Raw genomic sequence first — 559,322 nt, 5'->3', positions numbered from 1 at the left:
GAAATGGGGATTGGCTGACAGCTAAGGTGTGGTGGGGAACACCAGGGTGGAGCAAACAAGACGAATACAGAACAGGTGTGAAGGGAAGACTCTGGGAACAGGGAAGGACTAATGAGATGGGTGCGACAGAAAACAGGCGGGAAAACACCCGTAGACAGGAAGTACCACTAGACATGACACATGAGGAGAGAATCTGCAAGATAAAACAGGAAACAGATTTAACATGACTGAATAACAGAACAAGGAAGAACCATGACATGTGGTTATTCAAACAATTAAGACAACAACTCCCATGATCCTACACCACTTGTTTTAATGTTTTATGAGTCATCAAGAAAGTATTTTGAGTCGAAAGCTGACTTTTAATATTAAAAGGCTGCTGAAAATCCAGTATTGGTTGACCTCTACTCTGTTTTTAATATATATCTGCAAGGAGGCTGCACTGCAGAGATTCCAGTTGTGTGCACACTTGCCAGACAAACATGAGTTTGTTACGGTAGGCCATGTTTTCTGTTTACATTGTGCACCTGGAACGCTTGGAGGTCGGAAGTTGGACATTTCAATTGGGAAATTCCGACTCTGACTGGAATGCAACATAATACTCAGGGTGCAGGACAGATTAAGGTACTTTGTGTGGTTGTCTGGTGAGGTCATTAGTCACTCCAGGAGCATTCAGTGTGGGGTTGTTATAGTTTAGGAGTGAAGTATGATGATTCAGTTTTTGCTTCTTGCTTCTTTGTAATCATTTGACAGTAACTGGGTTTCCATCCAAATGTCTTGCAAATTTTAATCGAATTTTGTGAAAATGCGCAAAAGAAAATGCAAATTTATGCACTTTTCCATTCATTATTGTTGTGCAAGTATTGGGAGTCAACAGGTCGAGGACACAGTAGGTGGCGCTTCTCGTAAAAAATAAAAATAAAAATGCAAAAGAACACCCATTGAAGAAGAGGCCGCTGTGAGATGACGTCATTGAGAACGTCTCATGTCCACAACTGATGTAAACAACTACCAGCACATCCATGACTATGACGAGATGGAGAGATTCCTTGGGAACGTCTTGGCTATTGCGAGAGCTCTCATCTCTCATATCAGCGTTGTCAGCGTACATAAGTGTCCTGAAAAAGAAATGAGAAAGACTACACTCACTGACCAGAGTACTACTGTTAGAAATTGGGAGAAGGGGACCAGCGCGGTGTTGTCCGCGTGTATGGGAATGTAGGTGCATAAAGGACTTTTGGGAATCGTTTATTCGCTAAATCTGTTTCCATTGCCAAAAGTTGCATTTTCCTGATATCGATATTCTGACGTTTCCACCCCTTCAAGCGTTAAAACTTTTTTGTGATATTTTGGCCTTTTTTTTCGAATTTCTGGCGTTTCCATTCAAGTTTTTTTTCGCAGTTGTTGAAAATGTGAATAAAAATAGGTGGATGGAAACCCAACTAGTGTGAACTCATTTTTGTAGTTCTTTTTATGTTATAATTTACGCAGCACGTACAGTGTGTAAACATATGGATCTGTTGCTGTTTCAGATACCTACCATAAACATAATCCCAGCCGCTGTTGCGTTTCCTCTAAAATGTCTTTGGTGAAGCAGATTAGAAGATACAGTTGGTGTGTTTTAGTGCTTTGAAATATTTAAGATCTGTACTGTACTATACTTAGACACTGCACGCACTGAACCTGTTGAGCTGTGTATCCATAATTAATCTTTCAGATTAAAATGTGCCTGTTTATATCAGTTAAACTTTATCAGGTTACATCGGTTAACTGGGTCTTGAGTCTGCTCTTTATTAGTATGTAAACATTCCCCACCCACAGTCTGACAGCCCACTGTATATCACAGAGCGACTTCAGGACCTCACATACCTGTGTAAACGGATGCCGGGCGAGGCAAACTAAAAATACACCCGCCTTTGATCTTAGACAGATCTCTGAGTATACCATATATTATTAATTGTGAGGAGAACAGCAGCAAAGACATGACCCTGTATACCTCCTCATTACTGCCTTGATGAGAGCTGAAACATCCCTTTAGGGCTCGGGCAATGCACTAATAGCTGCTGTCTGGTGACTGAGAGGTCTGGTGGAGAGCGCAGTCACTCGTGGCATACCAAGCTCCAACCACTCATTCATTCAGCTAGAACAAATTGACCCCACTAGCAGCAGCACCACCTGGCAGCACAGTGGTCATAATGCAGGAAACACAAAATGTATAAATAATCATATATACTTTAGCATAAGAAGACATAAATGGTATAGCAGAGAGATTAGCTCGCTTGTTTGCCGCCTAGATTCCCCTGAGGAATACCAGGCATGTTCAGAATGTTTCATAAACCAGTGTAGTGTGTGTGTGTGTCTGTGTGTGTTCTCTATTAGTACAGCATGTACTGTTTAGGCTCTGCAGATTCACAGTGGTGTGTTTAGTCATTCTGGCTGTTTGGCACTCTCTATCCTGAGTATGCTGAGAATTTGGTGACTTCATTTAACTATACTCTATCAACACCAACAGGGCAGTTAGGGAGATGTCACACAAGCATGGTCTGTACCAGTGGTGAAATGTTTTCAGATGTTTCACAGCAGTGTAAAAATACTCTATTACAAGTGGAAGTCTGAGGGGGCGTCAGATGTTTAACAAGACAGCAAATGAGAAAACAAATATGTTTCTGCGAAACAAACATCTGTCTGATTCATTTGTTTATTAGGACAACACACATCAACATTTCTGTAATGATGCTGCTGTTAGCCAATTATTTAGCTTTTCCTGTGCTATTATGTAACAAATAAAAGTTTTATGTTTACAAGCTGCTGGAAATTATAAAAATTAAATAAGGATTTCTCGGGTGAACAGTTTGTAACTCACAGATAAGTCTGACTTGTGACACGGGGTTGCAAGTTTGACGTTACTTAAAGGGGCAAAAAGCGAAATTGTTTCACCGCTAGGTTTGCTGTTGTGCACTGCCTGTAGACCAAAACAAAGTGTGTCATGAGCCACTCCTCCCTCTATCTCTGCTCTCCACCCCCCACCCCAAAACATCGCTCTCACTCACGGAGAAGAGGAGGAACGTTAGCGTTAGCTCCCGGTGTTAGCACTAGCCGAGTCGGCTACTGGAGTAACTTACGGCTATGGAGCGCTTCTATCAGCTCTTCTAGTCACTGAGCTGCGCCTCCATCTCAGCAAATATATTACAAAAATGTAGCCTCGCGGGGAGGCTACATTTTACAATGCTAATTGAAAATGTCAGCTGGGCTGCCGGGCTAACTTTCTCACTTAACACAACCGTAATGCCTGACCCATTGCTGGGACCGAGCCGCTAACTCAAGCTCCAGACATTAACCCATCCCGGTGTTTCCTCCGCAGCCTCCACTTCACCCAGCTTCACTCAGCTGCCCGATAAAACCGCTGCTTGTTCCCACATTAACCTGAATAACAAACCAGGGCTCGGTGCTCCGGTTGGATCCAAACAGAGAGCTGGGGCTAGTTGGGAAGCTAGTGGAGGCTAACTGGCTGTGCTTCCCTCCGGTCATGCTGCGGCTAACGCCTCGCCAGCCGCTCCCAGCTAGCTCCGGATTGTTATTGAGGTTAAAGTGGGAGAGGCAGCGGGTCTGTGGGGTAGCTGAGTGAAGTGGAGCCTGAGGAGGAAACACTGGTTAGCCCCGGTTTCGTTCAGCTCTCCACCATTTCATTTTGAAAATATGCGCTGCCATTGCTCACTGGCTGCGGCCTTTTATAGGGAGGGAGGGCCAAGGGCTCGGGGGGGGGTTCACATGAACGTACATGAACACGCGGCCGGACCGGCTTTCAAACAATGGGCTGGAGATCAACACAGAGAGAGGGTGTGTGAGGTCATGCTGTACTCCAGATGAAATGAAATCTAGAAATGATGAATTTCGCTTATTGCTCCTTTAAAAGGATTTCAAGTAGGGATGCACCGATTCGTTAGCCAAATATCAGCGTTGGCTGATATTTGACCTGTTGACTGCCATCGCCGCACCGGAAAATAAGATGACATTTACCAATGGCAGTGGGCGATGTTTTTCTGTTCTGTTGTGTCAGTTTTGCGCAGGCTAAAAAGAGCTCAAGACTGACAGCGTCCTGTCGTCCCAGGGACAGCAGAAAATGTTTTGGGGGATGAACAGAGATCTTCTCAGGATGCAGTAAACTTACCATTGACGCATCAGGGAACACACACTCTTGTTCCCCTGATAATGCTACATTATGAACAACAAATCCATGTTGTTTCGATAGGAGGAGCGCCAGTTATCGTTAGCCGTCAGGTGTTACAGCACGTGGCCAAAACTAGGTAGTGTACAGTGGGTTTATCAGAACTTTTGAAATGGTGATAACAGCAAACTATAAAACTAAATTGATGAGCTGAAAGAGGCTAAAATGCTTTGCTGAGGGCGACTGCAGAGTCAAAAAAAAGAATAGGATTTGGCTTTAGAATCTCACCGCTGTCTCGGGTGAAAGTCTGTGTTTTTTGGCCCCATCCACCATCCCTCCTGCCCACCCTACTTGGACTTTAGCTGCCTTAACATTCATCCTTGTCCCACCAGGTTTCCCCCTGACGCCATCAGCTGCCTTTAAACTATAATGATGACCGGCCATTTATCATGCCGATGTCAAAGGACGCCTTTTTTCATTAGTTTCTGATGCCGCAAGTCACTGCCCAAGTCCCAGATTTTAACGACTTCAGAGTGAGACCTGGCTCTCCTTGACATACAGGCTACTAGGTTCCTCGTACATGTTGAAGTATCCTTGAGCAAGATACTGATCCTCAAATTGTGTGTGAGTGTGTTAAAAAAACAACAACTGCGTAGTCGTAGCATCTTGTATGGTAGCCTCGGCAACCAGTCTGTAAATGTGTGTGAATTGGTGAATGTGACTTGAAAGGTGCTTTACAATTTACCATTTACTTTGTGGTGAGGGACCAATTTGTTGGTACAAGCTTACCTATACACATCACATTTTGTTTTGCAGGGAGAAAACGATTAGATTTTGATATATTATTGGCATATAGTGTTAAATAGTAGGGGTGCAATGGTACAGGTAGCCCAAGGTACGATCTGTTCCTCAGTTTTTGAGCCATGATTTCGGTTCAGTTTCGGTATGTGTTTTATGCGTAAAGAGAACAGTTTTTCCCCCCAAAATTATCTCGTTTTTTTGCTCGACTTTGCACTTGACATGCTGCTGTGTTGTGCCACAGCCTATTCAAGTGCTGGAATTTGTTGTTTACATGACAACGCCTGAACGCAGCACAGGCTCCGTTCTATAGAGTGGCTTGGTTATAACTGTCGGTAAGCTGATTTGGCCGTTCTCTTTACACATCCATGGACTCGGCCTGTGGATAGGCACACACACACACACACACACACACACACACACACACACAGAGTGGCCTGTAAAGCATCAATGCAAAATTAATTGCAAAACCGAAAACCCGCAGTCCATAAGGGCGTATTGATCCGTGCAGACCGAATGGTTCAATATTTTACAGAGGACCGTTGCATCCCTATTACATAGGTGCACAATACGTCCAGGGATGTGATCTAAAAGTGTAAATGTAGTAGCGTAAAAGTACAAATTAAGAAGGGCAAAGTTACTTGATTATACTCCACCACTGGTAGCGTAGCCATTAGAGGAGGTGTAAATCAGTGTTTTACACAGGCTTGATTAATAGCAGGGTTTGTGTTGGATTGTGTTAGGTCGTACAGGTGTAGCCTACCTAATGAGCTGGTGCCTCAGTGTATCTTTATCTTCATATCTGCTGAGTTGACAGCCTTGGAGCGGTAGATTGGGATTCAACAGCTACTGTGTAAATATGTATGGAGCTACATACAGGCAGAGTGATAGTGGGTCATAATTTAAAATCAGGGTCTGGGCGAGAGCACAGATTAATGAATACAGATAATATGAACATGTGGGTTAGACATGACATCTTATGTGTCCTGTTGGTGCCGCTGTCGCAAATACAGCTGGAGCCCTTTCCCTGAGAGCAGCAACTACCAACGACACAGGACAGTTTATTCATTAAGTTAGTCTATAATGGAGACATGAAAGCAGATAGAAGTGGTGCCAGGCTGCCAGCTCTCATTTTCCCAGGGGACTGTAACCGCTGGCGGACAGAACTGCACAGTAAAGCGAGGTTTATAGGGAACCAATCTAAACACTGATGGTGTTATTATTCTATAGCCATTACACTGTGCAGTCAACATTTACATCACAATGATACTTTTAAACAAAAAATGTCGACTGCCAGTTTAAAATATCAGCCTGTTGTAAAAGAAGGGTTATAAAATGAACCTATTTTCTTTGGTTGTCTCATACCTACCATTTGTTATCATGTTTACTCAGCCATACAACACGCTGATAGCAAAAAAGACCAGTTGCCAAGTTCCCACAATGCACCGTGCCTGCCTGGGCTATATGTTTCCCTGCATTTGTTGACACGGCAAATAAATGGTGCTTATTCCCAAGTAATCATTTCCTGATATTTACTCTGCCTCTGTGAAAGGAGCAGAAAGCGTTAGATTCACAGTGGCTCTTTGCTGCAATGGGGACGCTGAGAAAAAGAGTTACATGTTGTTATTGTTGGACGTAAATAGGAGGTCGTGCATCCAGTTTTACAGCTTTCAGGAGGTGCAGCTCGTTTTTCTTAATTGTCTTTTTGTCTTCAGGAGAACATTAACACAGTTGCTTATGGTGGCATGCAAGGATCATGCGAGGACAGAGGAAGTAGGAGACGAATAAGATACACTGATTAGGTTTCATGACACGACTATTATTAGGTGTAAATAATATATGTCATGTATAATATGTCAGCAGTGTGGCTTAATTGGAATCTATATTCATGCAACACTGAACAACATGTCCAGGCTGCTAACGAGACCACTTTAGTTTATGCCTGCTTTCCTTTGTTTTCATCATGCAGTGGATATTTTCCTGCTCTAGAATCAGATCGTGTTGTGTATTTATTTACCAGTGACAAATGACGCACATGAAAGCTTACACCTAGGACATATGACATGGCCACATGATATTTCCATTTAAATATTCACCGTGATGCTGAGGGCTGCAAAGGACACACCAGTTTTGTCCTTCTCAAAGTTGCATTCAGAGTTGCTTTTGAAATGAGAGCGGCCTCGTAGCCTCGCCATAATATATTCAGTCTTGAAATTCAGACCTTGAGCCCCGAACTTGAGTGCAGCGGTTCTGTCTTGAGGTGAGAGAATATTTTATGACTCTTACAGGAAGATCGAAACAAAGCTGATAAGACCAAAAAAGAACCGAGAGCCACTGAAAAAAAAATCATCTGCTCAGTAAGCTGCTGTGAAGTTAATTTGAATGCACAGAGCATGTACACTGTGTTCAATGTCTCTTAACAGATACTCCCACACACAGGTGTAAGCATAGACGCAGGCGAACACACATGGCTGAACACAAATCTCTTGATGCACAGTCCAATTTACAGAAAACACTGCACAACACTGCAGAGCTCATTGAGTTAGCTGCTGGGAAGAGCACAATTACTCCAGTGTAGTTTCAACATCCAGGACCAGGTACATTTTCATGACTCATATGTGCACATACAAGAGCCAAGAAAATCTCCTGGTATTATGCTGTAGGAAAAACTGTGCAGTGCCTGTTGAAAGCATGCCTGTTCAGCTTTGTCAGAGACCGCTCACACAAACAACCTCACACTCGATCCTGCACATTCTTGAGTCCAATACACCTTGGCCCCAAACAACTTGATGTTTAGATGTAAACATATTAAAAAAATGTTGCTATTCTAACTCATTGTACCCTGAAATAATTTGCAAAATATTGTTATTAATATTGTTGTAATTACGCAAAAATATGCAACTCAACAGATACTCCTCACTTACTGTGTACTTTTACTGCTACTTAAGAGGAAAACATTGTAAAGCTACACCTGACAGAGACGTGTTACCGTGACATGCTCGACTTTCTGCAGAGCCCTGAAGCATCGCCATCGCTGCACACAGCCAGAGAGGCTGTTCTCTTCTTGTTTATTTAAAGTTTATCAATATTGAATGTGTCGCGTGTCCAAACTGCACCAAATTCGACACTGCAGTACACTAGCTAAGTGTGAAGTAGATCGGATGAATGGCACACACACACACACACACACACACACACACACACACACACACACACACATACAGAGAAAGCCACGTTAATTGCTGGGATCTGGAAGATGAACGATAACACTATGTTTTTGAAAATGTAATTTATATGGCATTTTTGCTTTATTTCACACTGACAGTTAATACATGAACAGGTAATTGGTTGTGGTTGTATAAAATGCATGTTAACCACCAGGCCATCTGGAACCTTCAGATTAGGCATGTTGCAAACAAAGATTATGATGATTATAATTATTATTATTAATATTCAAGTTGTCCATTGAGCTCAAACTAGAGGAGTTTAGGGTCCATTTATCCCTGATTCAACCCTCCATTTATCCGAGGAGCATTCTCGGAACCCATCGGCTGTATTCGGCGTCTGACTTCCGGCAGACGGCGATACAGCCTCTGGGGGCAGACCCCGGATTTTTTGGCATTCTGGTTTGATTTGGGCGGAGGAGGCGAATTTCCGACTTCCGTTTATATATAAGTAAATATGCTGAACCATTGCGATGGATTCAGAGTTTGCAGTGACGCCAATTATGTTCCGCCTCGTTAGTTCACCGCACGGACCGTTTAACCTGGCAACAACTGCAGCCGGCTCAAACGTGGTTGGTCAATATCACGCGGACCACAAACAGCCTAGCACCGGAAACCAGGGCTCTTCCGCTCTTCTTCCGGAGGCAAGATCTCCGTGGTTTGCCTACAGACTCTACATTCACTGAATGTAGAGTCTGTATATAGAGACTATCCGAGGAGAAATCTGGTCTGGAACATTGGTTGGTATTGATGGTTATCTCAGAGTTTCTTAAATGTGAGAGGTTTACAGATAAAGTTTAGATCCTCCTGAGCTGCTTGCAGGCTCACTGGGGCCAACCAGATCATTTAAATCATGTTTTGTATTTATGATTTAAAACCTGGATGATTGCTGTTATGATTAAGTCAGTAAGAAGTGGCTGGCAGTGTTGCCATGAAAAGGTAAACATTAGGGCTGTGGTTTCCATGGTGGGTCGCGGTCCAAAAGTAGGTCGCGGGTCCATTCTGAATGGATCGCAAGTGACTTGTGAATATGTCAAGTTTGTAAAAACACACTTTATTTTGTGGTACAGTGAATTTGTAGCACAGATTTTTTATTTTGAAGTGCCGTTTCCTGCTGTAGAGTGAGTGACTAACTAAACTAGCTGGAGGGCATGGCCAAACGTAAGTGTGATGCTGAATTTATTCTCTGTCTGTCCACTCTGTGGACCTTGAACTAATGACTAAGGAGAAATCTGGACCCTGTGGCTAGACCGGTTGGGAACCACTGCCTTAGGGCTGTACCTGCCTGAGAATTATGTCAGTCGAATCAGAGTTGGCAGGTTAGTACAAGTATTCTATGATTCTTTTTTTTCTTTCCCATAAAACGTTTTAAAGTTTGGACAGACTCAGCAGGGCGTTCAGTGTGACAGCGACACTCATGTAATATAGTAAACAAGCTAATTGCGCTAACAATGCATCAGTTGCAGACACTAGATATCAAACAAAAGCCAGAAACCGTGTCGTATTAAATACCTTTGTGCTGTAAATTCACCACTTCTAAGCAAAGGAGAGACGATAATATTATCTCAGAGCCTTATGGTGGAAAGTTCCTCCTTTTCTGTGCTGCTGCATCATGTCCTCAGCTTTCTGTACCAAAGAGTAGCAGGAAAGTCAGGAGTGCTCACTCCACAGCAAAATCAGGAGACACTGCACAGCACACTTGCTTGCAAAAACCAATCAAAACCAGCTGCTCAACGTGAAGCACTATCCGTTGACTGAGGTGTCTCTGACTGACGATTCGACTCTCCGACTTTCAAGGGGCAGCCCTAGTAAACATTCTAGCCCTTAAGGCTAACGTTAGCTAGCATATTACTGTTGACGGATATTAAAACTGACAATAAAAGCCTCACCTCCTGAAAAATAGACATCTTGTGTTGACCATTTACTCATCCGCACTTGTCCAGCCTTCTTTTGTTTTGTTTTTTACTACAAGGCATTGTTAACATTACAGTGAGGTGTCGCACCACGCCAGTTTCTGTTTTGTCTATATCTGCTTCCCCGTGAGATCACATGAGGTGGTGCATTCATGCTCCCTCTGGCACAGGAGTCTTATAAATATCCTGTAGTGTTTGATGCGTCATTCATTATTTTCAAATCTTGCTGTGTGCATGTTTTGAGATTAGAGAGATGAACTCATGCGTGATGTACATTCCTGTAGTCTGAGCTTCAGACGTACTGTACTTAGAAACAAATGGTGAATTTGAATAGAAATATATCTGTCAACATTATGGCCAAAGGTGCAAAAATAAGACCCCAAGGTGTAATACACCAGAACTGTCCTTTAAAGTCAGACACACTATTTTATTTATATTAACTTTTTACCTCACAAATGGTAATATTTGGCTTCCACATCTGTTACTGGTCACCTTAAACTCCACTACTTAATCAAGGAGGATAAAGCCATCAGCCTTCCCTGCATGTGCCCACATACTGTACTTTTAGTTAAAACATTCTGAACATATCATATATGGATTTTAATAATTGTGTTAAGGTCTCATTTTTAAGAGCAGCCTTTTTCTTCCAGCCAGCTCTGCCTTTTTGTGGTGGGCCTGGCATTATCCAGCACAGGTTGAGTGAAATGTTTTAAAAAGTGGCTGCCAAATTGCAGTCAATACACAGTGGCCAGATAATGATCTGAATTACTGTAATTATACACCACCGGGCCAATTATCTCCAAGTTTTGCAGCGGCTTTAGAGAAGATTTTCTTCTTCAATTTAGCAACCTAGTACAGAAATAAATTGGCTTTAATAATATCTGACACAGTAAATGCACCTTTTTTATTTGATTACAGTCTGATTGATTACAGTTAATTATAATATTACTGGGTCTGTAAGTGTCAGTTTAGGTTTGTTCTGCTTTAACACACCAACAAATCTGGGCACAGTTGTTTGGGCCATTAGTCGACTAGTTGCCTGCATGTTTACGATATCAGTTATTAAATGATATATGTTGGTGGTTTGAGTTGAAGGTGTGAGAAAGAATAGTATCAGTAACATTGTTAACACTGTGCTACATTACAGAGAAACACAAACCGCACTAATGAACCTTCATTAATATAGGCCTATATTTTATCTCCAAGTGCACGTCACACACTGAGCGAGCCGCCTGTTAATGACGCTGTGGGCTAATGGGCATGTAGCTACTTCCATGTTTCACATGATACGTCATGTTTGTAGTCGACCAATGAAGATGAGTTTACATATCACCTTGGATTCGTCCTTCACCTTCTCAAAATGATCCCACACTTTGGATTTCCTGCCCGACATGTTATTAACTAGCCTGTGGAATAACCGCAGGTACCAGCCCTGGAAATTAGAGGCTGTGCTATTAAAATTATTCATGTCAAGAATGCATGCTATACAGAGAAAAGTTTGACCACATATCTTCCAAGAAGTTTATTTACTTTCCCTTCCTACTTTAGTTTTGTTTTTCTGCTGCTTAGTATTGAATCCATGTCTTGTTCAGGAATCTAAGCCATTATCTGTGTGACCTTTAAATGCTGAATTTCAGACTGAGTAGGCGGACATAAATGATGCACTACATAAGTATACATCAGCCGTCTAATCGATGCTCACTCAGAATGCTACACACAGTGTTTGGTCAGAGTCTCTGGTTGTAAAACTGTTGAGGGATTTCCCTCACTTTAATGTGATATTAGATATTCATGAGAAACAGATGCATCTAATACCACATTAAAACCGGAAACTATAGGGAACAGGAATTATAGCTTTTCCGGGGATTCCCAGATGGATATGATTGCTGCATGACAGGAAATTCAACATATCTGATGCGCAGTCCTCGAGTTCCTGTATGTTAAAAGATGTCATGTATAGTCCACATGTGCCTAGGTAAATTGTTTTTCCAAACGAGCATTGATACCTTTCACAATACACACCCTCTGCTGCCTAACACAGGAATAGATAGATAGATTATATTGGCGGCCTGATCCATCGTCCATTCCTGTAATTTGTCCACATTTTTCTCCTCTGTTGACAATAATGTAGATGGATGTTTAATATTTAATATGCAGGAGGGGGGGTAATGTAGCTGCTGGCCCCCAGAGCCAAACCTCTTTCCTCTTTCCTGCGCTGCTGCTGACTTGGCAGGATGTCTTCACCCACTTAGCCACTCAATTACCACTAAACAGCTATCGAGGCCCATTCCTTTCAAGGGATACACACAAACACGGTGGTCAAGATCACATATGTACATGCTGCACATTTAAAAATTGAGCAGATGGGAGGATGGAAACACATTGGTGCACTTTAACCAGTTTATCTAATGCAGCCTTGCTCAGCTCGACACTGAGTGTTGGCTTTAACGCAGCAAATGTCCAAATTCCTCTGCAATTTATCTTTCTTTATGGAGACACCTTTGCTGATCAGCAGTTACCGCTCTAATGTTTTTCGAACTCACAACCTTTCCTTGGCGAAAGAGTTGCTAGAGAGTCGTTTTGGTTCCTTGAGTAAAAGTCCCATTTTATTTTCTGCACAGACAATGTCAGGTGCAACACACACCAGCTGTGTTGTGTCATGATACTTGATCCCTGTACCACACACCAGACATGTCATACAGACTGCTGCTTCTCTGATCAGTTGATGTGCAGTGATGCTGGGAAGTAGGACGATGGCGTATCCTGACAAGTTGTCAACCCGCAGTTGCATGCCCTAAGACACTATCAGTGGTGGAGGACGTATCCAGATCCTTTCCTTAAAGGAGTATTTTAATGCTGGAAAGAGGATCTTTGCACAAACCTGGGGTGTCTATTATGTCTGGGCGATATAACGACTACATATCGTTACATAACATGACACAAACCAGTGTGAATTTCTCCTCTCTAACACTCTCCCCACAGCTCCGCCCCACCCACTCACTAACTCACAGTTTCTCCATCAACACTCATCAACACACAGAGCTGCTCCTCTGTTTAATCTGTCTGTTCATTAGTCTACAGTGTGACATCAGTCTAGATGTTACACGTGCTACATTAAATCAGTCTGTGAGATGAATGCAATTACCACAGCATTTGTGCAGTCCAGTGCTACACTGCTAGTTTGTGTGAGGTGGATCATAGCGCGTCACTGTTCTTCTCTCCTCGCTTTAGCAGCCAAGCCAGCAGCACACAGCTACGTCACACACACACACCGAATCAGTGAACAAGCGCTGTTGCGTTGCTATAGCATCTCGTTGAGCAGCTAACAGCAGCTAACTCAAAGCACACAGTGGGCAAAACAACAGACAGTGACACTATGTGCTTTGATGTGAGTAGAAACGTAGGAAGGGGTTATGTTAAGGATGGCTCCATTGCGTCGTCGAGCTGGCTTTTAGTCCCACCCCAAAAATCCTTGACACAGAAATGATAAAAAAAAAATAAAATGCTGGTCTAACTCTAAGAAATCAATACTACACAGTTCCCAGTCTTCTCAAGTGTTTTCTCACTCGTGCAATGTGTTTATAAAGAAATAACTGACTTTGCTTCACCCAGACTTTAACGAGACAGTTGTAGCCAAACCATAATTCCTGCTTTGATCAAAAATAAAAGCAAAACCCCAAGTAGTATTAGTTGTCGTACTTTTAAAATGTTTAAAATCAAAGAAATTTCTTTCTCTTTTTTTTTTTTTTTACTTTATTTTCATAGAAAGAACATACACAACATACAGCATACAAAAAAGCAGAACAATCAGGTGGTCACCTACACATTCATACGGACGTTATACTGATGGAGATACAAGTCAGTTCATACAGTAATGGCTCAGTGAACATCTCTTGTGGTCACAAATATAATCCATTTTTCCCAGTATTGCAAGTACTATGCTAATAGTATTTTTAAAGATATTTGTCTCGCACCAGTAAATGGGGTGCAATATTGCCCAAATAGATTGTAGAAAAAGAGCAGTAAATTTCATCACCAAAAATATTTTGTATTACCCGTATAAACTCTTGCCTGTATGGCTGAATAGCTGGGCAGCTCCAAAATATCTGAAAATGGTCTGCTAGCTGAAATATCTAACCAGATTTCGCCAGCAAAAATCTCTCTAGTGGAACTAGTGGAAGTTGACTGCACAGAGCACATATTAAAAAATCAAAGAAATTTCTCTGGCATTTCTACTTTTTTGTTGTATTAAAAATGTACCAAACCGTGACACCAGTGTATCATATTGAACTGAGCTGTGAATTTTGTGACACCCCTAACTGTTACGATACAAATCAAAGTATCCCTTTAAATGAAAGTACAAATACTCTATTACAAGTAAAAGTCTTAAATTGAACATGGTAGTATATAAATATTATCAGGAAAATGTACTTTAAGTATTAAAAGCAGACTGTCGGGGCGCTGGTGGCTTAGTGGTAGAGCAGGCGCCCCATGTACAAGGCTGTTGCCGCAGCGGCCCAGGTTCGACTCCAGCCTGTGGCCCTTTGCTGCATGTCACTCCCTCTCTCTCTCTCCCCTTTTCACGCTTGTCTGTCCTATCCATTAAAGGCTAAAAAGCCCCAAAAAAAATCTAAAAAAAAAAGCAGACTGTATATTATATTATGTATATTATTAGATTATTATTATTCATGCATTATTGTAAAAACAGGATTTTACTTGTACTTGGTTGATACAGAGCTCATTTTGATCTGTTTTATTATCTAATCTAATCTGAATTTGTTCAGTAACTAAAACTGTTAAATAAATGTAGTGAAGTAAAAAGTACAGTATTTCCCTCTGAGATGTAGGAGACTAGAAGAAGAACGTGGCATTAGGAAGATACCTTAAATGTGTACTTAAGTACAGTATTTGAGTAAATGTACTTAGTTACATCCCGTCACTGATTCTTCTCCATAGTAATGGTGACTGAGGCTTGAGAGTTTTATTTTTTTAAAACACTCCTCTGGTCTCCCTGCTCTGCTTCTCTGTGATCCATCCTCTCAGCCTTTGCACACACACACACGCACAGAATACCTGTAGACATAAGCTGACCTCGACATCTGACAAGGGTCACTGTGTGATATTAGGTAATAAAAAAAACCCAAGGCTTCTGTGTGGAACTGCAGATCAGCGAGGCTTTGATTTTCTCACGTTGCCCTTTCTGGAATCATCCGCAGAGCCTGTAGTGCCAACAAAACCAATAAAAGGCAGCTGGAAATATCAGTGTGGGCTTTGGAAAGAAGAGATATTGAAGACAGAGGATGAAAAGAATAACACCGGTTTTAATGAATTGTCAGATTCTCCCTGCTGCAGCAGCAGTGTTAAAGCTTAGGAGTAAAATGTCTTTGATTTTGGACCAGCTGGCATTTTCTATCGCTGTGTCTGTTTTGGGGTTTGCTGGTATTTGGCTTGTGAGGGGCTTTATTTTAGGGGACTAGCTGTGCACATGCATACAAATGTCCATTTTCTTAACAGCACGCAGAAAAATACGTGCACAGGCTTGCCTTTCATTTGTGAGAACAGACTGTCACACACACACATACAGACACACCAAAAACTATCTAGGAAGCAGCTGCAAAAATTAGGGGAATACTAACTGAGGTTCCAAACAGTCTAGTGTAAGCCAACGCTGATTTATCAATACATATCAAATCTGAATATTTGAAATGGTTTCAATGCTGATTTTTGTGCAGTAACGATAGCCCGGTACCAGTTGCTCTTTTTGCACTCTGTTAGTGTTTATACTACAACCATTTTGCTGTTCTCTTTTACTAACCATGAAAACGAAAGTTGTCCTTCTCATGTTAAAGCCTTGTTGTATTTATATTTTAATAAAGACTTTACACAGTATGCCTTCAATGTTAATTTCCCCTGTGGTATTGAAGATGGTGTTGAATATTATTGTTTTTTAAAGTACTGAATCAAAGTTAGAAATTCCAGTATTGTGACAACACTAAAACGGTTTCAAAATAAGATGAAGATTAGTAAAAACAACCCAACTTAAAATGTATATTTATGCACACCAATGAAAACAAATTATGTGGCGGATATGTTGAACTTCAAGCAACGCTGTGTGTTGGGCACAAAACCTTGGTAATGGTGAGAAAAACATCATGTTTTGGCTCAAAATACCAGTTTTTTTGGGGCACAGTCCTGGCAAGTAATGCGGCGATGTCTCTGTAAATAAAACAACCACTTTTTATCGCACCATTCCTCGTAAAAAAAAACGGTTATAGGTCTCTAGAAAACAACCATGTATTGTGGCTAAAGAGCAGCTAGAAACACAGCAATGATTCACTAAAATACAACTTCATGACTAAGCCAGCTCATATCTTACATTACTTTAGAAACATGAATATGATATGCATGATAAAGAAAATTTTACGAGCAACTTAATACTAGCCACAACTGTACTGGTTTTTACACTTCTCATTGATGCAGTGACGTACAAGAAGGGCTTGGCGATATAACAACTATGTACAATATATTGATATATTTTAAAGAGCCAGTGTGTAATATTTGTCATGGTTTATTGTCGAATCTGAATCTGAATATTCTACCCATTAATATGTTTATATAAGTGTATAATCGCTGTAAAATAAAATTCGTTTGGTTTTCGTAGCCTTATAATTATGCTTTTTTTATATATATATATATATATATATATATATGTGTGTGTGTGTGTGTGTGTGTGTATTATATATGCGCTATATGTGCTACATATATATATGTATATATGTAGCAAGGGCCTTGCTTTAGAGAGGTCGCCATCTTGCGCCGCCATGTATGTAAGACAGCCCGAGCGGACAATCCAGCCAGCCAGAGAACGTGTTTCACGTGTATAAATAAACCAACGAAGACAGTGGAAGGAAGGAAGAAGGAGGAGGAAACAGCAGAGAGTGTTAGTAGTTCGTCGATAGAGAGTAGTGAAAAGTTTTTTTAGTTATAAAGTTTGCGAATGGACCACACTTACCACGCAACAGGAGAGAATGAACCCGAACGTCATCTGCGAGGAAAAGAAGACGCAACTTCACTCCTCGTGATGCACTCTCTGCGGCGCTTTTCCTCCTGGTGATATATCTCCCCAACGATGGCAGCACCGAATCCCATTCTGTGCAGCAAAATGGGAGCGGAGGATTCAGCCTCTCTTCTCGCCCACTCAGTATCCAAGTTCCTCATCTGTATGCTCCGGCTCAAACAGGTATGGCTCTGGGTCTGTGTCCGCTACAAGAAACTCTTCAAAATCGCGTTCAAAGTCGTCCATTGCAGCTACTATAGTCCGGAGATATCACTAGGCTAAATAAACAGCTGAGCTCTGTTTACAGGCTACGCTGTCAGTCAGTGTGCGGGCTGGAGATTGGTGGAGCAGAGGGGTGAGGGGGTCCCCGCTAGGTACTGTAAGCAGGTATGTGTGTATGGAGTGTGTGTGTGTTACGCCAGAAGAGTCAGAGTTTGGGACGGAGTCTTTTACCCCCTGGACTGTTACTGGGGTTTCTGGAGTGCTCAAATAAACTGGCCTTTTTCTCAAACGCTCCTCTGGTCTCCTGCTCGTGAGGGATTCATTATAATATCATAACATGGTTTAGATTTCTAAATAAATATTCACCTCATTGCTAGATAGACCTACTCCTGAAAAACTCGTGTCTGCACAAGGCTTTTTGTCCCTACGAGGCCACTGTCATTTACCCGATGGGAGGGGTGAGCGAGTGAGCCCTGCAATCTAGAATTTGACCACTGATGTCACTGTTTTCAGCGGTTTTCAACCCATTTTACACACTGGTCCTTTAAAGCAAGATATGAATTTATACAACACCAATGATAGTTGCTTTACATGAGGTATACCAGTGTGCATCTCTGCTCTCACACTCCACACAGCTCCTCCCCACTCACTCACTCACAAGATCTCCATCAACAGTCAGAGAGACACAGAGCTGCTCCTCTGTTTAATCTGTCTGTTAATTAGTCTACAGTGAGACATCGGTCTATATGTTGCATGTGCTACATTTTGATCGCAGTCTGTTTTTATAGAAGTGCTTGTGACATCTCAAATGTGGCTTTGACTTGAGGCTGCAAACAAAAAGTATAGAGAAACATATTGTGTATCACCGTTTAGCCTGAAATGTCCATATCACCCAGCCCTTTGTACAAGTGCACTCCAGAGTGTGGCATCTCTACTGGATGTGGTGACAGGTGCAACAAAGAACCCTACTGACCACACTAACTGCCTAACTACACCCATCATTGAGGCTGGGTGTGGTCAGAGGTGCGACTTGAAACCTTTAACCAGAGAGGGCAGTGAAGTTCTGTTTTCCAGTCTGGTATTAAGTTCTTCCTTCAACCTCTGTTTTATCGAGGGAGAGAAAGAGACAGGGACAGAAGACAACCTTGGTCTGCCTTCTCATGGCTAATAGTCTCGATAATAAAAAAAACCCCCTTCAGTTTCAATAGCAAACAATGTTGTGACAAATTAAAGGATGTGTATACTGTAAGATCCTTTTGCAGGAACTCAGTGTTCAGCACCACAACACAAGACCTGTAAGTGCAGCGATATAACAGCCTGTCATTTTTCATTTACTGTTTCCCTCAGCAGCCTCCTGCCTCACTATGTATTTCCCTGACTTTTGACAGTTCACAGCAGGTCCAGTCTAATGTGATACGGTTGAAACAGTCACTTAAATAATTTAGTAGGCGCACGCTGTTGTTTCATAACTCCAGGTGGGCACTGATCTTTTTGTTCAGCTGACAGTACAAGCTAACAAAATTAATATTTCCCAACTTTTACAGTAAGGCCTTCCTCCTGCAGGAATAATGTGCAGCTGTAGAACAAAAAGTGTCTTCATCCTGAACCAATATTCCGATATTTCACATTCATCATTCATCTTATTTTGTGCTCCATTGTTTTCCAAACATGCACAACACAAATCTTTAAAGCTGTAGTGCGCTCTTTTTCTCTCCCCCCTCTGGCAGTGAGAGTAATTACACAAACACTGTCGACACATGCTTACTGTATGACGTATGCCTGCAGCTGAGCTCGCTGCATCCTCCCCTGCCCTCAGGAGCGCTCTCTTTAAGTCCTTTTTTGATTTCCTCTGGATGCTGAGTATTTTTATTATGGGGAGCATTCAGTTTAGAAACTTTCTTGGACACTTCTGGGATTTTCCGCTATACTCATTTCTGCTGCTGCTTCCCATGGGTCTCTCCCGCCTTCCTGCCTCCTTTAGCTCTGGCCGGTAGACGTAGAGCACAAAACTTCAGTGCACCAGCTCAGGAATGTCACCACAGACACCACAACACCGGAATAGATAATGTGAAGATACATCATGTTGGACGGGGGCACCATCTTGTGAGATACCTCCTCCAGTATCTCTGTTACTGAAGTTTAAGCACCCTGTCAGAGAACGAAATGTTATTGTCTGTGTTTGTGAGTGCAGATAGTGCATCGGGGCTGCCAAGTCATGTGGACCTACAGTATGTTTTTATTATGATTGATTTTTTTGGCTCGGCCCCATAATGAGTTTCCTTTTGTCAGTATGGTGGCTTGCAGGGAAGCGATCCAATTCAACATGTAAACTGCACCATAATAGGTCAACTTTAATAACTATTCTCTTCTCTCTCTTGTCCGTCCTGGGATTCATGCGTTTGCAGACATTCATAATGACAACAGGCTTCCTTTTTTAATGATTTAACATCGTCTTACAATTTACCAGGCTCTTCCTTTTTTCTGTATCTCATGAAAGCCTGTGGAGTACCATGGGACACTCCGCTAACCACCCATCCCATGCACTCCAAAAAAGGTGTGGTCTCTCAACTATGTTGGGAAGAGGAGGAGCTAAATATGATCATTGGCAATAATTCATAATTATTAATATTAATTATGGATTATTAAAATATTTGATTAATTAATTAATAATTAATTAATTGTTACATAAGCATAATAATCAAATTAGCTTACAGCGGGGCACCACCGGGAAAACCGGACCAATGATCAGACGTAAATTCAGTCTCAAGAGTGTTCACTTAGGAAGCTAATTCTAGGGAGATATCAGCAACTATAAGATGAACAGGAAGGAGTGGAGCTCAGGCACTGACTTTGTCAACCAGCTTCATCACAGTATACAATGAAAAACCAAAGCAACCTCTCTTTGCAGTATAACAGGGTTTATTCACACTGATGACATTAATTTACAACCAACATCAACATTGCTCTATAAACCCTATCAACTATAAAACATTACCGAATCAACCAGCAAGCATCAAGAAGGGTGTGTGTGTGTGTGTGTGTGTGTGTGTGTGTGTGTGTGTGTGAGAAAGTGGGTGAGTGAGCGAGGATGTGTGTGTGTGTGTGTGTGTATGTGTGTGTGTGTGTGTGTGTGTGTGTATGTATGTCTGAGCGAGTGGGTGTGTGAGGGGGAGAGAGGCGTGTGAGCGTAGCAAGATGGCGGCTGTGACGCAGCAAGCTACGTCACGCAATGGCGGCTCGCCAAGAAAGCACGCGACTCAAAAAGGAGGGGAGCCGGTAGAGAGGGAAGTTCAAATTGCTCGGCTCCAAGTGTAGGTTAGTGGAAGAGAGGAAGAGAAAAAGGGAAGCACTCAGAGGTGTGGTCACGCAGGCGGTATTGAGATACAGTAACCCGTCTGTGTTACGCAGAGACGCGCTCGGCTCAGCTGGTGAGCGGCGTGAATCTGGACATTGAACCAACACAGCCAAAGTACTGATCAATCCCGCGTGCGGGGCGACACAATAGCGGTCCGACGAGGTCGGATCACTGCGTATTACAAGCAGACACAAACGGGCAGGAGAATAACAGACAGCAGCAAAGCCTGCACTCTTGGCATTCTCTCGATGAGCTTCAAGAGGTAGTCACCTGAAATGGTTTCCACTTCACAGGTGTGCCTTATCGGGGTTAATTAGTGGAATTTCTTGCTTTATCAATGGGGTTGGGACCATCAGTTGTGTTGTGCAGAAGTCAGGTTAATACACAGCCGACAGCCCTATTGGACAACTGTTAAAATTCATATTATGGCAAGAACCAATCAGCTAACTAAAGAAAAACGAGTGGCCATCATTACTTTAAGAAATGAAGGTCAGTCAGTCCGGAAAATTGCAAAAACTTTAAATGTGTCCCCAAGTGGAGTCGCAAAAACCATCAAGCGCTACAACGAAACTGGCACACATGAGGACCGACCCAGGAAAGGAAGACCAAGAGTCACCTCTGCTTCTGAGGATAAGTTCATCCGAGTCACCAGCCTCAGAAATCGCAAGTTAACAGCAGCTCAGATCAGAGACCAGATGAATGCCACACAGAGTTCTAGCAGCAGACCCATCTCTAGAACAACTGTTAAGAGGAGACTGCGCGAATCAGGCCTTCATGGTCAAATAGCTGCTAGGAAACCACTGCTAAGGAGAGGCAACAAGCAGAAGAGATTTGTTTGGGCCAAGAAACACAAGGAATGGACATTAGACCAGTGGAAATCTGTGCTTTGGTCTGATGAGTCCAAATTTGAGATCTTTGGTTCCAACCGCCGTGTCTTTGTGAGACGCAGAAAAGGTGAACGGATGGATTCCACATGCCTGGTTCCCACTGTGAAGCATGGAGGAGGAGGTGTGATGGTGTGGGGGTGTTTTGCTGGTGACACTGTTGGGGATTTATTCAAAATTGAAGGCACACTGAACCAGCATGGCTACCACAGCATCCTGCAGCGACATGCCATCCCATCCGGTTTGCGTTTAGTTGGACCATCATTTATTTTTCAACAGGACAATGACCCCAAACACACCTCCAGGCTGTGTAAGGGCTATTTGACCAAGAAGGAGAGTGATGGAGTGCTGCGGCAGATGACCTGGCCTCCACAGTCACCGGACCTGAACCCAGTCGAGATGGTTTGGGGTGAGCTGGACCGCAGAGTGAAGGCAAAGGGGCCAACAAGTGCTAAACACCTCTGGGAACTCCTTCAAGACTGTTGGAAAACCATTTCAGGTGACTACCTCTTGAAGCTCATGGAGAGAATGCTAAGAGTGTGCAAAGCAGTAATCAGAGCAAAGGATGGCTATTTTGAAGAAACTAGAATATAAAACATGTTTTCAGTTATTTCACCTTTTTTTGTTAAGTACATAACTCCACATGTGTTCATTCATAGTTTTGATGCCTTTAGTGAGAATCTACAATGTAAATAGTCATGAAAATAAAGAAAACGCATTGAATGAGAAGGTGTGTCCAAACTTTTGGCCTGTACTGTACCTAAATGTTGTGTCATTCTTTCGTTTTCATCAGCTTCTCTGAGACTGGGTCAAGGGGGCAGCAGGCCGAGCAAAGCACCCCAGATGCCCCTCTCCCCAGCAACGCTTTCCAGCTCCTCCTGGGGGACCCCAAGGCGTTCAAAGGCCAGATGAGATATATAATCCCTCCAGCGTGTTCTGGGTCTGCCCCAGGGCCTCCTACCAGTTGGACATACCCGGACCATCTCTAACAGGAGGCGCCCAGGAGGATCCTGATCAGATGCCTGAACCACCTCAACTGACCCCTTTCGACACGAAGGAGCAGCGGCTCTACTCCGAGCTTCCCTCCAGATGTCCAAGCTCCTCACCCTATCTCTAAGGCTGGCCCCAGCCACCCCACGCAGGAAACTCATTTCGGCCGCTTGTATCTCATTCTTTTGGTCACTACCCAGAGCTCATGACAATCGGTGAGAGTTGGGACGTAGAAGGACCAGTAAATCGAAACCTTTGCCTTCTGGCTCAGCTCTCTCTTCACTATGATGGTGCGGCACAGCACCCGCCTCACTGCAGATGCCACACCAAACCGCCGATCCATCTCACGCTCCATTCTACCCTCACTCATGAAGAAGACCCGAGATGCTTGAACTCTCTCCCAACCAGGAGGGGGCAATCCACTGGTTTCCAGCAAAGAACCATGGCCTCAGATTTGGAGGTGCTGACTCTCATCCCAACCACTTCTCACTCCGCTGCAAACCGCCCAAGTGCATGCTGTGTTATCATTTGTTATTCCTAGAGCAAAATATCAATAAAATACTGTTGCGGGACCACCGTAGCAGGCACGGGTAACACAGTACGATCCTCACAAGATGGCGACCCTGTCCAAAAAAATTTAACATGGTGTGATGTCAACTTCACATTCTCTTTACTACTTTACTTTACTATTCTCTTCTTTCTCTTTGTGAAATGCAGAGAACTTTCCCTGGCGGCGATCGATTTAATCAGGATTGTGTGAACTTGTTCAGCAAAAGCTTGAATGCGATGGATGCTCATTTATATGTATAAATCCTGCACTTCAGCTTTAACACACCAGCATCAGGTGTTATTTCACTGCACTTCATGCAAATCAGATGGACTGCTGCAGGGCACATTCACATGTGTAGTGATAGTAAGAACCCAGCTGAACTGAAAAAAGCAGTGATGCAAAGTTCTGTGTCTCTGATGGTGATCTAAGCTGTAGTAAACATCTACCTCAGTGTTTTCTTATTCCTTAACTCCGCAGCCTCGTCTGCTCCTTTTTGTTTGACCTTCTCGCTCCCTCTGTTTCTTCCTCTCTTTCTCTTCAAGATGATTTACACTTGGACATTAGTCAGCCACAGGGATGCTCTCAGTCCCTCCTCTAATCACTTACTGGACCTGCTCCAGAGCAATGGGCCTGCATGCTGCCAGCCTTTTTAAAATGTCTGCATTGCAGGGGAGAGGGAGAGCTGGAGAAACAGAGAAATGGAGATATGTGGGGGAGGTAAATTTACAGTATGTGTGATTGGAAAATGGCTCCTTTTTTTCCTTTTGGCAGACTGACATTTCATTGGTGTGATTGGAGAGGGATGCAGGAGCCAGGGTTAGGGAAGATGCCAACAATGGAAGCTACAGACAGTGTGATGGAGGCTCAGGCTGTGCCAACAATCTGCAGCAGGGCCGGTAGAGAGACACATCAGCAGCATATGCAGTTTATAGTGTATATAGTATATTCTCTGTAAAGGAAACAGAGTGGAAAGAATCTTACCAGAGGGTCACGGTTGGGCCATATGATGATGTATACAGGAGAAATTTGACAGACGCAAGAGAGTTTTCCAGGGTTAGCAATCCCTTTAATATCTCTGGTTCTGTGAGACCACTGTGGTCAATCTTACAAATTAATGAGCAGGACTACGATGGTGTATTGGGCCATTGTAGGTGGAAAAAAAAGACATGAGATAAAAAACTTGAGATTATCATAAATTTACAAGACAAAACTGAAATTAACTGCCAGAAAATTAGGCGACGTCATATAAATAGCGACTAAGTCAGCAAAGAGAGGAAGTTGTGACGGACGAATGGGTCAGGCAAAGAACTTTCACACAGGAGACTGGGGTTTGGATACCATGTGAGTCAACAATGGTTTATTGTTTTCAGTCTCAGTTGACTGATTATTTTAAGCTGCTGAATGCTCACAGAGTACATGAACTTAGCACAATAGGCCTGTTCGTCTTAACTTTGTTTCGACAGTGCTAGGGCGGCCAGGGAGGACATCCAGCTGATTGCCCAATTCTGGATGTTCGTACAGCTTTCATTTTAGAACTATTTTCGAAAGATAACAGGACATCTTGATTGGACCGTAAAACAATGCTCATTCAATGTTTCAGTGTCTGCTGGGATTCCCTGTTTCCCAGCGACATCTGTGGTGTAATGAAGATGATCCAACGTGAAGTAATGTGATTTCTTGGGGGGGAAAAAACATTTTTCATTTCAGATTTTGTTTCTTGCAAATTTAAAACTTTTTTTCTCATGAATTCATGGCTTTAATCTTGGAAATTCCAATTTTGTTTTTTAGATATTACCCCCCTCGCAGAGCCCCACATTTTGTTTTCACTTTTAATTGCCCTAATACGCCGTCATAGCAGGCCTGCTTTATTGGTAGGGCTGTTTGTTTCAGTTAATTTGCTTTTATAGCCTGGCACTCATTAACTGATAACCAACCTGTTTATTTTTAAGAAGAAACAAAATGCAAAATGGCATACTGAATATGAGACCTTTCCATTTAGTCCATCACCCCATTGATTGAGCTTTTAGCACTGCATTTCCATTCAAAGGTGGTAAATTTAAATGTTTTATGTTGTAAATGTCTGGTCTTTTTACTGTTGGCTTTGCTGACAGACATCCGGCCACCTGCATTAATATGCTGAAACACAGTGCCCACTGTCTCCACTGGTTACCTTATGTTAGCCTTGGTCTCTTTGCACTGTACGCCATCCAGATCGGTTGGGAGCTATTTAGCTGCATCACTCATTTGGCAATCACTGCTGGTGATGCCGTCCCTTCCACCAGGACTACATTACTGGTGAAACATAATAGCCACCCTCTGGTGTCGCCCCAGTGAGTAAGTGGCTTCATTTTGAGCTTCAAACCTATGTCAGCACGCCTAGTGGTGCTAACATACCGTGCAACCCTGGGGGAGGCTTTAGGGTGGCTACCATGTTGCCACAGCAACAGTATGGAGTTGGGACAATGTTATTAGTGATGATCACAAATGAGCAGTGCCACTAGCTCCCGAAAGACCAGGCTGGTGCACAGTGGAGTAAACTAAATTAACCTATGGACCGGCATTCATAACTAGTCAAAAATAATCTCTGCAGCTAACTGAATAATAACTGTTGACTAATGCTAGTTAAATCTGAAATGCTACCAATATTACAAAAGATTTTAAATGGGATTTATTTTGCTTTGGGGGGAAAAAAGTTTTCAGAATAAGGAAAGGTTAGAGGTAGCAGGGCATGAAGAGAGGGAAGTAAGTGAACTGCAGGTTTTGGCTTGGAAGAAGAAAGTGAAATGCTTGAGTGAGCAAGGGGGTTAGATGAGCACAACAGGGTCCGACTGTGTCACACTGTGCACCGGCATGACCTGTTAACACACTGGGCTCTTTATCTGCTCTGAGTCGCTGACCCTTTATTTCTCAGAGTAGCGCACACTAAGGGCAGTCCTCAGAGGACAACTCAATGTCACCAAATCTGAAAATGTCAGTGAGGGCTGTATACAGTACCGACTGGAGTTCCTTTAGATTCTCAGCATGCATCACAGACAGGCAACTGGGATTTATTCAGTGCAACATCTAGTTTACTCCCTGTGGTTTCTTTAATAACCAATGTGCCCAGTAAAAATCGTGTCAGCTGAATGAGAAGCCGATACGCTGTCCTCTTCTGTGTACAGCCATAAAAATAAGTCAGCGTATCATCCCAGTGAGTATTGGATGCCTTTGTGGTGTAGAGTTCTTGCGTTTGGCATTCTCCCTACTGTATGTTTATTTATACTCATAGTGTTCATTACATGGTATATTTGATGATAATAAATGAAATCTCAGTTGGAATCGCTGAGAGCTAAACAAGGGAACACTTCCCAACTACAAAGACATTTGCTTTGGCAACAGCACACATGAGAAATTAGAGCTCGCATTCTTCCTGCTCGCATACCTCTACAGCTTTTCCTCCTCTGCTTTCAGTGTCTTGTTTTCTCAGGCTTGTGTGGAATAAGAGACATCTGGGGAGAAATGGGCACGCGGCGCACACCTAGAGATGGAGCGGCAAAAGCTTTGCTGGTTTTGGCTTCGGGTCGTAGATGAGGTTTATGACAGCTGTGCTTCCAGGCATGCGACATGATAAGAAATCTTATGATTCCGCGCTACGTGAACAGCAGACGAATTCAGGATAAGGAAGAGGGGATGAGTGGGTTAAGTATACTTGGATGGTGCTGGATGTGTTGTGAGTTTGAAGAGGGATCACATCTCCTGACTTTCCTTTTTCCTCAGTAAGGATCTTGTAAGGTATTTTACCTTGCGTTAACATGGACAGGAAACATGTTGGAAGAAAGGGCAATGACGTGATTAAAGTCTGTGCTAGATTCCAGCCAGGGACAATGGGCCTTATTCACTGATGTCTTTCTGAGCATTTCTTAAATTTGGCCTTGAGAGGGGTCCTAAGAAAAGTCTACGTCAGGTTCACACTCTGTCCTTAAACTGCAGAATTGTTTGCACCTGTGTTCTTATAACGATGAATCCCTTTGTCCTCGTAAATTGAAAGCACGTGTCAGTTGATCTGCATTAGCATAGGTAAATGCCTCACCAATCCACGTGAGACTGCAGGACTGTGCACACAGAGACTGAAAAGAAATTTGAAAGGACTGAGGTCAGCAACAGCTAAACAAAAGTCTCGAGAGGTAAGAGCACTGGACTTCTAATATAAAGACACTTCAGTAGCTCTGAAGTGGAGGTACTTCTGCAGGAAGTCAACACCAAATGAGCTGTAATATTTAGTAGTGTCGGTTGATGACTTAGAAAAAAAATTATGCATGAACTGCTGCTGTATAAGTTGTGTAGGGAATGCTGTATCTGGAAAGAGGTGCACAGATGATATAAATAGATCAATGGGTGATTTCCTTCTTTTAATAAAATCCTAAATGATTGAGTTGTTTTTATTTTTCCACCTGGACCTTTATGCTCTGCCATTTCTGCTCTAATCATCACGCTGTAACCTGTGACAGGCTGTTATGATACCACAACTATTGCACATCCACATATGGAGTTTTTTGTGGAGTCGCAAGCATCACTTAGGTTTACATTACCAAAGGTTTATGACAAAATCACTCTATGACACCGACTCCTGTGTGTGCACGGCGAGAGAGGAGAGGGAGAGACGCTGTGCTGCTGCCAAAGGAGCCGCTGAATGAGTTCCCTCTGAGCGGTAAGTCGCTAAAAGAGTCTGAGAAGTCCGGGGCTGTTCATAAAACATTCAGGACGCCACACTACTGAAGCTGCTCCTCTTTTTGGAACCACAGCGGAGTTGCTAATAATTTCGCTTTCAGCCATGCTTGCATTGCCGTGGGTAACAGTATGACGTCAACATGTCAACAAGTCCAAATATTTCAAGTATCAGGATATGAATTTTTTCATATAATGTCAAAAATTATACTGGTATTATCATGAACAAGATGATTTTGCACAACCCTAACCTAGGCTACAGAAATAGGCCTTCTTTGGGCCTATAGAAAGTGTGATCAACCACTACTTACTGGATGGCATGGTTCCAAATCAACATAATTTATGTGAATTTAAGTGTTACAGCAGTCCTAATTTATTTTACAGGACCATAATGCTTGGAAAAATAATGAAAGTAATCATTAAAAAGTGTTATACATGATAAAAGATATTATCGTAACTTAAAGAGGCAACAGATAGGATTCAGGTTTTTTTAGCAGGGGGTCAGAGATAATCAATAACATGACTCTGTTAGACTCTCTAAATTAAATAAAATGTAGGCTGTAAAGCCACTGTAATACCTCTATGTATATGTAGAATGAGAAGGTGTGTGGACACTCTACTAAATAAATGAGTAAAGAGACTGAGCAACAATTATCAAAGAATAAATGGTACCGTGTGGAAACAATGCGGCTGGTTGGAGCTCAAATTGAATGGGAAACCAGTATTTATTTTTGTTATGATATGAATTTTTCATATACCGCAATACCGGTGAATAGCCCAAACAATGTCTGGAACATGCGCAGCGGGAAAGTGTTTCAGCGGGGACCCATTTCACCGCTGCACACCACAGGCGCGCTTGAGCAGGTGAGAGTGAGAGCATATAGAAATGTTTAGAGGCGAGAATGGCTGCCGGAGAGAGTCCTGAAAGCGAAGCAACTGTACACGATGACCCAGAAGAACTCATACCAAAAAGAGCAGTGTTTCCCCTATATGCAACTAGCAGCACCGCACCGCCATTTACAGTTCTCCTCTGCTCTCTGTATCGCGCACAGCACTAATGGAGCGGAGCGTGTGTTGCGTTCAGGAGTTGTCAGGTAAATAACAAATTCCGGCACTTGAATAGGCCATAGCACAACACACAGCAGCATGTCAAGTTGGCTGAACCTGAGCAAAATACCGTGAAATACCGTGACACCGGTATGATTTTTTCATAAAACCGTGATATGAAAATTTTGTCATACCGCCGAGCCCTACTGGCCAGCTAGGAGTTAACTAGCAACCGTACAGTACAGTCCTCTCTGGTCTAGCTAACATTTAGTCGTGTTACTTACTGATCCATTAGAAAGAAAGCTAGCTGGACATGGTGTTGAAGCCTCTTTGGTCACAGAGCTCCCTCCATCTCTTGAACACCTGACTGAGGTTTACTCTTGTTTTTCCTCTTTTATCACTCTCCTTTTTGCTCTTCTTTGCCTCCTCACACAGAGGAGCTGCTTTTCTTTTGCTAGGCCGTTTTTCACTTGTCTCCAAACTTTGTTCGTCTGCCATTGTGCTCGTGACTCAACTATCTCATGCCCAACTCCTCATAAGGACCAGCTCCAGTCCCTGATTGGCTGACCGACTAATTTCACAATACATGACGCATTTCCTGCCGTAAAGCAGATTTTTTCCCCAAAATTTCTGCACTGGTGGCAGAAGCTTATTGCACAACCACTAAGTAACCTGTGTAAACACTGATAGTCTGATTTTACTGTGGCTGCTACCCTGTGCAACCCACATTATTTTCATAATGATATATTTAGGAAAAGATGCTTTCTGTTGCCTCTTTAAAACCTGTAATATTATACAACTGTAGAATTAATGAAAACAGAATAGCCAATTGTTTTCCACACACACACACAGCACTTAAATGCACGCAAGTGTACTCTTGAGCGTGCTAGGAAAACAAAGGAAAATGTGAGAATCTTCGCGACAACGGCACAAGTCGGTTTTAAGAAGAAATTTTGGTTGGTGAATGAGGACCTTTGTTGTTACAGTATATGGCACAGTACACATCTCTGGGGTGTTTTTGGTGATATTATGGCTAAATCACGAGCCCTAAACTTCCTGCAAAAAAGCATTTCAAGGAGTCAAAAAATCACTTTATTTCAGCCCAGTTTAAGCACAATATGTGCCTCCACTCAGGTGAAATACGTCAGTTTTTAGGAGGCGAAAATTCATCTGTGAATAATCTTTGCGTATTACTTGGTGCTGAGAGCTTGGAGTATTAGTGGCTACTTGTACTCAGATTGACTTTGTGAGCACATTCATTAATTACATGATTCATATCCTCATCTTAACCTGAGGATAATCTGCGGTGGAAACAATGCCAGTTAAGATATGATAAAAGAATTAGGAAAGCAGCATGTGCAGATGTTTTCTGTCTTTTGTGTATGTGCAGGCGCATGTAACCATTAGCGTAATTGCTTTACTGCCTTGTTGACTGTCAACACTGATAGATGCATTACGCTTCGGGCTGAAGGAGGAATAATGCTTCCAGCTGCAGAAAACACTTTTCAATCACAGCCACTCTGGTAACCCATCTCTCCCAGGGCTCTTTTCTGTCCAACTAACGGGTCCTCAGCAATCACCGCACCAGCAGATCTTCCATTAACCTCAACACAAAGACTTGTTGAGGTCAGTAAGTGAGTGAGTGACAGCCATCATGTAACACAACAGCTTCATCATTTTGCTGAGAGCTCAGACTCTCTCTGAGAGATCCGGTGATTGTGTTGGAGCATTCTTGTTGTGTGCTTTTCGGGAGCGAGATGTTATTGCGAGATTCCTGTGCTTCCTTTTCGTCAGATCAATTAAGGTGGAAAGACGGCGGAAAGAGTTATAGCTAGGGCAGCTGTAGGTCAGTTTGTAGAGCAGGTCGGCCATTTATTGCAAGTTTGGGTGATTGGTCCTCATGTTGAAGAGTCCTTGAGAAATAAAAAACTGAACCCCAAATAGCTTCAAGTGCGTGTTGTAAAAAATATATGTCATTTTGGATAAAAGCCTCTGCCAAATGAATGTAATGGAGCAGCCATTGTGCCTTGGCTGAGCTCCAGCACTGTGACTATGATGAGACTCTATAATGAGCAGGAATCAATACAGAGTGATCCTTGTTTTTACCTGGTACTGACACACTCCCTCAAAGTACGGAAAATGGTTTTCTAAATCATTGAAAATTTGTTGGTAACCTCTAATGTTGGTTTTTACTCCTGTGCCTCAGTGTGGCTTTGGAGACTGTCCAGTATTTTCTACTATCACCAGTACTCTTGTCATACAGTCGTACTCTCCAGTTGAAGGATTGAGATTCATGTCTGCTCGTAATGTCCTTTCTACACTGCTCCACGCCTTTATTATATATAATTTTTCTAGCTTTGTAAACATTTTTGTCCTTGCCAGGGAACCAGACGAATCAGTGAGCTCATGTTTTTATTCGCTGTGACAGATGCAGCTGGTCTCTTTCACTTTAGACAGATTTACAGCGGCCTGAGACGTGCAGGGCCAATCACAACTGTTTATCTAACTTGGAGGCTGTTTAAGATGAAGACAGTAAAGAGGAGCGCTGCTGAGGCATTTTTGAAAATAACCAAGATGGCTATCATTGATGTGGAACTTTGTTGTAGCAGCTATCGCATCTGTGTTGTACCAGGTGGAAGATATATTTTCGCTAAAAGCACTGAAAGGGACAGTTCACCCCCAAATGAAAAATACATATTTTTCCTCTTACCTGTAGTGCTGTTTATCAGTGTGGATTGTTTTGGTGTGAGTTGCAGAGTGTTGGAGATATCAACCATAGAGTTGTCTGCCTCTCTCTAGTATGATGGCACTACACGGCACTCGCCTTTTGGTGCTCAAAGCGCCCAAAAAGAATACAGTTGAAAAACTCAACAGTAATGTCTCTTTCCAGAAATCATGACCTGGTTACTCGAGATAATCCACAGACCTCGTTCAATCAGGAGACACTTGTTTTTTTATAGTAAACAAACTTTTCTCCCGAACTACACCCGTCAGCCGTATCACAGTGCAGAAGGAAACATGCATCTACTGCTAGCTCAGGTAGCATTACTGAGCTAGCTAATGTTACAGCTCAGCCAAGAAGGACACCATTAATTTTTACATCTTGCGTTGTAACGAGCACAAACCTTTCATCTGTGAGTAGCTGCACGCTTCCTTGTGCACTGTGATAAGCTGCCATTTATTTGATGAGGGTAAAATGTGTCTCAAGATTCAAGATTCAATACTTTATTGCCATACAACTTCCGCAAGTCGTTAGGGATTTGCTACAGTGCGCTCTATAGGGTTGGGTCGGTTCTCGGTAATACCAATTCGGTCCAGTACTCTGTCTTGGACCGGGTTTTATTTTTTGAGACTGACCGGACCGCATACTCGGGCAGAATGTACGCGGAGCGGACGCCGCGGAGGTCCACCTGGTAAAAGTGGACGTCGACGAAATCAAGGAATGCGCCACTATGGCAACACTTTGGCTTTGAGCCAGATGAAGGAGGCAACCCTTGTTTGCACTGATTGAGTAAGCTGCAAAATTTATTTGTAAGGAATGAAAGAAACAACTTGTTACTGTCACTCTGTTGTCCTAAGGTCGTTTTTTATTTTAAATGAGTCAATTGCGTCCCCAAGTGGCGAATATCCGGCATTACCGACTTGATGCGGTTTTTTTACAAAAACCGGACCGTTTTTTTTTTTTTTTCTCATACCGACCCAACCCTAGCGCTTTATATGGAAGGACAAACCACAAGCCAGTCACAGCAAACAAACAACATACAAAGACAGCAGAAACAGACAAGGTCACATGTCCTGAGAACAGGTCATACCACTCATATGAAGAGCCTGGATGTTAGCCCAGGGGGCTAAAGTCAAAACATACCACTAGAAATGAAGCATGGTTGTGCTATTGAGATGCTTTGGCCTACAAATCATATTCCAGATATAAGGGAACATGCTTGTTTGAAACAGACTTGAGCAAAAATCACATTATTATCATTTCATATTTTTGTCTGTGAAAATTAAATGCAGAATTTACTGTGTCCACTGATTGCAAATCATATTGCATTCACAATGTCTGTGATGTAATTATTTTTTTTGCATATTGTGCCGCCCTGTCTGAGAGAAGGCAGACATCTCTACGGCCGATATCTTCAACACTTGGCAGCTCACACCAAAAACTATCTATAATGATCAATGATTTTAAGGCTTTTCCAAGTATGAAACGTGTTTGCCCTCCTTACTGTTCCATCATTTAGCTTAAAAGGTTTTGTTTAGGTTTAATATACCAACTCATAAGCTCATCTCTGCACACTGTTGTCTGTTTAAATTTTTCTGTCGCTCAGACGTTGATTTTTTTCATGCCCATTTTGCAACAAGTCCCGCCCTAACGTGCTGTAATTGGCTGGTACAAATGTGCTGTGATTCGCAATCTACCCAGGCTGGATTTGGTCACTGGATGCACAGTGCTATGATGTGTTTATAACTGTTGTTAGCACCCCATGGAAATCAAAACTTAACTGAAAGTTTCCAGACTAATTCACATTTGCAGTTTGTTCTTGCAGTGTCAGGCTTTTTCTGTGCATTTTTATATTTCATTTTGTGAGATTACATGCGGACTACTTGATTAATGACTTATGTACTACAGTACAGAATTCAGATACTTAATTTACCACCACTGTGTACTGGCATGGCATGTACAAAAGCTGCTCTGCGGGGTTATAAATCTGATCTGAGTTTTAAGACTGAAGTCGCATTGTTATGGTAAGAAAGGTTTAATTTTGGTAAGAAGAAAATAATAATGCTTTAAGAATAAGTTATGTCTTCATGAGAAAAACTAACATGATATTTTCATGAATATGTTCTAGCATCATCAGACTGCTGATATACAAGAAACCTTGCATGAAACATGTCTCTTTACCGACTTGGCATTTTTCTATAAATGAAATGTAAATATTTTCTCCAAATATGTTTTATAATCTCCAAACTTTAGTAAAATGTTTTTTAAAACACTTTATAGTTGTAATACTATGACTTTTTCTTTCAAATAAAACTTTATTCTCATAACATTTGGACTTTATGTTCAACATATCACCTCCTTGAATTTTTTCCTCCCCCTAACAATTACCCTCAACCTCCATTGTACCACTAGGTTCAGCTAACATATTAATGACAAGTGCAAGCTGAGCCATCACTGTAACCAGAACTTGTACCACGTCATCCTCAGAAATCTTCAACAACTTTGCATAATGAGATTTTTTAAAAACCTGTCATGAAGACAAACTTCTTAAGGATTCCCCGCCGGAGTGAGCCCGTTGGCCTGCAGTGCATAAACATGAGCACCAGGGCGGCTTAGGTTCAAAATGGGAGGATTTTTCTGACTCATTTCGCAGCCGCTGTGAACACAGAGGCAGGAAGTCTTTTTTGGAGGACATGTACTCATTTTGTTCTCCTTTGCCATGAATATTGAGCAGGACTTATCAGCCTCCTCGCTGTGGTAAATCCTCTGCACCTGCAGCGCCAGTCTCCGAGAGACTCGCATGGAGCAGCGCTTTGATCCTCTGCGCCGCCGAATCAGCGCAGCCGGCGACCTTGTTTTTAGTAGTGTTGGTGGGAATATGATGAGCGACTTACATTTACTGCATAGACTGTGTTTGTGAGGAGGCATTCTTGTCTCTGCGTACTGCTTGTGCCATGAATATGTAAACAGTAAACACTCACCACAGAGCTGTAGGCTTAAACATGTATGATAGTGCCCCAGCTGTTTCTGTAAACTCAGTGTATGGTGTTTGGATGCGTGTGCGGTTATGGAGAAATCATAAGCAGGTGTGTTGTGATGTTTGAGGTCAAGGCAGTCTTTCTCTGAGTCTGCTCCAGGGCTGCGACTAACAATTATTCTCATGGCAGTTTCCAACATCACATTCTCCCCTACAATGGAGAGGCACTGCTGGGTCTTTGTGGTGATCACGCACAGGTGCTCTTTAGGTACTTCAGGTGTACTGTGCTTATTCCATCCTGTGAAAGGCTCACTGCATGGGTGGAATATGGTCTCAGTAAAAGATAGAAAAAACAAATAATCCAAGGCTCGCTGTAGGGTTAGTGTGTTAATTTGTTGTGTTGATGTTAATTTTTCCTTCTTTTTTTTGAGTATAGTACATCAAGAAACTTCACAAACATACTTTGGCTTGTATCGAGTATTGTCCCTAAAATTTCAAATTAAATGCTTTGGCATAATATGTCGAATCAGACATGCTAACATATTATATACAAGTAAATGACCTAAGTGCATCCCTCAATATAAAACTAAAAGCTTTATGTTTCCAATACATTGATTTATTTGCGAAGTCCTGTCACAGTATCAACACTGACCTGCCACATTTTGATTATCCATTTTTTTTAAACTACTGTATTTAGAATGGATAAAATCAGATTTTATCGTAGAGCTGCAGCCCCTCCTTGATCCACTCTCACTCCATCTCAGTCTATCATGAGACAGTAGCGCACTGCTGCAGGGCACACACAGTGACAGGGCTAACTGTAAGCATCACATGGCTAACTTTCCTGAATGGTTACAACAGGTTGAACGACATCAAACGGTGAACATTATCTAATGGTTATTAAGAGGTTAAACGACAGAGCTGAGCCATTTCAGTGTAGTTTGTTGGGACTGTTTAACAGCTCGTTGTTAGATGGTAGCCACTGCTGCTGTGTTAGCTCGAGCTAACCGTCCCCCTACTTCAGGGTGTCCCTCAGGGCTCGGTGCTTGGTCCTCTCCTCTTCATCATCTACTTACTCCCCCTTGGTTCTATCATTCATCGCCATTGTCTCCATTTCCACTGCTACGCTGATGACATCCACATCTACATCTCCACAAAATCCATCACCCCGGCCACCCGCTCTAATCTCACCAACTGTCTGACTGAACTCCAATCATGGCTACAAGCCAACTTCCTCAAACTGAACTGTGACAAATCTGAAATAATACTCATCGGCCCAAAATCCCTCTCTACATCAACACAAAACTTCACCTTCAGCATCGACAACACCACCCTCTCTCCCTCCCCATTCATCCACAACTTTGGTATCATCTTCGACAATAACCTCTCATTTGAACATCACATCAGCCGCCTCGCCCAAACTGCCTTCTTTCACCTTAGAAATATTGCCCGTCTCCGTCCGTTACTCTCCTTCTCTGCCGCTGAAATTCTCATCCATGCTTTCATCACCTCAAGACTGGACTACTGCAACAGCATCCTCTACAGCCCATCATCCAAAGTCCTCAACAAACTTCAGTACATCCAAAACTCTGCTGCCCACCTCCTCACCCACACCAGCTCCCGTGAACATATAACCCCTGTCCTGCAAAACCTACACTGGCTCCCTGTCCCGTACAGAATCAGTTTCAAGATCCTCCTCCTCACCCACAAAGCCCTCCACAGCCAGGCCCCCTCCTACCTCACGGACATGCTCCACCACCACACTCCCTCCCGCAACCTTCGATCATCCGACAAAAAACTCCTCTCACCTCCACACAGGACCAAGCACCGAACCTGGGGCGACAGAGCCTTCTTCCCCTCCCTCTGGAACACGCTCCCTATACACATCCGTGACTGTCCAAATCCATCCATCTTAAAATCACTTCTCAAAACCCACCTTTTCAAATCCGCTTTTAACCTTTAACATTAGCTTTTCATTCTCTGTTCCTCATGTGCCCTCCTTTTCTTTGTTGTGCACTATGCTTTTGCACCTTGTTGTTGTGTGTTGTCCTTGTCTTCTGTTTATCTCTTTGCACTTAAATGTATATACTTCTTTTCTTTGGTTTTAAATGTAAAGCGTATTTGAGAGCTGTAAAAGCACTGTATAAATAAAATGTATTATTATTATTATTATTATTATTATTAATCAGAGAGATGTTGAACTGAAGGCCGGGATGACAGCAGCTCTGATAATGGTTCCTTAGGACTTACATAAAGTGTATTTGAGTGCCATGAAAAGCACTTTATACATTTCTTGCGTGTCACTCCCCCTTTCTGTCCCCCCTTCACACTTGTCTGTCTTGTCAATTAAAGGCTAAAATGCCCCAAAAAATATATATATATAAAAAAAAAAGAAGCACTCTATAAATAAAACGTATTATTATTATCTAACCAGTGTAATGGGGGCTACAGGGGGAATTAGACCCTTGGCGCTAATCGTGTTGTCTTCCTGGCGACAACATGTTTGGCTGTGCTTGCTCTTCTTCTTCTGTGTTTATTGGCGGTGTAGATGCTACACCAGTTAAGTCAATGAAAGCAATTTAGCTTTGTATTATTGGCTGTATTTATCAGCTATAATTTTATTATGAAATAATGAATAATATTAAAAAAAAACCTCTGATCTCTCAGCCCAACATATGTATCTTGCATTCCTAATATTTTACTGAGACCATATTCCATTCATGCACTGAGCCCTTCACAATAAGGAGTAAGTATAGAGTTTCTGGTATGATGACAACATAACCATCAACACATATTTTTGCTGAGAACCACGTGTCATGTGGAAAAAGGGGTTGACAAGCCATTTCTCTAGAAGATGCTCATGCAGGCTTTGTTGTAGGCAGTGTGGCCCATTTGCCAGCATTTTTTTTCCGAGTACTGGTAACAACAGAGCAAAGATGCTTTGTCTCAAACAGGCTAAGAGTGCATCCCATAATGTGTTCCCCATCTCCACATGTATTTCAGCAGATCATGATGCATTTCATTGGTCATGTGTGTTGAAAACAATGACATGTTGCAGACTCTGTTTTTCTGTACCTGGCCAATCAACTTGACTGCCATTAAGTTAGAGTAGCCTTGGGCCGTTGAGCCAGTGGTTATGTGGTTTTGGTTAACTGATGATTATATCTATATCATGTCAGGAAATTGTAAAACAGTGTCCATCTCAATCTTCCAGAGCCCAGTGCACCATCTTAAAATGATATATTTCATCTGACCAACGGTCCAAAATCCAAAAATGTTCAATTTACAATGATGTACAACAGAGAAAAGCAGCAAATTCTAACATGTAAAGAGCTGGAAACAGAGAATGTTCCACATTTTGAATCAATAAATGATTAATTCAGTTGTTCGGCATGTGGGCTGGGCTCTTTGGGAGAGTGCAGAGCCGGAGCAGAGGTGAACTTAGGTTGAATAATAAGATTCATGTGGGAACAACAAAGAAACAAGTGCTTTTAAACACGTAAGGCTTCAGACAGCAAAGTGTTTTCTGTAAGATGGATACATTTTGACAGTTGATGCTCCTTGAACAAATGCATCAGTCAAAACTGAAGTCATTGTAGGCTTGAGGGTTCACTTTTAGTGTGATGGAAGAGTCTTACGTCTTTTGTGTCTAAAAACTCAGCTTGGGCAAAGTTTAACCTTTAGTATTTTCAACTGTGCTTTGCAACATCGCTCGAAGGCGGGTTCTGTCAATCTGTTGGTCAGTCAGTCTACCACTTTGGTCCAGACTGGAATACCTCAGCATCTACAAGTTGGCTTGCAGTGAAGGCCAGAAGAGACCTCATTTGGACGAGAACGTGGAGCATGCGAGGGGTTGATCTGACTGAGAACTCGTAGAAACTGCTGTGGTTGCGACTTATCATTTGCAAGGTAAATACATCCTAAAGCATACCCTGCTTTGCCGTCTATGACATCCAAAATGAACATCATACTGTGATGCACAGGACTTGAAAGTAAGGACTAAAAATGTTTACTTAGATAATAAATCAAGTGAGAAGTAGGGTCATTTTCTTGAAGACTTCTTTTTGCAACCAGTGGAGTTGCCCCCTGCTGGCCATTAGAGAGAAAGCGAGTTTAAGGCACTTAAGATTGGCTTCACTTTTCAGACCTGGAGGTAACCTTTTATTTACAGCCAAATACCTACAAAATTGTTCCCTTCATCCTCAGCTGTACTTTACTTAAAGGGATACTCTGCTGATTTTCAACCAGCTTTGTATCATAACAGCGTGGGTTGTATGTGTAAATGATCTGTGATAAACTCCATCTTAGCAGGGCCCAGATCTCCCTGCACATCTCTAAGCTCAAATCCATTGGCTTTAAAGGCGCTGTATGTAAGACTGTGGCCAAAACGGTTACTGCACTCAAATTCAAAATACTGCAGCGAGTCGTGTCCGCCCCCCGTTCGAGCAAGTCCGGCTTCTCTGCTGCTAATGCTGCTGCCGGGACACAGCTGAGGAGGAGCCGGCTGCTAATGCTATGTACCGGGACACTGCTAATACTGCTTGCCGGTCGATGACCCACCTGCACATGGGCTACAATGTATAATCAAAAATGAATAACAGTTGAAAGTATTCGAAATGTCCATCCCCGTCTAGCTATGATGGTAGTTAGCCAACTTTGGCTAAAGCTTACCTGTCGAGGAGAAGAGTAGCCACTTCGACGTCCGATTTCAAATTCTTCTCCACTTTCAACTGTCTCCACCGTTCAAAAGCATCTCCTATATAGACCCTCGCTTTGCCTTGAGTTGTGTCTTGGCGTTTTAGGGAATCATAACGAGGTCGTTTGGGTTTAGTCACACCGTCAGCCATTGTAGCTCAGTCGTAACTGTAACTGATGCTGAGACTCTACTGACTGTGTGACTGGTAGACGGCGGTGGGTGGCGCAACAGGCCAAAACACAAATTCAAAACATAAACGTGATTTGCGGACCGTAAAATTTTGTTTTAAATGCGAATATTCTGGCTGTACTATTGTTGTCGGTGAGATCAGTATGTTATATGAACATTATTCCTTAGTCTCTGTGACATATTAGGAGGATTTTACGACTACTTGCTTTAGAATTCTTACATATAGCTCCATAGCTATAGTTGTTCAGTCTACAGATTGTGCTTCCGCATTTTTATATGCCCACCACTGCAAGCACAGAGTATAGAAGCAGATCAAGAGAGCGACAAGCCCATCTCTCTTTCTCTCTCAAACTTAGACTAAACGGTAAAACTAGGCAGTGCTGATCATGTATAAACCAAAATTCAGTCACTGTTTTGCCTATTTTTCACCTAAAATGCCCTAGAAGCATATTTTTGTGCACTGTTTGGCTGTAATAGAATTTCTTAACAGGAAGTGGGTGCCATACTGTTTCCTGTGTTGTAAAAAGGAAGTTGAAACACCTGACATCAGACCATGAAACTAAGCAGTGCCAATGAAATATAAATCAAGATTCTGTTACTGCGTCACCTATTTTTTTAACACCTGAAATGTTTTCAGAAACATGTTTTAGTGTACTGTTTAACTGTAATTGGAGATTGTTTGCAACCAGCCAGCCGCCATATTGTTTCTTGTGGAAAAATGGCCAAACTCGCATTACATCACCCACTAGCGGGAGCATTTATTGGTCCGGTGTGGCGCAGTGCATTCTGGTAGTTGCAGGTTTTCTACCTCTCGAGCACAAGAACATGTCTCAACCCTAAATACTTCTTTCAGTGCTAATTAGGAAATGTTAGCATGCTAATGCTTTGACAGTGAACACAGTGAATGTTACATCTGCTAAACATTAACATAAGCAATGTCACTGTGAGGAGATAGCATGCTAAGCATTTAGCTCAAAGCCACACAGAGCCGCTAACATGGCTGCAAACTCTTAGTCTTGTTTGTGTGCACAAACAAAAACACATTAATATGAAATGAATTATGTAAATAATGCTTTGTTATTAATTATCCCAATATTAATTGTCACAAAAAATAAATAAATTGCACAGTGCGGTGTCATTTTTCTGCTTCCAAAGTGGGGCATGTCAGGAAAATATGAGAACCACTACATTAATTATCAGAATAATAAATTCTGTCTCGACTAATTGTTTAATCACTTGAGTTCCACCGCATACAGCCTGTGCTCACACACCTTCTAATCAGCTCGGCTTCTAGTGGAGAACAATGCTGTGTGTGTTCCAGGGTGCATGTCTCCATGCGAGTGTGTGCATTCCCTTGTGGGCACAGCACAGCCACAGAGTGAAGTGATCTCCCTATAGCACACCACTATACCAGCCAACGCTCTTTGTCTCACTCACACACACACACACACACACACACACACACACACACACACACACACAGACCAAAAATATTCCGAATTGTCTTCACATCCATGCCGGCTCCCAGGCAGAATGGCTGGCATGTGTTTGAGGCACGTTTCTGCAGAACATACAGGCCTTGTATGTGCTGCCAGGAGCTGGGTTTGCATGTGGGATCCTGACGCATTGCAGAGGGAAACCAGTCTTGGACATGCCTCTTTGCTCACACACACACACGTATTGTATAGATACATACAAATTACACAGACACACATACTCATGATTGTCTGTTACCATGTTCTCTCCCACTTGTCAGTCACACACTCAGCCCATGTATTAGATGGCTCCCTGGTTGGCAGAAGAAGAAAGGTGATAGCAGAGGGAATCTGGAGGCTGTATGTTCTATCAAACAGCAACATTAGTATGCAGAGGAGCCCAGGAGCCAAAACACAGGCGATCAAGAAGCTTCTATGGCTGCCTGAAAAGAGATGAGGGGCACTTAAAGGTATGATGGGATACAACCCCACGCGTCCTTTGGGCTTGAAAGGCTATTTAGTACATTTACAAGTAATATTTTAAACTTTTGAAGCATGGCAGTGCCTCCCACACACAGCTGGAGCTACGGCAGATTCATATTAAGACATATTTACTCAATAGCCTTTTGGCGTGCGGTTCTGACATATCAAGTCAAGGCTGAGCAGCACTGCCATCACAGAACAGCAGTAAGTAAGCAGTGAAGAAGCAAAGCAGACAAACAATGGCTCCATTTTAATTCAGTGCAGTTTTCACTGTTCTCCTCTGTCCTCCGACCCTCAGCACTAAAACACGGTCTTTAGTGTTTGTCATCGGTTCTCGCTCTGTTTGTCATGATCTCTGTCACCATGGACACATAAGCACATTGTGCACATACAAACACTATGGATGCCCCGCTCACAGTACAGAGCTCATGGTTGCCCACAGAGTGTGTGATTGCAGCAGGCAGAAATGTGCAGCACAGGGCATCACACAGAGCCCCACGCATCGGGTCATTTGTTCTTATGATTCAAAGCTCCAAAGAGGCTTTTGAATGGAAGCGTTGCAGAGCAACACGAATTTAAATGACTCACTGGAAACATTTTCTACAATTGAAATACAGAGATTTCCTCCTAATATGGATCAAAATGTTGGGACAGAATCATTCCTAAACAAATGATGTTCAAATAATTAGTTTATAATGATTAATTAGTCCACTTATTTGGGTCTTTTTATACATGTCAACATATAGAAAAAAATAAACTAAGGTAATTCTATCGCTTTGTAATTTTCCCCCACCATGATACTTTGCCAGACAGTAACCCGTCTGCTTCCAGCTGGCTACCTGAGACTGCTGCTGTGTGCACGTTGAAATCTTGATAGGAAGAAAGTAATGTTGTCTCAGTGAAAGACGTAGTCTCCCCAAAGCTAATGACAAACTGCTAAAAACAAGCCAACTAGATGTAGCAGTGCAACTTAGGGCTCCTCAGGCTGCCTTGTTTTATACTCAAACAACAAGAAACAATCATGGTTGCTGATGGAGACCGAAAACGAATACGCACGAGAAAAGCATCCTCGGTTGAGGCCGCCCTTGTTAAGTGGGATAATACCTTTGAAAATATACAGCTGCACAAAATGTAAATGAAAAATGATATGAAATAAATATCAAGGCTGTACGTTAACTTTTTTGCACGCAGCACTGGAGCTACAGAGGTTTAAAGGTTTGCAGCACAGGACACTAAACTATAACATGAGTATAAAAGTATCAAGTAGGTCTAAATCCATTGTAGTTTGAACAAATTGAAAATCTTTGTAGGGGGAGTAAAAAAGTCATTTTCCATCTGTCGGCCTTTCAAATGAATCTAATGCTGGAAAATGATTGAAATATTTTTATTTAGTTAGACTTTTAATCTTATTTATGCACAGAGCATCAGCAGAGAGGCTGATGGGGGGGGAAGGAGACAGAGACACTTTGTCCTCGTTATATACGTCTTGTATATGAAACGTCTGTTTTGTTGCTGCATTTTTTAAAACACATCTGGTGCTGTCTCCGTGTCACACATTAGACTAGATACCAAGAAGAATGGTGATGTGCTGTGATCCACCTCACATACAAACTAGCAGTACTGCACATTTGCTGCGGTAACTTCATCTCACAGACGGAGTTAGTGTAGCACGTAGTGTAGTGTATAGACCGATGTCTCACTGTACACTAATTAACAGACAGATTAAACAGAGGAGCAGCTCTGTGTCTCTCTGAGTGTTGATGGAGAGCTTGTGAGTTAGTGAGGTGGAGCTGTGTGGAGAGTCTGAGAGAGGAGAGATGCACACTGGTATGCATTATGTAACACAACTTGACCCTATAATCGATATAAACGATTGCTTGAAAATACATGGGTATATTGTCCATAGTCGTTATATCACTGAGTCCTATCCCTCCCACTATAAACAAAAAAGTAGAAGAGAACTTTTATTTTGACAAAAATGACAATGTTTTGTTGTTTATTAAATAGCGATGATGTGAAGGTGATGAAAGAGACTCTGATGACACCGTCTTGCTTGCATAAAGAAAAGGTTTATTACAAGAAGTACAGCATCTATCAAACATCTAAGATGCTTGGAGAGGTTCGAAGCCAATGTGAACTGCTGTGAAACACAGTCCCAAATTACCCCCGTTATATAGACTCGCTGTTTTGAGAAATGTGAGACAAAGTCAAACACATGACAGAAAGACATTCTTGTTGGACTTCACCAAACCTAAACCTTGGGCCATAAATATCTTCTTGACCCTGACCATATATGCTTTTGACCCTGGGCCCCTTACTGGTCATCTGTTCAAAAACTTCAGAGTAGATCATAATACACTACAGTTTCTTCGCCAAAATGTAGAAAAGGCAAAATTTGAAGCATCAAATTTCACCAGAATGCAGGAAATTAAGTGTTTGATGCTCAAAGTTTAATGGGGGAGGACCCCAACCCCCAGTTTCAGGTGTCCCCGGTGTTGAAAGGTATCAATAGCCCTTTTTAGATAGGAGTTGTGCAAATTTGTAGGAAAGCCCAATCAGTCTTCATTCAGCATTGGCAGTATAGAAACAAAATGCCGCCTACCTACTTTTGTTCATAGAGAATGCGTCTTTTTCGGGGCAATGGGGGGCGTGAGCAAGTAACAAAACGTGTAGCTCAGCGTGTGATGTAAACAGTGACGTGGGAGGGAAGCCACGGCTGGTCAGTCCTTCGGTGATACTCTCGTAAGTCGGCCCGTTCTTCACCGTCCCCGTCATCTGACGGTTAATGGCCTCTTCGTTTGCGAGGACAAGGAGGGCGCGCAATTCCTTGTCTCCCCAGTTGCTCATCTTTACAGTGTCTGTCAGGTTTGTGTTTGCCTCTTGCTACTAGCTGCTCGCTAATTCCTGCTATCAGCTGCTTCCTGTTTATCCACCGGCAGTGGCTCGCACGTGCGGCGTCATCAACCGCTCTTCCCACAAGTCTTCAACAGCCCCTCCCGTTACAGAAGGGCACCTTGGTCTTTTTAAACTAAAAGGGTTCCACCAACCTACCCTACGAGGCGGAAAATTTGGCACCCTGGATCAACTCGCCAATCCAGCTCTGTGTGTCTAAACGCTCGCAGCTTGCCGGCAAAACGGCCCAACATTCACGGAAAATCTGGCAGTGTAAAAGGGGCTTATGCCTTGTAAAATATGTTTCTGAAAACATTTGAGGGGGAGAAATGGGGAGTGCAGTAACAGAATCTTGATTCAAATTCGATCAGTGCTGCTTAGTTTGACAGTTTGACCGCAGTTCGCCATCAGTGATTGACACGCTGCATTAGAGACACCTCGCCTCTGGTTGTTGTTCACATGCAGTAAGGCCGTTAGAAATGCTACAAGGCAATATAGTGTCATTTTCTTTTACAAATGATCCGTTCCATTTAGTGCTGTGTGGATATCGTGACAGTTTCATCAAATATGACAGGAAGCTGTTTTTTATAAAAGTTACCAACTGTAGCTTTAAATGTTTTTGGTATTTACTCAGAAAACAGGAAGTCTCTACAGTCCCAAAACACTCCTTGTAGGGGAATAAATCAAAAAGCACCTCCTGACTTTATTCCTCTTCAAATATATTTTCACATGAGCTGTCAGCTCAGCAGAGGAGAAGTCATGTAGATTTCAGCAGAGTGACAGTATATCAACATAACTCATCTGTCAGTCAGCGCACTGTCATTTATCAACTTTCAAAAAAGACTTGACAATAACTGCTCTGTCTGCTCTACAAATCTGAACATGTTTATCTTTTTGGCCCAAATTATTATTTTTTTCACCGTTGTTCAGACGACCTTCTGCAGATCTTGTCAGCGTTTGTGTTATGTGCCTGGAAGTTCTTTTAACAAACTTCTCACCAGCATCAAAGCCTGAAAAAAATATCAGGCTATTATTCTGAAGCGTTTACTGTAGCTCCGTCACCCAACAATGGCTTTAGACCTTCTCCCGAAAGAATGGCAACATGTTTACATGTGGTGTGGAGGAATTATCAGGTGATTGGTTCTCTAAAGAATGATCCACTCTGAAATGGTGTTTGTGTATTCTGACTTGCTCCTCAGCAGGGCGAGGATAAATGATGGACTCACTATTCCAATTGTTATTTGTATGCATACCTTCACATGACTGCATGGCTAAATGTTGGGAGCAAACAATGCAGCTGGATTCTCTAATATCAGGCTTTGAAATATTTGTTCCTGCTGCTACTTCAAGGTGTCAATTTTTTCCCTCTCAGGCAGAGATCTTGATTATAGGCAGATGCCAACTGAAATATTATCTTCACAGCTGCAATTCTCCTCTGCTTTTCAATTATGGTTACATTACCAGCTCTGTGTCAACACATGAATTACTGCAGTTGCGCCCTAAGAGGTTTTAGAGCCGTGTTCAAAGAAGTCTGAAGCAGAGTCTCCTCTCCTCTGTCGATGCGTGCCCCATCTGGCAGTCTGACAGTGGAGGTGTTGTGCAGTTAAGGCCTCGGCAAGCAGAGTCATCACACTTGTGTTTGAAATCTGCAGCGGCAGTAACAGCTTTGTGGTGAAACGTACCTTATGTTCCTTTGTGTAAGAGCTGCTAATTAGAATATGCAGGAATGTAAACTTTTTCAAGCAGGTGAGAGACGATGAGTCATCTTGGTTTTTATTTGGGTCATGTCAGTGTAAACTCTGACGCAAAATGTCAAACAAAACATACGCTGCAAGCTAACAAGATTATTATAGGAAGAGAACAACCTATTTCAAATAACTGACCAACCAACACTGCCATCCCGAGATCCATGTTGCTAGCACGGCTAAAAGTTAGCATTAGGGCTGACCTTCGACTTCATTTTGGAAAATCGAAGCTTCGGAGCTCAGAACGATTTTAAATCGAAGCCTTCGACGACCGGGTGGGGGGGACTCAGAGTGCAGCGGACCATCAGCATATTATTTTACATCAATAAAATATATTTTATCATTATTTTGAGTCACATTGTTGAAAGAACTTAGTCGTCTGTGTTCAAGCATGATAATAGGTCTCCATTCATTGCACATCGGGCTTTCTATTTCCTTGTCGGAGATGTTTTCTTTTATTACATGATAGCTGTTCTCCCTTAACTCGCCAGTAAAGAATACCTTTGTCCATTTCAAATAACCCGTGGCAATAATAATATCCCTGTTCTCTGATTTACTGTGAAACTTTTATAGGCAATTCATGCAACAATCAGACCAGATGACTTCTTTACTCGGCCTAATGGGGCCGGCCTTTATTTGTCAACCAACCAAAAACAATCAATCAATTAAAAACACAAACTGGAACTGGAACATGAAATCTTATATGCCTAACAGACATTGCTTCTCATTCTTTGAGTTTACATATAGCTAAAGAGGAAAAATACAACGGACGTAAATGGACGGCATGATTAAAATTGCACACACAAAAAGTAGCCGAGTGGCAGGGTTAGTGTTGTGTTCAAGGTCCCCCCAAAAAAACGGAGGAAAAAAGGCAGAATATTTGAATTTTGTTTTTCCACAATCGAATCCTGTGCCATCGAACGAAGCTTCGAAGCTTTGAATTTTTTGGGTCAGCCCTAGTTAGCATACAGCAAAAACACAGTCCACGTTTGAAGGAATAGTTTAAACCAGTGGTTCCAAATGGGTGGGTCACAGTCCAAACGTGGGTCACGGTTCCATTCGTAATGGACCGCAAGTGACTCATGAATGTGTCAAGTTTATAAAAAACACACTTTATTTTAGAATACAGTAAATTTCCAGCACAGAGCTTTTTATTTTGAAGTGCTGTTTCCTGCTGTAGTGTGAGTGACTAACTGACAGCTACTTGACAGAGACAGCAAACTAGCTCAACGACATGGCCAAACACAAGTATGATGCTGAGTATATTAAACTTTGTGGACCTTGGAATAATGACTAAGGAGAAATCTGAACCATGTGGCTGGACCAGTTGGGAACCACTAGTTGAAAGTACTTGAATACACTTATTTGCCTTGACAGAAGTTGCATGAGGAACTCGATACCACTTGATGTCTGTGTGTTACTTAAAGGGACATCTAACCCCCAAAATACATATTTTTTCCTCTTACCTGTGGTGCTGTTAGATGTCTGGCAAAGAGATGTTTGCAGACATTTCCAGAGGCCTCTGTCAGCGCCGCAAGATTTGTGCTCTTTTTATGTGTACATGGTTGGCTTTGGACGGTGGTGGCGTGTGGCTGCGAGTCACTCATCGGGATGAGGAAATCAACTCACCAGTCTGTAAACTCTCCTTCTGCCGACTTCTATGAGCTGGCCAAGTCGAGGTTTTGAAGTGTAGACATCAGCAAACATTGAGGAAAAGATGGAGAGGAATAGAATGTGCACCAGCTGAACTAGCATCCCTCTTACAGGGGGTTCTTTTGGGGAGTTTTTCCTTATCCGCTGTGAGGGTCCAAGGACAGAGGGATGTCGTATGCTGTAAAGCCTTCTGAGGCAAATTGTGACTTGTGGTATCTGGCTTTACAAACAAAATTGAACTGAGTTGAATCCTGCTAGGCATTGTGCAGGCTTTGGAAAATAAACTGTTTGACCTCCATGCTGCATCGGTTTTCAGCAGGATATCAGGAACTGTAATATCCTTTGATTCACCAACACTAAATCTTGGACAGCGCAATTTAACTAGGAGGCCCTTTTTCTGTATGCTGATATGAAGGCAGAGGACTCTGGTGGAAGAGGGAAATGAGGCGTGTGCTTTACGGTGCATAAGGACAGGTGTGTCGATGGGAATGTGAGCTACTGTCCTGATCCTGCTTTGGATCACTGCTACACACCATTCTGAGGCAGCTGCAGTGCAGTGCCGCCTGTGTTTGGGAGAAGTGACCACACGGCCGTCTTGTTAAGGTTGGGATGTGTTGGCAGTTAAATCATTCAACAGCCAGAAACCTTGATTACCACAACTATCTGGAGACATGGACAATAATAAAGCAGCAGCCAACAATGTAAGACGATGCAACAAAGGACTGAGCTAGTTAAAGGAGCTCATGTGATCACATTTCACTATTTTCACTATTTTCTCTCTACCGAACTACATTCATCAGCCGTATCACTGCCCTGAAAGAAATATGCATCTGCTCATGTACGAGAGGCTCCTGCTCATGACAGCAGGACATGGAAACATTAAGAGGCTCTTTCGAGATGAACTGAGCCTCGCCTGGATAGTGGACGAGAGGGAGCTGTGGTGAAGTCGGACAGTTTCCCAACAGTTTCCAGCAGACTTCAGTCTGTACAGGAAGTCACTAAATTACTTACATCCTGTCCGATATGATGGGGATTTATTAAAATATTATCAGACTCATATATCAGTTGGTTCTCAGTCTCCAATCATTTTAATTATGATAGATTATTTTATTAAAATGCTCAACAGGTGATCTGTAATTTCTGTTTCTGGTTCTACCTCCCTTTGGCATGAATTCTGTAAAACAGCATCATATCAGTGTGACCTGTCCCTTCCAACTACACAAGCTAAATAAACTGTGTCTGACTGTAAGCTTAATATTTTCAGAGGAGACAACAGCTTTCATTAAAGATCAGTCAGATATAGTCAGGGCTTCACATCTGTACAGGTGTTATTTTAAGAATCCTCACATCCCACTGACCACCAGTTTCTGTGATGCCAAATATTTCAATAGTTAAAACAGTCCAGTGATGAACGTATTCAGTCTCTGACGACTAAACATCACCATCAGCCACACAACATGTTTTCTGTTAAAGGAATAAACCTTCAAATCAGACAAATAACATCTAAATCTCTGAAATTCAACAAAAATTAAAAGTTTATATGACACATCATCTTGTTGAGTCAACATCTAAACCAGTCAGCTGAGAGCCAGGTGTTTCCCATCATGCTCCGGGTCTTGCAGTCGTTGGAGAGCAACTGCAGCACCTGGCTCTAAAAAATGCAGCCGCCTCACTCTTATGAGATTATCGCTGTCCACTTTTGTGTGACGTCAGAGCGAGTCGGGATGAAGTCGGACACAAAACTAACCTGCGATTGCGGTAGAGTAGATGCACACTTCCTTCTCCACAGTGGTCAGGTTGGCAGATGTAATTTAGTAGAGAGACAATAGTTCCGATTTGAAACTGCTCAGAACAAGGTCTGTGGATTATCTTGAGTAACCGGGTCATGATTTCTGAAAAGAGACATTGCTGTTGTTGTTGTTGTTGTTTTTTTTTTTAGCTGTAATTTTTTTGGCAATTTGAGCACCACAAGCTGAGTGCCATTAAGTTCCATTATACTGGAGAGAAGGCAGACACAACACAAAGCATAGTAAAACAATACCTCAGTCATCACTGTTCACAGAGACTGTTTGTAGACACAGGAACTCTAAAGCTAAACCTGAAGGAAGGATGCATGCTCATGCATTATTGTATGGATTATTTCCAGATGGAGACTAAAGAAAAAGGGTCAAAAGCCCTTCATAAAGCAATCTTCTCACTGCAACGTCAGGTCACGACCAGTTTGTCACACGTTTAATTCACGCTTGAGAACCACTGTGCTCATCTTTCTCACATTTTGTCTTCTCTCCCGTGTGCCAATAATGCAGAAATCACAAATTCACAAATCCAAACTGGACTTAATAACCGAGTGGCTCTTTTCCAGATTTTTTTCCCCTCAATTTATTAGAGCATAGACTGAAAGAAAAACAATGCCCTGACATATTTATCCTCCACCCACAGGCTCTCTTTATTGTACAAAAAGAAAAGCAATACAGTTTAGGAATATCAACTACATGCACAGACGCAGACTTCTGTTCAGTATCAGTGCCAGCAGCACTTTGAATAAAGCATTCCTTTTGAAACATTACACTGTGGAAGACCTTCTCTGTGTGCTTTTACTTGATCCCCAGCCGCTACTCTTTTCATTCCTTTGTTGCTGATTGTTTTCCCATAAGTCTCCACTCTGTTTAGTCTTTTCTACACATCATCCTTTCCTTTTGTTTCAGTTTGCCTCCCTTCCTCTCGCTTCTCATCTTCTTCTTCTTCTGAGTTTCTTGCGTGTGTGCGTGCTGTCTCAATGTAAGTGCATGGCCATGTGACCTCTGGCACACATGTTGGCGTTGCTTACTGAAAAGCCCACCACAGAGTCTCGGCGCAAATCATCCTGTCAGTCAGAGCGCAGAGGGTCGATCAACGCCGGGATTGTGTCCAGACCAGAATCTATCAAATGTAAACTGTGTCTGTGTGTGTGTCTTAGATTGGGTGCTGCACAATGGACGGAAAAGGGACATGTGACGCACACACACACACGCTTAGTCTCAGTGTTTGTGTGAAATGGAGGAAGAAAGAGAGCACACATAATTGGACATTCTGGCAGCAGAGGATTCGCAGAGGAGTGGGGAAAAGTGTGTAAGAGGCCCATTATTTTGCAGCCATTAGAGCTCAGCTTCACATTTTTGAGACATGTTGATGAACAGGCCTCTCACATCAACCCTGACTTGTATTGTGTTCTCACCATTAAAATGACAGCATTGAATAAATGTTTGCTCTCCCTGCTGTTAGTCTCTGGACGAGCCCGGCCCCAGAAGGACTCAGAAAACAGCTTGACCGCATCTCCAAATCTTGTGGTCAGACCGCATGTATACGCATCCATGTGTTGATGTTCACGCTTGGTGGATGTTCCTGACATGTGATAAGTTAAACTTCATGGTTGACCAGCGACTTTGGCAGCCGGGTGGACATAAACACACCATACAGATGCAAACATGTGGACGCAAATAGATTCTCATGCCAAAGTGGGATCGCACAGTCAGAGGAGAGTTTATTTCTGCAATCACTTCTCCATTTGACACACGCTGTGTAATTACTGCTGCTGACAGATGCAAGTTGATTGTTGTGAATAATGGCCTGATGAATGGAAATTGAATGTAATGATACTTGCTGTATATATGTATAATTTTAGATTTTACCGCACAGCTTCATTATGAGCAGTTTTAAGTGGAAGAAATATGCTGCTTAATTATTGATGGGCACCGTTTACATTCCTTCATTGATGTTCCAGCTGGTGTGGACCTCCTGCTGGCCGTCTGTCACTACACTAACGATTTCCCTCTGTCTGAGGTTCACACCTCAGGCCTCTGGGACCGTACTCACTAAGTGTCTTAACTTCCCACAGGGAGTCCTCCTAAATACCACTTAAAGTTTCTAGCTAAGTGTTTCCTCTAAAGATCCTCAGCTCAGTCGCCAGAAAAAATGTTGGCATCGTACATCTCAGCAAACCACTATTACGTTACAGTTGCGTATTTCCTACACATCATATCATATCAATATCTTTAAGTGACGCAGTGTATGAGCTGGCTTTGTTTTCGGGAGGTGGAGGGGATGGTAGATGCCGTGACACCTGAGGGAAATGCCTGACAAGCTGCAGACCACTGTTCGAGGCAAACAGCAAAACAAGTTGCGATTTAGTGAGTCATTGCTGCCAGCTGCTTTTTAGGCACCAAATGTGGGAGCTGTGTAGCAACCTGTGGATGTTTTTCCAGCGGTTTTGTTTATCGATCAGTTTGTTTTTCCTGCAGCTTTCAAAGGCACAAAGGGGTTGTTTTTTTAATGAGACATTACTGCTTTTTCTGCTGGGATTGTGCCACCAAAGTGAGTATGTTATTGGAGTGGGAGTCACCAGAGGATCCAGAATATGATATAATTGTGATTTTAAGTGTGTTACAATATGCCGAGTATTGTGATAAAATATATTTTGATCTATTACTTTTTTACAACTGTCTTAAGTTTGATTTTTATTGTAATATGAATAATTTATACAATTAAAAAAAATTGGTACTGTGTGGACGATTTGATATTGCCACACAAAAATATTGCAATACTATGCTGTACCAATCACCCCTAGTATTTTAAATCCAAACATGATCTTTTCCTAACCATGACCAAGTGGTTTTTGTGCCTAAATCTAACCACAACATTGTTGAAATGTAAAGTTTTAATGTACCTGCTTCATAATAATTTGCAAAGGTAACGTATCTTGTTGTGCAGAAACATACGTCAGCATTTCTAATGACAGTTGGGTTGTCGACAAAGCTACTAAGAACAACTTTTACTGAGGAATAGGCTAAAAAGGGACGTTCTGCATCAGGCAAATGGCCAACATGACATTTACACTGGCAATTGGGGACCTCAAGGTGGCTAGGTAAGTTCATATGCATTGTACAACTGTTTTTCAGTAGCTCAGAAAGTTATTTAAGCAATCATCTCCAGTGTTATTAGATTGTTTTGATTTGTTCTTAGGCTTATTGGTTCCTTATTAAGTCCCCTGCCATCAAAATACACTCTCAAATGAGCCGATAGCTTTTTTGGAAGTTCATTATCATGATGAGGCTCGGTGCCTGCAGCAGCTGTGTGAGTGTGAGTAGGTTAGTCCCCAGAGTTACTGAGGTAAATTTAGGGTTAACCCTGGGTTTTACCAGAGATGTAGTAGTTGTCAGCAATGTGAGGAGATTTGTGGAGAAATTTCACAAATCTCAATACCCAATCAGTACCACAGTAAAAACCAAAAACAAAACAGTAAATCCTGTTTACTTAAAGATACACTCTTTTATTGAAAAATTTTAAATTAAATTTAAATGTTATTAATTCCCGATGATTTGTCTCAAACGCAAAGTTCTAGTCTGTGTGGGTTCATGAGATTGTGTGGGCGAGGACACATATATTAATACATAGCCTACAATATATATAAACATACTTCTTCTTCATTGTTGTTGTTCAGTACTTGTACACGCAAGAGGTGAGGGTTTGTCTTGTCCCTCCTCCACTGTGATTTGACGGCTGGGTAAAAAGTGACAGTGACGAGCGCAGCATTTTACCCAAAGCTGAACATTTTTAAACTCTTGGTGACCAGGAAAAAAATGCCAAATAAGCAGGGCTCTGGCAGAATAGACACTCGGCGCCTTGTCGCACTGTTGGCGTTTGTATCCCCCCCAAAAAACAAGAACGGTTTCTTTTTAACGAGTTAAGGTGGTGCTGTCACTGCAGCTACACTTGTTGCCATCTTTCAGGTGTAGTTGTTCGTCCGTGCTGGTAGGCGTTCTTTTTCTTCCTTTGGCATTTAATGGCAGACAAGAGCTCTCAGTGGTGAAGGTGTATATGCTGGTCCAAAAAATTGCAGCAGCGCCAGCTACAAGCTGGTTCACGTTTTACCAGTATAAATCATGGCGGTATCTTACGCTGAACAGTTAATCTGCTCTGGAGCGAGTTAACTTCAGATGATGGGGTTACAGGTTGGTCAGACAGACCTCAGCAGTCATTAACTACTTTTCCACTCTTTGCTTTTGTACCAGAAACAGTCTGATGTTACTTTAAGTGTGTTGATTAAAGTACTTTTTTCATCATCCAACTACATACCAGAAAATACTCACGCTGTTTTGAGTCATATATAACAATACCTCAGTGTATTTTCAGTCTAGGCCTTCTTTCAGTGTTTGGAAATTATTTTTAGTGTTTCCACATCTTCTTATTGTCTTGTAAGATTATAGGCTATTGTTTACATGTCACTCCGATGAATATGGTTTTTTTTTTGCTGTCCCTAAAAAGAACATTCCTGGGGTGCACTGCAGAGAAGAGTGATAAGTCTCAGTGGGTTTGTTACTACAAGTGACCCCTTTCACATTATGCTCATCGGCCCATGGTTGATATAAAACTATAGGTTAGAGCAGCTTTAAAGTCACTGTGTGGAAATTGTGCTTCAATCTGAGTCTGCACGTGTCATGTAACTGATTTTTAGGCAACTACACTACATCTTACTATCACACACTGGGTCTTGCTAATCACCGCTAAATAAGTTACGCCTCCATGATGGAATGAGGCTCTTGGCGCTGTGCGTTTCAAAGAGTTCCCCCTCGCGACTGGCCATATCCATTTGTATTTTGCTCCACAGGGATTTTGCCTCCCTCATTTCTTCCCCGCCACTGCAAAACCAGAGGAAATCAGTCTTTGCCGGTGCTGAGCCCCAGCTATAATGAGATTTGAGGGACATCAAAGTGCCTCTCCTTTGAGGAGGAAAAATAGATCGGATGAAAAATAGGCCTGAAATGCAAATGTCCCACTGCGATGATGAACATGAGTCAGCTTCCTCAGGAGCGTGGCACAAAGGGCTGAGGCGAGTGTGGACAGCTGAGAAGTTTGGAAAATGACTTAGTGGATGTGTTTCAATGATAAGCTGTCTGTGTCTAAATCCAGATATAAATCATGCTGTGATGAAACGCTGCGGGGGGTGGGGCTACGGTCGGAAAGAGTGACACGTACACAAGAGTGACAGTACTACGATCAAACTGTTGGAGAACAAGACATAGTATCAAACACGCATTAAACCGAATATGTTAAACAATGGTAGTGTCATGAATGACGTTTGATTTGCTAACTGGCCACTGACTTTGAGGTTAACCCCAGCTTGTCAGTGTCATATCAAAGACTCTTGTTCAACCTGAGCTTTGTTGCCATGGCAGCAGGGATGTATCATTGGGGCATACTGTTGAATTACTAGATAATAGCTTAACACAAGGAATACTTTGTATTTGGTGATAATCAGTTATATTGGAGACACAATAGAATTTGGGACTTTGTCTGATTTGTCAGAATTTCAACTTGCTACACTCTGTTTCCATCTGCAGTCCGAGACCATCCACGTGTCGCCTGAATCTTACGTCATTTTAAGTCCACACTGATGCATAGCCATGCCAACATGCCTGTTTTGTCACTGTTTTAAGTGTGGGACAGAGTCAAGTAAAAAAACTATGATAAAAGAATGATACTAGAAGAGCTTCAACTGACCCTTTGCTAAGCCCCGCCCCTTTGTGATGGTCCGTCAAGCTGTCGGAGTACGCACAGAGCCTAAACAGTAACTTACTGCACTCCCTGAAGAAATATTATCATATTTGTGGAGAAATGAAAGAGTGATTCCAGAGAGAAGCGGACAGAGGGGTCTACAGTCTGTGTTTGAAGGATATATCCAGGATGTCAAACTGACTCAGCAGCAACAACAGGTTAAAAAGACAAAGATAGTTAGAAGCTAAAGCCCAACTATAGGCTACAGATCACAGTGTAAAAGTGAACCACCACATCACTACTGATCGCCACACAAGACAATGAATATAAAGGGAAACTTTGCTGATATTCAAGCATCACAGTGGCAGCACCTGGACCTTTTGAAAGCCCCAACCTTTTTAGCAGTGTTAAGCACTATTCGGACGGGATTAGTTTTACATGGGCATGTGGGGTAATCTCACTTTACCACAGGACATCGGTAATGTTAATGGCCAATTCGCACGGGATAAGAAATATCAGTAAAACTACCACAAGTGGGAGGGGTAAATCCATTCACATACCGCCGTCCCCTCCTGTCGTCATTTGCATATGACGTTGCTTCCTGTGCGTGCCACACTCGAACACTACTGAATCGTGTTCGTTGTAGGCCCACAGTACCTGAGGTTTCACACGGCCTTGTCCGACTGTGAAATGCAAAACTGAGTGCTTCTTCAAGAGCCTCCACGCTTGAAAATCCGCGAAAAAACACTTGTAAACAGGATATGACGAAATATATACACACATATTTACTGCTGGTCTATTCGCACAGGATTAGTATTACCTGAGGTAATTGTCCGGGACCCTTTTACAGAAGGTAGAAGTCGTGGTAATCTTTACTGACATTGTGCGGTAATGATTACTGACATGGCACATTTGGACGGGACTAAAATCTCTGGTAATTATTACTTTACCCCACGTACCTATGTAAAACTAATCTCGTCTGAATAGGGCTTTAGCCTTCTCCTGGAGCTCCCTGATTTCAAGTGACGTGGAGCTCCGCAAGAACGCTCATCTGCACACACTGCAGTGACACACACGTGGTTAAATATCGAACATAGTAAGGTTTCCCTGCTTCCTTTCACTGGTTCCTGTAGAGCACAGTAGGCCTTAACACAATAATATGCTAGTTAAAAAGCAAAAGCAGCATGTGTATACATTCAGTAGGCTATATCTTCAGTAGCTAGCTAGCTAACCCTACACTGATTTTGGTTTTGGAACAGGGAAGAAACGTATATCTTTTTCCAACCTCTCCAGGTAACGAGTATCAATAATACATGATGAGCTCCAGGCACAATGTTTAACTATTATTGGCCAGTCTGTGTTTGAGGGGCAGGACTTAGCGAAGGGTCGATAGTAGCACTTATCTTGTCTTTAGCGCTCGCCAGTGTTGTTATTAGTGCTGTGACTAACACTAATTATTATCAGCAATTTATCTGACATTTATTTTCTGATTATTTGATAACCCATTTTGTCAATTAAAAATCATGAAGTAGTGAATCCTAGATGCCCAGAGCCCGCGGAGACGTCTTCAAATGTTACGTTTAATCCAACCAACAGTCCAAAAATCCCAAATAATTCAGTTTATTATCACGTATGACAAAGAATGGCATCAAATTCTCATGTTAAAGAGGCATAAAACCAGCTTAAAAATTACTGAAATGAAAATTCAGTTGTCACAATATTGGCCAATTAATTTCCCGTCAATTTACTAATCAATTAATCAACTAATTGTAGCAGATTTAGTTAGTAATACTCCTCACTGGTTCCAGTGAACTGCTTGACAATGCTTGACAACGGCGTGAGGCTTTAGGCCCACCAGTGACTGGCTAATCCAGTTTCCCTGGGGTGCTCATTGGACATTTTACAGTATGTGTTAACCGAGAAACTGCTGTGTCATGACACGATGCTGGATGAATCAGTCGACTCAAACTCAGTGGATTGGGTGGATTCAAAGGTCTGGACCCAGAACAGTTCGGACTCACCAAGGCAGCTTCTTTCTGTGGAGCTTTTAACCTCCAGTAGCACCTCAGAGCTGGTTCTCTATGAGCAGGTCACAATTTTGTCTCACGATGCAGGTGATGCACACACCCTTGTGCCAATGATTTTACACAGTTCCACTGAAGGTAGCAGTCAGATATTTAGCATGGGTCAACAAGAGGAAAAGATGCATCTAAAAAAAGCAACTGATGTACTACTGATGTTACTCTATCTCAGTCTGCAGTGTCTTTAACTCATATTTTTAATCTTTTTCTTTGCTATGTGGCTTTAAGAGATGAGTCTTTTCTCCCACATAATGCATTTGCCTAGACACATTTACATTTAACTAACTTGAGTAGCTTGTATAAAAGATTGCACCTCTTTGTGTGAGTAATGGGACATTTCCTCGTAGCAGGTTGAATGAAGCTTGACTGCTCTTACTGTTATTACAAGCAAATCTTTTATGGGAACATTATGAGAGCATTTGTGCTGTAAAGGTTGCTGGAAAATGGACAGTGAGAATGATGTGTATCATAAACTCTGTTCAAGTCTCTTTATGAGGCTTGGATGAAAGGCTCTCCCATCCAGAAGTTGGATTTGGGCAAAAAAGCTGCCAAGCCAAAGGGCATGTTGCTTGTGATCAATATTACAGTAGGTGCTGCCGCCTGGTCTGTGACATATTTTTAAATTTTCATCTGCCTGTCAGTATTCATTTTAATACCAGCTGAATATTGACATTTTGGAAATCATTATAGAATTAGAGGGATAGTTTGAATAATACAAAAGCCTCTGCCCAGAGCAACATGGTAGAGACAAGAGAAAAATGGTGCACTGTAAAATAATACTTTTCTAAGTGAGTGAGATCATTTTATATTTAGATTTTAACTCTAGTCTGACTAGTGCTCATTATGTAAAGCAGGATTTATACTTCCACACACAGCCTATGCCTTAGCCTGACATGCCCCTCCCCAGAAACGTAACTGCATGTCCCGGCGATGCAGACCTCCTGGTTATTTTTATTAGCTGAAACCATTTCCCTCAGTGGAAACACAGGTTTTTATTTACATTAATTTCACAGATAAGAAACAATAAATTGTGAAGACAATAAAGCCTCCACAAAATAACATTTTAAGTCTTGTTTGTGATTTATCCTGGCTTCATATGAGCAGAGGAAATATCTGCTAGTCGCTAGGCTAATTTGTACAATGTAAAATGCCATAGGCTTGTGCTAATAACGATAGCATGTTGTATTTGTTTGGAAAACGTGTTTAGTATAAGTCAGTTGTTTTGTCAGTGAACCTTGTGAGTTGTAACGGAGCCTAGTTTTGTAACATTACCTTTGTTAAATGTTGCTGTTGTCCCTGGCTTCATATGAGTAGAGGAAATGTCTGCTAGCTGCTAGGCTAATTCATACAATGTAAAATGCCATAGGCTTGTGCTAATAACGTTAGCATGTTGTATTTGTGGGGAAAATGTGTCCAGATAAAGACAAGTGTTTGTCTGTGAATGCTGCGAGTTATAGTGAAGCTGATTTGTGTACTTGTGTTTGAAACTGTCTCTATTAAGCCATGTTTAATGTGTGTTTAATGTGTGTTTTGAATCAACTAAACTTTACAGCACTTCATATAAACTCCACTGCCAACTCGTGATTTGGGGGTGTAACTGCAGAGTGACAAACACACCACTGCACAAGTATAAATGCTCACAACGGCGGGGGCCATGTGTATAGGCCACATGCATAGGCTCTGCACAGAGCTGACGCACATGTATAAATCCGCTTTAAGATGGGGGCAGATGTTTGTAACTACGACTTTGAGTGAACTTTGAGTCACTTTAATGTACGTTATCACCATGTTTGTTTTCCTTGTCCTAACCTTTAGAACTTTGCTAAGTAGGTAATGCCATTTGTGGGGGTTGTTGAGTGTGGGTTTTCATAGGATATCATACAAAGTGTTGCATATGAGGCTACGTTGCTCAACCTGTAGATTGCAGATTTAAAAACTTGGGCATGGCTCTACAGGTAAAACCTGTGTGAAATTTTGTTTTCTAGAAAGAAGAACAGCACTGACCTTATTATAAGCAATTTGATCTTGTGGTAAGATTTCTATTAGCTGAGCATCCCAACTTATTTTAAGAGATCTTGTCAAGTGGAAATCACTCATTGCCCAATTAGCTTGTTTCAGGCTAGAGAAGGCATTTCTAAAATGCTTTCCCTGAAACTTTGATAGGGCATTTTTACAGTGTGAGAAATAAATTTATAGAGCGAGTGTTCTACAGTGCGAGGCAATGCTGCCCGGAGGTGAGTCTGGAGACTTGGCCGGGGTTAAGTCATTTGGCCTCGTTTACACTACTGGTCTCAGCAAACTCTTATTCTTTTCCCTGGAAGCTATCAGTCTGTTGTTCAGGGCAGCAAAGTGAGGAGGAAGAAGGCTCAGTTTCTCTCCTCTTAAACCACCAAATACAACAATGATAAAGGAAGGGCACGGAAACAATAACAGATTTTATCAGTGAGATGAAAATGCCCAGGGGCTGGTGAAAACAAACATGTCTCTGGAAAACAGTGGATACAACAAACAGCAATACTGTACAAATCTGTTTTATATACATAAATTTCATAGCTACATAGTACTCACTGGACGGCAACAATAACAGGATGTAAGAGAATATGTAGAAGACAGTAAATGAGAACCAGCCATTGGAAACAGGATGGAGGAATTTATAATGGGTCCTGATTTTATATGAACAACTCTTCAGTGCATTTTAGCCTGTTATGGGAATGCATGGGAATAAACATAATGTCATGTTGCTTTGAGTATTGTTACACAGCAAGAAAGATCCTTGAATCCAAAATAACATGTTGAAACGGTGGTGATACACTTGGGCTGACGTCCTCCAGGCTACCTGAAGAATAAGAGCGAATCAGTTACATGATTTGTGTTTGTCTGTTGACTGTTTACGTTCATCTGTAGTCAGTAGGGGTTATGTTGTTTCCTCCTTTTGTGATAGCTTTTTGTTTTTTAAGAACAGGAAAGAAGCAGGTCTGAGCAGTATGTGTGCTTAATCAACTGAAACCACTGCTGTGCTATTAAGTGAAACCTTTTACAATAAGAAACTATTTTAATAAAGGAAACTGTGCTGCATAACACCTCCTGACTGAAATCAATGGACATATTTACCTGTTTGCACATCCTAGTGTGGCGTCTAATCAGAGTCACATGTAATATTGAGTGCTCCTCATGAGATCTAATGAATAACATATGTGGGCAAAGTGTTAAAGGGGCAGTTTACACCAGAATTAAAATAAGTATTTTTCTTCTTAGCTGTAGTGGCGTATATCAATCCAGATAGTTTTGGTGTGAGTTGCAGTCAGAGTGACCGTCCTCTACTGACCAATCAGACTGCAGTGTTCACAGCTCCACCTTTTAGTACCAGATCTGTGTGCTAGGTACCCCAACAGAGGGGGGACCAAACATGGGGACGGTATGGAACTGTTCCTTTGGTACCATCCACAACTTTTCACAGTTGAAACGGAAAAAAGTGCACTGAACCGTACAGTACTGCTCTGTGGAAACGCGGCCATCTAATTCTATTATATTGGTGAGAAGGCAGGCGTCTTTGTGGCTGATATCTCCAACACTCTGCAACTCACACCAAAACAATCTAGATGGATAAACAGCACTACAGGTAAGAGGAAACATATGTATGTTGGATTTTGGTGTGAACTGTCCCCTTAACTTTACAGTGAAGTTGGGAAATGTACAAGCAGATTTCCTTTATTCTATTAAGAAATGCAAAACTTTAATCCTTACAGTTTCTGTCCTGGATGCTTTGGTGACACCCGTGATAACTGCTGATAACAATGAGTGCGGTTAAATGTAACTATGTCAGAAATACAACAAAAGAGAATTATATTCGACAACAGCTGGGTGGAGTGAAGTTTATAACCTTGTTGAGGAGTTGGAGATTCCACATCTTCATCTTGTTATTGTCCCATTATTCCCTGCAGTATTTAAAGCTGTCTTGCTGTCAAAAAAAGCTCATTGTCTTGTTTTGTTGACGCATTTTTGATGAACGATGGCGGTTAGCGGTAACGTCCATGACATATACATTGTGTTTTGTGTGACTGCTTCACATTAAAGTCACTCTTGTTGTCCCGTGGAAAAAAAACAGAATAATTTAGCTCATTTTCCAACACCACTAATAACCATATATAATAACCTAATGGGTCACAAACCATGGCGTGTCCCAGCTGTGCGCTTCACTTTTTGGTGTCCCTTGGAAACAGTTTCCACTGTAGCCTGTGCTTCTTGCAGCATGTCTGTATTTGGTCACGTTTTTCTCTTTTTTCAGCTGTGTTGTCAGATTAGTGAATTTTTTTTCTATTTCTATTTTCATCTATGTTCATTAAAAATACATAGTTAGATTTTTTTTTGTGCATTAAAAATGCTTGAAATGGCTTAGATGTAACTCTACACCTCTGCGTAATTGAGGATACCAGGATCTATCAATATGCAATTTAGTCCTTGCCTCTATCCTGACTGGCACCATAGGGTGCTTTCAAACCTGCCCTGTTTGGTTCAGTTAAATTGAACTCAAGTTCGTTTGCCCCCTCATTGCAGTTTGTTTGGGCAGGTGTGAACACAGCAATCACACTCAGGTGTGCACCAAAACAACCGGACTGAAACCTTCTTGAAGAGATGGTCTCAGTCCGGTTACAAATGTACTCTGCTGTCTTTCATCCGACCTGGATGTGAAGCAACTGCAGTCACATGACACATTGTTTGGGTTAAACATGAGCATGTTACAGTCCTGGAGGATTATTAATGTGCACCTCCTCCTGTACTGCCTTAATATGCACATTCAGCACATACAATGCATCAAAACAATGTTTTCTAGTTGGAGCCGCGCCTCGTTTTCAAACTGTATGCTTTGACTAAAATGAACAATGACAGCAATATAGTCCACGATGAGCAGCGCTAAAATCAACCTGCGTAGTTGTCCCTCCATTGTGACATTAGAAAGTGTCACATTTATCTTGCAAGTGTACTCTTCTTCAACGTTTGCTTTACTTCCTGGATTTTTCCCACATGGAAATTCTGACCAATCAAGAGCAGCTTTCTCACACAAGGCATTTGATCTGGTCCGCTTGTAAATGCTGCCATGAGAACACGAACCAGCTCTAGGCAATTATACAACTTTGTGACAACATGAGTCCCTGATTCAGACCAAAGGAGACGACTCTAGGTCTGAAAGCACCCTTAGCCACTCATTTGCAGCTCAAGCATACCTGCTCAACTTTATCTCTGCGCATCGTCAAATAATGAATAATGTGTTGCTAATTTTAGATAAAAATTGTTCCTGATTGCCACCTCTGACAAGCTGAAATGAAAGTGAAAACTTTTTGCAATATTTTATTGCAAGATACTGGTGCATAGCTACACCTGCTTCTTTTCTGATGCTCCTTTTGCTGTAGTGTTATGCTAATAATACGGAAAGCCCCACCCTGCATGTTGACTGGGTTGGTTCTTTAGATATGTGACGTGTGAAACACTGCACACACGTTGTATGAATCTGTTCTTTTGAGACTGATAAACTGCAGTCACATGGTGGAAATGCTCAGAAATGCTCTTAAATCTGATTACATTTTCTTCCAGATTCTGTTTTTTTTTGTCTCAAATTCTGTGTTTTCGGTTTATATTTTTCTTATTTCTGTCTCCTGTGATTTAAGCACATTTTGTCATCAAAACAAGTTTGCCTGTTAGTAAGACCAAACATAGCAACACGTTTTTTTTCCTTTTTCCACGTTCCACATTTGATCAATGATTCTATTATTATTCTTTATTTTCCACACTGCAGAAATCATAGGGCCCTGGCTCCACCATGTCATTGACTGCTTCTTTTAGCTCATTGAATTTTTTTTCAAGCATATAAAAACACCATATTGACACAGTAACAAGGTTAAGACTTCATTTTCATTGCAGTTGGTATTTAATTAGCTTTTGTTGTATCTATTTGCATGTGTTTTCTTAAGATGTAGTGCGTTGAGCTGTCAGGGTCACGGTAATATTGCCTGCATCTTCATAAGAATTACTTAATTAATGCTTGAACCAAAACAAGATTACTGAAAGTCTTTACAACTTGAGAGAGAAAAAAACAATTTCAACAAAGTCACAGCTAGTTTTGCAGTCGATTAATAATGAATAGCCACATAACCTTTAACTCAGTGGTGTCTGTATAAACCAGAGAACAACATGTTAACTTCAATCAACAGAGAACTTCATCATGGGCTGGATTAGGTACTGGTGCCATTAAAGCAGAGGACAAGCTGCAGATGGAGTGATCCATTATTCAGAGCAGAGCCTCTCCAGTATCAGGCTTTGACAGCCATTTGTTAGATTAACTCTCACTTGTTTGCATTTGGACAAAGGGGGTATCATGCTGAAAGACGTATGGGCTAATTGGAAAATGTTACATGTCGAACCACACACATAAAGCTCTTTTAGAGATTTAGTTAAAAGGGTGGATGTTCTATGTTCATATTCAAAGAGGCTTAGACTTCTCATTTGTAGTCGTAGTTTTTCGTTGGGAGGATCTGCTGGTAAATGTCACAGGTGCAGCCTGCCATTAAACTCCTGTTTCCCTTTTGTTGTTAAACTGAAAAAGTGGCAGAGAGTCAGTCAAAGAGACAAGAACACAAGCGCAAAGGTCCAGGAAATGAAAGTAGATTGAGGGCAGGAGACCAGTGTCTCTGAAGACCACTCTGAATCACTCGTTTCAGCCCTCTGTCTCTCAAGTGTGACAATTTTGGGCCTGAACGAGGGATTTGATTTCATCTAACTTAAATTTATTGGTTTCCAGAGCTCTATCTGTTCGCACGTGTCTATTTTTGGAGCTTCTCGTTGGAAGTCGTAATCAAAATGATAATGAATCAACACACTCAGCCTCACTAGCACACTTAGCTCACACTCCTCAGAATCAAAAAACATTAAGAGGGGAGCACTCCAACTGGATGATTTATTAATACACATACTATGTTTTGGGAAAATGCCCTTACTGAGAGTGTGCCAATCAGCAAATATTAACCATGCCTGGAAATCAAGAATTCATTTGAATTTTTGTAAAGTAGGAAAGTAGAATACAAATGTGCAGCAGGGGAGATATTTACATTATTATTCTGATTTTGAGAAGAGAGCCATGAGCAGATGAGCTACAAAAATCACATTTAGTTCTGACTGAACAAATAACTTTTTTCTTTGACTCTTTATTGTAAATTGTGACGGACAGACAGACATTTAGCTGGTTATGGACACATGGACATTCTTATACAATTTAAAGATTCAAATGTGTGTAAAAATTTAGTTACAAATCAAATGAAATGAAAAAGTAAATAATAAAATACTTAAAGTCCGTGTAAAGCAGCAAAAAATGTCTGTTATAAGTTTGTCACATCACAGAAATATGTGTCATTAATCACGGAGCCAAATTTGAAAGATTAAAAAAATAGCTAAGTATATAAAAGTAGCTCTCAAAGTCATGGAAAAACAAGCACTTCTCTCTGCTGTGAAACACTGGGGGCATGTCTGGAGGGGTATGTCTGCAGCCTCTTGTCTCATGACTCCAGGCTGCAGCCATTCAGTCCACGCCCACTCGCGGGAGGGAAGCACCCTCCGTGTACTGTACATGAACGTAACCCCGCACCAGCGGGCGGAATGGGAGGATGTAATCCAGGGAGGGAGAGTGTCGGTTCAGCTACACTGACTGAAAATATTTTTTCCAGTGGATGTCTTAGTTACAACATGATTGAGCTAACTGGAGTAGTTTCATGTCGTATCCGACAACGGGAGGCTTTTAACAGATGACGTCCTGATGTTAGCTTTGCTGCTAGTGTTAGCTGTCACTGTCTCTAGACATTGTGATTTCCCAAAACTGAATAAATACCACACATAGCAACACAAAACTGCTTTGCTAGCTCAATCATGTTGTAACTAAGACATCCGCTGGAAAAAATATTTTTTTCACGGACCGTTTATTGAGTTATTACAGTCGCCGCTAACGGCTAATGGCTACAGGCCCAGCTAATCTACGATAACCATGCTATTATTACAAAACTCTCACAGAAATAGTAATGTTCGTTCAATCATTGTGTTTATAGACTTTACAAACATCAGATTAGTCTAAACAGTGATATAGTGACGTGAAAAATGCGAGATACACACACACACACACACACACATATATATAGTTAAACTCTGCTAGTTTTCTACCCGAAAGTATATGTGAACAACGAGGCGATTCCCTCTTTATATCCCTATTTATACTGCTGCTTCTTCTTCTTCTTCTTCTTCTTCTTCTTCTTCTTCTCTCAATTTATTGGCAGATTGCAAACAACTTACAGGTGCATACCGCCACCTACTGTACAAGAGTGTGTATTTATACTGCTACAGCCTCAGGGGGCGTGTTGGTAGCAGGGATAGCTCCGTTATGTAACGCGGCTATGATTTAAGGCCCACCCACTAAATCCAGAACACAGAAACCTAGAAACACAGTTTGTGAAGCCTAGCTCCACAATTCAATTGTAAATAGCTGAAAGGCTATTTTACACGTTTTGAGGAATACTTTTATGACCTATTTAATATGTTTAGAAGAAAATAGCAGAATTTGCTTTACACGGACTTTAAAAATAGTCAGCATACCTTAATTGAGGGGCACAAAAATAAGTCCCGAGTTCACGCCCTTGGGGTTAATGTATCTTTGTACCAATTGAATTCAACCATAAAAATGTTACGGTTGGCTAAACAAACTACAGTAAATGTCCCCAAAACGATATACGTTTAATTTCAACTGACAGTGCCCTCTAGTGGCTGGACTAATTATGACAGGCATAAAGGGGGAGGTCAGGCATGTTATCATAGGGTGATAACGTCCACACAGTGTGGAAGTCAGGTGGAGGGATGGGTCAACAAAACATTGGACTGTAACACAAGAGACCGCTGTTTGTTTCCTGCTTCCAATCGCGAGTCAATAGCTCAGTTTACAGAAATCGCAATTAAGGGCCACTAAGAAGTCCCTTCTTTGTGCTGCTTTTGCTTTTTAACGTAAAACCAAAAAACAGGAGCATCATGCTACTTCAGTGTGTGATTTGAGACAGCATGACAGCATCATGGAAGCAACAGAGGCGTAATGGGTGTGATATGTAACACAATAGCGTTGGTCTCTAGTGTGACATCAATAAAAATGGCATCAACATGTCAGTAATGGTCTGTTATATGGTAGTTGATCTCTCCCCTTCCTCAGAGGAAAAGAAGCTCCCAAACCTCATTGTCTCCCCAGTTTGTGGCTGCTGTTCTTCTTGTTTGAGTTAGCTGCTAACTGCTAGTAGCTGCTCTTTTAGATGTCCCGCAGTGGGTAGCACACAAAATAAGTTGTCAAAACATCACACCGGCCCCGTCCATAGTCCCATTCTGCTGGCTGTCCCTTATGCGCATACGTTGTTTCGGCACTCTTACTACCTCCAATGCTGGCTTAAAGGTGAGACAACTCAGTCCCCCCACTCCTCCACTGTACCTTTTATAAAGAATGAGGTGCCAGCATCGCAGCATTAAATTCCTGCCTCCAAAAAGGCAGCTTTAAAGGGGCTAATGTTGTTGTTTTTGTTTGTTTGTTTGTTTTTTCCTAGACTGTTCTCTTTGGTGGTTATTAATATAACTGACGACAGTGGAGGTCTCTTAACCTTAACAAACCCATCACCTTTCCATAACCTTAACAAGGTATGCAAATGTTCTGTATGTCTCCTTTTCCATTTATTAATCGTTATTTATTGCCAGTGGGTGATTTGATTGTAATATAACTTTAAACGGAGGCCTTCGCTAACGTTCTCTCCTGCCTATGGACAACAGCCTGTGGACTGATTTCTATGTAGAGAACTCAGGAAAATCCAAAGAATGTGACGTTTTGTGCGTTCCCAAGTTCCTTGCTCCTCTTCAGCTCTGCTGCTGTGCAACTTCTGTCTGTGTTTCTGTTATAGACATTTTGCAGTGGTGGCTTGGAACGCCTCACTCCCTGTCGCTAGGACACTTCTTTGCTGGGAGGAGATCATTTTGGAAACAGATCTTCGCCCCCCTGTAGCAACCTGTATCTCATCTAATGGGCACCACTGTCACTAATAACACGCATTCTCTGAAAGTTACAAAAACCACCTTTAAACCAAACCACAACCTGACCAAACCTTTGCACATTCTAGAAGGCGCAGACAAACAATGTACGGTATTTTGATTAAATAAATGGTATCAACTAAACACTTCAACTTTAGTGGGCAAAACATTCAGAGTAAATTCAGCATGGCTTATTTACACCTTGGATAATGGCGGAGTAAACTGCACTTAAGCAGACTGTTTTGAATCGTGGCAATTTTCACATCTACACTTCAAGGATGCGTGAGGACAAAGCAGCGAATATCATCCTTGCTTTTACTCATAAGACTGATCGGAGTGCTTTAATGACGTTATCTAAATGATGAATAACAACAACAGCAACGTCGTCGTCCTCCACTTTGCTTTGGTCCACGAATGTGATTTAGATGCTTAATTGTGTGCATCAAACAATGCTCATGATCTAATAAAACATTTATAATCCAAAGAATTATAATCTAAACTAATGATGCACACCGCTGTGGATAAATGTGGAATTAAGTGCTTGACAGTGAGCCAGCAGACAAAATACAGGGCACTGCAGTGGTGATCAGAGCTGAAGGAAATATAAGGGTTAATCCAGTTCATCACACACAGATTGTGTTTTCACTATGTTTTAATCCAATGTTTTAATCCTGATGCCAAATGGAAGCAAATCTCTTACATCATATATAGTATCAAGTGCAACCATTGAAATACAATGGAAAAAAGGAGGGGTAGGATTAAAGCTGGAAATGCCAAGTTTGCCCTCGTATATACTTAAACAAATGCCAAGGGGGTTTTTTGGGACATTTTGCAAACTAACACTGGACTTGGATGTAAATGGTGGTTGGATATTAGAGATTTAAAGTATGTGTTCAGTGTTCAGTGGCCTGATTCTAGTGTGTTTATGAATGTTTTTGCAGCCTGACAGTGATTTACAACCCTACCAATACGGCAAAAGTTTATTTATATAACACATTTCATTCCAAGGATAATACACTGCGCTTTACAGAAAAGCAAACCCATTAACAGTATACACACTTGCACACATGGTGCACTACCAAACAATTAAACGATGAAGAAGAATTAAAAGCATAACCACAGTGACACAAGGTTAATCAAAAGCACAAGAGAGAATAAATTGTTGTAGTCTGTTTCCCACAAAGTTGTTGTAGCACTTTTGCACCTAATATATTATGTCAGTCTAAGCATGCAGGCAGTCAGTAGAAAATAACGACCAATGCCAAACCAAGAAATCACAAACACTTTCCAGAAAACACTGCAGTCAGATTAGACCGCTGAATGGTAAACCCAAATCAAAGCCTTAAAGGTCCTTGATGCTATGTGGACATTGTTTAATACCGTCTGTAGAGGGAATAGATTCATATAGAAGGGCTATTATCCATCTGTCCATCCTTGAACTCATTAACATATCCATTTATTCTACAGCCCCATCTCTGTGGGAATAACGTCCACTTGGACAATTCCAAAGTTTAGGACTCGCGGCCAAGTGCCATCGCTCATCAGGGCCAATGTGGGAAGTAGAGTGACATTTGTAAAACACAGCCAAAAGTGAGGTGGGGGTGGTGGGTGGGCGTTAAATTAATACGCGTGTTTGGACACATGAGGCCAGGGTTTGCAGCACCGGTCCCTCTCCTCTCAAAAATGTGTGTTTCGCATATTTATGTCCCCTAAAACAATGGTTCCCAACTGGTGGGTTGCGGGCCCTTTTAAAATGGACCACAAGTGACTCACAAACATGTCAAGTTTGTAAAAAAGTACAATGAATATACAGCACAGAGCTTGTACTTTCAAGTGCTGAGAGCTACTTAACAGAGACAGCAAACTAGCTTGACGACATGTTCAGATGCAAGTATGGCACTGATATATCAGACTGTGTGGACCTTGAACTAATGACCAAGGAGAAACCTGGACCCATGGCTGGACCAGTTGAGAACCACTGCCCTAAAATGTCTGACCTTGACCATACTGATCTGTATATCTGTGCAGTTTGTCACTAGAGAGGTGTTTCCACATTCCCCTGCTGAAGGAGGTGATATCTATGCACTTCCCTAAAATCTGAGATTTTAAACAAATGTCTGGCAAGATAAAACAGTTACTTTCTGGATGTTAACTCGACCTCCTTTTGCTATCTATCAAAAACCCAGTAGTACCAGATACTGTTTTATGTTTAACAACCACTAATGCTGGGTCAGCCCCTGCCAGTTAGCCTGCAAGCTAACAAGCAACATAAACAAATGTAAGATGCTAACAACACGTACCATTTTGATTCACAACAGACCCCTCATCTGAGTTTGGGTCTGACTGAAACTCAAACATGCATGGCTGAATCTCATCGATGTTTCCTCTAAGGCTAACGCTAGCTATCTGGATGTACGCTGCTTTTTCACCAGTCATCCTTGAGCAAGCAGCACTGGAGAAAGTGGAAAGCAAAACTGAGAGAGAGAGCAGCTACAGGCGGGGTGTAAGGGCCCGATCTAGAATTTCTCAATAAGAGGGAAAGAGTAGATCAGCTTCCAGTCGTTTTTTTAAGTATTATATTGGAAAACCATGTTGAACAAAATATGAGCATTAGTGAAAATGGTCTGGAGGGGGACGTTAATCTGTCACCACGACAATGATCTTTTCCTGACCACGGTGTATTTTCCTTGCTCTAAAGGAAAGGTCTGGATTTTGTAGTTACATTGTGGTTTTAGAGATGGTCATGTCAGTCAGATGGTTCACCACTTTGGTCCAGACTCAATTACCTCAAAGAATTTGGGTGAATTGCCAGGAAATTCCTTGTTCCAGATGACTATGGTGATCCCCTGACTTTTACTCTCTGACATTTGAGACACGTAGTGTAGCATCTTGACAACTAATGGATGGGTTGTCAAGAAATTTGATACTAACATTCATGTTCCTCAAAGGATGAATTCTAGTAACTTCAGAGATCCCCTAACCTTTTATGTTGCGTATTCAACAGGTTAATTTCTCCAGTTTAGCGTGATACAAGGCTAATTTCTTGTCCAATAACTCTCCTGTGGAGTGATTCCCGCAGCACTGTTAATGATGAGTCTTTGTCTTCTCAATAACTGATGACTGTATGAGGACGTATTCTTCCACCATGGCTCAGCAAGAGTTCACACGGGAGCAGTACTGCCTGGGGACCTCTCTTAATTTGTAACAGAGGTTGTTTGTGTGCTTAATCTCGTGTGAAACTGCCGTGTCTGTAATTTGTCAAGTAACCTACCATATTTTGCCAAACACAAAAGTCGTATAAAAATATTAGCCCCGGGCAAATCTGCATCTCAGTGATTTGTGGTCGTATCTAGGTTTTCTGTTTTTTCCGCACTTTGTTTCTGCCTCTTTTCCAGTCGTGCATTACAGAGGCTGCCTTGTCAACTATAAATAAAAGTTTTGACAGCATTTTGGGTGCAGGGAGCTCATCTCAGTACACGGCATGGAGGCCTGTTCCTGGACATTAATGAAAGAAAATTAGGTGAAGTCCCCTATCACACAGAAAATGTTTTGCAAGTTGGAAAACCACACTGCCTTTTTTTAAAAAACTGAATATCACCTTTTTATTGTTGCCAGGCAACCACCCCATCAACTCCTTACCGTAACATTCCCGTGTAATTAATCTACCGTTTATTTATTAATTTATTTTTTATTTTATTTATTTCACAATAATTAGAATCTAGTCCCTGAAATGTTGAGGCAGAGGGCACTTACTGTACCTCTGACTGAGGGTGGCTCATGGGGAGTACCACCAGTTGGTCCAGGAGCTTCACCTCCATGATGACCGTTTCAAGTACTGCACTTGTATGCTTCATGATACCTCTGGTAAAGTCGTATAACTGTGGGTATCCAGCAACCACTACCACCAGTTTCTCCCCCATTGTTTACCAACTGTAAACTTGTTGTCGTGACCACCAGGGAAGGCCTGGTGGTCACGACAAAAAAGCAGAGATGACAAATGTTGACATTTTCTCACCTTAAGGAGTTCAGACAGCCAGGTGCCTAGAGCGCAGAAACGCAAGGTGTGTAGCAAGACAAAAACAGCGAGCAAAAAGCTTCACTCTCATTAAAACAATTAGAAAATTCCGCCTCCAGCTCCATACCCCCACTTGTGGCACTGTGTAGTGTTTCTATGTTGTGGAGATGGGGTTACAAATGACTGTGAAAGTTATATTAAGGGTATCCATCCATCCATCCATCCATCCATCCATTCATTTTCATCCGCTTGTCTGGGGCCAGGTCATGGGGGCAGCAGGCCAAGCAAAGCACCCCAGACATCCCTCTCCCCAGCAACACTTTCCAGCTCCTCCTGGGGGACCCCAAGGCGTTCAAAGGCCAGACGAGATATGTAATCCCTCCAGCGTGTTTCGGGTCTGCCCCGGGGCCTCCTACCAGTGGGACGTGCCCGGAACACCTCCAGTGGGTGGCGCCCAGGAGGATCCTGATCAGATGCCCGAGCCACCTCAACTGACCCCTTTCGACGCGAAGGAGCAGCGGCTCTACTCCGAGCTCCCTCCGGATGTCCAAGCTCCTCACCCTATCTCTAAGGCTGAGCACAGCCACCCCACAGATGAAACTCATTTCCACCGCTTGTATCCGCGATCTCATTCTTTCGGTCACTACCCAGGGTTCATGACCATAGGTGAGGGTTGGGATGTAGAAGGACCAATAAGTTGAAAGCTTTGCTTTCTGGCTCAGCTCCCTCTTCACCACGACGGACTGGCGCAGCACCCACATCACTGCAGAAGCCGCACCGACCCGCCGATCCATCTCACGCTTCATTCTACCCTCACTCGTGAAGACCCCAAGATACTTGAACTCCCCCGCTTGAGGCAGTAACTCTCTCCCAACCCGGAGAGGGCAAACCACCGGTTTCCGACAGGGGACCATGGCCTCAAGTTCAAGTTCAAGATATTAGGGGCATAATATCAGTAAATTTGAGTAAATCAAAGAGATATCCTGTGTGAATGTGCCACATGAGAGGCACAAAAATGGGGATTTAGACTAATATGTCCACTTGATTGAGTCATTCTCATTCTGCTGAAGCCCCAGAGTAGCTTCAGCTGACATTGAGAGCACATTTTCTCACAGAACAAAGACTGGGTTTTGTAGCTGCACAAGAATGGGAACACTTCATGGCCAGCATGGACAGAAGGTGCGAAAAGGACTCATTCAATGTACATATGACATGTGAGTATTGTGTTAAAATTAATTTGAAGAAAAACAAACATGATTGTCACCATACTTTTTAGTTTTCGTTTGCTAAATTTAACCTAAACCATACTGTAGTTTCCACATGTGTATGTTTGGGAATAATTAATAGACACATTTTAACAGTAAACATTTAAATTAACTTTACCATCAGCTGAGTCACATCTACATGCTGATAAATGTAGTCCCTCCTGCTCATCCTTATTATGACATGCAAACTCCTCTGAAGATCTGTAATGTATTCTCGCAATCTGACAGCCGGTGGGGAATCTGGTAACTGGTGTCTCTCAGTAATTGGTATCCTTCAGAGTTGTCACGGCAACTGAAACAGATGACATTTAGACTCTGAACTAGTGGCAACGCTGTATGAACACATGCAATGGGCTCTTTTTAAGGGAATGCAGAAAGCAACACGATCAGAGTTCAGTCATTTGCACATGACAGTTCTCAACATGTCCTTTCTTTTGATTAGTCTGTCAGCGTTTTTTTTTTTTTAATATAGAAGAGACCAGCGTGTAATCAAATAGCAACTTCCTGTACCAGGACTGAGATATTTTATTCGCTCCCACATAGTGAAATATCCAAGCCTAGTAAAGGCGTGGACACACACACACACACACACTGAGAGACATCAATAATGGTTTCAGAGGGAGAACAGGAGTCTTTAATGTGTGTGCTGCAGGAGACTTTCATTCTCTTCCGTCAGCTCCCTCCTCCCCTCCCATTCTGCAATTGAAAACCATCAAACGTAAATGTCACACTTCTGGACAATCAGTGCCAGAAGATTGTGCCACTTTCACAGCTGGTGATTTCCTGAATATTTGTCTGCCAGATTAGTCAGACAGAAATATCAGTGCGACTGTTTGGAAGCTACAGTCAGAATACATTCACTCAGCACAGAATGTCTTCCAAGACTGAAGACAGGCAGGAGAAAGCTTTAGAAAAATAACTGAAGAAATCCCATTGAACCTCATTTCATAAGCCCTGCCTGCACCGTGTTTTTCAAAGTTGGACTTCAGTTGAAGAAAGATGTGATGGTGTGAATGAAAAGAGCAGTCACTTCACTGTACGTTAAAAGCTCTCTTGTCTGCATTGACGTCAGTATTCTAGATGCTCTCAGGATGTCAGCGTGCGGCCTATTGGAAGCAGTTATGGTAATTTTGTGTAATCTGTTTGTCCAACTGTTACTTTGATCAAAATAAGTGGATTGTATTATCCTGTGTTTTCATTTCTCTCCGTCCATCTGTCTGTCTGTATACATAGAGTAGATTTGTCAGTAGCCATTATATAAGCAGAGTGATGTAGAGCGAGCCAGGGATTATTGCAACAAAAAAAAAAAAAGCTAATTCAGAGTGATCAGAGTGAGCACTGACACACTCTGCTTGTGTTTGACCTGTGTGTTTAACAATCACGATATCGCAAAGTATTGCTTACAAAATCAGTACTATATACTAACTGCCATAAACGCTCTTCTGTCATTAAAATATAGAGTGAAATGTGTCAGTGTTGTGGCTGAAATTGATTGTTGAAAGGTTGGGTAATTGTAACTGTTTCAGGCATTTATCAAGCAACAGTGAAACATTCCCTGGTTCCCTTTTGGGATTTTTCACTACAACAAATAACTGATTAAAAAATACCCGACATATTAAAGTTACGGTAGACAACTTTTCAGCTAGGTAGCAAGCTATCTAGCTAGTTGTCTGCTTGTTAACTCCTTGATCGTTAGCCAACTTTCACCGTTACTCATTTTAGAGAGGCCACCGACAAACCAATAAAGTCTTTTTTATTTAGGTTTTATTAAGTGCATTTAGTTTCCACCTAAGGCTCACTTTCACTATGCAATACAGTGCCCCACATTTTTAGCACTCTTGGTTTCCTCACCTGGAAGTCAGTGGGTTTTTGGTTAGATGCCTGATATAAGGTCTGTGGCTAACACAAGCTTGAGAGATTTTCAGGTTTTGTTCTGCAGCATAAAAATCATCAGTAAATACTCCACTTGTGATTTATGGTGCTTTTATGTGTCTTTAAGAAGTCGGTTGCTAACAAGTGGCTAAATGAGACTACAGAAAGTCCAGGCTGTACAGTCTCACTGTGGTAGGGATGTTGAATCGTGCGACCGTGGTGTAAAAATAGTAGTTAAACTACTACTACTACTGCTACTTCTTCTTTATTTATATCCTCCTGAGACCCGAACTTTTGTTTGGTATGCATTTTTAATGTCCCCCAGCTATTTCAATCAATCAATTTTATTTATAAAGCCTGTGGCGGCCGCATCACTTGCTGCCCACCAGTGTTAGTATTCTTTTACACTTTTACACCTTCTACACTCAGACATTTTATCAAATAATGACATTACACATAGTCTTTTATGTTCATACCACACACTTTATTCATTTTGACAGTTTGTTTTCTAATTTGGGTGCACACAATTTGGTTAACATTCTGTGTTTGTTTGACTGAGCTCCACGGGCAAAAGGATGGAGGCCTGAGCAGGAGGGCCTTTTAAGGACAGCCCACAGGAAGTGGAAGGAGCCAGGATGGAGATTGAAGAAGGGGGGACTCAATTTGAAATTCTCCTAAAATCTCTTTGTTTGTCTTTTTGTTTTCATTTGTTGTAAGTTAATTATTTCTTTGTATATTTTTGCTTTTGATAGGTTGTTTATATTTAGGTATCTTTAAGTTTGTTGAATGTTTAATGTTACCGTCAGTCAAATTCCCCGCCTCTGTCTAGGTATAGTCTGAGTCTATATAACCCCCTTGTGTGTCATTTAAAGTCAGGTCTGTTTGGTGTTTAGTTATGTTGTGTGTGTTGAAGCTTTAGTTCTTTATTGCTTAGTTGACCTCCTTTTGATTTTGGGCCCTAGTTTTTGTAGCTTATTTTTTTTCTAGTTACTTGAGTTATTTGGGATCCCTGTATTTTTGGCATTTTTTTCGAAACAAATTAAAAACAATTTTCCTTTTTACACCTTTGTCCTTTTGCCTTTTTGCTTGGTCCCTGACAAAGCCCAATATCACAATTTGCCTTTACAGTAAACCGTATGACACAATGAGACAGAGAGAGAGAGAGAGAGAGACAGAGAGAGAGAGAGAGCGAGAGAGAGAGAGAGAGAGAGAGAGATGGAGGACAGACGGTAATGACAGTAGCTTACAACAATATTAATGAAAGTAATAATATAATTAATAATAATATATTAATATCTGATAGTATACATGTGTGACAATAATCATATGTGTATAATAACAGTAGAAGTATGACTAATGACTAATGATGGCAGCAGCAGCAGGAGGCATCTGGCAGGAACACGGCAGCAGCACAACCACACACGTCACGCTGTCCAGGCACCGCTGCGATACGAGACAGTGGAGCACAAAGGCTCCGGAGAAGAAGCCGAGTTAGTGACATCCAGAATGGCCGAGTTAGCAAGATGCAGTAATTGGACATGAGAGAGAGAGAGAGAGAGAGAGAGAAGGTGCCCGGTGTATTATAGGGGGGTCCTCCGGCAGACTAGGCCTAAGTCAGCCTAACTAGGGGCTGGTACAGGGCAAGCCTGAGCCAGCCCTAACTATAAGCTTTATCAAAGAGGAAAGTCTTAAGTCTAGTCTTAAATGTGGAGGTGTCTGCCTCCCGGACCGTAACAGGAAGATGATTCCACAGGAGAGGAGCCTGATAGCTGAAGGCTCTGGCTCCTGATCTACTTTGGAGACTTTAGGGACCACGAGTAACCCTGCGTTCTCAGAGCGCAGTGTTCTGGTGGGATAATATGGCACTATGAGCTCTCTAAGATATGACGGAGCTTGACCATTTAGAGCTTTATAAGTTAACAGTAGGATTTTAAATTCAATTCTGGATTTTACAGGGAGCCAGTGCAGAGAAGCTAAAACAGGAGAAATATGATCATGTTTCTTAGTTCCTGTTAGTACACGTGCTGCTGCATTCTGAATTAGCTGGAGAGTTTTTAAGGACTTACTAGAGCTACCTGATAATAGAGAGTTACAGTAATCCAGCCTTGAGGTAACAAAAGCGTGGACCAATTTTTCTGCATCTTTTCGGGTCAGGATAGGCCTAATTTTCGCAATATTACGCAGATGAAAAAATGCAGTCCGTGAGGTTTGTTTTAAATGAGAATTAAAAGACAAATCTTGATCAAATGTTACTCCGAGGTTTCTTACGGTAGTGCTATTTGGGATCAGTAGGACCCGACAAGTATAAAAACCTAAACATTGTCAACGATAATTTAGTCCAGATTTCCTCAAACAAGACAATAAGAAAGTCCAATGTCTTCAGACGAGTACTTCCTTTTCAACAGTGTCTTAGCTTGTTACTCTTGCTAAAATTTGTCAAATTTGTTGCCGTATCAAACTACAAACATTATTATTATTATTTTATTTTTTGGGCATTTTTGCCTTTAATGGACAGGACAGGTAAGCGTGGGGGGGTTGAGCCTGGGCCGCTGCAACAGCCTTGTACATGGGGTGCCTGCTCTACCCACCAAGCCACCGACGCCCCTCAAACTACAAACATTATTAATCATAAATAAACAACTTTCAACCTTAAAATGTGATCAGGTTTTGGAGCTTGTCCACTTTTGTGTCGGGATCGGCTGCAGACTGACTTGGCAGAGATGGCGGCCATCTTGTTTTTACATGGATTAGTGTATTGTGCTCCTACTACCACTAGATGGCACAAAACAAGTGTCCACGAACGAGGACAACAGGTTTAAGTTAAAGGCGAATTAATGTTTTTTTTCAACCTGGGCCCTATTTTCCAATCTACGTTTGTCTAAATGAGTGATAGGATGTTCAATATTTACTGTTGCTCAGGTAAAAATTGTTTGTCGTGGCAAGTCAAAACACTCACTCAAAGAGTGAAAGTCGGGCTCTGAAATCTCACGTCTCGCGAGATTTCAGTTGTTGCAGGAAGTTACCGCTGGACTGACCTTACAAACGCGAGGAGTTATTCTTTTTGGAGTAGTCATGGCTTAATTTTTACCCAATTTTGACCAACTGGATCTGGATGAGCCATTTGAATTTGATGAGCGCCCGTATTTATTTGAACACGGAGTACACGGACGTACACGGACGCAGAGCTCATTGAAACTGAAGAGCGGACGAAGAGAGAGAGGGAGCAGCAACAGGCAGAGGAACATGTCCAACTCGAGCTAAAGGTAAAGAGAGACTTTCATTTCTCCTTTCCGTTATGTTGTCGGATAATTATACTAACAATCCGAGCCTATCTGTGTGAAAAAAATGCACTTTTAGTGGACGTATTTTGACGCTGTCTGAGTGCCCTATTATTTAATATAACATGCGCTCACGGGCTGCAGGCAGGTCAGCCCTAGCTTCGTACTGGAGAAATGTCACATACTGAACATCCTATCACTCATTTAGACAAAAGTAGATCGGTAAATAGGGCCCAGGTTGAAAAACGTTAGTTCCCCTTTAAGTAGAGTGAAGTATAAGGTCAAGTAAACCCAAAATGTAATGTCCACATATGAGGACACAGGGTCTCAGGAGGGTATAGCACCTTTCACACAAGAAATGCAGCATAAAGCTTCACATGAAAATAGACATCATGAACATAAAACAGACAAAGTAATTCAATACAAAAGGACATATAAAAACAGTTTAAAAAAGGGATTAACTGAGCCTAACATTAGCTTTTTACCTGGCGATTGCATTTAGACTTCAGTAATCATAAAAGTGCAGTTCATTTGTGTAGATTATCTGCCTGAACATAAGGTGTATGCATCATAAATGTTTGTTTGCCATCGTCCAAAGTCCAATGGAAGAATCCCATAGGCTTTTTGATGACGCAACCAGGGCGACGTTAACTTCCACTTTGGCCTACAGAAAAACATCATGCCTGGAGGCCAAATGGGGACAAGCTAGCATAAACATTGATGATCCATTTTCAGTTTGATCATCTAAACAAAGAACGTGTTTTCTTGCATTTGGACTTTGAAAAATGTCATTATTCTGTTGTGACGACTGAGTTGAAAAACAGACGGCATTAGCTGGTGTAGCTTGATAGGATGTCTACTTGTACTTTAATTGATACTGACAGTAATTGTTTTATTTTCTTTTACTTCAGATTGCCAGTTTTATCCTACTACAAATTTAAATAATATTCAATTAACAATAATATAAAATAGAGCAAAGCAGTAGGCTAAACACTAACATTTGAGACGCTAGACTTCCATTTTTGTTTGGTAAATTACTAATATGATCAATTGACTCATTAGGCCATTTTAGGTCTTATCAATGTTGATATATTAATTGAGTTAAAACAATTAGTCTCTTGATTGATATCGAAATATTTGGGTTTTGACCCCATGGTGGGATAAAACAAACAATCTGAAGACATTTAGGAAGTTAATATAGGCATTATTGCACTATTTTCTGACATTTTACAAACCAAACGACTAATGGATTTATGAAAATAATTGAATTTACACTGAGAAAAGTAGAAATCGTCACATTTCAGAAGCTGGAACCAGGACATGTTTAACATTTTTGCATGATTAATGACTTAGATAAATTATCGATAATCAAAATTGTTGTTAAATTCATGTCAGAGGACAATTAGTTGATTAATTGGCTTATTGACCACAGTGAAACCAATCATGAAAAATCTAAAAAGTGATTATATTATTATTGATTTTATCTAGGTATTTGTGAGTGTATCTTATTACAGCATTTAACAGTCCAGTCTCATCCCTTCACTAAATCTGGACTGTCTCACCCACCTAGTACAAGGTGGACTAATCTCACCTTCCCACAGGGAGGAGGAGGAAGAGGAGAAAGGAGGAAGGAGGGGGCTTCGGCGCAGTGATGATGGTGAAGTCAATAAATAAGGAAAGCAGAGGCGATCCAAGGCAGGGGATGTTCCGCATTTCAGGTCCCAACATGTGTTTGTGTGTACAGTCTGTGCTTTACAGTGGTGGTCCTGTAGAGAGCGGTAGATAGTTTTAATAAGTGGTTACCCAGCCAGGCCGAGCTCCTAACTGTACAGTACATCAGCGGAGGGAGGAGCGACCGTGTAGTATTTCTTTTTTGCTTCTTTCCCTCCTGTCGTTGCAGTCCATCCAAACGCTACTGGAAGGCAACAAAAAAAGGGGGAAACAAACTACTCGTTTCCACGCGAAAAGCTTTGCAGGAAGGAGGACGAGGCAGCCGTGTGTGTGTGGGGAGGGAGATCATTTTGGCAGTACGAGGCGCAGCAGCAGCTTAGTGGAGGACTGGGCTTCGGAGCGAGGGGGGACGTGTAGCCACTCAGCGCTGCCGCTACACTTGTGCACAAACCGGAGGAGCCCTGCTGACTTTCTCCCGCTTCATTTCCGCCCAGTGCCCTAATATCCAACCCGAACTGGTGTCCAGACCGCGTGGGGGTAACCGACGGTAAGTGTCGTTATCAGGCTTTAACCCGCCCGACGTTCACAGCGTGGTGTGTGTGTGTGTTTGTGTGTATATGTGTGTGTGTGTGTGTGCAGTTGTTTGGCGGTGCTAGCTCCTGTAGCCTGGGCTGGTTTGACAGATCAGAGCAGCAGCCAAGGAACACACGGTGTACTGTACAGTAGGCAGGGTCTAACCTCGCTGGTCTGCAGACATCCCGCCACCATTGTTGACGTTTCCCTTTGCTTAGTTGTCAATTAGACGCTAACAATGCCGGATGTGACTGTGCAGCGGTCATGCTGCCTCTTTCTGTGTGTGTATCATGCCTGCACTATATGTGCTGCTGCACACAGGCCCGAACTTGGATTTATGCCTGCTGCGCTCTGGCGCGCGCATGGTCCAATAACGCATGCACACGTGCACACACACACACATAGAGACAGACGGATCGATAGAGATCACCAGCAATGATACACCCATATTGTATGGGGAATATGCTACAGTGAGCCGTGCAGTTCACTCACTTGACCCTAATTCTGTTGTCCCCATTTTCTCCTTGAGGTGCAGGAGTGAGGCTGTAATGCATGTGTGCATGCTTGTTTTAATACTATCACCAATACTCCTGTGCTTATAGCAGTGTTACTGATCCAAATGATTACTGATACTCAGGTCAGGCTCTAATGAAGGGGGACCGACCTTAGGTGAACTTGCATTAGCTCACCTTTGCGCACATGAATCTGTCTAAACTGAGCTCAGTGTGTGGAGATTAACAATCATCATGCATGTCTGGAAATGTAGTTTATCATTGTGTGTAATCGTCCCTGTGATGCTGACGTGCTGGTATTCAGGGTTAAATAGTCTTTTATTGTGCTTTATGGTTATATTACTGACCACATTGCAACATATGTCCCGTGCATCCCAGATAATCACTGTCAGAGCCCATGGGTTCATGTGTATCACAAATTGCCAATATCAGAACAAAGTGTTCTAGTGAGGCACAGTGTGCACTGCATTAAAACTGTCTGGGTTGGGTATTAAATTACCACAGACGCTCTGACTCAGTTGTACAACTGTGTGTGTTTTGGTGTGTTTTAGATATAAACATGTCCTCAGAATACTGTCCAACTCATTAAAATGGGGGTGTACTTTCTGCAACAAAGACAACATTGCCCAGGAAGTTGCCTTGACATGTCTGCACTGATTGTGAGGGAACCGAAATGCTTAATGTTGTCAAGAAACACTCGATTAATACAGCCCGATGTCCCGCAGCCCAGACTGACTGCTGACAGGCAGCACTGACAATCATTCACTGGGACCATGTGAAAACCCCCCAGTGCAAATAATCTCTGTGCAGCAGATCATGGATATAATGGTGACAGTTTGTTCAGTGCGTTTGCAGCTGTTTGTGTGTGAAGTCCCTCATCACCACATTACAGCGCTGTAATAATTAAATCACTCAATGTAACCACTCTGCCCAGAGCCTTTTCAGGGTCTCCATTCTCAGTCGCATTCATTTTCACAGTAGTATCTTGCACTGTGCTGATAGAAAGTGACAGTCTAAAAGCTGTATGCTCCTGCAGTTGAATCCATCAAGCTGGCAACAGAAGCATTTCCTCTGGCACACCAAGGCTTATTTTAAAAGGAGAGTGTATGGATTTTCCCGTCAACATTGTAAACAGTGAAAGAAATTAAATAGTTTTGACTCCTGGATGTCTAAATTATCAGACCTGGGATGTCTTTGTAAACTTGGATACTGTAAATCTGGCACAAAATGTCTCTCTTGATGAAGTCATACTGTCGTTTCTAATAGCATATAGGCTTATTTATTCCTCCGAAAGTTCTCAAGTGCAACGGTGTGTGGAAGACTGCACACATCTTTATGAATAAATAATGTTTCTGTTATTGTTATGTAAATATATGTGGTGCTAAACCCCTATAGAGTCTCAGGATTTTATACGAAACCTCACTGGCACAGCTAATTTATGTCAGATCAGCTGGTATGGCCCCAGATGCCCACTGTTCATTAATCATTAGCCATTCGTTTAAATCGCAGTGTTCTCTCCCCGGGTTGATTATTAGCCCGGGACAAACCCACCAGTCAAGTCTAAACATTTTCTCTACAGATTTTAAATAGACAAAGTGTAGGCGACGAAGGGGGCAGAAGCTTTTGTGAAAAGAAACAAATAGATGAACTCAGAGAAACATTTAGGGGATGTTTTCTCACACGCTGGCGCGTTATTCTTCACCTTTTTCCTTTATTGTAAATAGTTTTTTTCTCCATGCATAAAGGGAAAGCATATGGGGAATACTGAGTGATGTAAGAGTGCTGTACATGAAAGAACACACAGAAGGTGGATGGGTGTAGCCCCATGTGACCTCGTCGTCTCTTTCTCCTCTCCTCTCTTCCTGTTGGCTGGGGCTCCTTTAGGGGGCCAGAGGTGACCTTCTTCAGTCTCTCCCAGCAGTGAGCACCCCAGTGGGCCTCTCTTTTTGTGACCCGGTTTCTGTCTGTCTTTCTTCCTGGCCTCCTCACTCCTTTTCCTTCTCCTTATCCCTCACCCCCTCCTCTCCTTTCCCTCTCCCTCTCTGCTCGTCTACTCTCATCCCCTCCTATTCCCCATGGCGGGGCAGCAGCGCTTAATGCTTAGAAACATGGAGCGTTCACTTATATAACCTTGGCTGTGCAGCTGATGTCCTGGTCTGTATCTGCTGTATAATGATGTCAGAGCTGTCTAGAGAAGCAGAGGGCATGCTGGGTAGGCCAATATGTCGAGAGCTATTCCTGAACTGAGTCTGGTGAATCGGGTGGTCCGAGGATTTGCCTCCCGTTTGCTCCCTTGTTGTCTCTTGGGATTATTTTTTGGGTTAAATGGAGATGCAGTTGATTAGATGTTTGTTTTATTTGTCAGATTTAATAGAACATGTGCAAATGATGCATTTGAGTATAAGGAATGTCCTCGGCATGGAAGTAATTGTCCTGAGGGAGCAGCTACATTGTTTGCCCATATGTCGATGTGAATAACTCAGACATTGTTTTTTAGGCCTCGGACCAAGGTATTTTTATTCAGCCTTTTTTTAATCCAGTCCAATTGCAGAGTTTCCACACAACCTGGAAATCCTAAACATTTAGAGACTAGTTTCCCTGTCATGGTAACACCTGGAAATGGATTGAAATGATCAGATGACCTGGAAATAATCTTTGTTATACTAGAAACTACACTAATCTACACAAATCTAGGAGTGTATTTTGTTTAAAGCTTGACCCCTTTGATACTTCAAATCAGGTTTACCAGATGCAAAGTGGAACGGAAAAGCACTCCCTTTTTTATTTTTGCTCTAATGTCAGTTAGTCTAGCTGTTTACACCAAGCCCCGAGGACAGCGGCAGGCAAAAAGACAATTTGACAACACGGCCAAACTGTGGAATTACAACTTCGGGGTCTGTCAAGTGACTCGGGGTCTGTTTGGCCCAAAAAGATAATAAATAATTTTTTGGAGCCGCTGCAAGATGATTCATTTTACTATTAGGACATGGACAAGAGCCACATGATTCAATAATTTTATCCGCATTCAAATTAGCGGAGCGCTAAACCGGAAATTAGCCGCTCAGGAGAAATTTGTTAAACTTTTTACAGCAATACAAAAAAGAAATTAGAAAGGACATTAAGATATATATTTTATGTAGTAAAAAGGCTTTTGAAGCAGTTTGAAGTTATAGTTGTGCTCATTCAAAGAGTATAATGAAGGGCTGAATGACTGTTTCTGTATTTTCCTGGCACAAAGGATGAATAAATAAAAACAAAATGCACAACAACAACAACAAAATATATCAGTATCCGCCAAATTGTTATTGTAAACGTCATTCAGAGCCACATGATTAAATAATTGTATCTGCATTCATGTTAGCGGAGGGCTAAACTGGAAATTAGCCGCTCAGCCGGCAAAAGTCTGAAGTGCGCTTGTTCTATAGGCCCAACAATGTGGAACATTAAGGTTATCTGATAAGTTGAAATATTTTGGCTTCATGCGCCACTTGGCGACTTTCATAGGAATTACATCCAGTTCTCTTTATACATCCATGGTTAGCAAGAGATTGCAGGGAACTTTCCAGCGTCAGATTTATTTTGTCCGGAGCCATGAGTGGAATTCTCAGACTAGCAGACTAGACTAGGACAGTGTAGCGTGAAGGGGGGAGAGAAGAGGGAATGACATGGGTGACAATCGAACCCATGGCCGCTGCAGCAAGGATGATGCCTTTGTACATGAGGCGCCTGCTCTCTCCCCGCCCTGTACGCCCCGATAATGGTTTTCATTTGCTTTTGTTCAGCCATGTCAACTCTTGTCAGCTCCTAGAGCCGTCAAAGGCGATAGAAAAGTGTGTCACGTGAACATCACAGTCTTTTCCCCCCCCAATGTATTGCTGTGTTCTTCCCATGAAGATCGGGCACGGGTGAAATGTGAATAGATGTAGGCTTTTTAAAAGGGTAGTCGGCCTTATTGTACAGTTGACAGTGATTTGTGTAGCTGTCATCTCTAATGAACCTGAGCCACTTCATTGTGAAGTCTGCATCAGTAAAAAAGGAGCAATAAAACTGAATGCATCAGTATTAGGTCTACATGTAAATTATATGACTTGTATTTGTGAGCATGTGCTGTCCTGTGTTGTCATGAAAAACTCGTGGAAAGGTCCTGGAAAGTTACTTCTTCAAAAGAGTGGGGACCCTGCATTGAGATCAAGGATCTCTTTTACAAGGGAGACCTGGCCAGTTAAGGACAGCTGACATATCTGCAGCTGAGTAGCCGAGGTTGGCATCACACGTGACTTGCTCTAATGTTGTCTTTTCCTACATAAAATGCACATCCTAGAATAGCAGGCCTGTTATTGTCTTGCCTTTACGTTCTGCTTGACCTCAGCTGACTGTTGCTCATCCCATAGAGGCTGGGCCCCAGGGCACTTCACCACGTTGTCTGTGTTTTCGCCTATGACTAATTAGATTACAGCACCCATATGATATAGACTTGTAGGTTTTTTCATAGGATCTATTCAGCCAGGGTGAATGCAGCCAACCACAAAAAGTCATCTGATCATCACGGGTTTCTGCACTGGAACCGGGCTAATAGAGATTTTGTGGCGGCGTAGAGTATAGCTTCTGTTTACCAACATACTGTATTTAGCTGCACAAAGCCATCTTTATTCAGAGCACTTGCGTAGAAATGTTTGATTCAGTTTATTTTTATTTGAGCAAATAAATCAGCTTGTTTATGCATCAAGAGGTCGCTCAGATGACCAACAAACAAACAGCAGGCGTCTTTGTCTGTATGTATGCCTATATATTACAATGCATGCTAATTAAGAGTCCAAACAGTAATGAGATCATGATGGCCTGCTTATTTGGGTGGGTTAGTCACTGCCTCAAGGCCATCTACTTCTCACAAACCTCCTCTTGTTCCACAACATCCAAATCTTACGGGAAAATATACAGTACGTGCAGCTTGTTGCTTCAACTGCTTTGAACTTGTACACATTTCTTTTCAGGACTTCCACTGCTTAATCGATCACCTACGCTTCAACTAACGTGTCAATTAGGCCGAGACCAGTATATCAACCCATAGAAGCTTTTTGCAGATATGTTGTACCAGTGTACGTTGTCCCATAAGTGACCTTTGGGACAGACAATAAAGCTTATCTTATCTGTCTATCTATCTGTCTATCTATCTATCTATCTATCTATCTATCTATCTATCTGTAATTATAAGCAGTAATGTGTGTCCTCTGTCCTTTGTGCCATAAAGGAAATTCCATGCTGTTTTCTGCAGTAATTTCTGGCACGCAGAGTAATGAGTGTGTTCTCACTGGCAATTCGAACCTCATTATCAGAGAAGAATGAGGCTAACCTTTCAGTGTGATGTCGTAGCGGGTTTGTGTTGCATTCGGAGGCCCACGAAGCTCCACTGCTGATAAGCATGCTGTCATGGTGAACACGACAAGAGATTATCAGCGCTCTCTGCACCGGTCTTCACACAGACCACTGGGGGTCCTGCTGTCTTCGAGATACAGTAACGCCCCATCCCCCTGCAGCACACAGGCACATGACATCAGATGTCAGCCTGGGTGCTCCAAGTTTGTGGTTGTGTCTCAGTGTTGTGGTTTGTGGCCCCTCCCTTTTGTTTTTTCTTAGTAGGTTCGGTTTCACTTTATTCTTCATACGTTTCTTTTTTGTTTCAGTTGTTTCTGTTGAGCAGTGGTTTCCATGCAGATGGTTTCCAGAGGCTCCTCCTTGGCTTTGTTGTTTCTCTTTGCTATTGAACCGTTGTCTGTGTCTGCTGCTCTCTGTGGCCTCTCTCAGCCAGCCTGTGCTTCAGAAGCCTCCAGATTACAAGGAAAAATAATTTGTAAAATACTGTATCCTTTATTGGCCAGAGAAAGTAGCCAGGCTGTTTAACACAGCCGCACGTCTTTCTTATTAACACCAGTCAGCTTGGCTCTGCCCGGGTACAACTGGGGCCACTCACAACTGGCTTTTCATCAACGGGAATACTTGGCACCGTGGCCCGTGAGGTTTATTTTTGCCAGGTTGAAGCGGAGCACTTTACGAGCAGGAGGCCATCCGACATTTGCTGGCATTGAACCGCTCTCGCTCCCTCTCTGTGCAAGCGCTGCCTCAATTTATGCAGTGGAATAGAAATTAAGTCATTACGCATTTGCAGACATATTAAACAACCAGTTCCCAAGACAATAAAGTGGCTACTTTTTTCTACTGTGTCATAAACACTGAGGCGTTGTGTCGTACAGAGGGATTCCCTTCATGTGGATTTGAGATTAAACTGGCAATAACAATTTCAGTATCGGTGCCCCTGGGGCGGAAGATAATCAGTTTATAATCAGAGTTCCCAAGAGGAATTAATGTGTGTGATTATGAGTGAGTTTGTATGTGGGCTTCAGAGACGAGAGAAGTTAAGATTAAAGTAATAAAAAATAATTGAAGATTTACTCTAAATTGTTTGTTTTGGCAGATGCAGTGTTAAATGGTTTGTTGTATGCTGTCTATTCCTGTACATACAGTACATACAAGGCATATGTACATGTGAATACTTAGCTATGTACTGGGTCTGTAACTGATGTTTTCATTATTGATTTATCTATTGACTCATTTCTCAGTAAATTAGTTGTTTGTAAAATGTAAAGTCTGAGGGCTCTCAATGTATTTGGGACATCCATGCACAAAAAGAAGGGTGCTTAAAGTGCAAAAAATAATAAAAAGTAGGGCATTAACGACTTTGATTTTTTTCAGGTCGACTTATCTGTCAATAAAGTCGAGTCGACAAGTCATTTGATGACGTCATCACATTGGCACGGCGGAGGAAAGTGAAGTATCTCCACACATGTGATGTTTGTCTGTCACTCTCAGGCCCGAACATACTCGGGCGTACTATAAGCGGAGCGGACTCCGTGAGGAATGTCCGCAGTCATTCGGGCTTTCATAGTCGAGCGCACTTCCGCGTTGTAGTTTCCTGTAAAAATGTCAGTGAAAAATCCCGGCGATATGAAAAATACATGCCGAGCAGTCACTGGTGCGCAGAGCGAAGTCCGCGCGGTTGTAAAATCTGAGCTTTGCGCGCACAGGGCTTGCGGATGTCCGCTTTGAGTCTGCCGCGCGGAAGTCCGTTCCGCGTACATTCCGCCCGAGTATGTTCGGGCCTTTAGCCAATCAGAGGCAGTGATTGCATTCCGTACACAAGCACACAGAGAGAGAGAGAGAGAGAGAGGGAAAAAACACACGACTTGTCGACTCCTCCCGGGGGGTGTCGACTTGTGCCACTGACGTCGACACGTCGACAAATCGACTTTTCTGTTAATGCTCTAATTAAAAGTGAATTAAAACTGCAGTAAATGTTGCAGTCCTTGACTATCATCAGTGCTACCTATTGCACCCTTCTTTTTCTTCACGCATGTCCTAAATAAATTGACTTTTTTTTTTTTTTGCATTGATCTCAGCCTGCGAACCTTTTTGTGGCCTTCCAGCCTAGTTGCATTGATGTGCAGGTATCTCCTCCACCTGCACATCTTTCTTGGTTGTCCATTGTTCCGACACACCCAAGATACATTATTTTTGTTGTTTGAAAAATGGCCATCAGAAGCTCCCAGAGTCTAAAGCAACATTTTCAAATAGCTTCTTTGCATATGACGTCATATATCGGTGAACTGTCGAGATGGAGGGCAGGTGACTGGCGACAAAGACTACCAACACTGCACAAAAGCTAATGATTTTCACTGTTTACGGCTGTTCCATTCGATCAAATTAGGGAAAAACAGAGGCCACTTTAAGTCCCAAAGTAGGAGGACGTAAAGGGGAGAAATACAAAAAAAATCTCTCAGAAACAATGGTAAATGTGAATAAGAAACCTTTGTCTTAAGTCTGGCATAGTGGAGTCAACTAATGTCACATGTAAATGTTAAAGCGTTAGGTTAATAATGCCTCGAGTTGGAAGAAGTTACGATGTGCTTTGACGACTTCTCTGTGTTTTTAGTCACAATCCAATTTTTCAACAGCGTTTTACCACATCTGTGGGAACGGTTGACCTACCAGGTAGAAAATAGTAGCTAAAGTTAGCGAAGGCTAGCTAGTAACATTAGCCTGACAGCAGTGCATCATACAGAGAGTTGAAATATAAAAGACAGTTATACTCAAGCGCATTTACTCACCCCAGTTGTGGACTGAACGTCACACAAAATAGTTATGGTCCAGTGGACTCTTGTACGTGATCATCAGCTTGCCATGTAACATTAGGAAGTCTAGAGCAGTGGTTCCAGGTGTGCTGTGGGATTTTGTGATAATCACACATTACCATTGCAAAACTTAACTGGGCCTGTACGAAATGTCATGGATGAACTTTTAATTGACATTATCGGTATGTTATGCACACCCATTTCCTAATAAAGAGGCAAACTCTACCTAAAAATCTTAATTTAATTTAATTAAAAGAAACTTCACGGGGAATCTATTTGTCACCGTTTGTGTGTAGGGATTAAAAGTGTGTGACAAATCACATTATCTTACATTATTTCCTGTTTAAATGGATGTGTTATTGCTGCTTTGATGTAATTTTAAAAGTTTAAAATCAATTCTTGAATCATTTTGTGAAATATTTCATGAGTAATAGTTGATTGTCAATTGTTATTTGATATTAATAATTAAAAACAAACCTTTATGTCATGATAAGAGTAATAACACACATTACAGAAGCTGTAAGAGGTCTTGGGCATGAAAAGTTTGAAAACCACTGGTCTAGATAACATCCAAAATGAGTTTCAATTCTCTGACGAAACCTTCCGCCTGCAGGTTCATCTAAACTTTTTTATATAGTCACATCTCCAGTTCATGCGGCAGTATATGGCTTTAAACTTACTACCTGCCATCTGAATTTTGTGTATCATTGTTGTCACGTAATTGCCAACAAGCTTTTGGTTGTTTCGTCCAATCAGACATTGAAAAAAACCCTGAATGTTCTACTTACTATGAAATAAAACTGAGTAAAGCAGCAGATAACCATCATTATTAAGCTGGAACCAGAGACTTTTGGGGCCTATTGCTAAAAAAAACAAGACTCACTAATATATTTTATAATCATGATGTACAAAGTACATTATATTTGCTGTACTGTGTGTATATAGTGTACACAAATCGTTGTACCACAGTCAACCACCTCCCAAACACAGAGAAAAGTACGGTTGATGGCTTTAATGATTAAGTCAATAGTGTTAAAATGCATGTGCTAAGAAGCAAAAGAACAAATATGCTATACAGCTTCCACTTGGGAAATTTTCCACCCTTCAGCATACTATCTGCTGAGGTAATGAGTAACTGAGAGCAAAGAGGTGCTTCTAAAACCCCACAATTAAAAATTTGGCCAAGACCCAAGTCCCACTATGGCTACCCTGCTCTTCCAACATGCACTGTATATAGGTCAGCATTTCATAACTGTAAGGGAAAAAAATCCATGAGTACAGAACAGTTTGACCTTTTTTTGATATCCAATCAGTGAGCTTAATGCTCCGTCCTCACTGCTGCTGCAAATAAAACTTTACCAGGATTTTTTTTTTCCGGTAAACAAGGGTCTGAGATGATGTTATCATCTCCCACACAGCCTCCACTGCTCGAATTCCTCTCAAACACCCATGAATTAGGAGCTGGATAAATAGTTGGCTATGCAGGAGAAAGGCTGGGGTTTTATTGCTCCCTGTTTTGTAATCTGTCATGCTTGAGGAAATTTAGATGGACTTATTCCAACGCCTGATGGTTTGGCAAGCCTCTGCAAAACTCCACCTCTTGATCATTGTATTTTTGTTTTATTGCCACTGGGGTTAAGGCCACCGCACATGTCACCGGCAACTACAGTACTAGTGCTGTTAAATAACTGTGTAATCACAAGACCAGAATGAAGACCTCTGGTTATTCAGTTGGCCTTCAGAATGCAAACTTATGTTTTTGGGTCTTTGTACTCAATTGTGCTTCTATCAAAGCAAGTTTTGCAGCATACTTTTTACTGTTATTCGAGTACATTTGTGATACCACATATGTACTGCTCTGTTACACTGGGCTACACACTTCTCACAACTTTTACTGATGCATTTAGCTAAATAAATAATTTGTATGCAGACTGTCCAAGCCTCTCTGTAACTGTGGATTCCACCAGACGTGGCTTTACCATATTCCAGCTGCGACGCAGTAGCTGCAGCTGCAGCTGATCCTGGCCACTCTAGACCAGTGGTTCCCAACAGGTCCAGCCTCGGGGTTCAGATTTCTTCTTAGTCATTAGTTTAATGTCCACACTGTTTAATATATTCAACATCATACTTGCGTTTGGCCATGTCATTGAGCTAGTTTGCGCTCTCTGTCTAGTAGCTGTCCATTAGTCACTCACTCTACAGCAGGAAACTGTACTTCAAATAAAAACTCTGTTCCTGAAATTTACTGTACTCTAAAGTCAAGTGTGTTTTTTTTACAAACTTGACAAGGTCGTGAGTCATTTGAGGTCCATTCAAAATGGACCCATTACTCACTTTTGGACCACGACCCTCCAGTTGGGACCCACTGCTCTTGACAATGGTTGTGATTCCGCAATGCGCCATAGAGTGTGTCAGTAATGTCCCAGAAGCAGCTCTCTGCTGCGCTTGGCTGGTGAGACAAAAATTGTCTTTTTGTGGTTTGTTTTAAAAGACTGAAAAGTGCAGCTTCATGAAGATGAATGTGCACTTCATATTTGTCAATTTATCACCACCCATTAATGCTTGGCAACAAACGGATTTTCGTTTCAAAATATCCACTAAATCCTGCTAACTATTTCAAGTGATTATCCATTAGTTTTGGCCAGATCAGCTTCAGCTTACAGTTTAAACTGTTCAGTAGGGAGGCACGATATTGGATTTTTTGCCGATATCCGATATGCTGATAAACAACGCCTCATTTGACCTTTAACCGATAGCTATATTAATATATCCACTTTTTAACCCACCTAATTTTAGTGATCATCAAGTCTCTTCTGTAGTGGAATAAACCGGCCGATATTATCGTGCATCTATACTGATATCTATCAATTATAGCTAACTATTTTAACTGATTATCTGTTTTGTTTTAGCTAATCTAAGAGATCAGCTGTATATTGGGTATAGCTGACTGTTTCAGCTGCTCTGTCTGCTAACTTGTTCGTACCATAGTCTATGGTTTTCACACACGTAGTTCACTGTAGGTGACTCATGTCAACATTTTTCTTTATATAGGTATCAAATTAGCTGAGCTACACACTCCCTTCATGTCGCCCCTGACACCCTCAAAAATATTCTGTACGGAGTCCAAAATTAACACCTGCCTAGCGCCAAATGTGGATAGATTTTCCATCTGGTGAGTAAATCTCAGAGGGCGACCCGCTACACTGGCGGATAAGTGTTTTTACCAAAACAGTAATGTAATAAAAAGCTACGCTGAGAGTCTCGACGGTGTTTTGGTGTTATTAAGAGGCGTGCTGCTCCTCTCTTGTCTCTGTCAGAGTTTCACAGACACACACACATTACATAGGTTTTTTTATGTGTGTCTAAATACTGCCTCGAGCTGATCGTCCCAAGCACTTCTAGCTCTGTGGCACTGTTTACAGTACAGGACGTCAGCTGACCCACTAAAATATCACATGACGCTTGTCTTTTGCTAGCCTCTGTTGTTGCTAATGTGTAGCTGAGGGTCATGAGTTGCCCCCATATTTATGACGGTGATAAAATAATAACACAGTGGCTCTGTAGTCTAAACCAAGACAGCTAACTTTATATTGCCTCCTACACTGACAATAGCAGGGCATCACAGCTTCACTCCCTCTGTTCTTACCTTTCCCTGGATGTCCACATTGCATCACCTCTGCCAGAGGAGCCACTGAATGAGTTCCCTCTGAGCGGTAAGTTGCTAAAAGAGAATGAGAAGTCCGGGGCTGTTCCTCTTTTTGGGACCACCGCAGAGTCTGTAATAATTTTGCTTTCAGCCATGCTTTTTGTTTCTGTGCATAACATTATGACGTCACTATGTCAACATGTCGAAAAATTGCAAGTATCACAATATGAATTTTGTGAACGGTATGATATGGCACACCCCTACTGCACAAAATTGCAGATGAACACTATCCCTTTGGCCACACTGACCGTGCATGGTCCAGCCATAAACTAGGTTTCAACATAGTTTTGTTTTCACAGTGGTCGAGACACAGCCCTGTCTGAGTGGAGCAACTCAAGTGTTGGTGTGTGTGAGATATCCCCCTGGTTGAAGTATTAGACTGTAGTTCATGTTATGGCTGTCTGTGAGGTTAAAGGTCACTTCAGAGTTTAGTTGGGCTTCTTTGAGGTGTGACTGACAGTGACCCACTCTCTGCAGGGCTGCTCTGTTACTGCCCACCAAGCACTTTTCTGTTTGAGGAAACTTTTCTTTTTCTGACATCATACCCAAACCTCTCTGAAGCTGGAATCTATTTTCCTTCCTGCGATTATTTTAAGTGCATTGCTTTTGAGTGAAAGTGAAGTCGGCCACTTGTTGAGTCAGGTCAGTGCATTCTGTTCAAGGAATCACACACTGTGCCTTCCTGTGTGGATGTTTGAAAGTCAGAGTGGAGAACAGTTTGGCATTCACTGTGTGATCGAACAATAATGGAGGTGGAAATTGTGTGCCATTATATTACAGCTGCAGGTGGGTACGCTGCGGTTTGTGGAGGGCCATGTTGGTAACAGGAAACACAAGTGAGTCACCTTCAGATAGTCGACGCTGTGATGCCAACGCTGCATGTGATAAATCTCTCTTTATTTGTCATCTACTCTTGATTATCATCTCAAGTTCCTGCACACTCACAAACTGACATTATTCATTTAAGACTGATGGTTCACTGGTATATTTTTTATTTTATTGTACAATAAAAGTGATTAAAAGATGGTCTTGAAAAAAGAGATGATTAATTATGGATGATCGTTGGGATTAACATAAATTTGAGCTTTTAGGATGTGATTTAGATTACTTAATTTCACATTTTACCATAAATTTATATCAAGAAGATGTTGCTAAAAAGTGGCAAAGTGCCCTTTTCTTAATCCAGAGCAACTCTGCAGGCTTCACTTGCTGGTGCATGCTGTCCGTATGGATTTAACCTTTTAAACCTGTTAATACAAAATGCTGCGCAGCCATAGTAAATGAAAATCTTCTTCTTTTTAATGCCAGTTTTGGATGTTTAAAATTAGATTTATGGACAAATCGATTAATCCAGAAAATACATTTTCATTAGTCGCAGCCCTGATTATATGATACAATCAGTCAATGTGGAATAAAATTATTTGTCCAAACTTGAAACTGCTTAAAGAGCAGATAACATGCAAGAACTGTTCGGGGGTAAGTATCAGTTATAAATAAAGTATTCGTAGTTAAAGGTCTTGTGTGTAAGATTAGTGGCATCTAGCTGTGAGGTTGCAGATTGCAACCAATTGAAACTTTTCCCGTTTGCCAACAGTGTCACAGAACTACAGTGGCAGATGCAAAATGCGTAAGGCCCTACGAAGAGCCAGTGTCTGGTTTGTACGTTCTGAGCTACTGTAGAAACAATATGGCGGACGCTGTGGGAGAGAACTCAGTCTGTATGTAGAGCGGCTCCTTGTTTGGTAACTGAAACACAATGATTCTCATTTTTTAGGTGAACATATAGTCAAGCCCCTTGTCGACCAAAGTGTGATTTTTCCCGGCAGAAAACACCATGTGCTTCTCAAAGGAACTTAACTGGGATGGCTTGAGAGTGCTTCGGGTGCGCAGCATTTTTTTTGAGTGAGGCATTTTGGTTGCGTCTGGTTGCTGTGAATCAGAATATTCACAGAGGTAAAAATGTTGGTGCAAGGAGGGTCCTTGATCTCATGAAGTGGCAACCTCTGGTGCTTAAAAATGAAGCTAACACAAAAGTGCCAAAAACTGCACTTCCTTGAACGGCCACTTGAGGCTGGCTCCAGAAGCAAGTCGGTCCCCAATGACCCCCAATTAAAATGCCCAACTTCACAGCAGAAATTAACATACTTACAGCCTGGTCACTTGGAGTGACAGGCTGTCTGCTGATAGCGTCCTCGGCTTCTCAGTCAGATCCACCCCTCGCTCCTCCACAGCCCCAGCCTCTTGCCCAAATATGGTCACTTCTGGCTCCAAACACCCAAAATGGTGATGGCCGAAATGCTAAACTCAAGGCTTCAAAATGGGAGTCCACAAACTTATGGATGACACCACGATAGCTACGTCGATATTTTACAGTCTATGGCTCTGGCTCCCGATGAAGGAAAGGCTGAAGCACCTAGGTAGAGAGGTCGGACCTGCCAGTTTATGTGGGTTTATTAGAGGAAACATATTAAAATATATACAGTATATTAATAATTCTCATCCATTGTTGTTGTAGTTAAGTACTTGTTAATATAAGATGTGACGCTTGGGTAAAAAGTGACAGTGACGAGTGCAGTGTTTTACCCAAAACTGAACATTTTTTAAACTCTCGGTGCTGAAAGAAAATGCCAAACAGGCACCACTTACTCACACACACTCACACTGATGGGAGCAATTTGGGGCTCAGTATCTTGCCTAAGGTTACTTCGACTTGCGGACTGGAGGAGCCGCCGATCTTCCGATTAGTGGACAACCTGCTTTACCTCCTGAGACATGCAGGCTGTCTCTATGTGTCAGCCTTGTGATAGTCTGGTGACTTGTCCAGGATGTACCCTTGAGTGCTCAGCACCTCATCACGTGGCTACCAGTTGTAGCATAGTGTAAATTCCCATTCAAACAATTTTAGAACAATATGCTGGCCTCAGGAAAAATGCTGAGGCCAAACACAGTTTTGAATGTTCCATTTCTATCAATATATCCTGTAATCCTTCACAATGGACCTTTAACTGTTTTATAAAGTATTGAAGAAAAGGCTGCTACTTAAATGTCAGTGGTTATTCTTTTCATACCAGGCGCCACATTTGTTATAATCATTTGAATTCTTGCTTTGGAGTGATGTTTTAATGGGCTCAGAGTGTGATTCATGTGAAAGGTGTGTACTAGATTGTTGAAAGGGAAACTCGTTCTGCTCTATCAAATACTCAAACAAAGGAAAGGGTAACCGTTGATGTACTGGCAGTCTACCCTTAATAAAAAAGTCAAACATAATGATATCCTCATCAGAAAGGCTAATGCACAAATATATTCTGCTGCTTATGAGCACCTTTAAAGAAGTAAGAAAAAACTTGAAGTAGTTTGCGAGCCATGTGGGGCATGTAAACAATCGTAAACATAGCAGTATAAGAAGTTCCCTGTCCTACACACAACCTAGATATTGTCGTCCAATTGAAATGCATCATTAATCCAGGGATTTGCTGTGCAGTTTACCTGAGCCAGGTAGTGTGTTTCATCTCTACCTGTTAGTGTTGCTTGCCAAGTAGAGGGATGGAGAGCTGCACACTGGGAGGTCCAGAATGCCAACTTAATGCCAAACACCCTGAGGCTGTGTGTGTGTGTGTGTGTGTGTGTGTGTGTGTGTACTGTATGCATGAGTGTGTGTGTGCATTTGTCTTTGTAAAAGTATCGAGAGACTTGCTGATCTGGCAGGCGTACACATTCCTCATCTGAGTTGTCTCAACTCCAGCCAATCAACAAACTCCAGTGTACAGGAGACACCAGTGTAGTCAAACTTGATTCAGTTTCTTGGTGTTATTAAAAGTAACATCGCTTTTTTTACACACTTGCATGTGTTGGCATGTGGCACGAGCTGTGTTGTGGGTGTGGGTGTGGGTATATACAGGGCTGTTTGTATGTGAGCACTGTATTTCTGCAGTGTCTCCATGTGTTTGCTGTAGAGGACGGGCTCATGTTTCCTTCACCATAGCTGGCCCGGATAGCAGGAAACTCAATAGGCAAAGTGTGAGGCAATCACTCTGTGATTAGTGTACACTGCCGCCCTGCAGTACTGTAGCTTTGGCATGGCAACACTTGACACAGAAAAATTCAGGGAAGTTGCACGCAGGCTTTGCACACTTGCCACCAACACAGCTGATATGCATGCATTTATGAACATGCATTCGCACCAGCAGAGGCACATGCACACACGTCCATGCTCCCGAGCACATGCAGGCAGCTATTTTTAGTTAAGATGTTATCACTCAAGCCTGTACAGATCACTACCCTGTGAAGAACACATGTTGCATTAGGTGCTCTGTGTTTGCACAATGCTATACATGGGGATATACACAAAGGCACTTACAGTTCATTTTTAACCCAGCCGGCTCCCTGTTTGTACAGCTCTGTCTAAACTGTCTCAAGTGAGTGTTTAATGCCGTACCCGACCACTGTTTGGCTTTGTTTAAGGCAGGACGACACTGAAGGGAGCAGTAAGCTGCCAACACTCATGTGTGACTGAAACAGCCCCCTATATCTCAACAGTTGTTTGTCAGTTTGTCATTAATAACAACGAAACATTTTCCAATTATTTCGACTGTAACGTGTAATTTGATGATGTAAAATTATGATTTCATTCCAAAGTTGACAAAATAAAAAGATGATTTTTCAGGCCAAGGAACCCTCAGCTTTGGGAGAGACCCTAATATGTATATTGTAGCCTGTAAAATTAAGTCAGCCTTGAGGTAAGTCTCTATTTTTGGGGTGTTCTTGCGTTTGCGAATGCCTGTAGCTGCAGTTGTAGCATTGCTAGGTGCACCCTCTGCAGCTTCACCCATAGTCTCTGAGGTGGAGGGTGTTTTAAGTTGGTTTGCTTCAGTCAAACTCAAGTTCATTTGCCCCCTAAGTGCACATCGTTTGGGCGGACCTTCTTTGAGAGGTGGTCTCGGTCCGGTGACAAACAAACTCTGGTGCGGTTCGTTTGTGGTGAGAACGTGTTCCGAACTCGATCCGAACCAACTGCAGTCGCATCCGGTTTGTCTAAAATGAACAATGACAGCAATGTAGTCCACAAGTGTACTCGCCTTCAACGTTTGGTTTACTTCCTGGATTTTTCCCACGTGGAAATTCTGACCAATCAAGAGCAGCTTTGATCTGATCTGCTTGTAAATGCTGCTGTGAGAACATGAACCAACTCTAGGCAATTAATGCAACTTTGGAACAAAATGAGTCCCTGATTCAGACCAAAGCAAGACAACTCTAGATCTGAAAGCACCCTTAGTGTCTGCTGAAGACCCAGGGACTAGATTAAATGTTGCCCACCCTTGCTAGCTGGTACCAGAATTACTAGTCGATTAAACGTATTACTAAGATACTCAGAGGGAAACAAATGTTGGATCAGCATACAACACATGTGCGCTCTCAGACTCAATGGATGAAACCGCGTGCATGCGACCGGTGCAAGTCCGCAGCTGTTGGCTGATGTACAACGTGGAATTTATGTCCGGGTCTCACACACACACACACACTCGCACCGGCTGGATGTCTTCTTGCTTGGCTGAACAAGAGAGGTGCTTTTGGGTGCATGGGAAATTCTGACAAGGCTGGACGTGAGTGTCAGTTTGCATGAGAGAGTTACAGCATGAGAGTGTGTTTTTGAATGGAGAGGAGTTGTAGGATAATGTGCAATGTTCACAATGCACGGTGCAAAGTGCCACACGTTTTAGCAGCATTTAAAATGCAGTTCAGTCCTTGAAAAATGTGATTAACAATTGCAAATGGCTCTTCCAATGTAGGCAGTAGTTTTTCATACAGTGTTTAACATTATAGATTCATTTTGCGCAATGTTGACTGTGAGTGAGAGAGTGTTTTCTTACTTTAACACCCATTTAGACGTCAGGGAAAAGAGTCAGTAGGAGCATCCCTAGTTATAGCAGACTACTGTACTGTTTTGTTGAACTCATAATAGAAGTGGGCGTGCATTTAAACTTTCAAAATAGCAAGTGTTTATTGTTATCTGATCACATTTATTAATCCCAACCTTCCCACAGACATACGACAGCTGCACAAGATGCATAAGCTGTATTTTTTTTGTAATTTTATGAATCCAATATGACAATAGATGAAAGCCGTATGTCAGGCCTCTAAGAATGTGAATCACAAAGGTGTGAAAATCCACAGTCAAAATAATCAAATTGTCCTGCGGTGCGTTCATAGAATATTTGGCTGGACGCAGGCCCGGGGTGACTGACGAGGGTTACAAGCTGGCCGGCCCCTGAGAAGAGGCTCCAAGGCTGCTTGTGTTTTCTCAGTCGTGTCCCTGACCCTTGTCCAGGTTGGACGGGCTCCAGCTGGTCCCCAGAGCGAGCTCTCCCTACTTTCACATCTGCAGTCCTCCTCTGTGCCAAGGCAGACAGCGCTGACCCTTCTGACCTTCTATTCGTGTTTATGTGCGAGAGAGAGTGAGAGAGGTATAAACAGATAACATCAGAGCGCGGGGCGAGCATAAAGAGAGAGATGGTACATGGATCATGTGAGTTAATGTATTCTGTGTGTGCCTGTTTGTGTGGGGTATCATGTGAAAGTACATCGTTTACACTCCATTGCCTCCCCTTGTTATTGCTGTATGTGTGCATATATATGTGTGTGTGTGTTAGTGTGCTAAGCACGAATATGTTGGCAGACCCTTATCTGACATGGGGGGATTAGCTGACCGAAGGCGACCCTTGGCCTCCCCTGCTCCCTGCTCGCTGTAGTCCTTCCCCTTGTTTTTCCACAGATTGTCACTTATGCATATCTGCTCTGCTACTGTAGAACCAGACACTGCAGTGGCACGCTGTACATTAACCTGCACGGCTCCTGAAGCATACATGAAGATTTAAGAATGATTTTCAAGCCTCAAGGCAGCCATTTGCTTCCTTTATTTGTATTTCAGTCTGCAGTTAAAGGGTCAGTTCACCCATATTACAAAGCAAACATTTTCGCATGATCAAGCAGTTTGGATTTATTTGTCCATTCTTAAACATTAAAATCATAATCCTTATAATTTTTATGGAATCTCTCTCACTATGCATTCATTGTTTATGGCGGAGTCCGCCGTCCGTGCAGGCTGCATATTGCCTTCACACGCACAAGGGATTCACAGGAAACGATGCAGCACGTAATCCAGCGTTACTGTAATTTGATCTCATGATTCAACCTCACTGAGCTGTATTAAGTTACTGCTGATGCAAACTGATCATTTCCTACTGATGCTGCTTCACATTAAAAGTGTTCAACTGGCAAAGCAGGTGGCTTTTATTGTGAAGCAGTCACAGTCTCAGAACTTGAACCTTTTAGCAGCCTGGGCCAGTTTTTTGTTAATATGCTTGTGATTGCATATAATTACATTTATGCAGGTCGCTCTCTATATGGCAGTTTCACACAGTATGAGGAAATGAGGGACTCTTATTGTGAAGGGAACAGGAAATGTGCTTGTTATTGTGGCCCCTTAAGTGTGTTGTTAATATAGAGGAGCAGTTGAGCCACCTTAGAAGTTGTTTTCTTCGCGGATAACATTTTTCAATGAGTGAGGCTGCTTTTACGTTGCTGAGTGTTTTGCGTTTTCTCTGCTCTATATGCCTCACGTTTTTACAGGAGTGCCCTGAACGCCTCGAGTTGAAAATACTTACTCTGAGCAGAAAAGCGCCCGTCTTTTTCCCATTGTCCAATTGTATGAAATAGGGCTGCCACTAACGATTATTTTCATTGTCGACTAATCTGTCGATTATTTCTTCGATTAGTCAACTAATCATTTCATCAAAAAATGTGTTAAAATGTTGAAAAATGTCGGTCTGTCTCGCCCAAATCCCCAAATTACGTCATCTAATGTCTTGTTTCATACTCACGCCAAAGGGTTTTAGTTCACTGTCATGGAAGAGTGTGTAAAGATGCCAATATCTGAACGTAAGAAGCTGCAATAAGAGTATTTTGGGGTACTTTTATAGTACTTTTCTATAAACTGATTAGTCGACTACTAAAATAGTCACCGATTATTTTAATAGTCAATTAGTCATCGATTAGTCAACTAATCGTGGCAGCCCTAGTATGAAATGAGAGGTGGACCTTCTGTGGTGACAACAACAAGTGAAGATAACATTGATGGAGGACTGGCTGTTGCTGGATACCTAGAAGCTACCCGACTTTACCAAGAAACTAGCTCCTAACTGTCTGAACACATAAAATGTACAGATGTGTGAGTTTACTTAACAGCAACAGTTAAGACAGCCAGCCTGTGCAGCAAGCCTAAAAGGCGGAGCCTGTGGGTGAGTGGAGCTTGCCGTAGCTGCAGAGCTAGCTGTAGCATCAGTCTGTCAACACCGCAAATGAATGAAACGAGAATATTTGCACAGCATTTTCATTTAGGATTTCTTAGTCAAAGAAAAAATCTGCTAAGCCTGCTTGCATGGCGCTAATGTTATTATAACAGAATATTTACTCTCGGTCACGGATGTGCTGCCTGGTTGGGAAGCACTGACTCGTGTGCGGAGTGTCAAGAACATGGCATTTCTGGAATTTAAGCTCATGTTGCTTAAAGATGTTTCAGCAGACTGCACGTGTTTCCAGCCTTACCTAAAATTGTCATTTCACAGACATTTCAAGCAGCACTGTTGTCATCTTTCTTTGTGGAATAAAGCCACAGTTTGCCATCATTGTCAGTTTGTCGTCATTGTTTTGCAGTGTGCAACTGTCAGACAAACATGCCTGCATCGATAAAAGGCATTGATAAGCTCGGAGATTATACGATTTCAGTAGATTGGGACAGTTTGGAACTGGTTCTTGACTCCTATCCCTAGTCACCAAATCATCCAGGACTACTATAATCTCAAGGATTATACATACATACATATATATATATATATATATATATGTAATTATAATGTAAGTTTTTAGGTTTTAAATACTTGGAATATAGTTTGTGATGCTCAAGGTGGAGCTATAGTGACACGAACAAGTTCAAAAGCAACATCTTTTGGCCTGGAAAATATATAATTGTAATTTAGGTGAACTGCCCCTTAAAAAAAATTTTGAGACCTAAGAGGTAACCCATTACAGTAAAGACGTAGTTAAACATGCAGTCAAGCTGTAACCACGGCGCACGCCCCATATGCTCCACCATAGAAAACCAAAGATTAATATATAATGTGAAATATGCACCAATGCTACCAGGGGAAATTTGCCCTCATTACTGCATGTAATTGCACTTTAGTTTATCCATCATTGTGAGCTAATGGGACTCAATTTGATTCTTCAGAAATGCCATAAATGTATATTTTTGTCTTTGCATTTAACAACTGTGAACTGATTTTATTATTAGAAATAAGCACCAGTGTGTTTCCAGCGAGTGAATAATTGATTATTGAACCGTCTATGTTGGAGTGCAGGCGTCTCATTATGCTGTTGAACACATGCAGTGCATGGGCCCGTCACATAGGGTACACACACACGCACGCACACACACACACACACATTTCTATAAAAGCCCACACACAGAATATAAGATAGATCGTTATCAAGCCTTGCGTGGTTTCTTTTCCCGTTCCAGTTATTGCAGTTTGAAACTGTAGATCAGATGCATGTGGGTATTCGTGTTTTGTGTTGCTGTGTGTAGGTTTGGGTCCTGTGGCGCTGCGTTTCATAGAAATGCTGCAGCTCCGATGAATCTGAGTCAGAGAGCTTCTTTACTGTAGATTAGAGGAAGGAAGGAAATTAGAGAGAAAGAAGGAGAGGGAAGAGAGCATGAACAGAAAATGGGTCAGACATCTGAGAGCCAGGCAGCTCTTTTTTCTGCGATGGGTGTCAAGACATTATTCAATTGCACCTCCTTTTCTTTTTCTTGCTTTTCTCTTTCTCTCGTGCATTTGTTTTTTTTCCCTCTCTCCCCACTTTTACCGGCCAAGGAAAAGTGCAAAGAGAGGAGAGAGTTATTATGCTTGGCATGTCTGCAGAGGACAGGCTTTAATTTGGACACAGCCCAGCCGATCAATCTCCACGTTGGCTCAGTTACAGCACCGTGTGTGTGAGAGGGAGTGTGTGTCTGAGGCCTTCTTGTAACAGCTAAGCTTTTAAACTATGCAAACCAGCAGATTGTGCTAAAAGTGAAGCACACTGGATTAATCCTGTGTGGAAATGACTTATTCTATACACAGAGCCGTGGAGGAACAATGAATTGGATTAGACCTGGAATGAGCATTAATGGAATACATCTGTAACAAAGTCAAAATCAAGGAAATAAAGTTCATTCTGTAAAAGGCAGCCTGCGAGGGAGCATCAGCCCGAAATGGAAATGTGGCGTCCAAGTGTGGAGGTCGCACATCTGACATGAGTGATGTTAATGTGTCACGCTGGATACTGTCGTAAGCTGATTTGAAAAGGAGCTCTCCGTCACACAGATGAACACACGTACTCTGATTTACACTTAAGTAACTCGGGCTGATTTGCATAATATGCAAATGCATGGATGTGATTCAGCGGGTGGTTTGGCACAGTGTCAGTGAGCCTGCAACATTTCCTGTTCGAGGCCTTTCTCTGGCATGGAAAGCACTTACCCCACTTCTGTTAGAACGTCCTAGTTGTGGGCATGACAGCAGCTCTCAGAAAACAGGCTGCGGCCAGGGTCGCCCTCAAATTCATTGAGCAGTGAACGCGACTGCAGCAAGAACATTATGTAGTGAGGGGGAAAAACAATGTAAAACATACCGTTATTACATTCTTTTGGTGTAAAGACACGAGAGCCTGTAATTTTCTGGATTAATGGATGAATTGTTTTGTCTGTAAAACATCAGAAAATAGTGAAAAATGTTCTAATTTTTCAAAGCTCGTGGTGACATCTGTAAATGTACGACCAGATGTCCGAAATCCATAGATGTTCAGTTTACATCGACTGCGTATACATTCCAAATGACACTGGATTTTTGGGGCCAATGCAAATTCAGATATCGGGGAGTAAATAATCGAAAAACTGATGCGTTGGCTGACTTTACATAGATGTTACATATATTCGCTACTGTAGTCCGTCTGTGTCTTGCTCCAGTGGCCCGTTTCTCATCCTGGTTCCTCAACACCTGATGCGAACCTTGTTGACCTGGGCGACATCGGAGTTGTTATGACTCCCATGTTTGTTGTTTAACTCCTCCTGAGGAAGGCTAGCAGCATTAAGAACTAGGGCTGTACCCAGATATTCGGATATTCGAATATTCGTTTCTATGGGTAGGTATTCGTTATGAAAATTTGGTGTTCGATATTCGTTTTTTTATTTACTTTTTTTTTTATTATTATTATTTTTTTTTTTACTTTTTTTTTTGGTGCTAAATGTAGTCTTTTTGTTGTTGGTAAATGTAGGTTATCAATAAAAATCAAAACTTTTAATTGCATTGTTAAAAATGTGAAAATATAGTATAGCCAACGGATCTTGTGCGCACGGCACACTTGAGCGCATCCGTCTGTGGATCAATACCAAGTTTTACCATTTCATCACTATTCCCTCTAACTTGTAGCTGTTTTTTCGTTATCTTTTGAATTTAATATGAATTATGGATTGTTTCTGTCAACGTTTGTTTCCCCCGTTTTGTACAATAAATTATTGTTTAAAGTTTAAACAAGTTTCTTTTGGAGTGCGTGACACAAGTGTGTTTTGAAAACGGCCGCGGACTGTCACCTGCTCAACGCATCAGTACCTTTGGATGTCATGACAGTAATAGCCAATAATGTCAAAATATCATTTACAGACCGATTTAACAGATGATCACTGCTGCCCGACCCGCAGGTCCATTTGCGGGTCCCGCGGGTTACGGGTCGACCCGCGCATCACGACTCAGCTCAGTCTATAAATGCTGTACACACAACAGTAGACATTATATTCTATTCAGGCCGGCAGAACCAGCAGCGAATGTTAAAAAATGGCATTCGGGACAGCCCTATTAAGAACCTTGCCTACAGGTTCAGACTGGATATGTGTTGCCCTGACTAGGAATCGAACCCCTGATCTCCTGCGCCTATACATGTATAATTTCTTTTTTTTTTTTTAATGAAATCAGTCAAGTAAAGCAGTAAATTTCATTGGTGATTTAATGATTATGAATTATCCAAAGCATCTTTTTCTGCATTGAGTTCTGTAAAAAAAAAAAAAAAGAACAGTTTTCATTTTGGTGCATATCAGACAACATATTCGCTGATACAAATGTATTGATCTGGCTTTGGTTTACATGCACAAAATATTAAGGTTTTTGCCCTTACGCTGAAACAGATAATGTTCCTCCTCAGCTGTCTACATGGTTGATTAAAAAGAAAATTCCTCTAATATTGATCTAATACGCCGATAAATAAGCCCTAACATGTTGTTTATCACATCAAAATATGGAAAATAGAAATGGCCGTCGCTTGTGCAAGGAATTTTCCGAAGTTTTCCACAGGATTTGTTCGACTATGTGAACACATTCTCGTCTCTTTTATTCCTTCAACTACTGTCTTGTAGGAGTGAGATTCACCAGAGGCCCAACAATATGATATTTATCAATACACTTAAGTCACGATGCAATATAATTTTTTTTATATTTTTTTATTATATTTTTATATCTGTTTTTATCTGTTTTCAGTCCATTTATTTCACCTCAGTTTGTTTTACTGCAGCAAAATGTATCGAGTGGACTGAAAAAGCCCTGGATTTTATCGTTCTAGTTGGGTACCAGGTATTTTTTTTCATAGTTTGTATTTGCAATATTAATAAATTATATTATACAAAAACAGACACTTGGTATCCAGGTAATGATACAACATTGGCATGCAAAATATTGTGGTACTATGCTGTACCCTCCACCCCTACCTTCTTGAAAAGGTCGGCGTCACGGTATTTATCCAAAAATGATATTTACGTATCCAAAAACATGTCAATATCCAAGTCTTTCATGATGTTCAAAAGTAGCCGTGTTTCATCCTCTGACTAAAGATGTGGGATTTTCTCTGGGGCAAGAATCTCTACCCACAGCCTTGCAAACTTCTGGAGAGTTGGTGTATGCACAATGTATCCATGACAACGCACAGAGCCGCTGACTGTAAACAGGCAAAATGCTTTGTAGGCGCATATTCCGACTGCGCTGTGTAGTACACGTCCAAAGAATGCTACTAAAACTCAAATACCTCTAGCATATCCCACATGTCTTAACTGGAAAATGCTGCGTTTGGAATAAGGCCTCATTCTGAGTATGCCGTTGACATGACCCATACCAAGTTAGGAATTTTGTCATATTCTGAATAATAGTGGAGGATAAGTGTGCATGTGAACATACCTAGTGATACCAAACAGAAAATTCTTACATTAAAAATGACAAAAATAGTAAATAATAGTGGCTGATTAATTCTCTGTTGATCGACTGATGGATGTGTCGTCTAACTGTTGTGACCCTAAACATGGAAAAAGATGCTAAAAGTGTACGTAAACTAAAGTTTTTTTCCTCTGTATATGATCCTGTTTCGTTTTAAACTGGAAGAGCTTGATGTTGTTTATAATATGAAGCTTTTGACAAACAGCTCTGTCCCAAACGTCAGATTTGTCTAACAAGATTAACAATGGCTGCAGTCTAGTTTCGGGAGATGCTGTCATCTTACAAGAGAGATTCTTTTTTTATTGTGGAGATTAAGCATCACAGTCTGCCTACAGAATTTTGGGGAGCGGGACCGGCATGCCGATTTGTTAGACATACTCTGTCAAACTCACAGGGGGGAGAGGCTTCATGAAGTATGACGAAGAAATGCATCGAAATACTGAAGGTGAAGTTTCCTCATTCTCGGCTTGATGAAATAAGAGACAGGTATTTACAGGAAATGCGGAGTCTCACTTTTTAAGAGGACGATTGCAGAGCTGAGGAGCAGGCTTATGTGACTATCGTATTTGCCTGAATATGAGACAACCTTTACTTTTTAGACTTATTAAAAGTAAGAGAAGGTGACAATGCATTGTGACCTTTAATAAAAGGCAGCGTTAAAAAGAAAGTGTAGTCAAGTGGTCTTATGAACTCAGTTCAGCATTTCAGAGAGAATCAGCATTCACTGTGGATTCAGCTGTTCGTCCTTGAACACTTTGCTCCTGTAAAAAAATGAAACATATGGTTCGTCCAATAGACCGTAAATCTCACCTTTTGTGTTGCCTGTCCAAGAATGTTTTGAGTGCAGCAAGTAATAGGCACTCCTTCACTTTTCTTTCACTTGCAGACTTCACTGCTGCGTCCTTTAAAGTGGATGGAAAGATTTACTGTGACTGTTGGGCTTTTAAGGCTGTCCTTTAGGGCTCGCCATCTTGTAACGTGACATTTGGTGACATTGTTAAATGTTGGCTGCCGGACAGATGATCCTGTCACTTGTCAGTATCGGCAGTAAAGGTCTGTAGATGCTTCACATTCGTTTACTCTCTTTTGGGACATCCACTGTGGCAGAAAAAGACATTCAATGATGTATCTGCTGACAGGTCAAAGAAACGTTGCAGTCTAGCTACATTTTTTCAAACTGTGCTCTTTTTCTGAGATTTAATTTGGGAAAAAAAAAGATTAATATTGATCTCTTCTTTCTGTTAGATATGGGTGGTACGGCACAGATGTTTTTGGTAAAATAAAATTATTTAACCAAGGAGTTTGGATACGTGATGCAATCAAATTGTGAGGCAAGCTATAAAGAAAAAAGCACTTGTGGATACTAACCTGACCTAAATCAGCGGTTTCCAACTGGTGGGTCACAGGTCCATTCTGGATGGACCGCAGGTGACTTACAAATGTGTCAAGTTTGTAAAAACGATATAGAGCTTTTATTTTGAAGTGCCCTTTCCTGCTGTAGAGTGAGTGACTAATGGACAGCTACTTAACCGACTTAGCATGTGGAGCCATTCAGGTGCAGGGGACCACACATCATAATTTCCATACATATAACTAAGGCCTGGGGAGTGAATAGAAACCGACATTATCTTGCCCATGTCGGTAACTTCGTTTTTTGTTTTCTTTTGAAATTCTGTGAATACTTTCCCCACTGTGTGTGTTCATGTACTGTCCCGTTAAAAACGTACTACTGGGTACATAGTTATGTGACTCCACCCCGTCCAGTCCGCGACCTGGAAGCAAAATGGAGGACAACTCAACTCCGAGCCGACAAAGCATCTCGAGCAGCTTGTACCAAAGAGAAATGCCATGTCCGTCGTTTGGACACTTTTTGTCTTTCGTGAAGATGACATTGAACAGAAAGAAATCAAATGTAAACACTGAAGAAAAACTTCTTTAATGACCAAAGTTAATACCACCAGTGTGTTTTTTTGTGTGAGTTCCTTAAATTATTTTAAAGTCACAAAGATAAGATATGCACTCTTTAATCAGAAAAAATATCCTAGCTTTAATAGTTGAGCATATTTACTGTACAAACCTTGTTAGTGATGCAGAAAACAAAATAATTGTTCATTAATTGTAATTGAGGTAAAATGCTCAGTTAATCATGATATTGATTATTGATTGTCTTGATATAACTGGAAGAAGGGTCAACACATGGAGTGGGAGTCAGTTCTGGCCATATAAAGGGGGCTGGGGTCAGGGTAAGGTTAGCCTAGCTTAGCATAAAGACCATAGACAGGAAAAGAGTTAGTTGCATACCAATACAAATCTTACTACTTTAAACAATGTATGCATCTCATCTGTTGAATCTATACACAAAGAGAAAAGGGGGTTTTCCCTTTGTACTGGTACATTCAGACTGTGGTCAGGTCCATGGTTATAAACAGGCTTCAAGGAGCAGCAAATATTCTTTCTTCTTTGTGGCTGTCTGTTGTTGTGCACTAAAGCACGTCACAAAACCAGAGCGGCATGTTATGCTGTGGACGACCAGAGTCTATCTGAGTATCCATCTGTCCTTTTCCTGTGCGTTCTGTCAGCATTTCCTGGTCTCAGTGACTGTCAGTGATTACACACCAATATCGCTCCAGGGCAGGAATATTAATGAAAATAGCTCATACTCTGTCCCTAATCTTTTATTTGCGCAAACAAATTACTGAAATAATGATGTTTACTCATGGTATTACGTTTACAGCCTTATCAGCGTTGCCACGACAAATGTGTAGCAAAATATGTACAGTCAATTATTAAAGATAAAGTGCAGGATGTCATTTGAAACCCCTCCAAAGAAACACTGTTATTAGACCTCACATTGGGTTATTTTGTTAAATGAAAAAGTTATTAGTTATTTTGTCCAAATATGAGCAGCATGACAAGAAATTCACATGAATGAAAAAGTCAAAAATGCATCAAAGAATAATTAAAATATATTACATATAAAATCTGAAAGTAGTGAAAAATGCATGTCAGTATTTAGCATAATTTTAGGTGACGCCCTTTAAAGGTCTTGTTTTGTCCAACCAATAGTCCAAAACCAAAAAGACTTTGATTTTGAAATTATATGAAGCAGAGAAAACAGAATATTCTCACATTTGAGAAGCTTAAAAAAACTTAAGAATTTACGAACGATTCAACGATCAGAATCGCTGCCAATTAATATTCTCGTGATTAACTAATTGCTGCTTGAACCCTTTGAAACATGGAGCGACTTCACTCAGACGCCTTTCACAAGTGTTTAAAGCTTTGAACCTTTGGCTAATTAGTGTGATTTCTTTAAAAAAGAGCAACTCAATAAAATGTCACGCAAATTGCAAATAAATTAAAAATAAAAAAACTAGGGAAAAAGAAAAAAGCTAGATAATTATATTTGTAATTATTATTATTATAACACATTTGAATCTATGTAAAAGAATTATATTTTTAAGCATATTTTCCAGGCACTTTCCTTGCCTGTTTCTTTGCTTTTAATTTAATTTTATTTTTATATTTGTAATCAACTAACTTCCTTGTTTTTAATCGTCTCTTTTTCTCTAATTTCTTGCATTTTTTGGGTCATTTCTTTCGTTACGTGTTGATTTCTTGCCATGTTTTTCAAATCAAGCCAATTTGCTCAGGTTTCAAAGGGTTAAAATAAAAATAGTTTTAAAACCAAAACCCTCAATTTTTAAAGTAAAGGAGATCATGAAGCTGGCGTAAAATCGGATGGCAGCACATGGACACATTTTCATCTGTACCCACAAATGTATTGAGTTTCCAGTGTTACTGCGCTGTTGGCTTCTGAGCAGGCCTGAGTCATTACCTCCCTGCAGCACTAACCTGTCTCTCCCCCACCGTCTGATTAAAAGAAGACAGAGTATATACTGTAGTTCAGCTTGAGTGCTGTCAGGTTTAACCCCGACTCCAAGCAGCTGGCCCTCTTATCTGTCCCGCCTGCACGATGCATATTTATCCCTCCCCGGGTGGTTGAGAGTTGGCTTAGCATATGGATTAGCCTCAGAATCAGATGCATGGCCACACTGAGTCTCCACAGCCAGTAATGAAAACAAACAAGCGGTGCTGCTTAAAGAGACCCGAGTACTTCACCTCAGATCTGAGTCATGGAAGAGGTCGTGCCTCGGTCTCTTGGAAGTAATGCTCAAATATTTAACGATATATAACCAGACCTCTGCAGTGCATTCTGTTAAAAATTAAAGGCTCTTCAATAGGCTTCACTGCCTTTGAAAATGTCAGGCAGCATATACTTTGGAAATGATCACAGGTCAGCGATGAGTGCAGCTGGGATGAGGTGTACAATTGTATTTGCAGAATTTTAATATTTAACTGCATTATTTGAAAGAAGGCTCCACCTGAGGACAGCTCCTGTCTGCTGACTTTGATTTGTGAGACTAAATCTGATATCAAAAGGCCACCCATTCTGCTCTGTCTCTTTTGATAAGGCCGCCAACAAGCAGTCATGTTCACGTGCTACAAGGAAGAATTATTTTATTGTCGTCTCAGTGTCCGTATGTGTGCTGCCTGCCAAGTCAGGTGGAAAGGTGAGAATGTCGTGGTGCTACTTGGCTGAATGTCATGAGATAATGATTCAACACGTGTGCCAAAGACAGACCATTATTATGTAATGACTGTGTGTGTATCAATGAATTTATTTTGGTCTCAATCAGAGCTTGAAAGACGAGAAGTTAATGAAATGCATTTTGAAAACATTTGGCTTGTTCTTACCTGCCGCAAGCATTTGTCACTTCATTAACCACACGCAGGGGTGTGTATCTCTCTCGTTATCCTACATATGTAGATAAACATTTTATGATCAGATACTAAAACGATAAAGACAAATTTGTAATATGATATTCTGTGACTCAAAAGCCAGTTGTGGGAGTGGCAGTAGCTCAGTTTGTCAGTTCAAGTTCAAGTCCCAGACGGACGAGGCGCTGCAGAGGTGCCCCTGAGCAAGTCACCAAACCCCGTAATGGCACAGGACGCTGTGCTGCAGCTACCCATCATTCTGACATCCCTCCACATATCATGATGTGTGTGTCAGTGTGTGTAAATCAGGAAAAATAGCAGAATGAAAAAATTAATTCACCCCGAGGGGACGAATAAAGTGCATTTTTTAATTCAACATAATTCAAATACTGAATTAAAAATGCCACAGGAAATTATGTCTTCTGCCTCAGAAACTCTCAAAATCAGAGAAGTTTAATTGCCAAGTAGGTTTGCACACACAATGAATTTATTCCCTAATGATCATAACGGGGCAAAACATAAAAGATATGTAAAAAATATATCTGTTTTTTCAAGTGAAAGAGCCGTGCAGTGTTGTGCACGAATCAGCGATGTGCAAAGTTTGCAGTATGAGGATTAAAGTACAGAGAACATATGTGTGTGTGTGTGTTTTTTCTAACTCTGTTCCTTGGTCAGTGTCATCTTTCTTTATTTGTTACTGTTACAGACTCATCAGGTGATGCTAGTCCTAAGCTGGAGGGTATAGAAAACATGGGGGACAAGAAAAGAAACAAGCCCTTTTTAGATAGGAATTGTGCAAATTTGCAGGAAAGCCCAATCAGTCTTTTTTCAGCATTGGCAGAATAAAGACAAAATCGGGGAGTGCAGCAAAATGCCGCCTACCTACTTTTGTTCATACAGAATGCGCCTTTTTCGGGGCAATGGGGGGCGTGAGCAAGTAACAAAACGTGTGGCTCAGCGTGTGGCGTAAGTCGGCCCGTTCTTCACCGTCCCCGTCATCTGACGGTTAATGGCCTCTTCGTTTGTGAGGGCAAGGAGGCAATTCCTTGTCTCCCCAGTTGCTCATCTTTACAGTGTCTGTCAGGTTTGTGTTTCCATCTTGCTACCAGCTGCTCGCTAATTCCTGCTATCAGCTGTTTCCTGTTTATCCACTCCAGTGGGTCGCACGTGCGGCGTCATCAACAGCTCCTCCCACAAGTCTTCAACAACCGACTCGGTCTTTTTAAACTAAAAGGGTTCCGCCAATATGACTACTCTATGAGGCGGAAAATTGGGCACCTCGGATCAACTTGCCGATCCGGCTCTGTGTGTCTAAACGCTCGCAGCTTGCTGGTAAAACAGCTCAACATTCGCGGAAAATCCGGCAGTGTAAAAGGGGCTATAGACACAGATGGACTGATTTTCAAGACAAGAAAACTGCTGGAGAATGAGCTAGCTTACAGGGTTAGCCGGCCTGTTAGCGGGCTAGCAGTTAGCATGTCTCTCAGAGAAGGCAGTTGAGTTTATGTTGTTGATGAATCGATCTAGGAATGAACGATATTGGATTTTTTGCAGATATCTAACAACTTATTTTGCCGATAACCAATATCAATATATACACTTTTTTCCCACCTAATCTTACCAAGCATCAGGTCTCGTCTGTTGTCGAAGTGACATCATATTATGCGTGTATTCTCTTATCGTGACGGCCCACCAGCTGACGGAGACATGACAATGGTCTTCAGTGTATGTCATATTCACTCATTACATGTTGGCCAATTGTCATAGCTCATTTTAAAGCCAGTACACTGATACCGATGTCATCGCTCATCCCTAGATGGATCCCAGACACAACACTTAGATGGTCTTCCACAAGATTCCCACAGCTGGGAAAGTGTGAAGCTGTAGAGGGGCTGGAGTCATACTTGAAAAACTGGAGCTTTTCTGTGCTGACTCATCTCACAGCATTAAATCAGCTGTCGCGCTCTCACACCCCTGAGCCTTGTCACATCATTAGATAACTCACAGTGACGTTTCATCAACACACCTCCTTATGATTTCTCAAGGAAACCCAGTCCTCAATGTCAGGAAAAGGAACAGTTTTTAGTAGCACCGTAACGGCACATAGCTTCTATAATCAGGAGGAGTTAGGGCCCAGCTGGATGTAGCATTAGCTGCTAATGTTAGCATTACTGGCCTTGTGTTGCCTCATCCTCTCAGTCACTCTACTGTCAGCTACAGTAATACCTTGCCTTCTGTCATGCCTAGTGAGGTTTGATGTGCAACTGACTTATTACATTACACGATATTTGAAGACTTCATGCCGCATTGTACGCAGTAGTCTGATATGTCTTCAGCGTGGGAATGTTGTGGGTGTCTTGAAGCAGGTTTTTGATCGGGGATCATAGTGAGACAGCGGGAGAGGAGCAAGTCTCACACACACACGGGCACACAGGGAATAACTTGAAAAGATTTTTTTTTGGAAGTTGTATCGATTTATTTCCTAATTTTGTGCAGGATTTGTGTCGGATCTGTTGCTGTGTGTCAACGTAGACAAATCTCTCACCCCCCCATCATCGGTTCATCTTTGCACCCCTAACTTGATGTTATATTAAATATTTAAAAAATGAAGAGAATGAAATCTATTTTAGTTGCAGCCCTAATCTCATTGTCTTTGTGTCTATTCCTGAATTATGTTTGTTTAAATGTGTGTCATGTTCATTTGTGTACACAGCACGTCTGTGTGTTGATGTGTTTATGTGACTGAGTGCAAATGTTTATGTGCGTGAAAACAGACGTGAAGCATTATTCAATTTGCCTCTGCCAGTCACTTTATGTGATCCAATGCAGAGAGTCCAGATTTGGTGCTGTTCAGTGTACGATGACTGAATGTGACGCACAAAAGTTGAATGCAATTCAGCTGAGCACTACGTGCATCAAGGCCACGGCTATTATGTGGATTTCTGAGGTAAAGTTTCTGCACAGGTATGCAGAGCTTGCACGCTTTCTCTCTTAACAACAATGCACTTGACAGTGACAACTGCACATTCGCACGTTCACGGGTGCAGCTCTCAACTTCACCTTGATGATGTGTGTTGAGGTGTGACCACTAATTATTCCCGTTTGCTGCCAGGATTGTGACATCTTGAGTTGAAGTATAAGTGCTAATGAAACCTGTCTGGTTAATGTTGCCTGAAGCCTTTCTTTTATTGAAGTAGTATCACGGGTGTAAATAATGGGCCTTGTTGCATGAGGAGTAAGGCAGCCAAAGAGATGATTAATACCTGCCCCATCAGTGCATTCCTGTGTACTCCTGGCTCTTTGAAAGTCTAGCAAGGTTCATACTATAAACTTGCTTTGATTCCTCTGGCCAGCCTAAGCCTTAAGTTAGACACTTCATTTGGCTAAAGGATTAGACTACTAAGCCTTTTAGTGGTAAGCTGGTCACATGAAAATCTAACATCGGTTTGCATAGACTAGGAAACCTTGCACCTCCTTCGGGGATTTTCCTCTGTTGAACTCTGAGACTCCTCCCATGTCATCCCTGACTTGGCAGTACATGCATGCATCAGTGGCCATGTGGATTTCCTTGTGCAGAGCTGTGGCTATGTGTAGGATTTGGCTAACTCCTGTCTTGCAGGATCTTTCCGTAAGCCTTTTCACTCCCTGGAGTGTTTGGCCTGGTGGATTTTTTTCTCCTGTTGGCACAGATATGAAGGAGTCACAGATTGTGTGTTCTGATTACAGAGTTCCCTGAGAGCTACGTGGGGATGAAAGCTGGGATGAAATGTAAAGAAACAGTGCTGAAGTGAAGACAACTGACCACAAAGGTAAGAAATGTTTTCATAGTTTTTTTTTTTTGCACACCTCTGGAGGCCGACATATGTTCTGCCAAGTCACTTAATATTCTTGTCTCAGCACATAATTAACTGTGAACCTACATCAGTGGGATCCGCAAGTGTATAGTTACGCTGATAGTGTCACTGAGTCAAAAGGCTGGTGGGGAGGTGGGGTTGGTTTTATTTTTCCATGCTGGAACACAGTGTCTCATTTCCACAGGTGCAGATATCAGATCCTGTATGTATAGTACATCTGAGCTGCACAGCACATATGTGTGACGCCCCTCCCACTGTCTTGGAGGCCGTCCCGGCTGACCTCATCAGACAGTTGGCTGACATGGGAGGGTCATCACCTGACTAGGCTCACCTGGGTCCTGTAGGATTATAAAAGCTAGGCCATGTGTTCATTTTGTCTCTCCCTTCCTACAGCTAACATCCATCATTGTCTGCTGGGTTTGCACCTGCAGCACCTCCACAGCACACATGCCACACATCCATGCATTGATATCGCTCATCTACACACTCAACTGCTCAGGACGGTTCACCCCAAAATCAAAAATGTGTGTTTCTTCTCTCATCTGCAGTGCTGTTTATCAGTCTAGATTGTTTTGGTGTGAGTTGCTGAGTGTTGGAGCCATTGGCTGCAGAGGTGTCTGCCTTTTCACCAGTATAATGGAACTAAATGGCACTCAGCTTGTGGTGCTCAGAGTACCAATAAAACCCAACAGCAGTGTCTTTGTGCAGAAATCATGACCTGTTACTCAAGATAATCCACAGACCTTGTTGTAAGGAACTATTTTCTTTCCATACCCGCTAACTCTATCACTGTGCAGAAGGAAGTGTGCATCTACTCATGGACGAGAGGCTCAAGTCGGAAACATTAAAGGAATACTTTGCTGATTTTCAACCAGCTTTGTATTAAAACAAATTTGGTAGTATGTATAAATGAGTTGCGGTAAACTTCCCTCCATCTAACCAGTGCCTAAATACCCCACCCCAAAAATAAACTCCACCGAACTGATGCAAAACATGTCAGTCGGCAGTTTCCCGGGTTCTGTGGGACCAATTTCAAAAGTATTTGCATTTTTCTACTGTGTAGACATCCTAGTTTTATTGAAAGACCATCTTCACAGCAGTGAAATACTTCTTGAATGATGTCCTCCTGGCCTTAGCTAGCTCAGTCGTGCTAGGTGAGTTATCAGTATGCACACTTCCTTCTGCACAGTGATCGTTTAGTAGAGAGAAAAAAGTTCCTACAAGAATGAAGCTGCCTTCAAAGTGTTCTGTGGATTATCTTGAGTAACCGGGTCATGCTTTCTGGAAAGGGACATTACTGCTGACATCGCTACGGTCGATACCTCCAACAATTGATAAAAGACACTACGGGGAAGAGGAAAAATCTGTATTTTTGATTTTGGGGTAAACTGTCCTTCAAGAAAGTGTTTAAAGTAAATCTCTTACGTGGACTCCCTCCGTGTCACATTCCCGGAGCCAGTTTGTCCACATATGTTCAGCTCACTGACACGTTCATCAGCTTCCTGTGCTTTTTGCCTGTCAGGACTTAACTGGAGAATGATTTAATCCAAATTCCAAAAGGCTGCAGCTTTCTATTCTGAGAGCTTCTCCTCATCTGTCATCAGATGAGAGGTTTGAGCGCAGCGTTCTCTCTCGGCCACCTGCGCAGCACGAGGGTGTCACATATAGACAGCAGGTTTATGTGTTGTGCCAGCATTCATTTACAAATCAAATTGCATGTCAGAAAACTTTGCATTTTGTCATACACTCAGTCATGCTCACACACCCTTTTGAATATGGATTATTAGACGCATTACACTTTAGATATTCTCTAAAATAACAATCTATGTTGTTATAATCTCTGAACGCTCTGTCTCCGTTGTGCAGCAGTGATAAACATGTCCACATCCTGCATTTTTTTGTCGAGCTCTGAGGAATGACTTGGAGCTGACAAGGCAGTAAATGGACACTGTGGAATCAGCCTGGTGCTGCAACAGACTTTTTTTTTTTTTTTTTGGGACAGTTTTTCTCTACATCTGCTGGCGGCAGGCCACTGTAGCATTGCACACTTCACAGACCCCGAGCTGCAGCAGTCAGCGCTCTTCCTGAAGAGCGTTGTCTTGCACAGTGTTGAACTTGCACTTTTCCCTTTCGCCACTGCCGCTATCCAAAGGCTACCACGCTGTGTGCCAGTGACAAATCACACCTCTGCTTCACAGCAGCGCTCATGTTGACTTATGATCCCTTTCATTTTGCATTTTCATGATTGATATGTGTACTCAAGGCCAAGCGCTGTACTGTGCATCGATAGGTGTGCAGCGGGTTAAAGCACTTGTTAGTGGGGTTTGATAGCAGTTTCTTGAATCTGCAGTTTTGAATTAGTTTTAAAAACTCAAACAATAGAATTGAGATCACTAATTGTCTTTTGTTGGCTGAGAAAGCAGAAGTAGTTAGCTTAACACAAATGAAATGCATTGATATGTAGACACATTGAAGTAGAAGGTGACGCCTACTGAGTTTTGCATGCCTTATTTTTATGAGCTACTTGCTCCAAATGCAGGAAGTCCCAAGTCAGAGCCAATAAGTTGATAAGCTTAAATTATTGATGTATGACACAAATGAAAGTTTAACTGGGAGGTTGCTGAGCAGGGAGTGCAGAGCGGGGTTTTTTAAAAGTTGGAGCTTCGCCTTATCTCCCGCTCCATCCCCATCCAATTCTGCGCTGGTACAGCTCACACCATGCTTTGAAGCATGCCCGATTCAGAATGCATCTGTGTATGGCAGGCACACAGTTGCCTTTCAAAAATTTGGCTGCTGCGTGCTCGACAAAGGACTTCACGCAGTAATTTCAGGAGGAAACTGAGCGAGCTGGTGAGCGATATTGCATGGAGCAGCTTTGAGCAATTCTCACCTTTCCGCCCTGCTCACATGCTCTGGTTCCTACAACAGAAAATTGACGTGCCACAATAAGCCAGATTGTTTTACCAGAGAAGACTTGTTGAACCGCAAAGACACACAGTTCACTCCCGATTTTAGACATTGGAAAGTGGTGCTTTGTTCTCTTTTGGCAGGGTGCTGACTCCGGCTCGCAGAGAGAGCCAAGTTTTATTTTGGCCTTTGGCAAGTGACTTTGGGCTTGAACATGTTTCTCCCTGCTGCACATATGTGAATGTGAACGGGTGTTCCTCGGCATTCATGTGCCTGTGTCTTGTGTCACGTAAACATGAGGGTTTTTTTTTCTGCTTCGAATCTACCTCCCCGCAGGAAGTTGGATCAACAACAGTTGGTCTGAGGCTCAGGTCCTCACCACATGCTGAGGAGATGTTGAGTAAGATTTGTGTATCTGTGTGCACACTGGTTGCACTTCAGCCTTCGACTACCTATAACATCCTTCTCTGTGCAGAGATGGTGTGTCTTTGCAGAGCACAGCATTAAAGGAATACTTCACCCCCAGTCAGTCACTCACACAGTGTTACGTTGAATTTGCAAAGAAAGTATTTTTCTGTCATGCCTCCATACCCATACCATACGACAAGTAAAACTTATCTATGCGCTCTTCAAAGCCAGACTCCATGGACAAAAGCAGCAATGTTACTTCGCTGAACACAGGAGCTGCTGGTCTACCGCTGCCTTGATCACTTATGTCCAAAATACACGGGACACAGGCACAGTGCCACATGTCAGCTGCAGCGTGCCCGCAGCAGACAGTGACCATACAATCAACTGAAGCTACGTTGAACACTGACGCCATGCTGCTCAACTCTATATTCGGCGGTTCACAGCCCTCACACAAGTGAAAACTACATATAACTGCTTAAAAAACGAGTATAGTCCATTTAAAAATGATAAAAATGAGCACCTCATTGTATCAGAGGCAGTGCAGCACAGCAACCCTGTGTCTGTTCTTACATTTCACATTAAATTAAATCAATCAAATCAATGCATCCTGTTGTTAAAGCAATCCACTTAATTAATTCAGTGCCATTTAATAATAAAGCCTGTGTGCTCCCAAACCCTGTGTAAACAACTGCATTATCACTTGGCAAAACTCGATACACACACAGTGAAGCTTGCAGCAACCACAAGCTGCAGAGACGGAGTCAGTGTAGCAGGTATGAAACCCTGCGAGACAGGCCGCATCTGTGCTCCATGTACTTCAGCTGTCAGTTAGTGTGTGTTACTGCGTGACTCTGGTGTTTTAAAGGGTCAGTTCAGATTCACCAAAGTCACCCAGTGACACTAATGACCGATCGAGGCAGTGGTTGATCAGCAACTCCTGTTTTCAGGAAGTTAAATGAAGTTTCGACTTCAATTCATCAAGAATTTTCTCAGGTTTTGGATTGTTTGTTCACTGAGGCATGTAAGGAAAGTAATTGTGAGGGTGTGGGCGAGTAATTGATACACAAATGGTCCTTTTTGAGGGGTGAAGTATTCCTTTAACTTTGATTAGCTGAGCTGAAATCGCTAGAATCTGCTGCCATTTGTAAGCGACGGTCAGCACTGACTAAACATGAATGTTTTGTACATTGGTCTTTGCTGATAAAGATACAGAACACAACCTCACTCCACTTACAGTAGATTCTATTTTCTGTGATGATGTGCAGCACAACTTCACATCAGCAATTAGTCCACCTTTTTAAGGGCCTAGTACATGAATCAAAACAAAGCAGCTGCTGTCAGAAGGATGAGAGGTGAGCACGGACGCTGCTCCGGCACACACATCCCGCCCTCGTGTTTCTCAGGTGGCGGAGAGAACGAGCTGAACCACTCCCTGCCCATCTGTCATGCCCATCAGGAGAATCGCTTTCCCACTCTGGCACACACACACACACACACACACACACACACACACACAAACGAGTACACACACCCCCCACCTGGGCACACATTCACAGACACAAATACAAACATGCACACACATAATCAAATGGACAAATATGTACAAACATCCACACGCACACAGACAAATACAAACACACACAGAGTCTAAATACATCTGAATTCATACACAGATAATCTCTGAGCTCTGCTGACATTTATCTCCAACCAGGGAGTGCTGGGGATCCGTAAAGCAGGATGGGCAAACTGTGTGTGGGCTCAGAGCCAGCGGTTGAATTACTTTTATTCTCCGACAGTGTGACTCACCACCTGGTTGGGTAATCCCAGCGCACGCTTTTGGACAGCTCCCGTACTAAACCTCAATTTCAATTTGAGTGAATTGAATTTCTCAGATGGCCATTCAAGCCCTGCCTGGCACTAACCGGAAGAAGTAAGCTTTATGACCGTTAATGCTGTGCAGAAGAGAGACACAATGACATTTAGAATGAAACCATTACAGTCAGACGGATGTGCGTGCAAGCTGTCGCTACATAAATACTGTTTCCTTTTAGGTTAGTGACATTTGAATAAGCATTTTTTCTCAGTAATCAATAAACTAACTTAATAACCTGCCTTGAGGCTCTGAGATGTCTAGACAGAATATCGTTTTTATTCTGCAAAGAAGCCGGGAATTAATTTAAAAAGACAATTACAAGCCGTGCTGCTAAATGACATTTCCAGGAACTGAGGAAACAATAACAGAATGATGACTCTGTTTAATACCAGCTTGAATGCGTTCATCTTTGTGCGGTTTAATTTGTCTTTGTGTTAATACTGTGATAGGTGGCTTTACCTGCGCTGTAGCCAGGAGGCTTGGCTGGGTCGCAGAGTGGCGGTGGAGGCGTGACGATGCAACGTGTCGGGGCTTTTTGTTGCGAGGGCTCTCTGCTTTCTGCCATATGGTTTTATTGTTGTGCAGGATAAACAAGGTGCAGCTGCAATATTAGGTTGCAGCATCGTAGAGATAGAGTGGGTGGTATTTTATGAAACCGTGCGGTTTCTTGGACAGCTCTCTCATTCACTGAAAGGAAGTGGTTTTTGCCTCCTCTCAGCAAAGCTGAAAATGTTCCTCTTTTGCAGCTCTGTGTTGATACTCTGTAATTTCATTCATTCTTATGCGTTCCTCTGTGTTAAAGACAGACTCTGTGTTTGGGGTCAGGCGGTTTATTGTAAACCACAGTCGGCGGAGAGTAGAGAGTGCTGGTGGTGATGATTGCTTACCTCTCAGGGATGTGTCTGTGTTTTTAACTGGAGTTGATCGGTGCTACAGTGCAGAGTGCTAAGGTGAAGCAAAAGTCTATATGATGTCTCCAAAAGCCAGATGTGTTTAGATTGTCTGTCTTTCATATTACATTTGTATAATACCTTGATACCTTGTTTGTACCGCAACTTGTTTGTACTGAGAGTAATCCACATCTAAAGCAGTGTTCCTACGCAACCTGGACCACCTGGAAGTTAGAGACTAGTTTTCTAATCATGGAAACACCTGGACGTTGCGCCGCTCCTTTCTAGTCTTCCGACCACCACTTGCGCTACAAATCACATTCCCCCATCTACCCGAGGCTACCGTACAAGGTGCTGACAAACTGATGGAGCAGCCTTTGTGAGCAATATGGGGTTCAGTATTTTGCTCAAGGATACTCTGACATGCAGACTGGAGGAGCCGGGGATTGAACTGTTGATCTTTAAATCAGCATATTCTGGAATAACCTATGTTGTTCTGGATAACTTTACCTACCTGCGTAAACCTAGGTGCATATTTTGTTTGAAAATGATTGTATGTAGCATAAGCTGTGTATGATCAGCAACATTTGACACTTCAAAGCGCCCCCTTTTGTATGTCAGTTTACACCAGACATGAAGTTGAGCAGAATTGCAGCAATCTTTTCGGCAACGAGTCTGTTTTTCAGGAAGCCCACTGGAAATTAGCTAACATTACTCAGCTAGCTAGCAGGCTAACGTTATGCTTACGGGTTTTCATTTGGTTTTGTCCCTCCATCTCAACTCCTGGAGTCATCAAACTGTAAATCTCAATGTGCTTCCACACTACATGTTACTTTCATCCATTCACACATGCAGTCATAGCTACCATACAAGGTGCCACCTGCCTCTTAGTTTAGACACTTAGACACGCTGACATTTGGCGTTCAGTATCTTACATCTTATCTTGCATGTGTCCGGAGGAGCCGGGGATCAAACTGCCAATCTTCTGATTAGTGAAGAACTTGCTCTACCTTCTGAGCCACAGCCACCACAGTTACGCAATCGAGTCTTGTAGGCTATATAACATGGCTACCTTTAGACACTTTCTGACCTACTGAGGGATGATTGAAAAGTATGCCACTTGGATATTACACTTTTTTAAGAATAAATTACTATGTTGTTTCATTTAAGACTTGACAGGTATAACATGGATCAATGTCGGCTTTTTAAAAGGCCACATGACCTTGTTGTACAGTTAGCAGTGATTGGTGCAGCCGTCACCTATAATTAACCTCAGACATTTCATCATGAAAAGTTTTTATCCTAAAATAAAGGGGAATAAAACCGCGGATAAATGTGTCAATACTAGGCCTACTGGTAAATGAAACTACTTATATTTGTGAGCAAGTGCTGTCCTGTATTATCAGGAAAAACTCCTGGAAAATGTCCCGGAAAGGTCCCGGTAAATGACTAGGAATGCTACAAAGTCGTTGTAGGTCGCTGCAACATTTGAGAAGCTGGAACCAGCATATATTTGACATATAACATAACGCAAGTGCCCGAGCAAGATGCAAACAAACAGAAACCTGCTTATCTAAACACTGCTCCATGCTACCACCACCTGTGGTCAAAAACAGATCTGGGCGAGCACTGGAGTTCTGAGGCTGACACCATGTCCATATTAAAATGATATACATGCTGTTATTTTGACCATGCAGCAGCTAGAGAATAAACTTGTCATTGCTCTCATAAGGACAGACTATGTAAAGGGACACTATTTCAAAACTACCTCAAACATATCATTGGCATGCCTGTCATGCCTGACATGTCTGACATGTCTACAGAAATTTCTTGTTACTTTTTTGACAGCATGACACACCAGCGCTGATATATCTCGGTTGATAATATCAGCTGCGCCGATACATCAGTCTGGCCCAAAAACTCCACACAGGAACCTTTAAGTCAGTTTAAAAGATTGATGTGTTCAACCTTCAGACGAGCCATCAGAAATTCATGCCCGAGTCTCGGCGCACAACAAAAAATAAGAAGTCGTGTTCCCTTTCAACCCTGACATTCATTTAAAATCTGCAGCACCTCAAAGGACACAGGCTGCGCAGCTGTACTCGCCTACAGAACTGACTTTCATTTTTTATAGTGTATCTCACATGCTGTGAAATTCATGTGGATTTCAGGCCGTGACAGAAAGGAAGATTGACATATCGATTACAGTGTGCGGCGTGATGACGGCTGAAATGTTTGCAAGAAAAATTGTCAGCGAAAAAAAAAGAAAGCAATTTGCTGTCTGAGTGTCTGAACCCTTTGACTCCGGCTCGGGAACCTGTGATCACAGCTCAGCGATAATGCAACATGAATGTAACTTGTATATCTTCCACATCAGGCCTCTCTGAATCGCCGGCCGCTGCTGCAGCTCCTGTCAGACTTCCAACTGGATATCGTGGTGTGAAACAGATATGATTGTATCAAGTGTTATCCAGTTTCAGACTAACAATGAATGACTTCTTTTAGCAAACCAGACTGGACACATTGTTCTAAGTTCACAAGTTTCTCTGGGAGCTCCCGTTTCCTGACACTGCAGTGAGGCCAGTTTGACAGAAAATACAAGCCTCTAAAGCTTTGACATGTTGATACGTTTATATACTGAAGCATTGTGAACATTTTGTACAGCCCTCCAGCTTTGCAGTTCCGTCGAAAGACAAAATTTTCCAAGCTATGCAGGTCGATCTAAGATAGCAGGGTGTTTACATAGATCCTTATCATAGGTCATTATTGTAAATGAAAGCCTCAGAGACGTTAAACTGCTACCTGCTCCTGGCGTTAGTAGTCACCTGCATGCTGCAGTGCTTTGATTCCCTTAGTGGCGGTTAGATTCCCCTGAGGTATAAGAGTGTGTAACGTACCACTTTATAATTACAGGGCATGATGGGACATCAAATATATATGGTAATGAAACATAGTTGAGGGGCGTATAAATTAAACCGCCGTGTGCAGGACCGTTATCACATCCTGGTAAACTGTCTCGTTCAGCGTCAGCGTCACTCAGGGCGTCTGTCGAGGTAGTCCATTTACATTTGTCCCATCTATGACTTATGTGACGACTGGCTATGATAATACATCAAACCTTGAGTACTTGTATCACAATTCATTTGAACAACAGCTTTTGTTATTGCTGCCTTGTGTCTGTTGTGTTCTGACAGCAATAAAAGTGCCCATGTGAATGATTTGTGAGGGCGGCAGATAGTGCTGATATGTTAAGTAGATAAATTCATCATTTGAGCATTTAATAGTTTTGATATTTAAGCATTAATATGAAACTGCCATCATTGGTCGGTTAATCTATTAATTAATGACATCACTTCATCTGCAACTAGTTTGGTAATTGATTCAAATTATGTTTCATTAAATGAGGCCAAACTTTTGACGGTTCCAGCTTCTCAAATACGAGATTTTGTTTTGTTCCTTTACTTACGTTATAGTAAATTAGGTTTTGGGCTGTTGGTTGGACAAAACAAGAGATAACATCATGCCACGTTGAGCTTGGTGAAATTGTACTGGGCATTTTTCACTGTTTTCTGGTGTTTTATTGATCCAACAATTAAAGCTACAGTTGGTAACTTTTATAATGAAGTAACGTTCTGTGATATTTGCTGAAACTGTCACTACATCCGCACAGTAGTACATGAGACAGTGAAAAAAATCAAGTTCGCACTCCCTCGGTTCCCGCACTTGATTTGCTTCTGCTGGCATTTGCAAGAATCTGCTGACCCTGAACGAAAACAACTAATCAGAGCCGAGGAGACTCTAATACACTGCTCAATCACTGTTTGTGAACAGCTGTTGAACTTTTAAAGTAGGTAGTGCTGATTATACATAAATCAAGATTCTTGGATGACTTCTAGCTCACCTGGTAGACTGTGCGCCCAATATAGGCTGAGCCCTTTGCAGCGACCTGGGTTCAATTCCAACCTGCGGCCCTTTGCTGCTGTCAATCCCTGTCTCTTTCCCACCTTTCCTGTCTTCAGCTGTGCTATCACTATCTGCAAAAACACACACTGTGCAAATGCATTGCTTATTTCTTGCCTCAAATATTTCCAGAAACATAATTTAGTGCACTGTTTAGCTGTAAAATAAGAACGGTTGGGACCCCCACCCCATAATAGCGAGCCGAAACCTCTGCTCCACCCACAGGCCAGAGCAAACGTTTTCATTTTACAGCTGAGCAGTACACTAATGCAGTGGTTTCCAACTGGTGGGTTGCATTTTGAATGGACCGCAAGCGACTTGGAAACAAGACAAGTTGGTAAAAAACACACTTTATTTTGAAGTACAGTGAATTTCCAGTACAAGCTTTTATTTTGAAGTGCTGTTTCCTGCTGTAGCGTGAGTACATAATGATCAGAGACTGCGAACTAGCTTGACGACATGGCCAAATGCAAGAATAACGCTTAATATGTTAAACTTTGTTTGTTTCTGGAAAAATCTGAAGTGAGAAATAGCCGATGCAGTAACAGAATCTTGTTTTATTCAAGTTACTACCTACAGCTCAGACAAAATAAGGTGTAGCTGTAACGTTAGGTTAGGCTGGAATAATAAGAATTGTTAGTTACGGCCCTACATTAATATTTGAGTGATTTCTGTGTTTTTTTCTGATATTATATAATATACGTAAGTTGTGTATATTTGGGCTTTAGTCTGTTTGAAGAAGTCTTGGGATTGCAAAAGTTCTTTGCCATTTTATAAACGAAACAATTATTCATCAGAAAAAGTGATTAATTGATTTTAAAAAATTGTCTGCAGTTTTGAACACAATCCGATCAAAGATGGATTTATTACTTTTATTTTTTATTTTTTATTTATTCATTTATCTGATTTTTTTTAACAAAAAAGTGTGATAAAATAAAATAATACATTTGAGCATTTTCTAGAGCATAGTAAAGAAATGTGCGAAAGACGGGGGTTATGTTTGCATCACTTTAAACAAATTAGTTTATTATTATTATTGTAAGCATTATTATTATCAAAATGTGTTTAACAGATAGTACAAACAAAACACAAGTTGCAAACAAAATCAGTCATACCAACGCACAACTTTATAACAGTTTTTGTCAGTAAATACACAACCTGTCAAAATAAAAAGAAAAGATGAACCAACAGGTTGAAAAAAAAAGTCCTACATATGTTTTGATGCCGTCAAATATAATCCAAAATCTCTGGCTCTCTAAAAACTCAATGATTATGATCAAGGGTAAAAGAAACTCGCACTGACTGTTGGAAACAGACAGGATGTGAGGTGCGGGCTGTGCTGTCCCAGTCCGACGCTTTGTTGTTGCATTTGAGCAAACTTCTTGGTGAGGACAGCCTCCCTTTGTTGTGAGTGTAATTATCATATACTAAAGGACTGAAGTGGGTTAGTGCTTTCATCCAGCAGTCACCAAATTATTTTGAAACATTATTTCTGACACGTCCTCATACTCTGGTTTATTAAACATTCATCCGCAGATGAAAAGAATCAATAATATTTGCACATGAATGACAAACAAAGGCGCCCGAACTTTGCGCACAACTGTAGCTGCTAAAACCGAAACAGTTTACAGCCCCGCGTACAGTGTGTGTGCTGTGAGTCATTTTATGTGGCTGGTCATGTGGAGATTTAAGGCTAAATGCATAAATCCAGTCACACTTCAGTAAGTCACGCTGATGTCACTGATCTGTTAATAACAGCAGAGGATGTGGAGCACTTCTCTGTATGTTTACCACAGCTGTGTTTATATTCAACTTGTTCTTATAGGGCCACATCCTTGCATTACATTTTGTCCCTCTTTCACTCCCCCCTGCGTCTCCTCCTCCCCCTGCTTAATCTTTCCCCAAGGCAGTGTCAGTTGAGACACAGAACAGGTGCAGCAGGGAGTGATATGAACACAAGTTCCTGCACAAACAGTTGGCCCCAGCCACATTATATATGCTACATACAGTCCAGTCTGTTGCTGCGCCACCGCTCACGTGGAGGGAGAAAACAGGTTCAAAGTGCTTGCCCACGGCTAACGCCTTCTCTTGTATACTGCCCTGGTTGTGTATGAGCTCAGTGTCGCCCTATCAGGGCTCAGCTGTATGGGATTATAGATAAGATAGCATGTATGGCTCAGACTAAGACCTCAAAGGGTCTTTTACCTCTAGCTAAGGACAGAAAGGCTGAGCTGGTTTACAAGTTTAATGAGTAACACATCAGTGTGGATAAGTAGGGCTGTACAGTACAGTACAGTACGTACATCTTAGTTGGAGAGAAAGTGGGACATTTTGTTGCACACGCTCTGAGGGAGTGCATGTAAGAACACGCTGGTACATACAGTTCTATACTGGGTTTTTATGACGGCGTATACTAGCATGTATGTATCTGTGCTGATCTGATAGTGAGCTCTCTGCCAAGCGATAGTCTCAACCTAGAGGTGTGGGTGCAGAGAGGTGGTGTTAATTTCAAAGCTCTCTTCTGCTCAAGAAAGGCGCTCTTTGTGGCCACGGGCACCTCTCTAAGACTCAAAACAAAAGCCAGTATATCTGCAGTCAGCATGTTTATTATGTCCAAATTGCTGTAAACAAGGTTACAAAGCTCTGGATACAGCGAGCATTTCCATAATCGGGACCAGACTGCTGTTCCTAGAGGGGGCAAAGACACAGAGAGTGAAATAGAAAAGAAACACAAAGAACAGAACATTTGAGAGAGACTAGAGGGAGAAGAGGGCAGAGAGTGGTGGGCAGCATTAACCAGTTTAGAGAAGGGCATTCCAGCTCTTTTGTTGTCGTGCCACAAATATTCCAGTCCTCCTACTCCTTTGCCACACAAATGAAGTGAACTTTGGAGGACTCCAATAAAGGCGGAGAAGAGGGAAGAGTATTAAAACGCCCGGGGTTAGGAACGTTGGCTCGCTACATACGGTGGACACTTTTAACTCTACGTGGTCTGAACTGTTAGTTCCACTACGACACTTAGTGCAGTCTGGTTTGAGTTTTACAAAGGCATGCGGAAGAGTCTTTCCATCCACATTATTAAAAACACACACGGGGCAAAGCAAGTGTGGATTCATTAAACCTTCTTCCACAGACAAACCACTTCCACATGCATACAGATGAGTGCGTGCACAAACATGTTATGTATATTTGGATGAATCATTCCAGCAGGTATGGAGGGGATGGGCACAGGAATGCATCAGCCCACCTTTTGTACTGTTTTTTGGATGACTTCCAGATCAGTGAACCGTGCTCTGCACCTTCTCATTAAAGATGCATTTCTATAAGCTATCGGGCTCGTTCCAACGTGCCATACCTGACTGTCTGAAGCCATTTTGGGATATTCTCCCTGCACCACTGTGGGCAGAGGTCTGCTGGACTTTTATAGACCGTGTAATAAAGTTAGATCAAAATTCACACCTCTCTTTTATTTAACTAGATGGTTGGTTGAACATTAGCTCTGACAGCATGAGTGATATCATTAATAATATCAGAGTGATACAGCGGTGCTGAGGCCAGACGTATGACTCATATTATCATACATATTAATCCCAAATGACTGGAGAGTTCTCACTCTCTACTTTGTTAAACTTCAACGATCCTCTTTGCTTCTCCTCACTGATTGTCGCCTTGTGACTTAATGATCTTTACTTTTTGTTGTTGTTTGACGTGGTGCTTCGCTGCCAGCTGAGGTGTTGTCCCTATTACACAAATTGCCCACGTGCCTTTTGGTAAAGCACCCTGTGTGTAAAACGCCAGCCAAGTCTGTCAAGGTTAGTTTAGCTGAAGTTGTGCCAGTGTGGTCAGACACACCTGTGTGTGTGTGCGTGTTGTGTGTTTATGTGGGTGAAGGTGCTGTTAGAAACTTTGGCTGTTTGTCAGATACACATAACACACATTCCCTTATCTTTGAATACTTCAAAGTTTATTGCACTGTTGACCGTTAAATTCAATTACTGGATTTAGATAAATGAAGATTAGTTGTGTGGTTTTGTTTGAGAAAATGCTTTAAAATGGCTTGTTTTGTTTTACTTCATGAAGAGTCACAATTAGATGTAAAACAGTTTAATTAATCATTATCATCATTAAAAGTATAGGGCTGAGAATCATCACAGTGTTTAGTATTATAGCAGTACTGATAAAAATGTGCTGAAAATGTTTTATATTGAAAACCACAAATAAAATAAGCAGCACTTTTTGTTGCATAAACATTAAAATAATAACATAGCCGATACACGGGCTGCCCAGGATACCTTTTTAGGGCTTCAAAGCTGCACTAATCACTAACAAATATTCGTTGTTCGAGGGTATGCAACAGGACCACCTGGCTCTACTTTAGTACACTCTAAAAACTGATTAATATATAGTAACGTATATGATGGAGAACACATTTAAAGACCGTTTTCTTCAGCTTATGGCCTTAAACACATTGTCTCACGGCATGCTCGGAAACTCAAACCATTTAGCCTCAACACACCACAGTGTTTGAAGTGCACATTGGTGGTGTTGTTAGGCAAAATTGGCTTCAAAAATTTTAGTCAAATTAACTCAAAGCTCAGAAATTGTTGTCTTCACATATAAAGATTATGTCAAGCTCATGAGGGATGAGTTTTTGTGTCAAGTGAACGTAAAGTTTTAATATCATTTTGACAATCTGGGGCATTTGTGTAGACTTGTCTCACCTGTTCCTTTTCCTTGTTGAACAGCCAGTTAAATAGCTTGAGGCGAGGATCAGTGACCGCGCTGATGACATTGGCCTCTTTAGTACTGATTTGGACGCCGATTACCACTGCAACGATTAAAGCTCTGAAGCAGTTGGGTCAGTAACATATGTGATCTTATGGAAAACACATAAAATGTGCATTAACATTAAAGAATGCCTGTCTTTGAAATACTTGGCGTGTGTCTGTGTCACTGTGGATGAGGACAAGGGACCAGTAGCATCACTGGGTTTGCCTGCTGTGCACCCACTCTGTCAACAAGAGAATAGCTAAACAAACCCATGCTGCGTGCTGCACCTGCATCTGGGAGACTGTTGGTGACTTAGGTTGATGCAGGATGTTATTTACCATGAGTTATTCAAAGCACGGTATGGTTTTATGATAAAACAAATTTAAAATGGTAATACTAACCGTTGGGAATTTTACTGTGGTTTTTAGTGAAGCCAGTAATGCTGCATTCACATGGGATAGGGCAGATGGGAGACAAACAACATCTAGATGGCAAAGAAATGACAGGATGCAAAACCAAACAAGCATGATGATGTCATTTTGAAGAATGTAATAAAATTATTTAATGTCATGTTAAAGAAGTTAAAATATTGTAACTTTGGATTCCAGTGCTGTCTACTGTTATCATCGCTGGCTCCACCTAACATTACCTTCCTGCTCTCGTCGACTAACATGATATCCCGTTTGCCTGATTCTGTGTGAATGCAGCAGTCACAATATGCTGCAGTGTGCCAACACGCAGTCTCAGCCTTGACCTTTGACCTGTCGACACACTGCCTCAGTCTGAGCGAGGCTGCTGAGGTCATATCAGTCAAGTGCCATGTTTGTAATGTTCCTGTGACCTTGTCTCGGTGTTTATGCTACTAGCAGGTAAAGCACACACTTGGCTGTTCCTATAACATTGTACATCTTTGCGAGTGTGAACAAGTTTGTCTTTTTTAGCTGAAGAACAGAGAGGAAGGATGAGTTTTTGATGTCATGTGGAGACAAATCATGAGAAGTGAAGTGAGCTCCTGACTTTGACAGCACCCACGGTGATTTCTGAGAGCAGTGAAAGTCATCTGTAAAATACTGAATATAATGCATGAGCCTACAGAGTCAGTGCGGCTGCATGGTTGATGGTTTAATTCCCTGGTTTGTGTGTATGGGGCAAAAAAGTGAGGTGCTTTGGATGAAAGTGTGCGTGCTGTCATTATTAGAAAATCTGCTGATTATCCTCTCGATTGAGGGTGTAATTGATAGTCTATAAAAGTCTACAAAGCCTGAGAGGACATCTTCAAGTAGATTTTTGTCCAGCTAACCCTCCGATACTTAAAGAAATTGAGTTACATAAGTGGCTCCGAAAACCATCAAAAATTCCCCTTTTAGAGGCTTGAATCAGTGACCTGACTGTCCAAATGTAATTAATGCATTACAGACAGTCTTATTTAAATAGTGTCATTTGGATGTCCCTTTTAGTCGCAGTCTGTGTGTCCATGTGTATATCACTCTATATTTGACTCTGTATGTGTGTCCTTGTCTGCTTGTATCCCTAAATGTGTTTGTGTCCTTGTGTGGTGTCTCTGAATGTGTCCCTGTGTGTTTATCACTGTCTGTGTATCCCTGTATCTCTGTCTATGTGTGTGTGTGTGTGTGTGTGTGTGTGTGTGCACCCAAGGCTATGTGAGTGCATTTGTGAGTGTGTATGTGTGTCATTGCGAGTGCGACTCCTCCTGTCTCCATAATAAACAGTCTCCGTACACTCATGCATGCAGCAGTGGGAGACGACTGCAGAGGCATGCCTGGGGATGTGGTCAGGAGAGGACTGTGTTTTACGGAACATACTGTACTAAGCTGCGCCGCTGCAGCAAAGGTGCTATAAATAGAAGGTGCTGATAAAGAGGAAGAAAAAAAAAGAGGGGCTCAGTGTGAAACAGACTCACCGAGCCGGTTCCCGTTTGAACACTCAGCCAGGGGCCAAAGGATCACTGCAAGTCTGAGCTTAAACCAACACCGAGGTACATAAGAGCGCAGGACCAAGAATTAAAAGAACCAGTATTCTCAGATTTACTTTAGATTTATGTGTTTATATTAAGGGTTTGGGTTTGGGTGTTAAGACTTGATGTATTTATGATTTTCATCAGGGAAGTAACATGAGTTAAGTGCAACCACATCTGACACCCTCACGGAGGTCTGCTAGAGAATCATCTGTCTCCAAATAGAGCTCATGTTTATGCATGTGCCTAGAAAAGCAGATCGGGTTAAAGATTGTTGGTGTAAAATTAATTAGTGTTAAAACTTGTAAAGTTTAAGACGGATGAGGTTGGTCGCCTTCCAAGTGCGGAGGACTGTAGCGCAGTGTGAAACCCTCGCCTTCACTCTTCAACTGAAACAGACCCGTGGAAAACCTGCCCAAAACGCAACACACATGAATACATTTTTATAACCGAGGACTGATCCCGGGACAGTTAGACCGGCGCATAATAAGATCAGAGCCAAAAACAGATTCAGATAGAGAGAACACCAATACCATCAGCAGCAGGATACTCCGTCAATTAACAAGCAGCAGCGGTTGAAAAGAACAGCGCTTACTGTTCACATCTCTCTCCTTATGATTATGACTCAGCTTGTGATCAGAGCTGATGCTGAGAGAGTGCACTTGGATCCACTCTGGTATTAGACATATCCAAGACATATCCAAGACCTGCAGTTTGACTAGAGAAAGGTTTAAGTTTTGATCCCTAGGATTGAGGGATGGGCAAAAGTACTCGAGTGCTAAATTTGGACATCTGTATTCGTTCAACGTAGACAGTAATTGCTGCCCAACGTCCAACATGTGAACATGACTTTTCTATTTTTTACAATTTAAAATAGATAATCTGTTCATCATGTGACATCAGACGACTGCTGCAGGAGCTCCAGTTGGAGAGTTGGCTAACTTACACAGCAGGTTTAGTGTTAGAATTAGGCCGTTTCAATGTGGGTGTAAATATGTTGAAACCATTTAAGGCTTAGTGTTTGATGTTAGCCTTTGCTGCTGTGTTAGCTCATGCTAGCTGGGCAGATTTGGAAGTGACTGGGAGGAGAGCATCTGTGAAGATGGTCCTTTAGCGCAGTGTCTAATCTATGTAACAGCAGCAACAGAAAGTTCACTCATTTTTCTTATGTTAACTTTGAATTGCAGTGGGTGCCATTGTCGCCTCACGGCAAGAGGGTTCCTAGTTCGAAGCCTGGGGTGTGGGAGCCCTTCTGTGTGGAGTTTGTATGTTCTCCCCGTGTCAGCGTGCGTTTCCTCTGGGTACTCCAGCTTCCTCCCACAGTCCAAAGACATGCAGGTTAATTGGTGACTCTAAATTGTCCGTAGGTGTGAATGTGAGTGTGAATGGTTGTCTGTCTCTATGTGTCAGCCCTGTGATAGTCTGGCGACTTATCCAGGGTGAACCCTGCCTCTCGCCCAGTGTCAGCTAGGGTAGCAACCGCAACCCCCAACAGGATAAGTAGTTACGGAATAAATAAATAACTTCAAATTTATGTTTTAATAGGCTAATTGAAACCTTGTTGTTCCAGTAATGAATTTCAAGCTGCACTTGTTTCCTGTTGTTGCCCATTTTACGTTACTATTCTTGTTTTAGGTGTTTTTCTTTTTTGCAAGTACTAGAGTACTCTATGATGAATTAAAGCGAGTACTCGAATATGGAAATTACTGAAAATGCCCATCCCTGCTAAGAACTAAGTGGACCCTGAGGACATCTACTCAAAAAAATGCCATGAGCTATAGCCTACCAAACACCTTGAGAACTAGCTCATTAGCCCCACTTGATCAGCGGGGTTGGGAACTGCGTTTTTTTAAGGGTGCTGATTGAATTACGTCGGAGATATCAAGCACCAATTCATGTGAAATTAATTGGTGCCAACTTTCGGTGCCCGAGAGCACGTTTTGTGAAACAGTGAAGCAGAGTATAGAAAGAAAAAGAGAGAACCAGGATGAACACTTTATGTGCAGTATTCACAGTCGTACTAGGTGTCGTTGTTTTTAACTCATTATTGACTATTATTCATTAGTGTGAGGTTTAATGTACGGAGGATGTTGCTTTAACTGTCTGCATCCTACAGGAGTAGCAACCCTAATTTCGTGGTGTTTCTCGATGATACAAAGACAAGAAGCGGCATTCTGATATGCTGCCATTCTGACCTGACTTCGTCACCTCTGCAGCTTGTTTAAGTCACAGTGAGCCAGGGCAGTAGTGAGCAGGAAGCGATCGCACTCCTCAAAACTTGACGCAAACAACCCTCGCTCCGAGACACACATGACGGCATTCTTCCACTATGCCCTGGTGCCAGACTTACAGGCTTGGAGGTTGCTGGGATGGGTTTAGGGAGGGGAAAGAGAGGAAGGGAGGGGTTTTATTTTGTGTGGTGTGTAAAATGTTCTAAATAAATGTAAATGAAGGTTATGAGTTTGGCCCGTGCTTATGAAGGTAATAAAATAACACCAAGGAGGCTCTGTAGTTTGATCCAGGACGGGCAAACTCTTTATTGCTTTCAACATTTTTAGTGGCAGCGTCACTCCTTCCGTTCTTAGCTTTCACAATTAAAGCCCTAGACATGTTTACTGCATCTCGGCTTATTAGAGGGAACCTAAATTTACTCAAAGCGTTTCTGTTAATATATAGTATCTTCTGGCCTCCAGCAATGCTTCTACGGGATATCCTATCCATTGCGTATCCACTATTGTCACCACGTATCAAGGCTGGACCTGGCTTCTGGTTTCTGAACACAGGTGACTGTGATCACTGCTACGCCTGTACCTGTAGAAGGCTGCAAGTTGGGGCATCTGTGGCTCAGGAGGTAGAACAGGTCGTCCACTTGTCGGAAGATTGGTGGTTCGATCCCCAGTTCCTCCAGTCTGCACGTCAAAGTATCCTAGGGCGTTGGCCTTGGCCGCCAGTGTGTGAATGTGACATGTAGCGTTAAAGCACTCTGAGTGGTCGAAAGACCAGAAAGGTTCTATTCAAGTGCAGTCCATTCACCATTAATTTTGCATTACTGTCTATGTGAAATAAATCACATCCTGTATCCTTTGACCCTTTAAAGATCATGATTTTAAATAATATAACCAAAACAAATTGTGCATCATGATTGATTTTGTTGAAGACAGTCACAAACAAAATCAGTGCAGTAAATCTTGAATGTGTAACAACACTTTGCTGCCGAGAGCTTGAAGGAGTCTTTCTGCTGAATTGTTTGCAAAAGCAAGTTTTCTGGTGGCTGAGCAAGAGAAATGAGAAGTCTTAACCCCGTGGTGGGTGACTCATTCTGGGGAAGAGGAGTTTTGTAGGTTCTTAAACAAACTGTTTGCCCTCTGATCCAACAGGTTAGTTTGGGGCTTACGTGGATGGATGACGGGACGGGAGCGCTGTTTGTTTAGCCTCAGCTAAAGGTGAAATGCATATGGATGGGAGAGGAGAGTGTAGTGCTCTCTGTGTTGTTTTTACACCATGATGGTAAAGCGCTGTGAGTTTCAAGCCTGCAGTACAGTGCGTCACAGAGAAAATCTGGACTCTTTAACATTTCCTTTTGACTATTATTTGCCTATTAAACAGCGTGAACTCAAGCAGGTATTAGAGCGACTTTGCCCCAAGGTTGCACTGCATCAATTTGTAAAACATGAATGGAAAGGCTAGTGTTATTGCCGGTTACGACCTCCCACAAGAAATCTGACTTTTTTAAAGAAGTATGAAAATAAAGACCTAGGTGCTCCGTGATTTCTTTAATGTCATCTCGAGCATCTAGCCCTCGGCATTGTGAGGTACCCGCTTGTCTGCTTTCCCAATGGCGTGCATTTCTTTTCCAAATGCCTGCACTTTCAGGGCTTGAAGAGGCTAAATCATGAGCTGACACCCAGCCCTCTTAAACGACACTGTAACCCGTTTTATGACCTTGTTTTTCTTCTATTTTTTTGTCTTTTCAGTTTGTTTTCCTCACATGCTTCGCTCTCAAACTCATCCTTGACCCCAGTCTACCCTCTTCCACTTTACTCAATTTGTGCTGCACCTCTATTGCATTCCTTTGAATATCCTTTATGCCTCTTTATACACACACACACTCGCACACACACATATGCACATGTAAACTGTTGGATATCTTTTTGGATCCTTGCACACACTGCACCCCCAATGTTTCCATTTGGAATTCTCCCATTCCCCCATTCCCAGAATCCTGTTTCACCATAGCAACACCAGCATGTCTGCGCTCTCACACACACACACACACACACACACACACACACACACACACACACACATCATATTCACCACATCCCCTTTTTTTCCCTCTCTTTTTTTTTTTATACCCCAGTACTGGGCTGGTTTTTATGGCTGCACCCCCACTCTTGCTGTGTTCCTTCAGGAATTTTGGCCCACGTTCAAAAATCCTAAATCAACTACAGGCCGCTACAGCACCCTGGGCCCCTTCGCTCTGCGTCTGTCACCCCACATGTTGACCCCGGGGAGTGTTTGTGTATGTGGGAGAAGTGGGGCCCAGCACTCAGGACAGTGACAACCTGTCCCGAGGAGGTTTAGCCGACTGTCAGATAGCTTTTGTCCTCCTGTCTGTCTGTCACTTTCACACTTCCATTTTGTCTTGTTTTTGTCATCATCCTGATAAACTGTCCAACAGCGTTTAACTAACCTTTGCGACCGGCATTACTCTCAATCTCCTTGTGATGGCTGATTGCATTTAAATCTCTTTATCTCTCTCTGCTAGGAGTTTGATATATTACATGCGTCCGTATATCAGAGATTGACTATATTTGCAAGGTATATGTAATAATACAAATATGATAGGTACTTCCTAGTCCTCTGGATAAATTAAAGGAATACTTCATCTCCCAAAATGACGAAGTGTAGTCAATTACTCACCTCGTGTGATGTTTAATTTGAGAAGAAAACTTTGTCTTTCTCGCATGCTTCCATGGTGGACGAAGGATCCAATCACTGAGAAAATTCTTGATGAATTGAGGTCATAGGGGTCCATGTTTTAAAACAACACAACTCTCATACACATCATGCAGTTCATTCCAAGTCTCATTTATCCAAGTGTATTCTCAGTACTTCCCGAACTGACAGCCATTTCCAACGGAGAACTGAAAGAGAGGTGAAACTTACCTATGCTCTCTTTGAAACCAGACTCCATTGACAAAAACAGCAATTTTACCTCGCTGAACACGGGAGCTGCTGGTCTACCACTGCTTCGATCAGTACTTTGTTTGTGTCATTGTGTGACTTTGGTGTTTCAAAGGGTCAATTTGGCTTCACTAAAGTCACACAAAAACACAAACAAACTAAAAGGTCGGGGCAGCATTCAAAGAGAGCATAGATAAGTTTCACTTTTCTTTCAGTTCCCCGTCAGAAAGGGCTGCCTGATAGGGAAGTAGTGAGCATTCGACTAGATAAATGTGCCTTGGATTATACTGCATGACATGTACAAAAGTTTGTAAACAGATGTGTTAATGGCTGTTGTTAAATGCGGACTCCTGTGACTTCAGTTCATCAAGAACTTCCTCTGTATTTGGAGCCTCAGTTCACCGTGAAGGCACACGAGAAAAAGTTACCATAATATAGAACAAGAGGAGGAAAAAAAGGCAGCGGAACATAAATTAGAGTTACTCCTTAATGAAGTATAATCAAAGCATCCTCCAATTCCCTCTGCAGTGTTAGATACCCCAGATATTGTAAGCTCAGTGCTGCACCATTATCACAGAAGAATAAAATAACAGAAAGTGTGCCAAATGTTCCAAAACTTATCAAGTTTATTTGGCGTGACATACTTTATGTATTCAAGGCCGGTGGAAGAATTCCCTAGCTGTTCTGTTTTTCAGGGCTATACGTCACTTTCCAAACATTAAGTACAGATCTTAAATATTTTGAGGTCATAAAGCCCGCAAAGCTTGCACTAGTTTTGTTTTGTATTCATGCATAGATACACATCACTTTGCAATCGACAGCCTCACTGTAGTTTTGTCTCTTTCTGTTCTCGCGCTCATCCCTGCTATGACTTTCCTTTTGTGAGGGAAAAAAAAAGCTGCGTGGAAAGAAATTTGTTCTACAGATGTTGTCTATCCTGGAGCTCAAAGCGCAGTCGACTCGAGGATTGCTTTCTCTTCCTCTCTTCATCTGAGCCCCCCCACCATGACTCAGCAGCCTTCCCTCTACCTCTGCATGACCCTCTACTCTCATTTGCTCATCCACCCCGTCCCCGTGTTGCTCTCCAATACGTCACGTCTGTCTGGGCTGCACATGCTGATTAACAAACTGCCTTTAATTGATTCACTGCACTGGCATAGTGTAAGATGTGCTAAGCTCTCTCAACACAAGGGTCCCCCTGCTCTGCTTTAATGTGGGTTCATGTGCATACAGTTCAGCATGCACAGAGCTGCTAGAGACACTGTTTTTGTGCATGTGTGAGATGCTCAGATGACAAGCCTGCTGCACATCAGTCCAGTGATTTAGTGAGTTTAGCTGCGGCGCCAACCTCGCCCCCCTCCCCGCGCGTTCATCCCTCCATAGTGAGCGTCTTTGGTTGTCCATTGTGTTTGGTCTGGTTCACATTCCCAGTTTGGTGGCTCCTCTGAAGGAGGGGAACACACGTGCAGAGCGGATGTGTTGTCTTGCAGTGTTCCCAGCTCCTTCGCAGCTCGCCAGCTCTCACTGTCCTCTTGAAAGACTAATATTTTTTATTGCCTTGTTTTTGTGTTATATCACTGCAGAATGTGCCGCTACCTGTAAACACTCAAAGTACAGTCTTGTGACTCTCATCTGCATTTAAAAATAACATCAGAATTAATCCCCAGGCACCAAAATGAAGTCAAAAAAGACAAAAAAATCACAGAGCTTATAATTACCATATTTTCAATAGGCACTCAGTCCTCATAATACACACGTCTTTTTATGGCTGTGCATTAATTTAGCATTTCACAAAGGCATCAAACATATTTAGGCTGCGAGGGATTGAAAAAGAGCTTGAAGAGCTTTGGACATCACAAGTTTTTCTGTCAAAGCACATCCATTGTTACAGTGAAGTGATCCTGGTTTCTGTTTTCAACGGCTAAAGCTGTCCTAATCCATCCATCAACGCCCTCTGTTCCCAGTCAATTTACAGTGAATATAAACTCTAGTGTGTTTATCCAGTCTAAGCCCACTGGGGTCTATCGTGGAAGCCAAACACGTGTAACAGACCTTTCCCAACTTGTTTAGGAATCACATTTTTCCCCATCATTATTGCATTAGAAGTTGTCTTGTTTGATCTGCTGTCTAGAGTTCAGCTGCCCTACAGAGCTGCTTACAGCAGAGTGTTTGTTCCTGGACATTACACACAAAGCCAGTCTGTCTCCAGACCTCTGAACCACCGCCCGCATCTCCAATTTATTCAGCTATTCAAATAGGTCTGGTGTTGTGCTCATTGACGGCTGTTAGAGACACAATTGACAAGTCAGGATTAAGAATGGGGACGTCGAAATGGAGACAAGTGTGGATGAGGTCAACACAGCTGCACAGGTTGTTTAAAAGGAACACTTCAGCCACCAAATGACCATTTGAACAACAATTACTCGCCATGTGTTGACTTGAATTCATGAAGAACCTTTTTTCTCTCATGCCTCCACAGTAGCTGTGGGTGATATGGCCCTAAAATAATGTCACGATATTTCAGGGTATTTTTGCAATAACGATATTCTTGACAATATTAGAAATTTGTAAAAAAAAAAAAAATATATATATATATATATATTTTATGATTAATTTAAGATCATAGAATTGCAACAAAATAAGTGATATAGTTTTACAGTTTGCTTCAAATATTCAGTAAAAACTAAACTAAAATGATCTCTCATTTCTTTAGTTTGTGAACAACAACAGTAACTCAGAGTGAGATTCAGATTCTGTTACAATATTAATAGTTCAACTAAATAAAATCTACCACAAATTACACATTTAAACAGCTCCCAAATACAAAAAATGTCCCCTGGGATCTATATATATATATATATATATATATATATATATAAATCAACAGGTGATTTCCTTTTAGTAAAATCCTAAATGATTGATTTGTTTGTTTTCCACCTGGACATTTATGCTCTGCCATTTCTCCTCTAATCATCACGCTGTAACCTGTGACAGGCTGTTATGATACCACAACTGTTGCATATTCAAATTTATGTCGTTTTTGTCAAGCCGCGAGCGTCACGTAGGTTTACATTAGCAAAGGTTTATGACAAAATCACTTGACGACACCGACTCCCGTGTGCACAGTGAGAGAGGAGCGGGAGAGACGCTGTGCTGCTGCCAGAGGAGCCGCTGAATGAGTTCCCTCTGAACGATAAGTCGCTAAAAGAGTCTAAGAAGTCCAGGGCTGTTCATAAAACATTCAGGACGCCACAGTTTATTCCACACTACTGAAGCTGCTCCTCTTTTTGGAACCACCGTGGAGTCGGTAATAATTTTGCTTTCAGCCATGCTTGTTGTTGCCGTGGGTAACAGTATGACGTCAATATGTCAACAAGTCAAAATATCGCAAGTATCACGATATGAATTTTTCATATCATATAAAAAATTATACTGGTGTTAGCATGAACAAGATGACATGGCACACCCTTACTCCGAAGTGAACAAAGAATCCAAAAATGGAGAAAATTCTTGATGAATTGAAGTCAAAGGTGACAGCAAAACTATATCAAAACATCTGTTTACAAACACCCCACAACAGTATAATCCACGTCTCATTCATCCAGTTGTATCCTCTGTACTTCCCAAACACATTAATTTTCCCTACAACATTACAATATATAACACTGTCGCCTACGAGTAGAACACCGTGAGACTGCACTGAGGTGTTTTAAATGCTAACGTTTAAGCTAAATTTATGCATTTTGAAAGTACTGATCATACGACTAGATGAACGAGAGACTTGGATTAAACTGCACAAGTTGTGTGAGAGTTTGGAAAGAGATGTTTTAAAATAGTTTTGTTGTTAAATGCTGTTTACTTCAGAATGTTCGCCTTTTTGGATTCTCCGTTCACCGCAGAGGCACATGAGAAAAACATGTTTTTTTCATGAAGTCACGGTAACACGCAGTGAGTAATTGTTGTACACATGGTCATTTTGCAGGTGAAGTATTCCTTTAATGATTTACAGAAATAATACGCCAATAATCTGTATTTCTTCTTTCGTCAGGAAAAATGTTTGATACTTCTAGCAACTGCTATCGCAACTTTAAACCATGCCACACTACTGATTTCTAAGGGCAAAAAAACCCCCAAAAAACTTTCTCTCAAACAGAAATGGTCTGTCATGAATAAAATGAAGCAAACTGGCAGTTCCTCCCAGTCATCAGGCAACACAAAGGCCTTTTACACTGCAGTGGAAGCTGTTGCATCAGGCAGTTAGAAGTCTTGTAGCAGTTCTGCAGCCTTACATTTGAGCTGTAATGTATTCATGCCAATTACCACAGAATGTCTTCCAGGGCTGTTGTGGTTGTTGTCTCATGTCTTTGAATAACTGGCTGTGTTTTCACATCTCAAATCCTCTGAAAGACGTTACAGGCCTGACGTGCTTCAGCGTTGCACAGCCTTCAACTGTATGATTATTTGATATTCTCAAATGAATGTACATTAGATCAGCCGTGTATTAAACCTGTAGGAAACTTCAGTGTACAGTAACATGCCAACAGAGCGGGGTTGGCAGAAAGTCTTCCCACTTTATCACAGATTTGATCACATCAGATCATATAGCTGTCACATCTCTAGTTCTCTGAGGCTACGCACAAAAGGTGAGCGTACAGTTACTCACACAAGTCGCCCAGTAGGAGATACCTTATCCAGCCAAAACATAGTAGCTCATATGTTGAGCCATTAATTATGTACAGTGTCAATGGCATCACGTTTTCTGTGAAGGGGAAGATGCACAGTGGGAGTAGGACTGTCCCGAAGAGTTCAAAGCTTCAGTCATAACATTGAGAAAGTAGACTTGTAGTGTTGAACACAGGAGGTCCTACTGGAAACCGGCACAGGCCCAAAGACTGGGCCTGCTGCATTATATTCACCTCCAGTTAACAGGTTAGGTGACAGTGGTTTCTTCCTGGTTGGTTGTAATAACCCAAAACAGCAGCGATATTATCTGTTGCCCCCGTTGGCTAGTTATGCTAACAACATGGTTTTTGGCATGGGAGCTAGCAGATCCGATGAATCATACTATTCAAATTGAGGATTTTGTGCTACAGCCGTGGCCAAGAACGCCTTGAGGGAATGTCTTTTAACGTGGCACAAACTTGGACTCAAGAATGAACTGATAAGAATTTGGTGGTTAAAGGCCAAATGTCACTGTGACCTCATCTTTCTCATTCTCATGAACGCTATAACTCAAGATGGCCTTGAGGAAATTTCCCCAACTTTGGCACAAACGTCCACTTGATTCAAGGATGAACTGATCAGAATTTGGTGGTTAAAGGTCAAAGGTTGCCATGACCTCATCTTCCTCATGCTTATGAATGCTATATCTCAAGAAGGCCTTGAGGGAATTTCCTCAACTTTGGCACAAACGTCCACTTAACTGAAGGATGAACTGATTAGAATTTGGTGGTTAAAGGTCAAAGGTTGCCATGACCTTATCTTCCTCATGCTCATGAATGCTATATCTCAAGAAGGCCTTGAGGGAATTTCCTCAACTTTGGCACAAACGTCCACTTGACTCAAAGATGAACTTATTAGAATGTGGTGGTTAAAGGTCAAATGTCACTGTGACCTCATTTTTCTCATTCTAGTCAATGCTACAACTCAAGAAGGCCTTGAGGGAATTTCCTCAACTGTGGCACAAACGTCCACTTGACTCAAGGATGAACTGATAAGAATTTGGTGGTTAAAGGTCAAAGGTTGCCATGACCTCATCTTCCTCATGTTCATGAATACTGTATCTCAAGAAGGCCTTGAGGGAATTTCCTCAACTTTGGCACAAACGTCCACTTGACTCAAGGATGAGCTGATAAGAATTTGATGGTCAAAGGTCACTGTGATGTCATGCATGTTTTTGTATCTAATTCAAAAAATCATACACTACTCATGACAGAATTTCACACAAATGTCTAACAGGATATAATGATTTAGTGATAATATTGTTTATCAAAAAGGTCAAAGGTCATCTTCACTGTGACATCATAATGTTCTACATAAAACACTTTTTTCTGGCCATTACTCAACGTCATAATTCAGGAACAGAAGGGGAGACTTTTGTCAGATACTGAATTGGTGACCCTAGTCTTGAGTGTCCATCTTGAAATTGTGCTGATTGTATAGAGCAGGGGTGTCAAACACATTTTAGTTCACGGGCCACATATAGGCCGATTTGATCTCAGGTGGGCCAGACCAGTAAAACCATTGCATAATATCTTATAAATAACAAAAAAACACCAAATTCCCCCCTTTCTTTCCTTCAAAGAGGTAAATTTTAGAAACACTAAACCATTTACAAAACAGACGACGAACAGCTTGTGATGTCTTCTGAAGAATAAATTCAATTTCAACAATATTTCTCACTTTATCCACAGTCGACAACTCACTGTCATTACATGTGCATTTTTCTACACATTTCCCCTCCTGTGTAGTCTTCTTGACATCAGCACATTAAACTAAAGTCAAAGAAAAGAACTTTAAAAGCATCTAAAGCAGCATTTCACATGAAGAAAGATACTCACTGTTTGACATGCTCCTAAGACCTGGCACCTCACAGCCTTTACAAGAGCATCAGTATTAGGTGTGCAAGGTCATCCGGTGGTCCGGATTGGACCCTTTGGCGAGCCGGTTCTGGCCCCTGGCCTGTATGTTTGACACCCCTGATAAAGATCCATGTTTTGGAATCCGTAGTGCTTGCAGAAACCTCCATATCTGAAGCGTTGTCTACTGTCATGGCTACATATGTCTTTGGATAGACACATGATGGATGTAAACTGTAACTGCATCTTGACTGGTTTGTGGAGGCATACATCTGCGAGGCGATAAGTCTTGATATTTTAGGGTGATGACAACTTAAAATATGGTGACAGACACTCAAAGCTTTATTTGAAAACCTCAAACAAAGCGTCAAATGTATGTTAAGAAAAAAAAAAGACACTTGATGCAGCCCCGTGAGTAGAGCTCTTTCATTTCAGTTTTGAAAAAGGAAGCAGCAAAAGTGAAATCTCATGTGTCATTTGATCTACTGTCTCTACAGAGCACAACTATACTGTACTAGTACTGAGGAAACCAAATCAAAAGGGACCTGGTAGATTTCCCATTTTAGCTGTATGATAATAAAATCCTCTTTTCTTAAGATAACTGTATGACAACACTAATCCAAAGGCTCGTGGGAAAATAAAATCTCTTCTGCGACCGGCAGGTTAAAGACTTAAACAATGCTGTACAGTGTTGAGTGCTGCATCTCAACAGGATGTTGTTGGTTAGCCACTGTTCTACCTTTTACAGTGACACAGTACTGTATCTGTGCTGCGGCCGACAGCGCTTCTGTTTCTCTGGTTTTAAAAGAATGCATCAGCATCACATGTACACAATCAGAGAATTTGGCAGAGCGATCGGTCATAGTGCGAGGCCTGCCAGTACCGCCGCTTTTCTCCTGCTGCCTGTCAGGCGCCCGTCTGTTCCACCGCCAGCTCTCCACTCCACTGTTGTTGCACTCATCTGGCGAGGAGGAAGAAGAGGAGAGAGGTGGGAATTGGCCTGAACTTATGACAAAGTCAAAGTTAGTCTAGATCAGCTGGGAAAGTGGCTGCTGTGCATTTATCAAGCTGCAACGAAGCTCTGAAATGTCTTTCAGCAGCTGTTTATCCACTGGGAAACTAATACTGCTGTGTATTTACTGTACAGAGTTTATTTACTGTACTTGTGTTTATTTTGCAGGGTATTTAATACAAACTGAAATACTGCTGTTAAAAATATGACAGGAAATGCTCCGGTGACCTCGGTGGTGTTATTTTCCATTGTGAACCACCTGCGAATGATTTACATGCTTCTTCCTGCTTTTAACATCAATACTTTAACATAAATTTTCACAGTCCTGGCTAGAAATTTAGTACAAAAACATACAAGATACATAATAAATAATAAGGACAGTGTTTTGTGTGGAGGGCTGGGTGTAGTTTGTGTGCTGCTTTGGTACCTGAGTTTGAGTACAGCTGCTGTTTTGTAGGATGCACCACAATATCAGCAAGTCATCTGTAACGGCAGATAAAGGCTTTGAAATGAACTTTAAATTAACATTTATACTGATATGACAGGCCAAAAAGATGACACTCTAATTATGTTATTTAATTAGTCGAAATAGTTTGAACTTTCCCTGGTTGTGGCTACTGTCAGGATTGTCTCAAGGAGAGCATCGTCCAGGTCTGTTAAGCTGGGATTCTACAGTTTTGTTTGATACAAATATTGACATGTTTACACATAAGCTAAATCTAGTAGTTTTCTTATTTTGCCTGGTAAATGTGTACATTTTAAAAAGTATTGCCAGTGCGCCATCATGCCAAATGAAGCCAAAATGAGTTGGAAAATAATTGCTATTGACAAAAACCTGTATTGTGTAATGCTCCTTTTTTTACATTTACCTTTATTTGAGAGAGAGTACAATGTTTTCCTGTAAATGCCTTTTTTGTAATTTAACAAAAGAAGCCTCGGGAGTTAAATGTTGTCTAAACATGATCAGCTACACAAGAACTGGGCCTAAATAAGATATTGTCAGTGGGCATGTATGGGAAATATATTATCAAAGAATAAATTAACAAGATTATAAATCTGAATTGATGCCAGTGGATTGTGTCCCCCATCACTGATATTGAAAGTGCTTGAAATTTGCAGGCGGTAACTTTCATGAAACTGTTTCCAATGCAGCTGTCAATCGTTTCAATCAGTGCTCTGAGCTGTAGTCAAGCTGTCAAACTAGGCAGCACTGAGTAAACATAAACAGAGATTCTGTTACTGCATTGCCTGTTTCTCGCCTGAGATGTTTTAAGAAACATAGTTTAGTGCGGTGGTTCCTAGAGTTCTCAATCTTAACCCTAGACAGACAGGTCCTGAAAAGCCAAAAGGGTTCGGGCCGTGTGCGCTGATTGGCCGAGTCAGGTAGGGCTCAAGCTGTGAGGGGATGTATTTTTTTGTTTGTTTAAATATATATAAGTAATATTAAAAAGTGAGCACTCTGGAGCATCAGGCTCCATGCCGGGCTCTCTTTCCTTCTCCCAGCCTGTGCAAGTCCATTTTCTGCTGGAGATGCACGTGGCCTGTGCCGCCCCACAGCCACAGTTTGTCCCAGGCTGATTGAAGCCGGGCTTTTTGAGGGGGTCAGGCTCAGTTGGACTCGGGCTTAGAATTTTTTGTGATGATCTCGGACAGGCCGGGTTCAGACTTCAACTCACATTTGTTGGTTGGGTTTGAGTTAGACTCACAAGTCAGTCTTTAGACGCTTTGCTTAACTAAAGACTGATGACTTTCTCCCTGATTTTGTGTTTAGATGGGCGGATACAATTTCAGAGTTTAAAAAAACTCCCTACGTTGCAGAACCAATAGTAAATCCGCAGGGCGGTCCTTCGGTGGCTCGCTGAACTCTTGTGCTCGTAAACATAGTCCGACTAGAAACACGTGTAGCGGTACAAAATGGCTCAAGTCGCTGTAAGTCCTTCATTTCCACAATCTTGTGGACTGAGCACACGTTTGATAAAACAGAGTTAAATCTGTCGGCATCCATTTTCAAGCTCTCTGTGTGTTTGTTTACTTGCGGACGAGAAAAGGGGGAGTGCACATTTCCGGGAGGGCGTGTCCTTTTCAAAAATGCAAGAGGCGTTGCTTTGTTGCCGGCCGTTTTCGCCGGTGTGTTAAACACACTTTAGAAAGGAGTGTCCCCAGACTATCAGAAGCTGGAGATCTCTGATTGTCTGGTGGCGAGACTAGGTTTGAGTTGTAAAATGTTCGGCCCTTTGAGAACTCAGGTGGTTCCCAACTGGTTCAGCCACGGGGTCCAGATTTCTCCTTAGTCATTAGTTCAAGGTCCACACAGTTAAATATATTCAGCATCATATTTGCATAGTTTGCGGTCCATTCAGAATGGAGTCTCGACCACAGGTTGGGAGCCACTGGTTTAGTGTACTGTTTAGCTGTAAAATGAGAATGTTTATGACCTAGCTGCCATGTTGGGAACAGTCGAACTAAAACGAAGCACCGCCAACCAATTGGAGCACACTTCCTTATTTTCAGCTAACCGTACACCGAAAGCATAAACTATAGATAGTTTCAAATATGATAAATATATCATGAGTTATTCATGACAGTTCCGAACTGTCAACAATTAAGGGGACAATTAAAGGGACCCATTTAGGTGTTTTCAGTGTACTTAACATGTAAACATTTACGTATGGTATTGAACAGCAAGTCTGGTTTTGTCCAAAGTGAAAAAGTATGCTTGTAGTGTTCTCTTAAAGGACTGATTAACATGTTGCATGTTGTTTGTTAAAGCCCAGCATGAACAGAAATGTAAACACAACAGATTGTGATTTTAAGGGGAGCTAGTCCAGCTGCTTCCAGTCCTTTTGTAAAGATAGAATATAACACCTTAATCCTAAAGGACTGTGACCAAAATATATACTGCGCAGCATATTTAACAGCTGAAAACCTTTCAGTGCTCTCTGTTTGACAACGTATGTAATGGAGACGCTGTTTCTCTCTTACCTCAAACACATTTTTGGCATCTTGTGCTACAGTTTCTTGTTACTTATCGTCTCCTGATATATCTGTGATAAGCTAATATCAGCTAATATATCTGACATATTTTGGATCCAGTCAAAAAACTCCATGCTAAACACGTCCTTACTCCGGCTCTATACTTAACACACAGTCATAAGATTGATATTGATCTTCTTATCTCACTCTTAGAAAAGATACCAGATAAGTGTATTATATTTAGAACTATTCCTTTAAGTGTCTTGAAACGGCGTCGAATGACGTTTTCCTCCTGTGGTGTGCCTCTGGTAATCTGTTTTACTCTTCCAGTCATGAGAGCAAAGATCTTGTTCCCTTTTAAATATCCACAGCGCTGTCAAAGAGAGCCTTTTACTGATTTTACCTGAGCGAACGGGTCACTTTCATCATCCTTCAAGTGACTTTCCGCCGCCGCCTTTTTATACAAATGTAAGACACTAAAAGGCCACAGCAGGCTGTAACACCATCTGATGTGCAGTCGGCTCTGACACAGACCTGCGCTTGTGACTTCACTTGATGAAGATCTCTCCGTGTCCACGGTATAGATCCGCTGGTGTTGCCTCTCCAGCAGGGACAATGAACTCTCACATCACAGTTCACAGACGAATGGGCAGAGAGGTAGATACCTTTCTTATCTGTGTCCTGAGTCTGAGAGGGAGAGGGAGAGGAGAAGATTACGGAGTCTGTGGCTGAAGCAAAGTGCAATGCCATGTTTAAGTACATAATGTACTGAACATGTACTGTGCACAGCAGGGTGGTATTAAAAGCTGGAGCAAGGCTAAGACAAATAAGGGTGTGTCGGCTGCAGAATTCAGCTTTTATAACACAGCTGTGAAGTGAAAGGGTTTATCATCAAGCAAAGCAGTTAGTGTTATTCTAACATACAGCAGGGTGTACTGCTTAAGATGTTATCTGTGGATTAAGGCAGCATGTATGGAGGTCGTTAGGTAAGGTTCTTAAGGTGGACTCAGTCAGCCTCGCACTCCTAGTGCAGGATCACAGGATGTTAGGACCGCATCTATTGATTACTCTTTTTTTTTTGTGATTAACTGTCAGTGACTGTCACGGTTTCTCAGAGTCCAAGGTGATGCCTTCATGTTCTTTGTCTCGTCTACATAAAACAATGACAAACTAGACATTTCAAATCTTGACTTCAACTTAACTGATGACTTTAGCAATATACTGCAAAAAGTAGTTTCTTAAAGGGACAGTTCAGCGAGACAGGTCCTGGTTCGAACCCGGGGTGGGGGAGCCCTTCTATGTGGAGTTTGCATGTTCTCCCCGTGTCAGTGTGGGTTTCCTCCAGGTGCTCCAGCTTCCTCCCACAGTCCAGAGACATGCAGGTTAATTTGTGACTCTAAATTGTCCGTAGGTGTGAATGTGAGTGTGAATGGTTGTCTGTCTCTGTGTGTCAGCCCTGTGACAGTCTGGTGACCTGTCCAGGGTGAAGCCATTGAGCACTTTAGCCGAAACATTTCAAGATGGTTCCTGTTGTTGTTCACTGGCACACAGTAAATGTACTTCACTCTTTCCACACTGGATTGTGTTGTTAATGTGCTAACTGGCTCAACAGCATCACGAAAGTCTTACGGTTTCCCTTTTTGAGGATGATTACAGCTGCTGTTAGAGTTACTTCCTCTGAGACAGGAGCAGGACGTACAGTACGTCCTGGTTGGCCGTCAGCTGTAGACTTTGCAGTGCGTTAAGATGCAACTTTTTGAGGCGACACAACAGTCAAATTTTGACGCTACATGTTCTTTGATGAAGGTTTTTGTGTATTGGGGACTCTGAACACAAACTACAGTGGATTTACTTGATACTTTTATACTTGTGCTACAATTTTGAGGCCTGTGCTACAAAACTTTCAATGTCTGTAGCACTACTGATATGTGCAAAAAAGTTAACGTACATCCCTGCGGGTAGTTCGATATTTTGAAACTCAAAAACACAACGTTACAATGTTATTTTTGTTTGAAATACGACATCACATCAGTGGATTCATTTTCATAATCATAATGCTGCACAGGTACGTCACAAAGCAGCAAGCTAATTAGGAAGATGGAAACGCTTACCTTAGCAGCCCATTACTTTGATTTTGTCGGGGGGAAAGATGACAAGAACACTGTTCTGGACTGAAACACCTAGACTGCTACAACCGACAGCACAACAACATTGAGCTCCAGGAAATACACCCTACCAAAGCTGATCTCTCCTCAGCTGTGGACGGCTAAACAACCACAACTGAATTTTAGTCATGGACAGCTGCAGCTACAAAGAAGTAGTAAAGCTTGTGGCTGGGTGTGCTGTGGATGAAATGTTGCTCCATGAGTGACTTTACGTCTTTCAGGCAGAGCCTTGGGAAAGTACTGGTCACAGGCAACTGAAGACCCCCCAGGTAATAAAGAAGCTATCTAGCCTTAGTTACACTTACCAGCGATTACCCTGACATTAACACAGAGGTACACATCTGAATTTTGGGGAGATACACTATTTCCACCTTTATGGGTTGTAACGGAAAAATAATATAAATAGTGTAACGAATTTTTGTTTTCAGGGAGTAATGAGGAAAGTAATAATATTACTTTTGCAAAAATTAAAGAGTAACATATTACATTTTTAGAGTAACCGGCCCAACACTGACTAGCACCACTGAGCTAGCTAACATTACACCTTAGCATTAATGTTACATGTCAGGCTGTCACTAGCCTCTTGTCTATGAGTAGATGCACAATTCCTTCTGCACGATGATTCGGTGGGTGGGTGTAGTTCGGCAGAGAAAGAAAATAGTTTCTAAATGAAACTGCTCACAACAAGGTCTGTGGATTATCTTGAGTAACTGGGTCATGATTTAGGGAAAGACATGTTGCTGTTGAGTTTTTTTAAATGTGTTTTATTGGAGCTTTGAGCACCACAAGCTGAGTGCCATCTAGTTCCATTACCTTGAAAAGAAGGCAGACAACTCTATGGCCGATATCTCTCAGCAACACCCAGCAACTCACACCAAAACAATCTAGACTGATCAATAGCACTACAGGTAAGAGGAAAAATATGTGTTTTCGATTTTAGTTTGAACTGCCCCTTTAAAACAAGAAAAACATGCAGCACTAGACTACTTTCACTCCATTGGCTGTTGACTTTCAGGAATTTTCTAAGAATAAACATCACTGTATTGAAACAAGACTAGTTGCGGCAGATTGCCACAGATGTCTGAAGCAGAATTTATTTGTCTTGGCAGCAGGTTAAAATAATCTCACTCCATTGGCAGAATTTATTCACTAAAGGCTGCACACAAAAGCCAATGAGGCTGTGCAGACACCACAATGGTTGTGATTGGTTTATTGGGTGGCTTTGTATTTCCTGGCACAGTGCAGACCTTCTCTGTACCACTATTTGCCACTGCTCTGTATCGGTATGACTAATGTGAGAGAAGGCTGCGGGCGCAGCGATGGTGGGACCTCGATAAGTGTAACACAGCTTCTCTGTGTGACTTTAGAGAAACTGGAACTTCTAGGTTCTGTGGCAGGATTTACAAAACCTCATTCAAAATGACATTTGTAATAATGCAGATTAAATAAATCAGCCCTGCAGCGTAACCGCGCTCAGCAATGTATCCTGCAGATAACTTCATTTGTCTGGACATGCCTGGTAATTTTCTTTTATTATAAAACAGCAATAACTGTTAATTTAATGTTTCAGTTATTAGCAGCCTTCAGAGGAGTTTGTTTGACATTTTTGGAGATACATTTATCAGCTTAAGCAATAGGATCAATACTACTCTCAAATGTGTCTGTTTATATGGAACTACAGCCTGGTAACTGTTAGCTTAGCATGAAGTCTGTAAACAGGAAACAGTGTAGCCTGGCTCTGCCCAGAGGTAACAAAAGCACCAGCACCTCCAAAGCTTTGCTAATTAACACAAGCTTTAGCACAGCTATTAGGCAGATTTCTTAACCTTTGGGTAGAGCCAATCAGGCACGGGTTAAACGTCATTAACACGACAGACGGAGATCAGTCCAGTGGCTGAGGCTAGACCAGACATGTTTGTAATGATAGCACGACAGGGAGGGCTTACACAGCAGAGAATACAGATAAAAAACCATTAGAAGAAAGTGTGAGGGGATGTCATGGATGAGTAATAAACCTCAATAGTCACTCTACGATGTTGTGTAACAAGGAATTCTGGTAAATCTTCATGGGAGGTGTAGTTTTTTGATTGCTACAGGAATGAGTCCTGAAACCTGGAGATGAGTTTGTGGTTTTGCACTTCTTATTCCCTTGTCTTAAAGTCAATTAGGTTTTGGTGAGATGCCTGAAATAAGGTCTGTGGTGACTTTCATGTTTTGTTCTGCGACACAAAATACATCAGTAAATACCCCACTGCTGATCTTTTAAAAGGGGGTTACTAACAAGTGACTAAATGAGACCACAGAACGTCATTGTGCTGAACACAGCTGGACAGCCTTGTTGTGGTGGAGCTATTAAGTCATATGACTGTGGTGTTGTTTGTTTATAGCCTAACTTGAGCGTTTTTACCTCTGGCAATTGACCCTTTCGCCAAGCCCCGCCCCTTTTTGATGGTCCGACAAGCTGAACAAATATTGTCATATTTTTGGAGAAATGAAAGAGTGATTCCAGAGAGAAGCAGACAGAGGGGTCTACAGTCTGTGTTTGAAGGATATATCCAGGATGTCAAACTGACTCAGCAGCAACAACAGGTTAAAAAGACAAAGATAGTTAGAAGCTAAAGCCGAACTATAGGCTACAGATCACAGTGTAAAAGTGAACCACCACATCACTGCTGATCGCCACACAAGACAATGAATATAAAGGGAAACTTTGCTGATATTGAACCAGCTGTGTGGCATCGCAGTGTGTGCAGATGATCTTCAGTAGCTAGCTAGCTAACCCTACACTTTCCAGGGTTTGATTTTGGTTTTGGAACAGGGAAGAAACGTATATGTTTTTCCAACCTCTCCAGGTAACGAGTATCATTAATACATGACGTGCCCCAGGCACAACATTTAGCTCCAAATCCACAAAACCAGCCTGAAAATGAAGGAAATCTGAAACGACTGCGGTAGAGTCAATGGAGCACAGCTGTGGTGTTGTGGGATCCTGGTCTGAGCTGGCCCTGTGCTACGTTATGATTGGCCAGCCTGCGTCCCGGAGTGGGACTTAGCAAAGGGTCAATTGCATCTACGCTTCGAGCATTATAAAGGGGGTGTTCATTTGTGAAGATTATCTTGCAGGACAAAATGTATAAGTATCATAAACGTTTGTTTGCTACAGAGCTTATTTTCTGCAGTAATCCAGAATCCCATGGAAAAATCTTGCAGGCTTTTTGTCGAGGGAGCCAGAGCAATGCTAACTTCCGGGTTGACCTATAAATAAATGTCATCCCTGCAGCACTCTGTTGGTATTTGTTACATTTGGTTGTAGTTGTAGTTCATTGTAAACTTCAGGAATCCTCCTCGGTTTTTCAGAAAGGCAGATAAAAGATATTTTCAAAAAGGTTCTGCTCAACTGCTGCCAGCCAGGAAGTGACATCAGGTCTCTATTGTTCCTTTCTGTCTCTCACTTAACTCCGTCACCTTTTTTTCACTCTGTTGCAGTTCCTCACTTCGTTGCCCCGCTCTGCTCTCTTCATCATCTTTACTAACTCAGACTTCACTTGATCTGTCACACTGTTGCTCTCTGACAGTCTTGGAACTACTTTTTTTTTTTTTGCTTGTTAACACTCTAAATTCAGTCTCCCATGTGCCCAGCTCTGCCTCTGTGTAGTTGTATCTGTGGAGAGCATATAACGAAGCTTGCATATGCAAAACCTGACAGGAGGGAGAGAAACCTCACAGGACTTACATGATATGCCACTGCTGTGCACTTTCATGCAGAGATGGAAAGTGAGAAAATCTACAGACAAAAGTGTAACAAGATCCCAGAAAACGAAAAGAAAGATACACAGACGCACAAAAATTTGGAGGCTTGAAACTGCCTTTGTGTGTGTGTGTGTCTTTTTCTATATCTGCAGATGTACCAATCTTTTATGAAATTAATATTTTGTGTGTTGAAGGTTTTCTGTGAATTGAATGGCTTCTTCTTGCAACAAACTTTTTGTGCTCACTTGTTGGCCTTCCTGTAAGAGAATAACATGTCCGTCTACAGCATCTTGTATTTTCATTTATATGTCTTGATGGACTGAAGAGAGGTTTATTTTTTTTTATTTTCATTTGATAAAAGACGCTAAAGGTCTCAACTGTTAAATGTGGTCTGAACACAAACAGCCGCACAAGGACTTTGAGTAAATAAAGTGGGATTAAATTGGCAGAAATACAATTTACATCAGGAACTCTCAGATCGTAAACAAGTAAACAAGATTACAAATCTTGAGCAACATTCAGTGCCATGTTGCAGTATATTAAACTTTGATACTCTGACACATTTCAGTCAGGAGAAAATAAAGTATTACGGTTTGACACCCAGCTGTATCAATAAATAAAAGCTAGCATACCTTCAAATATAGGCTGGATAGGCTCCAGCACACCCGCAGGACAGCATAAGCGGTTAAGGAAAATGAATGAAAGAATGAATGAAGGATGCCAGAATCAACAGCAGGGTTTTCCCGACTATTATAAGACTCATGCAAAGTGATCCTACTTATTTTTTTCTCCCTACCCCGCCTACTTACACGAGTCTGAAGAAAAATAAAACAGCGCTTCAAAGACGACACAGTGTAGCTTACCAGTAGCCTACAGCTGCACTTTGAATGGAAGAGGCACAGTCCTGATAGTTGTTAGCTTGCCAACCCTTGACACTAAACCAAAAATTTCACTGTTTGTAGTTTTACCCTCCAAAAACTTCATCCTCCACTCCATAAATCTACCATCAAGCTGCACAGCTTCCAGGCCATCCATCCCCGGGAGCCGACTGCAGCACTCCAGCCCGATTATGGAGGTAACTGCCATGTACCTGGAGTTTTGCAAAGGTTGTCTGTTAGTCGCAAAAGCATCACATGGTTTTGTCTTTGTCGGACAGATTTTGCATTAAGTCTCAAACTGAATAATTTTGGGCTACTCCTCTAAGGGGTCACGGGGGGCTGGAGCCTATCCCAGCTGATATTGGGTGAGAGGCAGGGTACATCCTGGACAGGTCACCAGACTATCACAGGGCTGACACATAGAGACAGACAACCATAAGATGTGCAATTTAGAGTCACCAATTAACCTAGCCTGCATCTCTTTGGATGGTTGGGGGAAGCTGGAGTACCTTGAGAAAACCCACGCTGACATGAAGAGAACATGCAAACTCCACACAGAAAGTTTGCACGGAAGTTTGCGTCTGCAGATGTTAAACTTTCTGTCAGGTGACCAAGATGTGTCACATAATGTGACCATAGATATTCTGTGTCTCTGCAAGTTCAGTCTCAGTGTAAAGTTAATGTTAGATTGTTTCATTCATTTATTTTCCGTAACCGCTTATCCTGTTAGGGGTCACGGGGGGATGGAGCCTATCCCAGCTGATATTGGGCGAGAGGCGGGGTACAGGTCACCAGACTATCATAGAGCTGACACATAGAGACAGACAACCATTCACACTCACATTCACACCTATGGACAATTTTAATGTTAGGTGTACAGTGAAATTCAGGGTGTACAGTTTGTGAAGATGAACCAGACAGGGAAGTGGGTGTATGAGATTAACTGTTACCAATAGTCCCAACAGTTTCTGTACAAAGTACAAGTGTTTCTGTGTTGTGGCCTGCCTGGTTTTGCAAGCGAAACTAACACATGAATCTGTTGAAGCTCCTCTGCTCGCTGTGTCTGTTTCTGTGCAGGGGGCACAGGCGAATATGCCCTCCCTCAGAATATCTGACCGCATAGCTGAGATATAGAAACGGACATGATGCAACTCCTAGTGTGTTTGTCTTCGTGTCGGAGTGTACGCTGGGGGCGGAACAAATAATCAATACTGCTGAATGCAGTGATACATTCTCTTGCAATACTCCACACAAAAGCACAGTGTTGCCATACTGAAGCTGTTTCTCTTCCTTTGTTTCCCGACCTGTGAACTCTTAACTGTTCTTTTTCTGTCAGGTAAACATTCAGCTATTTAATGGCTGCTTGACATTTAAATGTTGGCACAGGTATCGCGGTGTGTGCTTTTAAGGCTCAGTTGGTGTGCCTTTTGGATTGTGGTTTCATCTCAGCTGTTTCATCTTTGCTATCTATGATCCTCTGTTAAACTCACAGCTCTTTATTGTGCAGTAAATTAAAGGAAACAGTGTAATTGCTTCTTTCTTTTACAAATACAGATGCCATTTTGAGATGTCTATATTCAGCTGCACACATGTGGGGATGCAACACACATTGCTGTGTTGCAGGATATCATAATTGTGGAGAATTAACTGTGCTTTGATATCATCGTGTATGTAATTGTATTGGAGGTAACAGTTTGATTCCTGGCTTCAGCATTTGTGTGCGTGCCCACTCTTTGAAACCAGGTGGAGACACTTTAGGTTCAGTTTTGCTCGAATGAGTTATGTCTATGATTTCAGTCTCTGTTCCTTGTGCGTGTGTATATTGTTAATTTGTGCAGCAGAAAAGAGGAACATGACATTCAAAACAAGAGTAACGCTTGGGCATCAAAAGCGGTAGCATATAGGCCAGAGACAGATACAGAGACACAGACAACAGTCCCGTAGCCACGTGTGACATCATGTGCAAGTCACATGGTGTTTCGGTGTTTAGTGTGACAGCCTGCGTGGATGATCTCAACCACTTACTCCTAAATGTCCCTTATTGTGTCATGAAACGCAACCGTTTTAATAGGGGCCTGATAAACAGACTGAGCAGTGGCAGTGTGTGTTTGTATGTGTGTATGCATGCACGACTGCACACTAAATTCCCCTGGATTATATAAGGACATGCATGTGATTGCTGTGATGAGTTTGGGATGATGCATCTATTTAAATCAAAGGTTAAACTGACTCACGAAGTTACGGTCGTTAAAGTTGTGAATGTTAAAGTCATCATGCATTGGAATCTGCCGCATCAGACGGCTCCTCATGTCTCGCGGCCTCTCATCACGTATGTTCTGAAGGCACTAACTAAAGAACTCACTGCACCCATAGGCCCCTGCAGTGTGCTGGGTTATGTTAATGACATGGCTGCACAAAGGAACTGTCTGCTTTAATTATGGAAGAGTGTTGGGCTCATGGCTCCTGCTCCCCTTTCTGGCTCTTTGATATTCCTTCCTCTTCTTCCACGAAGTTCCTTCCTTTTTTCAGCGCTCCCCCAACGTGGGCCCTTTGATTTCCCCTCCCCTTGCGCTGTGAGGAGAGGTGGACTAATCCTCTGAATCAAATGTGTCACCTACTCTAAGCAGGAATGAATAGGCCCTAGATTACCACTGGACACTAATCGCATTTAGCCTCCACGATGATAGCTTCTGTTCTGGGCTGGGCTGTGCATGGTCTGAGGCCGGGGTGATTTAATGCATGTCTTGAGCTTTGGTGGGGCCCAGCTGTTGTCATGCACCTGTTGAGCTTCTTCCTTCCTCTTCCTTCATGGACTGTGGTGGAGGGAAGCTCATAAGCGTATTTATGGTTTGAAAAGATGTGAGGGGAGTCAAGTTTGTTTTTAAAACACAAATAGAGTCAGCCAGTGTAACCTACTGAACTTACTAAATATAAACAAGTTGTGGAGCAGGAATGTGGGTCAGAAATTCCAAAACCACTCATTTATTACAACTTGGATCTTCATGGCTTTGATCACCGTTTCTATCAATTATTAACCCAATCTCCACAACAAATGTTAGCATTGTATGTCTCTGCAAACTATGGTTACATTACTGTACCTTTTAAGTATGGGTGTGTAATGGGTATGTTGAAACTTTATGTCTATTTACATTTCAACAGTGCTGTAGTTAAAATGTAGTTATGTTTAGGCACAAAAGACCAACCCAACTCGTCATATACTGACGCTTGGTCAGTGGCCCTTGGTGTCACATATCAATGCACTGAGGCACCCTTTAGTGGAGGTATCCGACGCACTGGATGGCGGCATTTTTTGATGGTCCGGCAACTGTCATAGTATAAAGAGCGAGAGAGTCCAGTCCACATAGGGCAGGCGAAAGTAGAGGTGTATGACTTTAACACAAGAGCCCGCTGTTCATGTTCTGTGAAAAGCTAAAAGTCAGTCAAATTATTTTGATGTTCCTCGCAGTCCAGAGCATCCTCATCTTGTCTCACCAGGCGGAGTCGATCACTCTTTGGCCCAAAGGTCTGATGGGCCTGGTTGAGCTTGATGCACCCCTTTGTGGTAGACAAACCGAGTGTCTTCGGCAGCCAAGACTCAATAGGAATATGGTGGTCACCCCCTGTGACCTCCTTTAAATTCAGAACTCTTGTGTTGTCCCATCTGCTTCGGTTCTCCGTGTCGACTAGCTGCTCAGCCATGGCAGCCTGCTTACTCTCCATCTGGCTAAGGCCGAGTTCAAGGGTGGCAATCTGGTCCTCCACGATGGAAACCTGCTGTTCGGCTTTGGTGATGCGTTCGGACTGACCCTCAAGGCTGCTGGCGCTTTTATCCAAGGCATCCATGAGTTTAGGCAATTTCTACTCCATAATTTTGCTGATGTTTTGGGTTACTTTTCACACCAGCTCCATTGCATTTACATACATTGAATTTGTGTCCGCCGGAGGTGGCGACGCCATTTTGGGTCGCAGAGTGTGGTCCGTAATATTCGGTTGAATTTGTCTCGTGGACTTTTCTCTCTGAGACTGTCCTCCAGGTTTTGTTGACATGTTATAAAGTCACCGGTACAACAAAAACACAGACTTTAGCCAGCCATGGTCACATGACTCCCAATCAAATTATTTTAATAACAAAGTAGTGTGCTCGTGCGTAAGTTCTTTAGTCACAAACATACGTTAAACTTTTTTCTTTCTAAACCTAGAACATACTTTTCTTGCCTAAACCCATGGAATTAAACCTAAAAACAAAGTTTATTTTGAAAAAGACTGTATACATTAACCTAGCGAAAACTGTACATTACTGTAGAAATGGATGTTTATTTTGAAAAGACGCAATGCATGCAGTGCAAACATAAATGGACAGACTGTTCCTGAACGCCCAAAACCGATGTAGGAGGGGTAATCAGTAGGGCTGCAGCTAACGATTATTTTCATTGTCGACTAATCTGTCGATTATTTCTTCGATTAGTCGACTAATCATTTTATCAAAAAAATGTGTTAAAATGTTGAAAAGTGTCGGTCTATCTCTCCCAAACCCCCAAATGATGTCATCTAATGTCTTGTTTCGTACTCACGCCAAAGGGTTTTAGTTCACCGTCATGGGAGAGTGTGTAAAGCTGCCAATATTTGAGCATAAGAAGCTGCAATAGGAGTATTTTAGGGTTCTTTTATAGTACTTTTTTATGAAAAATGACTCAAACCGATTAGTCGACTACTAAAATAGTCACCGATTATTTTGATAGTCGATTAGTCGACTAATCGTGGCAGCCCTAGTAATCAGAGCGTCATAGTTTGACGTGTAGAGCCTGACCAAGCGTCGGTATTCAGTATGTTAGAAGTGGGAATGTTCTGGCTTAAAACAAGTGCTTTAAGTGGCACGATCACAGCTGGAAATGCCGCAGATGTCTCACTTACACACATGTGGTTTTGTTGTTTGTTGGTTTACAACAGTGGTTTGCAGCTTGGCAGTCGTCTTGCCTCGGTGTCAACCGGTCCACCATCATCTCCACCTCCCCGTTACAAAGTCAGCTCATAAACATGTCATCAGAACTACATCACTTTAGAATCATTGATATGAAACATATAAAAAATGAATGCCAGCATTGGACTCCAATTATAAAAACATCGCTCTCACCTAGAATGGATTTTTAGCAATGTCACCATGTTAACAGCAATCGCAGTAACAAGCTTCATATTGAGTTTTTGATTTTTCTTCTTTGTATCAGTTACTGTCCTGAAGCATTTTGCTGGTGGAACATAGAAACAATGCTAATACAGAGCATACACGGATTACATATTTGAACATTTTGAAGACGGCTCTAATTTGAAACACAACTGAAGGGACTCGGGAGGGGAAGACCCATCTGGGAAAAACTGCCACAAAGACCGTTCTGTTCTTACACAAACCACTGCTCTGCTGCTAATATTAACAGCATGTCTAAAACGGCAAATTAAGATCACTCAGGCCAGTATGCGAGGAGGATAAACAGAGCCTCAAGAATCTATAGGCATGGCAAGTGTATTTGCACAGCACATTTCATATATGATGACAATTCAAAGTGCTTTACATGATGGTTGTGAAGAACAGGCTCCTCGCAGTCTCTGTGCTGTTGAGTGAGCTGAAACATGAGCCACATATTTCAAATATATTGGATTTTTGGGACGTGTATACTAATGTCCTAATTATCTGAGGGGCCAAACAGTGTAGTGACTCCCTATTTTAATTGTCCCTCGCCTGTTATTGATATTCTCATTTTGAAATTCTTGTCACCCCGCTCTTGTCCAGGTCTCACCTGAAAAAGACATTTTAATCTCAAAGGACTTCCTGGTTTAAGAAAAGGTTAAAGGGGCAAAAAGAAAGTCATGAGACCATCTTTCATCTCATTAGTGGTGCAGATACCCAGATGATTTTAAAAAAGGCTTCAGGTTATGGCCCTAGGAGATAAATGGAAATGACTTCACATTCCTCTGAAACCTTTTTTAGGTTTAAGGTAGCCTATTTAAAAAAGAACAGTTTAAAATAATAAGTAGTAATCTGCAGAAATTAAGGCACTTAACAAAACCAGTGTCATGACAAATTAATTTTGCTTGTATGTTTTTCATTGCACAGGACGTTTCACACATTTCATTCAGTTTATCTGCTCCAGCTGACCCAGAAAGAAACACCGACCATTCTCCATCTCCTGCTCATATACAAATAAGGTTTTTTACTGCTCTAGTTTCCTTGATCTTTCCTTACCCTCCGTGTCCCTTCCTGTCTTTCTCAACACATATTTCATGCAAATGCAGTGTCGAGGGCACTGGAGCAAAGCTATTTGCAGCTTGACCAACAGTAAATTCTCATTCTGACAAGCCCCGTTCCACTGTCTTCTCCCTGTTTGCCTCCTCACTCCCCTCCGCCGCTGTCTCCTTGAACCATCCAGCTGTGGAGCCTCTCATCAACGAGGCCTTGTGTCCCTCAGTCTTTCAGTCTCTGATTCTTTCTATCTCCGTCATCTCTCTCCTTATCCTCCTCTTCATCTCTCTTCGATCATCTTCTTCCTGAGTGCTGTGCGTTTTATGACCGCCGGTATAGTGAGTCCAGTCTTTCACCGGGACAGAACAACTGCCCTTGGAGTGACTATATGAACATGCTGTCACCCCCTATCGCCCCCCTTCCTCTCTTCTCCAACCTGAATAGATTGACACACAGATGGCCTGAAGGACATTTACTGTATTGTGTGTGTGTGTGTGTGTGAGGGTTTTGGGCATGCACGTCCATGCATGTGTGAGTTAATGGTTGCACTCAGCGCACATGGCTTGAGAATTGATTCCTGATGTTTAAGGCTACATCTCGAGCTTTACGGGAAGACTATGAGAATGCATTCAAAGCCACAACATGTTTTGTTTTGAACGACATGAAACAGTTAAAATAGCATGAAGGAACAATTTTTGTCCCTAACTTACATCGATTCCAGATGAGCAATACATATTTCCCCAAAGAAATGTTTACGTGTGTGTACTGCTGTCATGCAATGCTCATCATGTTGCGGTTGGAGTATGATGATGCCTTTACAGGCGACGAGGTCAACTCTGACCAACGCTCAAAGTGCATCCTGATATACAGACTTTTTAATCTAGCACAAAAAGCCTGTTTGTTAATAACGACCCCCTGGAGGCCATTTTTAGAAACATTTTTTTTAATTAACGGTACTGTTGTGGGCTTGGAGGATTTTTGGCAGCACTGGCATCCCATTAAAAAATAATTGTAGTTTAAAAGAATTAATTTGATACATACAAAGACAGTTCAGGTCAGAGTTACACACGTTAAAGGAATACTTCATCCCCCAGGGGACCATTTGTATATCAATTACCAGAGGTGGAACCAATCTTTTAAATAAGGCTCAAGTCCAGAGTCGAGTCCCAGGTCAAGACTGAGAAGTCCTGGGTCAAGTCCCAAGCTCTTAACTTTGAGTTTCAAGTCATAAACAAGTCATTATGCGCTCTTCATTAAATGTAATGTCATTTTAACAACAGAGTAATGATACAGTACATTTACAAAAATCATGTATGCTTTTAAAACTTGTATTGATTGTTGAAACAAGTTTGTTGGAAGTTACGTCTCCATCTGTGATTTCCAGTATGCATGTTTTACATACGACAATTCTGTTTTAGTTAACAAAAGTGTAGTCTAGTCTTTGTACACGAACAAAATTATGTTTGAATAACTTAACATTAGTTCTTTATGGATCTCTCCCGCAGCTTGATTGGATGTTGTCGCATTGGTTCAAACAAAGTAGATCTGGACTTGCTGGGAATGAACAGTGTTAATGTTCGTTGACTCAAGAAATGACTGGACATGATTCGATTTAAAGCGCTTTTTAAATTACATACTATTTAATCTGTTGGCTTGGGGGAAGGTATCAAGTGTTTTCATGTTGAAAGTCTCAAGTCAGAAGTCATTGGTGATAAAATCCAAGTCGAGTTCAAATTTTTGATTTCATCAAGTCGAGTTTGAAGCTGTCAAATTTGCAACTCAGGTCTCACCGGGGTCCAAGTCATGTGACTCGGTCCACACCTTTGTCTGTTACCCACGCTGTGTTGAATTCATAGAGAAAACATTACTACGTTTAACAGCAGCAACACTACTGTACATTGAAACATCCTTTAAGAAACTGTCACACAACTCGTGCAGCATAAACTGAGCGTTATTTATCCAGTCGTATGCTCAGTACTTCCCAAACAGACAGCCCTTTCCAACGGGGAACTAAACGGACAGTAAAACTTATAAATGCTTTCTTTAAAGCCAATTAACAAAAACTGTAATTTTACCGCACTAAACGTGAGCTGCTGGTCTCCTGTTGCCTTTATTGGTAGTCTGTTTTTGTTACTGTGTGACTTAAGTGTTTTTGGAAGGTTGATTTGGATTCAACAAAGTCACATAACACAAACAAACTGATCAACGCAGCAGTAGACCAGCAGCTTCCGTGTTCAGTGAGGTAAAATTACTGTTATTGTCAAGAGTCTGACTTTGAAGAAAGCATGAATAAGTTTCACTTTCCATTCAGTTCCCTGTCGGAGAGGGCTGTCTGTTTGTGAAGTACTGAGCATATGACTGGATAAAAAGAGTTGGATTGTACTGCATGAGTTTCTTCAGAGTGTGTAAACAGATGTTTTTATACTGTTGTGCGACTGTGAAACTTAGCCCCCTGTGACTTTAATTCTTCAAGAATTTTCTCTGTTTGGATTCTTTGTCCACCATGAGGGCATGTGAGAAAACCAAATTTTGTTTCATAAATTCAAGATAACACACACAGTAAGTAACTGATACACAAATGGTGACACAACCGTGACTACAGTGCTTTGAAGTCAAAATTGGAACTGAAAACAACGAGGAACCTCACTGAATGTATTTGTCAGTGTTATGCTTACACCTGAGAGGGTACCGTACCTCGGTAGGTTCCAGTTGTAAGATTAGATCAGCACTTTAGTGACCAGTGAATGCCCCTTTTCTTTCTCAACATGGCACGGATGCGACTTATGTCTCCACTAAGGTTGCATATTTTAAGCTGTTTATCTTATCGGATCATCCTCCGCTGTGATAATCGTATAAAGCTTGTATGATACTCTCATACACATGACGCAGATTGCACAAGACTCTCTTAAAGCCAACAGTTGACTACTTTTCCCTCTTGTTGTCTTGCTTATACTTTCTTGCCAGACACGTTTGTGATCCCTCAGGCTGCTGGCACTGACACTCATTATTACTTCAGTAGTTTGACAGTGTTTTCTCTTTGTGCCACTGGTTTGTCAGCATTTTGTCTCCTAACAAAGAATTTCCAAAGGGGCATTTGGTGTCAAATCGAATTTACTTCTTATTTTGACTAAGTGAGATGGGTCGAGGTTAAGTGCAGTGGAAGGAGGAGATGGTGAAAAGGTGGTGATGAGTAGCATTAGGAAATGTAAGTGCCACAATGAAGCCCTGTTTTCTTGTGAGCTCAGCAAAGCCATTGACAGGGGGATCTGCTTTATGCCAGGCCACTACAGATTGGTTTTGAGCCCTTTCCCAGAGAGAGTATCCATGATGCAATGTGCTGATGCAAAATAGACGAGTGGAATATTGGCTGACATTTTTCCTGAAATTACAGATAGCCAGTTGATCAAAACCATTGCAGTGTGCACTTCACTTGCAGTCTCTCCTGCTTTGACTTCTCAGCACTAACCCACTTAAAAAAGTTTGTATCGTTAAGAGCGCCCCTTAGAGTATTTCTGGAGGCAACCCGCCTAAAATTGTCTGCCTGTCCTACAGTTGATGATGATGTGTTTTGCTGAAATTGCAGGTGTAATTGGGGCCTTTGTATGTTAAGATGACACGTTGCACCCCCAGAGCTGGAGCTCTCATGACTTGCCATGTTTAGCCTTGCATGGCTTGGTCTGCATCGTCAGAAGATCTTTTCCCTGGAGGCAGAACAGCGAGGCAGGATCTGATCTTTACCATCCACCATCATTCATAGTCCTGACAGGCCAGCGAATTCCACACACCCCTCCCTGCCTGCAGTTCAAAGCCTTACATTTGCCACCAGAGAGGGGGGTGTAGTGGTGAACTTGGGGCCCACAGACAGAATTTACCCTCAAGATGTTTTCAGTTGAATGTCCTCTGAAGTGGGAAGAGTTTTTCTGCTTCTGTTTTAGACTCCCTCCACTCCACTGTGGGTACTTTATCTGGTGAGATCATATTGGTGCCGTTTTTTGAGACACTTAGAGGAAACAGGGGAAACACATATCACACAAAACAAGCCTCTCCTGCTGCACGCATCACTACTTTGAGAATGTGGAACTCTTAAGTCGCCGCAAGGCTTATAACTGTGATGCCTTTATTGCAGAGTCACGAAACACCGCCGCCTTTTAATTTGTACTAATGATTGTCTTCATTGTTGGGTTGAAAGATAGCAGGGCAAACACTCACATAACAGCCTCTAAAATACTTAAATGACACAATCTCATGAACTACCCCAACAAGAGCTGTAAATGAAATTGTTAAAACATCATGGATTTCATTGAAAAGGTAGGTTTCACAGTCTGTCTTTGAAAATATAACGATTTAGTGGTGATGTCGAGACTTGGAAGGCGTAGTCAGATAGACATCACTCAATCAGTCACGGTGAGCACAAGACTCAGCCTTTGATGGATCTTATCAAAGCCTCCCCCTTTTTGCACTCTGGAAAACTTCCAGGCTTATTTAGGGCTATCGGATTATTAGATATTCCTGTTTAAGGCTTTTATGACTCCGTTACTTCAGGTCAAATGACAGCTTAAATTGCATTTCGACACCAGACCCCTAAACGCCTCCTGCACCTTAAATCGACCTCTTAGCTGAACTTGATCTCCTTGTGATGTCGTTTGGTGTCTCTAACTGCCATACGACCTTTTTTGGTTTGGCATTTTCATCTGTTTAATGGCTTCAAAACCAACATGAACAAAAACTAACAGTACTTTGCCTTGCACACTTTCCTAATTTGAGGTTTCCTTGTCGAAAATGGTTCCTTTTATTCCTTCCCACAGTTGTCATCTGCAGTACCTCAATTTCACCCTTGCACTTTGCTATGCAATATTGATTATGACCCAATTTCCTTGTGCATTAGACTGTGCAACCTCACAACCTCGTGTTGTTTACTCTTAGCACCTGTGGTCGCTTTGCTAACAGGAAATAGGAAGTTGCTCATTTACAACTTGCTCTGCCATGACTTTGTTGTTGATGCATCAGCAATACCTCAGATGTCAATATCAGCTGATGTCTGGGCCACATACCTTTAAGTGATGGTGTGTTTGTTGCTCAGATATTTCACAGGTTTGAGTCGAGCTCAGAAAATCCTGTTCAGTGTAAAGAAAAAAGCTAAAGCTGTTGATCATATGCATGACCTTTGCCACAGATCAGTGAGGGCTGTGCTAACAGTGTAGACACGCCTCATGCTCCATTGAATATTGTTTGACTTTTCACCAAGATCAGCTCAGATACACTATATAAGATAGCTATCCAGTCTGTGCAAATATAGCGCAGGCATGTGATCACATGCCACACTAATGCTACTGAAATCAAACTTGACACAAGACACCCATCAGCATGTATACACAGTGCCAGCAGTGTCTAACTCTTAGTGTACAGAAAACACATACGAGATGACTGTTTATCCTCCTAGACCTAGCCCACAAAAATACTGATAAAAAAAAATCTCTGCTCAAAAAACGCAATGCAAAAACGCTCTTGAATGCTGTCAAAAGTAGGCTTGGGCCATATCCAGGTATTATACCAGGGTACTTGGAGATCCTGATGGTATGATTCTCAATACTGTCAAAAATACAGAACCTCATCTTTCTATTAACCTCATACGAGAGAAGCTGTGTTGAGGATGTTTTGCATGTAGTGCAGATCAGGCACCACAAGGGGTCAGTGTGGTGCAACGGGCAGCTGAACTGACTGAGAGTAGTGGGGATAACGTTACAGGACTGATTTTAAACAGCCGGCCTGCCACAGCAGAGTGAGAGTGGAGAGATTTTTTTCACATCTAGCTCAATGAATCGAGAGTTTATTTCAACCAAACCAGGGGCGGTGATTGTTGGAACAGTGGACTAACTAACTAAACGTAGAGCTGACTCACAGTCTCTCCACACAGCCACGTGGAAACAGAGCTCTTGTAGAAGGCTGAGTGGTTTACCAGGGAGCAGGTGAAGCAGGACAGTCAGAAGCAGGCAATAAGGAAGCAGCCAGTTTACTTTCTTAATTGTTGCTGTTGGCCCAGGCTTCATTACCCTTGAAATCCAGAGTTCTCGCGAGAGCACAATTTGAATTTGCTCAGTGAGTCACTCTGGCAGTCAGTAATAATGCTCATTACCCATGCCCCTGATACCAAGCTGCACCAATCACATCAGTGTATCTGATATAGGCGGGCCAGAGGCGAGCTAAACAGATGACGACAGCGCTGCAACGACGAAGTCCGGAATCAGTCAGTAAACACTGCAAGATGGCTACGTATGAACACCAGTTGTTTGAAACAGCTTTGGCCGCTACAATGAACGAGTTAGACTTGGCTTTTTCTCTAAAAGAGGAACAGAAGACGGCGCTCGAGTTTTTCCTTTGCAAGAAGGACGTTTTTGCTGTTTTGCCGACCGGATACGGCAAGAGTCTAATCTACCAGTTAGCTCCGCTGGTAGCTAAGCTCTGGATACGTCACCCCGTGTATTGTTCTGATTGGTCGTAGTGTTATCCAATTGCGTGCAGTGATATTTACAAATACATGCTTGGTGCCGCCCCTTGAGTTGGGCCATTTGCATTACTCGTAGCCAGACCCTAAATCTTTCTAGATTTGGGTCTGGATTTCCAGGCTAAGGCTTCATATGAGCAGAGGAAAAGTCCACGAGCAGCTAGGCTAATTTAGACAATGTAAAATGCCATAGGCTTGTGCTAAAAACATTAGCATGTTGTACTTGTGGAGAAAATGTGTTCAGATAAAGACAAGTGTTTTGTCTGTGAATCCTGCGAGTTATAGTGAAGCTGATTTGTGTACTTGTGTTTGAAATTGTTGCTTTTAAGCCATGTTTAATGTGTGTTTTGAATCAACTTAACAGCACTTCAGAAACCCCATCGCTGACTAGTGTGTTGGAAGTTTAACTGCACGAGACACAGACACACCACTGCACAAGTATAAGTGCTAACAACGGTGTAGGCTACATGCACCTGTGTACTTGTGGGCTAGGTCTTATATTCTACAAGGCTAATGCGTCACAGAAGTGGGATATATCTCAAGGTGTTTCCAAATAAAGGTAACAGCAAATTATTCATTCAGATTGTACAGAGGGGGGAATCATGACATTTAGTCCTTAGCATGAGTCAGCTTTAAAAACACTGGATCCTACATTTCCCACAATGCAGCTTAGTAGTATTTTTTCTCTGCCTGTCATGCCCCCAGTTTATAACAGTTTTTCTGCCAGTTGTCTCAAGCCTTTTCTCCCTCAGCAGCCACAGGCTGAATAAAACTCTCCATCAGGAGTAAACTGACCTTCGTGTGTATAATCTTTGGAGTTCCCCTTTAAATTCTGTGTGAAGAATTGAGACAGGTCACATTACTAATTAGCATTACTCAGACATTCAGGCAGAATAGTTGTTACATTTTTGCAGGTCAGCCACTCCCCAACAATTCACTGTAAATACCAACTGGAGGATTCACACTGGTGTTGACAACCCGATGCTGGTTAACCACCTGTCAGATTCCTGCCTCGCAGACCGGCACAGCATGGAGACAGAGAAATTCATTCTCACTCACGCACTCTTTTTCCTCCCCTCTTTTCAGAGCACTCAAATTAGTTAGTTTTAGCACCAGCAGGAGGGCATCATATGACTGTGTCTCCATTCAGACTCCTTATTGTTTGCCCAGTTCCCTCTCGCAGCGAGCTACCTCTCCTTGTGTCTTTTTTTTTTTTTTTTTTTTTTTGCCCACGCCGGTCTGCAGGGGAAGAGCCCTCCAGCTAATTAGAGACTTGCCAGTGGAATTTCACTGCGACAAAGGGAGCTATTCATGTCGGCAGGATGGTGAAAAGGGCGCACTGGCAGCGGCGATAGCATTGCTCAGAGGAGTTAGCAAAATGACGAGACTTCACTTAAGCTCGTCTCCTTCCAAAGGCTCAGTGCTCGGTGCAGTGCTGCCCGGCCTTCAGCCCTCTATCATCTTGTGTCGCTGTGCAGCGGAGAAGCACAGATTTCAGTTGGCCCCTGTCACAGACTGTCAGCACAGGGGCTAAATAGTTGACCTCCCATCTTAAAATGTTGTCTTCACTGAGTTGATTTGGTGCCTGTGTGGCATATCTGACCCATATTCCCTCGGTGCACTTTTCATTCAAGCAGCCATACGCCGCACCGACACAATCCATTTCACCGCCTCACTGTTAATCCACTGTCTGACAGAGCCCAGTGATCCCCTGTGTAAACTCAGAGTGTGACCCTCCGGCCTCATCTATTAGCAAAATTAGTCAGAAGCTCTTGCACTTTCATCCATAAAACTTATCCATCCGTCTCCCCGTCCTCTCCTCTCCCCAGCAGCTCCACAGGAAAATGTATTCTTTATGTTCAGACGGAGGGGGAATTCCCTTCGTGTGGAATGTGAAACCCACCCATGTCTTTTTCGCCACATTTTCCACACATGCCGTCAAGCGAAGTGGGATAATCTCACGCCATACATCTTCATATTACCCGACCCTGGCGTCCCTGCAGACATGCAAATGAAAATGCAGTAAGCAAACAATAACCTTTATTGAATAACAGAAATCATTTCAACACGAGTCCCTTCGTAGTTTCACAACACGCCCACATATAGACTGCCAGACACACATGCACATGCATTCCTCCCAGCACTTCCCCTCCGATGGGACCGTATAGACATGAACAGCTTCCTCTTTTCCTTCCTGTCTCAAAACGCTTTGCAGTTGGGACGGGTTTCTTCCCTTCCTCTTTCTCACTTTCACAGGTTTTCTCACAATTTTAGATTTTTTTCTCTCTTTTTTTTCCTCCTGTCATCTGTTTCTTATTCAGTCTCTCTCTCTGTCATCTTTGTTGTTTTGTTGCAAGTAGCTGTCTGTTGTGGCCGGCGTGCCAGCTGACGCTTCTGGGCATTACTGTTCATGTGGAGCTTATATTGAGACACAGACCGTAATGAATTGTAGCAGGGAGAGATTGCCTATGAGCGCTAAGATCCATTTTGTCATTGCTGTGCCATTTTTTTAATATGAAGTTGTCATTTTTGTAATAAACCTCAGCAGGTAATAGACATGTTGTGAGGTACAGAGTGTTGCTGCACTCAGATTTTCACTTTGAGATTAATAGAAAGTGACAGGAACTAAAGCTTTTTCAAGCCCTGAACTTTTAGAAATTAATGACTGCTGCTTGTTTTGTTTCTACATCAACAGGTATTCTGTTGTGATAATATTAGCAGTTATACTAGTGTTTTTTATTATAATAAAAGAAGGTAAAATCAGCTGTATTGTTGTGAAAGATGTGGGCAAAAACAGCAATGATGTTTCAAGGAATTACGCTAATTCATCTTCCTGCTGAGAATTAGATGAGAAGATTGATACCACTCTCAGCGATTCTGGAGAAAGAATGTCCATATTTGAACTCAGCACCCAAACAAACACACCCCTTCCTTCAGTGCTTCGTCAGAAGCTCAGTATTGTTGTTATTTACGTTCATTATTATTTCGGTGTAGCTCTGCTCCTGGTGGGCGAGGATGTGGAAGAGGGAGAGTGGCCGGAATAGTATTGTGCGGAGTTTCCGAGCCACTTTGTTTGTTTCCCGTTGACAGAGTCAGGGCTGTGTGTGGACACTTTTTTCAGTGCACACACAGAGTGGACAGCCAGTGGACTGTGAGGAGATGTTTGCTGACTGATCCTTTAACACCTGGATCTTCAACAGGAGGTCCTCGGAGTTACTACAGGAGGACCACCAAATTATTGCATACATGTAGGTCCAGCTTATTATGCAACTCCATTTTATACAGTATAGTAGGGGTCCTTGCTTCGTTTCTCTTTCATCTACGGGTTCCTTGGCCTGAAAAACATGGAAGACTCCTCCTTCGACATATTATACACTCAGCCCCTTTAATTATTCTGTCACCTATTTGTGTGAAAAATGGAAACAAGTGGGAAATTATGTATAAAAAGCAGTAACTTAGAGCAGTGGTTCCCAACCTGGGGGCGTTTCGGGTCTCTCAACATCACATACACCCTCCTCCAGGCGACCCAGCCGGGGTTGATCAAGCCCCGGCTTGTGTCTAGGCTTTAGTTGTCCACAGATCTCCCTGCTTGATCCACAGCAATCTTGACGCCTTTTCTGCGGTGTCAGTGAGGTTCTCGATGGCTCTCCTTGTGTGCAGTCCCTTCACTTCCAGCATCTTGAGTGCCCTAATGAGAGACTAAACTTCAGTAGTGTAAGACATTTTTTAATATAAAGAAGGCCTGTATCTCAGCATTTCTTCATTTTATGAAGAAAACAAAATAAGAATGTATATCTTAATATTTAAGTATAAACTAAAAAGATCTCACAGTTTGAGGGCACAGTGAAGTCATGGACACAAGCTACATTTGTCCTGCATTAGAAAAACACCATTTAAACAACTGCTAATACAAAAATGGCCGAGCAGGGAGTAAACAAACACTACATTTGTCGAAAATGAAGCCTTCTAAGTATATATGATTGTTAAGAATTTCAAATAATCATAATGCACACAGGGAATTATATAAAAAGTTCCTATAATATCGGGAAAAGTTATTTCTGATGTAATATTCGCAGGAAATAATCTGCTGTTTTACACAAACATCCTCCAGTTATTGGGCTCACTATTTGTGTTATTTGTCCAGTTTTTCAGTTGTTCTGTATTGTTAGCGTTATGCATTGAATATAATACATAAAATATGCCACTAAATCAGAGGTCGTCGGTTTACTTCATGATAGAAACAGGGTCCCTCAAGGAAAAAGGTTGGGAAACACAAATGTAAATTTACAGTATGTGCGTAACTGTCCATCAAGAAATAGCTCGAACCCTTGAACCACAAATCATTTTTACACACCTGGTCAGTGTGGCTAACACAAACAAGATTACGTGCAGATTATTAAGACATTTATAGAGTCATTAGTAGGTGTATTATTTCATTTTGAGGAAAGATATTAGCTGTCGTCCCTGTGCCTACAGTGTTAATGCTAAGCTAAACATGTCATGACTCCAGTTCCATACTTTGCACACAGAGACACAGACATGATATATATTGTTATATATTTCTTCTCACTTCACTCTCAAAGACAGCAAATAGCATTTCCCCAACTATTACCATGCTGAAATTTAGCACTTGTAGCTGATGTTAGCTCAGCTAGCTTAGCACATAAGTGCTGCACTAGTATCTTACCTGAGCTGACAGGCTAGTAAACATCAAAGAGCGACCCTACAGGTAGCAGACTGTCTGTAGCGTGCATGCTAACGTGCGCCTGATGTCAGTCTGTCAAAGTCTCCAGCTCCAGTGCTGACATTAAAACCAGTAATGCTCGCTGTAGGAGGATGTTTCTGCTCCCATTATAGCATGACTGTGACGCAGGCCCATAGATAAATGTTTGGCTTTCATGTCTGGCTGTGAGGTAAACAGGCCGAGGCTTCTGAGGCGAGAGTTAAATTTTCACAGAAGGAGGGGGGGAGGGAAGGAATAGATGGAGCGGAAGAGGAATAAAGGAGTGAAAGAGGGAACAAATACATGGTCTTCAGACTGAGAAGAAAGAGAGGAAAGATGAAGGCAGAGAAGTCGGCAGAGGAAGGACAGATGGAGAAACAGAAAACCAGAAGTTAGCATGAGGAATGAGGACAGAAGGAAAAGGGGGGGGGTTGCAGCGGGAGGCCGGTGGCTGTCCTTGCTGGCCTTTGTACTGTATGGCCTTGTTTGTTTTCTATATGCTGTATCCCTCCCTTCCTCCTCCCTTCGTCCTCTGTCTCTGCTGCTCACCCACCCTAACAATCCTCTTTTTATTTCTTCCAGGGCGGAGACAAGGCGGACCACACAACGCAGGAGGCCTGAGGAAATCATTAACTGCACACAAACACATACAATATGACTGGTACGTTATGTTCTGCCCGTCTTCCCCACTCATTTAGCCCATGTATGTTTATTATGAGTGTGTGTGTGTACATGTCACGGACTCCATAAGCTGCTGGTTTGTATAATGAGTCATTATCTTTATCCCTTGCATTGTCCTCATCCTTTAATTGTGCACAGTGATTTGTCACGTATGCTGTATGTGCAGCTCATAAGCTCGCTCTCTGTGCAGCCCTGCCCCGCTCAGCTTATAGCTCACATTCACTGACTCCCACTGGTGAGTTATTACAGGTATTATAAGGCTGTTGCAGTGGATACAGCAGGAGCATACAGGAGCAGCATGTTTCCTTCACTTTCCCCCAAAAGTTTCAGTTTGATTTACAAAGTAAAATCCCTTAAAATGTTTTCCTACCTGCTAACAGTAAGCCAAAAAGAAAGACATTCATCCATGTCTTGTAGTAGTTCCTAATTCAGTTAGTTCAGTTGATTTATATTTGACACTGTTGCCTCACACGTTCATTCATCTTTCCGTGTGAGGTGGTTTTAAATAAGAGGTTTTGCTCAGTGGAAATCCACATGACAGGAAATTGAAACAACCCCATGATGGCAGGTTTGATGGAGCACCATGTGTCGATGTTGAATTCAAAGAATTAGACTTTTATGTAAATTCTCTTTCTATGACTGCACAAAGCATCTTCGGCAATCAACTTTTTTTTTTTTTTTCCTGAATGGTGCCTCCCGTGGTCCTCTCCTCTCCGCGCACAGCTGGAGCGAATGGGGAAGCGCGTAATTGTGGTTTAATCCCGCTCTAAGTCCCTGCAGCATTAGGGAAGCAGCGGAGGCAGATAATGCATAGCAGCTCGGGCAGAGCGAGGCGGAATAACCCCCAGAGTTGTTTGGACAGATGTTTGGTGAGAACAGCTTTAATGGTAGAGAGCCCACACTGGACCAAAGGGGGACTGGTGTCAGCCACAGGTTGAAGTGGGGGAACTGGATGCAGAGTGAGCATGTGAAATGAGCCGTCACTGTTGTTGCAGCCCGTCTCTGTGTGTTGCTGTGGCGATCACTGCAACACGGGTCACTGTTAGCACTGTAAATATTTGCCTGTGTCATAATTGGTTATGATTTTTGGTAAATAATTGACATCCAGATTGTTGACCTCTGACCTCTTTACAGTAGAAACGGTCAGTAACCTTGTTTCAGTCGGAGTTAATGTTGCTTTGAGTAAATATTTGTTGCTGCCAATCAGTTTTCACATGCGACATCTGATGCTGTTGTTCAGTACATAAAACGTCTCAGATTTCATTGATTTGACACCTGCATGCATTTTGTTTAGAGTTTTCTAGGCAAACCTAAATTTCAACAGTGTTGTGGTGATACTGGGGCTCATAATTTTGACACAATACCTTGAAAAATATCAATAACATGTAAAGATCAATCTCACAAGGCTGACGATGATGACTTTTCCTTTCTTGGTTTTTAGCAGAGAACAGCAGAATGACTGTAGTGAGCATTAACTGTAATTAAAACATTTTTACATGAAGCAAAAACAGTACTCTTCTTGCAGAAGTGCAGTCGAAAGGCATAAAGTGCAAGTTGCCTGCATGCAACCTGAGCGAATGACAATGACAAGAATACAGAGCTGTGATTGAGTGAGAGGAGGCGGGGCTCCAGGGACACTGCAGCGGTGTGTGTGTGTCAACTCATTGTCTGAGAGAAGAGAGTGTGAGAAAGTCGTACTGATACTGAGGAAAATGAGCATAGAAACAGTTTCATATATTCACAATCACACAGTGTTGATAAGTAATTTTGGACAACACTTACATTTAGCTTTTTTGTGCTGCTGTCTTGGCCAGGTCTCTCTTATAAACTTATCTTTTTAATTATGGGTAAAATAAAAAATAAATTAATAGAAGGAGAAGATATACTTAATTAATCCCAGAGGGGAAATTCAGTTTACTCACTCTGTCATGCTACAGCTGGACAATATAAAGATATTATATCGTTACCGAGATATGACACTATATATCGTCTTAGATTTTGGATATCGTTGTATCATGATGTGGCATAAATGGTGATTTCCCCTCATTTTAAAGGCTGCATCACAGCAGAGTGATGTAAATATATCAACTTACCACACTTCTCTATTTGTTTTAACACTTTCATGAACCCACTCAGTTGCTACATCCACATTATTGATGATTGTTGATCAAAAATCTCATTGTGTTAGTAGTCATTGCCACAACTTTGTCATATCAGAGAGGGTATTTGTTCAGAAATATTGTTGTGTTCGATTTTGTCTCCCAATCCTAACACTGATGAAGTGCTTTTGAGTGGACTTAAAAATATCTAGATGTATATTGTGTCGAGATACAGCCTAAAAATATCGTGACATAATTTTCAGAGCATATCGCGCGGTCGTATGTCATACACACACAGGCCTGAAATACACACACATGCACAAACAGACAAACACAACCTATGCATGCATTGAATGGAGAGAAGTCAGAGCGAGGGGGCTGCCCATGGACAGGTGCACCAAGCAGTTGGGGGTTCAATGCCTTCCTCAAGGGCACGTCAGCAGTACCCAGGAGGTGAACTGGCATCTCACCAGCTACCAGTTCACACTCCATATGAGGGCTTGAACTGCAGCGCCTTTGGTTCCCAATACAAGTCCCTGTGGACTGAGCTACTGCCGCCCCATAACATAACTGAAAATAAGCCTTTTAGGTGCAAATGAATGGATGAAATACAAAAATGTAATTTTTTTTATTTTAATGTAACTGCTCAAATACACTGATAAAAAATCAGATCCTGTCTTTACTGTACTCTCGTGGTTAAACTTTTTTTTTTAACACTTTATTTATAGAGATTTTTCCATGTATCAGACATTAACATAAGATAAAATCTCATATGTCCAGAAATATAGAGAGAAATGGAAGGAATAGAAAGAGGAACAGACAGGTCACACACAAAAAAAAAAGAAAAAAAGTGCATCATAGTGTATCACAGTGCAAGTAGAGCAGACCACCTGGTGTGGTATGAGTTCATGGTTCCAGGCCAGGTAAACTATGCACATAGTTTTTTAATGGGTCCCAGGTTTTGTAAAATTTCTTAATGGAGACGTTGAAGATACATCTGATTTTTTTCCAGCTTGATGTTCTGCATCACGTGTTGGATCCATCGACATGCTTCTATTTACATAAAACGTCTGGCTAACAGAGCGGAAAAGGCAATGACCTTCTGTCAGTGAGCTGAGATATTGGAATCCCAGTTAAACTTTCATATCAATAATTTAAGCTCCAGGTGAAGTGCGAGACTTTTTCATATAAATAAACATCTGCTACATTCAAGTCCTCGCCAAACAAGTTCACACAATGCTGATTAAGCCTGTCGCCGCCAGGGAAAGCTCTCTGTATTCAGCAGTACACTGGAGTTTTCTCTGTTGCTACTTTCCCACACTCTTCCACTGGAAGTGATGCGTTTTACGTCAACCAGCCAGAGCGACAGGAGGCAGGAAGGGAGGGAGACGTAGCGACGGAGCAGCCGCTTCGACTAGTCAAAAATATCAATTCAGACACATATGGATTCTGAATATTTGCAACGGTTTCAACAGTAATTTTCCAACGTGTCAATTCTATCAGCACTACTTTCTTGCTCTCTCTTCTCCTCGACAGCAAGTTGACACACACACTGCTGCAGCGCTCCCATAGCCCCGCCTCCACTCACAGGGCTGTCTTCTCGTCACTTTCATTCGCTCCTTTTGCATGCAGGCTTTGGCAGAATGGTTTTGATTTTTGCTCAAGCTTTATTGCATTTTGAATATGTGACAATCTCAGAGGCTTTTCAACATGTGCACCACTGTTTTTGTTAATGTTAACTTCAGTCATTCTGCTGTTCTCTGCTACTAACCAAGAAAAGACGTCATTGTAGTCATGTTATATTTATCTTTAAATAACAAAATTTAATTGTATTCCCACAATTCCTTTGATATCAAACTGGTATCAAATATTTCTATTTTTCAAGGTATTGGATCGAAGTTAGAAATTCCGATTTTGTGGCAACACTAGCCAGGAGTATGGCGGAAACTATGGTGGAAAATCCCAAGAAGCATCCAAGAAAAGTTTCTGAAAAAGAAACTCAGTGTTCAGAGGAAGGATTACAGTCAAAAAACGACTTGAAGAGAGCGCTCATGGGGGCGGGGGAGATGCGGCAAGCTCACCTGCAGGCGTGCGTCATGCAGTAAACACGTGTTGACATTGTTAGTAAGTGTAATTACTCTCACAGCCAGACGGGGGAGACAAAAGTTCCGCACTCCAGCTTTAAAAACACTTAGATAAATTAAAGTATCACATCATGCTCAGTATCAGCAGATACCCAACATAAGGACTTGGATCAGGACCAAACAACATGATCCCTACATCCCGAGGTACAAATACGGCGTCCAAAATATGTACGTATGTGTTTACTTGCTTGCTTAAGCTATAGAATACGTAGCAACTGCGGGAGAAGTTGCAACTCAATACGTTCTGTCAGGCCGAGAGCATCTACAATGTCACCCAGTAAAGTGAGACGCCTCGATGATTCATGGCGCTTGTAAAAGCTGTGAAACGTGCTCACTTCTCACTGGCTCCTGCGGTGACCTTTTGGAGCCGCTTTCAAGTCGAGCTTTTCTGTCAGCGTGGCCCCCGCCGGACAGTGTGCTCTTTGGTTAGATGAGGGCCAGAATATGTGCGATTTCTTCCACAGAGGGAGAGATGTCGTCAGTGGGGAGAGAAAATCGTTGCAGGCAGTGGAACCGGGGTAAGGGGGATATTTTAGAAGGTGTGTTTAGCCCCAGGAAGGGAGCCTTTCAGAGCAGGGATGGGGGCGGTGCAGACATTAGACTCACACATTGGGTTCAGGGGTCGCTGTGCACATCTGTGTGTGTGTGCGCAGGGTGGGTACTGTGTATACATGTGCAGCTGTGTGTCTGTAAATGCATGTGTGCGTCTTTAGTAGGAGCCAGGCGAGGTGTTAGTTAGGGGCACAGGCAGGCGAGAAGGTGGGATCAGTCTCCCATCACTGGAGGCAAGCATTCTTAACACCTCATAAATCTCACCTGGTGCTACAGGACCGCTGCTGACATAGCTGCTGCAGCACACACACACACATGCACGCAGAAACTGTGTGGCATGCACATTTTTAGTGGGCGCACGTTGTATGCAGCCATGTGTATATATAGTGTGTTTAATTGCACACAGGCGGTAAAGTAGGAGTCTGAGAGTCAGTCATGTCAACAGCAGCAGTGAAATTGGAAAACTGCAGTGATGTATGATCTATCGCATTTCACCCGTCTACTCTTTTGACATAAGAACAAAGGAAAGTTAATCTTGGCAGCATTGTAGATGCACTGAATCCAACCCACTGGCTTAATCTGCAGCACTGTCGTAATCCCTCCTCTGAATTGTCTTATGTCGCATGACAATCCTGCGACTTGCTCACTGATTCAGCCTCTTGGTGTCAATCAGTACCCAGACCCAGTTTTAGTGTTACCTGTTTTGGCTGTGTAACTTTCTGTAAATAAAGCCCCGGGGCTCTCACACAGTAGTAAAACAACATATTTTCCACTTGAGTAAAAAAAAAAAAAAAAAATCAGCCTCTTTGCTAGTGGAAAATTACACTTAATCTCTCTTATTTTCTTTCCCCTTAAAAAGCCGGATGTACTATCGCTGGCAATGAAGCAAATCACCCAAATAACGCCTCCAAATGTACAGCGATTCACTGGTGCAACTGCAGTTAGAAGACAGCAATTACTGGTGTGTGACATGAGTGCACTTGGTTTTTTATTATCTCTGCTGTTGCTGAGAGTGTGTGCACTTAGTGAACTGCTGCATAGGAAGGAATGCAGTATATCCAGAGCCCATTATATGTTCCTCCAACTCGTGTTGGTGCTTTTCTTTCTTACCGTCAGCAGCTGCGCAGGTGGCTTAACACACGTGTACACATATATGCTGCAGCCTCCTCTGACCTCATGTGTTCTTTGTGTCAGATGATTACAGTGCGAAAGGCCCCGGTGTCCTTAAAAGACAGCGGGGAGGGGGATTGAAGACTTAAGCAAGACTTGATCACCTAGTTTGACTGCAGAGGGAGTGAACTTCTCCTCACGTGTGGTGCCTGGATAGGAGTGTCAGAGAAGAAGAAAACTGTCATTTTAATCCAAGAAAATTAATGATGAGTGATGTGCCCGCTCAGCACACACACACTTGATTTGACTTTAATGACCACGGGGCCAAGTTCAGTGGAAAATTGTGACACATAAGCTCCATTCAAGGTAAAATCTGTTCACCTGAGGCACCCTGGGAACAGTCTAGCATTCTTCCAATTTAGCTCAGCCTGCCCGCCCCTGACAGAGAAGCTGTTCATTAAAAAAGACATCCTCTCTAGATGTTGCCAACGTTTCGGCAGGTAGATGTTTCCTACTTTTCCAGGAGCGGACCATTAATTTTCTTTTTATTCGAGCTAATGCCACAGCAGGGTTAGGCATCGGCGCTCACTTTCTTTCCTCGTCACGCTCGCTCATCACAGGAGTGTTGAGAGGAGAGCACATGGTGTGACTGCCACTCTCCTCTCTCTCACATGACTGTGCAGAACACACACGTGGATGTGAAGGCTTGTGCAGTAACGGCAGGAAAAAGCCACTGAGATATCGTCCATCACACACACTCATGCATAGACATGTAACGATAAAAATTCACACAATAAGTAACTTAACCCTTTGAAACCTGGAGCTACATCACTTTTCTTGTGCTGTTTTCAGATGCCTTTCACAAGTATTTAAATGTTTGAACCTTGCAAATTGGTGTGATTTCTTTCGAAGACATGGGAAAAAGGCAAATGTCCGATAAATTGCAAAAAAAAAAATAAAAATAACTAGATTTAGAAAATTATTTTTTAAAAAATAGAGGAAAAAGTAAAAAGCTAGGGAAAACCAATTTATTGTTATTATTAAATTGTAAAATTATTTTACAGAATTATTCAAATTTTTAAGCACTATTTCCAGGTCATTTTCCCTTTTTTGTTTTGAACTTTTTTTTTCTCTTTTCTTTTTTTTTTTTTAACTAATTTTTTGTTTATAATTCTCTCTTTTTACTAATTTCTTGCAAATGTTTTGGGTAATTTTTTCTTTCATTGCTCATTGCCTTCTTCCCATGTTTTTAAAAGAAATCAAGCCGATTTGCTCAGGTTTCACAGGGTTAAAAGTACGGAAATCCTGAGAGGCAAGTGAGAAAAAAAAAATCGGAAAAGTCGGGTCTCAATTTTTCTCTCTCCTGTGTTTATGACTTAAGAACAAGTTATAAAAAAAGCAAAAAGGTTTCGCTGGGATCATTTTTTTATTAAATAACTTGTATTTATTTATTTGTGAAACAGATGTAAACGGCATATTTGTGCTGATTAAAATACATTTCTAGCCACGAGAAAAACATGACAGCAGTGTTGCAGAGCAGTATATGTACCTTGTGTTCAGAGTGCATGGAGAAATTAAAACTCTTCCAGAAGAAAATATAAATGCTTTTAATCCGACTGAGAACATGGGGAAGTGGTGCACTTCAGCCTCTTGTGACTGAAATGAGTATTACAACAACAGACATACAAAAAATGAAACAAACGAAAATTTTGAAACTTGATCTGAGAAATGATTGCCATGTGCCTTTTCTTAAGTCATAAACACAGGAGAAAAAACCCATTAGATCAGACATAGAAAATGAATTACCAGATTTTTTTTTCTTATTGCCTCTCAGGGCTTCCATATAAAGGCTTCTGTGGGGCGCCCCGGTCCTTAATGCTGGACACTGGTCTGAGTCCGGCCCCGGGCCCTTTGCTGCTTGTCCTTCCCTTTATCTGTCCCCTTTCATATCTCAGTGTCACTTTCAATAGACCAAAGGTGGAGGTTGCATTTCAACATTGGTGGGGGCACCTCCTCACATTAATGATGAATAAAGTCTTTCTGATTAATTCATAAACCTCCGGACTTTAATAGCTCAGATGTGCTTCAGCAGGATTTCTGCTCACTTTCAAAACTTGTCCCATATACCCGTGTCCTCTGAGAAGTCCAGAATAAAGTTATGATATTAATATAAAATATAAAAAGTAGTGATATTACAAAAATAAACTCGGAATTGAGCAAGAATAAAGTCAGAAAACACTTTAACAAATGAAAATGCACCCAAATTAGCTGGAAGGCTAGTTTTCATTGGCAGTCACCGGCTGTAAAAAGACATCCTAGAAAAATTAAAAACAACAATAAAATGCAGCATGTACATCAGGTCAAAACATATTGCATTATAGCAAAAAACACATCAGTTATAAGGTCGTTACAGACAAAAAATGTGACAGTTAAATATCAGGAATAATATGTGACACGTGTCCCTTACTCCGTCCTTTTAAAATGCAAGTTGTCCCATAGTTTCATGCACAGAACCGTTAGCATCTGGATAATGTTAATAAGTTTGCTCATATATTGGTAGCGGCAACTGTGTCCTTCCAAAATATTGGTGGGGACATACGCAAACCCACACTCTTGCAATAAAGTTTAAACCAATGCCAAAGAATACTTATCTTTAAAAAAGGCATGTGCGATTAAAGTCAGTTGTTAAATCAGTAATAATGTGATATTTTCAAATATAGATGTAATAATATGTTACAACCAGTGATCTCAAATGCGCTTTAAAGATAATAGGGCTTTAGCTAATGTTTTTTTATTACATATTCAACGTACAACAATATAAAATTAAGAAAAAGAGAACAGCAAGAGCTGGAACCTGCAAATGACTTCAATTTTTGTCAGTTGATTAATTGTGTAATTCAGTAATTCCCAACCTGGGAGGGTATTTATGATGAGTAATGTGATCATTAGGAAAAACACATTTCTGATGCACTGTATATAACCTCTCTCTCTCTCTCTCTCTCTCTAGTGAAATATTAAATAATTTCAACCTTATGGCCCTTTTAAAAAATCCTTTAAATGAAAAAATGTGAGACAAAGAAAAGTAGAGTAGCCAAATATGTCACTGAAAATAAATAAGAATTTAAGGTAAAACGTTTAAGACTTAAACTAATGCCTTATATGATTTTAATTGTGACTTAAAGGGACAGTTCACCCCAAATCAAAAGTGCGTATGTCTCCTCTTATCTGTGGTGCCATTTTTCAGTCCAGATAGATTTCTTTGTACCAAACTACACGCACTGCAAAGCGTGCATCTACTCATGGACGAGAGGCTCGTGCTCGTGACAGCATGAGATGTAAACAATAATGGTGTCCTCCTCTGCTGAGCTGTAACGTGAGCTAGCTCAGTGGTGCTAGGTGAGCTAGCAGTAGATGCACACTTCCTTCTGCACGGTAATACAGTTGGTGGGTGTAGTTCAGTTGAAAGAAAATAGTTCCTACATGAAACTGCTCACAACAAGGTCTGTGGATTATCTTGACTAACCTGTGGAGTCTTTGAAATGTATTTTTTTGGCACTTTGAGCAACTAGTTTCATTATATTGGAGACACTCTACAACTCACACCAAAACCACCCAGACTGATAAACAGCACTACAGGTAAGAGGGAACATATGTATTCATGATTTTTGAGTGAACTGTCCCTTTAGGATAAAAAACACACACACACATGGCTAAACATAAAGTGTTAAGCCTCGCCAGAATTAGCTATGAATCACAGACACACTCACACAGGTTGGCGAACGCACACCTCTGAGACACCCACGTAAACACAGGCAGGCAGGCAGGGGGCCTTGTCACTCCTCCAGCCTGTAACAACCACAGAGCTACAGACGCACACAGGAGATCTTTGCTTCGTCAGCCTGAAAGTGTCTTTGCTGCTCTCTGTCAGAGCATTATCAGCTGAACTAACTAGCCGTCTGCTGCCACCCTGTCCACAGCTCATTGATCACCGGCTCCCCCACCGCTCAGGGGCTATTTGCTTGCAGCTCAGAGGGAATGGTTTCCTGGCAAACAGAGTGGGTCCGGGCAGGGAAAGAGTGTGTTCTGTGTGGCCGGCCTGCGCGCTCACAGTGACTGAAATGAGCCATTTTTTTTCCTTCTTACCCTGACAGACATTAGTTTAACGAGACATCGAATACATTAGCGCAGAAAGTACACAGTGCCGGCCCCGCAGCTGACCACCGCACTTCACTCTTGCTGCTGATGTTTCTGAGTGATTGTGGTCGTTCGCAGCTGTCATACACAAGTGAGGTCCCACTTTGTGGTGGGTGAAGACCAGACTCATTCATTTCTCCTGTGGCATTTTGATTTGTATCTGTGGATGCCTGCTCTCCCGGCCACGCCCCATTTTCAGATGCTTTTTTGGGGTCTTTTCACCTTGTATTCACAGAGCTGGTTAGCATTAATGAGCTGTCATGCCTCAGCCGCATCTCTCATGTCAACATATTTAAATATTGCCAGGCTCAACGCCCCACACTTAACACCATAGCTAGCTTTTAGCTGCACTCCTGCGTCGTATGGTGCATGGTCCCTGACAAATAAATGTAAACTATTCTGTTGCAGAGTGGAATTTCGCACAGAAACTTACAAAAGGCAACTATTTCATCCATTATTAAGCAAGAAGGCTGGTGTTACTCTTTATTATGACAACAAATCCCTTAAAAAGTCCAAAACCTACAATCCCAGTCCACCTCTTAACACTTTCTGACCTCTCCTCTGTCTGTGGCACTCAGCTCTCAGCCTATGGTTAGCTCCTACTTAGGAAGTGGGTCAAAATATATATAAATTACTCATATGTTTAGTTTAGTTTGTTCCTAAAACAACTGGGCAATGCAGTTTGCGGGAAGTGTTACTCAATAGAGATAAATAGTGCTGTTTTGGGGGGCTATTTTAAGCTGCAGATTAATACACTTTTGGTGCTCGTGAGTATTTAAAGCAGCAGGATGGTGTGTGTGTGGAATTATCTCAAAATAAACTGCAGTATGTGTGTGTGTTGATGTGTTTTTAATAGATTTAGCACAGGTAAATAAGATACATCAGACTTTGGATACACAGATAGTTAGGGCTGGGTATCGTTTAAGAGATTACAATACCAGTACCCTTAAAATGACATCGATACCAATAGAGTACTTCATTCGATACCCATAATGAGCCAGAAGGCGAAGCTTTTGATTTACTGGTCCATCTACGTCCCAACCCCTCACCTATGGTCACGTGGGTAGTGACTGAAAGAATGAGGTTATGGACACAAGCGGCTGAAATGTGTTCCCTCCGTGGGGTGGCTGGGCTCAGCCTTAGAGACAGGGCGAGGAGCTCGGACATCTGGAGGGAGCTCGGAGTAGAGCTTCAGAGAGTCAGAGCTAGTTAAAGGCTAAAGTCGACTGATACGATTTTAGCTTTGTTTTAAAAAATATTTAGCAAGCTAGCTTCCCTGATATCTATAGGTAGTGTGTTCCATAGCTTTGGGGCGTCATTGACAAAGGCTGCATCCTGATCTTCTTCCGGCTTTTTCTGGGAACCTCCAATAAACCAGCAGTGGATGATCGGAGTGTTCTTGGAGGGAAATAGTTACCAAGGGATTTAGCGATGTAGCTCGGTCCCAGCTCATTTAAAGCTTTGTATACAAAGAGGAGGAGCTTAAGATCAATTCTTAATGTAACAGGAAGTCAGTGCAGAGCAGCTCAGACTGGCCTGACGTGCTCTGTCCTTTTGGTTCATCTTTGAACTGACTGTATGCTGGGTAGAGTAGAGCAACTCAGGAGATGGCAGCAACAGAAAGTTTACTCACAGTGGGGAGTCCGAAACGTCTGGGATCGGAGTCTCCAGTACAAGAAGGATCAAATGCAGGCATCATTGAGTGGAGACGTTTCAATGCTACTTGGTACTGGGTAATTTGAGATGATACCCTAAAGGTATTGAGCACCAATACCTTCCCCTACAGACAATAATGGGGCTGTGTGTTGGCACAAATCTGGCACTATGCTATGTATCATGATTTGTGACATTTTTAAAGTTTAGGTTTAGGACTGTTATGACTCTACGTGTTGTTACATTTGAATGAAAGAGTCAAATGGCTGAAGACAGATTACAGCACTGCTATGTAGGGGTCGAGAGTTAAAACACAACACAAGTGTGTGTCTGGTGTTTACCCCAATTAAATTATTCATGCTACTTTAGATGTTGTTATGATTACGACATCCTTGAAGGACTGTTTATGTAAAGTTGTAAAACTGCTTGGCAGCCTTTTTCTTTTCTTTTCTTTGAACAATTGAAAACAAAACCTAAAAAACACACAGCACAAAATGAACCACTGCCATGAATCTCTGCATGTAAACTATCAAGTATCAAGTCATTGCTATACCCCGGTGTATCGATATTTTCTCACAGCCCTGGTTGGCTTTGTGCTTTCCCTGGGTTTTGTTGACATTCAGACAATGTAGAACACAAAGTGTGCATACCAATCTCTGCCACTAATTGGGCACAAATATGTCTGCAGTAATTGCAGACAGGTTGCAGTTTCCTGCACCAATGTGTCAGTGAAGCCGAGGACGCTTTGCATCAGAGTGTGTGCTTCACTGTGTGAGGCTTCACTGTGTGCCAGAATCCTCGCTGATAATTTATAGTGCCGTAATTATTGTTTGTTTTGTTTTTCCTTTTCCATACAAAATCCCTTTGAGGTCAGAGGCTCGGGCTGTCATCAGAAATTTCTCTCTTTGAGCTCAATCACATCAGATAATGAACTGGAACAAATAGGCCTCCCTTCATCTCCCCCTCTGTCTCCCTCCGTCTCTCTCCTGCTGCGGCGGTGTCGAGTGTAATGACTCGTCCACATCCTCTCTCTGCTTATTGGCTGGTTCGTCTCGCTCTTCCTCACATGCCCAGCATCATGTCACTTCACAAACAGAGGCACACTGATGCTGTTGAGAAAGAGCGGCTGCATATTAGGAGCACCACACTCGGAGAGGACCCAAAAAAGTGACTGTTTGCAGTGTCTGTGTGTGTGTGTGTGTGTGTGTGTGTGTGTGTGTGTGTGTGTGTATACTTTTGCAGCCTGCTAAATGTGCTTATGTGCAAGTGTTTTAAGCATGTGTGTGTGTGTTGGGGGGGGGGGGGTGTTCTTCTACAATTTACAATCCCCCAGGACTTCAAGAATGACAGAATGTAAATATTCACACGCTGTATTTTATCCCAAAATGGCATCTGCATCGTCAGAAACAAATATTATGTGTTTAAAAACATACATTCAGGGTAACAGCATAAAGAAACCCTTGTACTGCTGCCAAATCATGTTGCAGCTCTTTCTCCTTCTATTAGACCAGGGGGGCGAGGATTTTTTTCAGACACGTCAACATGTACAGTATTTCATCTGGCCGCGGCCACCTCTGATGACATCAGAGCACCGACAGGGTGGGTCTTTCCCCATCAAACGACCATGCACGAACACGGCAACCTGGCCATTGTCCCATCAATCAGCTTGTAAATGTCATTAGAAGGACGTGGCAGCGATGGGACAGATGACACATGTTGAGAGGACTTTTATCCCGCTCAGTGGGATATAGTGGGAGGTAGAGCTTTGCTCCTGGTGTGGGCCGGTTGTATAAGTTAGAGCCTGGTTTCTTTAACTAGCAGTTGGGGCCTAATTTGGTTTGCAGGCCTGCGTCTGGTCAGTCCCAGCATGATGAGTGTAGTGTGAACTCAGGTCCCACGCCGTTACTGTCTCCACTTCCTGCAGGAAAATTTGAAATCAGTGGTTGCTGATTCTGAACTTGGGTTGATGAAATTTAAAACCAAAAACTGTGCGTTCACCTCTAAATCTGTGTCAGAAGTTTTGTTTCATTACAGTGTTGTGGGGGTTCAAATTTTAGAAGCTTCAGCAACAAAGCTAAACTGAAAAGACACAGATATAGTGAAGGAAACATAATTAATCAAGCACCAATAACTTGACACATCATGGCGTTACATTGTTGTTTCCCCACTGCATTTGTGTTATGATTATTGGCTCGGTCATTAAAATAATAATAACAATAAGCTTTATTACACAGTACAGAACAAAACACAGTTACAAAGTGCTTTACAATAAAACTAAACACATTTAAAACACAAGAAGAATGAAATGAACTAAAATGAAAAATCAAGATAATAAACAAGAATGTACATCAGTAAGACAGCAATAAAATAGACACACAGCTCAGATCAAATAAAAGACAGTGACTCAGACAGCCTTCTCAGGCAGGTCGTTCCAGAGCCGCGGGGCTCTGATCTCAAAAGCTCTGAGCCGTTAAGTCTTCAGCCTGGACTCTGGAAAAGACAAAAGACCCCTGCCTGAGGATCTCAAACTATGCAATGGTTTATAATGGATTAGAAACTCTGAATGTAATCTGGAGCCAGGCTATCAAGAGCATTACAAGTAATCAGTAAGATCTTTAATTCAAGATCGTACTTATTGGTTCCGGTTAAAAGCCGAGTTCTGAACGTAAAACAATCAATGGGCCTCATGCAGCAACATTCTCCTAAAGTTCTCTTATATTTTCTCTCAATTTTCTGTCAAGAGAACTCCAGTTGCAAAAGAAGTTCTTAACCATCCAAATCTGCTGTTACACAGGTGTGCCGAATCTCACTTGGTCATAATTTGGACGACATTCCTTGTGTCTTAGAGCAGTGTGTACGACATTCAGAAGCTGACCGCACGCAGTATCATGTAACAGATTTTTAATGCTCTTATTTAGTTATTTTAGGGTCCAGTCAGAGAGCGTCATCATACTCAAAGGGGTTTCCAGGCCTTCTGTAGGACACAGTTACAACAGAATGTAACATACAAGTGTGTTTCAGTGTGTAATACAGGAGCCAAGATGGACCAATAAAGTAAATGTAAATATAGGTAGAAAAAGAAACTGAACTCTGTCTATGAACCAGAATGTCAGGGTGTGTCATCGTGATACTCTAATCACTTTAGAAACAGGGATAAAAAATCAATTAAAATGGTCCTGTTGCAGTCTGATAGAAAAAGTTATCCTTTCCAGTTTTTATAGTTTCAATTGGGATCAGTTGACCAATGGTATTTCTTTATCTCAAATATTTGATAATACAGTCATCTCAAACATGCAATAATCTTAATTTCATATGTAATATTAATGTATTTTTATGTTCCTCAAGACAGGTAAGACTGCTCTCGATCACAAGCGTATTTTACTCTTAGTTAAGAGAAAAGCAAAAATAAGAAAACATTGGTAAATCCCAGAAATCAATGGGCACTATCAAAATAAGAACAAGTGATTTTTCATATATGGCTTCCTGCATGAGCCCCAATATTTATACCTACAGAACTTTATTTTCACCTCTATTGGAGATCCTCACGTTTTTAAAAAGAAGTCAACTACGTCAGGCTAAATATTGTGTGTAAAATAATGTTACAAACATTTCCATTTTATGGAATGTTTGCAACATTAAAAAACGTGGAGTTTTATATGTGGAACAAGGAGAAGTACCCCTTAGCTGTACTCTGTATTCTGTATTTTTTGTGCTTTCTGGTGAAGTGGATGCCTCTAACAGTGAGAGGCAGAATGACATAAATACTTAGTCTGCACGAGAAAGAAAAATCTTTAACCTCCCACAGATTTCCACTCTGAATTTCAAGATTTTGTTCGGAAAGCTTTTTTTTTTCTTTTCTTCCCAGTAATGTAGACCATTAAACGAACCAAAATCATAGTCATAGACACTGATTAGTGCGCTATGGTGGCTGTAGTATCCAGCAGTGTTAAGGCTTAACGGCAGATTTCACAGACTTAACCCTGCACATGCACAGTCGCATTCATACAAGCCACATATAAACCACATACACTCATACCTAATGATCTGGATTATTAGAGCCCACCCACAGCATGAGACTGGTCCACTGTCTATCTGTTTGATCAGCTAATTACCACCATTATGAGTGTGCACACACACACACACACTACCCAAGAGACTGGGTAAGAGGTTTTATGCAGTGAGCTGCTGGGCTTTGACGCCCCCCTCTCTCCCTCTTTTCTTCTCCTCACCGTCCCTCTTCCTCTATTTCTCCTCTTCGCTTTATCCCCGGCCTCAGAGCAGCCTTGCCAGCTTGTGAGTTATTGAATTAAAACAAGGACTGGAAACTTTAAAAAAAAAAAAAAAAAAAAAAAAAGATGAACAAGTGGCCTCGAGACTTGTTAAATTTATATCAGTCTGCAACACTCCTGAAGATGGTTGGGCACAGGCACAAAGCTGCAGCGTACGTTTCATGATGAAATATTAAAAAAATCTGAGGGTTTGAAAGGGAAGGAGTGGTGCATTTAAAAAGTGCATGCTGTACTGTACACCATGTTCCTTAAATATGCTGTATTTAGCTAAGTCCTGCAGCATTTAGACTTGGACCTTGATCCCGTTTCACCGCTGCTGCCCTCTGAAATTTAAACAAATGAGCTTTGATTCAGTAATTACCAGCTGTGTGATATAATGTTTTTAGCATGCTTGTGCCCTGGCTTTAGTCCTGGCGGTCGTCTGTCGGTTAGTCGGTCCACCACTCCGGTCCAAACTGAAATTTCTCCGCAATTAGTGGATTTGCGATGAAATAGTGTACATACATTAGGGCTGGAACGATATGCTGACCTCCAGATCCAATAGAAGACTCGACCATCGGAAAGTTAAACACAAGCATATTTCCAAAAACAGTGCACATCACGTCAGTCGTCGTTCTGACCTTCATTTCAGCAGCATCATTCACTGCATAGAAAAGTAGTTAACAGACTAATTTTCCACTGAATTCGCTCAGGTTCTTGAACCCATTCTGTTCAGGATTCTTACAACCTTGGTGCTGTTGAGCAAACCAGCCCATGTTTGCACCAGTTTTAAGCTGATTCTTTGTAATCAAGGATGTGTCATCAATGTTGCACGATACGCCAACATAGTAGTGGCAAGATGGCGAATCACAAGTTCTGGTCCTGTTATTACAGATATTTGTTTTCGTCCAAAAAACAAGTATGGACCAACTAATCCTGATAAGATGATGGAGACGAGTTCATGCAAGACTCCATCCTCCCTTTCCAACCTGTGGAATATGACACGCCCGCTGACTTTGTCATTGTTCCCACTTGAGGTCAAGGAAAACCAACTTTTTGGGTGTCTTAAGTGCTATATCATAGGCAACTGGACTTTCTTGAGTTTCTTGAAGATGTTTCACATTTAATGCAAGAGGCTTCTTCAGTCCTAACGGGCTGGTGGGGTGTCGCAGGCTTTAAACCCTGTGTGGGTCTCACACTTAACATGACCTGGATGACTGAGAATCTTCACCAACAACATTTTGGGTGCGAACCAACTTATTAATCAGTGGAAATGCTCCAGACGGTTCAAGCAGTATTTGCTTAACAGACCACAATTAAGCGAATTAGCTAGCTCATGCACCCTGCAGTCCCTCCGCCTCATTCTCAGCTGCTAGGAGACTATTTGCCAGCAGGAGAAGCTCCCCAAAACAAAGCTTCTGTAGCTGCTGTAGCAACTCAAATTCAGCCAGCGCAAACCTGAACACTGGGGTTCACAGCATGCTGATACTAATCTGTGTAACAGCAGCAACAGAAAGTTTGCTAATCCAGTGGGGAGGCTATGCTGAACTGGTTTGATTCGAGTTGCTATTTGAGCCACTGAAGGTCTGCTGTCTTTGGACTACCTGCAATTTTTTGCTGTCTAGCTACAGCTTTGTTTTTCTTGAGCGGGATATCACGCCACATTACTTGTAGACTACTAAAATAAAAGCTCATTTCCACCTCTGTATTTGCATTATATAGATTCAGGCACTAAAATTGATTAAATAATCTTTATAACATTGTGATATTTTTACTGAATTGATTTTTTCCCACCCTTTCTTCCCATTGTAGTTCATCAGGGGATAAACTCTTAAGATTTTGATGATCTTACGATTTTACCTGTACCGTTACCTCCAAGTCAGATTTTTTCATTTTTACTTCCTTTTACTTTTTACTTTTACTTCCCTGAAATATCTCAACATCTACGAAATGTATTGACACAAAATTTTGTACAGACATTCATCGTCCCCAAATTATGTATGCTAATGACTTTGGTGAACTGTCTCTGTAGCTAATATGCTGATGTTTGCATGCCAACAAACTATAGATTAACAATTTATCTGAACTCGCGCAAGTCCAGTTGCGTAAAATGTCACGCTTAAGATTACAATGACTTCGATGACTGAGAATCAGCCACTGACATTCTTCCCCCTGCCTCTTCTGTACTTCCTTCAGCTCACCTGCCCGTCTCCTCATCATATTTTAACGACCACCTCTCCTTCTCACCTTCTTCCATCCTCTCTTTTCATTTCCTTTTTTATGTTTTCCCATTACATCTGCCATCTCTTGTTTTTCCTGGCCGCCTCTCTCCTTCATTTCTCCTCTGCACCGCTGCAGAAACAACGAGGCACGTTTCCTCTCTGTTAATTACCATAATCAATGATGGCCCTGCCACTGTGTTACCCCACACTGCTGCTCTCTGCACCACCACCTACATGCTCTCTCTGACTCAGGGGAAACGCATTACCACCTCTGGAGCTGCTCCTGCTCGGAAAGATTAGGGTCATTTCCTGGCAGCAGGGCTTGGAGTTCCGCTCTGTGCATTATAGCCTTAAACTTTAACCTGTATCAAGTGACTCTAAAATGCAAAGAAAACAAACAAGCTGAGCCATTAACAGCTTCTCTGGCTATTGTGTTCCTTACCATAGGGAGTCAGGATACTACAGCAAATGCTCTCAGTGCCAAGACACACGTTTAATACCTCTTTTATAACAGATTTTCTTCAGGCAGGTTTATTTTTGATTCGGTTCACTCATTTTTCTTGGATTTAACTCAGAGGTTTACATTGTTTGGTGCTTTAGGGTGGACGAACAGAAAGGCAGAGCTGGAATTCCCCCTATGTGTGCCATCTGCTGCTTCAGCCTTGTGTTTACTCATCATATAAAACTGCAGTTTTACATTTCCTTGATTTAATTTCAGCCTATATAAAAGACAGCTAAGCAGAACGAGCTGGATCGCCTCCCCAAACCTCACTGTAAGGGTCCTAATTTTAGCATATCCTCTCTCTTACTATCTAACCCTCTTTGTGTGTCCACAGGCTTTTGACTGCCATTCAGCCTTACATCAGTCATACATCAGTGGCTTAGCGGTGTGAAGATGGAAAGCTCTTATAGGTGGTCTATGATGAAGTTCCCACTATGGGCTAAGTGTGTGGTTTAAAGGGCGGGCTCTTGGAAAAGCCACATGAAGTATGAAAAAACTGCGAGTTCAGGATCAGAAAAACTTCTTTCACCCATAGGAGTGAACTCAGGATTTTAATTTCCTGCTCTGCACCGTACTTCATTGCTCCCTTTTTGAAGCGGCCCCATCTCTGACACTCTCCTGCATTTAGCACCTCATATTACTGAGAGCCTATCAATGAATAGCAGTGGAATAAAAACACTCAGTGTGTAGGTGTGAGCGATGTGTTTTGACTCAGCCAGTCACTCTTGGCAGCTGTCCTCTGCAGGACAGCCCAGGTCTGACGTGTGCTAATGTGCTGACTGTGTGTCCATGTGTGTGTATTTTTCTTAATGTCTGTAGCGACATGTTTGTATGTGTGTGCGCGCGTGCGTGTGTGTGTATGTGTGTGTGTGTGTGTGCACAGTCACATAACAGAGATGCAAACCCCTAATTGCTCGTGTAGAAAGGCCAGGAACTAGTGCCAGGAACCTCAGTAAGCATTTCAGAGTGGGTGTGTCGGGGGTATGTACCACATTCAGCCAATCAGCACCAGCAGGAAGTTGTGGTTAAGAACACGTGTTGTTGCAGCAACAAGAGAGCTGGAGGGATAACGGAACGAGGAAGAGAAGGAACTGTTTGGTGTGAGAGTGCAACCTCTGCAGTTCATCCGATGCTATTCTTGTACTTGCAGAAACAATGACATCATGCGAGACACTTTTACATGACTTGTAATAATGAAAGGAGTGTGGGGTAATGTTTAGAGGGCTTGAGCTGTGGTAATGATTGCACACAGAAATGCACATGGATGCACACACAGATGGATAGTAAGAAAAAGGGAAAAAGAAACTTATCTGCGTGGGCGGGTGATGAGAAATTTCATCTCACCTTTCACAGTGGAGCATTGTCACACAGTGAACAAATGTCTCTCTGGTAATGTTCTCCCCACATTCGTCCATTGTCAGCTAATGGACCGGCACAGGATAAAGGCATATTCCCTACACACACACACACACACACACACACACACAAAAGGCGAGAGAGGATTGAATGACAGAAGCCATTATCATCCTGCCTAAAGTGTCACACTATTACTGCAGGTGATTATGCATTTGCATGGTGAAGTAACAGCATAACAAAAGAGTCTCAAAACAACAGTGCGAGCGAGGGAGACATTGTCAGCAGAGCACGTTATGTTCAGGTCATGGGAATGAGTTTCGGAGAACGTTCAGCAGAAATGAGTGAAACGCAGCCTCCTGCCTGAGGCAGAAACAGACACCACTGTGCACCACCTCTGACATTAACACCAGCTTTGTGAGAAAAACTTGCCTTTTCAAATTATTCCAAGATGGATTCATTAAAGGGAGACTTCGCTGTTCTTTAACCAGCTTTGTATCGTAACAACGTGGGCAGTATGTGTAAATGAACTGTAGTAAACTGCCTCTCTCTTGCCAGCACCCAGAGCTCCTTGATTATCTTTCAGCTCAAATCTTCGCGTGCTCTAGGGCTGTTGCTCTAACTACAGACTACTTCCACATGTCGTATGCCCCGACCACGGACACAAAGAGTATAGAGGCAGACCGCTCAAACTACTGAACTATGATTAAATGGTAAAACTAAGTAGCGCTGTTCAAATATGAACCAAGGTTCTGTTACTGTGTCGCCTAAAATGTTTTCACTGTCCTTCCTCACCATCTTCATCTTCGCCTCCGTCATTAATAGAGCCAACATGTTTGGACCACTGCAGGTCTCCATCTGGGCTTTCACAGCATACAACACAGGTATGGCCCCATAGAGTTGCAGCAACCAATCATAGGCCATCACATGACCCATGTAATGGCATGACAGGTGAAACAAATAGACAATAATAAAAAGATAACAAGTTATTAAAAGACACAGAGTGACATGAAATACAGTACCCAGAAAATATAAATTTAAATACTTAAACATGTATCTTAACCCAAGGCTGTGAGAAAAATGGGGAAGCTCAAAGAGAATAATGAAAAATGACCCTACATGTATGAAAATATTTGATGTGAGACATATGCAATGCAGTAACAGCATCATGATTCATATTTGAAGAGAAGTGGGCAGTGACAGCTGTATTACAGACCTCAGCCGCCGTAAAAGTTACCAGCTATAGCTTAAACCCCCCTCCAGAATAAAGTCTGCTTTGATCGGTCCGCATCCCATATCGGCGCTCTCGGGCTATCTGCAGCATCATTGCAGCCAGGAAATTACTGTAACGGAGCACAACAGCACTTTGTGCCTTGAAAAATCACCAATGAAAGCCTCTAAACCAAGATCTTGACAACTAGACATGTTCCAGCAGGAATATGATCAGTTAACACTATCGTATCAAGAAATCTGTCTCCAGCCTTAAGGTTTTACTCCCAGCGATTACTTATAGATACATTTACCAACATTATATATGACAGAAAATAAGGAAAAGCATGAAAGCTCCCTTTGAATTAGGTCCCACATTGTGACAATCTGTTGCGATACCTAAATTAAAGAGGATATTTCCCCCCCTTGTCTTTTTATACCACTCAAATCAGATTAAAACAACGGCTCAGTAATGAAACAGGCTCCTGATCTGCTGCCAGTTTCGCTGACTCTACACGAAGCAGTGATCTCTAAACTGGTGTGAAACTCTCATGTTGTTTCTCCGCTCCCCAGCATCTCCGGGCGGTGTTTCATCAAACATAAAATCGCTCCCACGTGTCAAGTGAGCACGTTTTAAATTAAAGCTCTACATCTGCTTTGCCTGTCTTTGTTGAATGCTTAATAACAGTATAGCATTTCCATAAATGGCTGTGCATTGTGTATATCTGCTCATAAAGATATTTTCTTGGCCGGTCTGAAGACAAATCTGGAGCTGAATATGGTTGGCATGATAATATCAGAACATTTTTTTTCTTCCAATTCAGAGACAAAGTCTATTGTACATATATTAGCATATGTTGCAATCACGCTGCCAGTTCTCTTCCCGTCAGGCTCGTACATATTCTATCAATTTACTATAATAATCAGGGACACCTTGTTCTCATTGATGAGGTGTGTGATTCGCTGCAGAGTCATGTAAGTGTGGGTACGAGAGAGATAGATAGAATTAGCGAACAGAAGAATGAAAGAAGAGATCAGGCACTTTCCTCCAGCGCAGAAAAAAAGGGAATTTTATTAAATCAGATCTTCAGTTTATGCTCTGTGTGCAGGCACAATAGCTGCTTTTCCCTCGAGAAGCTTACTGGCTGGCATTTCCTGCTCTGGGATGGCCCTGTACAGATTAGAGGAAATTGATTTAATGGCTTTGGTTTAATGGCTCAAAAGGCTACATCCAGTGTGGATACTTTTTTGGTCTCTCTTTTCTCTGTTCAATCTGGGCTTTTTTCCCCTGTATCTTATCCTGTTTATGTTCGCGCCTGCTTTCTTTTATGTTCTTTGCAGCACACATTGCAGAGGAACTGTGCTGTTACGCTTGTGTGTCGGTATGTGTGGATACTCCAGCATGCTGCTGTCAGAGAGGACAGTGTAGCAGGCAGGTTTAATAGAGAGACAGACCTGGCTGGGATCAATAGCAGCGGTGCACCAGCACATACAGCCTCAGGCCCAGCAGGGCACTCAATTAACTTGAGCTGGTGACACAAACAGGACCGAAGTGTCTCTGCTCACCAGCAGTGCTTATGCAGATATCCAAACGTACAGGTGTAACACTGCACAGTGGAGGAATCAGTAATGTTAAAGTAGTTAAATGAATGTCACACCTCTCTCTAAGTGGATGCGAACAAGTGAGCGAACCTCAGTTTTTCTTAATGAAGATGTCCTAACCTGTGAACAGGCTCATTCTGGCTCTATTTTTTGCGACGCTTCGCACACCTCCAACCTATTCTCGGAGCAAAAGTGAAACCCAGTTTGCGAGGGAACACGAACAGCTATTTCAGACAACAAGACACAGGTTTCTGATAAGTACGTTCAACAGTTATACGACTGAGACAAAAGAGCACGGTTTCGACTTTTTATCCGCACACGCCCAAATTTGTACTGTGTATGTGTACATGCTGGGTTATGGAGAGGGTGTGTATCTGCAGCATGTGAGGAATGTGTGTGTGAGCTTGAGTTTTATGAGACTCTCCTTCAGCACACTTAAAGCTCTACATAGAAACATGACAGGTGGGAGTCAAACTGTCGGCCCGCCGCAAGGTCATAGGACGTACAAGGACAAAGCACACCTCAGAATATTAAACAGAGAGTGGTCATGAGAGAGAAACCCCTCTGCATTCTTAACAGTAACTGAAATGCATATGGCTGCAGTTAGATCTGTCATGATCAGCGTTGAGCTCGTTACTCTAAAAATGTTTAATAATCATTATTCTTTTTAAAAGTTATGATATTACTTTACTTATTACTCCCTGTCGACAGTAATTTGTCACACTACTCGTTATGTTACTACTCTGTTACACCGGTAATTGCGTATCTCGGTAATTGCTGGTATGTGTAGCTAAGGCTAGATTGCTTCTTTTTAACCTAGAGGTCCTCAATTGCCTGTGACCAGTATTTTAGCAAGGCTCTGCCCGAAAGCCTCACTTGTGGAGCAACAATTCACCCGCCACATATCCGGCAACAAGTCTCATTACTTCTCTGTTGCTGCAGCTGTCCAAGATTAAAATCCATTTTTGGTTGTTTAGCCAGTGTAGGACTACAGCCGACCTCCACGGCTGCAGAGGGCTCACCTTTGGTGGGGTATATTTCCTGGAGCTTCACGTTGTTGTGTTGTCGGTCATAGTAGCCGAGGGGTTTCAGACCGGAGGTTTGAGGACATGTTTTTCGCAGTGGAAAGAGTTTCAGTACGACTACCTGCTGCAACAGTGTTCTTGTCGTGTTTCCTCCTGACAAAATCAAAGTAATGGGAATATTTCCAGTCGCTAAGGCAAGCGTTTCTAACTTGCTTGCTGCTTCGTGACGTGCCTGTGCAGCATGACGATTGCTAAAATGAGTCTGCTAATGTGTTTGTTGTATTTCAAGTCAGTAGTGATGTGATAACAAACGTAGTGTTGTAACGAGTTGTTTGATTTTGGAGTGGCTGTGATATTACTACTGAAATTGTATTAGTAATTAGTTACACTACTACACTATTAGTCACATTATTACTGTGTGACACTGGTCACGATAATGATGCTATCAACTTACGAGATCAGGAAAAATGATTTAGATAGGGAAGTCCTGATCCAATCTCAAAGATCAATATCGCTATCGATCAAGGCATTTTGTAAAAGATCAGGATCAGCTATACTGAGCTGCAGAGCATGATCCAGTCCTTTGTTTTACACCAGCTGCCACACAGGTGTTTGTCTCGCAAGGCTTTAATGCACAGCCAACCAGTGGAGCCATCGTCAACCCTCCATCTGTCTCTCTACTCTGTGTAAGAGCAGGTCTGAGCCCCTCCTGCGGTGAAATGCCACACGCCGTAAACAACAGCAAAAGGCAGTATGATGCTGTTTGTTAATGCTATTTACCAAAGTTATGAGCACTTGTTTCATTTCAACTAAGTGTAAGAGACTCTCGCATTTTACTGTCATCCATGGCGCATAGTGTTTGCTCCAAAAAATTGACATTAAAAGCATAAAATTAGCATTTTTATGATAAGATGAACATAAAGAGGCTTTAACATGACGACCACTTTTCTTTTATTGGTTAATAGCAGGGAACAGCAGTGTGACTGTAGAATACATTAACAATAAAAAGTACTAGTGTATTGATATTGTGGAAAACGAGTATCGGAACTGTTTCAAATAATCAGAGTCAGTGCATATTAATACATTAATATTTTTGGCACAATATCAGCGGCAAAAATGATCTTAAAATGCCAATGAAATTGTAACTCGCACTTATTTTACCGACAATATATCGTCCAAAAATAGTAGATACTGTGACAGGTGTAGCTGCAACTGGTGATTATTTTCATTATTGATTAATCTAGTGATTTTCTTGTTTAATTCAATTATTGTTTAGTTCATAATATGTCAAAAAAGTGAGAAATCGTCATCGTAATTTCCCAAAGCTCAGTCTGACAAATAGAAATTGTTTAGTCCAATCAGCAGTCCTGTACCTGCATGTTTTCAGGTTCCTGTCACTCTGTAGAAGACAAACAAATGAGTAAATAATTTTTACAAATGTGGCATTTGTTACTGTGTAGGACGCTGTACATGTGGCATCTATTTTTCTGGACAGTTAGTTTACATGTTGTGCTCGTGGTAATTCACGACATGACCATAAAAATGTATTGCAAGTTTGCGTTTGCACGAAATGGTGTGCACACAGAAACGTGCAACAAAAACGAAGAATGACATGCGACCTAATGTTCCATGTTTGTGTTTTCTGCTTGGTTCTTAAACATCCTGCTGGCGGTCACATAAACATGCAAACAGAGAGCGTGGGGAGCGCACATAACTCATCACTTCATTTTGTTGTGACTTTTATGCAATGTAAAAATCAACATTAGGTACCGTAAACGACCGCGTATTAATTATCCTACGCGGCTATGAGGTGATGGACTACTGTGTTCACAAGCCATGAGCAGCTGTGAATGGCACCCATTCATGTGCAATTAATTAAACATAGACACAACAACGACATGTGCCCGTTCTCCAAAGCAGCCTGCGTGACAGTTAATAAAGATAACCCTGGGGTTTTGACTAATGAGCGAGGTAATTATATAGCCACATACAATGTGATTAGCTGCAGCGCACAGAGGTCAGTGAGGGGACACGCATACACATGTGCTCCTTTCACCAGTGCTGAGGGACCGTGAGTGGATGCAGGATGGCTCCAATCCTCTTTCGCGGTCCCCTAAGGTCCCATGTTATTTTAATGTTTCCCATCTGACGTCGGCCATGCATGTCTGGCTCTGTTAGTTAACAGAGCAGAGAAGCCGGTGTAGCCATCGTGTCTCCTGTGTTACCTCGCGTGATGGGGTGTAGGGTGTGTTTTAGTGTGACAGACGAGGGGATGCAGTGTGCTATCTAGGTTATCTGTTTAGACTGCTTGTTTAGTTGCAGAGGAGCCTCGGGGCCCGTGATTATGAGTCACCACGCTCGGGTCTGAATCTTCTTTATATCTGGGCTTTATGGTGCCGAAATAAATAATTATATCTGTTGTGTTATAATTTATAGCAACAGTGATGTGCCTCTGCGTTGATCTGCAGGATTGTACTCAACTTATTTTTCTACTTTTAACATTTTTCTACAGTTAGATAGATGGTTGGTTTTTTTTTTGGTCAGCTTTTGTTGCCTGAGGGTTTTTATGCATGCACATTATGAAAAACGCGGAGAATGAGCCTGATGTGGAATCTTCGAATATCCTCTCGTGTCCTAAATATTCTTTGTTAAAGAGATTAGTGTGCATATGGGATTTTGGCAAAGCTTGTCTTCATAAATATTTCGCAGTCGAACAGTTTTATCTGTGGTGCAGCCTGTCAGTCGTATGAAGTCACAGTGTACTGATTTTCCCCCTTAAATCCCTCAATTAATGCCGGTAATGGGTTATGGTTCGTTGCTTAGCCAACACAGGCACCAAGAGTGTCCTGCTGCAGTCGTTATATCAGCTTCACAAATAATGCATAGATGTTCAAACGCTCGGTAAATAACATCCCCATAGGGGTGCTGCATTCAAAGAGCGGGCTCAGACTTCAGTGAGATCAAAGAACACACGTTTGCTTTACAGCCCAATTACACAGCAAAGATAAAAACTCTCCCACAAAAACTTTCCACATGTCCGAAAAACATCTATACCACAAACAATAAAACTATTGCCAACTGTGTTGAGGTATAATTGGTGGTTTTGATGACATCCACTCCATCAGTCGGCTTTCTTGAAAAGGGTTGTGCACCGGCTGCCATGCAGGTACTGGATTTTAATCTGAAAGTGAAGTAAGCTTAATATGTCATGTTGCTCCTGGCAGTTTATTAATAATTATTTCTCAACGCACTCTTTCCCTATCATTTATTCACTCTTTATCGCTGCATATCAATGGAGACTTTAATATTTTACTCTCTCACAAGAAGTCTTGGGATGCAAATTTGGAGTTGTGCAAACATAAAAGAGAATGTTTAAAAAAAAAAGTTCAGTTAGACAAAGGGCCGCCTCATTTACTTGTTCAAACAATTCTCAGTTATACATATTTGCTTTAGGCAATGTAAAGGCAAACTCCACCTAGAACTTTTCTTTAGTTTCTCTCTAATCTGCAGCTCACGTCGCACTGATGTTTCTTTAAGCCTCTGCCAGTCCTATAGCCCCCCCCCCAATAGTGTTCTTATTGTTCTGCATACTATCAGCACAGTTGGAGATATCCGGACGTGTTGTCTGACCTTCACAGGAAAGACCTTCACTCATTTTTTTACAGTGCAAAAATCAACATCCGCAGGTTTGAAAAATCAATAGTTTGGGCATGAAACCCTAACGTGGTCAGAGTGCATTAATTATCATTGGTTAATTCAGGAAAAAGCATGAACAGTTAACTCATGTGTCCAGTCAGCCTAATCATTTACTGATGGTGTTCACGTTAACTAAGTTGTTAATTTATAGATTATTTAAAAGTTAATAAAGACACTATTAACATTACTTAATACAGTAATAAGCATTAAATTATGATTAACTAATGTGTCTTATTAATGGTGTCCATTTAACTAATGTATATGTTACTTAATAGTTTGTGAAGATGCTATTAACAGTAGCTATTACGGTTATACGCATAAACACTTAAAATATTTGTCTAGTAGGCCTAATCATTTATAGTGTTCATTTACACTAAGGTATTAGTTTGTAGATTCTTTAATAGTTTGTGAAGATGCTATTAATATTAATTTAATTATTATTAATAATACAGTAATAACCATTACCTAACAGTTAATTAAAAGTTAACTAATGTGGCTAGAAATTATTTTTAATTTTAATTATTAGTTTTTATACATCACTTAATAGTTTATAAAGATGCTTTTTAAAATAATTAACACAGTAATAAGCATTTCTTGATAATAATTAATACAAAAAAGAATAAGCTTTAAGTAGCTGTTAAAAGATGTTTCTCATTCCAATATTTTTTAAGGGTTTACATGTAAATTAAGGTGCTAACTAATAGTTTTAAATGGTTATAAAGATGGATTTCATGAAGGTCACAGCTAATCCATTATTTAAGGGTTACAGTTGTCCCTTTACTTGCCCATCCTCCAACTTACGACTTACTCTTGATAAAGGTTGAGATAAGTGGACACTCTCCATAGTCTTCACATAGACATTCATTTACTTATGCCTAATCTAAAAAATGTTTTGCACAGTTACAATTATACTGTATAAGCATTAGCCTAATTAAACATAATTGAAATGCTCTTTGGAACCCTTATTTTAAAGTACCGTATTAACTGATGTTAGAAGCATTTTTTAAGCTATTAAATCAGGTATAAATTCATACCTTAGTCGACATTAATATAAATATAAAACTATATCAATGTATAACTAAATAAAAACTAAACCTTGGTGTGAAAAAAACATTTTGGTTAACTGAAATATAAAAATAAAAACCCCTGAAATGATAGTATACCTACAAAATTAAATATAATGATTAAAAAAAAAAAAAAATTACGAAATGTCTTTAGCTTTAGTCTTGATCAGTTTGGCCAAGATATTGGTGCATATGTTGCACAAGTGCATAACTAAAACTAAACATTTAAAACAATTTAAAAAAACAACAACACTGAAACAAGCAAACCTGCTCTGGAAACTTAACAAAAATAAAAAATGAAATAAAAATAAAAAGAATTTAAAAATACAAAACTACAGTAACTCTACTAGACACATGAGTTAACTGTTAATTAACCATTATTTAATGCCTGTTACAGAATTAACTAAGGTTAATTAATGTAAAGTGTTACAGATTCATTTTCATTTCTTAGAACCCACCCTGGTTATTTTCATATCCATAAATGCACCCACCTGAAACCCTCAGGAATAAATGGTCTCCACTTTAGTCTCCACTAAAGGAGAAAAGAAGTCACCTCAACTTGATTCTCGTGACTGTTCATAAAGATGTATTAACATATAAATAAAAATGACAGGGGTAATTCGACAAAGACAGAAAATGACAAACGATATTCCACAAATGAAAAGGTTGTTTGAGGTGTAGGAACACTGCGCTGACGTGGGTCGGTTCAGGTCTCACTTGGTAAAGCTGGACACCCACTGATTAATATCCCTTCTGTCATGAATAAATCAGGGAGTGGGTTATTTGTAATAGACAGGAAGGAAATGGCAGTAATGTCAAACACTGCACGCTGACATTAAAGTTTACTCTACGTTCTGTGAGAGTTTGAGTTGGCACAGTCAGCGTAACCCGAATTTACCAACTAAAAAACAAGCTTTGTTTCAAGTGACGTGAAAAAAGTGGTGTAAATGTTGACTGAAAATAACTGCTATACTGTTTTCACACACTGTTCCTCAGCCGTGAGAATGTATTTGATGTTGTGCGCGCGCTTCACTGAAAGTCAAAACCGCTTCAGCACAAACTTGTGTCATACCACACACTGACGATCAGATGTCTCTCAGCATCAGTAGGAATCACACCTCATACTTTGCCCAAATGTCTTCAGATTGCTAAAGATAAAACAAGCACTCTGTGTGTCTTTCCCCCCTCGCTGTGGCGCGCCAGATTTTGTCTGAGGTGTTGCTGTTGTCGAAGATTATATCTCAATGCTGATGTCAGCCCCTGTGAAGAAACATACTTGGTGTTGTTGTCATCCGTCAGCTGTTACTGTCACATTTTTTACTTTACACCGTAGCTCACTGACATCAAAAGGTGAACGTAATGCCTCTTAGCTGTGTCTCACACACACACACACACACAGGCCTCCACCACTGCCACACCTCTGTGCAGAGCTAAGCATTTAACCAGCCTAGGACCCCTCTGGCTGTGATATTTTATTCAGCAGAAAAGGCCTGGTTTGAATTCCCAATCCTCTTAAGCTGGGATATTTCCACAGTGAGTAGCACCCATGCAAAAGTATCTCTCTAACATGGAGTTGGTGCAGCACGTTTGCTGTGTTTTGATCTACAGTTGGCATCCAAATCACAGTTTGGGAAGCCTTTATCATGGTAAATACGATAGCAGTCAGTCCTCGCCAGTAACCACACATTACTGGCACTTTGCTCAGCCAATTACTACGGCTGACATCGCTCCAGAGCTTTGAAACTGGTGTTGTTTAGACTGTCCAGCCTGATTATAAAAGCACACACTGTATAATAATAATGGACGCAGCCACCATGACATCACTCATTGGTTTGTGGAGTCCTGTTTGAAAGCCTTGAGTTTGACTTTGTGGGGTCACTATCTTGGATTTCTGGAACCAGAAGTGACCTATCCGTAACACTAGCTGCTCGTTCGGTTATCACATAGCATTCACAGTCTGTGGTTAGCTCCAATTCAGTTTTCAGTTTTATTTATAAAGCCTAGTATCACAAATCACAATTTGGCTCAGAGGGCTTTACAGCATACAACATCCCTCTGTCCTTGGACCCTCACAGCGGATAAGGAAAAACTCCCCAAAAAAACCATTTAATGGAGGAAAAACTGTGGTAATGCTGATTTGTATTTGCAAAATAATAGCCTCAAAACCATAAAAACAAAATGTACTAAAACAGAATATGACTCCTCAGAGAGCCTTTGAGAACATCCAGCCTCTGAACACGACTTTTTAGGCGACTGAAATATTTAAGGCAGCTTTTAGAAACTGAAAACACAATGAAATACTGACATCTACGGCTAAGACTATCCTTTATGAATCCGGTTACACACTGGTTGCGTTACCAAACCAACATTCTAGTCGTAGTAGCAACTTGTCAAAGGAGCGCACCCACCTTTCACTCAAAGCGGCCATGTTGTAACTGTAACTGCTTTGAAGTTGGGCAAGTTGCACGTTTTCTAAAAGGTTACAGGCATTGACGAAATGGAGTAGTACCACCAGAGACTGTGGAGGCAGTTTAGCGTAGTTAAAGCGAGATACGATCACAGGAGACGAAGACGGAATTTAAATAATGTTGGGGTGGAATGAATCGGTGGTATAGTGTAAAGAATTCTCCTTCCGCATGTCAGGATGTATATAGTCTCTATATACAGACTCTACATTCAGTGAATGTAGAGTCTGTAGGCAAACCCCGGAGATCTTGCCTCCGGAAGAAGAGCGGAAGAGCCCTGAGCCGGCTGCAGTTGTTGCCAGGTTAAACCGTCCGTGCGGTGAACTAACGAGGCGGAACATAATTGGCGTCACTGCAAACTCTGAATCCATCGCAATGGTTCAGCATATTTACATAAACGGAAGTCGGAAATGGAAATTCCTCCTCCGCCCAAATCAAACCAGAATGCCAAAAAAACAGGGGTCTGCCCCCAGAGGCTGTATCGCCGTCTGCCAGAAGTCGGACGGCGGTACAGCCGATGGGTTCCGAGAATGGGATGTATATAACGTGCGCACAGACCACCACGGTCTACAACACTGCCTTTGTTCAAGGGTACAATATCACGACCTCCTCCACTGTCGCCTTGTTTGTTGTTGTGTGAATCTTTGGGCCCTCTCGTGCCATCTATTGGCTGTATCTATGCCATCATAAAGGACGCGTGGAAGTAAGAGGACAGTGACGTTTACAGCTTCTGAAACAGACATCTATTTTCGTACACAAGGGAGTATAAATGAGCCTAATGAGGACTGACTTGCTCTTGAAGCCAGCCTCAATTGGCCATTCAAGGAACTTCGGTTTTTTGGCACTTCTACGTTAGCTTCTTTGTTCAGCCTTGGAGGTTGTCACTTGGATAAAAGTTGCAGTGTGATGCAGTTGTTTACCCAACTGTCATGGCGAAGGCGAAGCTCCAGTCCTCACCTCTGTCCCCGAGGTTTGGGTAGTCACCGAAAGAGCTGAACAGAGACACTGAAAGGAGCCAGTTGAGGTGGAGCCAGTTGAGGTTGACTCGAGCATCTGATGAGGATGCCCCCTGGACACCTCCCACTGTTCTCCAGTCACGCCCAACTGGGACAGACCAAGAACATGTTGGAGGGATTAAATATCCCATCTGGCCTGGGAACGCCTCGGGATCCCCCAGGAAGAGATGGAAAAGGCAGCCAAGGAGAAGGACGTCTGGGTTACCTTGCTATCGTCTGCTGCCACTACGCTCGGAAAAGCTGCAGGAAATGGATGATTGGATTTTAATGATGATGATAGAGATGACATTCTCTAAAAGAGTGGAGGAATACGGCTGAAATCATTACCCCAATAATGTAAAAACAAAAAAAAAAAAAAGTTTTAAAGACAGCAAATGTATGCAAAATCACGTGTAAAATAATTAAAACATCACAAAGTAGCAGCTTCGTCGGCTAAAAGATGAACATTCTCAAAGATTCAGTGGAGCAAACGAATCATCCATTATGCATAATTTACCAAATCCTCTCGTGGTGCCAGTTTTCTGTACAAGCAGAGACAGCAGTGGTGCCACTGTAACCCGATGTAGACGTAACAAGATCAGATGATACGGCCTAAATAGAGGGTGTGTTTGTAGAGTATGTTATAGATCAGATTTGTCCTCCAGCGACATATTTTGTGTATCTCTCTTTTCTGTTTCTCTGCATCAGGGAGGAGTAACGTAGTAACATGAAACAAAACAGAAATCCAAGATGCTCTGTAAAAGAAAGTGCTCGTTCCCACCCTGATTGTCTGATCTAATCCATGACGTGTAATCGTGGCAGAGTCATGACAAAGGAAAAGACTGATTATTGTGTAATTGAGAGAAGATGTGAAAGGTAGAAGGCCACCAGCAGGAAAAAACAAGCACGCCAGTCAATTATATTATTAATGGCTCTGCAGCGACCTGTAGATCCCACCGATATGAGCTCTGTTGGCATGTTAACATTAATCGACGGCCCATTAGTCTAATGATAGGTCACATGAGCTCCAGGCAGCTGGCAGAGGCCTGCTGTTTGTGATAAGGCTGCTGAAGCGGCCTGTTTGTCTTTGGGTGCAGCTATTTGAGTGGGGCTGTGGCCGCAACATAATGGGCTCTTTTAACGTTTACATCTGAACAGACGCAGGGGCAGCACAGTCCCAAACAGCAGACCCACAACCACTTATGGTTAATCTAATGTCTATTTTGTTATCTCTTAAGATGTTTTATTTTTGATGCATCTTTTTATGGGGGCTTGAAACGCACTTTAATGGTTGTAGATTCGGATAAAATAGATAATTAAAATGTTTGGCTGTTACTGGGAAAAAGGCTACAATGCAGTGGAGGATGCTGCCCGGTGACAGTTTTTATAGCACCATTTAAACATACAGGCATTTCACAATGCTTTACATAAGGCGAATGAATGTATTGGAACAGCAGAAGGAAAACAAACAAGGTAACTAGGTCAACGAATAAAACAGCACATTCTGTTGCCTTTGAGTTTCAAAATATCGAACTACCTGCAGGGCTGTATGTTAACTTTTTTTGCACGTATCACTAGTGCTGTAGACATGGAAAGTTCGACAACCAGAACGTACTGTACGTCCTGCTCCTGTCTGAGAGGAAGTAACTCTCCACAGCAGCAGGCAGCAATAGTCTGTAATCATCTTCAAAAAGGGAAACCGTAAGACTTTCGTGACGCTGTTGAGCCAGTTGCACATCAACAACACAATCCAGTGTGGAAAGAGTGAAGTACATTTACTGTGTGCCAGTGAACAACAACAGGAACCATCTTGAAATGTTTCGGCTAAAGTGCTCAATGGCTTCACCCTGGACAGGTCACCAGACTATCACAGGGCTGACACACAGAGACAGACAACCATTCACACTCACATTCACACCTACGGACAATTTAGAGTCACCAATTAACCTGCGTGTCTTTGGACTGTGGGAGGAAGCTGGAGCACCTGGAGGAAACCCACACTGACACGGGGAGAACACAATGTGAGGCGACAATGCTGCCGAAATAAACACAGTCCTTCCTTATGTAGCAAGTTTGTTATCAGCTCACTCACTCTTGACTTTACCGCATGTTTGCTTTCCTCACTTCCATTGCTCGTCTTGTGCACTGAGCTGAACTGCCAGTCACTGTAATTTCATTCATTCACAGACGAAATATAGTACTGAAAAAATGCAGACGTTTATTTAAATGTCTTAATTTATTGATTATTATTTATGCCAATAGCATGGATGTGGGAAGTAGGAGTGCTGAGGAGACTGTCACACCACCAAAAACCATCAATTGATTAAACTTAGTGTTTAAACTACAGTGTCTTACTGGGATACAGGCTATATGTGAAGTACACAAGTACTTGTAGACAGATACTTTGTCAGTGAAGCTCAGTGTTTCTCTACAGTTCTCTGGTTTATCAGTGAAGTGTATCAACCACGCTGCAGACTGGATTCTCTTAGTAGTGACAGACGTAGTGACGACGAACTGATGAACAGGCCCAACATGGGTCTAACACGCATGTTCTATACATCTGGTGTATACAGTGTCTTTACTGTCACTGGCTGCATTTTTCTCAACGCATGTGTTGACTCCATATAGGCGCCATGTCACTATTGCATGATCTATTACCACCAAGTTAAATAGCGATGCAAAAAGGAACATAAACCCTCGCCTCAGACAAACAAGCGGCTCTGTCTCACGCATGCAGCACACAACTGTGTCCCATGGGTGCCACTATGGTAATTTCTTCCATCTCACAGACTAATTTTTGCGTGTACGTGCACGTGTGACATATATGTCCAGGCCTGACCTGGTTGACTGAAAATCTTAATTGGTCATTTTACAAATTTAATTAAATGTGAAAATCGGGGTTTGAAAATCAGGGTTACGACTGGGATTTCCTGTCATCTGTCATCTGTCATCAGCCTAATAAAAGTAGAAAAAAATCTTTCTTTTATTTAATTAAAGATTTTTAATATATTTTAATATTATATAATATTTTTTTAATTTTTTTAAATATATTTTTTAATATTTTTAATTCTGCCTGTACTTGATAGTAGCTGTAGAAATTGTAGAAACGAGGAAATGGAACTGAAACAAAAACAGGAAGTCGGAATAAAACCAGGGACGTCGCTTTACGTGGTATCTGCCTCAGTGGGCTTCAAGGGGCCCCTGCACAACATACAGGCAGTGTTCAAGTGATTTAATAGAGACACTGTTTGCCTTTCCCTCCTTGCACATACTGTACATACTCGAGACACACACCAGGTGTCTCTTCTACAGACTGGATGACCTAGAAAGTCTTGCTGATCCAGGTCTGTCAAACAAATCTCCATGTACACTAATGCAGTGTGAATGTGAAGACTCGTGCTTGTATACATACATTCACTGCTGTATGCATGGCAGCACGAGATGTTTATTATTGAGTCTTGACATGGCACAGAATGTTGGCGTAGACTTCACCTTATATGTCCTCCTCTTCCTCCTCCTACCCCACCTCCTCTTCACAGTCTCACTGCTCATCTTCTTCTCCCTCCTTTGCCAGCATCCCCTCTCTGTCTTTTATCTCTGTCACCTGACTGGATGCTGAAGCAGCTGTTTGGGCTGCAGCAACATTGCTTTCTGGAGTGATAATGCCTGTCAAATTAGTCAGTTATTTTTAGCATGGATTATTTATTTATTAGGGGAAAGGTTGAACACAATTTGAGGTTTTTTAAGAGCATCAGTATTTTTTGAATTTTCTGTGGTAAAGTTCAACATCCTGTTCAGTTTCCTAAATGTTTAATTAGGCTTTGGGCACAATTAGCTACACTAATCTTCTGTAAATATTATCTTGCACGGCTCCTTCTTTGTTACAGTAGATCAAATCAGGACGGAGCTCTTCAGGCTTGTGAATTGCTAAAAAACTAGAATTACTGCCTCGCGTTTGTACGTCTCCACGAACCAGGGAAGTTGCAGTTACAATTTTCATTCATGTCTGTGGACACATGCATGCTTCACACACATTTTCCATCAATAATCAGCACAGTTTGAAAATAAGCACCCAAGATTAGTGTCACCAGTTCACTGTCTGACCAAATGTCTCCCCTTCTGTTCCTGAGATATGACGCTGAGTCGTACTTTATGCAGATCATTATAATGTCACAGTGAACTTGACCTCTGACCTTTTAAAGATATAAAATATCATGATTTTATCCTACGAGACATATTTGTGAAATTTTGTGAGGAAGAGTGTTTGAATTCTTGAGTTATAGACAAAAACATGTTTTTGTGAGGCCACAGTGACCTTTGACCTTTGACCTTCCACCACTAAATAGAAATCAGTTCACTCTTGAACACAAGTGGATGTTTCTTCCAAATTTTTAAGAAATTTCTTCAAGGCCTTCTTAAGATATTGCATTTACAAAAATGAGACAGATGCAAGGTCACAGTGACCTTGACCTTTGACCACCAAATTCTGATAAGTTCATTGTTAAGTTCAAGTGGATGTTTGTGCCACTATTAATAAAAATCCATCAATGTTTATGAGATACCGTGTTCAGAAGAATGAGACAGACACGTTACAGTGAACGTGACCTTTGACCTTCAACTACCAAATATAAATCAGTTCATTCTTGAACACGAGCAGATGTTTGTTCCAAATTTTTGGAATTTTTTTTCAAGGCCTTCTTAAGATATTGCATTTACAAGAATGAGACAGATGCAAGGTCACACTAACCTTGACCTTTGACCACCAATTTGTAATCAGTTAATGGTGAGTCCAAGTGGATGTTTGTGCCAAAATTGAAAAAAGGCAATCCCTCAAGGTGTTCTTCAGATATCATGTTCACAAAAATGTGACAGACAAGGTCATCAGGACCTTGACCTATGACCACCAAAATGAAGTTAGTTCATTGTTGATTCAAAGTAGCGGTTGGTGCCAAATTTAAATTCCCCAAAGTTCTTGTTTAGATTATGCATTCACAAAAATAAGACAGATTTAAGGTCACAGTGACCTTGACCTATGATCATCATCAGTTCATTCTTGACTCCAAAAAGACATTTGTGCCAAATTTTTTTTTTTAAAAATCCCTCAAGACATTCTTAGATATCACATTCACAAGAATGAGACGGACAAGGTCACCATGAGCTTGAACTTTGACCTATTAGCACCAAAATCCAGTTAGTTTAATGTTGAGTCCAAATGGATGTTCGTGCCAAATAAAAAAAAAAAAAAAAACTCCTCAAGGTGTTCTTGAAATAACACGTTCCGAGAATGGGACAGACGGACAACTGGAAAACATAATGCCTCTGGCCACGGCTGTTGCTGGAGCTGAGGCATTTAAAAAAAAAAAACAAAAAAAAAAACCTGAATGCCACAAACATGCAGAAATGCTGAAATAGAAGGGTTAGCAAGTAATACAGGAAGTAATACAGACATATATAATTCCCAGCCACTGTGCTGTGATCCCTACCTGCCACGTATACTCCCACCGCTGCTCTTCCTTCAGCAGCAATAAGCTTCCTCTCAGAGATCATTGCAGGAAACTTTGCTCAGCCTAAGTAGAACAAATCCTACACGCACGGCCGTAGCATAGCATCCCATGGCAACATATCATCATATCTCCGTCTATGATGCTGTTCCAACTCCTCAGTCAAATCTAGACACCCAGTAGCCCCGCGCTCCACCGCTGGGCTTAATGGAGCAAGGCAGAGCTTATTCACTATTTATGTCACTTGTGTTCTCCTGTAACACAGCGAAGAATAATGGCCCACTTCTTGAACTTTATTCCCAGGGATGCGAGTTAACCATTTCAGTGAAACAAAGGCCGCTTTTGATCTCAGGTTTTCGAGTTTTTATGTCGGCCCTGGTGCTGGCTGAGTCCCACTTGACTAATGAGAGCTGTGGGAGCGGCTGCTGGCTGTGCTCTGGATACTGGATCTGCCATTACACAGTGTGTGGCCCAGAAGAGCCAGTTACAGTAGTTAATTGATTGTCTCTGAGTAGCAACAGCTTTGATGTGCCGGTTGGGTCAAATTGATGAATTAAGGAATGATTTCAACAATAACAGCGTGAATGCGGCGGCTGAATTCCACTCTCACCGCTGTGCTCTACATTCTGCATTGCTATCTTTGGGTAAAACTTGACTGGGAATCTGCTGTTGGTATGAGCGTAATGTGCGGCATGCTTCAAATGTTCTTCCTCCTTTGCTTACTCGTCCTCCATCTGTGAATGTTGTCTCCATGTTGGTTTGTGTAACATGATGCTGCCGCTATTTTGACCAGGGAGATTTGCACTGAAACTGTCAGATATACAGCAGGTGAATTAAGGGAGGGTTCACAACTTTTTCCAAACCACACTTTTATTCTTGATCATACTATGAGATACCTTCCCTATGAGCTTCCCATGTAAGTGATCGGGGCCAAAACCCATTGCCCTCATTTTAGGCAGAAACAGTTTATCAGAAGTTAATACAAGGCTGTCCTCCAGTCCCTGATTCTGTTGTCCCCTCCACTGCAGCTCAGCATCAACTGAAGCTTCATATTAGTTTAGTTTATTTAGTTTATCAAGGGACAGTGTGCAATAGCATTAATCATTTACAAGAGATGAGGAGATGGTTGCACCAGATTTAGCAATAACTACTAATTTCCATCTGTAGTCCCAACATATAATTTAAAATACACACAGACCACAATCTAAAAAACAAAGAAACCTAAAATACAGATGAACAGAGGACAGCACAGACGTACAATTTCCACATTTAAAATAACCAAGTTGTTACAGTGCAGGGAGGAACGACTTACAAAACACTGAAAGGCAGTCCAAGTAGCAGCTCCTGATATAAAGTGCAAGGCAGGAATGTGCATAGATGAAGTGCTGGTGTTGTTGTTGGTAGTCAACAAAGTGCTCGTAGCAGCAAAAAAAGTTACAGAGTTGATAATAGTTTAGAGTACAGCGATAAGAAACCTAGATACTAATGATGGTAATTTGGGATTACAGGGATGATTAAATACCAGCAATGGTAATATGACAGGAATATCTTTAACAGAGCTCAGATAAACAGCAGAAGAGAGAAACGCAAAACGAGACATAATGACAGAGAATCAGACAGGAAATCTGACAGCAACACCTGTTAACTCAAATTGACTCAAATTAAGTTACGGCAATGTGGTGTTAAGGCGCAGTTTGTCTGAGCTCATTTCAGCATAACCCTTTCGTAAAATACCATTTCTCATCAAATACTGTGGTCTCATATCGACGCAGTTACTGCGCTTGAGAGGCAAAATGAGCAGAGCAGCAAAGACGGGCGTAAAGGCAACAAATCAAGCCCAAAACCACGTCGCAAATGGTTGTAGCAACATGGCGGACAATGCTGCACAGTTTGGCGACTCAAGCTTCCACTGTCAGAGATAGAGACCAGCCTAACTGACCACAGCAACAGGGTGAAGGCCCGAACATATTCGGGCGGAACGTACGCGGAGCGGACTCCGCGAGGAATGTCCGCAGTCATTCGGCTTTCATAGTCGAGCACACTTCCGCGTTGTAGTTTCCTGTAAAAATGTCTGTTAAAAATCCCTGCGATGTGAAAAATACATGCCGAGCAGTCACTGGTGCTCGGAGCGGAGTCCGCACAGTTGTAAAATCTGAGCGTCAGCTTTGAGTGCGTGCGGACCTCCACGGAGTCCGTTCCGCGTACGTTCCGCCCGAGTAAATTCAGGCCTTAACGCAGCTTGAACTGAGTGAGTGGGCATCAGACCAACCTCGGATTAGCGATAGAGGAGCGCTCGGAGCTCAAGTGAAAGATTTGGAATCCCATACAAAACGCCAAAATCGGTGGGCTGTATTTCTGCATGCAACTAGGCGGCAAAAAAATAAAATAAAAGCAACATTTACAGCACAAAACATTAAAATTTCACGAACTTTAAATTAGATTTTAGCTTGAACAAGAGTCTCAGCACTAGTTGGGAATTTTCCCATTTTTGGGGGCAAGGTTCTCACTTGAGCTACATTTTTTTAATGCTTTTTTTTTCTATTATCGATTAATCTGCCCACTAATTTTGTGATTAATCAAATTATGGTTTTGTCAATAAAATGTCAGAAAATGAAAATTGTACTGTGTAATTTCCCAGAATTCAAGCTTGATGTCTTTTATGTGACCAACAGTCAAAAATCCAAAGCTTTTCAGACCAAATAAAACACATTTAAGAAGCACGCAACCAGCAAATGTTTCACCATTTTCCTTAAAAAAGTACTAAAATGATTGATCAATTATTAAAATAGTTGCCAATCAATTTTCTGTCGATCAACTAGTCGTTAGAGCTCTGGATATCTGGTTCTCTTTTACAGTGACAGTCCAGCACAAACGTGTAAAGGGGCAGTGTGCTACAGGGCTAAATGAACACATGAACTTGTGATGCTGACGTGTTTTCTTTCTCCTTTCTTCTGCTTTTTTTACACTCTAACATTAAGACCCCACCCCTTATAAATGAGCCTGGAACCCACATTCAAAGCCTTTAAGGACTTTGAGGTACACAGCTGTTGATCCCAGTGAAAAATGAACGCCTAATTCATTTAACAAAAGTTGTAGGAAAACACATTTACAAGACAAATGTTTCGCCAAGAAGGTGGCCAAGTAATAAAGACAGAATGAATGTGTAGGTGTGTAGGGGTGAGTTATTATTCGCACCTGTTCAGTTGTGTTTCTGGAAAGTTGAGACAGACAACATTCTTTCCCCTATTGTGCATATATGTGTGTGTGTGTGTGTTTGTGTGCACCCATACATGCTGTAAATCAAACATATACACAGCTAATATTGTGAAGTCAGCCATGCAGCATTTCTATCTTTGTCTTCTTTGTGTCCCGTCTCTGTGTCTTACTTTGCGTCCTCTTTTGACTTGAGAAGAGCCTGTGGGTGAGAGCATGTAGGGGTCAGCGGGCCAGACTGACGCAGTGCTCAATAATTATTTTCTATAAAGCAGAAAGAGAGTGTGTGTGTGTGTGTGTGTGTGTGTGTGTGTGTGTGTGTGTGTGTGTGTGTGTCATGTGCACTTGTTTCTTCAGCGGCCTTAAACAGCCCGCAGCAGAGCAGTGAACTTAAGCGCACTGAACCCCTCCGACCTTTTCGTGTGCATACAATATGCGTGGGCGTGTTTCTGTACGCATGTTTGTCTGCGCTTGATGCATGTTGGCGCCTGCATGATTTAATGTATGTAGGATGGGAACGTTTGAAGGTGTGTTTGTGTATGTTGTCCTGTTTTGAACACAGACTTTGTCAAGTGTGAAGGAGCCGCGCTGCCATCTGTGTTCCATAACGGCTGTTCTGTATCTGGTTGAACAGGACCGTCCCGCTGCCGTTCATCCTCATTCTTGTCCCCGTTGAGCAGCACATATGCAGCGCTGGCTTCCCCCTCGAGGGCATCAACTGCTCAGACAAGATCTATCTGAGCGCACATAATGTTCCATTTGTCCGAGAGGCTTTTCATCCACCATACAGGTTAATTAAAATGCAAACCTGATTTGCCTTATTTGCAGTTTTCTCTCGCCAATTTTTCTTTTATCTCTGCACGGCGTTAATTTTTTACATTACTGCTCATTTCCTTTTTACATTAATCCACATCTACTTACTTTTTCTTCATAAATTTCAGTTTTGACCTACAGCTGAACTTGCTGAATTAACACATGACAGAATGATGGTAAGACACAGAGTAAAACATAAGCACAAATAGCCAGTTTACACCAGGGGCCAGGTGCATAAAACTCTGTAGATTCATGACTAAAACTGTGTGTGTGCACAACAACAGTAATGTGCAAATGCATTTTCTTAGATTTATAAAGCCCCACGTACACATTTCTGTTGCTGGGCGCACATGCATGAGCCTCATTTCCACTCCCACAGTGAGTCATCAGTGGATGAAAAAATGCCCTGAAACATATATTTGCATATCACTGCCTTTTCTCCTCCTCTTCTTCTTCTTCTTGTGTTTCAAATAAATGGGCCAGACGTGGCTGTTAAAGAGGCCAGAGGGTTCTGGCACTGTGTAGTTCCTAGAGCACCTCCTCTTTTTGCATTCTTGAAACAGAATGGAAATAAACTTGGTTGAAGAAGTCGATCAAAGGTCTGTAGGTGTAAAGCAGAAAGCCCTCCACAGTAAGTACGTGAGTCTCCTCCTCCTTATGGTCAGACTTTGGGACGCTCAGTATCCAGGGTGTTATCGACGCCGTGAGACTTGTCGAACTTCACCAGGTTGCCCACCATGCATAGATCGTGCTCATCATGGCGTCCGTGTCTAAAACAGCACTGCTTAAAGCCATCTTCACCGACTTCAGTCTGATCTTAGGGCTTGAAGAAGTCGTCCTGATGTACGACACAACAGTTGGGCAGGTTCTTGATCAGTCGGTCGTTGAGGGTGCTTTTCCCTCGTCCTTCCACCATCGTCCGACCTGTCAATTACTGTAGAATACCACAAACAAGAAGTGCAGTTTATCCGACTGTGTTGCATCGCAAGGTTCTCCAACAGCACCAGAGCAGCTGTCATTACACACGGCTGTTGACATTTGTATCATCAGTACTTCTGGTTCATCACTTTACTCCAGTAAAATCACAATCATCATTGTTAATAAGGATGATAACAGATTTAATCGTAGCGCTCATATTGAAACTGACTTTACAAAGTTCTTTACAATCCAGGGTAGAATTAAATCATCATTAACAGGGAGATGACGCCTATGTGTTGCCATTGTTGCCATTCACATTTGCATCTACTATGCGTCTCCAGCTGACTGTATTCAGATTTCGTTACTGCCTTCATGAATTACACGAGAAGGTAAAAGGGCACCACACATAGTTATTAGTCCACACTCTCGCTAGCAGCTCGCTAGCATGCAGTTGTCTTGGCATAGCTGTCAGCAGAATTCAACATGTCAACTTCCACGGGACAAAAAGACAGATGGTCATGCATCACTTCGTCCAACTCATTGTAAAATGGTCACGTTATAGACCTTTGCACCCATGACCGAATAACCACCATGTCCTGTATTGATGACGTAGTACTTGTTGGGGACGCGTTAGCATTTACACCAGATACCTGGTCAAATGCATCCCAGAACACCTCAGAATACCTTGTATGAGTGGGCAGCTCACACTTGTATTTAGCACTGCCCACTTGTGATTGGATTACCCAAACTACCCAAAGTTTGCAAACATTAGCTGCCAAAACCTGCAGGTCAAACCAGACCAGGAATGGCTATAGCAGTAAAACTCTTGAGAATATTAAATCCGTTAGAGGTGTATTTCATTGCTTAAGAATTGAACTTTCATTTGCAGGAGGAAGTTGTGGCATCTCTCATTTTAAAAGTCACATAGTCTCACGTATCAGTGATGGACGCAAGTTGTTTTTAACACGCTGTACAGTGATGTAGACAGAAAGGGGAGAAAGAGAAGGCAAAGCATTGCTGTAAAGAGGTAATGTGGGCTTCTGTTTTCCTTCTGTAATGTAGCGTGTAACCATAAACAATCATCACTTTCTTTCTATCGACTACTTGCTGTTTCCACGGTCTAGCCACTGTGTAGCCTTGCATTCTGCTCATACTGTAAATTAGCCAGATACCAGATTGTAATTGTCTCGTTTAGCCTTCCAAGTCCATTAAATGCTTTTGGTATTTTAAAACTTCATGAGAAATAAAATGAAAAGGGGAAAAGGCCTGAGTGGACTGTTGACTGTGATGTTAAAAGCTGGACAGACGCCTACACAGAGTCAAGTGTTTGTCTGCCTCCGCCTTGTTATGAACACCCATAGACCTCTGTGTCAGCGTCCCCCTTCACTCAAAAATGTGTTTTCACTTATTGCTGCTTCACGTGGATGTTTGAGCTTCACCGTGCAGAATGATGTATGTGCAGAGTTTGACACACGAAGGCGGTTTTAACTTTCATCTGCTGACCTTAAATCAGAGTTTAAAGGGTTAGTGCGGATCTTTTGAAGTGAGGTTGTTTGAGGTACTTACCCATAGTCAGTGTATTACCTACAGTAGATGGCGGATGGCACACCACAGGTTTGGAGAAGCAGATAGGAGTACTGCCATGGTAGCTACGATGGGGGAACTGAAATTATAAACACAAATTTGACCTTACTGAACATAGTTCATGCTGCTGGTGTCCCGCTGCCTCCATCGGTTAGTTTGTTTGTCGTTATTGCGGGACTTTGGTGTATCACAACCAGATGTTGCGCTAGACTTTTTCATCACCCGTCATTTTGACTGACAGGGTCATAAATATCCGGTCATAATCTATTTTTACCGGTCATGTTAATTTTCATTTTTAAATGATAATAAAGATATTCAAAGACATTTAGTTTTCATTCATTCGTTTTTAATAAATCCAACAAGCAAGTTATAAAGTGTGCATTAATAAGGACATGAACGAAAAGATGAACAGACATCCACACACCCGTGCCATTAGGCTTCGCCCTGGACACACCGGATGGCACTAACACGTCCAGTGTGTCCAGGGCGTTACGTAGTTATGTCTGTAGGCTCAGTGACACAAAATTAAAATTGTAATGAAGTAATTATGGTATTGAAAAATGTGTTTGGTTATGCACTGTTGTGGGTTTTTTTTATTATAAACACGGTATTTTCTCCTCACGTTCCTCAGTGCATGCTATTTTATTTTGAAAATTGGCTGGATTCTCTCGTCTTTTCTGTGTCCGACTTCCTGTTTGGTACAATCCGCTCTATCCAACTTGACAGAAGCGCTTGTGGCTCACATGAAAAATAGAATCCGCTCTGCTCAGCGGCCTGTGTGGACAGTCAGATAGGTTAACATGGGCGCCGATTGAAAACTGCCTCTGCTGCTGGGCGCTGCACTTCCGCGTCCGGTGTGTCCAGGGTGTTATGTCAACAAGGCTACATGAAGCAGATGAATGACTTTTTCTCTGCAGTGTGAAAACGGCAGCCACTTAAACCACTGACTGTGCACTCTGCTGCCAAGTGGGCAGGGGTGGTAATTGCATCCGGTCAAAATGACCGATGGCCTTCAGATTTTCCGGGCATTGTTGTAAAAAAAAAAAACGGTCAATGACCGAGAACATCCAGTTAACGCGACCCCTGATCACAACTGACCCGAAAAAACACAGACGTCACGCAGTAACACCAAGAAACTAAGCGTATGTGAACGCTATATTTAGAATATTTTTATTGCATCACTTTACAGCCCTTTTTGATGGAGAATGAAAGTTGTTAAATGTTTCAGTTCCCCATTCAGGGTTTCGTCAAAGCCCCCAGACTCCTGCCTCGATCAGTTAGTTAGTTTGTATTACTGTATTGACAGGAGTACCACCAGAGAAGCTAAGTTGTGGACAGGGGCTGCAGCAAAACCTATTTTAGCCACCTAAAAACATAAATATTAGTTTAAGAGTACAGTATATTTGAGTTACATTGCTCTCTTCAAAGCCAGACTCCATTGAGAAAAAGTAATTTTACCTCACAGAATATGTGGGCTGCTGGTCTACCGCTGCCTCAGTTAGTAAGCTTATTTTTTTGTTGTTTTGTGACTATGGTGAATCTGAACTAACCCTTTTAACGACCAAAGTCACACCATAACACAAGCTAACTGAGGCAGAGGTAGACCAGCATCCCCTGTGTTCAGCATTACTGTTTTTCTCAATGGAGTCTTGCTTTGAAGAGAGCAATAACGTTTCCAGTTCCCCGTTGGAAATCGAGGTCTGACGGCAAGGTACAGTGGTGAAGATATTCTAATTGCAGCATACACTAACACTCATACTGATATTTTTTAGGGCGGCTAAGGCCATATCCACACGAAGACGGAACCGATTTCATTTTTTTAAAGTTTTCCATAAACAGGGAATCATCTCAAGATCTGCGTACGTAAACATGAAGCCACTGAAAACGCTGTAGTACATCTGAAAGGCCTGTAAGTGGCGCTGCAACGCTGCCACAAAGTACACCAAAAACAGAGAATAAGAAATGGAGCATGCGCATAAAATTTGTGCAATGTAAACAAACACAAAGAAGATGGCGGAAAATACAAATGCCAGAGGAGCCCACTCCTAAAACGCTGGTTCCATGTTTACGAAAGGTCTATACGATAAAAAACCTTTGTGGATACACCTAATCTCGTCTCTGTGTGGACATGGCCTAAGATATGTTTTGCTTCTGCCCCCGTCCGCAGCAGTACATTGCTTAGCTTCCGTGTCAGCAGCTTCTCCAAACCCCACTTCAAAAAAATCTAAACCAGTGGTTCCCAACTGGTGGTTCCTGGTCCAAAAGTGGATCCCGGGGCCTTTCTGAATGGACCACAAGTGACTTGCGAATGTGTATGTTTGTTAAAAACATGATTTATTTTGAAGTACAGTGGATTTCTGGCACAGAGCTTTTATTTTGAAGTGCAGTTTGTTGCTTTCTTATGCTCTTGTACGCAACTTCCACAAGCACGATGTGGAAACTTGAAACCTTCAGAGCACATAAACTGAAGGTGAAGTAAGCAACATCTTGTGTGTTGTAGTAAAACTTCTGAAATTAAGAATATTTGCATATTTAGATTTTGCACTTTTTAATGAGGGAAGGAGAAGTTGCAATTTAATAATTAAAAAATAGAACTTTTTTGTGGAAAAACAAACCAAGACAAAACTTAAACTTCGTGTCTTAAAACACATCCGGAGGGGGACGTTTAAGAAAAGCGGTCAGTTTTACTTTGTCCCCTAAAAGCTCCAGCACTACACAATCTGAATCCATAGTATGCACACTCACATGAATTCTACATATCCTCATGTGGACACACAAACACACGTGCTGAACCATACACAGATACCCTGCCATATAGCTCTCACACTTATTTTATTGAGCCTACTTCATCATTGCACAGATTCCAACCCAGCAAGGCAGAAACACAAAGCAGAGGTGACGGTGACGGGCTGCTGACAGCCCACCCTGCCCTCCGCCCCTCCTCCTAACGTCTGAGGATGCAGCGCAGCTCAGCTCCTTCAATCTTTGCCACATGTACTTAATTTCATTTTGGCATCGGAGGCCTGTGGTTTTATGCTCAATTAGGAAAATAATACGTGCACAAATCAAAAGTGCCGTTGAGGAGGGAAGCCAAAGTGAGTGCTGGATTCTCACCTCTAATCTGAACGGGTTAAATTTATGAAATGGCGCATCAGGGCGTCATATAGTTAGTTCAGTGGAAATGCGCGCTGTCATGACAAATGATATATCATCAGTACACACAGAGTCACATGTTGACTCGCTCCTGAGGCGTTTGTAAGACAGGTGGAGCCTGTCTGAACACACATCCCGAAGGAGAACTCCCTGCTCCCTTCACTCGTCCAACTCTAAACTGTGACACTGACAAAGACTCACTAAGACTCAAAGACATGTTTAGGCAGTAGAAAACTCATCCTGACGTCCAACACATTTCTATCTTCCCTAATCACTAACACACGTTCACAATCTGGACATGTTATGTATAGACTGCCACATGGACACGATTTGCCTCAAGTTCTTTAGGCAAATACACACTGGCGGCAAACTCTGGGCGAACTTACACACACTGCAGAAAAACATCTCTCTCGTCATGCACATACAGTACTGTGTCTGTTGCCTTAGGACTGAATCTGTATGTACTCTACTCATTTTATTCCTCAGGGGTGTTTGCAATGAAAACTCCAAACTCTGACAGCCTTGCCTCTCCCAGTCCTCTGCCTCTCCCAGTCCTCTCTTCTTTCCACGCCCGATCATTTTCTCCTGTTTCCTATCACCGTCTTGTGTTTACGAGTCGAGAAACTGTCAACTGCCCGTCTTCTTGATCCACTCTGACACTCTTCAGACAATAAATACGTTTCTGAACAGTGTGTTTGCACTTTTGGGCATGCCGCATGTGTACAGCACGTGTACAGTGCCTGAGCACGCGCGCATGTGTGTGTGTGTAAAATATAACTATGTGTAAATGCTAGCCTGTGTTAGCGCTCACATGCGGGCAGTTGTACCTTGTGTGTGTCCGTTGTGTATGATGAGGGCTTGGCGCTAATCAGATCCAGGACCACACAGGCGCTCGGGTGGGAGCCGGTGGGAACTGGGGGCCCATGGCCCTTGGTACCCCAACCAGACTCTGTGCCAAGAAAATCACCTTCCAGCCTGTTGGCTCCACCTTTAGGGCCCCGCTCCTTCTTTACCACCTTCTCCTCTTTCATGGATTCTGCTGCATCCCGTCAGGAAAAGATTGAGATTATAGTGTGAGGGGGGTGTAGTTGTGGCTCTGGGACGCCCGGGGGGCCTCACCAGGCATTGTAGGCTTCATTACACCGCTGGGTGGGAGGGATCGGGTGGGGGGGGGGGCATGTAAGAAATGACCATGTTGGTCCTTTGTAAGCAACTGAGTGTGTGTGTGTGTGTGTGTGTGTGTGTGTGTGTGTGTGTGTGTGTGTGTCGTCTCTTTACAGTGTGCGTTTTATTGCTCATTACAGAGATGGCTGAGACGTGGAGATGAATGGCTGGAGGGGGTGGAGAAAGGTGACATGGGGTATGGAGTGTGTGTGTGTGTGTGTGTGTGTGTGTGTGTGTGCAGCTTTGTGCACATACGTGTCTTTAAAAGGTCTGTGTCTACACTTAAGTACAGTATGGTGCAAGTACCCTTAAAGGAACAGTTCATCTCAGTCCTCCACGGCAGGCACGTGATGAGTCTGTAAAGAAGGGGCTGATTCACACAGGGCTGTCGTTTCTTTGTCTGTGATCATATTTTATGACATTATCACCCTAAAAAAAACTATTTAAAAACCCTCAAACTAAAGCCTTCATTTCTTTAAACACACTCATGGCATTAAATAAGTTAGTCTAAATTTATTAAGTGAATAAATGTGATTTATGGTGCTGTTAGATTGGTGCTAGATCGCCCCATCAATACACATGTGTGCCTTTGTTTGTGTGCAGCAAACAAAGCAAACAGTTAGCTGACTGCAGTGAAAATGTTTTTGAAAAGCTGAACACCAACAAATATGGATCGAGGCAGAACATTTCACCAGATGAAAACATGATGACAGTGATACATCTATGTTTTTCCAATACATCTTGACTTTTGGACTTTACAGTTGCAGTTATTGGAAATGTTTGATCACAGGAAAGCTACGCAGCACCAATGCATGGATCGGGATTTTTTTTTTATATAGTCACACCCACTCAACTCGTTATAAGAGCCAATCTACGCCGCCCAGCCTGCAAAATATGCATTAATCAACCACCTGAACCCGACCTGACCCTGTAAGCTGCCAGCTATATGTACTATAGTAGCACAGTTGTTAGGACTGAGGGTGGAGACAAGTGCTGAGGGCCGCAGTGTGTATGTGTCTGAGAGGCAGAGAGTGGTAAGATTACCCGAACCAGCCCGACTCCCAGGTCAACCCTAATTCCAGTGTGGATAAGACAAAGGTTAACAAAGTTTTCAAAGTTTGGTAACTTAATTTACAGTTAAAAAAAGTGAAAAATTGTAATATATTTTATCACAATAATATTGTATCGTGGTAATATCATGTTGTGGATCCCACCCCTTTTCTTAGCTGCTTAAAATGATGCTGTGGAGTCACATTAAAAAAAAAAGCAAAGAAATTGATTTTCCTTTTCAGATTTTGTGGATTTATTTTAATAATCAGGAGCACAGGCGTAAGGAGCTTGACATACAAAATTCAAGCTGTTAGGTCTGTTTTGTTTTCAGGCTCCTTTGCAATAATACAGGAGGGTTTAATCATGTTTCAGTGCAATATGAAAATATGAAACTTAACTGGCTGCTTCGTTCAGTAGAGACTAATAAAGCAAAGAAAATTGTACGTATTTAAAAGGTTACTGCAATCATTCAAAACACTGGGGTCTTTTTCTTTACAATTCATCATTATACTGTCACGTTGCTCTTTATGTGCTTTTACTTTGTGTTTTACACCTCTGTATATTTATATTTATACTTATTATTGTTTTGCATATACATATACCACATCCTTGTTTAAATTTATCGTTTGCAGTAACTGCCTAAATTTTAACTTGCACTATTTGATGTTTAGAGTCTCGTTTAGTTTTTACTTGCGTGATCTTCTTCTTCTCTCCTCATACATATTTAATGAGCATTGTTGGCACGAGCCTGAGACTTAAAATTTTCATTACCGCCGACTGCTTCTCTGTAATTGTTGTGCGTGTGATAGATAAAGAAGTGTTTATGTGAAAAATGTGTAAATATGGTCCAGTAGACGCCCACAATGCCTCTGCTGGAGCTCAGGGTCCAACCTGGCAGTCTGGTTGAGATGAACAGAGACAGCCTGATGTGTACTCCCTTGCCTATACATCTGTACATCTGTCCTCTTAAACTGGGACACACATGACCTGATTAACTGACACACAGTTTACTCCTCCTCGGAGCGAGCGACTTGCTGGTGCTCTCAATATGGTCAGGATGTCCTCGGCGTTGTCACCGGGTGTCATCTTATACGTGGCGACGGGAGGCCAGTTAGCGTTCTGCGTGCGTGTGGCAGGCACTCGCCCAAGTTCTGCTGCTTGGACACATATGGTATCTTGCAGAGCTGGACCGGCTGTATGTAGGCCAGACAGCTGATGATGTTGCCCCATACTGAGCACAAGTCAAACAACATGAAGTAGAAAGGTCAAGTTAAAGTGCAAAGGTTTTTCTCCTGCCAGTGGTTATATCTGTGCCCTTACACAAGAATCAGTACATGCTTAGTGGCCTCATGATCAGGCTGCTGAACCTCCAGGACCCACCTGTATGTGGGCTGCTATGAGCCACCTCAGACTTCATGCAGCCAGAGCTGAGGCCACGTCCCTCTGCCATGTCCAGAGTGTGTCTTGTCTGTACAATCAGCAGCAAACACACAGACCTGCTCCAGTAAAGAAACCAGACGAGCTGCAGGCTGCATCTTAATGTTCCTCTCCCCACTGAGCTCAGACCGGCTCCCCCTCAGACATAAACCGGTCCCAATTTGTCGAGGCTTTTGCTATTTTGCTTTATAAATTTGCACATATTTATTTATATCATTTTATTTGTGCCGTTGTTTACACACCTGACGCAAGTCTGGTTTGTTTTATTTGAGCAGAGGCTGGTGCCTGGATCCCAGCCCTGTTTGTAAACTCTGAGAAAGTGAGCGCGCGACACACACTCTCACACACGCTCACACATGCTCACACACAGACAATACTCACTGCCAGGCCTGTGCAGTGCAGCACATCATGTGCACGTGCACACGCATTTGAACAATTGCTGGTGTTTTACAACCAATTTGGGAGATGAACATCTGTGAATCCATCTCTAAGTCAGCTTTTATATAATACAAACTCATTTTAAATCAATGCTTATGTGTGTTTATATGTTGTAATGGATTGTAAATTTTGTAAAGCTGTATTTAATCAGTTTATGCATCCAGAGTTTAAGACCTGGTCCACATAAACACAGATTTTTACCCTCTCCGTCCACACGCTATTACAAAAAAGTCTCATCCAAACAAAAACCCAAGAACACACTTGAAGCACAGCCAAGAGCATGCCAAACCAGCAGGCGGCGAAAAAACCGTAACCCTAAAGCCACAAGAAGAAGAAGATTGTGACCAATCAGAAGCCTGAAAAGCTTTTACTGGAAGGCTAGTTAGCAGTTAGGCCCTGAGGAAGTGCACCAGAGTTTGGAGCCAATTCTCTTAATGGCCGAACATTGTAATTACACCGTCATGTGATGCCTTGTGGTCCAAAAAGACTTTTTCTCCATTGACTCACATGGTGAAAGACACATCTGTAAATCAATCACAAAATGACCCATTTCAGTGTCGGAATTCAGTCTGATAGTCTAGAAGAGATGCGAGACTTAATTATTTTATTCCCATTTAGGTTCACTGAGGGTGGATGTGGGTCCTTAAAAAGTCTTAAAATGTCTTAAATACAGATTGAATGGGTCTAAAATGTTTTTTAGTCACATCACCGATGTAATTTGTGGTGGTGTTGTCATAGGAAATTTTTACAGGAGAGAAACACTATTCAACGAGGTACCAGACACAACACCTGTACAGTATGTGCGCAATGCCCCTATTTTTGCCCCCTTAATGCACTTTGATCGCACAATGAGTCTGTATCAGTAAACTTAGACCTTGCAAGCTGTGAAAAATGGGAAAATGCAAGTGTAAGGACAAATAGTTTTAACAAATAAAGTCTATCAAGCAAACTGCGCCATGTGTCGAAGGTGTTTCAAACGTGGCGAAATGGGTATCAGCCTGGGTCGTGGAATCACACATGCAGAGCCGTAAGCACAGAAAATATCGTCAGAGTCATTTTTAGTGTTCATTTTGAACTGACATCAATGTGTGCACTTGGAAAGAGTATATTTTCACTTGATGTGTATTGCAATTGCAAGTTTGGTCTCAAATTTAATTGAAAGTGGTTTTAAAAAGGTCTTAAAAAGACTTAAATTTAACTTTTGTATACCTGTAGACATGTAGACTGGCAGGGTCTCCAGTGTGCTTACTCTGTGGGCCACGATCATCATAGTAATTTTATACGCAGCAGTTGTACTTTTTTGGCTTAATGCACCACTAAGCAACTTTCATAGGAATGAACGGGGCAACGCCTGAAACGCTGTATCCAGTTCTTTATTTACATCCATGGGAGCAGTGACCTCTGTAGTGCATTCTGATGCCTTTTACATCACTAGCCAAAAGTTCAGATTTCCTTGTGCACATGTCAACACTGAAAATTGAGTTTCTAAACATCTTAATTCTAAAAGGAGTCTTCCAAAAGGTCTGTTTTTATTGACCTAAAAATTAGTTTGCATGTGGACAAAAGGCCAAAACGGAAAAATAAAAAGCTACATTTTCAAATATACCCTAATAACGTGGACAAGGACCTCAAACATACCATAATCAAGATAAACGTTGATATATCTGGAGAATATGAAATGTGGAAAAAGTCAAATGAAAGCAACAAAATAAGCAAAGAAGACAGAATAAATACATCACTGCTACTGGACACGTATTACTGAAGTCAGGACTTTCTGCTTTGAAGCTACAGTTATTTTGCAGGAAGTTCATTAATGAATCCTAATCTCCTTAGAGTCTTAAGGTTTCCTTTTTATTCCACATATTATGTTTGTCATTGAGATGCATCTTTAAAGCCATTTCAACCTCTATAGTTGATTTTTGAGGGGTTTCTGGAACGTAGCAGGTGTATTTATTTAGGGAGGAAACAAACATGCAGCATCTTTCTGTCACTCATCCAGTAGGAACCATATGTTCATGTTTTTTGGTATTTTTGATAAACCTGTCCTCGCTGTGGCCTTTTGCGGGGGTTTCCCTGTTGCTTCATCTCTAATTTGGGAAAAGGAGACCCCTCCCCGGGCTGTTGGCATGGCAACAGCACCTGTGTGTACATGTGTGCGGCAGAGAGATGAAGGGAGGGAAACGGGAGGGAGGGCACAGCACAGTGATTGCCCAGATTGCTGGCACAGTTGGACAAAGTTACCCATGCAGTCACAGCCCGTGTGTGTGTGTGTGTGTGTGTGTGTGTGTGAGAGTGAGTGTGTGTTTGTGTGCTGCTGCAGGTTAGGCTCAGGGCCAGACGCACGCGCACACACACACACACACACACACACAAACACAACCTCTCCTCTGGCCTGGTACGTTGGCATTGCCAGCTCAATCTGCCTAATGTTGAATACACACGCGACTAAACACTAACTAACATATTAATAAAGTAATACAAAAACACACACACACAGAAAATGGAATTCCCTCCTCTGCAAGCCCATCTAATTATACCACCTCCACATGCTGACACACACACACACACAGTGACACCTTTCTCAGAATTAAATTTGGCATGACTGCTGCCTCCAAACATTTGTACCCACAATGCAACATAGCTTGCATGAGTGTTGTGCTCCTGCAGACTTTGGGGGTTAAGAAACTGACCTTTACATTACGTAAATCTTTATTTTAAATCATCACTTTCCAACTTGGATCCATGTTTTACCATGAGGAATAACAGCTAGTGTTGAGGCTGACGTAATGTAATGACAGATTAGGAGACAGCAGCTGTATACATGTGGAAGCCCCTCCTTATTGGAGACCCCTGAACGCCTCATAACTTTTTATCCTCCGAAGCGATCAGCAACAATCTTCAAATCTCTCTTCATCCCTGTTGTCCTGATACAATGAGACACTTCCATAAGCTGTGAGGAAATGAACAAGTGTGGGGAAGTGGACATCTCCGGGAAAACAATCGGGAAAAGCACACAGCCGTACGGCGTCCAACGGTTTCACACAGAGTGCAGTTTTTTTTAAGGTGGGCTGAGGAGGAAATGCGAAGCAGGAGAAACGGCCGAGTGTGAGTTTGGGGGAGTTAAGTGGAAAGAGGACAGGAGTCAGCTGAGGTTGAGGAGTACACACAGGGGGGGATGATCTACAGGTAGTGTAAACTGTCTCATAAAAAGAGCTTCAGCTGCCGGAGGTGTCCGGCTCTGCAGCGTTCACAGATCCACCTTAAGAGGATGAAAAAAAGGGCAAAACTGCAAGTGGAGGAAAAGAGAAGAAGTGAAAAAAACAGAAGTGAGCTGGATTTGTTTTCCAAACGCAGTCACATTCTTGGCAGCACCTTAGCTTGTCCTTGCCAGAGGAGGGTGGGAAGAGGAGGGATGAGAGAGGAGAAAGTGGACGTGGGAGAGAGAAAGAGCAGATTGTTTTTCTCTTTTTTTTTCTCTTTATGCTCAGTGCATTAAAAGTTAATATGTTAACATTATCTATAGATGTACTTTAATCTTTGGCCTTGGCTCACATTGTCCATAAGCAGACACGTGGGTTTTTATCTTTTTCCACGTACGTTGCCTCATTTAGCCCCTGCTGACAAAATGTACCATTTTATGTTTAGTCACAGAATGTCCGGGGGTATTTTTACCCACTGCCTTCAGCCCAGTTTGTCTGTCTGTATGTAAGCCTTTAAAAACAAATCCAGCATACTTGACAGAAAGTTTTGCAGTTTTTTGATATCTGATTGACGGTTTCAGTCAGTTGTTAAGTACAACCCTGATTCCAAAAGAGATGGGATGTTATGTTAACAGAAAGTAATGACCTGCAAATCCTTTTTGACATATGTTCAGTTGAATGCAGTTCAAAGATTTTTAATGTTCAAACTAATAAACTTTGTTTTTTTTATGCTCTCATGCTGAATTTGATCCTGCAACATGTTCCAAAAACGTTGGACATGGGCTCATTTACTACTGTGTTACATCACCTTTTCTTTTAACAACACTCAGTGGGCATTTGGAAACTGAGGATGTAAATTGTTGAAGTTTTGAAAGTGAAATTTATTCTCAGGATTCATAATGTGGTTTATAGTCTGTGAAAGACTTGGCCAAAGTCCCACAGAACAATGAGAGACGTTAGTTTCTTCCTACAGGAAGTGTACTTTGTATACAAAGGCCTCTCCGTGTATTAAATACATTTCAGTTTGCCTGATAAATACTTAGTTCCTGTGTCATTCTGCCTTATTGCAAATATTTTTTTATGGATTGAAATGTTACGATTTCCTTATCATTAAACCTAAAACCTAATATTTCAATATAGCTGTAACTTCTAAAGTTACCTAACATAATATTAAGCAGCAAATACCTTGTATTAACCTTATGAGTTTGCTAATGTTAGCTAGCTATGGTGATGTTGTCAGCAAACTAATGTTAGCATTAGATGAAATGACGTTTGTCAGCCACCTTTGCTAATGTGGTTAGCAGACTAATGAAATGACATTAGTTAAATAGCTATGCTAATGTTAGTAAGCTAATGTCAACATTAGCTGAAAGGACATTGGTTAGCCAGCTATGCTAATGTTGTTAGCAAATTAATGTTAGCATTAGATGATGACATTAGTTAGCTAGTTATGCTAATGTTGTTAGCAAATCAATGTTAGCATTAGATGATGACATTAGTTTGCCAGCTTTGCTAATGTTGTTAGCAAACTAATGTTAGCATTACATGAAATGGTATTCACTAGCAAGCTATGCTAATATTGTCAGCAAACTAATGTTAGCATTAGATGAAATGACATAAGTAAGCCAGCTATGCTAATGTTGTTAGCAAACTAGCATTAGTATTTGATAAAATAACATTTATTAGTGAGTTATGCTAATATTGTTAGCGATCTAACATAAACATTAACTAAAATGGCATTAGTTAGCCAGATATGGTGATATTGTTAGCAAACTTATGTTAGCATTACATGAAATGACATTCGCTAGCAAGCTATGCTAATATTGTTAGCAAACTAATGTTAGCATTGGATGAAATGACATAAGTAAGCCAGCTATGCTAATGTTGTTAGCAAACTAATGTTAACATTTACTGAAATGACATTAGTTAGCCAGATATGGCAATGTTGTCAGCAAACTAACAATAGTATTTGATAAAATAACATTTATTAGTGAGTTATGCTAATGTTGTTAGCAAACTAACATTAACATTAACTGAAATGGCATTAGTTAGGCAGATATGCTGATTTTGTTAGCGAAATGATGTTAACATTAACTGAAATGACAATAGTTAGCTAGCTATCCTAATTTTGTTAGTTAACTAAAGGTAGCTGAAATGATTTTTGTTTGCTTATGACATTAGCATAGCTTGCTTACATTAGCAAACACATTAGGTTCTTACAAGTCATTTACTGCTTAATGTTATGTTACCTAACTGTATATATTATGATTATAATAAAGTATTAGGTTTTATTTATTTATTTAGTTTCTGTTGATTGAATTGTAACTTCTTTTTTTTTTTTTAAATTAATAGTGTATTTTTTATTAAGCTAATTCTAATGTATGGTCTAAATGTCATGTGAATAGCTGCATTGGAAATATGTGTGATGAGAACAATGTTGATGTGTTGAAGACTTATTTTCTCCAGTGCATGTTGAAAAGGATTTGCAATTCATTGCATTTTTCTTTACATCTCACACAGCATCTCAACTTTTTTTTGGAGTCGGGTTGTAAAAAATACCAAACATTTGGTGGTTCCAGCTTCTCAAATGTGAAATGTTCTGCTTCCCTCTCCTTTATATCATCGTTAACTGAATATATTTGTGTTTCAAACGGTCGGTTGAACAAAACAAGTGATTTAACGATGTCACCTTGGGCTCTGGGAACTTGTGATTGGCATTTTTCACCAGTTTCTGACATTTTAAAGGCTTAACGAGTAATCTAATTACTGGAGGGAAAAAAAACAGTGCTTGACTGAATCTAATTACTAGTTTCAACCTAAATGCAACCTTAAAGGATGCACAAAGGAGGTGAAATGGTACAAAACAGAAAAAAAGACACAAGTGGCGTACACAAAACATCTGTTGTATGTATATCAGCCTGCCGTGATGTTACTCGTTAACATTTACATGTTGTCTGATGTAATGGGACAATAAAACAGTAAGAATGAGCGACTTTGTAATGCGGGCAGGGAAGAAGGAGAGGCTGGCAGCATCGTAAGTGAGTTAGCCCTGCAAGCATGCAGATGTCTCGGGTAAATTTATGTCCCCGACTGCTCATCAGCTCCAGTGCCAGGCGCCAGCCAGCTCTGCCTCCCTATGCCACCGGCCTTCCTCTTAAACAACCACGGGTGTTGACAGATAAGGTGCCACTGAGCAAGGCAGCCGACCTCTAACTCTGCCAGCGCCTCTGCTCTGTGGCCAGTATCGGAAAACTGTGGTGTCACAGGGCAACTACTGGGTGTGAATGTCACTTCTGGGTAAACACATGTTTCAGAAGAGCTCCAGTCCGCCTGTTTGTACATCTTATCTTTGCATATGCAACTGACTTTCTGCAGACTCTTCTATACTGGCTTTCCTGTTTAAACATCATGTCTGGGGCTTTGTTACAATCATGGGTAGATTATGAGACAATGAGCCCTGGAGCACAGAAATATAAAAGCCCCCCCACCCATAGAGACAGAGCACAAATAAGTCCCACCCACACCAGAGGGGGAAACAATTCGTTGCTCTCCACTGACTTTGTACTGCATGAAGGTGCCTTCTTGTCACTGATGTCTGCTGGCCTCGTTTTCAAACTGTATGCTTTGACTAAAATGAACAATGACAGCAATATAGTCCACGATGAGCAGCGCTAAAATCAACCTGCGTAGTTGTCCCTCCATTGTGACATTAGAAAGTGTCACATTTATCTTGCAAGTGTACTCTTCTTCAACGTTTGCTTTACTTCCTGGATTTTTCCCACATGGGAATTCTGGCCAATCAAGAGCAGCTTTCTCACACAAGACATTTGATCTGGTCCGCTTGTAAATGCTGCCGTGAGAACACGAACCAACTCTAGGCAACTATACAAATTTGTGACTTTATTGCTATTTAATAAATTATAGTTGCTAATTTGGCCGATCAGACTGCAGAGGTTGAAGCTAGCTAAGCTAAGTAAGACCTGATTTAATCTTCGTGAGGTAAAATGATGATCTTACCAGGTGATTTGATCAAATAGTTGTAAATATCAAAGTATTTCTGGCTGCTCAGTGGGGTCATTTCTCTAAGATAAGTGGGGTAAGGAGAAGAACACACTGAGACAGATCGCCAATATTGAGTTTGTCAGTGTAACTTTTCCTCTCTGGTGGACACGGTGCTAAAGTAATCATTTAACATGCTCACATATAACGTTTTTAGTCAGATACAGGCATTTTGTAAGTGTTTCAGCCCTTGGTTGCATATCATGGCACTGTTTGTGTTCCTCTCCTGCAGCCATGGACAAGTTGTGCTCTGTAATACCAGAAATTTGGAAGTTGATACCAGCACCAGTTGAATTCCATGATTCCTAATACCCAATTCCACAGGAAAAAACAAAGACAAAACAATAAATCCAATGTACTTAAACATGCAAGCCTTTGTTAAAAGCCTTCAAGTTAAACTCAAACACAAAGTACTAGTCCCTGTTGGTTCATGAGATTCTGTGGGTGATGAAACATATATTAATATAATATATAGCCAACAGTTTATTAACATACTTCTCCATTGTTGTTCTTGTTGTTCAGCATTTGTTCATGTAAGGAGTGATGGTTGGTCTTTGTGGTAGGCTATTTGTCCTGCCCCTCATCCACTGTGACAGGACGGCTGGGTAAAAGTGACAGTGATGAGCACGGCATGTAACCCAAAGTTCAACATTTTTAACTCTCAGTGACCTGAAAAAAATGTAGTAGCGCACAGTGCCTCGTCACGCTGCTAGCATTTTTAGCAGTGTAAATAAACAGCCCCCCCATTTGCATGAAATGTCCAAAATACGCTGGCCCCAGGGGAAAATGCTTTTCTTTTCAATGAGTTAAAGCAGAGATGTCACTGCACATGTTGTTCCTCTTCTTCTGTGCTTGTAGTCTTTCTTCTGTTGCCTTTGGCATTTGTCGTCAGCCTAGTACACTTGTAGGCATCTGCCCTGTCATGTCCACAAGCATCCACAGTACATACAGTACCGGAGACAAACGAGCGCCGTCACATTTTCAGAATTTTGGCATTTGACTTGGTACCTGAGTAACAGTCCCTGTGGCATCTCCCAGTTGTTTTTAGTGTCTTTTTGTAGTTGTGTCTTTGTGGTCACTTTGGTGTTTTACATGCCTTGTGGTTCTTTTCTGTCTCTCTTTGTCGTCATTTTTCATCTTTCTGTAGTCGTTTATTTGATTTTCTAACAAGCACAGTCACTGGAGGGGCCCGTTCAGTAATCCATCCATAGCTGCAATGTTGATGTAGCAAAAGAAATTTTGGCACGATGTTAATCGGGCAGCAAAAGTAACAGAAATGTCTCCGCGGCTCTGCTTTCCCAGGGGTTTTTGTTTCACAAGCCTTATCTTCGTCATTATATCATTAGTTTTGAAAGTGACACACAGACAACGTGAGGGTTTATAAGAGCCAAGGAGCGGGGTGAAGACAGCCGCAGAAGTGGTGATGTAAAACTTGTGGAAAAAAGAGCAAAAAACAGGGTTGAAAGAAGGTTAACGGAGATGAGGAAAGAAAATTGGTAAAAACGGACAGATAAGGTAGAGTAGGAGAAACAGCAGTGGCGGCAAAACATTTCGGCACATGGCCCCGTCTACCCCAGTATGTCCCATATGTCCTTGGCTGGTGCAGGCGTATCTATATGCACACCCAAACCCACATGCTGTACATGCAAACAGAATAAGAAACATAGTGTTACCAGCAGAGTCAGGGTAGGACACTGTGTTCCCATTTTCAGCAGGGCACCACTGAGGGATTAGAGTATGTACTATATAAAGGCTTATAGATGCACAGGGCTTACATACCAAGCAGAAGAACGTGTCAAAATTTAAAAGAACTATTGTTCACTTGTTCGACATCTAAATTTGGGACACATGAGACAAAGTGAGCGCTGCCTGAAAGCTCAGTGTCAAAGTAGGTCAAAGTTCAAACGGCTTGAAACCAGAGACTCATGTTTTGGCGTTTTTCTCGAGCAGTTTCCTGCGCCGGGCGGAGCACGCTGCTGAGTCAAGTCTTACTGCTCCCACCACAATAAACAAATGAATGGATGCAGTTTCTGAGTTTGTATTCCTGTCCTTTACCTGACAAGCATGAAACCCTAAATCACCACTTGTGTATACACATTTAAGTTGAACATTAACATTTTTGTGTATGCAGACGTCTGTTTGAGCGCAGTGGAAGGCACAAGGTCACATTTAAAAAGTGGCTGTAAAGATAGCATTTAGTCACTTTGCTTTGACCTATTAGCACCTATTAATAATCCCCTGACAGTAATTAGCCCGGCGAGGGAGCGAGCAGAGACGTAGAATGAAACATGATCCCTTTGCCTTTGACTACTCGCGACCCCGGGGTACTAACACCCACCTCCCCCTCCTCTCCACCTTCCTTTCTTCCACCATCAGACTGCATGCACCACATCAACAAGTCAGTCCGGCCCTGTTCCATTACTTAACCACTAATTGCTCAGGCCACCCTTGGGAGTTGGGAGCACTGACCCTGCGTCTGCAGTCATGGTGTGAATTTTAACAAGAGTCCTCCTTTAGGAGCGTAAGGTCTGGAACCATCTTCTTCTTCTCCTGAGGCCACATTTTACCTGCTTCTCTCTTATCTTTCTGCGTTCACGGGAGAAGACATGTAAAGGTACTGTTTAATACGTGAACATGTTTAACATGAAAGTCTGTTTCACTGTGAATCTGCACATCTGAGCTGACATGTGATCTGCTGCGCGCCGGAACACGCTAGCAGCTGCAAAAACCATGTAGTAGCCTTAACAGGTGTCATGTGGACTTGGCTGCCCCCTTTACAGTTGCTTATTTAAATAATTGGTCAGAAAGCCCAAATCAAAATGCTGTTTTATCTGCCAAATTGTAAGACTCCTTATTTTCCCTGAATTGGTGCACAACTGTGACATTTAAATGGACTAAAATTTGAGAGGAGACATGCAGAGACCAATATTTTAACAGAAAAGCAGAGAGAGAAAAGAAAGATAATGGAAAAAAAAAAGGCCAGGTGCCTGTCTGCTGAGTGTTTTTCCCACTTCTGACACTTCTCTGAAGCAGTTAGCAAATAAATAAACGTCTCACGGGTGAATTCACAAAAGAACTGTGTGGCTTTTGCGATCACTAAACCTGCACAAATAAGACAAACTAATTCAATACTCAAAGCACCCATAAAGGGTGAAATGCACCCTGAACTGCACTGCCAAGCAAATAGCCTCTCTGTGCTATTTGCACATATTTAAATGAGGTAATATGCATACATTTGGTGGAAAATTGGCCCCTTTCTATGCAAATAAGCCTGAATGCAAAAACAGTCCAATTCACAAGCATCAGTGCTAATTAGAGCTGCGACAATTAATCGATTAGATGTCAACTGTTAAGTTAATCCCCAACTAATTTGATAATCAGTTAAACAATTTGATTCATTCTTATTGGACATTATCTTCGCGTAGCATCGGGCCGGCTCAAACCAGGGTCCGACAACGACACAGCTATGCAGATTTCCTTCATTTTCAGGCTGGTTTTGTGGATGTGGAGCTAAATGTTGTGCCTGGGGCATGTCGTGTATTAATGATACTCGTTACCTGGAGAGGTTGGAAAAAGATATACGTTTCTTCCCTGTTCCAAAACCAAAATCAGACCCTGAAAAGTGTAGGGTTAGCTAGCTAGCTACTGAAGATATAGCCTGCTGAATGTATACACATGCTGCTTTTGCTTTTTAATGATTATAACAGTGAAGCAAAGACCGACCCTGCTGTACAGGAACCAGTGAAGGGAAGCAGGGAAACTGATGCCACACAGCTGGTTCAATATCAGCAAAGTTTCCCTTTATATTCACTGTCTTGTGTGGTTCACTTTTACACTGTGATCTGTAGCCTATAGTTCGGCTTTAGCTTCTAACTATCTTTGTCTTTTTAACCTGTTGTTGCTGCTGAGTCAGTTTGACATCCTGGATATATCCTTCAGACACAGACTGTAGACCCCTCTGTCTGCTTCTCTCTGGAATCACCGTTTCCTTCTTCCAAAAATGTGATAATATTTCTTCAGGGAGTGCAGTTAGGCACAGTGTGGACTCCATGCTTACTGCGAAAATAATTGCAGCCCTAGCGGTAACAGTCAAAAGCAGTTAAAACGATTGGTGTTTTTAGGAAGTTAGTGCATTTGTAAGGGGTGTCGTGCCCACACTTTTGAGTGATCAAATTGAACCTTGAAACACGGCAGATAGCAGTTACAAGTGATGCACAATGCAATCCATTCTTCGTGACTTCACCTGTCTTTTTTTAGGCTTTTGGGGAACTACCTAACGGTCGTCCGGTTTTGCTGATGCGTCACACTTTGTCTTATTAACCGTGATGTTTGCATCTGTCTGGATAAACTAGTTCTAAAGCTGAGAAACTGCACGTGACATGAAAGCAGCAACACTCGCGCATCAAAGCCACCCATTATAGGAGTCAGATCTTTTGGCCACTGGAGCAGTCAGGGTCTAAGAGCCTTGCTCAAGGGACCTCAGTTGTGGGAATGAGGGAGGGGCCAGTGCTGCTTCCACAGCCAGATTTATGTTGCTGCTCTGGGGATTGAACGGAAACCTTGCGGTCACAAGTCCACTTCACTCTTTACTTATAGTGTAAAAACAGAAGTTATAACTCTAATACACTGACGAGCTGTGTTCAGGCCATGTTGGTGCTTTTATGGGTGTGTATTTGTTTTTATGTGTGTATGCGATATTAGCATATGGGAGTGTTTGGCTCAGATACTCAAGTCCAGAACTAGGTTTGATTTTTATCTGTGTGAGAGGGGGGGTGCAGGCAGGTTTTCAAACAGTCCCTCTAAACCTTGGATCAATTATGCAGCACGCATCCAAGGCTGCAAATATGCCAACTGTGTCACATCCTTGAAACAAACTATTTTTATTAACAAAATAAGTTGTTTTAATGCAGATACTTTGGTCCCTGTGCCAAACAAAAAGCAACGAAAACATGCCCTTCATAGATTCTTTATTCCCCATAATGATGTCAGAACTGCAGCTCACGAAATATCAAAGTGTCTCCACTCCCATGAACTTAATTGGCTGAAACCATAATTCCTAAACATTGTTTCAGGGTCCCGTTTCTTTAATAACACTTTCAATTGATTTTCCTCCATCAAAACACATCCCAAACATCCTTTAACGTAACGATTCCTTCCCTGTGTGGAACCACATTTCACACTGGCCTGTTTCTTTGTACTGGAGAATTCACCCACCTCTTTTTTCTCCTCACTTTCTGAAGAACAGAGGGGCATCGATCTCTTTGGCCTGGAACAGAGGAGAAAGGGAGCGGGTCATGTTTAATTAATTCTTATCTTCTCCAGGCATCAACGTGCATTCACTAGTTATTCTTTTGATGCATTTTAAAGTCTGTATTTCAGAGTGTGCAATTAAAGGTGAACTCTGCTTGAGGGGAAAATGCCATTTTTTTTTTGCAGGCCCAATTAAAATTTGGAAGCTGTACTGGAAGGGAAAAGACTCAAGGTGCATGTGCCTGAGACATGTGAGGTGTGCTCTGTGTGTGTGTGTGTGTGTGTGTGTGTGTGTGTGTGTGTGTGTGTGTGTGTGTGTGTGTGATCTACAAAGGAGAAGTTACTGTAAAAAAAAAAAAAAAAAAATCTGAGAATTTTCATCTTGGGATTCATTTTCACAGAAGAATTTTACACTTTTCCAGTCAACATTTCATTGCAAAGCACCAATTAGATTTTTACTCAGTGATTGCAGCCTTTCAGATGTTGTCATGTGCAGCAGGGATTCTCAATCTTTTCACCACTAGAAGTGTTGTAGACAATTTTAGAAACAGGATCAGGTTTATAACCAAGATGATTTTTACATAAAAGGAATTTGCTTTGGTGTTTGGCATGTAACAATGCAGTGAAAGTGCTGCAAAAGTCAAGGAAAAAATATAGAAGGTTATGTATGTATGTGTGTATGTATGTATGTATAACTAACGATTATTTTCATTGTCAACTAATCTGTCGATTATTTCTTTGATTAGTCGACTAATCATTTTATCGAAAAATGTGTTAAAATGTTGAAAAATGTCAGTCTGTCTCTCCCAAACCCCAAAATGATGTCATCTAATGTCTTGTTTCGTACTCACACCAAAGGGGTTTAGTTCACTGTCATGGGAGAGTGTGTAAAGCTGCCAATATTTGGACGTAACTAGCTGCAATAAGAGTATTTTGGGGTACTTTTATAGTACTTTTCTATGAAAAATGACTCAAACCGATTAGTCGACTACTAAAATAGTCACCGATTATTTTAATAGTCGATTAGTCATCGATTAGTCGACTAATCGTTGCAGCCCTAGTATATATAAACAACGATATGCAAAAAAAAATGGGTTCAAAGCGGGGGGCAGGACATATGAATATCATTTGTAGGCTGGGGCATCTCTGATGCACCACAATGCTTCCTTTATAATGGTACGCTGTGACATATTTTATTTGGATGTTGCACTTGGCCATATTGTGGCTGCAGCCCTATGTGCAATGTAAAGATTATAGTTAAAAAGAAGTGTGTTTGCAGCAAAGTTTATCTTCCTCTGTGTCTATAACCATACACTGTATGTGTTTGTTCAAGGTGCTGTAAGTAAATCCGTCATGTCCTCCGGTGCTTTACTTAAAGGGATGGGTCTGAGCCTTTGAAGTGGGGTTGTGTGAGGTACTTATCCATAGTCAGTGTTTTACTAACAGTAGATGTCAGTCGGCACGCCCCCAGTTTGGAGAGGCGGCAGGAGTTTGACGCGGAAGAGTACCGCTGTGGACGGGGACAGCAGCAAATCATTTCAGCCATCTAAAAAAAAAAAGTATAACAGTACGCTATGTGTACCTTGCAATCAGACAGCGATTTCTGACAAGGAACGGAAGCTGTTATTGATGCTCTCGTCAAAACCAAAAGGCTCCATTGACAAAAACAGTAATTTTACCTCAGAACACAGATTGCTGGTCTACTTCTGCCTCGATCGGGTAGTTTGTGTGATTCGTGAATTTGGTGAATCTAAACTAACCCTTTAAAACTAACTAACTGGGTCATAAGTACACCAGCAGCTCCCATGTTCAGCAATGTAAAATTACTGTTTTGTCAATGGAGTCTGGCTTTAAAGAGAGCATAGATTTGAGTTCAGTTCCCTATTGGAAAGGGCTGTCCGATGTGTCACTTTGGGAGACCAACACCTCCTTTGTTCAGCAAGCTAAGGTTAGTTTTTGTCAATGGAATATAATAGATATAAAATAAAGTACGTTATGCCACTGCCCTCATCCTGAGCAGTACATTGCTTAGCTTCTGTGTCTGTACTCCTGCCTGCTTCTCCAAACAGGAGGTGCAGCAACTTCTATCTGTAGATAATACACAGACTATGGAAAGTGCCTCATATGACCCCACTTCAAAAAAGCCGGACCGTCCCTTTAAGTATGACCTTTCATACTCTCGATCTATGCACACTCACTGCATGTTTATGTGAATGATATACTGTAGCATAACTCCAGCAAGAATCTTCTCGTTGCATCAAAATACGTTCAGTTTGGCGCTGTTGCGTCCCCCCGTAGCTTCAGAGTATCCTGGAAGGTCACAGAGGAACACACTCTGCTAAAGCCATTCATCACCTATTTAAAATAAAGGAATCACATGTTGTTTCTCATGATTTGTACCCTGATAAAATCACAGGATGACATGCTGCATATTCCCATTTTATTGCTCACTGACGTGCAAGGGCCATAAATGGTTGTATAATGTATCTGTAACTGATAGGGAACTCGTACAATCCAAGACATTTATATCTATTTATGTACATTTGTGCTTAAAACCAGCTGAACGTCCTAAATCTGCCTTTGTACACGCCCTGTTCTCTTCCTGTTATTGGTCTTCCAGCTCTGATAAGAGCGTTTATTTTGTCTCCATTCCAACAGTGACCTAAATCAAGTCTTTTCTTCACCTTTCATCAACTTTACCTCTGTGCCCTCTTCCATAAAATACTGCATCTCAATCCCACTTTATCCCTTTCTTTCTTTCTCACGTTCCCTCCTTATCTCCTGTCTTTCCCGCTGTCTTCTCTCTTCAGCTCAAGTATGCTATGAACTCTTTTCCGCCCCAGACCACTTGACAAACTATTTTCATGTCTTGACCTTATATGGGATAATAATATAAGCATAACTTCCTGGGTGGGAGGGAGGGCGAAAGAGTACATACAAGGACACAGTAGTTAGGGTAACTGTATGGCCTGCAGAGAGGGGGAGAAATTTCTTAAGCAGGTTTTCACACTGCTGTTTTTAATTATACATATACCTTGATGCAGTCTCATAGTTCTTCAGTGGAAGCTAGTTAGCCTGGCTCGCGGGCGTCCACTTTACGAGTGGAATCCAAATTTTACAACAGGTCTGGTCCTCCTAAATTTGAATGCTGTAAAGAAACGGTACACCTCTATGTGAGCTCGTTGCAAAACGTCTTATATCAACATTCTTAGGCTAAATGAGGATTATGACGTGCTGCAGTCAGGAGTGCACCACATAAGTTGACAGCTCAGCCCTTAGAGGTCACTAAACCCGTAGGAAACATCCGACCAGAGGCTTGAAGCTTAAACGATATTTCCACAAATATGTCCAAAAACAGTTTTACTCCCTTTTAAAATGGAAAAAATGTGCACAATTGCTGCAGTATCGCTGCAGGTTAAGCTTCCTTAAAGGGATGGTTCATCCCAAAATCCTTTAACATGCAGTGCTATTAATTAATCTAGACTGTTTAGATGTGAGTTGGCGAATGTTAAAGATATTAGCCTTATCTCCATTGTAATAGAACTAGATGGCACTCAGCTTGTGGTGCTCAAAGTGCCAAAAAATACATTTGAAAAACTCAACAGCAATGTCTCTTTCCAGAAATCATGACCAGGCTGCTCAAGATAATCCACAGATCTTGTTGTGAGCAATTTCACGTAGGAACTAGTTTCTTTCTGCCAAACTACACCTGCCAACTCTATCACCACACGGAAGGACGTGTGCATCTACTGCTAGCTCACCTAGCACCACTGAGCTAGCTCACATGACAGCTCAGCCAAAAAGAGCGCCAGTGAAGTTTACATCTCGCGCTGTCACAAGCACGATCCTCCATGAGTAGATGCAGACTTCCTTCTGTGCAGTGATATGGGTGTAGTTCGGTGTGAAGAAAATAGTTCCTACATGAAATTGCTCACAACAAGGTCTGTGGATTAGCTTGAGTCATGATTTCTGGAAAGAGACATTGCTGTCGAGTTTTCCAAATGTATTTTTTGGCACTTTGAGCACCACAAGCTGAGTGCCATCTAGTTCCATCATATTTGAGAGAAGGCAGACATCTCTACGGCCGATATCTCCAACACTCTGCAACTCACACCAAAACAATCTAGATAGATTAATAGCACTACAGGTGAGAGGAAAAATATGTATTTCTTGATTTGGGGGTGAACTGTCCCTTTAAACAGAAAGTTAAGTTCAACTTTAATTTAGAAATTCAGGCCCCCCTGAGCCTTATGGTGACCACACAGCTATACCTGCTTTTAGATAAGAGCTCAACCTCCGGTCATTAATGATCTTTCTCTCACTAATAGCGTCACGTTTCTTCAAATGAGCTCCACTTCTTTGCTGGTACTTAGAATTAATTTCACTTGCTTATCAAACAATGGGCCCCCTTTCTCATCTGCCCTCTCCGTCCCAGTGTGATAAACAACTAATTGTTTGTGCTACAAACCACAAACAACTGCACCGAGGCCAGTGCCTCTTATAGCAGCAGTCGATGTAATAGAGAGAAGGCCTCTGATAAGGCACACTCCATTAGAGGAAGGCCTCTGGGGTTTATGTCATCACTGTCCTATTTACTATCACACTGCAGTCGGTTCTGCTGGGGTCAGAGTGGCAGTCTGCTCTGCCTGACCTTTTTACCATGACGATGAACAGAGTTGTTTGTGTGTGTGCTGTATGTTGTATGATGAAGAGGCTACTTGATAAAGGCTCCTCTCAACATAGACATGGCTGATTACGTTTCAAACAGTAATTAGCTGATATTGATGTCACAACATATAGAATTTATTTGTAATGTAATATTGCGCCTTATCTCATGAATGAAAAAAGAAGTTTAACAATAGAGTTCTTCCTCCACAACATCATAAAACTTCCTTGGTGTCCCCTCTGCTGGCAGAGGTAGTTATGTTTCTTATCTTGACCTCTTGATGAGTCATAAATAAATACGTTCTGCCATTTATAGGCCCATTAAAAGCTTTTTAACGCCGCAAAGGTCACAGCACTTCATAAATCTTACACCGGCGTTTACTTTAATAAAGTGCATTTTCACACAGATTCGGTAACTCTACAGTGACACATAATTTGACACCATTTATTCATCAAATCAAAGACAATGAAAAAGGGGTGTTTAGTCTGGGCATTAGAGTCAAAGCTGCTATGAGCTAATGGATCATTTTTGCTTTTCATCTACCTTTTTAATGTCTCAGTTATAAATCAAAAGGATCTCTGCGCAAAAAACACTGTCAATAAATAAAGTATATTTTAGACAAGTCTTATAACTATTATTTTTATTTGGAAAAGGCAACATTATAGTTTGTACAAAATGCTTCAGATGTTTTTACATGAAAAGCTTTACAGTTTTTATGAACATGTACATCTACATATGCACAGAACAAGGGAAGAGCCACATTGGCTGTGGGCCACAACTCAGTCAGTCCTCCGTCTTCATTTCCAAATACACACCCATGTATACACCTCCCGTGTGCACAGGAGCAACACATCTGTACACAAACACATCTGTATTCACCAATATATCCACCTGGATACAACCCACAAATCTATCTGTACTTCCACTTCGATCTAAAAACAATTTTTGTGTTTCTTAAGCCTCCTACAGACTGCGATTTTAGCAGTCTTATAGGTTTAGTGCAGCTACACTGTGCGCCATAGATCCAATAAATTTTGGTACGACATCAAGTTTGATGCATGCAGACTGCACTGACAACGCCTACTGAATTGCAGGCTACAACGTATGTTTGTCAACGTCAGTATGCAAGAACAAAATGTCATCAGTGTACGCCATCCATCTTCGCCGCTGCTGTATACAGGCAAGGCTTCTTTTGCCACAAGGTTTCGTCTTTGCCGGAAACCCGCACAGTTTTTCTGGCTCGTTTTGCCTCCATGACGAGTTGCTGTGTGTCTGTTTGTTGGGGTTTAGCACCAGCGTCGTCCTCATCAGTGCGTCATTTCACGCTGCATTTTTATTGGTTAGTTAGTAGACGTAAGTGGTAACAGCAGTCATGCAGTGAGATGGTCATCCCAAATTTCTGACACTGTCAGAATTTTATTCCAGGCTGTCTTTGATCACAAGGCCATGACAACGGCCATCATTGGACCTCTCTCACCGTGCCATGTAGGACCACCCTTTCAGAGCCACGACCAAAGATATCGCCACGTTTCTTTCACGTTGGTCATCTTTCGTCTGGGACAGCCCAAAATGGCACAGTGTATGCTAGGCTTTACATGTACCCACCACACACTCTGCAAAACAACTATACATTCAAACTAAGGGAGCTTATATGTCCCATCAAGAGGGGAAAGGAAAATAAAACATAAGTGGAGGTATACAAAATCTGCTGGAATTGGGTTTTTAAAATCGATCCAACATTATTTATTGAACCAAAATTTAAACTTCAACTTAACCTCTTAAATTTCCTTGTTTTGTTCGACCAGCAGTTCAGAACCCAAATCTATTCAATTTATAAATATATAAAACAGAGAAAAACTGAAAATCCTGACATTTAACCTGGCAATGTTTCCCTGCATTTTGTAGCTGAGACCAGCAGCTCCATAGGTCGCTCCGTCGGTCAGTCAGTCGGCCCACAAAAATTTCCCCACCCTGTGGAGGCCACATTTTTTCCCCATAACAAAAAAGCGCATAACTTCCAAACCGATTTAAATGACATGACCAAAGTTTATGGAAAGATAGACACAAATAGACGGACAAACACACATACACAATGTTGCCACATCTTCTTTCATAACTCATGAACCTGTTGGCGAAGGGAAGCAAGATTGTACTTGTAACGAGTGTTTTTGATGTTGTGTGTGTGTTGCAAGTGTTGCTTGACAAATTACTTTAACAATAAATTATTAAATTAATCAATCAAAATAATCTGTTAATTGATTAAGTAAGGCACCAGACAGTCTCGTTTATAATGTGTTTTTGAAATATTTACTACTTTACTGCTTTCCCGAGATGCCAGCAGCATCACACAGAAAGTTTCGGGGCATGAATCGGTCATCTTCTGCTATAATACAACTCCAAAACAACTCCTCCGCCTGCAGAGATGGGTTGTTTTGAATATGGGCTGTAATCTCTCTATTAGCAGCAAAAGCAATAATAATATCAGTCATGTCTAAGGACATTCTCATGCCCTGTATCCCACTGTTCCGGATTAGAAAGGCATTGAACCAGGGATTAGCGGAGGAAAGAATAAAGCCTTCCTTTGACAACAGAGGAGGGAGGGCTAATGGATCAAGACCCACTGAGTATTTACACACACACACAAACACACACGCACACACACTCTTCACACAGATTCAGCGACTCATCTTAAAGCTACTTAACCCTGCGTGAGAGGTGACATTCCATAAGAAGTTTTCCAGGAACTATCCAATTGTAGCAGTTGAAGGTGACAGAGTTTTCTTTCTGACCTCCAGGCCACCGTATCCAGTTTTAACTCGGTGTGTGCCTCCCAGGAATCCCTGTGCTGCTGCCGGTTGCACGAGGACACGTTTTCCTTTTCTGAGCCAGTTGTCCGTATCCATGCATGACGTGTTTTAGGGCTCAAATTTGGAGGTACCGGTCGGGTTTATTCGGGCGGGTTTTGGAATTGCTGGTGCTGCCCAGGTTTAGGGTGTTAGCTTTAGAGAGAGGTTGGCAACTTCATCCCCAAGACTCTTTGAGAGTATTCATCACTGCTTGTATCCCAAGGATACGAGTATATCCTCACTTAACTTAATCTTTAAAATCAAGTTATGAGTGTTTTAATATCGCAGCGTACAACAGGAATGTCTTAGCGCAATCAAACACACTGCTGCAACTTAATACTGAGAGGATGTATGTGCACAGGTGTATTGGTATAAATACAGTGCTAGGTTGTACAATGTGCAAAGGATTTAAGGATTCTGGGCATTTCTGAGGCATTATTAGGATATATTTTGCTTTCATCTCAAATCATTAGAGACATTTTATTGATGAGACCTTGATAAATGCACGACAAAGGCAAAACAGCTTTATTTTAATAGCACATTTCATACACCAAGGCAATTCAAAGTGCTTCGCAGATCAATGAAATATAAAACATAATAAAGGATACAGATTGACAACAAAAAACGTAAAGAGAAAAAAGAGATGTAAAAGGTAAAATAAATTAACAAATGATTTGCAATTATAAAGAAAAATCACCATTAAAAATAGTAAAAGTGCAAACAAGAGGTGCAAAGATTAAAAGATTATTTTAAATGATCTAAAACTGAGTTTAGAAATAAGTTTGCAGTCAAGAAGATGGAGAAAGTCAAAGCATAAGCCTGTCTGTCTGCAGCTATTCTCACAAACTACTGGACCAATCAGCCTAATGTTTTGTGTGCTCATTAATGACTGTTTGAGGCATCTTTTCTGGTTGCAGTGAGTCACAGTTTTTGAAAAACATGTTTTATTGACTGTCTTTGTTACCGTAATTGACTGCCAACTCCTCACTCCTCTAAATTGGATGGTAGGGGCTACAGGTGGTCAACAAAATCACCTAGTGAAGGGCATTTCTGGCAGTTGGCTCCGGCCACATTTTGGCCTTCGTCGTTGCTGAAAAAATGACATCCAAAGAGGAGTTTAGTCTCATTTTGAACTGCAGCATTTGCACATTAATTCCATACCTGATATGTCATGATTCAGTAAAGTTAGGCACAGTACAAGATGAATGAATCACAGTTTTGTTATTTTTGTGGGCTGCCAGGGAGCCAGGAGGGACGATTGAGTGAGATTTAGCTCTTCTTTGTTCGGGAGGGGAGAGGGTTTTTATTGGACATTGTGTCCGAGGTTTGTTCCCCTATCGCCTGACAACTTTGGTTACACCTTAATAATTTAAGCTGCATATTGTCTCCCCCTTCATTCCACTACTGTCCTGCATACATGCTGGACACAGAGCCTGACCTCCAGTCCCTGTTCACCACACAAACCCCCTGACACACTCGGCAGATCTGAAGTGAACTTTGCTAGTTTTAATTAGCGATTAATCTGCAGATAACGTTCACAGTCACACAGTTAATCATGAAAAATGCTCATCATAGTCTCTTGTTTTGTCCAAAACCTGAAGATATTCAGTCACTATCATAGAGAATAATTAAACCAGCAAATATTCACATTTGAAAAGTGTACTTTTGGTGCTTTTGCATAAAAAAGCCAACCTGAAAGTATTGATTTTCTGCCAAGAACTAAAAGTTTGAGCTCTAGAGGCATAGTTATCCAACTGTATCCTTTGTTCTCTTCCAGATTGGATCCCACTCCACCCTCCTCATCCCTGAGATTGACGTCCACCTCCAGCCCCGGCCCCAGGGCCTGCCCTCCAACATTTTCCATATTTCACATTTTCACACCGAGCCACGCCGCACCGACCTCACCTCAACTCCCTCTGGAGACCCTCCCCGACCATCCTCCCACATACCCCCAGGGACGGGACCCCGTCATGTTTCACTGACCGACCCCTCCTAACCGGCGAATGACAAGTGTGCATCCGAGGGTGGGGCTTGCCTCAGTCTCTCATGATTGGCTGCTGGATGGAATTAAGGTGAATGGAACACGCGCCCAAGGAGCAGGACCCTAACCCATCAGAGGGAGAAGAGAAACGGTGAGTCTGTGTTTTCAGCTTTTGTTGTTGTCTCTCTGTTTCTATAGATGAGCAATCTGATGCTTCCAAAACAAAGTCTCCACTGCTTCTCATTCAAAGGGCTGTTTCCAGATTGCATGGCTATCGCTGTTCCATGTCGGTCTGAGTAATGTTAAAAGTAGTGTAAGTTACACCAAACCCCCCGACTCCTCCTTCACTGTGTCTTTTCTGATGTAAACAAATCCCTGAAATGAAGCAGACTTGGCTTTCAGTTATTGTGTAATGATGCTATGTGTGTGAGAGGTCTTCTGAGGACATCCAAAAGGGAATCTTTATTTTTCAGTCTCTCTTTTATCGTCTAAATCTTTCTCATGGTGCTCTCCGTTTTCACCTCACTAGATCATTTTTTCCAGACAAGCTAAACAGTGTAGGGGCCTTTTTTTCCTCGCCACCACTCTCTTCCTCTCGTCTGAATTGTTTTTCAGAGAACTAAGCTTAAAGCTACATCTGACCCCAGCGCTCCTCCCCTCCGCTGCTCCTTCATTTCTTGAGAAGCAGAACCAGTCAGGCCGGCCCGAACACAAACAAACACAGCACTGTTTAAGCCCCTTCTCATAAATGAAAACATAATATTAGCGGAATGGAGCCTGTCTCATAGAGGAAGGGGCCCTCTGAGTGGAAGAGGCTTCTGGCTAAAGGAAAGTGTTATCAGTCAATATCAGTCTGCTTTGGCTTTGAGAGCTGAGGTCAGTTAGTTCACTGAAATCTATGATAGATTTAAGGGAAACTGCTTCCCTTAAATAAAAAGTTAATCTCTCTGTCTGGCAATGACTAAAGTTGTAATGCAGATGTCTCTTCCACAAGTGTTTCTAGAAGTATGAGTTGGATGTGGAGGAAGATCATGTTCGCTTCTGTTTCATCGTTGTTTTCACTTTGTTTAATCCGAATTTATTATGCTAATAAATTGTTGAGGATGTAAACACTGCACGCAGCATTTAGCCAAAAGCTTATTTATATAGCTGCAACAATTATCCCTTTTGCTACTGAAATAATAAGAGCATTAAATGTATGCATTGTGGCCATTCATGCAGTCAGAAATGAGCTTTTTAGGAGGTTTATTGTCTTGTTTATTTTGTTAAAAACAAAGCACTCTTGTTTACGACACGCAGTATTTACCACTTTAATTAAGACTAATTGGATAAGAGGGGCATCTGAAGGCAACACTAGCTACAAGCTAAACTTTGTCACTCTAAAATCTTTTTTATGTCTTGAAATGACATCTCCGCTTCCAGTACAAAAATAAATTCATCTACGATACGGGCGCTGTTATCTTGCGCTTTTGGAGTCAGAGCGATCAGGAAGTGGAGCCATGGTATCGAGTTACTTCCTTTACATCTGTCCTACCCAAACGCAAGCAGCACCATTGATCACGAGCACACCAATTGACACACACAGCTGTCAATAATGATATCACAACTAATCAAATAACTCAAATAAAACCAAACTTATTAACTACCTCAAACAATGGATGTATAGCGAGAGCTGGATACAGAGTTGGAGGCGGGCTCCGTTCACGCCGATGAAAGTTGCTTAGTGGCTCATGAAACCAAAAATATTCAACTTCCTGGTTGTAAAATTACTCAGATCTTTCAATTTCTTGGAAGAAGTACACATGCCGCATTTTTGGCGCGATCAAAGTCACTGTGAGCAACACAGTCTCGGCATGCATGTGTTCCTGAGCGCCTGTTTTTCAGGGTGCAATAGCTACTGAACCAAGGTCAACTTTTGGAACGCAGCAGAGCTCACCGTATGTCATGTGACAAGGAACATCCAATCACGGCCGACAGATATCTTTCCCTTCTTCCGTAAATATCAGTTGGTGGTAAATATGGAAAAGTTGGACATTTAGGTGCAGAGCTGTTAGAGCTTTACATCTGTCCCATGGAAGATACTGTAGGTCTACACACAAACAGCGCCTGGAAGCAGATCAGCTCTGCACTCAAGATTTCAGGTTAATAGGCTACAATACGGTGCTTGTTAAGGTCGATTAGCAACCTCAAACGCAACCTGCCGCCGCGCTCTTGAAAGCTTGAAAGGCGGTTCCAGACGCGGCATGTGTTCAGCCCCTTAATCATGCAGCTCCTCTGGACTTTTGAAACATTATCGGTCCAAATGGATTTAATCCCAATAGTGAAACAAATCATGTGATGGGAAAAAAAGTATTTTTGGGCCACAGCGCGTCACAAGACAAACCAGGAAGTTGTAGTTACACGGTTTGGCCACTATGTCAAAGTGGCTTCAATTTCCAGCAATTTTGGGCCTACCGAAAATGAAAGAAGCCATTTTTGTGGAACACTTTTGATATGTACTTTGTAGAGATGCACTGATCCAGCTTTTTCCAGTTTCGATACCGATCCTGATGCTGTGGCTTTGAGTATCAGCCGATACCCGATACCGATCCGATACCATGGTTGACCTAAAAAGCTATATACCTTTATATGTAGAACAGAAAAGACTAGAGGCATCAGGCATTGATGACTACACAGTTCTTTCCTACGATAAAACAACATGAAACAGATGAATGCAATGATGAACTATATACTTTTAACAAAAATAAACAATTGTGCAACAGCAGTTAAATAGTGTGAAATATCTCCACACAGCAGATTCTCTCCTTCGCTCCATGACGTATGACGTAGCTCGTGTCGCAATAGATTTAAAGGGAAAGGATCGCCTCAGGTATAGGTTACATTTTCCGATACATGATCCATCTATTTTGATGATATCGGGGCCGATATTCGATCCAGATATCGGATCGGTGCATCCCGTGTACTTTGATTTTGTCGTTTGTCCCATCTGCTAACATGGAGGGGGCGGGGTTTATGTTATTTTGGGGGAAGCTGTCCATCTCCATCAACAGTCTATGGTCTCTACAGTAAAAATTTATGTCTTAGATCAGTATGAGTTTATGTTAATAGTACCATGTGGAGAGACGAGCTGGCTGCCTTAAAAGCAGCACAGCTCCACAGTGTCTCCATGCGCTGTATCACAAGCTTGTGTTAAGAAAGTCAATCCGGCGGAGCCTGGATAGATTCCTCAGCTAACATGAACACCTGTCAGGAGATTAGCAGCTCCGCCACTGGGGGACAGGGACAGTTGGTGCGGTCATGGATGTAGGAGCGCACACACCGGCCTTTCTTTTCTATATCTGACATGTTTGGGTGCAGGCATTCGGTGTATCTCTGCTTGTGATCCAACACCTGTATCGAGTGGTGGCTGCAGCGCTTTGCACCTCAGGGGTAATTAAAAGCACAAAGAATTGAGCTCTGGGTGCTTCAGACCGGCGCTACATAGAGTAGATATCAGTGTGTTCGGCATGACAGTGGATTTTATTAAATCTCCGCCCCTCCCCTCTGCATGTTGTCAGCCTGTTGTTTTGAACTGCACCGGCTCTTTGAAGTGATGCTATGGTTACCGGCATGCAGACAGAGAACAGAACACCTGTACCTATGGACTGGAGATTGTTTGATATGCACTCAACCATTTTCAGCTCTTTTTTTATATAAATATGAGAGACTCTCTGTCTGACAAACATTACGGTGATTTTATTTTACAGACTTTCAGTGAGCTGCTGAAACCTGAAATTTTGACGCTGTTTTGAGTCATTTTGCTTTATAAAGCCGTTAATATTTTTGCCTTAATGGCTTATTAAGATGCATATTTTGCTGTAGAGTGTGTGTCACGGCTGATTTAGTTCAAACGTAGATATGTAGTTGCAGCTTGCATCACTTCTTTTAACGTGTCACCACAGCTGATGCAAGGCAGCTTGCAGTGTGTTGCATTAACAGTAGCAAAGGCTTGCTTCATAGTAGTGTGTGTGTGTGTGTGTAGTTTGTTGTATCCAGGAATCTTTGTTGTTGATATGCTTCAAGAGGCCGCCTCCTTTTATCCACTGCACTTATCTGAGAGCCTGCAGTCAAACATACGAGACCAGATCGCAGCGCAGAGTTAATTGTCGGTGCAATCTTTCTCGGACGACGTTGATTCTAATGACTTAATTACTTAGCAAATCAGATGGAGTTGTTGCCGAGGATGTAGCATTAGTACATAATGTTCCCGCTTCCCTCTTTTCACGTGTCAGACGAGGTATCAGTGCTCATCAGAATTTCGTATTCACCACTGGTACGACCTGTTTCCCTCAGCTGTAAATAGCATGAGATGGGTGATAATAACTCTGCGGTATCTGTGTCAGGGAACACACTCGAACCCATCCAGTCTACCAAACATACACACACACACACGTAGAGAGAAATAAGGACAGAACTATCTACTATAAGAAGATTTGCATCTCGTCACACTGGGAGAAAGTGTGAGCCCTTTTTCAAGCCACATGTGAATCTGTTTTCTTTACCGCCTGTGACATAAAAGACAGACGACCCTGTGCTGTCATGTCGACCCCTGCCCTCTGAGTCTGTGTTGATCTTCCTCCTGTCATGCAACATGTACAGTATGTCTGAAAAGGTAAACAAGATTCAGCTTTTCCTTCCCTTTGACATGAGGATGTCCTGTTGTGCGCGTGTTAAAGGCATTGTTATTTGCGCTATGGATTTTATAACGTCACCGGTCCTTTGTTCTTTGGAGATTTGGATACTAAGCAAGGCTTTGAAACTAAGTGAGGTTGAATACACTGGGAGTTTCTTTACATACTGGTATTTATGTCAATAGATTAAAGTCTTTTGTTTGCTTCATACAGTATGTTCTGTATGCAGTATAAGGGTGTGTCCATAAAGTATGTGTTGCGTGTATACATAAACCTGCCGGGGATCGGAACATTTCTGAACCTGTGGTGTATTAGATTGCATTACACGTGTTGCAAGGTGTTCAAATTATGTTTTTGTAGATCGAACTGTTCCTGAGAGATTAACCTCATCCTCACCTGCTTCAGATCACAGCAGCCTAGAGTTACCATGATGATTTGCCGTGCTTAAAAGTGTTAAAAAAACAAAATCAACTGGCAATTTCCTCCTATTTTGAGAGTGGAGCAGCAGGATTGTGTGTGTGTGTGAGTCAGAGAGTCAGTGAGTGTAGATCTCTGCTAATCAAAGTAATTGACAGAACGCTGTAAGTTTCCTCCACAGAAAGAGATTGTATTTCTATGGCTGCCTCAGCCAATTATTAGTATTGTTCCTGGATTCGTACAAAAGAAGTTTTCGCTACGGGAATCTCAACAGCACTCTTTAACTGCTGCGACCACATTTACAGAAAATCACCGGCTTTGAAAGTTTATAAAAATGAAAAGAACTGATTTCTGACTGCTAAAAAGGCACGCAGAACCTGAACTAATGCTGCATTTGTGCCAAAGAGTTTGAGTCATAAATTTGGATAATAGCTGTGACTGAATGGTATGAATGATCTCACATGGCTGCTTGAAGCGCTCGTTTTGTTTTTTATTTCAAATAACTTACAGAAACAGGAAAAAAGCAACTATGTTGAGATGCTGTCGTGCAGAGGACAAGCTGGAGAAGTACATCGGTGCAACGTGAACAGTGTTTTGCTTGTGATTTGACTGCAGGCGTTTACTGGTAAACAAGTGCAAATGGAACACCTGTACATCGCATTATACAAATAAGCTGCGATAGATTCAGACGCACCTGCTGCACAGGACTGATGGTACGTCTACACAGCTTCGCTCTGCCTCATCACATCAAGCAGTGCCGTCTATACTCAGTGGATTTAAATAGAAGAATAGAAATAGAAAGAAAGAAGTGTATTCATTCCTGAAGGCCAGGTATTTAATTCTTATCAAAAAAATAAATAAAGCTAACATGTTCAAACAATATGAACAATATGTACAATTGTTAAAAAAACATGAATCATTGTGGTACGACGACATGTACAATACAGTTTAACAACAGGAGCAGATACAATCCAGATAGCAGGTGATACAGGTAGGGCTGCCCCCTGATAGTCGACCAAACGTTAGTCGACCAGAAAGGTCATCAGTCCACAAGATTTTATTGGTCGCTTAGTCGCAGAAAAAAAAAAAAGCTGCGCCTTGTCAAAATAAATTAAAACCTATATGACTGGACCATGTGTGACTTTAATTTGAAAGGACAGACACAGGAAGTGTCCACGCTCAGCAGTCAGACAGGAGTCAGGTTAATTTCCAGGGCTGGTACCTGCGGTTATTCCACAGGCTAGTTAATAACATGTCGGGCAGGAAATCCAAAGTGTGGGATCATTTTGAGAAGGTGAAGGACGAACCCAAGGTGATATGTAAACTCATCTTCATTGGTTGACTACAAACATGACGTATCATCTGAAACATGGAAGTAGCTACATGCCCATTAGCCCACAGCGTCATTAACAGGCGGCTCGCTCAGTGTGTGACGTGCACTTGGAGATAAAATATAGGCCTATATTAATGAAGGTTCATTAGTACGGTTTGTATTTCTCTGTAATGTAGCACAGTGTTAACAGTGTTACTGATACTACTCTTTCTCACACCTTTTTTGTTCAGCTCCAGAAATTTGATATAATGAAATGTTCACTCGGCAGCATGCACATGGTTTGGACATATTTTATAGAATAGAATTTATGGATGCAAAGTACACACAGAGTTTACATTGATGTGAACCGAATGCAGCTAAATACAGGCTTAATGTAGACATTTAGGCTGTATAGTCTTTTTTAAGTTTCATTGTACTGGATATAGCGAGCTGTGTACATTTGAAGTGTCAGCTCCATGTTTATTATCGGTTATGTGTGGGTTGCTGTAAACTCGTGTATTTGGACAGAGGGAGTTGTCTGGCTGTCACTCAGTGGCATGCCATATCCCCCTCTAGCTCAGCCTGTAATTTAGACAGTGGCGGGACACATGAGGGAACAAAGTGTCCATTAGCTCTGGATGTATAGGACGGGACAGACCCAGCTGTAGGCCTGTAGCATGCATGCTGAACAATAGGCTACTGTGGCACTCACAACATAGGACAGGGGGACTCATTCAGACGCTGTTATGGATATAATTCTCTGGACTATTCTGAGTGTCTCTGTATTGTTCTGTCTGTTTAAAGAGCTTCAGAGCAGGTGCTTCTCAGTCTTCTTGACTTAAAGGGTCAGTTCACCCAAATAGAAATAACACGTTTCCTCACTCGCCTTTAATTGTATTTTGCCAGGGTTTTTAAGATATCTGCCTGTGTGACTTCTGGCTCCGCCCCAAATACAATGAAGAGGATTGTAATTTTATTTGTGGTGCCCACAGCAATGAACATTTATTTATTGATTGATTCATTCCCTTGGTGTTATTTTATCTCTAGTATTTCTTGTTTGGAAATTTTTATTTTATTTTATTTATAATGTATTTATTCATTCCCTTGGTCTTTTTTATTTCTAGTATTTCTTGTTTAAAAATTGTATTTTATTTTATTGATTGATTGATTTTTTCCCTTGGTCTTTTTTTATCTCTAGTATTTCTTGTTTAAAAAATGTATTTTATTTTTTGTTTATTTATTTATTCCCTTGGTCATTTTTTATTTCTAGTATTTCTTGTTTAGAAATTTTATTTCATTTAGTCATTTATTTTTTTTCCCTTGGTCTTTTTTTATCTCTAGTATTTCTTGTTTAAAAATTTTATTTTTATTATTTATTTATTCATTCCCTTGGTCTTTTTATCTCGAGTATTTCTTTAGAAATTTTATTTTATTTATTTATTTATTTATTTATTTATTTATTTATTTATTAGTTATTCCTGGGCTTTTTTACATCTCAATTATTTCATGTTTGGAAATTGTTCTATAGTTTTTTTTTATTTTATTTTATTCCTTGGCCTTTTTTATGTATTTCTTGTTTTTTTTGGTTTTTTTTTATTATTTTTTTTAATTCTTATTTCCATAGTATTTCTTGCTTGGAGATTATATTTCATTTTTTATTTTATTTATTTATTTATTTATTTATTTATTTATTTATTTATTATTCCTTGGACTTTTTTATACCTAGTATTTCATGTTTGGAAATTGTATTTTATTTTTTATTTTTTGTTATTTTTTCCTCTAGGATTACTTGATTGGGACTATCACTTTTTTTTTTTTTTTAAATTCCTTAGTCTTTTTTAGATATCTTGTTGGAAAATGTATTTTATTTATTTTATTTTTTCCTACTTGGTCTCTTTTCCTCAATCTCTAGTAATGCTTATATGCAAATTGAATCATTTGTCTTTTTTTCATAAATATATTTATGTCTGTCTGTAAATTAATGTTTAACATATACAGCTGTCGTAAATATATTTTATGTTAGGTGGGGTTTTACAAGCCCTCAGGGTTTTATCATCCCACATGTGCATTTTTTCTCTTTAGTTTGTTTGATTTATCAAATGTACATATTAATAAATTATATATATTATATATTATATTATAAAAATCAACAGCTACATATCTGTATCAGAGGGTCTACTTTTTTCTTAGTAATCAGAACAAGCGTGGTTTTTTTTGTTTTTTGTTTTTTCATTTGTGTGAGCCTACATTTTAAAATATAAGGTTGGCCATATTTTTCTTACTGTCATTAAATCCCATGAAAAGACCAAAAAAAGCAGCGATGAAGCATTGTCTGTGCATCTATAGCTTATTCCTCTGTGCCATAGAGCTCCATTGTTGTCCACAGACTATTAAAATCACATTAGCGGGCCACACTGTTGCACAGGCTGACATGTTCCTTCATTAGCATGAACACACGCACTGTAGTTTATTTTGACTCAATACAACATGCACTGTCCTGCTGCCAGAAATACTCACTGGGGCACCAAATGTGTGTTAATCCACAGCTGAAAATAGTCCCCCAACAAAGGACCTAGTTGCTGTAGTCTAAGTGAGGTTTGCTAAAAACCTACGGTGCTGAGCTGTTGAAGGAAATTACAGGCTATTTTTAAAAATGAAAGTATATTTATGACCTGTTTTTATTCAAATCTTAAGCGGGAATGAATAAGTTTGGAGCCACAGACAGGTTAGGAAAGTATTTAGAGACAGACTGACGCATTATTGGTTTGATCTTCTCGTTGGATTCGTTGACAACAAGAAACATATATCCTGTAAATGTGCTGACGTAAGTGGAATCCTCTGTAAGGACATAAAGTTCTCTGTGAGCGGTGTTGATGGCTGTTTTCTTATGTTTCTTGATATCTTTTGCAGTCCTGCGTGCAGCTTTAGCCTTAATGAAACCTGCACTTGCTTAAAATAGTCAAGTCTCATGAGAGCGCTCAGTTACCTGACAGCCTGGCAATTACATGTTAGACGCACTCCACAGTCACTGTCAAAGTCACAGGTGGAGACGCTGGCTGTCCTCCAATCAGGGTAGACTGGGTGGTACTACCAGCAGAGCAAGAAAGTCCCACACATTAGAGGAAGAGGGAGGGAGAGGCAGAGTGTATTTGAGTGGGTCGGCAGGCTAAACATAGCACAACTGGTAGAGACATCAGGGTGTAGGAGTGAGAAAGACAGATAGACAGAGACTAGGTCTATGCATGAGCGCCGTGTCGCTGCAAGTCGTCTACATCTGCAACTTCAACTAGACCTCCTCTGCCATGCATATTTTACAGTCCCACTGCGTCATCAGGTCGGCACTGTAAGTCTTTTTCGTGACATCTTTTTGGCTTGTGTTGTTGACTCTTCTCTTCTGTATGTGTATTTGTTTAGGGCTGCGTTAGCACTCAGTTGTGCAACATGTGCGCTTATTTTGCACAGCTATCAGGCCATAGAATCATATTGTTGCGCTTACACACCAACTTAAGTTTCATACTGTGTGTGTGTGTGTGTGTGTGTGTATGTGTGTGTGCGCGCTGGAGAGGCCAGAGAGTACAGTATGTGCATGTTTCTGTGGGGTTGGCTCAGGTTGCGGAGAGGCACAGTGTGTGCGGGGACCTTGTATACTCAGCGGTGTGTTGCAATCCCGTCAGAGTTTGAGAGCTGGAAATTGAAAAGCGCTCTGTGGTATGCCTGCACTGCACAAGGCGACAAGCCCCAACCTGCAAAAAACTCACATTCCATCAAAAAAATATTCAATTATGCATGATGTTTTCATCCGTGAGACAGGCGTGCTTGTATTTGCACTAAGTGGCCACACGTTCACCGGCTGTGTGATACAGTGTCAAGTCTGTCAAAGCTGCCTGCTTTTTAGCATAAGCACCCAAATCACTTTTTCCTTTTTGTTTGTTTGGATGTTTGTTTACGGTTTTGCTTCACACAGTCATGTCAGACAAGATGTTTCTCTTTTATCTTTTCACACTGAAGCAAATTTGTGCATGTTGTGTGTTTTTCTGGTCATATTTTTGTTTTCTTTTTGCTTCTTAGGGCCACTTGACACCGTTTCTCTCCAACCCTTTCCACTGAGAGCTCTCAGAGCAGCGCAAAGCACTTCTGAGGCTCCGCCAAGAGTGCTAAGCTCTTTTTTTAGCTGCGAGGGTGCTAATATTTTCATCAGAGCTATTTTGGGATTGATCAGACTTTAATAGAGGGTTAGAGCCGGAGCTTATTCAGAGAGCCATGATTTGAATTATCATTTCATTACTGTGTCATTGCTCTGCCAGTTCTCCGGCTGTTGTGCAGTGTTGTCGTCAGTACCACCTAAATCGAGACCAAGTCATAACCAAGACCAGGGTTTATCAAGACCAAGACTTTGAGGTTAAGACAAGACCCGGACTGAGGCAGGGCATGACCGAGTCAATTTCAAGGGGTTGGGACTAGACCAGTACCGAGGCAGAGTGTAACTGTGACAAGACCAGGACTTTGAGGGGTTGAGACCATGTCAGGGCCAGGACCGAGGCAGGGCATGACAGAGTCAAGACAGAGCAGAGACTTTGAACCGAGACAAGACCGAGACTTTGAAGGGTTGAGACAAGGTCAAGACCATGACCAAGACAAGACCAAGACTTTAAGGGGTTGAGAACAAGTCAAGACCGTGACCGAGACAAGACCGAGACTTTAAGGGGTTGAGAACAAGTCAAGACCGTCACCGAGACAAGCCCGAGACTTTAAGGGTTGAGACCAAATCAAGACCAGGACTGAGGCAGAGTGTTACTGAGACAAGCCCGAGACTTTAAAGGGTTGAGACAAAGTCAAGACCATGACCAAAACAAGACCAAAACTTTAAGGGGTTGAGAACAAGTCAAGACCGTGACCAAGACAAGACCAAGACTTTGAGGGGTTGAGATCAAGTCAAGACCATGACCAAGACAAGACCAAAACTTTAAGGGGTTGAGAACAAGTCAAGACCATGACCAAGACAAGACCAAAACTTTAAGGGGTTGAGAACAAGTCAAGACTGTGACCGAGACAAGACCAAAACTTAAAGGAGTTGAGAACAAGTCAGGACCATGACCAAGACAAGACCAATACTTTAAGGGGTTGGGAACAAGTCAAGACCAGGACTAAGGCAGGGGGTGGCGGAGACAAGACCAAGACTTTGAGGGGTTGAGACCAAGTCAGGACCAGGACTAAGGCAGGGTGTGGCCGAGACAAGACCAAGACTTTGAAAGGTTGAGAACAAGTCAAGACCGTGACAGAGACAAGACTGAGATTTTGAGGGGTTGAGAACAAGTCAAGACCAGGACTAAGGCAGGGTGTAACCGAGTCAAGACCGAGACTTTGAGCGGTTGAGACCAAGTCGAGACCAGGACTGAGGCAGGGTGTGACTGAGACAGGACCAAGACCAGACCAGTGCGAGACCCACAATGCATGACACACTCATGATAAATGTTGACCATGCACATCGGGCTGGGTAGTAAATCCATATGATATCAATATAGTGATAACAGACTAGATAGTTTTAAAGGCTGTATTACAGTAATGTGATGTCATTTCCTGAACTCACGGGACTGTTCAAGCTGTTCTAGTATTTGCTTTTACCCACGTAGTCATTGTGTCCACATTACTGATGATTATTAACCAAAAATCTCATCGTGTAAATATTTTGTGAGAGCACCGATGGTCAACCCTACAATATAAATAATCAGAAGGTGTAATGGGGCGAATTTTATGTGGTGGAATTTTCCGCTGTTTTCTATGAGCAAACAAATACAAACAAACAGGAAGGAGCTTAAACCAGTTTGAAATTTACAATACAGAGCTCCTTTTTTGCACAGACAATTTAGTGATATCGCTGCAGTCGCGGTGTTGACCGGTCTTGAAATAAAATCCTCTTTGTCCAAGACAAGGACCGAGTAAAAATGTGGTTCGGTCCAGGACGAGGCTGAAACATTGACAAAGTGGTCCTGTTTCAGCTCTCGACTACTGCAACCATGCTGTTGTGTTATTTTATGTCAAATTTGTTCTTGTCTAAATATTTTGTGAGAGAACCAATGGTCAGTCAATATAAATAATCTAAAGGCATAACGGGGTGAATTTTATGTGCTGGAATTTTCCGTTGTTTCCGATAAGCAAACAAATACAAACATGAAGGAGCTGAAGTCAACTTAAACATCTCTATGTGCACCTTTGTTTTGTGCCGGCAGTTTAGTGATATCGCTGCAGTTGTGATCGTGAGCGGTCTTGAAATAAAACGTCTTTGTCCGAGACGGGACAAGACAGAGTAAAAATGTGGTTGAGTCCGGGATGAGGCTGAAACCTTCACACAGTGGTCTTGATACCCGTCCTGAGTACTACAACCATTCTGTTTCGTTATTTTTTATTTTTGTTTAGTCATATTTTTTAGCACAGCTCAGCTGAAGGTAAACAAAGTTTAACACGTGGCAGGTTTCGGCCTCTTTTTGTGAGCACCCTGTTGTCGTGATTTAAGGTCTCAGTGCGGAGATGCAGAGAAGGCGTAGTTATCGTGGAAGTGACAGAGATGTGACTAAAGTGTATCTGTTTGCCTTTTTGCCGCATGGGAGGACTGAACTGTCACAAAGCTGTCAATCTGATGTTTGTCGCCTCCAGCAGCTGTACGGAGTGATGTGGAAGCCAACTGGCACAGGGAGAGGTATTTACCTTTGAGTGTCAGTCAGAGAAAACTCCACCTTGTCTTTCTGCTGCTGTGACAGCTCCAATTCTTTTTTTTCTCAGCCTGCTGACGTTTAATTTTTGCCCACAAAGTGAACGAAATGCATCGGGCATGTTCAGAGAGCTCTCAGATGTCTTAACATTGTGAAATATACACCCTGCTACCTTTGCTGCTGTCGTATGCCAAGAGGTGTTGCTTCACTGATGAGCATCTTTTGGAGACATTTGTCACGTCAGATGTCCTCTATCCTCCCCCCATGACAAGAACATTATATCCTTTAGTTTACATGAGTTTCTAATCAGATACTACAGGCGCAACAATCCCAATAAATCAAGCTTTAACTCAGTGGGCTATTTAGGAGTGTAATTTAATGCCCTGTTAAGCTATGTGATGTATTGTGAAAAGGGCAAAGGGAACCATAACCGAGAACAAGACAGTGCTGTAATTGAAGCGAAGGTAAAGTGTGAAGGGCAGTTTGAGTTGGCATTTAAGCTCGATTACAGCAACAACTGAACTTAACAGGCAATTATATTGTTATGTGTCCGAGGGGCGAACATTGTTTGCTGGTGTGAAATACAAAAACAAGATGGATTAGAGGAGAGGTGAGAAACGTTTTGGTCATTCAGAAGCAGCGCTGTGTTTTCTGTAAGACCTTTTGATCACTGTGGGGAATAAACGTGTCGCTTTGCATAAAATCCCCTCATTACAGAGCATGGAAACAAAAATGTGTTTTTATGCACTGAGTGACTTCAGCCTGTGTTTTTCCATCACTGCAGCCCAGTTCCATAGTACATATTCTGAAGTGGCCAATTAGAATATAATCAGAGATGTCAGTATGCATACTAAACTTGTTGGAAGTGAGTCATCCCAACATGCAAAGTACAACGGAAAGCAAAGAGCCACTCGGAGCTAGAGCTGTGTTATCAGACAGCATAAGGAACATTAACACAACTATTTAACCCTTTTAACCCTCATTGTTCCCGAGTTGATTCAGATGTTGCTTTTCAGTTTGCATTTGTTACACTGATCTGCAGACGCACACGTGTGTCATTACCTCTTTGTACAAAATGCAAAGGAATGAAGAAGAAGAATAACTTCATTAAACCCGCAGGCGAAGTTCAGTTTTCACTCCATGTTCTTTACACACACACGCACACACACACACACCCACAGTACCTACAGACATACAGTTGACAGAGATGTTGGGACGTCAGGCGCCACAGGTGCGGTTAGAGGTTTGGTGCCTTGCTCAACAGCGCCGATGCGGTGCCCTGGAGGTGAACTGGCACCTCTCCAGCTATAAGTCAACACTTGCACTCATTGGTACGGGATCTAAACCGCATGACAGCAGACAACAGCCAAGTACCTGACGTTGACTGTGAACTTTAGAGACACTGGGCCTCGTTCCCAAACGGGACAAAATGTTTCACACACAAATCTAGGTGTTCATCAGTATTTTTTTCACCTGAATTTTGTACTCTGCAAACCAATTCAGAACCACCTCGGACCAGGTGTATGCACAAATGATAAAGGCCCAGCTGTTGGAGAGTTTGTGAACACACACCTTTTAGCTGAATGTTTAGTTTTATTAAAACCAAATTCATTTAAAAATGGCTGAAGAAGCTCACGACCTATTGGGACAGCATATATGTAACGCACTGACTTGCCCAGGGACACAATGGTAGCACCACTCGGAGTAATACCAGATGATATTCAAGGACGGGTTCATACTTCCCTTCTCCACATTGTATTAACTGCGTTAGCTTACTGCTGGCTGGATCCAGACCCCAAAAACTACGGGAATTGTACTGTATGGGAAAAGATGACTCATTATTTACACTTGAAGAAAGTAACATTCGCTAAACGACCTGTTGAAAGTATAATTTTACCTGATCCTATGTGATCATTGACCCATATACCCTGTTTTATCTCTAATTTCTAATTTTCCTCTTGAGTTATTATCATTATTTTATTGTTATTTGCCTCTGTTATTTATTTTATTTTTACTTTTTTTCTCAACCATGAAGTGCAAGTAGATTTAGTGAGCTGAATGTGGATGTGGGAGGCAGAGTGGGGGCTTGACAGGGACAGTGTACGTTCATATGTTTTAATATGCGGACCTGAGTTTTGAAAATAAAAAATTAGTTTAAAAATGGCTTAAGGAGACAACAATATTTAAAACCCTTCATTTACTAATGCAGGCACTTTTTTGACGCCCTTTCATCCTCATCAGTTATTGTCATAATTAAAGTATTCAGCTATAAAACCTGAGTGTCTCAGTCTAAGCTCACAGTGAAGTATATGAGAAAGTCTATATTAAAATGTAAGTGTTTTGGTTTTGAATTTACTTCCACTGATTTCTAGTGCCATGAAATTGCGTATACACAAAGAGCAGCCTATATAAAAGGTTCCCTTACACCTCCGAGCAGGTGATGTGATGTCGCCTTGCTTTGAGAACGTTCATCTTCAGTGACTGACAAAACATGTTTGAAGAGAATGACCAGCAGCTTATCAGCCATTTCCAACTGCAAAGACATTCACTATTATGTGTGTGTAGAAACAACCTCAGCACTTTTCTCCCTGATACACTTTGAGGCACATATCTTCTTGTGTGGAGGAATGGGGGTGTGGCATTTTTCTGATTGCAAGTTGCAGACAAGCGCCTGTCAGTGTGGACTGATTATGATTCACCGACATATGCGCGGTGGTGAGAAGAAAATTGTCTGGTGTGCACATGTCATAAATTCAACTGTATTTTTAATGCGCACTTACTTGTGCTTCATATAACTGTTTTTTTTTTTGTGTGTGTGTGTTTACGTAAATTAACATTTTTAATTCTTAATTGTTTGAAAGGTGGAACAATAGAGTTTGGATTTACTGAATACTTCGTGTCATAACACTGTTAATTTGCAATTTCTTTTTTTTCCCCGCTTTGTCTGTTGGATTTTCTAGTCGAACAACATTCACAGGATCGTTGCGTTTGTAAATTGTTTGGCAAAAAATGTAAAAATACAACATTAACAGCAACAATACAACATGTATATGTATATAAATTATATATGTACATACAAGATAAATGAAAACTGACAAAACAATTGTGACAGAACAAAAAACTAACAAACAAGCAAACAGACAAACAAAAAAAAACAAACAGCCAAATTCACGCAAGTCAGGCATCTTGCATCGATATTATAAGATATATTAATTTGTAGCTGCAGGGAAATGGAGTCACTTTAGTTCATTTGTATTCTCCTTTTTTGTAATTCTGTTTTTATTAGTTTATATATGCAATATCAACAGATGTAAGCAAACCCCCAGCCAGTTGAGCATGAAGACCTTGAGCAAGAACAAACCAAGCAAAAATATATTCAGCAGTTAAAAGCTGAGTGCCTCAGTCTTAGCTTACAGTATGAGTACATCTGATGTTGGCTCGAGACATACATGTAGAGACAGTGGGGGAACTAATCGCAAAACAGTGTGTTTCTGGTTCTTATTCAGACAAAATCAGGTCTAATGGTTGAGACATATGTTAACTATTTTGACAAGTTCCCAAATAAAATTTCCTTCTGGGCTCTCAAACTAAAAGTCTCTCCATCACATTACTGTTATACACTGAGTCAATCTGTTCATCAATTTTTCAGCCATTTCTTAGTTAGGGGTTTCTTACATGCCACCAATAATATTCGTAGCAGATCAGGTACATCAGTTCAAAATGAAAGGTTATTTTGGTTAAAAAAAATGAAACAGTTTCAAGCATGCCATGAATTTTAGTCCAAAAAGGAGTGACGGAGGGGCACCCCTAAAAGATATGAGGGTGGTTTGCTCCTTTGTTCCCATGTGATCAAAAAGATTTTTTTTCTGGACAGTATGGAGAGGACGGAGAGCTTGTTTTCCATTGTTGTCTCAATATCTTCTTCCCGTTCTTCTTCTGTAATAGTCAGATTATCTTCAGCTTCCCACCTTGTTTTAACTCTCAATGTGTTTCCTTGTTTAGTTGTTGAACGCTCAGGTACATTTTAAAAAGGACCTTTTTATTTATAGGGTTCATCCTCATGTGCTTTAATAAATAATTTGCATTTTCAATAAAGATTTTTATGGCTGTAGCTAACAATTATTTTGACTGTGGATTAATCAGTCAGTTATATTCAAGAAGAAAAATAGTGGAAAATATTGATCAGTGTTTCCCAAAGCCTGAGATGATGTCCTCAAATGTCTTGTCCACAACCCAAAAAATTCAGTTTGCCATCATGAAGAAGTAAAGAAAACAAAATATTCACGTTCAAGAAGCTGAAATCAGAAAATTTGACTTTTTTACCTTAAAAAAAAAAAAGACTCAAACTGATTAACCGATTATCAAATTAGTTGGCATTTATTCGAAGCTCACAACTAATCAATAAATTGTTGCAGCTCTAAAGATTTTTCAGAATTTTCATGTGCTCTATAATTCTTTAGTGTATAGTATCTTCAGTGCCTTATGGTATTTTATTTATCGTGCAGTTGGGACAGTTTCCTCAGTCAGGTGCCGTATTAATATATCTGCAGTAAGTGCTTTATAATCTGTACATGTGACCCTCTCCGTCATCAAACCTTTGATTCAGATAAGGAAAAACTCAAACGTGAGGAAGAGCAGCAGAGGAGAGCTCATTCCCCCCGATAATAAATAACATACTGTACTATAGCTCCCTCACAGACAGCGCAGACGTAACCTAGAGGCCTGTGTATTGCATCTTAACAGAGTGGAACTTCATTTTATTTATGGTGCTAATGGAGTCCTGCTCCCTCTCCTGGAGCTGGTATTAAAGGGCCCTGGTGTTGGAGGAGAGCTGGCGGCTATCAGGAGCGTCTGAGAGCAGAGAGCTGGACTCCTGGGACTCTGGACACACCGAGCACTCACACACTCGCTCTGTTTCTCCCCTTCAGATATGCTTTTTATTTTTTTTCGCTCCTATCCTCTCCTCTACTTAACTCCCTCCCTCCTCCACCTCTGCGCTTTCATGATTCCCTGCAGAGCAGCCAGTTCCCATCTGTGCTTTACATGCCTTTCACATGTGTCAGTGTGGTTGGAGGTGTGTTTCTGAGTGCACATGCTCGCTGGCCGTGGTGCTGTGTGCATGCTCGATGCATAATAGAGCGGCGGTCTTTGTGTTTCCTCTGTTATTGCGGGGCCTTCCCATGTGTGCCCTAATAATTTATTGTATTCCAAAAAAAAAAAAAAAATTTTCCTGCTCTTCAGTTTAAGGTCGGGATCACCCCCAAAAACTTTTCCCGCCACATACCAACTTTGACATACGGAAGGGCCTTTACTTGTTTGTCTAGACAGCTTCATTACTCCTCTGTTAGAAATTTAAGTGGTGGCAAACCATGCTCCTGTTTTTTCAATTTAATTTGAGTACCAGATGTTACAGGGACATGGGGTGATTTAATGTTAGAGGAGACAAATGCAGAAAAGTCTGTTCCTTCTTCTTGATTCCTCGTGTTTTCTTGTCACTATTTGGTTCATTAACGTCTGTCTGGACTTTGTTATAAACCCTATTTATATACGACATAAACATCTGATCTTTACTTTGATACGTTACCAAAAAATGGCATCTATTGTATGTACACCTGTTGTTGAAAGCATCAGTGTCGTGCTAGAAATGTTCTCCAAAACATGAAATGACTTTGAAACAGTTGATGATAGAGACGAGCTTTAAATTGTACATGAACTGTGAGATTCTCAGCTTCCCGAGGTGTTTAGGTTTTTGCCTTTTTGACGATCAGAGTGGAAATTCAACTCAACGCTGCGTGTTGGGTGGAACACGCAGCTGTCAAAAGAAATAAAACATGGCCAAGGGTATGGAAAAGAATAAATATACGGTGAAAGAGGTTTTAGATATTAGATTTGCAGCGAGGAATGAAAATATTATTCTTGACTGCAGTCTTCCATATGTTGACAGGTTACATTGTCTATTTTCCAGTGATATAAAACACTTCTGATTTACTCCCAGAAGTGATGTCGACCAAAATATAGAGAGACCACCAGAATTTATTATCGTCACATTGTCTACTTAAAACATAAAAGGCTGTAACTCAAATACAAAAAGTGTATTTGCACCAAAGTTCACAGGGAGCTCCTGACCACCTAAACAACTTTTCACATCCCCCAGTTTACTATAGAGATTTTTAACAAAACACATATGTTTTTTTGGTTTTGTTTTTTTTATGTCAAATACAGTATGTTCACTAGGGATGCACCAATTTACCAGCCGAACATCAGTATCAGCAGAAACTTGCCTCACTGACTGCCCGCAACCTATCAGTAAATAAGATGACATGAACAGATGGCGGCGGCCGGTGTTATTCTGTCATGTCACATCAATTTTGCACAGACTAAAAAGCGGGGCTCGAGACTAACGCCGTCCCATTGTCCCAGGGACAATAGAAAACATTTGGGACAATCAGAGATCTTCCTCAGGATGAAAGGGTGCAGTAAAATCACCATTAACGTGTCTGGGGACGCACCGTATCTTTTCCCAGATCATGCTGCACTGTGAACAACAAATCCGTGTTGACATCAGCAGGAGGAGAGCTAGTTAACGTTAGCTATTAGCTGTTAGCGGCTGTTGAATTGATTTACATTATGATGCGTTCAAGCTCCTTTCAGTGAAAATGAGTATTGGTTGAGGGTTATTTATAATATTATCATGTTGTGTCCAAATGTAATCTTGTGAAATGTACGTTTGGTGAGAAATTTGAATAAATACAGTCGTTTAAAGGAGAAATTCAATGTTTTCACGGCAATATAAAATAGATATATTAGAGAGAAGACTATATATTATGGAAATAATATAGTAGAAGGGCTTTTAAAGCAGTTTTTCAATGTGTTTTTCATGTGAAAGAAAGTTTTATTACAGGTAACAGGTAATTTTTTTAGTAAGGAAGATTTCTTTGTGTCCCTGGGACAAAAGGAGGAATAAATAACAACAACAACAAAAAACATGAATGTCACCAGCCAAAATCATCCAAATTGTAAATTATAACTTCATTATCAGTATCGGTGCATCCCTAATGCTCACACAGATATGATGCATCTGGTAACCCAACACTGCTCCAGAAACAAAGGGTAGGCTCCCCTGAATCATGTGATGTGTAAGCTCAGAATTGGCGAAAATATAAAACTGTTTCCAGGCTGGACACTTTGTGATCGCAGGACGAGGTGGAATAAGCCGGCCTTTACGCTTGTTGAGCAATCTTTTTTATTTTATACGTGGCCAAACTGTGAGAATACTTTTCTGTCTGATCCAGTTTGAATTGAAATGTGATTTTAATACCTTAAAATGTGTTTATTTACATGCACTCATTCGTTTTTCTCTCTTCTCTTTGTTTCCTCCTCTCAGGTGGCTCAATGGCCCGAAAAGGAAGAGGAAGAACAGCCAATGTTCGTTGAAGAGTATGACTGGTGAGTAACTGGTGGGTGGTGTTTTGATGGCGGGAGGGACTTTCTAAAGTGGCAGCTGGGAGACAAACCTCCACGCTTTCACCTGAAGTGTGAATGAAGTCTGAATTTTTGAATCTTTTTAGAAACACACCTCCTCTTCAGAGAATAAAAGCTCCCTAAATGCAGGGACACGCTCATTTTGAAAATCGCTTTCCCAGCACCAGCTGTATTTGAAACATTTTTGTATTCTGAGAATCTTTTTAGAACAGGGAAAATTGTAGTTGTCAGTCTCAGCACAGTGAATGCATGCAATTGAGTGACTGCACAGAAGCTATTGGTACATGATTCATCGCTGCCTCGTGTACGTTACGCTTTCGATTTGTCACCTCCAAAGAGAAAAAGTAAAACATCTTGGCATCTGTCATCAATAAACGAAAGCCTTCTGCTCTGTCTGCTTTCTTGTTGGACACAGCTCGTTGTCTGAGTGACAGCTCCAAATCCCCCGAGCTGAAAGAGGCGAATAAAGAAGGTAAGAGGGGAGAGATAGTGACGGAGGCAGGGTGGGAGGAACATCACTGTAAAACTGTAAAATAAAATACATCTCCCAAGGCCAGTCCTCTCCACGTGTTTCCCCTCCCAGTGAGCGTGTTGTCTGCCTCTCTGCATCACTGCTGGAATCTTGTACCATACTCTACCTGCCATGGTCCATCTGAACCGGGAAACTATGACAATATGTCTGCCTGGTTGTATGAGATCAAATAATGTAATGATGGCAGGGTTTTCCTGTGGGAGCGTGGACCCTCAACCAGAGTTTAGATGCTTCAAAAGGCTTCGGGGACACTGAGGAGAGCTGCTCAAGATCCTGATGTAGTAAAGAGGCGTACATTGGTATAGACTTTCCGAAAGCAAAAAGATATGTAATTAATTCCTTTATGATTTGAACCAGGCTTTAACAACGTGAGATAAAGCGACAACTATTTTAAATCACTTAAGATACATGTATATTAATAAATAGATAAATATAATTAATATAATAAATATGAAAACTACTAGATATGAATTAAAAATGCAGTTTGTCTGTGATGAATGAATGAAATCTAGTGCTGAAATGATTAGGGAATTAATGCGGCACCAATCCATCATTAGCAGTGACAAACTCGCAGTTCCCCTCAGCTCTACTGAGCACTGTCTTTGAGCTCATTGTTCTGGTGTAACGGCCCGCAGCTCCACTGTTTTGGTTTGCTCTATCTACTCTCAACCACCTAATTTCCATCAGGCAGCTGTTTTCAGGAAACAAAACACTGATAAATTCACTGCACAGTAGAGGGTGACACAAGAGGTGATTTTCACTCCTGTCTCACCCTCTATTGTCACCCAGTCCCAGATAAATTACTGCCATCCCATCCTGTTCAAGTCAATATTTATTTATATGGCACTAAATCATAACACAAACTATCACAGGACACTTTTCATATGGAACAGGTCGTAAAACATTTTAAAATTATAATGAAAATAGTGTTAATTAATATTACAACAACATATTTATATATAAAAACTAAGCAAATTCATGCTGAAATAACGTCTAACATAGATAGCATAACTGCTAGAACAATGTGGCAAACGACTCCAGTAGCTTGATGCTAACACAAATGAGAATTACCATTAATGCGCTAATGGAAATTAGCATTAGCATTTTGCTCCACACACATCACGTAAAACAGGTCAGCTCATACTTACAAACACGTATTTCCTGTGCTCAGTGGAAACAAGCTAACAGCTGCTGACTTCACATTGCTAGATCAATATTGTTATTATGATTCCTGTCACACCCACTCCCGTTGACTTTCTTTTCTGTCCCGCCTGTGTCTAGGGATGGGTCACGGTTTTCGAATTTCGAATAGTCGTTTTATTTTTGAAAAATTGATTTTTTTTAATGCGACTATTACTATTCGCCGTCTTATTTCTCCCCCTATATTTGACATGCAATTCAGCTCCTAACCACACGAGGGCAGTCTAGGATTGCTACAGCGGTGTGAGATGGGCTACCAGCTAGGTTGATGCTCTTCTACAAACAGGAGAAACATGCAGAGACTACTACTCCGTGAGGAATGTCCGCAGTCATTTGGGCATTCATAGTCGAGTGCACTTCCGCGTTGTAGTTTCCTGTAAAAATGTCCGTGAAAAATCCCCGCGATGTGAAAAATACATGCCGAGCAATCACCAGTGTGCGTGCACAGGGCTTGCGGACGTCCGCTTTGAGTCTGTGCGGACCTCCGCGGAGTCCGTTCCGCCGGAGTATGTTTGGGCCTTTAAAGATGAATGGATCTCTGTGTGCGTGGCTCCGGGGGGCGATTATTCGAAAAATTGTCGAATAGTTGCCACGATTTTCGAATAGTGTTTTTGCTTGTGTTGCCCATCCCTACCTGTGTCATGTGATGAATAGTGAATCCCATCCCACTGGAATCCCACAGGATTCCTGAAGAAAATGTCAGCCTCTACTGTACACCACTTGCCCAGCATCAAATGGCAGACAAATAAAGTTTGGCAACATTTTAGTGAACATAATGACGCATTTAGTGGCTAAAAAGGCAGGTGTTTTCCGTAGGAGTTGGTGGAGACCAAAACAGAAGTAAAAGCAGAGTAGATATTGGACGTGTATTTGTGAGGTGGGCAAAAACATGATGTCAAATCAAAATTAATGTCTGCTAGGTGTGTAAAAAGTTGCCAGTACGTTAGCTAAAACAAGTTTACAAGGTGCTGATATGTCAATGCTGTGTTTTCAGCTTATTCTGCTGCCCCCTAGTGGCAGAAAATGTAATAATGCAGCTTTAACAATCAAAAATAAGTTGTTTATTGTTAATTAATTAGTTAATTTATCATATCGGCATGCCAAATATTGGTATATTCTACTTTTGTACATTTTTACTGTGTTAGATTTATTATGAATTGAATTAACTTGTGTCTGCTGTTAACCCAAAATTATCAATTTGATCACGACAGTTTAAGTTTATTAACATATGCATTAAAAAGTACAGTTGTACATTTAAATGCAATGACACGCATTTGCCCTAGCTCTCTCCACTCATTAAAATTTATATAAATACTAAAAAAAAACACCCATAAATAAATTAAAAATTAAAAAAATAATAATAATAAAATTCAAAAAGCAATAATAAAAATAATTAATTGATAATTGAAAAACACTTGAAAAATAGTTAATTAATAGTTAACTAAAATTACAATTGAAACAGTTTATTTATTAATCAAAAAATCTATAGATTAATTAAAGTAGAAAAGTCACAGCCCTTGTCCATTTGTTACACATATGTTAACACCATAATTTAACCCCTTTTTTTATAGAATAAATGGGCAGTTTTTTAATTTTGAGTGCCATTCAGGAAAGAGACACTGACCACAGCAGTAGTTGGGGCACTACATTCTGTACAACAGCTGTTGTTTCAAATCCAGCTCCTGTGTATAGTTTCCTGTGCCCTGATGTCGTCAGTGTTTACAGTCTCAAATGTCCCCCGACCGTGTGTTGACGTGTCAGGATCTCTGAGAAACAGCCTCCTTCGGGGACCTCATTCATACCAACCCTGATTTACACGCTTAGATGAAACGAAACAGCAGCTGTTGTGTTGGGAATCTGGTGAAGACAAAATATTTATCTTGACTGAGCCGCACTAGAAATACCTCCTTCCGTTTTTCCTCGGTTTTGTTGGTGGAGGTGTTGCAGGGCCCGTCATGTGAGGGGCGGGCAGCCAGATCCACAGAGCTGCCTGCAGTGGTATTGATTTTGGGCTTGGCTTCCAAACACAGTCTCAGCAGACTGGCTCGGGGATCCAGCTGCTGCTCGCCCTGCCAACCCACCGGAGCTGACATTTTTCCTATATGATCATCCTCTGATGTCCTCGTTATCTTTCCTTTGGCCTGTTTCTCCTCTCCCTCCTCCTCTCCTCCTGCGCCCTCTCCCGTGTTATTTTCTTGATGTCTTCTAGCCTGAGAGATTTTTTTATTAGCAAATGCACTTGTGCACTTTCCCCAGCATATTTTACATCCATTTTCACTTGGGTAGTTTGTTTTTTTAATTCCCTTCTTGCTTATATTCGTATTTTGATTTCTAAGGGATAATCAGAAAGAGCTCATGAGCTTTTTAAAGATACGTATAAATCAATTTGGCCAAAATGTCACTTGTGCCCCTTTGGCGCTCGTCTCTTCTTCTTCTCCTCCTCTTTTTTCTCGGTTTCCCACCATCCTCTTCCCCGCCCCCTCTTCCTTCTCAAACCTGTAACAAAGCCAAAAGGCAGAGCCCAACTGACACTGCCAGTCACAGCTCTCACCACGCCTTGGTATACACACACATTAGCATATATGTCATGAGAATGACACACACATGTACACTATGCTCAGAGTACAAAGCTCTGCCAGTGGCTCTGTTTCTGAGTGTGTTCCTGTGTGTGTGTGTGTGTGTTTCTGTATTAAGTTGTGACTTGCAGTGTACCCCCCCCCCCCACCCCCTCAGCTTCTGTGCTGTATATCATATGAAATGACTGGAAATCTGCTGTTTCCTGTGTCTCTGTGCTCACTCCCGCAGTCTCACTGGTCTTGTAGGCAGCAAATGGAAAAAGAACAAACTGTCCTATTCCCGCGTTGAAAGCAGATGACCGACTGCAGAGGGAGGAAGAGGAGTACACAGAGAGAGGGAGAGCAATCAAAATACTGTAAATTTAGATTGGCCACTGGAGTTTATGGAACCTATGCATTAAGATAATTGTCACACATTCCATTTGGTTAAAACCCCATTATTATAACATCCAGGACCCAGCATGTGATGATGGGACCACAAAGATTTGTATGTTTATGTAAGTAAGTGAAGAGCACACACAGAATGAGAAATATTCATTCATATTCATCAGACCTGACTTTAGCTAAAGTTCAAATCACTGCTGATATCATAAACCTTTTAAATCACCAGAAAACAGAGACTGAAACTTAGTTGATGTCTCGTGTTAGTCGCTCTATTAAAAGACATGTCAGCCAGTTAGAGACTAATTAGAAAGGATGAACGTCCCTTTGTCAGAACTCCTGACATGCTTTGTTTGTACTTATCTTGAAGTACCGGTCAAAAACAAATTTCCAGCATCATGTGATGCACATTTGCACCACTGATTCTGCTTTTAAAAGATGGTACAGTGAAGGGAGTGAGGCAGTTTCAGTGGTAATCCTGGGTGGGTGTGGTAGATCTTATAAAATGTGCCTGGAGTATTCCTGAGTTTAAAAGATATTGACATTTAACGGTGCCCTGTAGAGTTTTTTTTGTCAATAGACAAAAAACCAAATACAAATTGACTGTATCCTTGGGGCCTGACAAATATGTCAAAAGCATTTTGCCTCCTCAAAAAAACGTCTCTAGAATCATGTTTGTAGAGACAAAAAAAACCACTTGACTATGCTCCCATAAATATTTAATGAAATAATAATGTTATCTAACTATAACTGAAACTTAAAACCAATTTGTTAATGAAAGTACGTGTAAAAAGTCTCCCCTTAGAAAATTACAATGGGGAAATTTAACATCCAGTTCCTTTTCCCCCCAATATCATAAATGAGCAAATGTACATGGTATGACAACCATCAACTTTTATATCACGATATACCTTTAAATCAGTATATCGCTGCAACCCTGGACTGTTTGTCGTCTCTTGTATGATCCCTTCTACAGCACTTAGTTTTTATCACCGCCACCAACTGTTGATCAGTGGAATAGCTTGAAAACCAATTAGTGAGAATGTGTCATCATGTCATCCACATCCCTCTGCACCTCTTAGACTGTATATGAGAACTGGGCGGATCGTAAAACCTGCATTCTTGCTAATGGCCAGCAGGGGGCGACTCCATTGTTTGCAAAAATAAGTCTGTAAGAAAATGATCCTACTTCTCACTTGATGTATTACCCCAGGTAACATATTCCTAATGAGTTTATGTTCTCGTTTGCTAGTGTCAAGTCCTCATCAATACAGCATGATGTTTATTTCGGAATTTATCATCCCATTTAGAAGAAAATAGACAATGAATTAGGGTATGCTTTAGGACGTGGCTGCCTTGTGATTGACAAGTCACCACTGCGGCGACCTGACCATCAAGATAGAGGTGTAGTAAGGCATATCCTCCACAGCTGCTTGCTGTCCAAATATGGTCAATTCTGGCTCCAAAAACAAGATAGCAACAGCCATAATACATAACTCAAGGACGGAAACGCTAGTCCACAAACCAATGGATGATGTCACGATGGCTACATCTACTTTTTGCAAGCAGCCTTCTTCCTTACTGCTTTTGCTAGTGCATTTCTTTGCGTATTACAACCACCCACTGTCGATCAATGGAAAAGCATGTAAACCAATTAGCAAGATTATGTATCATGCCATCCATGTCCTCACGCACCTGCAAGATACAAACAAACTGTGGGGTTTCTGCAGGTTAAAAACGCCACAGGACCCTCTTTAACCTTGGTAGGAACGAGCAGATTGTGTTGCCCTGCAGATCGGACAGAGAACTGGCTCCAACTGTTGTAGGTTAATGTCCAGGTTATGCTCAGACATTGCCAAAATTAGACAGGACCATGGACTGTGTAAAGGAAGTGGACGTAGCCTCCAGGTCTGAAAAGCAATGCAGAGTGTCTAAAACCTGCGTTCTTTCTAAGCGACTTGTCAATCGCAAGGTAGCCACGCCCTAAAGCATACCCAGCTTTATTGTCTATTTAAATCTAAATTGAACCGTAATTTATAAAATAAACATTGTGCTGTATTGGAGAAGACTTAAAAGTAGTGATTAAAACCATAAACTCATTAAGAACATGTTCAAGAAGCCAACAATTTGGCTTCTTTTTCCAACCAGTGGAGTCGCCCCCTGCTGGCCATTAGAAAGAATGCACGTTTAAGGCTCTTCAGCCTTGGCTTCACTCTTCAGACCCCGAGGCTACGTCCACCTCAGTTACACACTCTATGCCTTGGAAGCTCATGATTCCAGCTCGCAGTGTGTTTATGTTACAGTATAAGAACTGTGGATGGATAGTGTCAAGTTTTTCCACAGTCTCCAGCCTGCCGCAGCAGTGATGAGTGGAAATAACGTGTCGGGGTGTATAGGGAGGGGTACGTTGGCTAGGTAGAGTGGAGCTAAGCAGTAATGTGACTCAAAGGTGAGGTTGGTGTGCTTCAGTAGTGCAAGAGTGATGTGATACCAGTGTTGTGTGTTGGTGTGTAGAAGATCTGTAGTTATAAAAAATATACTTATTATTCTTCTGTCTGATTTCATCTTTGCCCTTTCTTCTCTTTCTCTCTCATTCTCTCTCAGGGTACATCCCCAGCTACCTCGAAAAGGATGAGCCATGTGTGGTGTGTGGCGACAAGGCCACAGGTTACCACTACCGCTGCATTACCTGCGAGGGCTGCAAGGTACACACACACACACGCACACACACACACACAGAACCCCAGAGTTTCAGACACAACAGGTTCACAACCCACATTATATCTGCCAGAAAACCTTATGTGAGGCCTCTGAGGTCAACTGCTTCCACACACACACACACACACACACACACACACACAGCTACATATCTGACACACACTCATGCACACTCACACTCAGAAGCAGTCACTTGTAAACACACACATCAAGGTCATAGACACATTGTTTATAGCTGCAGGAAGATGATATATTTATATAAAACCTGTCAGTCTGTCATGTCAGCTCTCAGCTGTCAGTGTGCTTCTGTTCATGTCTGCTCATCAGTTACGTGTAATATCTAAGACACCACTGAAAGGACTGTGATTAAGCTCAGTGGGAAGTGATGTACTTGATGTAGGACTGATTGAATTTACTGCATAGGCGTGGGCGATATGGCCCTAAAATAACAACACAATATTTCAGGGTGTTTTTGTGACAATAATATTCTTCAAAATACTAAAAAATATGTTATGATTAATTTAAAGAACATACAATTGCAAAAAAAGACAGTTTGCCTTCAAATATTTAGTCCAAATTAAGCACAAATTATCTTAAATAACTCTATAAAAGATTCTCTATAAAATATTAAAGGGATAGTTCAGATTTATTAAGTGGGATTGTATGGGGGTTTTATCCATTATAAGTGTATTACATACAGTGGATGTCAGTCGGCACAACCCCAGTTTGGAGAAGCAGGCTGGAGTTGGACACAGAAGCTAAGCAATGCACTGCTGTGGGTGGAGGTCAGCAACAAAAGGTGTTATACCCACTTAAAAAAAATCAACATCAGTTTAAGTGTACACTATATTGAGAGTATTTCCACAACTTTACCTTTCTGCCAGACAGCCCATGCCTACAGGGAAGCCATAACAGCTCCAGTTCTCCACCAATGCTCTCATCAAAGCCACCAGACTCCATTGACAAAAATACTAATTTTAGTACACTTATTGTAGGAGCTGTTGATCTACTGCTGCTTCCATCAGTTGCTTAGTTTGTGTTATTGTGTGACTTTGATGAATCCAAACGAACCTCTTTTAACACAAAAGTCACACAATTACACAAACAACGTAACTATTCGAGGCGGCGATACATCAGCAGTTCCCCTATTCAGCAATGTTAAATCACTGTTTTTCTCAATGGAGTCTGGCTTTTGATAAAGCATTATAACAGCTTTGTTTTCGGGTTGGAAGCAATTAGAATGCTCTCAGTATAGCGTAAACTTAAAGTGATACTGATTTTACGTAAGACTCTTTTAGGTGGCTAAAATACATTTTGTTGCTGATCCCTCCACAGCAGTACATTGCTCAGTTTCCATGTAGGACTCCAGTCTGCTCCTCCTAACTGGGGCCGACTGACATCTACTGTATGTTACATACTGTCCATGTACTCAGGGTGTCTACAGGTCCTTAAAAAGTCTTAAAATGGCTTAAATTCAACAGCAATAAGGCCCTAAAACTCATTAAATAGTCTTAAATTTGAATATGTGAGGTCCCTACTACCACAAACATTTAATCTAATTTCATTTATCCATTTTTTAATTTCTTTTTGTGAAAATGAGTGAAGCTTTCTTATGTAAAAGTCCACATTTCTAGTATTACAAATCTTTAAAAAACTATGATACTGTCATTTTACTTCAGCCTTGCACTTACCTGTTGGCAAAATGTAGATTGCCTTAACTCTAACAACCATATTCCTACATAACACTTACCTCTGCACGGGACCACATCTATACTACTTGTCTACAATGCTTACCTGACGATGCTCTTGAACGGGTCTTAAAAAGCATTAATTTTAACTGACTCATACCTGTAGACACCCTGGTACTGTCCCCACACAACCCCATTTCAAAAGACTGAACTCTAATAGTACCAAAAATAAAATCAACCACAAGTTATACATCGAAATAGTTTCCAAATAAAACATGCACCCTTGGCTACCCTTCCCTCTCTTTTGGAAATCTCCTAAAAGATTGAGTTGATTTTTCCCACCTGGACCTGTACGCTCTTCCTGCTGTAACCTGACCAGAGACCTGCATTTACTTAGACAGGCTGTTGAGTTACAAAGGCCATCGCACATTTCCTTATAATAAGTTTTCTGTCGAGCATACATTACGAGAGGCTCTTGACAAAATGACCTGGCAACACTGATTCCTGCGTGCACACAACGAGTGAAGGAGAGGGAGGAGAGACGCTGTGCTGCTGCTACAGGAGCTGCTAACTGAGTTTATTCTGAGTAGCAAGTTGCTAGAGTGGTCTGAGAAGTCCAGAGCTGTTCATGAAACATTCAGGCCTAATGACACCACTGAGTCAGCACTGAAGTTGCTCCCCTTTGTGGAACTTCTCCACCATGGAGCCGGTAGCAATTTTGATTTCAGCCATGCTTGTTGTTGCTGTGCATAGCAGAATAATGCCATTATCATGATGTGAATATTTCTTATCATTTTAAAAATTACACAAGTGTTACAGCAAAATATGGGATGGCACATCCCCATTAATGTACATTTCAAACATCAGATTCATGCTTATTTAACTGAACGATCAATGTGCAGTCAGTAATGCAGGCATGTCTTCACTCTGCAAAAGAATATTTTAAATGTAATGTTTTATTAGGCTTGATTCATGGATATAAATTCCAGCTACGATTTGTTCAGCTCACTCCTCCACTGCTGCCCTCCAGCAATTAAAATACTTGGATGTTAACATTTACACAAATTGCCTCAGATCTTGGTAGCAAGTCAGGTACACAGTGAATTAAATCAGAGATCTTATTTCTGAATTTATCACACAGACGAAGCCGCAGCGGTAATTAAAATGTGTACCTGCCAGTTTGTTATTCACACCGTATCAAACAGCAATACGAGGTGGAGAAGTTTTCATTCCTTTCTGACAGTCTCCTGACTTCATCCTCACACTTTCTCCTTGTACTCACGTGCCTCTTTCTATATATATTCCTCTCCTTTGTCTGCACTCGTGACTGACTGTCTATCTCCCTCTCTCTCTCTCTCTCTCTCTCTCTCCCTCTCTTTGTGTGTGTCGACAGGGTTTCTTCCGTAGGACCATTCAAAAGAACCTCCACCCCAGCTACTCCTGTAAGTACGATGGCTGCTGCATCATCGACAAGATCACCCGCAACCAGTGTCAGCTCTGCCGCTTCAAGAAGTGCATCGCGGTGGGCATGGCCATGGACTGTGAGTGTTACACCTGCATGTTTATGCACACATTTGAAGAATGTAGATGAATGAATTCTGCAGAGAGGATGCTGATTAATTTAGATTGACACATGTGCTCTAAAGCCCAGTTCAGACCAAACATTCGTGACGAGACAAAATCGTTTAAGGACTTTGCAGCGATGTGAACTTGCCCGTTTAACTCGACTCAGACCGGCTGATGGTGTCACCTGCAACTCAGCTTGTCAAGTGGTTGGTTTTAAAACATAAGGCACGTCACCTGTTGCAACAGCCAGTCAGCTTCTAGAGATTTCCACTGGACTAGTCAGTTACAAACTGTCAGCAGACGGCGTGTTGGCTTCCTGTGTCACGAACGCAAGTCTGTCTCATTTACATTCCAGCAGCTGTTGACCCGTATGTCGGTCTCTGTCCTGACAGTGTGTGGGTCTCAGTCGGTGGGTCGCTGCTGCTGCTGGTTGTATGATTAATTGGCGCTTTTTTAAAGTTAAATTTCCATGTCTTTGTTAATATGAAGCAGGTATAGGTGCTGTGTGAACGCTCAGTCCACAGAGCAGTGCACACAGTCTGTATTCAGACTGTGCCCTTAAACGGCCGTAAGTACTTTTGTTATTTCCTGGTGTCACACCTATACTATATAGACCTTTTAAAAGTTGAAACAAACATCCTAAATGGGTCCCTTTGGATTTCCTGTTGGAATGTTTTGCCGCGTATGTGAATGACATCACCTGACAGGAGGTAAACATGGGCCCAAGCTGTTGCCTAGCAATGCAGTTACAGTGACACGGTCTATAAAGGTAGAGGGTGTCGGTACAGCGCTGTAACAGTCATTCCTAGGCTGCGATGACAGTGCAGGGATGCAGATAGTGCAAATGTGGAAATACAGAGCATGAAAGCTGTGTGAATACAGAGCGCTTCAGACAGAAGGTGAATACAGGTAGAATGAGAAGTGTTTTTGAACCTAAAAGCATGAAAACATCTTCTCTGAAAAACCCAAATTACTTTTAAATGATTGTGGTGTATTTACTATGAATGTGAATATCTTAAGCTCAGGTTGTTTGTTGATGTTTTTGCCGTATCATCACTACAAATGCAGCTGTAGTCAGTATCTCACTATCACTGTCCTCATTCATATTTTAAGAAGCTACAAATTATATTCAGCCACAAAATAAGTCTGAAATCAATGAAAGTACAGAGAGTTGTTGGTATGGAGACGATACAACGTCTCGTCTAGTCGCATTGGTGTAAACTGGCGGGTTTTCAGAACGTTGCAGACCAGCACATTGCAAGTATTTGCAAGTTTCAGCTCATCCCGTCACAAACCTCTGGTCTGGACTGGGCTGAACACAAAGTGTTAAGAAGAGTTAGTGATGCAGTACTGCTGCAGGGGAGATGTGAGCGCCATATATAGCAGGTTTATATACAAACTTTATATAGAAGCTGCAACTTTGGACGATATGCAGACTTTAGGCAACACACAAACTAATTACATACCTCTTTTATGCTTTCTTTCCCTTGGCACTCTGTCTTTCTGTGGGTCTTTTCCCTCCGCCTCCTCCTCCTCTTCCTCTTCATCCTCTGCCTCCCACCGTCCACCTCCCAGTGGTGCTGGATGACTCAAAGCGGGTGGCTAAACGGCGTCTGATTGAAGAGAACAGGGAGCGGCGCAAGAAGGAGGAAATGGTGAAATCCCTCCAGAACCGTCCAGAGCCCACCGACAGCGAGTGGGAGGTGATTCACCTGGTGACGGAGGCCCACCGACACACCAATGCTCAGGGCGCACAGTGGAAACAGAAGCGTAAATTCCTGGTAAGAAGACAGATAATGGCAATAAAAGCACTGTTGTATATTATTATTATCAACAGAAATAGGCAGAACACCTTCATAGAAAACATCATCACAATTCTACTTTCCACATCGACGCGGCTGTGAGGGTCTGCACTTTTATTATCTCCCCATTTCTGCAAGGGAGTGTATGCACCACAAACATGTGTGAACACGCCCACATACGCAGACACCACATGTAGATTTAACAGAGCTACTGCATGTCTGTTTTTGGACTAAATCCGCCCCTGAATTAGTTTCAGTGGTTGCTGTCGCACATTGTGTTCTCTGCAACAGAACAACCTTGAGGGATTTCTCAAAGTTGCCTAATGTCAACATTCTTTCAACAATCCATCCATCCATTAGCTGTACCCACTGACTTTGGCTGAGAGGCAGGGCTGAGATATAGAGACGGACAACGACTCACGCTCACATTCACTCGTGCCAAGTTATCTAAACGGCATGTGTATGGATTGTGGGAGCAAACCGGAGCACCTGGAGGATATCTACCCAGGCACAGAGAGAACATGCAAGCTCAACACAGAAAAGTCCCAGCCAGCTGGCAGGTTCAAACCCAGAAACACAAGTATGGGTGTTTACCACGCATAGTCCGCCTTTATTTTCCCTTCCAACTATGTTACAAATTTGTAACCTGAGGGTTTTGTTTTCAAGCCTGTCTGATCATCTTACCACTCATGTTTCTCGCCCTGTCTGAGTTGTCTTTATTGTCAACAGTTCTCAGCTATTAAACTGGTGAGAACAGTGTTATCATATCTCATAAAAGAAAAACAGGCCAAAACTAATTAAATATGATCCAAGTTGTAACAAACCGAAATGATCCCTCATATTCTTGACACACGACACTGTGCAAAAGCAGCAAACAAAAAAGACAGATCATAGACGATAAAATAAATCTATTTCAATTTGTTTGAGCGCTCAGGAGTTGACTTTGCAGTAACATTAACCCTTTTTAAAGGAACACTTCCCCTTTAAAAGGATCGTTTGTTTATCAGTTACTCACCCGATGTTCGGCTGAATTTATGAGGAAAACTTTTCTCGCATGCCTACACAGTGAACGAAGAATCCAAAAACTCAGAAAATTCATGATGAATTGAAGTCATAGGGGTCCACATTTAACAACAGCAAAACTATGTGAAAACATGTATTTACAAACTCTTACACAGCTCATGCAGCATAGTCCAAGTCTCATTTATCCATATGTACGTTCTGTCCCTCTCAAACACATGTATTTTTGCAAAAACCGTACTATTTAAAACACTTATTGTATGAAGTGGAAGTGGCATGTCTGGGCAGGCGCTTGTGTTTGAACTCTGCTCGTGCATTCCATTGAGTTACCCATGTGCGCTGCTCGTCCGTGCGTGCAGAAGTGTTTTAAATGGTAAGGTTTTGGCAGCAATGCACGTGTCTGGGAAGTAGTGAGCATGTTTTGATATAGTTTTGCTGTTGTTAAACGTGGCCCACTGTGACCTCAATTCATCAAGAGCTTTATGAGTTTTTGGATTCTTTGTTCACCATGGAGGCATTAGAGAAAAACAAAGTTTTCTTCACAAATTCAGAGTAACACGGGGTGAGTGGTTGTTACACAAATGATTATTTTGTGGATGAGTGCAGAAAACACTCATCAAACAGCTTTCATAGGTAATTTACACTGTAAACTACTGTATGTAATGCTGCCATAGTGTTTGCACTCCAGTTTTCCCTGCTTTTAACCCCATTAGAACCTAACAACAGGACAATATGGATTATTTCCTCACACAAACACGCACACCAAGTCAGAAATGATAAGGCTTCACTTTATCTGGGTGATCTGCGTCTGGCTGTCAGAGCAGCTTTTTACGACTTTATCGCTCTGTATTTCCTGCTGTCTGTTTCTGTTTCTGTCTCTCTGCTTGTGCCTTTATTCCTCCGTTCTCCCTGGCATTTGGGGGGGTTTATTCATCCTAATCCTTCTGGGCTTTTAACCAGACCTAATTCTCTTCATAGTTTTCATTCACACCTTGACTCTCGTTTTCCACTTTAATCTCTTTCCCGTCTTCATTTCTTTGTTTCCTCTCTCACTGTCCCTCAGTGTCTACCCTTACTTTCCCCTCTATTTTTGCCCGTCTGTTTTTCCGTGAGCTCCCCCCTTATCTGAGCCAAAGCAAATCCTCAGTTATGAGCGCTCATCTGCAAGTTGGCAGGGATGTTGGCAGTCAGGGTTTCTCTCTCTCAAACCGTCTTCCTGCCGCGCTAGGGCTCAGATTTATCCTGGACAGCCCTGCCTGGTATCAGTCTTCCCCCGTCACACACAAACACAGACAGACACTGACCTCATGCTTTGGCCCAGGATTATCTGAGGTGCTTACCCAGTTTTAAGCGCTTGTTAACGATCTCACAGCGGCATTGGACCAGAGCTCAAGGCCAAATCAAGGGGCTTAAAAATAAATAAATAAGAAAATCTACACCAGGAAACTGTGAGGTGTAGGTTGGTGTGAGATGGGAGAAATGAGGGGGATTCATCTGAAGAGGGGTTGATACCATTTAGTGCAAGTAATGAGTATTGTGGACAAGGTTGCTAGGCAACAAGAAGAAAGTGGCCGGGTGTGATGAAAAGGGATCCAGATGGGGATAACATAGGTGAGGAGGTGTGAAGCTTCAGGCGGAGAAGAGGTGTGAGAATTTCTGTAAAAGAGAAAAGGTAAAATTTAAACCTGTCTATTGTGGTTTCCTGAGGTGTGTGAGGTGAGATGATTTTGTGCAGTTCTCACTTCCTCATGAATCAAGACTGGCACTCAGTTAAGGCTTCAATGAGTAGGTTAAATATTCTGTATGTAACTCAGAAAATTTGTCATTAATGACACCGTTGGCTGTTAGGGACGTGAATGGCAAATTTTATTTGGACTATTAGCTCCACGATGCTAACTAGCTTTCCGTTTGCAAATTACTTTATCAGCTAACATTATGGAGCAACCAACAGCAGATCCATGCAGTGTAGTTTCATAGACATCTGTTAACCATAGCTTAGATTAGAGTTAGCTCAATAGCCATCCTTCCCCGCATCACTTTAGGTTACTAGAAAGCAATCAATAGTGATACACGTTAACTTTGTAGCGTTACATCATTTGTTGTTGGCTTAATCAACTCAGTTTGTCATAATACACCCATTAGTGTCATGGATTCCGATGGATAAATAACGTAGTGATTACTTCTGCGAGCAAGTTAGCTGAGGTTCGTCAGCTAGCTGTGACTTAGCTACACCAGAGACCGCTGATAAACCGAGAAACCCCACTTTAGAGTCATCTCCTGTATCTGTGTCACGTGGGTTTTACCACTGCTCCTCAGTCTATTCATTCCAATGGGAAAAGCGAACGTAACTACAGATGACTGTTTCCTTTGTCCCATTGTCATTGAAATAAATATTGGACCCATTTTTCACAAGCCCCAGTGCTTTTAAACATTATGATACTGAAATGGCATTTTGTCAGACAAACAAAAAAGGAGAAAATTAGCTTTGTTTGAGACATATCTCTGTCTTAGCAGCACATTCTTGCTAGATCTCTCAACAACTAACGTGATCTTACACTCGGTTGATATCAGTATCTTTGGCTACACTACATGACGTTAAGTAATACGCAAACCAGCCCTGAAGTCTGGATTAATTACATGACATTATCCACCAAAGATAGTAATATGCTACGTTAGCTAGCTAACAATTTGTCCACATTAGCAAGCAAGCTAACGTTAGCTAACGTTTGTCGGCTAAAACACAATATCACTATATATTTTGAGTCAGCTTTTTAATCCAGGATTTTTTTTCAGCACCAGGGGCACCGAATTTGATGAATTTACTGTTTATCAGGGTCCATGTCATTGGTTCGACAGCCCATTGGTTCGACATTCCATTAGTCTGACTGTCCGCGGTGCTGAACGGCTCGCGGCGGGCGTATGGTGCGCCACTACCGGCTTGAGGTGGAACAGGCTCACGGCTTATGTGTTTGTCACTTTCTTTTTCATTTTAACCCACACCATGATCTTTTCCTGACCCTAACCAAGTGGTTTTTGTGCCTAAACCTAACCAGACCTTAACCACAGGGCATCATGATGATGGCTGTCGAACCAATGGGCAGTTCCCGTTTATCAGACTACAAATAAGACAAGAATTAGCCAGCTAGCACACCCCATGGTTCCTCTGCCTCACTCTCCACCGCTCGGAGACTACTGTTATGTGAGGAGAGCAGATGGTAGGGCTGAACAATATGGACAAGATTTCATATCTCGATATTTATGCCAGATATCGTGATATCAATAGGATACAATATGACAATGGGTTCAGTGAAAACTAAGCATTCTTTAAAAAATATGGTACATTATAGTATTTGTAATGTCTTTGTGCCTGCTGGACGTCGACTCACCATTATGGCATTATGCTACTGAATGCATCGGCAATCCGACTTTGCTTGGGCTTGACACAGGAGGCTCCAGATATCCCCACTGTGCCTTTCATTGCACGGCACTCTTCATACAGTACTTGGTGGTGGTGTTTTAGGTGATGATGCATGTTTGTCGTGCTGCTTTGCTTCGTCGCGACTTCCACAAAGCACGACCTACACAACACTTCGCTCTGTTGTACATCCGCCTTTCTAAAACCGAAATACCTCCAAATAATGGAGGTTGACTTATTTATCGCCACCAAATCTGCACCTCATCGTCTGCGTCCACCTTAGATTTTCCGCTGTGTAGTGTGTACTAGCAAGTTGCTAGCAGCAACACGTCTCCCTCGCTCAAGGGGATGTTTGTGATTGGCTGGCTTCGCTGTCGATCCAAGGCGAGCAGGAAATGAGGTTTGTGATTGGCTGGCCTTAGCTGTACATTTAGGGCAAGCGTAAAAAGGATGTTTGTGATTGGCTGAGCTGTACATGCAGGTCGAGCTGGGGAAACTCATGGGGAAATTATATTGTCAATATTGTTGCCTTTTGGGATATTAATATCTTGTATGTTCATATCTCGATATAGATACGATGACGATATATCGTTCAGCCCTAGCAGCTCTGGAGACATGTGACTGTGTTGTGTTGGATGCCGGTCATTTGATGACATTAGCAGACTCCGTTTCTTAGCTAATGTTAGGTTGTGTTGCACACTGTTAGCACTTTAGCAGAGCTGAAGAAAGGCACTCAGAAGCAAACATAATGTTGCATCCTTTGGATTTTCACGGAACATTCATCTTGAGCCCTTCACATAGAAGTCAGTCAGCAGGCTGTCATAGGCAAAAGGTCTCAGTTTTAAAGTTACCTTACAGTCCGCTCATCCATTGTCAGTAAAAAGCGATTATTACATGTAAAACATTATATAAACTGTAAGCCTACTTTTAGAGTTAAGGTTAAGAAGCACATTTTTATGAACCCCACAAAGTTGTCAAAAGCCTGTCTCCAGAGCAGAGCTTGCAAAAACCAGGATTTAAAAGTCTGATTAGCACAGTAACCCATGCTGCTGTGACATACTGTATATCTCAGCCCTGAGCTTGGTTCATCTGAAAGGATAAACAGTTCTATTTTACACAGGCTTCACCCACTAACGGGGCTCTAGAGGCTGTGGCCACTGAACCCTGAATATCTAAATTTACATGCTAAGCCAACCAGGATGAGGCTTGTCAGTCCTGTGGGGACAGCCGCTATATAAAACGGCAGCAGTGACACAGCTCCTCATACACTGTACTTCAGCTCACAGATAACTGCTGAAATGACTTATAATAAGCTCTGCATTAGGTTAAAAAAAAAGACTGTAGAAAGAAGAGAAGGATGAAAAAGTATGGAGTTCAAAATATGGACAAAGTGCTCTAAATTTGTTAAAGTCAATAGGTTGAGCAAACATTATGCTGCTGTGTGTGTGTCAGTTTTGAAAATAAATATTGCCAGTAGACATTGATGTATGAATGACTTTGTGATTAAAAAAAAAATAGAGCATAAAAGGACTTAGTACCCAGATGCACAAGGATATGTATAAGGTCTTTGTTGAATATCCGGAACGAAACACGACACAAACATCCGCACCTGCTCTTTGATCTAAATGCATTTATGATATCATCTATTAAATTCATACGAGGCACCAGATGTAACTGTTCTGTTTCCAAAACAGCCTTTTGTTTTCAGGGGTGGATTAAACGGGACACTGCAAATGTTGAAAGGTTGCAAAGAATGTTTTTTCCACACAAACTATAAAACATCACAGTTTGATTGACAGAATAATGACACAACACGTATTCTGGAAGTATCCAGTTTATGCTGTTAACTGACCATGAATAAATACAACATCACATTGGCATGTAAACGATGTTTTATTGGTACTCAAGAGCTTAGTGGTTTAGAGTTTTCATCGCCGCTAAAACCAAACAGCAACACATCATTTTATACGTCATGTATTTTGCCCATTGTATTATTCAGCTGAGCCTCCAGATCTGCAGGAACACGGTGGCCTGAGTTACAGTTACTCAATGTTCTCTCCCTCTAACACTCTGTGGTCAGGCGTCTGGAAACAGCTTTTACAAGAGGTTCAGTTCATATAGCTTCAGCTGGGTGTGTATATGCATGACTGCACTTGTGTGTAGAAGTGCTCAGAGTCCCTGATGGACATCTGCATTAGAAAGTAGATTGATTTTTTGGGTGATTAACCCTCAACTTGACAGCACAATGTATGTGACCAATACAGAAGTGTGACATTTAACATACAACCTGTGAAAGGGTTCGCATTCTTGAATCCAGGCAGTGTCGGGTGCATGTAGCCAAGATCAAAATGCCTGCGCATGAAACACCTTAAAAGAAAATAATCAGTTTATCCATGTGAATGTTGATAATTGGACTTTTTTGTCAGTTTTCATGCATTTCTTCGTTGACACACAACTTTAATACCACACTCACAATCAAGTATACATACAATATTGTTAATTCCCTCCTATTTACCAGTTTGCAGGATGCTCTGTAACTACCCATTAGTTCCTACCATCTTGCTAGCAAAGGTCAGTCTACACTTTATGCTCCAAGTATTTCATTTAGTTTTCCAGTGAAGCATAAACTCCACTCGCCCCCTTTTAAATCACACAAATCTCCTATTTCCAGGAGGTTGTGAACTCATTAACTTTTTCTAGACTCATTTCATGTTGGTCTCAGCAACATTAGGCAAATACCACAGCTCAACTGACTGGCTTAAAGGGTGAGTTCTTCTTTTTTTGAAGTGGGGTTGTATGAGGTACTTATCTGTAGTCAGCGTGTTACATACAGTAAGGAAAGGCAAGTTCATTAATACAGCGCATTTCAGCAACAAGTCAGTTTATAGTGCTTGAAAGCATCGAGAGAAACGGCTGATTATTTGCCATTGAAGAGAATACAAAATAAAAATGAGACTAAGACAGGTGTACAATACAGGAATAAAAGTTACAGTGCAGTGTAAGGATTGAATCAATATTTGATTTAACAAAAGGCATCAGCAGACAGAAATGTCTTCAGCCTTGGTTTAAAAGAACTTAAAGTTGCAGCAGACCTGCAGTTTTCTGAGTTTGTTCCAGATATATGGTGCATAAAAACTAAACGCTGCCTCTCTGTGTTTAGTCTTGACTCTGTTTATAGAAGACAACAAATACATTACAATACAGAAAATAAAAAAGTAGTTATGACAGCAATGACAAAATGTCATTTACTGTGGGGACCTTTATGAACCAGTGACAAAAGACAAACTTAAGCTTATGAGTAGAAGAAAATGACGTGCCAAAGGAAGGTCTGTCTGATGGCAGAGCAAAGCTGTGAAAATATTCTACATACAGCGTACACAGATCAAAAAAAAAAAATGCTGCCCCACCGATAGTCGTACATTACTTAGTTTCTGTGGTGGTACTTGTGCCTGCTTCTCCAAACTGAGGATGTTCTGGCAGCCAGCTACTGTAGGTAATATACTAATCTTTTTGACAATGCCTGTTCAAGGCAGGAATTTTGCCCCCTTTTTTGCATTGCTGTTTTTTTTTATAAAAGGTACTGTCGCAGAATGGGGAAACAGAGTTGTCTTGCCTTGACACAGGCAGAGGAGGTAGTAACAGCGCCGAACGGATGTCTGTGTAAAAGGGGCAGCTGGCAGGACAGAACCATGGACTGAACGGATGTGACGTTCTGACGACATCTGGGAGATCTAAAAAGCAGCTAGAAGCAGTTAGCGCCTAACTCAAATAAGAAGAACAGCTGCTGAAAATGTCTGCAAATTGGGAAAACATGAGCTTCTTGCCCTCGAAGTAGAGAACGAGTTATTGTTTAGAAAGCACTGCTGATGCACACTAGAGGCCGATGCTGTTGTGTTACATGTCACACTCGTCACGCCGCCTTTGCTTTCGCGATGCCAGTGTGCTGTCTAAAATCACACACTGGGGCGGCATGATGCCTACGTTGTTTTGTGCTTTGTAAAAATGCAAAGCCAGTGTAAAGAAGGGACTTCGTAGCAGCTCTATAGCGTGATCTCTGTGCAAAAAGGCCTACTGACTATGGATAAGTACCTGATATAACCCCACTTGAAAAAAGCTGAACTATCCCTTTAAAATGATCTGCAAAGCTAATCAGGAGCTAAATGGAAAAATCAGAGATTCAGTGTATTGAGGACATATGGTTTTGGTTGAACGCAGACATCCAGATTTCAAAACATTCAAAAAACATCAGCATTTTTCGACGGCATGCTCGCGGTTCTGCAGTCAGGAGGTGATCTTATCATCTCATCATGCAGTTCACATTTCTGTACAGTGTCTTTGAGCATATTATTATTACCAGATGATATCAATATTTATTGGAAAAAATGACTATATTTCACTGGTGCTGGAGGTGTCCTGAAAGTGTGCGGGAAGTTTTGGGACCAAAGGTAAGCCAGGAATCCCAGTAGCCGTAGAATTATTAGTATTGATCATCAATTCTATCAATCACCCTGCTCAATGATTGTTCTCTTCTTTCTGTAATGTGAAACAAATCAATAAAATTAACTCAATTACCATAAAATATATCTCGTTCACATAAAGCATGAACCACGTGTGCACTTCCAACCATCAGAGCCAGATGAAAACATCATTTCTCTTCTCCGGCTCTCCGGGAAGAAACTTTCCAGCACTAATCCATCTGATAAAAGGTCAACAGTTGAAGCTCACCACATGACGGATGAGACTACAGTAAAAAAAAAAAAATTCCCCTCCTTTCCCCCTCCCAATTTGGTTAGTGCCAATTCCCACTGTGTATTGGAGTTCATTTAAGTCCAAGTATGTTGTGCCTCTTGAGGGACACTTTGAAAACTTTCTTTTTCCCCGTTGTGGCATAAAACAGTTCTTTTAGGAATCTTAACCCCCACTGAGCTTTATGATGTCCCCCCACAATGTTTAGACTCCCCAACAACCAACAGTTTATTTAATTATATAGTCTTTCATAGCCCAGAGTACTTCATGTAGCAATAAATAAACATCAGTAATCACATTTTGCAAGACTGAAAAATACAAGAATAAAATAAAAAGCAATTTAAAATAGAAATAATGTTCTCACACCTGATACCACCATAGACACATGTATTTGTATTTCTATGTATGGATTTGTGGATGTATTTTCCTTTCTTTTCATTCATTTATTTATTTCATTCTATTTTATTAATGGTCCAGTAGGTAGGATTTAGGCGGCTATATGGGGGTGGCTGTGGCTCAGAGGGAGAGTGGGTCGTCCACCAATTGGAAGATCAGTAGCTCAAACCCTGGTTCCTCCAGCCCACATGTCGAAGTATCCTTGGGCAAGATACTGAACCCAAATTGCTCCTGATGGCTTAAAATAATCATTGTGTTTTCGTTACCTTAGAATGAGTCATTTATATCTACATAGGGAGCAGGTCCTCTTCCACAGAGTCCGTCTTGTTGCACCACGTTCTGCTACAGTAGCCCAGAACAGAAAAAGCAAAACACTGACTCTAAATAGGGCCATTTGCGTTTTTACGTCGGCTACCATTGTTAGCAGCTCTCAGCAACGAGCTTAAAGAAAACACTGATTTTTTTTTATGTCAAACTGCTTTATTTAACGTGTTTACCTGAGAGGAAGAGACCTCTGATAATTCAGCTCCTGGTAAAAACCTCACGTCTGGATTTTAAGTTATCAAAGAATAACAGTTAACACACATTGGCAGGTGCTGGGCTAGCAGCCCGTCTTCAACAAGCCAAACAGCATTTGAGAAAGACTGATTTATAACGTGAAACTGCTTTATTCAGTGTTTTTACCAGTTTAAATCACCTGGTCCATTTGTTGTAGAAAGGAAGAGACCTCTGCAGATAATTTGTCTCCTGGTTAAAATCCTCCTGAACAATAACCACAAAGGGATTCTAACCAGGAGAAGTTTCAGCTGGTCGCAATCTGCAATCCTCACTGTTAGATGCCAATAAATCCTCCTAAATCTCACACTCTGGGCCTTTAGCTTTGAAAAAGCCTACTGTGTAAAGCCTCCAGGTGTTGCAAATTAGTGTTTCGCTACAAGCACTTAAAACAGTACATCTGGTTCTTGTGCATAAATGTACATTTCTAATGCCGAATTAAAAAGATTCTAAAATAGCAAAAGATCTCTCCATTCCTTGTATACACTTTTAGGTAATTTAGTAAAAAGGGAATTACTGATACAGTAGTCTGAATGGCTCGTAATATTAGCATCATTTTTGAGTTAAAAAAGTCTGTAGTATGTGATGTTAATTTTAATCTGTTCGCTAAGGCAACCAATCGCTGAGTGCTGTTTTTCTCTTGCTGCTTTGGGTCCTATTAAAAGAATCTCAGTGTTTTCCTCATTTAGCTTTAAAACGTTCTTACCCATCCATACATTAGTGGCAGTGAGACAGGCAGGGAGAGCACTGGAGGCACTTGGCGAAACAGAGATATACAATTGTGTAGAGCAGCCAGCCTCTAAAGCAGCAAAGACATATTCCCTTGCCAGAACTGTGGGCATTGCCAAGTGTTTTCCCTGGATGCCACCCAGATGGCCAGGCAATTAATAAACATACATCAACAGTTGCAGCAAAATCACATTAGTGAAAAGCCCATATGAGGATGTGGAGGACATTTACAGATACAAATATATAACTATGCACTGCATCATCACAAATGATTTTGTAAATGCTTGAGCTCCAGCAACACTTGTAGTATTGAGATTAACTTTGTTATGAGATCACTTGCATAGTGGATGGTTAAACTCAGGATTTCAGCTAAATAGGCTACGATACAGTACTTGTTCGGCGCAACCTACCGCCGCGCTATTGAAAGCTGGCTCAAAAAAGGCACGAAAGTAGCACCCAGTGCCCGACCTTGCATTTTCAACCTACCGACCTCGAATAAAAAGGTCACATCACCAAATTACAAAAACACCCATTTCTCACATGACTTTTGTCAGGTGGTTTTGCTTTTGCGATATCTGTCTCTGATATACCTGCTGCCACACTGATGCAGTGGAGGTGAACGGAGTTTTGTTTGCATTAAAAAATTACATTTAAAACCTTTAGAAACTGAGTCCTCATGAAAGAGGGTGATGCACAGACCTCGCGTGTCTCTGAGACGTGTGCTGACAGTGAGGTCTGTGGATTATGGAGAATTTGTTTTAAATTGCCGTTTTTCACTTTTGTATTGGGGTAGATGCTGACATCTCAGATACTTCAAAACCTGGACAAATAAAAGCAAAACCATCTTCATGACTCAGTGCTGCCGTAGGTAAAGGAAAAATTGTGTTTCTCCAACATAAGCAACCCGAAACGATTTCAGTTTGAGTTATAGACTCCATATTCATTCCTGTCATCGGTTTTGTCTCGTGACGTGCAGCTAAGTCCTGCGGTTTGTTACTAAGCCTCCTCCACTTTAGAGTGCGGTGGCGTGCATTCAGCAGCTCTGAACCTCAGCTGCTCTCTCTGTCTCTCTCTGGAGATCTGTTTTCTCAACACTGAAATGAAAAATGCCACTGACCTCGACCAGTGAAACCAATACTTTGTTTTGGCTCATGCATGACAAGAGTAGCAGTCCATCAAAGATATCACTGAGATTTCTTAAATTTTCCGTAATCACTCAGCTCTCAGCTGTACGGCAGAGGATTGGCTACGTTTGTACTGATTCACAGGATCTGTCTCTCTCTGCATGATGATTGATGCCTCATTGTGTGAGGTGATTATGCCTATACTTTTATCTCAGTCCGACCTGAATAAATGACAGCAGCCTTGACACGCGCTTTATTCACTGGAGCCATGAAACAATATTTTTCATAGTCACAGCCTCCCCTCACACAACTCTGTAAACATATGTATTACTGATCTGCAGTTCCCCACTGCAGTCCTCCTCTTAGTAAGCGCTATCTGTCGGGTGACATGTCCCATTCCTCTCACAGAGCCCAATCTGCGCCCCTTATCTGATAAATTGGTTTTAATTTGTCTCCCAAGGCAAGTGAGCACTTTGTAGAAAGGAGCAAAAAGGCTATAAAGCAGTTTAAAACTGTGTTGTTTCCTCTGCTGTATTTTACTCTAAGCCCCACGCCACTTCTATTGATTTTTCTATAATCTTATTTTATTCTGATGTGCGCCTCAATTTGAAAAACACATCCATTGTTGTATTGTAGTGCACTCAAGTCCTCTCCCCATACACTTTGTTCTTTTCTTTATTCTGCTCAGCACCAATATCCTCTCCTTCCCTCCTCTATCATGGTTTAAGCTCTCTCAAGGTCCAGTGTGTAGGATTTAGGAGAATATGTCGACAGAAGTCGAGTGTAAGGTAATAAAAATTGTTGTTTTCATTTCCTTAGAGTGAGCCATTCACACTCGCTGGCCACTTTATTAGGTACACCTTGCTAGTACCAGGTTGGACCCCTTTTGCCTTCAGAACTGCCTTAATTCTCGGTGTCATAGATTCAACAACTCAGAGATTTTGGTCCATATTGACATGATGACATCACACAGTTGCTGCAGATTTGTCGGCTGCACATCCATGATGAGAATCTCCCGTTCCACCACATCCCAAAGGTGCTCTATTGGACTGAGATCTGGTGACTGTGGAGGCCATTGGAGTACAGTGAACTCATTGTCATGTTCAAGACACCAGTTTGAGATGATGTGAGCTTTGTGACATGGTGCGTTATCCTGCTGGAAGTAGCCATCAGAAGATGGGTACACTGTGGTCATAAAGGGATGGACACGCTCAGCAACAATACTCAGGTAGGCTGTGGTGTTTAAACCATGCTCAGTTGGTACTAAGAAAATCTCCCCCACACCATTACTCCAGCAGCAGCAGCCTGAACCCTTGATACAAGGCAGGATGGATCCATGCTTCCAAATTCTGACCCTACCATCTGAATGTGGCAGCAGAAATCCAGACTCATCAGACCAGGCAACGTTTTTCCAGTCTTCTATTGTCCAGTTTTGGTGAGCCTGTGTGAACTGTAGCCTCAGTTTCCTGTTGTTAGCTGACAGGAGTGGCACCTGGTGTGGTCTTCTGCTGCTGTAGCCCATCTGCTTCAAGGTTGGACAAGGTGTTGTTGCTTCAGAGATGCTCTTCTGCACACCTTGGTTGTAACCAGTGCTTATTTGACTTCCTGTTGCCTTTCTATCATCTTGAACCAGTCTGGACATTCTCCTCTGACCTCTGGCATCAACAAGGCATTTTGGCTCACTGGATATTTTCTCTTTTTGGGACCATCCTCTGTAAACCCTAGAGATGGTTGTGCTGAAAATCCCAGGAAATACCAACCAACACCAATAACCATGCCACGTTCAAAGTCACTTAAATCACCTTTTTTCATCGTTCTGATGCTCAGTTTGAACTTCAGCAGCTCGTCTTCAGTATGTCTACATGACTAAATGCATTGAGTTGCTGCCACATGATTGGCTGATTAGCTATTTGTGATAACGAGCAGCTGAACAGTTCTACCCAATAAAGTGTCCCGTGAGTGTAGGGAGCAAGTCCTTGTCCATGGAGTCTGCCATGTTGCACCATCATGTTTCTGCGGTTGCCCAGTACGAACGAACCAACTCTAGATGGGGCCATTTGCGTTTTTGCATCAGCCATGGTATTTTGCAGCCCCTTCGTGATGAGCAACATCGGAAAAACACTGATTGTTTAACGTGAAACTGCTTTATTTTAGTATTGTTACCTCTTTAAATCACTGGATCTGTTTGTTTTGGAGAGGAAAAGACCTCTGCGGATAATCTGACTCCCAATAAAAACCTCCTGAATGATGAACACTAAGGAAACCCTAGCCAGTTGGAAGTTTCAGCTGGTTGCAGTCTGCAGTCCTCAACGCTAGACGCCACTAAATCTCCTTAAATCTTACACGCTGCTCCTTCAACGTTCCATTTAACCCATGGTACAATTCTTTACATTCTTTATTGTACTTAACGTACTTCCTTACCCATACTGTTGCGCTCAGCCCTTATTCCATTGGTTCCTACTGAAGACATAAATCAAACAGGCGTAAATAGCACATTTGTTGCGGACTAATTTCAGCTGCGGATTCATCCTCTTTTGGCACATCAGTGAGTATTTGGAGCAGCAGGAAGGCGTATTTGGGATTGAGTCAAAGTAAACTACAGTCTGTGTGTTAATGGTAATGAAGGAAAATTATGATGTGGCTCACTGATGTGTTTTTAATAGTTTTTGGACAACAATTGAGCTCTGTGGTTCAGAATCAGAATGTATTGCCAAGTAGATTTTCACATACGAGGAGTTTGCTTTGGAGTAATGGTGCACACCCATGAACATATTAAAGAAGAAAGAAGAAAAAGAAATTAACACCAAGAACAGCTATTGCAAAAATCAAGCGATATAAATAAAGAACAGAAGAGACATACAATAAATTACGTACAAAATATCTAAATAAAAATTAAAGGGTTGTGCAGTTTTTAAAGTGGTACCTGTGTGCAAAGTATTGTCCAAGAAACATGAAACAGTTTACATCATGAAGTATAAAAAGACAGTGTACTGAGATAATAGTACAAGAGATGTGCATTAATGTAACGTGTAGTGTGTAGGCAGAGGTCTGTGTTAGTTCCTGGGTTGCAGTCAGGAGAAAACTGGTCCTGTGGCGTGAGGTTTTGGTCCTGATACACCGCAACCTCAATCCTGAAGGAAGTGGTTCAAAGAGTTTGTGTCTGGGGGCGGGAGGGGTCAGCCAGAATCTTTCCTACCCGCCTCAGGGTCCTGGAGGGTCCTCAGGGTCCTGGAGCGATGGCAGATTGCAGTCAATTACCTTCTCTGCAGAGCAAATGATATGCCGCAGTCTGCTTTTGTCCTTGGCAGTGGCAGCAGCGTCCCAGATGGTGATGGAGGAGATGAGGCCAATGGTAGAAGTGCACCATCATTGTCTTTGGCAGGTTGAACCTCTTCAGCTGCTGCAGGAAGTTCATCCTCTGCTGATGTTACGGTCCCACTTGAGGTCCTGGGTGATGATGGAGCCAGAAGGACTCCACAGTGTTGACTAGGGACTCACACAGGGTGATGGGTGGGTGGGGCTGCAGACTTCCGGGGATCCACTGGTTAGTCTGTCCGGTCACCAGATGGTCAGCGTCCCTCTTGTCGGCAGACTCAGCCTCACCAGAGATGAGTCCAATTAGGGTGGTGTTTCCATGAACTACATTAGCTTGACAGACTGGTGACTGGAGGTGCAGCTGTTGGTGGACAGAGACAAGTAGGGAGAAAGGGAAGCAGCCTTGAGGCGAAGCGGTGCTGAGGGTACGAGAGTCACAGACATGTTCAGGTTAGTTGGTTTGTCAGCAGAATCTTTGTTGACCTAATGTTCATGAAACTTAGTGGAAGGGTGTGCGATAGGTGGATGAAGAATCTGTTTCATTTTGGAGCTGAACCGAATCACAAAGGATCTATGAATTGTTTTTTTAATTTCATTGACATTAGGAGATAGGGCATCTGGTCTTGGCATAGGTCTACACTGTCCGAGTGCCCTTCCAGTTATTAATGTTTATTGTTTGGTCTTTTCTCTGGACATGCTTCCAAAAATAATCACCTTAGCTAGCCACTTACTCAGTTTTAATTCCTTTGCTCGTGTCTGCTGTCATTTCCCACTGCGCTCTAATCAACCACCCACGTTTGTTTTCCCATTTAGCCAGAAAAAATCGGCCAGTCCCCGGTTGCCCCGACGTCAGACGGAGACAAGGTGGACCTGGAGGCCTTCAGCGAGTTCACCAAGATCATCACTCCTGCCATCACCCGTGTGGTCGACTTTGCCAAAAAACTGCCCATGTTCTCTGAGGTAAGTGTTGGCTAATGGTCTCGGGGAGCAGAGGGCAAGTGTGGGAGACACATGCAGAGAAATATAACACACAGCAGACACAGCAGAGCTGCTCTCATCCTGTGAGTGTGTGTCAGGTGAGGAAATGTGTGATGAAGGAGGTCAGTTTATCTCACAGGATTACAGCTCCTCTGTCTGAGGAGGTGCAAGAGTTCCTCCTGATATTTACAACTTAACAGTGCACTGTGGAAAAAGACAAATGGATTGTGGAAAAAATGTCAAACACACGTAAGATTTTCTAAATCTTTACAGTTTAAATCAGTAATATTACACTTATGGGTGAGCTTCACTGTCATTATTGGCACGACAGTGATGCAACCAGAATTTAAGTGCAGGCGCCTCGGTCCTGCTGCGTCAGTGAAGTGCCATTAATGACAGTAAAGCTCATAATTAAGTGTAATATTGCAATCATACAACAGTTACCAACAAAATAAAAACATACTCTAGATGTGTTCATTTTGCAGGGCGATTTGCTCCAAAAATTAAACACCTTTTGCAAGTGTTATCTCCCTTTCCATGGAAACACATGGGGTCGGACTAATAACAGGAAAACAGTCAGTAGCGTCTTTATTTTTTAACATTTTTTACGTTCAATAAGTATAGGAAAAAAAGACGAGTAAGAGGTCATGGGATGTTTACAAAGGCAGATTTTTTGTCTAGTTTAAAGTAGGGTGTCATATATGGTACATACCATAATGTCACATTCACACCTACGGACAATTTAGAGTCACCAATTAACCTGCATGTCTTTGGACTGTGGGAGGAAGCTGGAGCACCTGGAGGAAACCTGACACGAGGGGAAAATGCAAACTCAAACGCCCTGATGTGTGTTAAATGATCATTTCAAGTCAGAGTGAACACCAGCAATATGCTGAAACACCTTTCTACGCAACATGAGCTTAAAATCCAGGAATACGATGCGTTTCACACTCTCTGCACGAGTGTCACTGCTTCCCAGCTGAGCAGCGTGTCTGTTACCGATGGTAAATATCCTGCTAGAATAACATTAGCGCCACGCAGACAGGCTGAGCACATACAGTATTGTCTTAGACTAAGATAACACTCAAACAGTGGGGCTTTTGCACACCTCAGTCACATGCGTGCCTTTTCTTCTCCTCTGTTTCTTCACTGTGTTCAGACTCAGAGATAATAAAACTGTTGTGTTAACGCCAACAACCTGTGAAAGCTTTCTTTTGTTTCCCACAGAAAATTGATCAAGATTCAGGACACACAGTATCTTAGTGGGTGGAGCAGGCATCACATGTACAAAGGCAGTTTCCTTGCCGCAGCGGCCGCAGGATGTCATCCTCTGTCTCTTCCCCTTTCACGCTCAAACTGTCCTATCAAATAAAAGGGAAAAAAAATAAATGGTATCAACACTGGTATCATTAAAATCTTACCCATCTTACCCATCCTTAACCACACATAAACACAAGATAACTGCTAAAAGAAAAAAAAAATCATGGACAGATTTATCTACTGCGCCAGCAGCTTTTTTTTTTAGATATCACTGTGTCATTGATTCACAGACACAGCTGTTATGATCCAAACGTTTCCAATAACTCCAGAGGGTTGTTAAGTCCAAAAGTCAACACTGACCCATTCTGGAGTATTCCAGTGGTGCCCCGGTACTGCTTCACTGCCAGCAGGGGGATAGGGCAGGACAGGGGGACACTCCCCTGACTTAATTATTTATTATTATTGATTATTATTTAATTATTGGTAACAGGGTAAAGGTAGGATTAGATTTAATATATTTCCCTCCCCTTTTATTTGTACTTTTTTTTATTGCTTTTATCATTACTTTTATTTATTTTTCATTATTTTTTAATTTTATTATTATTATTATTATTATTGTTACTTTTATTTGTTATTATTACTTTTATTCATTTTATTATTATTTTATTTTATTAATATTGATACTTTTATTTATTATTATTGCTTTCATTTTTTTATTTTTTTATTAATATTATTAATATATATGTTTTTATTATTACTTATACATATTTTTATTATTTTTTCTTTTATTATTATTATTGTTGTTCATACATTTTTATATTATTATTTCTTTTTTTTCTTTTCCTTTCTCCTCTTCCCTCACCCTTTCACCTATCAACCTATAGAGTATAGACACATGACAGCCAACATAACCTCGAGAGATGAAAACATTCCCAAAATTCACAACATTTTAAAATAAATACAATTACATTTTAAAATGTTGGCATATGAATTAAATAAAGTTAATTAAAAAATTAACAAGAAAACAATCTATGTTGTATTGTAGCTTACTAGATTCAGCTCTGGTAGTTACCATGTTGCCATGGAAATAGGGAGTAATATTTACAGCGATGTCAACAGTGTGCTGTCATGCTGATTTGATCACCTTCTGAGTGCGTAGTCGACCAATTAGGCCACCTGGTCGGATTCCGATTGTTGTATCATAGAAAAAGCACAAAGCCAAGGTAAATATGCAGATCACTCCCACGTTGCCGTGGCGCTCACACCAAACATACGTCTGCCTTCGAAAATAAACCCAGAAGCATCTTTTGTTGCCGCTGACAATCAGTGAGGCATTCCTGCTCCTGCTCGCCCCGCCTTGATTAGCAACATGTAATCATGTTTCTTTTCTCTCTGCTGCTTGTAATGAGACCCTAGATTGGATAATTATCAGGGTAGCTGAGTTATTGTCGAGTGGGACGGTTGCTGCGTGTGTGTGTGTGGGAGAGGAAAGGTTGTAACTGTAATCCATTTTCTGAGAATATAAATCAAGATATTTTTGAAAGCAGAGGTCGTCACTTTTTAATCAGCATATTTTAAGGTTGAATTCACTCAGATTGTTGTGTTATTATATAAATGTTACGGCTATGATGGATGCTTCTATTCAAATGAGAGCGTAAACCATAATAATGCTGCTGGATCTCCTATTCATTTAGAAACGGAGAAACTAAAACAGATAAGGATGCAGAGTTTTAGTATTCCAGACACCGCAGCAGATAATCAGTCATATTTAATATGTTATCTTTTATTCACAATATAATAGATTATATTATTAGAGAGGCATTTTTAATCTGATGAAGGATTCAGAGGGTGAGAACCTGTTTAGCCTACGTGAGATCTCTTCACGCGGCTGCAGTGAATTACCGATAAGAATGCACAGAAACAAAGCCAGCCTTTATTGAGCCACTAAAAATTAAGCATGCCCTCCAGGTACACATTCACAAGACAAATCAAGCCAATTAATGCCAATTAATCCGCTCGGCAGTCAAGAGCAGTGAGTTACATTTAGGTGAGATTTAATTCAGCACACCATAGTCTGTAGATTTAATCAAATGGGTTTCAACCCAGAGATTCTAATATCCATGTAAATCAGGGTGTATTAGTCATAATCTGTGTTCATCAGCGGAAAAACATGTCTGCTGCTGCTTTTCAACCCGTCTCCATGTTGCTCCCGCTCCCCTCCCGTCCTCTCCTCCACATCTGTGATAATCATGATGCTTCAGTATCCATTTCTACTTATCAACGGATATGATTATTTTCTTTTCTTCCTAATTGTTTTCTCTCTACATCTGTACAACGAGGCATCACTCCTCTGAGGAGAAGCTGTGTTAGCGCTCTGCTGTGTTTTTGTGTTGTTACAGTTGAGGACATCTCATTTTGGATTTTTTTTTTCAAGTAATCAGAGGTTTGGGAGGTTACTCTTGATCTGTTACAGGTTTCAGGTCACTAGTTACTCTGTTAAGAATGTATCTCTCTCTCTCTCTCACCCCATTTCAATCTGTCCTGTCCATTAAAAGCAAAAAGCCCCAAAAAATAATCTTTTTTTTTTTTTTTTTTTTTTAATGTATTCTAACAATTTTAATGACTTCAATAACCTGTTACATGTAAGCACTTTTAATTATTTTCCTAACAAATGTTTTAAACTGGACCTTTTAAGCTGGAAAAATGTCCAGAAAAAAAAAATAATAATAATTTATAAATTCTACATATTAACTTTTTTCAAAAACAATATGTTCGGATGTAACCCCTTTTGCAATCACCAATATATTGAGTAGTAACTGTAACAGATCACCTTTTTTTGTTTAATTACATGTAACTAGTTACTCCCCAATACTTAAAGTAATTATGACTGAGTGGCTGATTTTTAATTTTTTATTTATTTATTTTTTCATTTTCTTGTTAAACTACCTGAATGTAATCGACATTTTGTCATCTGCTGCTCTCCAAACTCTAAACATGTAGTTGTGAATGGCAACACAGAAGGAAAAATGTAAATATTCTTGACTTGTTGACCAAAAAGAGTCAAAATATACCTCATTATTTTTTACAAATTACTGTTTAATCATATTTATTTATCCCCAAGTATGTCATAATAAATATTTTTAATCAATTATCAATATCTTAAACAGGAAAAAGTAACTTTTTGCCCTTTATGGTTAGGTTTTTTTCAATTTATTTATTTATTTAAAAAAAAAAAACATTTTCTAAACGCTGTTTTTGAAAACTGCTGTACAATAAAATTAACGAACTAATAAAAATAATAATAATAATAATAATAGTAGTAATAATAAACTTTATAGAGTATTTATCAAAACAAAGTTAAATGTATTTCATAGAGAAAAAAAAATAAATATATAAATAAAATACCTAAATTAATTAGGGCAAACTTAAAAATGACAAGACATTCAAAACAGATGAAAATAAACACACAACTCAGATAAAATCAGGATATGCTTTCCAATAAAAGTACATTTTTAGAAAAATGACGCTGACTCAAACAGCTTTATTTTATCGAGCAGATCGTTTTAGAGCCTCGGGGTGCTGATTGTAAAAGCTCTGTCCACTTAAGTTTCCGGCTGGACTCTGAAGAGACAGAAGACCACTTTAGAGCAAGAGTTAGTGCTATAAATGAAATGACAAGAATCAAATGCAGTCAGAAACTGACTCAATAAGACAAATAGAGTCAAAATAGTTTGAGCATATACCCAACCCCCTCCTCCGTTATCCATCTGTTCCACAACTGTAACCCTGCGTCAAAATAAAAGGAAAAGTGGGAACTACTTTTTCTGTTACTGCAGGAAAAATGTTGAAATGGTGAAATTATCCATCATGATTTCCTCCCTGTAAAGACTGTTAGTTTTTACAGCTTCAAAATGGGTTCAATATACGATATAGTTGTTGAAAAATAAAGAATAACCTTGTATTAATTATTTAAAAACCCTTTTTTTCCACCAGCTACCTTGTGAAGACCAGATCATCCTGTTGAAGGGCTGCTGCATGGAGATCATGTCGCTGCGAGCTGCCATGCGCTACGACCCAGAAAGTGAGACGCTGACGCTGGGAGGGGAGATGGCCGTGAAGCGTGAGCAGCTGAAGAACGGCGGGCTGGGCGTGGTGTCGGACGCCATCTTCGACCTGGGCAAGAGCCTGGCGCAGTTTAACCTGGACGACACGGAGGTGGCGCTGTTGCAGGCCGTGCTGCTCATGAGCTCAGGTTGTTGTTGACTCCAGAACTTCTGACTTCCTCCTAAATCTTAAAGCTTCATGGCTGCGCCTTCACTCTGTGCAAGCGGCTGCTTTTAACAGCGGTGGTCCAAGAGTTTGAGCTTATTGTAATGTAAATTTAAATTTTCAGTCTTGTGTGCCCTCGGAGACACAATTCCATGACAGTCCATATTCATTACCCGCTGCTTTACACAGTATATATTGTAGCCTATTGTGAATCAGAATGTAATTATGGTCTGAAGATTAAAGTCCACATACACACTCAGAGCTGAAAGGAGCAAATCTAAATCTCATCCTAAATGTGATTAAAAAGCCTTCACTCCTGGTTTGTTCTTTGGAGGAACTCTAACATCAGACTAATTTGGGGTTTTAGGACACAAGTCACATCATGTGCTCGGAGTTTTGAAATATTAGGATGCAAATAAAGAGAGGATGCGTAGAATCAGGGCGTCTTGCAACAGAAACATAATCATTCTCAGGGTATCCGCTGGTGTAGGGGAAAAAAATCACTTCAGTTTGGCAACTTTCCCTTACAAATTAATTTTTTCAAATGTCTGAATCAATATTATTTCAATGCAGAGGCGGCAAGAAGTTGCTGCCTTTATTGTGGTAGTCTAAAAGTACCATTATATTTATTTCAAGAAAATCAAAGCAGAAGCAAGAAAGCAAAAATTGTCGGACAATCCAAGGAAAAAGACCTCCATCACCTCGAATACCAACTGAATTCAGCTCGTCCAGTGTTAACTCCCCGCCTGATCAGCAAACTTTCTGTTGCTGTGGTTACACAGATCAGACCCTGCACGCTGTGAACCTCGGCACTACAGTTTGCACTGTCTGAATTCAAGTTGCTACAGCAGCTAATGAAGCAATGTCACCAACTATACACTAGCTCCAAAAGTTGCCAGATAATGTCATACATAACGCTGATTTGCATATTGGTGACATCATTGAATTTTTATTGAAGCATTTAAACTTCGCTGAAATAGATTCAAAAGAAAAATCCTCAACAAAACGTGATAGACACGAGAGCTAATCAGCTTAGGGACGTACACATGCTGCGTCTTTAACTGCCATGAAAGCGCGAGATCAGGCGTTGGGTGCCACTCTTGTGCCCTTTCTGTGCCAGCTTTCAAGAGCACGGCAGCAGAGTTAGGTTGCTAAGCAACCCCAACAAGAGACCACCTCTTCAGGAGGGTGTCGGTCCGGTTGTTTTGGTGCACACAAGTGTGATTGCTGTGTTCACACCTGCCTGAACGAACCGCACTGAGGGGGCAAACGGACTTGACTTTTGATTTAACTGAACCAAACAAGGCAGGTGTGAAAGCACCCTAAAAAGTAAGATGAAACATGAAATCAAACAATGCTACCAAACTCCAAACCCAGCCATGACAGTACAGAAAGTGTTTCCCAATGATCATTGTCCATAACAACATATGAAAGTGTTCACTGAGCTGACTGACGGCCACATGTTACTTCCAGAATCTTGACATTTAGTCAGAATTAGACTGAGCTGATGATTTCTTATGCGTTCATTTTCAAATGCTCTCCCTCCTTCCTCCCTTCTCCCCCTCTTATCTCTTCCTGTCTTTCCTCCCTCCCTCCACACTGACTCCCCCTGTCACCAGATCGTTCTGGCCTGACCTGCATGGAGAAGATCGAGAAGTGCCAGGAGACCTACCTGCTGGCGTTCGAGCACTACATCAACTACCGCAAGCACAACATTCCTCACTTCTGGCCGAAGCTCCTGATGAAGGTGACGGACCTGCGGATGATCGGGGCGTGCCACGCCAGCCGCTTCCTTCACATGAAGGTGGAGTGTCCCAACGAACTCTTCCCCCCGCTCTTCCTGGAGGTCTTCGAGGACCAGGAGGTGTGAAAAACACAGTTGCCACCAAGCAAAGGGAAGAGGAAGTTGGGGCTAACTGGGAGATGGGAAGGGCCATCATTTTTATAGGGGAAGGATGGAGGGAGAGTCCTCTCGTCAGGAATCTGCATTTCTCCAACATCGCATTTACAGTACGTGGTTTAAAAACTGGAACCAACAATAACAGAAACAACACACCAGCAACAGGAGAGTCAAGCAAACAGAGGATTTTGTTTTTTGAGCACCCTCTCCTCCACCTCTTTCTCCTCCTTTTACTTACCCCTGTTTTAAAATCCGTGTGGGGGCCCTTCTGTCTGAGCATGATGTCTTATCTAGTAAGAGTTGTAGCCATTTGCCAAGACACGAACACCGACACACACAACGCGCACGCACGCACACACACACACACACACACACACACACATATACACACACACACAGACACACAGACACACACAGCCTGTTCCACCTCAGTTCTTCAGAGCAGCGCTCTTTGCAGGGGTCCGTTCCCCCTGTCTGGTTCTCTCTCTTTTTTTTTAAGCGGTCACAGATTTACACACCTTTTGAAGCCCATGTTTCCAGCTTCCCTGCTGGCCAGCACCTCTCAGTATTATTTCTGAATAAGTGTTAAGGCAGTAATTCAGAAAACATGGACATCAGTGTCACATTATAGCTCACGGTCATGCAGGCACAACGCAATCAGCAAAAACACTGCACATTGAAAATTTCAGCAGACGCCTTCAACCGTAACTTTGGTGTATAATGGCTGCAGTAAAGCAGAGCTACCAGACCTAGTCTTTTATCAATTCCTCAACTCAATCTGAGCCGTTACAGCTGTTTTTGGAGCTTCTTCTTAGATCCCAGTGAAACCGGTGCTATATTTATATAAGGCTATTCCAGTTTTATGAAATTGTGTTGTCTACCTTTGAAAAAAATGTGCAGACCATGGCTCCATATCTACCTTCAGTTTTGTCATTGGACCGGCTCCTGTGACATACACACACACACACATACACACACACACTGACACACACGCACACACATATATGAGCAGACTTGCCTTGTCATTGCCCGTGCTGCTTGTGCCAGCAGCCTGCCGTCGTATTAATGACAATTAAGCCCTCCTCTCTCCAAGGAGTTACTGCAGTGAAAGAAAGAAAGAAAGAAAGAAAGAAGGGAGGGAGGGAGGGGAGGGAGGAGATGAGATAGAGCGAGGAAGCAAGATTTAATAGCTGGACTGTAGAGTCAGAGCCAGGGTCAAAATTAAATCTCCCACATGCAGCCTCTAAGGAGGTTTTCAATAGCAGCAACCACCAGCGAGACAGCAAAGCTCATCTTACACACACACACATACGCAAACACACACTCTCACATAGACATAAACACAAACATGAAAACACACAACATCACCTCAGAGTAACGTGAATGCCTCATTTTACTGTATGCACTGCACAGCAGTGTCAATATACAGCCCTAACCTGCAGGGTTTGTACAGAGTCCTCTCCTCACGGACTCAACTCAGTGTGGCCCCTCCAGGCTTCCATACACATTTGCCTTTTTTTACCATGGGCGTCACTGAGAGCAGGCAAATGCCAAGAAGGCTACCATTTACCTCAAAGTGGATACACCCCCAGGCTGGGGCAGCAATACTGCCCCCGTGGTGTCAGGCACTACCTCACCTCTGTGGACACGGGGCAGCTGCCCACAGCCTACACACACACACACACACACACACACACACACACACACACATACACCATTCAAGTTGGCGCACGTGTAGGTTAACACACACCTGTGCATAATATTTACTTAGGTGCACACTTGGAAAGACAAAACACTCACGTCATACACACACACAACACACACATACACACACACACACCCTCAGTGCTATCACTTGGTTGAAATGAAATACCATTGAAGACAGGAGGGCCAGCCATCCCCTCGGAGGGTTAAACCCACTCCAGGGAATGGTACCCATTACATTCGGGTTATCTCTTTTTGTTATATGGGACCAAGTGTCGTCTTTTGAAATTTGGATTTATCTGTTTCTGTCAAAACAGAAACCGACTCACAGAAGCGGCGAAGGACAGTGTAGATGTGCAGCCCAGCTGACACCCATCCACGCGAGTAGCGAGAGGATAGCTGACAGAGAGTACCTGAAAACCCCTCGGTGGCCACGCCCGTTGAATTAGCATGCAGAGAAAGGGCCGTTTCCGTCTGCATCATGGCGATCTTCCGCAGTACGCTCATGATGGCTGTCATTGGATCTTGATAAATACTTTCACAGTAATAAGCTTTCTTTCATGCATTGACGGTGCATCAGACGTAAAAAAAAAGTAGAATGTTCTCAACCGAAATTAAGCTTCTCAAGAGGCGACTCTAAAGCTCTTTCAGTCTCGTGCACTTTACCAATGCTCACCACTATAACGGTAATATGTCACGGCAAACATCCATGGCAGGTATCATAGTGTGCTAGCCAAACAACCATTCAAGAATGTTGATTTGATTAAAAAAAGCCCGCTCTGTTCATTCCAATTCTGGGGCCAAGCCAAATCTAACTGGGTTCACCACTCTTACGAGAAGAGAATGAAAGAAAAGAGAGACTAAGAAAATCTATTTTATATTCAATGCCAAGCAGTAGTTGATACTGGGCACTTGTACAGGATGGGTAGTCTGCACCCCTCAGAAGTACCTAAGCAGAGTAACATGTGGCAGGGATCATGGGCAGTCGTCACGGATGGCCAAGCCGCAGTGCTCCGACGTTGGAGCAATGCTGAGAGGAGAGAGGAACTGGAACGCCACCTTTGGGCACAATGGTGGAGTCTGGTCTGACTCCAAGAAGAACCCCCCTTTCAAAAGATCATCACCGCCGCTTTTCAGAGACCCATCCCCTGCCCAGCCTTACCCCTACTCTAGCCCATGACAATGCCCTTTTCTCCGGAGCCTAGCTCAGACTAAATTGCACCCCACCACCATTAACACAGCCCCCACCCAGCCTGGCTGGTGGGAGTTTTTGCACTACTGCAGCGGTCCTCCTTTCAGCCCCTGACTCATCAAAGTTTAACCAACACCTGTGGTTGGATTACCCGTTAGTCTCCCTCACCAAAACTCATCTCAAACGGGGTGAGTTTTGATGGGGAGACTAAACTGGGGTGAGTTTTGGTGGGGCGGCTCCAAAGCAGCAGTTTTGGAGTTTAGGCTGCTCTGTGTAACAGAGGCTGGCAGTCGCAGTGGGCTCAGTCCCAAACCTGACCCGTTGTCAGTATTAGACCAACAGCACATGACCCTCACTTGTTAACCAACCTGACCAGGGATGGAGAGAGATCCCTGCGTAGGAGGGCTGTGTAGCACTTACTCATTCTCCCTGTAGTACTCCATTTTCCCATCATCCTCCCTCTAGAGTCAGCCCAGTGACATTTCAAATTCAGAGCCCTCCCTTCCATCGTCATCTTCTCTCCCCCTCTCCTCTTCCCTAAGCACCCTAGCTATCGCACCCACTCGCCGCAGAGTGGGGATGCCCCCAGTTTGGCCCAGAATCATTGACACCAAACGGGATCCAGGCCTCTACCTTGTGAGACAAGGCTGGCCATAACTGCCCTTTAGAGTGGCGCCACCGAATGAATGTGAACGGCAAAGCAGCAGCGACGGGAACGAGAGACTTGAGCGCGAGATTGTGAGGATGTGAGAGAAGAAGAAGAAAAAAGCGCGGGACAGGAAACATAAAAAGCCGAGGGCCCCAACCCTCACTGCCATCATTGACGTGGGTGCAAGAGGGTGATGTGGCAGGTTGTAGAGACGATGTTAACAAACACTCGGAGGAAGGGGAGACGGCGGTGCAGGAATACGTACAGTCTCCCCCTTCAGCTCCCACAACAACCGCATATGAGCCCCTGCTCCCATGCCAGCTGACAACCCCAAATGTCCCCCTCAGCTCCCTCCAGAAGGATAACCTCCAACTCTCATGCAGTGAGGATCAGGAAGAGATCCCTCACTCCGGAGAGGCAGGTTTGGAATTCCAACACGTCTTTGTAAAAGAACTGAAAAAGAGAAAAAAAAAACCTATCGATGTCCTTTGTTCTCGTGAGCTGACTGGGTATGTGTGTGTGACAGTAGGGGTTATAATGCTGCTTTACCTTCTGAGTCTGATTTAGATTAAGAAAAAAAAGATATATGAAATGATTATAAATCCACAAAACAAAAATTTAAAGAGATGACTTTAAAAAAAGACTCCTGAACAAAAATTATTGGAGATTTTTTCATTTTATCATTGTTTTCTTATTTTTCTGTTTGTTTTTTGACGCTTAAAACTGCTCTGTGTAAAAAAAAAGGAAAAAAAAACAGCTGTAGTCACTTTTTGACCATGCGTGCAGTGTAACATAGAAACTATTTCACTTCTTTTTCACATCTATACTTTGTGTTGATAAGCCAACTGATCTGTTTGTCTGTGTATCTGTCCAAGTTGTCCGTCCCCTTTTATCAGGAGGAATTTACAACCAACAAAACAGGAATTTCTTTTTTTTTTATATATATATATATATATAAATATATTTTGTTTTTGTTTTTTTTTTTTTATGAAATACAACTTTGGAAAAAAAAAACACAAACAGGAAAAATAATGCAACAGAAACTGAAAATACAAAAAAAAAAAAATGAAACAATCTTGTCATACCTCACACAACACAAAACTCAAAGGAACTTGGGAGGAGTCATATTTTGCAGGCACATGTGAAAGTTCAGAGATGCATATATAGATTTAAAAAAGTGTATATGTTCAGATAATATGTGCTTGTGTGTACGCATCAGTAGAAGTTACAAAAGGACTCTTCCCTCAAGCTTTTGTGCTCTCTCTTATTTGGTTGTGAGACGTTAGAGATCATCTGCTAATGTGAGCATTTCTCCAACTTAAAGGCACAGTCTAAAGACAGCAAACTTAAAATGTGAATGGCCCAGAGACTGAGGGATTATGACTTTTGTAATGGCTGAGAGTTTTATGGTATTGAATGTAGCTGACAGGAGGGGGCTGGACCTGAGCCCGGCACCCACAACCCAACTTCCACACACCAGCAGAAAAGATAGTGGTGTCACACAGACGTTACAAAACAAAACAACAAAACTGAGAATATATATTGCCCGTCTGCAAGGTGCAATACTATGTTATGTATTTTTGTATGTTTTCTGTTTTGATTTTATTTTCGTTTCATTTACATTTTATTTTGGCCATAACCAAGGATGTAAATACAAAAACATACAACACTCAAGATTTATTGCAGCAAATTTAACCTCTCCATCCCGCTCTCATGTAAGAGGAAAAACAAAAAAAAAAAGCAAAGTAATGTGTAATGCTTCATACATGTGTATGTGTGCACTCTCTCACATGTGCATGCTGACCCATATTCAGAAGTGCCCTGTGACGTTAATCATGAACCCTGTGCCTCCTGTTGTTTGCAAAGAGATAGAGTCGTACCCCTCATATTCTCACGACATGACACGCTACACATGAATGCCTAGAGTTGTGTGTGTGTTCACATATGGAATCAGTTCTTCCCAACTTGTTGATGCGTGTGTTGCCAGCAGCCACAGTGGCGAAAGGTTAGCAGAGGCAGGGAGGTGGTTTTGTGGGAGTAAAGTGGGAGGTGGGAGGCATGAGTAGAATGTAAGCAAGGTAGTATTTGGCGTGAATGTCAGCTAACGTGGCTGCAACAGCACCCGCATCAAAGTTGGGAAAGGCCAAATGGATTTGTCCGCCTCCCCATCGTCCCCCAGAGGCCGGCCTAAAAACCTTGACAGCTCAGTTTTTGATGCATGGTAGACATGAAACTGGACGAGGGGCCCCATTTACACTTCAAGTGTCTTGTATCTAGAAGAAAAGCTCCAGATTTAAAGGGACAGTTCACCCAAAAATCAAAAATACATATTTTTCTTCTTACCTGTTATGCTGTTTATCTAGATAGTTTTGGTGTGAGTTGCATCTACACTACAATGCACAGAGCCAACCGTAAACAGGCACAAGGCCATGTGTCGCAAATTGCAGTTAAAACCCCAATTGAGAAGCATAATCCGCAAGTGCTGCACACATGCTTAAATAATGTGATTAAAACCTTAATAATCTCAGCATATCCCACAAGTCTTAATCAGAAAATTCCCTCTTTTTTTATTTTTTTATTTTTTATTTTTTTGGAATATGGTAGGGCTGGGATTTCCATTCACACAGTCGTGACTTCATTCGATTTCCGATTGGATCCAATTGGAGATATTTCAGTTACAATACCAATTTTTGCTGCAATGCAAAAGAGATTCTCAGAGAGCTAGTACTGTAAATTTTACAAGGAATTAAATGTTCCCAGAGCAGCAGCAGTCAAGTTAAAACAGCAAAGTCACAATATAAACTTAATATCGGACTGGAAACAAAATAAAGATGTCAGTAAAATAAATGATATTCCTGACATCACAATACTGAGTCAAGTTTAGAAAGAATAAACAACACAGACGTCAGTCAGTATCTGTCCTCCTGCTCCTCCCTCTGCTGCTGAGGAGAGTCACCACCTGAGGTCACATGACATGTGACCTAACTGAGCTAAACTGTCAGGCGTAAATAGTTGTTGCTTATAGTAAAAGATAAAAACCGGAATTTATGAATCGTTATGGGTCATTCAAATGAAGACCTTGTACAGACCTTGTGAGCAGCTTCATGTAGGAACTGTTTTCTATCTACCACCCTACACCGAGGGTAAATGGTATATGACGGTATTTGTGTGCGGTGTTATCTAAATACAACTCTCTAAAACCGTCTTGGTAAGTCTTGTTAATCATCTAGTTCCAACAGTCACCAACTCTGGTTTGGTTGAAATGATGCTTTAATTCACTGAAGCAGATGTGCGATTTCTCTTTGGTGTTGCAAGCCGGCTGTTTACAGTCCTATAGCATTATTCCCACTACTCGCAGTTGCCATATTTGTCAGCTCAGCTGCCTGTTGCACCAGTAGAGACTGACCTCTGGTGGCACAGGATGTGCACTACATACAATACATCCTAAGTACAGCGAGGTGAGCTGACGGTATTGAAAAATACAGACCAAGCCTAGCGCCAACCGTATCACTGCGAAGAGAGGACGAGAGGCTTGTGCTCATGACTGCGTGAGATGTAAACATTAATGGCATCCTCTTCGGCTGAGCTGTAACTTTAGCTAGCTCAGTGGTGCTAGGTGAGCTAACAGTAGATGCACTCTTCCCTCTGCGCAGTGATATGGTTGGCGGGTGTAGTCCGGTTGAAAGAAAATAGTTCCTACATGAAACTGCTCACAACAAGGTCTGTGGATTATCTTGAGTAACCAGGTCATGATTTCTGGAAAGAGACATTGATGTTGAGTGTTTCAGTGTGTTTTTTGGCACTTTGAGCACCACAAGCTGAGTGCCATCTAGTGGCAACACTCAGCAGCTCCCACCAAAATAATCTACACTCATAAACAGCACTGCAGGTAAGAGGTAAAATATGTATTTATGATTTTAAGGTGAACTGTCTCTTTAAGACGCTTTTATTTACACTAAGCCTCTTACATTTGCATCTCTATTGGCAGAATCATGTCTTTGTTTTTGCTGGCTACATGCAAATTAGAGAGAGTCCCACTCCAGTCAAGAGAGTGGTGGGATTTACCTGAAGATTTTTGGCAACACCCAAAAGCCACTACTTCCATAGAGATCTTACTGGCGTGGTTACACTTAGGAAGAGTGAAAATTACGGATGCATTTACACCTTGTCAACATCTGGCTAGAATGCATCTGAAACCGTCTTCTGAGATTTGAGCAATCGAATTTCAATCCATGTTGAATGCCTCTTGACTTTTTTGAGATCCAGCTGCCATCCAATCAGCCTGAGACACATGAAGTGAAGTGTAAATGGAGTCTTAGATGATGACAGATTGAACCAAATACCATATTTGGTGCTCAGCTCTGACTGGTTAAAGCTGAAAGTAATTTTGGTCTATGATTACACCCTTAGCTCAAGCAAATTGCGCTTGGCAGACCACAACAAGCAAAGTGAAGGTTTCAAGGCTGGCTCTGCAGTGGCTTCCAAGCCCATCCCTCCATAGATACTCTGATCCTGGATTATTCTCACATGTTGACACATTGGACAAGGGTGGAGATTGTCTGTGATGTTTTTTGGTTTCATGGTTGTGTTTGGTCCCCCCCTATGCCAAATGTAGAGTTTGTGAAGACATGCAAGTAGCAAGATGTCTATGCAATTTCCCTCCTGCTCCCTCCGAAAGAAAGACAAGCTCAACGTAACAACAACGAGCCAGTCTCGCTTGTGAAATCAAATTCGGCCTGGCTTGTATTCCAGAGGTTCTTTGCGTGACCTAAAGATCCTTGCTACTTTGTGTGGGCGAGGGTCAGGACTGCCTGGGTGAGCTGGCCTTCAGCCCAGCTCAATGGCTGGTCCTCAGGGCCAGTAACTCTACACGGTAGTCCGGGTCTCATTGAACAAGTAGGAGGGGTACTGGGGATGTTGTGGAGAATAAGGATTCTACGAGATGTGCTGTTTTTTTGTAAACTGCTCAGAAAGTGGTGTGTGTGTATGTGTGTGTGTGTGTTGTTTGGAAGTTTGTCTACTTGACGCGATGCTCTCATCGTTCGGCGGGTCGATCATTAAGGCCTAGAATTCCAAGATTTAGACAAGCCCCCTGAAGGCAACCCCACTGCAATATATGTGAAGCTTTAATTTTTCTCTCCTGCGACTAACTTAATGTAATGTTAGAGTATTCTGGGTGGTGGATGTCTATCAGTGGGATGTATGCAGCATAAACATGTTAACTCAACCCATCACCTCTGACTGGACTTGTTTCAGAATCACCTATCTTCTAAATAAATTTACATCATCCCACTGATAGGAACATCTACAACCTGCTGACTATCAGTTTAACGTGAGCACTTAACTATAAAATGCACTTTGAACGGCCCAAACCAAGCCACGAGGACGTGGACGAATCTTTGGTAATATTTGTGATGAAATAGACAACATAAATTGCACCCAAGCCAAATGCCTTTTGCACCATTAAATGTTTTTTTTAAATTAGTTTAACCCCCGAAAACAAACAGCCTTTAGGCTAAGACACTTAATGACTAATTATAAAGTTTACAATTATAGTGCAATAATAAGTGAGTGAGTGAACCTTTTGGCGTATTTCTCGTCTCGGCCGATCTTTTTTATACATTTGTGGGAAACTAATCTCACAGTTGCTTTTAAAACGCGCACCCACCCGTGAGAGCATCAGCTTAGACCCACTCCACACACACGCACACGCATGCACACACACAAACACAGACCACTTTTTGTGACTGGGTAAAGGAAGCTATTGAAGGATTCTCTCAGGTAAAAGAACATTTTCTAATAAATGATGATGAACCTTAGATGAAAACCCATTGTTAGCTCATCTTTTTTTGTCCTCTGAATTTAGTCAGCAATGTGCCCTTATTTTCTGTTTGGTGTTTGATCCTTGACCAGAGTCCGATTGAAAAGGTGTAAACGTCCAGGCTTCAAGGATTTGGATCCTGAGTCTACTTCAAATACAAAGAGTTATGCCCTCACTGCTTTCTTAGCCCCAAAATGAAAACACATTTCTTCACGTGTGGAGGTGGGAGAGTGTTGTGTCTGTCTGCTGGTTCTGTTTGTGAGTTCTGTTTGTTTTGGTTCAGTGCTGCGCTGTATGGAAGCCCATTCCCGCCAGGAAAAGAAAAGTCAGTGTTATTTATATCACCAGATATCACAAATTTTCCACAAGGGGCTTTAAAATCTGTACAGCATATAAAACCAGCTGTCCGTAGACTCTCAATTCAGATAAGGGAAAAACATTTACCAATAAAAACAAATGGAGGAAAGCTCAGGAAGAGCAGTCAAGGAGGGAACCCTCTCCCAGGACGGACAGAAATATTACATCATGGGTTATCAGGGTGACAAAATTATAGATATATTGTAAAAATATGGATCAGGGACGACGTACAGCAACTTCCAGGTGCTGCCAATCAGTCAGGACCTGAACCACATGACCTCCTCTCCACCATGGAGATCTGGAAAGAGGACAGACTGCACAGACACCAAGAGACAAAGCTCAAGTAAACCATTTACACAGACACAGGAAAGGAAACAAACAGAGAGAGAGACAAGGACGTCGTGCACACAAGACAGAGTCAAGAGAAGGGCTTAATCTCCTGGAGGACGAAGATGCAAATCCAAACATCTGGAATGATGCACCGGCAGCCAAGAGAGACAGAGAGTTCCAGGGACGTCCAGCACAGAGAAGCCTGAGTGAAAGAGAGGACAAGGAGAGAAACTAGAGAAAGAGGCACATAGCTTGACGCTCCTGTGCTTGTGGGGCACAAACGATCGGAGGGTTAGAGATGCAATGGTTCTTAAAATGTCTACAGTACAGGACAAACACAGACTATACATCAAATGTTGGTTACATATCCAGTTGGCTAAGAGATTTGCTTCACTCACCAGCCAAAAAATAATAGCAATCTATTAAATGGCCGGTGAAATTTGAACAGTCACTTGCCGTTTGGCCGGTGGACGAAAGAGTTTTCAGCCGTAAAGACTGAGTAGCTAACAGCAGCTGCATTTGAGTAAGTTTGGCTACAAGCGGAGAAAGCTAGGATTTTGTTTATTATTAATGATTAAGTGGGAAATATTCTGCATTAGCAGCAGACTGGCCGACTGAATCCAGTAGACTGGAAAGTGCCAGACTGGGACAATTGTCAACAGCTCCTGTCGCTGCAATGGAAAGAGCCAGAACCACAGGAAATCGCTCGCCAAGTGCAGTTAAGGTTGACAGACCATTGTGGTGAGTGGTAAATACATCACCGACACCACAGCAACGGGTTGGTGTCGCTTTAGATTTAATATGAAAGTGACCTGACACCAGGGATGTGACAGAAGAGACAGTCAAAGCAGAAACCACAAGTCTAGAGCCAATAAGGCTTCACTTTGAGGATCTAAAGCTGCGTTTCATTTACCTCAGAAGTCATAACTTGGAATGGCGTCACACCCGAGTTGACAGCGTTCCAGTACAACAAGTTGGAAAACCAAGATGTTGTTAGCAATACCAGTTCAAACCAGGTTAGCCATTGTTAGCAATACCAGTTGATAACTGTATTTTGCGCATTTATACACCATAGCAACACGTCCACAGATAGACGCTGGACAGTACGACTGTTTTAATGAGACACAAATAAGATAGAGGTGCTAATGAACAGTTTATTACCGCAGCTTTCACGACTGTTGATGCGCAGAGCAGCCATTTTGGATTTCTAGGACGGGGTTTATGAGGTTCTTCCAACTTAGCAAGTCAGAAATCCGACTTCAGGGGGCGTTCCTGTTGAAATTCCTAAATGGGAACTTCGAAATTCTGACTTCAGTGTTAATGGAACGCAGCATATTTAGGTAAATATTGAAATCGCCAATAATTAAAATCTGATCAGAATGAGTGACAAGTTCTGACCTAAGTTCTCCATATTCGTTTAAAAATTTGGAATAAGGTCCAGGTCAAGTTGGACTGATCAGAGTCTGTTGCCTCGGACTGATGGTAAACAGTGGAGAGCGATGCTAAGATCTGACGCTACTGGTAATGGAGTCCCCTGTTACTAGCATGAAGACTTTCAAACAAACGGGGCTAGCGAAAGTCAAAAACCTGTTTTCACTCGGGAGAGCTGATTGCACACCGGACTACACAATCAGCTTGCTTCTGCGATCCCTCCATGCTGCCAAACAAGGATAAACTCTGTTTCATCTGCAGACAAGGCTACGCTAATGCTAATTCACTAACCTGCTATCAAGCCTGTGGCCGAAGCTCGTTGGAGCGCCCGTTACATCTAAGGTAATGTTAGCATACCAGTTAACACAAACCACCGTAACACAGTTAGTGAGGTTGTGTTAGCTGTGGCTGACTAGAGGCTAACTTAGGCGAAACTAGGCTAATGGGGAAAAATGCAAAGAATAATAGCCATAAATGAAAATAGGGGAACAAAAGGAAGTTGAAATTTTGACTTAATATTCCACAAACTTAATAGTATTTATTACTACCTTAAATTTATTAATGCTAGCTCACATTTTTTTGTTTAAAAAATAAAAAAAAATGGTGTATCGCTAAATCAGAAATTTAAATTTCATAATTTTGATTTAGAAAGTCAAATTTTTGACTTACAATGTCATAATTTTGACTTGATGTGTACATTAGTTCAATTCAATTCATTTAATTGTTAGTATGATAAAATCTTAATTTAAAAAGTTTTGGGTTTTTTTTTAATTCCTCTCATCCCTGACTTTTTAACATTCTTCTTCCTGGCAGAAATGGGTTTCCTTAGAAGAGTGAAAACACACAGCATTGTTTTTTTTATTCAAGCCAGCCTATTCTTACTTCAAAAGTCCAGCTTGGTCCTAAATAAATCACACTTTAACTCTTCTCAGAAACACGTGCCAGAGTGTACAAAAGCAAATTCAGCCCTCACTGTCAGTAACAGTCGAGTCTTTGCACTTTCTCCCTTTACGGTCAAAGTGCCAGCAGCAATATCCAGTTCTCTCTCACCCAGTTGGCTAATGGTGTACATAAAGCAGTACATGGCTGCCATCCAAGCCGGGCACCGTCCACCCTTGGGGAGGGAAGAGGGGGGCGGGGATCTGGCTTTGTTCCTCCGTCCACAGGCCTGTTCTATTTCAGTGTGCTTACTGTTTAACTTTGTGATGTACTGAAAGGTTGGCATGGCTAATCCAAGGTTGTGCATGTGTAAAGGTGTGTGCATGTGAATGTCAGCGTCCATGTTCATGTGAGAGAACTGTGTGTGTGTGTGTGTGTGTGTGTGTGTGTGTGTGTGTGTGTGTGTGTGAACGCTTTGCTACAAACGTCCTGATACTCATTGACCTTCTTCCCTTTCCCTCCTGAATCCCTCCAAAAGCACCTTTTTAGGCCGCGGTACGTGACAGAAGTCTGTAAAACAGAGTCCTGTCATATTATTTCCTTTGAAGAATGTAACTAATATTGTGTTCAGCGGGCTATCTGAGAGTAAAAATGAGGGGGTCTTGGGAGCCATTTATATATGAGGGTGGTGGGGTTGTAGGAATGAAAACTGAATTGCGAGAGTGGGTAATATTTCTGAAGAGAAGCTGCAAGGATTCCCACAAAGAAAAAGCCAGACGGTTGCTCGCAGATTACTGCCGCACCTGCAGTTTGGGGCTTTTGCAATTTTGTTTCTCTTTCCAAATGATGGCCTTATTGATTGCTTTTGTATCCCTCCTCCTCTGAGGTATTGTTCTACAGCGTGTTTCATAGGGCACTAGAGGATTTATTATGAAGGCTTGCACTTAGAAAATGCAAGCTGTGGAGTTGGATCTCTGGTAAAGAGTGAATTAATGCGTTGGGTGGTAGCAGTTTAGGACTCCCGAGAGTGATTTTTAGGCTATTGCAATACTCGATATTAAATGGCTAAATCTAAGCCAATACCCCCTTTGTGGCCACATTAGCACAACAAGAAATCAGCAGAGAATATTGAAGCCCCCGTGAGCTGAATAATGTTATCGAAGTGCCATATCAGCTTATCAGGCGCACCGTCAACACTCAAATTTAGAAACATTAGTTGTTCGGACTGTTGTGATTTAAATTACGACTGTCAACATACTATTTGGCAGCCGTCACTTGTGTGTTAAGAGCTGATTAAGAGGCTTTGTGTAAATAGAGTTGTATTGATCATGAGATTACACTACACCTCAACAGTCCAGTCAACGCAGGAAAATGGTGGCACTGTGCGTTTCTGCAAACCACGAATACTTTTGCAAGTTTAATACGCATCATATTACTGACAGTATCTCAGCAGACTTCTCATTTGGAGGTGGAGGGGATGGTGGTTGGCCTGCTAAGCTGGTGACCACTGCAGACTGCTGTTCAAGACCAACAAGAAAAAAACCAGTTGTTTTTAGCAAGTCCTTATGGCGTTTCTAGCAGATTTGTAGGCACTTAATATGGGTTTTCTGTAGAGACCTGTTGCTGTGTTTCCAGCAGCCTTCTGGACTGGAAAAGCGGTTGTTTTTTACTGAGACATCACTGCATTTCCTGCCAGGATAGTGGCAGGAAAAGCAGTTGTTCTTTACCGAGACATCACTGCATTTCCTGCCAGGGTAGTGGCATGAAAAGTGGTTGTTCTTTACCGAGACATCACTGCATTTCCTGCCAGGATAGTGGCATGAAAAGTGGGTATTTTCTTCCGACACATCACTGCATTTCCTGCCAGGATAGTGCCACAAAAGCGGTTATTCTTTATTGAGACATTGCTGCATTTCCTGCCAGGATAGTGGCATGAAAAGCGGTTGTTCTTTACCGAGACATCACTGCATTTCCTGCCAGGATAGTGGCAAGAAAAACGGCTATTTTACACCGAGACATTGCTGCTTTTCCTGCTGGGATAGTGCCACCAAATGCAGTCCCTAGCCCTAACCCTGTTCCTCCAAGGATAGTACCCCCCAAAATCGGGTATTGATAGCCAAAACATGATCTTAATAATCATAACCTTGTGGTTTTGTGCCCAAATATGCCCACATGTTAACCGCAGCATTGTAGAAACATTAAGTTTCAACATATTAGCTACATAACAATGTGTTAATGTAATGTGGTGTGCAGAAAAGCACAATGCCAACATGTTTCCTGGTGACTGGGTTGTCCTCACCCTATCCCTTATCCAATGGCACATGGAGCTCTGTTTGCTGCCCTGCACTACAATCTGGCCACTAGACATTATGAATAGCTTTGAGCGGACACTGTCATTGTCCTGTTGCCTAGTTACACCAAATCCCAAGACAGAACTAAGAGCACTTACATACAGGTGGTGTTGTGGCGTTTTTGTGCTGCTCGGACGAGCTACAAGGAGATTTATAGTCATGAGGCTATTTTTGTAAACAGGTGGGGGAAAGAAATCGCATGCCTAGACAGCTAAGAATGTACACATATTAGCTCATCTATTAGTAGTCTATCAATCAGAGATATAGATAAGAGATTAGATAAATTATGTGACATGTATTGTAGTTTGGGGAGATCTGTGCTTATGAGAAAAATATGCAATGTTTGTCAGGTTGAAAATAAGGTTTTGAATTGGTTCAGAACTGCTCAGGTTTGATAAACCGGCCTCAAAGGGTGCTTTCCGTCCTCTCCCCTCCCTCTGCTCTTGGTCCAACATGTCTCCCTTGTCTGTTCTGTCAAAACACCCCTTGGAGCACATACACGATCAGCTCTCTTGGCACATACAGTACACAAGCCCACTGTTGTATGCAAAACCAGAGGAGATGCTCTCTGCTCAGCTAACTCTTTAAACCTTAAAGGAAGGGATCAACTTATCCACTCTGTAGCAGGTCCAAGCCACTTTATACAGCACCAGCAAATCACCAACAACCACCTCTTTAAGGCTTCATGACCACTGGGAACGTCTTCTTTAACTGTACCACCTTTTTTGCTCACATTGTTTACAACAGAATGGACTCAGTGTTGCATGTACAGAAAGCTTAGCATGCTTATAGTATGGTGTTAAAAAAAACATTTAGCAAAAACACACTCTGCTTCAAAGTGGTTTCTTCAACAGCAGGACCAGTGTTTCGCTTAAAAGCAGATACCTGGTGGCAAGTTCTACGTCTTGTATGCAGCAGCTGGTGCTGGTAGATGTTTCCATGTCAGACTTTATTTATAGATGGGGTTATGTTGTACAAATGTCTATTAACTGTCTATGTGTCTATATTCACTATTCTACAACTCACTGTCCAGTTAGATAGCAAGAGGTTTAAAATGATTTATGATAAATCAAGAAAAGTAAACAAAGGCTATGTGGATCTGAATGAATTGGCTAGAAGCATTAACGGCATACAGGAGTTTGCTTTGTCTTGATTTAACATAAAGATGCCAGTTTGAAGGTTGGACGGTGCATTTAAACACATTTTTGCAAGCCTTTAGATATTTCAGCAACCAATAGACGCATGCCGAAGAGCAAAATCTGTGGAGGTGGAGTTTTCTCTGGATTTTTGATTTGTTGTTTTTTTTGGAATTTCTATTGTCTTGTTTTCTTGGATTCTCTCAAGGACCCTGTTCAGCCTGCTCAGTATATATATAATATATATACTCTATAACTTCATGACTTCGAACCAGCAGATGTTTTACAGAACCTACAAAAAATAAACATGCAAATGAGCTATAAAAACCTTCACTACAACAGCTAATACAACTACCTTTCTTACTTTTGTATCACTCCTTCAAGAGTTCCTTGCTTCACTGTGACTGCAGAGGCTGCTTGGAAAACTATGATGTGTTCTGCAGACACTCAGGGGTCACGACCTGTCCGCCTAGGATCAGGGTTAGAAAGGTGCCAAAGACGGGATGTGAGGTGTTTTTTGTTGGTTGTGTTGAAAGCATGTCAACCTGTTGTCACAGCTCTCCATACAAATTATGGTCCAGGCGAGTCGTATTATCTCTGGAGACAACTGGGAACAACAAAGCGCAAGAGATTGACGCAAGATTGTCATTCGTCCTGATCCAGGACCATCGTTGTACGTATCATGGTCTTGGATGGGCATCTCCTAAAACGTGGACATTTCAGGCACTCAGCAGCTCAGAAAATTCAGTACGAGAAGAAAGTTGAAGGTGATCTTAGCATCTCATAAGATAGAACAAAAATAAGGTCAAGTAACAACAATCAGAACATACTTAGACATAGGAAGGTCCGATCGCAAGCGCCAGATAACAGTAAAATGACCAAGAAAGGTTTTTAAAGCATAGACTGTACAAAGGAAGTGGACAAAGCCTTGGGGTCTGATAAATGAAGCCAATGCAGAAGCCTTTAACCTTTGTTCTTTCTAATGGCCACTAGGGGGCGACTCCACTGGTTACAAATAGAAGTCCGATTGCATAGAAGAAAATAACCCTGCTTCTCACTCGGATTTATTACCCCAGGAAACATTTTCCCAATGAGTTGATGGTCTCAGTTGCTAGTTTCAAGTCTTGGAGAAAACAAACGATAAAGCAGCGTATGCTTTAGGGCGTAGCTACCTTGTGATTAACAAGTTGCTACCACGGCAGTGTGCTCGTATTCTCAGATCTTCAGCTCCACCCTCTCTCTCCTCCAAATATTTCCACTTCTGACTCCAAAAAATCAAGATGGCGACATCAAAAATGCCGAACTCAAGACTGCAAGACGACAGTCCAAAAATCAATGGGTGATGGCACGGTGGCCACCTCCACTTCTTTTATACAGTCTATGCCAGGCCCCCAGGAAGTGTGCTGGACTCTGAAGCCAATTAGACATAGTGGCCAAACTGTGTAATTACACCTTCTGGGTCCATCATGTGATGCCATTGGGTCAAAAATACATTTTCCTAAGGACTTACATTGGGAAATAGACGTCTGTATGTATCAGTGGATACATTTTTATAGGCATCACAACCCCCATGAAATGACTCATTTCAGTATCAGAATTTGAAACATTTGTTCCAATAGTTTGTTCCATTTCAAAAGTCTAGAAGAACTGCATGATAAATTATTCATCCCCTAAATTAGCAGAGGGCTAAACAGGAAGTTAGCCACTCGGAAAGCAAAGTCTCTATTGCTCCTGCTCAATGGGCCCAATGAAAATCTGGAGGATCTTGGTGATTTTACACCTGGGAAGTCAATTTTTTGGGGGGCTTCACGAATGAACAGGGGCCTCCAATGCTATCCAATTATCTTTATATATCTGTGTCTCATTTGGAGTAAACTAGTATACTTTGTTGCTATATTGTTATTGACAAATCGCGACCATAGCAGCCTGTCAATCAGGATAGAGGCACAGTAATTGGTATCCATGCCACCTCCACCCTCTCATTCAAATATGGTTACTTGTGGCTTCAAAAAAACAAGATGGCGACGGCCAAAACACCAAACTCAAGGCTTTAAAACAGTAATCCACAAGCCAGCGGATGACGGCACAGTGGCTACCTCCACTTCTTTTATACAGTTTACTCTCTAAAGTCAATACACGCCATGTAAAATCAAAGATGGCAGAGTATTTCTTCCTCACTTGACACCTTGTTTTATTTAGTAGCATTGCTTCATTGTCTTCTGTCCACCAGTGGCAGCACTGTGCCATCTTTAAATCACATCTTTTGTCTTGATCACGGATATATTTAGAGAGCTGGTTACGGTGCCACCACTTAGCCTTGCTGCAATGTGCCCCAGTGGCCACTCGCAGTACTACAAGGTAAAATTACCCACTTCAAAAAAGCATTTTCCACATAGACCACAATTAAAGAAGGAACATCTAATAAAGTTTTGACTACTCGAGCTGCAAGGTCATCTATTAGTCATTGTATTGTAAATTTTTAATCCATGATATTTGTAAAACTTAACCAGTCTCAAAATTAGCTTGCAGAGCAATTTGTAGGCCTATTTAAGTGAATCAGCTCCAATTTAGAGTCCAGTATCTAGTTCTTAATCATGCTATTGACTTAAGAGGGATTTCTTGATCAGAGTAAACAATTTTAGTTACTTTGCACTCACCTAAAATTGTTTTTTACCACTTTATTAGTCAAGAAGAAGAAGAAGAATATTGCTTTCTGTCCTTCCTGTAACGGATTCTATGAGCTGGTGAGCAACTGAAATGTCCATGTTTGTACGTGTCACGGACCTAGATCAGGACATAATAAAGGGAGATTTCTAGAGAGAATAAGAAGCCAAAGGGAATACAAATCCAGATGGGAACATGTAAAAACATTGCAGAGTTTGCAGGTACATCTTAGGTTAGAGTCTGCTGCAAAACAGTGAACACAGGACACAGTACGCAGGGAAACACATGGCCATTCACTGTACTAACAGTAGAGATCTCTCCTTTTGTCTCTATCCAGAGGTGCCAGATATTCATATATTTTCAGGTTAATACACAGAGTAGCAGAACGTATTTAAAAGTCTATTCAGTTTCAGTGACTGACAGCATACAGGATACTATGTAAATGGCCCTGATACTACAAACCCCAGCGTCCTGGTGTCTGGTGCAGGTTGAACCAGGTAATAAAAAGTATCTGAAAATATAATATATATATTATATCAGTTCCAGGTTTTGTTCCTGTCATCTCTGTTTCTGTCTTTGTTTCACTCTCAGATGACGTCACAGTCATGCAGAACAAAGGAACAATATTTAGGATTCATTTCAGACATTCGAGAACATACAGTCAAGCTTTAGGCAACGCTCTGGGCTAAATAAAAATACTCTGTCTTGTCTTTCAAATAAACACACACATGCGCAGGAAACCTCCGAATATCTACTGTGATCTCCTCTCACACCACCCACACCTCCATCACACCTTCTCACCTGGACCTGTCCTCCTTTCCCCTGATTACCCAATCCCCTGCTGTTCCCGAGCACCCACCACCTCCCCTCTTTTTACCTCCCTCTCCTCCTCCCAGTCCAGTGGGTGGTGTGATGTCAGGTTTTTGTGGTGGGCTGCTTACGACAGGTCCAGACAATCAGCGTGTTTGTAAATGTCAGTGTGTGATTTTCAAATCTTTGTTTATGGTCAGGGTTTTAAAGGAAGATATTTTTATGGTAATTGTCGCTGGTCTATTTTACTATATATTTATGTAATAAATATGTGACTAAATTTACATCTCACTGGCTCTTTGGGCTGTTATTGGCTCTCAGTTCTCCAGCCAGCTGCGTCATGTGCTGGAGGGTTTTCATTAATGGACTAATAAATTAAACCCACAAAAACCTTTATCCTTGTTATCACCTCATTGTCTCTGTTGTATTCAGTTGTGTGTGGAGTTTTTGTTGACTGAGTCACTGTACATGGGAATAAATCAGAAATGTCATCTCTCTATCGTGGCTGTATCGTATCTGCAATCTGGATTGTTGAAATTTAAGATTATGGCTAGATATATTTCATATATATATAAAATCCTGGGGCCTCATTAAGGTCCAGACACACCAAACCGAACTAGTGGCGATGAAGGCTGACTGTTGCGCCGCCCCGCATCACCTGTGTCCTGGCCAAAAAGCGGCACTTAAGCACACCACAAAGACAACAGCCAACTATTTTTTTATTTACTTTATTTAACCTTTATTTAACCAGGTTTGTCCCATTGAGATCAAAGATCTCTTTTACAAGAGAGACCTGGCCAAGAATGGCAGCACATATAGTTTCAACACATTGTCACATTAAACATAGACATAAAAGATACAAATAACAAACAAGCATGTACGTTCTGCGTCTGCGTGACATGAGATAACTCTCCATAGAATAGTTAGCAGTGGTCTGTATAGACCCTTTTACTGTTAGTAAACAGTATGTGATTTTTAGTGGGCGGGGCTTAGCTGGAGGCAAAACAGTTCTCCACATAGAGTGTGCCAGGGCTGACGTCAAAACCCGGAAGTTTAGCATCGCGCTGGTTCCCGGAAGAGAAAGTGAATGTGATTTTTGCATTGCGTTTTGGATTATGTCAGAAAATAAGCTCCGTGGCTAACACAAGTTTATGATGCTTACAGGTTTTGGTCAGCGAGATAATCTTCACATATGAACACCTTTCATACTGCATTTGAAGCTTAAATGCGATCACCAGAAGTAAAAAGCTAACGTTAGGCTTTAATGGACTACATGACTACTCCACGGTCGCATGACTCTTGACGTCACCGCCACTAAGCTTTCAACTGATTTCGGCCGCTTTATTTTAAAAACATTGTATAATGGGGAAATTGGACTGTTTAAGCTAAATAAGAAGCTGTAATGGCGGACTGCCAGCACTCTCGCCTGTTCGGGGGTGATGACGTTTAATGTCCCCGACAGGGTTTGTAGTCGTATTGAGCAACTTGTTAGCAACCGCCTTTTTTACGACACGTAAAAGCTTCAAAATTCACAAGTAGGGTATTTACTGATGTGTTTTATGTCGTAGAACAAAACCTGAAACTCGCTTAAGCTTTTGTTGACCACAGACCTTATTTGAGGCATTTTACCAAAATCCCATTCAAAAAACATATTGACTTTTAGACAAGAGAACCAAAAGTGCTAAAAGCGCTAATGGAGTTCCGGGTTTACTGGCACACTCTATTAGCGAACGCTAGCTAGCAAGTTCTGTTGACGACACCCTGTTTCCTCCAGTTTGTTTTGCTATTGAAGCTAACGTTAGCTAACGCGCTAAAAAGTTAGCGTTCCAGAGAAATCCACTATTCCTCCCCAGTTTCTGATGAGGTGGACATGATAACCCTTAATACACATAACCTTATTCATCCCTACAACAGGAAATACTTTTTCCCTAACCTGATATGAAGTGTGCGCTGCACATGTGAGCATTTTTGATGATCACCTCCGCCCATTCCTTTCATCTTAGCGCCTTTAACCACAGTTGTCTTCGTTTTTGTTGACTGACAGTGTTTTAAGACTCCTATGTAGCCTACGTCATTGTGTCATTGGCCCTTAAAGGGTCTATATGTATTAACAAAGGGAAACCAGAAGGCCAACAAGACGGACTGAAAATGCTAATTAGCCAGTTAGCACATTAACAACACAACCAGATGCTGAAAGAACAAATAACAAACAATAACACAACATACCACTTCCACTAAAGAGCTCAGTGGCTAAAAAAAACCTTTAAGCCCCTTTACCACTTCACAAAAAACCCACTAACATCCGCTAACATCTGGCTTTTTAATGCAACGGTAAAGGTTTTAATGTACGTTCACATCCGGGTCAAATGATTCTGCAGCAGTCACAGGTATTAATTGGCTCCGGCTCTGATTAGCATTGATGGGAACACAACACCAGGTTGAACATGCTAATTGTAGCTCTTTTACCGGTGAGATGCACTACAAAATACTGTCCATATCCCCCACTTCTGTTTCTCTTGTTGTCCACTGAGCTTAACCGCCAATCAAAGGGATTTCATCAGCCTAAAAACAGGTGACAAGAGCTGACTAGTGCCATCAGTGTGGGACACACCACAAAAACAAGGGCGACAGATGCTCACCAATGGCCCGACCTTGTCCAACAACCGACTATCAGCTTGGTGTGTCAGGGCCCTCACAGAAACTTCCTTCTATCTCATCTCACATGTTGGATTTTTCTGTATCACAGAAACATGTTTCCTAACTCCATGTGGGAAAATATAATTCCTTGCCGTAGGATAGGAATTTAGGTGTGGGAGAACTGTCCTAATTTAGGGATTTCCCAAGTTAGGGAACCTAAATTACTGTGGCGTAGACCCTGTCCTAAATTCAAAATTACTACCAAACAGCAGCACTGTTGCTAGGTCTGTGTGGCAGTGACCATGGATAGATTACTGAATGGGCCTACCAGGGTTCCAAAGTGTTGGGGCCCCCTTGGCCTTCACCTGCAAAATGTTGCTTGAATTAACATGTAATGATCAGGAAGAGACTCAAAAAGACCACAAAGAGACAGAAAATAACAACGAAAAGAGGCAAAACAACACAAAGAGGCACCATTCTACTAAACAAGACACCAAATAACTTCAAAGTGACCCAACATACAGACATAACATTATCTCAGAGACAAAAAAAACCCACACACGAACACAAAGGAACTGCAAAGAGACACGAAATAACTACAAAAAGAGGAAGAACAACACAAAGAGACATAAAACTACCAAAAAAGTCAAATGACCTCAAATTGACCAACAATGATCAAAAGAGACATAGAATTATTACAGAGACACAAAATAACTACAAAAAGAGAAAAACAACACAAACAGACATGAAACTACCAAATGAGACACTAAATGACCCAAAAGTGACAAAAAATGACCAAAAAAGACACAAAATAACTTTAAAGAGATATAAAATTATCTCAAAGAGACACAAAATAACTACAAAAAGAGGAAAAACAACACAAACAGACATGAAACTACCAAATGAGACACTAAATGACCCAAAAGTGACAAAAATTGACCAAAAAAGACACAAAATAACTTTAAAGAGATATAAAATTATCTCAAAGAGACACAAAATAACTACAAAAAGAGGAAAAACAACACAAACAGACATGAAACTACCAAATGAGACACTAAATGACCCAAAAGTGACAAAAAATGACCAACAAAAGACACAAAATAACTTTGAAGAGACATAAAATTATTTCAAGATAACCTTAAATACACATAGAATAATCTCAAAAAGACACAACATAGCTATAAAAAGAGGAAAAACAACACAAAGAGACATGAAACTACCAAATGAGACACTAAATGACCTCAAAGTGACAAAAAATGACCAAAAAAAGACACAAAATGACCAAAAAAAGACACAAAATAACTTTAAAGAGATATAAAATTATCTCAAAGAGACACAAAATAACTACAAAAAGAGGAAAAACAACACAAACAGACATGAAACTACCAAATGAGACACTAAATGACCTCAAAGTGACAAAAAAATGACCAACAAAAGACACAAAATAACTTTGAAGAGACATAAAATTATCTCAAGATAACCTTAAATAGACATAGAATAATCTCAAAGAGACACAACATAGCTATAAAAAGAGGAAAAACAAGTCAAAGAGACATAAAACTACCCAAAAAGTCACCAAATGACCTCAAAGTTTGAAAAAATGACCAAACAGAGACACAGAATAACTTCAAAGAGACACAAAAAAAAAACTAAAAAGAGACGCAAGCAACAAAAAAGATCATAACCACAAAGTCTGTGTGTCTTGCTCCTCTGTACAAGAGGTGGTTGCAGATCTGTACCCGGGGGCCCATTGTCTCATAATCCACCCGTGCAATGACGGTGAAGATGGGGAGCAACATTGACACAGAAATAGGATGATTGAAAGGCTTCTCAAACTGTTTGATGATGCTTTAAATTTCCCAGACCATGTATAAACGGGTATACATCGGCTGCCAAGGCGATTAATTTTGAATTTGATCGATGTGCTGCGTGCGGCTCTGCGGAGGCCCATGAGGAGGCGCAGGGCTCTGCCAGTGGTCGTAAAGATCACAAACGTACGTCTTTGTTTTTCTTGCTAAGGGTGACTTCCAGTCTGAGGTTGCAGATCTGTCTTTAACTTTACAGCTTTGCGTCTCATGCAACCTCACAGAGGTCAACCGAGCTCTCTGTACTCTGGTGCCGCAATATATACATTACCCACAAGGCTTTTCCATCTCGAGTGGACTGCCAGTAAATTCTAAACATAGATACAGGCATGACGAGATGAGTGCTGATTGAAGAATAAAATTTACAGAAGAAGTTAGGAAGCCATGAGTTAAGAATACCTTTAGGAACAGGAAGAAAGGGATTTTCTTGTCCTTGAAACTTAAAGGTATACTTTCAATTTGCAATTTTATATCATAACAATGTGAGTAGTAAATGAACTGTGGTCAACTTCCCTTCATCTAACCATAGCCCAGATCTCTCTCAGATCTCCCTGCTCTCAGCTCAATACGTCATCCGGTGGATTTTCACTGGCTGTTGCTTGAACTACAAATTGTAATTACTCAATTTCATACACCAGCCACAACGGACACAAAGAATAAGTAGATCGAGAGAGGTGCCCCAAAACCAAACTCTGATCAAAAGAGTACACAGTGCTCATCAAATGTAAACCAAGATTCTGTTTCTGTCTTCAGAAACATATTTTAGTGCACCGTTTGGAGAATAACATGAAGGAGGTGCAATGTTTGTTTCCTGTACTGTAAAAACAGAGGCTATAAAAGTGAGATCAAACAGTAAAACTAGACAGTGCTGATCAAATATGACCCTGTCACATTTGGCATCTTTCGTCCTCCTTACATGCCATACATCTTCTCCATTCAGTAATTTTCCATTAACCGCGCCTAATCACCGCACCTAACTGCCAGCCAATCACCTTTCCACTCATTTCCCACTCTTGCCAGTCCTCCATGCCCACCTCATCAGGCTAACGCTGCTCACCTGTGGATCATTACCCCATCACTATAAAGACTGCCACTTCACAGACACTCCTTACCAGATTGTTCTTCGCCTCATGCAAGACTTTCCAGCATTTGTTTCTGGACTGCTTCCTCGGTATCGACCCTGCTTGTCTCTGACTCATCTGCTTCGTCTGATCCCCGGTAACCCGCTCTGCCTTCCGTCTTCGTCCCCGAGCTCTGCTTCTGCCTGCGTGGTTCCTGTCCGCCTGTTTCCTGCGGCTTTCTGGTAAGAACATCACCGGGCCAATTACCTGTGATCTTCTGAGCAGTACATCTTGCCTTGGAGTGTGCACCACAGATGTCAAACTCCACTCGTTACAGACCCACGTTTCTGTCACTGCGCCGCCTATTTCTTTCCTAAAATGTCTTCAAAAACATATTTTAGTGCACTGTTTAGCTGTATTACAAATTTGTGAAGAGGAAGTGGGCGCCATATTGTTTACTGCATTGTTAAAATGGAGGCTGAAAAAACTGAGCTCAAATGCTAAAGCTAGGCAGTGCTGATCAAATAGAAACCGAGATTCTCTTACTGCAGTGCCTATGTTTCTCCCCTACTGTTTAACTGTAAGAAGATATTGTTTGTAACCAGCCGGCTGCCATGAGTCCTAAAACCGGAACTGAGTTAGCATTTTAGCACTCCAGGTTTCCTCATCTCAAAGTCAATGGTTAGATGCCTGAAATAAGGTCTGTGGTTAACTCAAACTTAAGAAATGTTCAGGTTTTGTTGTACGTCAGTAAATACCATCCATCCATCCATTTTCGTAACTGCTTTTCCTCTGATAGGCTGTAGCCTATCCCAGCTGACACTGGGCGAGACACCCTGCACAGGTCACCAGACTATCACAGGGCTGACACATAAAGCCCGTTTCCACTGAAGAAGTTCCTGATAGTATTTGGGGGGCAGGAACTACTACAGGAACGTCCTCTCGCTCGGCCCTCTCAACCGCCGTGTCTCCACTGAGAGAGCGGAGTAGGAGGAAGGTTCCTGTAAAGTTACTGGGCTCTGAATGTGACGTAATCGTTGCGCGACCATTTTGACCAGGGCGCATAGTGGCATAGGGACACTGTTAGCTGTTAGCCGATAGCGGTGTCTGTAATAACTTACTCACAAAGTGGCCCGTGAAAAAAATATTTTTTCCAGCTGATGTCTTAGTTACAACATGATTGAGCTAACTGGAGTAGTTTCACGTTGACAACGGGAGGCTTTTAACAGATGACGTCCTGATTTTAGCTTTGCTGCTGCTGTTAGCTGTCCCTGTCAGCTGCAGCCACTGATGCTTTCTAGACATCGTGATTTCCCAAAACTGAATAAATACCACACATAGCAACACAAAACTGCTTTGCTAGCTCAATCATGTTGTAACTAAGATATCCGCTGGAATAAATATGTTTTTCACGGACCGGTTATTGAGTTTGTTTACATGGCGGTGGAAGCTATGAACGAGCTGACCCTCGTCTGCTGAGTTTTAAAAATGCCGACTATTTTGTTGCTTTCTGTTGACGTCACATTCCGCCTTGAGTATATCCAATCAGCACCAAGTAAACCCCAAGCCCCAGCCAGGAGTTTCTTGGGGCCGTTCTGAGTACCTACTCCGAGGCAGGGACTTGTTTAGCCCCTGTAAAAGTTCTGGAACTCTGTCCTTCGGGGGTGGTTCCTGCAGTGGAGACACGCACCAACGGCCCCGTAAATTTACTCTGAAGTTCCTGCGGTAGAAACGGGCCTATAGAGACAGACAACCATTCACACTCACATTCACACCTACGGACAATTTAGAGTCACCAATTAACCTGCATGTCTTTGGACTGTGGGAGGAAGCCGGAGTAGCCGGAGCTGACATGGGGAGAACATGCAACGATGATGTGGTCAGTTCGTAGCCTAACGTTAGCTTTTTACTTCTTGCGATTGCATTTACACTTCAAAAATCATAAAGACACTGTTGATTTGTGAAGATTATCTTGCTTAACAAAATTTGAAAGGATCATAAATTTGCCAAAATCCAATCGAAAATCCCACAAGCTTTTAGACGAGGGGAACCAGGGTGACGCTAACCTCGGTCTAAAAAAAAAACGTCATCCCTACGACACTGTTTCCTGTTGAAAACCAGCCAAGCTCGCTTTACATCACCCACCAGCTGGAGCCTTAATTGGTCTGGCGCAGTGCATTCTGGTAGTTGTCGGTTTTCTTCCATGAGCAAAAGTGAATGCCACACCACTTTCACTCTGTTGTTTCTGTTCATGCAGCACCAATTTCTAGTTTTATAAAAAGATCTTTCAAGCAGTGACATACTTCCTTAACTCAAGACAGGACAGGATATTTTTCTGTAATAAGGCCCCTGATTTCTGACAAATGCATCATAGTGATGTTTATCGTCCTTAAATATATGACTCTGAACTGATCATTTGGCCAATATAAAAGATGTAAAGTCCATTATCACTGCATCAGCGTGCTCTGCAGTCAGGTTTCAGTAATAATAGATGAAAATGTAAATGTCCCCATGTAGCATAATCCAAGATGAGCACTTAATCCTACTTAAATTGAGGACAGCTATGTTTGCTGGCGGTATGCGAGCACCTCCATTTGGTGGAAAATATTTGCATAAATTTGAAAAAAAAAAATCTTTACAGTTGCACGTGGCAGACGGATGTAAAGTCTGTGGGCTGAAATAATGACCAAATGAGGAGTAAACAAGGTTTGTCTGATCAAATCATTGTCAGGGTGGAAAGACCGGCGCTGGCAGCACTGCTCAGTTCATCAGCACATGTCACAGCACATCCTGTCTGACTTATTGACAGATCAAATCAGATGTCTCTCAGAACGCTGTGAGGTTTCCCGGTGAGAGACAGCTGGTCGCAAGGCTATGACTGCTAATTCTTCAACCCAGAATGATTTGTCGCCACAGATGGGAAGGCTGTTAGGCTGCACGCTTTGTCCCAAAAAAAAACCTCTCTGTGCTGATGATGTGTTATCGCCCCACAGTGAGCTCCAGCCTGTTCTGTTTCACTCAAACGCTGAGGGGGGAAAAAATCCACATTATTACCCCTACCTTGTAAATCCTCATGTCATGGGTGTGTGATCCATGCTTTTGCTGCAAGTTGGGGCAATTTGGATTAGCAGCCCAGCAGCGCAGCAAATTGTGGAAAGCCTCTCATCAGCTCCCCGGTGACACCTTAAACTCGTACAGTACAAAGATGCAGTAATATGTCTTTCCAAAAACCTTATGAGGCAGAAAATGTACCACGGGATTTGTGGTTGAGGAGTTTTCAGTCACTGGTTTCTTTTACAAACAAGGTTCAGGGTTGGAATCTGACCTGTGACACGAGAGAGCGTTCATGAGAATGTGGAGTAAAGGTCTGTGGTGAGGTGTCGGGTTGTAAAGGGTCACTTGAGGGTGAAACGTCCAGTCTGACAGTGTATCTCCATCTGGTGGTCAGATGATAAAGAGCGAATGATAAAGATCATTAAAACGTCAGCTTTTTATGACTTTGAAGACAAACGGCTTTGTTAAAACTATGTGCAGGGGAGTATAACAACATTAACTAGCATCTGCAGAAACATAAACATATATCCACAATACTAATAAATGGCAAATTGTAAATTAAGCACATACAAAAGAAATCTAATTTCTTAATAGATTATGCCAGATGACCCTGTCTCCAGCCTGTGCATGGTATATAGTATGTTCATGCACCACAGTAGACAAAAAGAACGTATTCTCTTGATCCATGATCCATTTTATTTAAAGCTATAGAATAATAAAGAATGTATGTACAGTATATAACAGTCAGTTCTGGACCATTCAAAGTGAAAACACTTTTTCTTCCAAAATTATTTTTGGCAACTTAGAGGCAGTGGAACCAGATATAAACACAACATATGGCCAGCTGACAAACGTTAGCCCAAGATTCGCTCTCCTTTTAGTTCTATTTTTGGTCTCCACCAACTTCTGAGAGGAATATCTGCCTCTTTAGCTGCTAAATGCTTCACTGTGTTCACCATGTAGTTGTAGCTTTGTCTTTCTGCTGTTTGATTGAGGGCGGATACAGATAGTAGCAGATAGCCTTTGTTTATCGGGTCTTTGTTTTGCTGTAAACAGCTACCTGGTCTGGTCCCCCTCCCATTAAAGCAGATTTCCAGCTGAATTGCCTAGCTTTGGGCCAATCAAGATGATTTATCTAATGTGGGGCGTGTTTCAGACGATGACCTAACTTGTGTAGCCTTTGTGCTTTACGCAAAATATGTGATGACGTTATTTTTCGCTTTTGCACTTTTTGCGCCATTCAGGCTGCAGCTAATACGGAACTTTCTCTTGAAGTGCTACTTTAAAATTCTTATGGCAAACACAGCAACACTAGTTCACAGACATATTGATGTTACACCATCACAGCTCATTTCTGCACACAGAAGTCTGTTTACATTTGTCCGTTCCTCTACGTCAGGTGTCGACGCTCTGGTTGGTTGTTCATCTATCCAATTGCACCCAGAGGCATTTTGATCTACGGTCATTGATATCAACCTTTAGAGGCTGAAAATGACCTGAGAAGTTCCAGACCAGGGGTCGGCAACCTTTACTATCAGAGCCATTTTTGGCTAAAAAAAAAAAAGTAAAAATCTGTCTGGAGCTGCAAAACATGTTTGTGTATTTTCTTTTTCGGATTTGGAATTAATAGCTAGCCTCACGAAAGATACTCAAGCATAGCCATCGCTATTGAGATTCAGCAAATTTTAGGAGAAGGTGCCAGACCGTAGACATATGACGCACATAGCTGATGAGATTTTGAAACCTTTTTTTGTCAGCCTGCAGGCTATAGAACAGGAAAATGTAAGAATCACTTTAAGGCTTTAACAATGTTAAATGAAAGATATAATGTTAAAAGATAATTGTTATTCATTTCCATATCATTTTTGTTAAAGCCATGGGGAGCCACTGGAGAAGGGCTAAAGAGCTGCACGTGGCTCCTGAGCCGCAGGTTGCCTTCCCCTGTTCCAGACTAAATCACATTTTGTCTGACCTGCCGGGCTAGCTGCCTGACATGAGAGCCTTGAGACTGAACCAAATCAGTAAAGTTGGAGACCACAAAACAAAAACAAAAAAGCGCTCCACTTTTTACATCACATGTAGTCATTTGAACCAGTGTTGGAATAGAAATACTGATCAGTGCAGCTTTAAAGATAAAGAATTCTTGCTACATAGTGAGCTTTTTGAGGAGCAACTTTTCTACTTGATGTTTTAGCTTTAGTAGGACAGTGCACGCCAGAATCAAAAGTACATATTTTCCTCTTACCTGCAGTGCTGTTGATCAGTCTAGATTGTTTTGGTGTGAGTTGCTGAGTAAAGCTGCTGTTTTATACTGAACTACACTCGCCAACTGTATCACAGCGCAGAAGGAAGCGTGCATCTACTAATAGATGAGAGGCTTGTGATAGCTTGAGATGTAAACATTGATGGTGTCCTCCTCGGCTGAGCTGTAATGTTGGCTAGCTCAGTGACGCTATGTGAGCTAGCAGTAGATGCACGCTTCCTTCTCCACTGTGATACGGTCGGCAGATGTAGTTCGGTAGGGAATAAAATACTCCTACATTAAACCCAGAGAGTATAGAGTTGCAACACGAAAGTGCTCACAACATCTGTGGATTATCTTGAGTAAGCAGGTCATGATTTCTGGAAAGAGACATTGCTGTTGAGTTTTTCCAAATGTAGTTTTTGGTGCTCTGAGCCAAATGTCATCTAGTTCAATTATATTGGGGAGAAGGCAGACATCTCCACAGCTGATATCTCCTACACTCAACAACTCAGACTGAAACAATCTAGAGTGATAAACAGCACTACATGTAAGAGGGGAAAATATGTGTTTTTTATTTTGGGCTGAACTGTCCCTTTAAGTGCATTTCCATGAACGACAACTGTGATTCATGCTCCACCTCTGTACAGTACATAGGGGCACTCCACTCTGACTCATCTAGAGAAGTGTGTTATTGGGTCTATTAGTGTGCGGCAGGTGATGTGGATCACTTGAAGGTTACACTTCCTCAAGAGCACAGGTTTGTTTTTTATTAACTTGGTGTGGGCAGGGTGGATCTTTTCACATGAAGTCCGCCATGTGGGTGGAAGCTGTTGTGGGGGCTGTGATCTCACAAAGGCAGCTTTTCCGCCAACCAATCCCTCGCTAGCTGCTTGGACGATAGCCCAGCCTCCACCCCCCCACCCCACCCCCTCAGATCGCCCTCCTCCTCTCCTTTCTCTCTCTGTCTCTCATGTGTGTGTCATGCGCACACACCCCTCTCCGCTCTCCCTCACACATACACACACTTCATGCTCCGTCATGGCAGGAATTTTCCACTCAGCAGTAGGAGAACATTGCAGCCAGCTGTGCTGTCAATTTCAGTATATGCTTGAATCTGGACGACTGTTTGCAGACAACCTTTTTTCTTCCAACTCACTGTTCCTGGCTTCCCTCACGTGCTCAGCTCCACGCATGCACATAGCCGCAGATACACAAAGTACATGGTGTACTGAACACGGTCCATGCATTTGAGCCAGCAGCTTCGTTCTCATCTCTGTTTGTACTTTATTCCTCACAAACATGGCTAAAAAGCACTTCACGCTAACATGAACATGTGTGTTTACCAGGACAGTGGAGCACAAGAATGCAAATCCAAGTAGTGGGGCCCAGGGGAGACGGGACGGCCTACTAATACCTCCCCCCCCCCACCCCCCCTGTCTCTTTCACTCTCTTGTACACACTCTCTCCTTCTAAAGAATCCTACATGGATCTGGTCCAACAGTAGCCCTCTTTTTCCTCCTCTCATCTCTATTTCTCAGTCTGTCTAATCCACACAGTCTCCCCCTCTTTGTGTTTCATCACCACAGAACATCAAGGACAGCCATGCACACGTAGCATGTGCTCTGTATGCATTAGAGGCCTCTTATGTAAGTGTGAGCTCACTCCCCCTCCCCTCCCCGTTGCCCATACATTTCCCTGCTTCCTCTCAAATCAGGTCAGGTGAGGACGGCACAGTGAGAGGACTGCCCTTAAACAGCCCCGTCGGTGAAAATGTACACATGATCCTGGAAGCCTACACCACTCAGGGGAGGCAAGAGGAAAGAAGGGAGGGGGGGGGATTTGAGGAAAGTTTTTCATAAACATTGGCTGGATCCGTAGCAACGTGAGTAAATGTGAAAGGGAGAAAAAATAAATAGATTCTGCATGAATCTTAAAAGGCCTAATCTAATGTAGCAGCATGGTGCCACCTGTTTCAACATCAGGGTTCTGACGGTGTTGATTACCCAATGTTGTTTTAAATGGACATTTTGTCTGCTTCCAAATATGGCCAAAAGTATATGGACACCACTGGACTGTTTTTCAGGGTTTGGGCCGGCACTCTTAGTTCCAGTTAGGGGAATTCTTGAAAGAATACTTCAGTATTTCTGGGAATACAAATGGAGCTAGTGCCAGAGTTTGGTGTAGCTTAGCATAAAGACTGAAAACAGTTCGCCTGGCTCTCTCCAGTGCTCAGAAATACACCTACTGCACTAGCACCTCTACAGCTGGATCTGTAGGCGCAGCAGTGGGTTAACAGGAGTCCCGCTGTAGGTATCTAAGACGTAGATATAGCTGAGTGTTGGATTTCACCTGCTGATATCACCACTGCAACAGTAGACGCATGCATTGTACCCGAAACACAAAGCCAGGTCCACAAAGAAATGTTGTTTTTTTCCCACCTTGGTGTGGAAGAACTCGACTGACCTGCACAGAGTCCTGACTTCAACCCCATCCAGCACCTTTGGGATGAACTGGAACACCAACAGCGAGCCAGGCCTAATCACCCAACATCACTGTTGGATCCCGCTAATGCTCTTGTGGCTGAATGGAAGCAAATCCCTCCAGCCTGGTTTAAACATCTGGTGGAAAGTGGAGCCTGATTACTGCCCGTGGTTTTTCAATGAGATGTTCAACAATCACACGAGTGTAATGTTTACACTCCGCCTCCATTCAAAAAATGGGCTTTTCTTGTGTTTATGTTTCCTAAAAAGCCTGGCCTTGACTATAATGAATTGGATCTGTGCAGAATTTGTCACTGCAGCAGCGTTTTTATATTCCTCTACTCAAGGGGCGATGATTTGAGATCCGAATGAAGGCCAGAGAAGCTTTATTAGGAACGTCACTAATACAAAAGCCAACTGCCATCTAATATAGGAAACATATATTGACGGTGGAACAAACTTTGACATTAAGAAACCTGAAACCCCCGGTGCAGAGCGGACCTGTCAGCACAAAGAGCAGAGTCAGCATCAGCTTTGAGAAAGTTTTGACAGTTAACATGGTAGAGTGTGTAGTTTTTGGATTCAAACAAAACCCCAGAGTTACCTTCAACTATCTACCAAAAACCCATCGTAGTTGATGTTGTGTGTTTTACATTATAGACCTTTTTTCACAGATATTGCGCTACAGGGCCGCTATGAAGTCCCGTCTTCATGCCACCTTTGAATTTTTACACAACCAAACAATGGCGGCATCATTCCGCCACAGTGTGTGAATTTAGACAGCATGCCAGCATTGCAGAATCAAAAGAGGCGTGACTGGCGTGACGAGTAACACAAAAGCATCGTCCTCTAGTGTGAGATAAAAACATATGTGGCTGCAGCACTTTATAAGTAACAATGGCATAAATGGCAAAAACAATAATTTACCTTTCTTGTTATATGGCGGCTGATCTCATCCTCTGCTTGGAATGTAAGGAGCTCCCAGACCTCGTTTTCCCAATTTGCGGACATTTTCAGCCACTGTTCTTTTTCTTTATGTTAGCTGCTAACAGCTAATCTCCCGCTGTGAGTCGCACGCATAAAACGTCGTCAAAGCATCCCACCAGTGCCACCCATTATCCCGTCATGCCGGCTCTCTCGTTTATACTGACATTGTTTTGGGGCTGTTACTACCTCCGATGCCGGCTTTAAGGCGAGACAATTTTCTGCCCCCATTCTGTGATTACACCTTTTATACAGAACGGCCTGGTGACATAGGAGCTCCTGGACCTCACTGTCTTCCCAATTTGCAAACATTTTCTGACACTGTTCTTCTTCTTTGAGTTAGCTGCCAACCACTAACAGCTACTTTTTAAATCTCCTGCAGTGGGTTGCGCACAAAACATGTTGTTAAAACATCACACCTGTCCAGTCCAGCCAACTGTCCCATTCAAAAAGACATTCTTTTGGCGCTGGTACTACCTCTGATGAGGCCTTAAAGGTGAGACAACTCTGCCCCCCCCATTCCGTGATTGTACCTTTTATACAGAACGGCCTGGTGACATAGGGGTAAGGAGCTCCTGGACCTCACTGTCTCCCCAATTTGCGAACATTTTCTGGCACTGTTCTTCTTTGAGTTAGCTGCTAACTGCTAACATCTATTTTTTAAATCTCCCATGGTGGGTGGCACACAAACATGTCGTTAATACATCACACCCGTCCACTCCTGCTGACTGTTGTTTTTGTACAGATGTCGTTTCGGGGCTTTTACTACCTTTGATGCTGCATTAAAGGCGAGACAACTCTGTCCCCCCATTCTGTGTTTGTACCTTTTATATGGAACAGCGTGAAAACATACGGGTAAGGAGCTCCTGGGCCTCATTGTCTCCCCAGTTGTGTGTGTTGAATGTGTTCTGCCACTGCTCTTCTTCTTTGAGTTAGCTGCTAACTGCTAACAGCTACTTTTTAAATAACCCAAACCCTACCTTTTTATACAGGGCAGCATGGTGGCATAATGGCGTGAAATTTTCACCTTGAAGAGGCAGTGTAAAAGAGGCTAAACTCTAACGCTGTGTCAGCCACTGCCAGTTAGCCTACAAGCTAACAAGCTGACAAACAAATAAATAAAAGATGCTTATTAAAATTACCATTCTAGTGACCGATTTTGGTGCAACAGACTCTTGATTTGAGTCTAAATCTCTCCGATTTTTCCTCAAATGCTAACGTCAGCCATCTAGATGCAAAAGCATAACCTAGCACAAGCAGTGGTGGTGGGCAAGGCGGAGGCCAGATCCAGAATTAGATCTGCTCCCGGCTCCTTTTCAGAGTTTCTTTTTCAAACTTTCTATGTGGTAAACCCATGTTAAACAAAATATTAACTAGAGCAGAGTATTTTTGCGTACTTTAAAAGGTTTCTCGAGGGGGACTTTAAGCATCTACATTCTTTAGCCATGTTGTGTATATGCTCTGAACTTTTAGCAGTACGTTTATATGAACCTTGGCCACAAAACAACTGCATAAATTTGAGGTTTATTAACACTAAAGTTTAAGAATTATAGTCGGAATATATTTTCTTTATGAAGACAGTGCCCAAACATCCAACAGCTAAATAAACACCAGATTGTATTTTTGACAGGACAAGGGGGGAGAACACTTGGAAAATGAAAAATGCATCGACTTGGACGAGATCGTGTGGGACCTCTGAGCAAAGCGACCTCCTGGGATGGAAGCTTCCCCGAATCCATTACTGCCTGAGTCAACATAGGAAGACATAAAAATGTAAAATGTATGCTTTTTAAAGATGCAGGAGTGAGAATGCGAGAAATGACAAGTGAAGCAAAAATAATTACCAAAGATTGCAGAGGTTCAGCGCTTATCTGGTGTAACATACTGTGGCAAGACACATGCAGACATAATCTCATTGGTTAACTCCTTCTTAAAATGATAGAATATCAGGGTGAGCATGAAGTCATGCAAGAATTTATTAAAGGTTTCTAGATCAGGAATTAAGCAGTAGCCTGTCACAGTAAATAAGTGGCATGTTTATGGCTTGGTAATGAGGATTAAATTTGAAAAGGAGATTAGAGGTAGGGGGTCTGAGAGGAGAGTGCCAACTAGACTCCGACAGAGGGAAATATGTCGAGTAAACAAACGGAGGACAGTGTGTGTCGGAGGGTCTGTGTGATTAGATCATTGAGTTGAGGTTGTGCTGGGAGGTATATGGAAGGTTATCTGAGGACAAGGGAGGGAAGGATGTCTCTCATGTCCTGCACATCAGCATGTACTCCCAACACAAACAACATGCACCTGACTCAATTCATTGCGATGACCCTGACAGCACATACAAAGGGGTATAATATGCAGTCCTGATTTATTGGTGCACACTTCTCCCACTGTAAAACACTTCCAAGTATCCATGAGTCAAAAACCTGTTAGTGAACGCAAAAACCATTAATCAAGACTGTACGCAGTGACACTTTGTGTACTGGCCAAGATAGAAACAGAGATAAAGTTGTAGTGGAAGCCTGAGCTAAGTGCTCCAGATTACATGGGGTGATTCATTGCTGTAAACTGTGCACAGTGGAGTTCATATGTCTAAATAATTCAGTTTTTTTCTCAACACTTTGTTTCTCGTAACTCCTAAGTTAGAGTTTGATATACACTGCATGGCCAAAAGTATGTGGACTCCTTAAAATCACAGCCAGATTGCTGAACATTTAATTCCAAAACCATGGGCGTGAGTACAATATGGTGCTTCTGGGAAGATTTCAGAGCCTGGTTGCAGGGATTAGTGAAGTGGGAACATTTGGGGTACAGTTCATCCCAAAGGGGGTTGAGGTCAGGGTTCTGTGCAGCCACTCAAGCTGGAAAAACATTCTTTATGGATCTTGTTTTGTGCATTGGTGCACTGTCATGCTGAAACAGGACCTTCTCCAAAAGTTGCCACAGAGTCAGAGGCACACTGTTTTCTAAACTATGACTGTAGCGTGAAGATTCTGCAGAACTGGAACTTGCCCAAACTATGAAAATCAGCACAGCACAACACCTGTCCACATACTTATGGCCCAATTGTATAGCCAATTTCACATCAGTCCCATCTGAGCAAAATGGAATGTCCAACACGCTTTTTCTGCGTCTAAAATATCTTAAACCCATCAGTGATGATAAATTCTTCATTGCACTGTAACAAATTATTTAGGAAACAAGGCTACGCTAGACATAATGTAGCTCTGGCTTTGCATCCCAGGGGCTAAAGCTGGAGCTGTAGGCACACGGCACATAAAACATAAACCATTAAAGCTGGGAATGTTTTTGAACACAGTTGCGTAAGATGTTGCACACAATCAACAATTGCCAAAACTTGCAAAAAATTTGTATTAAACTTTTACGCAACCCATATATGACTCCGAAATTAAGGACAAGGAGCATAATAATTTGTTATTTATGGTGGGATCGGGGTGATACACGAAGGGGGAGGCATGTCAAATTATTTTGAAACACTGGGGAGGGACATATGTTTTTCATTTCGGCTAAGGGGAGGGGCACACAAAGTTAAATGGTTGTATTTTGTATTTATTTTACCACCACTTGTTAAAGAAAACATGCCCTCTAAACCTGAGGACAGGTTTGGGAGGTATGTTTTCTTTTTAAAACTGGCAAAAATACATCATTTATCATAGCCAGAAACTGTAAAAACAGAAATAATTGTCGGATTTTCAAATTTACGACCGTCCTTGGACTCATTATGTGCGATGGACACTTCCGTCAGAAAGACTACACAACCAAATCTGAATTTAAGATAGTGATACGTCATCAGTATCACTTTATTCTACATCTTATTTAAAATTTGTTTAAGAAAACAAACAAGCTTTTTTTCAACTCCAGGATTTTGTCTTCAGCTTTTAACTTTTAAATCAAAGGTTACGTTTTAAAATTGAATAACTAATTTATGATTAAGCGAGGGTCATGGAGCGTCAGGGAGGCTCAAGGGAAAATATTTGTAGCTTTGGGGAGAAAACAAACAAAAAAGCCACACCCCAGCCACCCCTGATAAGTAAAGAACCGTCCCTGAGGAGATAATACACAGGGTTTGTCTTTATTTCACTTTGGGTTAAACTGACATACCTCAGCTTTTAATTTGATAATATACACATTTTTCCGTCTTAACATAAATAATAAATTAATATTTCATTGTAAACACCCTACATGTGGAGACACCAGCAGTGGTGGCATTGTACACTCATACTTAGTCATTTTAGCGCCATCTTGCGCCGACTTTGGGCAAGACCGTCCACCCTCACGTACTTGACGTAAAAGCGGAAGTTGAAGTTGCCCACATCCAACATGTCTACCGTCGTCGTCCTACTCTGAACAAAACAGAACTCGTGAAGAATGGCAGACATTGGAGTTGACGAGCTCTCGCAGCTTGAATATTTGTCTCTGGTGTCCAAGGTGTGCACGGAGCTCGACAACCATCTGGGAATAAGTGACAAAGATTTAGGTGAGTGATTTGAGGCCGAGAACAGCCGCTCTTAACGAAGAATCCCGGCTAACTCGCTAGCTTATGCTAACTAGCTAGCTGTTGTTAGCGAGCCACAGAGTTGTCTGTACTCTGCTAGTTTCCCCTCTAGATTATATACTTTAATTAACGTTACAAGTGGAAGCATCTTAATATTGCGAGAATAAATGCTTCGCGATACTTTTCAACGTTTTCCAACGTAAAATAAGCTAGCAGGACTTAGCTAACTTTGCCCCAATGTCCTTTTCACTAGTAATTTGTCGTTTTATTGTTTCACAGCTGAATTTGTCATCAACCTCGCTGAAAAACAACCGACATTTGATGGATTCAAAGCGCTTTTGCTCCAAAATGGAGCTGAATTCACAGTAAGTTCAGCGCTAAACACTTCATCATTAGTGATAAGGTAATGTAGCTAGCTAACGTAAACAGCTAGCTAACAGTAACTTACTTGCTAACTAATGTGTTTTCATTTTAGGATTCTCTCATCAGTAATTTACTCAGACTCATTCAGACTATGCGACCTCCGTCCAAGGCATCAACGAGTAAAGGTAAGTTATTGTAACTGTTGATCTGCCAAAGCACTAATATACTGCTATTAAACATACTGTTAACAGCCACAATCCCACTTAAGTGACGTTAATATGTTAGCCATCATATTTTATTGGCCACTACAAAAACACATAATCAAATATTCAGTGTAGGTAATAGTTTCTCTGCCACATAGGGTAACATTTTATAATAGCATTGAAATGATTAACCATATGATTTGGTAATGCTTTGGTTGGTCTCAGAGCCAAAAAGCATCTCTTACCATAAGAGACATGCTTGTGTGTTGTCTGTATTGCTGCCCTCATATCTGTAGTTCCCTTGCACAAGGCCAGTGGGTGTGTACACATACTTATCTTTTTCAGGAGTAATCAAAACTACAATTAATGAATAATTGTCCATTTTCAGCCTCTGAGGCTTTGGTCAAGCCGAAGTCAGAAAAGGAGAGGCTGAAGGAGATGTTTCCTGCGCTGTGTAGAGCAAATGATCCAGCACCAAAGGTACGTGACTTTAACTCCCTGTTTTGATTTCTATTTAAGTTTAATTTATTATGTGTCATGACCACAAACATGTGCCCAACCCTCATTAGTTTACAAGATGCCATTACAATATTGTTGCCGTGATGAATCCATAGCACGTTATCTTACTGATAAGTCCTCAAACAAAATACTTTACCTTCTGTCTCAGGCCAGTCAAACAAATTCTGCCACAAAAAAGGTTTCCCTCCTGAAACATAACCCAAAACTTCATGGTCATCCAACAAAAAGAAATCAACATTAGTGGAGGTCATTTTACTGAAAAGTACAGCCCTTGTGTCTTCATATGCAGAACAGTAAAACAAAAAGATGAATCTTACTCTCTATTTCACCTATGTTACACAGCAAACAAAGTCTGTCATCTTTATCTTTTTAATGAGTCTCTGATTAGACATCTTCACAAGTTTATTCCAAAGGCAGAGCATTTAACATTTATGTCTTACATTTGAAGGGTTTCATCCTATATCTCTAGCCCTTTTCAGATAGGAATTGTCCAAATTTGCAGGAAAGCCCAGTCAGTCTTTTTTCAGCATTGGCAGTATAAAAACAAAATCTGGGGGTGCGGCAAAATGCCACCTACCTAATTTTGTTTATAGAGAATGTGCCTTTTTCAGGGCAATGGGGGGCGTGAGTAAGTAACAAAACATGTAGTTCAGCGTGTGACGTAAACAGTGACGTGGGAGAGAAGCCGCGGCTGGTTAGTCCTTTGGCGATTCTCTCGTAAGTCGGCCTGCTCTTCACCGTCCCCGTCATCTGACGGTTAATGGCCTCTTTGTTTGCGAGGGCAAGGAGGGCGCGCAATTCCTTGTCTTCCCAGTTGCTCATCTTTACAGTGTCTGTCAGGTTTGTGTTTCCCTCTTGCTACTAGCTGCTCGCTAATTTCTGCTTTCAGCTGTTTCCTGTTTATCCACCGCCAGTGGGTCGCACATGTGGCGTCATCAACAGCTCCTCCCATAAGTCTTCAACAGCCCCTCCCATTGCGGAAGGCCGCCTCAGTCTGTTTAAACTAAAAAGGTTCCACCAATATGTCTACCCTACGAGGCGGAAAATTGGGCACCTCAGATCAACTCGCCAATCCAGCTCTGTGTGTCTAAACGCTCGCAGCTTGCCGGCAAAACGGCCCAACATTCGTGGAAAATCTGGCAGTGTAAAAGGAGCTAGTCTCTTTATGGACTCTCATAAAAGATCAAATCGCTCCATGATGCTCAGTGTTACAACTTCTCGGAAACCCCAAACACCAGAAACATAGTCAGACACAGGATACACACATGAGTTATTGAGTTGTGTTTAAGTATGAAATCTCAGATTGCTGGCGGTGTACACCACGGCAAGCCAAACAGCATTGGAGAAACACTGATTTTGAATGTTAAAGTGCTAGTCAGTGTTTTTACTGGTTCGCCTGGGTTCATATTTTTAAACATTGCATACACACAATATTAGGCCTGAAAGAGGCATACGCCACTTCCCATGCAAAAGTTATCATCTATAAAAACAGACCAAATGGAAGAAACTTTGAAAAGGAAAATGGGCGACGCAGATGTTGAGGTGGAAGCCTGATTATAGAAATTGTCCAATATTTTTTGGTGTACATCATTCTTTGAGAGGCCTGTGCGGATAATTCGGCTCCTGTTAAACCTCCTGAACAGTGAAAACTGAAGGAATTCCAACTTGGAGAAACTGACTGCAATTACAGCATTGCTCCGTCCTTTGTTATTTCTTTAATTGAGAAATCCCTAGAGAAATTAGATGCTGTAAATTTAGACATTAAAGAGACCATGTGTATCGTTTACCTGCTGTGGGGTATAGTCATTTTGAACTGCTGTGAATTTGCGCGTCGCATCACTTCACATCCTGCACAAGCATATTTTTCTCACGGGAGAACCTGGCCTTGACTCTCCTCCTCCTAATCACTTTGTCAATTTTAACTGCTGCTGCCTGGGGTTAAACGGAATGAGAGGACTTAATTTGATTGTCTATGATTGGTGCCTGCTCGAAACACACCCACTGACAATCTGTGATAAGTGATCCCTCAGCTGCTGGGTGGGATGCCTGCCTTTGGACACAAAATGCTTGCTGATTTACCACCACTGTGCTCTTGATTACGCCTTGTACTGTGTGTCTCAATTAGATGAGAGGGAATATTGTCCTGCTAGTGTCTACGCTGATATATGATGTGTAAATAAGGTAACAGGAAAGAACCCTACACGCCACACTCATGAAGCTGAGATGGCTTAAAATGTTTGGTGAATAAAGCAGGCTGATGTTGAGTAGAGCTGTTTTTAATGGGAGTCACAATGAAATGGGAGTGATGCACCTGTTGGGACCAACGTGCCTGCAGCACAAAGCAGTAGAGAAGTGTTGTGATGGTAATTGTTTTGTTTGTTTGATTTGATCTCAGAGGCTACTAGATGAAGATGATGTGAAAGTAGCAGCTGATGCCATGAAAGAGCTGGAGATGTTTATGCCCAGTGTGAGTGGAACAGACTCCAAAAGCAGCAAGAGCAGGTAAGACGATCAAAGACACTGGTCACATTTTTATTTGTGATCCTGAAATAGAAATTTTACATGTAAGCGTTGTTATCTTTGTACCATAACCAGCAACTATGCACTGCTATCATTAAGTTTATTGTGTCAGTTCAACTTTTTTATTACATGTGTGAACATTTGCTTGTGATATTTACTTTGCTGTACTTGTCGCACTCTTGTAGGTCGGAGAAGAGCAGGCGCCACAGCCGGAGTCGCAGCAGAAGCAGAGAAAGAGACAGACACAGAGATCGAGACCGAGACCGAGACCGAGACAGAGATCGCGAGAAAGACAGGAAGAGACGGCATCGTTCTCGCTCCAGGTCCAGGTCTCGCTCCAGAGACCGGGATCGACACAGGGACGGAGACAGAGATAGAGATAGAGACAGGGATCGTGGTAAAAGAAGAGACAAATCCTCTCGCTGGTCTGAACGCTCCCCGAGCCCTAGAAAAGACCAAGACAGAGACTCTGACCGCTGGAAGGACAAACATGTGGACCGCCCACCACCAGAGGAACCTTCTGTTGGTGACATCTACAACGGCAAAGTCACCAGTATCATGCAGTTTGGATGCTTTGTTCAGCTGGAGGGGTTAAGGTCAGTATTAAAGGGAAACTTTGGTATTTTATAACCTGAGCCATGTTTTTTTGTCTAAGTGAATAATATAGACAACGATTTGTCAAATTGGTCCAGTACGGAGAGAGACTGCTTCAGTCAGCAGATATGAATCCAGCTGCAATTTAATCATGTGGTGCGATTATGCAACATCAATGTATGTCAACTTAATCTGAAAGCCTGTGAGAGGTAACTTGTAGCAGCGTGATGATGGGAAAAGATGGTTACTAATTAAATGCTGTCTTTTTGTCCCAGTCAAAAACATCAAGTCTGTAAATTAAATTGGGTTGAATAGGGCTGGGTGCAGAACTCATACAAGTACGGATTCATGTTAAATCCATCTGTGCCAAATGTCACAGATTGAGAATGCTGGGTTTAGACAAGAGATGGAAGTGCAGCGAAGCCCCGCAAATCCTTGGAGCCAGTCGCAGAGCTCCAGGGCCAGTAACGGAGCTCCGCACAGCCACTGGGTTCCTCTTCAGCCAGGACGCAGAAGCACCCTGAAACCGGGAAGCCAACCGTGGAGCTCTGCGACTGCTCCGTCAGTTCCCAGCAAGCCAAAGCTATCGCTGCAGCGTCAGTCTGCTGCTATAGTTTTCACGCCTGGTCTATTTTCTTTTCTATATGATTTTAGTAACAGCCTGGTATCAAAACTAGAGGAGCAGACAGACAGAGACAGAGGTTGAGCTCTGTGTAATTAGAAAAGAGTGGAGGAGCAGAATTGCATTTAAGTATACCATGTAACCTTGTTCAGCTTGTTCAAAAATGAAATATTTGCAGCTACCCGTAGCGGTTCAAATGTGAGCTGTACCCAGCTTTAGTGGTGTAAACATGGAACACAAGTTACCAGGAACGAGCTGCATTTTTCAGTGTGTTATTCTGCAGCTGAAGTCATCCATGTTGTCGTTCTCTTTATGCAGGAAACGATGGGAGGGTTTGGTCCACATTTCTGAGCTGCGTAGAGAGGGCCGTGTGGCCAACGTGGCCGATGTCGTCAGCAAAGGCCAAAGAGTGAAGATCAAGGTGCTCTCATTTACGGGCTCTAAGACCAGCCTCAGTATGAAGGTAAGAAGAGCAAACGACGACTTTATAAACTGGTTTCTGTGAAGGTAATCTAAATTAGATTTAATTAATTGATTTGTGTGTGTGTGAGTGTCTCAGGTTGGAAAATTAAGGTCTTGACAGCAGCATTTGTGCTTAATTGATTTTAAATTGTATGTGTGTGTGTGTTTGTGTGTTTTTAATTTAACCTGATATTCCTGTTATATCAGAGCAGGTAATTGTTCGAGCCAGTGAGTCATTATCAACTAAATTAGTGATTAAGCTGCTCTGAATTTCCCACGAGATATTTGGAGAGTATATACTCTTTTATCATCATGGGATCTCCTCTCAGGGTAAACTGTTATCCCCTGAATTGTCAGCATGTAAACCGTTTAATTTTTCCCTTCTCTCTTTGCCAGGATGTGGATCAGGAGACCGGAGAAGACCTGAACCCCAACAGGAGGAGGAACGTAGGCCCGGACGGAGGAGAGGAGATCTCCATGAGGAACCCCGACAGGCCAAGCAACCTGAACCTGGGCCACGCTCCTGAGCTGGAGCAGGACGACACCTTGGAGCGCAAGAGGCTCACCAAAATCTCTGACCCTGAGAAGTGGGAGATCAAACAGGTCAGTCTGCACATTGTGGATTCCTGCAGAGTTATGGTTGAATAAGTTGCTTAAATCTCTGAGGAAAACACTGAATCCCTTCTGTGGGCTTATTTTCTCACACGCTGACACTCTTTGTCCGCCCTTAGATGATTGCTGCCAACGTCTTGTCCAAAGAAGAGTTCCCCGATTTTGATGACGAGACAGGGATTCTTCCTAAAGTTGATGATGAAGAGGGTAAGAAATTATTTTCCACCTATCACAGAACCAGTTTAATAAAACAGTACTTTACACACACACGCAGGGTTCCCCATGTCTTCAGAAAACGCTGTTTAAGTGTGTTTAAAGTTGTAAAACCAAAAAAAAGCTTATAAAAATAATTGTTGTCACAGTTTAATTCTCTTCAAATATTTGAATCAGCAAATACATTTACATATAAACTTATTATGTGATCTTTTCTTTTTGCTGCCTCATTGTCTCTCCAACAAATTGGTTCAGACTGAAATATATCCAAAACTAATGGATGGATTTCCATGAAATTTGGCGCAGACATGTATGTTACCCCAGGGATGAATTAGAATAACTTTGGTGATTCCTTTACTATAAATATAGCAACACCAACATGTCAAAGTTTTGGGTTTCGACTAGGGCTGGGTGGTATTCGCGGTGACGGTAACTTACCGCAGTAAACATGAGCCGCGGTACTGCTTTTGTGGTTACCGTCATACCGCAGTGCTCCAGCTATGGCGGCAGAATGGGGCCTGGCGGCCTGCGTGCCTCACGCACCTCCCTCGCTACGTGATGTAGGTGGCCTGGCCGACCAGTCAAGAGAAGGGGGCCCGGGACCCGCTGGCCCTCCCTCTTCCCTCTAACGTTTATACATACGTTTATACAAACGTTTTATAATAATAGATAATGGATAATGGAAAACAAAAATAGATCGATTAGCAACCGTTTTACTTCTGACGATAAATAGTTTCCGTCCTAGACTTGTATGGCTTTTTAAATTGTTTTATTTAAGGTGTAAAAAAAAAAAAAGAGAGAGAGAAGACGATACCGCGATATCATATCCTCGCTGCACCCCCCCAAAAATAATATTGATTTTAGGCCATACCGCCCAGCAAAACTACTCATATTCCCATCAGCCTCGACTTTCCTGTCTATTGCTAATTAGCAAAAGTTAGCAGGTGAACATTATACCTTCTAAACATCAGCACCCACTTCCATGTCCCTTATGCAAAATATTTACCCAAGCTTTGAGGTTCACTTGGGAGCATTGCATGAAGTGTTAAGACCAAGGCTTTCACGGTAGTTACTGTCATAATCCAGCACATGCGCACTTCAGTTGCCATGGCTACGCTTCACTCACATCATCATCCTTTAATGTTACTTGACAGCACTATTGTCAGTGTTGGCAGGCTTCTCCAAAGTGGACAACAAACAGAATACAAAAAGAAAAAGAAAGCCAAACTGGACAGAAGAATGTAGACATAAGAATATGAAAACCATGAGCACATAATCCAAAGTAAATTCACCCCAGCCATATCAAGTACGGACAAGCAGATGTGGCAAGAAGTAATGGACAAAATCAATGCGAGAAGTCTTGCTGTGAATGATGAAGTAATGGGAAAACGAAATAAGGAAGTATCTGTACTGTCTAACAAGCTGCACATTGCTCCCAGTGTCCAGTGGGTTTTTCCTTTCCCGAAAAATGTGTCTTGGTATCTTCTCCTCTTCAATCACCACTAATTCAGCTGCTGTCTTATGTTCCACAGATTATTTAACTTTAAACATTTCCTGGGGGAAATAATTACTGAGGACCTTCTAGCAACACCTAAGGGAATACTGAAATAGCTAAGGGCAAACTCTGAGAGATTAAAGAGTTGTCTTTTACAACATCTTAAGGAAATACTGATTTTTAGGGATGTTATCATGGCTGCAGACTCTCAGTCGTGTGTCTTGCTTTATAGAATATGTCTTGGAGTGGACTGCTCGCTGATTAATCTTGTTCTTTTGTTCATTCAGATGAAGATTTGGAAATCGAGCTGGTTGAAGAGGAGCCTCCGTTCCTGAGGGGACACACCAAACAAAGCATGGACATGAGTCCTGTCAAGATTGTCAAGGTACGGTATTATATCTGAACATGTTGTCACATATCTTGCTAAATGCACAGAGGAGTCCGGTGACGAGGGCAAATGTGCTACAACAGACAAAACGTTTTCATCAGGAGAAACGTGCTGCAGCTTCAAAAGCAATGGCATCTCAGAAAACAAGTTGGAAAATCCCCCGAAATACAGTGGAAACTTCATTTAGTCTGTTTATTAAAACAAATTAACGCCAAACATGCTGCAAATAGAGAAGCAATGGAAAGTTAAACATACACAAACCCTGAAAACAAATGCAACAGAAAAACGTTTTCATTTAAGAGAGAGCACCAGCAGTAGTTACGTATATCTGTTGCTTTTTTATAATCTAAAAGAAAAAGGCCAAATGTGAAAAAGAATTCGTACCTTTTCATGTCGCCTCTTTACTACACTTTCCTTCCGGTTTTAAGAACATACACACTCTCCCATCTGGTGTCCCTCTTGTGTAGAAGCTCAAGCTGTTCCTCTTGGTGCTCCCCGTAGAGGCTTGGAGGACATCTGTCGTGTTGACTGGATATGCAGCTTTTTCTGTTCATGTTTTCATTGTTGTATTTGTGTTTGAATCGGCATTGTTTCTGATGCAGCAGCAGGTTGCTCCCAATGGAAATGTTTTGGGCCTTTGTAGCGTGTTTGCCCTTGTCGCCTCCTTAGACACTAGACTACAATGCAGTTAAGTTTAGACTTGCTTTTGACAGTTAAAGCCCTGCTTCCACTGAGCTGTATGTTTCAGTTCAGTTCGGTGCACTTATTTTCCGTATCCACTGTGAAAAGTTGTGGATGGCACCAATGGAACCGTTCCGTACCGTCCCCATGTTTGGTCCCCCCTCTGTTGGGGTACCTAGCACACAGATCTGGTACTAAAAGGTGGAGCTGTGAACACTGCAGTCTGATTGGTCAGTAGAGGACGGTCACTCTGCTCAGGGCTGAGTTGTGTCTGGTTTTGAGGCTCATGTAACCACTGTTCATACTGTGGAGAGTTTTATTAGTAAACTGTAACTATAAAATGAAAGGATGTTTTGCTGCCTCTCACAGCAGCTGCAGTCTGAGAAAAAATAACTTAATTCACTGGGCCGACTGCCGGCAACTTTTAAGGCGGAACGTTAACTTGTAATGTTACTCAATGCATGAGGTGATGATGTGAATCCATCAACACACCTTAAATTTCACTGTGACAATTTGACCATGATTACAGTTTTTATTATCTCTCTTGGATGGCGTACTCTTTCAGTAATTAGTGGATCTTCGAGCGTTAAAAAATAGATTAATTCCGACCAGATCATGTGAGCAGCATATATTCTGATCCTCACTTGGAGGAAAAAAAAAACGTCACAGAGCATTGTTCCTGTGGGCTACAGCAACACTAAACCCCTGAGCTTGCCTGAGAAGGACTAAATGCACAAACCTGCTATTTTTAAATATCCCATGGAGAGAGACTCTCACTGCAGCCTGTTCTATTTTGTTCTGAAAATGTCGGCGTGCAGCCTCGTTCTGTGGACGATAAACCAGGTGCAGACTGATAAAGGAGGAAATACAGCGAGTGCTGGACGGAGCTGTGAGTGACAACAACCCCGCCCACATTTAAGAGGACTGTTTGTGGTGGAAACAGAAGGGTCTAGGTACCATGTCTGAAGGGTTACTGTTGGTTCCAGTGGTACCATACTGAAAGTGTTTGATGGAAACCAGGCTTAAATGTCAGACATCATCTGATCTGTCAGCATCAACTCATGATTTGGGGATGATATTCTAGTCTGGGGGGAAAAAAATTGTTTATCTAATTGACTTAGGAGCTGTTTAGCACACATTTTCGGTGGGTGTACATATGCAGAGCATCCATAGCGTAATAAAATACACACTTAAGCAGCACTGCCCTGTGTTTCCCTCTGCCCGTAGAATCCAGATGGCTCTCTGTCTCAAGCAGCCATGATGCAGAGCGCTCTGGCTAAGGAGAGACGAGAGCTGAAGCAGGCTGCTCGAGAGGCAGAGATGGACTCTATCCCCATGGGGCTGAATAAACACTGGGTCGACCCGCTGCCAGACGGTAAGAAATCCATTAGATGTGCTCATTAAGTAATTTCTAAGTCACAGATGTTGACGCTGAAGTACAATTTATCAAATCCCTGTGTATGCGATAAAAAACATCTGCCAGCTAGAAATTTGCATACTGATCATCTTATCCTCTGTCTTCAGATTTGATTTAAACCTGTATTTGAGTTTTATCTTTGCTTTTGGCAGTAAAGCTTTAAATATCTGAATCCATTTTGGAATACAATCTGCATGTTTGCTTCTCTTTATCAAAACCACAGCGCAGTCTGAGTCAGACATGAGACTTGTTCCATGATGGCAGGCAGCCCCCCTCAGGCTTGCCAGAACTGGAGATGGTTATCTGGCTTCCTGCAGCCCTGTATCTGGCCGGATGGATGGAATAGTCTTGCTATGGTTCAGTGTGTTTGTATCCCATCCATGGCCCCAGGTGGTCGAGACAGTTTCCAAGGGCGGGCTTTATCCTGCCATAACCGTGCAGATCTGGCAGTGACGTAGCTACTGATGTGATGAGATTTTAATTGAAGTGGTAAATACTGTTGGGCGATATGTTAGAATTTCCAACTTGCAAGTGTCAGCTAACAGCCATCAGTTGCCAATATATTCGCACAAGTTTGTAGCACGCACACCTGCTCTGTTTGGTTTGGTCCAATTGAACTCAAGTTTGTTTGCCCCCTCAGTGCGGTTCGTTTGGGCAGGTGTGAACACAGCAGTCACACTCAGGAGCGCACCAAAACAACCAGACCAAGACCTTCTTGAAGAGGTGGTCTCAGTCCGGTTACAAATGAACTCTGGTGCGGTTCGTTTGTGGTGAGAAGGTGTTCCGACCTGGATGTGAAGCAACTGCAGTCACATGACACATTGTTTGGGTTAAACATGAGCATGTTACAGTCCTGGAGGATTATTAATGTGCACCTCCTCCTGTACTGCCTTAATATGCACATTCAGCACATCCAATGCATCAAAACATTGTTTTCTAGTTGGAGCCGCGCCTCGTTTTCAAACTGTATGCTTTGACTAAAATGAACAATGACAGCAATATAGTCCACGATGAGCAGCGCTAAAATCAACCTGCGTAGTTGTCCCTCCATTGTGACATTAGAAAGTGTCACATTTATCTTGCAAGTGTACTCTTCTTCAACGTTTGCTTTACTTCCTGGATTTTTCCCACATGGAAATTCTGGCCAATCAAGAGCAGCTTTCTCACACAAGGCATTTGATCTGGTCCGCTTGTAAATGCTGCCATGAGAACACGAACCAACTCTAGGCAATTATACAACTTTGGAACAACATGAGTCCCTGATTCAGACCAAAGGAGACGACTCTAGGTCTGAAAGCACCCTTAGATGATCAGGGTGCACAGCTGCACATACGGTTTTGGCACATGCCGAATATATGTTAAAAAACTTTTTGTTTTTAACATCAAAATCCTTGTCTTCTCTCTTTCTCTAAAACGATTTCAAACGTTTGATGACTCATCATGCACTCAGGGGTGTGTACAAATATTCATCTGATGAATGAAGTAAGACTCTTGGCGTCTAGCTAGCCACACCGGTCATATAAAATTGCACTTGCTGTTTGTGGGGTATACAAGCTAATGGAGCAATAGGAAGAGATGTATGTTTGGATATCAGTGGGCAACACTTTTCATGATCTAACAGTAAGAGAGGTTTGTGGCATAGATTGTATAAATAATAGCTACTGTTATGTCACACTTTGGTGTGTGGACTGCTGTTTTGAAGTCTTGAGTTTGGCATTCCAGCCTTTGCCATCTTTTTTTGTTTGTTTTTTTGGAGCCACAAGTGACCATATTTGGACAAGAGGCTGGAGGAGTTGGGGTGGATCTGACTTAGAAGCCAAGGATACTATCGCAGACAGCCTGTCACTCAAGCAACCCTGCTCTTAAATATGTGTGACTTTGGGCCTTAACCTCCTGCGACCCTGTGTCCTTACATGAGGACATTTCATTTAGGGTTTAATTAACCTTATACTTCATTCTGCCTTAAATTAGTCCCGTTGACCTCAATCCTAGACACTTTTTAAGCTATCTATTGGTAGTTAGAGCGCAATACGCTCATCCTCGTAAAAACAAGATGGCAGTTTTAGCAGTTCAGATGCAAAAGACTTGATTTAAATCCCTCAAATATTTAATTTCACTGGGATATATGTCTCGGTACAGAAGCTAAAGACGCTCTAACTTCCGTTTCACTGTCATTTAGTTGGAGCCGTTTTGTGAAAGACTCACTGGAAATCATTGCAACAAGAACATGCATAACATGTCCCAGTTCCAACTGCTGGTTCCTATTGGTGCACACTTTGAATTGCACTTTACAGGTTAATTATTTACTGAGTTGAATTCTCAAGAAGACACATCATTAAATTAGCTAAATAAAAAAAAACATAAATCTCCCCCCAAAAATCAAACGGGGGTAGACTCAGCCAGTTGCCAATATATCCAATATAACCCTGGAGTTAAACACAGTCCTTCATTATCGAGCACACTTCTCCCCTTTTTACAGTTGATGGTAGGCAGATTGCTGCTAACATGAGAGGCATTGGCATGATGCCCAATGACATCCCAGAGTGGAAGAAGCACGCTTTTGGAGGCAACAAGGCCTCTTACGGAAAGAAGACCCAGCTCTCCATCCTGGAGCAGAGGGAGAGCCTGCCCATCTACAAGCTGAAGGAGCAGCTCATTCAGGTTCGTCACAGTTTGAAAACAAAAACCCAAAGGGAGACCTTTCACAGATTTTGGTTTAATTGACATGGGAGTTCATAATTGGTTCTGATTGGGTTTGGTTGAAAATGTAATTATCCTTTTAACAAGCAGATGTTGATGCTTAAGAACATTTACGCTTTGAGACGTGGTGAATGGAAACATCTGCTAAATGCAAATGACCAGACTGCTTCAATTTTGTTTAATTCACTTTTCTCTGGTGCTGCTGAAGTATGATCTCAAACAACCCTACAGAAATTTGGCTTAAGAAAAAATACAGTATTAATGCCACAGTGCAGAGGGTTGAATCGCCTGTAGTATCATTACTTTTTTTCTCATGTTAACTTTTTTCTTTACCAACAAATGTAAAATGCAGAGGAGGGAATGGCTGCCACTGAAGCTCCAGTTTGTAACATTTGCTCTCTGTGTTAACCGTCACAGGCTGTTCATGACAACCAGATCCTGATTGTGATTGGAGAGACGGGTTCCGGTAAGACCACACAGATCACTCAGTACCTGGCGGAGGCAGGTTACACCACCAGGGGGAAGATTGGCTGCACGCAGCCCCGTCGTGTGGCCGCCATGTCCGTGGCTAAGAGAGTCTCTGAGGAGTATGGTTGCTGTCTGGGACAAGAGGTGAGTGCTTCATCCTTTACTGTCTTCCCAGTTGTTGATGATGACACCTGCACGTCATCTCTAGATTTACTCTTATGTGGTGGTGCTGCATGTCCACCAAAAGCATTTTCATACAGAGCTTAACATTAACACTAGCCTGAAGCAAGTGAATTCTGTGTTGGGGCAAGTGGTGGGCCTCGCACTGTTGTACGAATGGGCAAGTAACAATTAACGGTGATGTCTAATGTGACGTTATTTGAAAGACACTGCTTTCCCAGCTCACCACTGAGGGTCGAACAAAACTGATGAGAAAAATTTGACATACTGGACGCTATAAAAGTTAACCCTGGGATCAACAATGTCATATACAACCTAATGTCACTAACGTTAATTATTCTCTGGACTGTTGTGTGCAAGAAACATGGGTGGGCTTTCACTTAAGGGATCAGGGTGCAGATCTGAGTACCGTTGAGCCCAAAGTCCAGTTTGTGAACACTGCACTGTACCCAGGCACAGTCCATCTATCCCTACCTGAGTCCGCTTGAAAAAAGTGGCCTTCAGTACGGTTCATGTGCACCTTTGTACAGTACACATCAGGTGTCAGCATCAACTGTACCAAAACACAGACATGTACTGCTATTTATTGCGACTACAAGGAGTTTTTAAGCAGTTATGAAACGGTCTCAGTTTAATAACGATACCTTTATATCAGACAGCAGCACAACCCGCTGCAGACAGACTCAAATCCAGCTTCAATGGTGCTTTCGACCTGCAGTTGAAGCTCCAGCCAGGGGCAGAGTATTGCCTCTCTGCCTCCACAAATGATGGTCCCTGGGGCAGCAGTGTCTGTCTGTGGTGCCGTTTTCTACACTGTAGCAGAACAAATATGTCACGCAGATGATGTTGCAAATGTACTAGGGTATAAAACATACTAATGTGAAAGCTGAGGGGAATGGAGAGGGGTGGCAATCGTACTCGGGCGCTGTCCGAATCAATCGCACCTAATATGAAAGCACCCTTATTTCTTTTTGTCCAGAAGCTGACAATTGTGCCGTTCCAACGAGGGCTCCAGTTCGATCATGTTCCGTTCAGAGGCTTTGTAATCCAGTCTTGATTTGCCGTGTGTTTTTAGAGACTTTGTAAAATAAAGCTCTAACGATAAATCCGACACTGGATGTCCTCTGCGAATATTTATGTTTTTCACATTAAAAAAACGAGAGTTGAAATATATTTAACTTTGGGTGAAATGTTGCTGAAGTGGAGGAGGAGCGGGACAAATACAGCAAAGACCAACCATCACGTACATGTACAAGATGTGCTGAACAACAACTGTTGTTTTTAGCTGGAACAATGCTTTGAAAAAACACTTTGGTGGACACATGGCTGTATGAAAGTAACACCAGCAGTTGTCCGACTAGTTTGGTTGGATGATGATGGTAAAATCCCAACATTTATATTAGCCTAATCTCCAGAAGGATAACGTAAATACTTTTTGCTCTAGGTGGGTTACACCATCCGTTTTGAGGACTGCACCAGCCCTGAGACGGTGATCAAGTACATGACGGACGGTATGTTGTTGAGAGAGTGTCTGATCGACTCTGAATTGGGCCAGTACGCCATCATCATGTTGGACGAAGCTCACGAGAGAACCATCCACACTGATGTTCTCTTTGGTCTACTCAAGAAGGTAAGAGAGATGAGCGGAGGCTTTGGGTTGGGTTTACTTAAGGCAGGAAAGTAAGAGATGCTGAGTGTTTTTGTGTCTATCTCAGACTGTACAGAAACGCACAGACATGAAGCTGATTGTGACGTCGGCCACGCTGGACGCCGTGAAGTTCTCCCAGTATTTCTACGAAGCTCCCATCTTCACCATCCCAGGAAGAACGTATCCAGTGGAGGTTCTTTACACCAAAGAGCCTGAGACAGACTACCTGGATGCTAGTCTCATCACAGTCATGCAGATTCATCTGACCGAACCTCCAGGTATGATTTTAACACTTCAAAACACACATGTTCTTCTCACCAGCAGACCTAAACATCAGTCCACGTTTAAATCCGTCTCTCTTTATTCTCTGTCCAGGTGACATCCTGGTGTTTCTGACTGGACAGGAAGAGATCGACACGGCTTGTGAGATCCTGTATGAGAGGATGAAGTCACTGGGGCCTGATGTTCCTGAGCTGATTATTCTGCCAGTTTACTCGGCCCTGCCCAGTGAGATGCAGACCAGGATCTTTGACCCTGCACCGCCAGGCAGCAGAAAGGTGCCTACATCTATCAGTCATCTCTTCAGTCATAAGAAAACAAGCAGGAGCTGCAACATGCCACCGGTGCACTTTTTAAGCAAATGTGTAATAACATATAATGTTTTTCTCCTAGGTTGTCATCGCCACAAACATTGCAGAGACCTCTCTGACCATCGATGGAATCTACTATGTCGTGGATCCTGGTTTTGTCAAGCAGAAAGTGTACAACTCAAAGACCGGCATTGACCAGCTGGTGGTGACTCCCATCTCACAGGTAGTGTATTTTTATTATGTGCTTGATATTGCTTGAGAAAAAGACGAAATGCTTTGTGATATTTCAGCAAGTGTTACTGAAGCATCAGCTAGCTCGCTGACTTGTTTCCAAATATTGGTTTTCACTTTCAGGCCCAGGCCAAGCAGAGGGCGGGTCGAGCTGGCAGAACAGGTCCAGGGAAGTGTTACAGACTCTACACTGAGAGAGCCTACAGAGACGAGATGCTGACGACCAACGTGCCTGAGATCCAGAGAACCAACTTGGCCAGCACTGTGCTGTCTCTGAAGGTAAACTGTCACTCTGTGCTGGGGAGAGGGACGTATGAGGTGCTTTGCTCGGCCTGCTGCCGGAGCCAGGATAAGCAGATGGTATTGTCTTTCATCTTATACTTCTGTTTCCTCCACCAGGCCATGGGCATCAATGACCTCCTGTCTTTCGACTTCATGGACGCTCCTCCCATGGAGACTCTGATCACAGCCATGGAGCAGCTCTACACTCTGGGAGCTCTGGATGATGAAGGCTTACTCACACGTCTGGGGAGGAGGGTGAGGAATATTTTTACTTCTTTCCGCTGCGAAGATGAAGAGAATAAATTAAATCACATTCATGCACTTCCTAGTTTCATTAACGTAATTATGTATCAGTGTGTGGTCGCTTTGTTTTTCTGTTATGCTCTTCACTTCCCTCTTTTTTGTTTTAGCATTGCTCCAGTTATTTTTATCGTTTCCTCTCTTTGTGTCCGTCCTGTAGATGGCTGAGTTTCCTCTGGAGCCCATGTTGTGTAAGATGTTAATCATGTCCGTCCATCTGGACTGCAGTGAAGAGATGCTCACTATCGTGTCAATGCTGTCTGTGCAGAACGTTTTCTACAGGCCAAAGGTATGCCCAAAACTCTGTCCAGCCAGTTTTGAATTTCCCCACACATCATTTGATCTTTATTTTCTCCAGTGCCTTGATGATTAATTTTTGTTCTCATTCCTTGATTTCTTTTCCTCCTCGTGTTAAAGGACAAGCAGGCCCTGGCCGACCAGAAGAAGGCAAAGTTTCACCAGCCTGAGGGAGATCATCTGACGCTGCTGGCCGTCTACAACTCCTGGAAGAACAACAAGTTCTCCAACCCCTGGTGCTACGAGAACTTCATCCAGGCCCGCTCCCTGCGCAGAGCTCAGGACATCCGCAAACAGATGCTGGGTATCATGGACAGGTAGGAGTGTCAGATCTGAGGGCTGTATGTTAACTTTTTTCGCATATAGCACTTAAGCTGAGAAGGCTGAAAGTTTTGTAGCACGGGCCACAAAATTGTAGCACATGTATATAAGTATCAGGTAAGTTTATTGTAGTTCGAAATCGTTTAAAGTCTGTGTTTTGGGGAGTTTAAAAAGTCGTTTCCATTATCTTTAAAATGAATGTAATATTTTACTTCTTGCACAGACTGATTTTGTGTAGCACAGATGACGTATGTTGCTCTTTACAGCCCTGCCACAACACATGCAGCCAACCAATCTGAAACTGTAATTTCTCTCGTTTCTCATGAATCTCCAACATGCGCTCTTCTCTTCAGACATAAACTGGACGTGGTGTCTTGTGGCAAAGCCACAGTACGAGTCCAGAAAGCCATCTGCAGTGGCTTCTTCAGGAATGCAGCCAAGAAGGATCCTCAGGAGGGCTACCGCACCCTGATAGACCAGCAAGTCGTGTACATCCACCCCTCCAGTGCTCTGTTCAACCGCCAGCCTGAGTGGTACGACACCTCTGTTCAACCTTTCATCAGTCAGACAAGAAATAAATGTACTTTTATGATAGTTAGAGGAATAGTTTGGATTTTTTAAAGTGGGGTTGTATGAGGTACATTTGTGTGTATGAGTATGTGTAGTGTATATGAGTATATATTCTGCACTTGTTTGGGAGAGTTCACAGTCTGGTTCACATTACACGATTTTCACCCTGATTTCGCGTCACAGAGACTATCGTAATCTTTTGAGTGTTCATACCTGGCGATGTGTGTTTCTGTCAGCGGGAGTCTCGCCAACCGCGTTAAGACCTGTGTGTGCACACCACAAGATTTCTCCACTGAGCCCTCGCTGACAGAGCCTCAGATAACGCGGTGACGTCACCATACTTGGAGACGACACATCGTAAAGGCATGGATTTTCTTACCAGTGTTGAATCGGATCTGCCTCCAGGGCCTGGGTCCAAACCCAACGCGCTCCCCCGTGATCCTGTGGACGCCACCATTGTTGTTGTTGCTTGCCAACTTGTCCTCCTCACATTTCTTCCCTCCTCCTGCGTGCTGACGTGGGACGTATCCCACCTCTCATTGGCTGATGCTCTTTGTCAGTCGTGTCAGACTTCTCCAGTTTCCTAGCATGCCAGATATCCGGTCCCAGTCACAGACGAGGGGGCGACTTGCTCGTAAGCTTGTTCACACGAGGACTCCTCATGGCAGACTATCTGCCGACTCACCTCCGACCCAAGGTGGCTCTCAAGATCCTCTGTGACGTCAAAATCGCGGTGAAAATTGTGTAATGTGAACTAGGCTTTAGTAAACATGCTAATGGTGAGTCTTGACTTTGGTGACCAGAGGAAGGCTGAGCCACGACTTTGTAACTCTCAGATATGTATATCTGTACCGTGCTGTGTGTGTTATTTGTCTTCCAAACTGTCCCTTTAATTCCCAAATCTAAAACCAGCCTTGTGCCTCTCTTATCTTTCAGGGTTGTGTACCACGAGTTGGTGCTGACCACCAAGGAGTACATGCGAGAGGTGACGACCATCGACCCTCGCTGGCTGGTGGAGTTTTCGCCCGCCTTCTTCAAAGTGTCCGACCCCACGCGCCTCAGCAAGCAGAAGAAACAACAGCGGCTCGAGCCTTTGTACAACCGCTACGAGGAGCCCAACGCTTGGAGAATATCTCGCGCCTTCAGACGCCGTTGATTTGTGTGATGTCACCAACACAGGACAAAAATGTTTTGACAGTGATAAAGTCGGATGCGCCGACCTGGACCGGCACCGGACGTGTGATCAGATGCTGGTGGTTAAAGTCCATATCATCACACCTTCTTTTAAACTTGTACATGTTGTACATTTCGTCCCACGTTAACGTGTTCGAGCAGGAATTTTAGTCTCATTATTTTAGAAACCTGGAGCTATTTACTTTACACAGCACTAATACACAAGCAAAAAGAAAACTCTTCACATCTGTTGTTTGAGACGGACGTTTTAAATATAATCTTCTGTGAAACAGTGGACTATTTATCTTGACTCTGTAAATCGTAATAGCATAATCTTATGACTAAATAAGGACCTGATGGGATCAACATGGAGTCTTTATGTGTCACTAGTCACACCGTAATGATACGAATGTGTACAGTGTATGTTTGATAGGTTTTGTACTGTAACTCTGACGACTTTCACTCACTCGTCTGTATCTGAGACTGTTGCTTTGTTATATTTGCCAGTGGAACTATGAAAATTTGTCTTCATTAAATGCAACATTTTCTTAACCCTGCTGGATTTTGTCGTGAGCTTGAAAGTAAATGAAAGGTACAGTAGAGATCTTACTGTCCTGAGAGCGAGGTTGTGGAGTTGTCTGTTATTCCGGCCCCAAAAAAGTTATATACAAAAAGCAAAACTAAGACGTTTGACTGGGGAACATTTAAAAAAACTGACATAAGCACAACTGCTTCAAACACTCTTTAATCAAGAGCTAAAGGCTTTGAATGGTAATATGTTTAATTGTGGTGCTCTCTATAGATGTAGTAAAATATTAATGTTGCACCGGCCTCCATAACAGTGAAGTATGTGTATTGTCTGAGCAAATACCTGCTGAAAAACAGGAAGAATGGGCCTTTGATTGCCAGCCATGTGCCCAATCGGTGAAATCAAACCCAAGATTGTGCAACATTATGACTCATTTCTATTTTAACTTTTACATCGTACATCTTTCCAGTTAGACTGAGTATTAAGGTCTCTTACATGAAAGCAGCAACATAACAATTTCAAAATACTCAAAACGGCAAAAAGACCATTCAAACTGTTTTAATTTGCAGCAGTTAAATGTTTTGTATGTATCCCGTAATTAGCAACTGTAACTAGTTACTATAGCCGCCATATTAGATTACTTGCCTCTGAAAACAGCATGCAATGGAAATACTCAAGTACAGTACAAGTACCTCAGACAGTTACACTTAAGTGGAGTACAGTGATTAACAAAAAACATAATGAACTTTATTTTTAAAGCACTTCAAAACAAAGTTACAAAATGCTTTACATGGTTGAGCTTGGATTTAAAACAATGCAGGATTCAAGCAAATAAAATGAGGTAAATTTACAAAAATACAAAGAACAATAAAGATAAAGTACCATCTCTGAAGCAGATAAGCAAAGTTGGCAACTAATTGCTGTATAGATTGCACTGAGGTACAGCAAATCAAATACTAAGAGTAATACGAAAAGTACAATAGCTGCTGACAACACAAGATAAAAACAATAAAAATAATCACAAAAGACATAAAATAAACAGTATGCTGAAATTAATTAAAGGCTTTTTTGAACAGATCAGTTTAAAGAAGTGATTCAAAAGACTCTAGATGTTTAAAATAGCAATACCACAATGTGGAAATACTATGTTACAATTAAAAGTCCTGCAAAATCTTACTTAAATAATAGTACACAAGTATTAGCATCAAAATATACTTAAAGTACAAACAGTACAAGTACTCATTTTGCAAAACGGCTTATTTCAGGGTCATATATAACAAATTGCTGCATTATAATTAGTGATACATTAATGTGTCAACATCACTGATAGTGCAGCTGCTAATTGTGGATCTCTCTTTTTTTGTAATTCTCTTTTTAATGTTTTTTTTAGTACAAACAATAATATTACTCAGGATACAAGATGTACCATCCAAGTGAAAAAGCTCGAAACGACAAAAAAGACGGAACTGAAACAAACCCTACCAATAAAAGTAAATTAAAAAATTTAAAAAATAATAATTACATGAAAAAGTAAATAAAAAAAGAAGTCACAGGGTAAGCAGTATCATCATCAAAAATCGGCATACAACGTCATTACAAATCCCAATGCATATCACATTTTCCTTATAAAGCCTCGCTATTCACATCACATCTCATTCACAAGTTGCATAAATCCACATGGTCAGACATAATCACAAAGAAATAAGGCACCAAAAGAGCAAGAGAAAGAGCCTTAAGTGCATTACCTCATTGTCAATCAGTTAATCATTCAATATCATGTTTAAGTAAGGGCCCCATATTTTAAAGAATACCTCCAGTTTGTTGTTCAGTTTAAAAATTAGTTGTTCATAGCTTGCCATTTTAGTTATTTCTCCACACCATTCATTAGAAGGGATGGCATGTTTTTTTCAGTGCCTAAGCACTATCCTACAGCCAGTGTTAAGAGCTAATCTATACCATAAAACTCGTTGGCCTGTCAAACATGCCCCTTCTGGTATTATAACTACAGTGAACAAAAATATAAATGCAACACTTTTGTTTTTGCTCCCATTTTTCATGAGCTGAACTCAAAGATCTAAAACATTTTCTATACACACAAAAGACCATTTCCCTCAAATATTGTTATATATTGTTATAATATGTGAGCACTTTTCCTTTGCCGAGATAATCCATCCCACCTCACAGGTGTGGCATATCAAGATGCTGATTAGACAGCATGAATATTGCACAGGTGTGCCTTAGGCTGGCCACAATAAAAGGCCACTCTGAAATGTGCAGTTTTGCTTTACTGGGGGGGGGGTGTCACAAAACCAGTCAGTATCTGGTGTGACCACCATTTGCCTCACGCAGTGCAACACATCTCCTTCGCATAGAGTTGATCAGGTTGTTGACTGTGGCCTGTGGAATGTTGGTCCACTCCTCTTCAATGGCTGTGTCAAGTTGCTGGATATTGGCAGGAACTGGAACACGCTGTCGTATACGCCGTTCCAGAGCATCCCAAACATGCTCAATGGGTGATGTGTCCGGTGAGTATGCTGGCCATGCAAGAACTGGGATGTTTTCAGCTTCCAGGAATTGTGTACAGATCCTTGCAACATGGGGCCGTGCATTATCATGCTGCAACATGAGGTGATGGTCGTGGATGAATGGCACAACAATGGGCCTCAGGATCTCGTCACGGTATCTCTGTGCATTCAAAATGCTATCAATAAAATGCACCTGTGTTCGTTGTCCATAACATACGCCTGCCCATACCATAACCCCATCGCCATCATGGGCCACTCGATCCACAACGTTGACATCAGCAAACTGCCCCCCCACACGACGCCACACACGCTGTCTGCCATTTGCCCTGAACAGTGAAAACTTGCATTCATCCATGAAGAGAACACCTCTCCAACGTGCCAGACGCCATCAAATGTGAGCATTTGCCCACTCAAGTCGGTTACGACGACGAACTGCAGTCAGGTCGAGACCCCGATGAGGACGACGAGCATGCAGATGAGCTTCCCTGAGACGGTTTCTGACAGTTTGTGCAGAAATTCTTTGGTTACTGCAAAATGATTGTTGCAGCAGCTGTCCGGGTGGCTGGTCTCAGACGATCTTGGAGGTGAACATGCTGGATGTGGAGGTCCTGGGCTGGTGTGGTTACGCGTGGTCTGTGGTTGTGAGGCCGGTTGGATGTACTGCCAAATTGTCTGAAATGCCTTTGGAAACAGCTTATGGTAGAGAAATGAACATTCAATTCACAGGCAACAGCTCTGGTGGACATTCCTGCAATCAGCATGCCAATTGCACGCTCCCTCAAAACTTGTGACATCTGTGGCATTGTGTTGTGTGATAAAACTGAACATTTTAGAGTGGCCTTTTATTGTGGCCAGCCTAAGGCACACCTGTGCAATATTCATGCTGTCTAATCAGCATCTTGATATGCCACACCTGTGAGGTGGGATGGATTATCTCGGCAAAGGAGAAGTGCTCACTAACACAGATTTAGACAGATTTGTGAACAATATTTGTGAGAAATGGTCTTTAGTGTGTATAGAAAATGTTTTAGATCTTTGAATTCAGCTCAAAGAAAAATGGAAGCAAAAACAAAAGTGTCGCATTTATATTTTTGTTCAGTGTAGCATGCAGAGTGTTGGGCTTTGTATCATTTCAGTACCAAGTACCTTGTTAAGGAAGAATATTATATTATTCCATAAATTCCTGGTCATCTGTTGCACATCTGTCCATCCTGGAAGAGGGATTCCTTCTCAGTTTGTCTTCCTGAGGTTTCTACCATTTATTCCCCCGTTAAAGGGTTTTTTGGGGGGATGTTTTCCATATTTGCTGTGAGGGTCCAAAGGACAGAGAGATGTTGTATGCTGCAAAGCCCTCTGAGGCAAATTGTGACTTGTGATATTGGGCTTTATAAATAAACCTGAATTGAAATAATGTATGTAATGTAATGAACAATGTTTGCCTCCAGAGTCTATTAAAATCTAAAGTAGCATGCAATGGAAATATTCAAGTACCTGTAAATTCACCACTACTGTAATCCTCCTGTTGGCCGGCAGGGGGCAGCAGCACTGCAGCGCTTTCGTGAGCGTTCAAACTAAAGAAGAAGAGTCACTTCCTGGTCAGGTTAAGTAAACAGAAGAAATGGCAGCTTTAGACGAAATACAACGTCTTGAATATTTATCTTTGGTGTCGAAGGTGTGCACGGAGCTGGAGAATCATCTGGGAATAAGCGAGAAAGATCTGGGTAACGTTCCGCTCCGTAACAGCGATGCTTTCTCAGAGCTAATGTTAGCTAGCTGCTTCAGATGTTAGCTTGCTGCTACAGATGTTAGCTAGCTGCTTCAGATGTTAGCTTGCTGCTACAGATGTTAGCTAGCTGCTTCAGATGTTAGCTTGCTGCTTCCTAACAAACAGGTGTCAATCTTTATCATGTCTCAGTTAGCATGTGTGGCTAAACTGCTGTTGATGTCTTTCAGCTGAATTTATCATCAGTTTGGCAGAAAAACATCCAACATTTGAGAAGTTCAAAGCAGCTCTGTGTGAAAATGGAGCAGACTTTTCTGTGAGTGTGAAAATAAACAAACACTTTGATTTTAATAAATATTTGTGCCATGTGTTTTCACACTAAACCCTTATATGTTTCTCCTTTCAGGACACGTTTATTGGTAATTTACTCAGACTTATTCAGACCATGCGACCCTCACCATCTACAAGTAAAGGTACAGACACTTTGTACACATTGATTTCATGTAATAAGACCTGTGTCAGTCCTGTGAAGCAGCAACATTTCTGTCTACATGAATTACTTCTTTATATTTTCTTTAAATTTTGACAAACATTTATAAGAAATGGCTTATATCAGTGGTTCCCATAGGGATGCATAATATCGGATTTTTTTTGCAGATATATAACAACTCATTTGATACTGATATGGATATATATATTCATCTTTTTCCTCACTTTATTTTAATCAATGTCAAGTCTCTTCTGTAGTGGAATTAACATCATATTATACATGCATATTCTTATGGCCCACCAGCAGATGGAGACATGAAATACAATACTTTTCAATGTATGTGATATTCATTCATCGTACAACCATCTTTGTTTTGAAATACATTTTTTTATGAAAATCTCTGCCCCTTTTAAACATGATTTAATCAGCCATAAAAGAAGTAAGCTATATCACAAGGACTCCTGTCTCACTTTCTGGTTTCCTGAAAGGTGGAGGTGTGTTTAAACCATAACAGGTAAACTCTATAGCCCTTCTTAATCAAAACTACATCAGAATTACAGTTTAGAAATTAGTATTTTGATTAATATTAAAAGGACTCTTTGCAACTCTGAAAAATAAAATGGCTCCTCACTACAACTGCTGTGAAATTGATAACTAGGGATACACAACATTGGGTTTTTTGCCGATATGTAACAACTCATTTGACCGATGACCAATACTGATTTCGATATATCCACTTTTTTCCCCAACTAATTTTAGTGATCATCAAGTCTCTTCTGTAGTGGAATTAACATCATATTATGCACACATACTCTTATCATGATGGCCCTCCAGCAGATGGAGACATGAAATACAGTGCTTTTTAATATGTAATATTCATTCATTGTGCAATAAAAGCCTATCCTATCCGCTATCCTCTGATACCGATGACGTGCTGATATCATTGTGCATCCCTAGTTGCCAACCTTTTACCTTGAGGGACCCCTTTCTATTCTTGAATAAATCCCTGACTAAGTGACAATGTATTTAACAGATGTTTCACATTATATTCAGTGCATAACAATAACAGTACAGAGCAACTAATAAACTGTACGATTACTTCCGATAGTGAACGCAATAAAAGGCAATAAACAGGAAGTTTGGATGAATTTCTAACAGATTCCCTGTGAATTTTTATTTTAGATATATTTTTTTCGGCATTTTTAGCCTTTAATGGATAGGACAGACAAGCGTGAAAGGGGGAGAGAGAGGGGGAGTGACATGCAGCAAAGGGCCACAGGCTGGAGTCGAACCCAGGCCGCTGCGGCAGCAGCCTTGTACATGGGGCGCCTGCTCTACCACTAAGCCACCGACGCCCCATTCCCTGTGAATTTTCATCAGAGATTAGTATTTCTGATTTTTTTTAAGGTATATTTTGTATAATTGTCTGTATTTTTTTTTTTTAACAATCTTTTTTGAGTTTTTAAACATTAAACATGAACAGTAACATTTCAACTAAGAAAATAAGTATGATATCCCCAACCCTGGCATTAAAAAAATAAAAAATAGAATAAAATAAATAAATAATTAAAATAATAATACTAATAATAAAAGTACATAATAAATAAATAAAAGAAATAATTGTGTAAAATTATAATCCCAGCAGTGCATGATTTGCAAAAAGCTTCAAATTATTCAAATTATTATTATACTTTACAAGAAGTCCACGTAAGCACTCCACAAATGAATAAAGTTCTTATTCTTCTTTTTTTAAAATATACGTCAGTCTCTCCAAAGCTCGACACGCTGTCATTTCTTTTGTGGAAGGTGTGTCCGCTTGTAAAAGTCCAAAGTCAATAAGCAGTGACTCCTGAAAAGTTACAACAAAGTTGTCAGAGTGTTTTCCCAGTATACAGTTTCTGTATATTCTCTTCTTATAGAAGAAAACATGTCATGAGGCCAAATGTTGCTGTGTAACAGTTATCAACTGCCACATGTTTTCAGCTAAGAGTCCACTGTTAAATGATCTCTTCTGTGTTGTGTATGACAGCTCATCAGACGGAGCTCAGGCCGAAGAGTGAGAAGGACAAGCTGAAGGAGAAATATCCTGCGTTATGTAGACCAGATGATCCAGTGTGGACGGTAAGGCGTCTTCTAAATGGATTACAAACCTTAAACCTTCATATCTTATAGCTGAACACAACTCTTTGTCAGTGGGAAAACTTTACAGTTCATAGGAGTTATGGAGCTGTTTGTGTTCTCTCCATCAGATCCCACCACGACACACAGATACAGATGAGCAGGTGGCAGCAGCAGCCATGAAGGAGCTGGAGATGCTCATGCCAAACGTCTGTGGAACCAGCTCTGATAACAGGTGATTAAAAAAGGAGTTTCGTAATTAAATTGGAGATCTGCCATTTGGAAAATAACAACAAAACAAGAAATCAATGAACACTTAATAATATATTTTAAAACTTCATAACCGCCTCACAATGACAACATTTAAAAAAACTGGACTTCTGTTTTCCCCATTTGTTCCTCAGATCAGACGGGAATTTGCACAGTGACAGAAGTCGAGACACAAACAGACAAATTGGACTTAAGCAAATTCATCCTCGCTCCAGTTCACAAGATCGTGATGGAGAAACAAACCCTCCACGCAAAAGGAAGCGAGTGTCTCGCTGGAGTGACCATCCGCCAAGCCCTCACAGAGACGATGGGAACAACAAGAAGGACGACAGAGACTCTGACCACTGTCGCGACAGACTTGTGGATCGCCCTCCTCCAGAGGAGCCCGTTGTGGGCGACATCTACACCGGCAAAATCAGCAGCATCATGCAGTTTGGCTGTTTTGTGCAGCTGGAGGGCCTCAGGTGACTCCGCTAATTACTGACTGTCTTTCTTTTTTTTTCAGGATGTCAGTTTGCTTGTTTGACTTACTTCTAATTATTTCGATATTTCTAGATATCATCTATGCATTTGTTTCAGTGTTTCTATGTGATGGTCTTCTGGTGTTTGCACCCTGAACCGGACCTGTAACCTGACCTGAACTGTTACTGTCTGCAGGAAACGTTGGGAGGGTCTGGTGCACATCTCAGAGTTGCGCAAAGAAGGACGTATAGCCAATGTGGCTGACGTGGTCGCCAAAGGTCAAAAGGTGAAGGTCAAAGTGCTGTCGTTCACTGGGACCAAAGCCAGCCTCAGCATGAAGGTGAGTCACGTTTAAAAGATCAGGAGCCGTATTCACAAAACTTCCTCGTACTGGTGACGAAATTTTAAGAATTGTGATGTTTTCTTAGAATTTCCCCTTAAAGTTAAGACAAGGTCCTTGTAAAGATAAAAGTTATTTACAGAGTATCTCAGACTTTAAAAGAGCTCCTGAGGTGAAAAGCTGTTAGGAGCAGGGAGGAGGACTTTTAAGAGCTTAAGGGTTTCTAATGCAGAAGAGAAAATTGTGAAAACACAAAGAGGGCTGAGAAATATTCTCCAAACACTGGATGACAGTGAGTTAATGACATACCACAGATTAGATCATGCAGGGATAATACGTGTGGGGGTATGCACACATTTCCCACCTAACGCTATAACACCAGAAACAAAGTGATCACAACACTGAGATATTTCGAAAACTGGAAAAATGCAGCAGTACAGCAGTGATGACTTCTGTCTGTCTCAACCTTCCCTCAGCAGAGTGATCACACTGACAGTGACAACACTTTCACAGTCAGCGGTTCATTTCAGTTCCACTGGGTGTCTACACCTTGCAGGCTCACAAAAGGGTGTGTCTGTGACAACCAATCACATCTGTTAAAAGAATGCATCACACCTAGCAACAGGGTCGACCACACCTCCTCAGTAAGGTCAAAGTTTCTGTCCCTTCGTTGCTGTAAAAGTATCCAGGTGAATTAAGAGTATTCAAGGAGACACGACATAGTAACCATATAAAATGTTTTACTTGTTTAAACCCTAACGGGCTGCTTATTCCTTTCTTTAAACACTTTGTTGTTTATAAACATAGTTTATTTTACAAATTATTATAAAAAGTAGGAAAAAAGTACAAAACACAAACATAAATAAATTAATTTAAAGGTCTCTCAAAAGCTATTCATCCCTGTGACAAAGTCAGTGACTCTTATCTCTCATCTTGTCGGTCAGGTGTGTCGGTCAGTTATAACATTCAGGGTTTTTTTGCTAGGACATGGTTTGTCCCCAGTTTTTAAAAATAGGTGCTTCACTTTTAATTATTTTTTTATTTTTTTTCCCCTTTATGTTATGCACATTTAATGCACCTACATTTAGTCTTGTTTCCATGTTCATATTTTCCTGCATCTCTGAATTTACTATTTCAAAACTCTCCTATATAAAATGAAATGAGGGCTGATACTGCAACATGATGTATGTAATTTCATCTTTGGCTCAACAAAGATACCTGGAGAAAGAACAGGTGTTACACAAAAAAGATATGAAGCCACACACAGTAGCACATCACACATGTAGCTTGTCAAATAAAAGCAAATGTTTGTAGCTGCTGTTGTTTAGTTAGTTACTGTAGGGGAATCATAAACCATGCATGACATGATTTATGACATTAAATCCAATGTGAATTTATTACACTGTTTAATGGTTATAACATTTAAATTACAATTGTGACTTTTTTTTAATTTGCAAAAACACTCACATATGGTAATTGGTTTCTTAAATGTTGACTAGAAATAGTAATTGTTTGCATGTTTCCAGGATGTGGACCAGGAGACAGGGGAGGACCTGAACCCAAACCGGAGAAGAAACATTGAGCCTGTAGTCAGAGACGAAGCCTTGAGGAACCCCGACCGTCCAATTGAAGCCAGCATGCTTGAATTAGAGGAAGACCCATCAGAGCGCAAACGGCTCACCAAAATCACCGACCTTGAAAAATGGGAAATTAAACAGGTATTCATCAAAAATCAAACAGATTCTTAAACCGTTAAATACCTCCTCAGTGGTGATATCGTCTTTTTTTAACCATCCAATTTATGTTAAATATTTTTTTCCCGTGCAGATGATTGCAGCCAACGTCCTTCCTAAAGAGGAGTTCCCAGAATTTGACGAGGAGACGGGGATCCTTCCCAAAATAGATGACGATGAAGGTGAAACTCTGAACTTCTTTTTCTGGGGTTTTTGCTAAATGAAAGTGTCACGACCCAACTCACAAGCCATGACAAACTGGAGACACATGATATCAAACTGAAAGGTGCATATAGAGAAGTCATGAGGTTTGTACGTCTGTGTTTCAGTGTGTCCGCAGATGAATGAGTGAGTGGGTGATGTATGCAAGGTGTTATATGGTGTGGAACTCAAATTAGGAACCGGGCCGAAGCCAGCTGAACAAGAACATGCTGGATGAAGGGAGAGAGAAAGCTGGCAGAACAGCCAGGTCTTTAATAAATGCCCCTGGTAGACTGGCCCGGTGCTCCCAGATGCACTTATTATTTTAGCCTGCCAGCACCTGCACGACAACAGTGAACAGACAGACCAGAGTAAAACACACACAGCAGGAGGGCCGTCACAAAAGTTATACTGCATGATAATCTGTAAATGTTCCCTCCACAGATGAAGACATAGAGATCGACCTGGTGGAAGAGGAGCCACCGTTTCTGAGGGGACAGACGAAATGGACCATGAACATGAGCCCGGTGAAGATAGTGAAGGTACATGACTCTGTGTGTGTGTGTGTGTTGCATTTCACACCTCCTAATATCATGTGTTAGCTAATTAAAATAATGACTTCTGTCACAGCAACCTCCATAGAATATTTAATACTCATTCATTCATTTTCCATAACCACTTATCGTGTTAGGGGTCACGGGGGGCTGGAGCCTATCCCAGCTGACACTGGGTGAGAGGCAGGGTACACCCTGGACAGGTCACCAGACTATCACAGGGCTGACACATAGAGACAGACAACCATTCACACTCACATTCACACCTATGGACAATTTAGAGTCACCAATTAACCTGCATGTCTTTGGACTGTGGGAGGAAGCTGGAGCACCTGGAGGAAACTCACGCTGACATGGGGAGAACATGCAAACTCCACACAGAAGGGCTCCCCCACCCTGGGTTCGAACCAGAAACCCTCTTCTTGTGAGGTGACAGTGCTAACCACTGTGCCACCATGCCGCCCTCATGCACAGGACAGGTGAAAGGTCATGATGTATAAAGAGACAGGCAGTGAGAGCGAGAGGGACGGTAAATCTGGCACAGGCTAACGAGCTGAACTTCACAGCACATTGTCAGTAATCTTTCTACAGAATCTCTGAGTAAGAGTAACTGGGCAAAAGTTTGATAACATTTGTTCCTCTATCTTCACACCTGCACTTGTTTTCATTTTGTCCTTTAGAATCCAGACGGCTCTCTTTCCCAAGCAGCCATGATGCAGAGTGCTCTTTCTAAGGAGAGGAGGGAGCTGAAGCAGGCCGCTCGTGCAGCAGAGTTGGACTCCATCCCCACTGGTCTCCACAAGAACTGGATCGACCCGATGCCTGACTGTAAGGACCTGCACCACACGTTTTTAATAATCCAGCAAACACCTCATTATAGATTTAAATGAATGCAACCCCCGACTGTGTGATTCTCAAGCGTCAGTGGGACAAACATTTCAACCGGATATTAATTAAAGGTCAAAATCAATCCATGTTGAGTCAGAGATTTAAAATGTTGAAAATTAAATTGACCGGTCTGTCTTGCACCGGGTCTATTACTCTGTTACATTGTTACCATGGCATGGCTGGAGATGATTATCTGGCTTCCCCACGAGTTTACGCCGCCACACAGAGAATCATAATGCACTGTGACGCTGTCTTCCGCAGCCTGAGGGCCTATCGGAGTTCCTTCCAGCCCTGGTCACTACCTCTGACTCATCGTTTAGTACAAAAAAAAAGCTTGTTAGGAAGTTCATTATCGTCGCAGTTCATCTTGATTACACAAAAGAGAGGGCTCTCGCCGGAACTTTACATTAGTCCCTGTTCCTCTCCTGTACAGATGAAGGAAGGCAGATTGCCGCCAACATGAGAGGCATTGGCGCTATGCCTATCGATCTCCCAGAATGGAAGAGATACGCCTTCGGGGGGAACCAGGTGTCATATGGCAAGAGGACAGAGCTTTCCATCCTGCAGCAGAGAGAGAGTCTGCCTATTTTCAAGCTGAAGGAACAGCTGGTTCAGGTACGAGCAGTGGAGAGACAGACACACAGATTACATTGGAAATGATCAGAAAACTGAATGAGAGATTGGGACTTTTGAAAGATGTCTATAAGGTGTTGAACGAGACCTGTACCCACATTACAACCTACAAGATGCACATCTACCCACTGAGCCATCACTGCATCCACTTTAAAGGGATGTATCTGTCTTTTTGAAATGGGGTTATATGAGGTTCTTATCCATAGACAGTGTATTACCAAATGTAGATGGCAGTCGGCACACCCCCAGTTTTGAGAAGCAGGCTGGAGTACTGCCACGGAAGTTCAGCAATGCACTGCAGTGGACAGGGGCAGCAGCGAAATATATTTCAGTCCGGACCACTTTCGTCAAAGAAGACTTTAATTCCATTGGCACTATTATATTTGGCACTATGACTCTGTTCTGGGACCTCTCTGCCTTTCCTAGGCCTATGCAGAAAGCCTAAAGTGGAGAGAGCACACTTCTCTGCTCTTCCATGTGGCTATATTGAAAGCCTAAGGTGTAGGGAGCACACCTCTCCGCCCTCCCATGTGCATACATGGAAAGCCTAAGGTGTAGGGAGCACACCTCTCCGTCCTTCCATGTGTCTACATGGAAAGCCTATGTTGTAGAGAGCACATCTCTCCGCCCTTCCACGCGTTGACATGGAAAGCCTTAAGGCAGAGAGAGCACACCTCTCTGCCCTCCCATGCGCCTACATGGAAAGCCTAAGTTGTAGAGAGCACATCTCTCCGCCCTCCCATGCGCCTACATGGAAAGCCTAAGTTGTAGAGAGCACATCTCTCCGCCCTCCCATGCGCCTACATGGAAAGCCTAAGTTGTAGAGAGCACATCTCTCCGCCCTCCCATGCACCTACATGGAAAGCCTAAGTTGTAGAGAGCACACCTCTCCGCCCTTCCATGCGCCTACATGGAAGGCCTAAGTTGTAGAGAGCACATCTCTCCGCCCTCCCATGCGCCTACATGGAAAGCCTAAGTTGTAAAGAGTACACCTCTCTGCCCTTCCACGTGTTGACAAGGAAAGCCTGAGGCAGAGAGAGCACACCTCTCAGCCCTTCCATATGCCTATGTGGAAAGCCTAAGGTGTAGAGAGCACACCTCTCTGCCCTTCCATGTGCAAACAAGGACAGCTTGAGGCAGAGAGAGCAAACCTCCCTGCCCTTCTGTGTTCCTGCATAGAAACACTAAGGTGTAGAGAGCACAAACATTTTGCTGCTGCTTTCGTCCACAGCAGTGCATCACTTAGCTTCTGTGTCGGACTCCTGCCTGACTTCTTAAACTAGAGGTGAGCCGACTGACATCTAGTGTAGATAATGACTATAGACATAGACACCCTTCAAAAAATCCAAACTATCCCTTTAATGTCTCTTAATCACCTCAACAATTAATTCTGTCTTTCGGCAGGCTGTCCACGACAATCAGATCTTGATTGTAGTTGGAGAAACTGGCTCCGGTAAGACCACACAGATCACTCAGTACCTGGCGGAGGCAGGTTACACCTCCCGGGGCAAGATTGGCTGCACGCAGCCCCGTCGTGTGGCCGCCATGTCAGTGGCCAAGAGAGTCTCTGAGGAGTACGGTTGCCGTCTGGGACAAGAGGTGAGTCATTCGTCTTAATCTGTACGAGAAATTCTTAGTCAGAGTCTCTCTTCTCTCTCTTCTGTATTATTTAGCATATATTCGTTAACCTTTATTTTAGGTGGGTTACACCATTCGTTTTGAGGACTGCACCAGCACTGAGACAGTAATCAAATACATGACCCATGGTATGCTGCAAAGGGAATGTCTGCTGGACCCAGACATGAGTCAGTACTCCCTCATTATGCTAGATGAGGCCCACGAGAGAACAATCCACACCGATGTGCTATTTGGCCTTCTCAAGAAGGTACTTTATTTTTTTACATTCTTCAAACCATACAGTACTTCTAAAGATTATTAAACAGTGTGGTCTCTCATAGAATAACGTCCTCTGTCCCTTTTAGACGATACAGAAACGCAAAGACATGAAACTGATCGTGTCCTCTGCCACTCTGGATTCTGTCAAGTTCTCCCAGTATTTCTTTGAAGCTCCCATCTTCACCATCCCAGGAAGAACTTTCCCTGTGGAGATCCTCTACACCAAAGAGCCTGAGACAGACTACCTGGATGCCGGTCTCATCACAGTCATGCAGATTCATCTGACCGAGCCCCCAGGTACGCTTGTGTCAGAAACGGGTTTCCTTTAATCATCTTAAATTATTGTTAATTTTTTCTTCTATCCTTCATTTCCATTTTTTATTGTAAATTGTATTTTTATTTTGTTTATTTATTGATTTTTTTTAACTTAGATTTTTGATTGACTATTACTGTTTTATTTCATTTTTATCTTCATTTATTTTTATTTCTTATTATTTTTATATTTATTTATTTTTACGTTTTAAAAATTAAGTCTTTATTTTTTTGATTTTAAAAAAAAAAGTATCACTAGAACTATCTCACTATGAGTTGTATATAAGAAACTTGATCATGTCTCTATGGGACAAAGTAAAATTAGCTTTTATGTAAAACTAAATAAATAAAAGATGTTTTTCTCTCTATCCTGCATCCAGGTGACATCCTGGTGTTTCTGACTGGACAGGAAGAGATCGACACGGCTTGTGAGATCCTGTATGAGAGGATGAAGTCACTGGGGCCTGATGTTCCTGAATTGATTATTCTGCCAGTTTACTCGGCCCTGCCCAGTGAGATGCAGACCAGGATCTTTGACCCTGCACCGCCAGGCAGCAGAAAGGTGATGAACTGCAGTGGATTAGATGATAGCAGCAAGTTACTGGCACAGAGTGACACCAGCTCTTTTACTTCTTATTCTAGTTCCAGAATAACACCTTGAAAATATCTGTCTTTGGTGAATTGAAGAACAGAACAAACTTACACCTTAAAGAATAATTAGTTTCTGATACTCTCCTTTTTGTTTTTGTTTACCTTTAGGTCATCATTGCCACAAACATTGCTGAGACGTCTCTCACTATTGATGGAATCTACTATGTGGTGGACCCCGGCTTTGTTAAACAGATCGTGTATAATTCCAAGACGGGCATCGACCAGCTGGTGGTGACTCCCATCTCACAGGTCAGCCATTTTAACACAGGAAGTGAACAAGTTTAGAGCTGTCCTCCGACTAACAATTTTTCTAGTCCACCAATAGTCGTCATTTAGAGCTATTAGTCGACTAGTTGTCCGCACATAAGAATAGTACAGAACACTGTGCTACATTACAGAGAAATACAAAACCGTACTAATGAACCTTCATTAATATAGGCCTATATTTTATCTCCAAGTGCACGTCACACACTGAGCGAGCCGCCTGTTAATGACGCTGTGGGCTAATGGGCATGTAGCTACTTCCATGTTTCAGATGATACGTCATGTTTGTAGTCGACCAATGAAGATGAGTTTACATATCACCTTGGGTTCGTCCTTCACCTTCTCAAAATGATCCCACACTTTGGATTTCCTGCCCGACATGTTATTAACTAGCCTGTGGAATAACCGCAGGTACCAGCCCTGGAAATCAACCTGACTCCTGTCTGACTGCTGAGCGTGGACACTTCCTGTGTCTGCCCTTTCAAATTAAAGTCACACATGGTCCAGTCATATAGGTTTTGATTTATTTTGACAAGGTGCAGCTCCTAATAGAGTTTCACGTGTGTTTGTTTGTTTTTCTGCAACTAAGCGACCAATGAAATCTTGTGGACTAATGACCTTTCTAGTCGACTAACGTTTGGTCGACTTTTAGGAGGCTGCCTAGTGTGCAGTGTACTTCTTGGGATGTTTCAGTCCCCAGATGTAGCTGCAGAGTGAACACGTGCTGTTAGCATAGCATGCATTAGCTCAGAGGGCTAACTTAGCTTTTTTCGCTATATTACATGAACATTACTGTCACCTTGAATGTCTCGCCGAACTCCGTTCAAACTTTCAAATGCATAATCGGGTACAGCCCTAACAGTTTTACATTTCTCCTACTTGTCAGCCTCAGCGGTGTTTATCCTCTGCTGAAAACCTGAATGGACATCTCTTTACTACAACATCCTTTTAACACTTCCCGATGTGTTTCAGGCCCAGGCCAAGCAGAGGGCGGGCCGAGCCGGCAGAACCGGTCCAGGGAAGTGTTACAGACTCTACACTGAGAGAGCCTACAGAGACGAGATGCTGACGACCAATGTGCCTGAGATCCAGAGAACCAACTTGGCCAGCACTGTGCTGTCTCTGAAGGTAATGTCCTGACTCTTACATGAACCAGTTGTTATCAGTCAGTCAGACATGATGCATGTCTTTGGTGATTTTGATCTAAACGTTAATCAAGATTTCCGTCCTCCTCTCGCCAGGCCATGGGTATAAATGACCTCCTGGCATTTGACTTCATGGACGCTCCCCCAATGGAGACTCTGATCACAGCCATGGAGCAGCTCTACACTCTGGGGGCTCTGGATGATGAAGGCTTACTCACACGTTTGGGCAGAAGGGTGATGAAAATAAGAATATCACTGTGCTCAGCCAGATTGTTGCATCATAACCTGCAGATGTTATTTATTATGGCTTTAGTATTTACTCCTCTAATCTGTGCAAGAAGTGCTTGAGTGACCAAGTACCTGATATAGGTTTGCCCAGTGTCTGCACTTTGGTTTGATCTTCAAGAGGTCCCTCCACTGTTCATTATGCATACTGCCTGTATCTGATTAACACCTGTATCTGTCCTTCAGATGGCTGAGTTTCCTCTGGAGCCCATGTTGTGTAAGATGTTGATCATGTCCGTCCACCTGGGCTGCAGTGAAGAGATGCTCACCATCGTGTCAATGCTGTCTGTGCAGAACATCTTTTACAGACCAAAGGTATGTGGCTAACACACAACGACATGCTTAAAACAGAAATATCAGACGATCAATTCAATCGATTAAATTCAATCCTTCTGTTTTCAGGACAAACAGGCCCAGGCTGACCAGAAAAAGACAAAGTTTTCCCAGCTCGAGGGAGACCACCTGACCCTGTTGGCTGTCTACAACTCCTGGAAGAACAACAAGTTCTCCAACCCATGGTGTTTCGAGAACTTCATCCAGGCCCGCTCCTTAAAGAGAGCTCAGGATATACGCAAGCAGATGCTCAGCATCATGGACAGGTAGGAGTGTCAAATTCAACTCTGGAACGCTTATCAGTCTCTGTTGTATTTGATACTGATGAAAAAATGTGAATGCATTCCACAGTGTAATACTAATAATTTGACTGTAGACATTACTGTTAAATCACAGTATTTGATGTATGAAAATATTCAGCAATATATTTAAATGCATGCCAACTTTAAAACTCAGTATTTGACCTCTGTTAAACATCATCTGTACACGATTATGAAAAATCTTACACTTTGACAACAGATTTTGAGTCTTGTAGACAAATATTTAACAAGACTAAATATTCTGTAGGCACAAGTTGGACGTGGTGTCATGTGGAAAAGCAACAGTGCAAGTCCAGAAAGCTATCTGCAGTGGTTTCTTCAGGAACACTGCCAGGAAGCACCCTCATGATGGGTACCGTACCCTGATTGACCAGCAGGTGGTGTACCTCCACCCCTCGAGTACTCTCTTCAACCGCCAGCCAGAATGGTAAGTCTTTATTGTACTGCTGTAATACTGAAACTACCTGAAAGTATACAAAAGTTGTTTCAAAAAAGAGAAAGTCAACATGTTCTGAGAGGTATTTTTATGTTAAAAAAAACATTGGTGAGGGCCAATGCCAAACAACAGTGTATCTCAGTTAAAGGAGTGAGTTTATGGAACAGTTGTACTAATGAACTGAAAACATGTAGAACATTAAGTAGGTTTAAACAAAAGTTTAAAATAACATATTGATCAAATATGAAAATGGAGGATCAGACTGTATACTGACATAGAAGGGCAGGGTAGAGGAGCTTAAAGTGTGTAAGTTGCCTTTTGAATTTTGACTTTGTTGCTATTGTGCCTTGTTTGCCTGTTTTAGTTTGTTTTGTTGTTGAATATGATGTGCTGTTAGAAGGGTTGGTGTATGGTGTATATCAATACTATACTATGAATTTTTTTTTTTTCATGATTTCGGACGACATGCTATACTATGACGTTTTTTCATGATTTTGGACGACATACTATACTATGACTTTTTTTCATGATTTTGGACGACATACTATACTATGACTTTTTTTCATGATTTTGGACGACATGCTATACTATGACTTTTTTTCATGATTTTGGACGACATACTATACTATGACTTTTTTTTCATGATTTTGGACGACATACTATGACTTTTTTTGCCATGATTTCGGACGACATACTATACTATGACTTTTTTTTGCCATGATTTCGGACGACATACTATACTATGAATTTTTTTTTTTTTTCATGATTTCGGACGACATACTATACTATGACTTTTTTTCATGATGTCGGACGACATACTATACTATGACTTTTTTCATGATTTTGGTCGACATACTATACTATGACTTTTTTTTCATGATTTTGGACAACATACTATACTATGACTTTTTTGGGGATTTTGGACGACATACTATGACTTTTTTGCCATGATTTCGGACGACATACTATACTATGACTTTTTTTTGCCATGATTTTGGACGACATACTATACTATGACTTTTTTTTGCCATGATGTCGGACGACATACTATACTATGAATTTTTTTTTTCATGATTTTGGACGACATACTATACTATGACTTTTTTTGCCATGATTTCGGACGACATACTATACTATGACTTTTTTTTGCCATGATGTCGGACGACATACTATACTATGAATTTTTTTTTTCATGATTTTGGACGACATACTATACTATGACTTTTTTTCATGATTTTGGACGACATACTATACTATGACTTTTTTTCATGATGTCGGACAACATACTATACTATACTATGACTTTTTTTTCATGATTTTGGACGACATACTATGACTTTTTTTGCCATGATTTCGGACGACATACTATACTATGACTTTTTTTTGCTATGATTTTGGACGACATACTATACTATGACTTTTTTTTGCCATGATGTCGGACGACATACTATACTATGAATTTTTTTTTTCATGATTTTAGACGACATACTATACTATGACTTTTTTGGGGGATTTTGGACGACATACTATACTATGACTTTTTTTTGCCATGATTTTGGACGACATACTATACTATGACTTTTTTTTGCCATGATGTCGGACGACATACTATACTATGAATTTTTTTTTTCATGATTTCGGACGACATACTATACTATGACTTTTTTGGGGGATTTTGGACAACATACTATACTATGAATTTTTTTTTTCATGATTTTGGACGACATACTATACTATGACTTTTTTTCATGATTTTAGACGACATACTATACTATGACTTTTTTTCATGATTTTAAACGACATATTATACTATGACTTTTTGTCAAGATTTCTGACGACATAGTATACTATGACCTTTTTTCATGATTTTGGATGACATACTATACTATGACTTTTTTTCATGATTTTAAACGACATATTATACTATGACTTTTTGTCAAGATTTCTGACGACATAGTATACTATGACCTTTTTTCATGATTTTGGATGACATACTATACTATGACCTTTTTTCATGATTTTGGACGACATACTATACTATGACTTTTTTTCATGATTTCGGACGACATACTATACTATAACTTTTTTTCATGATTTCGGACGACATACTATACTATGACTTTTTTTCATGATTTCGGACGACATACTATACTATGACTTTTTTCATGATTTTGGGCGACATACTATACTATGACTTTTTTTCATGATTTTGGACGACATACTATACTATGACTTTTTTTCATGATTTTAGACGACATACTATACTATGACTTTTTTTCATGATTTTAGACGACATACTATACTATGACTTTTCATGATTTCGGACGACATACTATACTATGACTTTTTCATGATTTCAAACGACATATTATAGTATGACTTTTTGTCAAGATTTCTGACGACATAGTATACTATGACCTTTTTTCATGATTTTGGACGACATACTATACTATGACTTTTTTTGGGATTTTGGACGACATCCTATACTATGAATTTTTTTTTTTCCATGATTTTGGACGACATACTATACTATGACTTTTTTCATGATTTTGGACAACATACTATACTATGACTTTTTTTCATGATGTCGGACGACATACTATACTATGACTTTTTTTCATGATGTCGGACGACATACTATACTATGACTTTTTTTCATGATTTCGGACGACATACTATACTATGACTTTTTTCATGATTTTGGACGACATACTATACTATGACTTTTTTTCATGATGTCGGACAACATACTATACTATGACTTTTTTTTCATGATTTTGGACGACATACTATGACTTTTTTTGCCATGATTTCGGATGACATACTATACTATGACTTTTTTTCATGATTTTGGACGACATGCTATACTATGACGTTTTTTCATGATTTTGGACGACATGCTATACTATGACTTTTTTTTCATGATTTTGGACGACATGCTATACCATGACTTTTTTCATGAATTTGGATGACATACTATACTATGACTTTTTTTCATGATTTTGGACGACATGCTATACTATGACTTTTTTTCATGATTTTGGACGACATGCTATACTATGACTTTTTTTTCATGATTTTGGACGACATACTATGACTTTTTTTGCCATGATTTTGGACGACATACTATACTATGACTTTTTTTCATGATTTTGGACGACATGCTATACTATGACTTTTTTCATGATTTTGGACAACATACTATACTGTGACTTTTTTTCATGATATCGGACAACATACTATACTATGACTTTTTTTCATGATTTTGGACGACATACTATGACTTTTTTTGCCATGATTTCGGATGACATACTATACTATGACTTTTTTTCATGATTTTGGACGACATGCTATACTATGACTTTTTTCATGAGTTTTTTCAGGAGATTGTACGACATGCTATACTATGACTTTTTTGAATGATTTTGAACATACTATACTATGACTTTTTTCATGATTTTGGACAACATACTATACTATGACTTTTTTTCATGATTTTGGACGACATACTATACTATGACTTTTTTTCATGATTTTGGACAACATACTATACTATGACTTTTTTTCATGATTTTGGACGACATGCTATACTATGACTTTTTTTCATGATTTTGGACGACATACTATACTATGACTTTTTTTGCCATGATTTCGGACGACATACTATACTATGACTTTTTTTTCATGATTTTGGACGACATACTATACTATGACTTTTTTGGGGGGATTTTGGACGACATACTATACTATGACTTTTTTCATGATTTCGGATGACATACTATATTATGACTTGTTTCATGGTTTTGGAGGACATACTATATTATGACTTTTTTTTGAGTGTTTCGGATGACATACTATACTATGACTTTTTTTCATGATTTTGGACGACATACTATACTATGACTTTTTTCCATGATTTTGGACGACATACTATACTATGACTTTTCATGATTTCAAACGACATATTATACTATGACTTTTTGTCAAGATTTCTGACGACATGCTATACTATGACGTTTTTTCATGATTTTGGACGACATACTATACTATGACTTTTTTTGGGATTTTGGACGACATCCTATACTATGAATTTTTTTTTTCCATGATTTTGGACGACATACTATACTATGACTTTTTTTGGGATTTTGGACGACATACTATACTATGAATTTTTTTTTTTCCATGATTTTGGACGACATACTATACTATGACTTTTTTTCATGATTTTGGACGACATACTATACTATGACCTTTTTTTCATGATTTTGGACGACATACTATACTATGACTTTTTTTCATGATTTTAGACGACATACTATACTATGACCTTTTTTTCATGATTTTGGACGACATACTATACTATGACTTTTTTTCATGATTTTAGACGACATACTATACTATGACTTTTTTTCATGATTTTGGACGACATACTATACTATGACTTTTATGATTTTGGACGACATACTATACTATGACTTTTTTTTCATGATTTTGGACGACATACTATACTATGACTTTTTTTGCCATGATTTTGGACGACATACTATACTATGACTTTTTTTCATGATTTTGGACGACATACTATACTATGACTTTTTTTCATGATGTCGGACAACATACTATACTATGACTTTTTTTCATGATTTTGGACGACATACTATGACTTTTTTTTTTCATGATTTTGGACAACATACTATACTATGACTTTTTTGGGGGATTTTGGACGACATATTATACTATGAATTTTTTTTTTTTCATGATTTTGGACGACATACTATACTATGACTTTTTTCATGATTTTGGACGACATACTATATTATGACTTTTTTTCATGATGTCGGACGACATACTATACTATGACTTTTTTCATGATTTTGGACGACATACTATACTATGACCTTTTTTTCATGATTTTGGACGACATACTATACTATGACTTTTTTTCATGATTTTGGACGACATACTATACTATGACCTTTTTTTCATGATTTTGGACGACATACTATACTATGACTTTTTTTCATGATTTTAGACGACATACTATACTATGACTTTTCATGATTTCGGATGACATACTATACTATGACTTTTTTCATGATTTTGGACGACATACTATACTATGACCTTTTTTTCATGATTTTGGACGACATACTATACTATGACTTTTTTTCATGATTTTAGACGACATACTATACTATGACTTTTCATGATTTCGGATGACATACTATACTATGACTTTTTTTTCATGATTTTGGACGACATACTATACTATGACTTTTTTTCATGATTTCGGACGACATACTATACTATGACTTTTTTTCATGATGTCGGACAACATACTATACTATGACTTTTTTTTCATGATTTTGGACGACATACTATACTATGACTTTTTTCATGATGTCGGACAACATACTATACTATGACTTTTTTTCATGATGTCGGACAACATACTATACTATGACTTTTTTTGCCATGATGTCGGACGACATACTATACTATGACTTTTTTTCATGATTTTGGACGACATGCTATACTATGACTTTTTTTCATGATTTTGGACGACATACTATACTATGACTTTTTTTTATGATTTTAGACGACATACTATACTATGACTTTTCATGATTTCGGATGACATACTATACTATGACTTTTTTCATGATTTTGGACGACATACTATACTATGACATTTTTTTTTAATGATTTCAGACAACATACTATACTATGACTTTTTTTTAATGATTTCAGACAACATACTATACTATGACTTTTCATGATTTCGGATGACATACTATACTATGACTTTTTTCATGATTTTGGACGACATACTATACTATGACCTTTTTTTCATGATTTTGGACGACATACTATACTATGACTTTTTTTTATGATTTCAAACGACATATTATATTATGACTTTCTGTCAAGATTTCTGACGACATAGTATACTATGACCTTTTTTCATGATTTTGGACGACATACTATACTATGACTTTTTTTCATGATTTTAGACGACATACTATACTATGACTTTTCATGATTTCGGACGACATACTATACTATGACTTTTTTTCATGATTTTAAACGACATATTATACTATGACTTTTTGTCAAGATTTCTGACGACATAGTATACTATGACCTTTTTTCATGATTTTGGACGACATACTATACTATGACTTTTTTTGGGATTTTGGACGACATCCTATACTATGAATTTTTTTTTTTCCATGATTTTGGACGACATACTATACTATGACTTTTTTCATGATTTTGGACAACATACTATACTATGACTTTTTTCATGATTTTGGACGACATACTATACTATGACTTTTTTTCATGATGTCGGACAACATACTATACTATGACTTTTTTCATGATTTTGGACGACATACTATACTATGACTTTTTTTCATGATTTTAGACGACATACTATACTATGACTTTTCATGATTTCGGATGACATACTATACTATGACTTTTTTTTATGATTTCAAACGACATATTATACTATGACTTTTTGTCAAGATTTCTGACGACATAGTATACTATGACCTTTTTTCATGATTTTGGATGACATACTATACTATGACCTTTTTTCATGATTTTGGACAACATACTATACTATGACTTTTTTCATGATTTTGGACGACATACTATACTATGACTTTTTTCATGATTTTGGACAACATACTATACTATGACTTTTTTTTTCATGATTTTGGACGACATACTATACTATGACTTTTTTTCATGATTTTGGACGACATACTATACTATGACCTTTTTTTCATGATTTTGGACGACATACTATACTATGACTTTTTTTCATGATTTTAGACGACATACTATACTATGACTTTTCATGATTTCGGACGACATACTATACTATGACTATTTTTCATGATTTCAAACGACATATTATAGTATGACTTTTTGTCAAGATTTCTGACGACATAGTATACTATGACCTTTTTTCATGATTTTGGACGACATACTATACTATGACTTTTTTTGGGATTTTGGACGACATCCTATACTATGAATTTTTTTTTTTCCATGATTTTGGACGACATACTATACTATGACTTTTTTCGTGATTTTGGACAACATACTATACTATGACTTTTTTTCATGATGTCGGACAACATACTATAACTTTTTTTTCATGATTTCGGACGACATACTATACTATGACTTTTTTTCATGATTTCAGACGACATACTATACTATAACTTTTTTTTCATGATTTTGGACGACATACTATACTATGACTTTTTTTCATGATTTTGGACGACATGCTATACTATGACTTTTTTTGCCATGATTTTGGACGACATACTATGACTTTTTTTGCCATGATTTTGGACGACATACTATACTATGACTTTTTTTCATGATTTTGGACGACATGCTATACTATGACTTTTTTCATGATTTTGGACAACATACTATACTGTGACTTTTTTTCATGATTTTGGACGACATACTATACTATGACTTTTTTTCATGATTTTGGACGACATACTATACTATGACTTTTTTTCATGATTTTGGACGACATACTATACTATGACTTTTTTCATGATTTTGGACGACATGCTATACTATGACTTTTTTTCATGATTTCGAAGGATATACTATACTATGACTTTTTTCATGATTTTGGACGACATGCTATACTATGACTTTTTTTCATGATTTCGAAGGATATACTATACTATGACTTTTTTTCATGATTTTGGACGACATACTATGACTTTTTTTGCCATGATTTCGGACGACATACTATACTATGACTTTTTTTCATGATTTTGGACGACATGCTATACTATGACGTTTTTTCATGATTTTGGACAACATACTATACTATAACTTTTTTTCATGATTTTAGACGACATGCTATACTATGACGTTTTTTCATGATTTTGGACAACATACTATACTATGACTTTTTTTCATGATTTTGGACGACATGCTATACTATGACTTTTTTCATGATTTTGGACGACATGCTATACTATGACTTTTTTCATGATTTTGGACGACATACTATACTATGACTTTTTTTCATGATTTTGGACGACATACTATACTATGACGTTTTTTCATGATGTCGGACGACATACTATACTATGACTTTTTTCATGATTTTGGACGACATACTATACTATGACTTTTTTGGGGGGATTTTGGACGACATACTATACTATGAATTTTTTTTCATGATTTTGGACGACATACTATACTATGACTTTTTTTCATGATTTTGGACGACATACTATACTATGACTTTTTTATTATTTTTGAACAACATAATATACTATGACTTTTTTAATTATTTTGGACGACATACTATACTATGACTTTTTTTGCCATGATTTCGGACGACATACTATACTATGACTTTTTTTTCATGATTTTGGACGACATACTATGACTTTTTTTGCCATGATTTCGGACGACATACTATACTATGACTTTTTTTTGCCATGATTTTGGACGACATACTATACTATGACTTTTTTTTGCCATGATTTTGGACGACATACTATACTATGACTTTTTTCATGATTTTGGACGACATACTATACTATGACTTTTTTCATGATTTTGGACGACATGCTATACTATGACTTTTTTCATGATTTTGGACGACATACTATACTATGACTTTTTTTCATGATTTTGGACGACATACTATACTATGACTTTTTTTCATGATTTCGGACGACATACTATACTATGACTTTTTTTCATGATGTCGGACAACATACTATACTATGACTTTTTTTCATGATTTTGGACGACATACTATACTATGACTTTTTTTCATGATTTTGGACGACATACTATACTATGACTTTTTTCATGATTTTGGACGACATACTATACTATGACTTTTTTTCATGATTTTGGACGACATACTATACTATGACTTTTTTTCATGATTTTGGACGACATGCTATACTATGACTTTTTTCCATGATTTCGGATGACATGCTATACTATGACTTTTTTTCATGATTTTGGACGACATGCTATACTATGACTTTTTTTCATGATTTTGGACGACATACTATACTATGACTTTTTTTCATGATTTTGGACGACATACTATACTATGACTTTTTTTCATGATTTTGGACGACATACTATACTATGACTTTTTTCATGATTTTGGACGACATACTATACTATGACTTTTTTTCATGATTTTGGACGACATACTATACTATGACTTTTTTCATGATTTTGGACGACATACTATACTATGACTTTTTTTCATGATGTCGGACAACATACTATACTATGACTTTTTTTGCCATGATTTCGGACGACATACTATACTATGACTTTTTTTGCCATGATTTCGGACGACATACTATACTATGACTTTTTTTTGCCATGATTTTGGACGACATACTATACTATGACTTTTTTCATGATTTTGGACGACATACTATACTATGACTTTTTTTTCATGATTTTGGACGACATACTATACTATGACTTTTTTTCATGATTTTGGACGACATACTATACTATGACGTTTTTTCATGATGTCGGACGACATACTATACTATGACTTTTTTCATGATTTTGGACGACATACTATACTATGACTTTTTTGGGGGGATTTTGGACGACATACTATACTATGAATTTTTTTTTTCATGATTTTGGACGACATACTATACTATGACTTTTTTTCATGATTTTGGACGACATACTATATTATGACTTTTTTTCATGATGTCGGACGACATACTATACTATGACCTTTTTTCATGATTTTGGACGACATACTATACTATGACTTTTCATGATTTCAAACGACATATTATACTATGACTTTTTGTCAAGATTTCTGACGACATAGTATACTATGACTTTTTTCATGATTTTGGACGACATCCTATACTATGAATTTTTTTTTCCATGATTTTGGACGACATACTATACTATGACTTTTTTCATGATTTTGGACGACATACTATACTATGACCTTTTTTTCATGATTTTGGACGACATACTATACTATGACTTTTTTTCATGATTTTAGACGACATACTATACTATGACTTTTCATGATTTCGGATGACATACTATACTATGAATTTTTTTTTTTCCATGATTTTGGACGACATACTATACTATGACTTTTTTTCATGATTTTGGACGACATACTATACTATGACCTTTTTTTCATGATTTTGGACGACATACTATACTATGACTTTTTTTCATGATTTTAGACGACATACTATACTATGACTTTTCATGATTTCGGATGACATACTATACTATGACTTTTTTTTATGATTTCAAACGACATATTATACTATGACTTTTTGTCAAGATTTCTGACGACATGCTATACTATGACCTTTTTTCATGATTTTGGACGACATATTATACTATGACTTTTTTTGGGATTTTGGACGACATCCTGTACTATGATTTTTTTTTTTCCATGATTTTGGACGACATACTATGCTATGACTTTTTTTTCATGATGTCGGACGACATACTATACTATGACTTTTTTTCATGATTTTGGACGACATACTATACTATGACTTTTTTTCATGATTTCGGACGACATACTATACTATGACTTTTTTTCATGATTTTGGACGACATACTATACTATGACTTTTTTTCATGATTTTGGACGACATATTATACTATGACTTTTCAAGATATCTGACGACATAGTATACTATGACCTTTTTTCATGATTTTGGACAACATACTATACTATGACTTTTTTTGGGATTTTGGACGACATCCTATACTATGAATTTTTTTTTTTCCATGATTTTGGACGACATACTATACTATGACTTTTTTTTCATGATTTTGGACGACATACTATACTATGACTTTTTTTTGCCATGATTTTGGACGACATACTATACTATGACTTTTTTCATGATTTCGGACGACATACTATACTATGACTTTTTTTCATGATGTCGGACAACATACTATACTATGACTTTTTTTCATGATTTTGGACGACATACTATACTATGACTTTTTTTCAAGATTTCTGACGACATGGTATATGTCCTCGAAAATAATGACAAGAGTCATAGTATAGTGTGACGTCAAAAATCATGAAAAAAAGTCACAGTAAAGTATGTCCTCAGAAATAATGACAAGAGTCATAGTATAGTGTCGTCTGAAATCATGAAAAAAAAGTCATAGTATAGTATGTCGTCAAAAATTACTAAAAGTCATAGTAGTATGTCGCCTCAATCACCTTTACTGTTCCTCATGTCCTTGTTACATGTTCTTCAGGCTTGTGTACCACGAGCTTGTGCTGACCACCAAGGAGTATATGCGGGAGGTGACCACCATCGACCCTCGCTGGCTGGTGGAGTTTGCGCCGGCCTTCTACAGAGTCGCCGACCCCACGCGTCTCAGTCGGCAGAAGAGGCAGCAGAAACTGGAACCACTGTACAACCGTTATGAGGAACCCAACGCCTGGAGAATCTCACGTGCCTTCAGACGACGTTGAACTCTTCCTGTGAAGTGCATACTGATCAAACTTGCTCATGGCTGAGAGACAAATATTTATATATATGTGTTATATATTCAACTGGACAAATGGTAATTAAATTGTGTTGTTGGAAATATCCTTCAGTAAGATTTAATTTTGCCTTGTTACTGCAATGATCACATGTTAACACTGAAGTTAACATTTTCTCTATTGTATTTTCTATGAAAATAAATGTAGATTTCTTTTTAAAAATTGCAGTCTGTAATGTTTGTTGTCCTTGCAGATAAACACTGGATGCAATTTAATTTGCTGCTGCGTCCTAATTTGTTTTGTCACTGAGAGTTAAATGTGTTTCCCAAAACAATGAACTGTATCTTTAAACAGCCTGAGCAGTTAAATCAAAATGATTACGATGTTGTGTTTGGTTACCATGACAGATATAATGCATAAAGTGGGGAACAAAAGGGACAAGTTAAAGAATAGTCTGGACTGCAGTTTGGGTATTATTATGGGTATTTATTAAGCAATCTCTTCAACCACAGTCATGTTTATGGATTGAATAGGCCTCAGATGTGAGGGGAATGCAGCTCTTAAAAACAAACAAAAAAAAAATCCCTAATGAGATTAATTTAAAACAAAAACACCATAGCCTTATATACAAGTGGATGGGGTGGGCATGTGCAAGAGGTGCGTAGGGTTTCAGGGTGTGTATGATGATGGGTTGGTACAACAGGAAGATTTCTGAGGGTGAGGAAGGAGGGAGGAAGGGGACTGGCTTTAGTACATGTAGCCTTTGGAGTAGGGCTGCGGGCCCATGTTTTGGGGGGCTTGTTCCGTGGCGTAGGGCACTCCCTCGTCCAGGTGGGACAGGGGCACCGTGTCCTCCTCGTTGACGTAGCGCTCGAACTCGGCCTTCAGGCTAGGCCGCTGATTGTCGGGGAAGGCCAGGGAGATGAGGGCCTCGGGCTCACACACAAACTTGTAAACATAGCGCTCCCCTGCCACCTGGAGGGAGAGACAGAGGATATAGATTCAGTCATGGAAACAAACATTCAGCTCTTCTTTGTTTTCCCAGGTGCTTGCTGTGACTTTACTACATACTATACACATACTCTAACTCTCTGAACACATAATATAACGTCTCAAAAAGATTCATTGCTGCTGAATTCATTTTAAAGATCAAAGTGCTGGTTTTGGGAGGGGGACTGCTGTCTGATGGCTCTATAGCACCCACTAGTGGCAGGTGGCTGCATGACAATTAAGCGACCTTGTACATGAATAAAACACTCGTTAGTTTAACCCTTAAAGTGAATAATATTTCTGGTGACGACTTATCACACGCATCCCTAATTTTTATAGCATTCTCCACTAACTTTTTTCTATTAGCTATTATTTTACATTTTCAAAACCTTATCTGCGTCTACACGAAGTATAGAAGACAATGTTTAGGGTTGCCAGGTTGTGTAAGAATCTCTGACTGGTTTTTATGCTCAGACATAATTAACTGTCTTTTTTTCTAACTCTTTAATTCATTAGACAGACTCCATCCAATTAATCACTCAGCCACTTTATAAGGACCATAATTATTTTTTAACAGCTTATTTAAAATGTCATACTTCATGGATTATTGTAAGATTAAGATTAACACCAGCCTCTTTCCTGCAAGGTTTCAGTAACAGTAATTGTTAACTCTAAAAGACTATAATGTCCAGAAAAAAGTGCACGTACTCTAATATAAATATGTAAAAGATACACTTGAGCAAACATTTAGCTGTAAAGACGAGCAGCGCTACAGCACTATTAAAAAGGGTGTGTTCTGTACCTTCTGCATGATTCCCTTCTCGTAGTAGTAGCGCAGAGAGCGGCTGAGCTTGTCATAGTTCATGGCTGGACGGTTCTTCTGCATGCCCCACAGCCTGGCAACCTGAGGACGCAAGAAGAAAAGGAAACATCTGCGGTTACACTTCTGGCTCAGTTCAGCTTTGGTGAGGTTTATTTAAAAGCAGAGTGGTTATTTGGATGCTTTTGAAGGGCTCAAGAATAAAACCTTCTTCAAATGACACGTCAACAGAAGAGAAGTGTCTGTGTCAGCGTTTTTGTTCCTGAATTTCAGATTCCCAAAATCATAATTAGACACAGTTGTGTGTGTGTTCACGCAGTGACCACTAGGGGTCCTCGGTGATAAGCCCAAGTGCTCCCTGCTCTTTAACTCAACAGCGTCAACAAGCCAAGACCAGGGCGAGTCCCCACATGTGGATTCACTTCCTTTTTATGTAACCCATTACCACTTGAATGCAACCAGAGTCCCACAGTGTTCGCAGTGAAATAAGAGTCATGGCTGCTTGTCAGAAGCAGCCTGTGAAATACACTCCCAACCCAAAATTGAACTCTCAGCTGACGAGGGACCACTAACTCTGATAGAAAATTAGTGTCTCACCACCCCACACAGGCAGAGGGGAAGTAAATCACATCATGTCGCAGCAGTGACGGATGTTAATGTTGACAAACATGAGGTAGTGAAGGAGCGTGTAAAGCTGTGGGGGGAGGGAGCTGCTGAGAGTCATGACTCAGGAGGAGACAGGTTGTATCCCACAGTGGCCATCCAGCCAGCAGCCCTGTTTGATCTCTGAGTGTGCTCTCAGCCCTAATTGCTCTTGTAAAACTCTTCCCCCATTCATTTTTAATGTACAGTAAAAAGATAATGGAAAACACAGTATAGCCCGATCTGTATTAGGACCCACCTAAATGGACGCTGTCTAATGCGTCCAATCAAATTGCAGACTTAAACATCGCAGAAACGTCTCGACTAAAGAAATGTGAGGAGGTGAGAGAGAGCGGGGGGGTGTTGGATGATTCTGTGATAGCGCTTGTCCTTCATTTATCAATCCAGTGTTTCATGTGTTGAATAATGAATGGGGGACTAATGGAAGATGGATCAGAGTAGGAGAGTGGCCAAATCTCACTTCTAATCGCTCTAATCTAAGTAGCGCCTTAAAACCCTGCTAACATGAATTCATTCCGAGAATAACTCCTGTGCCGTCCTTATCAGATTTATATTAACATTGTGATCTCTATCAACACTTCACTATCTGTGGATACGGCCGTACAGTAAGAACTAAAAATAGTGCTGATGCTTTTTTAAACCACATCTCTTTGATTCAAACATTTAAGGTGACAATATTAATACAGTTTTAACAGAGGAGGTTTGGGCCTGAGATTATTTCGCAGTACTGAGCAAGAAAATCATCAACCAAACCCAAATGCATAAGGATGTTTAGATGCTGTACCATTAAAGGGACAGTTCACCCCATGTCTGCCTTCTCTCCAATATAAAGGAACTAGATGGCACTCAGCTTGTGGTGCTCAAAGCGCCAAAAAGTACATTTAAAAAACTCAACATTGATGTCTCTTTCCAAAAATCATAACCTGGTTACTCAAGATAATCCACAGACCTTGCTGTGAGCAGTTTCATGTAGGAACTATTTTCTTTCTACCAAACTACATCCGCCAACCGTATCACTGCGCAGAAGGAAGAGTGCATCTACTCATGGACGAGAGGCTCGTGCTCATGACAGCACAGTAATGGCGTTATCCTCAGCCAAGCTGTAACGTTAGCTGATGATGAGCGAGCAGTAGTCATCCACCAATCGGAGGATCCGCGGTTCGATCCCCGGGTCCTCCAGCCCATGTATTCTTGGGCAAGTTTCTGAACCCCAGATTCCTCCCGATGGCTGTTCCATCAGTGTGTGAGTGAGAGTGAATGGTTGCTGAGGAGCAGGTGGCACCATGTATGGTAGCCTCGGCCACCAGTGTGTGAATATGTGTGTGAATGTGACATGTAGTGTGAAAACGCTTTGAGTGGTCAGAAGACGAGAAAAGGGATATACAAGTGCAGACCATTACCATTTACCATCCCAACAAGGTCTGTGGATTATCTTGAGTAACTGAGTCATTATTTCTGGAAAGAGACATTGATGTTGAGTAAAATATATAATACACAAATATATGTTTTGGTGCTTTGAGCACCACAAGCTGGGTGTCATCTAGTTCCATTACATTTCAGAGAAGGCAGACAACTCTGCTGCAGATATCTCAACACTCAGAAACTCACACCAAAACAATCTAGATTAATAAATGGCACTACAGGTGAGAGGGAAAATGTGTATTTTTAAAGTTTGGGTGAAGTGTCACTTTAATGGCTGTTTGATGTTCACTCCAGGGGAAAAAAAATAAAATAAATAAAAACACCTCAGTACCCCTGCTACTTAAGTCAATTTAAGAAGTTCCAACTTCTCTCTCAAACTTTTAATTCAATACTTTGTGTTTTAAATACTTCTAGTTCTTCTGTTCAGACACACTTTTCCATTAACTTTGTCTCAAAAGAAAAAGACTTGTATGTACCTCTTCTGGTTCGATGAGTTTGAACTCCATGCCGCGGCCAGTCCAGGCGATGAAGTGGGCGTTGCCCGGGTCGTCCAGCAGGGCCACCAGGAACTGCCAGAGCTGCAAAGAGCCGCGGCGCTGGTAAGGTGTGCCCTCGCGAAAAACACCACCGCCCTCCTGCTTCACCTCACCTGGAGCGACGAGAGGAGAGACTGGGCTGTGATTTACGCACATTATTTGTATTACAAACAGACCAGGAACTGGTTACTGAATCTTCACTGATACATTTTCAGCACATTAATCTTCATCAGACAATTAAGATGTAATCATGAAACTGGGGACTGAAATGCCTCTTATATTACATGTACAAAGTAGGAAATGTCGAGCAGCTAAGCAGCAGGGAGGTCTCCGATTCTAATGCGCCAGTTCATCATTAGGTCATCTCGTCTTGATGAGTCATGTTTGCATGCTGACGTAAACTGAATCAAATGCTTATTAAATACATCTTATCAAAGTGACCACTCAAAGGGCAGCAGTGTGTTCAGCTGAGGAAGAAATAGGATCATTTTAGGGCACTGAGCAGGGCTCCACAGTGAGGGTTGCCAGGCTGCCATTTGCTACCATTTAAAGAAATTGCCAACCAATTCTTGGCCTCTGGTTGCCATTAGTGGCATTCAGCAAAACGTACTCCCCAACAGAGCATGTGAGCTGGAGCAGAAGGATTTTGTGTTGAGCGAGGAGCGGCTATTTTTTTTTAAAAGGTGGAGCGAAGCCTTATCTCTCGCTCCAATTTCGCTTTGGTCGCTCATGCCCCACCCAGAATGCATCTTTGCACCTGCGCACACCCACACTATTTTCTTTCAAATCTCGCAACCTGAGGCGCTCAGTTTGGTAGTTTGGCAGACCGAGGTGCGCTGAGATGGGTGTGGCGGCACAGCAGGGGGAGGTGTCGACAGATCCAGCTTGCCGCAGTGACAGTTTCGTGCCAAAAGGCTTCGCCGAAGGTGCGCTAAAAGCTCGCCAGCTGAAACCAGGTCTACTGTCAGCGCAGGCGGAGCGCAGTCGGTGTAAGTGGAAGTTTGGCTGACTGGCGGACAGTGCGCACATGTCACCAAAACCTCACAGGCAGGTTTCCAGAATATCAGGCACATTAACGATGCAATAAATACCCAAAAAACCACGATTCAATGCAACTATCTGCAATCAGCACATAAATGTATCTCTATATCGACTGTCCCGTCACATCTGATGTCAGATCAAAGGGGATTGGCACCGTTTGGCACGTTTGGCATGCGTAATGGAAACCCAACCTGATTTGATTAACACAGCTGCAAACTAATGAGTTCACATCCCTCTCAGCCAACCACAAACAGCCACAGCATCAGATAGGGAGTATATATTCAGCATCTGTCATCTTAGAAAAGTCAAAAGAAAAGAAACAGAGTGAGACTGCGAGAGAGAGAATGACGCTGCTGCTCTCTTCTGCCATGGCGAATTGAGTAAACTCTCATTACGCCTCCGCGCGGCGCATTTAAGGGCGAGGAGAGGGGCTCATTTGATTGGTGTGATGTGTGTAAAACCCACTCCACGCCTTCTCTCCTCCCTCTTTCCGACTTGCGCAGGTAGGAGGGACGGAGGTGGGAAAGAGGAGTAGCTGTGCCAGCACGCACGGTGTGCCAAACTTGCAAAATCCACCTGGCCACACCCAGTTGGCGAAGCGCAGGTGCATCCGGAGAATCTACCAAGATCATGTTTTATTTGTGAATAGAAGAGTACAGGTTAGGGTAGTACGACGCGGTTTTTTTGAGCAGAGTGGTGAGCGAGTGGAGCGGAATAAAATTTATGATGGAGTGGAGTGGAGTGAAGAATGTGCAGAACCAAGCGGAGCGGACGAGCGGCGCAAAGTGACAGGTCTGCTAGCGAGGAGTGGAAATTTTCACCCGCTCTGCTCCCCAACATAAGTACATTTTTAGTACGTGTTGGATTAGCGATATATAAATATTGCTGCTACAGTCAGATCTGATACCAGACAACACTGCACATGTCTGTGTGTTTACTTGTGTGTGCACCGTCATCTGTTTTAGAGACAGTGGCAAAGAAAATTAAGCTGTTTGTTTGTGAGGTGAAAAGTTTAACTAACTGGGCACCATCACAAACAAATGTGCAAATTGATTCAACAAACAAAGAACCAGATGAACCTGAACAAAGGAACAAAGGAAATCTGTTCAGTCTCGGGAGGCAAAAAGTGCCTCAGCAGTGAGATGGAAAATTGAACCGCAATCTATCCACAACATAAACCTCGTTAAGTGACACACAAGCCCCAGACGTTATTATACATTATTTTATGTCACATTTTCATAATAAGGCTGATGTATACCTTAATTACTCAACATATGTGATTAAAAATGGCAACCGTTTACAAAAGAATCATGAGTATATATAAACTGTATTTTTATTCTGGTTGTCTGCTTGCAATCAACCCTTTAATAATAATAATAATTTAAAAAAAGAAAAGCTGATGCCTGGTAGCCAATTTTAAAAGTTCATGTTGGCCCCTGAGAGAGGATGCACACGACTTGGAATAAAAAGAAAGCCAACAGTGATCACTAACACTGGGTGAAGCAATATGTAGGTAAAAGGACACCGATTAGTTATTGGTTCGTGGTTGTTTACTGGTCACTGGATATGTTGTACACAAGTGTGGCAACATGAGAAGCACAGCTATGTTACTGCTGTTGTCTCTCAGAGAAGTTGCACACTTCACTGGTTCAACCAGTGCTGACACCCTCGGGCTCTCCACTCAATCTCCTTTAGCGTCAGTCACAATCACCAACACCGACAACGCCATGAGAAACTGCTCGTCTGTCTTCTCACGGTGACAGAGGAGCTTCACATCGTGTGTGCAGAGAAACCAAACCCACTAACTAAGCTCCAGAGTACACAAAGGCCCATGTAGCTCTTACACAAGGATCCCTGATCTCCATATAAGATGATAGTCAGGTGTATAGAGTTTCTCCACAGTACCCGATGTCATCCAACTAACACCTCACCGACTGGAGTGTGGTGTGCGAATGAAACTGTGTGTGAATGCAGTGGGATTATGGGTACAGCAGGCTCACCTTCGAACTTCTCTGGAACCACACGGGAGTCATTTTCAAACAGATAGCCTGCGAGACAGAAGGAGGATTGTGTTAGATTCAAGGGGCCTTGATCTTAGCACAACTAGGCTGTTCATTCAGGAGCGGTGCCAAGCTCTGAATACCACCCCAACAAAAAACAAGGATCTATTCACGCATGAGTAACGTTAAGCCACTAAGTGTGTACTCCAGCAGAGCACTTCAGTGACAGAGAGAGGGTTTTATATCGGAAACTTTTAATGCAGACTTGGATCTTTGCTCCCATTTTGAGGGCCAGTGAACTTTTAGGAGTCATTTTAAACGTCTTGTTCTTGGTGGATAAGAATCTGAATTACTCAAAATGTTTAACAAACAATGCGAGTGAAAGGAAAGACGGTTTTCCTTTTCTTTTGCAGGGGAATACTGTGCTTTTTCCAGGAGTTGTGTTTATTCAGGGATTCTTGAGGCAGGGGTGAGGCTGTGGAGGAGAGCCTCTGCCAATGGAAACATAGACACACCGCTGGTTAGCCAATGGAAACACGGGCACTCTACACCGGTTAGCCAATGACCGCAGAGCTCTAACCAGCAGAGGCTCAATGTAGATATGGTAGAGGAGAGTGGATACATGAAACTGAAATATCACTATGATTCTTCCGACTGAATAACATATATAATTTGTTGCCTGGGTCCTGACCCTGGAGTCCGCCCACTCCACCGGGTTGACTGATTAGTCTGGCATTGTGACATGAAACAGCTGCTTCTCGATGGCTATAAAACAACCAATGAGCACTGGAGGGGGACTAATGATAAGCCAATCAGTGCTACAGGTGGGACTAATGCTGAGTGCCAGAACCAAAGAGGAATAATAATGGTGACTGCTTTAGATAAGACAGAAGCTGCTATCTGGGCTGTTCTAAGTCTGCATTTTGTTTTAAAGCATTCTGCTCCTCTCTTGAAACTCTGGCAAAACCATTGTGTTGGCATGGCTATGCCATTAGTATGGACGTAAAATGACATTATATTCAGGCGGATACAGTTTTTTTTGTGATTGTTGCAGGCAAAAATCCTTGATTATGCGGCACGTTTTCTTAAAAAATGTGATGGAATATGCGGGATATTTATGCAATTTTATGTGATGAAATTGCGGGAACTTGTAAAAATTGCGGGAACTACTACCTTAATGTAGAGAGTCATTTCTAATTACTTCCTATGATAAGCAAGCACGCTACATCACAGAAAGTGCAGGGAATATTTAAGTTCTCATCTTGTGTTATTTCAGACCTTAATAAACACATGGCTCAAACTTACAAAACATTGCTGAGTCAAACAAGTTCTGTAGCTTTACAAAAGGAATATGCTACAACTTCTGTAAAAATGAATAAATCAAATATATATTATGTCATGAAGGCTATGGAGAGAGATGCGTTTTTGCTCACCCGCTGGTTAAGCGCTTTTTCATAGTAGTCAGACGACAGAGACTTGTCACGCACTCTTTGACCCCACAGTGGGATTTACCCCTGGTGTTAGGCGCTCTGGGAGAACCTCCCTTCCTCTGTCACAAATTTCTCTCAAACTACTGTCACTAAAGACAGCACTTCTCTTAGCCCTGACTTCGGCTAAGCGAGTGAGTGATTTATGTGCGCTTTCAGTCTCCCCGTCTTGTCTCGTTATCAGAGATGACGGGAGCGCAGCTACTTTGAGGCCAAATCCCACATTCATGCCTAAAATCATAACCAGCTCTTCTAGATCGAGAGTTATTTCACTGGAAGGTTTCTTCCCTCCTCCCCACAGGAGTGAGAGAGAAGAAACATCACACCAACCCTGTCTCATTACGTGACGCGCACAGCAAGCCTCAGACAGACACAACAGCTGTTTGTACATTACAGAGAGCATTCGCAAGGAAAACCCCTCCAATTAATATTTCAACTTCCTGCTAAGATATGTGACTTGCAACGAAAATGCAGGGATTATGAAATCATGCAAGCCCCGCATATTTGGTGCATTTTGCGCGGAAATCGGCAATTTATGCGGCGAAAGTACGGTGTCTTTGAAAAAATGCGGTCCCCGCATAAATATGCGGACTTTGGCTGATTGTGCGTTGAATTATGCGATCGCATAATCGCATTTTTCTGGAGGAACTGTATAATGGAAGCAATGTCCGACTAAAGATGGAAACCGAGTGACAAGGTGACAATTCTGTCTGATATCAGGCAAATAATTTGGTAAAGGCTCCTAAAAAGGGGCAAAATATACACACGGACATTGGATCAAGGATGTTGTGTATCATTTACAACTGGAGAAAATCTGTTGTTTTAGCTGCTCGCTTCTTTGCCACCTGAAAACCATTTTTAACTTTGTTTATTAATACTTTGTATATCTCTTACCAATAAAAAAAAGCTTGTTTAAAAGAAAAGTGGGGCAAAATATTATGGTTATCAAAATGAAAGTTGTTTTACCTTCATTGCCGTGCTGGGGGTTTGGGTAGCCCTCACTGTGGTGGTACATGGAGGGACATCCAGGCACATCTGTAACAGAAACATAAATCGCTTTAATCACATTTAAGCTGATTTTAACAGTTTAATAGTCCATCTTTTCATCCTCTGAATAAACTGTTTATCAATTTTCCCAGAAACAGAAAATTACGATACGATCTTATTGCCGATCATGATAAAAAAATACAATCACAATAAGTTGATTATGGTGAACTTTCATTATCAGGATTAGGGGTGGCCAATAAGGTCCTAAAATAATATCATGATACACTGGACATTCACATATATGTAGTTTTTTGTCGAGCCACAAGCGTCACGTAGGTTTACATTACCAAAGGTTTATGACAAAATCTCTTGATGACTCCAACTACAGCGAGAGAGGAGCAGGAGAGACGCTGTGCTGCTGCCAGAGGAGCCGCTGAATGAGTTCCCTCTGAGCGGTAAGTCACTAAAAGAGTCTGAGAAGTCCGGGGCTGTTCATAAAACATTCAGGACGCTACAGTTTATTCCACACTACTGAAGCTGCTCCTCTTTTCGAAACCACCGCGCTAATAAATTCACTTTTAGCAATGCTTGTTGTTGCCATGGGTAACAGTATGACGTCAATGTCAAAAAGTGTAAATATCGCGAGTATCACGATATGAATTTTTCACGATGTTGAAAGTTATACTGGTATTATTGTGAACAAGATGATACGGCAGGATTGTTTTCACTAAAAATAATGTTCACTAAAAGAAATGTGTGTCTTATCTGTGATGAAATAAAAATTTGTTTCATATCTAAATGAAAGGTAAAGTGATTCCAGTATGTTTTAGAGCCAGTTTTAACCATATTCTGATGATTTTCTGATGAAACGCAATTATTTTGGCTGGGACAATCGTGAAATGAAACTTCCATATTGACCCATGTGTCTTCTTGACCCTTTGTGGTGAAAAACTGTGTCACTCATCAACCATTAATTTAAGTAGCAGGGTGGAGATCGCTCACAAGGGGTCGATTGATTGTTGAAGAATAATCACATTAAGTAAATCTTATTATTTTGAGTGAATGAAAACCCGAACCTGCTGCTTACTGAGCCAACATCAGCCGCAGAAATGGTTGTATTATATGGATATTTTGTGTGATCACCCCGAGCACTGCAAGGACAAACGCTGCATTCATCATATCACTTGTCTTGTCTCGGGTGGTATTTTTAGGCCATGAGCAAGCACCTTCACCAGACCAGAAAAGTGGTACAGTATTCAGTGTCTGCACTTTATCTGGGTGCTATTGACTGACTCAAATAGGTGCATTCACCAAAATAGATTTTATGTTCCTCTTCATAAACCTTTAAGCAAAACTCTGCATGTTGGAACACAGTTCTCATAATGAGGAGTGCTGCCAAGATTTCTGTACTTCATATCCTGTGCCTGCACTTCTCACCTTTGTGCGTGTTTGTATCTTTTTCTTTGGCTGTCTGTGCACAAAAACAAAGGCGTGACACTGATTAATCTTTGTTGTTTGTCCGTTTTTATGCCGTCAGTCAACTGTGCGAACGAGACAAGTAAGAGCATAAAAACCGAAAGGTGCAGCTCTTTGCCTCTGGCTCTGGACGTGACTCACTCCTGGGGAATGCAGCTGCAGCACTGTGCCTGTGATAAGATGCCACTGGGGAAAATCAAACCCTCCATTCTGGGGCAGCAGCACTCGATCATACTGTAAATAATATGTCTGCCAGAGATGGCAGGCTCTCACTAGGGAGTGATGGGTTGATTGGGTGTGAGAGCAGCGGGGTTACTGAGTGGCATGACCATTTTGTGCCTTTCATGCGACACAATGGCAGTGATTAAGCGATGGAATGCCAATTTGTATGTGAAACTAGGAGACTCGTTCTCAAGCTTGCTTTTAAAATGGGACCGTAGACTTATGGCATTTGGCTTTCATTGTTCACAGTGTACACATTAAAGAAAACACTGGTACTGTTCTCTTTACACGCCACTTACGTCAATACACCTCTATTGTGCGCTCCAGTATAATTTTCCTATTACATGGCCGTGACCTCACACTTTAGGACAGGTTGTCTTTTGATGAAATGTCCGTAAATGACATTATAAATCAACAGCAAATAAACCTCTTGGCAATCTGCCTTGATAAGGCATATTAATGTTTTGTTTGTGGGAGCATTCATTCAAAAGCTCTTAAACACAAATTATCCAATTAACCGCCTAAAAGAAACAACAGTATTTATCATGTCTGCAAATTAAATTCACATTATTCTATTTAAATAGTGGCAGATTAAGGTTTCTTTTTTAAACTGACATTTTAATTGGACTTCTTAAAGGCCACATGAAATCCCATTTAAACTAATTGTTTCTATTAATGCCTCTTTATTAGAGCATTCTTTTCATAAACACATGGTAGACTCTAAGGAAGGACAGAGAGACAGGCAGATTAATTTGACAACATTATCTCATTGCCCCCTGTATTATTATCTCATGAAAGTGTGGTGTATTGTATAACTGTCTACAAACGAAAGATAAACTCTGATCTTTTATGTCTGCAGTCGGTCAAACTCATATCAAGAGACACTTCTGAGGAAACTCCACCAAATTAAACTCTCTCCTCCTCCCAGCAGTTATCCACACAAAAACATCCTTTCGTACTTTCCCCTCTTTCTTTCTCAAGGTTGTGCGATTCCTTTTCAGTGCTATCCGGTCCCCCTATCAAAGGTGTGAGTATGAAAACATAAACCCCCTTTACACAGCTTGTTTAAGGCGGGGATGTCGCACTGTTATTCTGCCTCACTGTTCTGTATCAACTGTGTGAAGACTGAATTGGGGGAGGGACAATTTTCTGCTTTCAAGCCGGCAGTTTAAAGGCAGAAAATCAAAGTCTGGGTAAAAAACGTGAAAAAAGACGTGTTGTGTTTGTGAGTAGTGTGTCTAGGCTAAAGCAGTTGGGCTGTGGTGGGTGCTGGGAAAAAAAAAAACACACAGTAGCCTGCAGCAAAAAGTTAAACCTGGTTCAACTTTTGGAGAAACAAAACCTGACGTCACGCTGCAGTGGCCAATCACCTAACTGGCGATCAGACCAGACAGACGCCTGCAGGCCATGGGAGCGAGTAATACAGGATCTTTCTACAGTTAAATATTTTAGTGAGTAAAAGAAATTAAGTATGTATCAACAGTTCATGTGTACCGCCCTATAAAGCAAAGGCCTTGCTTTGTTTGTGTGCGCATGAAGTCTGGCAGCTTCTTACTCTATGACCAGAAGATGAGATCAACCCCATGTATCAAGGATAGTAAATAACTGTTACTGCCATGCAGTGCCAATAGCTCTTGTCACAGAGGTTGTGCTATAGGGCAGCTAGAAAGTCCTCTCTTTATGCCTCCTTTGCATTTTTCACACAGAACCAAATGACGGCGGCATCATGGCGTAAAATGCTTAGTTATATGGTGGCTGATCTCGTCCTCTGTTCGAAAGAAAAGAGCTCCCGAAACACATTGTTTTCCCAATTAGTGGACATTTTCAGTCACCGTTCTTCTTTGAGATAGCCACTAACTGCTATTAGCTGCCTACCACCGTGGATCAAACATCTAACGTCATCAGGACCTCATACCCGTCCTGCTTATGGTCCCGTCCTGCAGGCCGTCCTATTTACACAGACTCCCGTGGCGGCTTACAGGCAACACAACTCTTTCCCCTTACTCCGTGACTGTACCTTACATACAGAAAGGCAAGGCATCATAATGCCGGCAGTGTGAAAGGGGCTACTGTTATTGTTTAGAAAGCGATGCCCAACATGTATGCGACATATCACTCTAGAGGCAGATGCTGTTACATTACAAGTCATGCCCGTTACTTCTCTTTTGCTTCCAGAAGGCTGGTATACTGTCTTAAATCACACACTAGAGCAGTATTATGCCAGCATTATTTGCTTCTGTGTAAAAAAGCAAAGCTGGCATAGTGAAGGGTTTTTACTGCGGCAGTGTTGCAGGATGTCTGTGTAAAAAGGGCTACAGGAAGTGTTTTCTGTGGATTTTTATTACGCATAATGTATGCTGGTTTCGGCACTGGAGGGCATGTTTTGCGGCCATCCACTGATGTGCATGTGGGACCTGTGGGAATCTCAACAATACCTTTTAAGTCCTGTAGCAGCTTTAATGCAGGTGAATGAGGACACAATGTATGGTGAGTGTTATATTTCTCCCTCCTTGCTTTAAATTCAAGCAGAGGAGCTGGTTTCTGTGCTCTCCAGTGGTGGAGCTTGTTGTTGAAGCGCCTGCGCTGCCTACCCCACCCTGTACCCCCCATCACCCCCCACCCCTACCACTCCCTCCCCTCACCCTCTCCCAAAGCCCAGCCAGTGAGAGGTTCGGGTTACTGCGGCCACGCTCATTTTTCCATTATGAGTTCATCTGCCTGCAGAAAAAGGAAGCCGCTGGTGCAACCTGAGACCCTGGAGCACTCCACCAGGGACTCTAGTCTTTCCAGTGCCCTCCATTTTCTCAATGAAATTCCTCTGCCTCTCTCTCACTGAGAGCGCTGAAGGAAGGGGGGAGGGAGGGAGAGGGGTAAGGAGGGAGGGAGGAGTGTAGCTGCAGCAAAAAAAAAAAATACTTTTTTTTTTTTCTTTTCTTTGCAAAGTGTCAGAGAGTTGAAAGGAGGAGTTTTGGAGGCAGGGAGGGAGTCGGGTAGGAGTCTAGATACAGTGAAGAAGTTTGTTTGCCTTTTGGACATTTTGTTCTTGAGTTAGCTTTGCACACAAGGGAGGGTTTGTCTTCAAAGGGACTGTTCTCGAGGTGCACTGCGATGCCAAATAATCCTTAAGACTCTAGTTTCAGTTCACAGGTATTTACTGTGTTTGCCAAACTCTTTAATTTGATTTTATGAACATAAATAAGATTAAACTGATGCACCCACATTTATTATTTATTTGTTTCCTTCTCCAATCTAATCCAAAGCACACAAGCTGCCATGAGATTTATCTTTTTGTAGTACCAGACCTTCTGATATCTTTATAGACTCAATAATTTATCAATAGTTAAGTGACTGTAGTTCTTCGTTGACATATTTCACCCTATGGATGTGTAATAAAACTACAAACTGACTCGGCTTCATCATCATTTTTAAATATATTGTAGTGACATTAGGCTGTTTGACTCACCAGGTTCGTAGGTGTAGTCTGTGGGCTCCTGCTTGACCATCATGTGGGCTGGTGGGAACCTGTGTGGGTGCGGGTGCGAGTGTGGATGTGGATGTGGGTGGGGATGTGGGTGAGGTCCGTGCCCGTGCCCGTGTCCCGGTCCGCTCCCGTGCCCAGGCCCGGCCATGTGAGCCGCCCGCTCGTACAACGGGTCTAGGTATTCTTGCTTAAAGCTCTGCTGCAGAAAGGGCATGCAGGGGTCGGAGTGCTGCCGATGATAACCTCCTGGGCCGCCGCCTCCACCTCCGCCCCCTGGCCCTCCACCGCCGCCTCCACCAGCTCCACTGCTGCCATGACCCGCTGGGGCAGATGGCATGCGCTGAAAGGCCTGGCCTGGTGGTGGGAACTGGGGGCACATGGGGTCTCCTGAAGGGCCCTGATACCTGGAACTGAAGGAGATACAGCAGCTCAAATCAGCATCTCATTTATATCAGGCTACATACATAGAATTATACAACATATTTATACATCAGGTTTTAACATGTAATATAAACATATGACCACTATGTCCACAGTTAAAATATAATCATCTGGCCTGTACGTAGAAACCACTCACTGCTCTGGTTAATCATGAGATCTCTTTAACAGTAATGGTAAAATATCATGCATGTGGTAAACTGTCAATCACAGCTGCTGCTAAGACTTCTGCACTGAGTCACCTGGCATTGATGGGGTAACTGTTGCTGGGCAGTGGCTGGGAGGTGGCAGCAGGGTTCATGTAGCCAGCATCGGGCCGTCCGGCCGTGGCAGGTTTTGGGGAGTAATGCTGCTGCATAGGAGACATGGGGGTCCCTGGGCAGGAGCTCTTGGCTCCTCCTGCAGCCCTTTTCTGCTCATAGGCACTGGAAAACATGAACACACACATGAGGACATGCATCCATGAATCTATGTTTAAATGCACGTCACAGCAGGGTCCTAGCAGCAGAGGGTCAATACAACAAACAAAGCTAAAGGGAGTGCTTTGGTGAGGGTTTGGTGGTCAATAACATGTGGTCAGTGTTGAAGCTGTGCTGACGTCTGCATGACAGCTGAGTGACCAGTGCTGCTGGGTCACTGGACAAAGATAACGGCTGGTATGATAATGGTGAAATAAAGTAATTATTTTTTAATCTGTTCTGCCCTCAGTAACAAAGGATGTCAGTGAATATGCAGAGGGACAATAAATCAGCCTACGTATCAGTGCCATAATAACATTTTAAAAATGTTGCAAATAAAAGCTAAATAGGCTTAAAGGGAGCCTGGTGCAGAAAGAGAATTAAGAGGAAATGGCAAGCCTCCTGTTTGCTCTTATCTAGAAACCAAAACTGAATAACAAACCCAAAGGGCTGCACCAAATGTCTTTATTTATATTCCAAACCCTCTATTGAAGGTTTCGAATGAAGCTTTAAATGTCTGTCGTCAAATTTTATGTCGTCACTCCCCTTAAAAATATACAAAATCCTTTTAATAAAGTGACCTATCATTTTAAATGAGTTAGTCCTTTTTTAAAATAAATCAACTGTCTTGAATGAACACATGTAATTTATGGTGCTGTTAGTCTGCTGCTGGACCACTTCCTGAATACAGGTGCACCTCTCTTTGTGTGCGACAAAAGGGAGAGGAAATATTATAATATAAGAAATAAACACCAGGTTTAAACAGAATAAACAGAGCCTTTCTCCACCTGGTATTGACGATGTGCGTTTTGGTGATCCCAACAAAAGTGGACAGCCGAGAACACGTCGTCGTTTACACCTGTCTATCATGCCTCTACAGTTGACCACCTGTGTTCATATTTCGTTACTGCCTACATTACTGACACTAGACGGTCAAAGGGGCCCGCACACAGTCATTACATCAGCATTCTCACTGGGATTAGGATATGAATGTCAGGTCAAGCCAACAAAGGTAAAGTAGAGGTGGGTCATGCCTTTGTGATCCTATGAACTGCAAATTTGTCTCCAGGATGTGTCTCGCATTAGACTACATCAGATGAGTGATCAAATGTCTCCCGATTACCTTGGCAGGTTATTTGAGCAACTGCATTTACACTTGTATTTAGCACTGTCTACTTGTGATGGGATCAACCAAGACACATGTTAACACCAGGTATAAACAGGGTCACAGACATGCAAAAAACAAAAGAAAAGCTGCACAGCATTTGAATGTTGATTTAGAATCTGAATGTCAGCATTACGAATGAAGCTTCAAACTTTTCGGTACAGCCCTAAACACCAAAGACTACATATAAAGATGCAAAGATTCCACACACAGGTTTGGTTTTGGAGCTATAACTAGAGTGAAGTAAAAAAAAATAATGTGTTTTTGTTATGTGATTTGGGTGCTTTGACACTTTAAAACACATAAAAGGTGTAGAGGACAACACACTAAACAACATGTATTTCAGCACTTCTTTTAGGAGAACCTGGAGGTACCTGGCATAAAGGCACTGCTCTCCACTGGGGTAGCTGAAGGTCTGCTTGTGGCTACAGGACTGGCTGGGGTCAGAGCCCGGGCTCTGCGGTTCCTTCTTGATAGTGACAGGAGGGCTGTGAAATGCCACCGCTACGAGAGACAGTAAACAGAATACACAGATGAGGGTTGGCGCACACACACACACACACACACACACACACACACACACACACACACAGAGCGGGCTTTGTGTATCCTTTTCTCATTTAGCCCTGCCCCGATACTACTGTCGTTAAGCTCAAATGCAAACGCAAATACTTCTGTCTGCACAGGAATCTCTTTTACGTGCCAGCCAAAATGCTTAAGTGACTGTCAGCTGCAAAACACAGGGCAGCAGACAGACACGTACAAACACACACTGAGGAGGACAGGCACACAAAAACACACACGCTCACACACGACCGCATTCCAGCAGTCATTTGGAAGCCCAAGTGTTCTCGCCCACTTTTCTTCACTCTTCCAGACACAACAGCAGCCAAAACTTCCTCTGTCAAAGTCAAGCTTAAACCTAAACAACTCTACGGGCCAGAAAGATGTCTGTGGACTGATGAAAGCAAATGTCACACCTCTGTTAGAACAGCGTATACACCAATTCTGAGTCGCTGCATTCTTTCCTATTGGTATCCAGATGTGAGCCATCGCTTGTGAGCTTTGCTTTTTGCTTTTGAATATAAAGAGGGAAACAGGGATAACCTGATAATGCCTCATATCCTCCCAAAGTCCAACATATTAGCATATTATTTTGCCATTTCACGTTTCCCCGAAGGCATCCACTCCATCTCCTGCACACCAAACTGTCTGTCAAGCTGGACTGCTGGAGGGGACCTTTGCCTCGATGGCCACAAAAACCACCCAAAGTGGAGCTTCAAACTGTGCCGAGGGCTTGTGTTTATTATGTGAGGGGAGGTTTTCACCCGGAGAACTGTACAGGATGTTTTTCTGGTCCCGACAGGGTAAACAGCAGCAGCTGTGCACTTCCAGCTGGGGAGGCCTGTATTTATGTGCGTGCATGAGTGAGAGAGTGTGCATTTGTGTGTGTGTGAATTAGTAATCTCTGCAAGTCTGTATCTACGTGCGCACTTATGAATGTGTTTGTGTGTGTGTGTGTGTGTGTGTGTGTGAGCATAAATGTGTGTGTGCAGAGGGTGTGGAGCTGACGGAGCAGGCCACACTGAAAGCTCAGCCCAGGTAATTACATACTGTCGTTCATTCACAAAAAAGGAGGAGGAAAAAATGTCTGGCTGACTGAATAAGGCCAGAGAGGACTGCTCCGCTAAGGCGAACGATAGAAAGTGAAGAAAACGGAGGAGGAAAAACAGAGTGAGCAAAAAGTGAGAAGAGATTCTAGTGACATAAACCACAAAGCAGCCTCGAGGATCTGCTGTCAAGCTCAGGATTTTCCCTCAACTCTAAAAATTCATAAAGCTGGCTGAAATTAGTTATTAAAAACTAGAAGAAGCAAAATTAATTCAGTGCTGACTTCATTAGACAATCAACAAAAAGTTTAACAAAATCATGACAACTGTCCAAGTCATTTATGGAGGAGAAAAATGTACGTTCACCTGATTCCTGCTTCTAAAACATAAAGCTTTGTTTGAATTATAAGTGAAATAATAGGAGTTGTTTGACAAAACAAACTAAAGCCCTTTTCACGCTGGACAAAAACCCACTAACACCCACTAACATCTGGCTTTTGTCTGAAGTAGGAAATGTTCCAATCAGCTTTCATTCCCTGGACAAGTGACTCTTCAGTAGTCACAGGTATTTACTGGCCCCAGCTTTGATGGGCTCTGATGGGTAGTGATGAAAATATGACATTTTTGCCTCTTGTGCGGCACAATGCAACGACACCTTGCCACAAATTCTGCCCATCTCAGTCCAAGCAGCACTCAAACGTCATTCCAAAATATTCCACACAAGGGCTGTACTGAATGTCATTTTTTTATATTTGGAAGTTCAGCTGAGGTTTTCAAATGAAGCTTGGAATTTCTGTCATTATTCTCTCATCTGTAATTATATTAAATCAACTTATTTTAATGAATAAATGTAATTTATGATGCTGTTAGATTTCTGCTAGACCGATGCATTAATACGGATGCATGCCTCTCTTGGAGTGTGAGACCAAAATGTTTTTCGACCACAGTGAAAATGTTGTTTCTGAAAGGCTACGATGGATTCAAGCAGAATATTTTTTTCAAGTTTGTTAGATTACATCTTTTTTCCAATACATTTTAACTTTTGGACTCTACAACACTCTGGTGTTACTGAAAATGCTTGGTTTACATGAGTCAGAAACAATCCTACACAGCCACCACTGAAATCTACTTCAACAAATTGCATAATACTAGTATTAGTGTAGCATAATTTTTGTTTGCAACTGCAAAGAATTATCAGTTTATATGTCAATGTTATGAATGGAGCTTTAAAGTTTCGAACTGTTCAGTACAGCCCCACCCTGCTGCTGTTTTCTGTTACTAACTGGCGGCGTGAATCACCAGAGGCCCCACGATACGATACTATCACAATGTTTAGGTCACGATACAATATTTATGCAGAGTATTACTTTAACACACATTTTATTACCCTTTTCCAGCTACAAATTATGTCCCCAAAGGAAAACTCACCTCTGTCATTTTTATTGCGACAAAATATATGGAGACTATGTGGACTCAGGAAACAAATTATTTTATTACTCTAGTAGGCTAGCAAAATTTTAGTTTGTCAGTGGGGATCGGCTCCAGCCCCCAGAGACCCTGAAAAGGATTAGCAGTTACAGAAAATTAATGAATGGGTACTAATAACTTATATAATAAAAAATCAACACTTTAGGCCAGTGAATCGATAAAACATTGCCACGCTAAATACTGTGATACTATGCTGTATTGATTTCCACCCCAACTCTATTACTGACCCTGTTTCTGGTGTGTTCATGACCTCGAATGCAACGCACCAGGAAAAAAAAAAAACCCACAGACTCCAGTTGACCAGAGCTGTGTACACGACAAGCTGCCTTTCTATGTCCTGTTTTTAGGTTAGGGCTTTCCCGGATTTAAAAAACAAAACAAAAAACAACCTGTACATATGAGCTCATCTTAATCTTTTTTTTAAGGTTACAAGATGTATTTTACAGTATTTTCTGATAACTAATAGTCTCAACATATATTCTTTAAATCAAAAAAGAAAAACACTAAAACTGATGCAGAAAACAAGTGCTACCTGCAGCCCTTGTTTTATTTGTCTTATTTTTATGTGTATTACAAGCAAGTATTTTCAATCAGCATTCAAAATGAGACTCAATAAGTATCAAACAGCTTAGGTGGTTTGCCACTCGTGAACAACTTCATAATCTTGTTTGCTACAAAAGGTTTAAAAATCAGGATTTTTATGGTGTTTCTACACTGAAAAAAAATCCCTCTGGTTGCTGTTTAGATGTTTGTTTCACTGTTAGCCTTTTACTCAGAACATGTATAAAACTAAAAGCTGACCCTATCAATCAATCAGCGCTGCTCACCATCATAACCTTCCTATTTTTGGTGTGTAGTCACTCTCCCATGGCAGGCAGGCAGGTGAGGAAGTGTTGGCTTTAGCGGTGGATCAACAGGATTAGAGCGCATTTACCCAGATTTCCCAGACAGACGCGATGGGATTCCAGCCTCCTCTAAGTCTCCAACAGCTCGTCTGCTAGTACACAGAGGGTGGCACATGACTGCCGCTCTAATAATACTAGTGTGTTTGTCTATTGACATTCGCCCCCCCTTTCTCTGCCATGGTCATGAACTGCAAACAATCCTCAGAGAGCGTACACTCACAGTGCAGCCAAGTAGAGCCACTAATGCGATTGGCAGGAATATTTCCCTTGATGTGGCTCTCGGTTTATGAGGATGTTCCATTTCAAACAGTCGTGCCTGGGAACGGCGTCAGCTGTGTGTGGACGGGTCTGTGTGTGTGTGTGTGAGCTATTTGTGTGTGACCTTTCTGGGATATTAATTAATCTGGTAAATGAGCATCAGACAGCTTTTTGTGTTTGTGTATCTGCCTGTGATTGTAATTGCTGTCTGTTGCCTCGTTTGTGTTTTCAATTAGACAGAGATGGTTGATGTTCCGATTCAGGAGCAGGACTTAGTGAGGAACTTAAGAGGAAAACTGAGAAACTCAACATACTAAGGTTCTTAGATTCTGAATTTGTCTACAGTCACGCTAGCGGCACTTTCAGCAGGCCAACATGCTCACATGCTGTGGTTTAGCAAGTATAATGTTTACCATGTTCACTTCAGTACAGCTGAGGCTGATGGGAATGCCACTACAAGTATTTGGTCAGAAATCAAAGTACTTGACAAGTTAAAAATTTGACCTGATGGCAGTGCTTGAGAAAAGGTTAAGGGGTGATCGAAGTCATTTCAAATCATCGTCTTAAATGCTCAGATCATCTGATATGCTCACAATACTGCACAAATCTATTTTTTCTCTTACAAATCTGTGCCTCTTCACTCTTAAAGGTTGACTAGCAGACTGAGTAGCACTCAAAATTTCTTAAGTGCTCCATCAAATCTTGTGTTGGCCCACGGACATGGACATGGGAACCAAGTTTTATGCCAAGACATCCATTAGATGTTGGGACATTTTACTCAGAAACACAATTGTCAGCCTCATGTTGGTATTTATGAAAAAGTCTAAGGGTCATTAAAGGGGACATTTTGTGCTAATTTTCAGTTTCATAATTGAATTCAGGGTTTCTACTAGAACATGTTTACATGGTTCAGTTTTTTCCCCGTCATACTGTCTATGCTGGAACACCTGTATTAACACTCTTTAAGCCAAGTCTGCTCTGATTGGTTAGCGTTTTCAGGTCTTTGCAATCTCAACACCTCTGCAGCAGCACTACAGCTGGGGAATGACTGTCATGGAGAGTGGCGGCACTTTCTACCATTAAAAAAAAATCACCAATAAAAGCAATAAAATCTGATCCAAAATCAGGGGGAATTAACAACATCAGCGACTAACATTACATGTTTCCCTGACGTTAGCATGTAGCAGTGTAGACGATGTAATCAGTCGCTTGCCTAGAGCAGATGAGCATAAAAGTAATCTGTCACAAGCGGATGTCAGCTTGCCAGGTTTTTGCTCTCATGGATTATTTTTACACACGTTTACATCTAATGTCAAACTCTGGCCACGTTTAATATGAACACTGCAACACTGTATAGGCTGTGTGACGGAAAATGAAGCATTATCGGTCCCCTTTAAGATACATCACCTGGCTGCTGGCATGGCTAAAATCATATTTTGTAAATTAATCTAACATCCAGTTCCAAGAATAGTTCTTAAATTAAAAAAAACTCTGGTTTCCACTAACTATTACAAACTCTGTGGCGTATCACAGTAAATCTCCCTGTCCAGATGATGTCAAATTTGCTGCTGAAGTTTATAAGGTGGTGGCAGTCTTGTAAACGGATCCAGGGAGAGTTATGTTCTTCAGGTTCCCTTCTCTTCCTGCTTTTATTTGGGGCAATATGACCTCCTCTAACTGCTTTGTTAAATGTTACATCACCTATTCACAGAGATCCTCATATTTCATAGTTTCTTTTCTGCACCGAGGGGGAGAGGGTCGGTTCATGAACTTGAGCACACAGCGTGAAGAACCTGAAAGGTGTTTAGAAGTGAAAGGACAGATACAGTACACAATAGCTGTTGCCTTTTAAAACAGACAATTCTGAGATAACACAGAGGGGTGCACGGTGTATGTGAGTATTTGTGTGTGTGTGCCTGGGCATGCACGCTCCTGTGGATGAATATGTTCACTTTCTCCTTCAGCACTAGGCGGAGCGCGGCAGATTCCCAGCACCTCCTAAACTGATAAGGTCAAAGGCTCCTTCCTCACTTCAAACTTGTCATATGTCCTCCTTCCTTATTTTGTGGTATTCTTTACCGTCTCCAATTCAATGCCTATTCTGAGCTCTACGTATAGAGATGACCCCCAGCTAAAGGCAGGGTGGAGATGGACTTTTACATATGTAAATGTTGGCTCTTAGAGGGGGAGGATGCAGGGTGAAAGGTGATGGTCATGGTTGAGTGCTTTAGGAAGTAGAGGGATCATTACATGGGGGTGGGGGGGGTCCCATTCAACAGACACCCACCGCAAACAAATCACAGAGCGGGGATGGCACACACACACACACGCACGGACACACACACTCTTCTCTACACAATGGGCCCCTGAGCTGAGCCATGCGGAGGTAGTGTGAACATGCCGGGAAACACTATTGGATTCCTAAAAAACACAAACAGCGCTGATAGAGAGATGAACTATAACAGCTTGTGCTGAAAGATTGGTTCGCACATTAATAACGATGGCTGTGATACAGTAAGCACACACTATTACAAATTTGATTAATCTGCTTTGAAAATGTAGATGCCTTTCATAAAAACCTAGATTGGCATTAAAAGAGAATAAATCAGGGGATTAAAGTCTCATGTATAGCAATCAAAACATTTTAATATCACTTGTGAATAAGCTGTTTCAAGCACCTTGACAAGACCTTGGTATGAACTCCCCCATCTCATTTTAGACAGTGTATTTCCTACCATTAAAGGACCCTGTGTAGGGAAATCCAATCTGAAGACGGCAGTGGATCTGGAGAGTTTTACACTGAATGTTTATGTGCGACATGGCCAAGTCTTAAGCCTCTGGAAGTCTGCAGCACATGACAGCCTCGCTCACAATAACTCATTGGACATCAGCCCCAGTGTCAAACAGGGTGACTGGATCTTGCTAAACCGAAAGACATGTGAGCGTAATGTAAATACACACTTAATGGGTCCAATCATACAAATAGGATTCAAGTCGTACTCTTAGAGGAACCATCTCAGGGCTATCTGGAGATCTGGTTCTTATCTCACACGATATGCATTGTACATGTGCGGTGCGAGCGGCACGAGGCCTGAGTGTGCTGTGCAGACATGCTAAAAGCAGGCTGTAAACGTGTGATAGGCTACACCTGGTTCCCCCACTCTTGCCGATTGATCCCTTATGTGGTGACGGATCAATAAAAACAAGGATGCCAATTATGCCACAATGGTTTTAAAGGTTAAAAAGGAAGCTATTGATTCACATGGCTTGCAAATGACATTAGCTGCTTGGTTGAATACATGGCTCCATTGTGGTGAGAGGGAGGCGTAATAGGGAAAAGCAACAGTGTAATTTAAAAGTATTTGACTGTCAAAACAGGCCATACAAGTTAAACATAGCCTATACTTCCATGGTCATTTTAAAGCTCTGCACGCAGGAGTGTGTGATGCTTTCTCAGAGCAAGTCTCGCTGCTACTTCTAAGTTTCTAACTGCTTTTGTGGTGGGCACTAAATGCAGGCTGGAGTCCGACACAGTATCTAGACTGTGTACTGCTGAGGGTGGGGGCCAGCAATAAAAGGTGTTATAAAAAAATCCTACCTAAAAAAATAATATCAGTTTAAGTGTATGTTCTATTGAGAGCATTTTCAATTCTCAACCATGCTGTCAGATAGCCCACACCTACAGGGAAACCAGTTCCCCATCAATACTCTCGCCAAAGCCACCAGACTCCACTGCTCCCATCAGCTAGTTAGTTTGTGCTATTGAGTGACTTTGGTGAATCCAAACTAACCTTTTTTAACACCAAGGCACACAATAACACAAACAAAATAACTGTTAGAGGCAGTTGTGGAGCAGCTCCTGTGTTCAGCAATGTTAAATCAGTTTTTCTCAATGGAGTCTGGCAGCATTATAACAGCTTTATTTGCAAGATGCAAATCACTTACATTTAGGTAAAGCATTGAAAATACTCTTAATAAAACATTACCTTAAACTGACAGTGTTATTTTCAGAGTGGGACATTTTTTCGGTGGTTAAAACACATTTTGTTGCTAACCCACCCACATCAGAACATTGCTTAGCTTCTAAGCTACTCCTCAATGGATAAGTACCTCATACAACCCCACTTAAAAAACCTGAGCTATCCTTATAGTGCTACTAGCTAGTGCTACTATGCCAGGCTAACATTAGCTATTTAATTGGCGTTGCTTCTTTTGTCCTTCATGATACTTATTGATGGCGTTTTTAGGTAGAAAAAGTGATGTAATAACTATTTTGGGCGGAAACAAACCTAGAAATGCACACAATTTTACACACAGTTTAACACAGGTGTTAATCCATATGCACACATACCTGTTCTCCTCCACCTGCTGTTATCCTGCTAACTTCCCCGTATGTTTGCCGATTAAGTCCACTTTTACCGCGTCGTCCCGCTGCTTTCGTGTCTGGTAATCCTCTCAGAGATGTGCTTGCTACTGAAAGTCTGTTTTTGACCGAGTATCATCCTCTCTGAACGATAATACCGCACACAGGAAGCTAACAAACAAGCTAGCTGTTAGCCGTTAGCCACTAGCGTAACGTTAGCCATTTTGTTTCCGGAGAACCACTCCCGAGTTACATTTTATTACTTTAACCAAGAGTTTGGTTTATAACAATATCCCTCGGCTGGTGGGCACCGACGTGTTTAATGTCAAGTTTTTCTTCACATTTGTTGATGTAGACGATAATTCGCGTCGCTTATTGCGCCAACGGTTTCTAAATTTTTGGTATGTCAGCTGCAACCGTCTACGAGCCGATAACGTCATCAGGACTTTAGCGCATGCGCATTTTTATTCTCCCACACTACAGGCACTTGACTTTGAGTCTCCACCTAGCAGCCAATTAAAACAGTTGAAAGACTATTAGCTCCACCCACTGACTTTAAATAGCAGCAACAAAGACTTTCTTATTTAATGCGTTAATCCAGATTTATACTGATTGGTAACTACTTATTCAGTGCCATTAACACCACACTTTCTTCTGCCAGCAGGTGGGGCTTTTTACACCACCTGCCACAAGTGTCACGTGGCCTCTGATTATGTCTAGGGGTCTAAAAGGAATGTATCGTCTGCTGGGCAAAATATGAAATCAAAAATCAGACCTAAACTGCATTAAACCTACACTCAAGCAAATTATTTAGTTTATTTTGTCAGGTTCACAGATCTCAACATATAAAAGTTCCATTCAACTGAGTCAAGTAATCCTAACAAAGAAAAAAATATCATTTATGTAATTAAATAAAACTGAGATGAAAAGACTATGAGAATTAATGTATAGCTCATAGAATTGACCTAATTTACCTCAATAACATAAATGTAATGACTCTTAATACATTCTTTGTATTTCAATTATGTTATTGTTCACCAACATATTTGAAATACACAGAATGTGTTACATTAAAATGTTTTTCATGCTCCTCAACATATCTGAAATGCATACGATTTTTTTTAACAGCAATTACATCAAGTTTATTAAAGTAAAGTAAGCATATTAAAAACACAGAATTTATCAACAGTAAATAAGTAAACTGTATTAACCTCTGAAATCTGGTGCAACATCAGTTTTCAGAAACATGGAGAAAAATGCATTGAGCAACACAGTAAGAAATGTCACACAAATTGCACAAAATTCATAGATCTAGAAAATTAGCATGGTGCAGAATTAAAATAATTTTCAAGCACTTTTTCCAGGTCATTTCTTTTTTTCTCCTAATTTACTTGTTTTAATTTTCTCTATTTGCAAATTTCTTTCAATTTTTTGGGGTTATTTCTTCATTTGTTGCTCAGTGCCTCCTTCCCATGTTACTGAAATAAATCAAACCAATTTGCTATAGTTACATTAGTTTTCGTAGTCTGTTCATCTCAGTTTTATTTGATTACATCAACGGTACTTTAATTGGTTCATGTTAGAATTACTTAACTGGATGAAAATGTCATATGTAATTGAAATACATACACCTGAGAATAGTCCAAATATTTTATTCAGGTGTAAGTGGATTATTCATATTAGATTGTCCATGGCCTGGTGGAATTTAACTAAGTATGTTTACTCGAGCAACTTCTGTACTTAAGTACAATCTTCTACACTTGTGTATTTCCATTTTATGCTACTTACTCCACTAGATTTTTTAAATTAATTAGTAAATTTAACAAATAAATTATGCTATATTAAAGATTGAGCTACCCAGTGATATTATATTTTTCTGAAATGGGCCATTTTGGATAATTAGTACTTAACTTTTGGTACTTTAAATCTAAACTAAAGCTAAGACTTCTGTTCTTTTACTTAAGATTATAAAGGAAGTACTTTTACTTTTAATTTACACTGTTGTATTACTGTTTTCACTCAAGTAAAAGATCTGAAATAATACTTACGCCACTGCAAATTACTCACACTTGTACAAAAACTAAGGAATTATAAAGCATGAATTACATATTTGTCTGTACAAGTTAAAAATAAATTAAAGTCATTATAAATTTCTGTGTTTTATATGTTTTAATAAATGTCAAAAAATCAGTTTCTGGTGCTCTCTGTATTTTGACCAAACATGTATTGACGTGTTTTTGCTTTGTAGGTTATAGTTCAGTGGAAAAATTCAGAGCAGGAGGGAGAGTGAGATATGTAGACAGCCAGTGAGGGAAGGGAAGCGAGGCGATACAATATGATCCAGACCGTTTCGACTGTGTATCCAGTCATTCCACTGATGCATGGAAACATGTGCTGGACATGTGTGTGTGCTTCTCAGGTCACTGCACAATCAGGAAGACACAGGGAGAGCGAGAAAAGCAGCCCGGCCAGCACTGACAAACTCTTCCTCATCTCTGAGAGCCGACAGGCCTGAGAGTGGCTTCAGTATCTGTCTGCTCTGGGAGCCCAGGAGTGTTGGATCCATTAGTGTCTGCTCTATCTGATTTACAGGTCGTCCTCTCTCATCTGATAATGGTTCAGGCTCCTTGAATATTTAAAGAATGGTTGTCAGATACCTGCCAAACAAGCCTAACGAGATTGATGGAAAGTACAATGGTATCAGCAAGACAGATGATTGGCCGGGAAAGTGCCGCTCTCACAAATGGGATTTTTTTTTTTTTTTTCATTGGCCGTTGAAACGTTTCTTCAGTGCATCACGTTGTGTTGGCTAACAGGATGTGGATCTGAATGACACCCATCATAGGAAAGGCAGTGGCACAGTACATTTTTTTGCAAACGTCAAAGTTTCACTTCTCCTTTTGTCAACTGGAAATAGACGGCAGTATTTATCTGTAGTGATGGGAATGTTCTTGTTTAAACAAGTACACTCAGCTTTTTTCTCAGAATGAACCTTACACTTTTTAACTTTCCTCTCAACTTTTTCTGAACTAAGTGTCAATCAGCAGTGTCAAAGATTTGAATTACCAGCCAGAGACCTCTGGGTCGACTGAGATCACTCAAGTAGAACAATGTTTTCTTTTTTTTCCCAGTCGGTGTGCAGTGGACTTCTGGGGACATTTTGGTCCCCGGATGTGAATGCTCCGAAACACGGTTATCTTCTGCCTTCTGCTCAGAAGTGGTGAATTTACAGATCTAAGCAACTTAATATGGTACAGTCTCTGGCTTTTGTTTGATATCTTCTAATATCACAATCCAATGTTAGCGTAGCACACGTTTAGAGGGCTAACTTGGCTTGTTTACTTTAGTACATTATCACGTACTAAACTATGTACGTACTTTGCTGTCACCCTAAACGTCCTGCTGAACCCTGTTCAAACTCTTAAACTCTGTATCGAAACAAAGGAATGAATAATTGAATACTTTAATTGAACAGCCAAATCCGCATGACTTGGACTTGATTCAGACTTGAGTCACAGATTTGCTGACGTTAGATTCAACTTGACAAAATCAAGAGACTTGCAACTCAACTTAGACTTACAAATAACTCGTGACTTCACTTGGACTTCAGCTTTTTGACTTGAAAATACTTGATACCAAAAGCCAAAAGATTAAAAGTTTTTTTTTTTTCCAGGTGTGCCATAAATCAATGTTTCCTTTCCTGAATCAACTAACATTAATGCTATTTATTTGCAGCATGTTAATACTTAATTAACCAGATCTAATCCAGGAGCACCCAATCAGAATGCAGGAGAGAACCATGAAGAACTAATATTACAGAGTGCCAGCTGGAAAAAATGACACCAAAGATAATTTTGTTTGCGTACATAATCTATGCGGTGGTCAACAATAAAGGAATTGTAGTTTACAAAATGTGTGGGTTACAGATGGAGAAGCAGCAACTTCCTACAAACTTGTTTTAACAAATAAGTACACGTTTCAAATGATGTCACCGTCACTGCCCACATACTTCCATGTGCCCTTTACGTTGGCATGGATGTTAACCAATATATCCACCAGGGGGCAGCCCAGCGTCAAAAGTTTATGACAACAACAGACTCAAAAACAAACATGGCGACTGTGGAGGAGATATTGATAATGTACCTCTTGCATAAAAGACAAAAACAGAGGCAGCGTTGTAGGAGGAGGTGGTCGGTGAGGCCGTTAAATACATCACGACTGGAGGACAGAGAATTCTTTACTCTAGTATTAGCCTCGCGTCACCAGGCTCTTCAAGCAAAGAGCCTGGTGTCTATTCACTCTGAATTTTGTCTGGATTCTGGTTCCGGTCTAGGGAGCGGATGCAGTATTCACCAAATTCACCAAACTTCAAGTGTTCACCATAGTAAAACTTTAAATTCTGGCGCACCATCGATTTGGGGTGATGAGGGGTGTAAGAAAATCGATTAACTTAATGGCTTGAGGCTTTTCTTGTAAATTATATTCTTTAAATTAAAAGTTTCACCACATTTTTATTAGCTTGGTGCTTTTATTTTTACAGAAAGGCACATCCATCGAATTCCGGATCCTGTCTCACTCGCCCTGGTTCCGTTTCCTTACCAAAACAGCCACTAATGGCCCCAGACTACTCTAGTACTGCCGATGAAAGAAACTGAATTGTTATTTCTTCTTCGTGTCTCACTAGAGCTACGTATCGGGTAGTGACAGCAACACTGCCCACACGGTTCCCGGTGGTACTGCTCCGTTTGGCCCGTATCCGTAAGCTTTATGGAAAAGTGCAGAAATATGGACGAAATGAACGCGGAGCACGGACAGAAGGCTCCGTCCATATCCGGATCCGTATTTAACGTTGAGCATAAATGAGTGAAAGGGGGTGAGAGAGAAGGGACGACATACAGCAAAGGGCCGCAAGCTGGAATCAAACCTGCGGCCACCAAGACAGGGACATAGAATTCGTAAATGGGGTGCCCCTTATAACAGGTCAACTGGCAGGCGCTACAGGACTTGCCTGTCTTGACTTGGGACTTGACTTGGTACTTCCGTGCATAGACTTAAGACTTAGTTGTGACTTGCAAAACAATGACTTGGTCCGACCTCTGCAATCCAATTTGATTGACATAATTCTGAGTCAAGTACAGTGCTGGTGTAGGACGTCAGCCATGACCAACAAATCATAATTTCCTCTGTAGGATAATTGTGTTGTGCTCTCTAGTGGAGATGGATATGGGGGAAGGAGAATAGAAATTTCCGTTTATAAATGAGATGTTTACACCCTGACATTATGAAAGAGAGAAAAGAAATATGAATATAATAATTAACCTCATATTTCCATGGTCTTGGTGGCATCAAGGGATCAGAGGTTTAATCGGTAAACGTTCTGACATCTCACGTTTTCCCTATTGTCCACTTCACTTTCAATTGTGCCGCGTTGGCTTTTTATAAATGGCCATTGACCAGCCATAAATCTCAGCGCTCCACTGCTGTTTAGTGGACCCAATACAATACATCCCTGTCCCGGGACATGTGCAGCGAGAGGGACATCCCGTCACAGGCGAGGGGTGGATGTAATTAATCTGGCGCAATATTGACTCCTCACTCTCAATCCCTCAGCCCCCAATATAGCTGTCCCCTCTTAATGTTTAATGTAGCGATCGATCCACCCCCACACTGTTACTGAAATGATATAATGAGCTCCCACTGCCCACCAGGGTATCGTGCATGTGTGTAGTGTTTCGTTTGTTTGTCCGCTTTTGGGGCAACGTGTGCCTGTACGTGTGTTTTCAAGCAGGCGTTTCAAGGCGAAATCTGCCTTATCAGAAGAAGATAACGCACACACGGAAAGGCCGGGACACCTTGCTGGAAATTATCAGCGCACATGCCACATCCACAGTTCCTCCTGCTCTTCTCGCAACCTCCCCCCTCCCCCTCCCTCTCACCCTCTCTCGGTTCCTTGATCAGGATCTCGACCGTAATTCTTGACGGCACGTTTGACCCACTCTTACTCCTCTCTTTCCCCTATCTGCCTCCATGCTGATTTATCTGAGCTTTATCTTCATCAAGTCATCTATCAACCCCCTCCATCTCCTCTTACTCCTCTGCTGGATCAGTGAGGATCGATACGGCCGTACGCTGGCTCTCAGCTCGCTCTACACACCTACTGGTCTGTGTCAGCAGGTTACTACAAGGTCCACCCTCTGCAGCCGCCTCCTCCACTCACGTGCAGTGTGTGTTTCGTGAGCACGTGTTGGACTGTCAGGCGTATTAAAGTGGAAAGCAGAGTGGGATCTGAGTGTAAATGATGGCCAAGAATAGAGAGCAAAAACAACTCTAAAAAAAAGTCATTCTGCTTTGTTACAACTTGGATTTTACTTTCATTTTTTTGGCCATCAATTTGACTTTACTCACTTAAGTAACTAAGATCTGGGAACATAATTGCTACAGCAGTCAGAAGGGCCGAGACACAGGAGCAATCAGAAAGGTTTAAGGTCCCTGAAACCAAGCCAATGGTTGTCCATCGGTCGATGTCAGGCCGTCAGTGAGCATCTGCTGCCCAAATTTTTGTGGTGTGTCCCACACGGATTCAGCATGTTTAATCAGCAGCAAAGCCAGCGGTAAATATCCTTTGTTCTTTCATCATCAGGTTGTTGTCACTGTACAAACTTGCTAACTTGTGTCTTGAACCCTTCTTGTTGGTCTTCTGGTTCCCCTTTTTGAATGACGAGTACAGACCTCCTCCGCCTGATGATATGGAGAGTTATTTCCTCTCACTCAGGCCAAGAACACAGTTGACTGCAGCCTTTGTGTTCAAGTGCAACCTTTTGGCTGAGACACAGGCGACTTGAGGCAACGCAACAGTCGCCACTAGTTCTTTGATGTCAGTTTGGTGTGTCTGGGCCTTAAGGCCGGGGTTGAAACCAACTGGTTCTTTCAACGTGTCATTCAGCAACATCAGAAGGCAAAAGTGTCCACAGCTGTTCCAAATGGTATGAAAGGCCTATCATCATAGAGAGGGATGAGACACAATCATTGTTCATAATGGTGTATACTTTCAGACATTGTCTGCTCAAAGGAATAGTTTTGCATGTATAGTAAATAACATCAGTTGTGTAGAACATGGACAAAAGTTAAAATTCTGCTTACTAAAACACCTCCACACACCTGGCCAACAGCTGCTTATTGTTGGTTTTGGAAAATTACAAATATTTTCTTACGCACTCTCTGAACTCTGCCATAGGAAAGGTGTTCAGGGGAGGAAGTCTTGGGCATCGTTTGACAATACGACAAGCACTTTATTTGAAGCATACTGACCTCTTTAGAATGCCTGCTATCAAACAGAATTGTCAACTCACCACACTGTTTCCATCTTCAGTCTGAAATTTTGTTCACTCTGACTCACTTCCACGGTGTAAGGGGATTTGACTTTCACTAAAGGCCAACCACATCCATCAAAAGCAAACATCATTTTAAGTCCTCACTGATACATAGCCATGCTAACATACTGGTTTCACTGGAGTTTAAAGAGCGGAGAAGAGCGAACTATGATATTGGGCGATATTAAGAAGACATATTGATTTAGAACAGCAACCATAGCAGTGTCTATTTTCTCTTGAGCGCTTGCCGTTTTTGTTATTACTTCTCATTGGCATTAGTCCTGCCTGTGGCGCTGATTGGTTAACCGTTTCAAGAAGGTCTTGGCTCGGTTGTTTTGGTGCGCACCCGAGTGCAATTGCTGCGTTCACACCTGCCCGAACGAATCGCACTTAGGGGGCAACGAACTGGGCAAACAAACAGGGTGGGTGTGAAAGCACCCTTCGTCTGATTATCTAAACCCCTTTATCTGGGGATAAAACCAAAATTGAGTGCACCCGATGTCACAAATAATCCCTCAATGAACCAGAAAACTGTGCTTGCGTAAGTGCAAGTCAAACTGAACTATAAAGCGTGTCCTTAAACTTTGCTGGATGGTTGAAACAAACAGTTTGTGTCATGCTTTTTACAATTTGCCCTTTTTTCTTTCCAAAATAAGTTTGGCTAGCCGCAGGGGTTCGTTTACGATCTGTCTGACCTTTCTTGCCCCGTCTGGACAAAATCGCCATTGCAATCTTTTTTATAACAAAAATAATTGATGACCAGAACTCGGCTAAAACCAAATTACAATAAACTGGGATTATCTTTGAACAGGCAGGATGACTGGGCTTTATCACTGCCATGTATGCGCGGTTGATGCACTCCCAGTATCTTCTTATTAATGACTGCCTAAAGTTCAACTACTGTTGTTTTTACGGCCTCGCCCCTTCTCTTTCACAGCGTCTGCTCCCTTCTTTCGCTTTTGAAAAGAGAAAACATTCCAGCTGCAGAGAGCAGAGCTGTCCTGCTGGAGTAAACACACCAACACGGATGTAGAAAGAAATGCACAGGCACGCATATGAGCATCACAGGGATGTAACACACACATACACACTCTTTTTTTCCTCGCACACACACCTCCCCTCACTCTCCTGTAATAAAACACACACTGCCGTCCATTCACAAAGCTATGCTGCTGACACTCAGGCTGTGCTGCCTGGCTCAAATCCCCGTGGCCCCCTGGCTTTGACAGGGCTGTTCTGAATCAACACGCAGAACTACAGCTTTTACTTCCCCACTGGAAGCTGTTAAACACCTATTACTCTACATGCTTAGCCTTTACAAACCCATTTTCATTGGATTTGATTGTCTAAAGATGGCTAAATAATGCTGTAAACTAGCAGGATATTTGGATGATTGTACTGTCATTTTTCAACATCCTAATCGGAAAACAAATTCACAAGAAACGCTCCACCGAAAAGACAGGAAGTGCAAATGAAAGCATGGAAGGCAACTGGAGTTGCACGCTCCAAAAAAGCTTACATCTTGAAAAAAATGGTGCAACCAGATGAAGGGTGACAGAAAAAAAATGCCTGCACCTCTCATAGGTGTTGTATTAGTGTTGGAATAACGTCCCCCAGTGTCATGAATGAAGGTTCACTCCCCTTAGCTCAATGTGCTGCCTCAGCCAGTCTTTCACAACCAGCCCATTCATAAAACTGCAGGGCTGAAGTTTGTGTGTGTGTGTGTGTGCGTGCGTGCGTGCGTGCGCGCCAGGCCAAGTGTGTTTGTGTGTGCGCATTTGGATGAGAGGCTGTCAAAAGAAATCATCTGTTCACGTAAGAGAAATCATCCATTTTACTCATAAGCAAAACAAAACGCTGCAACAAACACAGACACGGAAGAAGCCTCGTCTCCCCAGAGCGAGCAGGCGAGCAGTCTCCATGCATATCTGGCAGGCACCTGGCTGTTTTTGCGCACTTTGTTGCGTAGCAGCTGTATTTTGGAAAGTGGAAGAACACAGAGCTGCATGTTTCTCTTTAGGGGAGAGAGGGAGCTTGAGAGGGAGGGGCTCAGTTGGCCCATCGGCCCATGCTCCGAATAGGGCCTGATTGGGCCAGTTCTGATCCAGAAAAACAACCCAAACAAGAGGAAGGCTGTGAATTCATGACAAAGCAGAACACACAGAGCCAGAGAGACGCACTGCTGGGAGGATTCGGTTAGAGCTGGGTTACTGGAACTTTTCCTTTCTCTTGTTTCTTTCCTCTGTTCCTTGTTTTGTTCCCTCGGTCCTTGTTCCTTTCTTTTCTTTTTCTTTGATTAATGATCAATCGTTGAGGGCATTTCTTATGCCAAAGTGCTAAACGTGACCTAGTTTTATGTCCTCAGTTGTGGGGATTAGCTGGTTTTCTTTGTCTTATGTGACAGCAAACTTAATATCTTTGGGTTTTGGACAGTTGGTCAGAAACAAGCAATTTGAAGATGTCACCTTAAACTTTAGGAAACTGTGATGCCCTTTTTCTGACTATTTATGGACCAAATGATCGATTAAGAAATGAATTGTGCAGCCCCACTCATTTTTTATAGAACTCACTCGTTTATGTTTTATTAAGGCCGTCCGTTGACAAGTCAGTACCAACACCGACAACTGACAACGCTGATAAGGCAAAGTAAACATGGTGTAAATCCAGAGTCAAAGAGGAGCTGTTGCAACAAAAACAAAAGGTCTTGTTCAGCATGATGGTTGTACCAAAGGACCCTCTAAGGACTCAGATGTTCAGTTTTTCCACTTAGTACCTTGTGTCGATGGTTTTAAGCCTGTTTTTTTTTGCTAGCAAAAATTAGCATTAGCATCACAATTAGCTATAGTTCTAAATGAAGCGTCATAACCAAGCTAGCAGCGAGTGGTAGGGTTATCTCCACCCTCCTGTCTGTTAACAAGATAACATTAAGCATGGCTGAACCAGATGTAGAGTATAGGTGTAGCAATAACGGTTGCTATTTCAGTGTTTTTACTTCATGAAAGTTAAATGTAAAATTTTTGTCACCTAAAAAATCTTGGTCAGTGTTTGGTTATTCTTAAAGAACCTCTAAGGAGTTGGATGTTCAGTTTATTTGTTAAATACCTTTTGTTTTAATGGTTTTTATGCTTGTTTTATTGCTAGCAAAAAGTAGCATTAGCATTCTCACAGTTAGCTGTATTTGTACAGAAAGCATTCTAACCAAGCTAGCAGGTTGCATTAGGGTTTTTTCCACCCTCTCATCCATTGACAAGTCGCTGCCACCGTGTCAACAACAGTAAGGTTACGTTAACCATGGCTGAACCAGATACATGGAGTATCCTTAGCTTTTGCTATTTTGGTGTATCTTTACTATGTGAAAGTTAATTTTAACATTTTGGTCATCTAAAGAGTCTTGTTCAGTGTTTGGTTGTACTATAAGACCCGTAAGAAGTCGGATGTTCAGTTTATTTGTTAAATACACTTTGTTTTGATGGTTTTAAGCCTGTTTTTCGCTAGCAAAAATCACATTAGCATTTCCACAGTTAGCTATAGCTGTAAAGAAGCTTCTAAACCACTTGTCCGTTGACAAGTCAATGCTGCAGCGACAAGGAGTCAGATTTGTTAAATGTATTTTGTTTTAATGGTTTTAAGCCTGTTTTTTGTGCTAGCAAAAATTAGCATTAGCATTATAACAGTTGACCATAGACTGTTAATAAACTGTGCTAACCAAGCTAGCAGCTAGCATTATCACCACTCTCTTGTCAGAATATGGTCACTTCTGGCTCCAAAAAGCCAAGATGGCGATGACCAGAATGCCAAACTCCAAGCTTAAAATGGAAGTCCACAAACCAATGGGTGATGTCACAATGGCTATGCCTATAATTTTATGTAGTTTATGGCCCCACTGCATGTAGAGCCTAATTTTATAAAAGAAAATGCTGCAAACAAACCAACATGAAAAAATATGTAATGTTGAGAATCACAGAAGAATAGAGGCAGATTTTTCAAGTTCAGTACAGTTTCATGTGTTCATATCTTTCTTTCCCTTCTCCACTTCCTCTCCTTCACTCTCCCCTCTTTTTTTTGCTTTCTCTCCTTTGCTAAACTTGCTCTCCGAAAAGCACTGTAACGGCGTCCTATAGCCACAACTTCCTATATAATTACTGCAAGGCACAAAACTAAACAATCGTCCCACACAGCTCCAAAATCGCTGGATTAGTTCACATCTTGGAACACTCAATGTGTGTGTAGAAGAGAGACAGAGAGAGGTAGAGAGAAAAGGGAAAGGGGAGGGGGGGTAGATTTTTAAATTCGACTTAGTTTGTACAGACACAGGAAGGGAGGGAGGGGTTTGGAGTATCCACTTGGAGAGGAGGGGGTGTCAGAGAGAGGGGATCTGTAGTACTGTAGGGCTTTTTTATGAATGAAGAGCGAAGGAGAGAGCAGCGGAGGACTGAGAGCAGGAGAGGGGGGAGGGAGAGGCACACTTCCTCTTACGCATGCAGGGAAGAAAATTTATGAATGGGTCACATCTCTTGAGCTGCTCCAAGTGTAAACAACATACTTGGACAAAGAAGAACGAGCTCTCGGTGCAGGCAGCGCCTCGCTCAACGCTCCAGCGCTGGCCTTTTAGTGTTTTTAAGCACAAGAAGTAAAGTTCTGTTCACGTTCAAACTATTTTAATTAAGTTCCTGCACTTCGAATTTGACTGACACCTCTGTGAGTTTCTTCCCCACAGGCAGTAAACAGACAAAAGAATCTGTCCGACAGCCTAGCGTCAGGCGAGGATAACCCCTGAAGGTGCTGTCAGCATAGAAAATGAAGCATTAATCCTCATCTCCTCTTGATGAGCGAGACATTAAAATCACATCCTTCTTTTTAAGGGCCAATCACATTAGTTCAATGGGAGAAAAAAAACCCACAGTGCGCTGTTATCACCAATGGCTCAATTACCTTTACACACACAGGGGAGGTCAGCAAGTACATAAAAGTTGCATGTTTGCATAACCTTCCCTCAATGGCAGCCTGCAGACAGAGCATGCTTGTTAGCTGTGAACTGAGAAAGAGTGGACCAGATGAGATAGATTTACCAGATGTGCAGGTATTGCACAATCCCTCCTTTGCCCCCCTCTTCTTCCCCAATCTAGCATTCCAGCATGTCCCAGTGTTTTTGCCTCTCTTCTTCTTTTGCTGTTTCTCTGTCTCCTTTCTTTCCGTCTCTCCCCCTCTCCGTCAACACCACACCCATGCAGGTAACAACCTGACTCAGTAAACAACAATGTTTAATTTTACCAGGGCGCCCTTTTCAATGCAAGCCTCAATTATACTCCGGTCACCTGGGATTAAGGCTTTGCTTTATGCTTTTTTTTTTATGTGCTAGTTTCCAAAACAGGTGAGTCACCTGTTTTTAAAAGTACACCAGACATGAGAACACCTTTCACGTCTGTATGGGAAGAGATAAGCCTTTATAAAGGAGCAGTGTGCAGGATTTACTGGCATCTAGGGGTGAGGATTGTAGTGTGCAACCAGCAAAACTTCTCTCATAAACCAAGTGTGAACTCCCGGTAGGATTACTTCTGTGCTCATTGTTGAACAAGTTTTTACTGCGAGCTGAATTGTCCTCTTCCTCCCCAACTCGAACAAGCCAGATGTCTTCTTTATAAAACAGTGCATAGGATACTAAAAATGTACGTATGGACCAAAGCCAAAAATGGCATGCGCCAAAAAATATTCGACAACTTCTACAATCAGGCTTCCACCTCATCATCTGCATTACCAATTTCCCATCTCCAAAATGCTTGTAAGCATGGGTCACAGTTTGCCCCATCAAGTCTGTTTTTATTGATCACAACTTTTGTTGCGTGGGAAGTGACGTACGCTTCTTTTAGGCCTTGTTTTGTGCATATGCAATGTTTATAAATGAGACCCCAGGTGATTAAAATGGGTAAAAACACTTATAAAACAGCTTCATTTCACAAATTAGTTGTTTCTCTGATGCTGTTCAGCTCATCACACCGAGGCAGCTAGCCCAGCACCTGCTAATAAGTCTTCACCATCTTTCTCTGATAACTTAAGAGCCAGACGTTCAGGAGGTTTTTACCGCAAGCCGAATTATCCGCAGAGGGCTCCTCCTCTTCAAAACAAACAGACCCAGTAATCTAAACTGGTAGAAATGCTGAATAGAGTAGTTGCAGGTTACAAATCGTTGTTTTTCCTATGCTGTTTGGCATAGCGAAGACGGGCCATCAGCCTAGCGACTACTACTGTGTGCTCACCTTGTTTCTCTGATCCAAACGTTCAGGAGGTTTTTACCCAACGTGTTCTTGTTCCCAACTCGTCAAATGCTGCTGTTTTTGTCACTGACACACCGACGCAAAAAGGCACCTTTTGCTGTGATAGGACATGCCATCTGTCGGCGTCATTTTTCGCCAGTAAAAAATGTAATATAAAGAGCTGGAAAGTCCGTGTAGAGCAGTCAGGACGGAAGGTGGATGTGTACAACAAACTCTGACTTTCACCCAGGAACCCACTGTTGGCTTCCCTTGTGAATGTTGAGCCATGTTTTTTGCTAAACCTAAACACGTGCTTTTGTTACACATGGAAATAAATGTAAAAATGAGGTGTTTTAATTACGTTGTATTTTGAAAAAGACCGTGCATCGAACGAGCAGAAACTGTACATTTCCAGTGAAATGGAAGTGTAGTTTGAAGAAACACAATGCATGTAACAAGTGTAAATTAACATGGCATCCCTGAACGTCAACAGTAGGACACCTAGCGCATCATATTCAGACATGAAATCCACTGACAGACGGTGATATTTGACGAGTTGGGATGAGAACACATTGTTTTACTGGGAGCCGAATTATCCGCAGAGGTCTCTTCCTCTCCAAAACAACAGACACAGTGATTTAAACCGGTAACAACACTGAATAAAGCAGTTCTGGTTAAAAATCTGGATTTTTCCAATGCTGTTTGCCTCGCAAAAATGTGAATGTTCCTTTCTAGAGCCAGTGTTTGGTTTATCTGTTCTGAGCTACTGTAGAAAGGTGCTGCTCCCTCTGCAGATATAAACAGCTCGTTCTCACAAAAACATTGTGATTCTTATTTTCAGGTGATTTTACACTAAAGAAATCAGACTTCTTATATTATGTTCCATTTCTGCCAGTTAAACCAACTTCATCTGAAACACTGGACCTTTAAAGCTTTTAACAGACCACATATAGAAGCTAGAACAAACACAAAAGATGAATATATTTATAGTCGCTTGTCAACTTCAATTTTCCATAAGTCAAAGCTGAATAGAGATGCTCCAAGTGGACTCTGCGGCTATTGACTGTGACCAGCAGGGACACTGTCTGTCAACGCAGGAGTGTCTCCGCCGCGTATAAGTGAGCTGCCCGTCAAACCGAAGCCCCCGTGACCCTGCAAATCATACCCTGGTTAACCGTTAGCAGAGGCCTGACAGCTGATTGGCTGACAGGTCAGGGGGTTAAGTAGACATGACCCCTGCGTGCCCTGGGGTTCATCTGCACTTCCTGCTCCGCATTGTTGGCCAACAGACAGCGACAATGTTGCACAGGGCATGTGTCACTGAGGGGCAGAACAGTTGTGACTTGGAGTTAAATCACATGATGTTTACACACAAAGGACGCATGGGTTTCACTGAGAGGAAGTGCCTTTGACTGGGACTGAGAGCTGTCACTGTTACTTTGGGGATGAGGTTATTCTTGAAATTCTCTTGCTAACCATTTCAGTGTCAATGCTAAAGATGAGAAGCAGCGCTTTGAATGGGACACGGAAAAAAACTTTGTTTGTAGAGCGACACGTACTTCCACCCAGATCCTGAATCACCATTGTTAAGACACACAACAAGAAAGGGAAACGCATTCAAATAGCCGCTCAGTTGTGCAGCCCAGGAATTTGCTTTTCCATTTTACACCTTCCGATGTGCACAAAGGGCCATCTTTGTACCTGCGCCCTGAATAATTTTTTACTGGTTTCCTGGGCCGTTCCCATTCAGCTTTTCAAAGGCATGCAAATGGATGACGGCGGCACATAACACCGGCATCCAAATGCACTCCATGATGACTGCCTCATTAGGCCTTCTGTTTCTGCATAGCTTTGTCTGCCAAAGAGATTACTGTAACATCAGCGAGTTTACAGTATCCCCACCTAAGCCTCTGGCGGTTTCACAGCCCAGATTTGACCGCTGGTTTCATCCTCGATTTCTCATGACATGCACACTTTAACTGGAATTACACATCCAGGCCAAATCTGAAAGATGTTTGAGACAGTCCATGCACAGCTCTCTATGTTGTACGGATCAATGCCTGATTGAATAAACAATAAAAAAAGATCTGATCTGTGCAATGTATAGTCAGAGAGTCGGACATTCAGAGGACAAAAAAACTGAAAGTACTCACAGTTCTCAGAATGGAAATCAGGAACAAACTGCTCGTCACTGTCAGGAACCTGAGCTGAAATTAGGAAGAGGAAAAGAGCATAAATTCAACATGATTATTACATTTTGTACAAAATATGACCTATTTCCCTCCTGTCCTCTCTCATTCTGTCTCACTTTTTCTCTTTCCTGAAATATGAGTCAGAGCCAGGCTGGGCTTCATTCAATCAACCTTCACTTCATGATTTTTGCAGCATGTCAGCGCTTTGTTCAACTCGTAGATCAATACACAAGAACACGGAGCTCCTGAACGGCATGATGTTAACCTGCCAACATGGCTTCCTCTGACTTAAAGCTGAGAGATTTACGCCAATAAACGACAGACATGTTGACTGTAACTACAATAACAACATCCGACTTTTATATTGGGTGGCTCTCATGTGGGGAGACACATAAGCGTTCAATATGTGATGACTAAAATCAAAAATATAATGATTTTTTAAAGCTCAGTTCATTATTATAAGATGTTATTTCATTCTCTTCCTTTTCACAATACAAGCTTCAGTTTCAGGTAGTTCACCCTTCGCCAAGCCGCATCCTTTGGATGGTCCGTCAAGCTGTCAGAGCTCATGTGGAGCCCACTGTCACCAACTGCACTTCCTGACAGGTCTACAAAATGCATTCGAAGGATATAACCAGGATGTCAAAGTGTAAAATGAACCACTACGTCACCTGGAGACTGACAAAGGACATTAAAATGAAGGAGCAACCAATGACTGTTGGTGCAAACTGATCCTGTAAAGCAGGGTAAGTCTTCATTCACACAGCAAAATCAGCATGTGTATACATTCAGTAGAACGTCAGTACCTTGTTCAGCATACTGTCCAACATATAGTCCCTTCCCATCTGAGTATCACTATAACACGTCCCCCAGGCACTACATTTAACCATGACTGGCTCGAAATCCACAAAACCAGCCAGGAAATTAAAAGAAAAACTGAAACAACTGCAGGAGAGCCCGTGGAGCACAGCCATACAGTTTGCAAACCCTGCGCCAGAGTTGGCCGATGCTACAATATGACTGGCTGGTCTGTGTTTGAGGGCTGGACGTAGTGAAAGGTCAGTTTTTCAATCGTAAATATCCTTTTTCTATGTGTGTCTACATTTAATTTTCCCCCAGTCACCATTTTATTTCACAATTCATTACAAAATCATTGTCTGTGAGGCTGCTTTCAGACCTAGAGTCGTCTCCTTTGGTCTGAATCAGGGACGAATTTTATTACAAAGTTGTATAATTGCCTAGAGTTGGTTCCTTTTCTCAGGGCAGCATTTAAAATCAGACCAATTCAAATGTCTTACATGAGAAAGCTGCTCTTGATTAGTCAGAATTTCCATGTGGGAAAAATCCAGGAAGTAAACCAAAATGTCACAATGGAGGGACAACTACGCAGGTTGATTCTAGCACTGCTCATCGTGGACTATATTGCTATATGACAATGTGTCATGTGACTGCAGTTGGTTCAGATCAAGGTCGGAACACATTCTCACCACAAACAAACCGCATCAGAGTTCGTTTGTAACTAACGGTTGTTTCAGTGCACACCCAAGTGTGATTGCTGTGTTCACACCTGCCCAAACGAACTGCACTTAGGGGGCAAACGAACTTGAGTTTGATTGAATCGAATCAATCAGGGCAGATGTGAAAGCACCCTAAATCGACACAAAGAGGGCAAAGTCACTTCAGTCAGTATAGGTAGATAGGTCAAGTAGTTGGCTTCCACCTCTATTAATACATCCTATCCAAGCTGCCCAGTCGCCAGAAGAAAATGTTGGCATTGTACGTCTCTGTAAACCATAGATATGTTTCCTACATATCACATCACTGTTTGTAAAGTGATGTAGTTCTGATCACATGCATACAAGCAGACTTTGTCATCGGGGGGAGGAAGGGATCGTTTGAGACCTGGGTGCCAAGCAGCCGATCACTATTCAATATTTGTGAAGAGTGGGTATATTTTAATAACACGTCGTGACATTTCCATCTGTGGTTGTGGCGACAAAGGCAGATATTTTAAGCCAACACATGATCTTTTCCTAACAAGAACCAAGTGGTTTTGTGCCTAACCGTAACCACACATTACCACAGTACTGTCTCAACAAAAAGTTGGAATTTCAAACGTAAAGAAACATAAAGTTTCAACATAACTGCTACATATGAAACATACAAATGTAAAATATCCGTGATAACGGCAACACTTATTTTGGCTACTAGATTGATTGAAGACATGTAAATACTTCCACGACTCCACAAACTAGTCAGACATTTGTAAACCAACGATCAAGTTTTTGCAACCAGCTGTTAACCCGTTTCTTTGTAGAAATGCAGACAGACTGGCTCTTCTGGCTAAACAAGCTGTGTGACAAACCAGCTTTTCAGATTCACCTTTTCCCAAAGTCTTGGGGACCGTCACTGTCTCACATTTTAAAGGCAGTCTGGATTTCATCAGCTGCGTAGATGAGGAATCGCTCTCACAGTCAAACCAGAGGCGGATAGAGAACAAGCAAACCAGACTAAAATCAAGAGAGGAATTGGGGAAGTGAAACGAGAGCATGTTAAGGTTAAAGCCTCTTAGCTCAGCGGTGATTTAGTGTGCTTTCTAACGTCACACTAAGATTTGATCACACCACTTTTCCTGTTAAGAAATAGCTCATTTATCGACCTTTATCATATTGGCTGCAACACTGTGATGCATCAAAGTAAGTGTCGCAGGCAGCCTACAATCATTTGACGAGTCAATGCAATGATATGGTATGTGCGATCTGATCTATAATTACTGGCAGTGGTGTACAGTTTCAGTGGCCCTGATGAGACGCTCTGATAATGAATCTCATTTAGGATCTAACTGAAAAAAAGCATGATCAGTGATGCCAGGCCCAGGTGCAGCAGAGCTCGACAAACACTATTGTACAGGTTTTATTTAGGAATCCAAACCCATTCACAATTGTCCTTTTGGAGATTTGGACGTTGAGTCACACAAGCAGATTAGAAAAGCCCAAATTGTTTGACTGCCAACACCCTACGAGGGGTGAGGAGGTCAAATTCACCCACTTAACCATGAGCACACTGGTATTTTATTCAACCATCCCTGAAGTAATGATCAAACTCTAAACATAGAGCAGAACCAACCTTTTAATCTGGCTCCACTCCAGCTACACAAGTTTTTTTTGAAGTGTTTTCCATTGCTTGGGCCTCACACTTACGTCATGGTACAAGCTAACTGGTAGGGAAAAGTTGATGGCTATCATTAAATATCATGCACTCAATCAGGGGCGTAATGGGCTACAAAACAAAGTGGTACCATGTTGGGAGTACTTTAGCACCACTGGCTCACTAAATATGGACAAAGGTACATAACAATGGTATTTCCTTGTATATGTATGTGTATTTTTTCCTTAAAATTACACATTTACATGAGTGGTGGAACGTAATTTACTCGAGTGCTATACTTAATTACAAATTTGTGGTTTTTTTAGTTGAGTATTTTCTTATAATGCTACTTTCTATTTGACTACATTTCAGAGGGAAATACTACTTTTACCTTCACCACAATCACCTGACTGCATTAGTTGCTCAACATATCAGATTTTTTTCAAACAGAACATATGAAAATGTACAGCTGAAAAAAATGAGTCAATCGACAGAAAATTAATTGGCAACCAGTGTTGGTACTGAGCTTGTGGTGCCAAAAAAAAATACATTTGAAAAACTCAACAGCAATGTCTCTTTCCAGAAATCATGACCTGGTTTCTCAAGATAATCCACAGACCTTCTTAAGGCCCTGACACACCAAGTCGACGGTCGGCCGTCGACCAAAGTTGGGCCGTCGCTGAGTGTCTGTCGGCCTAGTTTTTGCGGTGTGTCCTGCACCGTTGGCGGCTTTTCGGTCGTTTGAGCACGTCGAATCGGCGGCGGAGCTTATCGGTGAGAGAGATCACTCTGATTGGCTGTTCAGGTTTTATTTCCTCGCTCCTGTAGCGAGTGAATCTGCCTGTAGTGAAACCGGGCTAACCGGTGCTTCCTCCTCAGGCTCCACTTCACTCAGCTGCCCGACAGATCCGCTGCTTCTTCCCACTTTAACCTGAATAACAAACCGGCGCCAGCTGAGAGCGGCTAGCAGAACGTTAGCCGCAGCATGACGGGAGGGAAGCACAGCCAGTTAGCCTCTGCTAGCCTCCCAGTTAGCCCCAGCTCTCCGTTTGGATCCAGCCGGAGCACCGAGCCCTGGTTTGTTATTCAGGTTAAAGTGGGAAGAAGCAGCAGGAAACCCCTCGGCTGACAGGATGTACCACTCTCTCACTCCGCTCTCTCTCACGCATGCGCAGAACGTACGTGCCACTTGGCCGTCGCATGTAGTCCTTGTAGTGTGTTCAAATGCAACTGACACAGGACGACGTGAGGCGTCATAGAAGACACAACAGTTGGCTTTCGTCGCCGCTAGTTCTTTGATGTCCGTTTGGTGTGTCAGCACCTTTATGAGCAGTTTCTTGTAGGAACTATTTTCTACCTACCAAACTACAACTGTCAACTGTATCACTGCGCAGAAGGGAGTGTGCATCTACTCATGGGCGAGAGGTTGTGAAAGCACGAGATATAAACTTTAAAGGCGTCCTCTTTGGCTGAACTTTAACCTTAACTAGCTCAAATCAAATCAAATCAACTTTATTTATATGGCACTTTTCATACAACAGTAACACAAAGTGCCTCACAGTGGTTAAAAACAACAAAGATCCAAAACAGAAAACAAAAAGAAAAGAGAAAACCCAACCCTCCCACCCCACATAGAGATACGTAAATATACATATACGCACACACACACACACACACACACACACACAAGCTATCACTAAAGAGACATGGCCTAGTGGTGCTAGGTGAGCCAACAGTAGAGGCATGCTTACGTCTACATGGTGATACAGTTCAGCTCGTTCTCATTCCCAGGTCTGACGTTGATGCTTTGTCATGCCCACTGACATGTGATATAGATACCTTTAGTGCCTTTACGAGACGCACCAGGCTTTCAACTAAATCTAGTGTAAACCACTTTGTGCAATACTTGATACTGAGAGCAACTGAGTCTGCGTAGGGCGGGAGGGAGTGGAGGTGGATGGGTCAAACGGAACCAGACTTTCACCCAGGAGACTACAGTTTGTGTCCTGCGTGAAACCAGAGGTCACCGTTGTTTTAACGTAATGTTACGTGATTTCCGTACAGTCCTAAGGCATTGACAACACTTTACAATACAAAACAAATACGCTTATTTTAACCCAAAACAATCTTTTTCTCCAAAATAAACCAAGTAGTTTTGTTGCCTAAACCTAAACGCAGTTGTTCCACAACATCAACCACATTTATCAAAGTGCTGTTCCTTACATAGAGATGCTAAAGGGTGCCCTGTGCGTCACTTTTAGATGCCCAAAGCGTCAGTATTTGATGACCTGGGAGTGAGAGCAGGTGATACATTTGGTGGGTGTAGTTTGGTAGAAAGAAAATAGTTCCTACATGAAACTGCTCACAACAAGGTCTGCGGATTATCTTGAGTAACCTGATCATCATTTCTGAAAAGAGACATTGCTGTTGAGTTTTTTAAACATATTTTTTGGCGCTTTGAGCACCACAAGCTGAGTGCCATCTAGTTCCATTATATTGGAGAGAAGGCAGACATCTCTACAGCCGATATCTCCAACACTCTGCACTAGCACTACAGGTAAGAGGAAAAGATATCTTAGATTTTTTTTGGACAACTGTCTCTAATAGTACATTTTCCTGATTATACTTGCATACTTTTACTTAAATAACAATGTCAGTGCAGGAGTATTTTTATATCAGGATTAGCACTAGTACTTACTTGAGTAAAAGCTCTGAATACTTCCTTTGCTGCTGAAGGGACGTGACTGTGACCTCACCCCACAACCTAAATCAGACCCAGCGTTCAACCTCAGCAGCCTCTTCCCTCTCACTTCATCCACCATTACGGTTTACAGACAATGATGCACAACACAGAGACCAAAACTCCAGAGACAGAGAGAGCGAGAGGACAAAAAGAGGAAATAAGAAATCCAAATCCACTTTCTTGTCGTCACACTCCTCCTTCCTGTGCAGAGGAAACCGGATGATGGCATTTTGGAGCATGTTCAGATAAATGACATTGATTTCTTATACAATGCCGCATCCTGTGGCCTACTATACCATAATAATATTACCCCCTTTTAACTTTTCAGTCTGTCGCCCTCGGGGGGGCAGAAATGAAGCTGCTGCATGAGACAGAGCAGGGGCTGATATTTAGTTCTGCAGATCCAGCAATCAATCATATCCACTAGTTTCAACATGTCCAAAACGGAACATGCTGGACCTCGTAAAGAGGCAGGAGAAAAGACACATGGATGATGAGCATCAGACATTATCGTAACCCCGGAGTGTGTGCGCTTGTGTCTGTGCACCTTCCTGTGTGTGTGTGTGTGTGTGTGTGTGCATGTGTATCTGATTTGTTTCCAGGAACACCTCATCAGGGGCTTTGAGATGCAAGTCAGCACAAGAAGGAAAGTGTGTTTATACGAGCACAGACGCATGTTCGTTCCCCCCGATGCTTCCAGGCACCTTGAATGACTTTTTTTTTTTCTCTCAGTGGGAGATCCTGGGCGGAGCCAAGCCGCCTCAGCCACATAAACCTAAAGGCCAGAGTGAGACAAGATGTGACAAGCTCCTGAACTCTTGCCATTCAGCGCTTCACCCTTTCTGTCTCTCTCTTGCTTCCGCTCTCCTTTGGCAGGGGAAAAAAAAAACCTCCCTGCAGCTACCCAGCTTTTACAATCTTGGTGAATCCCTCACAACTGCAATCAGTCATGATAAGGTCTTTAATTAATGCAACAGGAAAGGAGAGGTCTTAGCCGGGGAAGCTGAAAACAAGCCAGTACTTAGGGTTAAATAACACTTTGATAAAGTTACACTTCCATCTTTCTGTCCTGCTTTTTGTCTCTGTGACTCGACAATAAGTTACCACCCAAAATGTACGTAAAATAATGTCTCCGTTGAAAAGCAGCTCACCAAAACTACAGAAAAACATACTCAGTCATGCTGATGGTTTTGGGTTTATCTGCTCAGGTTTTAATATCTGTCAAGGGTTTCTACAGCTCAATGCAAGTTAGATTTAAGACTTTTTAAAATGTTAATCAGAATTAAATTTAAGACGTGTTTTACAGTAACCAAAACTGAAAGTTGAATCTTGGGTCAACACACAGTTTTTGCTGAATTTCCTCTTCAACGTCATCCAGGCTTTAGTCACAGGTAGTGCAGCTATTAATCACGGACACACAGTATCTGTATAATCCCTTTGAACTCTGTCACTTTTTGCTTTTTATTGCTGCTTCTGAATCTTGAGCTGCTGTTATCTGTGAATTTCTTCGGTGTGGGATTAAGACTTATCTTATTTTATTTTATCTAATTTCTTCTTTCCTTCGCTTATTTTATCTTACCTTATTTCTTATTAGCTAATCTTATATCATCACATTTCTTCTTTCCTTTCCTGTTCTTTCCTTATTTTATCTTACCTTGTTTTTTCTTATCTTATCTTATTTCATTTCTTCTTTCCTTTCCTTTCTTTATCTTTTCTTATTTCTTCTTTCCTTATCTTATCTTATCTTATTCGACATGACTCCTGATGCGTGACATTAAAAGACATTCAGTAAATCATTTAAGAAAAATAGTTGTTACCAAATATTTTAAGATTTTAAAATGCAACGCCAGAAAAAAACAATTAATAAAATCTTACTTCCCATGTCCCACTCAGCATTTTTTAAGATTTTTAAGAGATTAATTTAAGACATTTTAATCCCAGTTAAAACCTTGAATTAAGATTAATGAATTCAATGTCTTAAAAGATTTTTTTAAGGATCTGTAGGAACCCTGTCAGTCTCTGTGACTTCTGATGTCATCTCAATACAACGGTGGTGAATGGTGTGTGGTACTTTAATGACAAATTACATCATTTGATTTTTAAAAATTTACAGCAAACTCTCTTTCCAGAAACGGTGTGCTTGCTATTTTAACCCATTTGTGCCAAAAAAATGTTGAATTTTTCTTCGGTAAAAGTGTTCTCTGGGCTCGCCTGAGCACAGATCCAAATTAAAAACAATAATAATAATAAATAATAATAATAATAATAAAATAAACCTCAAACTGGTGCTACATACTACACTTAGTTACACTTACTTTTTCTTTACCTTTCATTACAACACAGTCTCCCAGAGATGCGTGAAATGGACAAAAAGGCATTACATAGTAGTAAAATTACATGCTGGCAACACAGAAAGATGCCAATGCAAAGTCTATTACAAACAGTCGCAGTCGGGTTATGTTGAAGGAAAGCAAACCATTAGCATTGGCTCTCAGATTTTTTGTGCTAAGGACACTAAACCGGTGCACATTAGATCATGGACGCTTATTTGATCAAATTTTAAAACAAACTAAATTATCTGTATCTGCACTCTGAATGGGTGGGGTTTAAATAAAAGCAGGTGGGGCCGATTCAGAATTTGTTTTTATAGTCTGAAATTGACACAGGTTGATCACAAGTTGCTATATTGATGGATTAGAAAACTATTTACAGAGCAGTCTCGCAGCTATGATTTTTCTCACGTACATATACAGTAGACACATTTACTCAGGATACTCGTTTCTTGCAAGTATTTGGCTCAACTCTATATGAAAATTCCTTCATCACAATGACTTTTAGTTTCCCACAGGACACAAACAACGTTCTCCCTATTAAAAGTCCACGTTTTTTTGACCCATTCGCTTCCCCTTCCAGCTGCCCTACATAGACTCTCTCATTCTTTTATACTTAATTCATGTGTCCACTGTGTAAAAAAAAAAACCTCACTGACTTTGCCTTGCCTTTGTTTTGTGTTGCCAGTGTGTAATTTTAACACATTTGGTGCCCACTGTCATGTAGGTTGTGTCCATTTCATGTATTTCTGTGAGACCTGGCTGCTCACTTGAGTATGAAAGGAAAATGGCTGCACAATCAAGTATTTCGTATCTGTGAACCCATTACAAGCTGAATAACAAAAACATGCACACATACAGTTTTAAAAAAAATTCATATAGAAGACATTTAATAAGCACAATGTTAGCATTTCTCCACCGTTTTCCAAACTTTGACTTCTGATAAAAAGAGCTTTCATGTCATCTAAAATGTCCTGTTCGCCACTAATCCAAATTATGTCTGTTCCAGATTTCAAGACTTAAGAACAATCAGTACAAACGTTGTGGAATTTTCCCTGATCATACTAAATATAGACTTTGGGAACAAGTCGGTTAAATCAAATCATTCACAGGACTCGTCAGCAGTTTTTACAGGAACCCTTTCTTTGGTTGAAACTACTTCCAGTGAAACTGATCACAATGATTTCTGTTATTCGCAGTAACCAGTGTTTCTGATTAAGTTTTCTCAAAGTTTAAAGCAACACAAACTGAATTCTGTCTCCGTTGTCGTGAGCTGGGGGTTAAAATATCAGAAGCTGATGGGCAAATTAAACAAGAATCATCCTAAAGACTGTATACCACTGCAGGATAGGTGCGAAACTCCGAACCTTTAAGGGTGGCCTTTACAGTGAAATCTGTGAATACAAATAGGCTCTGACTTTAAAGCAACACCCATTGTTGCAGTTTTATGGGCCCTGGCTCTTTGTGTGTGTGAGACGCTGGTGTGAAGTGAACTTGCTGGTTTTTGACGCTGCATGAGAAAAGGTGAGAAAGCTGACGTGGATCCTTCATTGTTTCCCATAAACAGAGGCAGGCCGGGAGTGGGCTCTATTTAAATGTCTGGATCAAGACAGACGCGAGCGCTTCCACAGTGTCTCTGACTGGAACTGCCCCGTTTCCCCTCGTCTGATCTGATCTGCTGTTTACTGTGACTCACAGTCAACACCAGGACTCCTCTCATTTTCATTTTAAAGTGACTTAATAATTCTAACACATATGAGAAACTGCTTTTTCAGTTCTGCTTTATCACCACCCAGAAACTGCAAACTTGATTCATAACAGAAGCATTTACATAGAATATACAATCTGCCGTTACTCAACCGAGCTGTACGCAACATTCAGAGTGCATCTATGATTCAGAGTAAGTCAGGATCAAGGGTGTAAGTTTCATTTAAGCACTCTGGGACACACACACACACACACACACACACACACACACACACACACTAAACAGAGAGTTTGGGGTACTCCGTCAGAAAATTCTGAGCATCAAACAAGTTTTATGCACCAATTCATGGTGGAAACATTTTTTATTTTGTCAAAATAAAAGTCTGCTACTTTCATGTTTTTAAAAAGGGGGTGGGGGACGAAGTTATATATCCTAAATATTGCAGAGGGACGTTTCCCCTGCATACACACAAATCTAAACCTATGGAGCAGGATTGTTTTCACATGGCTGTCAACATGTAGCCAAGTCGGTGGCTAACAGCTAACAGTGCTAACCCACTAAACAGCACTAACAACAGCAACAGTGTTGACGGAGCTGACGGTGTTAACCAGGGGGAAACAAGAAGGCCAGAGCAATGATTCCATGATGATGCCGTCCTAATATCAGCAGTAACCACAGTTAGCAAGTGGGACACACACACATAGGGACTCACAGGCGCTAACACGCATTACTCCACTATATCTTTACAAAGTTTGCTTTTACAGGCTGTTACTGTTCTGAATCTCGCGTACAGATCTTTTAAACCAGTGGTTCCCAACTGGTGGGTCGCAGGTCCATTCTGAATGGACCGCAAGCGACTCGCGAAACTGTCAAGTTTGTATAAAACACACTTTATTTTGAAGTACAGTGAATTTCCAGCACAGAGCTTTTAATTTTGAGTTCCATGTCCTTCTGCAGAGTGAGTAAACTAGCTCGACGACATGGTTAAACACATGTATGACACACAATATGTCAAACTGTGTGGACCTTCAACTAATGATTAAGGAGAAATCTGGTCCCCGTGGCTGGACCAGTTGGGAACCACTGGTTAAAAGACTGCCTCTAGACATTTAACAAATACTCAGCTCAAAATAATTACTCATGTTTGATTTGGTTTTTCCACCCAAAACAAAAAAATTGCGTCTACAAATTCACCTCAAAGTGCAAGATGTCCTCTACTACACAGAAAAGTCGCTCACTGGGCTGTGATTGGATTCAACACTAGTTGTGATGTCACAAAATCACATTAACTCACACTTAGGGCTCATTTATGCTCAATGACTGATACGTACTCTGCATTTACTTATTCCTCATTTGTGCATGTTTCTGAGAGCTTACAGATACGGAAAAAAAATGGGGCAGTACCACCAGAGATCGTGGGGTCAGTTTAGTGTAGTTCAAGCAAGATTTGACTGTAGCAGACGACAATGACATTTTAAAAATGGCGTAATGGAACGAATCAGTGATATGGTGACAAGAATTCTTTGTCCACATGTGGCGAAGTATTTCGTGACCTCACAACAAAGTTGGCGCTGTTACATTTTAATGAACTCCTCCTCTTAAGCTGACATTTGACTCTGCCCTCTAGTGCCATCTAATGGCTGGATTTACGCCAACATAAAAAAGGCCTGGAACTATACGGCAGTGACGTTTACGATTGAAACAGACAAATCTCTTTGCAGGTTTAAGTGCACAGATATTTTTTCTCCCTTCAGCAGATAAGAGTAAAAACAATGCCTCATTCTGCACAGAGACGCTCAAACATCCACACGGCAACAAGCAACTTTAAACAGGATTTATCTGGTTGATGTGGGTCACATTAAATGTCCAAAAAAAAGCAGCACTTCCCTTTAAACCTTCACATCAAAGCACATCAAAGCAACTGACACAACAAAATTCACACCTCGTGGTGCAGTTCTCATTTTTACTTGCAGCTTTAAGCACATTTGGACCCCACTGTCCTGCCACTGTCGCTGGGCTCCAAAAACAGACACAATGACTCACGGCTTGTGTTGTTTTCCCCTCTCCTGACATGCTGTATAATTACTCTATTAGGGCTCACATCATCAGTGCACTTATTAAGTCTACTGGCTGACAATTGCCTCTGGCCGGGCCTCATTTCATCGCTATGTGCCTTTGAGTGACACAAGCCAAATAGCCTGTTTGTTTGCGTTGGCCGCTGGCTGGCACGCATGCTACATGCCAACATGGCCAAAATAGGACATGCTCAAAGCTAATAATGTCCCGTCTGTGTTCTCTCAGGCCTCTCTTTTTTTTTGTGGTGTTGCATGGTTTATGAGCATGTGTGTTGCATCAGACAGTTTGGGACAGCAGCTAAAGTAAAGAGGTCATCTTTTTCAGCAAAGTTTTAGGAAAGTGTTTAAATAAAAGTGAATTAATGAGAGTCTGTTTCAGCACTGTTGGACTGACAGAAAACCCAGTGTGTCCTCGCTGAATTTGTGACAGTGGAAAGCAGCAAAGAGCTTAATAAAACAGAAAGGAATAGTCATTTTAAGGCTTCAGTGTCCTCAAATCTTTCCAGGCAGACACATCATCAAACCCCATGACTGTCATTAATGAAGGAAACATCACAGGAAAGTACAAATTAAGAGGAAAAACAGCCTGTGGGCAAATCTCACCTTCTGTGAGCCATGTCTCCTGGAGTTGGCTTAAATCCTGGAAGAGGTCTGAACAGAAAGATAAAAAAGAAAAGCGTGAATAATCAGCTCGCTGCAGGATGACAAGCCACCACCAACATTTGTCTTTTCCTCCTGATATTTAAAGGCACTAACTAAGCCTCAGACTGATTCTGCCTTGGGGTTGTTTAAAACCATGATGTCAACATGCGTCATGTAAAGAGACCAGAGGCCAAAAATTGTGGACTTCCACTACTTTACCTTCAGATTCCTGAGGGGGTAATTCTGTGTCCATGTATTTCCTTTTCGCTGCCATCAACAGTCTATTTAGGGGCCCATTGCCATGCGACTTCTGCAAAACCCATAGATGTGAACAGAGGAGTGAGAAACAGAGTCCAGCAGGGCACATCAGTGTCAAAATGTTTAATGTGGCGTGCGTAAAGTGAAGCCAACACTTGGATGCGTTTCACAAAAAATAACAACATCACTAATAATCATTTCTATTGAGCTGAGGTGAACACGCAGCTCCTCAGAAAACAACACATTTCTCAGCAGTGGAGGCAAAGTGGGAAAAACAAACGCGCTGTTTGCGTCTGAAGAAAGTGACCATTTGGCACACACTGACACGCTAAATATCCCACTGAACAAACCCGCTGACAAACACCACTAAATGCAATGCTTGCTATGCTTAAGTTTGGAGGATTTTATAAAGGTTTAAACGGGGTGAGAAGTAGTTTTCTATCGCAGCTGCTTCAGCCAAAACTCGTGCAAGCAGACGCGAGACGGACGGAGACACAGAGAGATAAAGCCCGGTAGCCGCGTCATTAAAAACAGGCTTTAAAAAACAGGCTCTGAAGTAACAGAAAGAGTACGTACATTTGCTAAAGTGTAAGGCACTTGCTGGTCCAAATATCCATCCATCTTATAATCCATCCGTTAACCGTTTGTGGTCATTTAGGCTGAGTTGAGTGAGATCCACGCAGCCTGCAGGGAGAGGAGGGAGCGCTGCTTGTGAATGGAGCTGCGTGGAGGCTGCATGCATAATGAGCTCCATTCACAAAAAATGCCGAGGGGAAGTGATGGCGAGTGATTACCCAGCGGGCTGCTGCCCTCTTTACAAATCTCTTGTTTTTGTGAGTGTGACAGACAGCCCGTCACGTCACCTAGAAGTTCAGGTAGAGTTAGTTTTACGCACGAAAAAGCGCTTTTTACGCATTTTGTGCGTAATGATGAAGGTTAATTTGGTTTATTTGTGGTGTGTTCTGTTTTAAAAACATGTCAAAGCTTGCATGAGTTATGAGCGATATTTAAAAGCCTGTTTCTCGGGCTTTTTGCCACGTCTGCCCGGATTGCCAGGCTTCTTTGGCTCAAACTGTGACGGGAAACAGATGTGGAGTCACAGCAACATAACCAAACTTCGACGGAAAATAACCAACACATGTATTTAGAGGGAGTTTAAACACCTTTATATTAAAGTGTGTTGACTTTTGGGCGCCAGCTGTGCTGTCATGTTTGTTACAGACTAATTTAAGGAGAATAAGTCGACTTGCTTTTCTCGCTCGGGCCAGACGAGGCTCGTGATTGGTTCATTTCCTCTTTCAAGGGCTCGAATTTCTTGCCTTTGTCCGGTTGAATACACTGACTTATGAATGAAGTCTCGGTTCTCCGCGTGAGCCAATCAGAAGCCTGGTAGACAGGCTCCTAGCAACCGTGGGAGGAGCTTGCGCCGCAGCAGCCAATCATGTCCCGGGCTTTTATACTGGATTTTCCAGTTGTTTTTCATTCACAAAAAGAGGGAGAGGGAAAGTTAGAAAAAAAAAAACTTCCATTCATAAAAACCTGCCCTGGCACGAAAAGTCCTGACATGTTTTTCTTTTTCTGCCCGGACAAACTCAAAGAACCTCGCTTTGTTTACTTCATCTCATGTCTCTAACCTTCTACTTATGACAGGCAGTGATCGCAGCCAGGCAGCAGGAAGTGGCACTACCTCTGCAGGAGCCTTGTACATTAAAATGAGCATAAAAAACCCCACGTAAATCAGCTCAGGAATATGCATTCGTGCATTTTTGTGGTTTGAAGTCTAGGCCACATGAAAACCGCAGGATTTAAAGTTCTCCTCAGGAAGCTTTGTACACAGAATGGTGAAACCATCGCTGCTTATTGAAACTAAACTGCCAAACTGAAGCCACAAAGACTGTTTTTTAAGGAGGAGTTGGCTGCCAGGAGACAGGAAACAAAGTTCTGATGGGATTTGAGTTTTAGTTTCAGTGGTGAATGAGATTCAGAGACAAACACAACACGCAGCTAAAGAGCATTCCTCTCCCTCCTCTCTCCCCCATCGAGATCTGATTCAATCTCCATAACAGGTGATACTGTACATGTTATTTCCTGCCTAATGATATTTAGATGTGAATTTAGATGCACACAACAGGCTATAAATATTACATCAGCCCTGCTCTGTGCAGCCGGCACTGAGCAGAGAGCAGGACAGGCTGGAGGATATTACACAAGTAAACATTACGGTTGTTTAGTTGTTTTTTAACAATCCAAGCCTCTCTGTTAACTCCATGGTAACCATATCGGCTAAAACAGTGGTTCCCAACTAGTGCAAAATTTTGTTTACTACATTTACCTCTTCAACCTCAAAAATATCCTTCAAATGAACCAAGTGGAAGGAGGAAAATCACTTCGGTTGAACTCCACTCTAACCTGTGATATGAGGTTGCAACTGGATGAAGACTTCTATGTAGTATGAACTGAAAGACAAATATAAGGAGTTTGTGGTGAGGGTCAGATTCTGGACATTTTATCTCAGACATTGAAGAAGCAGTGTGTCAGATTTAGTGCCATCTAGTGGTGAGGAATGCTGATTGCAACCAGCTGAAACTTCTCCCGGTTCCAATTCCTTCAGTGTTCATTGTTCAGGAGGTTTTTTTTAACTAGGAGCTGACTTATCCACAAAGACCTCTTCCTCTCCAAAAAGAAACGGACCGGGTGATTAAAAAAAGTGAAACACTGAAAAGGCAGTTTCACATTACAAATCATCGGGTGAAAGTCTGTGCTTGTTGGACCCATTCACCATCCAGCCCACCACAGCTGGACTTTTGCGGTTTTAACTTTTGTTCTTGTGCCGTTGCGTTTCTTCCTGATGCTGCCAAGCGCCGGTAAAGTATAAGGTTTACCAGCTGTGTATCATGCCTATGTTAAATGACACCTTTTTTTTTTGTCTTTGTCTAACACTGCAAGTAACTGCCCCAATTTTGATGACTTTGGAGTGAGACCGGGGTACATGTCACTAGCCCAGCACCCACTAATGTTTGCTCACCTTATTTCTGATCCAGATGATTGGTAGGTTTTTACCATGAGCCAAATTATTTGCAGAGGTCTCCTCCTCTCTAAAACAAACGGACCAGGTGATTAAAACCAATAAAAACACTGAATGAAGCAGTTTCGCATTACAAATCAGTTTTCCACCTATGCTCTTTGGCTAGTCAGAGATGGACTGCTAGCACCTGCCAATGTGTGCTCACATTTTTCTCTGATAAAATAATCAGTGTTTTTTGACGCTATCTTTGCGAAGGGGATGCTAACTAAGGTGACCACTGCCAAAACACAAATGTCCCTATCTAGAGTCAGTGTTTGGTTTGTCCGATCTAGGCTACTCAGGCTCCCACGATCGCAACTCAGCCTTGCAACCAATTTTTTCCCAGTGGCCACTCGTGGTATTACAGCTAACAGTAGCTAGCTTGTTTGTCAATTGTTTGGTCTGTGACATAATAGCTCAACTGGAAAAAAGGTCCAATACTAACAAGTTGAAAGGGGGCATATTGCCACATATCACAGTAGAGTTGGACAGACTTTGGCCAATAAATGAATTTCCTGCCCTTCTTGCACACTGGGACAAGGACAGTAGTCCAATTAAATGGCCTAGCTGAGCTTTAACCGTAGCTTGACTTAACTGTGCATGATTGTGAGCATGTTAGCATATTGACAGCATTTAGACCATTCTCCAGAGCTGTGTATATGTAAACACTTGTTTCTTAAACCGGATACTTTTACTTCTTAAGACCTCTAAATATCTTTCAGATTAAACAGTCAGAGAAAGAAAATTGCTCTTTGGTTTAGCTGCGATGACTTATATCCACACTAAGGGAATAACCTGTCTACTTGTTGAGAAGGTTGGGTGTTGCTATGCTAATGATGCCCTCCATTTGCACTGGGAAGCCAGAATATCCGAGTCCCCAGTCCTAAGTTTCAACTGGAACTTCCCCTGATGTTGAATTCCGACTTGGAAAGTCAAAGGAACCTCACCAAACTCAACCTCAAAATCCAAGATGGCTGCTCCACACATCAAAAGCATTGAAAGCTGTAGCTATGTATCTTTTATTCGCACTTCTGTCTAATTTGTGTCTCAATAAACAGTCCTGTCCAACTTCTATCTGCGGACATGTTGCGACAGTGTTTGTATGCACAAAATGCCATGACATTATCTGTGATGCTAATACTGGCTTGAACTGGTATCGCCAACAAAGTCTTTCCATCTTATATTACTCAAACGCAGTCAACTCGGGTGTGACGTCACTCCCAGCTCCGACCTCTGATTTCCAAGGTAAGTGAAACTCAGCATTAGACTTCCCTCTTGTATGAACTGGAAAGACAGTGGGCAAAGTCAGTGCCGTGGGTTTGAGTCCCCTGAATTTCATTTCCACAACCTCACTTTGTCCCAGATTTCAAAGCATGACTCAGCATTATTCTGTTGTTACCACAGTGTTGGCAAATTCCTGCTCTTGCAAAAAAGATTATGCATGTGAAACCCCACATGACATCAAAGCGCATGAGCTTTTTGGAACACGAAATTCCCCATTTTTCATTGGAAAATAAGATTTCTTCCCCTCTTGTGAACCAGTTTTCTTTTTCTATGAGAAATTGAGATTCACATCTGAAAAACATTGATTTGATTTCAAGTGAATGAAATAAAATTTCTTGTGTGGAAAACCCCTCTTTCACTTTGTTACATGGAAACTGTTACATGTGATTTGAGACAGAATGAACTCCTGAAATGCGGCACGTGTTTGGACGGCACATGTGTTTTTAATTCACATGTGGTTGACATCTTTAAATTGAAAAAGGAAGAGGGCAGCAACAGCCGCGTTAAATACCTACACAGTGATACATTCACGGTCACATTGTTTCAGCCGACACACAATTTACAGCTTCTTTAGATCCTTAAAGATGAATTGAAATAGTAAATAACATGAGCCGTTGCTATAGATCACCTCTGTGTATTTCATTTACAGGACGCTCACACACAACGCAGCGCTGAAATGCATTGTGAAATCTATTGTAATAGTCATCCACCCATGAGTCTAATACAGCTTTGTCAGCAGAGAGATAAGTACTGACAGAGACAGAGGGGAGACATTTTAAGTTCAGTGCGGTGCTGTGGAGTGGACTCAAAGTGCTTATTGATCAAAGCTGGCTGTGCTTGATGGATCGGTGAAATGTTATTATAGCTTCAGCTGTTCTAGTTATTGAGAGACAGAGTGAGATGTGTCGAGATGGAGGTAGACAAAGGGAAATATTCAGATATATATGAAAGAGCAAGAAGCGGCACAGAAGATGAATTTAAGAATGAATGGAGAGAATCAGGAAGCAGGACAGAGTGAAAGAAAAAGAGGATGTGGAGAGGAGAAGGAGCCAGAGGCCAGGGCGTCTCTCTGTGGGGGATGGTGTTTGTTTGGAGGGCTTGTCGACAGCACCTCTCCGTCTCTCCTCTCTTCCTCTCCTCTGGAGTTTTCGTCTTCCTCTCTCGTCCCTCCTCCTCCTCCTCCCTGGCTCCTGATAAGGCCGATGGTGATAAAGATAAACAAATAAAGATCTTTGGTAAAACAAGGACATCACACAGGGGCTTACTGGAAGCATGATGCATGATCAAAACATCCGATCACAGCCACGTTTGTTTCTTCTTCAGCTCTCAATATGGCCTGCATGAAAATACTAAAATATTTTGTCTAAGATCTTTATTTATGTTGATGTAACCTTCACACTGTAAGCCAAATTCTTGTTGTGTTTCGTGGTTGTTATGGAGCTTTTGATCACATTACATGGTCTTTACCAGCACGTGAAGTTTGTCCCGTTGTCATGCAGTTGTATGTGTTCAAATTTCAAACCAATCACCACAAATCATGTTGGCACTGTTGGATGTTTCTGCTAACCACAGATATGTTACACTTGCCTGTTATTATGTAGCTGATACGTTTAAAGTTTATATTTCAACAATGTTGTGGTTAATTTGTGGTTAGGTTTAGTCACAAAAACCCCCTGGTTATGGTTAGGAAAACATCATGTTTACACTTAAAATACCTGTTTTGGCGGCTCAATTCCCGACGGAAAAGCAGGAATGTCTGGTAAAATGAAAACCCTTTTCAGCATTATACCCGCTGGTAGGTTGCTACAGAACACAGATGTTTGGAGCCCAAAAAGCCGATAGAAACACACCAACAGGTCACTACTGTCTAATAAACCAATGGAAATACCCTGGCAGGTTGCTACAAAACATGCATGCGCTGAGCCTAAGAAGCAGCTGGAAACACACCAATGGGTAGCTATAAAACACCCATTTGGTGCCTAAAAAGACTCCAGAAACACACGCGACGGGTCGCTTCAAAACACCCGCATTTGGAACCTAGAAAGCTGATGGAAATGCATCGATGTGCTGCTACAAAACACCCACGTCTGGCTGTCTAAAAAGCGTCTGGAAACACACTGACAGGTGGCTACAAAACACCCACATTTGGCTGCCTAAAAAGCCATTGGAAACACACTGACAGGTTGCTACAAAACACATATGTTTGGTGTCTAAAAAAACCGCTGGAAACACACTGACAGGTCGCTACAAAACACCCATATTTGGCTGCTTAAAAAGCCACTGCAAACACACTGACAGGTTGCTACAATACATCCATGTTTGTTTGCCTAAAAAGCTGGTGGAAACACAACGATGGACTGCTAAAATACATCTGTTTGGTTGTCTAAAAAGTCGCTGGAAACCAAGGTTCAAAATCTAACTTTTTCACTTACCAGCCAGGCTGGCTGCTAAGTGAAATTTTTTACCAGCCAGGCACATATTTTACCAGCCAACCAAATAAAAATTGCTTTTAAGTGTTGTAATTTGCTATCAGTATTATTTAGCATGTCATTTGGGTCTTGTATGTGATTCTCAATCAATATTTTAATAGTGTGCACTAATATTAGTAATAATGTATGCTAAAATATGAATAACTGTTTCAACAGTTAAGTGTAATATTTGGGTTAATAAATTCTGTAGTATTCTTACTACAGTGCAAAAAGAATCTTTAAATAAGGAATTTTACATGAATCACTGACTTCAGTCCCCTTTGGACAGTTGAGACATAAGATTTTAGCTCGACCAGACTGCAACAGCAGGGCCTGCCCTTAACGTATAAACATGAATGTCTGACGAGTGGTGGACAAAGTATTCAACGACATGAATTGAGTGAAAGTAAAGATACTCTTGGTCAAATATTACTCCAATACAAGTGAAAGTTGTTCAGTCATTTTTTTTACTTAAGTGAAACTGCAGCAACTGATTAACATACAAGTAAAGAACAGTCCCTTCATAAGTAAAGAACAGTCCCTAAAGTGTGGTGAGGTTTGTGGATGGTTACCTGCCACAAAGACAGAAATGTGAATGGCTCGTTTCTCCTCAGACACAACACATACCTGTGTGCTCAGCTGTTCAGGTACGTTTGGGCAGCGATTGCAGCGCACCGAAATTCTCGCGCGAGCCCGTTTACATCAGACGCGCATTTCTCCACGCCGGTCGACAAGAGGTTCTGCTCCCAGCTGTTGTCTCCGTGACATTTGGGGCTGTTTTTCCATCATGGATAACTGCCCAGCTTAACACATTCGCTCGCCGCTCGCGCAGAAAACAGACCAGACGCTGAAACGATCACTGCAGGGCAGCTCCGCGGCCGGTGTGGATGACACAATCGGTTAACATGGGCACTGAAAGGAAACTGGCTTCGCTTCGAGGCTGTTCACAGTGCTTCCACGGGTGGTGTCCCTGGCGTTACGTGACCAAAGATAGTCTCTGCCTGAAATACACATTACTCTGCCAGGAAACCAGCCGATACCAGCACCGTTCTACAGTAACAAAAAAATGCATTTTTCGCTGGTAAAAAAAATATCTCGCCAGAGTGGCGAGTGGTCTTAAAAATTTACCAGCCAGAGACAAAATCTACCTGTAATTGGCGAGTGGCGAGTGTTAGTTTTGGACCCTGCTGGAAACACACCAGCAGGTCGCTACAAAACACCTATGTTTGGAGCGAAAAAAGCGTCTGGAAACACACTGACAGGTCGCTACAGAACACATATGTTTGGTGTCTAAAAAGCTGATGGAAACACACTGACAAGTCGCTACAAAACCGGCGTGTTTGGAGCCTAAAAAGCGGCTGGAAACACACCAGCAGGTCGCTACAAAACCTGTATGTTTGGAGCGAAAATAGTGACTGGATCTACACTGACAGGATGAATACCCACATTCGGTGTCTAAAAAGCTGATGGAAACACCGACAAGTCGCTACAAAACAGGCATGTTTGGAGCCTAGAAAGCCGCTGGAAACACATTGGCAGGTCACTACAAAACTCACATTTGAAGCCTACAAAGCTGATGGAAACACAATGATGGACTGCTACAATACATCCATGTTTGGCTGCCTAAAAAGCTGCTGGAAACACAACAGTTCACTACAAAACAGGCATGTTTGGAGCCTAAAAAGCCGCTGAAAACACACCAGCAGGTTGCTACAAAACACCCATTTCGTGCCTAAAAGTAAATGAAAACACAACAGGTTGCTACAAAACTCTCATGTTTGGAGTTCAAAAAAATGCTGAAAACAGTGACTGGTGGCTACAAAATACCTGTTTGGTGCCTAAAAAAACACTAGATACTCACCGGTTGGTTGCTACAAAACACTCATATTTGGAGCCCAGAAAGCCAAAGAAAAGACAGTGCCAGGTCAGTACAAAACACTCCAGTCTGGAGTCTAAAAAGCCAAAGGAAACACAGGGATTTGTCGCTACAAAACACCCACATTTGCAGGTGAAAAAGCCAATAAAAACAAATTGACAAGTTTGTTGAATAGAACCACAGCAATGACTCCACCACAACCGATTTTTTTTTTTTTGTCTCCAACAGTGGTCTGCAATTTAGCAAGGCATCTCACCTTACTGACACGCCATCCACCATCACCTCCACCTCTACCTCAAGAGGACAAAGTCAGCTCATACATTACATTGTTTTAGATATGTTGATATGCTACGTATGAAATGTGCAAATGTAATGTGTTTGTAGTTTGAGCACTTTAAGTACTTCTTGTCCTTAAAAGTTGAGTTAAACCAACATGGACGAGAAGGTCAAGAATGCTGAAAGAGTGAACAGAGGTTATTTCTGAATTTTCAATACAATTAATGATGGTTGATTTCAAACATAAATTGCTTTCAGTTGGTTTTGCTGAAGTTGTGTCTTTGCTTCTTCATGATGAACAACCAGCTCTGTACACAAACAAACATGTTGATCAAACGTCTCTGCTTCCATAATATGAGTAATGTGATTTATCTTTAATCAAAACATTAAGCAGGCTCCGTTTATGGGCTTACCTGCCACTGCATTGCTGGTTCTTTCAGTTTCTTTCATAAACTTGCCCAACTTCACCAACCAGCGGTTCATGGTGTGTGTTCACCTCACCCCTACTGGGAATGTAATGGATTACCATAACAACCAATGCTTTGTTTTGCCAAGCAATGCCAAAACTAAAACCATATGAGTTTGATCATTTCAAAGGAGTGGTTCGATTTGTGTGCGCCAACATATAAATTCCTTCCCACAAATAAAACATTGATATGTTTATTTAAATGTCTTTGTTCTTTCTTTCTGGTGCATTGACTTGACACACAAGTAGTTTAATTTGAAAAAGGTGTAATATCGCCACATTAAATCTTTAAAAAGTTCACTAAGAACACAACAAAACACTTAAATATACATACATTAACTACACTGAGACTGAAAATTGACATTTTAACTTTTTCTTTTTTTTTTTTTTTTTTTTTACTTTTTTGGCCTCTTGAGGGCAGTGGAAACAATCTGTAAACACAACACTTATGTTATCATCTTACGTTGAACTTGAACTATTTTACTGTTTGAGAGTACCAGCGACAGGCACTATTCAACATTGCGAAACAGTTGCAGCTTGGTTAGGTTTAGGAAAAGATTAAAGTTTGGGTTAAAATGAACGCAACTGTCATTTTATTTTACATTACATACCCAAGTACATTGCTTAATGCGGTACATAAGCACATCAGTAAGTAAGTTAAGTGCATTATGTAGATACATTTATGTAATTTAAAGTAAATCAACATTGACTTTTGGTTACAAGCAGGACACAAACGGTGGCCTCCTGGGTGAAAGTCCTGTACTTGCCATCCATTGTGACAAGGTGATCTCAGAGAAATGTGAGAAATGACCACGACCTCTGAACACCCCATCATAAGGTGGTTGCAGATATTATATTGAAATAACATAGTGGTGGCATGGTTGGGTTTAGGCTCCAAAACTACTTGGTTAGGTTTAGAAAAAGGTATTTTTCTTGATTAACTAACTATGCTTGTTACATACAGTATTGTAATGTACCATGACGGAAAAGATGTAAGTACGTAAAGTTAAAAGAAAACCATGTTGACTTTTAGTTTCAAGCAGCAGTCTCTTGGATGAAAATCCTATGTTTTTTGAGCCATCTACCACCCTGACCACCTCCGCACATAGACTTTCACAATTATTATTCTGCCTATGGGGTTGTAACATTGACTACCACCCATTGCATGACTTCATTAACCAGGGAGTTTGTGTGTCCGTCACGACTAAGGATCCAAATTGTGAAAAAGACCATTTTAGTGTCAGAATGTTGGGAAGATATGTGGCTTGTAAAATCTTTGCTGACCGTAGGGCGTAGGTATTGGTTATAATCTGTTCTTATGTTCTCCTGAAGGGGCGGGGCAGTGGCAAAACCCATGTGACACAGTGTTACGGCCACAGCCAACCACCTCTCCTCGTGATACAGGAAATGCATCTTAAGTGGGCTGTCTCGGTTTGTCAGGGGTCTCTGCCCCAACCTTCTCCCTATGCAGAGTGACTTTCTCCTTCACTCCTGTCATACGTCTACCATCACTAGAGGTGCCTTCCGAACAATAAATGTAGATATAGGATGTAAGAAGCTGCTTACATAGAAAATCTATAAGGCCGTTTTTGGTGAGGACTGTGCTAATTTCAAATCCAGCAACATAACCATTTGTGGAGTGTTCCTAGTCACCTGATGAAAGTAAGTGTTCACTCTATTTTAGCTCTGTTTTTGGTCTCCACCAAGTCCTGGGGAAACATCTGGTTCTTCAGCTGTTAAATGCTCCACGAAGTTCACCAACTAGTTGCCAGCTTTGTCGGGGTGATACCATGATTACAATCTGTGGGTTCATCACTATCAGAGACCCCGATGACACACAAGTTAAAACCTACACTCTGATATTGTGTTTTGTTCCAAGTATTTTTATATCTCAAATAAAGAAATAACACTTAAATAAAACAGGACATTCACTGTAGATGAGTGACATTAGTTCTCATCATGAACGCTGGGCGCTAAAACAAACAAGACTTACTCTCCGGCTGGAGGCCGTCAGGCAGCCCTGGTTTGTTTGGAGTGTGGATCGGGCTTCCGAGGAAGAGCAGCCTCTCTCACGTGCCATGCCAACTGAAAAATGATTCCTAATGCAAACACTCATCGTGTGAAACACAGGGCAGTCTGTGTGTGTGTGTGTTATTCACATGCTCTTGTAACTTGCGTGCGTGTCGGTGCCCAGAGACAAACCTTTTCCAGTTTCTCTTCCAGGGTGACCAAAAATAATATCAACTCTACGTACGTTTCCTGATATATCTCACATCCTTACTACGCCACGTTGCCAAATCTGGACCCCCCAGGGCTGCCTCGTGTCCTGCTTGTGCAAAAGTGCGTGAGTTACGTCCAGCAGAATATTTCCTCAGCAAACAATACACACCTGAAAATAACTCCAGACAAAATAGAGACAGCTATGTTTGTTGTATAATATTTAAAAAGGGGCATTTCCTTAACAGGTCAAGCTGGGTATTTGAACTTGTAACCTCCCTGGAAAGATCCCATTGTTTGGGGCGTTAAAGAGCTCTATATCATGTTGGTCTTCGAGAGCTGCCCTGTGCAGACTCGCATCAGTGCCTTAATTACGAGAGAGCACCTCTCACACTGAGCATACTGTATTTCAACTCGTACAAGAAAGCTAAAAGTTTATTTCTGACTCACTCCTGTTGACGTGATTGGCTGTTAGTTCGGAGATGTTCCAGGTTTTTGATTTACACTTCCCGGCATTGTGCTCCTGAGGCTGGTGCAGGGGACTGTCACTGCCTGCCTGACCACAGAGACACGTCGAGTGATTTCCCACCCGTGCACCACCCCTGTGGAATTCCTGGCAGTGATGTTCAGTCAGCACCCCAGACAGGCTTCGCTTGCCTCAGTTGAGCCCCGCCGGCTCTCAGCAACAGATGAGCTTCAGTGGAGGTGTGTGTGTGAGGAGAAAAGACACAGAAAGAGATCTTTATTAGTGTGTTTATGAGAAAGTGTGTCATGTTTAATGCATGCGCTCCCATACATCTCCTCCTCCTTTGCCTGTGTGTGCTGTAAAATCCGCCCAGGACCTGTTCTTCATTCCCCCCTGGACGCTGCACCGTTGCTGGGATGCCTGCTTGTGTATAGCCATAGTCAGGAAATGTCACTGTTGGCATCTGACGAGAGCTAGCGCGCCAACCCAAGCGTGCCTCCTAGCCACCTGCGGCCCAACCTCCTCCGCCGCAGACACTGGCTCGCTTGTTTGTACACCGACCATTCCTCGCCATTGCCCTCCAAAGTCGGGCTGTCTGGCCTGCTCCGGGCCTGTGAAAGATCAATCAGGTGAGCACAATAGCATTTATAGGGGTGTTTTTGACTGGCAGCCCTGAAGAGAAGTAGCTGCCATGCAGCTGCACCGGCCCAGCTGAGCTGCCAGAGAAAACACAAAGCTGACTCTAAACTCGCCCCCACACAGAAACACACACACACACACGGCAACACACACATTTTAACCGCCTGAAACAGGAAAGAATATATCACAAAATAAAAAATGTAAAATACACCTTTTTTGCTCAGTTTAAGCAAAGACTTTTTCATGTTTGTTATTTTTTCATCTCATATTTTATTTTTATCTTTTTTTTTTTTTTTTTTTTTACTCCACAAAGAAAGTTTCTATATTTTCACTCTTCAGAATCTTACACCTTGAGGTCCAAATCAAGAGTGAGAGATCAAATGTTTTCTCTAAAATAAATAATGACTCTGTCAATGATGGCTCTCTGTGTATATACATGTGTATATATGTAAGTATATGTTTTTCCTGACACATATCCATAAAAATTAAAGCTTGTTTATGAATTTAACAAGTGTTTTTTCCCCATATTATTCCATATACTATTTTTTAGAAAGGTGTTTTAGACCCAGTTCTTGTACATTTGTTTAAGATTTCTTAAATACAGTTCAGTCAGGAACACTTGAATCAAAGAAAACTTTATTTCAGTATCATATTTGGCGGCATGGCTCTGTACTGGGGCCTCTCTGCTTTTCAGAGGTCTCTTCCACATGCCTACAGTACATGGAAAGCCTGAGGCAGGGAGAGCAGCAGCAAACTGTGATAACTGCAATAAAGGAGCATGTCACCCAGGGCAACAGTGTAGCATACGGATGTGTTTTTAATTTTTGGACAATAATAAAGCTCTATTTTAAGGTTCTTTGCTGAACTCCTCGGCCCCTACTCCAACTCCCGACCTCTTAGATCCTCCGAACATTGTCTTTTAACTGTCCCGCGATCAAGGCTGGTGGGTAAGGGAGATCGGCCTTTGCGGTAGCTGCTCCAAAACTCTGGAATAGCCTTCCACTCTCAAATAAATCCTCCCCCACTATTGACACTTTTAAGACAAATCTTAAAACGTATATGTTTTCAATGGAATTTGGTTGTTTCTCTTTACATATGTAATTGTTCTTACTGCTTTTATTCTATTTTATATTTGTGTACATGTTGTATTGCTGTATATTTGTGTGTGATTCTTTTATTTTGTAAGGCACTTTTTGATTAGAGGAAGAAGCCACATCAGTTTGATTAATAATTAATAGGATCAATAAAATTGTTTGTTTTGGTCTTTTCATGAGACTGGGGCATTTTTTTATTTATTTTTTTGGAGTTAGCTGCATCAAATCATTTATTCAAATAGAGCTGACATTGTTAAAAGACACATGCAAATAAGCTTGTGTTCACATTCATGTATATTCACACGTTCATGCTATAAAACCAGCCCTCTATTAGCAGCCAGAGGCACATGGTGGAGACCAAAGAGTGTTGTGGGACACATTGTTTTGTTCTAAAAGCAGGATGACTTTAAGGAGACACAGAGGAGCCTTGTTGATGCCCCCCCCCCTCCTCTGTCTCTCGCCCACTTGCTTGCTGCCCACATAACGCTGGTTTTGTGTAAACCCTCCTATTGTTGCCACCAGCTCCCTCTTCACCCACATTTCCATTTATATTCCGTTTTCCACTTCATTTCCATGCTAATTTAGGGACAACGAGAAGAAAAAAAAATCCCATGTTATGTCATTTATAGTGATGCAGCTGGTTTGTCTATCCATACGAGGGGAAAACCAGCGGGGCTGGCCCCAGGGCACGGCCTCCGCCTCATCAAAACTGCCTCTGTCCAATCAAAGGCAGGATATGTAGATGGTGGGACTGTTCTCTTATGAATTCAACATAAAGGAACGCTCAGTTGAAAGCCGAACAAAAGCCAGATTAATAGCAAGTTATTTTAGCTCCTCTGAGCTCTGCTTCACATTTTCTTCTGGGGTTTCATGGTTTTGCAATCCCGTATTGTAGTGTTTTCACAAGGGAGCCTGTCTAATTTTGTTGGATTCCTGCTTGTAATGACTCTCAAGCCTTGTAAACTCTGTGGTGTAAACAATGCCTCCAGATCTTTTCCACCAAAACAACACACGAGCCTGTTTGGAGGCCTGAACGAGTGGGCGGTTGTGTTTAGTTTGGGTTTATCCGGTACTAGGAGACCTGATAACACAAGGTCGCTCAGCTTGACCGCAGATGTCCCACCATGGGTGATGGTGAGTTTAATAGAATGTGAAGGTTGCAGATAAACTCATCTCTATACAGAGTGTGTGCTGATTTCTTCATGTTTATGAAAAGATGTTTTTTTGATTAACTGTTTCTTTTTGTTATTGAGAGGTTGTTTTTTGTGATCCTCCAACAGCAACAGAAAAAAAGAGGATTCTACAGCCGAACCAGCAGTAAACACACACACAACTGAAGCTGTTATGAATGCCCTTTTTGCTGATATTAGGTCATACAGTAAACCAAAGTATTGGACAGTTTGAGATGTTGTATCAGATAAAAAGTCAGGGCATGACCTATGTTATTATAATCTATCCTCTGGGAACCATGAACATCTGTGCCAAATCTTAATGTCAGCTGTCAGAGGAGATGTGGAGAGAACGTTTACCTGCTGGAGGAGCTCGATGAAAAATCAGACGATCACCAAGGTCACAAGAGCCCCTTTCCCACTGGTCAAACAACCCACTAACACCCACTAACATCTGGCTTTTGTATGTAATGGTAAAGGTTACAATCAGAATTCAGTCCCAGGACTAATGAGTCCGCAGTAGTCTCGGCCCTGGCTCTGATTGAGCGTCACAACCCCCGCAAGATGACTTGTTTCACTATGAGGATCTGATCCATTCCAGTATCCTAGCGGATGTCAAACAGCCCAATCAACTGATAGAGCAGCTGATTGATGGAAGGGAGTCAGCTGATAGATCACATGATTGCTTCCTATGCAACCAATTAGTGAATCTCATTCAGGGCGCCCTGTTTAAACTGCTCTGGCCTGCCTACTGTCGTTTTGCAACCTGCCTCCACCCCAGCTCCTCCTTTTCATGCTGTGTCTGACTTATCAACGTCATTTCTGTTTGTCATTGATGCTGCTCTGTTCTGTTCCTGAGGGATCTTTACTGCTGCTCTCCCTGCCTTGGGCTTTCTATGTAGGCGCATGGAAGGGCAGAGAGGCCCCAGAACAGAGCCATACTGCCAAATACAATACTGCAAATGGAAATAAAGTTTTCTTTGACTAAAGTGGCCCCGACTGAACTGTATTTAAGAAATCTTAAATACATTTACAGGAACTGGATCTAAAACACCCTTCAGCGAGCAGCAGCAGCAGCGACCCACTGTCCGACACCGACACACAATGAGGACAAAAAACAGAGGGCTTGGCGGAGACGGAGCACCAGCAGACTCCACTAGAAGCCAACTGGCTGTAGAAACAGATAACGTGCTTTACGTTCTAAAACCAGCCATCGGTGACCTGACCAGCTGAGCTGCAGGTGACACCATCAGCCGGCTTGAGTGGAGCTCAGACCAGTCAATTCACACCGCTGCAACTTTTCTCTGCAATGTTCTAAAACGGTTTTGTCTTATCACGAATCTTTGGTCTGAACTGAACTTTAGTGAATGGTCACGCATGACTGTTACAAGACACCTAACGTTGTGCCTGACTCGTTACCTGACACTCCTAACGCTGGTCATTGTAACTTTTAACTAAGCTTCGGTATTTCCCTGCGGTGTGCAGTTGGACTTGAACGTATGCCTCACTTACCTAATGTTTGTACATCTCTGAGCTGTCTAGGGGGTAAATGGGTTACCAGGTGGCTCACCCTTCATTAGACCCAACAACTACGGTAGGCGGCCACCCCGACCCAATGCTTCGGGCGTCCCCTCCGGTCTTGAGCAAGCACAAGCAGCGTTGTTGTGATTTTAGCTCACAGGGGGGTTGAACGCGACCCCAGATCAGGTGAGGTGTGTCCTGGATCGGTGGATTTTGTCTCCGGATTTCTGAATGTCTGTCGGAATCTTCTGCAGAAGTGTAGCGTGGCGTGGCAGTCTGTCGGCGTCTCCAGCAGCCAGCCTCGACTCCAATCAACCGCTGCCTTTTCAGGTGTGTGAGCTCCTAGGAAGGGGAGTTACCCAATACCCCAAATGGAACATCAGCCTCTCCCTGCTTCCTAACTCCACCCCTAACCGTACACCTAGGCCTCCTAATTATGTGCCATAACAGTGACCATCGCCTGCTGAGGCAAAATTTCATGCTGAATGTTAGCAATGGCAGTTGTGATGCACAAGGAAAGCTAGCTTGCTAATGAATACCATGAAATATGATGTTACTGGTACATTTTCCATTTCCATTCCATACATTTTACAATTAATATCATACAATATCGGCTGGTTTAACACAACAACAATCACTGTCTCCTCCACACATAACCCTTTGCTGCGACTTTGTTGAAGCTCACTGAAGTTAAACTCCACGTGATGCGAATTCTGAGTGAATGTGTTGAATGCGAATGTTTTATTTGCCCCTTCGCCCGCACTGAATGTCAGTGAACAGAAGGCGAATATTTGCTGATGTTTATTTTGCTCTGCTGTGATGCAACAGCACGTCACTACAAAATACCGTCTGTCTCCATCAGAGCAACGCACCAAAATATTAGCTGTAACCGAGACTAAAACCAACCATCTGAATAAATCTACTGTATCATCACTACACAGAAGGCACTCTTTCACTGACACACACACACACACACACACACACACACACACAGAGTAAATCAAAAGATAAAAGGTGACCCGCTGCACCTGTAAGAACCAGCTAATACCCTACATGTACAAAATGCCTGCGCTGTCTTTGAAGTGAGCAAGCGGGTACAAAGTATGTGAGACTGGCACCCGTGCCATCCTGTGACATCTGGGACTTCACCCGTCCAGGAATGCGCACAGCCGCCCTTGATCGAGGTCTGTGTATGTATGTGGGACTGATGGCAGTGAGGACGTGGTTTAGGGGCTATTACTATAAGCTGTGTCCTTGGGGCTGGACATACCAGAGGGTCTTTAATGAACAGTATCCTTTGACCAACTGTGGATCTCTCTGTTTTTCACCCACACATCACAGATTCATCTGTTGCACAGAACCCAGGTGTTTTGAGCCAAAACACGATCTTTCAAATTTTTGAACCTAAAGCTAACCACACCTTCACCACAGCGTTAGTGAGACACCTAAAGTCTCAACATATCTGCGGTTTGCGGAAACATTCAGCATGAACACGTTTTCTGGTGACGGGGCTGGTGCAAGTATAAAGCTGCATTAAACAGAAATACTCAAGTAAAGTACCTCAGATTTGTACTAAAGTACAGTACTTAAGTAAATGTACTTAGTTACATTCCACCACTGACTACACCCTATGCTAACTTAATGTAACACTTTAGATAGGTTGAATAGACAAAGAGCAACATCAGCTCTGTAAGTTGATCAAGTCTCAGATCAACATGTTACTCAGACTTTTTTTTAACTTTAAAGCACAATGGAGCTATGAATTATGGGTAATTGCTTCTTACAGAAATTGTACATAAAGACCCTCAAAACACCACCAAGCAGTACGTTTACATGCACAACTTAATTGAGCTATGCTCAAAATTCGATTGTGGCATCTAATCGGACTTCTGTCCTTGTCCCAGTTTACATGCAACTGAGAAAATCAAATGACTGACGGGAACGTGTCCGCCTCCTCAACACTAGGTGGCGATATGCGTCATTTCAGCGGGTTAATATGGCCCCCTTTCCAGTTGACCTATTACGTCACTTAATAAACAACTGGAGTCAGGCGGCAGACCGGCATTTTCGAACAACAGCAAGATGGATAATCGTACAGCTTTGTTCATCTCGTACGTAATGTACGCGTTACTGATTGTGCAGATAAGGTGCACACTATCCCTCGTGGTCATGGTGATTTCGAAAGGCAGACAAGAACGCCGTATGCTGTTGGAGGGCTACAACAATAGCATGTCTTGTCTGTTCTGGGGTCATACGCCAGCGCGGGGGGTGTGGAGCATGCGCACATGCATTGTCTAGTTTAATTCCAATCAAGGCGTATACATGCCGGAGAAAAACGGATTCCAATCGCATTATCTGGGTGTCTTAATCGGAGTTGGAGAACTCCGATATTAGTCAGAGTAACGCGTTTACATGCACTTCAGTTATAGTCAGATTAAGGCAATAATTCGGTTTTTTCAAGTGTCATGTAAACGTACTGAAGGAGTCCTCAAGTTCTCTCTGATTTCACAGTGGGAGAGCCTGAGCTGTGATGAAGAGGTGGACTTTGGGAATAAGAATGTGCTGTGCTCACTTAATCTAAACAATAAACGTGTGGTGTGTGTTCACTGGGTTAGAAAACACAGTGAACACACACTACATGTTTACAACTTCAGAGCAGAGCCGCCAGATTCATGTCAGGAGTGGAGGGGCCAAATAGTTTGTGTGTGCACATGTGTGTGAGTGTAACGGTAAATAGATTGGACGCATGAAGCCAATGGCCAAAGGACACTGCTGTGGATTTATTATTAAACAGTGACCTGCTGATATTTAAGCATCACAACTTCTGATAGGCTATTTAAGGATAATTCGCTCAAACCTCAGAGATAACAGATAAACAAAAGTATGGCAGACTTAACTTGTGGGTCAAATAAACCCACCCATGACAACAAACTACAAGTGTGCACAGTCATCATTATGAAAAACAGTGAGGTAAAGAGAAATACAGCAGATAGCCAGCTAGCTTGGGGAGCAGCGAAACAGCCGTGGTCAGCCATTCACTGAGAAACAAGCTGGAGCACTTTCTTGTGTTTATTCCATCTTATGAAGGGCCCACTGCATGAGTAAAAAGACCAAAGCGCTCGACTCACAAGAGACCAGTGAGTCTTCTATGACCCTGATGAAGACTTTTGAGTCAAATATGTTGGGCTTTTTAATCTATATTGCCATGTAAAATAAAGGCATTTTCATTTTTGCACAACCCCTACAGTGTGCCTTGAATTGTTCTTTAAGAAGACCTGCATCTTATATTTTGCGATTGAGTATACTTCACTACTCCTTTGTCGTCAATCTCTCGTTTCTAACAGCTCCGTCCAGCTCCGACTGTATCTTCGCCGATGATGGAAAGGAACGTCTGCAACTCGACGACTGTCCATGAAACTATGCCAACATTTTGAAACAAGAAAAAACAGCCTGAAGTTTTTTTCACTTTAAAGTTGTGTAAAATAAAAATAATACACTGATCTTGCTTAAATGATTGAAAAGCAGGTTTCATCTTTAACTTCATGCCCTTTGGAGATCAGTTCATCTTCTACAGTAAACAAAAGTTTGACCAAGGGTGCCCAAACTTTTCATGCCACTTTATACAACTGTATTAAACTACAATTCAAAGGGATGTTTTATATGTTTCACTTCACTACAATTACTTCACTTTTACTTATGTTATATTTTAATATAGGCCTTTTACTTGTAACAGTATTTTTACAGTGTGGTATCAGTACTTTGACTTGGATAAAGAATCGGAATACATTCACCACCACTGCCCATTACACTTATGTTTAACATTTCTATATTCATATTTTCTCCTTTTAATTTCTTGTTATGCACCGAAACACAAAGGCAAACTCCTTGTATTTGGAAACCTGCTTGGCATTAAACCTCATTCAGATTTTGCAGTGTTGTGTCTCCAGATCTCAGCTGTTGCTTTTGTTATCATTACCTTTAAATATGATTGCCTTTACTAAGAAAATAAGACCCAAGTTGAAATGAACTGTAACGATCTTGAAACAAATCGTCCTATCTGAGCTGTGAGAGGAGTAGAAACAGGGCGTGAGCAGTTAATGTAACATGCCACCTTGTTTTCTTCCTCCTCAGCACATGTTTTGAGGGTACAGCGCCACGCAGCATGACATAATAAAAACAATATTCCATTGAGAAAAACTTGGGCCCATACTGCGGGCAGTGCTAAGCGACCGCTCCCTTCTCGTGTCGTGCTATATTTGCTCTGCTCAGGTAAAGCTGCACTGATGTCAGCCCTCTAACATCAGGGGATGAAGTCAGCGGTGTTTGAAGGAGTGAGATCATTTTTCCATTGACTGCAGAGTGGGGCAGTGTAAGGGACACCTCTTGTGGCAATCAGGGAGATGTTGCCTGTCTGCCTGCTCGCCTGTCTGTCCACCTGCCTGTCTATCTGCTGTTAAACTTCCCTGCATCTCTGCTTGTTTGCTTCTCTGTGTGCTCATGAAGATACATAAAGAACAGACCCAATACATCCCTGAACTTGTTCAGGAATTACATCCAAACCAAAGCACATATAATATGAACTGCCATGTTTTTCTTCTAACCTTTATTATTTCTGATCCATTCGTGAATTTATTTTTTAAATTAACACCTTTTCTAAGATTTAGTTTTAGTACATTCTCTCTATCCTCTGTATATATTTAAGGAATATATCCCTCTAGTTAATTAGATTTTTTTGTTCGTGTTTGTTTTGGTTTGGTTTTTGTTCCTTGCCTGTTTTCTTAACTTATTGGATAAGTATATTTGTCCCTTTACTTGTTCTTTTTGAAATATTATTTTCAAATGCACAAATAGAAACCTGACAATTTTTTTTGGAAATGCTCCTGCACTGCAATTTGAGCATCTGTTAATATAAACAAATCTTTGCAAAAAAAGAAAAAAAAAAGGAAAATAATAATAATAATAATAATAAATTATACGGAAATGCAAACTTTTTAAAACTTCTTCAGGTTTCCTTTTTATATTATTATGAGCATTTTCAAAGATAAAATAACGTAAAGGAATAGTTCTACGTGTAGAAAAAATATGCTCATTCACCATCTCTTCTTTAAGATGCGTTCGTAAATCCAGCTGTACACTGAGATGAGACGCTGTTTGAAGAAATAGAGCATTCTATTTCTATATGAATTAATGAACTGTTAAGTTTATTACACATTCTCTGTGCTTGACGTTCTGCTGCTCCCAGAGTGTGGTGCTCTGAATAACTGAATGGTCCATTTTGTGCCAAAGTGCACTTCAGAGCTCAAAGTCACTATTTACAAGGGCACCCTTGGTGTCTTTCCGGTGAGGTGTCCAGGCAACCAGCATGAGGAAGTGACTCCATAAAAGCTCAACTTATTGTTACATATCTGTTTCGGTACAGAACAAAAAAATACCCATTAATGACTAAAATTATGCAAACTAGGCTAGCTGTTTCCATGTGTTTGTAGTTGTCATGCTAAGCCAAGCAAATCCCCTCCAGCTCTGTAGATAACGCACAGATAGGAAAGCAATATCAATGTTTTCATCTAACTCACTGTGCTTTGTTTTTGCTGCTCCGTCTCCAGTTGCCTACAGTAAACTCTGCTGCTCTCTCGGAGTGTGGTGCTCCGAGGAAAGGTCCAGGGTTTTTTTGTCTAAGCGCACTTTTGCTTTTAGAGTCACTATTTACAAATGCACCCCTGGTGTGAGGTGGCCAGAATGAAGAAGTGACTCCATGAAAGCACAACTAATCTTTGTTACATTTGTGTTTCTGTATAAACAATTACGTGTAAATGACTAAAAAGGTTTTTTTTTGGTTTTTTTAAATTGCCAGGCTAGCTGTTTCTAGTCTCAGTTCTGTAAATAACGCACAAATATGAAAGCGATATTAATGTTTTCATCTAACTCTTGTGCTTGGCTCTCTGTTGCTCTGTCTGCTGCTCTCAGAGTGTGGTGCTCTGAATAACCAAACAGTCCAGTTTAATAATAATTTACAAAATAAACATCATGCTGTAGCGACAAACACTTAAAACTAGTGATTGAGATTATAAACTAAACTAGGAAAATGTTTACTGGGACAATAATCAAAATGAGACGTGGGGTCATTTTCTCGAAGACTTTTTATACAATCCAATTTTCTTTTTGCAATTGGTGGAGTCGCCCCCTGCTGGCCATTAGAAAGACTGCAGGTTTAAGGCACTGGCTTCAATTTCAGATTTGGAGATTACCTCTTAACATGAATTCCAGCTGTCTTGTTCAACAGAACCTCATGAACAAATCTGAGGATTTGAGGATATGTATGGCCGAGGTTTTCTTACAGACATTCACTGCAAAGAGCTTACACATCCTTCTCATTGCGCACACACACACACACACACACACACACACACACACAAACAGGTATGCATATATGTACCTAAGTGTTCAAGACACATGTAGTAGTTGACATACAGTAACTAGAGCACAAAGGATCAACGCATGGGCACATTACACCTGTGAGAGCGCACTGTAACAAACAACATGTAACAGAACACTCACTGGTTCCCACAAACAAACAGCACCACACACACACACACACACACACACTCCTCCCCCGCCCCCCCTTTACCCATCTCACCATGACATCAGCTCGTCCTGGGTTACTCGGCCTCCCGAGTGTCCTGATGGCAGAGATAAGGCAGGAAAGTCACTGATTAGCTGGGAATCTCGTTACACAGGGAGCGGATCCCTCCCTTCTTCCTCCTCCTCCTCCTCCTCCGCTCTCCACCACTCCTCAACTCCTCTCCTCCATCACGGATGCCATGCATGAGCAGTCCTGAGGCCAAAAGATGAGCAGATGAAGCGGAAATGAATGTTAAAAAAAAGGATGAACAAAACAAACACCTTAATACAGACGATAACTCACAAAAACACCCTGGACCTTTGTGAATCAGTGGGAAGGATTACCATTAAATTTTGTACAGATATTTTTGGTCCCCAGAAGATGAATGACTTTGATGATCCTCTATCCTCAAGCAAAACACCCCAGAAGTCCCTCTACCCAGCAACACTTTCCAGCTCCTCCTGGGGATACATAATCCCTCCAGAGTGTTCTGGGTCTGCCCCGGGGCCTCCTACCAGTGGGACGTGCCCAGAACACCTCTAACAGGAGGCGCCCAGGAGGATCCGATCAGATGCTCGAACCACCTCAACTGACCCCTTTGGACACGAAGGAGCAGCAGCTCTACTCCGAGCTCCCTCCGGACGTCTGAGCTCCTCACCCTTTCTCGTAGACATTTTGTAGTCAGTACCCAGAGCTCATGACCATAGGTGAGGGTTGGGACGTAGATGGACAAGTAAATCAAAAGCTTTGCCTTTCAGCAAGCATTATACCTGCTAAAACATCTTAGCACTGTAATCGCATCAAATCACGTTAGCATTTAGCTCAGAGCCTTGGAGAACAGCGTCATAGAGCTGCTAGCATGGCTGTGGGCTCTAAAAGCAGCAATGTACTTGGTCAGACCTGCATGAAAGATGGTCAAATAGCTTCAGAAAATCCCTCCCCCTAAACCTTTCCAATGTCGGACTGTGTCTGACCATTTCTGTAAATTTCCAGAACAGGTATTCACAGCTTGCTTGCTGCTACAATATGGTGTAAAACTTAAATGAGGCACACATTTCCCATGAAGAGATATCTAAAGAAGTATATGCAGTGCACCTGCTTTAAGACAATAGCAGAGGAGATGCATAGTCAGGATGCTGTCGTGTGTTTTTGGCATGAAAACATTAGACTAGGACAAACAAGCTCAGCAAGATGATTTTGAAGTACTTAGAATACGTCACTTAGTTTGAATGAGCTAATTGAATAGGTTACAAATTACATTTTGGGGTGTGTATTTAGTAACCTGAAGTAAAATGAGTTTTTAAAAGTAACCCTCCCAACACTGACCATATAACATTCAAACTGTATTATTTCTTTTCAACCTTTGGATTGTAAGTCTGACTGTGGCTGTGTGAGATGGATGTGTTGTTGACTTAAGCGCCCTATTCTTCTGATGTGACAGGATTTCCCAGCAGTGCTGCGAGGGCGTTGTTGCTTTGCTTTGCTGCCGTTGGGCTCATTGTCTCGGGTACAAGGGGAGCAAACGTATGCTTGAAGGAGCCCCATTTAAGACTCAATCAGTCCTTTGGTGGGGTCCACTGACCCAGAAAATGGGTTTCCACAGCTAGAGGAAATGATACTCAGTAATCACCTTACTGGCAACACCAGGGGAAGGAATGCACAGGGATCTCATACAGAATACGTCCACATACTGAACATTTAGCCTTACTCTGCCTGAGCAGACGTCACATCTCATTATCTTAAGTCAGAATCAATTAATAACATTTCAAACCGGTTTCTTTCCCAGCAGGTAATCCACACGTTTGGTCGTTGTATTGTTTACAGATTTGGTTTCTACATCCTTTACGTGTTTCCCACACATTCCTGTCATATGTGTATTATACAAGAGCACTCTGCAGAGCTGAGAGCAGATGTATCATGTGTCCCTCATGTTACTTTCTCATGGGAGAGAAGTGCTGAGATGTAAAGGAAGGTAAAGTACACGCAAACGATCATTTAACAACCTCAGATTTACGGTCGCTCTGATGTGATGTTTGTAAAGCCGTGTTAAAGAGTGAAAAATGTGCAGAAATATTGTGGGGTCTCATCTCATGTAGAGCTGCAATCATTTTTCAATTAATCGATTAGCTTTAAACTAAAAAATAAATAAAAAAAATCTGATTCCAGCGTCTTAAACGTGATTATTTTCTGGTTTCTTCACTTCTCTGTGACAATAAACTGAATATCTTTGGGTTGTGGACTAAACAAGACATTTGAGGACGTCATCTTGGGCTTTTGGAAACACTGATCAACATTTTGGACCAACCTAATCAATGAATCAAGAAAATAATCTACAGATTAATTGACAATCAACAATCGTTAGTTGCAGCCCTAGCCTCATGTATAACCTGCGTAAACAATGTCCTTGTCAAGTGTCATTTTTTAATTCAAACTCTAGATAGGGATGTTTTTAACCACGTTAGCAGCATCAACGTTGGTCCACCACTTTGATCCAGACTGAAATACCTCAACAACTATTGGATGAATTGCTATGAAATTTGGTGCGGACATTCGGGAACTGCTCATTGGTTCGACAGCCCATTGTTCTGACCATATTAAACTCATTGTTCCGAAATCATCATGATGCCCTGTGGTTAAGGTCTGGTTAGGTTTAGGCACAAAAAACACTTGGTTAGGGTCAGGAAAAGATCATGGTGTGGGTTAAAATGAAAAAGAAAGTGACAAACACATAAGCAGTGAGCCTGCTCCGCCTCAAGCCGGTCGTGGCGCACCATACGCCCGCCGCGAGCCGTTCAGCACCGCCAACAGTCGGACTGATGGGATGTCGAACCAATGGGCTGTCGAACCAATGACATGGACCCGGACATTCATGTTCCCCTCAAGACGAACTGAAAAAGTTGGCCATCCTCTGACTTCTGTACTGTACTGCATTTGGAAAATACCAGTACTTTGAAATTGATTCAATTAATTTAGTTAATTTATTTTACTCATTTATGCACACAAAAGCCTTCCTTGTTCCTACTGGAGCACAGATTGCGCAAGTGGTGTGTATGACAACACCTGTATCAACATTCGCAGCTGGCGCATGTGAAAAAAGACAAGAGAAAGTCTGCCTCGCAAAGGGAGACAACACGAGACAACACAAACTTGGTGAAACATTTGAGCAACTAAACCGTGACGTCCGTACCGAGGTACTTACCGAACCATGATTTTTTGGTACCGCTACACCCCTACTATTTATTGTTCTAAAGGTTTGTATCCAAAAGGACTTTTCCTTAGGAAAAGTATCGAAAAGTATCGAAATTCATATTGGTATCGGTACCGAAACAAAGATTTTGGTATCGTGACACTACCGTGCAGTCAAAAATTCAATGTGTCCAATAGCATTTAGCTCAAAGCACTGTTGTACCAAGCCCCTGGAAGTACGCCAGGCTTTGAAGCTAATCTTTGTAGTGGCCAAATGTTACACTGTAACATGACACCCTGTGTCCCCAAAAGACATTTTCCTATTAACTTACATGCTGAAAGAGATGTCATTGAATCAGTGGATACATTTTTTTGAGTGTCACAACCCCCACAAAATGACTCTGATCAATCAGAATTTGATCCATTTGGAAGTCCAGGAGAGCCACATGATTAAATCATTTCATCCCCATTCAAGCACATGGAAGGTTAAACAGGAAGTAGCCGGCTCAACCTGCACAAGTCTCTGGTGCGTCTACTTTATGGGTCAAACTGTGCAGAAGCAGAGCCGATCAATAACTTTATATGTGACAGTGGAACTTTTTAGGTTCCATGGGCCACTGAGCTATTTTTATAGGAATGAACGGGGCCCTGCCTCCATTACAGAACTGCAGGAATGATGTTATTTGTAGGCTGAAGCAGAAGTGAATGTCGCCGTGGTTCCCTCTGTAAAGAAGCCTGTGGGATTTTTCCATTGGATTTTGTACTATTGAAGAAAATAAGCTCTGTGGCAAACAAATGTTAATGGTACGGCATGTTTTGTTCAGCAAGATAATCTCCACAGATGAACCACTTTTATGATTTTGAAGCTTAGTCAAAAGAAGTAAAAAGCTAATGTTAGGCTATAAATGTACCACGGTCACATGACCCATTAAAATATCTGCCGCCACAAATAGTTTTCTATTTTTGGGGATGGACCGTTCATTAGGAGTGTTTTTGGGACATATATATACTGTCTGGTTATTTATAGAGCTATACTGTTGGAGCACAGAGTGACTTTGACGCAGAAGAACATCAGGCGCAGTCAAACTGACACTAATCATTTTGCTGGGTCTAAAAGTTTGCTTTCACTTGTGGCAGCTGCTCCTCTCACACATCAATCTGATCAAATTAGATTAGTTGTGAAGTGACTGACGGATCAATATCCCTGCTGCGAATGACAAACTGCTGCTGAGGAAAAAAAGAAGTCATGGAGAGCTCCGCCTATGCTGCGTTCACGAACCTGCAAAAACCTCCTAATGTGGAGAGGGGACACAAATGACATGAAGGAACACACAGACATTAAAAGAACCCCCCCAGTTATCAGCTATCGCCACACATCCAATCTCTTTATGGGGGAAACACTGCCTCAACATCACCACAAAAATGTATGCACGTGTTAGCATCCACCGTTTTTAAGCCACGTAAAAGCTTCAAAATTCCTGTGTGGGGTATTTACTGGCATATTTTGTATCGAAGAACAAAACGTAAAAATCTTGTGTTCACCACAGCACAGACCTTAATTTAGGTATCTAAACAAAAACCCATTCAAAAAACCCACTGACTTTGAGACAAGGGACTCACTCCTGCACCACTCTTTACTGTATTCTTTATCTTTATATATCCATGTGCCTAACAGCCTGACAGAGTTACTTGGCTTCAGACTCTTGTCTTGTAAAAACACAGACAACCTATGGTGCATGACAGATATAACCCTGCACAGAGAAAAGGAGTAACCAACATACGTCACTCAAACACACAGAAGCCTGTTCCTTAACGTGAAAGGCTCAAGAAGCAAAGCCATGTGGCCGCTCAGATAGATTTACAAATACGTGTTAAGTGACCTTCCTCACTAAACTCAGGCATACTGCATGTGAAAAAAACCCTGTGCTTTATCCCTGCAGCCAATAATGCCGTATTATGACACAGAGCTCATCTGATACGGGTGGGTCTGGTTCAGTGAAAACATTCTCCCTGTGATATTCGGTTACACATGCCATTACATAATCACAAGCGAGTCTAAATGGGTCATTGAGGCACTTGTTATTTAAGATCTTTGGAGGACCTGTTTTGACAGTCATGCCGATTGATCTGGCTCGGAGTCCAGTTTCACATGGGAATTGATTGTGTGATAAAGATAGAACAATTGATTGGCTCGATTCAGAAAGCATTAGGCCTTTATGCAACAGACAAAAAGTAGATTAATAAATCTGAGAGTTTGATTTCACTCATACGATCTTTAATATAATTTAATTTACTGTAAATTAAATTATATTATATTAAAGACTTTTAGACCCAGTTAAAATCATTGTGAATATTATTGAATGGTGCAGTACAGGTTCTCATTGCAACAATCTGCTAAACTACTGTAAAATTTGACAAACATAAGAACTCTTTAAGGACTTTTTAAGAGCAGAAATAACAAATAAGAAGTTGAAATAATAAGCGATAAAACACATCCTCTGTCAATTCAATGGATTTTTGCTGATAAAGCCTTACTTGGTCTGATAGCAATGGATATTGATGTTCTTTATTGTGTAAATGAATGTAGCCACCATGTTGTCACCCACTGGTTAGTGGACCCCTGTTTTTTTCTGAGAAAGAAGTGGCCATATTTGAATGCAACCCAGTCTCCAGAAAAAAATGTTGGCATTGTACGATTTTTCCAAACCACGGCTATGTTACAATTGTACGCTATTGTGTAGTGGATATGTTAAAACTTTACATTTCTTTAGTCAACAACGTTCTGGTAAATGTGTGGTTATGTTAAGGCACAAAAACAAGTTGGTTATTGTTAGGTAAACAAGGCTCAAAAAACTCAAACGCACAATCACTGCTGGAGAAGCTGTCAAAGTCTCGGGGAAAAAACCTACACCTACGTTTAGTGGCCAAAACGCACCTGTAAAGCTCACTAAATGACGACTGAATTACATCACGATGGTTTCTATATAAATCCAGAATATTGATTAAAAACAGCAAGTTTACCAGTGGTTACGTACTAAAACAACGCATCCTCATGCATTTGCACATATTGCATCACATCGTATCGTATCGTACCATACCATACCGTACCGTATGATTCATAGGATAAGTAACAAATCAGTGCACCGAGAATGGTGTTGGCACATTTCATACTTAACGTAAAATTACTTAAGTTAGGTTTAGGAAAAGAAACATGGTGACGACGCACCTTAAAATAACTCCAAGTTCACTTTGTTTCACACGGGACACAAACACTGGTCTCTGGGGGAAAGTCATGTGCTAATTTAACCCATCCACCACTCCAACATGTGTCCTAACGCTAACCCTCCCTCTTTACACTTCTTCCGTCTTAACTCGGGGAATTGGTCATATGATCGCAGCCTTCCCGATTATGTGGGTTATATACGAATTCTGGAGTGAGAAGTGAGAAGACTTTAACGTCGTAATGCTAAGTTTAGCTAACCTCTCCTGGCTCTACCTCCATAACATGGACAGACATGAGAGCGGCTTCGATTAGGGATGAACTTTAATATCGGCACATTATCTGTATTGGCTGATATCGGCTTTAAAATCAAAATTGTCCAACATGCCTTCTCTTATTTTGCAGAATAATTATTACATACACTGAAAAGCATCGTGATTCATGTCTCCATCTGCTGGAGGGCCATCACGATAAGAGCATGTATGCATAATATGATGTCAATTCCACTACAGAAGAGACTTGATGATCATTTAAAAATAAAAATAAAAATTTACATAAAGTTCTTCCTTCATGACAGATCTAGTTAAATATATTTTGATTCAATTATAAAAAGGCTCATTCTTAAAATCATTCTGTGTAGTCTTAGCGTTAACATTTAGCTTCTACTGCAGCGGTCCCAACACAGCAGAGTGTGACACAGGAAGAGAGATAAGTATAAAACAACACTGAGATGACTTCCCTCCACTCTCTGACCGTGTCTCTACCTGTGCCTGACTGTAAGTGAGAGCAGATGGCCGAGGTGATGAACTGAAAGAGGACGATAAGGTTTATGATGACGTCCCCGAGCAACACAATGTGTGTGAGATAAAACTCTGCTGCCGTGTTTGGTTTGAGTAAATATTTTGGAGGGTGGATGGTGGCAACCGTGTGACTGGTCTGTCATATTCAGTGGCACTGCTCATGACTGAGGAGCGAGAGGAGGAACTCTGTTTATCCAGCACCTCTGTGAGGTTTAATGGTGGTTTCTGTTTGCAGGCTGGTTCCAGTAATGATCACTTGAAAGGAAAGAGGAGTTTAAAGATCTGAAATGTGACTCACAGGTCATGTTGTAGTCACAGGCGCCACCGTGAGGTCACTTCTGGTAGAGCGCAGACTCTCCGCCGGCCTGTAGCTGGATATTGATGTAATTTTAGTCACATGTTTGGAGCAAAGGTCAGTCAATGATCAGAGGAGTTATTAAACTGAATCAGAAACAAAATAAACATGAACTATAAACATGTTGCAGTTTCACAGCACAAAACTTTACATATGATTAAATTCTAAATGTCAGGGCAGGAATAACAGACGTTCTCTTACACTGTAGGTGGGGATTAACACTGTCAGGCTGCTTTGGTGCAACAGAGCTGAGTGAGTCACAGAAACAAAAGTGTGTAGGTGTGTGTCACTGTTTGTCAGCGTGTGGTTTTGTTTGCACTTCTGTGACTGTGCAGAGAAATCAAACATCGCTTATGTCTTACTGTCACTCACAGTTTAAAAAAGAAAAGCTAAAAAAGAACTTTTCAGGCTGAAGAAAGTTAAATTCAGGTAAAATTAATGCAATGCAACTTTAAGAAAACTGTTTATATTGTTACGTACAATAACATAAAAAGAAGAATGACTGGTTTCAGAGTGCTGGCTCACTGCAGAATATGACCTTTAAAAGTAACAGTCGTGTAATCAAAATTCCACTTGACTAAAATTACATATATATCACCACTAAAATATACTTAAACCACTGAACCCACACTAGGGGTCGCCAAAGGTCATGGGACAGTTGGGAGGCCTTTTCGATTTTAAGCACTGTAAAAAAAAGTGATAGAAAAGAGGTCCCTCAGGGAAGAGATTTGGAGCCACTGACTAAAAAACTCATGACACCTAATGTCCTCTTTCAGAATGTTGTGGAGACCAGAAGGTCCTGAAAGATGATTGTTTTTTAAATCCTGTACACACACAAGTTACTATCTAGTTCAAAAAGAGGAAAAATAATTTTTGAAACTTCACCTGTTAGTTACAGCTTTATGATTCTTATTTGTGACGACAAATAATCCCAGCAGAGCTTTGAAGGAAAAAAAAAAAAAAAAAAACTCTGAAAAACTGAGCAGGTCTGATCAGACAAATCGATCATATGTTTTACATGAAAAACCAAAGTAACTATAGCTGATGAGTATATGTAGGGGAGTAAAAAGTGCATTAGTAAAAAGGAAGTTTAAAGTACTATAAACTGCAAAAAAAATTAAGTTAAGTACAAACACCTCAAAATGTGCTTTCCTCAATTGGCTCACTGACACAGTCATTGTTAATATAATCACTAACACCTGTTAAAAAAAAAAAAGTATGGTATATTGTTTTTTTTTAATCGATCATGTTGTATTACATGTTTGTTAGTCATTATATGAACTATCTACCAGCTCAAATAATCCTGCAGCCTCGGTATAACTGCTGTGACATGCAGTGTTGTAACTGACCACAAGGTGGCGTCAACTACCAACTATTGTATTTTTCAGGTCTGCTCTAAACCCTCAAGTGAAGAAGCAGAGGAGTGAGAGCACAGGGAAGGACTACATGAAGCCTAATCTTATGAAACATTTTAATATAAAACTTAAAGAAAAAAAAATGCAGCCATGTGTCAACAATAAATAAACAATAAAGAAAAGCAAAAGCAGAAAGTGTGATTATGATCAACTTAAATGTTTTCATGACTGGATCAAAATGTTAATTATTAATAAAAAGTTAAAATTTGCCTACAGAGAGTTAATTTGTTGTAGAGTTTTATTGCCAGTGTAACTGATGTGCAGCAGGGTTCAAACACACAAAAAACAAATAAGACATAAAGAAAATATTGGACACACACTCAGAAGTGTGAGACAACAGTCAGGTGTTATGATAAATAATACACACTAAAATCAGTGGGTTAAAAAGTGCCACAGACATACAATACTGAGTTAGCTTCGCTTCTCCCAGTATGAATGGTTTGCTGTTTTTTATGTCACTGTCATGTAATTTACTCAAACTAACTGTGACTCAGTGTTAAGCACATCACGTCCACCTTAAAACTGTCACAAATTTGTTGTTAATTGTTCGAGACGATGTGTATATGACATCAAACCTGCAAAGGAGACTCGTGTTATTAACAAACAGTGACTTGTTAGTTATCATTTTAGCTTGTAACACTCAAATTTTGACCAATTCAATTTTCATTTAGTGATCATCACTGACCTGTCACTGGTACACTCATGTTAATGAGGCCATTTAAAAACATGGTGTCATGAAATGACTCCATTCACCTTTCAGGAACAAGGTAATTCGAAGACATAAAAGGATTTAAAACACAATGCAGATGAATGAGACTGATTAAACAAGAGAATAGGAATTACAGCACAGCTACAGTGACGTACAAGATGTGAATAAAGTGCAGAGGTGTGGACTCAAGTCACATGACCTGATAACTTCGACTTGATAAAACCAAAAGACTTGCAACTTGTGACTTCACATGGCCCTGAACCTTTTGAGGTGAAAATACTTGATACCTTCCCCCCAAACCCAGAGATTCAAACGGATATTTAAAAAGTGTGCCACAAGTCACTTTCAATCCTGAATCTGTTAACGTTATTCTTTTAATTTCATATGACATATGATATATGACATAAATCTGCAACAACATAAAATATCACTTTAAAGGAACAGTCTCACAGAAAATAATCCAAATTTAAAAAGAGAAAGTTGTAGCTAGTTGATAAAAATAACTAAATTCAGTCGCACTTGTTTAACAAATAAACTTTAAAAAGGATAAATTATTTTGTAAATTTAATATATTATTATTATGACTTGTTCGGGAATCAAAACTCAGAACAAAGAAATACTTTGCACATCTATGTCCTACAGGTGCGTAGGAGCAGGACGAACAGAAAAAAACTCCTGCACACTGTCTAACTTGCAAAAAATAATGATTCTAATGCTGCAACGTTTCAGTGACTAGACCTTCATCAGAGCAACAGTCTGACTGTCTGATGAAGGTCTAGTCACTGAAACGCTGCAGCATTAAAAGGGGGGCAGGAGTTTGTTCAGGACTTGGTACTTGACTTGAGACTTAAGTGTAAAGACTTGACCTGCTCCCACCTCTGATCGATAGACCCAGATTTAATTTGATAAAACACAGAAGCAAACGGAGGAGAAACAGCACTCACTTGAAGGGGAAGTGAGAGTTGACGCAGACTTGCAGTTTTTCTGGCTTTAGATATTTGGTGCATAAAAACTAAATGTTGCGTCTTTAGTTTTGACTCTGGAGACAGGACGGGTCATAACAGAGCAGCAGATCAGAGACATAAACTTTCAGTATTACTGGACAGTAAATATGTGTAGTAACATCGTTCAACAGTCTCACAGAAACGTGTGAAATGGATGTGACCTCTTAACACAACATTTTATGGTGTTGATCACAAAATGTGTTCACATGATGTGCAGTCTGTTTTTGGCGTAGCAGGAGAGGAAAATAATCTTTCAGGATCTAAACTCAGAGTAACGAGATCTGTCACTTTATTAGCTCAGAGGTTAATCCTTCCCCACAGAGCTGGACTCAGTGGTCGAGGAAAGTGATGCAACATCCCAAACTAAGAAACTGAAAATTCACATTAAAGGCTCCTCTGATAAATTTATGAGAATCTGGAATCCATTAATGGAATATATATAAAAGCTAGACTCTAAACCTCGTCTTCAGTAATAACTCCACATGAAGTAAGTCACATTTATTTATTTATTTTTTACATCTTGTTGGAGCCAATCATGATGAGACAGGCCCTGATTGGGTCTTTACCTTTATGTTCCTTTAAGGGTTCTTTATGTATGTGGGAATCTGTATATGTGTCTACTTGTGCATATGTATGCATGGGTCGTGTTTTTTCTTTTGTAATGCTGTGTAACAGTTTATATGTTACAAAAACAAAAAAAAATATGTTAAAGAATTATGTGCAGTCGATAACAAACAGTTGCAGTTACGTTGTGAAACTGACTGACTGAGAAGCCAAGGACATAATCAGCAGACTGCCTGTCACTCAAACTGGCCCGCCCTTAATTATGTGTAACTTTAAAGCTGGATTTATACTTGTGTGTCAGCTCTATGCAGCGCCATAGCCTACACACGTGGCCTACACTGTTGTTAGCATTTATACTTCTGCGGTGGTGTGTCTGTGTCACTCTGCAGCTACACCTCCAAAATACCAATCGGTGGTGGGGTTTCTGTGAAGTGCTGTAAAGTTTAGTTGATTCAAAACACACCTTAAACACACATTAAACATGGCTTAATAGAGACACTATCAAACACAAGTACACAAATCAGCTTCACTATAACTCGCAGCATTCACAGACAAACACTTGTCTTTATCTGGACACATTTTCCCCACAAATACAACATGCTAACGTTATTAGCAAAAGCCTATGGCATTTTACATTGTATGAATTAGCCTAGCTGCTAGCGGACATTTCCTCTGCCCATATGAAGCCAGGGACAACAGCAACATTTAACAAAGGTAACGTTACAAAATCCAGCTCCATTCCAACTCACAAGGTTCACTGACAAAACAACTGTCTTATACTAAACACGTTTTCCAAACAAATATAACATGCTAACGTTATTAGCACAAGCCTATGGCATTTTACATTGTATAAATTAGCCTAGCAACGAGCGGAGATTTCCTCTGCTCATATGAAGCCAGGATAAATCACACACAAGACTTAAAATGTTATTTTTGTGGAGGCTTTATTGTCTTCACAATTTATTGTTTCTTATCTGTGAAATTACAGTAAATAAAAGCTTCGTTTCAACTGAGGGAAATGGTTTCAGCTTACAGAGACAGACAGGAGGTCTGTGTCGCTACGGCATGCATACATACATTTCTGGAGAGGTTATGGCTTAGGCTCTACGTCGACACTATAGGTGCGGCGTCGATTCATCACAGACGTATAAATCCCTGCTTAAGCCTTAAGTAAGTCAGCAGTAGCTCAGTCCATAGGGACTTGGGTTGGGAACCTGAGGGTCGCCTGTTCGAGTCCCCGTCCAGACCAAATATGGAGCGTGGACTGGTGGCTGGAGAGGTGCCAGTTCACCTCCTGGGCACTGCCGAGGTGCACCTGAGCAAGGCACCAAACCCCCCAGCCGCTCAGGGTGCCTGACCAAGGCAGCCCCCTCACTCTGACATCTCTCCACTTAGTGCATGTATAGGTCCTGTTTGTGCATGTGTGTGTCTTTCGGACCTGTGTGTAATTGACAGCAAGAGTGAAAAAACTGAATTTCCCCTCATTAATAAAAGTATATTAAATTTAAAAAAAAAACAAAAACAAAAAAAAAAACCCACAAACAGGTGAGTTATATAAAAATTCAGCCCCTGTACAGTTGTCATGAACGGGGACATTAGCTATAGAGACCAAAACTGTTTTTTGTACCAGACCGTAAACATGTTTATTTCTACTGTAAAGTTAGGCATTTTAACATGGGGGTCTATGGGGATTGACTCGCTCTTGGAGCCAGCCTCAAGTGGTCATTAGAGGAACTGCAGTTTTTACCACTTCTGCATTGGCTTCAGCTTCAGCAGCAGAAATTGCCGCTTGGTTCTACCCATCCACTGCCTCTCCTGCGCGCCCTACACGGACGTTCTTGTTCTTTATACTTAATTCGTGTGTCCACCATGACTAAAGATCCTCACTGACTTTGCAGTGGTTGTTTTTGTGTTACCAGCATGTAATTTTAACACATTTTGTGCCCAACACCATGTAATTTTATTTTTAAGACTTCAAGTCCATTTCACATTTTGTATGAGACAAGGCTGCTTCATTTATTTTTCTTAGTCCTAAATAATCACCATCCTCCTACATAATCCAGACATCGCTGCAGCGTTAGTACAGCTCTTTTTCGGGTGCTTTTATCCATTTCTGTGACACATTATCACATCAAGATGAAGTCCGAACATTCAGCTCAGAGCAGGAGATCAAACAGTAGCTGAGGTCTGTGTCGATGGTTCTGCTGTCTCTCTCTATTTCTTGTCTCTCAGATGTTTTAGATAAAACTTTTATTTTGAAGATATTGCTAAGAAAAAAAAGATCTAACAAACTCAAACTGGTCTTAAAACAACTGAAAGGCACAAATATTGCCCCCAGTCCTCCGCAGTGTCACTTACACTCACCGGTGATGGCGTTATCATGGTGGCAGCGGAGAGCGTTTATCTGTTTCCTTCACCGCAATTGAGGAGCAGCGTTTCAGTCTTGCCCACTTGTTTGACCTCTGGGGGAAATCCAGACAATCTGGTAATGATGTCACTTTTCCGAGCCTATCAAGACCAATTAGTGTACGACGTGAGGACACGTGCACACGGGCGCAGACAGACACACATAAACACGCATTAAAAAGGCGTACACACACACTATAATTAAGAAATAGACTTACATAAACAGAGTAATACAATATCTTAAAACCCATTTAGAGTGAGCTCTGAAATAAACCTTTGGCTTATTGCATTTGTCAGGTCTCTCAGACTGATTGGTCCTCTCTCAGACGTTTGGTTTTTTTCCTGCAGACTGATGAAATATTGTGCAGGAGATGAGTGAAATCTTGCCTGCTCTGACACACAGAGGTTGTTAGAGAGAGGTCTGGAGGGCCGAGCAGAGGAGAAGCAGGTAATAATGGAGGGCTTTTTTGGAGCAGGTTTCACTGTGGCCCTCTTTTTTCTTTCCTCCCTCTCAGAGTGTGTGGGTGTAGAATAACACAGCGCTGTGACCCGGTGTCTCGTCCACATGACAGATTGACAGAAACACTATTTCTCTCTGTCTTTTTCTCGCAGTCGAGTACAAATCTCTCAAGCATTCTTTTCTTTTAATGAGAAAGTGAGCATGAAGAATGAAAAGGATACAGACAAGGGAAAGATCTGGTGGGATCGGAGCCAACGGAGTTGAGTTAACAGTGAGCGCTGCGGAGAACTTTTCATTCAGATCAAATCAGTGTGGTATTTGTGGTTGGTGTTTCGGAGCCCAGAATTTCCCATTAATAAATAAAATGAACTTAATGCTTTGTCTGCAGAATATCATGGTAGTCGGCGCTAAGCAGAGCATAATGAACGTAAATATATGAATACACAGAACGTTCTGTCCGCAGAACTGGAAACTGTCAGGCACTGAAGACGACACTGAATGTCTGCTCGGACTCACACACTGCGCCTGCTATCACTCCATGTTTAGTGAACTATACAGTATATACCCTCCACCCTTTTATGAATGCACCCAAATTCTGAGTGTAAGAAAAAGTAATGCATCCCTGCAGTTTCAATACTCACTGCTGACAATCCCACAATGCAGTGCAGACGGCAGCACTACACAGTAGATGTTTATCAGGGAGGTTGAGCTCTACATAGCTTCCTGTATTACAAACCCTGGTTTCAGATTGGAGTAAAAAGTTTAAAAAGCCCTGCGTGGCCTTGCTCTTGCTCCTCAGCACCTCTCTGACCTGCTTATTTAATGTGAACCTGTCTGGTTTGGACCTTCAGGTTGTTACAAGTTGCTGAAGCAGGCGGCTTTTGGTTTTTAAGGCTCTGACCACACGGAAAGCATTTTGCAGGCTTTAATTGAATGCCACTTGTAAAAAACACGCTTGCTGTGATCAATCCACTGTTTTTTTTTTTCACAGTAATCAGTAGCTAGTTCCTAAAATGTTGAGGCAGCAGATAAACAGAGATCTGTGTGGGTACACGAGACCCTAAAAAAGAGGGCGGGTCATGGGGAGTACCACCAGTTGGTCCAGGAGCTTCTCCTCCATCATGGCTGTTTCCAGGCATATTTCAGGATGACTCAGGGGCACTGTGACACCCTGCTGTCTATCGTCGGGCCGTATAGCTCTGAGTATCCAGCAACCGCTACCACCAGTTTCTCCTCCATTGTTTACCAACTGTAAACTTGTCGTGACCACCACAGAAGGCCCACCTCTCAAATCATTAGACTGGACGATGAGAAAAAAGATGACGAGCAAAGAGTTAGTTTTTTCAACTGGAGGAGTTCAGAGGACAGAAACACAAGGCGCGTCACAATGCAAAAACAGCGAACAAAAAGCTTCATTCTCATTAAAAACAATTACAAAAAGCCGCCTCCAGCTGCTAAAATGCGTGATCAGGGCCGAAAGCTGCTGGAATACTTTGCCAAATTGTAGATGTGACTGGTTCTGTTTGGTCGATTTTTGACATTTTGCTGTTACTTAATAGCTGTGGATAAACGCAAAAGGAAACATGGGGAAAGAGAGAGACAGAGGGTTATGACATCAAAGGTCCTCGGCTGTAATTTGACCAGGACATGTCCTGTATCTATGTGCGTGTCCTCCTGAGACCCTGTGTCCTCATATGAGGATGTCACATTTTGAGTTTTCTTGACCTTATACTTCATTCTACTTAACTCAGATCTGTTGTCCTCATTCGTGGACACTTGTTTTGTCCCATCTAGTGGTAGTAAGAGCACAATACACTAATGTAAAAATATAAAAACAAGTCAGTCTGCAGCCAATCCCAACACAAAAGTGGGCAAGGTCCAAAACCTGATCACATTTAATGGTTGAAACTTGTTTATTTATGATTAGTAAGATTTGTAGTTTCAAATTTTTACCAATTTTTCAACAGTAGCAAGCTCAGACACTTAATTAGAAAGTGCTCATTTGTAGATTTTGGGACTTTATAATCATTGACAATGTTTAGTTTTTTATACTTATTGGGTCCTACTAATCCCAAATAGCTAGAAGAAATTAAAAATGCATACCAAACAAAAGTTCAGGTCTCAGGAGGTTAACTAACAGGTTAACGTTTTTGTTTAAATATTTTAATTAACACGTCTTTCTCACAAAAAGGTTTTAGGAAGATGGTATTTTGTTCTCCAGCGGAAAATGTGCTGACCTGTGCTCATGAACAACTTGGCGTCACTTTCAAAACGCACAGCACCGTCTGAAGAAATGTCCTTGGGTTCATGCACTTGCATCGGGCGCTCTGTTTGCATCCGGCCAGACAAAGAATGTAGATTTACAAGCCTGTGCAGCCATGCAGATGTGGAACCAACGAGCAAGTGTTATGGTGTATCCCCTGGTGTGCGAGTCCACCGTCTTCTCTCCTCACCCCCCTCCACATCCACACCCCTCCTGGCCTTCCACCTACCCCCACCACACCTCCTCCTCCTCCTCTCCCTCCACGCTGTCCACCTCTCTTCTCCTCTGTCCCTTCCCCCCGTCAGCGGCAGGAGCTGCAGCATCCCTGCTGGGCCTTGCCTGTTTATCTCTTCCGAAGCAGCCATGATTAATGAGGCCCTGAACACATCCTCTCTTTCCCCTGGACCTGGGGAGCCCCACAGCTGAGTAAACAGGCCCAGCCGCTGTTCCACCCTGCTGCCACGATCCTGGGCCTGAGGTGGGCCGACAGGGAACCCCCACTGCAGGTAGAGACTCACGAGATCTGTCAGAACTTTGTATGGCTGCGAGTCCAGATATATCACTGTGTAAGAGATCCAACAAGAAGTCATCTGGGTGTCAGTGGGTGAAGGAAAAAACAACCTCACGTTCAGACTTCAAGAAAACCCTCGTAATGCTCACTCTCCTTAAACATGTGTGACACACACGCACACACATCAGCTTCTTATGGTCAAACAGTTCATGAGAAACTTTTGAAAACATGCCACGGCTGCAGATTTATGACTTTGTTACATGTTCTTTAACATGCATGTGATGAGGGAGTTTAGTGGCTCCTGAAACCTGCAGAGAAAAAAATGAATGTTTTTGTCTGCTGACAAAGTAACTAAGTACATTTACATAAATACTTTTCACTGCACTACATTTATTTAACAGCTTCAGTCAATTTGCAGAATTAGATTATTATTACAAAATATGAATCAACTAATAAATGATTATAGGTTTAGTCACCCAGCAGTATATAAAGTAGTTCAAATTCAGCCCAGTCACCTGAAGAAAATGTTGCCATTGTACGTTTCCGTAAACCACAATTACATTACATTTGCACTTTTCATATGTACCATATCAGCATTTCTAAAGTGACGTTATATATGTGCTGACCTTGTCATCAGGAGGCGGAAAGGATGGTGAATGGCGTGACGTTTACTCCAGACACCAGCCACGCTTCAGACAACTGTTTGGGACCGACAAACAACAAAACTGGTTGTGGTATAGTGAGTCACTGCCATTTTTCCATCAGCTTTTCAGGCACCCAAAGTCCCAACGTGTCACTGTTTCCAATGGATTTCTTGGAAACTCGTTGCTGTTTTTCTTGTGGCTTTTTAGGCTCTAAATGTGGGTGTTTTATAGCAACCCACTGCTGTGTTACCAACAGCTTTTTTAAAGACGAACTGCTGTTTCTCCAGAGACTTTTTAAGCACCAAATGTGGCCGTTTTGTAGTGACCCATCACTGGTTTTACAGCGGCTTTTTTAGCCAACTGTTGTTGTGTTTCCAACGGCTTTTCAGGCACCAAATGTGGGTGTGTTATAGCAAAATGCCACTGTTTTTCCATCAGCTTTTTTAGCAACCCCTTGCTGTTTTTCCAGTGGCTATACATGTACCAACCCATAACTGCTTCTTTAGCAACCTGTTGCTGTGTATCCAGCAGCATTTCAGGTAACAGACGTGGGTGTTCTTAGTGACCTGTTGCTGTGTTTCCAGCAGCTTTTCAGGCAACAAACATGGGTGTTTTGCAGCAACCAGTCACTGTGTTTCCAGCAGCTTCTTAGATAAGAAAAGCAGTTGTATTTTACAGAGCCATTGCTGAATTTTCTGCCAGGACTCTGCCCCCCAAACCAGGTACTTTAAGCCAAAACATCATCTTTTCCTGAAAATAACCAAGTGGTTTTCTTCCTAAACGTAACCACACGTTAACCACAGCGTTGCTGACAGACTAAGTTTCAATGTGTCTGCTACACAATAACGTGCAAATGCAATGTATCCGTAGTTTGCAGAAACGTACAATGCCAACATTTTTTTCTGGTGATTGGGTTGTAATATTAGCTCCATCTTTACATAAAAACATCTACAATTATAATCCAATAATATGTAAGATTCCAAAATGGGCCATTCGGCAAAATAAATCCCTCTACTTTGGTACTTTAAGTATATTTGATGCTAATACTTTTATATGTTGCTTTAAATTCTGATTACAGAGGATTTTTTTATACTAGTAATAATAATGTATTTTATTTGATAGGTGCCTTTAAAAACTCCTAAGGTCACCTTACAGAGCATAAAAACACAACCAAATGCCAACAAATAGAAAAATAAAACAAGAGGAGGTAACAGAGGTACTGCTATTTTTACTTTTACAGTTTTTCTCCATTGCTTTGGCTCATTTCTTGAAACAGAAATTACGTTCTCAAAACAACACGGACAAACCTCCAAACCTCTGGGCATGTGTTCACAACAGATTTGAATTTCTCATTCCTTTCAGCAAATTGCAAATGTCTCTGTACATCTCTGCAAGTGATTAAGTACTTTTGCCTACAGTTTGCACAAGTACCAAGTGAATATATCCTGTGATCTAAGCTGACTTCTCACTTCTCAGTCAAATGGTTATTCTCTCCAAAACATGTCAGCATCATTTCAATGTGTTAATCATCACATGCAAAATGGTCCATTCAATTGTCAAAATATGTCAGGGACATAATACCATGAGTAACATCCCATTATATAACATGAATCTCTTGGAACATTTGCTAAATTGATAACTGTGATTGACTGTCAGGTGAAACTAGAACTTGAGTGATGAAGGGGGCAGGTCACAGTGATCTCCCAGGTGCTATGCATGAGTATCAGTGCTGTCAACCATATATATAGAGCTTGATCAGAATCAGTACAATTTTCAAACATGGAGGCAAGAGGAAGAGGAAGAGGAAGAGGAAGAGGTAGAGGTAGAGGTGTAAGGGTGCGTGGTGGTGGAATAGGGGGAAGAGGCCGAGGAGCACAAAGACACCAACCTGTGTCGGATGAAATTCGGGCTACTCTGGTCGACCATGTGGTCAACCATGGCCTCACAATGGCAGAGGCAGGTCGCAGAGTGCAACCTAATGTGCCCGCTCCACAGTGTCATCGATCATCCAAACCTTTCGCAGGGAAAGCAGGTATGTACTACTCTAAGTCAACGATGGAATTCTAGGTTGTATCTGACAGAACATTGTGAATACTGTAATGTAAGAAATGTATTTGTTTACTGTACTCATTTATATATTACTGTATTTTTGTACTGAGCAGGACAGTAACATAACATTGCAAATGGTAATACAATTGTCCATTGAATTCTATGTCTAGGATTGAAAGACAACCTCATATTGGTGGCAGAGGACGACTCCTCAGTCAACAACAGGAGCAAGAAATCTGCAATATAGTGACGACAAATAATGCCATCACACTGAGACAGATCCGCACCACAATCTTACAGGACGACAACATATTCCAAAACATCAATGCAATCAGCATCTCCACAATAGCAAGGGTTTTGAACAAGCATCAGATGACCATGAAGCAACTCTACAGGGTACCATTTGAGAGGAACTCTGATAGAGTGAAAGAGCTGCGGTACCAGTATGTACATGTAAGTCATCAATAATTGTTCAAATTTACATAAAAACTCTGAAAATTCCTACCAGAGCAACGGTACATGCTACAGTTTTGAAACTTCACCAAAAATAGCCCAGATACTGCTGAACCTTTTGTCCATTTAGACTCATTCCAAATTATGAAGTCAATCACTCTGTTTTTCAAAAACTGTAAAACTTATAAAACCTATCTCCTCCCACAATTTTGCCTCAATTGACTCCAAACTTGGTAGAGAGCATCATCAGACTGTCCTACACAAACGATCCACACAGATTTTTGATATTTGAAAAATTGAGCCTACAGTGCATGAAAACGTTTGACTGTAAATTGTACTGTAAACATATGCCATCCAGTTCTTGCTAAATACATTTTCAATCTTCTTGAAAGAATTTGACAAAAATTTCGAGTCATGGTTGATGAAGTGTGCCAAATTTCAGAATTTTATCTCAAAACTGATTTTTTTACAGCATTTTGAATTTTGCTCGTGAACAATTGGAGTCAATGCAAAAATGTCATTTTTAAACATCAAATTTTCTCTGATGAAGCAAAACACTTATCGTTATAAACAAATCACCAATATTTCCATGCTGTCAAGATGTAATATATGTATTTATATATGTTTAGATAACAGAATTTCTGACATTTTGACAATTTTGAGATCTGCTTCAGCAACTGCTGCCTGGCCTGTGGCTCAGTGAGTTAGGAGCTGGTTCTTGGTGCTGAAGATTGTGAGTTCGAGCCTCAGCTAAGGCAGAATGGACTTTCTAATGTTACAGTAAAATCCTATGTTCATGCATCATCTTGCTATGTGGATTAGAGACTAGTAAAGTTGAAATAATTATGATCCCGACAGTTTCAGCGGACAAATACTTTTATCAACACTTTTCCCTGTTTCCTCTTTATCAACACTTTTCCCTATCCCTTGTCTAAAATTGCCCGGCCCGACCATTGCTGTGCAGCAGCTATAATTTTATCTGATTTCTGAGTCCAAGTACTCGCTTTATGTGACTACAACGCTTTTGCTTTGAAAACTACAAGTGGAAGCTGTAGCTTACTGTATGATACAATTATCACAATAATCCTTCTTTTGAAGAATATGATATTACATATAAGAAAAGGGGGGAATGAGCTGAATTTGAGCCTACCAGATGTAACCAGGTGTAATGCCCATGATGAGATGGTGTGCTGGCTACTTGGCCACAAGGATATGCCTTTGGCAGACTGGTCAGAGTATCTGTCTATTTTGTGGGAAACTTAAGTTTGATTCCTGTTATGGCTCCCTTGTTTCACTGCACAAGCAGATCTGACATTGTGTCCTTACAGTAGCATTTCAGTCAGTGTGTTGATCGATGATGTACTCTACATTTATTTTATTTTCCAGTATTTCCCCCTTTCTCTCAAGTACTTTCTGTCATACCTCTGTAGGCCTATATCCCTACACCTACCCCAGTTTCGAACCACTGCAGTAAAGCACAGGGCAGTATATTGAACTTGTGGAGGAGAATACAGAACATTCCTATGTAATTTTCTGTTGCATTGTATTACAGTCTACTGTATAACTGATTTGATGTTTTGTTTACTGTATTGTAGAGAATAATGGCATTGGAAGGGAACGACTCCTCACATCCTCGTCTTTGTGGATGAGGCTGGCTTCAACCTGGCCAAAGGAAGAAGACGTGGCCGAATAATGTCGCCACCGGGCCACAGTCGATGTCCCAGGCCAGCGTGGGGCAACATAACAATGTGTGCTGCCATTTCAGAGAATGGCGTTGCCGCCCACATCCCAAGTCTCGCCCATATAACGCCGCAAAACTCCTCGTCTTCTTGGATCACCTGTATTCAAATCTGGTCCCAGAAAATGAGAGAGGTGCAGTAGGGCCTAATTTGCCAATGTTTGTCATTGTGTGGACAATGTTAGCTTCCACCGTGGCCAGCTTATCAGAGACTGGTTCACTGCTCACCAGAGAATGATGAATGTCTTCCTACCACCATACTCGCCCTTCCTTAATCCTATCGAGGAATTTTTCTCAGCCTGGAGGTGGAAGGTATATGAGCAGCGGGCTCAGAACCAGAGGTCCCTGCTCCAAGCCATGGATGCCGCTTGTGGTGATGTCACACCAGATCAGTGTCGGGGATGGTTGCGACACGCACGTAGATTCTTCCCCCGTTGCATCGCACGGAGAGTATTTGTTGTGATGTAGACGAAAATCTGTGGCCAGACAGACAGCAGCGGGAGGACGGCCAGGAGAATGAGGATGAGGAGGCGGACAATGAGTTTGAGTAACACTCCAGCATTACAGTACTATAGTTTCTGTTGGCAACATATAATTTTCCTTTGTTTTGTGTTTGATGAATTTATTTGCAGTATATTGTACTGTATGATTTTTTCACTAAGATGTATACCAGTTACTTTATGTGTGTGAATAAAAATACAATACAGTGACAATTTCCATGGCAGTGTGAGTGCAGTGTGTGATGTCAGACCTTGTAGGCTACTGTTGAAATCATCCTTCTTTTCAGTTTGATACACAATTGTATTCTGTTATGTAGACAAAAACATCATGAACCATGCAGTGACAATGAAGGACTAGACCAAGTTTGAAATGCAGAGATGAGGGATATTTCCATGGACCGCTTCAATAATGACAAAACATCTAAGCATTTTGACCAGCAGTACTTACACAATGCCAAAAGGACTCAGCATTTTGGCGGCACTGACTACTTGCATGAGAAAATAATGTACTTTTGGCACATGAGTAAACTGTTTTGGGAGAGATATGACCTTTTGCTGGTAAGCCATGGTGTTTTGCTGAACTGTCCATGCTATTTTGACAAATGCACCTAGAGTTTCGAGAATGTATTTTCTGCTTCAAGAAATGAGCCAAAGCAATTGAGAAAAAACTTTGCATTTTGGTGGCACTGACTACTTAAATGGCAAAAGGATTTACTTTTGGCGCATGAGTTAACTGTTTTGGGAGAGATATGACCTTTTGCAGGTTATCTATGGTGTTTTGCTGAACCATAAGACTATTTTGCAAAATGCACCTAGAGCTTTGAGAATGTAATTTCGGTTTCAAGAAATGAGCCAAAGCAATGGAGAAAAACTGTAAGATCTGAGTAATTCTTTCCCCACTGTCAGTGAATATATAACATAAAAGCGCCACGCAAGCAAAGATGATAAAGTTATTCCAGTATAACTGCAACAGTCGATCCAACTCAAGTTTACTGCAATTATAAATATTTTCCCTACTCAGACGAAAGGATTTGGTAATTACAAGTAATAGGCACTAACTATAAATAACCAGTACTTTCTCTTAAAAATATTCTTTAAATCTCATAAAATTCAAGTGGAGGTTTATATAAACCACATGAATTTTTGGGGGATGAATATTGTCTGCTTACTTGCAAAGATATCCACCATGAGCAATACCAGATTCTCGCAAAAGATTTTCTTTTTGGCAGCAGGTTTGGAGATTGATCTGTTGATCCCTGCGCACTGACAGGATGGCTAATCAAAACAGATACCTAGACGACAAAGGCATTACTTGCGGGTAGAAAACAACATAATTGCCAGCAGCATATGGAATTCAGAACAGCTTTATTTAGTTGCTCCCAGGACCAGCAGAACAGAAAATACTTTCCACGTCTAGGAATACCATGTGTCAAATATAATCTGTAATCATGACAAATTTCTCCTGACTTGTATACTGTTTCTGTTACTTATCAAGAGTTGCCTCCACTTGTGTCCAGCAGAGCTCCCAGTTTGTTTAGGACAGACGCTGGTGCCAAAAGTTTTGTTTCTCATGTCAGGCTGCGGTGTCAAATGTTATGTTCCAGACCCGGCAGGGGAGCTTTCTCCTCTAACAACCCTGAGCTGGATTTAACAGCTTTAACGCCCGCCATCGTCCACATCTTCACAGGTGATGTGACAGGCGCTATGCTACGGTATATAGCGGTCACTTCACTTTTGGGGCCATTTGTTGACGGGCATTTCCTCTGTTGGGTGTGTTTGTCTTTGTAAGTGTTGAACGTAACACCCTGCACCTAACAGCAGTGTGTGCAGCAGTTGGATAGCGGCGTAACAACTTTATTACACCTTTTGACAACATGCCATTCTGTATTTGTGTAAATCCATTATTCTGCCAGTCCACTGCCACTGAGTATTCTCTTTAATGTGTGTTTCTCACGTAGGAGGAGGGAGTGTGATCAAACAGGTGGAGCAGATGTGAAACTTTACTGTGCAAAAGAATAAATACAGTGCAGCAGAGCAGGTTTCATTTACATCATTTGGCTTTGGTCTTCCTCTCTGAAAATAACATTATACTCACTAAAAAAAGTGGTAGAAGCTTCCTAAATACCTGAGATCTGCTAAAACTGTTACCTCATTTAAATCAGGGCTGAAACAAATATGAGTTAGTGCTGCTTTCCACTATACTAGATACATTACTTAATCTGTAATGATGTATTTGCTTGTTGTTTTTAATACATTTATTTCTTTTCTAATCTGTAACTATTTATTAGCCTTGTTTTTATCCCTTTATTTGTAATTTAATGTTTTCTTAATGCCCCCATAAAGCCCTTTGACTTACTTTGTGTTTGAATGGTGCTATATAAATAAACGTGCCCAGTAAAACAGTGCTGCAGAAATGTGACTGGAAGAGTACTTTAAAGGGAGTCCAGTGAGTTAGTACTGCACCCACAGAGAGTTAGGAGACTTTTATAATATATATTTTTTTCAGAATCGCTGCAGCTGAGGTAAAAAAAAATCTTGATTTTCAGTCCCTGGTATGGGCCAGTCTCCAAAAAAATGCTAGACATTTCCCACAATGCAACTCAATCAACAGTCTTTTCCTAGACTTTCCCAGACTTTAGATAGATGGATAGATGGATGGATGGATAGATAGATAGATAGATAGATAGATAGATAGATAGATAGATAGATAGATAGATAGATAGATAGAAAGACGAATGGACAGATGGATGGATAGGTAGATGAATGAATGGATGGAAGGACAGATGGACGTATGGATAGAAAGAGAGATAAATGGATTGATAGTTAGATAGATGGATGGATGGATGGATAGATAGATGGATAGATAGATGGACAAATAGAAAGACGAACAGACAGGCAGATGGATAGGTAGATGAATGAATGAATGGATAGATGGACGGACAGACGAATGAATAGAAAGATAGAGAGATGGACAGATGGATGGATGGATGGACAGCGAAATAGAAAGACGAAAGGACAGATGGATGATAGGTAGATGAATGAATGGATGGAAGGACACACGGACATATGGATAGAAAGATAGAGATAGATGGATGGATGGATGGACGGACGGACAGTGATAGATAGATAGATAGATAGATAGATAGATAGATAGATAGATAGATAGATAGACATACGGACAGATAGATTGATAGACAGACAGACGGATAGATAGTTGGATGGATGATGGATGGATGGATGGATGGATGATGGATGGATGATGGATGGATGGATGGATGGATAGCGAAATAGAAAGACGAAAGGACAGATGGATGGATAGGTAGATGAATGAATGGATGGAAGGACACATGGACATATGGATAGAAAGACAGAGAGATAGACAGATGGACAGACAGATTGATCGACAGACAGACAGATAGATAGTTGGATGGATGGATGGATGGATGATGGATGGACAGCAAAATAGAAAGACGAAAGGACAGATGGATGATAGGTAGATGAATGAATGGATGAAAGGACACACGGACGTATGGATAGAAAGATAGAGAGATAGACGGATGGATGGACGGACGGACGGACGGACGGACAGTGATTGATAGATAGATAGATAGATAGATAGATAGATAGATAGATAGACATACGGACAGATAGACTGATAGACAGATGGATGGATGGATGGATGGATGGATGGATAGATGGATAAATAGATAGATAGATAGATAGACAAACGGACAGATAGACTGATAGACAGACAGATGGATGGATGGATGGATGGATAGATAGATAGATAGATAGATAGATAGATAGATAGATAGATAGATAGATAGATAGATAGATAGACAAACGGACGGACGAATGGATAGGTAGACAAACGGACGGACGGATGGATGGATAGATAGATGGACAGAGGGACGGACAGACAGACAGACAGACAGACAGACAGACAGACAGAGAGACAGACAGATAGATAATTAATCCCTGGGGAAATTAAGGCACCCAGTAGCTTTGCATTACAATGCATTCAAGAAACACAGTCACCCTGCATATCTAAGGAGACTCTGTCGGTAATGGGACAGATTTTGGTATCAGAATTGTTCTGGTTCTCCGTTCGTAGTCCCAGTAGTACTGACCAATCATGTTTGAACCACAGGTAAAACATCTGTGTGGAGAGGAGGAACTCATTGGCCAAAATGCAATCTGAGAACCCACTGTCTGATGATGAGTTGGGTTTATATTAGCCTTTTAAAAATGTCTCTGCATTCAGCATTCACCGTCAGAAGGAAGAGGAAGTCTTGGCCTGGCTATCCGCTGGCTACACCGGATCAGCCCCAAATACTGGCCCTCGCTCTCAGAGGCTTGGCGTCGCCAGACAATAGCCGACTCCAAGATTGTTCAAATTCCAGACCTCAGTTTGGGACTGTAATGACTTTTATTTTCTCAGACTTTATAAAGTTCCCAAGACACAGTAGACACACCAGATTTTTCTCAGGCTCAGTGGGACTCTGCCGTGATAAGTTCACTGAACTTCAGGTGTTAAATGACAGAGCGCCCCTTTAAACACTGATTTTTATTGGATGAAAACATTGCAGTCATTAAACCACCTTCATGGCTGACATATGCTGCAGTGTATCCTCTGATAAAAGCTCTTTATAAACGCTGCCTGTTGGCTTCATGAAAACATCAGAGTGATGAGAGGTGGATGTGTCCCCATTAATTCTGACGCTGCTTCATGTCTGTGTACTGCACACACGTGTGAGTATGTGTTTGTGTGTGCGTCTGTGCATCCATGTGAGTGTTGAGGAATCCCCTGGTAGCAAATGCCTTTATGTGTGTGTGTGTGTGTTTGTGTGTGTAATGGATACAGTGGTCTCCAGCACCACGGCCTTCTTACCAGGACTGGATGACGGACTGGTTGGCTGGTTGGCTGGGGGCGCCTGGCCCGTCTGTCCCCATGTCTACCCATCTGTCTCTGGGCTCTGCTTGGAGAGGTGTGGGGTGAAGGATGGGGAGCCAGGCAGATGTGCAGCCATTAAGTGGTGACATGAGTCTGAGAAGCTGTGGGAAGGCAGAACGCTGGATTACACAGAGTTAGAGTTAAACCTGGAGGGCATTCAGACACAAAAGACCCCACATTTATATTCATATATTTATTCCATATGCAGACTATAAAAATGTCTTAATGTATGTGAAGCGTTAATCTAATAAAAAACAGACAGATAAAAGCCATTCTTTAGATGAATTGACCAGCACCAGTTTGACTGATATTCCCTGGATTGCAAAGAAACTTTTCTTTACATGACACTCTAGGTACCTCTCCAGTGCAAGGCTGTAACCATGGGGTCAACATTGAAGGGGACCAAATCTTCCAAGGGGTCAGGGTCCCATTAGCCAACCCACCCCAGAAAAACTGTACAAATTTGAAAACTTATTTCCTCATATATTACATTATTTATCATAAGAAAGGAAAGCTATACAGTGTACTATATGAATATACAATAAATGAAAGCTACTGCTGTCTACATAAATGGCTACTCAGACTTCATGTGGGCTATCCGATGAATAAGTCGTAATGAAGACTTTAACGTTAGTTGAATATCCCTGTGAGCCATGTTCTTCTGGGGTACAGTAACACTACTTGGACAAACCATTTGCAGAACTGCAGTACAATATATTGGTACAATATCCCCCAGAATATATAGACCCTTTTACTGTTAGTAAACAGTATGATGTTATTTGGTGGGCGGGGCTTAGCTAACAATTCGAAGACCAAAAAAAAAAAAAAAAATTAAAAAAACAGTTCTCTACAGACATTAGCTAGGGTTAGCTAGCAAGTACTGTTGGCTTGTTTTAGACAACGGAGGAAGATGATATAAGTCTCTCGTACAAGGTGTGTTCACAAATACTACAAGGGCCAATGCGCAACCTGGCACAAACCGGACTGTTCGTAAACTCGGGGTGCTGTCTGAATGCACTGTTCGGTTATCCAGAGCACCGCACTCTTGGAGCAGCAGAATGCCAAGTGGAGTGAATGTGTGATTAACGTAACCATTCATTCATTCATTCATAAATATAACGCTCCGTTTCTTCCACCAACAGGGCTCTCATTTTAGTGTAGAGCGTCAGACTGAATTTACCAACGCACCATGTCAGGTCACTCACTCTCCGGGACCGCCAGTGTTACTTGAATAAGTAAACACTGACCAACGGGACCAGACTGGCCGACCCGTATGCTCTCACTCAGTGGATGGATGATGTCACAGGAAGCCAATCTTACAAAGGAGGACCACACTTTTTGTTTTGCTATGGAAGCTAACGTTAGCTAATGTGCTAAAAAGTTAGCGTTCCAGAGAAATCCAATATTCCTCTTAATCCCTCCCCAGTTTCTGATGAGGTGGACATGATAACCCTTAATACACATAACCTTATTCATCCCCACAACAGGAAATACTTTTTCCCTAACCTGATATGAAGTGTGCGCTGCACATGTGAGCATTTTTGATGATGGCCTCTGTCCAGTCCTTTCGTCTTATCACATTTAACCATAGTTGTTTTTGTTTTTGTTGACGGGCAGTGGCGGCTGGTTTTGAGCCATGACTCCTTCTATTCTGGCTCCCAATAACACAACAAGACAAACACATTTTAAGACTCATTACATGCGTTGTGTCTTTTCAAAATAAACTTCCGTTTTTATAGGAAATGTTCATTTTTGGCTAAATGTAAACATTTTCGTTCAAAATAAACTTAGAGCATACGTAAAAAACTTTGTTTTCAGGTTTACTTCCTTAAGTTTAGGCAACAAGCGCACTGTTATTAAAAAAACCTCAAATGACTTTTGGTTTTAAATGCAAATGTCCACAGTTTGTTTGACCGATCCACCTCTTCTTCCGTCTGCCATATGTGGACTTTGATGCTCTTTATACTACGGCAGTTGATCAAAGCTTTAAAAAATGCCGCCGCTTGTGCAGCTCATATCGCCTCTAAAGTGCGTTGATATCTGACGCCGAGGACCATTGACCAAAAGTCAGTATCTGACGAGTTCGGAGTGAGAGCAGGTTGTAAGGAGACAGCACAGTGTTTCTGGACAGACTTCAATTTTAACTTTAAGTAATTTCTAGTGCTGTGATCATCACAAATACACCATTTACCTCCACTACATTGAGGAGCCCTGACCCTTTAAACTTCTAATTCAATCACCCCCCTAAAAACAGATTTAAACATCACTGTTAACTCTCACTGTTGTTCCTCAGTGAATCTAAATATGCTGAAACTGAACGTATGTGTGGCTGCAGCGTCTGTGCACTACTGTCTGAAGTGGCAGTGAGAAACAGCTGGGCTGAGGTTAGACATGAGTGTGTGTTGAACTGCAGATCTCGTTTCAGCTCAGGAGAAGATGTAAATGGTGTGTGATGGTGCATGCGCCCATGTGTAATGTGTATGTTTGCGGTCGTAGTGGCGTGTGTGTGCAGACCGTCTGTGCATCTGAATATTTTCTACATGTGCATGTGTTCAGCATCTTGGTTTGTGAAAATATTTGTGTGTGTGTGTGTGTCTGGCAGTGTGTCTCTGTATTGTTCTATGCGTGGTCATGTATGTGAGGTTAAATGATCACGGCCTGTCTGAGGTCTGCCTCCCCTCCCGGGAGACCTTGGCTGTTCATTGGAAAAGCTCTCTGACGCTCTTCCTCTGTCTTTCATTCTCTCTGTCTGTCTGTCTGAACACAAACAGAGGTGCTGCCTTCGTGAGGCACAAATCCCCACTTCCTCTGAAACTTCCAGCGCCGCTTTTTTCCTGTCCAAATTCCACAGCCATTAAACTTTCCTGGCAGGAATTCAGAAAACAACTCAGAGGAGAGAAGGATGGAGGAGGGGTGGTGGTGGTGGTGGTGGGGTGTTGGGGGAGGGACACTCCACCCTCCCACACCCCCCTTCACTTCGCCCCCCTCTCTTGTCTCCTCTCCTCTGGATATCACAGATCTGTGCTCCTGCTGACTACCTTAAATAAAGATCTGACTTCATTCTTGTTTTCGTTGCTGATCAGGTTTCCTCAAAAGTGTCTACCGGTTTTCACAAAGGGTCAAGACGAGGTCCCCCCCTCCTGCTCCTCCTCCTCTTCCTCCTCTGCAGACATCCATCCCCTCTCAGAGCTCGGATGATATAAACCATGCTCAGATTAGTCTAAGGTAAATATTCAACTAGTGGCTGTGATATTCGGGGCTTTATTACGGCTGGTGGTAGTCGCACAACACAAACAACATGGCCTCCCACTCAGCGGGACAGCTGAGGGAGAGGTGGTGCTACCGTGTTGGACGGCTTCTCACTTTCTCACTTTCGGTGGATTGTGTCGGAGGGAAATTACACAGAGCTTAAGTGACTTTATGGCCGTTTGCGGTGCCACAGCTGGTGTTTAGAAAATAATAAAATCAGAAACTGGCGTTGAAACTGCACACACATAAAATAATTTGACATTTGTAAGTGTTTTATTGACCTGTCTGTAAATCAGTATAGTATGACCTACAGACCTCTGTGAAGAAAAGAAATTTGCTGTCAAGCTGAGGGTACATCCTAATACAAACACGGATTAAAGTATTATTTGTATTGAACAATTTTGCAAACCCACATTGACATTATGCAGGACTAGGAACACTAGTCAGCGGTGGAGGTTTCTGTGAAGTGCAGTAAAGTTTAGTTGATTCAAAACACACATTAAACACACATTAAACATGACTTAAAGGAGACAATCTCAAACACAAGTACACAAATCAGCTTCACTGTAACTCGCAGCATTCACAGACAAACACTTGTCTTTATCTGGACACATTTTCCAAACAAATACAACATGCTAATGTTATTAGCACAAGCCTATGGCATTTTACATTGTATAAATTAGCCTAGTGACAGGCAGAGATTTTCCTCTGCTCAGGATAAATCGTACACAAGACTTAAAATGCTATTTTTGGGGGGCTTTAAAGGGAAATTTCGGTTTATTTCAACCTGTCTCCTATCATCCTAAATTTGTTTCAAGTGACTAGTGACATAAAAATAATAGTTAGCATGTTAGCCGTTAGCCTAGATACAGCCGGGGCGCATAGTAGTGTCAGACCTGTTAAAACGTAAGTGAACGGGCAACCTTCAAGTGCAAAGTTAGTCCACTAAACAAGCTTTTTTCCCACAAAGACTGCCTCATATCGTTAGGATAAATGTCAGAGAACATATAGAAAACGACATGTAAACGTGTTGTCTTACCTTACCGGTGTGCTGCCATGTTTGTTTACCATCTAGCTCTGCTTTCCAAAGCGCGGCCGAAATATTGCAAGAACAAGCATACCGTGCCTGAAACAAGCAGCAACAACTATGTGCCCCGGCTGTATCTAAGCTAACGGCTAACATGCTAACTATTATTTCTATGTCACTAATCACTTGAAATAAATTTAGGACAGGTTGAAATAAACCGAAATTTCCCTTTAATGGTTATTGCAGAAGCATCTATAAGCCATGACAGGAGCTATCTCATGCTGTACCAAGGCAGGAACACTTTGGATTGTTTGTATTTCTTTAAATCACATCATCTTGGGCGGCACTCAGCCCAGGATGCAGGGACAGTGCTCTTGCAAAGTGAGGTCTGGAGGAAACTTGCTTTGTTGGAGAGATGAGTGCTGGCATTTAAATGGCAAAAGGAAATGCCACATAAAATATTAAAAGATGATTTAGCATGTAGGTTGCCAGCTCTGAGGTTTCACACACAGTGCTAAAACAAAGTGTGGCTACATGAGACTAGTTTCACGTAGCAACAAGGATTTTGAAAAGTCTGAGAAAGGCAGCCAATGACAGGCCTCCTGTGAGCCAGACTATGACAAACCTGACCACAACCACTTTTTTAAATGCTTGTTTAATTTTTTAACAGCAGAAATGTTAAATGAGAAAAGGATGGCCTTTGCTGTACTGAAGCACGGTATAGGTGCTGACAGAAAGCAAGAGGGAACAGGTTAGGGGTTTACCGACCTGAAAACAGGGGGGCTGCCCCTTGTTCCACTTCCCCAAAATCCAAAGCCCCATTAGTCCGAAAAATGCTCCATAGGACCTAACGCCCCATTTCCCCAACAGCCCTTTTACCCAAAAAACAAACCCTCATTGCTCCAAACTCCCATTTCTCTAAATATACACTCCCTGCCACCAGACAATCCAGTCTGGATATGATGCGATGTGATGTGATGCGATGCGACTGTTCCTCTGAAAATTTCCAACACTAGGTAACTACATAGCAATAATTAGAGGTGAGCGAGTATACCATTATCTGTATGTGTGTCTGTATGTGTTCAACCAACTAAATTATCTGTATCTGTACTCGGAATGGGCGGAGTTTGTGCCAGAAGTGGGTGGAGTTTAAATCAAACGTGGGTTGGGCCTAATCAGAAGTTGTTATTTTCAGCCTGAAATTTATATGGATTGATCAGAAGCTGCTATATTTGTTACCTACGAGAAAAGTATTTACAGAACAGCCTCAGAATTGAGCTTCAGATAGTTTTTTTTTTTTTTAATCACAAGAGGAACAGATTAAACACAGCTGTCCAAACAACACATGACACAACACATGATACTTATCTGTACCAGATACGTGTTTCATCCGAGTATTCAGCTCAACCCTAGCAACAACTGCTTTATCTTCCATAGACACGGTCGCGAGGAAAACACTGAACGCAATTTCATGTCATAAAGTAATCTAACAGATATGTGTGCTTGCTTCTTTAACCAGCCATTGGCATGTGTTACCGGATGATGTTGAGAGAAAAGTTGTACCAGGCTGCGTTTTTTGGCGACAGCACCTCTGCTGTTCAAATATGGAGATCTCACTGAAATTATTTTTTTGTGCAAACATGGTTTTAAACAGCTGAGAATTAGAATTAATATGCTATAAAGCTATTTGACTTTGGACGGACATCTTTACACATGTAAACTTGGCGTGTTTTCAAAACCTGCTGGCTGAGTGTTAAAGAGCAGGAGGAGGTCACTAAGGGCACAAGAGGTGGGAACAAGTCTCACTTTCCTTCAAGCCTCCACCCAACACCCCAGAACCAACCTCTGTAGCATGCCTTTGGTGTTGAGCCTTGAACTTTCCCTCTGTCACCTTCCTCAAGCTTTATCTTTTTAACTATCCCAAATCCCCGGAGATTTAGTGGCCCAACCAGCTGCTCAGACTTGTAAAAACCAACAGCAGGATTGATGAGGAAAGGTGTGTGTGTGTGACAGAGAGACGGACAGCATGTGAGCTCAGGGGTCTGCAGCGAGATAGCGAGGCCTGAACTTAAATGAGAACAATGTGGGCTGCCTGTGTGAGAGCCGACTGACCCAGAGAGACAGGCAGAGTGAGACAAGGAGCGTGGGAGGGAGCGCGGCGGTGAGACGACAGGGAGTTAAAGCTCTCGTCAAAGAGGAGAGGGATTGACAGGAGGAGGAGAAGAAAGTCTCAGACACCTGCGGCGGAAGCCTTCAGCACACTGTTTGGTTGGAGACGAGGGCGGGGGGAGGCCGAGGGGTGAGGTGGCTGACTGCAGAGCTCAGCGCCGGGCCGCACCAGACCAGACCACGCTGGGCTCGCGCTGCAGCAAACAGCCGCGCTGTAATAACTCAGGGACTGGGGGGCTGAAAGGTGATAGCCTGGCAGGAATTGGTTTACAGCCAAGGCGGCCGACACTTGTGGATGCTGAGACTTCCCCCTCAGACGGAGGCTAGCTTAAATGTAATCGCTGTAAGGGTAGCTTTCCTGTCTGCGACTGTTTGTGTGTGCAGACCTGCGGCGAGTTGAGCAATGGAAACTGGATGATGGAAGAGGACGGAGCGATGAAGACTGGCTGTGGGGTTAGGAAAGCTGCTGGTGATGATGTGTAGCAGGGAGGTGGCAGTATTTGGTGTTCTGGACAGGCTCTGTGAGACTTCCTGTCCTCTGTGGGACAGGATTAAGGAACAGGAATACAGGCGGTTGGTGTCACACCAGCTGGTGCCCACCACTGTATTTGGTTTATCTGCTGCTCTTTTTGATGTGGTGTTTCATGGCCATGATACTGGCAGTCTGACAGTAGGAAGTGTTGAAGCCTAGAGAGATTAAATCCAAGCCGGAGCTAAAAAAATCGACATGCTCTCCTGAAGACTTCCTCAGATACATTTCTGATTTTACAGTGCTCACGTCCCCAACAGATTTCCTTCAAAGCTGTGATTGTGCAGGGCCTGGTGTCTTAATAACAGGATCAGAAGTCTCAGTAGATTTAGGCTGCACTCAGACAGACAACAGAGGTGTGAACTATGAACTGAGTGCAGGTTTGCCGAGCCTAATGTCAGAGTTTCTGTGTCACGAGGGTGGATCTCTTTTAACCTGGCCAGAGTGCACAGGTAAGTTAAGGTGGATTTATACTTGTGCGTTAGCTCTATGCAGAGCGTACGTCGTAGCCTACACACATGACTTATGCCGTTGTGAGCATTTATACTTATGCGGTGGTGTGTCTGTATCACTCTGCAGTTGCACATCCAAAAGACTAGTCAAAACACACATTAAACACACGTTAAACATGGCTTAATAGAGACAATTTCAAACACAAGTACACAAATCAGCTTCACTATAACTCGCAGCATTCACAGACAAACACTTGTCTTTATCTGGACACATTTTCCCCACAAATACAAAATGGGGGTGGGTCTTGGCATCAAACTATGACCCTTCTGTATCAGCTTTGGACGATCAGGGATAGCATGTCAATTTACGCTCATTACGTTTTAAAGTAAACTTTTGTTTTCATAGGAAATGTTCAGTCCCTGCTCATTAAATGCATTTTGGTCTCTCTTCAAAAGCTCAGGTAAAAAAAAAATTTGTTTTTAGGTTTAATTCCTTAAGTTTAGGCATCAAAGTCTACGGTTAGGTTTAGAATAAACATCATGGTTTGGCTTCACGTTTGTTACTAACATAAGGTAACGTCACCTGACATACATCTCGCGCATTGCATTCTATATAATAGCACACTACATTATCACCAAAATATCTCTAACCCGTCTACTTTCCCTCCTGCCCGCCCCACGTAGACTTTCTCATTCTTTATAGTACAGTTGTTGGCCAAAGCTTTAAGGAGCTATATGTAAGAAATCTAAAGCAAATAGTCGTAAAATCCTCCTAATATGTCACAGAGACTAAGGAATAATGTTCATATAACATACTGATCTCAACGACAACAATAGTACAGCCAGAATATTCGCATTTAAAAAATTGTTTTACGGTCCGCAAATCACGTTTATGTTTTGAATTTGTGTTTTAGCCTGTTGCACCACCCACCACCGTCTACCAGTCACACAGTCAGTAGAGTCTCAGCATCTGCTACAGTTACAACTGAGCTACAATGGCTGACGGTGTGACTAAACCCAAACGACATCGTTATGATTCCCTAAAACGCCAAGACACAACTCAAGGCAAACGAGGGTCTATATAGGAGATGCTTTTGAACGGTGGAGACAGTTGAAAGCGGAGAAGAATTTGAAATCGGACGTCGAAGTGGCTACTCTTCTCCTCGACAGGTAAGCTTTAGCCAAAGTTGGCTAACTAGCATCATAGCTAGACGGGGATGGACATTTCCAATACTTTCAACTGTTATTCATTTTCGATCATACATTGTAGCCCATGTGCAGGTGGGTCATCGACCTGACTGATTTTTTTTGAGAAACAAACGTTAGCAGCACGGCAAGCAGCATTAGCAGTGTCCCGGTACATAGCATAAGCAGCCGGCTCCTCCTCCGCTGTATCCCGGTAGCAGCGTTAGCAGCAGAGAAACCAGACTTGCTCGAACGGTCCGCTGGAAAACCGAAGATCAAGGATGCGGCGATGCAGCCCTGCCACGGCAGCCGCCCATGGGCAAACAAATCACCCCCAATTTCCACCAGATGCGTGTTGGTTGCGTCTGCGCTCCAGCACGGCAGCGGAGCTGATAGGATTCAATTCTAGTCAATGTGTGTGTTTCCACCGGCTGTGGCTGTGCTGCGTTCCAGCTCCGTCTCAGCTGCGGCACTCCAGAGCCCTCCGCAACAGATACGCAGGACTTATATTTTTGCCGTCAGTCACCAACGTGCCGCTGTCCAGCAGCCTCAAATCTGTAGGGGAGGGGGGGGTGGACACGACTCGCGGCAGTATTTTGAATTTGAGTGCAGTAACCGTTTTGGCCACATTCTTACATACAGCGCCTTTAAAAAAGAAAAAAAAAAGCCACGGCCCAATGCATCTCATACCACCATTAAAGGGTGCCTCGCTGCAGCGATGTCTGACACCAAGGGCCGCTGACCAAGCATTGTTTCTTTTTTATAATTTGGGAGTGATACTGGGCTGTATTATAAATGCACTTTATTCAACTTGTTGGGCCATAATGTTATATTAGTAATACCACCAAGCAAAGCCATGCAGTGGCCTTACTGTATGTATCAGGTTGTGGTGCACACAAAGCCTAAAGCCTGAAAAATAAAGCCTGGCTCAACAGAAAAAATTGATAACGACCTACGTGGTACTTGTTATCTGTGGGTCTGCTCCATATCAATGCGCTTGCTGTTTAAATGGACTTTCATCTATCAGCCAGCAGCAGCAGCCACGCAACTGTCAGCTGACAAAAAAACAAAAAAGTCGGCCCATCGGGACAAAAGCCATGGTAGCTTTCCTAGCTGACAAATAATTGCCTGGATGGACAGTTTTGTTCCCAATGTGATTTTATTTAGGCCTAAACGACATTTATCAGTTCTCTGTCTTATCATTCTCCCTTGACTTGTTCGTGTTTGTATGGGCCATGTGGTCGTGGTGACGAATACACCGCTCTCTCGCTGGTGAAATTTAGCGGCATATCTGACAAATCTACACTCTGGTAACTGTCAAATGGTGCAGACTCTGCTTACCCGGCGCAATGAAGGTGTAAGCTGGTATGCTTATGGGGCGGAGCCTGTGACTGGGGCTTTAGAATTTGTCGAGCCAGCTCAGGGAAAGAAAGCCTGGCTCTGTTGAACTTGCTTCGTGGTACATCCCTCAGCTCCGTGTGAAAGAGTTAATAAAAAATACGGGAAAAAAGTTTAACCTGGAACACAACGCCTCCAGCAAGGTGCTGCGTATCCAATCTAATATGTGCAAGCATGCTTTCTCAGTAGGTGACTCTGAAACATGAATGCCGTCGTGCTGTTTATCTGGCAGTCATCACAACAAAAGATAAATGATTTCTGCTGTCAGAACTTTCCACAGTGGTAAAATCCTGTCAGTGTAAATAATATATAAATGGCTGTGCAGTGTTTTGGAGGCTGATGAACCAAATCACTAGATCTATTACTCAAACTGGACGTCCTGGATCATATTACCAGTACATTTAAGAAAACCTGCCCCACCAACACAGCCCTTTGGATTTTTTATTTATTTATTTTTTTTGGGAGCAGGGCTGTTTTCAGTCTGCAAACTTGAACTCAAACGCACGACACATAGGCAGACAGGTTAAGATAAAAGTTCACATTGACTAGAGTCAATGAAAGAGGCCAATTTATCCAGAGAGGAGTGAGGCAGAGAATCCACAGAGGCTGAAGGCAAACAAGACATTTTGGCAGACACTGAGTGGAGACGGGCTGTTATATATCCTACTGGGCTAATTAGGGAAATGGGAAGCAGGTGAGTGTGTGGGCGGGTAAGGTCAGGTGATGGGAATGTTGGGAACAGTGAGAGAGTGACTGGATCAGCAGTGACATGAAGAGATTGTAGGGACACATGATAATATCAGCATGTCATTGGTATCATCCGAATATCAGAATCATCCAACGTGATTTTTCTTATTTCACATAATGAATGAATATTACATACACTGAAAAGTATTGTATTTCATGTCTCCATCTGCTGGTGGGCCGTCATGATAAGAGCATACATGCATAATATGATGCTACAGAAGAGACTTGATGATCACTAAAATTAGGTGGAGAGAAAAACTGATATATCGATATCAGTATCGGTTATCGGCCAAATGAATTGTTAAATATCGGCATATCAGATATCAGCAAAAAAAGGGAGCTGACTGAGGCTGTGACATCAAGTTGAGTTGAAAGCTGTGTGTTTTAACAGTTTTAAAGCTGCCTAAAAATGACTTATGCTACTTTCTGGTCGACAGATAAACTGTTTAACGCAGGGGTGTCAAACTCATTTTAGTTCATAGGCCACATAAAGCCCAATTCGATCTCAGATGGGCCGGACCAATAAAACCATCTCACAACAACTTGTAAATACAAGTTACAATCAGCTCCAATATTTTCCTTTTTTTTGTGTAAAGAATTACAAGTACATTCAGTAGATCTTTACCCTTTTACAAACAGATGAACAGCCTGAAATGTCTGAAGAATAATAAGTGCTGTGAGGACCTTGAGCTAATGACTAAGGAGAGATCTGGACCCGGTGGCTGGACCAGTTGGGAACCACTGCAGTAAACAAAACATATTTATATTATATTCCATTATATCATATTCAATTTTTGCCAGTACGTCCCCCTAAATCCTTCACACTGGACCTTTAAAAAAGAATTACTTTTAATTTTAATATGCATGGTTAATAATGACAAGATGTTCTAACACCATCGAGAGCATTACATGTAGTTATTTACTGTTAATACAGAAGCAGTATTCCACTTTAAATTAATTCATCATTTTAATTGCTAGTTCATGGGGACTCTACGTTTGTTTGCACTGAATAATTTCTTAGACTAATATAATATGTTGCCTACTGGGTGATAAATATATTACTGTGTTTTTTTTAGTTTACACCAGTGCTCAAAGCTCCACCAAGCCACATTTCAGAACAGTTTCAGTACCACAGGCCAGGATGGTACTCAGGTCTAACTAGTACCGACAGGCACCATGTTTTCTTATTGGCCGTATTTGTGTTGCTGCTCTGACTGATTCCCTCTGGATGGAGCTGAATGGTGTTTGGAGAGCGGTAGGTCAACATTGACCCGTGTCCACAGATGGTCTGCAGTAATGGCTCGTGTTGCTGTCAGTGAGGAGGGGGCTACAGGCCCAGAGTAAACAGTCAAACAAACACAGAGGTAATCCCACGGCTGTTTGGGTTTGACCCTGATCGCCTGCACGCTGACATAACAACCTGGTGGTTTATCAAGGATCACAGGATGTGACAGAGATATTGATTTTATTCAATTCCCTTTCTGTAGCTTTACTTGACTGATCAGGTTAATAAAAATCATCATTTTTTTCAGCCCTTCCTTTACTTTACACTGTTGTATGTTACTTTTGCAGATTGATAACACGCTCTCTGCATGCATGCACACCAGAGGATTCCACCAGCCGAACAGGCTAACGCCTGGGCCACACTGCCTGCATGAGCAACATGTGTTCATTGCAGAACCTCTTGTATTTTTTTCTGTGCTTGTGTTAACAGATTAGAGCAGCCACACTGCCTGCATGAACAGTGCTGCTCAGGCCCGGCTCAGCTGCTGCATAGCTGCAGAACATCTTGAGAACAGAAGCCACACACAACACACACGCACACTCCAATGTCCAATGGAATGGGTGCTGGACCAAAGAAACGTCTGGCAAATTGACAAACACATAAGCTCACACACCAAGTAGCTCCCGTTAAGACGGATTTTAATGCAGAGTGACGTTTCAAGTCACACGACTCAACCTCAGACTTCTGAGGAAGTTTAGCATCCTTCGAAACAGGGGCTACCTGGGGTGCGGACTTATCTGATTTTTACTTTGCAAAACCGTATTTTTGATAATCATGTTTACATTGTGCCACCTTTTAACGTATAGATAATCTTAATGTTTAAGTTATGTAGATAATGTTTATTTTTAACTCAACCCTTCAAAATAAAATCCTTCTGACAATATATCTGTTGGCAGAAGTCTTTTATTTGTTGACAAAAGGCTTTGTTATTGTGAAATATTCGCAGGACCATGTTGCTGACAATGCAGTCACTTGCACGGCTCCATAAATAAGTGGAATATCAACTTTAAGTTGTAGAAATACAGAAGTTACAGCAGCAACACTGTCTGTGTGAACACCACACACCCTGAATATTGTCTTGAGGAACTCCAAAATGTATATGGTAAAAAAGTAGAAGGAGAAAAATAATTAATGACAATGACAGAACTTACCAACACACAGTGGATGGCTGATCACAAGTTGGAGTGAGCAGGATGACAGGCAGCCCCTCCTAAAATACAAATAAAGGAAATGCTCAGCATCAGTATTGTAATGTTTATGATTATTCCCAACCGTGATAGTTCACAAATAATATTTAGAGCTGTTCCCGTTTTAAAAAGAATCATTAATACTTCAGTGTTTTCTCTTTCACGTTAAACAGGGCATTCCTGTTGCCTGGCGTGTTTGTGTGTGTCGGATGGAAAGCTGAACATTCCCACAGGTCGCCCCTGCTCCCCTCTTGGGAGTGTCTGAAGGCACTGACTCCCACTGAAATCAGAGGGTGTGGAGGCCACCAGCAACACACAATGACCCTGACCAGCTAACAATGGCCACACACACACACACACACACATACTGTGTTGGTTTGGCCCAGTGTTGCATCCCCCCCTCCTCTTCCTCCCGTGGACCTCTACTGATGGATTGCTTTCCTCACTCTCGGTGCTTGGCGTGTGCTGCGGCCTCGCCGGACTCCAGCCGACCGTTGGGAACTGCCCTGTTTTCCCTCTCCCCGACTCTAAACCTCCTAACAGTCAGCAACTCCCCTCATTACCCGCGCTGTCCGCATTCCCTCCTCGCTCTTCTACCATATTGTGTTGCCTGTTATTTTGCAACACTGGCAGACGAGCAGGTTCGGCTTCTGCTCCCAGAAAATAAAGAGACATTAAGCCAATGGCTGAACTTCGGTTCAAGAGGTGAAGAAAGAAGCAGAAAGATGTGACACGAGGGGTTTGCAGTAACTGGCTATCATCTTGCTCTTTGTCCAACAAAAACCTTCTCATGTTCTGTAGATACATCACGCATATGCGCCTGCACGCTGCACAAATACACACACAGCCCAGCAAGACTTGACAAATAATGTTCAACATTAAACCAACATAATCCTGTGGACATTCTGCCAACTCGCTAACATGCAGACTATCCACCGGCCCACATAAAGCTGCAGCGCTGGTTCTCACTTTCAGGGAGGCGGAGGTGTCACAGGAAGTCAGATTGCTATCCACCGGGCGTGCGAGAGGTCCACAGCTGGAGAACGGCTGCTCTGAGAGGGCTAATCCTCGGGGCTTTGAGTGGGATTTTGGACATACAGGGTGCACACACACACACACACACACACACACACAAATATTAGTGCATACAGTTAGAGCCGGTATACAGACATAAACACAAATCACGCTGGAGGACCATGATAAATCGGATTTAAGAGGAAATTCTGGCATCATACAACTTAAGTCTTATTTTTTATAGTTTTGGAAGTCATTTATATTGGCAATAATAAGTGAGATGGTGAGTTAAATGCTGAGATCTGGGAACACCGTGGCATCCCTGAAAAGACGTCAATCAGGCAAAGGGAAAAGGATATAAAGCACAATAAGCGACTTATTTCCTTTTTTTTTTTAAATGGTGCAAAAACAAAACAAAGTGTAATACAGTAGTAGCTTTACAGATACAACAATGATGGGAATGGGAGGAAAATATCCAAAAATAGACAAAGAAAAAGAGGTGACAGTCAGAATTTAGCCTGATGTGCACGTCCCCAGGAATGTAACTACACCTCGCGGAGATGCAGACCTCCTGTCTGTTTCTGTAAGCTGACACCATTTCCCTCAGTAGAAACAAAGCTTTTATTTACTTTAATTTCACAGATAAGAAACAATAAATTGTGAAGACAATAAAGCCTCCACAAAAATAGCATTTTAAGTCTTGTGTGTGATTTATCCTGGCTTCATATGAGCAGAGGAAATCTCTGCTAGCTGCTAGGCTAATTTATACAATGTGAAATGCCATAGGCTTGTGCTAATAACATTAGCATGTTGTGTTTGTTTGAAAACATGTTTAGTATAAGACAGTTGTTTTGTCAGTGAACCTTGTGAGTTGTAATGGAGCCAAATTTTGTAACGTTACCTTTGTTAAATGTTGCTGTTGTCTCTGGCTTCATATGAGTAGAGGAAAAGTCCGCTAGCTCCAATAGGCTTGTGCTAATAACGTTAGCATGTTGTATTTGTGGGGAAAATGTGTCCAGATAAAGACAAGTGTTAGTCTGTGAATGCTGTGTGTTATAGTGAAGCTGATTTGTGTGCTTGTGTTTGAAACTGTCTCTATTAAGCCATGTTTAATGTGTGTTTAATGTGTGTTTAATATGTGTTTTGAATCAACTAAACTTCACAGCACTTCACAGAAATGCCGCCACCGACTAGTGTTTTGGAGTCATGCCACTGGCATGGTAACTTGGAAATCCAGATGCCCCACCCCCAGCAAATTCAAATTTGCACTGCAAGGGGATCTGGCCCCGATGAGCAGAGCCCATTGAATCGCCATCGGACCAATCAGATCAGTCTATCTGACAGAGGCGGGCTCTGGGCAGGCGTAACAGCTGCCAAAGGACCACGTCCATTCAATTTAGCTTTGGAAGAAACGCTAAGCCAACTACACTTATCTTTTCCCTTGAGAGAGGAACAGAAGACTGCCCTAGAAGCCTTCGCTTCCAGGAAGGACGTTTTTGCCGTTTTGCCAACGGCATACGACAAAAGCATAATATATCAGTTAGCCCCACTGGGTGGCAAGCAAATGGGGCTAACTGCAATGAATACGTCACCTTGTTTTTTGCTCTGATCGGCTATCGTGCTATCCAATTGCGTGCGGTGGCATTTAATATGCCTCAGTTAGTCCCGCCCCTTGGGTAGGAAGGGTGTATCGTTAAGGGCCAGACTCAAAATCTTTCTAGATTTGAGTCTGGATTTCGAGGTGACTTGCATGGCTCAAAATAAGAGATTCTAATAAAGCTAGAATATGACACTGGACACCCACAGAGACGCCGTGGAGTCGGAGCAGGCCGAAAATACTGAGGGCAGTGTTGTGAAGAGAGGCGGTGTGTTTCGCTCCGTGCTGCCTCTTCTGGTCTTTCGGCATTGTGGTAAACGTATACTGCAGGTTTTGGTGGATGCTGGGCTTCCAGCAGCCACAGGAGGAAGCCCTTGTCAGCCCTGTTGTCTTAAGTCCCGCACACCAGAGCCGCATGGGGTCACCTGGCTGCTGCTGTCAATCCTGCCCCGCTGGGTGCAGGGCGCCTTGGGCTACCCAGTGTCCAGCATCACTGGAAGCTCCCTCTCACCAGATATCAGAGTCTCTCCTACTAAACCTTGTTAAGAACAGCAAGATAAGGCAGAATGAGTTGGATGATGATGAGGAGGAAGGGGAGAGTCAGCCCTGGGTGGAGGCACTCACTCAAGAGCTCGCTGAAGACAAAGGCCCAGAGATGGATCCTGACTATGGGCCCAGTGCTAAAGAGACTGACCACACTAGAGAGAGTGAAGAGTACCGCTCTCACAACAGCACAGAAAGCAGCACTGAGGTTCCAGGGAAAGGTGTCGTCATTGAGGATGTGAACACAGAAACGGAGCCGTCGAATCCATCTGCTGTTGCTCTGCTGTTTAATGGATCATATGACAAAATGTTGTATTGTTTCAGTGCTTTTCTATGTTTGTATATTAATTCAACAAAATTTTGCCCTTTGCCTTAAAAAAAGCTGGAATTTGTAGGTATGAGCAGGATTTACACTCATATTTATAACTCGCAGCATTCACAGACAAACACTTGTCTTTATCTGGACACATTTTCCCCATGAATACAACATGCTAACATTATTAGCACAAGTCTATGGCATTTTACGTTGCATGAATTAGCCTAGCAGCTAGCAGACTTTTCCTCTACTCGTATAAAACCAGCGACAACAGCAACATTTAGGTAACATTACAAAATTCAGCTCCATTAAAACTCTCAAGATTCACAGACAAAACAACTGTCTTATACCAAACACATTTTCCAAACAAATACAACATGCTAACATTATTAGCACAAGCCTATGGCATTTTACATTGTGTAAAGTAGCCTAGGGACGAGGCCAGGATAAATCACACACAAGACTTAAGATGCTATTTTTGTGGAGGCTTTATTGTCTTCACCATTTATTGTTTCTTATCTGTGATGTGTAGTTACATTTCTGGGGAGGTGCACGTTAGGCTATGGCATAGGCTCCACGTTAACGCGGAGCCTATGCCATAGCTATGGTGTCGATTCAATGCAGCAGTATAAATTTCACCTTATACTGTGTATTTCCTCATGCTCATGAGAGTAAGGCAGATTTGTCTGCACTATCATGCAATCCATTTTTTTTTGCACTTGTGGATGCTTCTGTATGCGTGCATGTGTCCCTGCGTCTGAGAGCCAAGAGGGGCGGATGAAGCGTGGGTGGGTGTGAATGATTCTGACATCATCACCGCCTGCCGTCTCGTCCTCTTCCAGTGCCCTGATACTGACAGGTCCTCTATTGTTCCAGCGTTGCGTGGGCTCCCAAGGTTCCCATGTGTTAGAAATCATCCACCCACGTGCTCCAGCAGACGGGGGCCCTAGACTGTGAAACTGTATACTGAGAGTCTGTGGGCTGCAGGACGGGGCCTGATGAAAGACAGTGTGACTGTAGAGAGAATAACAAACACCAGGCTCCTTGACACCGTACACTACACACACACACACACGTACCTGCAGAGACACAGTACAGGCACATACACCCACACAAGGTAGACAAACACATACACATGTTGCCACGCTAGAGCCCAGACTTCAGGGCCAGTGGGAGTAGGAAGGGGTGGAGGGATGCTATAGATGGATGGATGGTGGTGGACTGGATGGATGAGGAGATTTAAAGAATCCTGGTTCACGATGGTCTGAGCCCACTTCTGGTTCTGCTCAGAGCTGGTCTGGATGCAGGCCAGGCGGAGTGCGCTGGCACAGGTGAACACAGTCACACTCTTGGCTCACAGTCCCGCCACAGATCATTAAAACACAGAGAGGACAGAAGTGGAGAGTCTGTATATTTTCAAGTGGAGCTGGGCTCATTGTGTGGCTGCATCTGCATTCACTGAAATCATCTGCAGACCTGGATGAATTACTGTTTGCAAATATTTGTGTAGGTTTTTTCTGCTCCACTACCAGATGGTTGGGAAATTTTACACTGTTTGAAAACGATTTTAGCATTAACATGTGGTCACTAACAGATGTTTCCTACTACTTTAAGTTAAAACTTTTATTTACATTTTAAAGATTTCACAGTGCTGTCATTTATTAAAGGGCCAGCGCAGGATTTAGGGGGATATATTGGCAGAAATGGAATATAATAAAATAAATATGTTTTCTTCACTGTGTATTCACCTAAAAATAAGGATAGTTCTGTTTTTGTTATCTGAGGCTGCTGTCAGACCTAGAGTTGTTTTGCTTTGGTCTGAATCAAGGACTAATTTTATTACAAAGCTGCATAATTGCCTAGAGTTGGTTCGTGTTCTCACGGCAGCATTTACAAGCGGACCAGATCAAATGCCTTGTGTGAGAAAGCTGCTCTTGATTGGTCAGAATTTCCATGTGGGAAAAATCCAGGAAGTAAAGCAAACGTTGAAGAAGAGTACACTTGCAAGATAAATGTGACACTTTCTAATGTCACAATGGAGGGACAACTACGCAGGTTGATTTTAGCGCTGCTCATCGTGGACTATATTGCTGTCATTGTTCATTTTAGTCAAACCATACAGTTTGAAAACGAGGCGCGGCTCCAACTAGAAAACAATGTTTTGATGCATTGGATGTGCTGAATGTGCATATTAAGGCAGTACAGGAGGAGGTGCACATTAATAATCCTCCAGGACTGTAACATGCTCATGTTTAACCCAAACAATGTGTCATGTGACTGCAGTTGCTTCACATCCAGGTCGGAACACCTTGTCACCACAAACCAACCGCACCAGAGTTCATTTGTAACCAGACTGAGACTACCTCTTCAAGAAGGTCTCGGCCCGGTGGTTTTGGTGCACACCTGAGTGTGATTGCTGTGTTCACACCTGCCCAAATGAACTGCATTGAGGGGGCAAACAAACTTGAGTTTGATTGAACTGAACCAAACAGGGCAGGTGTAAAAGCAGCGAGCTAGCAAGCTAACGTTGAACAAGGGTCAACATCAACTTTCCTGAGCACTTACCACTCTCACCGCAGCCACCAAGCTGGACAATGGACTGCCAGAGGTTGTCCTTTAATTCATTGTTCATAAAATCATCCCGTCTTTTATGAAAAAGGACGGGGTGCTGTGAAACAAGGTTTATCAACCTTTCTCCCATACTGTCCTGCCTGACTGGTTTTTGGACTCTCCTGGGTCTGCGCAACATCACTATAAACAAACAATTTCATTGGCCCAGCTGTGTAGTTCCGCTGGCGAATTCTGCAAACTTGCAAACTTCCATAAGAACCCATGAAATCAGCTTTTATATTTTTCCACTAGAATAATCTGCGCAGATATTCGCCCTCAATGAGATTGGACTTTTAGAATGAGTCATTTATATCTACGTAGGGAGCAGGTCCTCGACTACAGAGATCGCCATGCTGCACCGCCATGTTTTTACAGGAGCCCAGAACGGACAAACCAAACACCAGGGTTTCTCTATATTTTCCTAGACAAAGCTTAAAAAAAATCATGTCAAACTTGCCTTTTTAAAACATATTAGATTCAAACTATATTCATAATTTCAGCAAGCTGGATACATGGAGGGAGAGATGGAATGCGGAGTGAAAATGAAGTATGTGATAGTAAACAAAACATCACAAACTAATGTACAGTTTTTGGACACCCTTAAAATTTTACACAATCTCAAATATTATCATGAAATATTTGTGGAAAAATCTTTTTTGTGTTTCAAAAGGTGTGGCTGCATTAGACAGGTACAAACAAATACAAATTATATTTTTTTGTTTATTGTTTACAAGAAAAACTAACAAAACTAAATTCTCGACAGTTTCAATATGTCAGTTCTCAACATTGTCAGTATCAAAGTCAACAAATAACAGAGAATGTGTTCAAAACTGAACAAAAAATAAATAAACCATCACATCATCAAATTAATATTTAGTCGTCCTGCCATTGGCACGTAGTAGAGCTCTAATCCTGGCTGGCATGTTCCCCACGAGCCTTTCACACTGTTGAGGGGTAATCTTGTCCCATTCTTCTTGAATTACTGCTTTTAATTCTTCTAAATTCTTTGGTTTATGCTTTGAAACAGACCTTTTGATAATCCACCACAGATTTTCAATGGGGCTCATGTCCGGGATTGAGCTGGCCACTCTAAGACCTGGATACTGTGCTCCTGCAGCCAAGTTCTACTGGCCTTGGATGTGTGGCAAGGGGCATTATCTTGTTGAAACATCCAGTTTTTACCTCGACGGAACAGTGCACGCACAGAAGGGAGCATGTGGGTTTGGAGAATGGTACAATACTTGGTAGAGTTCAATGTGCCATCACAGACAGTGAGATGACCAACACCAGCAGCACTCATCCCCAAACCATGATACTGCCTCCACCATGCTTGACAGTAGGTACTGTACATGCTGGAGATAATGCTTCGCCTGGCCTTCTGTACCCTCACATTAGTAGGAGGAAGATAAAGCTGGAAACTGGACTCATCTGACCACAAAATCTTCTTCCAGTTCCTGGCTGTCCAGTTCTTGTGTGCCTGGGCCCAACGACGCCGGGCTAACCTCTGTCTCTCATTGATCAGGGCTTCTTGATAGCCTTGTAGGACCTTAAGCCATGATCTAAAAGTCGGCCACGTACAGTGCGGGTGGAACACTGGACACCAGTTTGGTTTGACCACTGCGGCTGAAGCTCCTGTGATGTCATTCAGCGGTTTTGCCTGCACATGCGGATCAGGTTGCGGCCATTTCTTGCTGAAGAAACCCTTGGATGCCCAGATCTTGGTTTGTCTTCCAAGCTGTTGGTTCGTCTGTATTTCTGCAGAGTGTATCCAACTGCTGAAGGACTGCATCTGCACTTCCTGGCTATCTGGCGGCAGCTGTACCCTTCTTTATCTTCAGGTGTGTTTCCTGCGTTAGGTTCCTTGTTTTAGCCATTTTTGTGTCTGAAGAACTTTCAAATGTGCTGGCTTTATGTAGACACGAAGCTTGGCAACAAAAATTGTGTCTTTTAATAAAAAGAACGACCTTCATCACTGGTACCAAAATGACCCAATACTCAAAATTTCTTATGCATTTTTATGGAACCAATCAATTTTAAGTTTTTAATGGCTTTTTTAGGATTTTTTTAGTATTTTGGCTGTGACTGTACTAAAAGAAATTGCACTTGAAGACCTAAGAGTGATTCTTAACGCAATATTTCACAAATGCATGGGGTGTCCGATTTTTCCACCACTGTATATTAGAGCTACGTTATGACAGATTTGCCATAATGTTCTGTAACAATTTCATTACACGCAACAAAATTCCATGACTTTTCTAAAATCTTAAATGAATCTCTAATGAATTTTTAACTGACTTGTCCAGGCCTCGAAAACGTAATCATGAAACATGACTTTCCCAGGTTTCCCATGACTGAAGGAACCCTGAAACACTGGCTCTGGATCGGACCATCCGAGTTTTCACATCAGCCAGTGCAGTGCAATTCAGCTCCTGGTAAAAACATCTGTATCTTAAGTTATCAGAGCAAAAAGGTGAGTACACATTAGCAGGAGCCCAGAGAGCGACCTGTCTACGATGTGCCAAACAGCTATGGAGAAACACTGATTTGTAATGTGGAACTGCTTTATTCAGTTGTTTTTGTACCAGTTTAAATCACCTCATCAATCAACTGTTTGTTTTGGAGAGGAAGAGATCTCTGCAAATAATTTGGCTCCTGCTGAAAACCTCCTGAACAATTACCCCTGAAGAATTTCTAACCAGGAGAAATTTCAGCTGGTTGCAATCTGTAATCTTCACCGCTTGATGCCCCGAAATCCCCCTACTTCTAAGAAACAGGCCATACACACTAAAGCTCTGACAAACAAGCCACGATGTGAATCTAATTTAGAGCATTATAAAGCAGTCAGTTGTGAAACAGGTTTTCCAAATTGTTCCCATGACTAAACTGTGTTTACTCTACATGGAAACTCAGGAGCTCACCTCAAACACTTCAACATAACACCTTGTTCAAACACACATTGTGACCTGCTGGTGTTGCTGCCCCTTTCTTGATGGCATTACCTCATACAGGCTCCTCAGTGTTGGATCTTGGTCATCTTTTTTATGACAACACCTGTACTTAAAAAACCTCTGCCATCCTAAGTCTCAAACTTTGTATGGAAACCCAAATCCCTGGAATTTACTGGGGGGCAGTAAAGGTGCAGCTGATGCTCAGTAATCCTGCTATTTATTGATCAGCCTGTGAGCGTTAAACTTCTACTCTTTCTTTGCAGCACAAAAGGCTCTTTGGGAATAAAGTCCTGCTTCTGACATTTAAGTTATTCCCATATTTTAGTCCTTAAATTCCAACATTCACAATAGGATCCAAAATGAGCACCCAAGTGAAAATGTGGGTAGAGGTTAGGGTCACCTTTCCTTTCTGTGCTGCACAGACTGTGGAGATTAGCCATGATGCCTGCGTTTAACGTTGCACTGCACATTCATCTCATTTATTTTGTGGAACTTTCAAACATCACTCTTACGTCTGGTCGTTATTCTGCCTGTAACTTTAGATCAAGAAATGTTTGACTGAAAGCACTAAACATTATCTTGGTTATAGGTCTGTGCAAATATTCGAAGACAGCAGTCTGTTGGCTACATAGGAGCCAACAGACTGCTGCAAAATGTGGTGTTGTTTTGTTATTGGGACCCAGAAAAGAGTCATGGCTCAAAACTTCAGTCCGCCACTGTAGTAAGGGTTATCATGTCCACCTCATCAGAAACTGGGGAGGTATTAAGAGGAATATTGGATTTCTCCATAACGCTAACTATTTAGCACATTAGCTAACGTTAGCTTCCATAGCAAAACAAACAAGTGTCGTCCTCCTTTGTAAGATTGGCTTCCTGTGACATCATCCATCCACTGAGTGAGAGCATACGGTCGGCCAGTCTGGGCCCGTTGGTCAGTGTTTACTTTTTCAAGTTACTCTCGAGGTCCCAGAGAGTGAGTGACCTGACATTAGGGCTGTCAACGAATATTCGAATTTAAATTCAAATTTGAAAAAAATGGACCTTCGAATGTGAAAATTGATATTCGATTGTGGAGGAAAAAAAACCACCACCGCAGCTGTCCTCTTTGCGAGTGGGCATTGGTCTGGGCCGCTGCACTGAACGCACTGCTTGACACATTCGCTCGCGGCTCGCGCAGAAAATAGACCAGACGCCGAAACGAACGCTGCAGGGCGCGAGCCGGCCACGGTGTGGATGACACAATCGGTTAACATTGGCGCCAAAAGGAAACTGGCTTCGCTTCTTGGCGCTTCGAGGCTATTCGCAGCACTTCCGCAGACGGTGTGGCCCTGGCGTGACGGGTCAGAGAGGGGGGGCGAGTGAGAGGTCCGCGGTCGTTTATAACGTAATGTTATAGATAATTGTTTTATGTGTTTTAATGTGTAGGTATGTAAATGTTTTCAAAGACGTTTATGTTGAAATAAAAATACCTACAAGTAGTTATGTTTCCTTGTATTAGTTTGCCCTCTTGTGGACATAATGCGGAAAAAAAAAAATTTGAATGGTTCGAACCTCGGAGTTATTTTTAGAAGGAATATTCGAACGTCATTTCTGAGCAATTTTGACAGCCCTACCTGACATGGTGCGTTTGTAAATTCAGTCTGACGCTCTACACTAAAATGAGAGCCCTGTTGGTCGAAGAAACGGAGCATTATATTCCTACATAAATTAACAAACAGTTGAGTTAATCACACATTCACTCCGCTTGGCACTCTGCTGCTCTTGAGAGTGCAGTGCTCTGGTTAACAAAAAAGGTACATTCGACAACACTCTATTACGAACTCTCCTGTTTGTGTTCAGTATTTCTGAACGCACCAAATGTATAATCTTCCTCCATTGTCCAAAACAAGCCAACAGAACTTGCTAGCTAGTGCTAACTAACATCTGTGGAGAACTGTTTTGCCTCCAGCTAAGCCCCGCCCACCAAAAAGCGTCACACTGTTTATACAGTAAAAGGTAGTTGATTTAGAAACATTGACTGCTGCAGCTTTAAAGTCCTTTTATTTTCCTATTTATAATTTAAGGAGGGAGTAAAATTGTGCACACTGCTCTGTGCAGGTTTTCTTTGTGTCATAATACTGATTACTGTAAGTTCTACATGACTGCAACCTAATCAATACAGCTAAATCAATGTGCGTGGAGCTTAGGTTATTGTGTGATCTACAGACACTTGAAAAATCTTACCTTGCTCTTACATCCCAGTGACCTTAGTGTTCAGATGCCTCCATGAAACCAGACTCCAGACTCACACTGGATCCTTACAGTCAGGAGACACGGGTGTCTTTGTTGTCCTATAGGTTAGACTGTCTGGCAGCCATGACACCTTTATGACAGCAGTCTGATCCCGGTGCACTCTGGGAGCCCTCGTGTTGATGGATGGTTCCTCTGCTGCCTGATGCCAGTGCCTCCGGGACCATTTCCCCATTGCTCCTGAAGCAGCGGCTGTTTGGACAGGAGACCTGCGAAGTAGGAGCGTGAACGAAGGCCTGGTCACAATGACTGAATGAGCTTCTGTGTTTGATGGAGGGGCTCACTGGTTGCACCAGAGGGTTAGAGGTTCTAGATGTGGGATTGGTTTACCACGATACAAAGTCCACTGTTGAACAGAGAGGGTGAGAAGCTGCTGATGTGTTTGAGTGACCTGTTTTTATATAAACATGTTTTACTGATGCTGTGACATAAACGAGACTAAACTGGACATCAGGATTAGGATCCTTTTAAGTCACGTTGATGGAGCAGCAGCTCTGAAACTTAACCTTCACAAAATGTCGTCTCACTCATCAGTCCAGGTTCTGGGAAGCTTCTGTGCTCTGGAAAATCTGAATCTGTGATATATAAACATCAGTGATCACACGCTATCGACTTATGGGAACATTTCAGATGGATGGACACTTCTCTTGGCAGGAAACAGGTAAAACAACCATTTCTGCAAAAAGGGTTGAAGTACTTTATAATGAGGGTGACCTTGATACAGTATATGATGGAAAGATTCTTCAACTAGCACTGGTGCTATTTTCCTGTTCTATTATCTGGTCTCTGATTTAATCCAAAACAATCATCCTGCTTTAGCGTTCAAGCATCCTCAAGAGCCCGAATGATGGCATTGGTTATTTGTTCGAACCAAGCAGTGCCAGAAACTGCAGTTCCTCTAATGGCCACTTGAGGGTGGCTCCAAGAGCAAATCAATCCCCACAGACCCCCATGTTAAAATGCCCAACTTTACAGCAGAAATAAACATGTTTACAGTCTGATACGAAACACAGTTTGAGTCTCAATAGCTAATTTCAACATTCATGACAACTGTACGGGAGATAAATTTTATATTACTTACCTTATTTACATTTTATTAAGGCTTAAAGTTAGTATATTTAAGGGAGGGGCTGCTTGAGTGACAGAAAGTCTGTGAGACGTTGCTACACTCAGTGAGTCGGATCCACCCCTCATCCCAAACCAAACCCCAGGAACAGCTCTGAGCTGGGAGACGATCTTGACTTAGGGTGTTTTCACATCTATAGTTCGTTTGCTCTGGTCCATGTCTGCAACCAGTTTGTTATAATGTTGCATACTGCCTCAAGTTTGGTTTGTGTTCAGATGGCAACGTTTACATGCAGACTAAAATCTGTGATGCTCTCCTATTGGGCAGAATTTGATGCTGGAAAACAGAACTCCTGGTATGTTCTAGAAATAGATTGATGCACCATTTTCCAATTTCACAATAAAGGGACATTGTACATTGTTTGTGTTTATCACTTTAGGCAACCGAAACCGTGTTGACCCAACAAAGTCAACAAAGGCACATGTCAAGACAGTCCAGGAGGAGATGCGCATCAATGCTCCAGAACTGTGACATATCCATCAGCTGAAATTATCTCTGAAGATCCATCAGGTATGCCCCTGGTCTTCGACAGAGCCGACACCTGTTTGCACTGAAGTAAATAGGGAGGACAAGCATAGGCTCTTCCATAGCCAAAAGACACGCACAGTGCACATTGCAGTTGGCTACGATTGAATCCAGAAACAGTGCAATGTTTCTCCAGTTGGTTCGGATCAAACTGGGAACATGTTATCACTGCAAATGATCACTTCTGAACTGTACAAGAGTTCTTTTGTAACCAGACAGGGACCACCTCTTAAACAAGGTATTGGTCTGTTTCTTTTGGTCCGCAACTGAGTGTGATTGTTGTGTTCACACCTGCCCAAACGAACCACACCCAAAAGGGTAAACACTCCAGGGTTTGATTCAACCGAACTACTGGCCACTCTTGGTATTGCATGATCATGCGACACATGCTGGCCTACACTCACCACAAAAGGAATGGCTGTGAAGCAATGAATGTATTTTTCTGAGCATAACAAACAACCAAAAATGACAATTTGGGCCACTTTAACCTATAAACAACAACCTAAAGCCTCTGAAGCAGCATTTTACATGAAGTAGGCTACTCACTGTTTAACGTGCACCTGATACCTCTCAGGCTTCACAAGAGCATCAACGTGAGTATGTCGTGTGTAGAGTCATCCAGTGGGCCGGATTGGAGCCGTTAGCAGTGGTTTTGGCCCGCAGGACGTATGTTTGACACTCCTGATTTATATGATCAGAATATGATCCAGTCCAATAAACTTGGAAAGGCTGGAAGATAAATTGCCTCACTTTTTCAACAACTTAGTGAGCAACTTTTATGGGGATGAATGTGGCGCCATCTTGGAACGCAGTATCCAGTTTTGTTAGTACATCCATGGCTCAGACAACCAATATACTGACTGTCTGTACAAACACTAGCTGTAGCCAACTCATAACAATCTCGGGTCTTTCTATGTCCTCCAGTCTCCTTTCTTTGTGTCTCTGTAAGTTTATGCAGTGGAGTTATACAGCCTTGAGACACATGCAAAGAATTTTTATCTAACGTAGACACGTCTTTGACACCACCTGTGGCAAATCTGTGTCTGTTGGTGCCCACATGCATTGACTTAATCTGCAATCACATTGCCTCTAACTTCACTTTGTATTCAGTCTGAAAACAAGTTAAGCCCCTTTTCCAACTGGAGGAAAAAACCCACCAACACCCACTAACATCTGGCTTTTGTATTTAATAGGAAAGGTTACAATCAGAATTCACTCCAGGGACAAATGACTCTGCAGTAGTCACAAGTATTTATCGGCTCTAACTCCGATCAGCTCGGATCAATAGTGATGGAAGCATGACACCCAAGTGGACGTGCTAATTTTGCCGCATTATCGGCATGATGCAGTTACACTCAACTACAAATTCAGTCCATCTTTGTTGAAGCAGCATTTAAACTTTGTTCTGAATTAGTCTCCACTGAGTTTGAAAGAGAGGCTGAATAAGTAACACTAAATAAAAAATAAATAAATAACCACTTGCCGCATGGTCGTCTGGTAATGGGAAAAGAGTCTATCATCTATTTTTAGTGGGTCTTTCTGCATTTAAAAAGCCTGTATGTATGTGCTAATTTTGGTGAAAAAAAGATATTAGAGGCAACACTGAAGTCCTCAGAACATGCTTTGTGTCCCATCAATATTTGTTTTTAATATTAAGTAGCAGTTTCCGTACACTTAACTAAAGAAGTGGCAGATCAGGAAATGCTCATATAAGTAGCTTTTGTAAAGGTCTTACAGGTCTATCTGGAGGGCACTTTCACTGACGACTGACTTCTTTTTGTTTACGTGAGAGGACTTCTTACTAAAGGCCTGAAGGTATCAGAAACACGAATGTGGACTCGGCGATGTTTGATTGTTTTCCTCTGGTTTTGTTGATGTCTTTGAAGCAGACAGTGAAGCCTCACTCTGCAGCTTTCATGCTGTGCGCTTTCTGGTGAACAAGGCCCTCTCTATGTTCACTTTGCTCAGCAAACAGTGTGATTGAGTGGTCCTCTGTGTGATGATTTGCAGAGTCAAACTGCTGCTGGATTTCCTGGCTCCACACCAGGCAGGACACAGCAGGTCAGAAGTACCAACCAGAGGGAGCCATAGACCGGAGTCCCACGGCCTGAGGTTCTGGTATCCACTTCGCTTAAGACGCAACATCCAAAGGAGCCTTCGCAGGAAGTCTCAGATAATTTAATGTTGTGCAGCTCCTCAACTTTGGCCCGTCCTGACTGATTGTGCAATGGAAATTGAAGATTTATAACTCCTGAAGGAGTCGCTAATCACCGGAGACGAGAGGCTTTGGGGGGGAAGGATGAGCAGAGGCGGGCTGCATGAGTGTCCAGCGCTGACTACCTCTGACCGGCTTACCCGTCGGGCTTGTTCACTCACCCACAGGTACACAGACTGACACGCAAGCTCACACACATGCAGACATGCTCACTGTGACATGACACGCATGCAAACACACGCTGCTTGTATGCCTCCTTCAACACAACGGCCGTCTTGGGAGGATGTGTGGAAGACATCGCATATTTCCTCCTCCCTTTCTTTGCTGTTTCTGTCTTGCATGTGTGAGCGGCTGGAAACAGACGCAGAGCGGCTAAAACAGAGAAATAGATTTGCAGGTGGCCTAAAATAACAATAAGGATGAAAAGAAAGAGAGGATGTGTGTGTCCACTGCTCCCAGCGACTGGATGAAGGATCACAGAGAGGAGGGCAGAGCGTAGGGCCAGGAAGACGGGAGGACAGTCTCGTTACATTAAGTTTCTCCTGGGTCCATTACACTTGACAAAACCCAGTTTACTTTTGTCTTCTGCTGCCGACGGCGAGGTGAGACGGACATGTTCAGGACAGACTCCTACTGTCAAATTTAAAAAGATGAGAATTAACAAGAGGCAGAGCTAAAGAGTTTCCAGTGGAGCCTTCCCAAGGTCACGTTGAGGAGTTAAAAGTTTTTGCTCTCACACACCAACCCTCCCCTTCCTCCCTCAGACACCCCCACATTATTGTCCTATAATGATGTTATCTTAACTCTCACTATCTCACATTTTCACAGCGGTGTCCTTCCATATCAGCCTGTCGGAGTCTTTGATGTGACCAACGAGCTGCTGTCTATGAACACAGTAACAGTGTGCAGATGGAGCTCAGGGAGCAGGGCGCACAGGCCCCAGTAGGAGAAGGACATGCTTTAATTTCTACGGCCGCCTCTTGTAGAGCTGACCTTCACACCTCCGGCGATCCATCAAGATCTTTTGCCGCCAAGAGCAGCTGGAGCCGAAGCAGGACGCTGGGTTTTCAAAATAAATGTATGGTGAAAGAGCAGGTGAAGGTACACGTGTACTTCAGATGTAAAAGGATGATGTAAAGAAGATGATACTAACAACACGTCGCCTCCTCACTTTCGCTTTTCAGTTTTCATTCACAAACTCTGAAAACAAAAAAGTTGAGAAAACAACTTTAAAGGCAACTTAAACACATTTCTTCTTTTTTTTCCCAGTACATAAGTTCTGTGGAGTTTTAATCTTTTGTCCAAATAATGTTCTTCAAGGTTTCTATAAATCTAATGGTGTCTCAAATAGCATACTTCCGTAAGTACACTTATGTTGTGTTCACACCGGGTGCGAGTGAAAACATTTGCGCAAGTAAATTACATGTAAAGTCAATATTAAGACACAATTAGGTGTAAATTCCAGTGGGGCAGTGCAATGGACACCATGGACACGACGTGAATGCAAAGAAATATCTGAATTAAGTGGTGTGAATGAAGCAAGTAGTATGATTTTGCATCATACTACTATTTGCTAAAGTTGAAAAATCTGAAATCTGTGCCCCAACAGCCAATCAGCACTGAGATCATCCGGGAACATATGAGGCTGAGGATGTTCCGGTGGAAGTCAATTCATCGTTCAAGTTCAAGTTTGGTGAAGTTTTAATCTTTTGTCCAAATAATGTACTTCAAGGTTTCTATATTTGTAATGGTGTGTCTCAAATCGGACACTTGCGTTAGTACACTTATGTAAACATTTCGCACAGGTGAATTACATGTTAAGTCAATATAAAGAGTTGAACTTCAGCGACGAATTTGCGCTGCGACAGCCAATCAGCGTTGAGATTCACCAGTAACATATAACGCTGAGACCGTAGCAACGGAAGTTCAATCATCGTTCAAGTTCTGTAAAGTCTTAATCTTTTGTCAAAATAATGTTCTTTATTTCTAATGGTGTGTTTTAAAAATCGGATACTTCTGTTAGTACACTTATGTTGTGTTCAGACCAGGCGCAAATAAAACAATTCACGCAAGTGGATTACATGTAAAGTAAATGTAAAGACGAGATTAGCCACGAATTCCCGCCAGGCAGTGTGATGGAAGTGATATGAATGACACGAATAAAGTGGTGCGAATGTTGCGAGTAGCGCAATTTTGCATCATACGCTTATTCACAAGAGTTGAAATATCTGAACTTCAGCAACCAATTCACGCAGCGATAGCCAATCAGCATTGAGATCCTCTGGGGATGTACGATGCTGACATACTGGTGGAAGTTCATTCATCGATTCAGTGATTTCACGCACCTATGACGAGATATTTGTGCATATAAAGCAAGTCAACATAAAATATTCTAGCATTTAAAATTGTGCGAGTAATGTGATGCAAATTTTTGGTTTGGTGTGATCACATTACATGTATTACACTGAATACTTGCTTCAGGCATGACTGCTGAGTAAATCATAACACTTAAGTAAACTGCTATTTGAACTAATGATTAAAAGTTCTGAAATGTTTCTTAATGTAACATTAGAGTATAACAGATGTGCTTACATTTATGTTATTGAAAGAATATATAAAGAAGCAAATAAGGTGCAATTGATGGGATAACACTCGTGCATTTTCTTCTTCTTTTCACAGTCACAACACAAATTGGTTAAATTGTTGCAAATAAAAACTGCTGTATTAAGTTGGTGCGTTTTTTTCCAAAATATAAAGAAACAGAGGCTAAAATAGAGCTAACTCACAAACTCACACTGCACCATTAATCTTAGTGTTATCACGGTGAGAACTCAAAACGTGTGAATCCCAAAAGAAAAATGACAGAATACATTAAAATGAGCTTGTTTTGTTGCTGTTTTTTTAACTACAATTTGTTTTATGTCCCATTAACATAACTGTTATACAGTAGCCCTTAAACACTGATATACCTTCAACATATGTGTAGATACACAGGCAAACAGCTATTTTAAATTGCATAAAAACTGTCTTAGAATATGTACAGTGTCACACACATGCAGAAGAACAGCATTTATAAATGTCAAATCAAGTTGCAGTGACTAGAAGTACACTTTAAAAATAAAATATCACATGTAATGTTTAAAAACTCACCAAACCTTTATTGCTTATGATGCATTTGGGTGATGTGGAATTATATATAGTAAGATGAATCACAGTAACCACCTGTATATAGACTGTTGTGTCAACTACAATATGTCTGAATGCTCTGAGGTTGCACCACATTTGTCATTAACACTGTCTCATCCAGATGAATCATTCACAACTGGAAATGCTGTAAAAATGGAAATGCAGCTGCTCGTGTAATGTCCTCAAACGCAACATTTTTAGCGTTGTGCCGGTGACGTGGTCTGCCTCACAGCCTGCTGCTTTAATCGAGCATTTGGCCGAACACTCTGGTAATCTGTGCTTCTAGAGGCAATGCCTTCCGTATGCTGACAGAATATTCCTGTTGAGCGCCGACGGTGAAGTCACGGCCTGCTTCCAACTCTGACGAATGTTTTCTTATTGCTCTTTGCCCACAGAGAAGCTTGTATTCAAAGGAGAGGAGTTATTTCAAGAATGTTTCCTGCAGCTGAATCTGCGTTTATAATCACAGCTCGGGAGATATTACTGGGACTGAGTCCTTATTTTTGGTGGCTGCCACAGACATGTGTTGCCTCAGCTTCTATTTCTAAATCAACTCATCCTGAATCAACAAAAATAGAAAATCAAAGCTGTCGGTGGGGTTGGGAAAGTGAAAGGGAAACCTATGTTCTCTTGGCATGGTCCAACATCCCACAATCACAATACCACCAATTAAATCTAATCCATAAATTTGGCCACCCCAGCGCCTTTAAATGGAACCTCTATGGTGGAAGAACAACATTCCAGTTTCATTAGTTTACACTGCTGATATTAATACTATCATTACAGTTGGACATGGTTTATTTTGACTACTATTACCACTAATACAATAATAGACCCTAATAGAGGCTGAGCGAGGGGGGAAACGGGCACAGGATCCACTTGGAGTTATTCCACCCCCAGCAGCTGCAGCGGGGGCCCACAGAGGTCAGACGTACAGTAACACTTGACCTCGGCTCTGTGTGTGTGCGTGGAACAACCATCCCACCCTCCCGCCAGCTCTGGGTCCCTGCAGACCAGCAGAAAGGGCAGTAACCTCTGAAGGCTTTGTTTGGTTGGCCGGAGCCTGAGCATAGGCCCACCATTGTAAGTCTAGGGACTCCTATGCTCGAGCTCTTGTTTTCTTTGGGAAGCAGGAAATTGGATGACTGGCTACCTGCTACAACAACATCCTGTACTTGAGAAGCCGTCTTTTCACCCATACCCACCTATTATTTCCCTTTTCCATCATACGCAAGTGGTCAGCCAGCAAGAGTTTTTTTCTTCTTCTTCTTCTTCTGGTCCTGGGGGCCCCGTGCGTGGGCTTGTCTAAGTTCCACTCAGGTTGAGATCAAATTGGCCCCATCCAGATGCTTCCGTTGAAAATAGTGTGCCGGGGCCAAATGCTTTTTGGAGCCTGGCTCCACCTTGTCAGGTTAATGGTCCTTTGTGAGCAGACTGGAATGACAGTGATGGTGAATGTTCCCATTCAAACACACAAATCTACTTGCAGCTCTGTCAGTGCTTGTCAGGTCACGTCAGACCAATCAGAGTGATCTGCGTGGGTCTGCAGGAGAACGCTCGCCATTAGGAAAACATTCTTATGGATTACGCCGCTACAGACAGGATCTAGAGGGGCGTTGATGAGAGCTGATTCTGATCTGACCTCGGGGATATCCGACCTCCATGTGAGATATTAATGAAGATAATCACGGCATCATCGGAAGGGATTTTGTGTTAAGTTTGCTCTGTCGCAGGAGCTCTCACTGAACACCCATTTTACACATTAAGACTGCGTAATCCCTCCTGATAAGATTTTGTCGCTGCGACCCCCAGACAGGAAGATTTCACTTAAAGATATACTGTGCAGGATTTTTCTAAAAAAAAAAAAAAAAAAAAAACACACCAAAAAAATCCTTCTCAATCATCACTTATGACCCACTCTGAGTGTGTGGTGGTGCAGAGACCCTGCCCGCTGCCCGTATGGTCTTATTTTGCTGTGTTCTGGGTGTTTATGGGCTGCAACCTTTGGACAGCAGCAGGTGAGGTCAGGACTTTATAAGAAAAAAAAATAATTCAACAATTTCTACAATCAGGTTTCCACCTCACCATCTGCCTCGCCAATATCCCATCTCCAACAAATTTATAAGCATGGGACAAAACTTCTCCCATCAAGTCTGTTTTTAAAGATCACAGCTTTTGTGTGGGAAGTGATGAACGCATCTTTAAAGCCTCGTTTTGTGCGTAAACCCAACAGCGTGTGTATAAAGTAAAGAGAGTTGCCTATTTACATATCCAGAAGATACAGAGCAACATTAGCATTAATTTAGAATTGTGTTCCTAGTCACCTGATGAATTTAAGTCCAATATTTACTCTCTTTTAGCTCTGTTTTTGGTCTCCAGCAGAGGGTTTTCCTCCCATTTCCTGAGGGCCGCTAAATGCTCCACTACAGCCCCGTTTCCATCAAACACTTTCAGTATGGTACCTTTGGAACCAACAGTAACCCTTCAGACATGGTACCTAGACGCTGGTGTTTCCACCACAAACAGTCCTCTTAAATGTGGGCGGGGTTGTTGTCACTCACTGCTCCGTCCAGCACTCACTGTATTTCCTCCTTTATCAGTCTGCACCTGGTTTATCGTCCACAGAACGAGGCTGCAAGCCGACATTTTCAGCCTCTCTCCATGGGGTATTTAAAAATAGCGGGTTTGTGCATTTAGTCCTTCTCAGGCAAGCTCAGGGGTTTAGTGTTGCTGGAGCCCACAGGAACGACACTCCACCATGCTTTTTTTTTTATTTCCCCGAGTGAGGATTAGAATATATGCAGTTCACATAACCTGGTCAAAATTTTTAAATGTTTTAAGATCCACTCATTACTTAAAAGTGTCTGTCATCCAATAGAGACAATAAAAACTAAAGTGATGGTCAAAGTTGTCACAGTGAAATTTAAGGTGTGTTGATGGATTTACGTTTTCACCTCATGCATTGAGTAACATTACAAGTTAACGCTCCACCTTAAAAGTTGCCATCAGTTATTTTTTTTCTCACAACAGCTGCTGCAAGAGCAACAAAACATCGTTTATTTTTATAATTATAGTTTACTTATTTATGTAAAAGCTCTGAGCAGAGTGACTGTCCTCTACTGACCAATCAGACTGCAGTGTTCACAGCTCCACCTTTTAGCACCAGATCTGTGTGCTAGGTACCCCAACAGAGGGGGGACCAAACATGGGGACAGTACAGAACGGTTCCATTGGTACCATCCACAACTTTTCACAGTGGAAACAGAAAAAAAAAGTGTACCGAACTGAACCGTACCGTACTGCTTGGTGCAAACAGGGCTTTATGGTCATCAGTTTGTCCCTAACTGTGACTGTGTGCTGTTTGCTGCTGAGCATGTTTTGTACATTGGGTTCATCAGAGCTTTTTCCCTGAAACCAGCTGTCTGCTTCTGCTAAAAACAAACACAGTACTCACCTCCCTGGGCTCTCTATGGTCCCACAGAAGGTTTATCAAATGGTGTTAAGGAGAGTCTAGGGCCTAAAAAATTAAAGGATATCAGTGTAAACAGACCGAACTAAACACAGAAAAAAAAGGTTATAAAATGTCTGGAAAACTGTGCAGCATTGTTCAAGTGCCTTATTTCCATTTGTAGGCTCATGAAAATCCGCACACTATAGTCACTAGACTAAACACTTAAATGAATGATGATGTATGATTAATACATACATATGTAAGCACTAAGCTCTTTTCTGATGCTGCTAATAATGTCCTGCTAGTGTTACTATGTTGTTCTCTATGGAAATATGTCACTTCTGCCTGTTGTGCTTTTAGATAATGTATGTCCTTTTATATTGCATCAATTTTCATCAAGTTTCATCACTGAATCACACATTTGACGATCATTATATACTTGTGACTTAAAAAATCATGTTGAAATCATTTTTTGTTGATGTGTTGCACTGTTCCTTTTTCTTTTTGTGTCATTTTCAATTGTTTTTGTTTGTTTGTTTTTTGTGCTTTGTTGTATTTTAGGTCGTCTTGTATAACATTTTGACCGAGAGACTACAGATGAAAAATAGCATTTTGGCTAATTCTGGCATTTTTTATACCAATTATCAATAATCAATTTTCACCGTCTCTTTTTAAATAACTAAACTGAAAACTAAACGGTTGTCAGTTTAAAGGATGAGCAAGTTAGCACAACTTTTCCTTTAATTATGCCTACAAAGCTGATTGGCTGGTTGCTTAACCAACCAGGGAACTAGCAACATACAATTTTAACACCAGACCGGTGCAAAACAGAGCCGCAACTATTAATCGTTAAGTTAAATGGTAAACGGACTGTTCTTACGTCCGCTTTTACATCTGGAACCTCCTGCCTACAACGGGCTTGAGATGCGCCCTGGTCGAGGACTTGGCTCAGATTCTGGGAGTTACTCTCTTATCCTGAAGCCTCCTTAAGGAATCTGATGCCATTTGATTCGGAGGTAGGAACCACTTGCGACTAGACTTGCACCGATTTATCGGCAGTGCTTGGAATCGGGCCGGTTTTCACGTGATCGGCCATGACCTGCGACCGACCGGTCAATCTAAAATATGCCGATTTAAAACGCCGGTCAAATTCAAATTCAAGGGAAAATGTTTCTTAACCTGTGTCACTGCTTTTGTTTGTTTGTTTGAGATGATTATTGAAAGCTGGTTGTAACTTGGTTAAAATGTTTTAATAAAGCAAAGATAGAAAATATTGCAGTATATTGTGCACTGTAAAGTGGTTTGAAAAAAAAAGGAAATCGGAATTGGCCGTCCAAACACTGCAAAATCGGTATCAGCCCAAAAAATTGTAATCGGTGCAAGTCTACTTGCGACCCCATGCCTTTGCTGATGTCGACCCCAGCATTCAAACCCTAACTCTCCACATGGAAGACGAGTGCTCTAACCACTACACTACACGTCACAATCACCCATTCACACACAGGTGGCCGAGCCTGTACAAGGTGCCACCTGCTACTCAGTAACCATTCACACACTCTCACAACACACTGATGGAACAGCCATCAGGAGCAATTTTGGGGTTGAGTATCTTGCCCAAGGATACTTTGATGTGGACTGGAGGAGCTGGGGATTGAACCCGTCCTACCTCTGAACAACAACTACTGTCAATTATTAAATTAATTGTAAACAAAAAAAAAAAATCAAAATTAATTTCTGCTTTTTAAATGTGAGTATTTCCTCTTTTTTTTTTTTTTTTTACTCCTCTGTAACAGTAAACTGAGTATCTTTAGGATGTGGACTGAACAAGAGATTTGAGGACATCATATTGAGCATTGGAAAACACTGACATTTTTCAAGATTTTGTTTTTACATTTTATCAACCAAACAACTAATTTATTAATTGAGATAATAATCAACAGATTATTCAAAATTGAAAATAACCATTACTTGCGGCCCTTGTCAGAATACTCTAAAAAACGTGGGATATGGAAGGCATATCTCTGGAACCTGACAGAAATACTGACATGCACGTACACAAACACACTCACACAAATTATTGCCTATGATGTCAGCTGCCAACATCAGAAACAAATGGGAGCAAACTTCTCCTCAGTCATTTTCTGAACCATTGTATTGTCTGACCAAAGGAGCAACACGTGATGAAACCATCGGCCAAGAATACAGACACAGTTCCTACCGTCCAATCATAACTCAATTGTTGCGGGTGGAAGAAATTATCAAGATATTTTTTCCCATTTTGCAGCAGATGATTTATTCTATTTGCAGAAACAGGCAACATCTGTGTTTTATCAATAACATCCAACGTGTATAAAAAAAGAATAGTAAAAAAAAAAAGCTTGACAGATTAAAAAAAAACCAAAACTATATTCTAGGAAAAAGAAACTGACAAAATGAAAAAAAAATCATCTGATTCGGAGGCACTTATGGCTTGGCAACACTTGTGCCGTCTGAGTTTTCCCAGGTGGTTGTAGTCAAGCGTCAAAGGCCATGATTACAATACTGGAACCAACGGGGATGCTCTCAAACACAATCACATCACGGTCTGATATGTCGTCACTGGCCTCAGAGCTTCTGTCTGGACTCTGTCACTGAAATGCAGTGACCATAAGAATCATCTCTAATATTTAATGCAACAAGAGGCGGCCTCTGGACCAGAATACTTATCAAGATCAAAATGCAGTTCATGGTGGACGTAAATCAACTATTTACAACAACATAGCAGATGCTCGCTGATTAAAAAGAGTCCCGTTTGATTCCTGCAGCTTTCCAGAGAAATGAAGGTTGCATTGTGCTGCGTCGGCGTCCAGTCGACTCCCAGTCTCTCTTTTCATATGCCGGCCGCCTTCTGTTCATTCAGAGCTGGGCGAGGCGGCCGAATCTATGTCGTCATTTTCCAGGTCGTTTGGTGAAGACGACTGTCCACCCTTCACTCTCTTCCACTTCATCCTCCTGTTCTGAAACCAAACTTTCACCTGTTGGACAGAAATAAAGCAAATCATTCATTATAAGTGGCATTAAATTAAGAATGTACAAATATTGTTGAGGTAAATTTGCTCCAACAAATTGCCTCTTGGTGTCCTCCCTAAATGCTGACAATACACTAGAGGACTTTTATAAGACTTGTAAAGTCTGGCACCCCCAAACATTTGAAGACAATATGAGTTTTTAGTCACACGATAACATTTTGCAAACACTGGGGATCTTGCAGGGTCACTGTTTGACTATTCCTAAGACTATAACCAGATTCCTTTTGAGATTATTTCCCATCCTGCTCCGGGTGGAAAATATCACACCAAACTCCCTTTAAGGAATATGACATATTAACGATTCCTAAAGTGTCCACAAAAATACATAACTCTAGAAACACAAGATAAAAAAGCATCATCGTCCGCATAAAATTTTTTGGAATAGGTTTGATTTTCTGCGCTTTTCGCATCCATCAGAGCCTTTAGAGACGTTTGACCAAGAGTCTGTAAAGAAAATGTGGAGGTAGGACACATCTGCAACAAGACATAATTTCATAACTCAGCAAGGTTTCTGTGCGTGACGATTTTTTTGAGTGGCGAATTAAAAAAGCACATCCAGGAAAAAACCTTTCTCACTAAAATAAGTGCTGGTTGGTTGGTCAGATATGCACTGAATTAAACACACTCTGTTCACTCCAAGACTCCACCAGTTTCTCCTTGTCCACAGCGAGAACTGAGAGCCAAGACTTGTTCACATTCTTGCTTCTCCCCAGAGTCCCCTCCACGTTTACTGTCTACCTGGTTTGCTGCTTCCTGTTTGGTGCCGGAGAGAGCACAGCTATTGGGTGTGGACAATGTTCACACACTGAACATTGGTTTTTGGCAATCAAAAAAAATGTATCTGCTGATTTATAGACGTGTCTTTCCCAACGTAAATCTATGGGAACAAGTCTTTTTACAGCCATTGGCATCAGGTGGCGGACTTGGGAGCTGTGATTCCACTGTTTGGCCACTATGAAATTTTGTCGGACTGTCAAAGTAACTAACTTAAGACGGCTTTGACCACCTTGTGCCAAACAATCAAGATCACAGGGGTGCACCAAGTATGGTAAAACTGCGACAGAATTATAGCTCGAAAAGTCGTTTGGTGTGAGGCTGGCATAAGATAATGTTGTCAAATAATTTACAGGTGGATCAACAGAAAATTAATCTGCAACTATTTTAAGAATCTACTAATCCTAAATTATTTTCTAAGCAAATTGCCAAAAATCTCATCACACCACTGTCAATTTTGCCATGCAGTAGTCTTTTGTTTTTTATTGTTTAGATTTTTACTTCTATTCTAGTTTTATATGCATCTAATTATTCATTTTTGCTTTTTCTATTTATTTGTATTTATTTCTGTCTTTGTGCTGCTGCAACAATCAAATTTCCTCCCCGGGGATCAATAAACGTTTTTTTAATCCCATAAAATATCCTAAAAACAGTGAAAACAAATCACATTTGTTCAGAATCCAAATTTTTTCAAATCAAATTGATTGTTTTGTCTTATTTTCTACCATAAAAATCTAGTAAGCAAAGTATTTTAGAAGCAAGCAACCTTTATTGATCCCTGGGGAGGAAATTTGATTGTTGCTGGAGCACAAAGACAGAAATAAGCACAGAAAAATAGAGAAAGCAAAAGAAAAATTAATAATTAGATGTACATTGGAATAGAATAAGAATAGAAGTAAAAATATAAACAATAAAAAAGCAATCAAAGACAAGTGCAAGGCCAAACTGAGAGTGGTGTGATGTGATGAGTGGCAGCAAAGTCAGCAGCAAGGTAAAATGTATATGTACACCAAAACATTGGGCAACTAATGCAGCTCTACTTTATACAGCAATTAATATGACCATGTCAGTGCTCAGCATGAGGAGTTAAAACTATCTGTAACTTTCACACAGTTTTTGTGCAGATTTTTTTTCACCAGATTTGAACCTGTAACAGGATCACTGTGGCTTTTCTTTCCATTTGGCAATTTTTAGCTAAATTTACAACATGGTCAGCAGAAAAATAGACAAATAATCCCCCACAAATCTCCCAGCGCTGTATATAAATGGGCTCAGTTTGCACTGGCCTTGCAATGAGCATTTATTGTCAGAACAAAGTGCTCAGTTCTGGCTCAGAAACCCTCTGCGAATGCAGGCAGAGAGTATCGTATAGACGGCGGGTCAAAAGAGTCAACGATCAGGATGTCGGCCTACACAGGATGTGAGTTTACAGCGTGGATGCTGCTCATCTGTGTCACTGTTCTGAATGATATCATGCTTTGACTGTGCGGCCAAGAACAGCAGCAGAAACACACCTCCTGAAAATTACAGGGAAAATACGGCAGATAAACATTAGAGGGGTGAACACTTGTTAACCGTGACTGAGAACATTCACTCAGGATTTTATAAACTCATAAAATATAGTCACTGTGGTTTATAACACTCGGACAAGCCAGTCAAAATAAATATGATACATTAATTCAACACGGTCGCGAGGCTCCATGCCGAACTAAACGTGAAGCTTGAGTGACTGACTTCTGACTGCCTCACACTTGATGTATTCAACATTCCTGAACACTTAAATTTTGAACAATGAGTCACTAATACTTGATTTATTTTTAATAGAAGTTATTTTCTAGAACAGCTGGGCTCTGTAGATTTTAGCAAATGTTACTATAACAGCAGTAAATAATGTCTTTGTTGTAGGCATGTCACTGTACCAGAAATTTGGCAGTCAATACTAATACCAGTAAAATTCTACGATTCTCAAAACCCATTTTGATACAACGGTAAAAAACAAAAACAAAACCATAAATCCATTGTACTTAAACATTCACTAATAACTACCAGGTCTATTTAAATGTTGTTATTAATCCTTGATGATCAGCCTCAGGCACAAAGTAAAGTCTGTGTGGGTTCATGAGACTTTGTGGGCGAGGAAACATATTCATATATAGCCTACAGTATAACATTTCTCTTCCATTGTTGTTGTTGGTCTTTCATGCTGGTAGGCGTTCTTCTTCTTCATTTGGCATTTAAAGGCAGACTAGAACACTGGTAGGCATAATGGTGGAGATTCTGTCATCCATCCATTCATTCATTCATTTTCCGTAACCACTTATCCTGCTGGGGGTCACTGAGGGCTGCAGCCTATTCCAGCTGACACTGGGCGAGAGGCGGGGTACACCCTGGACAGGTCACCAGACTATCACAGGGCTGACACTTAAGACCCTTTTACACTGCCAGATTTTCCGCGAACGTTGAGCTGTTTTGCCGGCAAGCTGCGAGCATTTAGACACACAGAGCTGGATTGGTGAGTTGATCCGAGGCACCCAATTTTCCGCCTCGTAGGTTAGTCATACTGGAGGAACCTTTTTGGTTTAAAAAGAATGAGGCGCCCTTCCGCAACGGGAGGGGCTGTTGATGACTTGTGGGAGGAGCTGCTGATGACGCCGCACGTGTGACCCATTGGCGGTGGATAAACAGGAAACGGCTGATAGCAGGAATTAGCGAGCAGCTAGTAGCAAGAGGGAAACGCAAACCTGACAGACACTGTAAAGATGAGCAACTGGGGAGACAAGGAATTGCGCGCCCTCCTTGTCCTCGCAAATGAAGAGGCCATTAACTGTCAGATGACGGGGACGGTGAAGAACGGGCCAACTTACGAGAGAATCACCGAAGGACTGACCAGCCGCGGCTTCCCTCCCACGTCACTGTTTACGTCAGACACTGAGCTACACGTTTTGTTACTTGCTCACGCCCCCATTGCCCCGAAAAAGGCACATTCTGTATAAACAAAAGTAGGTAGGTGGCATTTTGCTGCACTCCCTGATTTTGTTTTGATACTGCCAATGCTGAAAGAAGACTGATTGGGCTTTCCTGCAAATTTGCACAATTCCTATTTCCTATTCCTAAAAGAACAATAGAGACAGACAACCATTCACACTCACATTCACACCTACGGACAATTGAGAGTCACCAATTAACCTGCATGTCTTTGGACTGTGGGAGGAAGCTGGAGCACCTGGAGGAAACCAACGCTGACACGTGGAGAACATGCAAACTCCAACGATCTTAAAACGACAACAAATTAGACACATCATAAGAACCGATACTTGGGTACCAACTTGATGCCAAAATTCTGGAAATGTCCCGAAATTAATTTTTCTCACGTCCTGTAGGTACTTGGTATTCTTCCAGACCTGATGGGGCAGCAGTTATGCTTACAAGTAATCTTAAATGCTACATCTTAGGCAACTGGACTTGAGTTTCTAGAAGACATTTCAGGTGAAGAATCCCCAGTACCTACAGAACACAAGAAAAAAGGAATCTGGCACGTTTTCAGAATTTTGGCAGTTTTTTAGAGTCATGATTTTCACCGGATGGCAACGACAGGTTAAAAACGGAGATCGTACAAAGTGTTAAAATTAAATCAAACTTTAAGATGACTGTAGCAGCTTGAGGAATAAGAATTTCGGGTCAAGGAAGTTTTGGGTGACCTCTGCACATCCCACTCATCACCCCACCCCGACTCTGGGACTCAAATGAATCTGTTCCCACATCCTGCAGCCTCTTCGGCTCCGAGTTCTCCTGCTCATCGAGGCTGATTGAAAGGACGGCCAAACGCCAAAGCATGTAGGATGAGTTGGAAAAGGCCGACGAGTTGCAGTGGGAGCTCTGAGTGAAGATGGAACCCGGCTGTGTGAGTGCGTCTGTCTCTACAAGTGTGTGTGTGTGTGTGTTCCAGAGGTCTGTGAAATAGATTTAAGCAGCAGACGGCAGTATGTGTGGTCACTGTGGCACCGTGGCCTCATTAGGTGGAGCTGGGACACCGCGCCTGACAGGCAGACTGCTGGGGTTTGATCCAGCAGCATCGACACATGTTCGCCCGATTTCATCCCGTCTGGAGCTGCCGCCCACTCATTAAAGCTGCGTGACATTCTGCTGCAACCACAGGATGACAAGTACCGTGGAAAAAAACTGTTCATTATAATCTAAATGCATCTATGTGTGTGCATTATTATTATTATATGGTGGAGGGAGATTTAGAATTCTGCTGATGCTGTCCACTTAAATACGTGATGATCGGACCTTGTTGGAAGATTTATATGTTGTATTTATTAAGATGTTTTTTGTCCCTGAAAATTAAGCTGATTGATTTTCTGTTGTTTTTTTTTTGCTGATAATTTCGTAGGGAATTTTACCTCTGGAGAAAACTCATGGAAGCTGATCATTCTGCATTCAAGAAAAAACTAAACATTTAATTTTAGAGACACATTTCTTACCATATCTTTTAGTATCTTTAACATAAACCTTTCTACTAGATTTTGTATTTTTTGGCAGTGATTCAGACACTGTTCCCCCAGTTTAAGGCATGTACATTTAAGAGTTTTTAAGACTTCTTCAGAGCCACTCAAAATGATATGTAGACCAAGTTTTCAACAAGAGAAGACAAAAAAATGTTGCTCAGTGTTTCTCACTGTGCATGTCGGATTCCACTGCTTCAATTCCCATCATCCAGAAATTGAAAAACCTTTTGCATAAAATACATCAAGCCTCATATGCACTGCCTTGTACCGGTTTCAGGTTAAACAACCAATTTAAACTGAATCTGCCGTTCACCGTGTCATCCAGGGAACAGTGACAGCGAGCTAACAGACAGTGGATCGTCTGCTCTGAGCGTCCCAGCTGGAAACAAAATATGAGTGTTGTTGGTTTCACTGTCCTGCATGATGTTAATGTGATTTTTTTTTTTTTTTTTAAATAAAAAAGATGTTATCAATTATTATGAGATTTTACAATCCAATACCAAAAAAATAAAAAAAAATAAATAAAAGCACAACAAAAATAAATACATTTTTGAAAAATAAAATAACATAAAATAAAATCCTACTTCTCATGTCTTAGCAGTTTTAAGACATTTAAAAGGCTGGTTCAAGACCTTTTCACACCAGTTAAGGCCTTAATGTTACATCAATAAATTCACTGCCTTTAAAGGATTCTCGATTCTCGAACTAAAAGTTCAAACTCTCATGTGACTGAGATCTGAATGTTGAGTAATATGGAGTGATAGTAATCTAGTTATTATCCAATGTGAGGGAGAGGTGGTGTACCTGTCTCTCTGTGAGGTCCAGGTTGACGGCGATCTCGTAGCGGCGGAGCCTGGTCAGGTAGTTGTGGTGGGTGAACTCAGCCTCCAGCTCCCTCAGCTGCTCCTTGGTGAACGCTGTGCGCTCTTTCCGGGCCTTACAGCTGGAGTCCACCTTAAAACTGGACTCCTGGATATCTGGAGGGAGACGGAAAGGGCATAAATTTGGTCCAGGTTGAGGTTTGTGTTTGCTACAAAAAATATATTCTTAGCATTACTTTAGAGGGCATACTTTTCACACCACATTTGTTTTAAATAGGGAGAAAAATGAAATGTTTCTAAAGGTAGATACGACACATTTTGATCCTGGTTAACAAGTTCTCCTTGACTCTTTGTGTAAAAGGGAGCCTGTTGGTTTCTCATTGTGATTCGACCACTTGACAAACACCCCCTCTATTTTCACTTTAGTCACAGCTAATCTGATCTGAATTAGCTCTCCAGTCACTTTGGGACCAGCCTCCAGCTGACTATTAAACAGACCTTAAGGACCTCTCCAACCAACAAACCACAACTCCAAAGACCCTTTAGTGGGAGGCCCCTCATATAGTAAACACCAAAAGCAGCACTTTAAAAAGAGACCACCCTGACCTGAGCTCTTGAGTCCTGTTCACCTGCAGCGTGTCTGCAGCCAGTACTCATGCACACTTCATTTCTACACTAGTGTGCATGTATTTTTAGATTTGTTTGTTTACACATTGATGCGTTTGAAACACATTCAATCATGGCGTGTGTGATAGCAGGACGGCGCAGGGCAGGGCCCACCAAACCAGCCACAGAGGGACTGAGTTAGCAGAGGAATGCAGCGGAACATCGTTAAAGCCTCTAACAAAAGAACAAAGGTGCGGATGTGTCCAGGTCTGACTGCTGCGTGGGTGTGTGTGTGTCCCTCCGGAGCACTCGGAGGGGGGGGGGGATTCACATTAACTCATCTCGACATGACAGCAAATACATCAGGAAAAAGCCGGAGATATCTCTATGAATGTAGCGGTTAGTTGTAAGGGGCGAAAATCAGTGGTTGTCCAAACTTTTGTGCTGAGATTTATAGAACTTCCTGTCTTCATATTTCCGAGGAAATGGATGAATTTTAAACCTCATTTAGCAGGATAAATAAAAAGAAGGCTGGTTGATTTAACTTTCAGTAAAACCTCTCTGGTGTATTAAAGGGAGAGAGTTTGCAGTAATAATTGAGCACTGGTAGCGACACTAGCAGCTGATGTAATCTCTAGAAAATGGTTCTAATTTGTCAAAGTGAGAAGTTTTGCTCGCTGCTTGCCAGAGAAGCAGGCCAGAAAGTGAAATGGTCTGCTGTACCTGGGCCAGATGAGACTGGGCAGACTAGGACATGTGCGTGTGTGTGCATGTGTGTACGTGTGTGCTGGATGCTAAAAAACCTTCCTATTGTTGTTGAAGTGTCATTAATGACGCGCTGCCCTGAGTGCACCGACGCTGCCCGGTCGCGTCAGCTCTGGTCTGGAGCTGTGTCAAGCAGGTTTGGTTAGACTGAACACCTGGCAGGGGCACACACACACTGGCTCTCACTAAACAGGCCCCCAATAAATATCCTGCACAGCCAGAGACCGTAAACTTGCAGGGGGAAGGCTTCTGCACCCAGCAGGGTCCCAAAGACAAACAGCATTTGGTGCCTTTTTGGGTGGATGGTGCAGCAGCAGTTTGTCTTCATCAGGACTGAATTAAAGCCGCTGTAAATTTAGTGATTGTTTTAAATCAGAAACCCCAGGTGAAAATTACAGGTGTGACAGATCGCATAATTTGTGGGTGTAAAAGTAAGGGCCAGGACTTCACTATGAGTTAGGATGTTTTATCGGTAAAACTTTTATTCAAACCTCCTTATCCATGATTTGTGAGCTGTGATTAATTAATAAATGGGCTTTAACCATTGGTGTAGATTTTAGGAGGGCGGCAGGGGGTACGTCCCCCCTCAATAAAAAACATGAACTTAGCAGAATACTTTTATTTTGACAAAATTAAAGACATTCACACCTAAAATTGATGCATAAAAATTTGCCAGAATGCAAGAAATTAAATCAAATTAAATTGCTTGATGCTAAGAAGACCCCCAAACCATTTCCTATATGTCCCCCCAGTGTTACACTGCAACACATTATAAAGCATGTGTCAGCAGGTATATGCATATAGAAAAGAATAGAGAGAACTCATCCCGAAAGGGTCTCATCTTAGATTATCCATCCCTGGTGCTTCCTAGTGTGTTTATTATGAATGTATTATTTTACCTGTATTTATATTTAATTACTGTTGTTATCATCATTATTGTTTTCTTTCCACTGTTATCTTTTATTATGTACTGACTGTCTTATCTGGTTTTGTAAAGTGTCCGTGGGTGATTTAAAAGATTCATAATATTATTATAAAAGGATATTTTGAAGTGTTTATTAATGTGTACAGAAGGGTCATGTATGCTTGACAACATATATTATATATATAATCAATTGTCCACTTTTGAATACTTTTAAATCCATCTTTGAATTATCTGTGCTTGTGTACAACCGGTTAATAAATGCTTAATAACAAACTGTTGGGATTTGTTTATGTGTGTATTCATGCAGCTAATATTATTATACATTAATCAAGTGTTTATACACACTTATGGATGCTTTGTAAGAGGAGTTATAATTTGTGATAAATTTATTAATAAATTATTAAGATTATAGACAGCAAAATGATCTGTATTTAACAAAAAAATCCTTGTTTTTGATTACACTGTGTCATTAACAATTTATTAAGTTATATATTCTGCTTGTAAATGTTAGGTAGTAGAGGTGGGAGCCACCAGAGGCCCAACGATACGATATTATCACGATACTTCAGTCATGATACAATATTACTGTGATGTTAAAAGTTTGGTGATATGCTGAGTATTGCGATTCACTACCTTACCACTTATTACCTTCAAATTATGTCCCCAAAAGAAAACTTTGTCGACTTCTGTTTGTTCATCACACTTTTTATTGCAGCAACATGTGTGACTGTAAAAGTGACTAATTTTATTATTCGAGTAGGTCTCCAAAAGTTTAACTCATATTTGTATTATTTATGTGATTAAAAAATGCCATGTATCGATACAATGTTGGCACACAAAATATAGCAATGCTATGCTGTATCGATTTTTAGCAAATGGGCAGTGTACTCAACTGTGGGCCAAATCTGGGCCATGATAAGCTGACTAGAGGTCGGCTGACCATTTTGCAATTTACAATGATTCCTGCTCCTTTTCAGTCATGTAATGTATATTATTATTTTTTGATTGTGATTTTGCTGTACGTGGACATGAGCGGAACAAATAAATGAAATGAAAACTGGGAATTTTTGGGGACTTCAAATGTAAATAAGCTGCAAAATTGAATTAAAAAAGCATGAAAATGTGAGTTTGTTCATAAAAAAGTGCCAAGTATAATAGTAGTAGTATAATTTATTAATTAATGTTTGCTTATTAACTGGCTCCTGGCCTCCTGTCATTTTGCAACAGTGGCCCCTGGGCAAAGCAAGTTGAGTATCACTGTGGTAGAGGGTTAAAATGAAGTGTAACTGTCTGATTTTATGATAAAACAGAACTTTTTTCCCAGTTGATATAAACTGAGGACAAACCCTTAATTTATCAGAACCTATACACGATCAATAATAGCAATAAAAATAGTAATAATGTTAGATTTTCTTACAGTAGCTTGTTTATTTGCTGTCTTATAGACAGAATTATTAGTCAAACTTTGGATTAAAGTTGATGTCAGACTCCAGTTTAAGGTTCAGAAACACTTGAGCAGCTCCACATCTCCATATCCGTATAAATACACAAGCAGACTGTACAGCAGCTCCGTCTGTACTGCGAAAGCCTTCGGGGCATTTTCCTAATATATGCTCCTCTACCAGCTCGTCAATACAAGACTGACTGAAAGGCTCTTTTCTGAAACCAAGAACTGATGTAGTGGTCAGACATGTTGCACGCACTCAGTGGGAGATTGTGTTACGGCTTAACGACAGGAAAATGTCAATGGATAAGAATGTAAAAAGTGGGCTCACAGGCAAAGTGATTTTACCAGACGTGGTCTGGCATGTTTTCAGTGTAGTGAGTGGAGGTTACAATAAGGTAAGAAGGGGAGGGGGTCTGTACTCCCCCCACCATCCCCTTCAATTAGGCTGCTGCAGACGTTTAAGTCTTGTAGGTTTTCCAGATAATTACCCGTGCTCTTTATATATATCGCATTTGTTACGTTTGGACGAAAAAGATGATCATGATGACGCACTTGATGACAAGATCTGAAGTGTTGCTGTGTGATGGAGCAAACTCCACCCATCTGGATTAAAGTAAACACTCAGATTAAGCCACACTATAACTAAATCTCATTCTAAATATGTCAAAAAAAAAAAAAAATCTTTCAAAGTTTCGCTGGAAGCTACACGACAGTACAAATATCCAGTATTTATTTCTTATTAGGTGCAGAGGTCTCGTTGCATAAATCATCATCTTCGTGAGGGAAACATTTTCTTCCCGAGTTTAGAAAAACGGTTTTCACAGATGAACTGTGAATGTTCCAGATGTGCTGGACGTGGCTTTATTTTGATTCTGCACATTAAAACTTTTACACCTTTAGATTCAGTTTAAATATAAACACTGACTTAGAGTCTGTCGCCCTCGTTGTTACGTGTGAAACTTTTAGGAATTAGTTCGTCATGGGTATCAGTTACTGTTGCTTCCTATTAGCAAGTGTGAAATATGATAGGGGGGAATAAAAAAGCAGTATAATCCAAAAGCATACACTGATTGTATTTCAATGCTTCCAGCACGACCCTGAGCATATATAAGGATATGTGAGGATACATGAACTCATTTTTTTGTGGCAAAAAGTTCTTTTCACAGAGGCAATGCTGGAAATAGAATCTTATTTTGGCTCACTGGTGTTTGGTGAAGCAGCTGAAAAGTAGTTTTACATGATCACTTCTTTTCTCTTTGACAATTTTAAGCAAAAAAGTTGTGAATTTACCAACATTTTTTCCCGATTCACAAAAAACTGCAGCAGGATTGTGCACTAATTTCACTTTAGAGACTTCTATCTACAATAAACAATAATCAAAAACAGCTTGAAGCACCTGTGATGCTTTAAAACCACTTTTCCTCCACTGAAGCCTGATGTCATTTTTTTAGCATCGTCCCGAACGCCGCCGCTACTGTTATAAAACAATGGTCTATTTCCAACGGATACAGGAGCGCAATCAAACGCTCACATGTCCCATTAATCATTCCAGCCTTTTGAACAATCAGAGGATGTAACTGCTACTTCAAGTTTGTCTTGAACACAAAAGTCTTGTCACCTACTCACCTTTCACATAGCAATCTGGTGAGCGTGCTGCGGTAAGATGTGGTGAGGAAATAAGAGGGAGAATTTGTGTCAGTGCCAGCTATGATACAAGGCACGGAAGAAATTCTTAACCTTGACATACTTGAGCTTTAAATGGAGCAACAATGGCACCTGTGTGCAGAGGGCTGGCAGGAAAAATATGGGTTTGCTATCGACTTTGAAGAGTTTTCCCTGGCGTATTCCCATCCTCATCTTTTCTTTGGATTTTCTCTACCATATGCACCAGTGTACGGCTGGAAAACAGAAATGCGCACTATCATTTTTAACACTCCCATATGTGCATTTTATGACTATGACTTTTCCTTTTCTGAGCCTCCTGTAATGAGTTTTTGGATGCTCTTCTTCCCCTATAAAACCAGCACAACCCAGCTGACTCCCACCCTGACTCACCTGTGACATCTCTCTTCCTCTTATTGGAGCTCTTCTTGTCCGAGTCGGCCGACGCCACGCTCTGAGGTGAGTATTCTCCCTCCAGGCACCCTGGCACGGCCCCTGGAAGCCTGTCTCCCCCTACACTGTCCAGCTCAGGCCCTGCGCCACCGCCTACCGCTACGGGGGCGACGACAGGCGGGCAGGCCTCGGGCGCTCTCACCCGCGTCTCACAGGGGTTGAACTGCCAGTCGGCTCTCTGGTAACCCCCCTGGCTCTCTTGGTACAGTCTGTCGTCGCGGGGGAAGGCTGCGTGTGGCGCGGTCGGCACCAGGCAGGAGCTGGAGAAGTCCGTGTAGGCCAGGAAGTCGGGTTTCTGGTGGAGGGAGAACGGGGCCTGCTGGTAGGGCGATTGCAGGTTGGCTCCCGGGACCCCTGAGTGAGGGTTCCTCATGCAGCCCCAGATCGGGCTGCTGGGGTGGGCGCTCCGCATGCAGCTGCTGGCTGGCTGATCCATGGTGAGTAAAAACACTTCACACAATCTTGATTAATGTCTGATTACGAGTCTTTTCCTTGCAGAGGAGCTGGAAACCCCCCTCAGAAAGTCAGTTAGTCAGTTAGGTCTGGAAATCTGTCATCCACTGCAGCTGACTAAATGCACATCATCGTCTCACTGCATCCACCTCAGGAATACTCACTTCTGTCAGAGGCTGTTGACTCTTCCACAGCCCCCCAAAACGCGCGAGGATAGACGCCTTCCTGTGACGGCGTGTTTCCCTCTCTCTCTGGGAGTGTGTGTGACGTCCTTTGGAGCCTCTGGTCCTGACACACTCTCACACACTCTCCCTCTGTCTTGCTCTCACACACCCTCTCTTCTCCCTGACTGGCTTGTGGCTCGGCGGGAGAGCTGCATCCGCAACTGCATGACTCCCCTCCTCGGGCTGGCTGTTTTCACAACTCTTCTAAGGCATTCTTGACAAGTGAGCCCTCCTCCTTTTTAAACATATAGGTGGGAAAGAGTGGCAAGTTTATGGAGTGTAACGTGAGATTGCAGAGGAGGAGCCCTGCCGGCCACATGTTGGTAGTACCCTCCAACCAACCCTGCCTCATCAACTATTAATCACGGGGGAAATTTTATATGCACATCTAATGGGCTTTCCAGACGTGGGGCTTTTTAAAGGGACACTGTCTGTAAAATATAAAGCGAGCACCCACCCACATGAGAGCTGGGGACCCCGACTTATTTCAGCTCCTTAGCGCTTTCTGACACCCAATTTAGTTTCTTTTTTTGACACCCTTTAGAGGAAAGTTAACCCTAACCCTTTCCCGCCGCAGCCCTGATCCCCGCCCGTCCTCGCCAATCTGAAAACTCCTTTTTTCTTTCCCCCTTTTTATGACTCTGTGTGTGTGTGTGTGTGTGAACGCTGCACACCCAAATCCACCTGGCGGGCTTTAACTTTGAGGTGATAGAGGGACCGGATTTGATATTGGCTGTGCAGGCGCTCACACCTCTTGAGGTTTTCTCACTTTAGTCAAACACAATATGAAATTTCAGAGCCATATTTCAAAAACACAAGCTAATATTTTCTCTTCGCAAACACTGCGCCTGAGGAAATGTGCTATTTTCTTTTATATGTTCCTGCTTATTACATCTCAGATATTAAGCAGCAGGGGCAATAGTGTGTGACAGCGATCGCATGTAGATTAACCACATTTGGATCTACAGAGAGGTGATTATTCAATTTTCTGATCACTGATTTTTTTAAATCTGTGCAGGCTACTCATGATAGAAGCCACTTCCCCATGAAGTAATGTCTCTAATACCATTAAAACCTTTTTTTGGCTTAACCAGAATTTGGACTCGGTGTCAGCGTATCCGTTACCCAGTAAACCCACTGAACCACATTTTACAGAAATGCAGTTTTTCTTCATACTGCTCATTTTTGTGAGTTGAGGTTTGCCTTCCTCTCGTGTGTCCTCACTTTGCTCCTGACCTCTCAGACAGGAGGGGAGGAGGATCGGACCTCCGACAAGAGGAGAAGGAGAGACGGCAAGATTTGGAGATAGAGATCATTCGAGAAGAAAGACGGAGAAATACTGAGATCAAGAGTACACCTTAAAGAAAAGGAGATCTTGTTTTGTGTAAAAATTTCATAGCCAGAAACAACGAGAAATAGCAAATTGCCCTAAAAAAAAAAGTAGGTACATTTTTTTTATAAAGCAGCACATACAAAGTGCAAAAGGATAAAAGTTTAAAAGAACAAAAGATGTGTTCAAACAGGAGAAAAATAAAACAAAAAGCAGCTTTAATGACCCTGTATCTGACCTTCTTGTGTACACACTGCATTCAGCTGCCACAGAAACCATTCAAGAAAAACAGAGGAGGAAAAAACCCAGAGATAGATAAATAAAAAGATCCAAACATCCACTCCAGCACAAGACAAAAGAGGCCAAGAATGAAATCAAATTAAGCTAAAGCACACTGAACTAGGAGTGGACGCAACGAAAGAAAAAAACTCAGAGAGAAGGGAGAGTGTTTGAGGTCACACACTAAAACCTTTCCATTTACCCAGCGAATTGTTGAGCCATGAAGCATCCCCTCGCTTTTACTGGCAGTCTGAGCTCTGGCCGCACCGCAGGGAGCAGAGGTTACACTGCATTTGTGGTCAGAGCAGGGGCCATCTGTGTGTCAGTATAAATTAGAGTGTGTGTCTGTGTGTGTGTGCTGTGAAAATATACGTCAGTGAGAGTGTGTGTGTGTGTGTGTGTGTGTGTGCACACGTGTCTCAGGGAAAGAGATAGAGTGTTTGTGGGTATTTCTGTGGATGTAGAAGAAAGTTCCAATCAAGTTTTTGACATTATAAAAGGATAAAGACCAAAGAAAATAAACTACGGGTCTTCCCAAATATTTGGCTGTAGAGGCACAGTGACGTACTGACTATCAGCAGGGCTGGTTAGTAAACTCCTGTAGCTGCCAGGATAACAGCCAGGCAGAAACAAGCATTATATGCTCAGGATTGTACATTATTTAAATCAGTTAAGAATTGTATTTGCTATGGAAAAACATTCTCTGAGCTAACAAGCTTGCTAACAGACCATTAAACTACCTTGATCACTAACAGGACAATAAGTTCACTCTGTTAATCATACCATTGACGCCTGTCATGACTTTCCATTCCTCTTTAGCGGAGCAGTTTACACTCCAACAGAAGAGGTCAAATAAAAGTTAGCATCAAAGCTAACAAGCTACACTAGCTTCCTCCATTCAGGACTCTGTTTTCTCCATTCTCTAAAGGTCTACAGAGTCATGACGGCTGAGTGTTGCCATTGGCACAAATTGGCTCGTTGAAGTCGAACTTGACGTGATAGATTTATTCTTTTACTTACGCCCACAATGAATTCACTGATCACTCAACTGGAATGAATCATGAACTATGTAAAATAATGGACATAGCCACCATTACGTCACCCGTTGGTTTGTGCGCTCACATTTCGAAGCTTCAAGTTTGGCATTTTGGCCGTCACCATCTTGGATTTTTTGAGCCAGTAGTGACCATATTTGAACAAGAGGGTGGAGCTAACCTTAAAGCTAGCTACAACTTTGGTTAGCGTGGTGCATTTACAGTTCTACCTTAACTGTGACAATACTAATGCTAATTCTTGCTAGCTAAAAAACAGGCTTAAAACCATTAAAACAAAATGTACTTACTTGAAAAAGTGACCATCTGACTTCTTCAAGGGTTTTCCAGCACCATCGAACACGACCGAAATGTTACAGTTAAACGTTCATGTGCTGAAAACACACTGGAATTGCGACAATCTGGGGTTATGCCATGGTTACGTTACCTAACCAATGGCACCCACACCCTTAATTATGTGTAACTTTAAGCCTCAATAAAATGTAAACAGGTGAGTTAAATAAAAATTAACCCCCAGTTCAGTTGTCAAGAATGTTGACATTATCTACAGCGACCAAAACCATTTTTTCTGCCAGGCTGTAAACACGTTTACTTTTGCTATAAAGTTTGGTAATTTAACATGAGGGAACACTGACTCACTCTTGGAGCCAGCCTCAAGTGGCCATTTGAGGAACTGCAGTTTTTGGCACTTCAATGTTGGCTTCATTTTTCAAACCCAGAGGTTGCCACTTGGAAAGGACTGATTTCACCAGGAAATTTGACCGGTTTAAAAGCTGATGTAAGCAGGCCTTAAGGCCAATAATATTCGATTATTTTCATATTGTCAACAAATCCCATTAGAAGACTAAAATCAACGGTGAACTGATCCAACTAACGAGTACGGTCTGTGTATCAAAACCTGAGCCCAACTGCTGTCCAAAAACTGTTAAAAACACATCAGTGAGCCACACTATCACACTGGGTGACATGTTCCTTCATTACCATGAGCACACACACTGAAGTTAATGTTGACTCAAACCATCATACACCATCCTGCTGCTGTAAATGCTCACTAACGCACCAAATGTGTATTCATCCGCAGCTGAAAATAGTCCCTGAAAAATACAATGTTTACTCCTGTTTGAGTAACGTGTGCTTAAAACTACAGTGCCCAGCTGTTTTAAGACATCACTGAGCCGTTTATAGAAAATGAAACTTAAAATGTTTGACCAGCGTTGGAAGAATTATGTTCTCAGTAGTAAAATATGGGCTTCTGGTTGAGAGCCACAAACAGTGAAGAGAAGTCAGAGACGGACCATCATACTGCTGGTTTTGGTATTTTCCATGGGATTTGTTACAGAATAACACCAGCGTTATCCTTTAACAAGCAGTGATGCTTGAACCAGATCTTTCTCAGTATGTTGCAAAATTGTTCACACAGTAGTAGTGATGTGTGGATGTGTGTGTGTGTGTGTGTGTGTGCATGTGTGTGTGTGCTATCCCTGTGTTTGTCAAACTGTAAGAGTGTTTGTGGGAGAAACTCAGAAGTATGTGAACTCTCACTCAGTCATACACACCACGGATTGCAGATAAATGAGCTGGACATGAGTCACATCTCCCCTCACCCTGCCGACAACCTGTTTCTGTCAGTCTCACACCGTGTGTGTGTGTGTGTGTGTGTGTGTGTGTGTGTGTGTGTGTGTGTAAGTGTGTTTGGGTGAGAGAGAAAGTCGGAGTTTGTAATAAGGAAAAAGAAACTTAAAGGTTGTATTTATGCACACATGCTTGAGTTTAGTAAAATGTGTTGCTAAAAGTTCATTTCTTTGATGCTTCTGAATATATTTGTGCATGAATGTGTGTGTGACCGTGTGTGAGTGTAGGTGTGTGTTTTCATCTGATCCATCTTCATGACACTGGCGGGATTAGAGCCCTCCATCAGTCTCTTGTGTCTGACAGCGTGACCCCCTGTGACCCTACGTTCACCTGGGTCTTACTGGACTGTGGGAGCCTCTTATCGCTGCTACTGTCCCGGGGATGAGTGGGGGACGAATATGAGAAGGAGGGATGAGGGAAAAGGAGCGTGAAAAAGGGAAGAAAAAGATAGAGAAGCAAAGATATTAATTAAAATGGAAACAGGCAATTTTTCATCTTTCCCCCCCTAGTGTTTCCAAGTGGCATTATTGATGGCGCCGCTGTCGCAAAGACAACTGAATCACTTCCTCAGAGCCTAGCAACTAACAACAACACAGCACACACTGCATTTTGTTTTCCACAGATACTTCGGTTGTTTCACCATCCACTTTTTCCGCTACTGGGGATGGTAACTGCAAAGAACTTTTTGGTAACTGGGGATAGCTACCGATAGCTGCCAGGGAAAACAAAAGCGCTGTCCTCTTCCTGTTTTGGTTGCACAGCGGTTGACGCACATTCTTTGTACCCTAAATCAAGTCTTCATTATCCCGTGAGATCTTAGCAAGCGCAGATAGAATTGCACAGTGAAAGCGCGGCTTACGGGAAACCAGTTCAAACACAGATGCTGTCATTAGTCTATAACATTGTGCAATCAACTTCATAGTGATGAGTTAAAGCTAAAACATTTGTATATATCCACCTAAAATGCCACATTATAAACACACAATCATTTCTAAGATCCAGTGAAATCCTCGCACGGTCTCTGTAGCCTCGTGTTTTGTTAATTCACTCCACATTTGTGTTCTCATCAGTGCCACTGAGATAGTATCTGCTGCCCAGCTGACAGGCAGATAGGAGCCAATAAACAAGACTACTGGTTTCTCTCATTCCTGCTGGTGCAGCCAAGAACCGAATCAGAGCAGCTTCTGTACAGCCAGAGCATGAAAAAGTACAACTCAGCTGCACGAGGATCACAGAATAAATGATGTTTCATTAACAGCAAAGCCACAGCAATCCATCTTATGCTCAGTTGAGGTGCATGCAGTAAAATACTGAAGCATCAATGGACTTTCAAAGTGTTATGAATGCATATTGTCCGAGGGCCCGGACACACGCAGCGCATGCCCTAAAATCCATGTTGACAATGTAGACGTGCACGAGAGGCCCTCTCAAAAGCAAGAGCAACACCACTGCAGGCGCAAGTGTTCCCAGCCCCGTTTTTTCAGGGCAAAATAGCAGTGCCAAGAGATAAACAAAGCTCTACCTTAATAATCACCTTTAATTCCAATATAATAGGCATGCACAGGTTTATCGGCCAACATTGATATCTGCCGATATTCACCTTTTTGATGGCCAATGCCCTATCGGCAAAGAAGATGACATTCACCAATGGCAGTGGCCGATGATTTGCCACTATTTTGTGCAAGCTTAAAAGCAGGGTTCGAGACTAACAGTGTCCCATCGTTCCAGGGAGAATAGAAAACGTGTTTGGGACAAACAGAGATCTTCACTGAGACAGAGTGATTGCTGTCGAGGCTCTGGAACAGTCTGCCCGAGTAAATTAGGTCGGCCAAGTCAGTGATCTCTTTTAAAGGGATAGTGCACCCAAAAATGAAAATTCAGCCATTATCTACTCACCCATATGCCGAGGGAGGCTCAGATGAAGATTTAGAATCCTCACAACACTTGTGGAGATCCAAGGGGAGAGGAGGTAGCAACACAACTCCACCTAATGGAGGCTTACGGCACCCCAGATTCAAACGTCCAAAAACACATAATTGAAACCACAAAATATCTCCATACTGCTCGTCCGTAGTGATCTAACAGCTCTAACTGCCTCTCTGGCTCACGTGTTCGCGTGTGTGCCAAGCAGTATGGAAATATTTTGTGGTTTCAATTCTGTGTTTTTGAATGTTTGAATCTGGGGCGCCGTCAGCCTGCATTAGGTGGAGTTGTGTTGCTACCCACTCTCCCCTTGGATCTACGCATGTGATGCGAGGACTCTGAAACTTGACCTGAGCCTCCCTCGGCATATGGGTGAGTAGATAATGGCTGAATTTTCATTTTTGGGTGCACTATCCCTTTAAGTCCCTTCTTAAAAAAGACTGAAAGCCTTTCCTGATTTTACTTGAGTTTTAAGTTCCTTTAGACTGTCTTTTATTTCCTCAGTTTTTATATACTGAAGTGTTTTTATCAGTTCATCTGTCATTGTTTTTATGTCTTGTCTGTTTTAATCTATCAACATGTAGAGCACTTTGTAACTCTGTTTTGAAAAGCGCTTTATAAATAAAGATTATTTTATATTATTCTTTCCTGGAATGCCTTTGGGACAAAAAGACACAGCAATCACTACTGAGGTGTCGGAAGACGCACCGTAGTGTTTACCTGATAATGCTACATTGTGGAAAAACAACTCCATGTTGAAATCAGCAGAAAGAGAGCTGGTTAATGTTCGCTGGTAGCAGCCAGTGGCTGCAACAGCTTAAGAAAGTTAGGCTATAAAGCCTTCAAGCTCTATGCAGTAAAAGTGAGAACTGTCCAAAGGGAACTTCTGTCTTTCTCACAATGTGTTTAAATGTAATCTTGTAAAAAGCAGTTTTTGGTGAGACATTCAGTCCATCCCTATAATATACAATAAACAAAAAACAATGTCTGGAAGAAGATCAGCTCTGAATTTTGGATTTTTGGTAAGTAGGCTATGATATGGTACTGGTTACAGTCACACCTCCACACCCTTTAAGTTGGCACAAAAGTAGCATCCGACCTCATGTATTCCAGGTGGTAAAAGCGGCAGCGTGCGCATGAGCCCTAACAGCCTCACCTGCACATAAGCAGCAGAAAATCAGATCCTATGTGGTCTCGCTCTTAAACTATAGGCAGTATATTTTTTGTGTTGGCTGGTTTACTTTATACTCATTGCTTCATATTTTATGAGCTCATTGTATGCTTGGCATCTGAGAAGTAAACAGCAACTGCACATTTGAGCCACAGAATGTATTATTTTAAACCAAAACTATCATGTGGAATGAAGCGTGTGATATTTTTGTGTCCCATATTCTTTATTTGCTGTATAAACCTTCTTTCATGAGGTGTGCTGTAAACATGAACACTGAGGAGTAGATGGAAGTGCTTATTCATGCCCACCCTTTTTCAATAACAATTTATAACACACAATAGACTGTATAAACAGAGTCAGGCACTGAGAGATGTGGGTTAAATGGATGGTGTGTATTTTATTCTTCAGTTTGCCAACAGTATTACCTAAAGTCATTAGCAGTGTTGGCGATGTGATGGACTGCTGACAAATGGACTGGATTTTAAAGCTGCTGAGCCAACAGAGAAAGATGCTGCCAACACGTCTGACTGTGACAACTTGTCAGAATAAAAGCATAAATGTGTTCAAGTCTTCTGCATTAAAAATTCAGCCATCACGTTGGACAAAGCAGCAAATTAAAGTGGTGTTAATTGATTAACAAACTGTGGAAATAAAAACAAACAGCACCAAAATAATGAGCATTCTCTGGAGCAGAGTAATGCCTGGCCACAGCAGTGCAGCTCTCAGCATTTTTACTAATGGTTGTGTTGCAGAGACTTGGCTCAGATATTAATATAAAATCTCCGGATGTCTGACTTACTGAACGATCCATCATAGGAACTATTTCTGTTCCAATATTATACCAATACTAGGAATAATATCTGCTGATTGTGCATGAAACATGACACATTGTCTGCTAGTATTACAGCATTTATACATGTGTGCATGTGTGTGTGTGGGAGGGTGGAAATAAGGGGGGACACACACAGGTGCTAATAATCACATATGATCATGTATGATTGGAATCAGGTGTTGGCAACAGTTTTTTGCTATTGTGAGGGAATATTATAGCTCTCTAAGGCTTTGGCCGCTCATCATCTCCCATTGTGAAGTTGTTTACCATTTTTCCACAGTCAGACTTTCAGAGAAGATCCTACAAGGTTAAAGCCAGTTTATACCACAGTGTATCTGTCTGAAATTCTGGGCTTTGCATAATGCGTAAAAATAAACACTGGTGAGAGCACGGAGGTCTGAGAGAGGCAGCGTTGGTCAGCTGGTCAATTTAAGTTTAAATTATTGATGTTACCCAGAAACAGATTTACTTTAATCCTGCAATAACTGACTTTTTGGTCTTTAAAATTAAATAGAACAAGCTGTAAACACAACTAGGGCTGTCGTAAACCAAAGGTAATCTTGGTCGACTGAAATTCTACCCACTCGTCAATAGGGGGAGGAGGAGGACCCACAATACGATATTACCACAATACTTGGGTCACCTAGTACGAGTGCTGAACAATCACAATAGAGGAGAAATAAACAGCGCTGGTCACATAGACCAATCGGTCCGTCCTCTTTCCCTACGTGCTTCAGCCTTTCTTCACACAGAGCAGGTATTCTACCTTATGCTGACATTTTTGCTTCCATGGATATTCCGTATCAAAGCCGCCAGACACACCAAAAGTGTCTTGGCTTTAAAAAAAAAAAAAAAAAAAGAATCCATCCATTTCCATCCGCTTATCCGGGGCTGGGTCGTGGGGGCAGCAGGCCGAGCAAAGCACCCCAGATGCCCCTCTCTCCAACAATGCCAACAATGCTTTCCAGCTCCACCTGGAGGACCCCAAGGCGTTCCCAGGCCAGATGAGATATGTAATCCCTCCAGTGTGTTCTGGGTCTGCCCCGGGGCCTCCTACCAGTGGGACGTGCCCAAGACACCTCTAACAAGAGGCGGCCAGGAGGATCCTGATCAGATGCCCGAACCACATCAACCAGATGCGTCGGAGGGCCAAATGCCGTCATTTTTGGGTTCACCCTATCCTGCATTAGCGCATCCAGCTCGGCGAGTTTCACCACCTCCTCCAGGAACTCCGTCTGGATGATAGCCGCTTTCAGCGGTACTTCAGGCTGACTGGGGCCCAGTTTGAGGACCTGTTGGCGAGGGTTGGCGCCAGGATCTCCCGGCAGGACCAACTACAGCGCTCCATTTCAGCTGCGGAGCGCCTGTCCATCTGTCTCCGGTGAGTAGCAGTTTATTGTTGTGTCAACAACTGGACGTCAGGGCGTCAAGACGTCACTGTCGGGAGAATCTCAACACTGATTGGCTTTCGCTGCACAGCGTCACGCGAATTCGCCTCAAAAGTTCAATATTTTCAACTTGAGCGATGAGGCGATGGACACGAATTTCGGGCTATCGCGTCGCGCTAGACATGTAGACGCGTCCAGTCAACACACAGTTAGGCTGAGCCCAGCCATCCCACTGAGGAAACTCATTTTGGCTGTTTGTATCTGCAACCTCATTCTTTCGGTCACTACCCAGAGCTCATGACAATAGGTGAGAGCTGGGACGTAGATGGACCAGTAAATAGAAAGCTTCGCCTTCTGGCCCAGCTCCCTCTTCATCACGACGGTTCGACACAGCACTCGCATCACCACAGTAGCCACACCAAACTGCAGATCCATATCACACTCCATTCTACCCTCACTTGTAAACAAGACCCGAAGATACTTGAACTCCTTCGCCTGAGGCCGTAACTCTCCCCAAACCCGGAGGGGGCAATCAACCCTTTTCCAGCAGAGAACCATGGCCTCAGATTTGGAGATGGTGACTTTCATCCCGACCACTTCACACTCGTGTACAAACCGTCCCAGTGCATGCTAGAGGTCATGGTGTGATGAAGCCAACAGATCCACATCATCAGATTTAGCAGCTGCTAAGCAAAACTATACAGTATTTCCCACAGAATTAGAATCTATGTGTGGTGAGAGCAGAGTATGCTCTGCACTTCAAGAATGTTGTGCAATGAATAACCAAACAGTATACTCCAACAGCGCACCTAATGAGCGGTCTAGCTCCAAAAATAGAAAATTAAAATGTGGTGGCAGATGTTTTAATTGTGGTGGGCCGCCTCACATAAATGAATAAGAGAAAACCCTGACTACAGGGGGGGGGACTTATGAAAGAGGCATCTTTTCTTGTTTATGGTCTCACACTGTCTTTGACAGTCAATTTCTCACCCATTTTCTGTCTTAACCTTTGGGAAAGGGTGTCAAACTTACTGAAACCTGTTTTATTTTAGTAAAATTAATATAATTAATGCGTGAGTAAAAGTATTTTGTCTTCATTGGGGCACAAACAGTAAAAAATTGATATCGTATTGAAGATTTTTACGATGGAAAGAAACTATCCTCTGGTAACACTTTCACCTGAGGTACTGCACAGTATGAATTAGTGGTCCACATACAGTGGTGGAAAAAAGTTTTCGGACACCCTTAAAATTTTACACAGTCTCAAATATTATCATGAAATATTTGTGGAAAAATCTTTTTTGTGTTTCAAAAGGTGTGGCTGCATTAGACAGGTACAAACAAATACAAATTATATTTTTTTGTTTATTGTTTACAAGAAAAACTAACAAAACTAAATTCTTGACAGTTTCAATATGTCAGTTCTCAACATTGTCGGTATCAAAGTCAACAAATAACAGAGAATGTGTTCAAAACTGAACAAAAAATGAATAAACCATCACATCATCAAATTAATATTTAGTAGTCCTGCCACTGGCACGTAGTAGAGCTCTAATCCTGGCTGGCATGTTCCCCACGAGCCTTTCACACTGTTGAGGGGTAATCTTGTCCCATTCTTCTTGAATTACTGCTTTTAATTCTTCTAAATTCTTTGGTTTATGCTTTGAAACAGACCTTTTGATAATCCACCACAGATTTTCAATGGGGCTCATGTCCGGGGATTGAGCTGGCCACTCTAAGACCTGGATACTGTGCTCCTGCAGCCAAGTTCTACTGGCCTTGGATGTGTGGCAAGGGGCATTATCTTGTTGAAACATCCAGTTTTTACCTCGACGGAACAGTGCACGCGCAGAAGGGAGCATGTGGGTTTGGAGAATGGTACAATACTTGGTAGAGTTCAATGTGCCACAGACAGTGAGATGACCAACACCAGCAGCACTCATGCATCCCCAAACCATGATACTGCCTCCACCATGCTTGACAGTAGGTACTGTACATGCTGGAGATGATGTCGCCTGGCCTTCTGCGTGCACCCTCACATTAGTAGGAGGAAGATAAAGCTGGAAACTGGACTCATCTGACCACAAAATCTTCTTCCAATTCCTGGCTGTCCAGTTCTTGTGTGCCTGGGCCCAACGCTGACGGGCTAACCTCTGTCTCTCATTGATCAGGGGCTTCTTGATAGCCTTGTAGGACCTTAAGCCATGATCTAAAAGTCGGCCACGTACAGTGCGGGTGGAACACTGGACACCAGTTTGGTTTGACCACTGCTGCTGAAGCTCCTGTGATGTCATTTGGCGGTTTTGCCTGCACATGCGGATCAGGATGCGGTCATTTCTTGCTGAAGAAACCCTTGACGCCCAGATCTTGGTTTGTCTTCCAAGCTGTTGGTTCGTCTGTATTTCTGCAGAGTGTATCCAACTGCTGAAGGACTGCATCTGCACTTCCTGGCTATCTGGCGGCAGCTGTACCCTTCCTGGCTGAGAATCTTTATCTTCAGGCGTGTTTCCTGCGTTAGGTTCCTTGTTTTAGCCATTTTGTGTCTGAAGAACTTTCAAATGTGCTGGCTTTATGTAGACACGAAGCTTGGCAACAAAAATTGTGTCTTTTAATAAAAAGAACGACCTTCATCACTGGTACCAAAATGACCCAATACTCAAAATTTCTTATGTATTTTTATGGAACCAATCAATTTTAAGTTTTTAATGGCTCTTTTAGGATTTTTTTAGTATTTTGGCTGTGACTGTACTAAAAGAAATTGCACTTGAAGACCTAAGAGTGATTCTTAATGCAATATTTCACAAATGCATGGGGTGTCCGAAAACTTTTTTCCACCACTGTATATCCATGTCTCTCAAATAGGGGTTATGGGTAGCCCTCGGGGTACTCTGGAGTACACCCATGAGACTTTTCTAGAAAAATGTTTTTTAAATAATATCAGTCATGCGTAGTTCATAACAACAATTACCATAAGTTGAATAAAAAATGTAAATGTAAGTTTGATAACCCACAATTTATGTCCAATATTCCTATTTTTAATGCGACCCTTAACTGCTGTAAACTGTCAACTAATGAAGCAAAGACAATTATGTTCACATTTTTTCTCTCTGTGTGTGTCTCTACCAAAATGTTTTAATCAGGGAGTACTCAGATGAAAAAATGTTTCAAAGGGGGAACATTACTGGTAAAAAGTTTCAGAACCACAGACTTTGATAATCAATTAAAACATTTCTCTTCACTTCACAGCAGGAAAGGTATTAATTTTCTTCATGGCAAACTTTTAAAATGAAACAAAAATATGTGAAATCCTTGAATTGAGAGTGAACTTTTAAGAATAAACACTTCTTGTACTTAATAAGTGAAATTTCTCAATCCTCAGTGAACTGACCCTGAACATGTTGTCTTGTCTCATATTATAGGTCTCCAGCTTCCACATTGAGTCACGTTACAACAATGAAAACAGCTAATCTTTACCTCACCGACACTACACCGCAAAAACTAATTTCCCTGCTGCCACAATATTACCGCATACAGTATAATATGAGCAGGGCCAGGCTGGGTCTCACTGTGGAAGCCAGGCTACTGATTTCATTGGCAACAACATCAGACTTCAGTTCCAGCCACATTCTCACTCAGCTGTGGGCCACAGTGTGAGCTAATACTTCATTCATGGAAAATCAATTGAAGACTGCTCTCTAGTGGTTTCTAGTTGGAACAGCTGAAATAAGAACGGACCTTCACTGAAGAGTCAGATCAGCTCCTCAAGGACAAACTGTCAGAGGGATTTTTTATTTTCAGTCAGTGATTGGATTAAGTATAAATGTATTCAATACAGGAGCACTTTTTAACCTTGAATCCTGTGTCTTATTCAAGAGGGTCATAAAATGCGAGTCATCGATCTTTTTCTGAAAGGTAGGTGTTTTGTGCAAAAGCGTAGCAGCAGGACGCAGCATTACTGCCACGAAGAACAATCAAATACATTCACTTGCATCCAATAATGTGCAACCGATGTGCTTTTGTACTGGTTCCCGGGACAAATAAATCAGTCAGGCTCCAAACAGTGACCTCCCATCCATCATATGTGATAGTGCATACCAAATTTTATTCAAATTTCAGGTTATTTTAGAAGGTAGGAATCTGGCCACGGGGCTGCTATCGCGGCAAAGCTGCTCTCAGCTGTGACCTTTTGAGTGTTTGCACGCACGCACGCAGAAAGCAGCACCACAGGAAACCAGAATCATCCACGCAGAGCTGCTGGTGATCACCTTGGCTATTCAGCGGCAAGAAACACAAGATAAATCACGCTAAATGTCTGTGGGGTCCAAGGAATACCCCTTTTTGTGGGTGTCAGGAGGCACTGATCGGATATGCCTCTGTGTGTGTGTGTGTGTGTGTGTGTGTGTGTGTGTGTGTGTTGCTTTGTGGACAGTAGCACTATTGCGTGTTCATGGATTACCTTCCTTCCTGTCTGCCTCATCTTGTTTCCAAGCAGCGCAGGGCTGGACTTCCTGCTTTGGGAGCTGGGGCTCTTTGAAGAGGCCTACTGAGCGCGCTCCCTGGAGGGTTGTCAGGATCAGCCTTGGCCAACAAACACCTCAAAAGGGAGCAAACTGGCCGGGCCAAACATTTCCTCAATCACCGAACAGACTCTTTGGGGTTTACACTCCCGAAGCGCAGGGGCACCAACTCCCTAATGCTCAGTATGAAGGGTTTAAGTTGTGCGGAGGAATGGAGATGTTCACACGCAAGGAAGACGACCGCAAGAACACGTGAGCACATATGCAAAACGACACCCTGTAGCATGGACGTTAAGATGTAAAGGAACATTTTCATACATCTGTGTGAGAACACACAAAGTAACCACACACCTACATGTGTGTAAAAAATGCACGAACAGAAAATTGGAAGAAACATCACAGACAGCCACTCATACATCATTTCCCTGCACATCCCGTCCCTTTAGCAGCAGTGATGTATGTCACCAGCGGAGGTGGAGGTAAAGCTGTTGTGATTTGTGTTTACGCTTTTTAAAAATCTTCCTGTAAAAGGAGGGAGACAGAGGGAGGAGGGAGGAGGACAGAGGGGGAGTCCTGTCTTAACAGCAGCATCCTGTTTTTTATGTGTGTGTACAGTATTGTATGTGACAGTGTGTGTGTGTGCATGTGCAGACGACTGACACTGCAGGTTAAGAACTGTAGGGGTGGGCGATATATTTCAGGGTATTTCTG

At 41.7% G+C, this 559,322-nt stretch overlaps 5 protein-coding genes and 1 pseudogene across 12 annotated transcripts; 3 read left to right on the top strand and 3 right to left on the bottom strand.

Moving 5' to 3' along the window:
• The first annotated feature begins 79,372 nt into the window (after nt 1-79,372).
• On the top strand, nt 79,373-314,406 carry thrab (thyroid hormone receptor alpha b). Of its 6 annotated transcripts, XM_049564450.1 has the most exons (12): nt 79,373-80,086; nt 114,371-114,453; nt 171,867-171,945; nt 245,188-245,542; nt 265,882-265,943; nt 266,395-266,451; nt 273,273-273,373; nt 276,468-276,615; nt 278,216-278,421; nt 294,556-294,702; nt 299,974-300,232; nt 301,869-314,406. In XM_049564450.1, exons 4-12 carry the CDS (start codon nt 245,487-245,489, stop codon nt 302,117-302,119), a joined length of 1,287 nt encoding a protein of 428 aa, XP_049420407.1. In that variant the 5' UTR covers nt 79,373-80,086; nt 114,371-114,453; nt 171,867-171,945; nt 245,188-245,486; the 3' UTR covers nt 302,120-314,406. The 6 variants fall into 6 exon arrangements, with proteins under 6 accessions (XP_049420407.1, XP_049420410.1, XP_049420409.1 ...); XM_049564453.1 differs by lacking the exon at nt 266,395-266,451; XM_049564452.1 differs by lacking the exons at nt 79,373-80,086; nt 114,371-114,453; nt 171,867-171,945; nt 245,188-245,542 and adding an exon at nt 254,959-255,124.
• On the bottom strand, nt 214,032-214,561 carry LOC125881288 (nicotinamide riboside kinase 2-like; annotated as a pseudogene).
• A 25,699-nt stretch (nt 314,407-340,105) lies between the features above and the next one.
• LOC125881324 (ATP-dependent RNA helicase DHX8) lies at nt 340,106-359,713 on the top strand. The gene is made up of 23 exons (XM_049564434.1): nt 340,106-340,294; nt 340,592-340,677; nt 340,788-340,860; nt 341,267-341,358; nt 343,793-343,899; nt 344,103-344,513; nt 345,452-345,596; nt 345,992-346,198; nt 346,327-346,414; nt 348,203-348,300; nt 350,212-350,359; nt 352,881-353,062; nt 353,519-353,713; nt 355,194-355,379; nt 355,465-355,675; nt 355,773-355,954; nt 356,070-356,210; nt 356,342-356,497; nt 356,618-356,755; nt 356,961-357,089; nt 357,218-357,414; nt 357,772-357,951; nt 358,925-359,713. Exons 1-23 carry the CDS (start codon nt 340,186-340,188, stop codon nt 359,142-359,144), a joined length of 3,681 nt encoding a protein of 1,226 aa, XP_049420391.1. The 5' UTR covers nt 340,106-340,185; the 3' UTR covers nt 359,145-359,713.
• Nucleotides 359,714-363,797: 4,084 nt separating this feature from the next.
• LOC125881325 (ATP-dependent RNA helicase DHX8-like) lies at nt 363,798-389,070 on the top strand. Its single transcript, XM_049564435.1, has 23 exons — nt 363,798-363,936; nt 364,169-364,254; nt 364,345-364,411; nt 366,458-366,549; nt 366,678-366,781; nt 366,951-367,280; nt 367,474-367,618; nt 369,145-369,336; nt 369,446-369,533; nt 369,997-370,094; nt 370,787-370,934; nt 371,428-371,609; nt 373,032-373,226; nt 373,327-373,512; nt 373,610-373,820; nt 374,216-374,397; nt 374,595-374,735; nt 375,723-375,878; nt 375,992-376,129; nt 376,367-376,495; nt 376,583-376,779; nt 377,081-377,260; nt 388,586-389,070. Exons 1-23 carry the CDS (start codon nt 363,834-363,836, stop codon nt 388,803-388,805), a joined length of 3,570 nt encoding a protein of 1,189 aa, XP_049420392.1. The 5' UTR covers nt 363,798-363,833; the 3' UTR covers nt 388,806-389,070.
• Nucleotides 389,071-389,282: 212 nt separating this feature from the next.
• On the bottom strand, nt 389,283-444,105 carry etv4 (ETS variant transcription factor 4). Of its 3 annotated transcripts, XM_049564444.1 has the most exons (12): nt 443,920-444,103; nt 443,305-443,395; nt 443,047-443,094; nt 430,402-430,455; nt 406,378-406,507; nt 404,623-404,805; nt 403,925-404,352; nt 398,743-398,811; nt 396,290-396,337; nt 393,189-393,361; nt 390,610-390,711; nt 389,283-389,792 (listed from the first exon to the last, which is right to left on the bottom strand). In XM_049564444.1, exons 1-12 carry the CDS (start codon nt 443,974-443,976, stop codon nt 389,565-389,567), a joined length of 1,611 nt encoding a protein of 536 aa, XP_049420401.1. In that variant the 5' UTR covers nt 443,977-444,103; the 3' UTR covers nt 389,283-389,564. The 3 variants fall into 3 exon arrangements, with proteins under 3 accessions (XP_049420401.1, XP_049420402.1, XP_049420403.1); XM_049564445.1 differs by lacking the exon at nt 396,290-396,337 and having other exon boundaries at nt 443,920-444,105; XM_049564446.1 differs by lacking the exons at nt 430,402-430,455; nt 443,047-443,094; nt 443,305-443,395; nt 443,920-444,103 and adding an exon at nt 414,616-415,024.
• Nucleotides 444,106-530,736: 86,631 nt separating this feature from the next.
• meox1 (mesenchyme homeobox 1) lies at nt 530,737-545,075 on the bottom strand. Its single transcript, XM_049564471.1, has 3 exons — nt 543,751-545,075; nt 537,936-538,108; nt 530,737-531,795 (listed from the first exon to the last, which is right to left on the bottom strand). The coding sequence occupies exons 1-3, from the start codon at nt 544,244-544,246 to the stop codon at nt 531,673-531,675; spliced, it is 792 nt and encodes a 263-aa protein (XP_049420428.1). The 5' UTR covers nt 544,247-545,075; the 3' UTR covers nt 530,737-531,672.
• Nucleotides 545,076-559,322: the final 14,247 nt, after the last annotated feature.

Source organism: Epinephelus fuscoguttatus, linkage group LG20 (genome assembly GCF_011397635.1).
Source record: "Epinephelus fuscoguttatus linkage group LG20, E.fuscoguttatus.final_Chr_v1".
NCBI classification, from domain to species: domain Eukaryota; kingdom Metazoa; phylum Chordata; class Actinopteri; order Perciformes; family Serranidae; genus Epinephelus; species Epinephelus fuscoguttatus.
This window is presented reverse-complemented; position numbering and strand designations above follow the sequence as displayed.

Coding starts and splice junctions, on each gene's coding strand:
- meox1 (XM_049564471.1), bottom strand. CDS start 544,246: ATGGATCAGCCAGCCAGCAGCTGCATGCGGAGCGCCCACCCCAGCAGC. Junction 538,109..543,750: donor GAGGAAGAGAGATGTCACAG/GTGAGTCAGGGT, acceptor GTCTCCCTCCAG/ATATCCAGGAGTCCAGTTTT. Junction 531,796..537,935: donor TGGACCTCACAGAGAGACAG/GTACACCACCTC, acceptor TCTGTCCAACAG/GTGAAAGTTTGGTTTCAGAA.
- thrab (XM_049564450.1), top strand. CDS start 245,487: ATGGAACACGCGCCCAAGGAGCAGGACCCTAACCCATCAGAGGGAGAA. Junction 278,422..294,555: donor AACAGAAGCGTAAATTCCTG/GTAAGAAGACAG, acceptor TTTCCCATTTAG/CCAGAAAAAATCGGCCAGTC. Junction 300,233..301,868: donor CGTGCTGCTCATGAGCTCAG/GTTGTTGTTGAC, acceptor CCCTGTCACCAG/ATCGTTCTGGCCTGACCTGC.
- LOC125881325 (XM_049564435.1), top strand. CDS start 363,834: ATGGCAGCTTTAGACGAAATACAACGTCTTGAATATTTATCTTTGGTG. Junction 363,937..364,168: donor AATAAGCGAGAAAGATCTGG/GTAACGTTCCGC, acceptor GATGTCTTTCAG/CTGAATTTATCATCAGTTTG. Junction 364,412..366,457: donor CTCACCATCTACAAGTAAAG/GTACAGACACTT, acceptor TGTGTATGACAG/CTCATCAGACGGAGCTCAGG.
- LOC125881324 (XM_049564434.1), top strand. CDS start 340,186: ATGGCAGACATTGGAGTTGACGAGCTCTCGCAGCTTGAATATTTGTCT. Junction 353,714..355,193: donor GTTGCTGTCTGGGACAAGAG/GTGAGTGCTTCA, acceptor TTTTTGCTCTAG/GTGGGTTACACCATCCGTTT. Junction 355,676..355,772: donor TCATCTGACCGAACCTCCAG/GTATGATTTTAA, acceptor TTCTCTGTCCAG/GTGACATCCTGGTGTTTCTG.
- etv4 (XM_049564444.1), bottom strand. CDS start 443,976: ATGGATTATAAGATGGATGGATATTTGGACCAGCAAGTGCCTTACACT. Junction 443,396..443,919: donor TGCCTTACACTTTAGCAAAT/GTACGTACTCTT, acceptor TGGGTTTTGCAG/AAGTCGCATGGCAATGGGCC. Junction 393,362..396,289: donor GGTTCCAGAGAAGTTCGAAG/GTGAGCCTGCTG, acceptor TCGTCGCTCCAG/GTGAGGTGAAGCAGGAGGGC.